The sequence below is a fragment of the Chamaea fasciata genome, unplaced genomic scaffold (assembly GCF_029207755.1).
Source record: "Chamaea fasciata isolate MVZ Bird 193981 ecotype frontalis unplaced genomic scaffold, bChaFas1.0.hap1 SCAF_6, whole genome shotgun sequence".
Lineage (NCBI taxonomy): Eukaryota > Metazoa > Chordata > Aves > Passeriformes > Sylviidae > Chamaea > Chamaea fasciata.
Genome location: NW_027094091.1, coordinates 3,946,741 through 4,462,291, shown reverse-complemented (window position 1 = coordinate 4,462,291; position 515,551 = coordinate 3,946,741). Strand labels below are relative to the sequence as shown.

Genomic DNA, 515,551 nt, shown 5'->3' with positions numbered 1-515,551 from the left:
GCTAGAAAATGAATTTGAACTGTGAGGCACAGCAGAGGCAAAAGTCAAGTCATTGTCACTTAAGAGCCATTAGTCTCATAAATGCTTTCCCTCTTCTAGCTGATCTTTTTCTGAAATGTTGCCCAGTTTTAAGTGTTAAAGCAAATGAAGCAGATGAGCCATACTCCCATGTTACATTTTCAAGGTATTTGTCTCTCAGTGGCAGCTTTTGAGCTGGAGCAGATACGGAACATCTCTGCTACAGCCAGGGTTGAGGCCAATCTCTGCTCTTGACCGTTTGGTTTCCAAACCCTTGTGGTGATGGCTTGTATAGCTAATGCACAAACGGTATCCCACTAACAATTTCCACACCTCATTTGTCTTCCCTGCTATGCAGAAGACCTGCATAAAAATAGCGGCATCCCTCAACCACGGTCTGGTTGTGGTGGCCTAACCCTGCAGTCGCTCAAACCACCTTGGTAATTCCAGCACACCGTTCATGCATCGCTTGCTTATCTCAACAGGGGCATTCCCATGCATGGCTCCAATGCTGACAGTCAGTGTCTGTCTTTGTTCCTGTCTAGAATGATTTTCATCCTGGTATGTGGCCCCAGCTCCATGAAGCTGCTGCTGAAGTTCCCACTAGCTTCAGTAGGGTTTGGCATTCCCTGGTCGTTGTTTCCTTTGTGCCTATGTTTGCTCAGCATGTGTTCAGCTCTGGTTTCATGCTCAGCTCTCCTCTTTAGCTGTTCCTCCTCCATTCTTGTCTCCTTAAAAGATGATAAGAGCACAGAAATAGCACTTCATGCAGACTTCAGAGGGGTTATTTTGTGGTTTCCTGGAGAGTCCAAGCTTGCGTCTTGCTTGCTCGTCAGTTTTTTGGGTTTTTTTTGGTTTTCTTTTTCTTCTCCTCTCTTTTGAAACTTGTATGCTGAAGGCTCAGCCTCACAGGAAACCATCTTTCACCAAACCACAGCAGCAGAATTATCACACACCCCCCTCCCCAAAACCATCTCAAAGATCACATAGGTGGCACAGTTTCACAGCCCTAAGACTTTCAGTGCTTTGCAGTGGGAATGCACACTCTGGGTAGGAAATCCCAAGATGTTCCACTGTCTCTGCCTCAAAAAGGGCCAGTGCTCTTTAGGCTCATATCAATTCCTCTTAGAGTGTTGAGGTAGGTGTTTTTTCTGGGGAGAAGAGGTATTGCTTCTACCTTCATCAGAGTGAACTCCAAAGGGCAGGAGTTCTTGTTCAGGTTGTGTGTGTGCTGAAGAGGTCACGAGTTGATCATGCTGGGATTTGATTAGAGCGGACAAAAATTCAGCTGCCATCTGGAACCTTTTTGAAGTTGCCATTTGTTGTCTACTGCCATCATCTTTTTCTTTCCCATGCCTGGTGGCTTTCTATTTTTATTAGGACGTCAGTTCATCTAACATCAGTGCAGAACTGCGGATTCCTTCCATTTACACTAGTGGTGCCCTGCTTTGGAAGTGTGCCAGGTATCCATAGTTATGTTCTCTATTCATCTTTGTCCTTCACAAGCCTTTATGGTTGAGATGGAGTTTTTTCTGCTGAGAGGGAACGCTACCTGTCAGGCATCCTTTCAACATGCTTCTTCTGATTTTAGATAATGCTGCTATATTGGCTAGTAATGTACTGAGCACAAACAAAAGATCACTGAAAATATCCGTCTCAGTAATGGTGAGTTTCGTATTTGATCAAACTATTTCATTTTCAATTTTTTTTTTAACAAAAGACAAGCATCACTGATGTTAATGGTAACTCTCCATGGGACCAGGAGTAAAAAAAATTATCTTTTCCCTGTCCCATAGAAAAGACAAATTGTGTTGTATCCATTCTTCAGGCTACTAAAGGATGATAACCACTCATTAGCTTCCTTTCATGATATAAGGAACCATTTGAACAAAACCCAAAAGAGGTACCGTAGTAAGTTAACACCAAGTCAGAACTGGAACTAGGAGTTATGTAAAACATGTCTACCCTGACTTGTCCAGAAGTTAACAAGCAACTTTCCCCTCTCCCTCCCCTCCCTTTTTTCTTGCATTCAGAAATATTTGCACAGAAATTACAACATCCTCGTGGAACAGTAAGATAATTTTTTCTGATAAAACAATGAGGTTTTAAGAAACTGGCTTTGCCTGACATTCCAGCTTATCTGTTCAAATTCTCTCTTCCTGTGCTGTCACATTTGATTAATTTGGTTTTCACGGAATTTTCAACTTCATCTGAATTTTCCAACTTTCCTCTGATTTATCCAGTATTCACAGTTCATGTTTTGAACTGATGACACCCTCTCCTTTATTCTCAAGATATGTAGAGAATTAGTGGAAGGCCAAATTCTGCTTCTTGTGTTGACCACATAAGAAATAATTTTTTCTACCCTTTTCAAATTAGTATTTATTTCCTGTAATAAATAACACTTTTTCTGTCATCAGATCACTATGATACTGCATTTTTTGCCGGTATGCTGAATGAATTACATTTCCATGTAGGGGTTTATTTCCTCTCCTCTAGTGTCTGTTCTTTTGTTTCTCTGTGCCTTCTTGGAAGCATAACTTTTCTCCTCTCATTCCAGGAGATGGGAAAGAAGCTGTGTGGGTGTTGCAGGGCTGCCTTTCCTGCTGGTGCTTGTCACAGGCAGAATCTCAGGTGGAGAGGTGGTTTGGTTTGCCTTCCCAGGGCAGTAATAAGCAGTGATAAGCTGTGAGCCCATGGGCAAACCTTGCTGACCTGGAGGACACCTTTCAGCCCTCACTGTTTCAGGGCTGGAGCACGTTTGGAGATTGATCTCTACACACAGTGGCTGCAACCTCCCCTCTCTCATCTTGTCACCATGGCAGCATGGAGCTCATGTCTCGTGCTTGCTCTGGGGTCTCCGCCACAGTTATTAGTATCTTCCCCAAGCTCCAAAGTCTCATTCTCTCATCTGCTGGTAAGGAAAAGGACCAAAACAGTTGGATTTAACACTCATGGAGCAAAGAAGCTTAAGTTCTGTGATGCATGCAAGGAGAGAAAACACATTCTTTCCTATTTTTTTCTCCCTAATCCTTCCCCTTGACTTTTTGCGGAGTGGTAGTTTGTTACCATGTACATTTTGTCTTGGACTAGTGGCTCATGCCAGCCAGAGTGAAAAAGGAAACTGTGAAAGTATGAGAATCTCAAAGAAGGAGAAAGAAGAGATTTGTGTGGGAGAAGTTTGTTTTGGTGTAGCAGCCATTTGTTCATGCTTCAGCACTGCCCTACATCTCTAAAGCCTTCACAGCTCTGTCTCGGGGGCTCAGGAGGATGGGCTGAATATGATCTCAGAGGGATGATCTGAAGCCCGTTCATGGTTTGTATTTCTGCTGTCTGTGGTCCTGCATTTTTCAGCAAGCAGTCCGTGGTCGCAGAGAGTGGACAGGCAGCGCCAGGAATCTGTTCAGGAGAGGTGACACAACCCACGTGGCTGTGTGATGGGGCAGACTGGCCGCATGACTACAGGACAATGTCTGGCACATGGCAGCTCTGACCGCAGGTACATAATTCAGTTTCTGGATGGGGAGACTGGGGGGAAAACCCAGAAGAATTTAAAAATCTTCTTAAAAGGAGAAAGAAAAGCCTCTTGGCCCTCTGGCTGCACACTGAACCAGAAAAAAAAAAAACTGTATATGTAAGAGTTGAAGTAACAAGCTGTAAAAGAGGCCCCTCTGAGATAAAAGATTCTTTTCTTTTTCTGGCGTGAGGTACCAGTGATGAAAACTGCCAGAGGATGTCGCAGTCACTGACTTAAGGATGGAATTTCCACATTGTTTGTAAGTCCCCTTGGTTATACAGAGTGACGCCAGCCCTTTGGGGTTACACGAATGTCGATGGCTTTGCAACAGCCTTTAACATTCAGGGATTCTATTTTGGACACCAGTAGTCCTACTTTGGGAACAGATTTGAGTGACGTTCCACGTTCCTTTGCAGGAAATGTGGGAAATCCTTTCCTGTTCCTGTATAATCAGAGGAGGCTGGTGAGAGGGGGAGGCTGGTTAGCTCTCTGGATCAATGAAACTGCCCCTGCAACGTTATGTTGCCTTGGTGTGTTTAGAGATGCTATTTTGAACCCTTCCAGAGGTGCACTTTATCTTCCAGGAATGAAGAGCTGTGTATGGCCCTCTGTGATCCCAGTAATGCTGCTGAGATGTTGTTCCTGGTTTCTCTGAGCAGACATGAGCAGACCTGCCGAGCAGTAGGTAGCAGGGTAATAACACAAGCAGTTGGTATTTGTGCATGAGGTTCCTGTGGCTGGTAGTTTGCTTTTTAAAGGTGAACACCTCAAGACCCCCTCCTGCTCTTCTGACTCGCTGCGCAGATGTTTTTAAAGCTTTTTAAATGGGACCCCCCACCCCAGACAACAAAATAACAAAAAAAACCCCACCCCAACCCTTAGGTTTCCTCAGCCCCAATTTCAGTATTTCAGTTCCTGATGTTGCTGGTGGTTTCTCTCCAGGTCGGTACTAAAATACATCATTTGAGGTGGTTCTTCCTAACTCTAGAAGGATTTTTTAGCCTATTTATTATGGGTATAATATGTGTCAATTTAAGTAACGTAGAGGCATTATGGTACTGAAGTGACTACTGGGATTCTAGTGCTGCACTTTCATTCCTGGGATGCTTTGAAAACCCATGGTCAAAAGTTAAGCTGGATGGGGTGACAGCTCCCCATTTTCAGCAAGGTTTTGTGATGTGGAAAGTTTAAAAACACAATGCTCTAGGAAAAGTTTGTAGCTGTGGCAGCAAACACTTCTTCTGTCTGTCTCCTCAGGTTTCATGATAAATGTGTTCTGTACGCACGCACGTGCATGGCTGCTTGCAAATCTTGTTTGAATAAATTAAAGTGTTTGTTTGTTGTGATTTCCCAGGCAGCTGGTTGTCCTCGGGCTGTCGTTAACAAGGGAGCTTCTTGGCTTCCTGTGCGGTGTCCTGGCTGTCAGAGCCGGTTGTGTGTGATGAAATCAGGGAATTTCACCCAGCCGGAGAAGGAAGTGAACGTTCTGCGCGCCTGCGTGTCATGGTCAAAAGTACCCGGGTAAAACTGGTGGGGTGAAGCGAGGGCATGTTTAGGGAACTGCAGGGAAGCAGCTCCTTTTCTCAAGCAGATAGATGCGAAATGCTTGGATTTTCAACAGTAAAAATCTCCAGTGGTGGAGTTGTGTGAACCCAACACAGCTGTGGTGTCTGTGTGCCTTTCGGTTAAGGTTCACTGTGAAACAAATGCCATGTTATACAGCTAGCAGGTGGTTAACCAAAGGGAATTTCACTTTGCTGCAGAGATGGGAAACCACAATACATGTGTCTTCCTCCAGGTTATTCAGTGGGCATTCACAGAAAAAATCCTGGGGGTGGAGGATTTGAGGAACATACTAAAAATTTCAGGTTTAGGTTCCTCTAGTTCATTCAGAGACTGTACAGCTCTGTTAAATGGGTGGAGAGGGATGTGTTGTGCCACAGGTATCTTTGAACTCTTCTGTGGTTTTTTAGAATAATCAAGATACATAATTGGCCAGAGAAGTGATGAGTGCCCCCTCCCTGAGAGTGTTCAAGGCTGGGTGGGGCTTTGAGCGGCCTGGTCTAGTGGAAGGTGTCCTTGATTGTGGCAGGGGATCTCTGTGGTCTCTGAGATCTCTTGTAACCCAAACCACTCCATGATAATCAGACTGTAGTCAAAGCATACTTGTTGTAAAGGGCACTGCTTCCAAGCGCCTTCACCAAAGGATGTGTTTATAGTAAAGCTATTACAATTAATTCCTCAAAAAAGTCCCTTTTAAAAGCAGTGGTAAAAAACTGGAGGTTTTTGGACTCTGCGCTTTGTGCTGATAGTGCCAGGAAACACTCTGCTGAATGGCAGACACTAACCAAAATGTTTCTTCTGCTGGACAAACTGTCTGAAGGTGGCTTGCAATAAGGAAAATCTAGCTGGTAATTTTTCAGGTCTTGGGTTGTCTCTAATAAATAGTAGAATTCTTTGAGGGATTTTAAAGGAAGGAAGAAAGGTAGATGAATGGCCTGAAACTGATTATTTCTGCTTGCTTTGTACCATAGGGATGTCTGTCCTTTCAGTTGGATTGGGCCTTTTGCTATGTTTTATGGAAATAGGGTGGGTAAAGGGACCTCTGGATCCAGAAGAGCATTACACAATGTTGGACACCTTGTAGCTGGGCTGTAGTGGTGCTACATGAGTACCAGCAGATGACTTACAGTCATCAAAATGAATTGCTTTATCTACGAATCTGGTTTCTTATCTCTTGTGTGTCAGTTTCCCAGATACAGCTAGAGTGAACAGAACTAAAATCAATTTTACAAACTCCCAGGCCAAGACAGAATGTCTGTAGGAATCTCCCAGAACAAGAAGAGGTACAAAGGTTTGTTCACTTTCTGTGTGTGCCAGAATATGAAAATTGATAAAGAATCTAGGAGCAGCCTCTGACAGAGGGCAGTAACAAATAATATACTGATGAGTGTGTATTTGTTCTTTTTCTAATTTAATTTCCCTGAGGATTCCCTGTTGGCTTTCGTCAGTTAGTGATTTAAGGACTTCCTGAGCCAGATCCTGTCATCCACACTTGTGATTAAAAGCAAATAAACCTTTCTTCCTTCAATTCATCAGATCATTTTTTAATCCATTTATGCTTTTGCCATGCAAAACATCCCATGGCAGTGAGTTCCCAAGTATGATTATACCTTTTGTTATGAAATGACCTTTTGGGTTGGGTTTCTTTGGGGATTTCTTTTCACTTGATACTGAATCCCTTCATTATGAAAAGCAGCTCATACTAATCTTCTGTTCACCACATTGCTCACTCCTGATTTGATAAACTTCACCCATCAGTCATTTTTCTTCCTACTTAAAAAGTTTGAGCTTTTTTAATCTTTCCTTAGGTTCAAGCCTTTCTGTATCTATTTGGTTCCATTCTGATGTATTTTGTATGTTGTCTTTATGTAATTTATTAGAAGGCAACCCAAGCTGTACAGTGGTGATGAGATACGGATTTATAAGTTAGTACAATGTCTTTGGTTTCTCTCTCCAGTTGCCAGCTGCTTTGTCTGCTTTGTCTTTGTCGTGGCACCTGATCCCTGCCCTGGTTTGTTCAGACAGCTTAAAACTAACCTGGATAGAGCCAAGGACTTAATGTTTCCTGAATGACTCACAAGAGAGCCTACAAGCACCAGCTCAGACTGTTTGGAGTGGTGTGCCATTCCATATCAGTTAAGACAAGGTTCTGTGATTTTTACAGAAGCTGACTTGCCAGAGAGGAAGAGGATGGGTTTATATTGTTGTTATTATACTGGTCCTTTCCAAGTTCCATGCCTGTTTTCCTTCCTTCCCTCTCTCCCCTCCCAAATGACACGACTCTTAAGAAATGGAAAGGAAAATCTTCCCTAAAATTGTTTTTGTTTCTTTTCTGATTCCAAAGGAACACGCCCGAGCTCTGCTTGAGAATATCAATAATTCCCAGCATTACAAAAGCAAATCACTTTCTTCTTCTGATTATAAGAAGAGGAGCTGAAACAAAACAGGAAGCTGATCCTGACAGTCCAATCTATTTTGCATGCATGGAATTCAATTTCAAAAACCTTCTCAAAAATACACTTTAAGGGATGGAAAGTGCTGTGATTTTTGCAACAACTGAGGAGTTTCATAATTGGCTTTACTAAATTGAACTACGTTTGGGGGAATGTAGAAACAAAAAGAAACTTTAAAGGTCAATGATATGTGCTGGTATCATAGATACTATGAAAACTTTGGGCACCAGGTCACTTTCCAAGTGTACTGGAAAGTCCACATATATGCTAAGAAATGTAGCTGTTAGGAAAGCTCTGGAAGGTGATATTCGAAAATTACTGGAGCACTATTGTTGAAGCTTTTAATGATTTTTTAAAATAAGCTTAAGATATTCTGAAGCACTGATCTTACTCTGAAACAGTTGTTCTTTTTTTTTTCTTTCTTTTTTTTTTTTTTTTTTGGAAAAATTGGAAGGGAAATTTAAGTAATTTTTCAGCCTTACCACAAGTAAAACCGATTCTGCTGTCCCAGAGAGATGGCTCAGGCTGCATTTATTATGTGGAAAATACTTCAGACCAAACTGAAGTGGAGGGATGGCTGTTTTCACAGAATCACAGAGTCAAGTAGGTAGGAAAAAACCTCTGAGATCGAGTCCAACCTGTGACCTAACACCACCTTGTCAACCAAATCATGGCACTGAGTGCCACACCCATTCTTTCCCTAAACACCTTCAGGGATGTGACTCCATCACCTGCCCAGGGGGGCAGCCCATTCCAATGTCTAATGACCCTTTCCATGAAGAAATTCCTCCTAATGTCCAACCAAAAGCTCCCCTGGCACAGCTTAAGGCTGTGTTCCTGTTGTTTACCTGGGAGGAGACCACACCCTGTCACCCCCACCTGGCTACAACCTCCTTTCAGGCAGTTGAAAGAGAGTGGTAAGGCCCCCCCTGAGCCTCCTTTTCTCCCGGCTGAAAGCCCCCAGCCCCCTCAGCTGCTCCTCATCAGACTTGTGCTCCAGACCCTTCACCAGCTCCACTGCCCTTCTCTGGACTCAAGTCTGGAGTTCGATCCAAGGTCCAGTGAAAGATATCATCTTTCTATAACCCTTGTCCTGAAATAATATCAAAGATGACATCAGAATTTAGTTGGGTGTTTCACTTCCATTTCTGCTGGATTTTCTTACCTTCAAGCCCCTCTGCTGTGTCTCTGTGTGAAGTCATATTGTATTTGGGCTGCAATACAAAGTCAACATTAAGTGTTTGTTGTGTTTTCTTCTGTTTCGCTTGATTTTTTGTTCTTTTCCTAGAAGATTTTGCCTGGCATTCAACTCACTGCTGTCAGACAAAATCCCCTTGGCCTTCTCTCTTTTGTTTTGACCCTCAGCCCTATTCATTTGCTTTTCTTAGCCCTTGCAAGTGTTCCCTTTTCTGTCAGAAGAGACAGCCCTGTGGCTGTCCTGGTTTCGGGTATGCAATACCTCTGTTTTTGAAGCTCGAGCACCTGGTTGCAGCCAGAGGCGCCTCCCTTTAGCTGGGAGGTGGCAGTAGCAGTGTGTCTGCAGCACCTTGGCTGTTCCCAGCTCCTACAGCCACCTCCATCTGGCAGGGATACGTTGCAGGGAAGCAGGAGGTAAAGCCAGACATGCCGTTCTCACCGGCCCTGCCAAAACCAGGGTTGCTTTCTCAGCTGTTCTTCCACATCCGCCCTTCCACTCATCTTTTTGTCCATAAATTCAGTGCCTTTCTCTGCTGTCTTTTGTTTGCAGCAATGCTGGGCACTCTTTTAGCAACACCAAACTGGACAGGCTGGGGGGTACTGGGAAGCTCCAAAGCTGGCCCATATTCTGCTGCTGCAGATCCGCCAGCATCCTGCTGCGGGCTGACCCGTTTCACCCGCACCGTGGACGGTGAAACCCCATCGCTGCTCCGCTGGAGCTGCTGAGCCATCCCTGGCAGTGGAAGCTTCTTGCATGTTAAATCACTCCAGTCTCAGCTGTGTTTTAAGGCAGCAGTAGGAGCCTTAAGCACCATTAGATTCTTATTAAAACCCGCTGCTGTGAGGCTGGCATCTAGAAAGCGGAGCCTGAGAAATTGGATCCAGGCATTAAAAATCCAGGAACTTTGTTCACTTCTATCAGGGATTTTTTTTTTTTTTTATTACAGATAGAGGGTTGGCACAGGGAGTGTACCTTTTTTTCTTTTCTCTTTCTAGTTTCCAATTGTTTTACATTAGTCACTGGTGCTGATTAAAGCCCAGCCCAGATTAAATGTATTGAGGTGACTTCATTACCACTGTGTCAAGGAGCAGGAAGGTATAAATTGATCAAATGACACAATTGCTGAGTCCAACAATAGGAGCCCGTATTTCAGTCATCCCTAAGGTGGTGGTGCTTAATGGAAAGGCTTGTGCAGGAGCCAAGAAAAAAGGAACAAAAGGTTAAGCCTGGAAGGGTGGAGAAGGGAGGAGGTGGGCACAAAGAGGGGCTGTAGAGCTGCAAAGTGATTTCAGCTTCTTCTAAATGTGCAGTTTCATGAAAGCACAACTAGAGTCTGTGTAGCTGGAGGCTTTAGGAAGCTGGAAGAATCATGGCTTTTATAATTTCTCTGCTCCTGACTAGTGTAATGGGAATGCAAAATTTTTTGTCTGTCTTTTGTGTCCTTGGATTAGAGGATGCATGCAAGTAATGCAGCTCCCAGATATGCACTTTACAGAACCTGGAATCAAGTGATTTCCAAATAAAAATATTTGAGGAATCAATGAAATCTGAATGAGATTCAAACGAAAGAAGTGAAAGTACCTGGCCTGGAGATAGCTGGGAGTTTTGAAAAGCTGGTGGTTTTGGAGCAAGCTAACTTAGCAGAAGCAAAAAGCTTTTATTGAAACTCAACCTCAGTTGAACTGTTGATTCTACCAGGGGAGATAAGAAAGAGAAAGAGAAAGAAAGAGGCTGTGTGAACCAAAAGGTCAAGGTTAAGAGTGGGCCCATCTGCAGGTCAGGTGAGTCAGTTTCAGGCCTCCTTCCAGACTGTCTGTCTGAGCCCCTGTCAGGATTTCTGTATGTAGTGGAAAATCTTCAGCAGGACAGAATGGAAGAGGCGTTCCCGAACAGCCTGTCTCTTAGAGCACTGCCCTGCAGCAGGAAGTGTTCCTGCCCTACCACCAGATGTAGATGCACACATGTTCGTGATTTAGTCAAATATACTCTCTCCTGCCACACGTATATACATGGATTTTGGAGATCCTTTGCAGACAATGTAGTGAGCAGCTGTGGCGGGGTGCGCACAGCGCCGTTTCCCTTTGGTTTGTTGCAAAAGTTGCGATGCACATTGTGTCTGAGGATGGCAGGAGGCAGCTGCTTGTGCATATGTTCCTCAGTATGTGGTCCTCCCAATGGAGGGATGAGTTGCTCCATCCCTGGGAATGCCTGTTCTTGGCCCAGAGATGCTCCCACAGAGCAGGGCAGGGCTGCCAGGTGACACAGAGCTGCAGCAGGCTGCAAAGGCTCCTTGTAGCAGGGAATTACACAGCACAGTGGAAGGAAAACAGGGTAGAGTATATTTAGGGACCAACTGGATGCTGCACGGAGTTTTCTAATCAGGGAAACAAATAACATTTGCTGTACTGAAAAGACTAGAAGTGGGCTGCATGGTTTCCTTGTCTCCTGCAATGATGGAGCCAGACCTCCCTCAACCTTCTGCTCTGCTGTCATATTTTATTGTTTTGTTGAAGTTCTGTGGCTCTTAGTCCAATTTTTTTTTCCCCCAGATTTTTCTTCATGTACAATTATCAAATCACACTGGGGTACTTCAGCTGTGCTTTGTTAACCCCAAGCGGACCAGAGGGATTTCTTCACATCCAGCTGACAGCTCTTCTCTTTATTCTCTGCAATTTCATGTCTGGTTTATTCACAGCAGCCTGTGGCTCAATCCAGCCTCCGATCCTTTTTGAGGAATTAGCCCATTAGTGATTCCTTGTCACATATTTGTGTAGTTGTTGTCCTCAAACAATGCAAATTTTTGTCTGTACTTGCTAAATTGCCAGCTTTTCCAAAACCACCTATTTGCCAAAGCCATTCTGATTCTTTTCACCTATGCACTGACACCTTATTTGCATTTGGGATCTGCACATGTATTTAATACGTCTTCTCTGTCGCATCCCCAAGCAATAATGAAAATATCTTATTGTTAGGTTCAGGACCAATGTTTAAGGAGCCTTGCTGGTATATTCTCCCACATCAGTTTTTGCACCCCTAAAAACAATGTTTTTCAGAGTTTACTTACGGAAATGTCACATGAAAAAGACATTGAAATTCTCATTATATTTCAGGATATCTACTGTTTTTCCTCAGCTCACCAGGATGTTGTTACACTGAAAAAGGAGGAAACAAACAGTCAGCAGTTCAACCATGAGTAGCAGCCAACATGAATTTGTCAGGAATAAATCACCTCCTTAATGTCAGGTAGGCACCTAAAAATCATCTGCTTGTTCCTTTGAGGGGAGATTGAAGTCAGTTTGTTGTCATTTTTAAGATGCTTGTCCTTTCTGGGCTTGTGGAGTTTCATCCGTTACTTCCCAAACAAGATTGATTCTTTTGGGGACTTTTTAAAAAATCAACTTTTTTTTTTTTTTTTTAATGGTTAACTTTTTGATGATTAGAAGCAGCCTGGTTACTTTGAAAAACCTAATGTATCCCACAAATCCCTTGTTTAAATTCACGGTCCCTTGTTATCACTCGTGCTCGTTGTGTTTTCTGGTCTGTTACAACTGACTTTGGTAAGAACAGCAGGAACTCTGCACTTCTATCAGGTTTCAGTCCTTTTCTCTTACTCAGAGTCCAAGCCCTTCCTTTTGTTTTCATCTTTCGGTTCAATATCAGGGTCCTTAATGCAGTGTGGACACATGTGAGTTTCAGAAGAACATACAGTCTAACGTATGTGTAGTGAAACTGTTCTGTAAGGATTTTAACTTGCTGTGATTTAGGGGACCTTAGCTATAAAATGGGTTCCTGCATTAGACCTCCCAGGTTTTCAAGGCTCTCTCATTTTCTGTCAGTACGTTGGCTGAGTTTTCAAAATAAGCCTGTGCTTTAGAACTGAGGAATTTTTATAGTCTGCCAAAATTAAGTGGAAGATTTTTTTCCTTCCTCTTCACCATACATCCTGCCAACAATGGACTGTGTCATCTTTCCTATGAACACTTCCAGAAGTGCTTGTTTTAAAAGCCATGCTAAGTGTGCCATTTTTCTGATTATTCAGCATTGATTCCTGAGAAAAGGGTCCTTGTCTAGTGTTTTAGCTGAAGTTTTAGTGTCTCCTCTGTACCTCCATGGGTTATTTATTTACGTGTCGGTCTTGAATACTTTGAATGTGATAGTTAATAAATAAATACATCAAATCTGTCTCAGGATTTGGGTCAGAGACGAGGGGCAGGATAAAAACCAGACTCATTTCTCTGTTTTTTGACTGCTGCCGAGTAGCTCGAGCTCAGGTTAACCCAGGAGTTGCCAGCAGGCAAGTTGAACATGAGCTAGTGGTGCATCCCTTGTGCTAAAGGTGGCAGCTGTTGGGCAGAACACTACCATCGTGTCGAGGGGGAGGATCCTTCCCCTCTGCTCAGCCCCAGTGAGACACATCTGGAGCAGTCTGGTTCTGGACTCCCCAGTATAAGACAGACATGGAGAGAGTCCAGCCAAGGACCACCAGGATAGTTCAGGCCTTGGAGCACCCATCAAACAAGGAGAGGTGAGAGCTGGGTCTGCCCAGCCTGTAGAAGAGAAGATTTGGGGGGGATCTTCCAAATGTGTATAAATGCCTGATGTGGGGGCAGTACAGAAGATGGACCCAGACCTTTCTCAGCGGTGTCCAGTGACAAAACAAGAGAGAAAGGGGGCACAAGTTGAAATGCGAAATTCCATTTAAGCATAAGGAAAACCTTTTCTACTGTGAGGGTGATTGAACCAGGGGTAGATTGTGCAGAGATGTTGTGGGCTTTTCATCCTTGAGACGGTCAAAACCTGAAATAGCCACAGCCCCAGGGAACCTGCTCTGGCTGACCCTGCTTTGAGCAGGGGATGTTGAACTACATGATCATCAGGCCTTCCGCTTCCCAAGCTCAGCTGTTCTGAGGATTTTGAAAACTTTCCATTGACTGTGATAGTCATAAGTTTGGCTTAGGCAAATAATTCATGCCTAAACCTGTTGCCTTTGTTCAGAAGTTCCAGTAAGTTTCTTTCTTTCTGTGTTTCCTTTAGGTACTGGCTCCATGCCCTTGTCTTTTTCTCTGAAGTACTCTGCATGTATGCAGAATTTTCCATTATTGATTTAATGGATGCTTAAAAGATATTCTGCTGTTTATTTCCTAAAAGTCCCTTCCTTTATGGTCAGTCTTGGCTTCCAAACCCATAAGCTTTTAGAGCCTTTTCTTGTGTTTATATTATCCTTTTCCCTCTTTGACCTCTTGCTTACAGAGCTGGAGTGGAAATCCCAAACCCAAGGACACACAGTGTGGTATTTTCCAGACCTGTAGTCCCCAGATGTTACTTCCAAGAGATTCTGGCTTTCAAATGTGAAGGATCTGCATACCTTGGAGTCTGAATTTGTTGCTTGCTTTGACTGTCAGCCTCTTGTGTAGATAATACTCATCTTGACTCATGAGCCATTGCGTCAGGAGCTGGAGTAATTGCACCAGGATAAACAACTGCATAGCTACAGGTTGTACTGGTTTGGTTCATTAAAGCCCTCAACAGCTTGTTGGTGACTTACAGGTTGTGTTGCTACTACAGGTGCTCCCTAAACTCCTTTGTAGCTGAACTTTCACTATTCAAACCATGCCTGCTTGGAAATACGTGTTAATGATGTGTTGGTATATATTGAGTAAGGCATATTTTGAACCACATTAGTGGACGACAGGCGATAGGATGAGCCTGGGTGAACTGGAGACTTGCTCTGTGTTCTATAGCTGGGATGTTTAGTCAATATAGCTTTCAAAGGTGGTGGGGGTTTTTGTTTTGTTATTTATATAGTGCACTTAAAAAGTTGCATGATCACTGTAATTATTTAATTATGCAATCTCTGAATGTGGGCACAGCCTTAAACTGCAGCAGTGCATCAAGACCCAGAGTAGCCTCTTCAGCCTGGGCACATGAAATCTGTGGCTGCCAAAAAACGCACGTGGAGGGAACTTGCTGGGCCTGGCAAAAACTGGCTAAAAGAACTCAGGTGTAGAACCAGGGGAGGATAAACTGTTCAATAATGTGGAAAACTATGGAAAGGAGAGCCTCAATGGAGGCTCTGTAGCCTGTGACAATCCAAAGTGTTTGTACGGGTGACCTGAGGCTGAGATTTTTAGTGTATCCAGCTCAGGGCTTTTTCCGTTAAATTACTGAGTTGTCTCACTGGAATGGCGTCAAAACAGTTACACTCTTTTCACAAAGCTTGTTATGGTTTGTGTTAGCACCGTCTCTAGAAATACTTCAGGGTTGTCCCTGTGCTGTCACTTAGCAAGTGACAAGGAGTCAACTTAAGTCGCAGCCCTCCGCCTTTCTTAAGTAGAAAGTTGCATAGAGGAGACTGGAACTTTGGAAGTCAGTCAAACACGAGCCATTTTAATGTTCACCCTTTTAAGAACATGAACCCCACCTTGTAGAAGGCTGCTCACAGATTCAGAAGATCTGCTGAAGAGTTACACAAGCCCAGCTTCTTCTTATAAGCATTGGGGTCCTTTTCTGTGGATACTGGGAGCATTATGTGCCCCTCTGGGTACAGAAACAACCTAAGATACCGGTTTTCTAAACACCTGTTGCAAGTTATTGTCTGTTCTTGCTATTTGTTTTTGCATTACTGCAGCAAAACAGAAATATTTGCAAGTACCTATAGTGCAGGCAATCCTTTTGGGGCTTGGCTCAAAATCAGTCAGTTGCCCAGGCTATGAAAGAGGTCCAGGTATAGATTATGGTGACTGCCTGGTTGAGGTTGTCTGCAGCTGCTGGGCATGCAAAGGCACAAGCTGACTGCAGGGAGGAGTAAAAGGTAGCACTTGCCTGCCTTTCCAGGCTGTCAGAGTGGCTTTTACTGCTCAAGTGTTTCCCAACCTTGTTGCTGCCCAGTGTGTGTAACAAGTGACATTGGTGCACGCAGGAGAATACGACAAAGCAGGAGGGAGAGTGTCCTCACACCCTTTTGCAACAACCGCACGTTTCAAGTTCCTCAGCTGTGCTAAGAGGAAGTGGTTATTCAGTCTTGCTGCCATTTCAGGAAGATTAAAGCTCCACTAAACTTTCCCTGAGAGAGTCACCTGGAAACTACAGAGGTAAAAATTAATATTTGCCCACTGTCTATCAAAGGAGATACTACCAGGAGGAAATTCAGGGCAAGGTGGGTGCAACCTGAGTCGAGGAGAAAGGCCAGACCAGTACAGTCCCCACTGCACAGGAGTTACCCTGGCCAGCACACACTATTTTTCCCCCTCAGTGGTTATTGTTAGGAGTTGAAGACTCTGACATTTTGAAGGAGGGGGCGTGGTGCCACGCAACCAGTGTGTGTAGGTGCAACAAAACAAAGCCTAAAAACAGTTCACAAAATAAGCTGTCACTCATTCTTTGGGTGATGAGGTAGTTGTGCTCATCAATTTTTTCCACTGTCCCCAGGAGCTGTCACCATGCCGAGAGTTTAGGGGATTCCGTACCTGGTTATCAAAGGATGGATCTTGTGTGGGAGGGGAAAGCCTGCCTGCGCCCCACATTGGTTTCTGGTCTCAGCCACAGACTTTATTCTCTGGAACGCTCTGGTCTAGTCCATATCTTTGCCTTGGTGTTTCTTTAAAACAAATTCTACCTTATTCCCCTTCCCAGACCCTCTCTGCTCAGTGGCAAGTGCTCCACGGCCATCCTCCCCATTCCTGCACGTGGCAGAAACATCCTGGGCTGTCAGAGAACCCTCCCCTTTGGGCCAAGCAGACCACCAGGCCCCACCTGTGCCCTGCTTATTTTGGAGTGTCTTTCTTGCAAGAAGACTGGCCCTGAAAAATTGCCACAGGGGAAAGTAATGTTACTGCTGGTGCTGAAACGCCTTCCAGTGACCGCTCATTGCTTTTAGAAGAGGTACTCAAAGAAGCAAAAAGGGCAATTGGATGGTGCTTTTGGGGCCAAGCTCTGTGATTAGAAGCACTCAGCTGGGCTGGCCAGTGTCACAGGCTCTGGGTGACATTGAACTGATGGTGAATACCCCAAGAACCATTTTTGTGTTTGACTGGGATTGGAATAGGGCAAAAGTGGGCTCTGATAATCAGTAAGTGGACTGCTCAGGAGAGAGAGACTGGAGGGTAGAGACACCCCTTATGACAGCAGCCAGGATCAAAGGAAGATCCCTTTTCCTCCATAGATGTCTGCTTCCCATCTGCCTGCTGTGATTGGGAGTGACACAAGCTCTGTCTTTCCACCTGAGGAAGTAAGAACAGGCCTTGCAGAAGGTAGAGCAGGTGCTCAGTGCTGAGGTCAGAAGAGGAGCTGAGAATCACTAAATTAGATCTGCATCACTGAGGGCAAGCTCAGGTGGTGGGAAAGAGGAGTAGGATGCTCTATTAGGCTGTGCTCAACTGTGTGTGCATGAGTCACTTTGCATCCCACCGGCTCCCACTTTCTCTTGGTAGGTGATGTTTTTTCCTCGAATGTCTGTGGACCTTTGCATGCCTCTCTGGAGGTCTGAATTTTCCTGAGATGTGGTGGTGGTAGAACGAAGGCTGATTCTTCTGTGTGTGTCTGAGCTCCTTTCTTTGCTCATTTTCCCTGTTATATGAGCTGGGCTCAATTAGTCCAAGATTTGAGCATCTCTCACCTCCCCACCTGTGAGTCCTAAAAGAGATGGAGACCCTGCCCTGTTGTAGCATGCTCTGAGACCTCCTGCCTGCTTTGCACTGGGCAGGAAACAAACAGGCTTTTGTGAGTGGGACCAGCCACAATGGGGCTGCTCCCAGAGCTGGTCTGTGTGCCTGAGGCTCTCCTCCCAGCCCAGGGCCCAGGTGGTGGTGCAGGTGGCTGGCTGGTTGACATTGCAGCTGGCACAGCCCAGGGAGGGCTGCGGGGGCACAGCTGGAGGGAGATGACAGCTCATGACCTTGCCCTCGGTGCCATCAAGGCACTGTTCCCATAGTGTAGGATCTTGTCTCAGCAGAGAAAGTAACTGGGTATTGCCCAAGTCCAGACTGCTGTGGAGCTGAGAAACCCACTGTTCCATTCAGATGTGCCATTTTGGGCTGTGCAGGGGAATTTTGGGACGTGGCTGAAGGAAGCCTGTCTGCAGAAGGAACCAAGAAGCTGAGCAAGGCATGGGGTGTTCCAGTGCTGGCCAAAGAGCTGGTGGGGAACATACCAGGTTGCCTGGTGCCCCTCCTGTATAATTGGCCTGTGATATTTGTGTGTAAACAAGGTATCTGCCCATGAGTTAAAAAAAAAGAATTAAAATGGTTCTTATATGAAGACAGATTTGACAAAGAGATTTGATGGGTGCAGGATGGGGGGAGCAGGGTCCCACTGCTCTTTCCTCCCTCCCACTCCTTCAGAAAGGAGAGGGTGAAAGCCTCAGGCAAGGTGAGTTCCTGTGACCCTCAGGAGGTGGGGGTCAGCACAAGCAGCCAGCTGCCCTTCTCATCTCAGCCCAGCCATCAGCCAGGTCTCCAGAAGATGTGCTGGAGGGTTGCTCTGGGGAAGGGTGGTGAGGCAATGAGTGTGGTTGAGTGCACACTTCTGGAAGGCACCAAAATCACCTCTCTTAAACCCCCCCTCTGATTCAGTGTTCTCCATACCTGAGCCCCATGTGCCATGGGAATATCTCAAGCTCCTGAGGGAGGCTGTTTGCCACTGTCGACACCATGCACCCTTCGCATATTGTGGAGTGCTCCTGCACCAGCAGCTTCTTACCGACAAGCATAAAAGGAGGGGTAAAAAGTGGACTAGTGAGAAAGGGGAATAACGCGCTGAGCAGCAGTGGGAGTGGAGACACAAGTGCTGTGCCACTTGGGATGGCTGCTGCTTCCAGGAGTAAGCAGTTCCTGCGGCACCCTGTAAATCCCCAGCTGACTTTGCTGGAGCCCTGACCCCTCAGGTCAGGACAGGCTGCCTCAGTGAACACTCCAGTGCGGGTGCTGAGCTGTGCTCTGCCCTCAGAGAAGATTTTGAGGCACCAGGTAAGAAGGCAGGAGTGCTTAGCCTTATATCCCATTGCTCTGCTGAGGTCCTGCTGGGCTAACCTAGTGCTTCATAAGCATTTCTTACACTTTAGGTTTTTAGCTGAAACACCTTCTGTGTCCCAGCTGATAGCTACTGGAGCATGGTACTATGAAATATTACTACAGCATACTTTGAATTCACATAGATTTTGTAGAAAAAGCATTTGAGACTTCCCTTTTTTAGAATGAGAAGCACTGCTGTTCTGAGTATAATGGTGTGGCATCTTGTTTGGAATTTCCCTTGCTTTCTATATATACACATGCAGCAAAGCCACAGGAAATGGAAGTTTAAAAAAAAGCATAGAGCCTAGGTATCTGCTTCTTGAACAAATTTTATTCTTGTAGCTGGTTTTATTATTAGTGAGCATGTTATCTTGAGGCATCATTTAAGGTTTATTTTAAAAGACGTGACATCCTAAATCATTGAAGCCCGAAGCAGACATTGACTTAGAAGTTGCATGTTATTTGAGAAACCTTTTAAGCTTTGTACTGCCCATGCTACAGGAACAAGCATTATTGTTGATCTTTTATCCCTTGGGCCTTTTGGGGTAGGTACCAACTTCTGAGGCTTCTTGCATTTGTATTTTCTAAGATGCAGTGAGTCAGTGTTGCCTACAGCTGCTGTCGTGATTGTGTGCTAAGGGCCCACTTCTGCTTGGCAACCAGCATGGTTATTAGTAAACAGCCTTTACTTTAAAATCCCAAGCAAAGTGCATTATAATTAGGTCCAGGAGAAATGAGAACAAGCTTGCCAGCAGTTGGAGATTATACAGTCTGAAAATCTCATTGCTGGTGAGGTGACACAGATCCTCAGGAGCTGAGTTGCCCTGGGTCTGGACTCATACTGGTTTGGAGAGCAAAACTGAGTAGTGGTCATTTGGTGAAGGAGAAATTTTAGGAGAAGGGATTAATCATGAGGGTAATTGGGCAAATCCATCTTGGCAGCTTTTAATATGTTAAAATACATTCCTACAAGTCCCAAAAGAAGCAGTTATCCTGCCTGCTCTCAGCCTCTGTGGAACTGCAGAGTCTCTGTCTGCCTTCTGTCTGGTATTGACATGCCACTGCAGTACGGGCAGTGCTCACCTGAATGAATAAACAGGCATTTACTTTGCCTGAAAACAGGGCTCACTTCTCTTGGATGCCTTTTGTTACCAATACAGCAAATCAGGAACTGAGCCCCATCCATACAGTCAGACAGTTTTTCTGTATGATTTCAAGACTCTCTTGTGTGAGGATGTCTTTCTGCAGTTTTACAGATGATGTGTGTTTCAGTGAACGAGTGTAGTACAAATGGATAATGAAAGTTCATAAAGTTTATGCTACTGAAGTTCCTTTCACTACATGCAGTTACTTTCTTACTCATTATGCCTTTATTGCTTTCTTTTAGGAAAGGAGCTGGGTTGCCGTTAATATTCAACCAAGCGAGACACTCTGTTTGGACAACCATCCAAAAAGAGAGCACCAGTGTGAGACCAGAAGGAGCTTTTTGTAACTTCAAGGGTTCAAAAATGCTGGAAAATCACAGCCACTTTCACTTCAGTGTTGGCATAGTGGAGCTGACAGGTTTTATGCATTCTGGTCTACAAGTTGAGAAATGTCACTTGTGAAGGTAGGAGTGGTGGCAGTTGCTGGGGATGCCTTGGAGTGTATGCTTTGCCTGGCAAGGAGGGGGCAGGTAAAGCTTTTGTAGTGTTTTATCAAGAGACCTACCAGTGAATTTGGTGTAAAAGTCAAAGCACGGCATAACAGACAACTTTTCTTAGGAGCAATAGTTTATGGCCCATCACCTGAAACAAACATTTGCATGTAAGACAGTGGTAGTTCTTCATAGTGTAACATTTCTTGGTTAAGCCAGACCAAGAAACAGTCATGCTTTTTACCAGCTGGGGAAAAAAAAACCCATAAAAAAACCTCAGTAGAGGTAAAGTCAAACCTTTGACTTCACCAATGTGAAGAGAGGCATTTTTGTACAGAAAACCAGCAGATGTGTCCTAGATTTATGCCACAGGTAGCCAAATACCAGTCCTCATTTATTGCACTAATTGCTTTGTGTGGTAGCTGTAATCTGTGCTTGATCTGTAACTTCACCTGTTTTTGTTTGTTGGTTCAGTGTTACCCTTGCTGGAGTTACATCCAGTTTTCCAGCACTGAAGCCTCTCCTTTCCCAGGATTAGTGTGAAACTAACCTCTGCTTTGACTAGGGACTAATTCACAGAATTTAAATTCACAAGAATAGGCACTATTAATTTTTGTGTACTGCATATTCTCCTATCTAATTCCTCCATCTATTTCTTATCAGAAGTTATTATTACTTATTCTAGGTCAGTCTATCCAACTATATCCACAGGGATTAACAGAAATGGAAACCTATAGCAGACATTAAACTTTAAAGCAGTCATCATCTCAATGCAATTAAGAAAAGGTACTGTCAAGACCTAAGTTACTTTACTGTTGTGTTTGTTTTCTTAAGTGTCTTCTAGTGTGAATCAGTACAAAAATCAAGTCCCTGTTTTGCTGTATCAATAACTGGCATTATCACATTGCTGTACACCGAAACTGTAAACCAGGCTTGTCTAATGAGAACAGTCAAAAAAAAATAAGATTAGCTTATGCCACAGGAAGTTTAATCGTGTTTCTCAGCATATATTCTCTGAGCTGAATCTGATCTCTAAGACTTTAAAAGGCAATGTAAAAAATGGTCACAAAACAAAAAGAAAAAATAACACTTTCTCTATGTTTTTGCATGTTGTGTTGGGAATAACAAGCTGGTAGTGAATCACAGGATTGCAGTCATTGTAGATTAGATTAATAGCAACCATTGATGTGTGCAAGGTCCAGGCATTGCTTTTGGTAATATCCCACCTGAGACAACAGTGACATAAACCATCATCTTCTTTTGGGGCTAAAACAGGATCCTGTAAAGGAAATATCCAGAAAACTATCCACATTCCTCTTGAAATGTGGAAGAGGGAATGAAGCAAAGCAGAAGACAGGAGTGCTGTTACACGAAGTAAGTTTTCTTTAATTATGAAGTGTCATGGTTGACTAGGCCTTTACTTTCTATCCCATCCTTAACTCTTGCTCTGACACAGTGAGAAACACCTGGAGCCAAGGCTGCAAAAACCTGTGGCACTCTTCCATTTGTACACTCTAATTGCTGATACTCCTTCTCAAATCAGTCCCCTGCTATTTGTTGAAGCTCTCTTCAGTGCAGACAGGATAAGAAGAAATTTAAGTTAGCATTGACATAGTCACATGTCTGGAAGGGTAGGGCGTTAAATATGTTCCTATGCCTCTGAAATGTCAATCTTCTGCTCAGACATGAGGAGTGATTTTTTTCTTCAACATGTTTGAAAATAGTCTGAGAAGCTGGTTATCACTAAAGTAATGAAATAACTCATATCTGAAACCATGACATTTAATTAGCCCTTAGTAGTTACTATTTCTCATTTAAATACTTACACCAAAAGAGATTTTTTTAACCCCTTTACTAATGTAGTAAAGCAAAGTCACGATCGCTTTTATTATAAAAATAATCCTTAGGTCAAATAGGAATACGATCAATAATTACACAAATACATGTTTACAAATCTGTAAGATAGATACTTATGGCACAGACAATATAAATATCCCTGTACCTTGTTTCTGTGCAAAAAAGGCAGGCTAGTTTTAGTCAATAACCAGCCCTTTTATGTTTTCTTCACTTCTTCTGATTTCAGTTAAACGGAAGGATTTTCAGATGAGATGTTTGAAAGTTCAGCCTCAAGAGTCAAGAAAATACTTTCGCTTTTAATCCAGATAAAGCGCAATAAGATTTTTCCTATCTTCTGCCCAAAACTTCCTTCCTGCTCTTCAGCCTACGTTTTTTGGAAGAGGAGGAAAATTTCAAGTTCAGTAATTTTTTTCACAAGCCATCAGACTGTGGTAGAGAATTAGACCCAAATGAAGTCAAGCTGCACTCTGAAACTAAACTACCACCGTAGGTTTCAGTTTAGTTTGTAGTAGAATCTCCATTACACTTGCCTTCCTTGTAGCTGTCAAAAATAATTCTTCAGAAAAACACTTTGCTTTCTCTTGAAGCCTTTCACACAGTCCAAGAGAAGGCAAAATCAAGCAAGAGGTAGATATTGTTCATCCTCCTAATTCCCCAGAGCTCTCCATTTGAATTACTCTGTTTTAGGACTGTAGGAGATATGTATAAAGCAAGTTCTATGTCTATAGAAGTAGTGATTGACTTACACCCCTCACATCCTGTGGTCACTGACAACATTCAGCAACATGCTTGAGGAATTCATCACTGAGTTCATCACTGAAAAACCTCATGCAGTGAGGGCATCTGAGTTCACCCTGTGCCCTGCCTTCAGATCCCAGGTTTCCATTGTCCCCAGGAGGAGAAGCTTGTTCAGACTGTGAGTTTGTTCTTCTCGTGCCTGTCTGGCCTGGGCTGTTGCCTCGTAGATGTTCAACATTTGTCTGAACGTACAAATGATTTTGGTTACCAGCGTGAACTCTGAAATGACTGCTTGTGTCTCTTGAGTCCTAGAAAGAGAAAGAAGAGCTCTTGAAAAAGATGCAATAAAAATAAATTCTTTAACGGGTGATATTTTTATCACCTTTATCTGAAACACCACTCAAATATTTATCTGAGGACTTGTAAATAAATTACTAATCAGTTTTTGCAGTGTTAATATTGTTGTAAAGAGGATTTGTAGAAAACACAGAATACAGCCAGTGTGCTACTTTAAAGATGCCAAGAGTCATGGCTGTCCTCTGCCTTCTATGAATCCACCCTTCCTGTGTTGATCCAAAAGTAGAAGAAAAAGGGACTGGAAAGGGGTATTATATCTGGACTGGGAAGCATCTCCACCAGAACTGACTATGAAACAATCAAAGTTTTTGATAGCTGCACGGAGCTGAAACTGTTTTAGAAATACTAAGATATTTTAAAAATATATTTTAAAGTATATTTTAGTTCCAAATCCTGTTGACATGCTTAAATTATAAAAGGAGCATGCTGCTTTCTTACCTGTCTTCTTGCTAGCTGGTGTTGCAAACATGCAACTTCTGCCTGAAGTTCTTGTATTTTACTCTGTGCTCGTTCTCTGTCCGATCTCTCAGATGTGAAATCGTCTTTATAAACCAGGACCTGAAATAGAATTAATATGTTAATATTTTATAAATTAGAGCATTGGCAAGTTAGATTGAAAATCTGAGACTATGATTCCTTTCTGGCTTATTCCCAGAATATCAGCATTATCTTCTCCATCATATCTGTATTTCAAAGGTGTTTGTGTTTCTTTTACAGATCTTTAATATTCTGTATTAAGGCCAGCAGAACTGCATGGGGTTCTTTAAGTAGGGAGTTCCCTTTAAATCTGTGTTGTTAAGTAACTGTATAGCCAAATGTGCACAGACAGGCAAATGTCCAAAAAAGAAATCCCATTTTCCCCCCCTTGGACTTCAGTGGTCTGGGAAGAAACAAAGAATTCCCATCTCTAGGAAAAATAAACTTAATCACCTGTTGCTCCAGCATTTGTATGCGCTCATTGTCTCCTTCACTGGCCTTCTTCATGTCTTCTAGTTCTCTCTTGGTTTTTACACACTCATTCATTTTTTCTTCCAGGAGCTTGTTTAACCGGAATATCTCCTTGTGCATCAGGTCAGAATTCCTTTGTGCTGGAGTTCCCCCGTGGTGCTGCTCCAGCTGTGACTTCATCTCCTTCAGCTGCAAGTGGAGTCGCTTCACGTACTCATCCCTGCTGGCGTCGTACTTCTGCCATTTTGCATTCAAATCTTCCACCTGAAAGTTTATCCGGGAGAGGCATGAAGAACAGGAAGACACAAACTTCCAAGCTTTCATGGGCTGTCTATATGTGCAGGACCAAAATTCTCTAGGGGATAATGTAACACGCTGACTCACCCCCTGAAGGTGGGTAAGTCACTGTACAGGAGAGCAGGAGATGATTGTGCAGACTCTTCATGAGCAGCTTTCCCATCTCCCAATCCAAAGGGACAGTATTGAATAATGTGGTAAGGGAAGTATTAAATAATGTGGAATAATAAATAATGCGGAAAGGGAGGGGTTGGTGTTCACCCTGGGCACAGTGCTGTTCTTCTGGGGTGGAATACTGATCCATGGAAGGAACATGAAAAGTTTCTTCCACGCTGTATTTTTAACAACAAAAACCCAGTATGTTAAAAATTATACAATAAATTGCTCTCTGCTAAGGGAACAAAAACTATGTGCCATGTTGAAAGGACTAAGAAAAACTGTCTTGCTTTAAACTGCCATGTAATTAGATTAACCAGACCTTATCTATTCCAAATTTACTCTAATACAAAATACTCAACAAATCTGTAACAAAATGAAAGTACTCACGTGAGCTACTTTTTGTTTTAACATCCTGTTTTCATCTCGTAGGTTGCAGATAAGAGCCTGAAGTGAAGTTTCATTGTCTAAAAGCTGTAATTTTCAGATAAAGTTAGGTGTTACTTTAACACAAAAATCTCAGATGCTGTTTGGTTGTGCTGTTTACTGGAAGTAATCTTTTTTTTTTTTTTTTAAGTACTGTGTAATGACATATATCTACGTTTTTATGACCTTGGTACTGCTATCAAACAGACCTCATGAAAACAGAGTTCGAGTTTGCACAAACTCCTTGCAAAACTACTTGTCTGGAGTGAGAGAATGCATGACAAAGGCACAGATATGCCTTCATCTTGCTTTGTTATTACTGTCAATTTTGGCCAGTACTAGGAAGAAATTACTGAGGGGAAAAAACCCTGCTTGCTAAATAATTGACTAAAATGATACCTTTTTTTTACAGTTGTGACATCTGCTTAAAAAAACCCCGGTGTACATGAGTAATATAGAACACTTTTGTGCAAAATTCCCTAGAATCAGCTAGTAATGGCATCTGAAATTTCTCCTCTTCAAGAGGGAAGTCCCCACTGTACAAGGTTAGCTGCTTATTGCATATATCAAAGTCAATCAAGTTTCCTGTCTATCAATTACTTGTAAAATATGATAATGCCAAACACTTCAAGTCCCTTAAAAAGTCCTTTTTTCTTCTATCTACTCAACCTCTATTTCTTACAAGTAACTTTAATGTAAGTTTTCTTTGGAAATACTTCTGGGATATTTGGGAAAGCAGGGGTGAGTATGAATAGAGTTCATCACAACAGCACAGATGAGTGGTCATGTGAAAAACAGTATTATCACGGTGTAGCAGTAAGAGTCAGAATTCTTCTTTTTCGTGAGAACTGTCTGTAGCACCCTACTCAATGCTCTGATCTGTTACTAGAGGCAGCACTGCTAATGTTATTTCCTTATGGTGTTTTAATGAATTACCTAATGACTCTCAGCCATCAGGACTTCTGGAACAACAGAATGATGACCTACCTTTACCCCATGCTGAGGACTTTAACTGAAGCCTCAACAGCCATTAGCAAAGTACACCAAAGTCCAGGTGTTTCTTTGTGCCCTGCAGCAGCATTTCTGACACTGTCCTATTATGAAGCTTTTTTTTTAAACATCCCTCCTGAAGAGAAGCACTGCCCTGCACTCAGAGGCCAGGGGGAATCCCAGAGAAAAAGAAAGAAGGCAAGACACCTTGACTCATATTCCCCTAACCAACTTTCTGTAGGTCTGTACTACGTATGCAAAGCCAAATCCTGACCCAAGAAGACCACGTGTAACAGAATTCTTAATATAAATACTACTTTGAAATATCTCTGCTTTGTTTTGTGATTTTGATACTTAAACAAGTAATCAGGAGAGATCAGCTTCAAAATCACAGCACCATCTAGTGCTGCACAGCAGCCTGGGTGGTATAAGGTAGGTGCTGTCTCCTGTGTATTGAGGGAAGAACTGTAATCATGGAATTGCTGAGGCTGGATGAAACCTCTCAAGTTCTTCTCCTCTCCAAAAAAAAGCCTGTGATGATGAGATGGCCAAAGTTGAAGTGGTAGACAGCTTCTTCCATCCTAAATTTCAGATATGCTGAATTATTTACCATTGCCATGGCAGTCTTAACACCCTACATGAAATTATTTAAAGGGCTGTTTCTCACCATTCCCCAGTTACAGCTATCATATTGTAATTAACATCTCAGGAGCTAATAAGACTTCAAAGACACACATAGTTGCTGTAAGAGTACCTGATTAGATCTTTCTGTAGGTATCTGGTCATCTGAATTCCCCTTCTCTTTTCTTTGCTTCTCTTCTAGACATTTTGCCAGATGTTGACACATTTCTGCTGTGGATGCTAATTTGCGTTGAAGTTGGTGAGTTTCATCAGTGAGTGAACGGCACAGAACATCACTGGTGGCCTGAGCCTTCTCCTTCTCTGCCAAGGTCTTCTGCAGTCGTAAGATTTCTTTCTCCTTTTCATATGGAGGCTGATTTATCATCTGCTGTATCTCTCCATTTTTCTCCTCTAGCTGCTGAGTCAACTTCTGCACTTCCTAAACAGAGGGGGGAGGGGAGGTTATTTAAAAGCAAAATAAACTCAAAAGCCAAAATGTACCTAAGACTGCCTTCAATATTGCAGTAATTCCTTACTGCTCCTGTACTCCTTGCAAAGTACTTAAAAAGTAGCCTAAATCCATTTTTATTTCTGTACGATCACAAGACCTTGGAACTGTTGGATCAACCAAACAAGAACTGCTCAGGCAGCCATGCAAGCACTTTCTAATCAGTAGAATGGAGGAACAAGCAGCAAAAATTCAGGAAGATTTTATGACTGTACAGCAGCAACAGTAACAAGAAACAAAGTCATTTAAGATGAATAATTGTGGAGACTGAAAAATACTTACAGGTCCTGCACACTAAACTACCGGATAATAGAGATTTTCCTCAAAAGAAAAAATGGAACTGTAAAGTCATCAAATCCAGTGGAGTGTATTCACTGCCTGGCACTGTCACAAGGACAAAGCAGAGGTAGCACACAGAGCAACTTTCCCACCTAGGAAAGGATGGGGATGGTAAGGTAAGGACAAACAAGCAGAAAATAAAATCCCTGTGGCAGCAGTGGCTCTAGTTTGACCACAGCTGACTCCCAGGTACGTGAGGGGGTCTGACACAGGCCTGGGAAACAACTGTGAACCTTGTTTCTGCATCTCCTTGTCCTACTGGAAGCTCTGTGGCATCATCCACACCACATTAACACCTCTGCAGGGGTTTGAAAAGGAAGAGGTTTGCTTGATGACTGGTGCAAACCACCTGTAATTCCATGCACCTGAGAGGCACCGGTCCTGACTTTGTAAACAAACAAGTTGGTTTTTTACACACCCTCAAGAAGTAGCAGATGAGATGCTGGTACCAGAAACCTCTGCAGCACTGCTCCTCCAGAATCGAGGATCTCTGGATGCCAGTGCAGACCATGAGACAGCTTCAACCTCAGCTCTATCGTTCCAGTTCTCAGGAGTGCCAATACAGCTGCAAATCACTGGGATCACTCTTTGCCAGCACACTGGCCTCTGGCTTCACAAAAATGTCCTTTTTTTTAATTTGGTTATTATTTAGTGCCAAATTCAGCGTTCTGATTGGGCATAGCATTTAATTCTTTCCAGAAATAAATATTAACATCTGACATACATAAACAGCACTTGTTCTTATTACTGAAATTTAAACTCTTTAGTGTCATGCTGAATGCTAAACTTCCCCTTTAAAGATATTCAGCATCAGCTCTTCAAATATGTTCAGATACCACAGGCTGCCATCTGTCTGCAAAGTGTCAGTGAGATTATCTAACAAATTTCCAAACATGAACTTTTTAAAATGTATTTTAGGTGAGTGTCATATTTGGAAAATGTTTTGTGTAAGCATTAGGTCAAGAGATTACTTATGACAAAAACACTTGTTTCAGTTTTAAGTACTGCTGCTCAATTTGGAAATTACTTCATGCAGCTTCATCTAGAAATAAATGCTTAAAAAATCTTTGAGCATTTCAGACTGAACCTGGGAAAGTCTTAATGACAGTAAGCAAAACAGCACTTGTGCTCGATGGGGAAGGATGCAGTTTTCAGGTTTTTTTCTGTAAAGAGAGATACTGATTTCCCTAAATCTATCTCTACATAATCCAGACTTGTCAGTTACTTCTTATATGTGAAGGTGCTACCTCACTGTCAATAGAAAAATCCATTTTTAAGAGCACTTTAACCAAAACTCTTTAATAGAAAAATCTGTGGCATTAGCTGATTATCTTTGAGAACAAAATTGTTGCATCTGATACATTCAAGGAGTTCTTTTACTGTTTTTCTTTCTCCTTGTGAAAATAGTTGCATGAAGATCTATAGTGCCGTGCTAAGTTTTTTCTTTAGGACTTTACGGTTTGCCTTTTTGAACTGAACGCAAGGGGCGCTACCTTTAGACCCAAAGGCGAGACCTGCTTTGGGCGCCCGGGGATGGAGCGGGCATCGCTCGAAGGGGCTCAAACCCTCGCAGCTCCGGGGCCGCCCCGCTGTCAGCGCCGGTTCCTGCGCCCCCCAAGCTGTTCCCAGCTCCGGGGACAGAACTCCCGCACCGCCGCCGCCGCGCTCAAAGTGCCTCGCTCTTGAGGGAGCAGCGCGGAAAGGGGCGGCGATGCTGCGCCCTCCCTGCGCACCCGCGGCTTTACCTGGCTCAGCGCCTCCACTCTCTGCGCCGAGAGCCGCTCGCTGTCCCTCAGCTGGTCGCGGGCCTGCCCCAGCTGCTCCAGCAGGCTCTCCACCAGCGAGCGCGCCGGCTCCGCGCCCGCCGCCGCATCCCCGCCCGGCGCCGGGAGCTGCCGCTGCCGGGCCAGGCTGCCCCGCAGCTCCCGGATCGTCGCCTCCTTGGCCGCCAGCTGCAGCTGCAGGTGCTTCAGCTGCTGCGCGGACTCGTGGTACAAGGTGCAGAGCGCGTTGTATCGAGGCACTTTATTCTTCAAGCTCTTGTTTTCCCGGTGCAGCTTCTCCAGCGTCTCCTCCACCTGCCTGAAGCGTGTCACCAAGGGGTCTGTGCTGCCAGCCTCGCTCACCGAGCACATGGCGGGGGCAGCTCCCTTCTCTTCCTTCTCCAGGGCGAGCAGGAGTCCGGACAGGTGCATAAAACCCCGGAGAGGAGCAGAACCAAGACAGCGGCTTCGCTCTTCCGCCTTCCCCGCCGGGGGAGGAGGCAGCCGCTGCCTTTAAGAGCTCGCAGGACCCGCCTGTGCTGGTGCTTTTTTTTTTTCTACGGCTGGGGCCGGGCCGGGCGGCGCTCCGCCCTCGGGGGGCGGACCCCGGGTTTGCAGAGAGCTCTTTCCGCCGCGGGCAGAGCGGGATGCGGCCCCGCGGGCAGCGCTGCCCGGGGAACCCCGGCAGGGGCGAGCGGGAGAAGCGGCACCGGGGGCGGGGGGAGAAACCCGGGGGCGAGGGAGCGGGGCGAGCGGGAGGCTCCGTGGGCACGGGGGAAGTCCCGGCCGAGCGAGGGGAATGCGGGCAGGAGGGGCGGCGAGGGACGGGGAGGAGGGTCCCGGCCGAGCGAGGGTCCCTCCGGGGGCCGGCGGGCGGCGCCGGCCCCGCGTTGCGAAAGCCCCGGAGCGCCGCGTCCTCCCGGCGCCGCTGCGGGAATTCCCGGCTCGGGGCGGGAATTTCCCCGCCGGTGGCGACCCCCGGGCTCTCCGCTCTCCCCGCTCCACCTGCCCGAGCGGCCCCAGCCCCGGCGGCGGCAGCGGGAGAAGAAACGCCCAGGAATCCTCTGCTGGCGTTGTGGCTGCATCGGTGGCGAGCGGATGGCTCCGGAGCCAGGCAGAGCGGCGCGTCCCTCCTCACAAGCCGCGTACCTGTGCAGGTGTAGAAGAGGAACTTCCTTAGCAGAGACCTCGAAGAGACCAAAATCTTCGGTCGTCAAAATCCGTATCACCAGCCAGTGTTTATACTCTCAAGATGAGTTGATGAGGGCAAAACCAGCTGCTTGACACTGAATAAACTGCTGCCCCTGTGGCGGAGAACTTTTTATTGGCAGCATAGAGACAGAACTTGTTAATCAAGAACACTGTCAGGGAGTAACACTGGTGTAGTATTTCTCATAGGTTATGGTAAGCTGGACTGAGAGAAAGAGCATTTTGGATTGGTTTAGTTTTGTCCATGTTACCATTCTGATGGAAACAAGTGGGAGGGAAGAGCCTTAAACCAGTACAAAAATAAGTCCCAGGTTACGTTTGGTTATTATTTGAACAGCAATGAATAATTCGCGTGGAAGAATTAACAGGGATGGGAACATGATGAAAGGAAAAGATGGTGAACATCAAAGTTGAGACTGTCAGTCACCCTGGTGATGGATCAGGAGCCTCATGGTAAAGGCTCCTGGTACGTGATAGAATATTTCAGCCTTTCATAAAGACAGTGGGTGCAAATTCAAACAACTTAAGTTGCGATCAATTGCAGGGAAAGCTATTTTTCTGTAAGGGTAATCAAACGTTGGAAGTACAGAGTGAGTGCTGAAGACTACCTGGGATTCCTCCTAACATGAATTATCCTGTGATTCAATGAAGTTTTTTGAGGTGGAAAGTCGTTACTTTGTCACCTTTATTATTCTAGTAATTAATTCTAAGAATTGTCCAAACTATGAAGTGTAATAAACTCAAAAGAGTCTGTTAGCTGTTTCTGAAAATACACTGAATTTTATAGAATTTTATTGCACAAAGACCCGGTGTGACAGAATAGGGTAAAGCATTTGTTTATGGTACAGGTCCCTGGCATATTTGCTATTTCATCTAATACTATAAATATTATTTAGGACAATGAAAAAAAAATCTGTGTGAAAGTTGAGGGAATATTTTTTTATTATTTTTTACTTGTCCAAAGTTATATTCTACACTCTTAAGATTCTGCTTTTGCTGTGAAGAAAGTAAAGTTCCTGCTTTAAAATACCTGTACTTTATCATTTTCATATAAATTAGAAATAAAAGTTAAAAAAAAAACCACATAGACTTCATATTACATTTTCATTATTGTATTACAGTCAGAGCTAACTGAATAATTTGGAGAAAGATTGCTTTTGCCGACTGTCAAAATATTTTGTAGAAACATGTGATGAAGCCCTGGTACTGGAGAAATGTTTGGTTTCCTGCCAATTAATTAGCAAACTACGAGGAAAGTCAGCCATCCCATGTTTGCAGATGGGGCAGTGATATCCTCAGACCAAGCATCAGGGAATATATTTAGCTGCCAAGGAGAATCCTTTATAATACAGTTACATTTGTAGTATTGTATTAGTATATTAAAATTAAGCATTAGTGAAAAATTAATAGTGCCTTGGATGAAGCCAGCATTCCCCCAGGAAAACACCACTGACTTAAGGGAAATTTGACCTGCGTAAGTGCTGAGTAAGAAACTGATCCCACATGTTCTTGGGAATGCCCTTAGATGACTGTTTCCTTTTGTCAGTCCTGAAGCGAGGAGGAATTCCTGGGAATTCAGTCAAAGAAACTGGTGCCAAAGAATGAGTCACATCTTCAGCTGCATTTCGCAGTACCTGGCTTTTCCTGGATTGCCTCTTGTGCGCTGTTACGCGGTTTGCTGATAAAGCAGCTGTGACACCCTTGTCCCTTTTTTGCCTGGACAATCATGAGGGCTTGTTAAGTACTGTGTGAACAACGGGTATGCTCTGCACGACTTAATATAAAGAAAAAAACTTGATTTTCCATACTGTACTCGTTTCAACACGAAATATAAGGCGAAGTTCACTTTAACTCTTTCTCAGTACAGGGTGTAGCAGGATACTAAACCCATGTGGGAAAAAATTAACCTCAGATTTTGTTAAAGAACTCTTAACAAAGTGGTTTTGACTAAGTAGTTCTGTGCACATCACAGCTTACTGTAATGTGTGAGGTGCATCATGGAGTGCATGAACAAAAGTGATTAGATACTGCCTCGAGACAGAAAGGAAGTGAAGCTGCTCCTAGGAAAACAGGAAGGAAGAAAGAAAGGTGAATGGTATGGTTAGATTAATGAAGGGTTCATAAATGTACTTAAAATTTCATTTTTAAGCATGAGTTATTTGTTGAGGGGCTAAAAATAATTCATCGAAATGTAGTAGCTCTATTCCTGTAACATTAGTCAAAATCTTATGAGTCTTTGTATTTAAAAGAGTAGTTCTGTGTGGACAAGACTATACAACATATTGGGGGGTTCTGGCATTTTCTAAAGAGTGATCTCTGGTCAATTTGCAAGAAATTGTATTTTTTACTTGTGAACTCCAGATGTCATTGAGCGAATCAAGCTGTGGTTTGCCTCATGGTCTTAAGTCACCACTAATTGTCCTGGAGGGTAAATTGTGGCATAATGACACTTACAAAGTCTTAGAATTGCTTTGTAGTGATTTAGCTAAACAGAACTAATTAGAAATTAGTAGGTGATCCTCTGGCTGCTGTAGGCTGGAAAAAGAGCAGTAAGTTTACATTTCCTTTGCTGTAGGTCATGCAGTGCAAAAGGGGGGGAAAATAACCTGTAAAATAATCTGACATACTCCCTGCTATATAAGATGCTGCCTGAGAGCTCTATGTGGGTCCAAAAATCTGATTTTCATGCTGAACAACTGAAGTGTTGATGCTTTTGTGACTCATGGATTAACAATAATTATGAGCTCCAGGCATGTTTACACTTCTTCCACGGGCAGGACTAAACATCCTTTGTATACATCACTGTACTGGATGTTCTGATGATATCACGTTCAACATGTTTTACTGCTGGAATGGCAGACTCACTGAGAGGTTGGCCCCAGGGCTGCCAGGATTCCCAAAACTGGATGACCTCATTGCTATGACGAACATATTGAGGCCATCTCTCTGCATTGAGGTCTGGCTTGGAACACAACATTCCTTTTTCAGTCTTGTCTTCTGTTTACACACATGAAAATGTTTAGTTTAGCTAGGGGAAATAGAATGAGGTCCATTTATTTCTAATGTAAGATTCTCCCTGGGGTTTTTTCTTGTTTGTTTGTTTTTTGAGGTTTTTGGCATGGTTTGCACTTCCGAGGATGTAAAAACCAAAAGTGTTTCGATGCAGAAAGCAAAGTCCCAGGGCCCATGTTCTTTAACACACTAAGGCTGAAATAACCAGGATGAGCCATTCAAAGCCATGACATTGATCAGATCCATAGCAGTCCCAACACTTTTCCCTAAGCGATGTTTCTTCCACATTTGTATGGACTAAGGTGGTTCAGTCTCATCCTTACGGGTGTTAGTAGATAAACTGGGTACACACTTGTATGGATCTCTCATAAGCCCCTTGATCTACTTGTGTCCATATCAAGGCAACAGCTTTCTGTTATGCTTCGTTATTCCTCGATGCTTTGGGTCTTTGCTGCAGTTCACCCTCCTGTGCTTACTGTTTGTATCCCCCCCACAATGTTGAGCCATTTCAGGCCCTGCTTTAGTTTCCCCTGGACAGTCTCACTTTTGCAGTTTCTCTTTTGCCTGCCCATGGCACGATAGTACCAGTTGACCTTGCAGACTGGAATTTATTGCAGTGCTGCTGCTGCCTCTGGATCCGGGAAGGTCAAGCAGTTTTCTTGGTTCTTTAAAAAACCCTATCATGATGTCACTGATTCGTGAGGTGTGATTCTGTTTACAAGAATGTAAAAAGCTCTTTGGTGCATGTAAGTGATTAACAAGTGGAGACTGTTTCCTTCCTCACAGGCTTAGATCACTTCACTCCTACTTACAAGCAAGTTACTTCTTTGGGTTTGTTCTGGATAAAAACTTGGGGTTTGTCCACATCTATTTATTCCTGCTGAGCAGTGCAGGATGTGTTGGCTTGTGGTTGTGATAGGACACCTTTTCCTAAATCTGATGATCTGAAATACTGCAGGCAATTTTTTTGTGTGTGTGTGTGTTGCAAGAAACACTGTCCTAACTCTTAATATATGATCCATATTACAGACTTTGTGCAGATTTTATATATATTAAATTACATATATATTATAATTATATATGTATTAAATGGATTTTCTGCTTTGCTTAATATAGAGTGATGTGAGTTTTCTGGTTTCTGTTATTCACATTACCTCAAAGGCTAGCCAATTTTCAAGCTAAACTGAGGGGAAAAAATAAAATTATTTAGTCTGAATAAGTACTTGTCATTCACTTGCAAGACTAGAAACAAAAAGTTTGCAGGTAAAAACCTAGTTGTTTGCAGTTTTATTTGATATGTTAATGTTGTGTAATGAAACTTCCTAAAGTGATGTCCATGATGTTTCTGATCAAGACCACTCATTCTCACTAGGACAAAACCAGTTTCAACATTTTTGAATTTGGCTTTTTCTTTTTAGCAAACAGACATCTAGAGGTTTGGTTTGATAAATTTCTGATTTAAATGTCTTGTTTTAAACATTTTTTTTAAAAGGATGATGGGGAAAGGCTATTTCCTAAGACTATCGGGAACCTCAAAATAAATCATAGTTGAGTAGGAATTCAATCCTACTAGAATTCTAAATCAGGAAAAAGAAACATTGGATGTTTCTTAGAATTTCCTTGGAACTAGGTGGTGAAATAGTTTCAGAACTATAATACAGAAGAAGTGTTGGGAAGAATTAAGTAACTATAACAAGAAAGTGGAAGTGTCCTTACCATATCGTTCGCTCTTCTTCTACAGAAGTAACATTTCCTAAAATTCTGATTAGTGTCCAGTTCAGAGGCAGGAAACAGCACAATTATGTTCCTCTGGAGCTCCATTCATAAAGCAGAAAATCCATCAATCATCCTGCCAGGAAAGGGAAAAGCAGTTTTCAGCAGAGTTTTAAATTCAAATCATTAATGTAGCGTTTTGCAAACTGAGGTGAAGAACTAATGCCATGCAGATACCAGCTACTGAAAACTTTAGCTCTAGTTCAAGTGTGTTTTTGTTATAAGCCAGAGTATGCATATTCTCAGTCATAGGTCATGCTTGAAGCAGACAAGCGTTTTGACACTTTCTGCCCTCAAACAGAATTAATTGAACATGGAAAAATAGTATTTCTGAGGATACTGAATGCCAGTACCTTCTCAGCTTTCACACAATAAATTAGTCCAATGTGGACATGCAAGTAGGTATGGATTGTAGAAGACAAAAGCATGGAACTATAAGAAAAAAATAATGTCTTTCTTGAAAGTGATAATTCCTGAAAAAAAAAATTACTGATAATACCCTGTAGTTGTTTTCATGGCTGAATGTGTCTGAGTTACCCAGTGGCAAAGGAACTTACACTCATGGTACAGTGAAATATGCCTGTGTCTACAGGAATAAACCTTTCCAGCTCTAAATTAAATGTTTTTTCCAATTAATTATATTAAATTAATGCAATATGTTATGATTATTGATGGGTTAATGTACATTTTAGGGTAGGTGGCTGTTTGGCAAAGTCTTTACTATCTTCCTGCCTGAAGCTGTAGAGGAAAAAGTATAGGGGATTCTAGATGTAGGGTTTTCATTAAAGTTTCTGATGAGAGCTACTAATACATTTAACTGAACAAGTAGAGAGGCCACCATCGAATGGAGTGAGTTTCGGAATTGATTGACACTGATTTCTGCTCTCTCTTCCCTTGAGTTTGCTGCTTGACTCAAGTAAATTTTGTAACAGCTTAATTGGCTTTGCCATTTGAATCTTCCGGTACTGACAGTAGGGACATTGTTGTAGATGGCTTAAAGGCCAAAAGGCTGCAGAATATTAAGTATTTGGTCTATGAAATGAAGATCATATCAATCTGTGCTTAGCCTCACTTAATTTTTAGAGAAAACCTCAAAGATTTGACTTCAAGCTGGTTTAACAGAATGACGCATCATGACCATTTAACTGACACACTTACCTGTTTCTGACTGAAATGCTTGGAAGTCAGCTGTGAGAAATTTTATTGTGTTAGGCCTTGCATAAACAAAATAAGAAATGTTCTCTATGCTGTAATGTTCTACATAGTGGCTCATTTAGGGGCTAGTAAGACTGATTTAGTATAATGGTGACATTCCAATTTCAGGGTGTGCAGACACATAGACACCTTTAAAAGGACTGGTTCCAGAAACCGTGGGTTTGAACTTCAAGGATTTCCACCAAAGTCACAATTCTCATGTAATCAGCTTTGGAAATACTCCCTTTTCCCTGAAAGCAGATAATAACATTGTCATAATCTTGTATTTACTGAAATTACACTTATAAAATATTTAGAGGTGTTGTTACAAGAGAAGATTTGGAGGACAAGTGTTTTTGTTGGATCCTCTGCTGTGTGTGGAAAAAGAACAAAGACCTTTTGAGGTCATCTCTGCTTCCTCAGATTAGTTGATCTGTCTCGCCCTACAAACTTTGCTTCTATTATATCTGTATATTGCATTTGCACCATCATTACTGGGACTTAGAGATAAAACAACTCCTTGTAGTATTTTTTTTTTTTAATCAGATTTCTGATGTGATGGTGTGGCCATTAGCTGACCCAATAGTTTTTAAAAAAATGAAGCATAATCGCCCTCATCTCTTATTTCCTGTGAGCTATGCAGGAAGTGTCTCAGAATGAAAGAAAAGCTATGAATTTGCCAGATAATGAGTCCAAATCTTGGTTCATGGTTCTTTCCTGTAGGCAAAATTATGGGTTTCTTGTAAACTTAAAGGAAGTGGAGTGAAGGAGTTCACTTGTGTGATAGTGAGAGTAGCCAAATGATTGATTAGCTGTTGAGAAGAAAGCTGTGCTTTGGGCATTCTTTCTTTCCAGAGGTACCAGAGGAGTGTGATGGGTGGATCCCAGCTGGAAGGTAAGATCCCCCCCAGCAGGGTGGGGGAGAGAATCAGAGGGGAAAATGCAAGAAAAACTTGTGTGCTGAGGTAAGGGGAGTTTAGTAAAAGAGAAAAGAAAAAGAAACCAAACAACTGATGCAAAGGCGTCACCCACCACCTCCCACCATCAGCCGATGGCCGGACAGCCTCTGGGTAATGGCTTGTTTTGACACACCACCACCACCCCCAGGTTTTTATGATGTTCACTAACAGGGAGAATCTCTTGGGTCATTGTGGGGCAGCTGGCCTGGCCTGGCCTCTCCCTCCTGCCCACCCCACCCGGGGGGCAGAGAGAGAAGCAGGGAAGGCCTTGAGGCTGTGCAAGCACTGTTCAGCAATAGCTAAAGCACTGATCTGTTATCAGCACTGCTTTGGTCTCAGATCTAAAACACATTGTTGGGGCTGCTGGTACTAAAATTAGCTCCATGCCAACCACACCGGGTACAGCGAGTGTTACCCCGAGCAGAGGTGGGGGAAGACACTGGTATCTTGTAGCATTTACACGGCTCTTGAATTTTTCATTTAATACCATGAAATCAGGCAAGGATTTTTTTCCCCTGTTTCAGAATGAGGAGATCTGAAGCAATGAGATACCAAGAGGTTTGCTCAAAGTTTCATATAATATCGAAAGATTATGAGCTGAAGAAGCACAGAATCCTTGAGCTAAAACCACTGAAAACACTTTGGAAAAGAATAGGCAGATTTCAAAATGTTATGTCTGATAATAATAGTATCAGAATTCGTTCATGACTCCTGCTAATAGAGAAAATTATGTTTAGAATAGTCAGAAAACAAAATTTGTCTCTTTTCCAGGTTTACCCGTGGATTAATGTCAATCCATACTAGAAGATTACACATGAAAGACATTTTCCAGCCTCTCCTTTCCCCATCTTTATTAAAAATGTCTCCAACCTCAGTAATATTCTCAGATGAACATTTCCTGCAGAGCAATACAAACCAAATGGAACAAGTCTCTGCCAGAGCAGCAGCTTGAAAATTTCCCAGCCGATCTCCCTAACAGCTACAGGATGGCTTTGCCACAAGGGAACTGTGATACCTGTCATGTCAGGTTTTCTGCAGCTCTGACAGAGCACATGACATTCCAAGTTCTGTTATCCCCGGGGTGATCGCTGTGTATTTATTCCTGCAGCAGCCTACACAGGGGATTGCTGCCCAAGACGGCTCTAATTCCCTCGGGCAGAGGCAAATGGAATTGAGAACCTGACCTTCCTGTGCATTGTGAGAGAACCATGGTGATAAAAGGACTTTCCTGGCTATTCTCTGCGGGAAACAGTTTGAGAGTCTTTTGCCCTGTGGCAAGAGGAGATGCCTTTGCATGGAGCAGAGGAGTGCTGTCCCTGCTTGTTGTGCTGCTTGAAACAGCTTGAAACAGTCTGGAGCTGGTCGGTGCTCCAAGGAATCTCATGAGCTGCTCCTCACTAATGCACGGATGCTGGAAGCCTTGTCAGAGGAGTCAGCCTGGTGCTGATTTGGTCCAAATCTGCCATGCTGTGGCTTTAGTCTTACAAAGAAACTTGGAGTCTCTGGCATCCATGAGGGCAGATAATGGAGAAGGGCTCTCCTCTCTGCTGCTATCTTTGTGTACACAGACTTTTCCATGTGTAGAAATGGATGATGTCCTTAATTCTGCTCAGCCCTCTGACAGTGTCAGCCTTGCAGTGACTGTGCCGCTATGGCTTGCCCACAGACTGGATACGTTTAGCTAAATACAACATGAGATGTGATAGAATGGGGAACTGATACCTTTGTTCAAAGTGTAGCGTGCTCAATATGATGGTGAGGGGCAAAAATGTATTATTACTGTTACTTCCGAAGGGTGATGCTGAGTAATTTGAATAAATGTCTGCCATTTATGGTTCTCGATACCAAATTTGTGTGAGACATGTTCTTCATTTTCCCGGCATGTGCCTCATTGCTTTTAAAGCCATACGACGTCATTTGATTTTGGCAGAAGATGGGAAGATACGTGTGTGTAGCAACTAGTAGGGAGGCAAACAGGGATTTACCTGCAGCATGTGTATTTGTTGCAAGTTGTACCAGGGAAAGCTTAAGCTGGATACTAGGAAAAAAATCTTTACCAGAAGGTTTATCGAGTGCTGGAATGGGCTGCCCAGGGCAGTGGTGAAATCAGCATCTCTGGAGGTGTTTAAAAGATGTGTAGCTCTGATTTAGTGATGGACTTGGCAATACGGGGTTAACAGTAGGACTCAGTGATCTTAAAGGTCTTTTCCAACCTAAACAATTCCATGGTTCTATGAAATGTGTACTCTTGGCTGGTGGTGATCCAAAGTGGGATGTAGTTGGTTAACATGCAGAAATCATCCTGCTGCTTACATGAAGCTAACTGTTCAAAAATATTATTTTTCTGTATTTTTGCTCCTTCACTGGAGAGGAGAAACATCCCAGCAACACTGTGGAGGCTTGCAGTGATGGGGGTCACAACAAACATGGTTGAGAACAGGCCCCCTTCACACATCTTTTGCCTGTGGAATCAGGCTGGCAGATTATCCTGCTTCCCAGACTGTGTGATGCAGCATCCAGCCTAAAAACTGTACGTATGCACACCAGCCTATGGCTCACATCCTAGTTTCTATGCAAGGAGTTTTAACTTTAAATTTCAAGCAGCATTGCTTATGTAACCTGTGAAGGGTGGACCAAGCAGCTCTGCAGCTGCTTTTAGCTCAGGCCAGCAGCCTTGGTCCCTGCCTGAGCAGCACTGGGATCCTGGGACGGTGGCCAGGGACCTTGCTGACCCTGCCGCTGCCTCACCTCTCTCCCTAGGGGCTCATCTAGGAAATACCCAGCTGTTAGCAGTCCCTGGTTCCTGCCCAGGGAGCTGCACTGTGCTTCTGGAATGACTTGGGGGACTGTGGCTTTCATGGGTAAGGATGCTGCCCCTGCCTGCCTTGCTGTCCCCTTTGTTTGGTTAAGGTATCCAAAATAACGGAAGTACTGCTTTGTGTCCTCCAGACTTCTGTGTTAATAGCCTGAAGCACATAAATCTCCTCTTTTCATCACTCTCCTCCTTCATAGGAGGCTGCTAGTGAGGCTAGCTAGAAGAGCAAAAACCTTAGCTGAGTCCTGTGTGTAGTCTGACCATTCACCATAGTCCCCTTTCTGTGCTCTTGAAAATGTGTCTGTTTTACCCTGAAAAGACACCCAGGAGTTCATTAACACACTGGACAGCAGAGATCAGAGTGCAGGAGGATACAAACTTCATAATGAAATAAGTCCTCAAATCTCCATAAGCAGCCTGCTTATCTCAGTGTCTGAACTGCTGCTAAAAGCACAGAATAACAGAAAGGACCTTAGGGCATTAGCTCTATTTTCTTTTCCCCAAGAAAAGCTAGTGTTATTTCACTTGCCATGTGCCTGCTGTTGTTTTTTTTTTTTGTTTAAAGTCTGAGTGCTGCACTCTACTTGGAGCCATTGAAAGCCGATATTTTGCCATGAGTTTGAAATTGGTTAGCCTGTACTTACTGAAAGGTTCAGCAACATTTGTCACTGCCACTCCTCGGGTGTTTCCATTTAAAATTCTAGAAGGTGGTGTCAAACAGCAACGAGCTTATGTTGGGAGGTCAGAATATTTACAGAGACATCCTGCCATGTGCAGATCCTGGCATAAATAGTGCCAGGCCCCCTTAGCAGACCTCTGTGAAGAACATCTCCATTTGGATACACATTAAACTTAAATATTCATCTCTGGGCCATGTTAATGTTTAGTTGAGTATCTCTTCTTGTTTGATGTTGATTTACACACAACAGTCAGGCCATTTAATGGCACAACACTTCCTAGACACCTCCTGGGAAAATGAGGCAGGTTAGAGCTGTAGAATGTGGCACTGATTTCTTTCAGTTTGCATAATTCTGAGCTTTGTTTCTGGTTGTATGTGTTTAACAAGGCACAGCGAGTACTCAAGTCTATGTGCCAAACAAGCAAAAGCAGAAGTTGGAGCACTGCAGTCTGCACTATCAGGGTTCAGTGCTCAGGACTCTCACGTTTCTTGTTCTGGAGGTCCCCAGTGCGTTCCTTGATGTGTCAGCCAGGAAAGTGGCTGTCATGGCTGTACTTGGGACTTTCTCTAATTTTCTTGCCACGAAAAGAAATCTGACTGAATCTGGACTTAACCGTGTTAGTCCAACCGTAGGAAAATTTCTGAGAACTTTTAGTTATGGGTAAGGGCAGACTCTGAAACTGAGACTTCGTCACAAGCTCGTGAAAATCTATAGGATGCAGTTTGTGTGCCTTTCCCATGTGTGTGACACTGCAAACCAAGAGGAGTAGTTCCCCTGGGTGCTGTGCATGACTCTGCACTTATGCGATTGCTTTACTGTGTGAGATGGCTGGGCGTGTAAAAATAGCTCTGCTTACTCAGATGCACCTGATGCCTGCAGAAAAATACCAGGGGCTGATAAAGCTGGAACACCTTATGCTTCTTTCCCATAACCAGCAGCAAACAGAAAACAAGATTTAAAAGAATGGGGAGATAATTCACAGCTCATTTTCAGCATTCTGGGGGGGGTTTCAGCTTTTTGTTCAGCATTTTTTTCAGCATTTTCTTTTTTCTCATTCCTTTTCACAGGTTGTTATTTTTTAGGACATGCAGAAACCATTCATTTCTTATTCCTTTGCCAGGCTGATGCCAGTCCTATGTTTCCGTAACTTGGGATCTTTGTGAAAACATCTTTCTTAATTTGTATTCCCCTTTATCCGCCAAACTGAGACATCTTTCATAGGCACTAACATGCCCACTGGGGTTGATGCAAGGAACAGAAGATTCTACTGCCTCAGTGTGTTATTTCCATTTAAATACAGATTTTCCTCGAAGGCTAATTGCAAGGTTTTTAAAAGACAAAAAGCTTTTCATATAAGAATTCTGGAGTAATAATTTTTCTTACCTGGTATTATAAAATGTTATATAGAAATAGACAAGACATTGCATATCATAGGTGCTGTTTATATATTGTTAGCTCACACTTGTGTGCATGCGTAGACACACACACAACGCTGTACAGTCTTGGTTCTGTACAAATAGAGTACATAACTGATGCAACATACTGGAGAAACCCAGATTATAAAGTGACAAGTTATATTCATTTGAGTCCCTCGCTCTGTTTAGAGCAGTAATGAGGTTTTTTGGTTACTCTGGATCCTTGATTATTGAGCTGGGGCTTGTGGGGTTTATTTTGGGTGTCTCACAATTCAACCTAAGGCAGTGTATTTCAGTGTGCTGATAATTATCTAATCTTGTTTGAAACAGTCTTCTTACCAAAAGATCACGGATTGCACCCATTTACTTCAGAAATCCTGTGAGTCACAGCACCAGAGAGAAACTGAAAGTGAAATCACTCCTCTAGTTAATACGGTTTTTATCAATTTTTACTCTAGGAGTACCCAGATAGTTGGCTAAGAGGTTAGGGCTCCGGATGCTCTTGGCATGTCATTCAGGCACCATAGCTCAAAGTTCTAACACCACATGGCCAAGATAAAAAGGTGACACCATGATCAGTTCCATTTTCTGGTTACGTTTCTCCATTTAAAAACCCAAACAAAAACCCCACCCAAGAAGAACAAACCAAGTAGTACAGGAAGGTTACTACAGGGGTCAGCAGGAAAATGACTAGTGAAAAACCTTCAAAGTAAATTCATCACAAGTAGGCAACCCTGTGAGGTCTATTTCGTTTTAGTCAACAGGATTTGAATATTTACAGGAGCATTTCTGTAGTGGTTCTCAGTGGAGAAAAGTTCTCAGTGGGCTTCAAGAAAGGAAACCATCAGATTCTGGTAATGTATAGGCTTGTGTTGAACCGACATCCTTCTCAAAACATAAGTTATTTCCATCTTTATTGCATCATAATACAGCTGTATGAAAGCTGTAATACAAAGAGGTCCAAATCATACTTTACAGTAAGGTTTGTAAACATTTTCCCATTACCAATTGTTCCTTTTCTCTGTTCTTTTGTGATCTAAATGGGGGACTGTGACATGTTTGGTTTTCAGTAAAGTGAAAGGAAGTGCACACAGTGAGTTTACCAAGTTCGTCACCCCAGACTAATAAATTAATTTGCTTCATCTTCATAGAAGCCACAATCTCACAAGAATTTTCTAATTCAGTACAAGAGAAGAAAAATCCCTGTTGCCTAATTAACAAATGAATGCAGTAGAGCCCTTTCTAAAACCTTGAATAAAGGGAAGCAGTCATCAGAACGGGTCCAATTACCAGGAAACTGTTGCAGATTTCATTTAACATTTATTAAACATTAGTATTTTCTCAAATTATTGATTTACATCTAATAAAAATATAGGATGTTTATCTGGCTCGGATAAAGTACATTGTAAATTGCTATTCCTTTGCAGCAACATTACCTAGAGTCTTCATCTGCTTTTTTAACAGTTTACAGAGATAAGTCAGTATTCTTATTCCCCTTTTAGTGGTAGGAAGCTTTAGGTGAAGAGGAACTAAGGGACAATTTAAAAATATGAGCAGAGAAAAAACAGGTGTGTTTGTTACTCTAAAAAGGGGTACAAATAGAGAAATTTAATGGGGAAGGGGAGGTATCAGAAGGAACCTGAGACAAAATGAAGTCTGTTCTAATACCTGTTCACTGTAAAGACACACAGCTCTGCTTCACAAGCCAGCTCTGACATCATTAGTCATTTTTCCACACTACTGCCACGTGTTTTTCTCTAGAAAGAAGATACATTTGAATCAAAAATGCAAAGCCAAAAAGGTCTTTCAGACTGACAGGAGAATGTGCTCTTTCACAAGTTTCGTCTTTGTCATCGTTTTCCCATAATGTACGGTGCAGTTTGCACGCTGCCTCTCAGTTTCCTTCTGTGCTACCAGTAAAGCTGCTGTGGTTTTAGCAATGCTGTTTACTGTGGCCAGTGGAGGGAAAAAACTCCAGCTTTTGCTCTAGAGAAGGAGGCAAATTCAATACCAGAGATTCAGTTCTTCCTCTCGCTAATTTTTTCTCATGTCACTTCAAATAAGCCTGAGCCCCGCTTCAGAGCCAGCTGACTTAAACTTACCACGGCAAGGCCATTGAAACCAAGTTTATCGTTCATCTGAGTTTACACTGACAGCATGAGTGTGGTGTCCTTTCCCACAAATGTTCATGTTTTTGTTTCTGTCCTGAACTCTTCCATTTTCAGCTCGCAGCCACTTCCCTTCTATTATTATGATAGTACCAAATGTGTCGATGCGTGTTCAGACTTGGAATTGTTTTATTTTTTAGAAGGATGGGGAAAAAAATGTCCATCTGACTGCTGTGAAGTCAGATTATGAAAGAAGCTCAGAATTGATGCTGTTAAAAAAGAACTCAGCTGCTGTTCCTCACTTCCAGTACAATACTGGACACTTTGGTGGAGTAGTGCCTTGACATTGGCAGTCACGAGGAATCTTCATGTCTAAGCAGCATCTATGATATCTTTGATAAAACGTCCTGTACAGTAATAGATTGACACTGAAGAGATATATCAGATCTTTTCCATATTTTTAGTAGGTTTGTTGCTTTTCTTGTTTGGTGTCATGGAAATGGATGGTAGCGGAGGGAAACGGTGGAAATTTTGACTGTTCTACTCCCTTTTCACAGCATTTTCTCGTTCTTCAGTGTTGGAAACCTGGTCATAAGATTGGAAATCACTCATTTTCCTCCTGATCTTAGAGACATTGTAGTCTTTGTCCAGGTTGTCACGTATCTATATTCAGTGGACTCGGTTTTTTGACTCCTGTTTTTGGAGAGAACTGCCATCCCCAACAAGAGCACAGCTATTTTGGATCTTCCGCTCAACAATGACTTGATCTCATCACCTTTACACATGCAGTGGTTCCTCTATGGTTCAGAGTGCCAGAGGGCACTCCCAGAGGGCAGCATCCTCATGTACAAATACCACCTCATCAATAAAACTCAGTAAGTGAAAGGCAGAAAATTCTTCAAAAATAAGTTGACAAAATACGGAGAATGAAAACATAAAACACTGACCAGATCACTCCTTCTTTTAGACCTATTGCATGCACAAGTCTTTTGCTTGTGCATGGCTGAACGCTGATTAGGCTTTCTATGCATTACATTCTCACAGTTTAATCCTACCAGGAGCCCCGCATCACCAAGCCAACATTCTCAGCTGGTATTGATGATCCACCCCCCACTTAATCCAGAGCTATAAAGGACTGTGGGGGTTTTATTTTCTCAGCTGAAGGACGTGTGGATCCCTCAGCCCTTCAGACTGATCCCTGCTCCTGTATAACCGTGCCTCTCCCCGCGTGCTGGGAGTGCTGGTGGTTCCTGTTGGCACCTCTGCAGTCTGCCTGCCGTGCTCAGCCATTCCCCGCTGCTCCGCGCCTCAGCGGGACAGCCAGGGCAGCCTGCCGGGCTGTGTGCCTGGCACAGGCAGGGCTCCCACACACATCCAAATCAGTCTCTGCTCTATTCTCAACACAAAACTAATATTTCCTGTAGCTAAAGTTACAAGATTATGGTATTTGTGCCGGTACTGTTTAGACAGATGGAATTATATTTCTTTTACCCTGAATAAAGAAAAGGGGAAGTAAAAGCAGTGGAGGATTAAATGTACATTTGCGGGTTTGTCCTTCTACACTTTCTACTTAAATTGCCCATATGTTAAATTAATCTCTGCAGATTGATCTGGAATAATCCTATTTTGGACAACAAGTTCTCCATTCCTTTTTCACACTTCTGCAGATGATTACTGGGGAAAAATGCCAAGTTTGTGGAGCATAAGTGCATGTGAACACATAGTTCATCATGTATACATACATATGTATGTATAGACAATGTATATGTGTATATATTTATATACATGTATTTTGTGTATATACATGTGTGTACAGAACATATGTATGTGTGTTTATATATATATATTTAACGAGAGATGTATTTATACAACAAAGTAGGGATTGGACCACGTATTTTCCCATTTTAACTTTCCATATGAGACTTTGGGAAATGTAACAAATATACCATTTGGAAAAACAGAAAGCATGTGAAAATCGACGCAGAAAAACTGACTAGACCAGTATTTTCCCATGCTTCTAATCTAATCTGCTCTAATTGTTATCGAAAGCCTTAATTCATAGCCAGCCAATGATCTTTTCTTTCCTTCTTGCCAGTCCCACACTCTCCTGCAGCCTGACTGCAGTATAAAAAATTATAATACCTCAGCAATAAATAAATGCCACTTGTTTATCTGTTTTGGAAAGAGCAGTGGCCGCAGCTGGAGGGAACGGGAGGTCGCACAGCAGGGTCTGTGCTGAGAGGTGCGGTTGACAGGCTCCACCAAACCTCCCAGTTATTATGAGCTTGCCTAAGTCCATAACTGACCTTTCACTCTTCTGGTCTGGGATCCTTTGCTGGGGCTTAAAATCGCTAGAATTTTGCTTTTTCCATGGTTTTTTTCACTGGCAAAATGCAAGGGTGAGACCTACAGGCCAAGAAATGGGGGAAAGGAGGGAAGGAGGAAGGATAGGAGGGAGGGAGGGAGGGAGGGAGGGAGGGAGGGAGGGAGGGAGGAAGGAAGGAAGGAAGGAAGGAAGGAAGGAAGGAAGGAAGGAAGGAAGGAAGGAAGGAAGGAAGGAAGGAAGGAAGGAAGGAAGGAAGGAAGGAAGGAAGGAAGGAAGGAAGGAAGGAAGGAAGGAAGGAAGGAAGGAAGGAAGGAATTCTTCCCGCAGCACGGTGGCAGGGAAGGAGGACGGGAAGCAAGAGGTGCACCTGCAGCCTTGTGTTTCATTGCATGCTGAGGTGCTGTGCTGGGCTGCACCTGGGGGTGGTGGAGCCGGCAGAATGTTTTGATTCAGGATGAGAACCCACCCCCACATCCCCCTGGCACTCCGGGTCCCAGCCAAGCCTCGACAGCAGTCACAGGTCAGCGGCTGCACTGTGTGCACGGGCATTGTAGAGCAAGGGACATCTAGTTTGTGCCATTTCCCCCGGTCTTGCAGAGCGCAGCTGCTCCTTCCCAGCTGTGTATATCATATCCCAGCAGCAGAGGCCTTTGCCAGCGGGATATCACTTCCCTATCCCCTTCCAGCAAAATGCAGACGTGTCCTCGTCAGCATTGTCACACTGCTTTGCACAAGCATCTCAAGAGCTGCAGGGGATGGGTAAGGACATGCACCCGAGGGCTAAAAGCCGAAATGGACAGGGCTTGTTCTTGTCTCCATGCGGAGGGTGTAGCTGGAGGTGCAGGGGATGCTGTCCTCCGTGGGCTCTGCCTGCCCCATTTCGCAGCGTCAGGATTTAAGGGCGAAACCATTCTCTGACCGTCCTGGCAGGCTCGCACTGAAAGCGAAAAGCGGGCGCTCCGGGGAGCCGAGGCTTTGCAGGGAACCCGCGCTCTGGGGACCTTCGTTGCCCTCTAGTGACAAGCCGGGAGCAGGTGACAGAGCCCAGCGATGCTCCTGCGGAGGCAGGCCAGCGAGGAATATAAAAGTAAAAATCGTTGAGCAAACACGTACCCTTAACCCTCTGGGCTTCTTTAGTGTTCATCCCCAATGATATTTCGTAGTAAGATTTTTTAGTAGTGTCATTAATTTATTAAGTTTTTAGGAGGGATACCGTTTTTTGCTTGGATGATGGCCTGATTTGTTATGTCTAAGTATTTACAATATTCTGGCTGAAATAATAAATAATGGAAGAGTAATGACTTCACTGTCAAGAATTGCACTGTGCTGGCTGATACAGGTGAGTTGCTGAGCTCGGTCGTGATTGAAATTCCCATTATCCTCTTACCTCCTTTAGGAATGCTTCACAAACACAGTTTTCCCAGCACGCTGATGAAAGCCTGGGTGGAAGCAAGTGAAAATCACAGAAAGGGTCGAAAAATGCTGTTGCTGATACAACGTTATCCGAATTTCTGAAATATTGCCACCTTTACCCTTGGTTTAGGTGATAGTTTTACACCACTGTACCTACGCCAGCCCTGGGGATGACTTCTGTCTCTTACAAATCACAGGCCCCAGTTTAGGACAAACTTTTTTTGTTGCTTGTTTGCAGGTTTTATTCTGTATGACGAAGGAATAGGCTTATGTTCACTGGATTTTCCTGTGTCATCCATAGCTTCTGCTTTTAAGTGACACGAAACCATGGACAGCCATGCTCCCCTGGTAGAGAGCTGTGCCCCACGTTCTGTCAGAGACAGGGGATCAGTCCCTGGTTTTGCTTCTCGGCTGTGAATCTCTCAGGATAAGGTATTAATAACTCTGTGTTTTTGCTGAGCAGTCGTGACCTGCGATACTCTGCTGGTGAATGATACTGATGGCAAGAGTAAGGCATCCAGCCCCAGGTGCCTCTGTCCCACCAGTATGTGTGCCACCCCAAAGCTACTCACACCTTTCGTCCTAGAAGAGGGGAATGCGACTGCATTTCAAGGCTCTTTCGATAGAAAATTATCCATAAATATTGGAAGGCCCTTGGTCCTTATATTTTAATTGTAAATTTTGTACAGGGCAGGGGAAAAAATTTACAAGACGTTTCATGCTTTATTCTGATAAGAATAATTTCTTGTCTGTAACACCTTGAATTCTTTCTTAAAATGCTGACCACACTCAGAGGTTTGCACCTTACATCAAAAATCTTTTTGTTGCCTTTCTCAGTCTTCAGAATGTTTACTTATACATTATCATTAAGCCAACTCACATGAAAAATTTTCAGTTCCTGATGAGTCATAATCATCAGTACAGTGCTTCCCACCCTGACTGCGGCCACAGGAGTCATTACCACAAACCCTGCAGTTATTTACGGTGTCCACTTCTTAGAACACAGTGTCCCTTCACCCTTGTCTTGGTGTTTGACTGGTGAGAAGTAATCACTCGAGTACAGAGTTCCTTACAGGTCATTCTGAGTGTCTTTTGTCTGTAGACACACTGAAATGCCACAGTGCCCCAGTTCAAAGGGTCCTGGGGACACAGCCCTGTGTTAGCCAATATTTACTTCTACAGCAATCGTTTGCCAATGCTGTAATATCCTGGGACTCATCTCAGCACCTGCTAATGTGATTCTGCGTGTCGGACTTGCACAAGCCCACACGCTGTGCTTGTCCCAGTCACACGTCACAGCAAGTTTCACCTCACCTCTGATGATGCAGAGCTCTTCCTAGGCCGATCTGAGGAATGCTTTTCCTTTCACCAGTCCTCCCCAGGCTGACAGTGATACAAGTGCACAGAGTTTCTGTAGAAGTTCTCAGGTCACAGGATGCACGAACGTACTTGAGCTCTAGACCATGAAAATTATGGACTGTATATTTTTGTCTGCATCAAAAGATAACGTACAGGTGCTGATAGACTGCATCAACCTGATTAATTGTACGGTGGATTTAAAAAACGGGCTGGTAGAGAACTCCTGTCTGCCTGTGAGGAAGCTGTTGTTCTCTGGATCATGCATTCAGAATTAGAACCGTCTGACAGCAATTTATCTCACCGCTGCCCTAAATATGTTGGCTCAAAAATTCATTTTGTTCTTCTAATAAAGATGAAAAAAAAACAAATTACAAAAGGGCAGACATTTTTCATGGTCTTAGAGGAGACAGCAATACTAAACTCTCTACAGAACAAAACAGAACAGAAGTCCAAGATTATCATGTGAGTGTAATGGGGTTCAGAGCAGCACAAATCTTTTCCCCTGCATGTAGTAACCAAAACTCTTGCTGTTCATAGTACAGAATGCTCAGCAATGTTGCTTCAAGTCCTGTAGGGCAATAAGTGTAGGGAGTAGAATGTGCTTTGTTTCCAGGCAAAATCAGATATTTACCATATCTCCCTAGAGTGAGAAACTCTGTAAAGTCCCTTGTCTGTTTCCTTCTGCTTTGTTACTCCTGAGTAAACTTCCCAATTCTTGATATTCACACTTCTGTATAAATACAAAAGTATATATAATGGCAATGATATTTGCTGTCAAATATTTTCATTGTAGGCATCAGGAAGCTTCCTAGTCATTAGCAGATTAAAGGCTGCAAATGTGAAACAGGTGTGGCTTGGTTTACATATGCCTTTTGCATTTTGTTAAATAGGTAAGTGACAAAACCAGAAGGGAAATTTAGAAGTCAAGACTCATTCTAAACCTTCTTTTAAAGTAATCCCATTTACATCGTATATAAACATAGAGTAATTCAGCAACTTGAACCCAAAGGTAGGAGCTCTGATCTCTTAATTATAACATGGAGCATTTTGCATATGTCAGTTAAAGTTTCCAGATCTCATTTTCCTGGCTTGTCAAGTAGAGAAAATAGTAATTACCCTCATCGCAGGGTTCTTAATCCCTTTTAAGGATTTTTAAGCACTATGAAAAAGAAAAAAAACCCTGTGATGGCATTCCTAGTAGCTGTGTGGTTGGACTGTCTGCAGCCTGGAGGGCTTGACTGGTTACCAGGGGCTGTAGTAACAACAGTTTCAGCCACATCTTGATGAGCTGTTATTACTCAGGACATATCTTTAGCCTGTTGCTGAGTTATGAGAACTTCTGCCTTCACCACTGAGAGCTGTGCAACTTCCTTCTGGCTTCTAAAGTTGTTGTTTCCAAGGAATTCCTTTCTTCTGGTAACTGGTAATGGTTTCTCAGGCAGCGAGTACAGATGCTGCTGACTGTTTCACCTCCTCCTGTTTTAATTTAATGCTAATGACACAATAGAAACAGTCAGACCACATCTTTTTTTCTTCCAGAACTTTTCTATATAAAGATCTTCTCTCCATTTAAAGTGTGGATGCTTGTTGGAATCAACTGAAAAGCAAGAAGTGTCATTCATTGTTCAGTTCTTCCTGAAGGAAAGATGGAAGAAATATCTCTGGGCTGGAGGAAGAAGAGGGGAGCTGAGGCCAGCAGCTCTGCTCCAGCCAGGACGAGACAGCAAATAGGGCAGCAACTGGGGTGTGTAGGAAAGGTATCACAGCAAATTTTTGGTAACAGTTTTACTCCTTACGGCAAAAAACCTCAAAGACTGATGTTCTCAGAAAAAGGGAGAACAATTTCACTCGTTCATGTGTTCCTCTTAGCTCACCGCCCTCAGATACTCAAATGCAATGTATAATCCTGCTGGCGGTAAACCTTGTGGCAGGCACCTTTTCAAAAGGAAAGAAAGAGTAGCATTTGCATTCCTTAAAAGAAGTAATGGTAAATAAATACTGTAGGCAAAGGTAGCTTGAGACAATGGGATCCAGTTGGGCAAAGCAAGACTTTATCTCCTCTTGCAGCGTCCTAGAGCGGAAAATAAATTTTTCACGTTGTACACACAAAGGCTTTATCCTGAGTGTGGGCATGCCCAGCTCATGGGTTGAGAGTATTCAATGTAATTATTTAATATAGCAATCTAATTATCAGTCACTAGTTTACAGCGGTCTATCAATCATCAATTTGCTATTTATTGGTTCAGCAAACAACACAAAATTTTAAATTAGCTAAACTGGTAAGCGATGCGTTCCCTGAATGGGGCGTTCTAAACCTTTTGAGGCCTTGAGAAGTACAAAGTGCAGGAAAGCACAGGGTGCTCATACCCTGTGGTTTCCCCCCCTCCAGCTGCCTGGTGGGACGGTGCAGGGGGCAACCGGGGCAGGAGGAAGGAAATGGGATCCCAAAGTGGATGAGCAGGATGGAGAGGAGCGGGGACCAGGCGGGAAGGCTTGGGAAACAACTGAGTGAGAAGAGCAAAAGCACGGGAGAGTATTATCCAGGAAGGAATAGAAAAGGGGGGAGTTGTGTCCGGTGTGGCTGAAGGGACACGGGGGGAAAGGAATAACCCTAAGGGAGCTGGCCCCTGCGAGCAGCAGCGGCGCCGTCCGTGCTCCCGGCGCGGTCTGCAGGTGGTGCCATTGCCTCGAGAAACGCCTGCCAGGTCTGCTGAGACATTTCTCGGCGTGGTTTAATCACAGCCACCGAAACTTTCCCCCCGGAGCGCTGGTTTGATGGCAGAACAGGCGAGAGGGTTACCCTAACCTTGGTTTCATCCTAAATGCTTCCTAACCCTTTGATAAGCGTAGTAAATCCCCAGGTCGTAGCACTGAGAACTAAGACGTCGTTCCTGGAGACGGTGATGTAATTGCTGGTGTTTTCTTTTATCTCATCTATATTTTAATTAACAATTTCAGACCCTGCAGTCAGACTTGATAATCTGTACAGACGTCTCCTCTTGTAGATAATGATCAAATCAATTCAGCCTGAGGGATGCAAGCAGAATCTGCACATCGATTCATGCAGTATGTTACACAAGCAGCAGAAAGAGACAAAAATAGCCAAAGAAATAAAAAATTCATGTTACACAGTGACACAGTGTTCTTTCCCAATGTTTTAGTTTCCCACCCCAACCCCCCGTCTTTTTTTTTTTTTTTTAATGAAATAAAGTGAATACTATGAAATAAAGTGAGTAGATACAGTTATTTCATTGCTTTGGCATTTTGTTGTGCCTTCTGTGGAATTCCAGGGCCTTTTGGACCTGCTGTTTTGTTCCAACACGTATAGCTCCGTGGACAAAATGTCAACAGCTATAGGCTTGCAGTAAAATTACATTCTAAGCAGTCTACGTTATTAACGACTATGGCAGAGAAGTCTTTCAGTGGGTGAGCTGTTGTCTGGATATCTCATGAGGCATTGCTAAACATCCTAGAGTAAAAGGCTCCTCCCTGGCACTTTGAAGTTCGTGGGACTTTTGATGTTGACTTCATTAACAGTAGGATGAAGCCTTTAGTTGCCTATGTATGGTATAAAGCTGACATTTTACTGAATCACTGTGGCTATGTGAGCCAATCTATTTGATGCATCATTTCCTCGCTCTCTTTATGACAATTCAAGTAAATGTCACCTGAGGTGCAAGCTGAGGAAATTCCTGAGACAGAAATGCAACAAGTTCATGGAGCACAGTTCACTCTCTTTTTGATTCTTCTTTCCCCTTTGTACCAATCTTTTCCTAAAAGCATTGAAAAAGCTCATTGTGAAAATGCATTCTCCAAAGCTTGTAAAAAGATTAGAATCTGTGCCAGCAAAGAAGTGCAACTGTTTACTGAAATCAAAGTGCATGTTTTATAAATCTTGTCAAATTTTGTAGGAAAATACCATGTGAAGCTCAACAATGTGAAACAATTCTTCCAACCCCAAGAGTTGCTTGATCTTGTAAAGCAAGGTATTGAGTCATCTCATAGGGATCATGGGAATAGCAATAACATCTTTTATGTAATGAGATCATAGAATCCTACAATGGTTTGGGTTCAAAGAGATTTTAAGGGTCATTTAGTTCCAAACCCCTGCCATGGGCAGAGACAATTTCCCCTGGACCAAGTTGCTCAAAGTCCCATCCAACCTGACCCTGAACACTTCCAGGGAAGGATCAGTCACAACTTCTCTGAGCAATATGTTCCAGTGCCTCACCACCCTCACAGTAAATAAATTCTTCCCTAAACTGATATCTAATCTAAATCTACCCTATTTCAATGGACGGCCATTCTCCCTTGTCTTATTACTATGCCCTTTTGATGTCCTTGTCAAAAGTGCTTCTCCAGCTCTCTCACAGGTCCCTTTTTGGTACTGGAAGGTGATGCAAGGTTTCCCCAGAGCCTTCTCCTGGCTGAACAATCGCAGCTCTCTCAGCCTGTCTCCACAGGAGAGGCGCTCCAGCCCTCGGAGCATCTTCATCGCCCTCCTCCACCACCCAGAGCTCCATGGCCAAAATGTCAGCAGCTGTGGCTCCATGTCCTTCTTATTTTGGGGGCCCCAGAGCTGAACACATTCCCCCAGGTGGGGTGTCATGAGATCAGGGTATAGGGTGCCCAGTTGTTGGACTTTGTAAGCAGAAGAGATTGTGGAATAGTTCTGAGTCATATAGTCACTAATAAAATAGATTTGGCTTACAATTTAGCTATAATTGCTTTAGTAATGTTGTAAATGTGTATGGTTAGTTCTTTATTACTCATATGAGACACATAACTAATGTGCAGCAATCTCCTTTAGTGCTTAATTTAAAATCAGGATGGAGAAATAGCATGGAAGGAAGTGTCTTTGATAGTCACGTGGCACTGACTCCCCAGAATAGAGCGATCTATAAAACGTGAATCTTCTCTCACCTGTACTGGTATCCTGATGTGACTGGAAAATTACAGGTCTATTCGCTGATTCCCTGGGAAATAATGTTTCACTTTATGGAATAAACAGATTCAAAATCTCAGATATAGCTGGAAAGTTTAATACATGTAATATTTTGGCTCACTTTCATTTGTTCGTAATATTCTAGCTGGTATTGGCCTTATTTGCCTCTATATCTGTGTGTGTTGTGTAGTCTTACCATTTATAACTCCCCTTTCCCAGTGCAACTGTTCAGAGGTGTATACCAGCCTTTTGCAGTTAGTGGTTAATACATCTTTATAATTGTTTGCTTTTTGGTATCCTTTCATCCATCACACATGGATTCAGTAGCTAGTGAGATAATCAACTCCGGTAAGCTTTTTTGTTTCCTTTGAAGGGATAAGAATATGGAGGTGTTATATAAACCAAGAATATCAGACCTGGCTTGAGATTTGGGGGTGAACAGCTGAGTCTGTTGGTGTCCACCATAGGCCACAGAGCTGATTTTCCAAAGCAGGTGAGATCCGTGCTCTTTGAAAATCAGGTCTTTCTAAAGGATCTCAGACTAAGCATGTAAAGAATGAGTTGCTGAAGCTGCTTCTGGGAATCCTGACCAGTGTGCTTGGTCTGAAGTCACACAAGCTCAAGGCAGGGAAAAATTAGTAACTGACTCTTCCTTTCAAGTGACCTGTGATGCTTCCTTTGCCTACTCATTAGATTTCTGAGTGGCCTTTGTCTTGTCTACCCTTTTTCCATCTTGTAATTACTTACCAAGATTCATCATCATCTTGCTGCTGGTTTGTCATTAACATTCCTTTCCTGTGCTCCCCCCAGAAGCAGACCAGTCCCTATGCTGGCCTGCTGATGCTGTCACACCTGTTACCTATTTATTTTTTCATATTTCCTTTCTTTATTCTTCCATTTTGCATGTAATATGAAACTCTTCGGCACAGGAACCAATATTTTTTTCATTGTACAGCATCCAGAATAATTATGTCTGAGTTTAAAAGTGAGGTTCTTTGGGGTTCACTACACTACTACTATTAATAACTACTAAAGAATTACAGGATTTGCTGGTCATCCATGTTGGAGTTTCAGTTAAAAGTCCACCAAGTGCATTGAGTTCAAGAACCTGATGCTTGAACATATAAGGGTGAGACTGCTGCTGAAAGTTATTTCCAGTTTTCGGAGTCAGAGCTACCAAATCTGTGTAGTAGAGTGACAAGCCACTCTAAAGGGGAAGGAAGCACCCTAGATCCTGAGCCTTTCCCAGATCATAGACCACCCTGGGGGCAGGAGAGAGACACGACCACCATCCATCCTGTGGCTAAAATCAGCTTCTCTGGACCTCTGTGCTTAGGTAGTAGGACTTAAGAAACTCCAGTTACTCTAGAGGACATTTACCAGTTTTTCCCCTATGCTAAACTTCTATTGCTTTTTGCCTGAGAACACTCTCATATCTCAGAATTGCCAGAGCATTTTGTGTATGAGGCTCTGGAGCTACCTCTGTGAAGTTCATGGTAAAGAATTTTCCACGGACTTTGGACAACCCTCATCCTTACAGTCAGTTGGAGGATGAAGAAACTGCCTAGGTCTAGAACATTTTTTATCACAGTAACAAAACATAATTTTTTTTTTCTCATTGATGCATTAAATGTGTACGGATGCATCAGTTTGTTTTCCTTTGTAATAGAAAGTAAAAATTCCTGATATACTCTCAACTGCTCCAGTTTCTGGGTCCAGCTGGAGAGCTGTGCCTCTGTACATTTTTCACAAACACTTTCCATGCTCAATGCTGTACTTTGTATACCCTATCCCTCCTTAAAACCTGGTTTAATATCCAACATATTCTGTACTTTTTGTGATTATTTAATGGAAGCCCTGAGTAAATCACAGTCATAAGCCGCCCAGGAATTCAGTTTTATTAAGCAAAATTTTTCAGCCTTAGCAGAATTATATGGTACACATGAATTAGTTCTGACAGCAACCACTTTCCAGAGTAGGGACCATGAATGTCTCATTGTCCTCACAATGAGGCAGTGAAGTTAAACCTTATTTAGACCAGACATAGTTGCTTCTCATAGGTATTACTGATGCAGCATGGCCATATGAATGGCTGAACTGCCTGTTTGATCTTTTTGCAAAGAAAATGACCTTGGAAAGGACTGTGACCAAGAGTTCTCATGCTTTCATGAGTGTGTTGGCCTGGACCCACAGGTTAAGTGAAGCACATCAAGCTACAAGTGCTGGGCACTGAAGCGTCTCATCCACAGAGGTGCTGATGTCACTGTGGTGTAAAAATGTGCCACAGATGCTGTTATTTCCACCAAGTCCTTATTCAGCTCCAAATTCAGCACAGAAAATGAGCCCGTCTTTTTTTAAGCACGCAGAGAGTCTCAATGCTTTATTTTTAGTTTTGATTTTTTTTTTCCTGGTTGAGCTTGAGTGACTGGTTACTAACTTTGACATCTACATTTCTTTTAATATTCTTTTCATGTTTCCTGGAACGGTCTTATGTCTTCTTTTTTTAAAAAATAAGATATCAGAATACTTGCACAAAGGCACGTAGGTGGGAGTTTTAAATTCTTTTCTTTTGTGCTGTTTTCCCCCATCAGATGAGAGAGCATACTTTGTCAGTATTTCTTTAATAGTCCTCTTGCAAACATATTTTTTATATATCTAGATCAGTATTGATGTATTTCTTTGTAGGCATTCTTGTGCTTGTGTCTTTATGATATCTGAATTAATATGAATTCACCAGCTGAAATGAAATATCTCTTGTGATTTCATGTAGTGCTGTTATCTCTGACTTACAGTTAGTGTCTCTGATCGGGACATATTAAGTGTCAGATGACCATCATCTTAATGATTTGATGACTTCAGTGTTTTGCATGTTCAGGTTCTCTGTTTTCTTTAATTGTAATGGGTTTTTTTCTCCTTTCTATAATTTTCCCCATTTACTAGATATTTTACAATTTTTTTAGCTTGGAAGGTAAGAAGCCTAGTACTTATACCAATATTAGCTGCCCATCCCGGATACATTTCTCCTTATGCTGAGGAGGAATATTCACCAAATCCATTCAATAACACAAGCAAAAAAAACCCCATTATGCTGTCATGCAACTAAAGGCTGAATTATAATGCTCTCAGGTGCGTGCACTTAATGAATTTAATTAATTACATTTATTTATGTTCCCCAATTTTTGAGGCCTGGACTTCATCACCTTTGCATTTTCTAAGTAATTTTAAGAATAATATTGTAATTATTAAAAAGAACAGATGTATTTTGTCACTTGGATTTTATTCCTAGGCTGTCTCCTGGTGAAGTTTACTTATAGAGTTGTGCATACCAAACACCACAAAAGAGGCCTTTAGTGATCGTGGCCAGAAACATTAGACTCATGATTTCTGGGCTGGTTGCCTGATTTTGGTCGAGGAGACACTCCAGCAGTTGCAGACTCTCCAACTCACTGGAATCTCTTGACCTTTCCTAGCCCCAGATCTGAAATTAGTGATGTGGCCTGGATTGAAGCCAGACAGATTTCTGCTGGAGACAGCCATAGACTGAATTCCCTCGTCCTTGCTGCCTAAAACTGTGATCTTAACACCAACCCTAAACCACCTTATCAACTGCTTTCAGACACCATGTAAAATCTGTCATATCAACCCCACTTAACTCTGGTATCTGGGGTGGGCAGGAACCAGTAAGATTAAATTTAGTATTAACTTAAATTGAATTTTTGGGTCACAAGAGTGACTGTGATTCAGGATGGGATAAAAACATGTCCTGGAGTTAAATTTGCCACCCAGACTGAGTTAGGTTTGGATTTGAGAATAACTGAAGGTGTCTGGGTCTGCTGGGAGACAGCTGGCCCTAAGGTTTAGGTGATGGAAGAGGGTGCAGGCAAGCAAAATCAGAGTGTTTTAGTTATTTTTGGATCTGGCAAGGGTTGCAAGGTTTGATCAGATGTGAGCCCTCTTTGATTTTTATAAGGCTGGAATGCCTCACTGTGTTAAACTAAGCAAGGATTTGCACTGGTCTTGGATTCATGCCTCTCTTGGCACCAGCCCTTAATTTAGCAAGGGCTTCTTCTCAATCCAGTCCTGATCTTTCTTCATCAGCCCCCGTTGGCCTAAGGTTTTTCCCAACAAAAATCCTCATTAATCTTGATATTGAAACTTCTGTAAGGTGAAGCCATAAAACTAGACAGAGATTTCATACTGGCACAAGCCTCACCTTAGTAAAGCCTTTCACATCCACCCTTTACCCTACATCACAGCCCCTGTCAACCTGAGCCTTAAACCCCCGTAATTTCCGAACTGTGACTCTTGCCAACCCAACTCTTGAAACTCCAGCTGAGAGCCTTTACATCTCAAAAATTCAAAACAAACAACTTCAGAAACAAAGTGGTTCTTATTTCCACTGCCAGGAAAAGTGCTGTTTAATGTGCAAGTGTGGTGTTTGTGTATGACAAACGTGGGTGTTTCGATATAGGGCTCACATGCTCTTTTTCAAATTAGCACTTATTTTGAGCTGACAATGGGAGCTTTCATTAGAAAATTAGTAAAGTTGCTTTATTTTTCTCAGAGTAAAATGCGTCAGTTGTGATCATTCCGATAATCCATATCCTCCATCAACAAGAGACATGGCCAAAAATTTAAGACAAAAATTAGAAAAACGAGCTGTTTCTGAAATATCTCCCTGCCTCCTCTCTGCCAGATCAGAAGGACTGTCCTGGAATTCCCTTTTGTGGGGAAACTTTCTGAGGTGCTTAGCTAATATCTCTTGTCAGTTAGCAGATGCTTCCCCTGTGGATACAACAGGACACTCCTACATTTCAGGCGTGCTGGGAGATCATCAAGGACAGTGGGCGAGGTTCTCTTGGTGCCTCCTGGTGCAACATCGTACTAAGCAAAGCTCACATTGATGGGGATCTCTAACCTTCTTTTTCCTCACAGCTTAAGAAAAGAAGCATTAAATAAATCGGCAAAAATACACAGTTCACATTTAACAGGATTTTGAGTGTTGGGAAGAACTGTGGAGGAATCCAGCTCTTTGGGGTGAATGAGCTATGCAACAGGCAAAGAAATACTCAGGTTATAAAACAGAAAGAAATAATTTAAACTATTAATTTATCCCATTAGTTCCTGTACTTCTTGTCATCACTTACTGCTTAACTCTGAATATTTCCCTATGCTGACTATGGAAAATGCTGTCCCAGTGTGGAGCACCACAGAAAAACGACCTCAATCCTTGGCTGGATAGAGGATTGGAAGATGCAGTGCCACAGACAAAGGAATGGCATGTTCTTTGCAGCTACACTCATGTCTAAAGGATCCAAGCTATAAAGAGAGCTCTAAAGCAGGCAGTGGAAGTGATTAGTCATGGGGATGGTGTGCACAGTGACGCTGGTGTGGAGCAGGTGTGCTCTCAGATTCCCGGGCTCACCATGTGCCTTGGGACTTCGCTGAGGCCAAAAGTGCAGCAGGAGTCAGTGCTCAGAGTCCATAATGCTGAAAACAAATCCCAGGATATTAGATGGGATAAGGGTTCTTTTTCAGAGATACACAAATATTTCAGGGTGTGAAAGAAGTATCTAGCAAAGGAAGTCTCACTTATGGGGAAGTTATTTTCTGATTTCCCATCTGATGTTTTTGTTGTGCCTTCCTCACAATTCTTTTAACGTTGAACACTGCTAGGGGACTCAGTGGGAAATTCGTATGCTCTAGTCAGGATGTTCCCATATAACTATGACTCCTTTGATTTAGATAATATTATTGAAATGAATCAACTGTTCCCTTGCACACCTATTTCTAGGACAGGGCCCGACTGCTGTGAAGCACCATCCTGTTTGCAGTGTGAAACGAGGAGTCATGAGCTAACATGCCTGACTGAACTTCCTCATGTTAATGTTGCTAACCAAGAGCTGGGCTTCTGCTTTGTATGCCTCACTGATCTTCACAGAAAACTGACTTGGAGGATGAGAGGTGTAGGCAGTGATAGGAGGAAGGGTCATAGACGGTTTTGTGTACTAAACATTCCCCCTACGCAAATGGTACTCCGGGGGTGGCTGACATTCTTGGTTTCAAATTTAAAAACCACAATCCAAAAATAAAAAGACTGTCACTACAAATAGTAGAAGTGAGGCCAACAAGTCAAACCCGGGTCGGTGCTTTTCTATTTTTTTGAAAGGTGGATGTGTGTGGGCTGGGAAGATTATTTGAGCAAGTCACTTTTGAGAAGGAAGAGCAATATGGGAAACAAATGAAAAGTGTTTTAGCTGTTGATAATTTCCTTTTTCATAATAACAATTGAATGGAACATATTAGTAAAACTCACTTACTGTACACCCACATTATATAATTTTTAGAGAGTCTGTTGGGTGCTTAATACAAGATGCCAGAGAAGAATCTAGTCCTTTTGACTTAATCACACGATAAAAATGTGATTTAGTATGGCACGTATTTTTAGACAGCACGAAGGACTATTTATGATGGTCAGTTAGTACATGGTAAATTAAAGGGTGAAATCACAGTCTGCTCTTTACCTGCATTCATTCCCCATGAGGACACTTCTACCCTTACACAGAGAGTGGAGTAGCCAGTGCTGCCTCCCAGGTGAAGCTGCTGTGTCACGGCATCTTCCTCCCTTCTGTCCCCGTCTTTCTCCCCCGGTACGGCTTGCCCAGTTTGGAGCAATTCCTGTCCCTGCACCATGGTGCCACACTGCCCCACAGTCCATTGGCAGGGAGCTCTCTGGAATGGGGTTTTTTTGCACTTGCATGAAGTGAGCTCCAGCTGTTTCTGGCAGCAGGAGGCTGAGGCTCCTCTCGCGGGGGTGAGTGGCTGACAGCTACTGCCAGCACTGTCCCTAAAGCCTGTCATAGCCCTCAGTCTCAGATTCCCACTGTCCATCCCATTGCATATCCATGTGCATGGCTGTGGGATCATTTTTGTGGTCTTTCATCTGCATCTCCGTGTGTGTGTTCTCTTCTGCTGGTATTCGTCCGCCTGCAGACACACAGAAATGGTGGGGCCTCACCTTGAACACTGTGTGCCGTTTTGGGCACCACAATATAAGAAAGACATTAAAATATTAGAGAGTGTCCAAAGGAGGACAACAAAAATGGTGTCAGCCCTCGAGGGGAAGCCTTGTACGGAAGGGCTGAGGGCATTTGGTCTGCTCAGCCTGGAGGAGACTGAAGGGAGACCTCAGTGGAGTTACAGCTTCCACTTGAGGGGAAGAGGAGGGGCAGACACTGACCTCTTATCTCTGGTGACAGTGACAGGACCTGAGGGAATGGCCTGAAGATGTGTCAGGGGAGGTTTAGGTTGGATATTAAAGAAAGGTTTTACAGCCAGGACCTTCCATTTTTAAGGCTTGTGTGTTTTATCTGGGAAGAAGTTCAAGACCACCAAATAATTGGCGATTATTACTAGCCTTAACTGGAACTGAAACAGAAGTAAGAATAAAAGATGCTGGCCTGAGTCTTTGTTATAAGCTTTTTGTCTAGGAAAAAAGTCAGGAGGGAAGACAGTTAAAATAAACATGAATTAATAAGGGAATGATAAAATGTAGTTTCTGCTGACTCTCAGGATCTTTTCCAATGTTTGTTTTGCTTGGCCTTTTATCTACATCAAAATACAACACCCTACAGCTTGAGTTTCAGTGATTCCCCTTTGAATCAAGATGGTGTTTCAATCCCCAAAAACTGAAGGCTGAACTCCTATCACAGCTGTGATGGTAGAAGTATAACTCCCCTGGCCTCAGTCTCATTTGCTGTAAATGATTTTATGGCATGTGGTTTTAGCTAGGCTTTCCTGTTGTTCTTGTGTGTGAGGGGATTTTATGAAGGTGGTTTTTTTCCCCTTAGCATATTTTTTGTAACGATAGCAGTGCCTTCTGAAAGGCCCTGGATTGACTCTGTGCACATCAAAGTCTCTGCCCATGGAGCATGTACTGAAATAGTGCCCAGATGATGTTGCTGAAGCATAACTTGAAGGGATCATTTGTTAAGAGTTGAAGATAATTCAGACTCTAAAGCTACTCAGACTCTGGCCCAAAGCAGCTACAACAAAGATCTGTTTGTCCCCAGACTCCTTCACCTTTTTTTTACCTCCTCTCTAAGTCTTTTTAAAGCATTTCCCAATGTCTTATTCTTTTAGATAATTTGACAGTAGACTGAGTAGTTTTCCCCTATTTCGTGGTCATAATGCCGGTCATTTTAGGTACAGTTGCTTTTCATGCAGTCTGCTTAATTTGGACACCCAAATTTTGTGGTCAATATTAACATCCCGTAAATATGTCTCAGACCTGGTCACCAGGTGGATTAGTCATGCCTGGTCACCAACATTTAGTTCTGAATTCTCTCCTACAGTTTTTCTTCACGCTTTTACTCAGCTAGTCTGTCTTTCGACTTCCAAGAGGTCTTGGTTACAGCTGGGTTCCAGCTCTGCAGGATGTGGGCTGGCTGTGTCACACCTCAGCACACCACTGGTGTCACTGGGCAGCATCCACGGCTCAGGGTGGCAGCACTGACAGTCGCAGTGGGCAGTAAAGGCAGCGCAGAGAGAAAGATGTAATGCTTTCTGTCAAGGCAGAATCTACCACGAAGGGGACACACACTTTTCTTGTTACAGCAGTTGTGTTGTCTCCCATCCTATAAGAAAACACAGATTTACGATTTCTTATCACAGATGTGAGGGTAAGTCCTGCATCTTGTTTTGTGGCATTTTCAACAGACAGAAAACTATCAAAATCATCCAGGGCTGATTTCTTCCTGATAGAAATACATCTTTGTGCTTTATTTGCGATGTTTTCTTCTGGATGAAATCAAAGGTGCCTGCATGTAGTGAGTTCTTCCAAAGCCCCTGAAAGGCAAATCTGGGAAATTGGTTTCCTCTGCTCATTATTGTTGCAGAACATCAGACTATCATTTGGACTGGTCTCAGGAAGAAAAAAGCCAATAATTAGCAAGTACTTCAATTCCATTTGTATGTTTGTATTGTTTCTTTAGTTACACATAGATACAAAATCTAAGTTTCAGTGGATGAAAATAATCCATAAACCTGAGGCAAGTTTTATGTTTTGTCAGCATTTTAAAATTTTGTTTTCTGGCTTGAATTTTCTACGTATATAATTTTACTTGATCTCTCTGGAGACAGGGGTGGTTGCAAAGTAGCTTCATAATCTTAATTTTAATTCTAAAGAAGTGCTTATCCTTAACACCAGAACACCTCGAGCAAGTTTTCAGCTGGTCCAAAATACCCAGAGGGTAAGATAGTGTTGTCCACAGGAACTGCCCAGGCCAGTTTGAAAGCTGGTGCCGTGGAAGTCGGCAGAAGCAGCAGCATGTCCCAGTGGCTAATGGCAATGAGGAAGCAGCCTCATGGCATGTGGCAAGATGAGGACAAACCTCACCTGAGCCTCAGCTGTCCCTATGAAGCAGTCCTCAGCTTTCAGGGGCAGTCCAGGTGATATGGCAAGATTGGAAATGTCAGCCTGAGGCAAAGCATTGCCCAATGCCACATTGTAGGGAAATACTTCCACTGGCAAACTCAGCGCTACTCTGATTCCAAGGAATAAGTTCACAGCTCGGGAGTACACAAATTGCTCATGGAAGTCAATGTCCTGAAACACACCTGTCCTTGGGCAGCAGTCAGTATTAGTGGGACAGAGCTTCTTCTATGTTGGATATGAATGTGACGGCTTTTTTTCCCAATATTTTCTGTTCCATTAGTGGTGGTGGTAGTGTTTGCAGTGACGCTGTGGGAAATCCAGGTTCAAGTCCTCCTTTGTGTGTCTGGGGTGGTACAAACCCCTGTTGTCCAGGTGCTCCTGAGAGGAGATGCTGGGAGGAAGAACTTGGATTGCAGTTTCTGTCCATGGGATTCTCCACACACTTCACTGTATGACACTGCATATAAAATATACCATCCTCCTGCAGCCTCCAGGCTGCCATTCCCTTCAATAAAAGGGTTTATAGCCACTCTATAAACCTCACAGAGACTTGCTGTGCAGCAGCAAATGTAGGCTTTTGTGGCACAACGGCTTTTCCAATAGCACAATCAGAGCTGGCTCCCAGAGAGCAAGCTGAGGAACAAACCCATGTGAAGGGTTGTAGAGCTCTGTGCCAGCTGATTTGGCCTGTGTATTATCTGGATTAATTAGCCCAAGTGGAAAGCAATACTGATGCAGTCACTCTGCATCTGCTCTCTGAGCCAGTTTATTCAGAGCCAGCTCTGATATTTCTACACAGTAGCACATGGTCTGTGTGAATATATTCTCCATGCTGCCCATAAAACCACTCTGTACCGCTCTCACTGCTTGCACGTGCCATTGCTAACCCATATCATTATGTGTCCTGGAGACCCCTAGCATAGGATATACAAGTGAAAAGGGCCAAATTTTCCCTGTATTATTTACTGGTAGAGTACACACTGCCTGTCCTAGATAATCTAGGGTATTTAATGTATTCTAGTATTAAAATTAGTTAATGCTGCTCAGAGGTGGCTTTCATTTTGCAATACCAGCATTAAAAAGTATTTTGTGTATTGCTTCTAATGTAGCTGCCAGCGTTGGCAAACATGTACTCCAGTGGAAAGATTAAGCAGTGTAGGGACAGGAGTGTAAAAAGCAGACTAAAAAGCAGGCTTAAGAAAGACATCTCTAAGTGGGTTATCTTCACATGGATATAAAACACAGAGGAAAGAAAATGCAATGCTGCTCATCAAAGCTATGATCACTTACATAAGGGTTGAACAAGGATGAGTACTTATGAATAATTCTCCTTCTTTTGACTTCTAGTTATCCTTTAAAGACATTAAATATGATTTAGAAACAGACTGTGAAGCATTGGAATGAAAATGCATAGGAAGATTTGGGGAAAAGAATTAAGTATATCAAACTGAGCTGAAATCTTTATGAAAAAGCATAATGAATGTTGGTAAACCTGAAACCTAAAGGAGCAGTGGTGGAGAAACTCTGTACAACAGTCTTCAAAGAAGAGGATGTCCCTGTGGGAGAAGGGAAGCCTTTGCGGGAATGGACAGGGATGTGTCTTTTTGGGTGTTAATTTGCCAGTGAAGCTGTACCCTCACCAGAGTCAGGATGCTGCATGGCTGTGCTGACAGCAGGCTGTTCAGCAGATGGAAGCATTAGACTCAGATCCAGTGGGGAAAAGGATGGTGCCAAACCTTGTTACCATGACACTTAATCTGGTTTAGAGAAATCTCTAGCAATTTGTAGCAAACTGCCTGAGAAGTGATAACAGGTTTAAATTTATGCAAGGAAATTCTCAGAGAAATTCTCAAGTCCTCAAGTGGCACAAAGAGGATAACAAATATTGGAGGGCAGAAAACATGTTCTAGAAAAGTTGCTCAGGTTTTTCAATCATAGCTGTAATGCTGTACAAATGTCAGCATTCAGTCAGAAAGGTGTGTAAGCAAAACTTGTGTTTGTTTAAATGATAATTGGTGCTAGTGAAGCTCAGCATATTTCGTGCTTACCTCAGGTATCATTACCAGAATGGCAACTGGTCTTGATCTCCTAACGTCAACAGAAGGAGAATTTGTTTCCTTAGCTAGTTTCTTCCACTCTGTATTTATAAGTGGTCCATAGCACTAATAAAAATATCTTGGGCTCATCTTTATTTAGGACTCCATCTTTGTGTCATCTGCAAATTTTTCCATGGTTTTTTTCTTTTTACTTCCATGCAATTCCATGATTAGCCTCACTGAGGACTTGTTGAAATCTTTCAGCTAGTTCTGAATCCGTGTACTGTTTGGGTTATTTGTATTTTGTGTCACCCCATCTCTATCAGGATGTCAAAACTGAAATGCTGAACACATGCCCGTTCTTTCATCAGATTCTTTATCTATTTTGCCACTATTTTACCTGAGGTGGACAAACTTTTTGTTGGTTTGTTTGTTTGTTTGTTTGCACAGATCTCCCCCCAACATATTTGCATATTTTTAATGTGGGCACAACAGTTGCACTCCTCCAGTCTTTTGGAATTTCACACTTCCTGCATTTAATGTTGTTAATGCCAAAATCTGTCAAGAAGTAACAGTAGGCCAGAGGTACTCCACAGTCTGGAGTAAAATTCAGAGAATTTTTCACAATTCCTGGGTGCAAATAATGCGGATTGGCATGTAACAGTATCACAAGAGACGTCTTTTATCATCATCTGACTTACAGTTCATCATCTTCATGTGATGTGGGAATATCCTATTCCTTCCTCCCAAGATAAACTAAAGCTCTTTAGTACTTCTGCATTTTCTGCACTGTTATCAGCAGATTTATAATTTCATTTGACTAATGGGCCTTCTGTGATAGCTAGGGTTTATTTTATTCTTAAGGCATGTCTAAAATTTCTACTGGCTATCTTCACTTCACTTCCAGCTTCTTCTTTTAACAGATTTCTGCCATACGCTGGCAGTCGCCCACCCCATGGCAGCCTGTTACAGAAACCTGTCTCTGACAGCTCCAAAACAATCCTCTCAGGAAGAGGAAGAGGCTTCCTGGAAAAAAGGCCACTCACATACGGCAGGACATGAGCTACCCGCAACCCAGAAGGCACCAGAGCCCAGTAACTGTTTGCTGAGACCATCTGTACCTGTAGGAAGGGTTTTAGCTGTGGTGGAAAACATTCCTGTGATAAGCAGTGCACATTTGGTTTGAGGGAATTTACGATGTTCAGGATATTCGTGTGAGTGAGCCGCCTGTGGGTGCTGCTGGTGCACTGGCTGATCCCCTGACAAGCTGAGCATGCCTTCAGCAAGGAGGTAACCGAGCACTGAGATGTCCACAAAGCCTTGAGGTCAGGCTGTGGGTTTGCATGAGCCTGCCAGACCCTGAGAACGTGATATTCACCGTAGTCTCTGTGACCACCGTGACAGTGGAGAACGCAGAGGAAGGGCTTTTTGCGCAGGCCACAGAGATACAGAGAAGGGAGGAAATGGCTAATGAACCCTGCCGTCAGCACAGTAGCAGAACCTAGGCTCGGCGTGATTCTTATTAATCAAGTATACTGATTTGCAGTAGAGGGGGAAAGAGGGATCACATGGACACATGGAACATCTGACTGCCCAAGCACCAAGTGCCACTGGAGGTGCTCTGATCAGTGGGGCCATGTCTGCAGCTGCAGCTCCAAGGACAGGGGTGCATGCATGCATGCATCCTCATGCAGCTCCTATTTCATAGCTGTCAGCTCCTTGGGAAAGCTCAGGATACCTTAAGGCATCTCAAAAGCAAAAAAATGCAAATTGTTAGGCATTTGTATTAAGCCCAAGGAGCAAGAGTCAAATGATTACACCATAATTGAGGAAGCTAAGTGGAGACACTTTATTTGCAAATGAAGCTTCCTTCATAACCAATGGAAATCTAGGGAATGCACCCTAACAATTTGATAAAGAACAGGGAGGTGCATTTGGGTAAGGTGAATAGCTCTTTGGAAATACTGACCAGGCATAGGACACTTCTGCCCCAACAGAGGCACATTGTGGCTGGTCAGGTGCCTCACCTGGCCCCTGGCTGCTGCTCCTGGGGTGCAGGGCCTGTGATATAGCTGCCCTCCCTGTGCAGATGTCACTGGTGCAGCATCTTAAATAATGTTAGCCATTCATGTGTGCAACAGGAAAGCCAAAATCAAGCCCTAGAACTCCACTACAAAGGAACATTACCTAGCTAGCTTACACAGAGACATTTCAGTTTTGGTATATCAATCTGGAGCTGAATCTCACTTGCTGTGTTTGACTTCTGCTGTGCCTGCAGGACTCAGATATGTTGAAATAATTGTTATTTCCAAGCCTAGCACTGTGCTTAGTTTGTTTAGAAAGTAACATTTCTAGATCGCATGTCAAAATGTAGCCGCTGTGGCCACACCTTTACACCTGGTTTATTTTTAACCTATGCAGGATATGTCCTAGGCTCAGATGCTCTACTGGTAAAAGCAGAATGTACCAGCAGTTTTCTCTCCTTTGCACCACTGAGACCTACAGTGTCTTCACATAATTTATGCACATGAGTGACCACAGGGAGAGGAGAGCATTAGCATACCTAGCAATGTACATCATGGCCTGAAGTGAAGGAGGCATACTGATATCATGTGAGCAAGGAGCTGCAGCACTGTATGATTGTCCCTTATAAATTACAGCTTCTGTGGCCTCGGTTTTGCCATGCTTTATTCCTAATGTGAAGAGATGTTTTGCATGAGGAGAAAGAGGAAATTGCAAAGACTTTCTCAGGCACCAGTCTGTTCACATCAGAAACAGAGAGTCGTTCTACTTCTGCAAACACATCAGTTCTGATCAAGGCAAAATTCTCTCCACTTTCCTGGAGGAGAAATTGACTGGAAATGTTTTGTGGCATCAGTGAGTTTTGTGTGAGCAGAAACAGAGGAGAAATCCCTTCTTTTCCTATATCATATCACCAGATAATCCTGGCCTGATGCTCCATAGAAGATTCGGCCATGAATGGGGCTGAAAAATTATTTGGACGTATTATAACTGTGAGGAGAAGATTTCAAATTGCTTTCCAAACAGCAAGAAAGTAACTTTCATAACACTTGGTGATGTAAAGCAAGGTGAAGGAAAATTCATATCATGCTGAAAATATGTGGTTGGCTCAATTCTGAAAAATATAGGGCTTGGAAAAGTAAATGGGCTGCCTTATCATTGTACTAAGAGCAGAAATAACCATAATATTAAAAAACAGAGAGACAAGCAAAATAAACACTGTTAACAAAATAGAGATTAGAACAGCTCAATCTCTTCAGATTTTTGGCAGCAGGAATGAGAGCTTGCAGGCAGAGACAATTTTATGCTGCACTGAAGATTTTAGTACCTTGTTTCACTGGTGATTGGGTAGCTCACATGTTTTCTAAAAGTCTTCATATAGACTTCCAGTTTTTCAATTAAATGTATGCTTTGTAACTACCATTTCTTCTTACCACTATTATCTGTTCTTGATATGCAGATAAATCTTATAATAGAGCTGACTCATAGGCTTCAAAGATCAGATTTCTGTAATTCTTTCTATATTCTTACTTCATACTGCAATATTTCACAACGCATTGTCCTGGCATCAGCTCTGTTCTGTAACTCCATGGCATCTCTTGTGCTTGCTTGTACTGATCCTTTATCTATTTCTGCCTTATGTGGTGCATGGATATAATTTATTGTTTAACAACTTTGTTTCTTGTAAACCATCATGCTAATTTATGGATAGTAAAATTATCAAGAGGTGAGTCACAGACAATGCCACCCATGTCTCTCCTGTTTCCTTATTCTCAGTTCAAGGTTACACTTTTTCATTAGGACCGATACAGTTTGATGTTTAAACTTCTCTTGAAAATGCTGCATTTTGGATACATTCTTCAATCTGAAGTGGGGTGTTGGGGTCTGGAGTCCTCTATATTATGCCTGTCACAGAGTATTTGCTCTTCAGAGCCAGACTGCAGGGTACCAGACAGCTTCCCCAAGGAGACAGCGCTCCTTTGTTCAGCTCTGGCTGTGTTCTTGGCTTAATAGTTGAATTCTTGGCACAGTTGTTGGACAGATGTCCACAGCAGTCACAATCACAAGACTGTTTTGGGTCTTCTGGTTGTTAGGTTTGGTTTCTAAGGAGCTTTCCGCTCCCTTTTCATTGTCTGTGCCCTTTGGAAAAATAGCTGTCCTCTCCACCACCTTTCTGAAGGGTGAGACGATTTCCTACATAGCTCTGCTATGTCACAATAATTCAGTTATACCAAATCCACGGATATTTCTTGTTTAACCATTGGAGAAAAGGAAAAAAACCCCAACGTTCAGAGGTGCTATCTCTGCTGAGATTTTATTGTTTGTACTAGCTTCACCTGAGTCTTGCAGGAAGTCCCAGCAAAATTCATGGTGAATAGAGGTAGCAATGGGTTGAGCCTGATGAAATGTGACACAATGACTCAGGTGCTAAGAGCCAACCTACAGTGACAACAACAGGTGACTCTGAAGAAATCAGCTGAGGCATTCCCATAATGACAAGGAAACAATTTGTATAACATATTTTAAGAGCAGTGATGATAAGGTAAGAATGTTTTTATTGGTCCTATGGAAGGTCCATCTAGTCCAGTACTTGTTTTCTCCAAAACCTTCCAAGTGGTGAATGTTCTGGAGGGAGAAGTGTTGGATTTTTTTACTTGATGATGGGTTTTTCTGCTTCAGGTTTTCCCAGGCTCACTTGAAACCTGACTCAACTCCTAACATCCACTGCATCCTGAAGCAAGGAGATACACAGCCTAACCACACACTCACCACATTTCATGGGATTTTCCTATGCCTTTTTTGCAGTGTGTTATCTTGCACTAAAAGTTTTCCAGGCTGTGAAGCTTGATGGATTTGTACTATGGCATGAGGCTGTTCTCAGATTTGTTCTTGGTTCCCTTGCTGATAGTCCCTAAATGTTCTGTTTGCAGTTTTACTATGGCTGAGTATTGAACCATCATTGTTCTGGAACTCTTACAACCCAAGCTCTCATTCCTCAGTGGTAACAACCAGCTCAGGGCCCATTTTATTTGCTGTTAGGAAGATTTTTGCAATTATGTGCTCTGCATTTCAGCTTGCTCTGTTGCTCAGTATTATGAAGTCTCTCCCCACACCCGGCATTTATCTTTACTACCCCAAGTAACTGGATATCAGCACATTTTTTCATCTCCCTTCTCCCAGTAAGTTTTGCATTATAGTACTTTTATTAAGTTGTTTATGACTATGTTGAACAACTTTAATGCCATGCCAGTCCTCAAGGAAGGAAAATGTCTTTCCTCACTGTGAAAACTCTGTTTAAATCCTGCCTTCTTTTTTCCCATCTTTTTTCCATTCTTTTGGACATTGGTGGTCAGTTCCTTGAAAAGTCTTGAAAAGTAACAGCTCTGAAGGTGTTTTAGAAAGCTGAACAGGCCATCTGTGCTGGATCTCCCTTTTCACATGTCCAGTGACTCCTTCAGGGTACTCCAGCAGATTTACTTGTGAGGGATAAGTCTTCTTTCTAAGAGCTATGCTGAATCCTTCATAACACATTATTTCCTCTCCTAACTGTTTCACTACACTCTATTAATTCATTCTGGTCCAGAAGCCATGCCTGTAGAACCCTGACTTTTGGAACAATTGGAGAACAATCGCAATCACATTTATTGCCTTTCTCTTCTCAGAAAAAACGTTGCTTTTAAGCCAAAGGTTATGCACCACAATTTGACTATATTACCTTAGAACTCCAGGGAGAATACAGTCTTGTTCAGGTGAAAGAGTCTTGCATGGGAACTTCCCTAACTCTCTTAGAGAAGTAAGATATTTATTCAGCTTTTCTGTACCGCTTTCCTATGATCTTATCTTCTCTGAGGCTAACTTTAAACTTTAATCACATATTGACTCCACTGATTCCCTGGTTTGCTTCCTGCACTTGATGCATTTGGAAAAGGATTTACTATCAATTTTTATACTTCTTGCAAGTTGCTTTCAAACAACAGTTCTGGCCTATTTTACTTTGCTTTTAAGCTTTTAGAATTCATTATTATGCATGTATTTGCATATGCATTGGGTTTTAAAGGACACTGTGTTAGATTCCACATTCTTGCAGGATGAAAAATATCTGCTCAGGTTTGCTCAGTTCAAAAGGAGGATTGCAGTAAGGATGCCTGCTAGGACGATGCTGGAAACAGTGTTAAAGAGAGTTAAAGTCATCATGCTAACAAGCGTTTAAAGGTAACTGTGGGAGCAGCAGGGCAAACATAGCCCACATATGAAGAAGGATACGAGGAAGGGCATGAGGATATCATTAAGGTCAAAGGGGAGGACGAGGGTTATTCAGTATCCTGTTGTTAGGGAGCAAAGCTGGAAACTGCCTGGTTTCCCTAGCAGTACTTGCCACCCACACCAGCAACTCCAGCTCCTTCCACCAGGCAGAGTTCTGCAAGAGCTCCACGCTTCCTCCCACTAGAAGTGTTTTGGTGCTGCTGAGACCTTCAACCCTGGGATGCTGCTCCTTTTGCTGTGCCCAAAATAAAGCCTGCTCCTGAGACATGTCTGCTTTCACATTCTTCTAATGATGATTTCATACCTAAATCCTCCTACGTGGTACTGAAACCTGTAGCCACCGAGCTTGCTGGTGTTCCTGCCTTCACAAGCATGTCTGCAGCTGAAGAGCTGTACTGCTATGTTGGATTTTATGTCTTTTTGCCCTTCTCTCTTTTTGGTGTGAGCCATCTTAAAAAGGCTGTAGTTATGTGACTAGTAATTTCCTTCTGGAAACTTCACAGCCCTGCAAGTTATATCACTTTGACAAGATGAAAATGTTGTTAGTCACTAGCAGCAGACTGGAATTGTTCTGATGATTTCCGTTACCATGCAGTTTGCTGCAACAGACTGGAAGGAGTAGGAGGAGATCACAGCACAGAGCACTCAGATCATGAATTGTATGCTGGAGGTTTAGCAGCGGGTTATTTGGGATTCTCTGCCCCTGCCGCTGAGGTTATCCTGTGTTTGCTCAGTTTCAAAAGTGAAAAAAACCCAGCACTTTACCTTGAGACGTGTTTCACTGCCACTAAAAATTTGGTGTTTACTGTCATTCTAATTATATGCTTAGTGTGAAACTGGTTACACTTTGGATTTTAAGGAAATATTCCCTTGTAATTTATGATGGAAACTGATGTTTCTCACCAGGCTTGCCAGAACACAGGTTAGCAGATGAGGTCATGTGGGAAAAGTTGATACTTTGTGCTAACAAGGGCAGGCAAGTTAAAAAAAAAATACATTCTTCTAGTCTCAATAATGACCTTCTCCTCACTTAATAAATATAATCATGAGGATTGAAAATCCCAGCTATCCATAGTGTGGTTATTTCCTCTGAGAACAAGGTGGGTGACAGATTACTTTCTTGGAATTTTTCTGAAACCCTCTTTTTCATATTCACATTCTTTCTAGATATTTCATGCGACTGCAAAACACGTTACCCAAATGGACATCCCTGAGTTTCCCATTACAGATCTCAGCAGCGTAGATGCCAAACCCAAATTATAGCTGCTTCCACACAAGCACGCTGAGAGCCAGGCAGGAGAGAGTGTTGTTTGCTGTAGAGAGGAGTGATACAATCTGCTTGCAAATGCAGCCCAGCAAAAAAGAAATGGGATAATCTGTGATGCCAGCGACAGTAACGACCGCAGACAGATCACTTTACCCTCATCCTGCACTTCAGCAACTCTGTAATATTGAAGACAAGGAGAGATGGACAAGCTGTCAGCCAAATATGTTGGAGAAATATTGGTGAGTTTATTTCCTTAAAGCTTCAGGCGGAAAGCGTGACAGAAATAGGCAAAATGCCTTCACGAAGCCTTGCTTTTTCTGGCATGCTTCCTCCATCCATAATGGATTGTTCTGTCTTTGCAGGGATAGAGTTGGGCCCTGGAATTGGTTATGTAACAAATTAATTGCAGCATTTGTCAGCATTAAAAAACAGCAACAAAAAGGCCAAGAAGGGGGTTGTTTTTTTACCAAAGCTTTGGTAAAAGTCCTATAAACACAACAGAATATTGCTAATGAAAACATTTGCTCTTTTCCACATCTCTTTATCTTTGAAATTTAAAAGTTTTTCAAGTTTCTCTGGCAATTCTAGTGAACAAAGAAAGAAAAGTGCCCTCTTTGTACCGACACGTATTGTCATTTTAATGCATGCCTGTTGAGGAGAACATCAGAATCCTTTTACCTCTTGGAGCAAGGAGGAAGCATGCCATTTATTGATGTGTTACTGAGAGGCCCCATTAGGGCCCCTTGATCATGTCTCTGGAGCCAGACCCTCTGCATTCCCATGGGAGAGCAGATAAAAGAAAGAACAGCAAGCAAAATCCAAAGTGAGCACGGTTCTGGGGTAAACAACAGAATGAGAAATGCCTGAGCATATTTAAAGGCTTAGGTGTGTTGTATATTTAAACAGGTAACCCAGTCCTGAATCCCTCAGTCAGGACTCCTGTCCACAGCACCGGCTTTTCATCTGTCACCTCTGCATTTCTGTAGTTATACCATTCTCGGATGCTGTTCAGGCACAGTACAAGTATCTGAAATGTCACACAAACGCTTTCATTCCTTGAGACTGAGCAAGTTTTTGTGCTTTTTTTGTAGGGCAATTGGCAGAGTACAAATAACCAAAACAAAAATCCCCGAGCACCCTATTCTTATTCCCGGGTTTGCACTTTGGATGGTGCCTGACTTGGTGCAGACAGCTTACACCGGGCTCCTTTTGACTCCTTGTGCCACATGACTGAATAATAAGCAAGGAAAGAAACTTTCCTGGTGCAGCTGGAGCTCAAATTGAGTAGTGAGCCATCACAAAGGGGAAATCAGGTATAAGCAGAGATTGTGCAAGAAACAGAAAGACTGCTAGACGGAGGTAAACGATGTCTCAAGGCCAGGAAATGATTCTTGCCAAGTGTCAGCTAAATTAGACATGGGAAGGCAATTATAACAAGTAAACCAAGGTTTTGCAAGCGTGTTAACAAAAAAAAGAGAACAAGGAAGGAGGAAGCAGAGCCACAAGGCATTGAGGGACAGTGTCTTTCTCAGAATTCTAGGTGAGCTGCTCAATGAACTCACAAATAAGTATTTTCATAAGTCTGTTGCATTTGGAGTCTAGTTCAGCTAAAAATTACATCCTATTTTTCATAATGAGGGTCATGCAAATTCCGTATTCTAGAAGAACGGAGGTGAAAGCAGCATCAGAACTACAGTCCCTTCAGTCTGATTTGCCATATGCAAATTTGAAGAAAAAAAGATTATGAAGATGTAGAGATGAGATAAAACAGATTTTTTTCCCAGACGTAGACCATGTCAGACTAACCTGATCATTCTCTTTGATAAGAGCATTATAGGTTATATTTACTGAAAAAATTTAGTTGGCATGTTTCCTTACAACAGCAGATTATTGTAATTCAAAATAATTGGATGGCTTCAATGACCACAAGGCCTGCCAGAGTTCAAGAGGCATTCAAACAATGCTCTCAAGCACATGGTGTGATTTTTCGGGTATTCCTGTGCAGAACCAGAAGCTGGACTCCATGATTCTTGTCTGGGTCCCTTCCAACTCAGAATATTCTATGATTCCATAATTTCAAGAGTATGTACTATGTGAACTGATAAAAGCTTCATTTTCAAGTAATGAATTTATGGAGACAACTGAGAAAGAGCAAGCTCATAGATTAACTATGATTTCCTGATGCTACACAAGTGTGATCCTAAAAAGTACTGGGCACAGCTTTTCCAGGAGGAATGAGCAAGCCTCCAAGTCCTCCCAGCTGGATCACTGCATGCAAATTAGGTCACACAGAAAGCTTAGCTTGTACAGAAGCAAAATTCAACTCAGAAGAGAGATGGAAAAGGGCCTGTTACCCTGTAATACCGTTTGTATCAGAGCTTAGACTCTGGTTTGGGGGTGGGGAATACTTTCCTTGTGGAGGACCAAGTGTGCCTTTCCAACACGTTTGGCAGCTAACACGCTCTGCTATCCAGTAATAACACACACAGTAATTTTAATCACGGGCTGTACCCTATAAAATGAAATCACAGGGCATATTCAGCCAACAAAGGGAAGGTTCCCCACACCTGCTTCAGCTTAATGCACTAATCTGCCTTCTCTGGAGACTGAAAGTTCTGGGTTTAGTCAGGCAGGAAAATAAATGCTGTAATTTCCACCAACAGTCAGGATGTTCTGACACAGAACTCACAGCAAAATTGGTGGAAGAGCTACATTCAAACAGCTTTCCTGGCTGTGGTCTTGTGTTAGCCAGCCTGCCCACGGCTGTACACCACTCTCTGTCTCTGTGCAACAGAAACCTGAGGCTGCTGTTGGCTGCAACTGTGAGAAAACTTAAGAAACTTCATTTTCCCTAGGCCCTGCCAGCACAATGCCTTCTCCATACTCAGAAATGATCTTTCTGTTTCCGTAGAGACTCCTTCACATCCAATGGTAGGTGTTAACAGCACTGTGTTTATGTTACAAATCAGCCAAAGGGCATCACCAAACCCCACTGCCAGCTTTAGTCTCTGTTGTACTTTAAACACAGGGATTTTCATTTCACAGACCAAGACCCCTGTCTACTGTGTTCAGAAGAGGGATTCTCTTCGCTACTTCATACTACAGAGTTCTGTGAATGATGAAGAGAAATATTAATAAATAGCCTTGACAGGAAATGTTGTATCACCACCTTATTTTCTGACCACAGAAACTACTCTGGTACCACCATAAAGGTCAAAGGCATTAAAACTAGGTTGAAGTATAAGCTGTGTAATCACTAAAAAAAATCTGCTGCTTTTTATTCAAACAAGCCTCAGAACGATACACAGATCAATGTTTTAGTGACACTGCCTAATTGAGTGCTTTCTTTTCAGTTACATTCTTGTTACAAAAGTAAATGGAGTTAAAACTTTGTATGTCTCAGAACAGTAATTATTTAATAGTAACAATTTTTACAAAACAAATAATTTTTACAAGACAAAACCCACATTTTAAGTTGCTGAACATTTTAAAATAGGTTTTCCATATTTTTTCCTATTTTGCTTCTGCATACTTCTAAATGTAATTTTGATTTTTTTTCACACCTCTGCTCATATCACGAAATAAGCTGAGTTGGAAGGGACCCACAAGAATCATTGAGTCCAGCTCCTGGCCCTGCAGAGGACCATCCCCAAGGGTCACACCATGTGCCCAAGAGCAGCGTCCAAATGCCTCTCGAACTCTGTCAGGCTTGGGGCAGTGACCACTCCTCTGGGGAGCCTCTTCCACTGCCCAACCACCCTCTGGGTGAAGAGCCTTTTTCTAATATCTAATGTAAACCTCCCCTGACACTAAGTGGTTTTAATTTTTATGACTAAAACCCACGCAAAATTAAAAACAAACAAAGAAACAAACAAAGCAACCCAAACCCTTCTTTTTTTTTTTCTACAACACCTTCCCTCCCCCCCCCTCCAAATATCTGGGAAGTAATAAAAGGCAAATAGAAAAACAAACAAAAGCCCAATAAAATTCAAAATATTGAACGAAATAGAAGCACATCTTAAATTAACATTTAACATGTGAGAATGAAGCAAACTTCATCTCAATACATCTTAAACGTCACCTTTTAGAGAACTTGAAAATACCTTTCCAACCGTGTGACATCTTTTGGCAGCGCAGGTAGGCTGCAGAGTAATGGGGTCTACCTACCATGGATGTGGGGAAAACGTGGATGAAATGAGAGCTGAGAGCAGAGGCAACGCGAGGCTCTGTGTGTGGCAAGCCTGGAGCCAGCACGGCGGTTTCGGACCCGGGATAGCTCTGCAGTGTCCCAGGAGCAAGAAGCCGGGGACTGAGACACGGAGATCCCGCCAGAGTCCACGGAGCCCGGGCGAGCTGGGTGTCCCTGCACTGAGCCGGGCCTGGGGCAGCGCCTCCGTGGGCTTCCCCATGGACACGGCACACGTGGGGAAATGCCTTCATGGGCATCCCCATGGACACGGGACACCTGGGGAAATGCCGGCGAGGGCTTCCCCATGGACACGGGACACCTGGGGAAATGCCGGCGAGGGCTTCCCCATGGACACGGGACACCTGGGGAAATGCCTTCATGGGCATCCCCATGGACACGGAACACCTGGGGCAGCGCCTCCGTGGGCTTCCCCACGGACACAGGACATTCGTAAAGGAAGGTCACCGTTTATAGCTATGCTACAGCCTCCTTTCTCCTTGGCCCTGGTGCCTTCCAGGCAGGCACCTGTGTCAGACCCTGCTGCCAGTCAGATAAAACCCGCTCCCCAGGTCACGTCCTGTGGGGCTGCAGTTTCTGGAGTCGGTGGAGTCAGTCCCTGGGGTGTTTAGGAGAAGGCTGCGCGGCACTCAGCGCCGTGGCCCGGCTGACACGGCGGTGTTCGGTGACAGGTTTGACCGGACGATCTGGGTTCAGCGGTGCCGTGCCCGGTACAGACGGCCCCGAGGCAGCGGCCGCCGGCGGCTTTGGGCACACGCCGCCCTGGCAGAGCCGAGCGCCGGCCGGGCCGGGGCGGACCCCGCGGGGCCCGGCAGCCCGGGAGGGGCGGCGCTCCGCTCCCGGCGGCGGCTCCCACGGGCGGCGCCGGCGGGGCGGGAGCGGGAGGCGGGCGCGGCGGCCGGGCCGGCCCCGGCAGGTGAAGGAAGGGGCGGGCGCGGGGCGCGCTGACCGCAGCGGGGATGAGCGGCCGGCGCGGCGGCGGCGGCGGCTGCCCGCGGAGCTGAGCCGCGCTGCGGCGGAGGTGAGCGCCCAGTGCCGGCGGTGGCCAGCCCCCCTCCCGGCGGCGGCGCGGCGCGGGAAGGGCTCCCCCGCGTCTCCCGGCCCTCTTCCCGCCGCGGCGCTGCCGGAGGGCGCCGGGAAACTCCTCGGGTGAGTCGCGGGAGCCTCGGGAAGCGCCGGGCCGGCCCCCGCGGAGCCCCGGCGCCGGGCGGGGAAAGCCGCGGGGCTGGCGGCCCCCGGAGCGGCCGCCCGGGTTCCCTGGGGAAGGTGAGATTCCCGCGGCTCTGGGGGAAACGGCGGGAAGACGCCTCGTGTCTTCTGTTCCACGGGCTGACGCCTTCAGTTCGGTGCCGCTTTGCTTACCTGCAGGTGGGATGGAGCAAAAGCACCGGTGTGAGTCCGCCCGTGGGGAAAGGCTCTCCTGGGGGCAGAAAAAAGGTGTAGTTGCTTTCCTTTGGAAAGGGAAGAATGAAAGAGCTGTATTGCCCGCTTGTGTTGAGCTGTGGCTTTGGTGTTGAGTTGGGAGCATCAGGAGTCATTTCCCAGCATGTTTCCAGTGATGATATAAATATGTTAAAGGATGAGGCAAGACTTTTTCTAGAGTTGAGACATAGAGTACAAATTCATTGTGCAGCATTTTCTGTGGTGTTACTACCTACTTTAACCTTGGATGCCCCCTCTTTACTTGGGTCACATCTGTCACTTCAGTCTAGGTATGAAGTTCGCGTCCATCTGCCAAGTGTAGGCTCTGTGCGAGCTCTGTGCTGTGCCTCTGGGAGCAGCAGAGAGTGAGAACACCTGGCATGTGCTTATTTAATTTGTTAGCTTTTATCCCCAAGTGACCAGTGTAAATTGGATACTGCTATCCCAAATGAATTGAGGCGCTGGAGAAGTGTTTCCCCTCCTACAGGGAAGGCCTGTCTGCTAAGACCATTTTCTGGAGTCTTGATGCTGACAAGATACAGGTCAGTAGTGGGACTGAACCAGCCTCGTGCCGTGTCTAAATTCATCATGACAGGTGCAGTAGCTCCTGAGTGCATCACGGTCGCCTGCCGATGCATGTGCTCGGTCTGGCTGTGCACTTGGAAGTTACTTGCATTGAACTGGTATGTTTCTTACTGCGAGAAGCAATTTTCCACTTTTCCTCTGCTCTAAGGGTTAGTGTGTCACAGCTTATGAAATAAATTAAGATCTGAATAATTATACATCTCTTCTGCTTATTTTTGGTTGTATCTCTACAGGAAATGTAGAGCTGAAGCCTCTGCCGTATTTCTTTCATGCTTTAGACAAAAGCAGAATTAACTTGCTATTTATCTTTTAGGCATAACACATTTCTGTCCCTTCCTGCTGCAGTATTCTAGAACCATCTTGCTGTTGCAGGAATGCTGATTAATAGATACCCCTTGCCAATATTCCATTACTGAGGAGTCAGTACTGGGTCAGCTTAGTGGTAGGTTAAATACTGCTTCCTGTTTGTAATTTTTTTTTTTTGTTTTAAAATCTCTCAGCTTTCTATAAACTTTTCCACAAAGCATGACAACTTCATGCTAAAAGGTCCAGAAAATAAGGAGTTTTTTAGAAAAAGTTATAAAGGAGGGAGATGCAGAAATGACAGTTCTGGAAAGGGTTTGAAGTTATCAGAGCAGTAAGAATGAACATACCAAGATAAATTCCTACAGAAACCTTGGGAAGGCTGTCTGAGTGAGAATTCCTGTGTTTGAGGCAAATCTGACCAGCTGACTGTGAACCTGTAAACTCCTACAGGTGGATGAACCCCTTGTACTTCTAAGACCAGATTTCCAATCTAATATTGTTGCTAAAAAATTCAGCTTGCCTACAAAAAAATGTAAAATAGGGGGCATGAAATGTCTCCTCCTGCAATTTCTTGAGTGGATATGAAGCAGTCTCCTTTGGCAGAAAACCAAACATGGCAACCACTTTGGTAACGAGTGCCAAGTAGAAATGGCAATGCCTTAAGAAGTGTTAATTTGTTCTTTACAGCACCAAAACACAAACATGGATGACCAAAAGGCTCATCCATATTTGTCATTTTTCCTGTAGGAAAAGCGTCTCTGACACTCAAACCTGGTGGTTGCAGTGTTGTTCTTTGCCCCACAGCCCTTGGGTCACTGGTGCATTTATTGCTCTGCATTGCAGGATTGCAGGAATAGAGAGGTGTGTGTTTTAAACTGACAACATTGACTTTGTGTTGGTGCATCTCCCAGTCTGTTTGGCATGGGATGTTTGACAATGGGTAGCTTATGCTTTTGTCAGGCTATCCAACAGTTTCATAAGTTGCTTGGAATGTGCAGCCCTGCAAGCATTCTGTCCATTAATTGTTTCTGGCTTAAGCCCTGGTCTTAAAAGTACTTGCAGATGTAAGTAACTTTACTATTTGTAAACTTCTAGTTTGTATTGGTGAAGGATCAGGATCTTGGCTTGTTTGCTACTTCTACTGGACCTTGCAGGAAAGTTCATAGAAGCTCAGACTCTCAGTAGCATTGATTAATAGGTCTGTAAGGAATGGTGAGGACTTCTAACAGCTACCAGGGAATGGCCAGAATAAATTGGGGTTTTTTAGATTTAAAAATATTAGTTGATACAATGATTCTTCCATTATATGCTTTGTCTTCCAGTAGGGACTTTTTAAGGAACATAAACTTATGTTTATTCCCCTCTTGTGTAGCGAAGCATTTTTCTGGCCTTTTTTTAAGGTAAACTTACTCTGTGCAGGCATTTCCTCATAACATTTTTTCACAATTGCCTAGGAACCTGTACTGCACTGTGGAACAGTGTTGGGAAGGGGAGTTTGAGAGCGTAGAAGTCAAGGGGATGGATTTAAGGCAGCCTCAGAGGTAATCTGAAGCTCACTCATTTCTATAAATATAGTACTAAAGGAAATGTGTATTTCTTATACTGTTATCACATGTACATATGTCACTGTCTGTTCCTCCAAAATTTATGAACCATTGCTAAGTCTTGTTAATCAACACCCCTCTCCTCCTATCAACACTGCTGGCTTTATGTTGGAATGACTAAATGAGTTATGCCTTTTGTGATTTGTTGGGGAGAGAATTGAAGGCACTGAAGTTTTCATCAGTGTAGCTACACTGGGTTTGGTTGTAAACTTTAGCAATTATTTATCATGTTATATATTACAAACATATGTATCCCTGATTTGCTTGCTTTAGATGTCTTGACTAGAGCACATAGCAGAATTTCTCTACACTGTGCTTTTTAAGAGCAATATAGTGTCTTTAGTATTTCTCCAAGATTTGTTTGAAGATTTTTTCAATCTTGTCTCTTCTCCATATGCTTCTGTGTTGAGTTTCTTAATTTTTCCTTACAAAGAAAGGGAATTGAAGAGTCTACATTTCACTTCACACATGCAGGCATTTGAAAACAATTTTTTTAAAGATAAGGGATTAATTTTAAGCAAGACAATAGTTAGGGGAGAATGCAGGGACATGAATTCCTATGGAAACAAACCTAAATGTTGTTCTCCCCCTGTTGCAGCATACCAGGATAACTGAAATAATCTATTTATTTTGTTTGTGTGCCAGCTCATTTCCTATAATGACTGAGTTCTTATCTCTTCCAAGGTGGGGTTATGCATATCTAAATATCTGGCAGAAAGATATTTCAGGATGATGTACAGCGCAGAGAAAGAATTGCAATCACTCAGAAATCAGGCCTTGGCATCACTTATGGCTTCAGCTCCTGCAGACTGTGATTTTTAGGAGCAGAGAAGGGAACAGCTTGCATGCCTACTGAGAGGATTCCTCTTGTGTCTTTTTGCTGTAGTCACAGACTGGTTTAACCAGGCCAACTCAGGGACACCTAATGTGAAGCTAGGGCTCTTTCTAAAGTACTTCTGACAAATCTAAACTTCATGGAAAGTGGACATTCTGGATCTGCCTCCTAAAACAGCTGTAAAGAACTGAGCTAGATAGATGGTGTGAAATCAGTAAGTGTGGCTAATTTTAGGAACAGCTGCTTGCTGAATTTTGTTGCTGGATTAACTTTCACGTTTGTAGCTGCCCTGAGGTAGGGAAAGTACACCTTTGCTTCCTTGCAATGTTTTCTTTCTGGAAAAGCCACAGGTAAAACTTCAAGTAGTCCAGGGAAATCTTGTTTTCATCCTGTTAATGTTTGAAAATTCTCATTGTTCAGCTGGTTGTGGTTAAAGCTTTCTGGATTTTTATTTTCTTGATGCTAGGTTGTAACATCAACTGACGAACTGCATCATTAATTGTGTATGATCAGAATCGCTTCCATCCTAATGGAACAGTAGGTACATTTGAATCATTAGATCTCTTCTGTCTTCTAGAAAATGCATATGGCTTTAATTCCAACCCAACTCTTCTAGTGTTAGTTTGGCAAAGAATGAACTTCCCAATTCAAGTTAGTTTTATATCCTTACATTTTTAGAAGGTAAACTCTTTGCTCTTAGTTAAATGCAACCACTCTGCTGTAACTTAGAAAAACACAAAATTTGTTCTGGTCATGATAAACCGCTTCCTTGGTTATCTTAGGGCAGGAATACAGGAGTTTGGAGTTCTATTCTTTATATTTTGACTGACTAATTTATGTAGGTGGTGCTACTATATATGGTAGTGTGCGAGCACTTAGGGATGACTTTGTTAATTCCTGATTATTCCTCATTACTCAAAGTGGATTTAGGTGCCTACAGAGACTTTCACTCTCTTATTAAGCATTTAGAAAAATTAGTACCTGCACATACACTCAAGATCACATCATGAAAACTTTAGAGTGGTCCACGTAAACAGGTAATGGCTTTTGTTGCTTGACGTAGTAGACAGTGCAACTAAACTTTATTAATTCATACAGTATCTTGAGGTGTGCATGCACAAAGGACTGGTGTAAAACTCTTCTTTGGTACTCTTGATTGTTTCAGTGCAGGAACTATATTGCAATCCCCAAACAGGAAATTTATTGAGCATGTTTAACCAAGACTCTTATTTTGTTATCCATTCAGCTTTGCTGAATAAATGAGTGCTAGGAGAAAGTCGGATTTATGCCTTTAATCATGAACTCACTTGCAGGGACTCTTCAAACAGGAAATCTTTCGTGCCAGATGTTTTCCTCTAAATATGAAAATGGAATTTCTGTTGGAGCTCGTATAGGAGCAACAACTGAGTGAAGTATCAGTCTTAATTTTTTAAAAAATCTGGTAGCTATGCTGAGTACTATTTACTTTTGAGGACTACAAAACCCCTGAAATTTTAGAATTGTATTGTTTCTGGTAGAAGCACTGCGCAAGTATGCAAAGGTAATGAATGAGGTCTCTAGGAAGAAGACTGTCTGTATTTTAAGCAAGTGTTTAGTATTCTTTTTTCCTCCTGTGTGCCTGTACTGTATATTTAAGCTTTTCCTCTAATGGGAAGGATAAAATGCAGCTTTAAAAAAACCAGAAACTGAAATCTCTCATCATAGTAGCTAGGGCCTTAGAAGAAGCAGTAATATGTACACCCAAAATTTACTAAAATATGCAGTTCTTAGAGTTGGCTGTTGGTATTTTATGTTCCAGTTCGTCTCCTGTCTTAACTAATTTGTCATTTTTCGGCACCTGGCTTAAGACTGCTTACCAAGTTCCAGTTAAGTGATTAGTCCCAACTTGCTGTAGGAAAACAACCTGCATTTTGGAGTTTGAATGATATTCCTCATTCTTGCTCCTGGCAGTACTTGGAAACAAAGGACTGGGAGGCAGTGGCACCAGTGTGCATGTCTGGAACTGTTGCTACCTCAGAGATCTTTCTTTGTCCAAGTGTTGACAAAAGAGAGAGGATGGGAAGTGTGCTGCAAGACTCATCATGAAGGGTGATTTGTGCATAACAGACATGACTAAAGGCAAAAGATTTCTCATTTTGAAGTGTGGCCAAGTAAACAAGAGGAGAGCAAATTGTAGAAGGAAGTAGGAGAATTTAGTATCTCTAGGCTTAGTGCTTGTATGGTCAAGAAAATGAAACAAAACCATACTGGGTGGTAGAAATAGAGTCTGCATGAATGGGTTCTCTCTCTTAAAGGACAAGAATGTGAATTTAGATTGGAGCTCAGTGCACTGAACATTGCATTGTTACTCAGTGTAAACATATCTTCTCATCGTTCAGGTTAGCCAACCTGGAACTGCCAGCAGAACTCCATCTTTTGGTGTAATTCTGCTGTAACAGATAGAAACAAGGTCAGGTCTAGTTTAGCCGGCAGTATTCCTGTTTAGATGAACCAGGAACCTGTGCTGTGCAATTTAATAATTAATTGTTATACAAAAGGAAAGCTTAATTCTAAATGCTCTTCAACTGAAATGACAGCTTCATCTGTTATTATCATTGAGTTTTTCATTTAAAGATAGGGCAAAATAAAAAAACAGGAACCCTCGGAGGAGGGATATCTTTCTTAACGTGTCAGTTCCCACTTCCATGTTCAGTTCTTCTCCAGACAAATAAGCTTCCTACTCTCCAGCAGAGCTTTGCTCTGCTGAAAGCAGTCACTGAGATGACTTTGTCTTTACTAGTGCAGCACTTCAGGGCAACAGCTCCGACCCTGAAACTGATCTTAATAAGTGTAAAAGCGTGTTTTACTGATTTTCATTTTTTATGTAATGACATCTTAGTAATGAAAAAGGAAGAAGAGAGGTGGAAGTAGAGTGTCATGAATACCTCAGTCTTGTCTGGTGAAACATGTCATGTAAGACAAAAGAAAAGTGGTTTTGTAGGAAGCTTTGTTTCCTTGTTTTAATTTTAACTTCAGCTACTGTAGTGGTAGACATTAATCATCATTCCAGAAACAGTAATTTTTACAAATATAGATATATTTTCTTAAAATACTCATAGAATTAGCAGTTGGATTTTTATTTGTGGTTTCTTTCAATATCTTCATGTAAATCTTATTGCAAGTCAAAATCTCTTTGAAATGGTCCTTCATCTCATGTTTTATTAGCTCTTACATGATTCTGCAAGACTTACCATGCTTCTAAACATCAGCTTGGGTGACTGACAGTCTCTCTATTGGTGTATTTGTAAAACTTGTTAAAACTCTAAAGTAAAAAAGTTTTGGTTTGAATTCCATGTCCTTACAAATTCTACCTCAAAGTCTACCTAGTTCCCCTTAACTTCATCAGAAGTTGCACGCATCCAAGTGCTGAGGTTGGTGTTCAAACCAGAGCATAGTTACCCTTCAGAGCTCGTTCCTGCAACCAAGAAGCAGAGGCTTAAATTATTAGTCTCTAAGCTTGTGACAACCCTACTAAAAAGAGTAAATCATTACCTTGATATTGCTTAACAGTAGTTCTATTACAACATATCACTTAATTGTTTGTTTCTCCCAGACCAAGCTGGAGCTCTGAAGAGACTGCAGTTCAGTGTGTGATGACTGCAGGACAGTTATTTCCTCAAGTGGAGCATCTCTTATCTCAGAGTGCTGTGGTATGACTGAACATTGGGTTTGCATTGCATGAAGTGTAATGTCTCCTAAACCTTTTACAGAGACCTGTAGTCATGCTGTTTTCATTCAGCTTCTGGTATTTCATTACACTGATAAAACTGTGCACTTTAGACACATAAACTCATGTAAGAGCTACCCATCTTTTGTTCTGTTCTGTTCTGAACCTGTTCCTGGAAGGATTAGCTTTTTTTTTCTACTGGTTTGTTTTGGGGTTTTTTTCTCATGACTGTGTTATAAAGAGGAATTTAGCACAAAGAAACCTGGGTTATGAGCCTACAGGTCCTACTGGCAGATGAAAGGCTTATAATTAGCTAATTCAAAACTGATCTGTAAGCTTGACTAATCAAAATAAGGTACTTTGAGCTATGTTTGGGCGAAAAAGTGACCTGACTTGCACAGCTGCTGAGCATCTGCAGCTGTTAATTGCCTTTAATCAGTCAGGCTTAAACATTCATGCTTTCCACTGTAATTTTTCAGTCAGTTAATCAGACTCCACTATGATGCCAGGTAGGCATGTTTCCAAAGCACTGTGCTTTTTAAGTGAGCGAAGTGGGATTTGCTTGTGCAGGCTTTTGTACACGTTGCATGGGGAAATACAACTTTTTTCTGTCAAAGTGGGTGTACCGCATACAGCAGCACAGGACAATCAGTCCTCTGCAATCTCCGTTTGGTGTCTAGGAAAGAATCCTTACCTTCAGTATGTAATTGCAGACTTGCATTAGGACTAGGTGCATGTAGGTGAATATACTCATCAGAATGCAACCAGAAAGGCTTTTCTGAGAAGACAAAACACCCATTGCAGGAGGGGCACACAAGTCTTGCTGCAAGATAAATAGTTTTCTTCCTCCCAAGGAGCTGGAAGTAGAAAACCACCTTGAAAAAAACAATGAGGTTATGTACAAAAGAGTTGTCATCCTGGGTTTAGAAGAATCCAAACAAATAATAAGATGATGCATAGTCTGGCACAAATGTCTTCCACTCCCACCATCCATAAGCTTGTGTGGGTACTCTTACTCAAGAGTAAATTAAGCATGGTAGACTGCTGGGATTATGCTGGATAAATACTTGCTGTGTGACTCTGCAGTGGGGGAGGGTGGGAAATTTGGAAGGGAAAGAGGAATATTTTAAATGTACTCTTCATGTTTAAACTAGGAGAACAGAGTTAGATAGCCAAACTATTCTCTAGCCACATAGAGGAAATTACTGAATTTGCGGGAAGCTGTTATGGGAAGAACTCAGTGAAATTCTTTTTTCCTTCAGTACTCAAAGCCTCAGTGAGTCATCTGTCTCCTGCCTTCTCCCTCCCTCCAAAAAGAAAAAAAAAAAAGTAAAAGCCCTTCTTTCTGTCCCTTGGCAAATGCCACAGCTGTTGTGGAGAAGGTTGTAGTTCAGATCCAAGTGTCTGAAGAGGCCAGTTGAAGTATTGTCAGAGGCATGTGTGGATGTGTTGAATCTCACATTTTTTGCTTTGAGGTGCAGATAAACTTTCTCATAATGATGGAAACAGCGCTGATAAGATGGAATACCATGTTTCCAAGTGTACACAGTACTAGGTGATACCAAAGTCATTCGTCTGGAAGCTGTCTGTCATATTGGCACAGTGCCTGCTGTGCCGCTGCTGCCAGGCTGTTTCTCCATGGCTGCATGGCATCCCCATCCCTTCAGCGGAGAGCAGTTGTGTTTGTCCTCCTCTCTGCTGGCTGGTGGCTCCTCTGCTTCGTTCACTGGTCCTAGAGGAATGAGAGGACTGCCAGGAGCAGAGGGATGTGGTGGTGGGAGTGAAGGGTGTCACAGTGCTGCTGATGCCACCTGTGCACTTGCACTTGGGGATTTGGTTCCCCAGCAGAATTGGGTTGGCAGGTGGCAAGGGCTTAGTGACAAATCTCTTAATTACTGAAGTTGTACTAAGTGCTCTTCTAATGGGCTACAACAGCATCGTGGTATTTAATAATTACTTGGTAGTAGGAAGCTCTCTGCTGGGCAATTGAACTGGGACTTGGGTCACTTCTTCTAAGTTGGAGGTCTTGTTCCAGGGAATGTGTCAATCACTTGATTGACAAGCTTTGTTTAATCAGAGAAAGACAAGCAGAAGGGATTTGCAGCAGTGTCTTTGCTGTGAAATCTAGCAAACAGAAGTTTTTTTGATTGAAACTCACAGTTTGGCAACTTTACACAATTCCCTTCCTTCCTGGAGTGTTCTCTTCCATTTTAGATAGCAGGAAACATATTAATTAGATGCTTCTAATTAATCCTTGTTTCTGTGCCTGGGCCATTTCTATCTTTCTAGTCAACATACTGAGTAATTTGCCTGCCACTTGTTATTCATGCCCTGTAATTTTTATAGCCCTTAGGAGATGAAGTGCATGGCCTTTCCAGAATTTTGCTCTAAATGTGCTTGCTGGTCTGTGCTAATTGAGAAGGTATGTGGAAGACACACACCTGGCACATGAATCAGGAGTTTGAAGTGTCATTCCTACAGAAACAAAAGTTGTGAGAAAGCTACAACTGCTAAGGACTGTGGGGAGACAGCTATGGCATTGGGCAGACTTCCTTTCCTTTAGTTTCTTATTTTTGGAATTTTAGGGTTTTGAGCAACTCGGAGGTAAAGACCAAAAATGAACTTGGCCTGATATTCAGGCATTAGTCCACATAAAAAGGGTATTACAAACCTGATGTGTTCCCAATAATCCTGTGTTAAGAAGATAAACTGTATCACTATTCTCTATTTAACCCTAGTGACCTACTGTCTGATGGATTTTATTTCAGCAAAACGGTCTAGAAAAGGAGGGAGCTTGTATTAGAATGAAAAAGGTTGACGATAGTGCTCTGTAGAACAGCCAAAGTGCCAAATGGATGGCGAGTCTTGGGGAATAGATTCCTTGTGATTTCTATCTGAACAGTTTAATCTCCAGCAAAGTGGAATGGAAAACAATAAAGAAAAGCAATACAGCGTTCCAAAGGAACAAAAAAAGTGAGCTTTAAAATTCCAAGGTATACAGTACATAGGAAGAACTCTTCAGCAATTCTCCTGTCCTTGCTGACTAAAGGTTTATTTTTCCACATCCAGTTAAACTATAACCAGTGCAGTCTTTGCACTTGATTGGACTGTGCCAGCTGCTGGTTCCTGGGTAGACTGCACAGGAGAGGAAGTGTCACTGGAGCAATGGATGTGACCCGCAATGATTTCATGATATTATCAATCTTTGCTGATCTGTGATGATGCCCAATTTAGGCATTTTTCATAAAATTCTGGAGACAACATTTTTTAAAGTATGTAATGGAATAATTGTAGTTTGAAACGTTGGAGTAATTGTAGTTTGAAGTGTTGGGCTTGTTAGGTTTTGATCTGTTGGAGACGTAGCTGACAGAAATTGGAAATTAGATCTGTTGTGTCTTGGAAATGTACTTTGTGGATATAGTGGCTTACTACTGAAAAATAAGTGACCAGAATACATGAAAGATTGTCACATAACATCTGGAAGAAGAGAAGGCTTTTTGGATAGAGAGTAATGCGCTTTTAATGCTTTTTAGTATTAAAACCTTCAAAACTGAGAGTTCTTTTTATGGCTGTAGAGATAAACAATTAACAAAGTGCAGCTGCACTTTGATATAATTATTATATGCAGTTTTTTAGAGGATATTAAGTGGATCAGTCTGTATGATTTCATATACTAAATAAAATACCACAAACAGCATTAAATATTTTTAAGTGTGCAGAAAGAGTATTTTCCTCCTGTAAAGTTCAGCTTTTGTAGATCTTTTGTTTTGGGGTGGCAGTAACATCTGCAGCTGAATCAATGCATCTGTGATGTTGTTTGGCTTGGGTCTGGATGTTGTTCTATTTACTATACAAAGATGTCAGGTTTGATTACTTAGGTTGAAACAGGACCAATCCCACTGACCTAAATTTCTGAATTTCCTTTGTGCAAGTGAAATCCAGCTTCAGCTCTTCATTGTGTACAAGAAGCGATTCGTATTTAGAATGCCTGAAGAATATCTAGGATGTGTACAGCAGGAAGAGATTCTGTAAATCTTGTAAAAGCTTTTGCTGGAAATGTTATGTGCTCCATGTAAATTCTGTGTAGAACCAAAACCTGGGAATGAAAGAATGCTATACAGACTCCTTGGAGTTAATGACTGTTAGCTCCAGGCAGTGCATAAATGTAAGATTTTAGAGGTTTTGAAGAAGGAGCTCTTCTGTCATAACCAGGTCATCTCTGTAAAGAGTCTGGCTGCAGTGTTTTGAAAGAGCTTTTCAAGGAAATTATAAAAAAGATTAGGGCACAAAGCCTGTGTATTCTTCATAGCTCATCCTGCCGAGAATGGAAGAAGGACTGCTGACATTTATAACAGACACAATTTCTTTAAGAACTGTATATATACGTATTTCTATATGTGTGTGTGTGCATGTTTCTTTTAGTCTGTGATAAAGAAAAGTTAGTTTCAGTGGTGAAAAGCCAGTGTGGCCAGGGATCAGTCAGATGACCTTTGGACCATCTTTGTGACCATGAGAATGGAAAGAACAGGCAGTGCTATAAGGTGTTTGAGAAAGGATTTTGAAATAAGCAAGTCCTCTACAATAGGATGGGTTAATGTGACGCCAAGAAGCATCTTCAAATTTAAAAAGGAGAGGAGATATTCTAACTAGACTGTAGAGTGAATGTAAAAGATTCCAGGCTGCTGCTAGATTCAAACTTTGTCTGTAATAATTTTAAAAATTCTTGATGGGAAGGAAGTGGGAGTATCTTTTAAAATGAGTGTTCCCATTTACAAACTCTTTTTTAGCTCATTAATGGTACAATAGGAATAGCTTTATGGAGTCAGATCCAAGGAGAGCTTGCAGAAGAGTGTAAGAATTTGGCACAGATATAGCATACCAGCCTAAGAATTTGCACCTCAGGGGCTTATTGGAGTAATTTTGAATTGCCAGAGATTGAGGTCTTGGAATCTGAGATGGATTTCTGTATTTCCAGTTTTTCAATCACTGTGCATTAAGCGAGATGCTTTGCAGTTTTTTTGTTGTTTTTTTTTTTTTTTTTTTTTTTTTTCCTTTTGTTTTCCTCCTCTGAAATATGTATGATCACTGATCCAGGAAAGGTTTTGATTCCCATGTGCAGTACCATTGCATCCATTCCCACTATCTGTGGTGTTCTGAAGTCCTTTCTCCAGAATGAACAAGTTATACTCTTATAAACACCTTTACAAGGGTTGTGTCTTGACATACAGGACAGGTCAGAAAAGGAGCTGATTTGAGAAGAGCTACATGGCATCAAGGGCAGATGGAAGTAAGAATCTAGAATTTGTGTTTTAGCTCCTTGCCTTTGGTCTATCTTACTGTCAGGTGTTCGATATTTTCATAATATTATGCCGGGGGGGTTTCCCTATTTAGAACCTTGCTGCAAACTTCTGGCACCATGGCAGTAATGTATTTGATTAGGCAAACTGGTTTGTGATGTAAAATATGACTGTTGTTGTTCATGTCTTCTAAAGTATTGCATATGAACGTCTTCTGTGCTTGAAAATAGCCCTGCGTGAACTCACTTCTGAATGCAGTTCTACAGCTCTGGAACTTGGGTCAATGTTGGGCTAATCCTTGCTGTTGGAGTTCATTTAAATAAGCTTTAGGGGGAATTAATTTCTTTCTTTTTAGTCATACTTCTGTAGGAAGGAGTGATTTCCATAAAGAAATGATAATAGAAAAGGCCATTGTCCAAATTATCTTGTAAAAGAAGCCCACTGCGTGAGAATATTCATTTTTATGGTTATTTTGTGTGATTTGAGTTGACTGTTCCCTCTCGTCCTCCAGACTAAAACTGTTTACTGCTGTCTTTCTGAAGCAGCTTTGCAGTGTACATTCATTTCAATTTTAAAATCTTCACCTAAAATCCCAACTACACATGATGTGGTGTTTATAATATAATTCATCTTTTGTAGATAGTAAGCATGAGCTTACAGAGCTTCTTCTTTCTGGTGCTTGTTAAAAAAACGAAACAAAGGAAAAACCCACCAAAACCCAAAGGTAATATTTACCTAAGTGATGAAATACACTTTGTTGGCCTTATATTCTGGTTACTGTAAACCATGCCATTACCTGTTTCAGTCCTTTGATTTGGTGTTTTGTGTGGTGGGAGTGGTAAAATAAAATACTTATGCTTTACCACATCCTTCGGGGAAGTTCATACTGTGATTTGAAAGGGAACAGTAACTGGAACTGGAATAAAGAATCCATGTTTCTGATGCACCTACTTACTTGAATGAGGCTTTGAGCACAAGGAGCTTCAAAGTTGCTGGAGGTGGGGACAGTCCATTAGCAATACAACCCAGTTGGGCCTTCTAATTCTATAAATCACACTTGCATGGTTATTAGCTTATTTGGATATTCTGGGTCATAGTCAGAGTTTCCAAGTCTGAGAACAGCAAACTCTGAGATGCTTCACTGCTAACGATTATTTAAAACCCAGCACCACCTACTGTGTTGTACAGCAGTGTAGTACAGAGTGAGTCTTTGCAGTTACAGTGTGTCTTTAAATTGTATCCAAAGTCTCTCTGCAAGCAAAATAAAGATAGAAAATCTTTGTTGTGTTTTGTTTTTTTCAGGGTTTAGCAGAAATTGAGCTTCCTCTTTGGTGCTGGGTGCGGCCATTTGTTTGAAGAGGTATATTTGCTTAACTATAAGGTTCCTGCAGTCACCAGGAGAGGGAAACACAGGCTTGAAGGATGCACAGAACACATGACCAAATGCTTCCTCAGAATCAGGGCTTGCTGTATTTGTTTAGGATTCAATTAGTAGCTTGTTGCTGGGGTCAGTGGGCTCATGAATTTACTCACTGCATTTTTTGTTGATAGACACTCTGAAGGACATTATAAGCTTCATGTGGTTTTGTTGGTTTTAATATCCAAATGTATGAATGTTTTAAAATTGCTTATATTCAGCAATTTTAGTGTTGATTTGCATATTCCTTTAGAAAAAATACTCTCTTTAGCTATCGTAGTCTTGGATCTCAGTTACGTTAGTTTTGTACAAGCACAGTATACAATGAGCTCGTGGATGTTGTTTATTTTGCCAAAATGCCTTAGTAAGTAATATAAGTAAAATTCTAAGAAACCAGAAAAAATATTTCCTAACAACAGACTTAAATTCGTATGGCAAGATGTCTGCTGGTTAAATGTTCCTGTCAGATATGTTTTAAAATCACTAATGGGTATTTCAACCCTTCCTGTGCGTTTCTGAAAGCCTTCAGTTAGATGTTGTGTTTACTGAAGTTAAATGATCCGTCAGCTGAAATGTTTACAGCTGTTCTGACATCTAAGCAGAAATTATTTTAGTGTCCAACAGTGTTTCCTAATTTATCAGTTTTGAGTATCTTAGTGATAGAGTTGTGTGCAGTTAATCACAACCCAGCCTACTAGTAAAATTGTTGGAATTGCAAATTTCTGCCAAGGAAATAAATCATTTGTGGAAACTCCCACTTTCAGTATCTATGTGTATTTGGGAAACTCCCTTTGCAGCTGTCTGCAGGGATAGGACCTTGGCAATCATGTTTGTACTTCTGCTGGTTACATTTTTTTTTTTTTTAACCTATGTTCTATTTTAAATTGTTCTACAAGCGCTGGTGAAAGAGCAGTTCATCATAGCCATAGTGGCATTTACAGAGCAGTTCATCATAGCCATAGTGGCTTTTACAGTCTTTTGTATGGGGACCCTGTATATAAATAACAAAAGGAACAAAGAATGCGTTCATCTCTTTTCAATAGTAAATGGAAACGGAGTGTTGGTAATGTATCTGAATTTATATAAAAAAGAAACAAAAGGCAGCAAATTATGTTCAGGATTTGCCTTCTACTTTAAGTGTTGTTTATACCAAATGTTACTGGTGTGGTCTGACTGGCATAGACTTTGACCCAGTTAACTCCCTGAGTTAATGCTCCCATACAGGTTTGAGGGGCCTTTTGATTCAATGGAAATCCATTAAACTTGCAAAGCTACACATAACAAAATTGCCAACGTCGAAAATTGTGCTGGAACAGCTGTACTGATCTGAATTCAATCCTTATTTCATAGACCCATTTAGGCTGGAGATGGCCTCTAAGATCACCGAGTCTTAACCTTCAGTCTAGCACCAAAACCTGTTTGCCACTAAACCACGTCCCCAAGTGCCACATCCACATTCTTTAAATACCTCCAGGGATGGTGACTCCACCACTTCTCTGGGCAGCCCATTCCAATGCTTGACAACCCTTTCTGTGAAGATTTTTTTCCAAATATCCAACCGAAATCTCCCCTGGCACAACTTGGGGCTGTTTCCTCCCGTCCTGGTGCTTGGTACCTGGGAGAAGAGACTGAACCTCACCTGCCTACAACCTTCTGAAAGGGAATTGGAGACAGTGAGAAGGTCTTCCACGAACCTCCTTTTTTCCAGGCTGAATACCCCCAGCTCCCTCAGCTGCTCCTCACAGGACTTGTGCTCCAGGCTCATCCCCAGCTTCATTGCCCTTCACCAGACACACTCCAGCCCCCCAATATCTTTCTGGATTTGAGGGGCCTTAGAATACATTAATATAAAGTCTTGCATTATTTTTCAAGGCTGGCTGGTATAAGTGAATCTGTTAAATAATAATGTTCTCATATTGAGAGTTTGCAGATGGTTCTTGTCTTCCAGCTGCTCAATCTAATTTGCTTTTTGAGAAGCTATGCATATACTGCAAGTAATTTGTGACTGTACTTTGATTAAGAGACGTTTGTGCAATATATGACATTAACTGTATGCCAAACTCAAAATCATGATATCATCTTCTAGGATGTGTGCCAAAGTGTTTGATGAAGCAATCGTCATGAAAAGTTACAACTTTGTTTTAAGATCAATATGCTTATTCTCTGAGAAATGGCTTATTTATTGCAGACCAATGCTGGCTGGCATTTTTTGATGTTCCAAGCCAACAGTATGTCTGTAGATGTTTGGAACCTAAGAGCCATGGGGTATAAGGGGAAACTTTGAAGCTTTCTGGTTTTAAGTGTTTCTTGGATTTCGACTGAATATATATTATCAAGACTTCAGTGACCTATTTTAAGTATATGTAATAAATAAGTCAAGTATTATTAGGACTTCTTCACGTTTTCTGATGTAAGGTGAAGGAAGGGATGGTGGTTGAAATTTAAAGTATAGGAGTTCTTTTGACATTGAAAGAGGATTTTTGGAAGTTGTGGCCTCATTTCTTCTCCTTGTTGCTGATTTTTTTTTTATATTTTTTTTTTTTTTTTTTTTTTTTTTGGTAAAGATAATAATGCAGCTCACCCAGCAGAAGTAATTCTGATTCGTGGTTATTTGTATTTTCACAAGATTGCCTTACTTAATAGATGAAGGATTCAGGCAAGTAATTTGCACCTGCTCTTTTACAATCTGCAGTTGTGAAGCATGCAGCTGACAAATATATTGTCTCTCAATATAATGGCTGTGTTTCCACTGTCATCTAGAAACTTGAGACTAAACTATTTTGGTAGAATTAATAAAATAATAAAGCTTCTAATAATCTACTCCTGACTCAAACTTAGGTCAGGTTCTGTTAATCCCTCACTTTCTTAATGCTTTATTATACTGTAGACTTCTGTGGAAATACATAATGTATGAATCCTTACTTTATTCTGAGTGGAACTTAACTACTGAGCTGACTTGCTGCAGCTGAAAGAAAGCGTTTTTCATGCTATTTTAATTTTTTTTAGTGCTTTGTTAGTTTTTCTGCCTCGTCTGTTGCTGTGCTCTTCTTATGCTGCTTTTATTTGCAGTCCATTCTTGCAGTTTCCTGTAAATTTGTCAGCAAGAGGAAGTGCTCCTGCTGCAGACACAGCTCAGCCCTGTGGTGAGACAAGTGAATTTATACCAGCAAGGACAGCGTTCTGCCAGATGTGCTTGTGCCCTCACATCCCATTACCAATGATAAGTAGGATTGCTTTTGGCTGCCAGCAAGAGCTGTTCCTGGCAATGGCAGAGAAGACTGGCTGGCTTCCTCAGGCAGCAGCCCTGCTGGAATGAAATCCAAGTGCTGGTTCCAGGTGCTTTGGTTCTTCCTTTTAAGGCTGAGTGATACCTTATAGCATTAAAGAAATGAAGCATCTCTTTTGGAGTGAAATTCTCCCTGGGCTAGCTTGGTTCAAGGCTGCTTCTCACTACTGATTTCGTGGGGACAAATGAAGATTAATCTGAAAGTCTTATACCAAAGGCCCATGCATAACAGAATTTTGCTTTTTGAAGGAGGATATATTTAATACTCTTTCACATTCCCTGGCAGACATGTCAATCAAATCCATAAAGTTTTCATGTCTTTTCGGATGCCTTATTTGCCATTTTGAAATACAGTCCTTCTGGTGAATGTTTGGTGTAGAAAACTAAACTGAATTTTCAGTCTTCCAAAACCGTGAAACATCTAAACTTTGGTTGTTCCTTGGTGGAACATCCGCTTGTGTGTGTGTGAAGTGTCTTCTGTTCTGACTCTGGGATCATCTTGATAGTGTTGGAAATCACCAGAGAAGTCAAAATGGGATCTTGGAACTTGAAATGAAAAATCCTGCCGCATTTCTGAGTACTAAAATGCAGAAAGAGACGGGACAGCATGAGGAAGGTTAGAGAGGATAAACAGTACTCAGGAACGTGTGTTGGATAAAGGAGGCATGGTTTAACGAGACTGTTGAAGTCAAAGAGTGTGGTACTGTAAGTTCTGGAGTTTGGAGGGGAAAACCAGGAGTTAGGTGTGTCACATCAGAAAGGGGAAAGAGGAACTGAAGGGTTTTTTCCAGTATTACATATACTCAAGTGCTGTCATTCTAGATCAAGTTTTTTTCCTAAGTTGGAGAAATAGCTTGCAAAGATGCTAATGCAGGCTCGGGAAAGTATGCTTAGATAACAGAGAACTCGGGAGAAAGATTGATTTGGAGCAGTGTGCCTTAAATGGGTGACTGGTATTGTAGCAAATAAAGCAAGTGAATTTAATTCACAGTCCACTGAGCTGAATCCTCTGTAATTGCTTTCTGTGTGAAAAAAAATCTGTCAAGCCACTGAAACAACTGGGAATTGATCCCTATTGAAGAGCACTGGGATCTTGTGTTCTGATATGCTGATCCTTTCGGCTAACAACAAAAGTGTGTGGTGTTTATGGTTCAATTTCCCTTGGTGTAGAGCCTGGCAGTGGAAGGAGTGCAAATGGGTGCCCTATGGGGAGAGAGCTGTTTTTCTGGCCCATACAGCCACGAGCAGGATCTGAAATGTTATTTTCTTTTGTGCTTTGACTGTTGGGTAGTTTACAAAAAGATGTGCTGTATGGAAACTTCTTCCTTCTATTTTGGGGTACAGATTCATGTCCATTTCCCCAAAAAAATGTGAAGTAAACTTTGCTTGACATACTTATATATGTTTTGTCCATCATTCTGAAACTTGCTAGTCGGTTTGTCTCATTCAAACCTTTGAGCCTGGAATGTTTTTTAAATCTAGATCAGCCAGTGAAACACTTGAATCCTTTTAAGAACTGCAGATGAAAATAAGTGTAAAACAACGGCATTTATTCATCATCAGCTGGTGATACTTGTGAACAATTGTGCACTGCCAGCCTCTTGAATTCGAATTTTATTGTCTTCTGTGGTTTGTGTAGCATCAAACGTACCAGCAAGACTTGCTCTAAAGCATGTCCACTCTGCAGAATTTTTTCAGAATGGCTATTTAGATTGTCTTGGGTTGAAGAGGGAAGGACAAGCTCCAGCTGTGGGGGAGAAAACAGATTAAATACTTACAGTTCTGTGGTGCAGTGCAAGTCCCTGAGGCACAGGCTCTTCAGGAGCACGGGCAGCATTTCAGGGCTGTGCCTCTGCCAGTGTGGGAGCTGGAGTACACCGAGAGAAAAAAGGACAACTTTCTTTTTCTCCCATGGGAAAGTGGCTGATCGAAAGGTGAGCAGGAAGAAAGTGAGCACTGGAAAGTCCCCTCTGCTTTCTAGCTCGACGTCTGCCAGCTGTTTGAGCTGTGCGGGAATTGATTTATAACCTCTCTGGGAAGCTGGGAACTGTGACAAAGATAGCGCTGCCCGCTAACGGTGGGGGGAACAGGAAGCAGCAAAGGAAACAAGTCATTGCCTCGGCGTCACTTTTGGCCACAGTGCAGATGCACGAGCAGTTGGGGCAGGCTTTCTTTTCCTTTCGTGTGTCGAGCAGACAGCAGCTACAGCTGCGGCTCTCAGCCTGGGAGTTCCCAACCGTGCGAGAAGTGCGGAGATGTTCCTGCCATGCCTGAACCGGGTCGTATGTCCTTAATGGCTTTGTCATCACAAAGGAAACAATCATTCGGGAAAAGTGGCAGCAGGAAAACTATGTGTCGATCGGACAAGGTCACCAGGTTAGTGCTTCTTGTGGCTTGTGTTTCTGTCATCTTTTCTCCTTGAGGGAGAGAGCAGACTGCAATTAAGAGTAGAATATGGTATCTGGGCTAAAACACTTTTGACTCATGCAGAAATTTAAATGATAAAGGATTGGAGGGGAAGAGATGAGTTGGGTGTTAGTTGTAAACTTGTCAGAAAAGAAAAGCAAGTTGAAGCAAGTTAAAGGGAGTAAATTTAGTTATACAGAGTATTTCAGTCGGGTTTATTTCTCTTTGTTCCCTTTGTCTTGCAAGATTTTTTTTTTTTTACTTCAGTGTTTGTACTGTGCTATTAATCCTTCTGAGAGAGTATTGTGAAAGGGGCTGTTAGAGGTATGAAGAAATGGAATGTGTAACCAAAAAAAGTAGGAGAGATGTGGAAAAGTATTTCAGAAGTACTGGAGAATGGTTAATAAATGGACGAGAGATCTGATAATTCTGCAGAAAGTAGTTTTAAGAACAGATGGTAAATGCTTAGATGGTTGAATCAGAGAAATCATTTTAACTCAGAATTGCTGAGAGCATATAGGGGAAACTTCTCCTGTTCTGCAGTGTGTAATGCTGCCTCATTTTTGGTAAAGCCTGATACTTCAGTCTCCCTCTGCATGACTTGAGGAATGCATTCATTTCTCTAAGTTATGTGTTATATATGTCATGTTATTTGAAGTTATATATTCAGAAGTAAACTAGCATCTGGCTTAGCTAGGTTTTACTTCCAAGTAAAACTTAAAGACTAGAGCTTATGAGATTACAGTTTTGAAAGTTCTCAGATGTCCTTGGCATAGAGAGCATTGTTACAAATTCAGATCAGGTTTACTTTTTGTACTGCAGATTTGGAGGCTGTGTTTTTGGGTTTTTGTTTTTTTTTTTTTTTTTCCCAGCATGGCCAAACAAGGCCAGATCGTAAATATTATTAAAACAAGTGAGAACTTCTGAAACGGCTATTAGCAGCTGTAGTCTCAGAGACAAGGGTAATATATTTTTTTTACCTATATAGTGCAAGATGTGGAGATGATCACATCTGCCATATATTCTGCTGAAGTTAAGCAAGAACTGAGGACTCTTCCAGGATGCAATCCTTAATTGAGTCAACTTGTATTTGCTCTAATTGGGCTGAACGCCAATAGCTCTTAGGGCCAAGAGGGGTAAGTGTTCTTCTGTAATGTAATCCAGATTTTTAATGTGGCAGAATTTTACTTTTACTCATGGAGGGACTTTTAGCTTGTAAAATAATGCCTTAGCCTTCAATCTAGCTATTCTCTATGCACTGAGTGAGGGGATAGATTAAAATTGCCTCACAAATGTATACATTTACCTGCTATACAATAACAGAAGTCTGCTATCCATTCAGAATTTGAGCTTGGTAGCAGTACTGTGATTCAGAAAAATACTTCTGTATATGATTGGCCCCATCCTGGTTACAGGCTGAAGTGCGTAAATTCCCTTTTTTTCATGCTGTTTAACTTTCAGGGTACTTTGAAATAAAAACTGGCTCATTGCGATAGTGTTTGAGAAAAGTCTGCTTAGGTGATAGACTTGGGCTGATTTCATTGATACATCAGCAATGCACTGCAAATTGGTTTGGTTCTCAGTCTGGTAGACCAGTTTGTACGTAAGAAGTAATTACAATAGTGATTGTATAAGCTCTGTATCATGCTCCAGAGTGCTGATTGCACTCTTCTGTCTTCCCAAAAGCACTCTTGAATGGTGAAGCACATCCTAGAAACTGCTGTTCTGCTATTTCTCCAACTACACTCACAGGCACAGAATTGTCGCAGGGATCACCTGAGAAACAAAGTGATGCAAGGCTGTTCCCTGACTGCTGCCATCCTCTTCTTGTTCAGAAGGTCCCATTCAGTGGGGGAGAAGATTAATTCAATAGCCACATGCAAATGGGTTTGGCACCTGGTGAAAAAACTGATTAAAAAATATGCAACTTGGTGAGTGGGAAGAGGGATAAAGTGTGTAGCTACTACTAGAAGCTTTCACCAAACAATGCATGGGGGCTGTTGCCTTCTGTTTGTGGCAAAGGACCAGTGTCAGAAGGAGCTTTGACTGCACTGGGTGAGCTCTTTCTGTTAACTTGGTCGTCAGCCCTGTGGAAGAGCCTCTCCTATGCACCACGGGTGAAAATGTGTAAGGGGGGCTTCGGCTCGTAGTGTAAGAATGTAACTGTGTAAGAAACAACTGGGAAATATCCCTCTGTTCTCAGTAATGCCAAAGTTATCAGGCTCTGCAGTGACTTCAGTGACTGCTATGGCAAACACTGCTATGCCGTTACCTGGTAATGCAGCATCCATATGTTTAACACCATCGTGTTAAAGAAGTTACAACAGGAATATCAAGAGTTGAAGGAACCATTCAGTGAGCGAAAGGCAACCATACTGTAGATGCTAAGACCACAATAATCTTTGAGCTTCCGTTTTTTTCCTTCTTCTCTCCCACCCCTATAATAAAGATTCTGAAGTTAGATTTGTTTTGACAGCTTTCTCCCAGCAGTGTGATGCAAAATAGCAACATCTGTCCTTACAGAGCTGTTTTCTACAGTCAAGAAAAGAAGAAAAATCTGCCTGGGACGAGAATCAGAGTACTTTAATGCATTTTAGGAGCCTAACTGAAAGATTTCAACTCAGAATATCAAAGTCTTCCCTAAGTGTCTGCTACGTGCCTGCAAATGAAAGTGCTTGAGGAGTGTACAGATGTGATGGGGAGTGTTTTAAGCCACACTGAAATCCAGATAATAGGCTTAGCTGCCTGTAAATCTGTTGAAAAGCCTGGTGCATTAAGTGGGCTCATTAGTTCATGTCACATGTACTTGGTGGCATGGATTTCAGCTGTCTCTCCTTTTGCTCACTTCTTTTATTCACTCAGCTGGGCTGGGGAAGTTCTAAGTTTTGGTCTCTGTTTTCAGGACTGTTTTATAGTAAGTAGCCAAAAGTAAGAAATGGGGAAGCAGAACCTGATACTCTGCTGTCCTTTCCTGTCAGCTAAATCCCATAGTCACACTGTAGAACCGGATTATTTTATTTTCTCCTGCTTGCTCCTCTGCTTCCATATATTTTTTTTCTTTCCTGTCTACTTTAAAATCTGGTTTTTCAGGTAGAGAAAATAATGCCCATCCAGACGTGCTTTAGTGAGTAGTCTGACTGGTGCACTCCCCTATAGAAGGCAAATGTGACCAGGACAAATATTTCTGTATTTACCTAGGGCAGCATGTACTTATTGCCACTGTTTGACTTTGGCTTCTTAGAAATTTTAGCTTACTGGTTGTTTTGAGTAACCTCTCTGAGAGGTTAACTCTGCCTCTTCTCATGGTTTTCAGCCTGGGTACAGAACAATGAAACAGTTTCACACCATGCACTGGGTGCTTCAATCCTTTCTTCTGTTCTTCCTGGTAAAGGTACAAGGGATTGGAAGACCTAAGATGAACTTGAAACTGTTGGATGGCATCGAGACTAACGATGGAAAAGTAATGTCAGAGTATCTTTATATGAATGAAAAGGTTTCATTTTTACTTAGTCTATTTTCTGCACACAACTAGAAACAGAATGAAAACTTAAATTAAGTTTTAATGTTTAAACATTGATGTGCTTATTCTTAAAAGAAGAAGCCCAGGACTTGCCTTTGCAATCCAAATTTCAAGGAAATCACTCTTAGCAGTATTGATGTGGTTTGGCGTCAGCGGCCAGCTGGGTAACACTCTCCATTTCCCTCATTTCAACTTTTCTGCAAGATGCGGAGAAATAATTTGAAGGATTTAGGGGGGAAGGGGGGATGTTGGCTTCTGCTACTAATTTTTAATTTTTATTCTGAAAAGCTTAAAATACATGAGTAGCCCCTTTTTGGACACATTGCCGTTGCTGGAAATTTCATTGAGGAGGAGGAAATAACTCAGCTTGGAAAGATCTCAAGTGATTTAATAAGAACAGGGAGGAAATAGCAGGAGGAAGGATATAGCTGAGTAGAACAAAAGCAACTTACCTTTGGTGAGCAGGGAGGTCCTGGGAGAAAATTAAGATACCACGTTGTCTTGATGTGTCTGCTATGAGCGCCTTTTTAGGACCTTGGGTTCTATCTTCTCTGGCTGAGCCTGGTTCATAACGCTGGGGACCTAAACCTAATTTTTGTGATTAAGTCTTCTAGGCTGCCTAGAGAATTTAATTTAGTTTAAATTTTGCTGGTTGAAATTGCTGGGAACTTCCACCCTTTCCCACACATGCATCATCAGCAAATGGCAAGCAGTTAGATCTGAATCCTAAACTGATCCACTGCAAGATCCACTGACTTGCATTTCTGTTTTTTCCTAACCCATACAATGGATATGTACTTTGCTGTTACACCTCAACAAATCTGAAACACTTCATTATTCTTTTCAGAATGTGAAAAGCCATTTTAGATTGGAGAGGCAGGTGCTTGGGTAGGGTGTTGTGCTGAGGCTCTTGGATTCTGTGCTGAGCCTCACGATTTACCTCCCTTACTGTCCCTTTTGGGTAAAGGAGAAATGAACAAGATCTCTTCAATTTCAGTCCTGCACTGAAAGCTTATCAGTTCTAAACCATCATTCCTTTATTAGAAATTAATTAACTGCAACTTTATTTGTTTGCTTTTTACCAGCAAAGGTCTCTAGCCCTATACCTGATGATAATAGAGCTTTTTTGTCTAGGTCAAAATTCCCATTCTCTCCATGCACGATTTCTTTTCTCCATGACACAGTAGGATCTTTAGCCTAGTTCTTTTAGCAGTTGAAGAAAGAAAGGGCTCATAATGATATATCAGAATAAGTTACTACTTCAAAAACTAATCTTTTTGGTTTAAGATGACAGCAGAAAGAGTGGTAACTGTGGAGATTTTTGGTGTGGAGCATTGCATAAATAATTGATATATAAATTAAATGGAAGCCTGCAGAAATCTGAGAGGCACTTCGTTTGCACAGGTTGCTGTCACATGTAACATCCAGTATGAGATTATATACTAATCCTCTACCTGAAGGACTAAGAGTTAAAGAGTAAAACATGTCAATACCAGATGTAAGTAGTATTGGATGCTGCAGTTACTAAACCTTGACTTGATTCCCTGGTTGTACAGAAAATAACATTTTCTGTATATACATGCCATGAAGCATTTGGGAGAAGAAACCAATTTTCTTTGCAGTCACCTGCCTGATTAAGTCTTGCAGTGTTATCTGGAGTATTTTTAAAACATAGATACTTAAGTAACATTTACTAAGCACTTTTCCCTGTTTCAACAACTGTCAATCACTTTTGAGAGCTGTATAAAAATAAATCGGGGCTTTTTGCACCACGTTTTTTTATACATTACAAAGTTCCTGGAATCTCTGAACACCCTGTCTGTGTTACATTCTTGAGTGCTGAACCACATTAGTTGTTTGGAAAGCTTGTTTAAGGAAACAAGCCTTGCTTCTCAGTACTCATTCCTTAAAGTAAAATCTGGGTTTTAAACTGTTTTTAATTATTCTAAATTGCAGAATGATGGCCTCGCAGGAGCAGGTCTGGCCAGTCCCAATGAAGGCAATTGGAGCACAAAACCTTCTGACAATGCCTGGAGGAGTCACCAAGTCAGGGTATCTTCATAAAAAAGGAGGCACCCAGCTGCAGATCCTAAAGTGTAAGTTGAATGAGGTATTAACTAAATTAAATGTTTTAAATGCTTGCCTCTGGGGTCAGAACAGATTTCATACTAGCAGACTGTTGAAGCTGTTTTTCCACTTTGTGTTGTAATAGAATTTTACAGAAGTATATGTATGAAAGACTCCTATTGAAAGATCTTCCTTTAATTGTTTTGCAACTGTAAATCTTAGATAATAAATGTTGTGGTTGATTTTATTTTGCTTGCTTAGTTCTCTTGTCCAGTCCTTCACAAGTAAGATTTTCAAGACAAACAGATTCCCAGGATATGTATCAATTTCAAATACTCTTTTCTGAAAGAAATTAGTACTCAGCTTTTTTTTCCAGTTGGTTATTCTGTGCTGGAAAAAATATCCCCATCTCCTACTGCTGTTGTGAAATGGAAATTTTCTCACTGCCAACATTGGGCTGTACTTAATAACAGTAATTTCTTCTGAAATCAGAGTCTATTTACATGGGGAAAAGGTCAGATTTTGGGTTTACTTATATGCTATTCATTTGGTGTCCCTGTTTATACTTAAACTATACTTATATAGTTAAGGACAAAGATTACTGCCTTTGATAAAGGAAGGAGTCTTGGCCTCTTTCAGAAAAAAGAAAACAGGATATAATTTTATTGGCAGGATTGTGTTCTTGAGGTGAAAGAAGAGAGGGAGATAATATTTTCGGGATGGATGTAAATATGTATTTGTGTCCTGTGGCTGCCTTCCTGCTATTGCTTATTCCACTAATAAAGGAGCACAGGTGGAGGTCAGGCCTGCAGTATCTGAGGCTTCTTTTGAAATTTTCAGATCAGCTGCCTCTCAAGTGACGGAATCAAATGTTACCCTTATTCCTGAAACTCTGCAAATGGACGGCTTCACTGTGTGACTGATCATCAACAAGCTGTCACTTAACTAGTTTGTGCTCATTTACAGTGATTCATATGATTGCTAAAATCTTGAACAATGATTCTACACATGCTAAGAGGTTCTAGTTGTTCTGCTACCCTTGGATTTATATTTTGCTCACTTTTTATCTTTTCAGGGCCACTGAGATTTGTGATTATCCATGAGGGATGTATCTACTATTTTAAGAGCAGCACATCTGCATCTCCCCAGGGCGCATTTTCTTTGAAAGGTTACAACAGGTAAGGGCCAAGGAAGCTGGTTAACACCCAAGCTTCTTCAACTTCATGCTAGGGGCTATGGGTTTCATTTCTAATGAAGTTAAACACAGCTACATCTGTTGTTTGGGTCAAGTATTGATCTCAGATTCCAAGAAATGTATTCCTTTCAAACTGTATATATGGCATTTCCTGTGCTTGGTGAGTGGATAGCCTTCCTCTTCTGTAATTTAACCTGTAAAGCTGTGTGAATTGCAATGACCTTACTCCTGTTACTGACTAATGCAGACTGCATGTGCAGATAGATGTGGATTTGTTCAGATGAGCCGTCTTTGCTCTGTAGTGTCCAGAAAAGAATCAGAAGAGAAAATTTATGGAGTTACTGGTTCAGCAACTGTAGTTAGTGTTGAAACTGTCTCAGCTACAGAGTGCTAAATGAGAGAATGCATGTGCCACAATGTGACTCATTCCACTACACATTTTTAATCTTAATATTTACTTTGCAAGTTGAAGACAGAAATGTGTGGCTTTCAAGTTAGCCTGTACTGTCAGGATGTGAATGCAGCAGTACAAGGCCTACTAATACAAGTCCAACCTGACTTTAGGGAATTGCTGTTGAAATTGATGCTAAGAAAGGTTTAATGAGAATGAGGGAATATGGAGAAATATCATCGTATTGACCCTAACCACTGCAATTTTATTGTATTTGTATACGTATATCTTGTACTGTATAATGTTCTCTGACTTGTGGAATAAGGAATTGCCTTTTCTTAAATTATGAGAGCTTTTCTAACAGAGCACAACAATGGCATACTTTTAAAGGAATGCGCTTGTAAACATTGCAGCTGGTTAAAAATTCAAGATCAATTTGTAGAAGAAACCCACACTGTCATTTTGTCATGACACCAGCTTCTGCTGTTGACATGAATGTGAACAATACCATGGAATCTGTAGATGCTAGAGATCGTTCATTCCTTTTTCTGTATCTTCATTCTAGCAGCCTCATAGAGACCTTGGTTGGAATAGGGACCAGGTCTTGATTAGTATAAGGCACAGACAAACATTATTGTAAAAGAATTTGAAAGAACTGAATTGTTAGACTGAGTAGTTGCATAAGGGGTTTTAAAATTTTTCTACCCCTAGGAGTCCCAAATGAAGAAATTCCTTACGCACATAAAAATGAAAGCAGTTGAGTTATGCTTGTTTTAAAATAATTAAAAAATGTGTAAGAATCTGTTTATAAGGGAAATGTGTAAAAATGAAGTTTGCCTTTATTATTAGCTTTTCCTTATTTTCATGGGTAATGTGTTTTGCTTTCTCCTCTGAAATAGTGACTTCTTGAAATAAGGGCCACAAGCGCCCCGAGTACCTCTTGCAGTGTGTGATGCTTATGAATTAATGTGGTTCATTAACTCTTGAACAGTCAAAGCAGCTGTTTATAAGAGTCTGGCTGGTGGATCAACGAGTGCTCTTTCTTTTGTATTGTCCCTTCTACCACAATAATGGAGAAGCACTGCAAATGCACATATGGGGATTTCTGTGGTGATTTTCTGGGCTTGGGGGTTATTTTTCAGAAGACAAAACTGACCAGTAAAACTGCTTTCTGTCAGTTTTTATGACTTGCATAGCAGCATTAACTATGGATTAAGGCATTTCTGTATTGGTTGTTCTGTTTCTCAGGGTTATGCGGGCAGCTGAGGAGACAACATCAAGCAATGTGTTTCCTTTCAAGTTAGTTCACATAAGCAAGAAGCACAGGACGTGGTTTTTTTCAGCTTCTTCTGAAGATGAAAGAAAGGTAACTTTCTTCTTTTGCAATAGAATTTTCCTTGAAGCAAAAAGCGAATCTTGGACTTCCCTAAAATCTAAATGAACTGGAAATGCAGCTGTCACTGAAATTTGTATGCCTAGTTCTTTGGGCTCCTCTAAAAATCATGTCTGAAGTTTTAACTTTTAAGTTGGTGTTCATTCAACTTGTAATTTAAGGAATGGCTTTAACATACTGGATGGCAGGGGTTTCTCCGCATTTCATAAATATTCCGTATTTATTTTTCACCAAGGAAAGAGTAATGATACTTTAAGCCTTTGTTAAATTCTGAAAACTGTTCAGTGAAATCTCTCACCCATAAACGTACTCTGAATATATGTCTGGCTTTAGGAACAACAACCTGAAATTTGCAAACTGAAAATATAATACTTCAGTATGTTCCTACAGCATTTTAGATAGTCAAAACATTTGACTGCTAAGTTTTTTCAATAAAAGGTCATGGATAAATACTATCTCAATGTATGTTCCCTGCACAGTTACTCTGTTCTTACAGAAGACAAGGTACATCTCCATTTAATGATTTAAAGATTGATGTGTTGAATGTTGTATTTTTGTTTAGAATTGGATGCTATCCTTGAGAAGGGAAATTGATCACTACCATGAGAAGAAAGAAACAATCACAGAATTCAGGTATAAACCCTTATTCTTTATTGGTTTTTTTATCCCTTTTGCACTAGCTTTTTACAGTTGTGTTTTAGGCTTTTTGTACCTACAAGTAACTTCCTGTTAAATAAGAACAGGCACAGTAAGACTCGAGAAGAAAAGCCCTTCCCAATTTATAATTTAAAGAATATGAACAAAACCCCCGAATCTTTAAACAAAGAGCACTTTGAATGTCAGCTTTGTGTAAAAGAAATGAAATCTTCTAAAATACAGCAGCAACATATCTGACTGTTAATTGAGAAATAGGAACAGATTGCTTTTCCAGCATTCCTTTCCAGTGCTGCAGTCCTGCTAAACAGAAATAACTCTGTCTTTTCTTTTGCAGTGACTCTGGTTCTGATGCAGACAGTTTCTATGGCTCAGTAGAACGTCCCATTGACATCAAGTATTCCCATCATTCAGCAGATAATGAAGGTGAGAAATTCAGACACTGATAAATAAGGCTTCTTTGTCGCTTATTAATTTCTTCTGAATTCTGCAGGAATTATTCTTGTAGATTAAGCAATCCGATTTGTAACTGTTTTTTTTTTCTAGGTGTATCTCTGTTGCAGTTTTAAATCAGCAACAGGTATTCTGTGCCTTTAACTGTTGGTACAAATAAACTAAAGAATTTCAGGTCTTTTGAGGAGGTTAATTAAAAGTGACAGCCTGTCGGGTAGGCATTCACAGCATATTTCAGCAACTGAGTTCCTAGTCAAGAAATATGTTTATGGAAACCAACATGAAAAACCCTGCCTTGAGGTTCAGCAGAGATCCTATTCTAGGCCTTTCCCATCTGCCCTTTCAGATTTCTAAGGGCAATGTTGATAAGAGCAAGTACTCTCATTTCCTGAAAGGAAATTCCTGACTATTCTTCCTGACTAGGACAAAAAGGGAGGAATGGGTCTTGTTAGGAAATCCGGTTCCATTGCTGCAAGCCGAGGAGAACAGACTCATCAGCATTTCACGTGGGGTTGTAGTTTAGCCCTTCTGATTTTATGGGAGGGGAGGGTTGTATGCAAGATGAATGACAATAAGAGGCCTAGAAGGAGTTTAAATTAGGAAAATTAGAATAACTGATTTTTATCAGATATTCTTACCTTTTTTATGGCATTCCTCTGCATATTGTCCTTCAGGCTCCTCTTATAATCAATGAGGAGAAATTACTGCCTAGAAGTAACATGTTTTCTGTGGCTTGGTTATTCTGATTTACAGTTAAAGGCAACATTGAAACCGTCTAAGCTATTTGTTGTGGTGCTTTTTTGCTGTTGCTGTTGCCAGAGCAAGGCAAAAGAATTGAAACTGTTTTGTAGATCCCTAAGCTTGTTTAATCTTCCATGTTGCAAAACGATAAATTTTTCTGTGGTAGGGTTAAGTTTTGGGGTTTTTTTTCCCAAGTGGTTTTGTGAATGCATCCTTATAGTTGTGTCTCTGCAACTGATTTGAACTTCTCTCAGGAAGGCTGGAACACTAGAAAGTGTCACCAAAAAATAATTCTTCCAACTTTTAAGTAGGAAAAAAAAATATTGTGTAGCGTACTTCATCTGCCTCTGTTATAAGTGATGACTTTTAAAATTGACATAAAAATTTAAGGAAACATCTGGAGAGCGGAGAGGTGAATCGAATTTTTTTTCACCACTTTAGAAAAAATATCTGAAAAATACTTGTTTTAAAGAGCCCTAAGTGCTTGATACTCAGGTTTCTTGGGTTCCAAGAGTATTTATTAGAGTCTGACACACTGATTTTTATCTGCAGATTACGACCAGGAGGAGGAGGATGAGTCTTATTTGCAGCCAGATACTTCTGACATAGTGAAAGATGGTATGTGATTTCTTTGATTCCCCTCATGAAAGGCCCCCAGTGAAGGCAATATTCATGTGGAATGCCAGGTTATTATTTTGTGTTGGTCATTCCTGTTCTAACTGGCAAAATAACTAAAGTAATGCAGAGGTATCTAATCTTGAGAGGTATTTAGGGTCAGAAGTTTGTAATAACAGCAGTAACCATTTACAGAAAGAATTACATGCCTTTAGGGGTATGTTTTCTTGCAGACCTCCTGCCTGGAATGACCTGTATCTGGTCATCAGTCTGGAGCAGCAGTAATGTTTTTAAGGAAAAAATAGATTATGAAGTGAAAAATCTTTGCTAAGTCATCATAAGCCTTGCCTGAAGAAAAATACCAGGAGTTTGTCTATAACTTTCAGAACTGTGCTGAAAGTAAAATGCTTATCCAGCATGCTGAGTACTGTCAGACCCAATGCCAGTGAAATATCTTAGATCACACAGAAAATTGATTTGAGAAGTCTCTTTTGACGACATACTGCATTCCCCCTCAGTCTGTCAAGCTTTTTGGTTTTCTGTCTGTAGATATGGTCCTGCCCCCTGCGTACCCACCTCCGCCCATTCCTCACGTCAGGAAATCTCCCTTCTCGGAAGCGAGGGCAAATTCCTATGCTGGCAAACCAACTGCACCAGTGCCACCACCACCTCCTAAGAGAAGCTTACCTGAAATCAAACTGGAGCCACCCCCTGTGCCCCCTTTGCCTGTGTTCAAAAAGCCTGCAAGTGGCAAAGAGTCTCACCCACTGCCTCCAGAGCCTCTGCCTCCCGCCCAAGTCCTTGCTCCTCTGGAAACATGCGAGAAGCTAAAAAGCTTGAACCTTTCCCCACGGACTCCTCCTCCTCTGCCAGCCAATAAACCCAAGTTGTCACAGCTTGTTGAAAAGCTAGCAGAGCCCAAAGTGCCAAGGGAACATGGTAAACCTGGACTGTTTGTGCCACCAGTGCTCCCAAAGCCACCTGTGCCAAGCCACCAGCCCCCTGCAGTCAAGCCTAGAACAGAGAAATCTTTATGTCCCCAGTTACAGTAAGTATGAAGACACGATGTACTGTTGTTTTTCCATCACTTATTAATTAACAAATTTAGACATACTCAGATTCATACCAACATCTGTGTCTCTTCCCTGCGCCGTCCCTCTCTGTGTTGTGCTTTTTTTGCCTGTTATTTGAAAATCTGCAGTGAATCTAGCTGATCTGGTTGGACCTGTTTTGTGCATGAGCTTGGACTAAGTGATCTCTAGAGGTCTCTCCTTACCCAAATTAATCTGTGATTAACTAAATTAATCTGCAAGTACTGCCTCCAGCTCTGGGGCCCCCGAACAAGAAAGACATTGCCCTGTTAAAACTGTTCCAGAGGAGGCCACTGAGTTGATCCAAGGGCTGGAGCACCTCTCCTATGAGGACAGGCTGACAGAGTTGGGATTGTTCAACCTGGAGAAGAGAAGGCTCCAGGGAGACCCTTAAAACACCTTCCAGTACTCAAAAGAGCTACAAAAGAGCTGGAGAGGGACTTTTGACATGGGCATGGAGTGATAGGACAAGAGGGAATGGCTTTAAACTGAAAGAGGGGAGGTGTAGGTTCTGATTAGATATTGGGAATAAGTTATTTACTGGGAGAGTGGTGAGGGACCAGCACAGATTGCCACATAAACTGTGGGTGCCCCATCCCTGGAAGGGCCACACTGGGTGGAGCTCCAAGCAACCTGGTCTAGTGAAAAGTGTCCCTGCCTATGGCAGGAGGATTGGAATGAGATGGTCCTAAAGGTCCCTTCCACCCATAACCAATCTGAGATTCCATGATTTGGGGGCTAAACTGAAACTTCAGTTCTAGTTTTACCATTCCTTCAGTGTTTTGTGTATATTTGTTCTGCTTTCCTGATGAGATATCCTTCAGTTTTCATTCTGTTTCTGCCAGGAGATCACCACCAGATGGACAGAGTTTTAGAAGCTTTTCATTTGAAAAACCAGCACTACCCTCCAAGCCAAGCCAACCTGATGATGACTCAGATGATGACTATGAAAAAGTAAGATCAAGCAGATGATCCATTCTAAAGGAATATTTTTTCCTTACTAATGTATACCTTTGGGAACGTTCTAAGTGCGTTATTTTAGGAGAAGAGTAGCTTTCTGAAAACACAGTGCTGTTTAATTTTTTTTGCATTTCTTTTTGAGCTTTAGTGAATGCCTTGATAAGTTACAGAGTTTAGGATTGGATATAAATCCTAAAGAAAGAAGCATAAAGATTAAATCACCATTAATATTTTTAGATGATGACTGTAGCTTATTTGCATAACAAGTTGCTTAGGGTTTTGAGTTGTCATTGACTTAACAGTGATTTATTTTCTTTATATTGTTTACAGGTTGGGCTGCCTGCTTCAATATTTCTTAATACCTCTGAATCCTTTGAAGTTGAAAGGTAACATTTGATTTTAAAATAGTTCCTTGGAAATCCTACAAAAACCTGTACTGAACCGTAGTCCAAAGATCATTTTGATAACTTGTGTTTAAAGCACACACTGAAATGTTTAATATACAAATCACTTTCTAGAGAAGTTAGTTCAGTGCTCATATATCAATTGACAGATGAGAATGAAATGTGATTTGGCTCCATCTGGAGGAGGGTGTTTTGCCAGGACGCTGGATGGGACCAGAGAGCCAGATGATCTGTGCTGCACTGCTGGTTCAGGTGCTAGAACAGTGACTTCCTTTCAGCTGTGATCTACTATGAATTATTACACCCAAACCAGATATTTCTATTGGGAATTTTAAGACTGTAGGTATTTGATTTATCTAAGTGCTAATAACATGTCATGCACATGAATAACTGTAACATATGTTATGGTTTATTCTTTTTAGGATATTTAAAGCCAGTAGCCCACAAGGACAGCCACAAAATGGATTGTACTGTATTAGGAACTCATCTACTAAGCCTGGAAAGGTAAATTGTAGTTGCTGAGTCTAACCCCCAAAAAACTTCTTGATGGAGACATACTGCATTTTATATACATCAAAGTACTTAACAATTTAGATGTGGTCTTTTCTTAAAGCAAGAAAAAATGAGAGAATCTCTATTGTAATGTCCGTGATTGTAAAAAAGAATTACACTGAATTTTAATTAATTCTTTAATAATACCTTGACTTAGAAGAGCTTGGTATCATAGACTGAATATGTTGCACTTTTCTTCTTCAAGGTATTGGTTGTGTGGGATGAACCTGCAGGAAAAGTGAGAAACTACAGAATCTTTGAAAAGGTCAGTAGCTGCACTGCGTATGCATCTTTAGATTATGTATGTCTGTGTGTATAAAATGGGTGTGCCTATAGGTAAATATCAGAACTAACAAGTTAAAGTCTATAATTTTTCCCACCTCTGGCAGTAAAAATCAGCTGATTTATAGATATCTGGTCTAGGATAAGAGTTCGAATACTCAGATCTGGGCTAACTGCTGTATCATGTATCATCATAAATTTCAGCTCCAGTCAAATCCTAGTAAATCCCTGAGTTTAATTTGGACCTATTTGTGTGACTGACTGGTTTGCAAAGGAATAGTGTATTTTAAAGAACTTAGTCCTGATGATGATATTCTGGCCCTTTTTTCTTTAGACATTGAGCTGGAAACATTACTGGTCAATGGTTACATATGTTTTTGTTCTACGACAGGATGGCAAGTTTTACCTGGATTCAGACATCATGTTTTTGAACATGGGAAGTTTGGTGGAATACTACAGCACTCATGTCTTGCCCAGTCACGACAGCCTGATTCTCAGGTGTCCTTATGGTTACTCCAAGCCAAGGTGACAAGACAGCCATGGTTCACTGACACCCCGCTGCCCCTGAGGATGGGATTCCTGCCGCTGTTGGACATCCTGCTGTTTGCACACACAAACTGAGTCTGTTTCCACCATTTATTCTCACATGAATTGTTGTATAAATTCCAGTTAGTGAACTTTTGGTAAAACCTTAAAGTCCAGATCAGCGGATTTTATGGTCTTTTCTTTTACAAAGATCCGAACTGATTATGCTGTGAAAGCTGTCCAGGATACCCACACCTTTTATAAAACTGCTGCTATTACTAATCTCCTTGGAATGTCGAAGATGAACATGAACAAAGAAGTGATCTGAATACAGCTGATCTAGGAAATGGACACTTCTGAAAGTATGTCAGAATTTATTTGTGACAGGGAATACTAATACTCTGACTTGGAGGTACTACTCCTAAAGTCAGAATTGGTGCTCAACTGAGATATTTTGTATTACTTGTATAGTTGATATGTACATAATGAAGATTTCTGTGCTAATTATTTGATTTACTATAGGTAAAGATGATCAGGAAACGAGGCTTTTTTTTTAAGCCACCTCTTACATCCGTTCACCTTCTGAGTACAGTAATCACTATCAGGTACTATCTGGCTGATATGGGTGTGGCATCCCACATACTGCTTAATGACATGCACTTCACGTAAGTGTGGAACAATATTGATTTGGCTTTCATGGCAGCCCCATTACCTAGTTCTGAACTGGAAGGGTTTGTGCCACTGGTATTTTTTAAGGGTATGAGAAAAGAGAAAAAAGGCTACTTGAGTTTTTAGGGGAAGGGAAGGGAGCCATTTGAATGTTCCAAATTCCAGCTAGCAGTTTTATCTCACATTGCCACAGTCAAAGGTTCTTTAAACAAAGCATGAAAAACCACCTGAAACCATGATTATGATGCTACTATTGCTCCATAAACCCTTGTGGTCAGAAACAGGTTGTCAGCCCGTTAAATTCTTTTCTGTTCTAGGGCAAAACACACTACCCTAGTCTGCCATAAATTTTTCCACTGTTAGACTTTCTACTCAGTTTGTAGTTGCATGCAAAACAAAATTTGTTTTTAATATACTATCAATGATAGACATTACCAGGATGCTTTTACCATTTGTTCCCTAATATTTTGGGGACAGGTATCCTAAATCCAAGGGCTTGATGTTTATGCCAAAATTAGTCTTGGAAAAGATATTTATTTTAATAAGCTTTTAAGTAATTCTGTTGATCCAAAAATACTGTCATAATGGCCTGATACTCTAATAATGTTTACAGGGCTTGTAATAATAGTACAAAAAAATACTGCCACTCCTGAAAAAGAATGTAACTGGATTTTATAAGTCTGAATCTGTGTCAATCTACTTTTTTTTTTATTACCTTTTCAAAGTTTATACATGCCCATTTTAATCTTGTTATTAGATGGTCACAACTTTAAAATCATAACAAAGCCATTACAGAATCAGAATTTGCTTTTTATGAGAACAGTAAACCAGGATTTAGTCCCTAGGGAATTTTCCTTACTCATCAGAAGGAATATGAGGATCATACACAGGAATTGAGGCAGGAAACTCTGCCTCCATCTTTTCCAAGAGACACAGACATACACAGTATCAGTCTTTTGATCTCTGTTCCCACTGTAATAGGGCTTATGTGTATAAAGAATGTGAAGTACTTAAAATTCAGATTCTGTTGAATGTTGGATATTTTAGGTCTAATTCCTTTTATTTTAAATTAGTATCCCTGACATGATCCTCTCTAAAGAAGGCTCAGCCAAGACAGCATTTTAAAAACTTTTTCGGCAAATATGTATATCAGAGCAAGTTCAAATTTCTTGCTATATTCACACCTGTCTACAGAGTAAGATTTTCTCTGTCTGGGAATAATTGACTTCATTGTGTTGTGACAATCCTATTTATGGTATGCTCACTTTGGGGCCCTATTCAGATACCTGATTCTTTTCTCAACCTTACACTCAGAAGATTTTAAAATTCTAAACATCCATTTAAACCATAACACGCTCTTTACCTGTGTAATACAAGAGTTGCAAATATGTAAATTTTTGTGTTAATTCTCTTTTGTATCTAAATGTATAGATTTCTGAAATGGATAAAATTTCAATGCCAGTCCACCTTATTTTGTGCAGCTGTCTTTAATTTCATGGGGGTGTGTTCTAATGCTTTTGTTTGTAGCTGTGTTCTTCTAATAGTGGAGTTAGAGGAAGTAATTCTCAGTGCCCCTAAGAAGCAAATCTTCATGTTCTAAACAAATTTGCAGTCATTTACACTCTTTCTTCCTCTTGTGCCTACATCTAGTCTGTTTTATAACAAATCAGGTGAGTTTCTGGTGTTTGTAGGGAGGAAAGACACAGCTAGAATGCATGGCTCAGTATGTCTCCTGTATTTCTCACTAATCTGCCTTTCCTCATTCCTTTACCACAAAGCAGCCTTTGCATCTACAACCTGCTACAAGCTCCTTAGCTTTAAAATAGTTTGTTGGGATTGTAAAAGCAGCATTTGAATCATATAAAGAACGTAGTTCATGAGTTTTGTAATATCCAAGTCAAAATCATTGATACTAATTTGGAAGAAGTCTTGCTTCTTGTGACTGAACCTCCAGATAAAAGTATTACAGGCCATATTTGGATGGGGATTGCTGTTCTAGGGAAAAAAAATAAATTACAGTGCTTCTGAAAATAAAACAAGGGACAATCAATGGCAGCATGTCATAAAAAGTGAACCAATATCCAAACAATTTTTCCATGACGATAAAGGTGCTTTGTGTCAGCAGTCAAGCATTCCCCACCTCAGAACTTCAGTTTTCACAAGAATAAGTAGCAAGAGTATTTGTGGTCTCAAGTGGCTTCATCCTTTGGAACGTGCAAAAGAGTGCTGAAGATTTTGGAAGCTGCAAGTGTGATTATGTAGAATTTGGGGACATCTGCTGGTCAGCCTGTTCCACGCAGGGATCCACACAACAGCAATCCAGCAGCTGAGCATGTGTGTGGAAGTCATTTGGGACAAATCAATTTTAAGTGACTTCAGATAGAAGCTGGAGATCAAAGCTAACTTCAAGTGGAAACTTAATAGGCTGGGTCTTTGAAACTTAAGACTCTTCAGGCTCATCTGTCTCAAATAAGTAGCAATATTGTTTAGCAAATTTGCTCATCTGAATGTCTTCTAACCTAAAGAACAAAGAGATAAATTATTCTTTCTGTTTAAATTATTCCTAAAATATACTTTGAGGTAGAATTTACATACTGGACATCTGAGCACCACCTAAATTTATCCACATTGTGAAACATGAGGCAGCTGTTCTGAATATTAAATACTTCACCTAGCAGCAAGCAAATTGCGTGATGTTGCAATAGTTTCCATCTTATGAAATACTCACCTCCTTAAAGTCGAGGGGTTTTTTCCCCTAATAGTGGGAGTGCTTGAGATGCCCATAATTACAGACCCCTAAGTGGGAGAGCTTATAGTCCTTTTACTACACTTAAAGTACCAAAATATCAAATACCAAACACTACCAGAACTTTCAGACAGAAAGTATTTGAGCTCACTTGCAAACTGGATGGGCTGAAGTGAATATGTTCAGTAGGCTTCAGGTATGGAGCAAGCCTTGTAGCACAGCCACCTCCAAATCTATTCCTTCAGGGCTCCCATTCCTGCATCTTAATTACAGGATGGTCATTACTATCCCTCACTTGTACCTTCCTCCTTACAGTATCTAGTTCCCAGGAAGTGGGTAATTCAACCTCTCAGGCGGATGATGTGGTCCTGAGAGGCATGTAATCTTGGAGATATCAAAGAATCATTTTTAATGTAATTTTACTTGCACATATCTCTCCTGGAGTTGGTTTGCACAGAAATGACAGTGATAAAAACCATTTGTAGGATAAGATCACTGGATATATTAAAAAAAAGGAAAAGCATTTAACCCTTCTCTGAGTTACCACTTTCTCTGCCTTTTAACAACCACTTCATATAAGCTCCTGAGCTGGGTACTATCCCAGCACAGCTGGTTCTTGGACTGGCTGATGTGCACTGAAATTCTGACCTGGACAGCCTTTTGCTGGAGTTTTGCACCTGTGCTGAAGAGCAGTGGTGTGAAAGGGCCACAAGAGCAGCACAGAAAACAGGAGAGTCTGTCCCATGGAAAGTTATTAAAGGGTTTTATTACAGAGCCAATATGGAAAGGTGCTCCAGCTGTGGCTTCACAAGCTGTCTGTTTTAGGCCTCACTGATTATGTTGTGCTTTAATTTACATTAATTTGCACCGTGCTACCATTCATGCTGATTTATTTTTCCAAGAAAATGACAGCCGCACCCCAACCATGGGAGTACTGCTGAAAATGTGCCATTTAAAAATTAAATGTGACTTTAGGGAATTAAAAATTTGATATTCTAATATTACAAGGCTTCTCTCAAGATTAATTAACTTTCTCCTGTATATAATAATTAAAATAGTAACTACCTTAAAATATTTTTCATATGCTTCTCAGCCTTCCTCATTAGTTTGAACTTGCCCTGATATATTTTTCCTCTCTCTGCTTTACCCTCTTGAGTCTGGTTGTAGTTCTAAAGTTGGTTTAAAAGTTCTAACTTTTTTTAGTGACATTTTTCCTTCTCCTACTATTAAGGATGAAGATGTCATTACAGAGCAGCCAAAACCAATTTCAGCTGCTCTAATCCCACTGAAATCATATAGAAGCAACTAGCAGAGAACATAGAACTGGAAGGTGGATGATACTCAGGACGTTATAGATGTTGCAATTAAATTAATTGGCTTTACTTGGAAAAGCATTTTGGACAAACAAGCCCTAACCTTCACAAAGAATATTGTAACATTAAAAGAGAATGTTGGTTTCTGGGGTTCCTTTGTGTAAAGCCATCATTGCACCTTTGGTTCTGTTTAACTGGAACTGCTGTTAACCAGCTTGAACCATGTAGCTCCATTTACATTTTATATCAATCATGTATAAAAATTTCCCTATGTGCCCTGAGCATAAAGTCAATATTTTTCAAACTTAAAGCTGAAGTGGCCTCTCAGATTAAGACTGTATAAAATTTGGCAACATTTAGTATTGGCCTGTTCCAGCTGCTCTGCCCCTTCGCCCACCTGCTGTTTCAGTTCTCTTAATTTTTATTTTTTTCCAGCTCAAACAAACCTCAGATGTGGTTTTGTTTGGTTGTGGAGAGAGATGAAAGTAGACCAGAATACACTTTTTTACTCCATGTAATCTTTCTATTGAACCTATATTAAATTTGTTTCTACGTGCTATTTTCAGTCCATTGGGAATAAATGAGTAAAATTCCAAAAAGAGCTCCCTCTGAGGAATAAGAATTCATGTACTTCAGACATAACCTTACATACAATGACCAACTTTAGTAATACTACAAATAAACCATGAGGTATTATTACTGTTGTTATGCACAGCTGAAATTAAGATAACCCATTATGTAACTTTGAAAAAAGGAATTAAATTCAATCATTTCAAAGGCAAATCCCTCATGAGCTTTTCAATAGTAATGCTGCATGTGTGTAAGCTCCCTTGTCCCACTTCCAGCACTGTCCTGGGTGCCAGTGAGACAGAGAGCACTCAGAGGGCTGTTCTTGGGGGATTTCGTACAGGTAACTTGTGTTTGTCCCCACACACCCTCCCAACACTCCAATTCTGGTAGGACTGGCCAGGGACTGGCTTTTACTTTGCTGGCACAAGCAAGTTTTGCTGCTAAGACTCGCCTTTTGAAGGCCTATGGGCCCAACAATTCACACACTGGCATTGTTTTATTTGGAGGATCCAGAAGTTTTTGAGGGAAATGGAGTAGGTCTGTGTGAGATGAAGACAAATGATGACAAAACAGTTCTGGCAGGTCAAGAGAGAAAGATCTACCTTACTGCTGCCTTACTATCAGTCCCCGTTTATAGGTGAGAAAACTGACCTGGAACTGCTTATGTGGAATAAGTGAATTCAATATAAAGGAAAAAATAAACGTCCTAATGCCAGATGTGGAACATCAACCTAGTGCTGTGCTTCTCTCAGGTAGCTGGAAGCTATCTGAGCATCAAGAAGTGTTAATGCCAAGTAAAGGCATCAGGTGAATAAAATTAATTGTACAATACTATTTTTCTGATATCTAGGAAAGCCAAAATATGAAAATAATTTGTAAATGAATACATTCACATTGACTCTTTTGTTTGAGACTCTGTGATGTAAGTTGAGTCCAGTGGTGCTGCTGCTGGAGCCTGCTGAGGAGAACAACACTTATTTGAAAACCATTCTCCAGTACATGTGCAGGTGAGTATATGGCAAGTGGAAGCCTACTGGCAACAAGCTTGCCTTGGTCGTTCTCCCAGAACCCTCACCAGCAGCCCACAATCTTGAAGGAATCAAATACTGCAGGCTGAAAAACACTCTGTAATTCATGCTGTACCTTTTGTTGTAGCTGTAATGCTACAAACCCAGCTGCTAAGAGTTAACAAAGACAAGTTCTTCATGTCTTAAATAATGCAGAAGTGCTTTTTGAGATTTTCTTGTCTTTTTTTTTCTGCAGCAGAGCGCACAGCTTTAGTGCGTGTCAGTATGTATGAGCCCTCCCTTGAGTTTCTGCCCAAGTAACCCCACCTTTGCCATTTGCACCAGCACCGCCCTTCCTGCAGCTGGGTAGAGGCAGGTCAGCAACCTGGGCAGCCCAAAAACTGAGCAGGGAAGATAAACACAGTCACACATCAGCTGTCAGTCTCAGCCTTTGGAGGGAGCTGGCTGATTCAGCAGTAAGCTGGCCTCCCCCTGCAATTTTTCCTTCAGATTAGCCAGGTGAAACAAAGGCCTCATGATTCCGGGAGATAATGCAAGGGGCAGGGGGAAAGCTGGGACAGCAGGAACCTGTGCCCTTGGGCAGGACACAAAGTATGACAGCAGAAGAGAAAGGTAAAGGAACAGCACTCACCAGCAGCACGAGAGCCAACGGGAGCTGATAAAAGGCATCCTTTGATCAGCTCAAGCTGCTCCTGTCACTGCACCCTCCAGTTACACAAACACTTTGAGGCAGCACTGCCAGAGAAAGAAACGACCCTGCCCTCCCCCAGCCCTGGGCACTGCTGCTGCCCCCAACATCCACATCCTTCCTGCCACTGCTGGTCTTAGAGCCACATACTGAGCTGGAGAGGAAACCCTTTAAGTTTGAAACAAAGCAGTATTTTTTTGCTGCGTTAATTCTACCATGGATTCATTCTCCCATGTACTTTTCCAGACAAGAGAGAGAGCCCTGTGAGCTAAATGCCTTGGTGAGAACTGGAAAAAAAGGAAGAGAGATGCCAAGATGGAGTGTTTTGACAAGTAATCAAAGAGAAGACACTGCATGGGGCAGGTGGCTGGAGCCTGCAGGTGCAGAGCAGAGACAAGAGTATGCTGCCAAGTATGTACACACATCCACTGGGTTTACAGGGTTCACCACCAGGCAGGTGAAATGACGTGAATTTGTCAGGCTTACAGCAACAGTTCTTAAAAAAAAAAAAAGGTTCAGACATGATTTGCTAATCATTAGTAATTACACTAACACATGTCCAGTTGTGGGATGGTTTTGATTAGGCAGATCTATGTCCAGCAGGGCCTTCTTGTCAGATGTGCTGTAACCATTCTGTGCCATCACTTGACACCTGAACCACCACTTCTGGTGGCTGAATTCACAGACAAGTTTATGCTTATCTCTATGCCCTTTCTTAGGTGAGTGGAGTGTGTTTCCTCGGTGGAGGTGGTTGGAGCAGGCTAGATTCCTCCCATATTCCACAGGAGGCGTTTATGGATCCTAAAATCCATCAGGTTTTACTCGGTGGAGTCTTCCCGACTTAATATGGATAACTTGGGGGTGAGGGTTGTAGACAGCGGAGGAGAAAGATTTACTGTTTCTGAGAGCTTGTTCCCAGACCCCCAAGTCTTCATTTTTCCCGTGGCAGGCAGCATTCTATACAACACGCAGACATGTAGAGCAGCAGAACTAAAATGACACAGAAACGACAGTAAAAATGGACAGAAAACAGATAACAGAAGAAGTCGACTTTACGGTTGGAGCTTGCAGTGAGTGTAACAAACCGAGGGTTATACCAGCCCACAGAGCTCTCCGAAGGATTCAGAAGATGTAAGGAGGTGATTTATGAAGCTCTCATCAGGCTGCCGTGTACAAGCCGTACGATGTACCCGCACACTTCCTGAATCAAGCGCGCGGCTTCTGGCTAGCCTGGCATTTAACATCCGGAGGATATTCCACCGATTAAACGCCTTGGGTTGCGACAGGTGCCTCTAGCCCTGGCCAAGGCAGTTCTCAAGCCTGAGTCCTGCCCTCCTGGATCGCCCTGGCCTTGCTGTGAGCCGACAGCGATCGGACACCGCCACCGCAGCGCGATAACGAGCCCTTATCGCAGCGCGTCCTCGGCGATTAGCGATGTCTGCCTGCGCCTATCTCCCGGCCCGCTCTAAGATAAGCTTCCCAGGCGCCGCGCCGCGCCGCTCCTTTCCGCTAGGACCCAGCGCCACAAGAACCCCTTTCCCTGTGTCCGAAGGCTTTTCCCAGCCCGCTCCCGGCCGCCCGAGGACCCCCCGGCGCTCCCGGAGCCGCGGGACCCGCCAGGGGCGGCCCGGCCGCACCGCCCCTCGCCCCCCTCCCTCTCCCCATGGCCAATGGGAGAGCCGCTTACTCGCCGGGCGCGCGCCCTCCCGCCAATGGGCGGCGCCGTTGTTGGGTTTGCGGGCTGTGCAAGCCGCACCCTGTCGGGCGGGGGCCGCTCGGTGCCTGAGGGGGCGGCGGGAGCGGCGGGAGGCGGGGACCGAGACAGCGACAGCCTCGTCAGGGGACCGGCCGCGGCGGCCCCTTCGCTCTCGCCCCTTCTCGTCTCTCCTCGGGTGAGCGCCGCGGCGGTGACGGTGCGGAGGAGGCTGAGGGGCGCAGCCAGCGGCGGGCGGGCTGTGAGGGGGAGACGGGCGCTGCGGGGAGGGAAGGAGGGGGCGGCGAGGAGAGGCTGGGGCGCAGACACTGGAACCGGCTCGTCAAGCCCTGAGGGGAGCGGAGGGGGCCGCGTCTGCCTGGAAAACGTGGCGGGGTGTGCGGAAAAAACCATCTGCGCGCAGGGTGCCTGCGGTGAGGGGCTGCGGCGGGCTCGGGGTCACCGGGGAGGCGGGGGCAGGACGAGGGGCTGCGGCTGCTGGCTGGGATGGGCGGCGGGGCTGAGCTGCGGGGTGCTGCCAGCCCTGCCCCTGGAGACGCGGTGCCCATCCCGTGCCCGCCGGGATGCTCCAGCTGCCGCCGCCGCAGGAAGCGGCCGCTCGGCGTTGGAATCTCCATTGCGCCCGAGCGCTGCGTCTGCCGGCGCTGCCCCCGCCGCCCTTCGGCTCCACCTGCCCCTTCTCCCAGCCCGAGAGGCCACCTGCGGACCGCGCGGGGCGAAATGCGGGCTTTGGAGAGTCCAAGTCATCGTCCGCAAAGGACGTAGGAGTGAAGGAGGACTGGGGATGTGTGTGTGCGGTGTTGGGGATTGGCGGGGCACCAGCAGCAGACGGACAGTTGTTTTGTTTTCCTCTGCTGGAAGGGGTATCTACGTTTTAGCGTTTCTAGGGTCTGCTTTTGATACAAAATGTCACATGCCTTTCTGCACGTAATTGCTGCACACTCGCTGTGCTGCTTTTAGGGTTGATTCTTTAATCTGTGTAGGCTTTAGTTAAAACTAGCAATTAGGGAGGGGGAAAATCCAGTCAAGCTGGAAAAATATCCGTGGCTGTGTTGAGATGGGGGCTAGGAATAGCACTGCATTTACATCTTTCATGAGATATCGCTGTAGCTCTGGTGTAAGCTCATTGCTTTTTGTTTCATTCTTTGCTTTTTGGAAAGTTGCTGTAGATCACAACGTTATCGTATACCAAAGGTGTTCAGTTTTCTTGCACTGTGACTTAGGTTTTTATACAGAGCTTTACAAAACATGTCTACCCTGAGCTGATGAATTCTCAAACTGCAATTGCTGCTGGATAATTCCTCTGTGCTCTGCTGAAAGCTACAGGTATCTCCCTGCAGACAGGCTGTTTATGGCTCTGGTTCCTGTAACGTGACCGTTTGTGCCAGTGGAATTCTTGACAGTCCTTCACTGTCACAGATTCGGTTTTGGGGTGGTGGTTTTTTTTTTTTTTTGTTTTTGGTGTTTTTTTTTTTTTTTTTTTTTTTTTTTTTTTTTTAATAGAGCAGAAGAATTTATTTTGAAGGCGTACAAACTATTTCTAAGATAGGCTTCCATTTTTGGTAATTAAATATAATGATGTAACAGTTCTGTTCCTCAGTAAGAAAATATTTTTTATGAGCATTTGTGTAATAAGCGAGGAAAAAAATGCAACTTGTGGACTAGACTTCTGAAACAGGTGGTTTTGGTATTTCTTTATATTCAATAAACAGATTTGATACCAGCAATTTTGACATAATCTTGAGTGAATGTAATGTTCTATATGATTTGCCTCACAGAATTTAAACTTGGTGGTTTTCTGAGGAGGGTTTTGAGGAAGAGGCATTCACAAGTTTTTACATCTTTGCTGCTGCAAGATTACGTGTTCATTACTGTGTTTGTATGTTTAAGTGTCTTGTAGTTTTACTGGAGTTCTGTTTTCTGTATGAAGTTCCATGCTGAGAATAGTGCTTTTTAGCCAAAAAGTGTTGTGTTGATTGAGTATTTTCTTTCTGTGGATGATGATTGTAAGTGTGAAAAATGTGAATGTGCTTCATCTGAAGCAAGTATTTTTGCTGGCCTGTTGTGCCAGTAGATTCATTAGAGTATGGTTCACTAATGCTGTGGAGTGAAAAAGGTCATTTACTGAATCAGTATTTTTCTGTGATAGTTGTTTTAGCTGTATCCAACAGAAAATGACTCAACTCTTCTCATTCTTTGAGATTCAATATTAAATGTTATTTTGCATGTATGGATGGGCTTCAGAGCAACCTGGTCTAGTGGAACATGCCCGTGGCAGAGGGGGTTGGAACTAGATGATCTTTGAAGCCCCTTCCAACCCAAACCAGTGTGTGATTCTGTGTATGGAATTGGATCATCTGGGGAGATTGGGCAGAGGAAACTCCTTTGAGCACTGAGAGACTTCAGCAGAAGTAGGGCTAAAACTACTTCAGCCCAAAGTCTTGGTTTTTCAAGTGTGGTTTCAAAGCATGAAGTGCCTTTCGCAAATCTCATCCAAATTTCCGCAAAGGAGGAAAAAAAAAGAATTTTGAAATAGCCAATTTTGTTAATAAATAGAACAATAGAACTGAAAGTTTCAAACTAGGAGAAGGCTGCTTAGCATGTTGATTGCTGCTATGCGTATAACTTCTATGTGAGAAATGCTTCCTGAGGAGCCTAGGCAGTAAATCTTGCACCCACCGCTTTTCTGAGTGGTAGAAACAGCTTTCCTTAATTATTAAAGGGTTGTAGCAGTGGTGAATAGTGAGTAATTTGTAAACCCCAAACTGTTTCTGTGCAAATGAGCCAGTCCTGCTTTGAGGGAAAAATGCATATTAATAAAACCTGCCCGCTACTTCAGTGAAGTAGAGCATATCAGTGCTGCTTTTGCTGTGCAGTGGAGATACCTGAGGCATGAGGGCATGAGGAAAACACCTTGCTGATTTTCTGACTTTGGTGGCTCCTAAATTAGAACTTACTCTTGGACCATGCTGCACCACAGAAAGTGATCTGTGAAATAGCACTGTGTCAGTAATTCAGACTGCAACTAAATATTTCTTAGGATGTTTTGGGGTGGTAGTGCTTTATATTTGAAAAATGATTGTGAGCAGATGTGAAGGTGAGTTTATTCTGCTGATTCCATTGTGCAGGTCATTTGATATCTGCTAAGGAACGTGTCTGAAGCTCTTCTGTAAAGTTATGCATCTTCTAGAGAATCAAAAGCAGGTATATTTTAAAAATAGTAGAAGTCCCTGGATTACCTAAGTTAGGCAGTTTTCATTCATATAATTTAATCAGCCTCCTCAGGGGAATGGGAAAATATTACCTAGGCTTGCTACTTATTCAGCATTTCTCTTCAAAAATAGTCTGGTTTTGCTAAGGCTGAGAGCAGTAGCTGAACAAACCTGTCAGTAGACAAAGCTGTAAAATGTAAAGCATATGAACCAGTTTCTTTCCTGAAGAAAGCTTAGAGGTAGTTAGAGGTAGTAATGCTTAAAAAGTACTGGTTATACAGACTCTGATCTGTTGTAATCTTTACTTTAAAATTACCCTTTTCTGTGGTTAATTTTTCTCTCACCTTAAAGTATCCTGTATACAATGGCAGGGTTCTGTAGGAATGTAGGATGACATCTGTTACCATCTCAGTAAGCATCTGTTGTTTATAGAGAATAATCTTGATAATCTTTAGTCAAATTGAAGCAAGTAATTGGTTTCTTCCCTTGGTGCTATAGGACACGAAAAGAACGACACTCACAGAGTCAGGTCGTCAGAGTAAAAAGAGAGAAGTTTATTTTTCTGCTTGGGTTTATATAGATTTTGGATAATGACCATGGATTGAAGGATGAAGGTTGACACTTCTCTTACTACACTGGTCTAACTAGAAGTCCATCAATTGTCCCTCCTCCATAGAGGGATGTAAATATCACTTTGTTTACTTGAAAATCTGTGAGAAACTACACTACAAAAATGCAAACATCAGAAGGCTGAAAAAGATCAGAGCGACATTCCCTCACCATGCAGTGGATGTTGTTTGCTGTGGTCTTGCCTGTTCAGAAAGTTTGGTGGTCGAGAGTTGCAAATGTTGCAGGGGAAGAAACTCCAAGAAAGGCCCTTTGCAGCAGTGCTGCTTTTCAGATCAGCTGTGAGCTGAGATGTGTCATTTGCCGTGGACACTCAGGTCTTACATCCCAACCAACGTCCTGGACTTGAATAAGTTTAAGTATTGCTGCTGCTCTGGGGAATTTCAAAGTCTGACTGTTCTTCACTTGAGGGCAGGTGAAGGTTTAGTGCGGAGGTGGATTTGAATGACTGCCTGACCAATGTGTGTGTGCTGCTGTCGCTGGATTGACCTTTCAGAGACACTGAAAACGTTCTCCTTGGAGGTGCAGCCAAACAGGAGTAACAACTTCTTCAGTCCTTTCCTTCCTCCCTTTGACCTTGCTATTAGATTGCATCCTGAGGACTGATCTCTGCCTGCTCTGCTCGATTCACTCAGATCAGTTGCACTAACAAGTGGAACATCAAAGGAGATTTTCACTATCACTTATTTGAATGGTTTTACCTGCAGATTAATTAAAAATTAAGCTACTCTTAAACTGGAATTCAACATATATGTGCTCTTCAGACTAATCAAACATTCCTTTGCATTTTTAATTGACTAATGTATTGGGGTTTGTCTTTTTTAAATTACTGATTTTTTGTACCTTATATTATGAATGATTTTCAGATCTAGACTCAGGAAGTCTGAAAAAATAAGGAGTGAAATTTTTCCGAGTTTTGAGATTTTGTTTTCCTTTCCGAAAACAAAACCTAACTGAAATGCTGTAAAGGAGTCATGGAAACAGCAGTAAATGCAGTTAATTAGTAACAGTTTATGGTATTTTTGATGCTTTCAAATCAAATGAGTAGATGAATGTTATGATACAATTATGCTCCAAAGACTAGGGGGCAAAAAAAAAAGATCTAGGTTTTTGGTTGGAATCAGTAAACATGTAAAAGCAACTTTAGATTAAAAACTGTAATTTTATTTGGAGCCATAAAAACTTAAGGGGTTTGGGTGTTGTTTTTGATTTGTTTGTACAAATTTCAAATGTGTTGTATTGCTTTTTATTTCTATCTTGTTTTAGATCTTGAATCTTAAGACGTCTGATACACTGTTGCAGTTCAATTAGAGTTTATGCCAGATTAAAGCAGAAAGTGTTGAGGAAAACTTTGACCCATCAAAACTCTCTTCTCTGTTTTTTTTCTGTTGGCTCTTTTGTGTTGTTATTGTTCGGGTTTCTTTTCTTTTATTGCTGTTTTGTGTGTGTGTTACAAATGACTGAGCATAAAATCACTGTTGGTGCATTGTGACTGTGGTGATGAAGGATAAAGCATACCCTGAGTTTAGTGTTTTAACAGAGAAAGCAGTGTCTTTAGGTGTTATCACAGCAAAATATTGATGAAAATCTATCAAGTATATACACTTGTGAAGTGTAACTGTACACCTAAAATTCATTGAAAGAGCACTTTGCTGCTGTTGTGCATTAACTGAGAGGTGCTATACACTTGGCTTTTTTTCCTCCGAAAGATCTTGTCTAGCAAAGCTTTGCATGGGACCTTAAATCAGCACAGCTTAAAGTATTCCAGAGTTAAAGGGACTGACTTTATTTTTGTCTTTAAGTTCTGCAATTGTTAGCTACATCCAGCTGAACTTAACAGGAAAATGGTGACTTCAAACACAGAAGGTTTCTGCCAGAAGTGAGAGATGATGGCCAAATGGCTCCTGATGAGTTGGGGGGAGCAGGAGTGTGTGGTGTGTAGGTGTCACACCTGCAGCCCCTCAGGCTTTGAGTGGCTCTGATCCATCCAAGGGGTTTTTGCCACCTGCGTGGCCAACCTTGGGAAGCCAGTGCTCAGACAAGGGGAGGAGGGAGCACGGGACTCACACAAGATGTAGGGGGAAAATGAGAATTTAAAAAAGATGAATATGAAAGCATATGAGATTTCAGTTGGTAACAAATAATGTTTCATTAGTTTTGTCAGTTTTTTCTAGTTGTTTTCAGTACTGGAAAGTAACTGAAATTCCATGATTTCTATGATTTTCAGGTAAAATTCTGCACAGCTAATGTGTCACTTTATTTTTAAATGTCACTTCAAATTTCCATATCATTTGAATAACAGATTCAGTGTAAAGCACAAGATTCTATTTTGATTCCAAAGTAAATTTTCTTTCCTTACTGTGGATATTATTTTTAAGTATACTAGTACACAGCAAAGTGTGGGTTTTTTTTGGGTTTTTTCCCCACTCTTTTGGGCTTAGAGTAAAATTTATTAGATGATGAGTTATCAAAGATATTCTGGTGTTTTCAGTTATAACTGATAACTTAGAAATATTTCGAAATAGATTTATGTCCTTTATAGGTGAATTAAAGATAAAATGGTGTTTGTTTTTGTAAATTATTTTTCATGAAGTGTTGGTGGCCAGAAGTATACAGTTAAAACTTATTTGGATATGTAGAATGTTTATGATACCATATACAATGGCTTTGAATCTATTAATAGGCAGAAAAAATCAATTAATGGTGATCTTAGATGTTTACTTAGGTCTTAGCTGTACATATAAATATATGACTTTTCCCCTGTTTAGTTATATAGTGGTTTTGGTAAATGTTAGTAAATTCTTTAGAGCTTTCCCAAAGCAAGTGAATCATGCATGCTGGAGAGGGACATATCAATCCTTAATCCAGAGGAAAGCTGTTCCATCTCTTGTGTATCAAGGAAGGTTGGTGGGTGAGTTTCTATGCCTTGGACTCAGAGAAGACCATCCTGTTGTTCTTTGATTCTATTGCTGCTTGTAACTCAATGTCTGTTTTTGTGGTTTCCCACATTGCTTTCAATCTGCTTTAGAACTTGCACTGGTCTTGACTCTGCTGGGTTATGTGGACCATCTTATACTGAGTTTCTTGCCCCTCTCCTGGAAGGAGAATTAATGATTGCAGCACAGGGTAACCATTTTGACAGGTGAGTTGTCCACTTCTAGATCTGCCATAGTCTTTGTTGTTGACCAGGGGCACTTTCTGTGACTCAGTTCCAGTCTGTTAATGGAGATGTTGGTTTGAGAACAAGGAAAGGCCAGTGGAGGTGCCTATGCCCTTTCTTCACACTAGTGGAATGACAATCCTTCCAGTATCCTCCTATTTTCCCTCACTGCAGAATCCTGGGGAGGAGCCAAGAGCAGGAACACAGTGAACAGTTTGCTGCACAACTTGGAAGAAGGTCTCTCCAGTCTCTCCCATGTCCTCTGGCCTGCCCAGCCACCAGAAAATACAGAGAGTTTTGGCAGCAGGTCAGCGGAAGGCAGAAGTGGTGAACAGAAGGCTGGGAAACTTAAATGCTTAAAGTCTGAATGGCAGCCAGGAGAGCTGGACCTTGGCACTCCTGCAAATTATGAGGGCAGCCTGATTAGTTGAATGTTCTGACTGGGGGAAGAGTTGCCTGGGGCTTTAGAGTCTTTACGGGTCAATATTTACCACTAAAGTGGGGACACGACTCTCCTCACCTCAAGCAAAGCTCACAATGTCAAAATCAAACCTTTGTAGCTGCATTTGCCACTTCAGCTGCAGGTTCTGTGGGTTTGGGATCCTATCTAATGGGAGTGGGTTAAAGCATTGAGATGGATGCTCTCCCCAAAAGACAGACACTTCTGTTGTTCTTGCTTTTTAAATCAGTCATCACCATAAGTGTATGTGTCCATTTTGTATTTAAGCATTTATTAAAACAACTCCAAAATAGTAAGAATGTTAAAAATGGCACAACTTAAAAACATGTAAGTAATTAGTCACTTAGGTTATCCTGGGTTTGTTTTTCAGAATATCACCTTTTTGAGGAGCTTAAGCTTATTTCTACATTCCCTGATTTTTGGGGTCACTTCTGTCCCCACATATGTTGTTGAAATATGTTAGTTCTGTGCCAGCTATATTTTCAGAAATTCATTACACTCCCAAGTCAAAAGGGGGCATGTTGTTGCCCATTTTCCTTAGTGTAGCTACTCAGGTCACTTAACAAGAATGAGGCAGATTTCAAATGGCTTTTGCTTTGCAGACCTTTAATCACAACTAGTAGCCTTCCTAAATAATTCTGTTATTGGTTACTGATATGAAGACCTGTTGCGATACCAAATATATATTTTGTGATAGAAGGAAAAGGTGAGGTAATTGAGTCTGAAATGTATTTGCTTCTTTGTTTCTTGTACTATAGTTTTTGCTTGTTTAATTTAGTCCTTAATTAGATGTGTTTGTCATTAATGAATAGGATGAATTGAGTTAATTTGACTGAAACTCAAATCTAAATTTGTTCTTTCAAGAATTTGATGATCTGAGAAAGTAATCTAGTAATTTTCCCCTCCCGCCTTTCTGTTGCTATGGTAATCCTAAATTGGAGCCTTGTTTCTGTGGACCTTTTTTTCCCCCCCCTCTTTCCCCCAAGTAAGTTTTGTAATAGCTGTGCAGTCTGTTCTCAAGCCAAAGTATTGATAATACAGGTTTTCTTGTTGCCTTTTTTTTTGCTGTCTCATTTGAGGTGAAGCTGAAATTAAATAGCTTTAACTTGTCTTTCCTTTTTCTAGCTCTCGAGAGACATGGCATTAATTTTTTTATTCATATTTTAAACAAACATTGTTTAGGAGAAAAACAAGAAAAAGAAAGCTCAACTAAAGCAAAAACACCCAAATGTGTCTGAGTGTCATGAAAAGCTGTTTATAATTGTAACTGCAGAAGTGAACATTCAAATTGCAAAGCCCATAAGTGGTTTAGCATCTAAATATTATTGCAATTCCAGTTTGCAGCAGTGATCAGGGCTTCTTTGATGCTACTTCTGGCATGGCTGAACTTCTGATGCAGCAATAAATGCAGGTAATTCTGGCAACTGTATAAAATATTTGTGCTCTTAGTAAATTTTGGGGTTTTTTCCCTGTAGAAAAAAGTGGAGATCCAAGGTCTAGCAGGGTTGGTAGCAAATTGAAAAGGAGCATCAGGAGTAAGCAGAAAACTTGATTAAGACTCTTTATGTCCTGTCAGGAAGCATGGGGGTAATGAAATAAGACTAAAAATAATTGAGATACTTGAGGAAGACTACATGGAAAGTTTGCCTTTAATTTTCAGTGAAGACATTTTGAACACAAGTACATAGGTCTTACTGAAGTGAAGTTATAAGGATGATTTCCATGAAGATGAAGCCCAACTCGCAGGGTGCAGGTTAGTGGAATTATGTAACATTTACAGTTTTGAACTAGGTGATGTGTGTAATTAGAGGCTCAGTTGCAAGAATTGTTATTAAATGACAAGGCAGAAGGCTGGAGATGGCTGGAGACAGTGAAAGTACTCACAACATAAAGAGGAAAAGGTGATTTGAGATAGTAATTGCATCATTACTGGCACTTTAATATACAGAGATTTGTTTAAATTTAGAATGAAAAGCTGTTCTGCGTGGAGGTAAGATAAAAAGGTTATGAAGTGATATAGCTCCTAACAGAGGAAGATTTGTCAGAGAAATCTAACACCTTTTTTTTGTAAGATCCCTGACTTCTTGAAGAGGAGACATGATTGGAGCTGACCTCTTGTAACTTAGAAGTCATATAATGTGCAGTATGATTCCATGTAAGAACTGAAGGGATGTGTTTGTGACAACTGATGTTGAATGGTGACAGGATGTGTCAAGTATGGATAGAACTTGATGACCAATGGATGGATATATTGGAAGTATGTAAGTAGTGGAATTTGCCAGGACCAGTTTTGAGATTGAGTATTTTCATTAAAATCATTTATCCATTCCTACTTCTCATGCCAGTCTCATGATCTTCATCAGATCTTAAGCCAGTCTAAAGAAAGTTTTGACTGTATGCATCACCAGTACAAAAGAAGGTTTTGCACAGAACAAAGTTGAGACCTGAAGACATGACCAGTAGGAAAAGGAGTCGTATTAAAGAGCATTAAAAGAATTGTAGCACTTCAGGATGACAAACCTATCAGAGTTAGCAATGGAGATCAGTGTTAGGATAACAAGTATGCTGTTGTTGCCCTGCTAATATTTTTCTTTAAAGAATTAAAGGGGTATTGGCTTTTTCTGGTACTGGTGAAAGCTTACCTGAAAAACTGCATATAATTCCTATAATTCACCATCGAGTAAAAAGGACATTTGGGCTAAAAGAGGTCCAGGGACTGATTCCGGGAACTCACAGAGGGTCTTGTTTGATCTGGGGAAACAAAGCATGGAAGAGGTTGCTCTTCATATAAATGAATGAAACAACACAGGTGGGTAAAAAGAGCTTTTTATGTTTGAGGTATAAGAACAAATGGGTATAAACTATCCAAGAATAAACCTAATCTGGAAATTAGAAAAGATGGTTCCTAAGCAACGGAGGCATAGGAGTCTGCAACAACCTTCCCTTAGGAGTAGGGGAATAAGGCTGTCTTTAAGATGGAGCTGATTAGCTTATCTGAGGGGGAGGGGATGTGATGTGGTTTTCCACCCTACCTTGGGATTTGAGCTGCCTGACCCGGAATATCCCTTTGTTCCCATGATTCCTGTCTTTAACTAAAGATGGTGCAATAACTTGACCAGATAGTGCCCAGACACCAGTGGGTACATGGGGGGTCTCTTGCTTGGACAAGTGCGCCAGCTGCATTCTGAGGTGTAGAAATGCTTAGATCAGGGGATAATAAATGTTAGACAAGTGGCATGTTTTAAATATTGTTTAATAGAATATGCTACTTTGTATTTTTTCTAGTGGCTATATATTGAGTTTTGCCTTAAGAAACCCCAAGTCGACACAGCACAATTGAACAGATTTCATAATGAATCCTGTATTGTTTTCTTCTCCTTCTGTCCTGTGTGTTTGAAGGGAGCTGCCCACAGCACGTGCACAGCTGTGTCATTGTCTTCATATTTCTCTGAGAATTCTCCTTTGAGCTGCTTAAAAATAGCTCCCGTTGGTGCAAGCTGAGGGGTTGATGTGGTGAAAACACTCTCTGCCACGTTGCTGTGTGTTCCCCTATTGTTCCTGTGTATTGTCCTAAGACACTGTCCATAAATAATAAATTCGGAATATTACTTTGAGGAAGCATTGTGCTTTTGATTGCACTGACAGGTCTGTATCTCTGCCTTTTAGAAACTGTTGGTTTTAAAGGAGACTTGACAAAGAAAAGTTCTACTGTGTTCTCCCTGACAGACACTAATTGGCAAATTGAGAAATTAATGTTGCCTGAGGTTGCAATATTTTTCTAATTTATTTAATTGTTAAGACATGTTAAATCATGATTTAATTCCTGCTGAGGTATTTCAGACCCAGGAGGGAACCTGTAAACACTCATTTGTGCAATTTTTTCATCTATATCAGTAGCTTGTATTACTGGATGTGGTTTTTATATGTGCAGAAATACAGTAACTACTTTGTATTTTTCTCCATCTCTGTTACTTATTTGTTCTAAATGTTCATCTAGAAAGCTTCATTTTAGGAAGGAAGTTCAAGCATGGAAAGTAGTTTGTACAGGACAGGTTAGAAATGTAATGATGTTTGAAAGGTTCCTTCCTGTCAGTGCTTAATGTGTTTTATTGACTTCCCTTCAGCTGTTAGTTGAATTTCCTGTTGATTTTTTGGTCTAAATAATTGCTAAAGCAGTGTCCAGCCCTGTGTGCTAAAATGATTTTTCTTTAGTCATAAATTTGACAGTATTCTAATGTTTTCAAAACTAATGTAGAAGACTAAGAACCAGATCTTATTCCTTTAAATTGCTGTATTCACACATAATGATTAGTATGAGTGGGTAATTACATGAGTATAACATCAGTGACTTAAAGGGTACTTTGCACATGTTTAAGCATTAGTATTAGCCAAGTTTCATCCCTAGATACAGTTTTGGGAGAACAGTGATTGACAGTTAAATAATAGTTAAATAATAGTTGATACTTTAAAGCTTGAGTAAGTGTTCGTTGTTATGTGAATATTGACTAAATTGCGTTTAACCTGTTTTATTATTTAGACATTCTGTCTTGTCATTTATTGTGGAACAGGTGTGGACTAGAGAGAGTCCCATGTATTAAAAGAAAAAAACATGAAGTCTGAAACTGTTACTCAGGAGTCTCCAGAGCATGGATGACTTGGCAGATGTCATCTCAAGGCTCTTCTAATGAGGAGAATTTGTTTTTGAATACTGGCATTTTAAAATAATGTATTAATGTGTGTGCAATAAGAAAACTGTACAAGGTGATTATCTTTTTATTCTTGAGGTACGTTTTTCAATTAGACTGTATCGGGTTTGTCATGGTAACTGAAAAGGTGTCAGATTAAAATAAATAATATTATTGCCTTGGAGTAATAGAAATAATTACTGGAAAGTCACACAATTCTTTTCTCCTAATTTACCTAATGCACGTGACATTGGAAACTTAACAGTTTCCTGCTTCTGCTGAGCCAGGTAGTATGTTTGTTAACTGATAATATACTATTAAACACCAGAGAGAAGAAACGGCTTTCTATCTGTATATTAATTTTTTGATTCTTTTTCTTTTTCTTTTATCTGTCAAAATTGGAGTATTGCTCAGTTGTCTTAAATTGAAATAATCTTTTATTTATGGTGTGGTCTAGAATAGCATTCCCTGCAGATGTGGCCTGTGCTATAGCTAGTTCTGAGAGGGATGCAGTCAATGTTGAAATAATATGTATTTTCAGCGGCATGTTTAGATCTGCCATTTTGGTCTCTTTATTTTATGAGAGTGATGTCAACTTTTTTTTTTAAATATTGTGTCTCGTTAGCTGGTGCCTTTTTTTTTGGTAGCTGTTCTTAGAGGTAATTTTTCATGTTGACACTGTGCCTCACAAACCCATAAAATCTTAACTGTTTTATAAAGTGAAGCTGCATGTTGCTATGCAGTTTGATCTTTGGAGGATAAATCAGACAAATCTTATTTCTCTCTCTTCCCCCAAAGAGAAGAGTGTGTGCAATCCTTTCCAGGACTTGTTGGTCTGGATCAGTGTCCCTGTGAAAGGATGTTGGACTGTGGCTGCTGGGGAGGGGGGATCTGCAGCACCTGCACAGAACAGATTTGCAACTTGACAGTGGGTGGTTTGGCTTTTGTTAGCATCAATTTCTTCCTGGGTTATGAAAGTTCTAGAAAATGGAAACAGGTTAATTTGAGATGAGTCTTGTAGAGCTTGCTTGAGGCTTGGAGGAGAGCAGGGAACTTGAGGATGATGACATCAGGAAAGTTCAGGGGTGAGGCTGAGAGGAGACTCATAAGTAAGAATAATTTAAGCTGGGGAGATAGATTGCTATTGTGTGTCATTGGATATCTTCATAAAACCATCTGCATTTTATCAACATTGATAGGGGCTCAGGAGATTAAAAGGGGGAAAATGAAGTATTATCCCTCTATTGTTAGCTCACAGATTTATGAAATTCGGTAGTGTCTGGTAATAATAGGAAATAAAATAGTGGGCAAGTCTGACAAAGGAGGGAATGAAAGTTGGTTAAGTTTAGAGAAGACAGATGAGGAAAACTGAAATAAATAGAAAAACATGTTGATCCAGTAAGGTCAGAAGCAGGTTTAAAAATCTGGATTGCCTTACAGAGGGGATTTCTTTAAGGTTTTTTAACACATATTATGTTTTTACACTTTAAAAAAAGTCACATGCTGTGTTAGCCCATGGGACTTTCTGCTATGAAGTATTGTTACAGTTAAGAGCTTAGCACAGTGCAAAATAAGATTATGCATTTTATATCAGTTATGCTTGGAATATTAGAACATCTGTGACTTTTGTCGTGGTGTGAAGCATAAATCAATGCATAACATGCTGCAAGTGTGTGTGTTATTCTGTACTTAAAACTGCTCACAGGCCATAGTTTATCAGGATATTTGGAGAGTTAAACTATTAGTATGACAGTTTTTACCCCTTTAGACCAAAATTTGACATTTGCTTATAAGACCCCAAACGGTTTTGACTCTGACAGTGGCAGAATGTCTTTGTGTACAAAAAAGAACACTACAGAATCTCTTCCTAATGAAATCATGGCTAAATAGGCATCAGGCTTAATATTTGAATGTTGGAATTGCTTGTTTTGATTTAAAAAAAAAAAAAGAAGAGAAAACCTTTACGATCTGAATCTTCTAATTTCTTGCTTCAAAGTAAGTGAAGTTGAATGGCCAATGTAAATTACAGATATCCTGTAGGGGACAGACTTCATAGAACATGCTGGTTTCTGGATATGGTAGAAAGGTAACTGTTAAAAATGGGATAGTAAATGTCATTAATCTTGGGGACCTACAGAATACATTTTTGTCAGATTTCTGTTGTATTTCATGAGCTTTGTTAGATACTTTGTTAGTGAACAACTCTGACAAAGTGGGAGTTGCTTGGGGCCTAAAATGCATTTAAGTGTGTGAATGTATTAGATCCTGTTGAAATCCCGTGGGGGCAGGGACTTCTGTTGAACAGATGTGATTGAAGGTTTGGATTGGCAGGGCTTGTTTGCAGGTTCTCCCAGCATGGCCACACAGACAGATGTGTAGGCTCAGCCTTGTGGCCAGCCCAGTGTGGTGTTGGATTCCCTAAGGAAGAGTGAAAATAATACTGTGCTGTGGAGAAAGCACCATAGACTGTATGGAAAGGAAGACTTAAGGAGTAGATTTTTCTACATATAAAATGCTACTGTTGTAAAAACAAATACCACAATTCAGCTTTAATGCAAGAGATTATTGTTCCCATTTGACACAGTTGTTTGGCTCTTCTCCTTGGAGAGCTCCTTACCAGTTTCTGAGGTTTTGTTGGGATCAGTTGGACTCGACATGGGCAGAGCTGCTGGGCTGTATCCACTGCACGCTGTTCAGGAAATCACTTTAAAGGCTGGATTTGGGGTTCTGGCTTTGAATGCTGCATACATGTCATGGTGCTTTGCAATTTTTGATGCCAGTAGCCTCTCAGTGAACTTGAAAGAACTGCACCTACGTATTTTGGCAATAAAACAGTGGCAGTTGGGTTTCTAGAAAGAGTTCATTTTACAGCTTGAGTCAGGAATGAAAGTACTTAGTGCCGTGTGAATTATTCAGGATCCTTGTCTGACTCCCAACTGATTTGACACATCTTTGTATCCTTGATGTTCATTATTTTAACTTAAATTTCTGTTTCTGGAATTATAAGCCACATGCTGGCTGAGTGTGATTTTTAGAACACAGTGGAGAAAAGTCTCTGGTCACTACTAGTCAAACATAACCAGGAGTACTGGTACTGTATTCTTGGAAGCTTTCTAGGTATTGATGGTGGTACAGTTGAAGGATGGGAGTACATCCTGTCTGTGGGTAGAAGAACTGTTGCTTGGATAGGGATCTGAATAAAAACTAATAAAAGTGATATTATAACCAGTGGAATTTTTTTTTTTAAACAACCAGTAAGAAGACTGATATGTAGAAACACTGGGGTTTTTTCCTGTTAATCTTCAAATGTTTGTCAACTAAAATAATCCTTGCCTAAAGATAGTCTTTAAAATGAACATTATCCATCCATAATCTGGAAGCAGGATTATGTGTTGAACAGGAGCCTTTCGTGTTTTACATTGGGACTTGAATTCAGTAATTCCAAAATGCCCAGAAGCACAATTTCAATTTTGTTCTTTTGGGTTCAGTAACGATTTTAATTTAGTTTTGTAGAACATTAAAGCTGTGCAAACCTGTTGTGGCCTTTGGATACTTTGGGGGGTGTGTCTGTCTTTAGGTGATGTTTGGGGGTGAACCTTAGCAGAGGTCTGGTGTGCTTGGGACTGGTGCTCTCAAAGCTGTGTGTGTGCAAGAGGGGAGGGAGAGCTAATGTGCATCTCCTGGGGTTTCATGGCTGAAAACACACCCAAAATGTAAATCATCCATGCTGTCTCTTTAGGCAAGGCAGCCTTTGTGATGGGCCAGCTCTGTACCTGCACAGTGTGAGCTGTGTCGCTTTACCTGGGCTGGGTGCGTGGGGCTCCACAGCCCTTCTGGTCCTTGTCCTCCTGCAATGCAAACAGAATCTCTGTGCCATGGTTGCTGCCTGTCATTCTGTGTTTTGTGCATGCTGCTTTGTTCTCTTCTGAAACCCTGCAGAGCAAAGTCAAGGACATCTTTTTGCCCCTGTCAGGTGGAAACAATGAGAATCTGAGCTGGAAGAGAAATTCTGGGTTTGCATGAAGTTAATTTATGCAGCCATGTTCGGTTGGGTAATACTTGCCTGACAAGGGAGATGGTTTTCTCATGGTGTTTCATCTGTTCCCATGTGGGTGTACGTGACCCTTGAGGTTTACCCAGAAGTAGGAAACTGCATAATTTTGGGGTGGGGAGCACATTCACACTTGCCTGTGAAAAAGAGAAACATAGATGAGCTGCTCCTAAAATAGAGTTCGTAGGGGTTTCTTGACATACTATTTCCTAATACGGAAAGAAGAACTAATGCAGGAAAGTCTAATGCAGGAAAATGAGTTCTAGTAACACTTTAATTCATGGCTGATATGTTTTAATCGGTAGGTTAAAGTCATCAGGAACATTCTGAGAGATGGGAAAGAATGCTCTTGGCTTTGGGAGCTGTACAATAACATGAACTTTGTCTTACTGTCCCTTCTGAGACTTGGATGAAGATAGTGTTAATATCCTTTGTATAGGGCATGTATTTTAAACACTCTCCAGAAATGTTTAGTGTAAGGTGAATAAAAGATGGAGTAACCACTGTCTTCCTAAAATTTTTCAGCTACTTGAATGATTTACAAATATCCAGTTAAACACTATGCAAAATAATTTTTTGAACTTGAGTAAGCCTGGATGTTAGCTGTCTATTTGGAAATAGAATGACAATAATTATGTGAGGTTCACATTTCAAAACTGGTTTTACGTGCAAGTGCAGTATAAACTCTCACATGGGAGGTTTATGTCAAATTTAGTACTTAGGTTTGCATTCTCCAAAGATGTTTGTTTTCTCCTGCATATAGGCTTTTTAAAAACTCTGTCCAATTCTGCTGTGTTAAGAGAATAAATTGTGTCATAATTTGTGTCATTTTCTATCTCTGTCCCTCCCCCATCAAAACTGGGAAGTGCTATAAAAGAAAAACCCAAGTTGAACATGAAGGAGAAAGTAATGAAAAATTCAACACCTCTGCTGCCTTCATCTGCCTTATTCAAGCCTGCTTGAAATCTCTAGACTTCATATTTAGCTTCTACCTTATTTATGTACTTTGATTCACTGTCTTCTTGCTTGAACTGGTAACACACCCATCCACAACATTTGTGCTGCTTATATATCAAACTTGCTGGTTCCGGCTTAATGCCTGCATACTCTCTACTTATGTAGCAATTTCTGTGTTGCTTGGATATTCTGTCAGGAAAAAAAAAAAAAGAAGGCAGAATTCATGCATCTAGTAATGAATATTCAGGTTAGTTTCATCTCAAAAATCTCAACTAACCAGTTTCATAATAATGCAGGGTTTTTACTTGTGAGGCATGTGCTGTGGGATCTCTAAAGCTGTAGGTATATCAGTCATGAATTCATCAAGGAGCTTGAATTTCTCCTTTTGGCAGTTTCCAAGTGGTGGCACATTCTGTTACTTAGCCTCTTCATCCTTCTTTGTGTGTTTTCCTTATCTTTTGGAACAGCTACACTAATTCTTTATAACTTTATTCTTAAATTTGAAGATGAGTTATTACATAATTTTGGGTAGCCAGAGGTGCTGCCAGAGTACACATCAGATTTATGATGTCCTTGCCTCACAGATCTATCAACAAAATGGGATATTGTATAAAAAAAGGGCAGGTTTAGTTTACCTCTGATGCAAGTAAAAATGGCATCATGAAGTATCTTAAAAAGAAAAAAAAAAAAAAGAAAAGGCAGGGTGTAAGTCAAAGTCTCTGAAAACTCATTATCACTGTTGATGGATAGGCAAGTTACTTTTATTTTGTTCCAAAACTGTGTATCTCAGAGCAGGAGCAGAGAAAAGCACAAGCAGAGTTAATGTTTGTGATGCCTTTACCATCACAAAATCAGCTCATTTCAAACAACCTTACTTTAGTGACACCGTTCCTTATCGTAATGTGTAAGGAACATACTAATGCTTTTTCAGCCTGGAAAGCAAAACTGATTTGCTTACTCACATTTAGTTTGCCCTTGCTTGAATAGGAATGTCCTGTTTCTAGATCAGGATGTGTAAGAGCTGTTATTAAGGTTTAATAATTTCTGATGAATGAAGAAACTGAACTAGAATATTTAAATTTTGCAGTCCTTTTTTCAGAACTCTTCCATAAAACGCACAGTCAGAGTAAACTGAAAAAGCAGAATCTGACAATTCATGTGCTTGAATGTTAACATTTCAGTTTGTTAGTAGACTTTCTTAATTAAAAAAAAAAAAAAACAAACAAACCAAGAAACCCCTTCACTCTTTATTTAACTCCAGTAGGTCTAGACTTACATTCAGATGTCTTGAGGATAAAACTCCCATACAGAATCTTTTCCTACTCACCTTTTTTAAACATTTCAGCTTCTTACCAGTAATAATAAATGGAAAATTTTTCATTTAGGTGGGGTCTTTTCCATATTAGAGGTGAGATAAACAAGCCGAGTCTTAGTTTCTGTTCCTGTGTGTCCATAGGCAGTTCAGAGGGATTCTGGGCAAGCCACCTTCACAGTTATTGTCTGTGGGGTTTGTTTACTCAGAATGTAGTGGCGGGTTCCCCTGAACAGTCTGTCAGAAATGTTATGACTGACTTGAACCCTTGGAATACAGTACTTCTGAATTGGCTCCAACATTGTTGATGCAATTGTATTTAAAACCGAAATGACCTGGTTTGAGGGTTTTGTATCTGATCAGTTTAAGAGTTTGTCCCAGGACATCTTCTGTTCCAGAGGGTAGTATGCAAGTGAAGAAGTCAACAGATTCTTCATTCCAGATTCAGAAATTTTTTCAGTGTTTAACCTAAATTAACATTAAAAAAAACCAAAAACAAACCAAGTAAACCTATAAAACAGCTCTCACAAAGTAAAATCGTAGCTTTAACAAATCTAAGACAATGTTGGTACTATTTGTATGTAACTGAGGGAAAAAGAGTCTTAACTACTTTTCTCTCTCCTGTAAATAAATAAGGATACCAAATGTCATCCAGCTGTTCTGGATGAAGTTACTGTTGCAGAGTAGTTCAAGGGGTTAAATGACATTGTTCTGTTCATTGCCAACACGCTTCAGAAATCTCATCCCTTGCTATTCAGTCTCCATGAAAATAACTGGATTCTGGCCAGAATGGGGCCTCTCTGGCTGTGCACTGCTGCATTCAGTTGATCCTTTATACATCATGATACTGGTATTTTAGATGTGAATACTTTAAGTTACTGAAATTTCTTGGTTTTTTAAACTATCAGGGAGGTATCTGTTCCTGTTGAAAAATGAGTTTTAAGTTCTTCTATCATCTGTAGGAGCTTTTGTTAGTCACAGTGCTTTTTGAAAGGTTTGACATGGTGAGCGTTATAATTGTTTTACATTTTAAATGTAAGTTTTTCAGGTTTTTTGTATTTGTGATAGCGTTGGGTATGTGTGTGGGATCTGGTTTTTTTTTTTCCTCCTAGACACTGATCTAGTATGACCTTCTTGAAAAATCCAACAAACATTTAAATAAAATTATATTTTCACATCTTTTTTTAGAATGTCCAGTCCTCTTTATTTAAAAGTAGGGGAGTGCTGTATAGGTAATACCATCAGAAAAATTAGAAAACCTTATGGGTAAAGTGAAACAATGCTGCTGTGGTTTTATTGCATAGTAGAGGGGCTTGTTCATTTTGCTTATTTTGCTGAGCCTTGAGGTCAAAAGAAAATCTTGAGGGAAGGAGAAAACTTCTCTTTACCTCATCCCTGCACCTACAGCAGCATGTTTTAGACAGCTGGAAGCTGGTACTGTGTGCCGCATTCAGAGGCGCTCTGGAGTCTTCTCCCTTCTGCTGAAGCTGTTCTGAACCGCACATTTGTCATGCAGGGCTGCACCTCCCCAGTGCTGTGGGGAGAACCCGTGCTGTGTCCTCTCCCTCTGGTGCTGCTGTCAGAAGCACCCCCAAGGTAAAGCCTTGTCCTCACTCCCAGGTCCTGACCTCGTTCTCTTTGCTGTCTAAAGCCACTGGTGCAACCACTGCACTTCTCTGTGATTGTGGAGTGTTCTCTGGTAAGTGCAGGTGGCTTTCCTTTTGGGGGCTGTGTGGAGTACTATTATAGAATTTGGGGACTTTCATGGCTTTAAGGGTGTTGTTTCTTGTCAAAATCTGATTTCAAATGCTTGTACATGGAAATTATGGACATTTTCTTACCTGATTAATTACATTGGCAAATTAAATATCTAATTTTGCCTCAGTACATTGGTGACTTTCTTTAAGGAACTTTTGTGTATGTGTGTGTCTCTTTTCAAATCCAGGCTTGGAATTAGAAGTCTATCAGCTTTTATAACTTCAGTTTAAAGCCAGTGTTCATTTTTTTGGGTCAGACACGCTGGTCAAGCTTTACTTCTTGGCTAAAGCTGGGGCCCTGCCCTTGGAAAGCTGGTGATCTGATTTGACCTGTGTTCAAAAATCTCAGGGCAGTGGCTTATTGGTGTGTTTGGTGTGAGGCTTGGGAAGTGCACGTGGGTTCACTGAAACCTAAAAATAAGCAGTATTTGGGTTAAACCTCTTTATTTGTATGGACTAGTGACCCTCATGGCAAAAATAAATACCCATTTATTTTCTGGTACTGTTGCCACCACCCATGAGTTTTAATAGTGTGATAATATTTTAATTTTGCATTGTCTTGGTACTTTCTGCACAAGTAGAGGATGCAAGTGTGAATTAGTGACTTGACTCACTCTCATGCAGTACTGCTTAGTGTGTGTAGCTGAGTCTCAGTGACATCAATGGTGAATTTTATTGTCCACATAAAGCAGGCTGGAAAAATACTTGGCACCAATGTTTTCTGTTCAACAAATTGTCAATAAGGCATCGAGTGATGGTGTCTCCAGTGCAACCCTTTTTATTATACAGGCTTTTAAACTTAACATTTAAAAAACATTAACCTGAGCAACTCAGTTTCCATGGAGTGAGCTGCTGAATGCATCAAAGAAGCCAGTGAGACCCGCTGAGGTATTTAGAAACTTTAGTAGGTTTTGTAGCTGAAATTCTTTGGGTAAGGTATGCCTGAACGATTCAGGAATTTGCATTCTCTGCTGCTGAAGATCATTAAAAAATAGAAAGAGATATTCTACCTGTTCTGACAGAGAATTTGTCCTGATAGCAAGTCTGATCAATTTGACCTGAGTGTAGGAGGAGGATTAAGGAGGATTTTTGATTCTGTCTCTGAGTCTGACATTCAGTTTCCAGCTGTCACCAACCTACCAGCAGAGGAAGGTGTTATAAAAAAAAAAAAAGGTGTTGGAAAACTGGAAATGCATTGGAAGCTGCAAATAACATGAACATATTGTGCCTGTGGAACTTATTTTTCCCAAAGCCTAAGAAGGAAGGGCAGGTTCATAGATTTCAGAGCAGATTCTGATCTCAGTGCAGACAGGTAGTAGAAGGTATTCTGGAGGTTGTATTAAAACATGTGTTATACAAAGGTTTTTAAAGCAAAGTTTCTGACTCAGTATTGTATATATGTGGTTAAGAAATTTCCATCTCTTTTCAAGGGCAAATGTGTCTGTTATTCAGTCCCAAGTGTTAAATGTGTCCATACTTTTGTTAGCAGGACTGAAAGGTCCTGGCATCTCTGTGACCAGTTAATCTTTCTGCTTCACTGAATATGTCAAGCTACAAGTTACTCTTCTACCCTCCAGATTGTTTTTGTAGCCCTTCTGTGAACTCTGAATTTTCAAGTCTATTATTGAAGCGGGTGAAATAATTTTCTAGTAATGGGTATTTTTTTAAAGTTAGGGAAGGTCATTTTTCTACTTCTGTTTTTCTTTGATTTTACTAATACAGTAGAGCACCCGGCCACAGGATAATCTTAGCCATTTCTGTGTAGTGATCTATGACAAATCCTGAATTCACTTCTAATTTTGCCATTTCAGCATTGAGTATTTCTGGCGTAATTTTTGTCTCTATTTGTGTTCCTTTGCATTAGCTGTGTTAAAATGAATTTTCTGATATTACACTATCATTAAGCAAAAACCACAGAATCAAGAAACTGACTTGAATTGAAAATCAGATTTTTGAAATAAAATTGCAGGCAAATCAGCTTCAGTCGTATTTGGCAGTGTAATTAAGAGAACTCATTAGGGGGGCTCTTTAAGTGCAGGTTTTAATCTCAGTGTTGGAGTAGCTTCTTCAAATTTATCTGAAAACTGAGACTGCTCTGAACATTGAAGCCCATGTTTTTCACTGTACTGTAAAGAATCATTCCTGGGGCTAATAGACATGGAGGCAGTGGGAAGGAGAAGTGTCTCCACTGCCATAACCACCATTGGTGCTCCTCTGATAAGAAACGATGGGAAAATATACGAGGAACTTCCAGAATCCATACTTGCACTCTGTGTCTGAAGAAACGGAAACGACACTGGTGAAATTCCTGTTTTGTCATTTGCATGCAAATTTTGTGATACATTTGTGAAGCTCTTAAGAGTTTCAGCAGAAAAGCTTAAGGTGTCTGTGGTTTAAGATACTTAGAGACTTTCTTTGTGTTTTATGAACAGCGTGACATTTCATGTTTTCTGTTATCACTTTCCCTAATCTTTCACGAGTTTATGCACCGAACACTTCCAGAAATGCTGTATGAGAAATGTATGGAACTAGTGGATAAGTCTGAGTCAAGGGAGTGAGAGCAAGGTAATTTTGATGTTGAGTTAATAAGTAGGTTTGAAACTGTTAGCTTTTCACAAAATCTTTTGATGCTAGAAATGGCAGTTCTGTTGTTTTTTTAATAAACTGCTTAGCAGGAAAATTGGAGAAAGAAAGGATTGGAAGAGGTGAAGTTAAAAGGCTGGGAAAAAACCAGGGACGTTGTCAATAGGAGAAATAAGTTAACTGTTTGAAGAGGATTTTTTGATCTTTTTATTAATTATGATTTTAATTTTTAGATTTGGATTCCTTACCATTTTTAATTAACTTGGAATGAGCTGTTAGTTGGATATTTGATCTTTCCATCATAAATTAATAAATCATGTTAGGGTTTAACATGAAAATTGTATCAATGGTGAGCACAGGCTGCAACTGCACCTTCCAGTGAGGGGAAGAATAGCACAGTGTGCTGCCCTGTTCCTCCCTGTGCGTCATTCTCAGCTTCCTGCAGTGTCCAGTATCAGGGATACAATGCTTTTCCAGGTCAGGGAGGAGAGTTCAATAATTAGTGTTTCTAAAAGTTTGATAATTTTGGCCTTTTAAATCCTTTAGTAAAAGCAGGCAAATAACCTCTCTGTATTTTAGCTTTTTAATTGGTTATTAGGATAGCTTTTCTCCTCTTTTGCTTTTAAGGACTGAATTATGAATTCTGACCCACATACAATGAAACTTCTGCAGAATTTAGCAGCTGTCTTTAACAAATATCCCAGTTGAATCTGCCCACCTAAATTCTGGTGTAAATCTTAAGTGGGCTTTTGCCAAGTAGAATCATAGAACATAAACCAGCCCAGGTTAAAAGGGATCTCAAAAGGTCGCCTGAGCCAACCTGTTGTGTGAAAGGGAGCCTGGATGGGATTATCCAACACCCTGCCCAGCTGGGTCTTGAATACCTCCAGCTGATGGGGTTTCCACCATTTTCCTGATGAGAATGTTCTAGTGATTGTTCTCAGTGCAAAAAAATTTCTTTCCTATATCAAGGTGAAACCTTTTCTGGTGCAAATTGCACCTGTTACCCTATATCCTCTCTGTGTGGCTCCCAGTGAAGAGAGAGCCTCCATCTGTTTTGCAGCCAGCCTTTAAATTCTGGAAAATTCCAGAAATTCCCCCAAGCATTCTCTTCTTCAGGGAGAAAGGACGGGACCTAACTTCTCCTTTAGGCTTTCCTCACAGAGTAGGTTCTACAGGCTTTGATCATCTTTGCGGCTTTCATTTTGACACTCTCCAGCCTGTCTGTTCCTTTTCTTGAACTGTGGAGACCACAGCTGGGCACAGGAGTACTCCAGGTGTGGCCTGACCAGCTCTTGGTAGTTTGGGATGGTCACGTCTCTCATCTCTGCTAGTGGTGCCCCTGTGGGTGCATCCCAGTAACTGATTTGCTTTCACTGCTGCAGCAGCTTCACTGCTGACCCCTGTTCAGCTCCTGTTGTGCACCAGGACCCCCAGGTCCCCCTCAGCAAAGGATCCAGCCTGTGCCAGGATCTCTGGTGTCATCACTGCTGCAGGACCTCGCACCTGTCTCTGTTCAACTCTGCACTCTTGTTACCAGCTCACTGCTCCAGCCTGTCCTGCTCTGTGAGATGGCTTTCCCTGCTGACACATCCACCTCACCACCCAGTGTGGTGTCACCAGCAAACCTGGTGATGGTGCTCTCAGGCCCCTCATCCAGATTATTTGTGGTGATGTTGAAAGTTGTGGGGTCCCACCATCATTTTCTGGGGATGCCTCACTTGCGACAGGCTGAGTTAAAACTATTGACCAGCCCCTCCTGAGTGCCCCCTGTGGGCCCCTTCCCTGCCTGTTTTCCAGGCCACCAGCCGGCTTCTTGGGGAAGGCTGTGGGAAACGGTGTCAAACGCTGAGCTGAAGTTTGTTAAACAATATCTGCTGCTCTCCCCGTGTTGACAGAAAATCTTATTTTGTTGCAGGTGATCGGGTTGGTCTGGGTGATTTGCCTGTCCTGAAACTGCTCTGGCTTTTCCCAGCTACCCGCTTCATTTGGCTTTGGTAAAGCTGGACAGCAATTACTGTGTTTTACAACCTGGTGCGCTAGTCCTGGGGGCTCCTTAAATGTTCTCTTAACACAGCAGCCGAGTCTGGTTTTTTTAACCTTGAGATCACTCACTTCCCATTGTGCTACACCTCTAATTTCGGTGTTTTAGAGAAGGTGAAAATAGGAAATAATTGTTTACAGTCTGTGGATTTCAAATCGAATTGGTCTATTTTTATTTCCTTATTCTCTAACAGTTTGCTTCTTGAACTATCATTATAGTTACTAAAGCATAATATTATACAAAATGCAGTACTTTTGGCTATAAACTTATTGTTGGATTTCTCTAAATTTTAGAGTCCCATTTTTAGCTTGTATTATCTCAGTTAAAAAGCAAAATGATGGTGCCTGCATTCAATAAAAGAGAAATAACTGTACTTGTTCGTGAAATAGTCTCTTCCTGTTTGAGAACAAAAAACAGAGGAAATTCTGAAGATGCATAGGCTTGGAAACTTTTGCTAAAAAATAATATAATTGTTCATGATATTGAGTACACTGTCAAGTGAGTAGTACAGTCATGATTTACTTTCTTTGTTCTTTGTTTTCCTAAGATAATGCCAACTTTTCCTTTTAAAAGTTCAGTTGGAAACATTTGAAATGGCAGGAACAAATCCAGTGTCATTGGTGCCAAAATGCTGAATATTATGGAAATCGTAGTGCAAATCATAAATAAGTTCCCTGTTATAAAGTTGTAATAATTTTTAAGGAGAAAGTTTGGCAAATGTTATTCTAAAGTAAAGGAAATCGGAAAAAATACAGAATGTATCAGAATATTGAGTGAAGTGCTAGCAGTGCAATGTTACAAGTTTTTTTTGCAGATGCCAAGTGATAATGAAACTTTTTTTTCTGTAGATAGATGTTTGGCTTCTGTGCTTCCTTGGTCATCATCCCACCAACTTAAGTTTCACTGTAACTCTATTTGCAGTGGCTCATTTATCTCTCAGCTTTCTTCTGCCCCACCCCAGTGCTGCCTGACCCATTCCCTTCCTCTTCCTCCCTCCTGTCACCTCACGACTTCCCCATGAAGTAATTTCAGCTCTGTAGCTCTCTGCACTCCCCCGACTCTTTCCTGGGCTAGAAAAATGACTCTTCAGTGGTTTTTTTCCTGGTCCTGTTGCGTTTGCATCCAAGACAGAGGTGGGTTCCCTCCTTCCACCTGCACACTGCCTGACCTGTCACTTGCATGAGTTTTTAAAGTAACTTTTACTCCTCAAAGTCTGCTGATTGCACAACAGGAAAGAAAATTACTTGTTTTGTTTTGCTACCCCCTTGTCCCTTCTCCAGTAACTTCTTGTCAAATCTGTTTTCACCTCTGTTAGACCTAGTGGCATAGTTCTGGTGTGAGCTGAGATTGGTTTTTGAAAGAACTGTCAGAAAAAAACGAATACAAAGCAAATTACAATATCATTGTCAGGTCTCAAAAGCAACATATGCTGGAACTGAGTGCCCCGGATTTTTGTTGCTGGTGCCTGGGAATGAAAGGGCAGTTGAGAGGTTGCTGCTCATTTAATTTGCAGATTTGGCACAAGGTCCCATACAGGTGTTCTGCTTGCGTGTTGTTTTGTACAAACAAAGTGTAAGCTACCAGGAAGAGAGCAGGCTTGGGGTTTTTGGTTTGTTTTGGGTTTGGTTTTTTTTTTGTTTTTTGGTTTTTGTTTTTTGGTTTTTTTTTTTGGTTTTTTTTTTTTGTTTTTTTTGTTTTTTGTTTTTTGTTTTTTTTTTTTGGGGGGGGGTGTTGGTGGTTTTTTTTGGTTTTTTTTTGTCTGAAATAACTTGCTTTTGTAAAGTTTTGGTCAGATAGTTCTCCTAAACTTAATACAAACCCCATTGCATGTGCTGTCTTGTGAAGTGGCAGTGTATTTTCAATATTTTAGAAGTCTTTTTTGTTCCCATGTCACCTTGTCACGACCTTCTTCCAGCTTCTGAGAGTGTATTTTTATTCTGACTTGGCCTCAGCAGACTTAAAGCTGTGTTACTGTGGAGAGCTGAGCTCAGGCCTTTGGTGGCAGGGAGCCTTTAGTTCAAATTCCATTGATTGCAGCCCTAGTAAAAACAATTTCCTCAGGGTGTGGAGCAGCAAAAAAAAAAATCCACTACAACTTATTACAAAACAAAACCAACATTTACATGATTTCAAGACTCTTTTTTTTTTTTTTTCCCCAAGAAGTGTAGTTAGCTGGTCCCTGCTAGTGTACACACTGTGCGACATTTCAAATCCTCCCAGTGTTCAGATAATATTTATTATGATGGTTTGGTTAGAAACACTGGACCTATGAGCTATCAGGGATGTAAATACCTACATCTGTCCCAAATTTTACGTCTCAGAATGAGTTTAGTATTAAAGTTTTAAATCAGTTTGTTATCTGCAATAAGATCCCAACAAATCAATTTTAAGGTTTTTAATTATATAATTTTTCAGATTTAAGGGTGAGGGTTTTATATATCCTTAGTTTATTGTAGATTCTTGTTGAATGTTATTTGGTCGTAGGTGTTCAAATTCCTTTGACTATATGTGCATCATCTGAACACTGAGGAATGCAAGTTGCTTTAAAAAATAAGATTTTTCTTCTTTGTGGATGCAAATGTGAAAAATTTTATAGTCTCTCTGTTCTAAAACTTTATTCTTTTGTTTAAACTAAATTCTGTAGAATAACCCTGTAACATTTCTCTTTGGTGAATTCTTTAATGAAACCATTGGGTTAGAGAAGAATGGGGAGGAAGGGGATTTTGAATAATAAAAGTAACCTGAAATACTGATTTCAATTTCAGAATGGCTTTTGTGAACAGTGCTCAGTACCTGTAAATGAGCTATAAATTTTATAAACCTGATTTTCTAAAAGTAATTCACAACCAACCTGTTTCTAGCAGTTGCTCACATGTCCGCACCCCCGCAATAAAAACCTTGTGCTGTGAGTTGGCTGCTGGCCCTCGTTTGATGTGCTGGGCCATCGACCACCACAGTGTTTGTGTGTACATAGGTATTAAAAAAATGGCTGTAGCTGCTTGTTACTGTAAGGTGCTGTTTGGATTTTATCACAGCTATTTATTTTCCTTTGCTTCCCATAGTAATAGATGCTATTCCCTCTGTCTGTCTGTATTTGACAGCAGCTGCTTCTGGCAGAAGGTTTTCTGTGCACTTACAGTTTCCAGCCCTGGCTTTTTCAGTTAAGGGTGTGGCTTTTTCTGACACAGTTGTGTTAGAGCAGGCTCTTGCCTAGAAACAGTTATCATGGCAGAAAGTCCCTTGGCATTATAGCTTATCTTACTGGGGGGCTGTACTGCGCTACATCAGAAAGAAACTGTCTGCACTGAAGTCTTGTGGGTGTGACGACAGTCTTAATTTTTTTTTTTTTTTTCTAATGTGTGTTTTTAACTGCCTGGGCAGACTGTTGTGATTTTCAGTGTGACCTTGCAGTTTATAGAATCACTGGCCGTTCCCCATGGTGTGTTCAGATTCCTTTTATTTATTTATTGGTGTTCATATTACTGAAGCTTTTACTGGAGAGTTCATCATGCCTTCCTCCCAAAGGGTTTTCAAGGAAACTCATAAAAAAATTTCAGTGGCTTTGCAAAGTGTTGTCAAGCATGTCTGCTTCTAGTTTGAAAGTTGATCCCTTTCACATCAGTAGCTGACAGCCATTAAAACAGTTACTAATGCAGTTGTGTTTAAACAAATAATTATTATACCTTGCAGGGGGATGCCATTAATTTTGGGTGTCTGCAAAACTGAGCTGTGAAACAGATATTTAAGCTTAGATATAAAATCATCACTGAACGTGAAATTATTGCCCCTACATAGTGATGAAGTAATAGCTTCCCAAGACCTTGAATGCCATTGTGTACTTGTTTGGAGGAATAATGCAACTTTGGCAAGACACTGTGATCCCATTTGAATATTGCTCTTGTGGGCTGTCAGGGACCAGCTTCTCTCCAGTGTGAGTAGGAAACAGTGAAGTAATTATGTGTGTCATTCATTTGGAAATAGGTTTTGGTGCTCTGCAAGTAAGATGGAATTAGTGTAAATAATTAAATGCAAAATTACATTTGCAGATGTGTGTACAGTTTAATTTAAATAAGATTGTGCATACACAAACAACATGACACTTAAACATAGCCTGAACATCAAATGCCTGAGCAGGCAGGGGCAGGCTGTTCTCTGCTGGTGGTAAGCTCAAACTTCCTAGTTTTCTTCTGCTTTGCTTTTCAGAAAAGACACATTTGTGGCTGTGCTCAGCAGAGTGCAGTATAAACTGAACTACTAGAGTGGTTCCAGTTGTCTGCACTTGCAGTTGTGCTGTTCCTGAACTCCCTGATTTGTTTTTATAAGCAGCGGCCGGTGAAGTTCAGACTTCGACTGGGCCAAGTGAGCTGTTACTGTGAGAGAGTAAGGCACATCTGGGTCTGGAAATTGCTGTTTTTTCAACAAAGCCCTGGGTGCAGAGCTCAGGAGGCTGGCTGATAGAGCTCAGGAGCTTGGAAAAAGTGTTAGAAGGCCATCCAAAAGCATTTTCAAGGAAGGAAGTAGCAGATGATGCAGGCTGGAGGTTGTGGGGAGGAAGAGAACTTAGGAGTGTATTAGGCATCTGAAGCTGCCAGAGGAGGGTTGTCTATTTGCTGTAATTTCACTTGGTTAAATTTCCTAGGTCTAATGCCTTAAAAGGTTTCCCTTGTGGATAAAAGCATTATTTCTCCTTGCTGTACCCTGTATTTCTCTGTGGGTGAAGGAAAGTGAGCAATTTAGATAATAAAGATGTACATATGAGCTTTAGAGAAGAAAACAATCAACCATGATGTTTAAAGTCTAAACTTTAAAATGAAGTATTTTAAACACTGCAGAGGTGTCTTTGTGTGTTTATTTAGAAACTCAGTGGGTGGAAATCATTGAGTGTTTAAGTGCTAACATAGATTTTCATAATAATATCCTGTTCTGCAGAGTCAAGGAAAATACTTTATTTTGCTTATTGTGTTCAGCTGTCTCAGTTCAGTGGTTTTTTCATTCTGATATAAGAAACAAGTAGAATTTTGGAACTTCTTTCCTAATGTAAGAATTAGAGAGGATGAAATCTGCTAATTCTGGAGCCTTGAAGTAGATCATTTTCTTCATCTCAATGATTTTGTTTAACATAATCTGCATTTCAAAATTTATGTAAACTTGCCTTTGCTGTATGCATCCACATCTGAAGTGGTTTTAGCTAATAAGCATGCAAATAAATTACTAAGCAAATTAGACACAGTTTAAGATAAGTCCCTAACAAAAATCTAAAAATGGCAAAAGAAAAGAGGCATATATAAAACCTTTCTAATTTTATGTGTAGATGATTAATGATTACTTACATGAAGTCTTTTCTGAATAGTCTTTTCCACGTAGTGGTAACTTGATACATCAGGTGACCAGGAATTGGAGACATAAATCTCGAAGTGTTGCGAGGGTGGCTTTATTGAACTGTCTTTTTGTCAGTGGAAGGCTTCAAAATTCTTCTGAGAAGGATTTTGGAATGAGGGTTGTAATACTGTGCCCAGAAAACCGAGATGATGTTACACAAAGGAATTGTTGTGAGTGGAAGGAGGTGTGTATGAGCAATACTGGCTGAGCTTTCAGCCTTTCTGGTAGATACAGGCAGTTGCTGACTACAACATGTAAAACTGAAAGGAACCCTGGCCAGGGAGTGGGGGCTGTGTGTGTCTGTGCTTTCCAGATTCCAAAAACCACATGCTAATGTAGTGATGTGCATGTTATTGAATGGACCTAAAATAGACGTGAAAAGAACACTTTGGGTTGCAAAGTCAAGATTTCTGAGTTTGTATCCAGGAATGTGTTGGCAGCCCAAGCATGTTTTGGTGGAGCTGATTCTTCGTAATAATGAACATTTGTAATATACTAATTGCAGTGATGATTTAATTTCTGATTTATGCAATATTCTTTTTTTTATGTCTGCTTTAACATTTTAAGAAAAGATTAAAAGGCAAAAGCCCCAAACCGATCAGTTTAGACCTCGTGTCTGGAACTTCTGTCATTGTCTCTGAGACAGTTTGAAGAACTTCCATGCTTCTAAAAACCAATCTGGCCAGACAGCTTAAGGATTTTTTTTTTCCCCATTTTACGTGGGAGCTCTCATATTAGTTTTGTGCTGCATGAATTTGTATAGCATATTGGACTTCTCATATATGTTAGCCTGCTTTTCTGATCTTGTACATTAAAATCCCTTTTCCTACTCTAGAATACTGGTATCTAGTTGCACAAACATGGTTTCTCATTTGGGAAGACATGCTAATTTTAAATGGATTTGAGCTATTACTTTGAAGGTAGAAACACGTATGAATTTCATAATTATTTCCTTGCTTGACTTATTTATTCTTTTTCTCTGTGCTTCTTCATAGGTTCCTTAAAACTGTGCTATGAATGGTGATTCTGGTGTGGGGGTGGTGACTTCACCACCTCCAACAACAGCCCCTCATAAAGAGAGGTATTTTGATCGAGTTGATGAAAATAACCCAGAATATTTGAGAGAGAGAAATATGGCACCTGACCTTCGCCAGGATTTTAACATGATGGAACAGAAGAAGAGGGTCTCCATGATTCTTCAAAGCCCAGTAAGAAAAGAAATGCTTCAACTTTAAAGTGACAAATTTATTATCTTTGTTTTCATTATGTGTACGGAATTGGAGAATTTTGTGGTATCTTAGATACATTTGATCTTTTTTCTTATTGGCCTTTCCTGATTTTTTTTTCCTCATTCTATCTGTTTGAATTTTTATAGTCTACTCACAAAGCAGCTCTACAGTCTGGCTTTCAGAATTTACATGATGATCATATTTTACATGCTGATCATAATCATATACAGATGATTATCTCTATATAATCATCAACCTTTTTTTCATATTTTCCATCTAGTCCTTTTAAAGCATTTTTCCACTGGTTTCATGTATTTATTTAAATGTAAATCTCTTAAGAGTAGCTCATACAAGGCACGTCTGTCCTGTACTCAGTTTTTCTTTTGGGATTTGGCCTTATGAAATATTTTTATAATCTTTCTGAAAAGGTGCACAGTAATGAAGTATGAATGATTGACATTTAATATTGAAGATGTTCCTTTGGGGAGATAGTACACGAACAAACTTTGCCTCATGACATTTGTTCCTTTTGTAATAACTAGTGGGTGACTTTAGATACAAAACATCACGTGACATAACTTCACTTGGAATAGGGATGTGGTGGTGCATTCACAGTTTTCCTATTAAGTCAACCCATTGGTTCATGAAAATATTAATAAATTGCTTAATAAAAATGTAATGACTTAATGACTGCAGTACTTCTCTTGCAGTACAAATTCCAGTGTTCTTGTAAAAGGCAGGAGCATTAAAACTCTTGTTTTCTTCTTTCCAGGTTAAAATATATTTTAAAAAATAAAGAAACAAACAAAACAAAAACCCTGGAAAATGTAAACAACCCCTAGTCTAAACAGGTTTTAAAAATTTAATGTTCATTGTTTTCTGTGTTCCTGGATGCCTTCTTGGCTCTCAGTTCCCTGTGAGCCAGAGTGACAAATTTTCTTTTCTGGTTCTGATACTTTTCCTTTCACATTTTGTGTTAAAGTCGATTGTACATTCTCCTCCTTCCAGAAATTCATACTAGTGAGGCTCAAAGACTTTTGGTGTTACTTGAAAAGAGAATGCTGGAATTTCCATAAAAAACCTCCCAGGTGACTCAGATCATTGGAGCTCCAGAGAGCTATGTTTTGAAGTTACAGTATGCACCCAGTAGTTATCCCTTGAGGTGTTTTTCAGAAGGGATGTAGCATGACTCCATTGAAGTGCAAGAAAGAAGCTGTGTATGCAAGGCTGAAGTTCATTTAAACATACATTACAACATGCAATGTCTTGTTACTAGGCCTTCTGTGAAGAACTGGAATCCATGATCCAGGAGCAGTTTAAGAAGGGGAAGAACCCAACAGGTTTATTGGCTTTACAGCAGATTGCAGATTTCATGACAACACACGTACCAAATGTCTACCCTGCAGCACCTCAGGGCGGAATGGCTGCGTTAAACATGAGTGAGTGCACCTTCAGCGATCAGAGCTGAATTCCTTCTTTTTCTTTTCTTGAAAGGCTTAAAATGAAGGCAGTGTGAATGAAATAGAGTACTGTGAAGTTCAAATGCTATCCTGTTCTGCTCACACAAACACTGAATACATGAAATGAATTGATTAGTTTCTAAATGCCACAGTGGTATGCGATGTGATTCATGCATATAGTTTATATCAAAAGTTATTTCAAGGATGGTATCTAAAATAAAAAATAAGCCTGATAAGTCTGTGCCATTAAAATTTTTAAAATATTTAAATACTGCTAATTACGACATGGTTTGTCTTCAGGAAAATCAAACACTCATTAGTAGTCTGGTAACAGTGAAGGTCTTTAGAAACTAATTATTTTTGCCATTGAAATACTGTTTGTAGCTTTCTCCTGTGAAGTGAAGCTTTAGACAAGAAACATCAGCAAGCAAAACAAAGCAGGAAAAAACCCAAAATGTGTGAATGCATGTACACACAGGTTTTGTGTTAAGATAAAATAAATCCTTGCCTGAGCTCCAAAAGAAATCTCTAGTTGTGACTATAGCATGGCCTGGTTCTGCTTTTTCAGTTATTTTTAACCACATTTCTAATTGCACTATAACTAGAGTTACAGTATTTGTATTATTTACCATAATCTTCCTCGCTCTAGCTTGTACTTAATTTTTCTTAAATGAACCTGTGTGCATCTTTTTAGGTGTGTAATTCACCTTGTCAGGAATGCGTATCACAAAATGTGGAATATTTGGGATTGTTTTTCTTTTCACAATGATGATGTATTTTGCAAACAGGCATTAGTTTGAAAGAGGAAAAAAATATTTTCCCTAGGAATACACTGTCATGTTAGCCCTAATTTATAGTAGGGAAGGAAATGAATGCTGAGTCTACCAAAGCTGAATAACCTCTCTCAAGATTGTCATTATATTTGTGTAAGATAAGTTATTTCATTATAGGAATGAAAATTTGCTGTCCATTTCTTAGGTTAATGTGTTCATGTAAACCAGTAAGAACAACCCATGTATTAGTGGTGAATGTTGCTAGGTTTGAACTGATACTGAACTCAACCCACCTTGTGCTTTTTTTCCCCCTTCTCCTCCTCAGGTCTTGGCATGGTAACACCAGTGAATGATCTGAGAGGGTCGGACTCCATTGCTTATGAAAAAGGGGAGAAGTTGTTACGATGCAAATTGGCAGCTTTCTACAGATTAGCAGATCTCTTTGGCTGGTCTCAGCTTATTTACAATCATATAACAGTGAGTATTGAATCAACAGATAACTGAACCAATTGTCTTAACATACAAGAGAACTCTTTCCCTCCCCTATCTGTCATTTTCTCTTTGTGTTTGAGAGAGCAAAGTGGTATTGAAAGCAGTGTAATAGTGAAGAGATTTGTCATTGCATCTCAGCTTGGATGTCAGCTACCACAATCTGAATGGAGTCTTGAGAGAGTGTACATGAGAATTCTTGGGATGAAATACAGATTGCTGAAAGACTCAGTCTTTTAGTGTCTCAAATGCTTTGAATAATTATATTTAGTATTCTACAAGGTCATTTCTTAGTTTTCTTGCTTTTTTTGCGAAGTACTACAATATCTTCTTAGTCATTCAGTTGAATTTTACAATTCAGGTACCAGCCTTTCTGAGAAAGAAGCCATAGTATTTCTGAACAGGAGTGAGCTTCTCCGCTTAATGAAGCGTGCCAACAATTTTCCTTGGGACTGAGTAATCATTGGCATCCATAAAAATAATGACAAGGGGGTCAAATCAAGGAGGTTTTATACATCAGAAGAATGATCAACATGAGTCTCATGAGTAAAGTCACAGCTGTGATGTGCAGCCCTGTCAATTGTTGTCCTAACAGAGCTGAATTGTTTTTTATTCTACATAATAGAGATTGTCCTTTATGTATTTTCAGCTTTTCTAGTTACAGTTGGAATGAAATATGGTAATATTATTTTTGCTGCTTTTCGAGAATTCAAGGCATATTATGTGTGAACAGATGAAGATGATAAATGATGTGTGTAGGCATAGGATCAAGACAATATTGGTTAGATCGTTCGGTTCCTTTTGTAAGGGAGCATATCCAACATAATGGTTCTTGTAAACAGCTCTGTGCCACCCCCAGATTTTTCATACGTGACAGGAGAATTGATTTTGTAGAAGGGACATTAATGCAATGAAAAGATTACTTGGCAAGCAGATTTGGAGATGGCTTTTAAGTGTAAAGTTCAGCCCTGGGAATGGTTGTACATTTAGGTATAAGATAAATGTAAGGAAGAGCAGCATGTCAAGGGAAGGCGTTGAGGCAAGAGCGTGTGACTGGGGTGGAATGCCTCAAGGTTGCTTTCTTTGGGGAGGAGTACAAGGAACATACCAGTTGAGGTGGAAGACAGTCAAAGCACTTGGAAAATGAGATTCTGAAAGTTTTTTAGTCACTTTTGAATGGTAGAGGAACTGGAAAGCTCTTGGTTTGTCAGCAGCAGTCCCAAGTCATAGTTCTACTATCTTTTACAAGCTCCTCCAGTGAACAGCGTTCTGAAAGATGACTGAAAGATATAATTTATCTTCAGAAGCTGATATAGAACAAGGTTGTTATGTTTATTAAGCAGTACCACAACCCTTTGGAATGTGGTGAATGCTACCACTTCATGCAGTGCTGGTGTTTGACTCCAGGTTTCACTTTTTTTGTGAGTGGATGCTATAATTACTGGGTGATTGCATTCAAGTTAAAAGCTTGTGCGAGTGCACTTGAGAAGTAAGGGAAAAAGTACAACAGCCTTCTGTGACGGTCATAAGCCTGTGTGTTAGAGGAGAATGGCACATACTCTCATACCCTCACAATTTCCATCTGGACATATCAGGGAGTTGGGTGGAGTATCATTGTTTTTTTTGGATCCTTCTCAATCACTGACAGTTTCTGTATGTGGAATTGCTCAGACTGGTGCAGTCCTGATGCAGAAGCAGAATTACAGAACATCAAGAGCTTTCATGCCAAGTAAGATAATGTTGAATACACTTGGGTACCTCCAGGGTTTTCATGTCAAGTGCAATAATATAGAGTAAACTTGGCTGCCTCCAGGGTCAGGCAGAATTTGTGATTATAGGTTTACAGAAGGTAGACATCATTCACCAGGTCTTCGTTTGCTTTGAGGGCATGAGCTGTTAATTGGATCTAATCCTAAAGCAAAGTGGTTTGTGAGTCTTGCTGCTTGTTTGTCTCTGATTTGAGCTTTCTTATTAGCTTTTGGGATATTTTGAATAATATTTGTTCTTCATCTTGCATAAATAAGTGATTTTTCTTGATCATTTGCACTTCTGTAGTGGGGAACTACTTTGGTGATTCATAAAAGTACAGATTACTTCAACAGACTCCTTCAGTTTAAGGCTCTTATGCTGTGGCATGTTCCCAACTGGTGGTAAAGGAAACTAGATCTGTGCTAGAAGCGTTTGCCTGACTGTACAACTACTTATTAGAATTTTTTTTTCCCTGCAGAACTATGGCAAAGTATATGTGTATTTAATGTTGCAAGTAGTAGAAGACATGAGGCAGGAGCAGTGTAAAGTAGCTGCATCTCAGGGAAATTCAAAACTCATAAATAACTTAGAATTAAAAAAATTCGAACAACAAAAAACTCAAACCCACAACACAAACTACCAAAATGCTGGGTAGACCCATAGCAAAGTGGAGAGTTGTCTCGTGTGTCCAGTAAAACTTAGGAAGCCTAATAATTCACCATCAAAAGACGCCTTAATTACTTAGATGTCCTGTACTTTTCATTGTACAGGCTTCTAAGAGATACATCCCAAGATGTGGAAGCTTTGAAGCCAAAATTATTTTTATATTATAAACCCCTGATTGTCTGAATGAGATGAGAGAGAAAAAACATAAGTGAAAGTCAGGATTCTTGGTAGAAAATTTGCAAGTGTGCTGTACTGCTCACAGATGTCTCGCAGGAAGCAGCATCAGTGGTGAAACCCTTCTCAGCATCAAGATGGTTTAGATCTGTGGGCCAATTTTTGTATTTTCTCACAGCCTTTTACTTTATACCTTATGTCTAACTAGGCTAGAAATATAGTTGGAGTGTAAACTCATTCCACTGAAAGAATTAACTTTTCTTCCCCATTTCTGTCAGTATTGTTCATTTTATCCATAGTGGGTGAGTTGTCATTATAATAGAATATAAGAGTTTACTAAATTCCACCATTCTGGAGGACTCTGACATGTTACTGCCATCTGGTTTTGTTTAACATGAGTTAATTAACAGTGCTGTGCATTGATTATCTGTTGTAGCATACATGAAAGTCGTATTGTCTGTTATAGGCATACTTGCCCATTCCATAATCAGGATGTAAAAGTAACTTTAATGGTTTGGGGTCTTCTTGTAATGCTTTAATAAAACCTTCTTAGTAACTCTTACTCTTGTTTTATCCTTAGGCCAGAGTAAATTCTGAGCAAGAGCACTTCCTTATTGTACCTTTTGGACTCCTCTATAGTGAAGTCACTGCATCTAGTCTGGTAAGCAATTGTTAATTTCCATAGCTGTAAAATATTCATATATATGTATGTATATAGATATGAATATATATGTCGCTTTAAATTCTATCCTAGAGAATATTTTACTCTTGTGTAATATGTTTAGAGCAATGTTATTGAACATGGCTGGTTTTGGTGCTGCTGAGGTATCTGAGAGATTTCTTTGCCCATGTTCACCACCACGTGTCCCCCAGTTGATCTCCCTGTAAAGAGGTGCCAGGTCCTTTGGACAGTGAATCACCTCATGCCCTTGAAAGCTGCTGGCTCTTGAGTCCAGCTTGTTGAGGGAAACCTTAGGCATTTCAGATACGAATGATGACAGCTGGTTATAGAGTCTCAGTGGTAGATGCTGAATTAAATCAGATTTTTTTGAGCCTTGATTATGAAAATAATTCTTTTCATTCCCAGGTTAAAATCAATATTCAGGGAGATGTGGTTGATCGTGGAAGCACTAACTTGGGAGTAAACCAAGCTGGTTTTACGTTGCACTCAGCAATTTATGCAGCTCGGCCTGATGTCAAATGCATTGTCCATATCCACACACCAGCAGGGGCAGCGGTAAGCTCGCTTCTGGCCTTGTCCTGTTCCCCCACCCTTCCCAAAGGGAAAACAGATGGGTCCCCTTAATTGTAGATTTGCTTCCTATTTGGAGGGCAGAGAGCCTGTTAGTCTGCCTTCAAGTATGGTTCTGTTTGAATCAGAGCCCATCCTTACTGGGTTGTTACCTGAATGGTTGGACAGTAAATTGAGTTCTGTCACTGGAAAATGTGTTTGTCATACATGTGTGTCCTTTACCACAAAAGACCAGATCTTTTGACAGTGAATCATAAAAGCTTTAGCATATTTTGTTGGTTTTGTAAAGCAGAGTTTGTCAAGGTTTTCTGAAATATTCAAAACTTTCCCAATATTTCTCTTTGGAAAAACTGATTACAAGTCAGTTCTGCCTCTTTGGAATGTTTTGAGAGTGTGATATTCAGTGTTCACATTCTGATGATTTTTTTAAAATAAGTTGATTAATCAGATTAATACAACCATTCTAAGGATAAATGATCAAATTCCTAAGATTGTGAATTACAGAGTAGCCTTCTAAAAAGTGTTCTTTAAGCTTACCTATCGTGCTGCAGAAGTATCTGTATACCAAAGTTGTTCTTTTGGCATGGGTGCAGGAGCGGGAAATAACTGAGTGGAGTGGAAGGAATGAAGGATGCAGTTGATTTTGGGGTTTGGTGGTTTCTCAGGGTTTTTTTCCTGAGTCCTTTTATATTGATGTTGCTGTTGTGTAAAAACAGCCATATTGAGACAGACCGAAAATCAATGTGACTTTAGTATCCAGTCCAAAAGTTATCAAAAATAGAGGCTGTACAGATGGAGTGTAAGACTGGTGTGTATGTACCTGCAGAGATAGATTAATTTAATACATAAAAATATGTTCTTATTTTAATTCTTATCACTATGTTTTTTCACTTTTTCTGCTGCAAGAAACTAAATCAGTTGTTTTAATATTTCTCAGGTTTCTGCAATGAAGTGTGGTCTCTTGCCAATTTCACCTGAAGCACTTTCCCTAGGGGAAGTAGCTTATCATGACTACCATGGTATTTTAGTGGATGATGAAGAAAAGGTGGTTATTCAGAAAAATTTGGGGCCTAAAAGCAAGGTCAGTATTTACATTTAAAATTAAAGAAAAAAGGAGAGGGGGGCAGTGTGTTTGTGTGGCAAGTATGTTCTTTAATCAGTAGCAAATATTCTTTAATCACGAGCATGAAAATACTTGACGTACAGCTGTTAACTTTTTCAATGTTTCTCTAGGTCCTTATTCTCAGAAACCATGGCTTAGTATCAGTTGGAGAGACTGTTGAGGAGGCTTTCTACTATATTCATAACCTAGTGCTTGCCTGTGAGATACAAGTAAGAGCTTTAATATGTTATGTAATAATACAGCCTGCTATATTAACCTCCAAACAGATTAATAGTTGCATACTTTACTGGTTCAACTCTTAGATCTAAACACAACGATGTGTGATATCACTGTATTGTGGGGACACATCCAAAACTTTGGTTTCACTGACAGTATTCCAGTACTGTATTGAAACCATCAATTTGCTGTCCATTAAAACAGATACTTCCAAAGATTTAAGACATCTTTTATACAAACATATTCATTTATTTAGTTTTAAAATGAAGTCGATTTCTTCTGGGTTTATGCCAAATTTTTAGCAGGTTTTTTTGGTTGATTTCACCCCATTCCCCACAAAAAACTTCAAGATGACTCTGTTGTTTTTAAGGTACGTACGCTGGCCAGTGCAGGTGGACCTGACAACTTAGTGCTCCTTGATCCTGGGAAGTATAAAGCCAAGTCTCGTTCCCCTGAGTCTCCAGCAGGTGAGGGTACTGTATCCCATCCCAAATGGCAGATTGGTGAACAGGAGTTCGAAGCTCTTATGCGAATGCTTGATAATCTGGTAAGGCAGGCCTTTTTGTCTAATTTTTTTATCTGATAATGTATAAAATACATTTTTTTAAAGCTGCATGTAGTTAGGATAGTTTCTACAGCCTGCAGCCTGTTCTTTCCCAAGGACTTGGAGACAGCATGAAAAGCATCAGGTGTCCTTTGTACAGATTGTACAGATAGCAGATTTACTTCTTATTCATAATCTGATTGTTATTGGTGAGATCAGAGGAGATCTTGTGGGATTTGGCACTTCCAGATCTGTGTGCTGGCACTCAATCTGTATTTTCCCCTCTGTTCCCATCCCCTCCCAAAATGTGTAAAACTATTAATGTCTTATTAGGTGTGAGGTCCAGCATACTTTGACTAAGACTCTACTACTACCCTATAAGAGTTTAAAAGACAGGCTTTAAATAAATAAAAGCCTTCAGATAAAATGGTTTCGCTAAGAACCCGTCTGTAATGAATGACCAGATACCAACATTTACTATCTAGCTTCATTGGGAAAGATGTGGATGGGGACAGCAGACTTCTTGTATCTGACTGGTACCTTTGGTGGATTCAGTTGGTATTTCCTAGAAAAACTGAAATCCAGTTTTACATTTCTTACTGCACACAGAAAGCAGGATCAGAAAAAAAATGGCATTGTACTCAGTAGGAATGTAGGAACAGAAAGGAGTTTTCAGTTACACAATACAGACCCTTAATATTATGATTAGCCACATATTGTATTGGGTAGTTAATTATATTAGGTGGTAGATAATTACTCAAGATGCATTTTGATGATTAAAAGTTGGAGCAGAACCCAAGTAAGGTCGCAGCAATGCTTAATGCATGAAAACTCTATAGAAAGCTAAGTCTGCATAGTTGGGGCTGATGTTTCTTTACATAGAATAGATAGATAATTTGAATACTTTGGGAACTAAGCTATTCACACTTTTCCTTTGAGCCATTTTGAAAATATTTTGCTAGTGGAAGCTTCTTTAAGAAACTGTTAAATGTCCTTTTTCTGTGTTAAATTCTGAGCATAATATGAAAGAAAGCATGGGCAGACAAGGCTAGTGTGAATAGGGAAGGTTAAAGGTAGAACAAAATACAGTTCAGAGGAAGTGGGAGAGTGAAACAACGTGAGATTAGGGATAGGAGTGAATAAGGACATGAAAGTAACATTCTTTAAGTATTTCCTTGTATACCGTATGTTGATTTCTAGATGTAAAAACACAGAAAAGATCTTTTTATCCAACCTATCATAGGGATGCTTCTTTATGCCCTTCATTTAGAATTGTGAGAAACTGTTGAAATGTTTGATTACGGTTATAAAAAACATGTAAATGAGTAGCTGGAATGTAGTACAAAGAAAAGTCATGGTTCTGCATCCAACTCCTGAGACTTGAACAATTACTTGAAAATTCTATGAAAAACACCAGGAAGCACTAATATACATTATTTCCCTTCCTAAAAAACCTAGTCCAGTCAAAAGGATTTTTTAAAATGTGTTTAACACATTGAAATACAGGTGGTAATTTTTTTGCTTAACTGTGAGAAGAGGCAGACCCGTAGCACTGCTCTTGATGAACTTTTCAGTCACCTCAGTGGCTTTTTGCAGGACTACTGCAAATTCTTCATAAAAGCTTAGTACAATGTTTTTGATGTTTGAGCTACCAAAAATGGTGACTCATTTAAATTGGTGGTTCAGAAGTTACTTGGATTGAAAAGGATGCTAATGTAGCCTCACTTCTGTGTGTCATCCCCTTTGACATGGCTGTGCCCACCATAGCAGGTGAGCAGCCATGTAAAGAAGAGGTGGTGTTGTAGAATGGTTTTCACAGTTAAGGGTATCAGTGAAGTTTCAGTTGTCTGTTGAAAAACTTGGAGATACAGAAGACTAATTCTGCTGCTTTCCTTCTCCAGGGTTACAGAACTGGCTACCCATATCGATGCCCTGCTCTGAGAGAGAAATCTAAAAAGTACAGCGATGTTGAGATCCCAGCTAGTGTCACAGGTTACTCCTTTACTAGTGATGGCGAATCAGGCATTTCCTCCCCCCTCAGACACAGTTTTCAGAAACAGCAGCGAGAGAAGACAAGGTGGCTGAACTCTGGCCGAGGGGATGATGCTTCTGAAGAAGGGCAGAATGGCAGCAGTCCCAAGTCGAAGACTAAGGTGTGGACGAACATTACACACGATCACGTGAAACCCTTGCTGCAGTCTCTCTCGTCCGGTGTCTGCGTGCCAAGCTGTATTACCAACTGCTTGGTCTGTGCCTACCTTACTGTTCATAGTTAGATGATGTAGAGCAACTTGGGGTGGCTGGCACTTAGAGGCTTTGGGAAGAAAAAGATAACTCTCCTAATTATTTCCTTCTTTCTTATATTAAAAAAATTAAATGTGTTTTACTAACCACTTAATTTGTATTTGGTTAGATGTGACCTGTAAAAATTATCTTGCTTATTAATACTTGAAACTGCTTAAGACTTCGGAGTTTTTAGTTTTTTTCTGTCTTTCCAAGCTAATGACCAAACAGATTGAATAACAGTTTTTACTAAATGGGTTCTGCATTTCAATGGTTTAATTAAGGACAGCTATGTTAGGGAGCTACTAATTCTCTCTGCATGTAAGTGTTTCAGTTAAAAATGAAACTAACAATTCAATGTACTTTTGTACAAGTATAGAGATAAAAAATTTTCTACTTTCTGTAACGTATACCAACTTAATCTGCAAGGTATTTGCAGTCTTCTCTAGGTATGAGAGGGTAGAATTGATTTCAAAGTATTTAGATCTTTTTTTCCCCCCTTAAGCAGTTTTTTCTTGTCTAGTTTCTCAGCTCCTTTTCCTGTCCTTGTTACTACACTTTTGTCTACCCCAAAGCCTCTGAGTGTTCACAACCAGCTGCCTTCTGCATGTAGTGTTGCATGTAAGTAGATGGCCATAAATGGAAAGTCTTTCCTAAAGTATCAGCTGGGTGCGGCATGACTAAAGTGCAGCTCAGGCCATCAGCAGGCACTAATCGATAGATTCTGCAACCGGTGCTTTTCTTTTGTTTCTCAATGCTGCTTACAGTTAAATTTTGCACTCAAAAGATATGTTAATTGAAAAGCAAAAGTATCAACTGCTTTCAAATGGACATCGTTAGCTGTTGGTGTGTAACTGTGGGTTTGATATTTTCTTGGGCATACACAGAGTGACTAAACTGAAGGCAGGGATTTGCATGGATACAACCTCTTGTAACGGTTGACCTCAAGCTCAGCTACAGGAGTTCAGTAATACTTTGGTAGTGGTACTATGGGTAGTGGTAATATGGTTACAGGTGAGTCTTAAAAATATAAAACTAGCACTCTTGAAAAAAAACCCACCACATTTTTTTTTCCAGAACACCTTAATTTTTATTTATCCCTACAAAACTCTGCTACACCTCTGAATACACTCAGGGTTCTCTATATTTTGAATACTTTTATTAAAAGTATCCTTGGGCAATGTGTATGCTAAAATACATAGTGTTAACATGTAGAAAGTCCCGAAAAAACAGGCACTCTCTCTGTGGTATTTTTGTGGTGTTCTTTTTGGTTTAAGAAATTTATAAATACATTTGTTGTTTGTACTATCAACATGTCACTAAGCTAAAGTATCATTTTACCTTGATGAAATATAGTTTTGTTATATTGATCTATAGTGGTGCAGATTTACCTTGATGAAATAGAGTTCTACCATAGCTTAAAGCTATGTATATGTTTGGACCAGTTTGTGCTTTTCAGCCTCAGCTCACAAAGTAGGTAGTATTTCATATTTGAAATTATCAGTGAAAGACTGAAGCAAAATTCTTCATCACAAACTAGTCTTGTTTAATGATATACTGAAGCGATAGATAATTTCAAACAGTGTAATGGGTTCGTGTATTTAAATTTTTTTATGCTTTCTATTAACCTAAAGAAAAAGTGGCTTGTTATGTTGAGGTTGTTTATATATATATATATATGTTTTGACTAAAAACTATCTTTAATAAAAAGCTGGAGTAGTTTTTATCTGAGAAGATAATCATCAGTGAGTATTTCACAGCTCCATGTTCATTCCATTTTTTACTTTACAGTTGCAAAACATTTTAAAATTCTGTTGCTTTCTGAAGTCTGACAGTTTCTGGCTATCTTATTGTTTCTTGAAGTTACTCAGGAAAAAATGCATAGCATTTGCTCTATAAACAGGTTTGCTTTACTGTTCAGTGCATTTTCTATGTAATAGTGATTGGAAATTAGGACACTGTACAAAGCAAATATATCAAGATAAAGAGTTAGTTGTGCATCAGATCGAACAGGACTCCATACTAAATGCACAGATCAAATAAAGCAACCTTCTATGAAGAACCCATGAAGCGCTTAAAGCTTGTGTTTGGGATATTTTTGTAACCTTCTGAGCTATGAGTTATAAAATATTTGACATCACCAAACTGTTCCTTTAGGTTGCTGTGCTGGTACAGCTCTTTGTTTGTGCAGAAACTAATTCTGGTAACATCATTTTGCTGAAGTAGCTTGTTTTAATGCAAAACTTTGGTGATGCCCACTCTTGCTTCACAGTACAGAATCATTCACTAAACCTGGTTAGTGACATCACATTGCTTTTCATACTTCTGTCATCTTATGCTTTTAAGTTTGCTTTGATGTTTGTTGGGTACCAGAGGATTGAATCAATGATCTCTGTCTCTCTCATGTTATTTTGTAAAAACACCCAGTGCAGAAAATGAAAATGGCAATAACAGGGTCTTAAAGCTCATGCCTTAGATCTTGCTGTACTTCTGTTTGGGTAAGGAATAGTGTCCTTTTTAAACAAGTATGAGCTCATTGAAAAATTTCTGATTAAAATGGCCGTAAGAATAAGCAATTATATTGGCATTTTCCTTCTCCTGTCTTAATATATCTACTTATAAGTAGGTGGTTTTTAGAAACACAAAACACTGCATCTGTCGGTGTGGTCAAGTGCACAGAAAACCAGCTTAAAAACCCCTCAGTCTGCATAATCTCTGAACTGCACATAGGAATGGCATTGTTTTGGGTGGAAGTTATTTGCAAGTTAACTGGCGCTCTAGTTGTTTTTGTTGTTGTTGCTAACTTGACTTGATAGAATGGTTCTGATCTCTAGAAATGTATCTGAAGGTATAGTTCATATTACTGAAGAAGAAAGCAACTAAGTCTTAGGAATGAATAGAAGAATGCAATCATTGGTTCAGTTCTCTGCTCTGTATGATGCATGATCAACTGTGATGTGACTTTGCTGCTCTGAGTGTCTGTAGCCATTACAGCAATTCTGACTCTGCAACTGTTCTTGATGTTACAGTGGACTAAAGAGGATGGACATAGAACTGCCACCTCTGCTGTCCCTAATCTGTTTGTTCCATTGAACACCAATCCAAAGGAGGTCCAAGAAATGAGGAACAAGGTTTGTAATAGCAGTAAAATAACTTCTTTTTTTGGTCATCACCACAATTAAGTTGTGTACTTGTAATGAACTAACTTACTTTGCTGTAATGACATTTTGGGGGCTCAGTAACGTGGTTCTGGTGTTGTCCTGTCCCTTTATAACTAAATAATGAAACAATTCCTAAGTGTACTCAACTCCTCTTGGAAAAAGTTGGTATTTCTGTTCACTACGTGAAGACTTTAATTTTTCTTAGACATGTTTCTGGTGCCTCTGAAACAGCCAGTCCTGGCTGGATGGTAGTAATTCTGTACCCTGAGATCATAGTTTTACATCAGTGACCTGTTTTCCTGTTCTGGTAATACCAGTTGAAGCTTTGTGGCCTAGACAAAGTAGTCTGTAGATCTCTCTCCATATTTCAATGTACTGTTTTATAATATGCTGTGATTGTTGCAGACTTCTTTTTTTGTCTTTGGAACTGCAAGTTAATCTTTTTGAAATGAACTTGCAGTTAATTTTCCTGGTTTTGAATTTCAGATCTTCTTGTCCAGTCTACCAACAGGAAAGCACTGGATAGATTAGAGTTTTTTCACTTTATTTCTTTTGCAATGTGAAATATACCCTGGTATCTTAACTTGTTCTGGATTGTTTTGATACCTCTAACTGATGGCCACATGGAACATGGGAGTTAGCATTCTGTCAAAGAAAGGCTGAGTGCAGGGTTATGACAGGAATCTAAAATCATTTGTATATGGCTGATAGAACTTAATGCTTGGCGCTGTAAAATAATAACCATCTGAAAAGAGAAATACAGTGAAGTTTCCAAGCAGTTTCTTTGTGTTTCAAACACAAATATTGCTTTATTAAAAACTTGAATGACATGCCTGAGAGAGTAAGTCTTAAAATTTTATACTTTCTCAATGATGAGAAGAGTAGTAAATTAGAAAGAAGTGAAAAAGATGGGGGATCCTTGTGCTTTCTGTGATACCAAGTATTAATAATACTTCTTGTTTGTGTATTTGTATGCATATATTTATTATAAGTTGAATTTATGAATGTCCTTTTTAGTTGTAGTGTAGAGATTTTTTAAGATGCATGCTTTTCTTCATTTATCTTGGAACAGAACCAAAATATTTTAGAAATAAATTTTGAGTCAGTTGTTCTGAATTCTTTACCACTGAAGGATATCTAATTTAAATAGATAATACCTAGGTTTAAAGATCTGATTTCTGTTCCCATCTTCTGTATTGAAGAATGGTGGTATTTAGGATGCAACAAAAGGGATTTTTTGAGAACTTCAGTGTCAGTTTATCAGCAGTTAAATTATTTATATGTCCTTTTGAAGATATGATCCTGTCTAGATGCAAAAATGGAAACTTGTGCAGTGTTTTACAGTAAGTTCTATAAGAAGATATTGTGGTGCCATATCAGTAACTAATGGCTAATGACAGAGACCTGCAACTGACTGGTCAGGTACAATAGACAGAAACCACGGAGGTAATATTTCTATTTCTCCTCACTTTTCACAAACTGGAGTTGTCTGTTATCTGTTTTACCATGACCTAGTACTAAAAAGCAAAGGATAACACCTTCTGTGGTACTTAAAGACTAAATTCAGAGAAATGTGAGGAACAGCCAGGAACCTACACATTTACATTCAAGTAGTGTTTGTAAGCTCAGCTTCATTTGACAGCCCTGTGGCCACAGCAATCACCACTTGTTGTTGCCTGTTGGCAGGTTCACTCACCCCTTTTTTTCAAACACAAAAACGTGATCAACTTTTCTCTGTTGTTCATGTGATTGTTGTTCATTCTGCTGCTTTCCTTTACAGATCCGAGAGCAAAATTTGCAAGATATTAAAACGGCAGGCCCTCAGTCACAGGTTCTTTCTGGGGTGGTTGTGGACAGGAGCCTTGTACAGGTGAGAGTATTAAATTCCTAAAACTATTAGCTTGATCTACAATATCCTCTGCTTTTACCTAATATATCACTATGAAATTATTCTTTGATTGGCAGAGAGTAACTGTTTATAAGGTAAGTCTTAGAGGTAATGCCATTGTCTTTGCAAGAGTGCTCAGGGTCAGAAATTTAGAGGCTTCAGCCATGTAGCCCAAGCATGTCTGTGGAGGATGCTTCTTGATTTTTTTGCTGAATGTAATGCATGAAATTCAGAAACCTTATTTATATGGGTTAGATTCTTGTTCAAAACTAGTTGGGCTTTGTGACAGCTTTTTGTTTGATTTCTGAGTTTATGTATCTTGAAGGATTAATACTGGGCACGCCGGGCTCACTGTGGGGCGGTAGCGTTTCGTGTTAAATATGAGATTTCATGCTTCATAGTATTTTATTTGAAGAGCAGTTTGGGGAAAAAAGCTATTACATCAATGAAACTTAAAAGCAGTATATCTGGATATACAAAAGACTATAAATCATAGCTTCAAGTAAAATAAGAATTAGAGCTGTGCAGTTATACTGTATAGCTGAATAAAGCTTTTTATATCCAAGTGCTTTCAACTGCCCCAGATAAGTATTTTCTGATATACTTTTTTAACGATTGGCAAGTCTTATCATGACCACAGCATTATTCATGTTGGGTGTCATATTGTGTGCATGTCAATTCATTGTCATATGCAATTTCATCTACCAGTTACTGTTTCTTTGCATGTTTTTAGCAAGCATCACAACGCTTTCGGTTGATGTTGTAAAGCCCGGGCTCGGTTTGCTCTGTTTACTCAATTTACTGTTGCAGGATGCTCCCCTCTCAGACTGTACGGAATCTATTGAAGGGCTCGATCTCACAGAGCAGGCCTTTAGTCCCGCTAAATCTCTGTCTGTTAGAAAGGTACTGCCCTGTCATACTGCTCTAAATACTGTTGTTCACCCTTCATTTAACCTCTCCTTACCTTTACCTTTTTCCTCTGTTAGAAATTATTTGGCTAGAAAGTTTTAAAAAGTGAAAATAGATGGATCTTCAAATTATGTATATGCACTGATGCGAACAGTTACTTTACTCTGTTAAGAGTGTCTTAAGGATCTTGATCTTTGTCTGTAGAGGCTGATGAGGAAACACTTTTGATGTTAAGGTGCTGATCAAGTCCTGCATATAGAGGGTTTCTTTATGCATGCTGTTAGTGTTGAATTATTCTAATTGGAGATCAGTTTAGAGTTAGCTTAATCTCGGCCTGATTACATCAGTGTAATTCTGAGGATACTTTGTGTGGTATGTGACAAACACCGTGAGCTCTTGATCCCAGAGTGCTGGATGCCTGGCTTCCTTAAAACTTCCTGCAGTTAGCGTCAAGAGTTGCTAAGTAATGCCACACACGTACAAAATCGATTGGCTTTCACATTTGTAGTCCTGTCTGTGCTTACATAATATTTGTTAAATACAGAATAAGTTCAAGAGGTGGGAGCATGTTGGAGTGGGCAGGCCTTGGGGCTGACTAAATGGAGCAGCTGCACACTGCAAATAATGTTTCTTAGAGCACACCTACTGTGGAAGCACAGTGTGTAAATAAGCATCAGTGCCTTCTCTGCTCCAGTGTTTTACCTAAAAGATTCTTAAATCTTGGTTTTAGGTCATACCTAAACACCTCATTATCAGAATAGCTTTCACATGAAAAATAAACCAGAATACTTTGAATTGTGCCATTGTTGGAAAGCTTGTGGTTTTAGAACTCTTTCTAAAGTGTAGTGATCCAGTTTGTGTTATAGATAATTGGATCATACTGAGAATATGATAGTCATAATTTTCACATTGCAGTTTGTTTTGTCCATGTTTTGAAAGGAAAAATAATAAAGCAACATTCCTGTATTTAAGACAAAGAATTAAATAAAGCCAAATTCTTCCAGGCAGTGCGTGGCTTTTATTTTCCACTTAATAATACCTTCAAAGTGAAAAATTACTTTTATGATAATTAACTCAACACAGGTGTTTTTTTAACAGTGATATATTTCAAGTTTTATAGTCAAACAATGACATAGCTTTTCTATAAAAGTAGTCAGACAGTTTACATGCATTTTCCTAGATGGCAGAGAACCCACAAATGGTCTACTGATTGTGATTTTGTCTAGTGGTATCCTGTTAGGGTTTAGATGTCCAAATTATTTGTTTCATTTTTTGTGGTGTCATGAAAGTGCTTTCTGCCTGAAATAGTGTGTAAAATTAGATCACAATGTAAATTGCAGGGCTAATTATGAAATAGAAGTGACCTATTTCATAATCTTTATTATTTTAATATGGATTGTGATGTGAATGCTTAATTTCCTGTTTGGGGAAAAAAAAACAACACAAGAAACAAAACCAAAACAAACAAACAAACCCCAAACCAAACAACCTCCTTCTAAAAAAATGTCACCCAAACCAAAAAATCCAATGAACCCTACAATAACAGCAACAAAAGAAAACCACCAAAGAAATTTCCTTGAAAGATTCTACCATAAAACAAACAAAGGGAGTGTAAGCAATCTTATGAGGCCCACACAAAACTCACCTGAAAATTTCAATGAAACTGAAGAATCCTGTACATCAAGGACCTAGGGACTTTTGGGTACCAGACAATGACAAGTTCTCAGTTGACAAATTCTTCGACACTCAATGATGGTTCATGTAAAAAGTTTCATGTAATTGCAGTACTACTTGCAGTGTATTACGATTTCAGTTAACACTGAGATTTATATCAAATACTAATGCACACTATTTTAGTTGAAAAAACACCTCCTTGTGTACAGTATGCATGTACTGCTTTGAGCTCCTGTGCCTCTGGCTGCAGCAGTGAATTCTCCATCTTGCCTTGTTGCTTGCTTTATCCATGTTCTGAGAAGTCCTGGCCATGTTGCAACACAACCTCCTTGTGTATCATGTAATTTTATTCTGTTCAGACTTGGTTAACCAAGCTTCTGCTGCAGTCTTGGCTGATTGACAGGGAATGTTGGTTATTCTTACCAACAACCATTCTGCAGTCTCATAAGAAAATAAATTCACATGAATTTTCAGTAATTTTAAATAGAAGGGATTCACCCATTTTGTGTCTCTTTAGAATGGAAATTCTGTGGCTTTGTTCTTAGTGCAGACCCTCTCAGTGCTGCCCCAGAGGTGGCACTGGGTTTGAGTGGCAACTTCTACATCAACAGTACCTCAGGAATCTTGGTGTTTTGGAGAAAGGCGCTGCATTAATGTCAGATTGTGTTAGGAGCAATTGTTAGACCATTATTATGAACCTCCTGTCTGATTGAAAGAATTGGCGTACATAAAGTGCCAGTTTTGGTCATACTTATCCCCGAGAACAAGGTGAAGTGCTTGCCTGTTCAATAATGGTCAGTTTTGAATTTTTCTCTAAAAGCCAGTCTTGGTGTAGAAGTTACAAAATTACTTGATTATCTAAAATTTTCATGTAGGAAGTATGAGGTCCATGTTTAATATGAAGGTTTATTGCATAGCATTAGCTATAAATTACTTTCCCTTTGTGTCTGTGGGAGTGTATGCCCCTACAGGGTGAAAACGCATTCTCTTCATTAATATAATCTACCCAGTGTTTCTTACAGTGAAGAAAATGCTGATGATAGTTGAGTGCATACACATGGGATCAAATTTCAAATAATCATCTAAATACTTTTGAAATCAGCATCAAAGTAATACTAGGAGCCACATAATCCTGATGAGATCACTAGAACATTAATTTTTTTCATGTCATCTTATGTTGAAACAGTGTAAGTCTATGGGAATTTATTCCCTCTCTACAGGCTCTTTAATACTGGAGGTAACTGCAGACCAATTCTCTTGTTCAGTTTTTCTGAACACTCTTAGTAATCTCTGAATGGAATGGTCAGGTTGATAGCTCTGCAAAGTCTTGTCTATTTTAGTGTCACATTTAACAATTGGAAATATGTTCTGTACTGTCGTTTTAGTCCTTTTTACTTATTTTCTTTCTGTCTCATTTTGTGTTGTATATTTTTATTTGAATCCTTAGGAGACTGTTTTGTGGCCTATTCTGTGAAATAAAATATACCTGCTTCTTGATTTAGAAGTAATGATGGTTTTGAGTAATCATACTGGTTTAGAGGACCCATACTCTAAACTACTCATAACATACTACTGTAATTTATTTCCCACGTAGACTCAGTCCCTCTACCCAGTATCGTTTTCATTGGTGGCCTTTGAACTGCTTCCATATTATTGATACTGAATAAAACTGGATGTGTTAATCTGTAATCAGCTTTCAGCTGATCAAAAGTTTTCCTTTCTGATCTCTTGTATAATTTTTCTGCTTTTATGATCCAACGTTGTTGCCTCTGATCTTTTCAATGCTGCTTCTCTTGGGTCAAAGCTACTCAGCAAGTACAAATATTGTTTGCATTGATTGTGGGTGTTTTTTGTGAGGGTTTCATTTTCTTTGGTTTTTCTTTTTTCAATCCAGTAATGTGGTATGCTTGATTTGTTGCTTTCATTCCCAGTATTTAACAAAGGTCCTCCCAAGCAGGAGAACATGTCATTCTGGTGCACCAGGCATCTGCAAACTGCCTGTCTTGCTGTTTGTCACCATTAAATCAACAGGCATTGAGTAACATTGGTTCATTAGAAGTTCTACCCAGTGGGTCTGGATTTAACTTGCAAACATTCAAAGATTCTTAGAAATTCCAGGGATACTGATGGGTACTGTGGGTCTTGTTCCTCTCTTGTTCCCAGAAAACTCTAGAAACTCTGCCTGAGGTCAGTGCTTTACGAGGTCCCGCTACTTATGCTGAGTTTCAGTTAAAACTATGGACTTAGTTTGAAGTGTAGGCAAAGACAGAATAGAAAATATAAAATTTCCATGGCCATCTGTTTTCTGCCATCATTAAAAGCCGAGACCTGTAGTTTTAGGGGTGTTTTGAATTTGCTACGAAACAATTAGGATTTGTACAAAGGTTGATGTTTCTCTGACGCTTTTATGCGTTATCTTCTGAGAGAAGCTGTTAATACTGTTACTATGAAATCAATGCTTCATGGATATAGTTGAGAAAAGCCTTTGACATTCTACTGTCATTCTCCGTATAAAATGAAATTTCCTCTTATTTTATGGAGAAATGGAAGTGATCTGTAATATTTTAGAGATGTTTCTCTCCTGCAGTTCCTCTCAGGGTCTTGCAGTGGAGATTTATTGTTACGCTGTTTGTTCTTTGGTACTTCTGGCTGGTGTTTGCTTCCTGAAGAGCAGCACAGATTCTAACAACCATCTTACCTCACTGGGTTGTTCTAGACCAGATTTCTGGAGATCTCTCATCAGGCTTTCAGAACTGCTCTTGTCCTCCTTCCATCCAGACATTCTTGTCTGTCACCTCTTTGGTGCTGATAGCTTATCTAAAGCAGCTCTTGCCATCCAAAAGAGCATTCTGTCTCCTTGCATCATCAGTTTTACAGTGGCCATCGTGTGCTTGTCCATGAAGTCTGGACATGGGATGGAATGTTTGTCTCTTCAGGCACTGCATGTTTTTGAACTGTGCTTTCTAATGCTTTCTTTTAAATATTGGTACAGACAACATTTGAATATGGAGTTGACCTGGGTCAATCAGTAGCCCGTACCTATTGGGTAATGGAGTTCAAATACCTCTTTTTGATGATGAAGACAGTTTGGGTGTCGCCATGGCACGGGGCACAGGTCACACATCATTTGTTAACAAACTAATGTCAGAGTTCTGTATATCCAATGGGAAAAACGAAAGGCATAGACAAGTCATTTGAGAGATAGAACAGCTATCTCCAGGCAAGCATTTTCTGTACCTGAGACAATGAAAATCCAGTGGCTGTAGCCTTTACTGTAGAATTAGAAAAGAAAAACTAAAAACTTTAGCATTAGAGAATCTCCGATGCAGCTGCTTTTGTCCACTGGAACTTATTGTACTTAGAATTGCTTGTTATATTTTAATTTGTATAACTTTTTATCTGGCTTATATGACACATGTTATAGATGTAAATATGCTAACTTGTATGAGATTACAATTAACCTTAATTACTTTAAAATGGCTTATAATAAGCTGTTTATCTGGTGTATACAGAACATGTACAAGATGGCTTTTTACTATAACATCTGTTAAGTGTAATGTAGTAGCTGGTAGAAGTGGCTTTTCTGTTATTGAAAAAATGCAAAGCAAAACAAAAACCCAAAGCAAAATAATAATAATAAAAACCCCAAACAAAACAGAAACAAAAATACCCATGAGCTGAGTTCTTGACCCTGTAAGAGTATTCTGTGCCCAGACTGCCATGCAGGTGGGCCTGGTATCATGTTTCTTTTGTGGCAAGAAAAAGAAACTTGATATACTTTTGTGACTTCAAATATAATTCAGCTAGACTGTTTGGCTGCTGTTTGATTTACTGCTTAATGGTGGATATTCCCTGGTGGGGACCTGTTTTCTCATTTATATTAACCTGTGAATCAATTAAAAAAAAATCTGTAATAGATTTTTTTTTTTACACTTAAAGAGGAAAAAGTAGCATTTTCCAGGTTGTATTTTTGTTTTGTTTTTGGTTGCTTTGTAGCCTCTATGTCTTTAAAGGTTCTGCAAGTTACTGCCTGATTGCAAATGTATCTTAATTTTCTTTTGCCAGGGAGAACTGGTGACTGCATCAAAGGCAATAATTGAGAAAGAATATCAACCAAAAGTCATAGTGAGCACAACAGGACCAAATCCCTTCAATAAACTCACTGATCGAGAACTGGAAGAATATCGCAAAGAAGTAGAAAGAAAGCAGAAGGGACCAGAAGGTTGGTTTCTCTGTGTGGGTTTTTTCTGCAATAGAATGTAGTACCAGCAAGTTTCTTAGTAATTGGAAGGTGGGTTACCTGCAAAGGCCACGGATAAATTACCCAGCTTTTGTATGTTTCAGTTTTTCCAGTGTGAATTAGAAATTTGAAAAGCATAATAGGGATAAAAAATGTGATCTAAGTGTTTTAAGTGTTCTGCAAAATGCATAGATCTCACTCTAAAATTGTTCCTATAGACAAACTGGACAGTAGGGCCAGTTACTCCTGCTAGTAGGAAGTTGAAAGCTTGAAACTTCAGTAAAAAAGGTGTTTCAGTACTGGTTTTGTTCTGTTTTGTTTCCCTTGGCCCTAGAACCTAAGCTAAGGTGAGGTGATGGTGATGCTTTACAGCAGCAACAGTGCAGGTTTCGAAGTCTTTGAAATTTGTAGATTTGAGGAATATGTTGAATGGAGAAGATACAGAAGAACACTGATTGTTGCTTGGAAATAGGACATCTCGGGGACTTCTACCAAAATGGACTTTTTCAATTATCCTAGAATTATGACAGATTTGTGCTATAAAACGAGGCTGTTGGTGCATCTGAAGTGGTTCTGCTTTATTTTTTGTACTTTAAGGGATGATACTTACAGTGCTTATCTGTTGTGAGGTTCTGAATTGGAGTCATGCAGAAACCCAAAGTGCTGTTTCTTTTGCAGTGTGTGTTCCTTACAGCTGCTTTTTGGGACCACAATGTAGGACCAGTTGTGTTTGGTTTATGAAGTACTGGGTGGTGGGTGGGATGCCGTGCTGTCATGCCTGTTTAACTGCATACCTTTATTCTCTCAGTAACAATGCCACATCCTTCTTAGATAAGGTATCAAAATATGGAGAGACTGTGTTACTGAGACAGACACCAGCTGGGGAACAGAGTGCAGTGCTTAGAAATCAGATCATCAGTGAGCAAAGCACATCAGATAAAAAATCTCTGGATTTGAAAGGCAGATCAAACACCTTTCAAGGAACAGATACGAAGACTTTACAGGATCGTGACGCATCATCACTGTCTAAGTCTTTAGATAACATTCAGTTTGCTGCTGCATGGGTTTCTTGTCAGACCATGCAGCAAATCATCCCACATCTAAATGGAGAAGAGCCAGATGGGCAGAAGTCCTCCCATAAGGAATTTCATACTGCAGTGATCAAAGCATTAAGGTCCGATCCTGACCTTTTGGCTGAGGCCTCAGGTATTACTAACATGGTACAGCTGTGCTTGCAATCCAAGGAACAACCTCTTTATCTACACCATGTGGAGATTCTGTCAGTTGACTCTCATCTGTGGGGCTGATTTCACATTAATTGTGTAGGTGAACTGGATGGAGCAATGCTTTAGTGTTGTTCCTGATATATGGTGTACTCTATTAATGTTTTCCTTTGGATATAGGGCTATTTAAAGCTGGAAGCAAGGGGGATCCTCCTTACTAATAACAAATACTCAAACCACTGTGAAATCTGTTTGGAATCATATAATTACTGCATGTTTTTCTGATTATCTGTGCAGTCTTCTTTTCTTTTGGGATGCAATTTTGTTTACTTCAAATTTCAGCAATACAAAGCAAGCAAAAGAGTGTTATCTTGTGTAGGCCTGGCAGTATATCCCCTCCTCCATATTTGTTTATATCTTCCTTGTGGGTTTTCCTCACAAGTTTTCTTTATAACAGCAGCATTAAAAAATTCATAAATTATTTAATTTCTCATGCCCTCTTAAAGGAAAAAAAAAACCCCAAACCTCCAAGAAGAGCTATGGAGCACAACAGCAACTTGAACAGTTTTGTTAGTATCAAACTATCACTTTATTTTCTTTTGCTTGTTTTGGTATTATTTAATATCCTGGCAGAATTTTGATTCAGAAAAATGTATCGGTATCTTTTGTGCATGGAGCGAAAGGAAACTTGTTTACTTACATGCTTAGAGGTTTTATTTGCCTTTATAATTTCCCTTTGCCTACACCTGCAGAGCCTTCAGAAGATGGCAGGCCACAGAAAGAGAAAAGCCCCCCTGACCCCAGCTCAGCTCGCACTCCTCCCAGCACGCCGATTAAAATAGAGGAAGGTACGTGGTGCTGCCGCGGGGCCGGGGACCAGTAACCGCATCCTAGTGACTGACGCATGGGAGTACATGAACTAGAGCTAATTACAGTCAGTGACTTCTTGTCTTTCATTGTTGTACTACCTACCAGATACTCCACTGAACTGTGAGTCTAACAGGAGTTTTGTTTACAATAATAAAGAAGTGTGCATTAATATAAAGACAAATTTCCATCTCTTCAGAATTGCCTTGTCATCTCTTGGTGTTTCTCAACTGATTTACCTTTTTGTACGTTTTCTGCAAGATAATTGCTCTTACTAAATGAAATAGTGTCTGATGGTGAACCAGACACGTATCTAGATGCTATGGTAAATCTTCTTCACTGATTGCACATTTCTTAAACATTATTGTACTTGGATTACACTTCAGTAAATCTTTTCCTTCTCAATTTGAATCTAAATTTGGTTATTTGCTCACCTTATTGTCATAGTTTTAACTAAAATGACAGCAGAGCTGCTGAAGTTGATAATTCCCTAAAAAAAGGATAAAATTATACTCTTGATCAGGTGTAATCCAATTATTGAATTATTGTCTTGTTTCCTTTACCTTGTACATTGGATATATCACTTGTCTGTTAGTCTGCCATTCATTACTTCATCTCATTCTGTTTTCTACAAGAATGGTTGCAACCATTCTTCTAACGTAACACGATGGCTGTGATGAATGCATAGATTCTCTACTTGTGCTTTTTTCTTCTTGTGGCTGCGTTACAAACAGGAGATGGATATGCTAAAGAATACCTGTTACCATAGTAAGTATCATTCCATACTCTGACCTGCTTTTGTGCTTTGCTTCACTCTTGCATCTTTGTTTAACTAAGGTATTTTTTTTGGTTTTGCTTTTTTTTAAAAAAAGCAGGCTTTTTCAGTTGAGATGTTGGTTTCTTTAGTTCTCAGATCCATGTAATTCCAGGCAATTGCAGATCTCATGTTAAAGCACACTCCCCCTTTGAGAGAGACTGTGAAAGTCACCTTCCGTGTCTCCATATCTGTGTGTCCGATTCCTCAGTTTACAAAGGAATAGTCTGAAGTTGCCTGCCAGATATAGCTGAAACAGCCCTGGGAGTTTCTACCCCAACAGTTTGCTGCTGCCCACACAGCTTGGGCCTGGTAACAAAACAGAAGAGTTCCTAATCTATTCCAGAGCGAAATCCACTGATGTGTGGATTTAAATTTACCCTGCAGACTTCTGCATGGAAATGGATATGGGACTACTCCGATGTTTTTTTTTTGTGTGTGTTAACTGTAAGGAATTCAAATTCCAGCCAAGGAATAGCAGCAAGTACTTGGTGGCAGCAACTTCTACAGCTGTTTTGGCTAGCTCTGCAGGGCTCCTTCGGATTATACTTTAAAGGAATAAGGATGTTTGTATGTCCTGTTATATCCAAAAGTCAGTGTGTTTGTCATAGGTGTGAAAGTCAAACTATATTGTAGACACCTGTGATGTTACTGATAAAGTTCTAAAACCTGAAAGTTCTTTTAAACAGGGAATTGTGTTCAACAAACTCTTCTATTTGTATAGGTTTTCCAGGACAAACATACAAAGCTTATTTTACAGAGTAACTGGAAGTTCACACCATGATGACTTTGGCTGGGGGAGGTTCTGTTGAATGACAGTGTTCTCAGTATACAACCTCTTCTCAACATTGATTCATCATATTCTTTAAGTGTAGCTGAAATCAGTCAAGTTTTTTTTAACTCAATTATAGCCTAGTTTGTATGTTTGTCCACATCTTTCTGTTAAAAAAACCCAAACCAAGCCCCCATAAACCTTTATTTTCATAAATAATGTGAATTGTAAACACACACCAGTATTGATGTTATGCTTTAAACTCTTAAGCCACAGTATATATATGTATCTAAGGGGAGAGCGTGGATGTAAACATAGTTATTTCAAAAAACTTTTAAAATGTTGAGGTGCTGCTGATATTTTAAACTGTAAATAAGTTTTTCAGGAAGAAATATGTTTTTAAAGTTTTCTAGTTGTGTTACTGAAATCCATCCAGTAGAGTAGCAGGGCGTTTACATATTGTGTGCTGGCTTAATTGAATGTGGAATTTGTAAATCTTCTGAATTCCGGTAAAATATTGCCCTTAGCAAACTAGATAAACAGATGTTTGCTTGATTCCAGCATCACATTAATCTGTTTATTAAGGATGATGGGAACTTGACAAACTGGGAAGGATGGCTGTCCTGGGTTAATGAGTTATAAACCCATTTATATTTATTCAATGCTCCGGCCAGCTGGCAAATACTGACTGAATGCCTGTAGCTTCCTATTCTTTAATTTGAAGAATCTCTAATCCCTTTTTTAAAACTTCAAAACTATCTTTTAAACTTAATTTAAAAAAACAGACGGTCCAGTATGGTGCCTGTTCTAAAACTTGGACCAACTAATGAATAGAATATAGTATTTTTTTACTTGGAAGGGACCTACAATGACCATCTAGTCCAACTGCCTGACCCAATTCAGGGCTGACCAAAAGTTAAAGCTAATTGTCCTAAAGTCTCTTGAACACTGACAGGCCTGGGGCCTTGACCAGCTCTCACTAAGTGGGAAGCCTATTCCAATGTCTGACTACCCTTTCAGTAAAGAAATACTTCCCAAAGTCCTGTCTGAACCTCCCCTGGTGCAGCTTTGAGCCATTCCCATACATCCTGTCACTGGATCCCAGGGAGAAGAGCTCAGCAATGTTTTCATTTAATTCCTGAAAAGTCAAATCCAAAAGCAGGTAGTGAAGTGGTAGTGAAGAACTGTAACTGGTGTTTCTTATGAATTTGTGTGTGCCATACATAGACAGGCCAAACTACAGCTTCAGGAGGCAGCTTGTACTGTACATAACTGCTTTCTCTTTTTTGCTCTGATTTAAATCCTGCCTGCATTATAACTTTCAAACTGCTAACCTGTGCATTCCGAGTGTTTGGCACTGGATACTAGTGTGTGGTGTTTATTTAACCTATTAGAAGTTCATGGTGCTCTAGGCAAAACATGTTTGTTTCCTAGCAGGTATTCACAAAACAGAGCCATCTAAAATATATCAGAGAATTATTAATCCCATCTGACAGAAGTAAAAAGAACACTGTCATTGTTATAGGAAAAAATGTGAAAGTATCAAGTAGTTTCTGTAAATTCTTGTGAAAGCTGTCAGTCTTTTCAAATTAAAACAAGATCTTGAAAGGAGGAAAAAAATAGTTGCCTTTCATTTGTGCCTCACAATGAGCATGGCCTGGATTTTGCTCTACATTCCTCCTTACGTAACCTCAGTGGGGATAGATGTGGCTCAGCTGACGGGACGCTGCTCGGCTGCGGCGCACGGAGAGCATTGCAGGGAACTCACCAAGTGCTCCTTGTTGAACCCCTGCACAAAGAGGAGCCTTAAACACAACTGCCCTAAAGCACAGCGGTGAGTGGGGACACTGTTGCACTTGAGGGAGGAGTGGTTCAGTTCCCCTTTGGGCATACAGCTACCGCTGGACTCTTGATGTTCCCTTTTACAGGGTGAGTTTGGCTGTTGACATCACATACAATAAACAAAACAAGCTGTATTGCATAACCTGCTGAGCTCATTTAATTTGATAAACTACATGGATTTTACTTATAGGAATCCATAATATGTACTCATATCTTGCCAAAATAAAGTGAAGCCTTTGTGATAGGAAGTTATATTTTGAAGCAACATCAGTTAGATCTCGTGAAAGAATATTATGAACATCCCTTCATTGGGATTATAAATTAGCAAGCGAACAATTTAGAAATTAATGGATTTGCACTGCAAATCAGCAATTAGTTTTATGTCTCCAAAAGAAATAAGAATAAAGGTATGGAATTGCAAAACACTCTACTCAATGCCAATGAAAAGTGTAGGTTTAATTCCTGCTTTGTTTGCACTAAAATACTGTGTTGCCTGCAAATGTCACGAGTAACACAGGAGTGAGGTCTGAGCAGTTACTTTCTTGCTGATGGAATTCAGCTTCATTTGTTCTGTGTGAGGAAGCTTAAAAACAAACAGAAGTTTGGAATATCTTATTTCTTCTGAGCCCAAAGCTGGAGAACATCCCTATTACAAAGGCTTTCATGCAAAGTAAATAATTAGTTTCTTATAGAGCGCGCTCACCATCCACTTGCTTCGCTTGCCCCGCTCCAGGGACACTTTTGTAAACTGACTCTCACTGTCTGTCCGTCCACCAGAGACACGGCAGGACCAGACCTACAGAGATGACAGTGATGCTGCAACCTTCAAGCAAACCCTCCCAGATCTCACCCCTGATGAGCCTTCGGAAGCACTCAGCTTCCCTCCCTTAGGAAAGGAGGAAGGGAGATGTGATCACAATGTGCCCAAAAGCCAAACAGAACCACCTGCAGTGGAAAATAAGGAACCCCAGTCCCAACCCACTGAAGAGCCAGCAACACCAACAGCTGAGGAGGGGACAGCAGCTGATGCAGGTAGTGATGAATCTCCAGGGAAGTCCCCATCAAAAAAGAAAAAGAAGTTTCGCACTCCTTCCTTCCTGAAGAAGAGCAAAAAGAAGAGTGACTCCTAAAGGCCAACCCACTGCAGAAACACTGTCATATTTTAAAATCCATTAACCACTAGAATGTACCAGATCGTACTGAGTGTTTTGTCTTACTATGTAAATGAATGCCACAATTAATCCAACCAGCCCCTCAAGTTATGGCTTGATTGTTTAGGGTTATAACCAGAAACTCATGTCCAAAAAGGTGCTAATCCTGTGTGTTCAGCAGCTGCCACAGATCTGATCCCTAGTTAGTGATCAAATGCAAATGACTTCCCATGTGGAAGGCATTGATTCCCTATTTTTAATTTAAAGCCTGCACTGCTTTGCAAAAGAGTATAAAAAAATCACAGTTAAAAATAAAACACCCATTGCTTACCACAAGAATTGTTCTTTCCAATATTCTGTTCCAAGTCACAAGTAAATTTCTTAAATTTTGACTTTTAGAGAGGATGCTTTTGCAGTGGTGTTCTCAAGGGGGGTGAATTCTTGAACTGACAGGTTAACTTCTGCAAGCTTGTGAGTTCAGGTTGTGGTTTGGCCAAGCTTTGAGGCTCTCCATTGCTTCCTCTCTTTCTCCCCTCTCACTGTTGTTACAAAATGAAGGTGTTTTTCACTTTGTTTTATTTTATAACTGGCTGGTGAAATCAGTCTTTGATGTCTAGGACTGAAATGTCCGTGGTGTGTTCGCTCATGGTGTGTGTTCAAAGAGCCCAATCTTGGCCTGTTTTTGGTCTTTTTATTTTCTTTCTAGTGAATTGCAGTTTAAGGGAAATCTGTCTTTGCTCTTGCCTGGCTGAGTCATGTGGTGATTTGGCTGTTAGAAAAGGTTAAAAAGTAACTGAAGTAAAAGTATTTCAGAAGTTTTTCAGCTGGTGTTGTGGAGCATGGGCAGGTGTATTTTGAGCCTTAGCACAGGTTTTTTCATCCTCTTAAAAATCCCTTTGTTGCACATGCAGCCTTTTGTGTTTGTTCCTTCCCACTGATAAAAATGTAAATGCATTACACTGAGTATTTCACCTTGTTTTATAGTAATTATATTTTCACTTACAAAAGCTGGCATTTCTTTAAATCTTTTTGTTGTCGTTGCCAGCGGTCAAGTACAGAAATCCCGTGTAACCTTAAAGGTGTATTTTCACCGTTTGCTATAAATGTTTGTTTAATGTGCAGCATGGCAAATCACTCTCGCCACTGAGTTCACTATTTCCCAGTTATTGCCATGCTTCTGTCTATCACTAATTACAAAAGTAGTTTAAGATCAGGTAGGTCAAGCTTGCGGAATTCTCCAGAAAGCGGCTGCCGTTCCCTGGCCCAGGGCCGGCGGGGCAGTGACCAGTTCTGGTTTCTAGAATTTGCATTTCGGGTTTGACAGCAGCAAACCCCGACACCCCGTGGGGGTGAGGGCAACACACTGACTCACAGTAAGTGTCTGTAACACAACAGAACATGGATGTAACCTTTTAGGACAATATTAAATGTTGCAATCGGTAAAATAGCAGAGAACTAATGCCTTACATTCATGCAGCAGAAAGCACGGAGGGCCGGGCGGGTGGAGCGGCTGGAGGCAGCTCTGGGTGGGCCGAGCAAGCCCCGTGTCGGGCTGGGAGGTGCCGATGCCTCGGGCTGGTTTCGGGCAGCCAAGGGAACAGCTGGAAGTGGAATTGAGCTGTCAGTGTTCAAGTGAGAACAGAGGTTTCCAGGAGGCCACTGGGGCCGTGGGAAAGGCGACGGGGCCGGTGTGGGACAGAGCAGGCGGGCACCGCGCCGGAGCCCCCGGACAGCAGCGCTCAGGCAGGACTGCATGGCACGAATGGCTTTCAGCTTCTGCTCTAACATTGTATGTCCTTGCACACTAGGAAGCAAACAACACTTATTTTGCTAAATTGTGTTTTATTGCAGGGTCGTAACTAAATGACTAATTGCTGTATGTTTCAGTTCTTTACTGAAGTCCCTCCATTTATCTTGACCACATATGCAATGACTCTTAATTTCTAATTTTGTAGTTTGTTCTTTTAGTTCTTTGTATTACGATATGAAATGTAGTCATGTATGGTAGTGTTACACACTTTGGGGCAGAATAAAGTCCTGTATTTTTCTTTCTTTCTTGTATCATTAAGTTCTACTCACAAATAAAACTCTTGAAAAAAAAAATCATGCTCTGCTTTCAACACTTGTAGACTTTTATTCTGTAGCCTCATTTGCTAAGTTTTCTTTTAATGATTAATATGTTGATTATTGATGGCTTTCATTCTCAGAAAATACTCAAATTTGTTACTGCAGGGCTCCTTTCCCAGAGATTCCCAGCTCAGCAGTGGGCAGAGCCTGGTGGTGGTTCCTTCCCCCACCCATTAGCTGGGGTCAGCATGGTGCTGTCAGCCGTGGCTGGCTCCCTCAAGGAGGCCTTTGGCACCTTGGGTGAAACTCTGGCCCCTTTTTGCCTCAGCCAGACGGGGATGTTCAGTTCAGAGGGGTGTAACAACTGCAACGAACTGAGCACAGGACTGTTCAATGGATCCATTTATTGTAATGCAAAAAGAACAAGGCTTGGTCATCAAAAACATCACGCAGTATTAGAAATATAAAACATCTCTCCAAATTTAATTGTGTATTAAAAACAGTCCACCTGTGCCACAGTACCAGTAGGGCACCAGGCAGCCTGTCGTGTGCTTCTGCTTTTGTTTGACCAGGTGTGGATGCAGCATTTGCAGAGCTCTTGTACCACTTGTACAAAAACCCCAGCAGAATGGTCCTGAGGGTTTGTTCTGTGCCAGCCCAGCCCCTGCAGAGCTCAGGGTGAGGAGCAGAGCTCTGTGTGCAACAGCACCTGGTGGGTGGGAGGGCTCCAGGCCTGCTGCTGTTGTGCTGTCTCTGCTGCTCTTCGTGCCTTACTCAACTCTGTGTGTCTGTTTTCGTGTGTTTGGTGTTGTTCTGTTAGCAAAGCTAACCCAGCTGCCTGGGAGGCCACCTTAAACAGAACTGCTGTGTGTTCTTGCTGCAAATGGTCATCGTGTATCTCCTTCCAGAAGATCAAAATCTTCCGATTTGCTCAGCAGAGTCAGGTCTTGCAGAGGTCCTTGGAAGCTGGTGATGGTTTTGTGGTTCCCTCCTACTCCTCCTTTGTCTGCTGTTTTATAGACCTGAGCAGAGCCAAGGGGACAAGGAAAAAAGCTCCACAGATGGTGAAGCAAATCTCTGCCCCGGCCAGCCAGTAAACTGCAAAAGAAAAGGGATTCATCTTGTTACTGTGCAGCTCTGAAGCTGCTTCCCCTTCCTCTGTCCCTTCACCCTAAAATGCTCAGGGGTTCTGACCCCGTGCAGGGGGTACCCATGCCCCTTCTGCCCCGGCTGGGCTGTCTGGGGCCAAAGAGAAGAAGGAGCACGAGCCACGCTCACCTGCAGCTGCCAGGATGGGTCCCAGGGCTCTGGCCAGGGCGCCCAGGCTCCTCAGGATGCCCATGACTCGTCCCTTCTGGCCGGCAGTGCCTGTGCAAGCAGAGCGTGACACGGTGTGGGCACAGCTGTGGCTCTGGGGCCTTGCGCTTTGGGGCTGTTTCCCACCTGCATCTTCCCCTCCCATCATTTCTCACCCAGCCCCCAGCCTGCGCTTGCCCTCACCGAGGCCCTCACAGCCGCTTCACGGCATGAACACCAGGGCCTGGCACAAGTGCTTGACTGGGACAATGTGTAGTGCATGTTCCACACCTCCCAAAAATCCCCAAACCTCTCCAAAACAGCAGCTTCACATCGTACACAAGACTTTCCGAGAAGGCCCAGGTGTACAATAAACACCGAACTGTGCATGCAAGTTCATAAGAGCAACGTAAAAATGACATTAACGAGCAAACCCTTGCTTTTCCACCTCAGCAAGCACTGCAGTCCTGGCCCCCAGCTGACCCAAAGCCTTGCTGTCCACAGATGGCACCACAGCAACATCTGCTTTACAAGGTTACGTAACAACCAGTGCCAGAAGGTTTCAGAAGGTTCCTCAGAAGGTCTTTTCCAAGGAAACAGCAAGAAATCATTGCACGGCTGGCAGGGATGGCTGGTGTCTCTTTCAGAGAGCCCAGACTGTTCCCTCCTTGGTGCTGTTTGTGGCCTTTGCCCACTTCTCATCTTCTTCACCACCAGCAGCAATGAGGTTGCTGCAGTTTGCCCAAATTCAAGGTGACACTGATGGTCACTCTGAGCAGGTCATTGCTGTCAGTGCTGAAATTATCAGTTACGGGACAGGTATGAGCCGGGGGGTTCCCTGTGCTCCCCTGCAGAGGGGCCCGAGGTGGATCCACCATCTCCTGTTGATGCTCCACTCAGCTCAAGGTCGGTTCTGTGTAAGTTGAGCCAAGTCGATACAAAGGTCAGTGGTGTGGCCAAGGGCAGCCGGGCAGAGCAGGAGGACACTCACCATAGCCTGACACCACTGCTGACAAACACGGGATAACAATGGCTGCAGCTGGAAAAATCCACAGGAGAGACTGTCAGTGAACAGCAGAGCTCGGAACAGACCAGAACAACAGGGACAAACATGTGGCCCAAACTGGTTACTGCTGCAGGGAAATGTGCTGAGCTCCGGGCCCTGAGCTCTGACCACACTGAGTCACCAGGTTTAATCCAGCTCAGTGATGGGAACACCCCCAACAAGCCGAGCTGCAGGGAGAGCCCAGAGCTGTGAGTGCTCCCAGCAGATGTTTCACATCAGCATCCCTCATTCTGTGAGCCCAAGGGACAGGGATGGACAGGGCGGATCAGCCAGCTGGCAGCTTCCCACATCACTCTGCTCTTATCAGGTGGAGCAGGGAATGCTCCTGTTCCAAACAGACAGTGAGGTGGCCGTGCCCAGAGTGACACTGTCCCTGTGCAGGCAGTGCACTGGGCTCAGGGAGGAGAGGCAGCTACAGCCTCTCTTGGGAAAGAAGACAGTCACGTCCAAGAGGAAAAGGTTACAAAATTTTTTGGACTCAAAAGCCAAGAGTTGTTCAGCAATCACTGCCCTCTTACTGAAATAGGGGCCTTTTCTGCCAAGAAAGAAGTGTGCTTCAAACATATAAAGGAAGCGAAGGGAAGGGAAGGGAAGGGAAGGGAAGGGAAGGGAAGGGAAGGGAAGGGAAGGGAAGGGAAGGGAAGGGAAGGGAAGGGAAGGGATGGGAAGGGAAGGACAACGGGAGAGCAGGAATGATCAAGGTTGCTTTAACTGCAGGTGCCCCAGCTGCTGGGCAGAGGGAGGAAGAGAAGAGGAAGAGAACCCCCCCAGGGGCATTTCTAGCTGGCCTGAGTGGGAAGAGATGGAGTCATCTGCACATTGAGGGGCCAGGGAAGACTCAAATCTGGTTAAACATAATGAACACCCCCTCTCACTCCTCGCCTGTCAAACACACAGCTGGCCCCAGTAAACAATAGACTCAGTATTTTGTGGTGCACTTTGTGGTTTACAGTTTATTCCTAAATCAAGCTGTACCACGCAAAAGAGAAGTCCACTTTTGTGATAAGTCATATGTGGAGCTGCTTAACAGTAGTTAGCAGCATTGGTAATACCTGAAATCTCTTTTTAGACATCCAGTGGATGGATACAACTTCACTTGTGACTGTTCCCCTGAACAACAGCTTAGGCTGGCGGAACAGAATGTATGCAAACACTGAAAACATCCGGCCCTCACTGTTGCTCAGTCCAAACACCCTCAGAGTGTGCAATCTCCAGCCTAAGAAATAATGTAACACCACTCAGGTATAAAGATTCTGTGTCTCGCTTTTTTTCCCTGAGCTGAACTATTTAGTGAATACTTTGCTTCTAGGTCTGCTAAGAGGGGGTAAAAAAACCCCCATCCTCAAGAGCCCCACTGTGAGACAGGACAACAGGAGCTTCCAAATACCACCACGACAACTTCCTGTGATACAAACACATCAGAAAAAATCCCACACACCGTTTCGTTCATATTTGGTAAACCCAAGTGTCAACTTCCTGTTACTTGTAGTTTGAAACTGGAAGTGCATATTTTTTAACAGTGTGAATAAACACATGAAGGAAGAACATTTGTGCTTAGCTCGCAGTGCCTTTTGAACAGCTCACCGAAGGAGTACAGCAACAGTCCAGCACTCAGCATGGTCACGTTTGCAGCCCATCCAATTAACAAGAACGCTGGAATCAGCAACATAATAGCCTGCAAAAGGAATGAGTCACACGGTTACATCGGAGCCGCGCTTGTTAAAGCCTAACTCTAGGTGTCCTGCCAGTTCCCTTCCGGGGATGGGACAGCACACAAGTTACAAGCAGAAAGTCCCTTCTCCCCAGGTAGACATTTCCAAGTCACCTGGATGGCCACACACCGGCACAATGAACTTTTCTGTCCCCTCTCACTATCACATGATTGCACACCACATGCAAGTTCTCTCTCTACACATCTGTCGTTTTGGGGGGGTTTTTTCTCTTGTTCTGTACTGGCCTAGACAGAAATCTGGCTTTAACTCTTCATCTCCTGAGCTGGCACGAGAGAAGAAAAAGCTTGTGTGCAGCAGGACTACAGCTCCTCCGCTTTTTCTCAGTGTTATTGGCTCAGCCTAACTTTAGCTTTCAGATTTCTGAGGCCAAGAGGAAAAATGGGGGGAGAGGGTGCATCAAAAATTCAAACCCCCAAAATAAAAAAGCATTCTTCATCTCCTCCAAGAGCTGGGCTTCCATTCCCCTGTGATGTCTCTCTGGCTTACAGAGCTCCCGCAGAAAAGACAGATCAGATCTGCTTTGTGTGTGATAAAGGAGGGTATTCACTGGCACTGAGTGCCTCCTTCTGAAGATTCAGTGATAAATGAGCTACTGTAACCACTGTGCTAAGAGAGGCCACGTTCGCCATACGGTGCAGATTCACGAAGTGCCAGAATAACTTCAGCAAAAGGGGGAACTCCCACAAAAGCCACTGGCATCCACGGATCAGAGTGCCCCGGGGCTGGGGGTCTCTGCAGAGCGGGCACGGGTGTTCATGAGGAGCCATCAGCTCAGCAAACGAGTGTTGGAGGTAACTGCACGTCCTAGTGCAGGGCTGAGGAAGGAGTGTAAAAATGAGAGGCGCAAAGGGCTGTGCAGTGCCAGCACACACAGCAGGCTGGCAGAGCACACGGGGGAAGCTGCTGTGGAGGATGAAGCAGCACAGCTGATGTTCATCCACAGGGAAACGTGACACCAGCAACCTGACATCAAGGTTCGACTGCCAAGGACCAGGGTGGAGATTGTTTCACCAGCAGAAATCACTTTAAGAGAAGCTGAGTCAATTCACTGGAATGCAGTGGTTTGGAAATCTACCCTGCCACCACTGAAACGACACTGGCCTCAAAATAATGTAAAACACATTAATCAAGGCTCTAACAGTCCAAGCAAACCTATTGCCAAGGAGCCAAGGTAATGCTTTGTTTAGTTCCACACACAGATGTAAAGGACACAACACATCTGCTGTCCCCACAGCTGCATAAACTGCAGGGAGCTGTTCCCTGTCATCCCAGCACAGCAGTTGCAGTATCTCTATGAGGAAAGAACCAAGCAAAACGAAGGAATGTACACTTCTGCCAGTGAAACCTCAGCCTGAACACTGATACATGCTTTTGTTACGTGTAATACAGATGATCACAAACCAAAGACTGAAAAAAAAAATCTATTTCTCCCTGCCCAGCAGTGAAATATGCTCTAGGGAAAGCCTGTCAAACACAAAGATAGCCAGATTGAAAATAATTTCCCAGAAACAGAGTCAGAGATCAGCCCTGAAGCAATTGTAATAGTTTCAATGTCTGCACTGCAAGAGAAATCACTGAAATAAAGCATACTCTTCACAATATTTTACCTAACTTGCACAGATGGACAATCTGTTCTCATTTCTTACTGCAATTAAATATGAAGAACACAAAGTTTCAGTAATATTGTTGCTCATATCATAAGAAAGGGCTTTAATGTTCCAAAGTTTAGTTAGACAGGTAAGTGCCCAGCAACCAGTTCTGAGAAGCCATTTAGCTGGATAGATGAGAGGGAAATTTCTTTTGATTGGACAAATACAGTTATAACCTCCAGCTACCCTTCACTGCACTTCAGACTGAAAATTAACATATCAGATTTGTGGGGGGGGAAAGAAAAAGAAATATTGATTTATTTTATTTTTTTTTTACCCTTTTTACAGCTCTGATTTCATTTCCTGGCTTGATTCGGCGAGCATAGCCTCCCTGGATCACAGCCATTGTTATTCCAATAAAGAAAAACATCTTGCCCTGCTGCATGCTGGAAGGGAGGCAAAAACACAGATTATGGAGTCACGCACGGAGCCGACCTCCCCTGAGCAGGGGAGACAGAAAAGCCTTTGGGGTGAGCCGGCACTGCAGAGCCCTCACAGCACTGACAGCACCTGCCAGGGCAAGCACGGAGTAACAAGGGAAACCTCCCAGGTCTTCCTGTACAGACGGGACAATGCTGGCAAGTGCTGCAGCCACCGCAGGGCTGCTGTGGGGAAGGTCAGCCTTTCTGGGGTGGCCCACAAAGACTGCACATAAATGACCCTGTGCTGTCAACATCTGTGCCGTGAGCATGGGAGATGTTGGTTTCCAAGGGGCAACTCATGGAGGGTTTGATGGAGGTCAGCAAGGCAGGCACAGCCTGGTGGTGACCCGGTGTCACACTGGGAAGTCTGAGATCACTCCCTCCACCCTTCAGTTTTCTTCGGTTTTCCCTTTCCTTCTCTTACTGACTGAATTATGTGGATATTCTCAGCTGAAGGGCCTCACCTCCACAAGAAGCTTGGTGCCTCTGCTGGCACACAGCTCTGCAGCTCACTGAGGGCTGCCCCGAATGCACAGGACACAGCAAAGCTCAGTGCACTACAAAACCTCTCCTTGACACACATGGATTAGTTAAACCACAAACTGTAATGAAAGACAGACAGGGAAAGATGAGACAACCCCCTGAGAATTACTGAAGGACATGCACAGGAATCAAGTTGCAAGTTCACGTTCCTGGCTGGAATTCTTCCTATGAGCTGGCAGGAAAACTATTTCAAGCTGAGCTGTTGGTGGATTCTGTTCTCTTTCTTCTCTGGTGGTTGACTACAGGAAATCAGGCTCTGTGACATGACTGCACACCATATGCCATGCAGAATTCGCTGATGAGCAAATGTCTTCACAGAGATATTCACCCATCCTTCGCCTCCTTGAGCTTCAAGATTTGTCCCAATACCCAAAAACTCTTCTGAGCAAGAAAAGGTTTTACTATAATCAATACACCTAGCACAGCTATACCTGCTTCAGGAGCTTTAATTTAATCTTGGGTATTTATATTCCCTAGTTTTTAGAAGTTGTAGATTGAGTATTCCTCTCATGATAAACATTGTGTTTATATTTCATAAACTCTTCTCACAAAGCCCAAATACCACCAAATGCAGGGGTGGCTTTACTGAGTGGTTTTACTAATGTCAGGAAGCCTCTTTTGAAAATACACGAGGAGACCTTAAAACAAGATTCTGGAAAATATCCTAGGCAAAATATACAGCACCTATTGCAATACCTGCTGAAGTGGAATCTCTGGTGAGTGAGAAAACTCAGTGTGTACTCCAAGCCGGAAAACAGGAAGAGGTACAGGAAGTAGGCCAGGCCCAAAATTTTGAGATTCTGAAGATCTGAAAAAACAAAAAACCCAAACAAACACCAAGGGGGTGGGAGGTGGAGAGAGAAACATGGTGTTTTCAAAAACACCAAAGCTTGACAAGCAAAGCTTGATAATGAAACCACAATAGAAGAGCAGCATTTACCAACTGTACAGGGAAACGTTCTCACCTCAGACGCTCATTTTAAATATCCATGCAAGACATGCCAGAAAATGAGTCCTACAGAGATGCAGAGAATCCTACATCTCCGAGTTGTGAATTGAGAAATAAAATTCCAGTCTGAAGTTCCTGGTTTGCAGCTTGAATAAGCAAACTCACATCTCCCTTGCTCAGTCTTTAAATTACTTACTGCAGCCAGTGGCTGAGGAAAACACAAGCATGAAGTCAGAAATCTTCAAAACACTCATCTTCAAAACCTTCTTTTGGGAATAAAAGGACCAAGGTCCAATGGAACTTGTGATTGCCTGTTCATAAGTTATTAAGGTGGGTTTTAAATGAGTCAACAGAGTCCTGCTTCTGGAATGGTTTGAGTACAGTTTTCACTTAGAGACCAAAGCCACACACAAAAGGACACAGAGTATTACTGTAAAAAGCCATCTGACACTTACTCTGCTCTGAAGGGGATTCCTTTCCTCGGGTGACTGCAGAGAACTGAAATAAAGCCAAAGGACTGAGCAAGTCAACTGCTGCCTGAAATCCAGATGTCACAGAAGGGACCTGATCAAAGACAGAAAGAGATTTATTTAAAACCCTAATGTAATAACCACTCTAGGAGCTGACAGTAACCACCAAATGTGCCTCTACACCTACACAAATCATCTGAGATGAAACAAGGCACCTGGCATTGGGATTTGAGTGGGCCCCAGTAACAACCCAGACTTTCTGAACTCAGAACTGTAACTGAAAGGTAGAGCACTGATAGCACCTTTCACTGAAGACAAAAATTCTTCTTTGGGTTCTTACAAAGCAGAAGTGGCTCAGCCTTGATGGTGGCTTTATTTGGGTCACTTTTTGGATCATCACTCATGTCCAAAGAACCTTTACTGGGAAAATAATGGCACATCTGCCTGCAAGCTCATAGGAAGCTGAGGATTTGCTCTTGTGCTACAAATCTGAGACCAGTATGTGCAGCACATCAAACACTGGTCTGTTTTGGTACTGGTTGCTATTTTGGACAGCCAGTGACACCTCCTGGGGAAGAGAAGGAAAATATAATTTTTACAGAGATTCTTAGGAGATATTTTAGAGAAATTTCCAAGGAGATTCTGCCCAGCCGCAGTGGGTGGCTTTTTGAAGAGAAAGATTTGTTTTGTAACACTTCTGGGCCTTGTACTGTGTACATTTCAACCTAATTGTGCACCTGGTGGCACTCTCCCTGCTCCTTACCCACAGGCATTTATTCTTCCATTTTATGCTTATTCTTTCATCTAATTCTAAAATAATTCTTTCATTTTTAATTCTAAAATATAGAAAATTAAAGAAAACACTAAGCGAAATAATGTCTAAATTATTAGGAATCAAATTCCCTATATTATTAGGGAAACAATTTTTTTAGAGCAGAATTTAGTCTGTCACTTTACACAAGAGCCACAGGGAGAGATAACACACTCAGGAATCCTGAATAATCACAGGTAGTATTTCACGCCTTCAAAGCACTGCACAGGCTTTGATGAGCTTTCTTCACTTCCCAGATGGGGAGAGAGGGAGCCATGGTCCCTTTGAGGGCAGAGATTAAAGGTCAGATTATCAGTGGAATTTAATCTCAGTGCCTGACCTGGGGACTAATTACGGGCTGGATTTAATGAAGCTGTAAACAAATCACCCTTCAATACGGTATTAACGTGACCCCTGTCTTGTTTTGATAGAGCTTCTGGGTACCCAACAGCAGTCTGGAGCCCATCAGTCTCACAACAGCAACAGTTCAAGAGACTGGGCTGGCCTGAAGCCATGAAGCTGCTGATTCACACAGAACATACTGGGATATTTATTCTTCCTCCCACTGCATTTGTTGCAGATAATAAACAGACACACCCAAGAAGTTTGCTCACCCTGTTGAGAAGTCTGAGAGGATTTCCTGAAGCTGGCCTGTGGCAATCCCCAGTTGCTGCATGTGTTGGTACCATGGGGTTTGCATTACAGCACAGAGAACCTGGGCACAAGCAACTCCCTGCAAGCATCTTTGCCAGTAATGAAAATGCTCTGTAACTTGTACCTGTTGTGAATTATTACCCATATCAGACAGCATGCCAAGCAGCTTTGCACAAGGCTGATTTTACTTTGGTCCAATTGCAATGCATTGCAATTGCACATGTTTAAAATCTTAAGTGTTTTACGAAATATATACTTATTAGATTTTTTAATGTAGGTGTGTTTGTGTGTGAGCACATGAATTTTTTCCAGTTTCTCCTATCTTTGCCACAGAAACAGTGCTCTAGAAATGATTTAATCTCCTGATCCATAATGAAAACATTGTCCCTAAAACTGGCTAAAGAGTTTCACCAAACCCCAAAAGGTATACACTGCCAATTTCAGTCAATGTCAGCAGCTGCATGAAGTTTAGTTTCTTCACAGGTTCAAACTCTGCAACATCTAACTTGTATTTAATTTCTATGCTTATGCTTCATTATTCCATCATTGTTCAATTTCACTTCGTGATCACCCAAAAGTCACCTTGAATGGCAGGCATTTTTCAGAGGGTCTTTGCTCATTCTGTTTTCCTCTGCTGCAGAGAGACTCAGTAACAGGTCAGGAAGGCAGAGCCAGTCCACATCAGGAATGCAGCCTTACCTTCCAAACCAGGCATGTTTAGTATGCACAGAGCACAGCTTTGTCTTTCCACAAGCCTGCCACTGATACTGCATAGCCCTACACACAGTCCAGAAAAAACGAGTTGTAAGACTCTCCCTCCAACGAGGCAGCCCTGCTCACAGCTAGTTTAGCTAAAAACTAACTCAAAAGCTCTTAAAGGGGACAGATGCCACTAGAGACCTTCCTATTCTTCCTTCTCCCAGTCAGGTCACAGCAGGAGCTGTTTTGGCTACCATAAGGCCAGTGTCTGACTCTTCACCTGATCAACTCATGGAACAGTTGACAAAAAGAGGAAGGAAGAGAGAAAAAATGTTGTTCTCTTTGGATGAAAACACATCCTTGTTTCCCATCCCCCCTCTATTTTCCCTTCCTACAAGTTAATTCCAACATGAATCAATACGAAACACTCTCTCCTGTGGAAAGCAGACTGAGAGAGAAACAAGGTTATAATAAGCAAACTTCAAGGAAACAGATGTCTGATCCCTCTGGCACATCCTCCTGCCAATTATCATGATGATTTCCCCTCTTTTTACAGCTTTGTCCTTCCACCATATTCCACTCTTGTACTTGTGGGAGCACCTGCTCCAGCTCAGACCAGACAAGTTCCAGAAAGGCAGCCAGCATACCTACCTTTCCTCTGCCATCCACAGGCCAAGAAATCTGCTCACTCCCACTCAGAAAGTGTGAGGAAATACCAAAGAAGAGAGCAGAGCAGCCTAATAACTGAAATTACAAATATGCTGGAACACATGGATCGCATGCCCAGATGGAGGCTGACAGCACAGGAGCACTGACACCAACCAAAGAAGCCCCAAACAACCCTCCCCTGAGGCAGCCAAACACTCTGAGTACTGTGTGTGACTGGGACCTGGCCCTGAGCAGCACCTCACTGCAGCACCCGCTCCCCAAAAAGGCAGTGACAGAGAGCTCCTTTCCTTACAAAGATTCAGTGGTGTTGGCTAATACAGACCAGCGGCTCAGACCTTTCAAGAGGATAATAAAAGGGGGAGGGATCTCTTCAGTCATCACATGATCCTAAAAGGCACTGAAGCCATTTAATCACTCTACGGCAAAGGAGGAATTGTTTATAGAATACAGATTCACTCTGCAGCACTTCCCTACGTCACCATGTCGCCACCTTCCCAGACTGTGCAGCTCTAACTAAGAACAGGATTTTATCTGGAAGGTTTAGAAACAGCCAAACAGGAAAGAGGAACAGATGACACATGGGAAGAGTTGTTAAAAGAAAATAACATAGCTGTAGTGCTTGGGAACATGGTGGGAGCAACAGATTTCATGTGGGACACAGCCTGCTGGGAAACACCAGGGCAAAGTTTTGTCCTGGCAGGATCACTGCAGATTAAAGTTTCCTGAACAATTCTCTGTGTCAAATGGGTTTGGCCATCCAGAGACCAAGCAGGCTCCAAAAACTGAGTGCTGCCTAAAAACCAGGGATCACAGCAATGACCCAGTCCAGTGAAAGTCTCAGATCAAGTGCAGATACCCAGGGCTGAATTCCACTTCTCTCACTTTACAAAGGAGACTGTTCTAAGAGACTTTTAATCAGACATACCTTGGACAGTGTCCAATCACACAATATTAAATCCTAATGTTAGTAAATGTTCAGCCCCATAAATCCAACCAGTCATTGAATTTTAGCACATGCAGGTATTTTCTAACTGTAGAAGACAGAGCAGCCCAGAAAAAAAGTAATTTGCTATTTCAGTGTTCAAAATATTCAAGCAAATACAAGACATTAGGTAAGAAAACTTCTAACTTATACCGGCTAAATGAAAGAAAATCCAGTCTCTGATGCATTTACTTTTATGATTTGCTGAAATTCTTCCCCAAGGAATCCTTGTTGTCATAGTTAAAATTTCACAGTCTCCCTCCCATGTTCACATTAGGTTTAGAGAAATTTAAACCTATCACACCAAAACCAGTAACTAGAAAGAACTTATATTACACTGGGCTAGGAGATAGGCCCATCCCTGGAAGTGTTCAAGGTCAAGTTGGATGAGGTTTTGATCAATCTGGTCTAGTGGAAGGCGTCCCTGTCTGTGGCAGGGGATTTGAAACAGGTGATCCTATTCCAACCCAAGGTCCTTTCCAACCCAAAATATTCTGTGGTTCTATGACCATACAACTGCTTTGACATCAGCCTTAATAATAATCCTAATCCCAGGAATGAGCTAAATTTCTGAGACACTGGCTAAGCCTTATCTTCACTGTTTCCAATATTTCAACAATTCTCAAATCCTATTTTTACATAAAACACAGATCTTGAGACTGATTGTCCATTTACCCGTTTTTCCTTGGGAAGTGTCTCTGGAAGAAGGAAGAAGATGAAAATGAAATCAGCCACAGAAAACACGAGTGCTGACAATGCTGAACGAAGGTAGAAGACTTCTCCTTTCTCTGTCTGCATGGCGAGGTAAGCACCCATCATGGGACCCAGGGTGAAGCCCAGGGAGAAAGCAACACCAATCATGGCCTGCAGGGATAAAGTGAACACAGACAGAGGACTTTAGACACCAGTTTCTTCAGGTTTTGAAACAATTTGGATTAATGAGGTACAGAACCCAATCACTCTGAGGATGCAGGGAGTGCACAGCAAAGAGCATGAAGCGTGAAAAGCCTGCTGTTTCCAAATAACCGATTTTGTTTACTGTCCAGTCAGGGAAGTGGCAGGAAAAGGCAATGGCCCACCACTGTTTGGGAATAGCTTCAGTCAGATGGTGTTTGCCTCCCAGAAAGCAGAATGAATTTTGCTTTGGAATATAAAAGAATACAAGCCATGTGGATGTGAGCCATGCTGCACTAAGTGACTTACTCTCAGGCCCTAAAAATAGGCCCTGACCCATTTTATTTACTAGTGCTGTAAGGCTACCTCTCTCCACAAACAAAAATGCATTTTGGCTCACAAGCATTATAATAATTTGCTTTGAAGATTCATCAGCTATCACAGTGAAATCTAAAGCCCTTCCCCCCCAAGAAGCAGCTGTCCTCTGTTAGTGGCTTATAACAATCTGTTAAGAGAAGTCTGGGCCTCTAAGGATTTTATAGGATAAAAGATATAACTGGTAATACACAGGCCAAGTTCAGCCTGCAGGTGTTTCCATCTGGGCCACTGCCTTCTGGAAGTGGATAAAGCAGCTGCTCATACTTCTCAGTCAGCCAAATGTCACATCCTTTACCCACTGAGCTCAGATCCTGAAGCCAGCACAGTGTGCAAGGAAGTCAGGAGCACACTGTGCTGTGCTGCTGCGCTTCCACAGCTTGGGAAGGTGAGGAAAAGGAGTTGCCCTGTAACTGGCTTCCAGCTGCCAAAAATGGGACATAAGACCTTTTGATTTCTAAGCTATTATAATCAGAATTAAAGTTACCAGCAGGAGTAACAGTTCTAACATTGAAACAAGAATAGTTTTCCCATCTCTAGAGCATCTGTATTTCACTAGTAGGTGAAGGTTGTTGGCAAAAATCCAAGAGCTCCCAGGAATATGAACTGGCACCTTTCCAGAAGCAAGGTAGAATGTAAAGTCATGTTTTCACTTGATCAGTGAGCACACACCTGAGGAAGATGTACTGAGCAGCAAAAATCAATTAAAAGTTGCCTGTTAAAACGAAATGTGTGTCCCACATGTGTAACTCACCATGCCCTTGCTCCGTGCTTTTGGAGAGTGCAAGTCAGCAATGATAGCAGTGGAGAGGCTGACATTCCCTTTGCTGATTCCACCTATGATCCTGGAGAGAAGAAAAACGCCAAAAGTCCGAGAGGCAGCCCAGAGTGAGTATGATGCTATCAAACCCATCTGCAGAAGCAAGAAAGGGTTCTTTATAAGGCAATGCAAAATTAATGTAAATTCTGTTCATTTCCCAGCTAAATATTTACATTTTTTTGTTTGTTTTCAATGGCTGCTTCAAACCCCATGTAACAGAAATGGCTGAATAAACTGACACTGAATTACGTCTTGAACAGCAATATAAAAGAAGTAGAAACAAGTTCATACAAACTAGATATAATTGTGATTTTTCTAACAAAATCAGAAGACCAAAATTCTGTGGAAGTTAAACCAGTCCTGGGTACAAAATATTTTTGTACATCCCACTCCATTTGTTTCCAAATTCAAGAGAAATCTGAGTTCAAAATATGGAGAATGTTCATGTTCATAAGAAATGCCTCTTGCAGTGCTACATAGAACATCCTAACCAACAATTCTCAGGCTCTGTGGAACAGGTCATGAAGTGATCAGCCCTCATTAATCACTTGATGAACTAAACACAGGAATTAAGGCTAACATTTGTCAACAGAGCATCTGAAGTCATCCTCCCATGCACAGGGGAAAGGGATTTTGGAAAATGACAGAAGCAGATAAGTATTTTGGTGTCTTCCATGTACAGTTCTGAGTCTGGGAAGTTCATTTTAAGAACTCACACTTGGAAGTGTGGCCAAGTGATTTGGCAAGAAAGAGTCAACAACCAGCAGATCTAGAAAACTCAATTCCAGAGCTGAACTGTGACTGTCACAATTCACACACAGTTCAGTTTCTGTGCTAAGCACAAGATCATGGTGCCTTCCACTGTATATGGAGATGTCATGACTAAGATCAGCATGTGACACATACCACTGTCATCAGGATGACAGGCCTTCTGCCCCAGTGGTCTGACACAGCCCCAGTGAGGGGAGAGGAGAAAAACTGCAGGAGGGAAAAGATTGAACCAATCAGACCTGAAAAATAAAAGATAAAAAGATATGGATTATTAGGCTTGCTGCGTTCATCTTAAATACAAAGACAGCCAAGCTGTTCGAGATTTATCACACTGTGTGTGATAAAAACTTGAAATTAAATGTAAACCAGCAGCTGTGAAGAATAGATTTGTCTCTGAAACCATGCCACTCGCAGAACACCAACCTTGCATTGTTACTTAACTGAGGCAGCAAATACAGACAGACCAGATGCACAGCCAGAGCAGAGTAACAGTCATAGACTGGATGACTTCCTGGTTACTTCACTGGTGAGAAAGGGTTTGAAACTCGCTGGTTCTTATCGAATGATTATTCTCCAATGTTTCCCTGCTGACTACATACATTTTCTGTTCTTAAGGCAGAGATAACACAGTCTTTAACAGCCACAGTTCTTTTAAGACTTTTTTGATTGTTTGAACCTGATTCTGTCACACTTAATTAGCTTTTCTTTCCTTTTTATCATGGAAAGAAGGACTTAAGCACTGCTGTTAGTGAGGCACCCTAAGAGGTAGGAGTGATTCCAACAGACTCCAAGAGTCTTTTGAAATCTGCCTCCAGCTTCTGTGATCTTTAATTCCTCTTTTCTCTTGCCATTTCTAGCTTCACAGACTTATTAATTTGCACTACACTCTCAACAAGCAGGCAAAAGATGCTTTGCTGTCACAGCTTTTCTCTAAAGGAAAAACTGGGTTATATGTTTCAGATCATTCGGCTATCAAAGCTTTAAAAGGCAGAGGAGAGACAGACCAGAAGTTCTGCTCCCATCAACTTTGAGGGAGGCAGAATATTGATACTGAACACCTTGTCAAGAAGAGCTGCTTGTGATAACTCAAAGCTCCAAAAAAAAAAAACCTGCGTAAAAAACCTTACAGGATTTTACACTGGCAGTTTATGACACACAGTTCCCTTCACTGTGTTTCTAGCACTGTAAAAACACCCTTTCACGCCAAATATTTCCAAGCCAGCATGCAGCAAAACCAGGGCTGTTCCATATGGGGGAGCTGAGCGTGACCACAGCACTGGCAGCGCCCTCAGCAGCCCCCTGAGCTGATGGGTTGGGCAGAGCAGGTGCTGCCAGCAGGGCCCACTGACAGTCCCACACCAGGCCAGCGTTACTCAACACATCCTTCCAGCCCAGTCTGGACCAGCAGGAGTCAGGGGCAGAGAAAGGAGTGGAAACAACACTGTGATGTAGGTTGGGAGACGAGACACCTCCAAGGTAGGTCTGAGGCCCATCCAAGGGATGGGGACAGAGACAACCCGGGAGACCAAGACTGAAATCCAGCTCCTGAACCACTGGGCAGAAAATGTGTGGGTGATGACCGGTCACAGCAACTAAGTATTGGTGCCCTCAGGGCACTGACATGGGCAGGGAAGTTTCTGCCCTGAAGAGCTTGCAGTCTAATCAAAAATGAAAAATATGGCTGGCTCTGGGAGAAACAACAAGATGATCTTTCAAGCACCTTCCCAATCCTATGCTCCTTGTGGCAGGTGAGGGCAGTGAAGGAATACAGGCTGCAGGAAGGCTGCAGCAGCCTCTATTTAACATCACAGCTAAAATGAAACTTTCCACAAAGCACTCCCAAGAGTACAGGACATGGCAGGTAAAAGGAAAAGCAACAAGTTAGACTTGACTGGGAGTTCCCACCCCTTGTCTAAACAATCTGAGATGGTGAGAAGTTAAAAGTAGGAAGCCTTAGAGGAGACAGAAAGCAGCTTCTGAGGGATTAAAGAAAACTGTTTCCTACCATTCAAAGTCAGTAATTTGACTAAAAAATGAGCAGAGAAAGAAAAACATGCCTGCGAGGATATGGTGAGAAAGAGGAAAACGGCTTATAAACTTCCTAATGCCTGTTATACCCAATTAAACAACTTTAAATAGTAACAATACATTCACACATATTCTAATTAAGTTTTGTGTTTCATTTAGTTTATTTTAAAAGCCTTTTGCTTATCTTGGGGGAGGCCTCAGCTCACTAAAAAGAGAGGGTGGATAGGGTCTAATTAAATTTAACCCAGACACCTTCATATGTTCATTCATACTCTGAAATCACAGTTTTGTCACAACTGAGTAGATGGCAAGAAGCCAGAAGAGTCTCTGATGTGTAACATGACATATTTCCCTCACTGTTCCTGCTGGAGCTCATCCACACCAGTGTCCAGTGACAGAAAATGCTTATGGGCCCTGCAAGCCAGCAGCTCTGCTTCCTTTAATGAGACTAATGAGATTTAGAAGCAGTGCTGCAGTATACCTGCCCAAGGGGCAAGCAAGGCTGGAACTCACAAGTTTTTATTTCCAGGGCTTCCTACTGATTGATCTCTGATCGTGTGCAGATCAATTGTGAAGGCAGAGTAATTTCTGTGACTGCCAGGGCCCAGCACAGCAGGCTCCTGACCCTCAGCTGGCAATCTGACAACAGGGAACAGCAGGCCTGTATTTCTGTAACAATCTGTACAACAAATTGAGTAAGATCATAGGATAATTCAGGTCAAAAAGGAGCTCTGGAGATGACCCACTCCAGCCACCTGCTCACAGGGTCAGCTGTGAGGTCAGAGCAGATTGTTCAGGGCCTTACCCAATCAGGGTTTGACAGTCTCTGAGGATGGACACTGCTCCGGGCAGCCTGTTCCACTGACCACCCTCACTGGAAAAATGTTCCTGTTTCCAGTCTGAACCTCCCCTGCTTCTACTTACACCTGTTACCTCTCCTTCTCCCACACACCTCAGTGAAGTTCCTAGCTCTCCATAATCTCCCAAAGGTGTTGGAAAGCTGCCACTCACTGCAGAGCAGCCAAGGGCCCCAGACTCCCCATCTTCAGAGCCCTCTACTGAACTCACCACAGTGCATGGACACCCTTCCTCGTACAGGGGACCAAACCTGAATGTAGCAATTCAGATAGGGTCTATCAAGTGCAGACTAGAGGAAGATGATCACTTCCCTTAGTCCACTGATTCTGATTCTGTTCACACATCCCAGGAGCTGTTGGCACCTTTGCTGCCAGGGCTGGCTCATGCTCAGCTTGCTGCTCACCAGGACCCCCAAGGCCACCAGTGAGTGTCCAGTCTGTACCACTGCAAGGACTACTCTTTCCCACAGGCAGGACTACTTCAAATTTGTCCTTACTGATTTTCACAAGGTTCCTGTTATCCCATTCCTCCTGCCGGTCTGGGTGTCTCCAAATGACAGAGATGGGGTTGCTCAACTCTTCATTGCTATTAGTGTGGTGAAAACAAAATCATTTATAGTCTACTCTAAGAGACATTTTCTGTGTTACTTAAATCTAGAACTAATAACAGGCAAGCATGCTTTTTGTATTTCTCGTCATTCTTCACATCAACATTGCTAATAACTTGGAAAAAACATTGTTTTTTGGCTGTTAGCTTGTTTGTTCAGTTTCCCTACCTCCAAACAAGACACTGTTGTATTTCCTCTCTGGAGGTATCCCAGCCATCACTGCAAACCAATCTACCCCACGCTGCAATGACAAATAGAGTCCATCCTGAAAAAAAAAAGATAACAGGGAAAAAGCAGGAAGACAGTTTTATTTTCAAAGACAGCATCAGAGCTTAGTGAACTAGAGACAATGTTTGATGATTCCTTCCCTCCTCCTCCCCACAAGGGAAAATTTCCTCACTGATCACAGGCCAAAAATAGCTTAAATTGTGAATGTTATCAGACTGCAGATAGTATATGTTTGGGTGGGGGAATGTCTGAATTTGAACTTTTTCAAGCCTTCAGGCCCATTACTTGTTAAATCCTGAATTAAACAGGCACGCCCTGAATCTTTCAATTAAAAAGGCATCATGAGACACACTCTGTCCTGCTGCACATAGACTGTTTAGCTTGGGAAAACCAGAAGCTTGCAGATGAAGAAAGAAAAGGTGGTGCAAAAAAGAATGATTGCCAAAAAGAGGAGGAGGACTTGAAAAGAAGAGGGTCTGGAAAAGAAAGTGCAGATCTTGGCTCTTGGAAATACACTGGAAGTGAGGGAAGACCCTGGAGATCAGAGTCCATGGTTTGGGTTAGAGATATGGTAGTAAGAAGGACACAGCCTACAGCTGCAGCTGGAGTGGGGTTAGAAAGGGACTGAGAGACAGACGTGTGGGCTGCAAAAACGATTCTCCCACAACAACATGTTCACCTTGACCAGTAATGCCATTAACACCTGAGAAGGGTAACAATGATCCTGCACAGCCAGGATCCAACAGGACCTTCTGCTCTGTTCCTGGAGCAGCAGCCAGCTCCCTGCTAGGGATGGAAGTTGAGATGGAACTCCACACTAGGGGAGGAAGCAAGTGACCTTGTGAAATAGGTGGGGTAAAAGCTCTCATCTCCTTGGTTCTTCAATGAACCCCAGCACACAGATCCACTATGAACTGCCTCACCAGTGACATCAGTGTAAAACACCAGAGCATTGGTAACTACAAGGACTAGTCCCTAAGAAATACTTGAATTTTTACCAAAATAAATCTCACATTTTAATGAAAAAATACATGTGAAGAGTTTTATGCAAATAAATTCAGTCCATGAACCATTTATATGTGCCGGGTAATTATTAATCTTCTGACAGCTGTTTAGTTTGCCCCAAGGCAGGTGATTTTTCTTCCATTCCTCCCTCAAGATCCTACCACTTTCTGTGGGCTGACTTTCTTGTTACTTACCTCAGTCTGGCTGTAATAATCAAGGATGGAAGGAAAGAGTGGCAAGATGAGAGCAAATCCCAACAAGTCGATGAAGAGTGCCAGGAAGACAATTGTAATAACACGATTATAGTTCTGTTCCTGCTTGTCATTCGTGGAGCTGCTGCCGGTTCCTCTCTCTTGCAGGGCCATGTTCCCAGTGCTCTGCTTCTAAAAAAAATTTCATTTATATCCAGTCAACAGGAAGCTTTTTGCAGGCCTTTCATAAGAGTTTCTTGCTGATTCATTCCTACTTTCTACAGACTTTACAAAAATAAGTTCTGGCTATATTAAGCCACCTGGGAACAAGGGAACAAGAGCCTCAACTCCCTAGTCTTGGTTATTAGCTCAGCATCAAATTATCTGCCATCAAGAAAAAGCTACAAAGGCAATAAAATAACAAACTGTATTATAGGAGCACCTCAAAAAGAACAGAACTAAGGAGCATTTGAAGTTTGTCAACCCGTGAGCGACTCTAATATGACTTTCCTACATGTTTTCAACTCAGCATTACAGTAGGATAGGCATGAAAGGGCACTCTATTCTAAATATTCACATCCAAGTAAGAGTTTATTTATGCCTTCAGTGTATATTAGAAATGACGAAAACAACAATTAAGGGAAAAAAAAGAAAAAGAAAGTGGCAGACTTCCTAACTATTGCAGGAATGCTGTCTTCAAGATCAACCCCAGAGTGCAACACAAGAAACAACAGAAGAAAAATTTTAAACTTCATCATTTATTTCTTTTTCCAGGTGATATGTACTGACCTGGGGCATCAAATTATTAAGGCACCATTTTTATTCTGTCAGAAACGTCAGAACTATCAACTCTCTTTGATAATACTCCAAAACTATCTTAAAGCCCTAAATAAGGATGCAGACCATATATAGTTCAGTCTTTAACAAATAAAGGAATTGGTCTCAATCCCCAAAATAAACTTTTTTCTCAACATAAATCAAAATCAAGGAGTAATATATAAACCATGGAACTGCAAACTTCAGAATTATAAGACATACACGATATCTCAGTCATGAAAGAATCAAATTTACAGTCTTTTCTACTGCAAAAGTCCCTAAAAGTTTGTTGCACTAAAAAAAAAAGAGACAGATTTCATCCAAAGCCAATTAATACAAAAACATTCATTGACTATGATGTGTCAGCACTGAAAACAGTGAGCAATTCTTAATGTAAATTTTATTCCAGACTAGATGTACCATATTATATACAAGGCACTTGTGCACAGCAAACGATACTACACTAATTGAAGGCTATAACACTTTGTCATGCTCAGCAATAAATATTATTGTGACATTTCTTTACCTGTGAAGTCAGGTTATTAGAACTGAAGCATTATTAAAGCTCAATTGCCAGGAGGTAAATAAACATGGAACGGGGGGCACCTGCAATCCATTTCCTGAACTCTTGGCAAAATGCTCTTAACCAAACTGGTCTGATTTACCAGATCTATGTTCCTAAGATCCTTTTATTTAAAATGGCAAATTATCACAGCTATAAATATTCAGCATTATTTGCTCACCCAAAGGATAAAGGAACACATGGAGCCAAAATAACCATTCCTTTAAGCAAATACTCTCTGGCCCTAGGTCTAACCAGCCAACAGCTGAGGGATGGGCTCACTGAGGCAGGCTCTATCTTGTTTTTCCTCACAATTTGTTTAGTCATCCACTGAATTATATGACCAAGCTGAACTTTATTCCAAGGTTATTTACAGAGATCAGATCCTTCACACCTTTCCCTCAGGAACATTTCAGCCAGCGTGCAGCATGAACCCATCAATGCTTGCGCTGACCTTCCACTCTGCTCCACTTTCGGCTGCGTGGTTGCGATTTCCCTTACGCAATACCCCAAGGCACTGCATGTTTCTGCCTTTGTGCTCCATCGGTTTTGTTGTTCAAACCTCTCCATAATTTTCTGCTAGGCAGGAAACCACACAACATTTTACAGGCCCTTGGCATCCTGACAGTAATAACAGAGCACTTCACCTCCCCGGCGACATCTGCCTTGCGTGAGGCGCGCCGGGACAGGGAGGGCTCTCAGTCTGGCCAAGTTGTTCCCGCACACAGGTGAGTCCCTCACACTCGCTGGCTCTGCCCGGCTCTTCCCAGCCCTTCCCTCGGGATTCCCCGCCTTGTGTCTCGTCGCTTCTGCCCCCGTCCTCCGTCCGCAGGGCCGGGGCTGGATGCCGCGGTTCCCAGGAAGGGATCAGCACCAAAGCTGGCCGTGTCCTAAGGCACGAACTGAGGTTTGTTATCTGCCAGCAGCCAGATTTTCACCCTTCTGGGGTTTTCTTACCTCACCTTCTCCCCCCGGTAAAATCTCCCGGGCGCGGCTTTACCTGCTCAGCGCCGGGAGGGCTCCTCAGCCTCCCTCCCACAGCCCTGGCTCAGGTCAGGGCGGGCGCTCGGCCGCGGGTCCCCAGGGCAGGGAAGGGGCGGCCCGGCAGCGATGAGGCGGAGGACGCGGGTCCCCCCCGCCAGGCTCCCGGGGACCCGCAGCCGCCGGGGGAGCCGCGCCCGGCCCTGCCCCGCCGCTCCCGCCGCCCATCCGCCCCCGCCCCGGTAACCTACCGCTGCTCCGGGGTGTGCGGGCGGCCCCCGCCTGCCAAGAGCCTCCCCGGGGATGCTGCGGGCGGCGGCTCCTCCCCGGCCCTCCGCGGCGCCCCGGCCGCCTTCCTGTTCCGGCGGGGAGGGAGCCGCTCCCGGCCCGCGCCCGGCGGGAGGACGGACCCGGCCCGCCCGAGCGGCTCCGCCGAGCGCGGCGGGGCTGGAGCCCGCACCCAGCGCAGCGCCGCGGCCTCGGGAACGAACCGCGTACCTCGCACCGCAGCCCCTCCTTCGCCCTGAAACACGAGTCTTGAAACACTCGTTCCAAGAGGAGAGCGATGTTTCGTTTGTTGCTACAGCAGCAGTTAGCTGCGGCTTTGATAAGGGCTGTCGGACAAAGAGAAAAAGGTAGTTGCAAAAGATGTAAGTCCCGTTCCCGAACCAAACTTCTCGCTCAACACGAAGTTTTTTAGCTCGGAGAACATGAACAGCTGTGGTATTGTAAGCGCCACCGAGCACTGTTCCCTTATCCAGGCGTGTCTGGTGTCCAACTGCCTAATTAAAAAGGGAGGATGTGGTTACAAGTGGACTTAGGCAGATCCATCACGACAGTCTTAAACAGCTAAGAATCTGCCAGCAAAGTGTATAAAGCAAATAAATACAGGTGTTAAAAAGGTTCTGATTCCCTCGAAGGCAATGCAGTTTGGGGTGGATGTAGTTATCAGCACTTGGACACAAGACCTTCTACTCAGTGACATCTCGCTCATGGATTGCCAGCCGATTAGACCTGGAGGAGCTTATGTAAACATAACATCAGGATTAACATGCCAGTTAGATCAAATAGTTATCTAACTGGCTAACTCAAATAGTGAGCTGCTACTCTCATGTATACCTGAGAATTTTATGTACTTAGTTCGGTGTGAGAAATATGGTAGATCCAGAACACAGCCTGAAACCTGAATGACTGCACAACAATTGCAGCCCATTCCAAGGCAAACTTCTTTTTTTAGGTGCTCTGAACTAAGTATTAACAATCCTTTAATATACGGGGAAAAAATATATATATAGTATATAACTGATCAGGCACCATCTGAATTCAGATGCATTAAAAAAAAACAAAACCCATTGAGACGCCAAAAAAACCCAGCTCTTCCTGTTATTAAATCTACTGGCCTAAAGCCTTTGCAGATCACTGAGCCCAGTTGTGTCACTGCAGTCAACCATGTCATACAGTCCTGCATGTAAACACATTACACTGTTTCTAGAATTAGATAGGTCATTACCCACTCCTTTCCAGTCTAAAATCTTGCACATCTGATGAATAATAACTTAAATTTGGTTCCTAGACTACATTTATTAACACTGCCCTTTTTCTTATATCAGTCTTGGTTTTTTTACAGAAGTAATGCCTCATCTACTCTGGCATCTACTTCCCTGCTCTATAGCTAAAAAGAAATGTTAGCCCTGAAGTCAGTATTTTAAAGGATTTAATGTCATACAGCATCTTCCTAATTTTTTAGACTCAGACAATGTTCAGACTGCATGAAAGATTTTAGACCTAATTTTAATAGATTTTTTATCTTTTTAATAAAGATTTCCAGACCTAATTTACTGAAGAAGAAAAAAAATAAACCAACCCCAATCTTCCCCCAAACCAAATCCTTACAAAAACTAGTCTTTTAAACTAAGCAAGACTGCATAGCCAATATATTTAGGTCTGAAATACACCTGTTTAGCTTAGGAAACACACCTGGAAGACCACAAGGAGCACCTTCCTAGAATGCTTTTGACTCCCTGAATATGTAACACCTCACAGTCTCAGAGTGATGATAAAGCTGCCAAGCGTTCTCAGAGCTACTGTTTGACTTTTGCAAATGCCTAGAAGGGCCATGAAGAGGAAAGAAGTCCCACCTGTTCCTGTGGCTGACAGCAGCCTCAGCCTAGCAGCCCAAGGGCCGCTGTTGAGCTCCACCCCGCAGAAAGCTGGTGGTCACAGGGGAAGCCTCACACAGAGCAGGGACACACCATGGCAGATGGTAACTTCTGCAAGGCGCAACTGAGAATACCAAACTGCTTACCAGCTTCCAACTGACAACCAAGAGACCAAACTCCCGAGGACACTTTGCATGCTGTCATAAGGAAAGGTAATTTATGCAGTTTGTAGCTGAACAGTTTTGTTCTCACCCTATTCTTTACAATATTCACATTCAAGGTAGCTATTCTCTGGGACAGCTGATGATGACAGATAAGCTACCTAAAACTAAAGGCAAAATGGTAATTTTCCTTTTTTTGTGTGTGATGACTTGATTCTAGTTACAGAATCGAAATCGCAGGGGAAGCCCGAAATAATGAAGTCGGCAGAGCAAACGCAGGTCCGATCAATATGATTACTGCTACCTTTCTCCTTTATTCTGTGTAAGATGGCAGGTTTTATACACTCTAGATAGTTTACACTTACAGATACATTCTCATTGGTACATGGCACAGGGAAGAATGCAAACACTCATTGTTTAATAAACTGTTTAAGGCAGCTACTATGTCCACACCAATTACTATCCTTGTTAACTACTATGAAACCCTTTGACCCCTGCTAACACCTTAAGTGAAAATTTCTAATGCGACACACACTTGGCACTAATTTCTATCTGCGCCACAACCCCACAGGCCTCAGTGCCACAGCCTAGAGGCCTGGCATATTGCTCAGTCTGTACAGCACATCTCCTACACGGAATAGTTTCTTTTTTTAGCTAATTAAATACAGATTTACAATTGATAATTTATGTGTCAAAAGGCCTGTTATGACAAGTCCTGGGTTAAAAGAAACAGAGAAACAAGACAGTGCCTGGTAAGTGTGATGGTGTTCAAGAAGCTCTATGAGAAAGGGTCTGCCAGCAGTCAAGCAAGTTCAAGCCCTTTGTAGTCCAAATGACCAGACCTTCCTATCGCATCAGAGCAGCAACACTGCCCAGCTACTACAACATAGTCTTGCTTTCCTACTCATGTAAAATACTGTGTGTTAAGCATCACAGTTCGTCCCAGGTTTGCAACATTAAATCTGACTTTAAACATTGACAATATAATTTGTAAAAGCGCATACAGTGATTCTCATTCAACAAGATTGCAAACAGAACTACTTTCAGTCTGACATTCAAAAATAGTTGAGTAAATCTATCAGCTGAGGTTTCCTCATCCTTCATTTTTGTTCATCAGCATCACAAGGTATTCCTGTTCATTCTCTTGTCCCAGAAAATGTCCTGTCCCAGACACATTATCATTGTGTCTCTACCCTCTTTCTTTACCTCCCTTACTGAAGAACAAAAAGCAGCTGCAAGGAGTATCAAAAATCAGGATCAAAGTGCCTCTGCCAGCCTCTCTGTGTTTCTCATACTCTGCTGGACGAAACCTCTGAAGCTACTGCTAAAGTCAGATAAATAAATAATAATACTTTTTAACAGTTTACTTGTGCTGTATAAACTGTAGCTAAAAACTCCAAACTGAAAGTACAGATTTATACCATAAAATACGAAGTTGGCTCCTTCCTCATTACTTCACTCACAAGTTCTTGACTTTAAAAGATTTTGTTTTAAAGAAAAAAAATCATACTGTGCCAAATGAAAATAAAACAGGAGGTACACTAATCTTCTGAGATTCCTTTGAGGTTTCAGAAGGTAACTTTTCCAAAATCAGCAAAGCTAACTGAAAATTTATCTTTTAGAAGTGTGAATGGATTTCAAACATAGGAATCTTACTCATTTTTGCATGACACAAGTATCTTCCCCATATATACTTCGCATCTAGCCTATTTTAACACTTAATACAAGTGCTTTTGCAAACCAAAAAAAGCTGATAATCACATATTACTTGCATTACTAATCACTAGTAATGCAAGTAATTAACTAGTCATTAACTGACAGTTAATAAAAGCCTTTTCCTTCAATAAAGTGCTTTTCTTTTTCAAAAAACAAGACATGCCTAACAAAGACAGTTTTATCATTAGAGCCCAACTGTAAAGGCTGTTTCTCAACTCACCCCTTCCTAGTTTTAGTCCTGCTTCCATTACAAGTTTAATTTGAGAAAAAAACCTCAAACCAACCACCAACAAAAGAAAACCCAACCAAAAATACCCACATCCCAAAAAAAAAAAAAAAAACAAACCCAAAAAGCAAACACCAAACCAAAAACCCCAGAAAACAGAACAAAGGAAACATTCTAAGCCAGTCCAAAGCAACCAAGCCTAACTGTTAAATCAGATGAACTGACAGTGTGTAAGTTTTTCTTCATGAACAGTAGGAAGAGCATAATGCTGTCTCAGTTACCTATTGGCCAAAAGACAGATCAGATCTAGGAACAGTATTTGAAAACAGAGGGACCGTTGGAGGTTTTTGTAAAGAACCATGGCCATTAGTTCATTCTTAATACACCTCATATTTTAGAGTTTGTCTTTCAGATTGAAATTGAAATGTTTATGTAAGAGGGAATCTTATTTTCCTAACAGTTTTCCATGTAAACATTAGTTTTGTTAAATGAACAACTCTCACTGAATTTACCAAATATTAAGTGAATACCTCAGCAGTGAACCCAGCTCACATTAGCACCCATCAGTAACTGTGATGGTCTTTGTCCCATTGCAACGTTTCTTTGCAAATACAGTATAAAAAGAAAGTTAAAAGTATTTATTGGCTCTGTTTGAAGAGCAGATGTTTTTCAAAGTCATGCTGGGCAGTTATCAGTGATTAGACATACGTGATAAATTATGTGGAAGAAAGTTGAGGATATCACTGTTCCCTTAAGTCAGACAGTTTCGAACACACTGAGGAATTCTCATTAATCACCCTAGATTATTAAGAATCAGAGCTGTGCTCAATTCCAAACGTACTGAAAAGATGAACGGATGTACAGCTTTAACAAAGGACTTCTACTTGATTCCATTACTCAATACACAATTTAGCATGTCCTGATGCTACAGAGTAGTTAAAATGTCACTGTTTAAATTATACTAGCATTATGAGAGCTGCCTGCAACTGTTCAATGTTAAAAAAAGATCAGAATGTCCTACCAGGACCATCCCCAAGAATGACACCAGGTGCCTGAGAGTTTCTTGAACTCTTGACAGGCTTGGTGCTGTGACCACTTCTTAGGGGAGATGTTTCAGATGAACCTTTTCCTAATATCCAAACCAAACTACCCCTGACACAACTTCAGGCCATTCCCTGAGTCCTGCCACGGTCACCAGAGAGGAGAGATGTGTCTGCCCCTCCCCTTCCCCTCACAAGGAAGTTCTAACTGCAATGGGGCGTCTCTCCTTTTTCTCTTCTCCAGGCTGAACAGACTAGGTGCCCTCAGCCACTACTCGCGCAACTTCCTCTCAAGGCCCTTCACCACCTTTGGGCACTCTCTTGTAGCTTTTATATCCTGCAGTTGAGGGGAGGCTGCCCCAGCTCAGAGCAGAGCAGTCAATGCTGTGTCCAATGTCCCCAGGACAGCGATGTCCCCCCATGGCTGCCAGGGCACTGCTGGCTCATATTCAACTTTCCATCCACTAGGACCCCCAGGTCCCTTTCCCTGGCACTGCTCCCCAGCCCCTCATGCCCCAGTCTGTGCCTACATCCAGGGCTGCCCCACCCCAGGTGCAGAATCCAGCACTTGCCCTTGTTGAAATTCACGTGGTTGGTGAACGTCAGTCTCTGTGCATGGCCTCTCTGCCTCTGAGGGTGTCAGCAGCTCCTTTCAACTCAGTGTCTTCAGCAAAACTACTCAGCGTAGCTTCGAGTCCCATGTGCAAGTTGTTGATGGAGCTGTTGAAGAGAACTGGCCCTGAAATGGAACCTCACGAGTGACCTGTCACTATCCTGAAGTAACAGGTTTCTGACATAGAATTTGTCTGTGTGTGTGTGTAGTTGAAGTCAGGTGTGTGTGATCAGGTTTTAGACTCAGAATTCTGATTATTCATCCATATGTTCTCAAAACAAAACAGAAGCATGCCATGTACAAAAGTGTTGTTTTTATTTTCCTTATGAAAAGTTGTGGATTTTTCTAATAAGCAGGTTCAGTTTTTCAAACAAATCCAATGATGTTGTCTCCTCAAAAGGAATGCATCCAAAAAATACAATTAACATCTGTTCAAAATCTATGACTGCTGTGTTTTATATGGCAGTAAGCTTCCTGATGTAGATAGGTCCCAATTAATTCTTCCATTTTTTCCTTTTCATTGCTTTCCATTCACCTTCCTGTGTAGCAAGGCTACCAAGAAGCTCTTTCACTTTTCTTTTTCTGGCTGAATCCCTGTAAAACAATGAATCAACATATATTATATTTCAAAAAGATTATATTAGGGAAAGTAAGTATACTTAGAGAATAATTATTAATTCATAAAAAGCCCCACACAATTCTTAAATTTCACCAACACACCATTTAGATAAAAAACAATTTACAACCTCTTAAACCAGAGAAATAAAACCACAAAGTTGAAAACACTTTAAATGATCTCTATTGAAAATGTTTGGTTTTCCTCAAATTGTCCCATTTTATTTAAGTTTAGTATGGTTGATGATTACTATCAGTCTTGGCACACAGTGAAGAAATGAGCACACAGCAGAACAACCCCCAGAGTGGGCTGAAGCACAGGCTACGTTACCTCTCCATGATTTCTGACAGCTGCATTCTGGCCAGGTATTGGTTATCTTTCCGAATCTCACGAATGGCTCCTTTAAGTTCACGTTTATGCCTCTGGATCAACTGCTTTCTTTCTTGCTCCTTCTTGCTGCCTGCCTGCTTTCTTCCAAACTCTAAGCTGAAATAAGAATGTATGTGTGAGCACAGAACACCTTAAACCCACAACATCTTCCCAAGACTAACTCAATATTTTAATTCCTGCATATTATATGAATAAGTTGCAAAATAAGAAGCTGCCCAAAGAACATACTGGAAAAACACTCACCAGACCTTCTAACTACACTTCATTATCATACCAATGACCACACCTCAACTCCCCATATGCAGCCTGCACTTTGAACAGACTAAAAAAGCTTGAAGAATGGAAAACATCTGGAAAAAGAAGGAACCTCCCCCATATATCCTAAATTTTTGCAGACCTTCTCAGAAGATTCATTTTACAGAAGTCTGATCAATTACTTGGGGATAAGTGTGCATGGCAGAGCAAAGGCACCCTCTTCAATTATCATAATAAATAGACACTTTGTGCCCCTGTAAATAACCAATATGGCTAAAAAAATCACCAGCCAATATAAAGCACATTTCCACACTGTTCTATTATCTAAAAAACTAAATCAATGTTTTTCACCATCCATCTTTTACCATCATATATTTCATATTCATATGAACTACTCATTCTTCTGACCTGAGTGCCTGACAGAGCATTCAGTAAAGGAACTGACCAGTTAATAACCATCTAATCATCTTGAAACTTGTTAATTTACAATTCGTTATATGGGCAAGAGTTGACTTTCAGTGCTATTTTTCCTACAAGATAATATTTGCTCTTAAAATTCCTTTGCTTTTTTTTCTTTCCCTCCCTACCACACAAGTAGATGGCCCCCTGTGAATTACACACAAAATCTAAGAGAAAAGCAGTTCTGTTGTGTCCTGCTTTCTAAATCCATGCCAGCTTGCTAAAAATCTTAAAGGTTTAAATGCATCTTTCCTTTGCATCCAGAGTTCTTTACTTACACTTTCACAATTTTAGGGGTATACTGTTTCAATGGCACTGGCTTCTTCTTCTCACATATCAGTGGGGTATAGTGTTTTACTTTGTCCTCCAGCTCTTTCAGAGCACTGTGATACCATTCCTGAAAATGCAGAACAAATTGTAATTGTAAAAGCATATCAAAACCACCATAAATCAAAAACTATTGTAAACTGAATCAACAGTAATGTTCTCCCCTGTATTTTTTTCCTGGGTTAAGTCACAGTTACTCATTAGGACACTACTAACACTGACATGCTGGAATCGAAGTTGGGTAATTCTTAAAAGCTTTTGCAAGTCTATTAAAATGGTACCATGAAGAACAAAAAAGGTCCACCTGCTGGTAGTTTCACTTAACAGAGGAAGAAGCAAGACTAAAGGCAGTTTAACTCAGACTCTTCATTTCATGGTAATTTTAAGAATGGCTTTTTTTTTAATGCAAAAAAACATAGGCCATTTGACTTCATCTATAAAACCTGGCTCTCCAGGGACATATTACAGTGAGGAGAAGATGATTTTGCTACATTCAGAAGAGACAGATGAAAAATTTGACTATCATTGCTAGAAAAAGAGCAACTATCCTATATAACATACTGACGTTCATTTTACCTATACAGTTGAAAGTTTTACCTTCCCAGTTGGGTACATGTATTTATTTTAACAAGGTCTTACAGATTCAATATAGAAGAAGTACAAGAGCAACCATGTTGCTCTTATAAATTATGTCACTCATGGAGTGCTATATTATTACAAGCCAAGTGCTGTTCTATTCATTTAGATAGGCAAGACATCATATACAATGGAAAAATACCTTTTCTAAATATTCTGTTCTTTGTTTTTTCCACAGGAGCAACAAAATGCCTGACCCTTGAAAAAAAATTAATGCTTACACTTGTTGAATTTATTAATAAAACAAACACATTGATTATTTAAATCCTGAGGAATACATACCTGCATTTTTTCAGGATATTCATTAACTGGCACATGTTGTGTAAGGAGTATTCTGACAGGATACATTATTTCATGGAATGATGGTAAAGATTCATAGAGAGCTGCACATTTTTTGATAAGGTCAAAACACAGGGCTAGACATGACAACCTGTTGAAGTACAAAAATTAACAATTTCACGTGCAAAAACTGGAGTGGATTTTCAAATAAAATCATCTGAGTTAATTAAATTTGGACTGTTAGCAGAATCCATTAAGACTGCTTGGCAGAACCAGTTACAACTAGAAATAGCTGTTAATTCAGACTAAAAATTTCACTCTCCTAAACAAATACCAGAAGAATTCCATCAGCAACAAATCTTTATGTCAGTGCACTGAACACAGCAGAACTATCCACTACTCTTCTTTTTACTTTTAAAGAGCACTGTCACTGACATGACACAACAGATGATCTAGTACTTTTTCTGTTCTTCTGTACTTCTTACATACCTGGTGTGATTTATCTCTGTTCTGCTGGTTTCCTTTAATCTAGACACAATACTCAATGGCACATTTCGCTTCTCCCAGCTTTTCAGATCCTCCTTATCACACACCAATAGCAATTCTAAATTTTTCCCCACTGGTGTAAATGGATGCACTACAGTATAACCTAAAAAAAGCAAGAACAACAGTCAAACAGGATAAATTCTACTCATTTTTTCTGAAGAAAAACAGCCAACTCATTTTACATTTTCATTTGTAAAATACTTTAAAATACTTCTATCTGTATAAAATTTTTCTAAAACAATGGAAAACACTCTGGAGCATGGGGCCATAGGTCAGCGTTCTAGTCACACTGCCCAAGTCACAGAATCCAAAGGCAGGGACTGGGAGAACCAAGTACTGTCCACTGTAGGTCAGGCTTGAGACTAAGGAACCTGAATGTGCTCAAGTCCCTGTGACCTGAGGCATATGAGGGTCCTGGGGGAGCTGGCAAGATAAAGCTCCTAAACCACTTTCACATTCAAAAAGTTGTAGCTCCCAGTGACTGGAAAAAGGGAAAAACAATCCTCATTTTTAAAAAGGGAAAGAGAAGAGATACAGGAAACTACAAGTTGATCAGCCTCACCTCCGTGCCCAGCAAGACTGTGGAGCAGATCTTCCTGGAAAGCACAACAAAACATGCAAAACACAGAGGCGCTTGGTGACAATATGGGCTGTCAAGGCAACCTGGCTTAAGGGCAAACTGTGCCTGACAGGTTTGGTGGCCTTCTGTGACAGGATTACATCATTGATAGGTAAGGAAAGAACAACTGATATCATCCACCTGGATTTGTACAAGGCATTTGAGACTCTCCTGTGCAACATCCTGGTCTCTCAACTGGAGAGGCATGAATTTGACAGGTGTATGACTCAGCAGATAAGCAATTATTTGGATGGGCACAGCCACAACTGTGGCCAATGGCTCCATGTCTGGATGGAGATCAGTTACGAGCAGGGTCAGGCAGGGAGTCTGTCCTAGGACCAGTGTTATTGAACATCTTGGCTGGGGACAGACTGTGGGACTGAGTGCACCCTCAGCAAGCCTGCAGGTGATGCCAGGGTGAGTGGTGTGCTTGATACCCGACAGGAAGGGGATGCCATCCAGAGGAACCCTGACAGGCTTCAGAGGTGGGATCACATGAACCTCATGAAGTTCAGCAAGACAAACTGTGAGGTCCTGCTTCTGAGTTGAGGCAATCCTACTCGTGGATACAATGGGATTAAGAGCAGCTCTGCAGAGGACTCAGGGTATTGGTGGATGAAAACCTGAACTGACAGTGTGCCCTTGCAGCCCAGAAAGTCAATGCATCCTGGGCTGCAACAAAAGCAGTGGGGGCAGCAGGTTGAGGGAAGGGATTCTTCTCTACTTCACTGTTGTGAGATCCAGCTTGAAGGAATGTGTTCAGCTCTGAAGTCTCTGCAGAAGGACACAGAAGTGGCTCAAGAGCATCCAGAGGAAGGCCATGAAGGTGACCAGAGGGCTGGAGCACTTCCCATATGAGGGGGCTGGGGTTGTCCAGCCTAGAGAAGGCTCTGAGGAGAGCTTACAGCAACCTTCCAGTATTTAAATGAGGCCTACAGGAAAGATGGGGAGGAACTCTTTATCAGGAGGTGTTGTCATGAGATGAGGGGTAACAGTTTTAAACTGACAGAGGCTAGATTTACACTAGATAAAAAGAAGAAACTCTTCACTTATGAGAGTGGTGAGACGATGGACTACAGGTTACCCAGAGATGCTGTGGGCGGCCCAGCCCTGAAAGTGTTCAAGACCAGGTTGGATGGGTCTTTGAGCAACTTGGTCTAGTGGAAGGTGTCCCTGCCCATGGCAGGGGGGTTTAGAATTGGATGGTCTTTGAGGTCCCTTTCAACTCAAACCATTCTGCAATTCTTTGATTCATTCTGTGGATGGGGAAAGTCAAGACACGTAGGTACATGTTTGCCCTGTGGGAAGCAGGATGTGCGGCTAAACTGCAGGTTTGGTCCAGGATGGAGCACTGGATATGCTTAAGAGGATAGGGCAGGTACAGGACTTTCCTGTGGGATCACAAGCACAAGGCTTTGACCACAAGGTGGTCATGAGGCACAGTGAGCTGGAGCAGGGAGAAGCCACAGCTGCAGCCAACGGAGCCTCTCCTGTGAGCCCACAGCAGGGCCCCTCAGACACACTCCCACTCCAGCTGAGGGGTTTTAAAACAGGAGGAGCACAGAACACAAAATATATACTGGAGCAGGGCACATGGAAAACACTAAAGAATCTCTATGAACAGATCACAAGCTGATCTGTCAAACTACTTATACAGCAACATGAAAGAAGCATCTGAGGAATTTCATGGCTAAGGGACAAAATTTGCATTCTCTGTGCTGGACCTTGGGGGCTTTTTCCCCCTCTTTGTTTTCCTTATGTCTTTCAAGCTTGCCTTGGAATTGATTTTGACACTTTTTTTTTTTTTTTATTTTGACACTGAACTTTAAGTTCAGATTATTTACATGCTCCACAACCTGTACGTGGCTCTTCACAGACAGGCCAGAAGACAGTGTATTTAAATAAAGGTTTTTAAGGTTTGAGGCCCAAAGTTCTAAGAGATTATGACACACAGAGGCTTATGCAAGATCAGGAACTAAGATATGTGAGTTTTATTATCTGCTTTACTTGTGAGAGGATAGCAGATCTCATTAACAATTCAATTAGCTAAAGCTATCAACCATGACAACTCCTTCCCACTCCCTCCACCTACAGCTCTTCTTTTTTAAGGTAATAGCTTTTACTCTAAAATCAGACTGTATTTCAGTTTTTTATGAAGCTGCATTCCATATGTTTTTCTCATGTGAGAAATTTATGGATCAAGATAATAAAATTAAAACATTAAGAGTTTATTTGCTGACTCTACTTAATGTTAAAATTGAACCCTGAGAATTTCTTTGGTGTGACAGTGCATGAATACTCCAGATAGATGCATGTCTGCTTATTTTAAAATATTCTGTGTTGATAGCTTAACCATCACAACTACCAGCAAAACTTCCACCGTGAATATTTAAAAACACAACTGGATACCCTGGGAACTTCAAAACATCAATATTGACTGGAAAGTTCTCAAAGAGAACACTGGGCCTCTAATGTATCTTTTATTGAGCTTTTCCTCACTGCTAACAGCAACCAACACCATGCAAATTTAACTAGTGCAAAATCATTAAGAGAAATACAGAGAAGCATTTTGAACGAGGTAACAATTGATCAATAATTACCACTAAATATTTTTCAAGTTTCTTATCTAATTTTGCAGAATCCTGTGTTTTAACTTTACCAAAACCCCCTGAAGATCAAGTATTCCTAAGAGAGTACACAAAGGAGAGAAAATACTTCTAGTACTACGTAACCCACCCACTTCATAACCTCTTCCCACCTCCTTCTAAGGGTTCAGCTGTTGGCTTTCTGAGAATCCAGGGCTTAGCTCTGATGCAGCCCAGCTGTGTAACCTTGGCTCACACTCCAGAGGAAACTGCTAAGCTGTGAGAGGCAGCTGGGGGAGGGTCTGTAGCATACAGACATGGCAGATAATAAAGGTGAAACGGCAGGAATAGGTTAGCTGAAAAAAGGGATCAGTAGTAGCTCAAAAATTCAAAATGGGAAAAAAAGAAAAAAAAAAAAAAAAAAAAAAAGAAAAAAAAAAAAAAGAAAAGAAAAGAAAAGAAGAAGCCAGCATGGAAAGGCAAAAAAGTCCTGAAGGGAAAGGAAGGGAGCGCCCTACTGAAATACTGGAATACTGACAGAAGCTAAACCTTCCTCACCAGACTGATGACTATTTAGAGAACAGACTCTAAAGGATCTTATCAAGAGTGATGAACATCCTAATGCATAGTGTGTAGTTCATTAAATCCCAGATATCTTGTGAGCTTATCAAATAATTCAATTTTTCATTTGGTAATATCCTGCCTGCTGTGCCCAGACAGAGATATTGACACATGAATTAGTTACTACACTCTGACAGAACTCTTCAAAAGTAAATTGTCACTGAACTGGTCAACAAAAAGAGCCCCAGAACCAGAATATTCTAAAGATAGAAATTAGTAAAAGAAAAAAAATATAAAGAGAGACTGGAAAATAATTAAAAAAAATATTAACATAGGGATCACACTGAAAAGATAATTTTGTTATCCCTGTTGTCTGTGCAAACTGTTAAGTTTACACACTTACATCACTAATCCTGCTTGTGAGGACAGCTGCTCCTCTATTACACTACTACAGATCCATGTCAAATAAGGAAAAATACCAGCTCTGTGATATATACCTCTCATTTAGGTGACACAGCTATTAGCAGAAGAGGAAGGCTATCTGCAGCATGAGTTGCTGCCTCACTGTGAAGTTACAGGGTACTCATCAGGAATCCATTAGGAACTCTGAATTGCAGAAAACAGTCCAGTCACACAGTCTGTTTAGAAGGACAACATTGCAAAAATACTGCACTGTGGCCAACATGAGTTCATTTCCTTTAATAACTTCAGTCCTTTCCTTCCTGCCAACAACACTAGAGGATCTAGCTCATAACAAGATGCCCAAGAATCAAGGTTGTTTTTGGCTGAACTAGAAGATGATTTTGGCCATTTGTTCAAAAACAATGAAATCAGTGTGAAATATTTCTGTTTAAAAAACTTAAAAGATAAACCCCAATACTAAAACAGACTCTAAACTAAATACTCGTTTACTCTAAACAAACTCACCCTGGGCCTGTTTTTTGGGTAGAGAGATGTGAAGTACTCCAAGAAGGAAATTGATGAGTTCTGGTACAAATCTTCTGGAGAGAGATACATATTCCAGGAACAAACAGCATATAAATAACCCTTTAATAACATCTTGCAATGTTGTAATGCGACACTAAAAGAAATAAGAAGAACAAAATATTCCTAATTAAAAGTCTATACATCACAAGTACAGGGTGCCCCCCAAAAGACAAATTATTAACTGCACTGTAAGCATTTGAAGTCTGTAAAATTAGAGCCTTTGATCTTTGATGAGAACTACACTGGCTTTCCCTGGTCCTCAACTGAAGAGTATCTGCAGAACTGAGTAACAGGTTTATGAGAACTCAATTTAGCCACTAGAAGGTGCTAAACCACAAACAATAAATTCTTCAGAAATGAACCAGTGAAATAGAAGGCTCAGAGCAACTTGGCAGCAACAGAACAATTACCTCAAGTCTTTCGAAACATATAAACAGGATATTAGGATAGAAAAATAAGGACATAATTTAACTCAATGCACTGCATTAGGTACATTTTCAAGGAAAGCAAATACTGCCAATTTTTAAGTAAGTAACATCTCTTAAGTATGAAGAAATGCAATACATGGCAAAGGAACCACTAATGAATGACTTTTCAGTCTGTTCTATTAGTCCCATGTAATTTGCCATAGAAGGAATTCTTTTGTGACAGCTTGAAAAATTGAAGAGATTTGGTTTTGTGAGTAGGACTATAGACTGCAAGGGTGTTTTCCTCTTCACGCTTTCCTCCAATTATTATCTGTGGCTATACCAAACACAAAGCTCCCTTTTCAAGTAAATTTCCACCATATTTTAATGCTAACATACATATTTGGAGTCTGAGGAAGAAATCATATATGTGAAGTTATATACTGAGGTACAACATCACAGACATACCTTAGTAAGTAGCTGACTCATGTACATAAAAGCAGGTGTTACAACTGGGTGCCAGAAATCAGAAGTTGGAAACAGCAGAGATACAATTTTCAAATAAATAAGCTGATTGCACATAAAACAGAATAAAGCAAAATATAATTAAGACATTATTCCCAGGATCTTGACTTTATACATATGTAACTTTTGAACAAATAACTGTTGCACAGTAGTCAAAAATACTGCAATATACATAATTTTGAGAAATCTGGTATGATACACAACCTATCTATTGAGACAACTGTTTAAGCTAGACGAGGAACTAAGCAGTGATTAGGTACACTTATACTGAAGGGGACTTCAGAGAGCTACAAGTGACCTGACAAGACCATATGGAAATTAAACATCAGCTGCAAGGTAATTGTGAAAATTATTTAATTGGATATTTACACAGTAAAGCAGATGGAAGTAAAATTTTACCGCTTCCTCTCTGTTCCTCTACTCTCCCTGAAATGTTTTGGTTACTAAATACTCTGAATTGCAGGCAAAGATAACAGTAGGCATATGAAAAGCCTTATACTAAGACAGCTATCTATGGAATATTAATTCAAACAGGTGCTTTGAGAATACAAAGTGATGTAATTCCACCCTAAAAGATAATGATGGCCTGCAACCTGGAAAAGTCCAGCAAAGGGAATGAAAGCTAGAAGTGTGACTGGTGTTATAAGGGTGACGGTGACAAATTAAAAATTGAAGTTGAAAGCTCTCTACAAAACATTTCCCACAAAACCCAAAATGTCCCGAATAAAGACTCTTCAAAAGAACTCAATATATCTTCCAAGCTGTAAGAACCAAGCCTTCAGTCTATTTTCTTTCAATAGTCTAATTATTCTATTAGGCAGCAGCAATTCATCAAGCTGACAGAAAAAATGTAGCTCCCTCTGAGATAGATTTATGGCTTGTCTTTGAAACTTTACTACAGTTTTAAAATACTCTTTTTCCATATGCTCCCTTCTTGAATTCTCCAACAGCCATTTACCTAGATGCTGTAAAAGGAATCTGTTTACATTTAACATGGTAAGTGAAAATGGGATATTACCAATACAAGGAAAGAAATTCTTTCCAAGTCACTAATTCTGCCATTATCACATATAAAGTACTAAGAAATGCTGTATTTTTATAGCCATAATAATGTTTTCTTGGTGAGTTTCTGTTTGGTTGGTTGGGTATATATTTTTTTTTTTTTTAACCTAAGAGATTATTGCAGAGATATTGCACTTCTGTGGAGCACTTTTATCAAACATTTGTACTTAACAGAATTAAAGAAGTCACAACATAACTCATAATATCTTCTTCCTAAAACTACCTATTTAAGTTTTCATCCGGAAAACAAACAGTGTGCTGCTACGAAGACTAGAGGGACAATTTTAAGATCTTTTCCCCTTATTAATTCCACAGTCACACTTCTGCTTTGAAGAATGTCTGGGTGTATTGTTTGTTTCTTAGGGGTGGGGGTTTTTCGTTGTTGTGGGGGTTTTTGTTACAACTTATCTCCAGAAAGGCAATTTAAAACATTGAAAAGCCTATAGTCATAGATGCTAATAATTCACTACATAATGTCATCTTGCACTTATTACCATTCTGTACTAATGCAAAGAGATAATCCCAGCAATGTGCATTTGTTACCGTGTCTAAACGTGGATATGTTGCACGGCCTTTGACTTCAATTACTTCTTCCAGATCATGTGCAGCGTCTCGAAGGATAAACTTGATACTGTCACTGGCTGCCTCAGGAAACATCTGGCAAAGATTGTACAATGGCCTATTAACAAGAGATTCAAGTCATAATCAAGTTACACCACTGATGTTAATAAAGAATTGATTTTTAAGCACCCACAGGAAGATTTGCTCCATCTACATCGTAACAATAACAAATCGCCTGCAATAAATGCTTCTTTTTTAGAATATAGATTGATACTGTCATTTAGTTTAGTTTACTTAATGTATTTTTCATTAGGCCTTGTGAGAATCTTTGAGTTGTAGGTTTCTAAATCTTAGGTAAAAAATTATTTTAAACTTTAAAACACACTCCTAAATCATTGGTTAAGGTCATGACGTATCCTTCTGAGTCTCCTAACTTGAGATATTGCTGCAGTGAAGTATGCTGGCTTACACTACACAGCCCACTATTCTAAACACTCTTAGGCAATATTAAACAACATGTAAGGCAGCAATGTGGTTAGCAAAATTATTACTGCAAACAAGAAAAAAAAAACCCAAACACAAAGTTAGATCAGCTCCTGGCCTAGGATTAGTGCCTACAGGCATATGCAGTCTGGAGGCTGCATCTCTTTGGTGTCCCAGTGTTTTCACTGAAGTTTGTCTGCATTGATATTAATATATCCCAGCTCTAAAAGACAACCAAAATATATCTACCCTTTGGTACAAACCATGTGTGACAGTATCAGTCGGTCAGAGCTCTTCCTGATGAATGCAACAGAGCAATAAATGCTAATGCTGCACGTAACCAATTTTTAAAAACTTACTGACTTCAGCATGAAATAAAAAACATATGCTGAAAACTACATAAAAATAACGTTTTGAAAGAAATGTGTCTATCCTGCAAAGTCAAGATAGGAACCACAGACCAATTTTGTTTGGAAGGGACCTTTGGAGAACATCTGATGCAGCCCCCTGCTCAAAACATGGCTAGCTTCAAAACCTATCAGGTTGCTCACAGCTTTGTTGAGTTCTGTCCATCTTCACAGGTTCTTCTTCTCTGTGTTTTAATGTTCAGTACCTTTACTGAGAAAGTATTTTCTTTAAATCTAATTGCAATTTCCCTTGTTGCAGCCCTTGCCCATTGACTGTTGTCCTCTGCTTTATACCTCTGAGACAAACTTGGCTGTCTCCTCACAGCCTAACTGGCTGTCAGGTATTTGAAGACAACAATGCCAAACTGAAAACTTCCTGCAACATTTTTAGTTGGAATTTCCATATCAGCTTACTACAACGCTTTAAATTCCATTTTCATCTAGCTCCCTGAGTGAATTCACAGAACTAAAACGCCGAGAAAAAACAGAGACTGCAACAGAAACTGCACAGTGTCACTGCAAAGCTTAAAATCCTTTATCTCCTGTCTAAGTAACCTCCTACACAGAAGTTTCATGCATATATGGTATTACTTATCCATTACCCACAAAAAGCATCAAAAAATACAAATTACCCACAAAAGCATATCAAAAAATACATTCTGAAGTTTTGAAAATCTCTTGGTATAATTAATAGATCAAGTAACACATGAAACAAAGTTAAAACATAAAGGCTGAGAGTTACCAGCTACCAAGTTCTACAAGATATCTGAAACAAGCAACAAGCTAAATTATTTACTCTAAGGTAGCTTTTCTCTTTAAACCCCGAAGGAGAAAAATCCATAGGATTTAATACTTACAGGACCAGTTTGTCAATTGTTCTGAGCTCTGGTAAATCCAGAGTTGCTAACTCTCCAATATATTCCAAAAGGAAGCCAAACAATTTCTGCAAGAAGCATAATAGGTTAAAATTACTAAGTTTTTCTTCATTGTACATATTCTTAAACAGCGACACATTCTTAGAAAATGAAGATCATCATGTTAATTCTACTGTTACTCACAACAAAGAAGCATGTATATTTTATACTGAATACTTACTAAAACTTACTCTGGAATTAAAAGTTATTTTAACTATAAAACAAAACATACTTCCAACTTCGCTTTGTTTCCCACTGCAAGGCTTGGATGATTGCATTTCTGAATCCTCTCCAGTATAATAAGCTGTTCTTCTACTGTTCTTCCAGCCAATAAAGACTTAAATGTTTCATAGGACTCAGGAACTAGAAAATACAATCAAAAATTGACCACACAAAAATCTCAAACTTTACCTCTTTAATTCAAGTGAATGTGCAACAAATTTCCAACCTGAAAATGCTATTGTTCATAAAAAAGAAACCATAGATGTTTTAAATAATTACTTTTAAAACACTAATAATCTATTAGCATATATATAGCAGCATTTCTATGAACGTAGGTCAGAAAGTAACATGTTTTTCAACACTTAAAACTCAAGTCATCCTCTATTTACCATGTATGCTGAGCAGCCCAACTATGTTGACACAAAGCAGAAATAAACCTAACACACATTCAACCATAAATTTTACCATAATACAGTTAACTTTACGTTTAATTCACACCTAATTAGCTTTGGTGTGAAGAACATTAAGAAAAGTAACAATATGGTCACAAATAGAAAATTATTTAAAAGAAAAACCCAAAACCCAACAACCCTGGCATATTTTTAGTTTTTCACAGAAGTCAACATGCTAGAAGACATCCTAACTAGCTGTGGTTTTTTTTAGTTATTTTAATATGATTGCTTTCTGGTTAAGGCAAATCCTGAAAGCAATTCAAAAAGCTTTGTACAGTAAGTCATCTTCTTTTGATGGAAAAACACAAGCACTTAAGGAAGTTGTTTGAGAGGTTGTTTAATGTTGCAAAAGATACTTTTGTTAGAGAAATCTATGCTAGGACAATAGTTAGATGAATTATGTACTTAACATGAATGAATGTTTTGTGTACTACTTGAAATATGTCTCCTCCTTCCTGCTAGGCATGGACCCAAGACCAGCCAAACTTTGAGTGTCTCTACAATAATGCAATGTTACATCACAGGGATTAAAATTCAGAATCCTGTCTCTCCATGCATCTTCTGACAAAAATGTCAGTCCAAACACCAGAGAAACTGCAAGTATACATCATAAAATACTGTTCTGGCTTCTCTTAGGTAAAACAGTAGCACTTTGGACTGGATAAGCTGGTTGCCTTCAGAAAGCAGCACAGGTATTTTTATTTTACTCTCCTGTTTTTATCTTCCAATTCTGATGCTGCTCAAATGCACAGAAACTGTTCTGGGATGAAACAGATCTGGTTCCTACTTCTCCAAGCACGATTAGGTTTGCTTACTAAGAACAGCAGTTACTGGCTGCTCTTCAATAGTAGAAGACAATTATGAGGCAAAACTTCATGAATGAATGCAACACCTACAGGGCAGAGAACCTGACTGGCTGTTACAAACCCCCAGACAACAAGGGATCTCTGGAACAGTCCTTTGCTTACCTGCAAATGTATAGGGAAGCTCTGATTTGGCAGCTTCTCTCTTTGGATCTGATTTCTCCACATTCTGTGATTCACTTTCACTTGCCTTGTGTTTCTTCTCTTCTTTATTCCCTGCAGCTTCTTCTTCACTCTCAAGATCAGATTCGAGATCAGAGTGGCTATCTGCAGCATCACCCTCCTCATTTTCACTTGCAGATTCTTCCTGACTTTCTTCTTCATCCTCATTATCTCCTTCCTCTCCTTCATCCTCTTCTTCTTCCTCTCCTTCATCCTCTTCTTTCTCCTCCTCATTTTCAATATTAATTTTTCCATCCTGTCCATAGAGAAAACAAGCCAGTTAAAACACTGATAAAGTGGCAGCACCTCACCACAATCACCAAGCAAAGCGATCTTAAATAAGCATGAAGAGAATTTGAGCCTTGCTACCCTGACTAGGCAGGGAATGCCAGCAGTACCAGCCAAGAAGAGATATTAGGGAGAGAACATACATATAGATATAAAAAGTAGGGTATTTTCAAGGGGCTCTAAGAAACTGGAAGAAGAGGTAGTTTATGAGGAATAAAAAAAATCACACAGAAGGAAAACCAGTAGATGATACGAAAAACATCATTCTTCAGAAAAATTCTTCTTATAAAAATACATTTCTTCTATGTGTTAAAATAGCTTATCAGATACATATTTGGTCCTATCCTGAATTTATTCATCAGCAGTTTAAATTCACATTTACAATTGGTATTCTCCCCTTCAAGGAGAATAGCGGTTCCCTTGTTACTTGTGTATGAGAGGACAGAATCAGCACACACATGTGTACCACAGTCACGGCGACTGGTAATTTCAGCTTTAAGGTTATGTTGCTCTGCCACCTTAACCACAGATATGTCAGAGATCTACTTATCTTTAAACTGAAATTTGGTGGAAGCTGTATCAATACAGTGAAAATTAAAAAAACAAAACAAAACAAAAAACAACAACAACCAAAAATGAGAAATGCTAAAGAGCATCCTCTTCAACCCAGTAGGCCAGTGGCAGAGAAGGCTACTCTAACACCAAAATAGAGTCAGGAGACCTGACACTTGTAAGACCACATAGAACACAGCATCCAGTTTGGGGCTTTAAATACAATAAAAGTATTGATAAACTGCAGCAAGTTCAGCAGAAAGCCACCAAGACTACTGGGTGCTGGGGCACCTGCACTGTGGGGAGAGGCAGGCCTGGACTTACTCAGCTTGGATATTAAAAAAACCTCTTCAGAATAAGGGCAGGCAGTGTACATCTCTCTAAGTAGCCTCCATTCTTGGATATTTTCCAACAGACTGGATCTGAGTAAACTGGTGATTTCATAGTTGACCCTGCTCTGAGCAGGAGGTTGGATTAAATGTCTGCACAGAGTCCACTTGCCAACTGTTTTTCCTAATCTTCTTTCCAGACCTCTGAAAATTCAGAAATTTTAAACCTTACCTTGTAAGATAATAAATGTCTGTCATCTTTATCCAGGATAAAGCCATCAGCTAGATCATCAGCTGACATGTGGCTGGGTCTCTTCTTATTTGCCTCTTCATCTATTCCACGCATTCGACGTAATCGATCTGCCTGTGTTTCACGAGAAATACCACACACAGATGTGAGACATTGACATCAACCAGGGAGCTACACCAAAAGAGAAGATCTCTCAAATACTACAGCTAAGAAAACACAAGGAAAAAAAACAGTTAATTTGGATTACTCAAAAAGTTGGTGAAAAGAAAAAACTCAGCAACCTGAGAAATTATGGGCAAAAGCTGACAATGCCTTTTTTTTTGTAGGGAGTACATAAGAGCACACAGTCAACTGGATTAGCTTATTTAAAAGGCTTTGAAACTGGGTTAACCAGAAGCATTGTGTTCTCTTATTTTAAAAGTTATCTCTTTTGCTTATGGGACATCATTACTAGAAAATAAAAGCTTCTGAAGTGTTTCATGATTCTGCAGTGTCTATCTGTCTGGAGTGTGTGTAACACGCTTGTAGTGAACACAACCATAGCCAAAGATTTTTGGGATACAGACTGAGCATCAAACTCTAAGATGGTAAGCGCAGAAAAGAAAAAAGTCTCAGTTCTGCTATTAGATACTGAGCTGCTCTGATGTAGTCTCAAGGTACTGAATTCCCCACAGTCTTAAATATGTTCTTAGTATACCAAAACAAAAAGAAAGAAGAGAGTGAAACATTTACCACATTATTCCATCTTCCCATAAGACTCAGTGTGCCATGTAACAGAAATAGCAAGCAACATTTCCCAAGACATTCTTATCCCTCTGCAAAGCAAAGCTATGCAGATGAAAGGCTCTTCCAATAGCAGAAGGAAACAATAAATTACTTGCCCAGTGTATTAATTCAACTGCTGTGCAACATGATACTCCACTAACTTAGAAGCACCCCTGAACTCTGAATAATTTTAAACATTTAAAGGCAAATCAAAGTAACATTACATTTATACTGAAGGAAGATTGACTTATTTCATAAACCTCCACAGTCACATACTAGGCCTATGGGGTTTTTTTTTGTTTTTATATCAGATTACAAACACAAACAGAAGATTTCCTGAATTCACCCTCTGACAAATTGCAGTTTAGTACAGCCACTTACAATCTGAGGTCAAGCAATGAATTTAAACAGTCACTCCCAAAAGACAGGCCCCAAACAACTCAGCCATAAATGGTATACCTCCAGCTTCTGGAGTCGGGCCTGCTCCTCTTTGGCCAATTCCTCTTCTGTCTTCAGCCTTTCTGAAGGTTTTGCTTTCATCTCAAATCCAAGTTCTCGAACAATCATATCGTATTCATCAGGCTAAAGAAATATTTATACAATTGTTTATTATCTTAAATTTCATTATTCTGCTTTGCAGCCATCCCTCTGCCAGACTAACAGCTAAGAAATCAGACTGTTAAGATAAAAGGAAAAGACTGTATTTCAATACACCAAAATATGAACTTTCAGTCCAGTATTTTCTGTTGTACTTTGAGATCAGTTTTAATGCAAGACCGAACTAATTAACTGATATTATAAAATCTGGATTATACTGCAAAACAATAAATGGAAATGCACAACGTTCTGTAAGATAATACACATTTCTAGAAGAAAAATAAAAAAGCTCAATACAATCCCTATTTTTAGATTTAAATGTTTATTTCCCTTAGTATAGAATATAAATGATAGAAAAAGCATGAAACCATAAAATATCTACTCAAAAGCAAACTATTTTCATTCCCTTTTTGAAAGGGACAGAGCCAGTTTCTACAAGGAAATGTCTGTTGTCAAGTACAAGTTGTTTTATCAAAGGAACACTCCAAAGGCACTCAATGTAAGTCAGTGTTCCCAACAATTTTCATTCTTCAAGAAAATTTACTTGTCCTACAAATAAGCTGTGGTCAAGAGTGTTGCTCAGTCTGCAACCTCCCTCTCACTGGATAACTAAAGAAAAGCAATAACTATTCAAAATCAGAGAAATCATACAAAACTCTATATTCCTCCAACTAATAAGACTGTCCTAAAACTGTAGCACTCCTTCAATGTGAATGGCAGCAAACATTTTTGTTTTGAAGTGATGAACTTGACTGAACTTACACTTCAGCCACTACAAGTCAAAACTACAAGTTACTAGAACCAAGAAAATTAGTCTAGCCAAAACTTCACCTTGGGTTTCTCTACTTCTTTGTCCTTTCTCTCTGACTTTGGGGTTTTGTGGGCAATAAGGGTTTGGATTTCCTTCCAGTCTTTGTCAAGTTTTTCTGTCAGTTCTAAGGCACTTTCTCTCCGAGTTTGCCTCTCTTGCTAGAAAAATAAAACAAAAACAAATGCAGCAGTTATGTTCAGATGGACGTGACATAGCATTTACAACTTAAAACCAAAATGCTGTCTTTAACAAATTGATCATTTCAAATATAAAACATTTTGGAGCTGCAAACATTCTTTGTGGAAGAAGCAGTATAGAGCTGTGCTGAATGGTACAATGGTTAGATTCAGAAAACAGGTGTGACCACAAGGGGAGATCTGGAGATACAAAAGAATGGCAGATATACAAGTTATATCTAAAATGCCTACAAAGTCAGACTTTATTCAAGGACTCTCAGACAGCTTTCTCCTGTTTTCTATGCCATTATTATTCAATTCTACAAATACAGAAATGGTGACAGCTTCCTAATCATGCTCACTTATACTTCAGGGCCAAACACTCACCTTCTCTTGTTTAGACTTGGCTATCATCTCTTCAATGAGTTCTTTCCTAGACTTAGGTTTTTCCTCTTCTTCATCTTGCTGCTCACTTGACACTTTTTTACGAAGGAGGCCCCCACCGCCTCCAAAGTGAGCAGCAGTTAATTCAGCTAGGGAAAAAAAAAGGTAGAATGTAAATCTTACAAATCCCCACATGACTGCAAGAGTGCTGCTGCTGGGACAGTATCTCCCTATTCTTTAAAAATGTGAGAAATTTTCACTATTGCAACATGCATTAGTCCCATCATGCATTAGTCTCATCCCTATGGGAATTACCATACCAAATGAGATTATACAAGACACATAATTTACACTGACAAATACTTGGTATGAAGTAGGATCCTGTTTTTTCCCAGTATTTATTCAACATGTAGGTCCAAAGATGCAAGAAAGCAACCAGAAAACTCACATTTCAGATTCTGGCCTAAAGGCTCAAAATCCAGGTACCTGTTAATGCTAAAAAGCTCACAGAGTAAAGAAGCTTGCCAGTAGTATGTCCCACTTAACCCCTGCTAAAATCCAGAGAGCTGGTCTGTGTGTGGCTAAGAAGTAATCAAATCTGCTTTAAACATTCTAACCAAGAACATGATACTCTCTCTCACTGAGAGACAGCACTGAACAAATGATGTACACGTTCACCAGTAATAAAATTACCAATGAAACACCAGCTGGCACTTCTTACCTGACAGTGTTCCTCTTTCTTCTGTGTCACTGTCACTATCAACAATATCATTTAGTTTTTCAATTTCTGCCAAAGATTGGCCATAGTGAGTCAATTCCTCATCTTCATTAAGATTATAGATATTCTTCTTTCCGTAATTTTGCTAAGAACAGTGAAACAAACCAATGAAATACCAAAAACTCTTTAGTTCCCAGGCAACAAAATAACACAGCCTTTAGTTTTAGTGCTAGTTGAGGAGATTCTTATTCCAGTGTTTTGCTGGAACTTAACACTGTAATAAGAGCACTGCCAGATCAATATTTTCATTCAAATACATTTCAAGTGAGAGAATGTCATGTCTCTTATACAAATGTACAAATGGACTAACCCAGGAAACCTAGGGAAGCTGAAGTTTTATTTATGTATCAGTAACATCAATTTTTAATTACTGCATTTCAGGCCTAATGAAACAGACTTCAACCTATAAAAATTAGACTGCTTAATTCTGGGGACTGAGTATGATGAGGCAGAAAGGATAGTACTGCACATTCAACCCCCGGTACAGAATGGCAGCAAGTTACAGAGTTCTGCTCAGCTACTGAATATACTTGATATATACAGCCTTTTCCTAATTTAACTCCTAAAACAAAGCAGTCAAATAAAACCAACTGATCAACGAATCTGCTTATAACTAGCTTTCTTGCATGTCAGTGCTCAAAGAAATCTCTGCTTCAAACAGTTGTCTTGCAAAACCAAGGAGATTTAATTTAAAAAATTCTATTTCCACAAAAAATTCCTTTTTTGTAAGTTCCATGCCAATAAAATTAAAAACAAAGCATTACCCTGCAAAACCCTCTATTAAGGGGGCACTCCCAACCGAAAACTTCAGGTGTGCCTTGTGGTTTTGTGTTTGGCTTTGTTGGTTTTGTTTGGTTTTTTTTTTTTTTTTAATGTTTACCTGTCTTTCTAGAGCGAATCGTCTGATCATCTTCTCCTCAGGAGTTATTTTGGTGTTATATTCACCAAAACGTTTATCTTTGAACACATTTGTCTTTTCTCTTTCTTTATATTCCTTCAGTAATGTTTGATTGCGCTGGAAAGAAAAAGATAAAAGGAGATAAAACTAAAAGAACAGAGAGTAACTACTTCCAAAGTCAACGCAAAAAGACTCCACGGTAGCCTGTCAACATAACCATATTGTCAGCATATCATAAATAATAATCTACCAGAACGCAATGAAAGAGAAGGAAAAACTAACATGATATAAAGATGGGAAGCTCATACAATACATTCAGATGTATAATAAGCACCCATATGTAGATAAAATGTTACACTGTACCTCACCTTGATTTCATCATATACAAAACCTGTGCATTTACACTGAACAATTCTGATATATCTCAAGCTTAGTAAAATAAGAATAACATATTAAAGAAATAAAAAAAATGCCAGCAAAAGCCAGCTGAACTTTTTTTGATCATTTCATCTGAGACAAAAGCCTCGAGTGGATCTGCACATCTAGCCCTGTCACTGCTGAGCATGGGGAGGTCAAGCATCAGTCAGTAAAAGGAAACTTATCACACCTATACAAGGTACTTGCTATGTGCTCTACTTTTGGGACAGGGAAGGAGGAAGGTTTACTTTCCAATGCCAGTGATCTAATTCATGACAAATATCTGATTTTTCTTATTACAAAATAAAACCCCAAATCCAAAAATGTGATGTACAACATTAACGAAGTTTTCTAAAATCTTGATAAATAGTAACAAAATCTGAAAGCTAATTTATAATTTCATGCTGAAGATATTACATAGTTTCTAAAGAAAGAAAATGTTGGCTGTGTTTAGGCTGAAGAAATATCCATTTTTATTTAAAGCACATTACCTGATTCTTACAAAAACACACTGTGCCATTCACATTACCAAAACCCCACAAGGTGCTGCACTAAAGGAAAAGGCTGGGCTCCAGACCTCTGCAGCCTCACTGAGCATTCACAAATTTCAGATGCTGCTGTAAATGACGCTAAAATTCAGGTTTCATCTAATATTGTGACAGTTCTACCTTCTATTTACTTCTTACAGTGACATAGCTGAGACACTGTATTTGAACATTAGTACCTCTTAATATGCTGGGTACCAAAAAGCATTTCTGCGGTTTATTTTGTACTCAATTATTTGATTACTTCTCCTATTGATAAAAAAGAAAATACCTAATGCATCACCTTTCACAATACATGTAAAATGATAAACTATCTCTTTGCTTTTGCTGCACTTGCCCTTCCAGTAAGTGCTTTAAATTCTGTTCGACAACAGCATGTACGTAACATGTCACAGAATCTCAGGAACATAGTTTCCAATTACACTTTTTTTCAGCTTTAACTTAATCCACAGAGGTTTTAACTTCTTTGCTGGTTTGTCTGAAGTGGTAAACCACTAAAAAGTCCAGTGTTTCACCCAAGAATAAGGCAGGCTGCTGGAATCTCAGATGCATAGTATGACACACTCTCCTTTATGCATCACGGATTTTGGTCAGGTAGCTACTGCCGGCAATAGAGAAAGAAAAAGAGGCATTTCGAAAATGGTACAAGGGTTGAAGATAAAAAATTTACCTTTCTTAAGTTGTATGGTCATTCTTAGGACAGCAGGGGGAAATTGCATCCCAACACAACTTCTACAAAACGACTACATAACCAGTGCATAGAAACACCACCTGCATTTGTTTTCCGGATCAACTGTAGTTTCTTTGTAGCCACACATTTCTCACCGTATCCCGACCTTAGTGCCCTTTCAATCTTTCGCTATTACACCAACGTTACAACATTATCAAGAAGCTTAACATCCTGTGATCACCAGAACCAACTAATGTTCTGAACACTGACTCTGGCCCAGTAATTACACGCCGACAACACGTGCCATTGTATTCTGGACCTGGGTAACTTGACAAGAGAGCCATTCCCACACAAACAATAAGGAAAACGTGTACTACTGAAGCCTGTGGGTTGCACTGGCCGGAGCCATTCCCCGAGCTCCCCAGCACCCTCTGAGCACTCAGAGGTGACCGGCCACTCCTCCTGTGGTCGCTTATTTCACCTGAGAGGGCTCCAGCCTTATCACATCCCCCACATCCACAGATACCGTCCTTCCTTCCTGCTTTGAATATCGTCTTACCTTCTTGATGGCCTTGGACCGTGAGACACCAGGCAGCCCCACATCATTTTTGGTCTTCCTCCCCAGGATGTCAAACTTCTGCCTGTTGACTTTCACCTCAAAGGGGTTGCTCTTGACCACGGCCATCGCCGACTTCACGGGGCCCCTCGCTGCGGAGGGCGCTGACACCTTTCTCTTCCGCTTCGCCGCCTTCCCCATCTCTGCTCCGGCTGCCCGTGGGGAAGCAGCGGCTCAGCCCTCAGCGTGAGGGGCCAAGACTGGAGGTGCGAACGGGGCGAGTAAAATGGCGCCCAAGAGGGGCTTAAAACACCCCGAATTCGCCCTTGGCCTGACCCCTGCCCTCGGCCACAGCTCCGTGAGAGCCGGAGGGGCGTGGAGCGGAGGAGAGAGCGCAGGGGAGGAGGGAGAAGAAAGAGAAGAGAACAGCGCAGCCCCAACGCGCCCCTCAACCCGCCGTGCCCAGCACCACCACATGCGCACCGGCAGCTAGCCACTTCTCGCGAGAGCTCTGCCAAACACCGCGATATTTACCGCGCTGCTCCCCGCCCGCTTTGGGACGAGACCGGGGAAGGCCCGACGCACTACATATCCCAGCAGGCCTGCGAGACACCCCGCGCGTGTCCTCAGGGCATCCCGCGCTGTGCCTGATGGGACTTGCAGTCCCGGTAGCGGTGAGGGGGCGGCAGCGCAGGGGCGGTGCTGCCTGAGGCGGGCGGAGGAGCCATGGCCGGGGCGGGCGGGCGCTGCCCGCTCTCCGTCTCCGCCCTCGGGGAGGGGGAGCGCGGTGCCGGGGCGAGCAGCGGGTGATGGGGAAGAGGCGAGCGCAGTGCTGAGGTCCTCCGGGGCCGGATGAGCCGAGGCTTGGCGCCGCGGCGGTGGCGGGGCTGGAGGAGGGGGCGAAGGAGGCTGTAGGGGCGGCCCCCGCTCCGGCTGCCCTGAGGGGAAGGAGCCCCCGACCATGGAAATCGAGAACATCGTGGCCAACACGGTGCTGCTGAAAGCCCGGGAGGGTGAGAGCCGCGGGGCGAGGCGGATAGGGAGGAGAAGCGGGAGTTTGAGGCGGGGCGGGCTGAGGACGTATGTCGGGGGAGGAAAAGGGTCTGAAGTGAGGGGGAAAGGGGCCCGCGAGGAGGGGGAGAGGAAGTGATGGAGGAGGAGAGGCTGGGAGGGAGGAGAGGCTGCCGGGCAGGGGTCCGGGCGGGGCGGGGACCCCTCGAGGTGGCGGCAGGAGCCCTCCCGGGGCGGGCAGAGAGCCCGGGCAGTGCCCTCAGGCACCTGCCCTGCTCCTCCCGCGGGATCTGTTTGGAGTTACTGGCTTGTGGCTTTGCTTCTGAAAAAAACACCCCTTCCTCCTTCCCCCTTGATTCTAATAGTCTTTTTACCGGATGTTTTAAAAAGGTCGTTAGTCTGTAGTTCTCAGTTTGTTTATAAATATAAATGCATATGGATATAAACGATAAAGTGCTATAAATCTTCTCTGGAAAAACCTTGCACACCATGTTGCTGAAATTCCTACCCGTGAAAAACGTAGCTGTTGAACGCGACCTGTACTTTGCAGTCGAGTATTTTGTATTATCCTAGTACAAAACTCTGCTATTTTCCATTAGATTATCACTTACAGTTTGACTCCCCGGAACACCTTGAGTTGAAGATTCCTCCCCCCAGCTAACAAACGTTTTGGGTAGATAATTAGTTTTAGTATAGCACGTGGTTGCTGTTTGAAAAAACCATCCTGAACTAAGATGGTCCTACTGCTTTTTCGTGTATATAACTGTCCATTAAATGGCCACTTGAAAGTCTCCCTGGATTACCAGTGTACTTTGTGCAGAGTGTATTTTTCAACTATGAAATGTGCATATTCTTTTTGGATTGGATCCTGCTTGTCTTAATTGTGCTGAGAAGTCCCATTAGTTAAGCTGGAGCTGTTTAAAGTGAGTAAGAACAGCAGAATCTGCCTCTGTGTGTTTTGCAAGTTCCTCCAACTCTAAATGGGTTTGGCACTTACGCCATATGTGTATCCAGTTCAATTTGCCTTAAGCAGCAAGAGAGGAAAATCAGCTTTTTGACTTTGAAGTGGAGTTTAAAAAACAGAACAGTGATCACAATTTTGGGCCATCTTCCAACCTTAGCTGAAGAGACCACCTCAAACTAGAGGACATGTTTTGGCTGGTTTCACTGACAGGAACATGTCTGTGGTGGTGCTGCCTGAATTTGGAATTTGCATTGAAGTGATCTGAGAAATTAAGGGAAAGTGGAGTCTGGCTCAAAACTTCACTGTGCCCAAACCCTCACCACAAAGAGCGGAGTGGTAATCTGCAGAGGCTTTTAAGTGGCTGCTTAATGTCAGGCTGCCTCTTTAGTTAAGGTTTCACTATGTTTAAAATAAATTATAGTGGTAGAACTGACCAAACAAGATATTTTAATGAACTAAATGAAAGTCTGAGAGCAGCTGATGTGAAGATCAGTTCTACCTGACGTGAAACTTTAAAAAGTCGTTGTAATAATCTGTTACTCTCTTTGTGCCTTCAATTGGCCTGGACTCTGTTGTGTAAGCATTCACATAATATGGGAATTCTGGCTTTGAAACTCTAGACCTCCATTGATCAGGTGGTGGAAGGTCTTTTACCTGTTCAGGTCTCACTCCCTGTGCATGGGCTACTTCTTATGTTTTTCAAAACACCCCTTGAAATGAAAGTACTTTCTGTCTATTGCATGTTCTGGCTGGTCTGGGAATGTCTGGTTTGCTCCATCTGTCAGGACCATTCCATAAAATCCCTGTCCCAGCTCTGTTCTTCTGTGCCTGATAGACTGCAAGGCAATGGAATTTGCAAAGTTAGTGTGTGAGATGGATGTTTTAATATGTTCTTTGCTAAAAGGGCCTCACAGCTGGGACAGAAGAGCAGACTTGCAAATGACTTTCCTTTCCACATTTCTATTGTCACACTCTGTAGTGTATAGAGAGGTGGAATAGCATGGGAAAGTGCAGAATTATTTCTTGTGGAAGGAAGTAAAATCCAAAGCTAATATGCAATACAGCTTCATTTATTTTCATGTAAAGGCTTTGGCCATGTCAGTAGTCTCTCAGTGTGGGTGAGAGAAGGTGTTCACCTGGAAAAACATATCAGTTGTACATGCAAATAAAGTAACATGTAAACTATTGTGCTCTGATTCTTTCTTTGTGGTGCATGTCAAAAGAAATCAGTGAGGGTTAATTATGGCTTGCATGGTCAGTCTAACTTGAGACTCTTTCCTGATGAAGATGAGAGTAGTAAAAGGTTGTACCCTTGAATACATCTTACAAAGTCTTTTAACCCCAGAGATATGTCATTTTCATTCTGTAAATATAGAAACAACAAAAGATGTGTACCTGTCCACTTCTGGTGAAAGAGTATGGCAGGTGCCTAATGGGAATTCAGAAATTCCCAATAAATAACACCAAATCTTACCTGAGCACATAAACCAGATTTAACAATCAAAGTCATGATCCCAGATTTTTATGTGTCATTTTCCTCTAATTTTAGGTGCTCTAATCCTTCTGGATGTGGATGTTGTTAGGATGTGAATGTCATTTGGGTTTTACATTTGTAGGTGTGCAGAGTCAGCACACCTTGAACAGCAAGGTTCATGCCTACCATTGAAATCTGATTTGATACATAGAAAGTAAATTTGATCTATGTTATTAGAGAGCAAGGAACTCAGATAAAATGAATCTTTTCTTGCTACTTTCTTCTTCGATACAATAGCAATAAAGTGCTATTGCTGTCTGTTTCAAGACCATCTCCCTTTCACTCAGTCTTACTGTTGATTTATTTCATTAGAGGCATGAATCTTCTAATTCAATTTGCACAAGGATCATATCTGTTTATAGGAGTTTACTAATTCCATTTTTCAGGTCATAGGAAACCCCAGCTTCCCCCCAGCCTCAAAACTTTAAATTTTGTCTCTAAGAGGATGTTCATAGCTTTTAATAAAACACCATTTTAATAGAAGTCTGTCTGTTTTCATTAAAGACTTGTAATGTCTCTGTAGCAACTGCAACACTTCTTTATGGTAAGAAGGGAAGTCATCAGGATTCCTTATCTTCTTTTAAAATCACTTGGTAAATAATCAAATGCCAGTTTTTGGGCATGTGGGTGTTAGTGATAACATTACATATGATTCCTGAATGTACCCACTACTAGAAGATGGTATGATGGCACAAAGTACCCTTTGGTACTTCATGGATGAAATATTTAGGAGTCAGGAGCTGTGCTGGGAGTTTTTCTTTACTTGTGCAGTTTTTCAGTTGACCTGTTTGTGCTGAAAGCTGGCCTGTCCATGGAGGGCTTTGCCTTCAGACCGAAACCGCAGTGCAACTGCAGTGCAGAGTGTGCTGGGATTCCCTGTTCCACTCAACCCCAGGTCAATCCTGCTCTTTCTTCTTGTGCATACATGACTTTCTGAGAGAAACCTGTATGTGGAGAAAGAAAAAGGGAAAACTTCCTCTTAAGGTGAACCCAATGGTGGAAGAAGCACAGGTGACTCAGAAGAAAAACAAGAGATTATAAAGCAAACTCAGAGTTGGATCTTATGAGTGCTGAAGTGTAGGAAGTGAGATACAAAAGCAGGTAAGTGTTGTGATAGTGATGTATGAGCTGAGATTGCAAGCTTTCACAGCAGCCAGTCCATGTTCTCCTTACTCAGATTTGTGTGGAAGAGTGGTGTACAACAATATGTTTTCTAGTTGTGTACAAGAGCAGAGAAATTAGCACATTCATTATTTTCCCAGCAGAAAAGTATTTGAAATTAGTTTCACTTGAAGGACATTGAAGAATTTGTCCCATAAATGGAGAGAAATAATAAATACAAACAAGGTTGTTCTGAAAACCAAAAAAAAGCCCCTCACCCCAATTTTTATTTTATATTCACTTTTCTCTTGATATTTGTATCTTCTGTTTTTATTTCAGTCACTCTCAGAGTATATGTAAGCCCCAAATTCATTTCAACAACCCACACATAGTCTGTGATGTTGGGAAGGAAAGAAATTAATCCCTGTACGTTTTAAACTGCTTAGGAGTCTTTCTTTTTTCATTGCCTAAAGTAATAGTCTCAAAAAATATACCCAAAGGGGAGATACATCGTTCCTTTGAAGTCAGTGGCCCTTTACTACAGGTGAGGATCTATGCCAAGAGTGCATTTCAAACATACCTGCTCCATTTGCATCCACTTTAAAATTCATTTATACTGCTGTGGCAGTTTGGAAATGAGAACTGGGACTGCTGTTAGGCATAAAGTGCCCTCTGTGTCATGATTGGTTTTGGCTAAATTAAGGTCATGCCTCAAACAAATGTTCTCCCAGCTCTTGGTTGTATGGTTGTAGCCTGTGGTTGCAGAATGGCTGAGGTAGTTTCCAGCTGGATCCATGACCCAATCTGGGGTTTGTGGGGTTTTGAGGTGGTTTTTTTTTTGTGTTGCTGGGTGTTTTGGGTTTGGGGTTTTCTTCCCAAAATTAATTTTCAGATGGCTCAGTAAGGTCCTGCAGATTTGGTAATTGCTAGGTGCAGTCCAAGGATGGGTTTAGAAGGGAGGAACCTTTCAGTAGCAGAATGTGATCACAGTTTGGCTTAAGTGAATCCTGCAAGATACTTGTTTCAGAATAATTGTCTCAATGATGTATTCTTCACAGAAAATGAGCAGTCCACTCAGGTAGTGAGTTTTATGTCTGGACTTGAAAGCAACTGGAATAATTCTGCATCAAAATAAAGCCTACTTTTGCTTGCAGTATAAGGTAATATTCCAGTGCAGTGTTGATGATACAAGGAAGGTATCCTATTTTGTGTGTGTTTGTAACTAGGAAGATGATTCTATGGAGATTGCTCAGATCACTGTAGTTTGGCTGTTGAACTGAACTAATTTTTTAAATTATTTCAGGGATAGGACAAGTGGGAAAGCAAAGCACACTCCTACCCAGAAAGTCCACCAGCAGCAAATATGAATTTTAACGTGAGAGTGCTGGGAGTTTTTGTAGTTGCTTTCAGTTGTTGTCAGTTCTTCCCTCGTTTGCCTCCTATGTTCTATTGCACTCTTATTGCATTGTGCTTTAAATTGCTGTAAACTCATTGTGGCAGGAAACATGTCTTCCTGTGTTTGTACAGAATTATGCACAATGCCTGCCTTTTTGTCCTTTATTTAATGAACTGTAAGGAGAATGCATGTGGGCAAGTTGGAATCTTAAATAATTACATTTACTAAATAAACACAACACGAGAAGTCTAGTAATTGGTACACGCTGCTGCTTTGCTTATTTCAAACGTGGCAATTACAATAGAGGTTGCACAATCAGCTTAAAGGAATTTTATTTCTTTAATATCTGTTGCACTCGTAGTGTACTATCATGCTAAAAAAATCCTTGTTTGTTGACTGTAAAATTGCAGGGTTCTTGGTGGTTTTTTCCCCTCATAAACCCTGTTCATTGGCTGGTTATAGACATTTCGAAATGTATACAGAGACATTAGGATGTTTGACTGCAAGAACAGATTAATAATTTCAGTTCAGATCAGTTACATTTACTTGAGTTGATACAAGCTTTCCACTCCACACCTAATTGGTGCAGCGCAGAGTGTGTGCACTGGCATTCCTACATGTGCACATGATCACTGGAGCTGCATAGGGAGCCCATGTGAAGAACCAGTTGTTCGAGTGCTCATGGCTGTGGGAACAATAAATGATTGTGCACATAAACAAACGGCGCAAATGTTCACGTAGAGAGCTGAGCTTTTAACTGCTTGACAGTCAGATGAGCAAGAGCACTGGAGTATTACCTTGCTGAAGTCCAACTCCGTGTAGTTGCATCCAGGAGTGTGAGGACTGTTAGCCTATAAATGCCATAACCATCTGTAATCTATAGATATCTTTTGTTTATTTATTGTACTACTTGTGTTTTTGCTTCTGTTTGCCCTCAGAAGTACCTTGGCCCTTGTAATGCTGATGAGTTAGGTGCTAACCTTGTGCTGAAACCTGAATGTTTAGCCAGGTGACTCTTATAAGTTTATTGAGAACTGGCCAGATTGTGTTTACCATATGTCTGGGGAAAAAAAAACCAAAACCTTTCTCCATAGAAAGCCTTGCCATTCTGTTTAATGTCATTGTTAAGCTGTGGCCGAGCTTGAGTTGATACAAGATGGTATTTTGTCCAAAAATACATCTGATCTGCAGAATGGAGAAGGTTACTGTGAGCCCCCACAGCAGTGCCTTATGAGCTGTCTCTAGAACTGAAAGCATGACAGCCTTCCTCAAGTGATGGTATGTGTGAACTTGTCTTCTAGTGTGAACATTCCAGTGTTATGGTCTGATCTGAGGAGCTGATGTATTAATTCCACACTGTTTTGTGTCTTAAAGGTGGATCTTCCCCAATAAGGGCCTAAAATCAAAATTTCTTACTCAATGGGCAGTGGTTTTAAATGCCTCTATAGCATAAGGCCAAAATTAAACAGGAATGTTTCGATTTGTTTTTAGTGAAAGGTTTTAATCCTTATTGTGAGTGATTTGAAGGAAAATGTGTCTGGAACTAGGAGAAGATTTGAATTCATGTGAGTTTTAAATCTATTAGGGAACTTGCCTGCAACTGGCTCTGCTGAGGGAAAGATATTTGAAGGCAGTGTAGGTACCCAGCTTATTTTCATGTGTCTCACTGTAGAGGATGTAGAGCTCCTGCATCAATTGTTTGGCATTTTTTCCTTGAACCAAGTGATTTGATTTATACACTAAAGGCGTGCTGTAGGTTGTCATCTTGTTGCAGTCTTAGGCTTTCAGAGCTTATCTGGGTGTGGTCTAGTCTGAATTTCTCAGCTGGTATCTGACAATCTGGTTTGTGGAATCAGTTTTGCAAGAATGAAGTTGTAGCAATCGTGCACCCCAGTGCTACAGAGCTGTGTGCTGCTCAGCCTCAGACGCACGGGGCTTGCCCTGCACAGGCAGCAGAGCTGGGGCACAGAGGCTCCCAAAAAACTCCCTCCTAGAATCTCAGGGTCAGTGTAGGAGCCAGTAAAGTAGGATTCTGCATGACAGAATCCAAATTTTTTGTCTCAAGGAAAACTGGCTTAGTAATGTTCTGTGAACATTGTGCTCACTGAAATGTGAGTCAGTCTGCAGATCAGGTCTGTAAGGAAGATCTCTGTGGCTCTGAGAAGTGCATCTGAGGACTTTAAACATATTCTCATTTCTTGACACTGGTTGTAACCACAGCAGTTTCATTTTTTCAAGTAGTTGTGGTTTTACTGATGAATAAGCCAACTGCATTAGCTTATGTACATTTTTCAAATATTTCTCTGAAGGTTAAAAACAAAATTGAAATAAAACATCTAAATATTTTGCCTGTACCATATTCTAGTGCAGAGATCTAACTGAATTTAGTTTGGGGTTTTTTTTTAAGAAGAAAAAAAGGGAAAACAGTTAAATGTTGAAATTGTAACTCTAAGAAGTAATTTGGGGAGAAAGGAGAAGGTGAGGTTCTTGTGTACCTGAAAATGTAATTGAGATTTTTCCTCACTGCAATGGTGTATTGCTGCATCCACCCTTCTCTTTGTACAAGTTGAGTCGTTTCAAGCTGGACATTGCTCTTAGCCATGATTCCATCTGAGAGAGGCAAAAGCAGTAATTCACCTGAGCCGCAGAGATCAACCAGAAAGCACCTTCACCTAATGGCTTCTGGCTCTTCTGTTGGGAAGTCAGCTGTTGGTCTTTCTGGAAGAATTTTATCTCAAGTGTTTTAGATTGAGATTTAGAATAGAAGCTCTGAAATCAATATTAAGACACTTTCAAACCACAGCTGTTATAATTTGATTTGATACTTCTTTTAAACTGCTTCAGAAATGGAAAAGGATTTTGCAATTAGGGAATAATGTGACAAACGAATTGGCCTCCTGCCATAACTTTTACCAGAAATGGCTCCTTACGTTACTGGGACCTACAGACTTTGACAGTGCATTTGCTGTAAATACAAGAACATTCAGTTCAGAAAAAAAATGAGAGAACATTGATCTAGCTGATACTGCTAAGCACTTGATTCTTGTGTATCATTAATAAATTATGTGTGGCCTTTTTTGACTTCTGTAGGATGGTGAATTCAGTTGCGTTCTAGCAGGTGTTCTCTTTTTGTAAAATGAAGCTCATAATGGTCACATTATAAGTAAGTGACCAAATATTTGGGCAAAATACAGCACTTTTTGTGTTGGACTTGAAGTAAAATGCGCCAGTGATCTCTCCTGGTTTTGGGTTGGGATGGGTTGAGTTTTTTCTTTGACAGCGCTTCAGAACATGATACTCTTGATATATATCACAGTTCACTTTACATTTTCCAAACAGCACTGTGATACGAATTTGGGGTCAGTTTATCATTCTTGATCAGTACTGATTGTATGGTGTAATGGAAAATTGAATCTTTCTGGGCAGTTTCTAACAGAGGAAATTTAACTTCAGTGGACCTTGCAGCTTAGTGTATTTTTCAGTTACATAACTAAACCCGTCAGTTCTATCCATTGTTTTTCATGATCACATAATCTATACCCAGGCCTTGTTATTCAATGTATGTCTATAGGCTATCTATGTTAATATTCCTTGATTTTCTTTGTATTCACTTCTCTCAGAAGGGCTCTACAATTTGTGTGATTTGATTTTCTTCAAGCATATGATCATCTTCTTTTTAAGATCAGAAATATTTTGTTAAAAGTAGTGACAGTTTGTTTTAATGATAATGGCAATTACACCCTCATTATTAGTTCTGGTACTGCTTGAAATATGGGATGGGAAGTAGATTCCATATTTCGTGTTCTAAAACTTTCTGGAAGGCAAATGACCTGCAAAGTGATTATTAGAAAATGAAGTGCAGAAGAAGTTTGGGTTATTTTAGAGAGTAGGCCTCAGTTCAAAGAATGTCCACAAGCTAATGTTTATAGATGTTGTATTCTTTTTTTTTTTTTACCTTTCTAGGGATACTAGAGTTGAGAATGTTTTGTTGCAGCAGCACAGTCAATATTCCTGTTAGCAAGGATCATGTACATTTGGTATGAACCAAGGTACACTAAGCTGGGACTGGTCTAACTGCATTGGTGGAATGGTTCAAGAAGTTGTATGTCTGAGTAAAGAGAGGCTTTAAAAAAATAATACATATTTTGTTATTCTGAAGATGTTAGTTCCTTTCACCCTAACGATTTAATTCTGAGAGTTTGGTACCCTTTGCTGCTTAGTTTCTATTCAGGTTACACTGGGTAACTCCCTTCCTTTTTCTCCCATTGTGGTTAGCAGTACATACTGCTTTGTATGGTGTAAAAGCTTCTGTGCAGATTTGCTGCTGCTCTGTCATGTGGAAATGCATTTGATCATACCACTTAGTAAAAGCTTTTAAAATCTTTTGCAGCACAAAATTACTCTTCCACAGAAATGTTTTGGATCTGAAAGTGTGTATGTGTTCCTGTCTGTCTCTGCTTTTTTGATAAGTATGCATATCTTCTGTAAATGAAATTGGCCAAGGTAATGTGCTGAAAGTGCAATGTAACATAGGAAATGTAGCACAGATATGTTTTTATAGAAACTGAGAAAAATACTGTGGTTGTTTTTTAAAATCAATACTAATTCAACACCAGTGCTGTGAAATCTGAAGCGTTGAAAACATGTACATTTTACAACAGCTAAGTTCTTCCTGGTGTCCCTGTATGTTCTAGAGTAAATACTGCATATTTGAGCTATGCCCTCTCATTTATTAATGGGGTTTACTCTTACTACTATTACTGCCCCCAAAGAGGGAATATTTATGTACAACTTTATCATCCAACAATGTGTTTAAGAACTTTGTTCTTGGTATTTTGTTACTCAACTTTATTTTCTTCCATTCTTTACCATGGTAGAGAGATAATTCTCAAAATTTTTTTTGTTCCATCTTTGATGTTCTGGTTTTGTTTGTGATTTTCAAAATACCTAGATATTTGTCTTTTCTCTGGAGAGATATTCTACATGTACAGCCAAAATGTGAAATATTTGTCTTGGAAAAGACTTTACATGAAACATGAAAAAAATGCATAAAAGTTTTTCTGTATCACATTTGTTACTGGTTTGGATATCCTTGTTGATGGATTTCTTTCTAGGCATGAAAAGTAGTCTGACATATCTGAGTAGAACTGACCTAAGTTGATGCTATTAATGTTATGTTCAATTTTACTCTGACACAGTGTTAATGAATAACTTGCATTATTCATATTTTCTTCCAGGTAAACGGAGTGGGCGTAGTAAAAAATGGAAAGAGATGCTGAAGTTGCCCCCTGTGAGTCACTGTGAGGGTATTCGGTGCTCCATCGGTGAGTGTCCTGTCGAATAAAGCCTCTCCTTTGAGAGGGAAGGGTGAGACTTTGGTGCTGTTACTGGAAAGGACTCTGTCTTGCTTCTAAATGCTAAATAGCAAAAAAAAAAAAAAAAAAAAAAAAAAAAAAAAAAAAAATTAAACTTCCTATATAATGGAGAACTTATGAGAAAATAAAATTTATGAGAAGATTAAAAACTGTTTCACCGCTCCTTGTTTGTTCGAGGAAACTGTTCATAAAGAATAGATTTACAAAACCTTGAATTAGAAAAAAGAATCACATTGTAAATTGATGGAAATATATTTTACCCATTTCCTTAATGTCTTGTAATTGTTTGGAAAGAGGGAATGCAAGATAATAACAGAAAAGGTGAAAAAAACCTATCTTGTTTTCTTTGGTATTGCTGTTTCACAGTATGGTTGCTTTCTACACCCTGAATTAACCTCAAACATATAATTCAGTGTGTTTTTAGTAAATGGGATGGGCAATAGAACACAGATGTGACTGAAGAGTTCTTTAGGATCTTTAAAGAACTGACTGTTCTTTAGGATCATTGCATATTTATTGTATCTTTGATAAGTATGTTAATGTAAAATCTTCATGTTTTAGTGATGTTATTCTCACCTCAAATGGGAGTAATTATTATCCTACTACAAAAATAAAAATAAATAAAGATATTTATATTTTTTTCCCAGAAAGAGACTATAACCAACTTTGTGACAAACAGCCAATAGGAAGACTTCTCTTCAGACAGTTCTGTGATTCCAGACCAGATTTGAAAAGATGCATTGAATTTCTGGATGCAGTGGTAAGCAGTGAGAAATGGACAATGGCTATCAGTAGGCAGTTGCTTATATATTCTTGTATGTAAATATTTGATTTTTGTGCTGGTTTTGCTGGGATAATTTTCTTCATTGTAGGTCATTTTGTGCTTTATTTTGGATTTTAGACCAAGCTAATGTTGATAAAAAGGATGTTTTAGTTCTTGCTGAACAGTGATTACAGAGTGTCAAAGCCTTTGTGTTCCTCATGCTGCCCTAAAAGTGAGGAGGTGCACAGGAAGCTGAGAGTGGACACAGCCAGGAGAGCTGAGCCCAAGGGATATCCCATAGCATATGCTGCTGTGCTTAGCAGTAAAAGCTGGGGGAAAGAAAAAGGGGGGAAGTTACAATTTGCCAGCTACCTGATATACTTGAGAATGAAGCCCTGCTTTCCTGGAATTGGCCAAATATCTCCTTACCAATGGGAGGAAATGAATGAATTTCATACTTTGCTTTTCTTCTACCTGTGGCTTTGCTTTATCAAACTGTCTTTATTTCAAGCTGCAAGATCTCTCACTTCTGACCTTCTGGTTGTTAGTGGGGGGAATGAGTGCATGCCTGTGTGGGCTTTAGCTGCCTGCTTGGTTTAAGACATAAGCCTTTTATTAATTTTCTCTACATGCCCCTGTTTCCTAATGCTGTGTACTTGAAAACATAGTGTGATCTACATTCTTCTGACTGTAAAGCTGTAACTTCTGACAGATGTCAAAAAAACTGTTACTTGAAGGAAAATGTTTAGTGTTTACTGTATAGTCTCTGCCATCTTGGTATGGTCAGAGCTGCAGAAATGGATATGATAGGAAAGAGAGAAGCAATTTTAGGAAGACGTGCTGCTTGGCTTCTAGAGCCTGAAAGGATGTCTGTGTTCTGAATATTTGCTATACTCAGGCTTCAAAATGTTATAAACATAGACTTAAAAATGTTGTAACTTGCATAGGAGCCCTAGGCTACACAGCATGTGCTAATTGAAAACCATACAGTGGAGATGGAAATTTAGAGAACCATCTATGGAAGGAGAAAAAGCTCTTTTTTTTTCTTTTTTTTTTGAGACTAAAGGAAAAGGTTTTGATATATTTACATCTTGATATCAAATGCTGAAGAACAAGGGGAGGAAGGAAGTGTGCCCACAGCTATATTTTGCAAAAAAATCCTCACCCTCTTGGGGAGGGGGAAAGTAATGAGAAGATTAGGCAGGCACAAAACAGCCCTTAAGAGGCAAGAATAACAGCTCAGAGCTTTTCATTCTTCGTCCCTCACAGTTAATCCAAGAGCAGTAAGATACAGCCTCAAACTGAGATTGCTGCTGAAAGAACAGGTTTTCTCATTCCAGCCATTTTTGTTCTTACATGCAGAGAACAAATGACCAAAGAAGGCAGAAGTAGGGTAGTGCTGCTGCTTGCATCCATCCCAAACTACTATATTGGAGTGCAAGATGGCTCTGGAAGAGGCAGGTGTAAGGAATGTACATAGGGTAATTGCTGTGCCTCCCATGTCACTGTATCTTCCTTCCCCCGTGGGAATAAAAACTGAGGCACAGGATCAGCTAAAAAGGAACTTGAGTGCCAGATAAGTGGAATTGTTTGTATTTGTCAATGAGTCTAAGTGCAGTTGGGCTTATTCCCCAGGTGTGTTTCACTTTTGTGACTCCCAGGAGCTGTTTGAGCACCAAATTCCAGAGAGTAGATTGAGCATTGGAGGCTGAACGGATTGAATGGAAATCCAGAAGAGTGGAACTTTCATTCCTGAAGTGAATATAAACCAGAGCCCGTTATGAGTGCCATGCACTGACAACTGTGGATGTACCCTTAATGGTTACAGCTTCTGTACACATTTTAATCCTTTTATCCTAGATAAGGAGTAGCAGAATCTTTGGCAGCACAAAAGAGAATTAATCTTAGGCATGACTGTAAGGCAGGTATGTCTTTGCTCTAGAGATGTCATTTGCAGGTAAAACTGTCTCTAAGAAGTAACTGCTTTTCACTAACTGAAAAATTGGAATTGTTTTGAAAATGCAACCTATAATGTTATGTGGATTGCAACACTTCTGTGAATTAACAAAGACTGGCATAGCTGAGATAATCTGATGTAAGGGATGGTTTCACAATTTACTTTTTTTCATCTGTTGTTTAACTTCCATTTGAAAAATCAGGGTGAAGAAATATTCTTGGGAATCATTGAAACAAGATAACCTTTATTTGGTGACTCTCATGATCTGAAACTAGCATCCTGTCTTGATCAAGGATGTGAGATAAAATACCTACTACCTCTTATAGATGGTTCCTGAGTTAGCCTGATTCCCTTTTCTGGGCTTCAGCAAGCTTGTTCTTTTAGGGGTTGAGGGGTTTTTTTTGTTGGTATTCTTTGTAAGGCAGTATAGGAAGCAAAAGCTGAGACTGTGTGTGCTTCTTACCTTGGCTTTTGCCAAGTTTAACTTTTTAGATATGTTAAAAAACTTTTAGACTTACTCTTTTGGGAAAAAAAATCCCAGAATGAAATGTCATAGCCTTAAAAAGCTTGCATCTTCGTTAATGAAGTTTTCTGACTCTTTTACATGAGTAGAAAAGGTGTGACCTAAAAGTCTGGAGTCATCATGGCTTTACAGAAAGAAGAGTTGTGAAATAATTGAATGTAAGTGACAGAAGTTAGAGTGAGGAATTGGAGTTATCCAATCTAGTGACTCATTTCACTAGCTAGGAACAGCATTACTCATATATGAAAAGGAATGGGTCAAACTTCCCTGTAAGTAACAGAATTATTTGGAAAGGCCATCTCTCAAACTTCCTTTTAAATTACACTATCCCCTTAAAACAGTATGCCGAACTGTTTGTATTAAATGAGTGTTAAAGGTGCTAAGTACCCTGCTGAACTTTAGGTTGATAAACTTTTCTGACTTGCTGAGGTTGATTAGCAGTTGCGGAAGAATTCCTTACCATTAGACTTTTTGTTCTGGAATTGAACAGCAGAAATAATGGCTTGCATTTAGATTGATGGACTTGATTAGTGTGCTGAAGTGGGTGACACCATAATGTCTCAGCAGAAAAAGATGTTGATGACTTAGTAGTGATTACTTGTCATTAATGGCAGAACTGGAAATCGGGGATTCTGTTACTTCCAGTATTATGTGTGTGTTTAATTCTTGAACTGTCATTTTTTAGTGTTTTAGCTTTCTTTATAAAGGTAAGTAACTTCTGATTAGATCAATTACTTGTAATTTCCAATGAGGTTTCTAATGATTGTTGTTCCAATATGCCCAACTGTTGTTTTGTTTGATATAGTCCTCCATTCTGGAAGTTTGCCGTGTATTCTTTGTTTCTAGGTGCATGCATTTACATCCTGAAATAGGAAATAAGCTTTGATTGAGTTGGCTCAGATAACAAACCTAATAATACACGTTGCTGTTTGAGATTGCTTTTTCCTAATTCATCTTTCTCCCGATTTTGTGTTGTCTTTAAATGTTGTAACTTCTGATGTCTGCTTCTAGATGATTCCATAAAATGATCAATAGTACATAGTTCTTGGAGTTTGTTAGTAGTAGTGTCTGTGTGGTGATTTGTTGGTTGTGGGTTTTTTCCTTATGTAGCTGCTTCTGGAGCTCTGTTCAGCTGCCGGTCATTTACCTGCAAAATGCACTGTGTTGCACAATTCTCTTTTTCTACATCTCAGTACCAGATGTTACTAAGTCAAAAACTTTCAAAATTTGTATTTACTCAGTTTTATTTTTTCAAAGAATGACTTAGGGTTTGGTTTAGATCTCATTTACAAGTTCGTGTAAAGTTGTTTTATCCTGGTTTTACCTAAAACTGTAGCAAAGAATAATACATGAAGGAAAACAGTACAGTGAAGAAAAAGCTGATTATTGTACTCTTAATTATTTCCCATCTGGGTTATTCTGTCCCACAGTACTACATAAATACTATTTCATTGTAATTGATCTAGTTTAACCTCTAGGATGCAGTTTCTGTAATTGCATTTAGACTAATTGTTAGATTTTGTATGTTTTCCAACGAATAAATTCCATATGCTTTGTTTTTTTTCCTTAGGACTGTTCCTCATACATGTTTCACTATATAGCCTTCTGGTCCTTTTATATTAGGAGTATTGTGTTATTCATGATAAAATTTACCTATCATCATGTAAAAGTTGCCAAGTGGCTCTGAACATAATATAATTTTCAATTCTGTTCCCTAGGCAGAATATGAGGTATCTTCAGACGAAAAGCGTATAGATTGTGGCCTCAAAGTTTTAGAGACCTACTTCACTAATGGGGTAAATATATTGCAAAAGGTTTTGTCAAATGCTTTGTAGGTGTCAGATAAATAGATCTGAGTGGTTGCATTGGTTTTAGTAAATTGACTTTCAAACTTAATTGATCCTGTTTTTGTCTTTCTGAGAGGTGTGCTGCCTTCTACAATTCTGCTCAATCAACTTGAGCAGAAAATTTGACTGATCTCTGCTTTTACAATTACAATTTATCCTCCATTTAACACCTAAAGAAAACTTAAAAACAAATTAACTCAGGGTATTTTAGTTTGAAGTCTTTTAGACTTCTCTGTGGCTTTGGTTAGTTTGCTGTAAATTTTCAGAATCCTGCAGGTTTTCACAAAGTGAAATGCTGTTTTCTTCTGACACATTCTGTTACTTTCAGTTTTCCATGGTAATCATTAATAGATGATTTTTTGCATTTATAAAGAGTCTCTTTTTTTGGTATCCAGTGGAAGCTTTTCTGTGAGTATATAATTAGATACTTACTTTTTATTAATAGATGTTCCTTCTGCTTTTCTTGCTTTGGTCATCTTATACAAAAGGTCTTGAAGATGCCTTGAAAGCAGATAGACTCTAAATTTGCCATATCTTTTTGAGAATTTCTTTGGGACTACCATAAGTCCCGTACTTTTTTTTAAAAAAACCCCAAATCTCTTTGGTCTGCTTTGAAATAGTTTCCCAGCCTCTGTTTGTGTTTCTTTCTCCTTCTTTCCGTTCTGCCAAGCCAAAGAGGTGACTTGCTTTTTGGTGGTAGACTTACGGAAAGAAAAGGAAATTTGACTTATTGCAAAGTTTGTTTCCCCATATAGTGAAATAGTAAATAACTGAAATAACTTCCACTGCATTGTTCTGGAACAGGAAATAAATAAAAAATTTTGCTCAAATACTATTTTCTTGATTTTTCTCTTGAGTCAAACTGTTAATTTCCTTTTCCTGTATTAAAATTTTTAATTTATCTTTGAAAACAAAACTTTTACAAAATACAAAAGTTTTTCTATTGATTTACATGCTTTCATTGTTGCTTTCCTTTTTTCTTTTTTTTTTCCTTTCTGTGTTAAGTCTGCAGCACACTTGCCAGAAATACCTCAGGAAACAGTAAATGAATGTAAAGCAAGACTGGAAAAGAACCCTTCTAAGGATCTTTTCATGGACTGTACTAGGTAAGTTAAAAATGCCTAGTGCTAAATTCGAGAACTACAAGAGAAATTTTTGTGTTTCTAAGGAAAATGAAAGATGAAGTTGTTACACCCAGAAGTACTGAGTCCCAGAAATGAGTAAAGAAAGAAACTTGGAACAGATTTATTAAAGGACTAGGTTTCCTTCAGATGTGATTTAGATGTTTGACTTTTGCAGAGCTTTTTCTTTAATGCTGCTTTTGCATAAAGTCACACTATTTTCTGCCACCAAGAATTCTGTAAGATAAATGGTAATTCTCTTTATTGTATTCTTAATTTTCAAGTAACTCTCTTCCATGATGAAGGTACTCAGAAAAATAGGAAGTTATAAGTTAAAGCTTGAAAGGTTTCTGAACAATGTTAGACATTTAAGGTTCATGAAAACAGGTTTAACTGAGGCCAACACTTCTGTGCCATTAAGATGACTGATTAGAGGACCACTTGTGATAGTTAACACAAAACAATGCAACTTGGTTTTGTTCTGCAGTCATGAAGTGATATTTCACACAGTAGTATCAGGGGAGGCTTTTCTTGGAGGGATGGTACGTGTTTATGAGTGTTACATGTCTTTCTAAAGCCTTTATGTTTCTAATATTTCTGGTTCTTCAAGGCATGCTTGATCATGTCTGAAGGATGACTGCAGGTTTTGTCACTGCTTGGGTCATCTCCCTGGCAACAGAAATAAGCATGATTTGTAACAAGCTGTGATTATAAGATTGAAAGGGCTGTGTGAGAACACCTCGTAAAACATGTCTCAAATGGAGCGTCTCATGTGGGTCATTCCCTTTCCCCTGTCCAGTAAATACCTGACTACAGTTGGAATGACTTGCTTCCCTCCCCATCTCCATCTTGGTGTGTTTCTTTGAGGGGAATGATAAGGTACTTGGTGTTCAAGGTTTGCATATGGCATTTAGTTCTTCAGTTCAAATCCTAGAATAAAGGTTTATTTGCCAGTCTCCAAAGAATGCGCAAAACCTTGTAGATACTTTCAGAGGTCATGTTTGCAGGGTCATACATGCATAAAATAGCTGCTGAGAAGCTGATGTTGAAGTGGGTTTGAAGACAAAGGCAGAGGTCAAAGTGTCTAGTTCCTATGCACAAGCGTTTTGACAGGAACAGTTTTCTGTAACAGGCACTCACTTTGGGAGACATTTAGGCTCAAACCATTGTAGAGCACACTGGCTAAGTTCTTCTGCCTACAGCTTCATCAATATGTTTAAATATCTGTCTGTAGACTGATAGCACCTCCTGCTTCAACAGCCTTTTTCAGAGTAAGATGGACTTTATTTTTCTGTTTATTTTCCTGGTAGAATTGTCCATGAATACCTAAGCAAAAGACCTTTTGAAGCTTACCAGGAGAGTGTGTATTTCTCCCGTTTCTTACAGTGGAAATGGCTGGAAAGGTAAGTTTATTTATATTGTTTGCATTATTATATAGCTTTGCTTTGCGGCAAATTTTGGGTTTTATGCTGGATATGCTGTAGAGCTGAATGCTAAATGAGACTGCCTGTCTAAGAAATTAAGATCTGGAGGACAAGATGTAAAGGATGATGTTGATGGACAGCATGAGAACCAATACTCCAATAGAACTGTCTGACTGTAGCCTTTAAGTGGTAAAAATTAAGTCTTTGGGTGGTATTGGGTAAATGCAAATTTAGGAATGTTTGGTTGTCAAGTGTGCAGTGGAATACTAATCTTTCTTGGGGATACTATCATCCTGTAGTTTCAACTTGACCTAATTAGTGGATAATAAACAGATAATTCTAGTATTGTAATCCATGGGGTGATTGGATTACTAGTTTTTTTTAAAGTGGTATAGGTACAGGTCTAGTAATTCTAGTAATAACAAAATAGCAAGATATCTATCTGAATCTAGTTTGGACTTTCAAATCAACAGTAGACAAGTGTCCAGACTCTTTCAGAAGGCTGAAATTGTTACAAAATGATTCTGTTTCAGCCCCTTGGGTATCGTGATCACATATTCAAACATTAAGGTGCTTGAGCACTGATTCTGTTGTAAATTCCAATTATCCGATGCCTTTACTTCAATGAATTGGTAGCAAAAGCCAGTAAGAAAACTAGGGAAGTTACTCAAATTAAACAAAACTAAATGAACCTCCACTGCTGTCCTGAGAACAAAGCTGCAGTAACAGTGAATGCTCATTTAAAGCAAAACACAGGAAAACCCACTACCTTGTAATAGCCCTGCTCTGACACATTTAGGAGAGTTTTAGCATAGAGTGGTCAACACCTCTACTGCCTCCAGTTATCTGTTCTTCCTCTGCATCAGTACCTTAAAAATTTGGCTCTTGAACTGCTCTTGCATACCACAACTTTCTTTTGTGAAAAAAACAAAGTGAAATCAGAAATGGTTTACCTTTTAAATGCCAAATTGTAAGCATGATCCCATTGAAATGTAGTCTGCATGTCAATTAAGGGAGGCAACAGGAGGTGATAAAAGGCCTGTGATGAGAACACACAAGGCTCAAAGGACCGAGCTGAGCAGCTTTTCTTCCTGCTCTTGGCAGTGCCTGGTGACCACACGAGGGAGCCCACGTTTCTTAGAGCACCCCTTCCATTTGAAATTCAGCTTTTTATAGTACTTCTCCATCAGGTTAAGGCAACATTTGTTCAGAAATATGTCAGAACAGAAAGCAGAAGATGAAGACAGACCTCGGGGTGGGATTACTAACATTTGTAATTCCTGTTGCAGTAATTGTTCCTTTCTGTTAATCAGGCAGCCAGTAACCAAACACACGTTCAGGCATTACCGAGTACTAGGCAAAGGTGGATTTGGAGAGGTGAGTACAGAAGTAACTTTCTGCAAGGCCGTTCATAAGGAATAAAAAAAAAAAAAAGTCTGTCAATTTTACTAAACTGTTCAAACTGTGTTTGCCTCTGTATAATCACTTTTTCTACTTCTGTTTCAGTTTTTGTGAACCTTTAAAGTTGTTTCATGAACAAAGGCTCTGTATTGATGCTTACAGACCACAATTTTCTGAGAGCACTAAAGTGTTTGAAAACAAAATGAAATCTAATCTTCTTTAAAATAAAAATTATAAAACACCTGAAGCATCTCTGACACGCCATCCTTCTTTTTGTAGGTGTGTGCCTGTCAAGTACGGGCAACAGGAAAAATGTATGCTTGCAAAAAGCTAGAAAAAAAGAGAATAAAGAAGAGGAAAGGAGAATCAATGGCTCTAAATGAAAAAAGGATTCTAGAAAAAGTGAATAGTAGGTTTGTAGTAAGTATCTATTTCCAGTCTATTTTCAGAAATTTATCTCATTTTGTTTACTTGATTTCAGTGTCTTCCAGGAGCTTGTGGGCACAAAACTCTTTTTAAAATTGATTTAGAGAGTGAATGGCTGTAGAGAGAAATGATTGATGCAATAATAAATACATTTTGTGTGTGATTGGGAATAGTTCCGTGCAAAAGGATTTTTTTTGGTCCACCTGCTTTATTTCTCACAGCCAGAACATTAGGCTGTGTTTCAGGATGCTGATGCCACTGAATCTTTGTCCTCTATTTAATAGCTGAGTTTTTATACCCTGAGGTATTTTCATAGCATTTGTTACTCTGTTGCTGATACATTTTAAGATAAACATGACATTTTAGAAGTGTATTGGTTCAGGTTATATTGCTCTGTTGTGTACTAAGGCTTAAAGAGGTATCTTGTATGTGAAACAAATAACTTTCTAATGGAATTTCCATATAATGGAAAACTTAGTTTTAATACCTAAACCTGCTGCTATTGTGTAAATTATGGTCTGTTAGTAGCTCTAATTACTAAGCAGTGAAAGAAGTCAAAATGTTCAAAGATACACCAAGTAAAACTTTCCCCAGGTAATGTTTACTTTTTAATTAAAATGTCATTTAAATATTAATTTCCAATATATTTTGTTTTGGTTTGAAATCCATTTACCTATAAATTTTTTATTGCTGTCCAGAGGATTTTAACAGTACCTGTTTTAGAGGATAGTGAAAATTATTTATAAATATATGTGTATAAAATCTGTATGCATGTATTTTCTGATAAGTTTTACGTATTTAAAAAGTCCCATTGTAGAATACTGTCAGCTACAAGAAAAATTAAGAACCTGCAGGCCAGATACATTAATATCTTAAACTATTTTAAATTATAGTTTTGTATAAATATGCTAATGTTATTTTTGCACAAGGCTTCTGGGCTCAGATTGATTGAAACTGAATCCAGAGAGTACCTGAATTTATCCATAAATTACTGAAACAGTGGAACTTCTATTTTTGAGTAACATTTTTTTCAGCATATGTAAACACTGTAAATCAATAATTGATCCAAGTTGAATTTGAAATCACTTTACAAAATTGAGCATGAGTTATTTTTCTCTTGCTATCCAGTGGTGTTTTTTTATGCAACAGAGAAGATCTAGGTCTAGCATTTGCAGTGATCCTGGTTTTGAAGTGGGTAGATAACTTGTCATGCCTCTGTCACAAGTACAGTCATAAATAGCCGGACACATCAGTTAAAACCACCAAATGGGAATCTATACCTCAAGTAGCTGATTTCTTTATTTATTTGATTTTATTATTTAGTATCGTATTTATGCTTCTGAAGGAAGAGTTTGGATCTGTTAATGAATTAAAGCAATTTTTTTTCCTTGTACTGCATTTAAAATACTTTTATTGAGTAAAAAAAAGCCCTAGTGATTTTTTTACCTAGCTTATTTACCTAATGTAAGCTAAGTATATGTTTGAATTCCATTGCTCTTAGTACATCTCTTAGTACATGCTCTTAGATGATCATCTGATCATCTGTGTAGAATAGCTTTTTCTGTTGAAAATGAATTTGTAACTTAAAGAGTTAAATTTTGTAGTATATTACATTGTGTTAATTGGGGAGGTTTTTTTTTTAATTCACAAGTCTACTTCAAAACTTGAAATGCAGTCAAAAACTTTAGGTAAAACCTGAAAAAACAAAAAAAAAGTGGTGCTTTGTCCTTGCCTATCAGCACCACATTTCAAGTACAGCGAGAAGAAAGACTGTAAGGAGTTGTACTGAGTCTTCACTGTTGGCAAGTTCTAAATCAGGGAAATGTGCAGTTACTTGAGGGGGAGGCAGGGGTAGGAATAGGAACTACATTGATTTAAAATAATTTGAGTTGCTCTAGAGCAGTTTTGAGACTCATTGTTCAGGAAGATGGTTTGGCAGTGCATGATTCCTGAGAGATTAATAAAACAAGGAATATGCTCATGCTATCTGGACAAAGAGTATTACAGGTAACATGCAGCCAAGAGACATCATCAGTAATTTTATTTTCTGGGTGGAGCTCTCTGGTATCTAAACAGATCTGCCACTAAGCTTTTGTCTTGTGTATGTGGTTCGTGTATACAGGCAAATCAGTCTGAATTCCTTTGGGTCTTCCAGTACTCTGCAAGAGTGATTTTCCACTTGCATGTTTTGGTTTTTTTTGCTTTGAAAAAGGATTCATAAGTTGATTGTATTGGAAAAAAGATCTGTGAATTGTTTTGGGGTTCATAATGAATAACGGTTGTGTTCTCACCCTGCCCGTTTTTAGGTTAGTTTATCCTATACATATGAGACGAAAGATGCCCTGTGTTTAGTATTAACCATAATGAATGGAGGGGATCTGAAGTTTCACATATATAACATGGGAAATCCTGGCTTTGATGAAGAAAGGGCTATTTTCTATGCTGCAGAACTGTGCTGTGGTCTGGAGGATTTGCAAAGAGAGAGAATTGTTTACAGGTGAGTGTCAGCTTGTACTTTTCCACGTCTCTTCAGCATTGAACATATTGTTTCCTACTAAAACGAGTTTGTATTTTAATTCTGTAGGAAAAGAGTTTAAAAAATTATTAAGTTGTCCTTTTCGTGGCATATCCCTAAGAATATACCTCTTATGTCTTCTTGCTGTTCATTTAGGTCTTGATGATTGATATATTTTAAAACAGTATAAAGTTGATTCAAGGTTTGTAAAATAAAATGGAACTATGATTTACAAAGCAAATTAATTTATAATTTTAATAAATAAGTTTTAGGAGAATGGGATTGTATTCCTGCCCACTCTAAAGTAGTTCACAGGGCTCCAGAAGCTCCTGGCTGCCTTGTATGTTATGCCCACAAGGCTAACAGGATAGACATAGCCCATGTGAAAAGCTCCTCCTTCTGCTTTAATTTCAGATTCCTCCAGTAAACTTATTATTGCCTTTGAATTAATAAAACTATCAGAAGCTTTATGCATTGCAATTGAGATTGTATGATTTTAATGCTCTGTTCTGTCTCTGTACATACATTGTTTAACCCCTGGAATGCATTAATATTACAGAACAAGCAAAACCAATTTAGTGGTGGACTAAGAACACTGTCTTTACTTTTGCTGTGTAATGCCAAATACCATTTGTTTCAAAGAATATTTCAAGTATAACTTCAATATAATGTGTCTTAGTCTTTTCCCTCCCCAGGGTAAAAGACCAACACACACAGAGTGGGAAGTGGCAGAACCAGAGTGAATGAGGCTTATGCTGGTGGTTGGATGTGGTTCCCTAGAGAATTTGGCCAATCTTGCAATATTACGCAGTGTGTTTTGGCATACATGTAGGAGGGCAGCAGGGGTGAGAGATTTCATCAGCTACCAGTAGGTCATTTTACATTGCCCAAATGAAAACAAAACTGATTGTTCAAAACACAAAATAACAACAACAACAAAAAAACCCAAACAAAACAAAAGACCCCAAACCACAGCCCTTTGTTTAGGTGCAACCTGTTAGCTGTTTGCCTGTAAGACCTCCAAACACATGTCATATCCTAGTGTTCTTCAGTTTTTAAACTCTGATCTCTCCTGGTTTCTCTGCTATTGTAATCCTGCATTTAATGTCCATTTATTACCATTAAGGGGGTTGTCAAGACTTAAAAGCATGAGAGGCAGAGCATCTTTATGACTTTTATATACAGTTCATCTCATAAGATAATGAAACTTTTCCATGAATGAACATGCTACAGAACATCAATTTACCAATATTCGGGGGAAAAAACCCTACTTAGATTTCTTGGTGAACTGTTGTATCTCATTTAGAATGTCAACTCTAGAGTCATTTTTCCTAACATTTTTTCTTTTGTATAATTCAGTCTCTTCTTCTTGTCACAACTGTATGTATACATGTATATATTCATATTGTTTTTAATAATCTATTCCAATAACTGACTCTGTAGCCAACTACTGGGTTTTACATGTCTATTTCTGGCTTATATTTATGGTAGAATAAATCTAAGAGACCATTTCAGTCCACATGCTTACTGCATACCACAAATACACATATATATAAAATAACAAATAAATTTTAAAAAATTAACAATGGACATTATAACTATAGTGCACTTTGATATATAATAATGTACATTATACATTTATTACAGATATGTATATGTACATGTATGTATATTCTCAGGAGAATCTGCTAGGGGATAAATCCTAGAACAGCTTCTGATTCAGCTTCAACTCCTCAAATTTTCCTTGAGCAGGGGAAAATTCAGACATTCCATTCAATATTTCCTTTTGTTCTCAAAGTAAAAATGCACAAGGTGCAAAATTGCAATGCTGAATTTATTGCCCTTTTAGTATTTCCCGAGTCTTGCTATCATTTAGTAGTTAAAAAATGTTGTTTGTGAAACTGTAATGTTTACAGAAAAGTGATAGGAAACCTCTATAAAGTTATTGCAAAGAATCTTAGCAAGATGAAGTGTCTAGGAAGCTTTAAAAGTTACATCTCCAAGTTAAAGAAATGGAGTTTGAATGGATGACATTAAGCTTGTGCTTAGTCTTGGGATTATTACTCTTAGTTGACATTCTGATACCCTGGGGTGAAATACAGCAAAGAGTCAGCATCAAATTGCAGCCGGCACAGTGTTTTACCACTGGGGAATTGTAAAGCTGATTCTTCTCAGGAGAAATGTTTTTCACTTATGAGCACAGATTTGGGTGTAACTGCTGGTTCTTTATATCAGGATTTTAGTGCTGTGTTGCCTTTGTTAATATAAATGGATTAAAGAGTTTAGGGAAAGTGGATCTTGAATTCTCTGGTTAAATTATTTGTATTATAGGCCATCAACTTCACAGCTTTTTTTTTGCCTATAGGTGGAACTGGAAAAATTGCTTCAATCAGAACCAAGGAATCTTCTGTTGAATCTGTTGCACTTGAGGGCTAATAGTTTTGTCTTTGTTTAATTTGTAGAGACTTGAAGCCTGAGAATATACTTCTTGATGACTGTGGTAAGTAAAGATTAACATTCATTTTGAAATCAGGAATTACACCTTTAATTAATACCATGCCAGAAATGTAAGGGATTTGTTCATGATAAAGGAGACCTAATTGATGAATCTTAATTTAGCAAAGAAAATAGTGCCTTGCTTTTTAGAAAGCAAGGGAAAACTTTGGGGGTCAACCATGATTATGTTTGAAGGGTCAATTTTCTACCTTCAAATGCTACTTTTTCCCTTTTGCTTCTCCTTTTCTTCCTCCTCTTGATTTAAGGTCCCTGAAACTTGTATATGGATTTGTTTGTCTTGTCTTCAACTATGGAAACATGATTTGTTAGATGGGGGGCCAGAATTTTTCTTAGTAAACTAGAATATTTAGACAGTAAGAAGAAATGGGAAGTATTTCTGTTTTAACATTCTGACTAAAAGAGGTCTGATGGTCCCTGATGCATATGTGGCTGGGCAGAATCAAGGAAATACAAACAATAGGAAGAAATGTTTGTAATCCTTGTTTGTCAAAAGCCAAATTAATTCTCTTTAGTGACTTTGTATGCAAGTCATTACCAGAATCTTTTGAATTGACTGTGGGACATGTGCAGGAATTCTCTTCTAAGCTGCGGATGAATATTACAAGTTTGTTCTTGTAGCTGCTGAGCATTTTAGTTGAGGAAAAACTGTTTTTGAAGTCATTAGCACAGTATTTTTTTTAAAGTCAGCATGTTCGGACTGATAAATTTCAAAAAAGATGATACTTGAGAGAAGTCACTTTACAAGAGCTAAAGCTTTGCTAGACATCAAATGCATTCTTTAATTTTTCTCTCCAGCAATGTCTTGGAAAAGCTGAAGGCTTCTTTGAGGAAAAATGTAGCCTTGCAGGACTGCACTAGAATGCTTCCTCTCTGCCAGGGATATTTTGATTAGGTTCCAGAGAGCACGGGGGACTAATTAGAAAATCGCTTCAGGAGCTCAGATCTTGCACTCGAAAAGGGGTTCATCAGATGTCAGGGAATACAAGAGCATCTGAATGTTTTTAAAATAGCATTTGCTGCTCCAGAGCATTTACTTATTTCTAACCAGTATATAGCGTGGTACTTGACTTTTTCCATACTCTCTCTCTTCATCCCCTGATTATCTAACACATGTGCATGAGAAATTAATATCCTGTTAACTAATATTGATGCTGTGGAGCTTTTTGAGTGCCACAGCACATATCTACAAAGGTTACTTGGGCATTGGAATGGGCTACCCAGAGAGGTGATGCAGTGTTCACTCCTGGAGGGTTTCTAAATAAGGATTTTAAAAGCCTTGGACACCTTGGGCTGCCTGCTTGCTCAGAAGGGTTTACTAGAGACCTTCTGAAGTCCCTTCCAGCCTGAATCATTCTGTGAGTCTAGGGTGTTTCTGTAAACAACAGTATCCCTGTCCTTATGACCACTATTGGAAATAAGTGTGGGTTTTGCTCCTTTTCTCTTTTTTGGAAATGAATCTTTCTACAAAATTGTTTTAAAATGGAATTGAAAATGTAATTGTCCTTTCTTCTGTCTAGACTTTTACATTTTTATTCAGGAAGTACCTTATGTGTTTTTAAATTAAAATGTCAATACAATTCTTGCCTTGAAATGTCTTCAATGTGCTTGAAACAGTTCCTGAGTCTATCCAGCAAAGAACTGTATCTGTCCTTGGGATTGTGAGGGAGAGTGGGGTGGGTTTTTTCCCATTGCCCTGCTTGGACTGGTTCCCCACTGAGCAGTGCATGACAAACCAGTCTATTGCCAGATGATTTCTGTGTTAGAGGTACAGCTGTAAAGACCATACGTGGTAGGGGAAGGTTGTCAGCTCAATAAATTTGGCTGATAAAGTGCAATAGAAGCTGTTATCCACTTAGGAGTGGTTCATGAGAAGAAGAAATCACAGGATTGAACTGACATGTTACAATATAAATAATTCTGAGTAGGTTATTGCTTGGGCTGCTCTTGGTTTGGGGTGGAAATGGGGATAGCAATTCCAAGTACTCATGTTTGGCATTATTGGGGTACTTCATTACAGGAAAACAAGCTCCCTCAGTACAGGCTACAGTTTTCTCACATTTGTAATAAGTTAATTTTGAAGTTTTATTAAGAAGTCGGAAAGCTAAGTGCTTGTGGTGGGTATACAGAATGGAAAACCACAAGTGTCTGATGCATAGATACAGAATCTGAAATGAGCATTTCTATTTGTTCAAGAACAGCAGCTTATGCCAAAGCTAGGAATTAGAGTGCTTAAGAGCAAATTATTTTTGTATGACCTTCAGAAAATCAGTTATATCTATGCCTCTCTTTCTTCACATTTTTAAGGAGGAGCTGAATAAAACAATCCTTTCTAATTATGTTAAATAAACGTAGGGCTATATGATGAATGTTTTGAAACTTTCCAGTGGGGTTTTTTATGAGGTCTACAATAGACATTTTTTGTTTTAAAAGTGATATATCTTCATTATTTTTGCTGACTATGTATAATTTATTTTAACATCTATAGGACATATCAGGATTTCAGATCTTGGATTAGCTGTGCAGATTCCAGAAGGTGAAACTGTCCGAGGACGAGTTGGGACTGTTGGTTACATGGGTATGTAAAGCATCCTTTGTCAGTTACATTTTACCAGAAATTTGCTTCTGTGAATATAAGAACTGTATTGGACCTGGATGAGTCACTAGACGTGTGATGGGAAGAAGAAAGGTTATAATATGCATTTGTAGATGTCAGTATTAATTATAAGCCTACTGATAAACTTGAATGAAAATTCTAGGTCTAGGCAGAACTTTAAGAAAGCACCTAATTTTTCCTGAGATTCAAAGAGATTTATGATCACAAGTAAGCAGAGAAATTACTGTGACAATACATTTCTTTCCATGCTTTGGAAAACATTCTCAGTTTTTTTTTTTTTTTCATTCTCTAAAGGATACTGGTTTTAAGCATTGAAGAAATTAAGATTTTTCTCTTGGATACAAACAGAATTCTCACTGTAGAAATTAAAGTTTCTTCAAAGTACAGAGGATTCACACAAACATGTCTGCACAGAGCCCAAAGAGAGTACCTGAGAGTTTTTCCCACATACACAATTAGTCAATTTAAAGTGAAATGTTGTGGGTATGTGTTTGGTTTTGTTTTGTAGCTCCAGAAGTGCTCAAAAACGAAAAGTACACATTCAGTCCGGATTGGTGGGGTCTTGGCTGTTTGATTTATGAAATGATTGAAGGACAGTCTCCATTCAGGAAGCACAAGGAAAGAGTGAAACGGGATGAAATTGACCGGAGAGTAAAGGAAGACCAGGAAACGTACTCAGACAAGTTTTCAGAGGAGGCAAAATCCATCTGCAGGATGGTGGGTGAAGAGACATAGAGGTTTGAAAATTAAATTTCTAATCCTTTTAAAGAGACCAACTACTTTATTTTAAAACCTTGAATTTTTTTCAGAACTGGATTTCTTAAACCTTTCTTTAGTTCATATGAAAGTTTGTGATTGTTCGTGAACTGTTCAGTTATCAAACTCTAAGAATTCAGAACTTTCCTCAAGATGAAGGAAAGCTGCATAAATTGATTATTTGTCACACAAATGAAATCATCTAGTACTGCTTGGACCACTTGTAATTATAGATGGAGTACAATAGCATGCTCATCTTGGATACTGCATGGGAACAAGTGGCTGAGTAGTACACCACTTTCTTTACCTAAAATGTTATCCACAAGACAATGGCTTTTTTTTTTCTGTCTTGCCTGTTCTTAAATTTATACAGAAAGCTTCACAATTTTTCTGTACTAGTTCATGCAAGATATGTGCATTACTTTAAGCCCATAGGAAAAAAAAATATAAGTTTTTATTTCCTGAAAGAAAAGCCTACTGCAAAGTCTGTACTATGAAGTCTTTTCAACATGGCATCAATTAAAATATTTTCATATAACTTGGGGCATGGTTTTCAAATCGTGTGATTTCAGGGATTCTTTTGTCTATTGAAAATTTATTTGTTCCCAGAATGTTGTTGTTTGGGTTTCCAATTAATTTTGATACATGATAAATTTACCTAATAAGAGGCCAAGTAGCAAAATAAACTGATTGAAAGACATTGTATGTAGATATATGTTCTAGTTGTGGGATTGTATCACAGATCAATTTTTTTCCATGTACCTGCAGTTACTTGCTAAAAATCCAGGGGAACGTCTGGGTTGCACCGAAGGAGGAGCTGCTGTTGTAAAGCAACATCCCATTTTCAAGAACATCAACTTCAAGAGGCTGGAAGCTAACATGTTAGAACCTCCATTCTTGCCAGATGTAAGTAGGTGAGACAGATTTGATTAGTATCTAAAAAGGCAAGAGCTGTCATAATTTTGTGTTAGCAATCATATGAACTCCATAGAAACCTTTAAAGTTAGTTGCATTGGGAGAAGAATGCCATTGTAGCTGTTGATGATAACTAATTGTTTTGTGGTATTTCATCTGAGATCACAGAACAATTCAGAATAGTGGTATTTCTCTAGGGAGCTTTGTAGCTGATTTCTTGGCCCTTAAAAGTCCACTTCCATTGCTCAGATGCAAAAAGAAATGCATAATAGCTTTGAAGAAAATATTCCAGAGTTGAAAGGAAGATGACAGAAGATGAGTGAATTATGATAACCAGACAAGAGAATTAAGAGATCCAGACAAGCTATTTCTGGCTTCAGTATTTCTTTTGTGTTACTTGCAGAATGGATAGAATTGCTCCGGTGCCTTATGAAGAGAGTCTTTGTATTTCTGTTCCACAGAACAGTGTAATTTGGTGATCAGCAATGTGAAATGTAAAATTGCAGACATTTTGCTCCCTTCTGCTCATCTAGGGAAAATAAAACCAAACTAAAAGTCCCTAAATCCAAAACTTTAATGAGGTCATCTTGTATTGTACTGCAGCCACGTGCCGTTTATTGTAAAGATGTCCTGGACATTGAGCAGTTCTCAACAGTAAAAGGAGTGAACCTGGATACCACAGATGATGACTTCTATTCCAAATTTGTGACTGGTTGTGTCTCAATACCTTGGCAAAATGAGGTAATGTACATTTCTTACAAGATTATTTTCTTTAGTACAGGAGTATAGAATATTTAATAAAAGATATAATGATTTTCTCTAGGAGATGTAAAGAGGTTTCTGCCTTAGACTTCTTTGCTGAGAGGCTTCAGAAAAAGATATTTTTCCAAAAACAATAACAACTGCTAAATAACTGAGATCTATGGTAAATTTGCATTAATTAAGTCTGGCATCTTGTCATCATAAGCACAGCTTACAGGACAGTATTAGTATCAGTAGGACCACCTCTTCCTTGTTGTTCAGTCACATGTTATTCAGTATTGCTGTTCACAGGAGAGGGATGGAATGTTATTCCAAGTGTTCAAAAGCAAATAGGTGCAGTGCAAGCTGTTTGTATATAGGCTGTGTATCAATAGAGTATTCAGGTGACAGTAATACAGAATTGCAGAGTCATCTTTTTCAAGGTTTCAAAACAGTTCAATATCAAAAGTTTTTTCATATGCCTAGTGAATGAATATTCTAGTAGTCTGCAAAGAGTACTAGAGTTTTGCTGCCTCTGCATGCAATTCAAATCCTCTTCACTGTTTCAGCAAGAGCACTCAGTAACAATTATTTAAAATTGTAGTTCTTGTTATGAATGCCTTCCCCTCATTATAATTTATTTGTGACTTTCTGAAATTACTATTGTCTTGAATTCTACTAGTGTTGTTTCTCTCTCTGTATGTGATTGCATTTTATTTAAAGCTTGAACACAAAAGATGAGCAATTTCTAAACAATTTGGAGGAAAAAAGTACATTTCCTTCGGTTTTCCTTTTGCTTTTTTGCATTAAATTAAGAATAATATTTGAAAAGGTATCATTTGATGTACAAAGTTTTCACTGAGAAACAGTGAACCTTGGAGAAAGAAGTATTTCCTATACTATGTTGTAATTCTGAACTTCAGAATGTGTGATCTAGTCATTAAAAAATGCACTGCAGCTTAATAACTAACCCTGCAGAGAGGGATAGAGTTGGTAGTAGTCGTGGAATTCTTGCTATGGCAATTCCTTTTCTTCGAGGAAGAAGTGCAGATTTCATTGTACATTGGTGCTCCTTTTTTTTCTTTTAATTCATGTTACTGAACTTGCCCTCAAATTTTTGCCTGTCAAAGACTTTCTCTCACCATTCCATAATTTACCCAATGTCATGGTTTACAACAAAAGCAGGCTGCATTTCTTCTTACTCCTCTTTATGCCCTCTCTCCCTCGACAAGGTACATTCATTTGGCTGCCTGCTGTAGTGACCGCTGTGTACCCGTGGCACTTACTGGTAAACGCCAACTGGATTTGGGCATTAGCCACTCCCCCCTTCTGACCCTGCCTGTTGGTTACTTTTGGCATTCACTCTTCCTGCTGTCCTTTCTGTACCCAGTAAATGTGGTTTTATTTCTTTGGTTTCTGTGTACAGAGACAAAGATTATTTCAAAATCCCTTGTTTCTCTCCAGAGACCCATCTTCATTATATCGTTTTTTTCCTCCCATGTCATGTTTGTTAATTAAGTTCAGTCCAGGGCATAGAGATACTCCGTTTTTTTGGCTGGACTGCTCTGAAATGAATAGAATATCTGAAAGAAAAATCTATTTATGGTTCTAAAAGCTTCTCTTTATTGCATCACAAGCAGGAGAAAGGCTAGAATGAGAAACAAGCAAGGGGAGCACCTGACAGTTCTGTGTGAGAGTGCTCTCATTGCTATTCTTTAGTTGGTTGAGTGCACAAGGAGAGTCAATGTCAGCTTTGTGCCTCCTTTTGGAGACAGTGGTGTAGTTTGGCTGATGAATTTTTAAGTGTTAGGAGTAGCCAGCCAGAGTAAATAGATACAACCTGGAACTTGTTGGAGAGGCTTTTATGGTTATTTCATTTATATTTCATGTGTTTCAAAGATGATTGAAACGGGATGCTTTGAAGATATCAATGCATATGAAACTGATGGTACTGTGTCACCAGACAGAGAGAAGTCTCCTAAGCCAAAGAGAGGCTTCTTTCACAGACTTTTTAGTGGAGAGGTAAGGGCATTTCTTTTCTTTCAGAAGAAAATAATCTTCCATTCTTTTTTTTAATATTATTAATTAGTGATAGGAAAACCAGGTTGTTCACTGCATACTGAAACTAATGAAATCTGTTTTGTTATGGCTTTGCCCGTCCACCACATTTCAGAAATTATGGCAATCCCTATAACTCCAGGAAGCTTTCCTCCCTCAGCATTCTTTCCTCCTCTAGTTACCTGGGAAAAAGGTAGTGGGTTCTGTTAAAAGCTGTGCTATAGACCTTCCTTTGCTAAAGAGGTTAATTTGGGTCTTGCTTCTTATATATTTTTACCATTTTTAAATTAAAACCGTGGTATGTCTTCAGAGATAACTGAGGCCCTGTATGCAAACTAGTAATAAATAAGTTCATAAGCAAAAATAAATATCTATCTAATAAATAAGTAGAAATATCCCCAAAATAAATTAGAAGCATCACAAAACAAATGTTAAAGTATTTTAGGCAGTTTAATGCCTTCACCAAAACAATGACATAATAGATCTTTACATAACAGATAATGCTCAGCCTTTTCTTACACACAGACTTCTACTCTTTAGTAGAAGAATTTCTTGTTCAGAGAATTGAGTATTTACCACCTAGAAGACACATAATGTATTGTAATTGTCTACAGGATATAAGAAATAGACTATTTGTAAAGGTTTGCAGTTCAAGATGTTATATACAATTCTGCTTGCTCAGTGTGCCTGCACTTAGAGAGGAATTATCTTGAGAAGCTTGAGTATATTCCAGTAGTGAATATTTGGGTAGAAATTACTTTTGCTTTCAAGCAGAAATGGAATTTTAAAATTGCTAGGTGCATATCATTAAGTAGCCAGAGCAAGGCCATGTATTAAAATTGCATGAAGAAATTTTTTGTCTACAGCTGGCAATTCACCTTTCTAAAATGGTACAATGCTAATGGAATGTATAATAGTACTGTCATTTTTAGTTCACCTTTTCAAAAAGAGTTTTCCCCCACTTTGACTAATGGAATAGAGGGGATGGTTGAGTGTACTAATATTCTCACATAGCTAAAGTTAAAGCTTGTGTCTTACTGTAGTCTTTTCCAGCCAAAAATCAGCAGGATTCATACTGTCCCAGGACATGGTTCTGTGTATTGAGAAGAAGCCCAAAAAAATGAATAGTGTTGGACAGTTTTCAGTAGATATTGAACTAATAGGACTGCAGTTAATTGTCTTAGTGAAGTTAAAAGAAGGAAAGAACTTTAATTAAATTTTAATGACTTGAGATTTGGGGTTGAGATTGTGGATTCCTTTGAATTTTCGAAAGCATTTAGTTAGAATGGAGTAAAATGTGCTAGAAAAAGACCCACCCCCTCAGCATTTCTGTGCCCCAGAAAACACACAAATAAAGAACAGTATTAGTTCTGCAGCTGAGTTGTCTGTCTTCTCTTGCAGGTCTGCTTCAAATCTGATTGCAGTGATGATGAGCAGGAGTCCTCCAGACTTTAAATCATTTTATGTTCATCAGAAAGGATGAGCAAACGTTAAATGTTTTATATCTCTGTAGCAAATTGTATTATATATATTTTTTATCTGAGTTCAAGGATTTTTGTACATTTGTACTTCATTTGTTTTAAGATGTATATTTTCACTAAAGCTTAATTGTACAAAAAAGCAATGAGTGCCATTTGAGTGAGTGTGTTTCTGTATGAATTTGATTTATCTTGATTATTTTTTTCCCAGGGGAATGAACCTAGAAATACTAAAAGGATTTCAAAGCATAGAGATGATATCTATGGCATCACTGTAACTTGACCGTGCTCCTGGTAAAACTCTTCTTGATCATTAGGATCTTTATTAGCAGTTTTCTTAACTGTAAAATTGCTGTACTGATAAATTTAATAATTCTGGTATTATCCAGCAGCATGGCAGTGCTATTACCTAATGTATCTCTCAAGCCACTGCTAAGAAACAAAAAGGAATTCAGTGCACTGTGGCCAGCTATTAGGAATTGCTCTTTATTATCAGGCTCTGTAGAATCTCTTTCTGTATTTCTGTATAAAGAGAACTTTGAACATTTAGCTTAATCCTGTAACAAGCTGAAGTATCCCATCTTCAGCCTATCTTACACATCCTCTCCATAGAGCTTCTTGTCATGAACCATGCAAGTCAACCTATGCCAAAATTTTATAACTATATTTTGAAAACTTCATTGTCTTTACTGAAAAGATTTCTCTTTACCTGTGGGGACAGAGTTTTATTTTATTTTCTATAAATGAAATAGTTAATTTTAACTCCATGTAGGATGTTACAGTTTTATAATGGGTTACAAGCCTGGGCTCCTCTTACTAATGTCCTCTCTGCTTATGTTGTAACATACATTGTTGTAGGGTTGACAGTGATCACTGCCACTGGGAGAAGGGCAAGGTAGCATTATGTGTTGAATTTAATTATGTAAATATTTTTTTCTTATAGCCTTTTAAAACAGAAACATTAAAACATGCCTTTAATGATTGCCTAATACAGATGTGGAGCTGGTATTGAAGTTTGTTGTGATTACCTGATGTTCATTAGTGAAACTGACAAAAGCTGCTTGACAGCTAGGCAAACTTCCATTCTTCTGGACTCACAGTAGGTCAGACCTTTTATTTTGTAAATTTTCCAGTAAAACTATTAATCTGGATATGAGAGTCAATTTAAAGTGCACATTTCATTGAGAGCCTCTTCTGTTTTCAAAAATGAGTTGGGTACTTGAAATACAATGGAAAGCCTTTGGAGTTGGAGACGTGATTTTAGTTTCATATTTTGCTGTGTATTCTGAAGATTTGTCTCAACTGTGCATGCATTTTCTTTCCCTTTCACATCTCTGGGGCACCAGCCAGACCACACATGTCTTGTACACACAGAGCAACAGAATAGGCATCCCACCTCAAAAAGGTCTGTCTTGTGATCTGCAGACCCACTGGAAGAAACTTCAGCTGCTTCTGAAAAACTCACAGGATATATTTGATATTCGAGCCTATCATCAGGCTTTAATTCATGGCATTTGGTGTCCAAAGACAAAGTTTTAATTGATGACAATTTGAAAACATTGGAAAACCAGTGTGTTGCAGAAGCCTACTGGGGCTCATCTGGTGTTTCTCTGAAATTGTTCCTCTTGGCTACTGTGCCACAGAAATGAGGAATGAGACTGTTTTCCTGTGTTTTCAGTGCATTTTTCCTCCAGTCTAAAACAGCACACAGGGCTGCAAAGTGACTCTTTTAGAGAGTACAAAGGGAGAAATTGGCAGAGGGTGAGAGAGTCTGAATGAATTACTGGAAGATGGTCTGATGTAATAGTGAAGGGATGGGAGGCTTGACAGAAACACCTGAAGTAAGGGTGTTGGCTGGAACCATTATGTGCGAGACAGTGAGCTGGCAGTCTGACCTGACCCTCTTTATTTTGTACCACGGCAATAGAAGAACTCTAAAAAAATTGGTATGGAAAAATAGGGAAGTAACTGAAGTGTTTTATAAATACCTACATGGTTGGAGAAGTCATCGTTTCTCTGATGAAGGGGTTTGAATTTTTAAGATCTTAGGCTTGCTGTTCTGAGGCAAAGGTGATTGTATAAACACCAGACATGCAGGGTGATACTCTGGATTTAATGTCCGTGTAGTGTAACTTGAAATTTGGGCAAGAATACCACAGACACAAGCTGAATAATGTTTATGAAGAAAATACAGGAATTGGTTTTAACAAATTAAATCTGAAAATCTGTTTATCATGTACTTCAAGTTTCCTTTCTGTCTTGGATGGAGAGGAATCTTAATAAAAAATAAAATCAACTTCTCTATTTTGGAGTGTTGAGGCTTAACACATATTTTCCATGAATCTCTCAAGAAAGAGTGTTAAAAGAAAAGGAAAATTGTTCCTAAGAAATGGTTATTTACATATCCACTTCTTTGGACAAAGAAACTCCTTGTAAAAAAGTGAGAGAATTTGTTTGGTTTTATGAAGTTTTACTTAGTTTAATTTCACAAGTTTTTTCTTAAATTCAGAATAGCAGTATTGAATTGTTTTTTAGTGAATATATGTTTGCAGGATTACAACCTAAATTCCATTGGGTTTGGGGTTTGCCTTTTTTTTTTTTTTTTGGTTAGTTGATTGGTTCTTCCCCAGTAGGCTGAAGATGGCATTATTGTACTATGAATTTATCCCTTTTGGCTAGAAATACAACATAATGATTGGATCTTACCTGATGTGAATCCCCTGAAAAATTAGAAAAAAACCCAAGGAACTGGAATGATCAGCAATCAGCATAACTCTCCTTACACAGTACACAGAGGGGAAGATGTCAGGCAGTTTAAGGTGACTAACATTGGTTAAGGGTTTTCACTGGAGTATCAGGAGTTTGGAGATGCATCCTGAGAGCAAGGAAAGGCTAAGGAGAGGGGAGAACACCTGAAAGCAAAATATCACAGCGTGAGAAATTTAATATGAACTTAGCTCTTGATATTTTTAGGACAAAACTGGGACAAAGAAGGGAGAAAATAGCAGGTTGTGTTTACTGATTATGTAGTCTTCCACTTCCATGAAAGTGTTGGAGTGGGATGGGGCAAGCCAACATAACTTGTAATTCAGCAGTACTTCATTCTCTAGACCCATGTGCTTTACTAGCAGTGAGACAATCCAGTGTTCTACTGGTGCAAGATTTGGAAAGACCTATGGAACTCCATGGAGTTATTTGCATGAGATCAACCCCCTTCCTGTGGCGTGTGTTTCCAAGCATTTGTGTATGTAACTCTTCATGTCTGCTTGTGCTTACCTCAAACCTCTCTATTTAGCTCAAAATTCAGAGACTGTGAAACAATGTACCACTGTCTTACTGGCTCGCTTAACGCTTTTCAATGTTGTGACCAGCAGAATAGAATCTTGATGCCTCAGGGTTGGTTTTTTCTATTAAAAAAGCCATCAGCTTCCCCCTGCCCCCTGAGGTGTGTTCATAATAGAGATGGTGTTGTTTCTGGATTATAACAACAACAGAATGGTCTCAGCTGAAGAAATGAGACCTTAAAACTAAGTAAGTAGGAAAAAAACTGTAATATGTCTGTAACAACAAGAGTGTTATTGACAAAGCTTTGGCTTTAATAGCTTTTGTCTCTTATCTTTTTCCCTCAAATCTTAAAACAGTAGCCCTGAATGTTTTTGAGTATGAAAGAGAATATATCTCCATATCAGAATAAAATTGTCTCGTTTATAAATCAATGATAGAAGCTATTAAAGATAGAAGCTATTAAAACCAACAATCCATTCTTAGAATGCACTTCCAATTATTTTTCAAACTACACTGATGTAAGAATTTTTTTCATTGCCATTTGTACAAACAGAGAATACTTGTTTACAAGTTACTAAAATATGGCAACAAAAGTATTATTTTTTTATGGTTTACAAATTAGCATTGTAGGAATTCAACATTAAAATCATCTCCATTTTAGTATATATTTTCAGAAAACACTTTTCTTTAGGAAGTGAAATTTGAATTATTGGAAAACATCTTTAAACTGAAGTCGTATTTACTTCGAATTAGTCACCTGGCTTATTTTGGTGATGATGATGTCTCTTCTGCTGAATGAACAATTCTTTTTTATTTCATAATTGTTCTTGTGGTGTAACTTAAGTTTTGCACATGAGCTGTAGGTAACTTCTTCCATGATCCACTTGTGTCCAAAACACCAGAATTCGTTCCAAGCATAGGATGCTGACTGTTAAATGTGATGTGTTAGTTCCAGCATCTCCAAACCGCTGACTGTTCTTGTGTGAGCTGTCTTCCTGGATGTTCAAGCATTGTAATTCCTGAAATAAAAGCAAAACACTGCCACATATCTCAACCACATGTATTACTGTCTAATGTGATTTATTTACATGTCTATTGTGGTAGCTGGGATAGAAAAAAAAAAAAGGAAAATTGTAATTAAAAAAAATCCAATTTCTCGAAGCGGAAAATGTCTATTGCGTAGTGTAAGTTTATTACCAATGTAAGATAGTCGAATCCAGGAAAAAGTGCCCTAGTTCTGCTGTACTGGCTCAACTGATACCTTATCTTATGGTCTGGATCTCGATTTCTGCATAAATTTCCATGTGAAAAAACAGAATTATCGGGATGGGCTGTTTTTCACTAGCACATTTATTTTAATTTTATAACATGAGTTGAAGGACAGAGCTCCCAAATGCTCTACAAAAGAGCTTCAAATTAAATGACCTTAAAACGCTACAACCGTGCTGTGACATATTGCAGATTATCCGTGCATATGCCAAACCACATGGGCCAGCAGTGTCATGGAGTAGTACCAATTACCTGCTGAATTGTTCATGGAAATTCAGAAATGCTGCCCAAAGTGGGATTTCAGGATAGGGTGAAAAATACTCTTTGATATGCTCGTCTTAAAAACATTAAATCAAGGGGTAACTTTAGAGACAAGGTAAGAACATGTTTCTTTTCTTTTTCTCCCGGAGGCTGAGAGTAATTAGTTGTCAACCCCTAAATTTCAGATAATCTTTTAGGTATGAATTGTTAATTGGAACTTTTCTTTGAGGTAACGTCGACTTTACAAAAACGCTTGTTCTCTAATCCTGCCTTGCTTTTTCTTGCCCCTTGCCAGGTTTACGCCGCTTTATTTTTGCCAGTGCGGGTGCTTGTGGGGCAGGCCAGTGACATGATACACGCAAAAACGACGGATCAGTCCGTTTGGACCGGGAGAACGTAGAATAAAGGCATTCACTAAAGAAAAACCTGATACCCTGAGTTACCTTCCACTTCTCTCAGCTCACAGTTAATGAGTCTCTCGGTGGCGATAGAGCTCGGAAGGACAGGGAAAACAAAGAGCAATGAGCTGGTGGGCAGGCACTGCCTCGGCGCTCCTGCCGGTGAGTCAGCAGCTCACAGGGGACTGGCACACTTTGATCGAAAGCTTCAGAGCAGCTTTGCGAGGGCTGCCTTGGTTGGTGGCTTGTTTAATCTTTGATAAGAGCTTATGCTCTTTTTACTGCGCTTAAATTTATTTCAAAGTGTGAAGTGGCACATGCACAGAGTGTGTGCAGGATTCCAACTCTGCTGTCATCTTTTATCATGTATCGTTTGCTAAATAAAAAATTCATGATCGTCCACATGTTCCAGAGAAACGTTTCTGCAAGCTTTATCGTGAAATAATCGGGGAAAATACTGGTTTTACCTTAAAAGCTCACATTTTGTAGCACTTCTATAATGAAATAAGGTTTTGCTTTAAGCTGAATTGCTTTCAGGACTAAGGATAGGTTTCCTTTCAGAGGACTTTTTCAAATAATTTGTCTTTTATTAACATGCTAATAAAGTTAACTGGCAGAGCATTCTTCTAGAGAATATCTGGCAAGAATGTGATCTTTGACTTCTGTAGGCCTGAGTATTCAGAGACATGAGCTTTGCTTCATTTCTTCGTGTCTGCTAACAATAACCAAGTTAAATTACTGGAAATTTATTTTCTCAGAAGTTCTGAGAGCTGTTCTCCATTTTTATTGCTGGAACCAGTTTCATGTGTGTGAGATAAGTTGAATTGCCAGTTCTTATCAGCTGTCATTTAAAGTCTGTATTAACAAGCAGATATATTAAAATCAGTGGTTGCAATTGGAAACTTCACAATTCTGTTGATTTTTAAAAAGTGTTTAGTAATCGAATGATTTAAATATTCTATACTGTTTCTGTTATATCCTGTATGTTTAATACGTGTGCGCAAGAAGTATCCTCTGAGAAAGCAAGTCCCCACTCAGGTGCGGAGCGCTGGAAGGCCGGCACGTACGCTGCCAAGTTTTAAGTGTTTTGTTCCCGTAAGTGTCTCTCTGCAGCCCAAAATAAAACTGAAGTGCCGACAGCGCCTATGGCCGCCACTTGTGCTGAGGGGGCCGGCGCGTTACCTGCTGTGCACCCGCGACACGCGGGCACAGAGCGGGTGCCCTCGCCTTGCCGGGGCGGTCCGTGCGGTGCCGCTGAGGACGCGGCTCCCCGCGGGGCAGTGCCAGCGGCTGCCCGAGGCTCCCAGGGCCGGCTCCCCGCCCGCGGGGCAGTGCCAGCGGCCGCCCGAGGCTCCCAGGGCCGGCTCCCCGCCCGCGGCAGCGCTGACCCCCCCGGCCCTGCCCAGAGCCGAGCGCGGCCCCGGGGCACCGCTGGCGCTACCAGCAGGGGGCGCCGCAAACCAGTGCCCTGCCGCTCCGGCCCGCGGCGAGGGGCGGGGCCTCCTTCTGATTGGCCAGGGCGCCCGTCGTTCTCGCTTCTGCCCCGCCCCTTTCGCGGCCCGCGTGCCCCTGTGTGTTCCTACGTAAAGGCGCGCGTGACGCCGAGCCGCGGTGCGGTGTGCGCATGCGCTGCCGAGCCCCGGGCCAGGGCCCCGCTCCGGGGGGCGGGGCAGCCCCGGGGGCGGGGCGCACGCGGGGGCCGACGGGACGGATCCAAGATGGCGGAGGGGCGGACGGGAGGCGCCCGCGGCCCCGAGCGGCGTCCGCCCCATTCATCGCGGCTGTGACGGGCCCGGGCTCGTCAGAGCGCCGGCGGAGCGCCGGGAGCCAGCCCGGAGGCAGCGCCAGCGGCAGCGGGACAGCACTCGGACCCACCAGGCGCCCGTGACAGGGCGGGTCGGAGCGCGGGCCGGTGCCGCCGGCGCGGGCGGAGCGGACATGGCCACCATGGAGAAGCTGACGAAGGCCTTCGAGTCGCTGCGCTCCTTCCAGCAGCAGCAGGGCCCGGCTGCCCTCCCCGAGGAGCCGCTGCAGAGACCGTGAGTGACCCGTGCCCGGGGCTGGGGGGCTCCCGACACGCGTGTCCGGCGTCCCGCCCGGCCCGGTTGTGGTCCCGCGGGCGGCCCCGGGCCGGGCCGGGCGCTGCCCCGTCCCCTGGCAGGCGGCGGCTCCCGCAGGCGTGTCGGGGGCTGCTGGCGGCTCTCTGACCGAGTTCAGACGTGCTGTAACTTTTGGGGCGACTGCGTTTGAAAATCCACCAGTGCGGGAAATGAGCGGGAGGTACAGCAGTGCTGTGTGGGTTTCACAGGCTGGCTCTAGGAAGGAAAACTTTTATTCTCGTAATACACTGCTGCAAAAAAGACAAAACCCCTTAAGCATAACTTGAATGAAGCACTGCTTTCAGCTTTTTCTCTTCTGGTAACTGTTGAAGCGCTTTTTCTGCGCCCTTGTTTTTCTGTGCTTGACGCTTTCTGCCTGAGTGTCTTTTCTCTGAACTCTCTCCAGCTCATTGTACAGTTTCCTTAAAATGAGGATTCGAGCCTGAGCGAGAGCAATTTCTTCCACTCTGTAATTCACTTTTCGGATCTTTAAGTGTTGATTGTTGTTCAGTTGGATTTCTTCTTTCTTATCAGCGCGGTGCCCTGAAAGTTCCTGTTGAAGTTAAAACTAGGTTTTGATGTTTGTGAATTGAAAATTTAAATAGAGCTGAAGTCTGAGCTCTGACGCTTTCAGCAGGAGTCGTTGTGGGTGTCCGTTTATCACAAAGTTCCTTTAAAGCCTTGTACTGTGATGTGCTGCACAGAGACCTCAGAGGGGTTAGTTTAAATACTCCTAATACCTTTTTCCTTTCTTAAATGTCGGGGATAAACGCTTTAGATCCATGAGACACTCAGGTTTCCCATTGGGGGCATCCCTGGGTGGACCAGGGCACGGAACTGTTCGGTCCCGCGGTGCTGCCCTTGGCGTTTGCATCCCCTAAACCCAGCCCTGACCGAGCGGCTGTGAGGGCAGAGAGGCTTTTCCGGGATAAACACGAGTCGCACTAATGCTTTGGCTCCTGCTCTTGGGGAGAAGGGAGAGGCAGAAGGGTTGAGGAGCAGGTAACTCGTACCTCGGCAGTTTCCCGTGGTGCGTGCAGGGGAAGTGAAGCTTCCTTGGCTCTGGGCTCTTGGCCACCTGCTCCCACTGCACATTCGGAGACCGCTGCCAGCTAAATTAGCACGGTTGCTGCTCATTCTCTTTGGAGAGAAACAAGTCCTTTGAGTTGTCTCAAACAATCACAATGTATTTTCACACTTTTGATGCTTAATAGGTGAAAAAAAACCCCCTCATCTTCTTCATGGGCTAGTTGTTTTTAGGTGCCTTACTGGTCTGCAGGGACTAATTGCTGTGTTTTGTGCAGGTTTTTTTGCTAGTACTTTGTGTGACATGGATGAGCATCTATTTCCAGTCTTTCCTATGTACCATTCAGATTTCTGTCTTGAAAGCTACTGGTGAGAAAGGTCAAAGTATTTCAAGAGAAAAACCCTTAAAATTATTTGTGATGCCTGCTGAGGGACATTATGCTTGGTTTGATGGTCTAAATTTAGGCATATTCTACTGTAAACATTAAAAAAATCAGTGTTGGAGTTGTCCTTGTCCTCGCTGACTTTGCTTAGTGTTTAAAAATAGGCCGTTTTCAGAAAGCTGATGGGGTTGTGTGCCCCCAGGATGTGTACAAATTCAGTGGCAGCACTGAGGCTCATAAAAGCCAGTGAAAAGCTTTTGTGGCAGCCTTTGCTGAGGCTTCCCAGGCTTTCAGTGAAATGGCAGGTGGCATATTAAATGTAATTCACAATACTATCTGCATTTATTTGTTCTTGTTTGTAGTAGACTGGAAAGGAAAATTGTGTTTGGGGAGAAGTGTTTGTTGTGGCTCTGTGTAAATAACACTTAAATCTCTTGTAGTTCTGTGTAGTAAGTTCCTATCATCCTGCTGAGGACTGTCTCCTGCTATGAAATGTTTTAAGATGAGAGAGATTTGAGTAGAAAAGAATTGATTGTTTACCCAGCAGGTATCTATGTCTTTCTTCACTTTACTGTAAGACAGTGACTTCAGAACTTTTGATAATACTGATGTCCTGTCTTTTTAAATTAAGATATTAATCCAATCCAAGGTTTTACAGAGGAGGATAAGAGCTTTTTCTGTTTCAAGAGATTTTAATCAGCAATAATCATGTGTTATGCTTACATTATGCCTTACAGTCAGATGCCAGTCTCTGATCCCCTCTTTCTTATCTCCTGTTGGGTTTTTTTTTTCCCTTTCTGTGTAAGCTTAACTTGAGCTCTCTGTCATATTGCTTCTATACACTTCTGCTTAGGCAACTAATTTTCTTCCTTATATTTGTTAAGCTTTTTCAGACTCTTAAATTTTGTTAGAAAGTGGATGTTGTGCTTTGGATCACAAAGCTCCCACTAACATAAAAGTTGACTAGTATGGTGTCAAAATTTAGAGTTTCATTTGCGAATCCAAAAGTGGATTCTTTACATTTTCTCAATTTATTCTAATAGTCACTTACTGCAGTTGTTTTCAATTTTATTTACATTTGGTTCTAACCATTACCTTTACAGCAAAAGGTACTGCAAAAGCCCAAAATAGACTTTCTTCTATTTTTCTGTGTCTTGTATGTTTGACTGAAGCTGTGGTTGTAGATTGGTTTGATCAGTGCTGTATGGAGACCCAGCATTAACTTTTTGCTTTACTGAAGATCACACAAACTGCATGGATATTGCCTATTGCCCTACTTGTCAGAAGTGGTTCCTTAATGGTCTTTTGGCATTCCCATGTCTAGGGTGTGTAGTTAATTTGACAGTCCATCACTGCCTGCATTGCTGCACCTTGTTTTGGGTGTCCCCATATTTGCACTGAGTTCATTTCTTGACCCACTCGTATTTCTGTTTGTTATTAAAATAATGGTTTTTAGTTTCTGTTATCTTTGTCAAGATTCATGTCAAGCCATTTGGTTTGGCCCTTTTTTCTTATCACTGGCTCAGCTTTAGAACTTCTGCACTCTTCACATATTCCTAATTTCAAGGTCTAATAAAAATTAGCGTGGGTGAGCTGCATCTGGACTCAGAGGGCAAAACTGTCTGGGCTTGCTGGTTTTCTTATGTTGTTTGTTGATCTTCCTGGTCTGTAGAAGTCCACTGAAGATTAAACTCCTCTGAATGTGAGATGGAGCTTTCCTGCTGATAACTGCTTCCAGAATCTCCTGCCTTCTGTTACTCATCGGATGTGTGTGATTGATTCATCAAATGTGTGATGCTGTTGTTGCCCCCCTGGGTATGCTCATCAGCAGTTTGCCTGTGGACTTCATGATGCTTCTGAATAGAGCTTTGTTTGGGGTTTTTTAAAACTAAAAAAGTCATGTGTTTTCTCTCCAGATACTGTTCTGTTACCGTTCTCCCTCTGTAGGCACAGAAAACATGTGCATGTACATAATGTACATGAAGCCTATTCCTTCTACCTTTCATTTCTTTAATTTTTTTTTTTTTGAAAGTTATCTTTTCTCTAGCCAGGCCTCTTTAAATTCTGAAGTTACTTATTTCAGCAAGGTGTAGATTATGTGTTAGTGGAGCTCTCTGTGTAGAGAAATTTGCCCAAGAGATTGATCTCTGCTGGTGTGAGCAGTATTGAACATCAGTGCCCGCCTTGCTCAGGGCTCTGTTGTTTGTAGATAATAGGAACTTTATTCTGGTAGAAGCCTTTGTCAGCAGTATTTTCAATATGTCTTGTGTCTGAAATAGCGAGCTTATGGGCAAGTTCAGATGTGCCTGTTCTATTTTTGGGTTGAATATGTACTGAAAATGGTGTTCATAAGAGACTGGGACTGCTGGGTAAAATTAGCATGAAAGCTGAAATGATTTAATCCTTTTCTGAGGTGCCTGCTCACATCAGTGGTGCTGACATTGCAAAATCAGTTGGACATCTTGGACAGTATTTGGAGTTTTGTTAGGGATGATCTGAAATGCTGCTGAAGACTCTGGCACTTTTTCAAGATGGAGAGAAAGAAAGACATTGTGTATCTTGAACAAATTCAGATTGCCTGCTCATAATTTGCCAGTGTCTTAAGTCCAAGAAGAGATCCTCTGCTGTTTAGCTTGCCTAAATAAAATGCTGCCAAACTATAACAGAAAAATGGCTTTGTTCAGACCTGTTCCTTAAACTTCTAAAAGTAGAAAGTATTTCTGGGATGAGATGAGATTTTCTTTGTGAGAAAAGCTGGAATCTTGGGAACACAGACTTTTGAACCCCTCACTTCCAGCCTGGTGGATGAAAAGGGACAGGGATACTGACAAAGAATGACTTTTTTTTTCCCAAACCTCTACTATTATTTGAGCTGAAGGTCCTAAATAATGCAGCGCAGTTCTTTAAAAAATACTTGTCTAACACTGTATTTTGAGTTAGCTGAATTTAATGCGCTTATTGGCTACTTGGTGTTGGCCCTTGATGTTGTGTTACTGCTATTAGTGTAACTCAAGGCTGTTCACATTGTTTTCCAGCTTCTAGTTCAGAAACACTGTTTCGCTATATTCATGATTTTTGCTATTTTCTACTGAGAGAATCAAATACTAAAAATGATCCATTTTCACTTGGAAAACGAAAGGGAATGTTCTATGTGAATGGGAGTGAGGAAGCTGGTAATTCTTTATTGTGAAACAGACTCAGGAGAGATACCTTTGGGTGGGTGGTTTTGCTCCAGTATTGCTACTGGTTAATTATTTAAAAGTAACATCTGCTGTCCTAGAAGTGATTCTGTGTCAGTAAAGTTAGGAGGAGGAGAGACTGCACACTTAAATAAAATTTCACAGTCAGAGTTGGGAGTCTGTCTCGCTCTCTTTTTTCACTTCCTTTATTGGGGGTGGAACAGGGAAGAGCTGCTATTCCAAGAGCTTGTGTCATGTTGAAGTGAATGTTAAACACATTTTGCAAAGGAGAAGCTTTTCATATTGTGCTCTATTGTTTGTAGATACGCATTCTTTGTTTCTGAGCTTTTTTTTCTCTTCATTGTACCCTCGGTTGGCCTTTCCTGGGCTGTAACAAGTGTTGCTGTAGGGATGTTGTTCTCCTGGGGCAGACTGTGCCTTGGGCTTTGCTGTTCCTGTAATTACCTTTGGAGGAATGTGGCGTATGATGGCATTGCTTTGTCATCCCTTGCAGTTCAGATGCAAAATGGTCCATTCACTAGAACTTGAACTTGCAAGACACTGGCAGACAAAAAAAGTCTAAGGTGATATTGTGTGGGAGGAGGGTCTTTTAAAAAGAGCTATTTTTTGTTCTCATGGCTTATTTTCACTAACCTTTTTCTTTCTATCAGTTTCTCTACTTTTTGCTTTGTTTGAGGACTGCCTCATTTTTTTCATCCTTTCCCTTTACTCTTGATCCTTCAGTTTTCATGCCCAAGCATTTTCTCAGTGAAAGTTAGGGAATTAATGTGTTATTCCCTGTTAAATGATTCATTCTTCATTCTTTCTCTAAGTTTCTATTTCTTTGCTTGTGTGCCCTATGTGCTCTCAGCAGTAGCTGCAGATGAAGTCCTGGGTCTGCAGGTAGTTGGTGTTCAGCTGTTTATGGAGTGACCAGAAAGTGCAAATGCATCTTTTTGTTAGAATTATTAAACACTACTAATGATTTTAGTTTGTTTTCTTTGTCTTATAATGGTTAGACACTACTTTAGCAAGAGTATTTGGTCACTTTTGAACTCCTGTCTCACACACATTCTCTTGGTGTTCTTCCTTTAGAAAGAAAGAACTTGCAGCTACCAAGAAGGATCGAGTGAATCATTGTCTAACAATATGTGAAAACATAGTTGCTCAGTCACTAAGGTAAGGCAATATCTTTAATTTATTGATTATTTATTATTATTTATTTAATACATTGGGATGAATAACAACTTTGGAATCTTAGGATTCCTTATAATTGCTCATGCTGAGCTTCTGTTTAAAACTGAAATGGCATGGATTTTTTCTCTTTTCTTTCATCAACTCAAAATCTAAGAAGAGCTTTTGTTTACTTGTTGGTGGAGTGGGCACTTCCCTTCTGCTGCAGACAGAGAAACTTAGGCACAGAGGTCAAATAACTTAGCAAGTTATGTAGGAAAGAGTTGGGAAGTGATCTCCCAACTCCTAATGAAGTGCTTTAGTACACTGAATGTCTCCTCTTGTACATGTGTGTATAGTATATAGGAGTTGGATTATAAAACCCTTCCAAAAACATCATTGGTGTTCATTTTCGCAGTGCACCTTGTAATTTTGTAATGTTGGTTTATTTAGAAATTCCCCGGAATTTCAGAAACTGCTGGGCATTGCTATGGAACTCTTTCTCCTCTGCAGTGAGGATGCAGAATCTGATGTCCGGATGGTTGCAGATGAATGCCTTAATAAAGTTATTAAAGTAAGAGCTTTTACTATCAGATTTTGTCTCTTCTTGATGCAGTGTACTGTCTGAATTCACATTGGTGTTCTTCTAGTTATCTTTCTTACTGTTGATAATATTGCATAATGTAAGAGTATAAGTAAGCTTCTTTACTAAATTCTGTATGTGCTCTCTCTCTTAGGAGAGGTTTTTACGCCCAGATCAACATCTTTAACTTGTCTTATGTAATTCATTGTTCTCATCTATTTTTGTCTTCAATTGTTCATTAACTTTGTTCTCTTCAAGTTAACCAAAACAGGAATGTGGGCTTTTCTGAAATCATCTTGTTGTGTGGGAGGAATGCTCCTATTATTGTTCTGTAAACATAAAGACACTTAGCATGAGGAAAGGTAAAAATATTATTTAAAAACTGATTGAAAGGTAGTGTGGTTTGCTGAGACTTGGAGGAGGAGATTCCAGGCAGTAATTAGAATAAATATGGTGTTCTGGAGATTGTTTATTCCCCTGCTGTGATCCAGAATGAAGAGCTTGTTGAACAGCAGATGGGCATTCATAAGGGGTCATGCAAGGTCTAAATCTTGATTCAAAGTATCTTAAAATGAACCTTTTGAATAATTTGTGGAAGCTGCTGCTTCCAGAACAGGCTTGTCTTCACTTCCCTTTTTTAGTGTTTGTTTTTTTTTCTGAAATACTTGAACTTTTAGACCCTGTTATATACCTGCATAAATAATCTAGTTTAGGCAAAGTTTAAGTGCTTTAGAAATATACAAATAGTATTTTTCTTTCACATGAAGGGGTGTGTAGAAGCAACAAAACTGAACATTGATATCTAAAGGAATTAAGTTTTGGGAATTGAGGTTGTGGCTGAAAGTTATATGGAGAAAGATTATAGATTGTACAGTGTGTTCATAATGATAAGGAGTGATGAAGTGTGAGTTCTTTTCTTTTTTGTTTTGCCCAATAGCACTTGGCCCTTTTCACTTTGATTTTTATGTTTTTCTGTTTGAGGGAGAGCACTCTATGAGATGCATACATTATTATTTAACTCATTTTGCTTTAAAAACTGCTCTGAAATAGTTCTAAAGAATGTAAGCTTATTTCCTAGTTTCCACGAAACGCTTCTGTAGGTTTGTTATAAAATTAACCTCATAAATTCTCTAATCTGTGTAATTTTGTTGCTCTCTGGCACTTTTCACAAGTTTCAGGGTAACGTGTAAAACCTAATTTTTTTCCAAATGTTTGTATGGTAGTTTGTTTTGTTTTCAAGATTAAATGATGGCATCTTCTATCAGCCATTAAGCTTGCCAGTTGATCTCAGCTCTGAAGTGGTAACAGTTGTGATACTCCACACGCATGGATGTATCAGACTCGTAGGAAAGCTGCGTGTACTTTGTAGGCTGTTTCTGTGCTTTATGTCGTGTGGAAGCAATTTAGCAGCTTAGGCAGACACTTGTGTATAAATGCAGAAACAAAAGGATGTCCAGTTTTATTTTTGGTTGTGCAGGTACCAGTGATGCTTGTGGTAAGTAGAACAGAGGTGTTGGGCCCCTAAGCTTGCATTTCAGTCACAGTTCAGCCTTTTTTATTATCTCAGGTATTTTTAGAGGGTAATTCTTTTGCTATCATGATGCTTTGTTGCTTCTCCTGAAATGAACGACTGTAGATGGAAGCATTACTTGTGTAACTGTGTGTCTGTCTGGAGTTCATGCTCATTACTGCACCTAGAAAACTAACTCTTCTTTATAGACAAGGCTGAGCTCGTAACTTTAGATAAACGCTCTGTAAGTCATCTTCAAGTATCACTGCACTCATCTGTCAGAACCTCAAAGACAGTCTAAATGTCTCAAAATTTAAATAACGTTGATAATGCCTTTAAAAGACAAAATACCAGGTTAGGACTTGGCAAGTTTCTGTGGGAAAGGTCAAGCTGTCTGAAGCTGATGCAGGATGTTGTAGTATTCTCTGTGCTGATGATACTGGTGGGACTGTTCACACAGATTGCAGTACAGTTGGTCTCAGTAATTGGAATTTATTATTGTAGTAATTTAGAGCAGACTATGCTTTTTGCCAGTCGGGTTGACATTGTAGATGCTAGCTTACTAAAAATATGGCTATACACTAAAAAAAGGAGTTCCTCCAGTTGGATGTGTTGTAAGGACAACTTAGATTTGAAGCCAACTAGTAGCTGCTGCCTTTTTGTGTTGCTTTATACCCCCATATATATACAGGGGCAGTGAACTTCTCAGAAAAACTTAAATTTTGTGAAGTAAATCCTACCTGCTGTCATCTAGGCACCTGCGGTCCATAGTTGTGGTGCTTATGTTAATATAAAGATACAACCAGGTAAGATTTTTCTGGGGAAGGCAATGCTGTTGTACTGTAACAGCTGCTGTAATTTGGGTGAATGGAGTTTTGGAGCATACAGTTTCAGGCTGGGGAAATCATGCTCTGGAGGAGCCACAGGCTCTCCAGTAACTGTACTTAAGCAGTTGTGGCTTCTAGCTCAGTGGATGCCATTGGATTTTGTAGTCATCCTGAGTAATCCTGTGAAGATGTGAGTTTAATGGTGGTCAGGAAGGCAGTTAGAAAATTAGAAATTAATAAATTATTGGGCAAGAAATAAAAAATTAAATACTAAACACTGTAGCACTGTATAAATCCACAATGCAGGCACTTTGACATTGTATGAAGGTCTCATCAGAGGAAGAGCTGGTGGAAATGTTCATAAATTGTAGTACACACTAGAGAAGAAAAGAGGTGGAGGAAGGGTAACCATATATATATAAACTGTTCTGTATGAAGAGATTATATTTCTGTATCTTCTTATCCTCTGATACCTTGAAGGTAGAGAATGATGAAGTTGGGATAAACAGAAAATTACTGCTTCTCTGTGTTTATTTTCATTTCATGTACACTGAGTCTTAGCCAGGCTGCAGGTTTGAACTACAGTGCATGCTGTGTTGCTGTATGCTTGATTGGATCCTGGGATGTGACACTTGTGGTGTGCACACCTCCTTGTGGTGTGTGTACTTACTGGATGCAGAAATTAGGCTGATTCATAAAATAGGGTTTTCAGGGGCTGTTGAAGGTAATGGTACAGATACAGCTTCAGTTTGAGAAATAGGAGCCTACTTGGCAGTGGGGAAGTAGAGCAGGGAATGCCTTTTGCTATTTCTGAATGCTCTTCTTGTGTTTTAATATTCTGTTCATGAGTATCTGTTTCTGGTGATTGCCAGAAGGCACAGTAGGTTGGCTCTGCTTGTAGGCTGATCCCAAATGGCCTTTTGTAGGTAGAGTTGGTAAAGTAATCGATATTAACTGCAAATAACTGTTAGAGTTTGTGGAGTTTGTCAACATTTGTGTGAAGGATAAAGGTGTCTCTTCTCAGTATTTTTCACTTTCTTAGTTATACACCAAATATAGGGACCATTAGATAGTTCTGTGCCTTGTTTGAAGCTGTTTTACTGCAAGTGTAACATTTTTTCCTGTAAAACACCTCCACTCTGATACAGTATGTTCTCAATGCATTTTATTGCAGGCTTTGATGGATTCCAATCTTCCCAGGTTACAGTTGGAATTGTATAAAGAGATTAAAAAGGTGAGTGATTTTTCTTTCATGTTCTTCTGAAATGTGGTATTTTGTATGTGTTCTAGCATATTGGGAACGTAGCATTAGTGTAAATTAGTAGTTTGTCTTTTAAGATCAAGGTCAAAGCTTCATTTTAGGAGGATTTGTGACTGTTCTAATGTATTATTTTACTGAATTCCTCACCGTTGTCCCCATTCTTTTGATTTAACCACTCCTGGAAACTTATCTGGTAGAAAATGTGTGAGCGTTTGGTTTGAACACCAGTTTGAGTTAACCTTAGTGACACCCCACCCAAAGGAATAAGGCATATTCATGATGTTTACTCCACTGAATAAGCTGGAAAGAATAACAAACCAAAAGGGTGATGAAAAGTAGGTGGAGGACAGTGACATTCTTAATTGACACAACCTCGTGGAGAATTAAGGTTTGAAGTAACCCCATACGAGTGCTTTATGGATGTATGATGTGTGCTTACAGCTTCTTACAGAGGCGTAGGGAAAAATACTGAAGCATCTCTCTGTGTATCAAAAGCTACAATTCAGTTATGTGCACAAGAAGAAATTCAGTAATAGCCTTTCTGAAGTTTGTGACTGCAGAAGAGAAATGCTATGTGGAATGCTATGTTTAGGACAGTATCATTGAAATTGTGTCTCTTGCATCTATAAACATATAGTCAAACTTGTCTAGACAGAAAATATAGATGTTACTTGTCAGACAGTAATGATACTGGTTTTTTTTTTTTTGTTTTGACTGGGAATAATGGAACTCTAGAAGAAAAGTCACAAAACCAATGTGCATAGCGTCTCTTCTGTTAGATGTGGGGCCATGTATGGATCTCTTACTGTATTGCTGTACCTTAATGTCACGCAATATTTTTGAGAGTGTGGAAGTGGACATTACCTAATTAACAGAAAACAGCCAACACATAAATTGCTCTGAAGTTTCTGCACATTTATTATCAGGTGCTGGAGGAAATCTTTTGTTTTTCACTTGGTGTATGCTTCTTGAAAGGTGCTCTTGAATTCATGACAGGTGAGAGAGAGGTAGCATGTGCAACAGGAGCACCCAGCAGACTGTATTTTGTTTGTGCATCAGGATCACTTCAGAAGCCGTTCCAGAATCTGTTGTTTGGCTGTTAACCTGAGAAATGCAAGTTCTGTAATTCAGATGCAAGTTTGTTTTGGTTTTTTTTTGTCATGCTAACAAGGCTGCAAGCCTTCGATACACCAGCTGAAGAAAGTAATGAAGAAGTGATGGTTTTTAAACATCTCAGCTTTGTCTTCAGAGGACTCATTTTGAGAAGCATTTTGGTTGGGTATGAACTACATTAGGTAGACACCCTCCTAGGCATCTATTGACTTCCATAGTTTTCTGTATTTCCAACAACACTGAGGAGTTGTACTACATCCCTAGGCACTAAAGTAAGGGCATTCTGGTTCAAGTCAGGTGTTCAGCTGAAGGTGTCAGTCCAGGCAAATGGATACTAAACTTCTGCAGACAATCCATTATGAAGTGCTACAGATCGATATGTTGATTTTTTCTTTGGTGCACTCAGAAGCTGAATGTTGTTTATTTGCATATCTTCACTGCTGTCAATTTTGTGCTGTATTTATATCTCTGCAAGTGTTCAGTGATTTTTAGACTCTCATATCATCAGTGTTTCTTTGTTGGCCGATGCCTTTCTCTGTGGTATTTTAAGAAGATTTCAGCAGAGCAGAGAGCTCAGACACTTCTTTTTCTTTTGTGATGTTCCTTACTCATTTTGGATTACTCAGAAAACTCCTAATACTAGCTAGAGGAATGAAAGTAGTCGTGGAACTGACTTGACTTCCTTTTGGCTAAAGGAAATTTATGATTTCCAGACACCTTGTATTTTTATCTGTTTAAGTCAAATATACACTGTTGTATATTGCATATTATAGTCAGCTTTTTATAGGAAATGGTTTTGCATGATGAAATGTGATAGTTATATGCTCTGTCTAGAATGGTGCTTCAAGAAGTCTGCGTGCTGCACTCTGGAGATTTGCTGAGCTTGCCCATCTAGTTCGGCCTCAAAAGTGCAGGTAAACGCATTCTAATAAAGATCTTGCCAAAGAACCTTTAAAGAAATACAGATGTTAACAAAACCGTATTGTTCGGAAGTTTTAAATACGTAGTTAGGAGGTTGGAGGAATTGCTATCACCTTATAAATCTGAATTTATTTCATCAGTGTGTTTTTTTAATGGAGTTTTAGTTCTGTGCTCTACATTACTGTAAGGGGGAAAAACTTGTGAAGATAATGACGTGTATTTTTTAAGTGTATTCTTCTGTTGCATTCAGAAGACCCTCCTTTTTTCCCCACATTCTGTGTAGCTATCTGGTTCATTTTTGTATGATCTAGTAATGCCGCAGAACTCGAGTATGAATTAAAAATCCTTGCAAGGTTACAGTTGTTCTGATCTCACATCAGTTTTCCTCCTGTGCCATACTTAGGCCATACTTGGTGAACCTTTTGCCCTGCCTGACACGGATAAGTAAGAGACCCGAAGAATCGGTCCAGGAGACGCTGGCTGCGGCAATACCCAAAATCATGGCGGCCTTCGGCAATTTTGCAAATGACAATGAGATTAAGGTACCTTTCTTCACCCTATTAGTGCTCTCTGTTGTATCCCAGAGCACGGTGAGTTATCAGCATTACCAGTCAGATGGTACAGAAGGCACGTCTGAATTCAGGCAGTAGTTGCCTTTGCTTGCTGTGCATGAAGTAATGCTTTGAATAAATGAAAAATACATTTGCTGGCTTCTTAGTTCACTTCTGATAAAAAGTTAAATGAGGTGTGTTTGTTTTTAGGTTTTGTTGAAGGCTTTCATAGCTAATCTTAAATCCAGTTCCCCCACTATCCGTCGGACAGCAGCAGGATCAGCAGTGAGCATCTGTCAACATTCACGAAGAACACAGTATTTTTACGCCTGGTTATTGAATGTGCTTTTAGGTAAGAATCAGGGGAAAAAAATTAATTTGCCGTCTGTGTAAGTAACATGTGTTTTTCCTTGTAAGAGTATGTATCACTTTGCATGTGTGAAAGGTTTCCAGGTAAAGGAAGGATACTTAGATTACCAGTTACTCTGCTGATACTTTCTCTATCTGGTGTTAAGTCAGAGGAAGGTAGTTCTAAAGCTATTTGTCTCTCTCTGTGCTCCAATTAGTAAGTAATATTGAAAAGAAGTAGCTGAGGCTTGGGAATCAAGTAGCTTGTTGGAAAATGAGGAGGTCTGAGGATTCTGGGTGAACTTGCACAATATCGGGAGTCTGAAGACTTGCATGGTCCATCAGCTTGGTTGCTTGTGCAGCAGGTCTGAGGTGGAGGGTACCCAGCTGTGCTCTGAGCCATGATTACATGCCCTGTGACCTTTCTAACGGGGACCACCACATAGATTCTGTTGTAACTTAGAGCAGAAATTGAGGTTAGTTTTTTTATTTGAAGCACACAACTTTGTATCAGGTATTGCTTCCTTATCTCTTCAGCTGGGAAATTTATATGGTTTTTGGGTTGTTTTGCAAGTCATGAGGAGAGGCATCTCTGGATTTCAGTGGAAACTTGCCTCAGCTTTGTCATTGACAAGGGGTTCTTTACCGTGTAGACTGTATTGCAAAAGGAGAGATAAGGAAGACTAACAGATACTTAAGGTGTTATCATGTTAGCCTTGCTGCTTTCAAGAAGTGTGAAAAATTCAAATGCTACATTGTGACTTTCCTCCCTCTGAAGTGATGTGTGATAATGTCCTTACCAATGATGCAAAATTCAAACAGAAACAGGAATGGGAACTCCAAGAATTGATTCTGATTTTTTTCCTCCTCCCTGGATAGAAAGTTGTGTTTTCTTCCGTAACCTATATTAGTTTGTAATATGCTTTGGGGTTGATTGTGATTAACAAGTAGGTATATGGAAGAAAGTTCCCCAAACAGGGCAAAGTGCAAACATCTTCTGTTAGGATAGTAGTGCATCTGTGAGCAAGGGAATTACACTTGGGTGTAAGCTGTCAAGTGGAGAGAGGAGGCAGGTGAGAGGAGCAAGAGAGTCTAGATTATTTGGTGAAAGCATCAGCTATTACAAAATATAATTTTTTGTGTTTTTATGGAGTAAAAAGAGGTAGGAAACAGGGAAGGTGAGACAGGGTCCTCTGATCATTCTCCCATGTTGCCTGATTGATTGTCAGTAGTATAAAATACGTATTTTCAAATGTTTCTACATTTGGAAAGCACTCTGAAGTTGCTGCTAAATTTTGGTTGTTCTGTTTTGTTGGGTTTCTTTATTTAAATAAGCTGTTATGTGGACTACATTAAATAACATTTAAGTTGAAACTAACCACTGTCAGTAAATCAGTAAGTTATTTGGCCACTTCATTTCTCCTCTCAGGCTTGTTGGTTCCTGTAGAAGATGATCGTCCTACTCTTTTAATTCTGGGTGTTTTACTTACACTAAGATATCTCATACCTTTATTGCAACAACAAGTCAAAGATACCAGCCTGAAAGGCAGTTTTGGTGTGACAAGGAAAGAAACAGAGATTTCACCTTCACCAGAACAACTTATACAGGTAAAATATGAATAATAACCCTTACATGAAGAGTGCTAATTGGGGGGGGAAATCTTGGTCCAGCATTAGTCTGATACTGAGCACTCTGAATTCTCAAATTCCTGTTTATCTTGATAAATGATAGTTGGTCCAGTGACAGGAATTATTGATAAGTAATGACCAGAAATTCCAGAAAAATGAATCAGCAGTACTTGTTAGGTGTGCCCAAAAGAGCCAAAAACTTATGATGCCTTTGATGTGATTCTTCCTTCTATAACAATAAAAAGAACCAACAGATTTCTACCAAACAGGCAGTTAAGTGGCTACAATTGATTGACATTTCCCCCCTTGGAAGATTGTGGTGAAGATCAGATATACCAAGCATCAGTTATTCTTAATTCATTGCTGGAAATTGACATTGCATAGGATAAGACCTAATATGTTCTGCCTTCGTAGAGACTTATTCCAGTACTCTGTTGGCTTTCAGGTTTATGAACTGACTCTGCACTATACCCAGCACCAGGACCATAATGTTGTGACTGGAGCTTTAGAATTGCTCCAGCAGCTCTTTAGAACACCCCCCCCTGAACTGCTCCATGCCCTGACCGCCTGTGGGGGCATTGCTCAGGTCAGTGTATCCAAAGATGAGCCTGCCAGCCGGAGCCGCAGTGGGAGCATCGTGGAGCTTATAGGTAAGCTCTCCTCCTGGCAGTTGGAGTAAAAGGAAATGAACACACATCATCAGCTCTAGTTCTCAGCGTTAGCAAAAGCATGAAGGTTAAATGAAATGTGTGATGCTATGCATGGCATTCTTTTTTCCCAGGTACAGTAGTAGTTCTTTCCCTCCTTGTTTTAAGTGGATATACATTCATTGGTTAATGACAAGCTTCAGAGGTTTTGGGTTTTTTTTTACAGTTTGTTTTGATGATTTTTTTTGTTACACGAAGCAAGTTGAATATGGTGACTTTTTTTTTTTTTTTTTACCCCACAAAATGAATGTTGTTCTTACCAATCATCTGACAACTGTGATTCCTGAAAGCAGATCTAATCAGAATTCATATTAAATGAGAGCTCCTCGCTGAATACCAAAACCAGCATGAAATTAGAGCATGACTTAAGCTTATCCTTAACTGTTAAAATCAGCTTTCTTGTCTGTGGAGTGCATGTTCTTGAAATTCTCTTAACTGCTACATACCTGCTTCAAAAGAATCAGTCTCTGATTGGATTTTTGTAAGCAGTCTGAATTGAACTAGTGGGTCAGCCAATATTTCTGCTTCTGGAAGGTAAATTATTAGCTGGAAGCAATCATAGCAGGGAAATTCAGAACACATTTTTGAAAGCAAACTACGCAGAAGTGGCACAGAATATTAAAAGTAATTTGGTGGTGAATGGCCAAAAAACCTTGAACTTCAAAAGCAACAAGTTTGCTATTTCTTCCTGGCTTTGGTTTTTGTTTGGATTTTTTTTTTTGTTTGTTTTTGGTTTTTTGTTTCCCATTTGTGGCTATTAGAATTCCTTCATGATTTCATTAGCTCTGTCTTTGCCCTGATGTGTTACTTTCTGTGATTTGCAGCTGGAGGGGGGTCTTCATGCAGCCCTGTTCTTGCAAGAAAGCATAAAGGTGATTATTTTTGAAAACAAATCTTTAATTGCATTCCTTCCTGATTTTTTTGGGGTTGGTTTTTGTTCCCCTCCCCACTTCATTGTCTTGCTGAACTTGGGTCTTCATTCACAATTGCCTGTGTTACCAGCTGAGCTTAATCATTATAAATAATGAAAGAATTCTGATGCAATTTCTGATATTGCAGTCAAGATATTCTAAAATCATTTAAAGCAGTATAATTTTATTTTTGTTATAGTTCACTGGCAAAGTTATATTGATGATTATTGATGCAGTTTTAACTTCTTAAGAGCACATGGAAAAATAATCTCTCTGAACAGGGCGTTCTTCTTTTTCATGGTAATACTTTGCCGTTAATGTAACTTGCAAAATAGTTAACTTTCCTGGTTTTGTTAGGCCTGGGTTTTTTTCTCTGTAATTCACTAATGCATGTGTATGTTTGCATGCTTCAGTATGATGCTTTTTTATTTCTTCTTCTGTTCTTGATGATAGATTCTATACATTTTTGCCTTGCTGTGTATATTTTAATTTCTTTCTTCAGTGGGTAATTCATTTAGCAGGATTTTAAAGACTACTGTTTGCTCTGAAGTATTCTTTGCCCAGTTTTTGCATGAAAGTACTTAATATTTGGTTGTATGTTTACACTTTGATTAAAACCAGTCATATCGCTATGACAGAATCAGTCTAGGTGCAGCTGTGTAGCACTTTCATCACCTGCATTAGGTGAGCAAAGTGTTGCTACTGCAGTGAAATTTGTGTGAGTGTAGTGCAGTCACTGCAAGCTTTAGTAGGCAAGAGATGTGCACTGCTGAAGAGAAAAGCTTCAAGGAAAAGTTTTTTCAAACCAAAGGAAATTATATGAACTTGAAGGACCATGACAGCTTAAACTTTTTCCGAATATGTCCTTTAATCTTTATGTGCAAGGAATCTCATAATGCTTAAATAACCTTATCTGTATGCTTTAAGAGTACACCAGAATTGGAAGCAGTGGTTAAAGCTGAATGAAATAGTGCTTATAGATGCAGTTATTATTTCTAGTTTAGAAAGCACAGATTGAAAGAATGGGCGTCTGAAAGTAGATATTGCTGCAGCATCCAAAGGTGAGACTGAATGCAACAAATCGGAGTAAGAACTCATATCACATGTAAATAAAAAAATGGTAAATTATCATTTAGGTTCTTTGTCTTGTTGGTAGTCTTCAGTGTAACTTTGAAGTATTAATAATAGTGTAAATTCAGTTAAAGTACTTGTTAAAATACTAATCTTTCTTTCACTTGGTGACAAATCATGTATGAGTCATCAACTTTCACCTTTTCCAAGGTTATGGTATGAAGATTTTGTGGTCTAAGCAATGGCATAAACAATTTGAAGACATCCCTTCACAGTTCTGTGCTCTGTACAGGTTTATTTTCAAATTGCAAATTGTTCATTTCCTGCTGCTCTCCATTGTAGAAAGGAGGAAAAATCCAGGCCTATTCCCACTTCCTCCTTGGAGGCATTTTGCAGTCATATGGATGGGACTTCTCAAGCTGTGATGCTCCTTTGTGTGTAGGGGTGTAAAGTGAGGCTGATCTACGGAAATCTCTGTTTCACATCTTTGCAATCTTGCTGCATCAGACCAACTTCAGTTCTGAGCAGCTGGCCTGCATTGGATTGTTTATGTTTCAACCTCAGAAGATTATTTGGAAGAAAGGCTGAAAATTCCTTTTGAAATCAATGCCTATGTTTTGAAAGCAACTTAACTGGGTTTTTTCTTATCAAATAGAGGAAAAGTATCCTGCTGCGTGTGGTATATACTCATTTAATACACTTAAGCATACAAAATCTAAAGTGCCTAATGACTGTTTTTCAGTGTTCTTATTCTTTCACTTACTTTTAGAGGTGGTCAGCCGTGGAAAGCAGAAGAACATCCTGGTTTGTTTCAGTGAAATGGATGTAAATGTGAAAAATAATAGAGAAGAATATATTACATTTTGTGCTTTTTGTTGGGAACTCATAGGAGGATTTTACTCACTCGTTCATAGGAGTGTGTAGTTCTCAATTACTGTCATTTCACATAGACAATATAGGAAATGCTGTGTTTACTTTCCTGCCTTCCTTACAGGTTTGAGTATTATAAATCATGCTTTTTAGGGGAAGATAATTCTACCATGGTGCTGCTATGTATGAAAGCAGTGGAGAAAAAGAAATTAATACAAAAGTGTAGTAATGCTTTTTTTACCGCCAGTTAACTTGGACAAGGTGCAAAGATATTCACCCAGAGTTACCCAAACATTAGTTTCTTGCATTGTCAATCTTAGACTACCAGTGCAGCTTGGTAGTCTAAGCAAAGTGGTTCTTCTCATAGCAGTTACTGTGAATCCCTCTGTCTCAGCAAGGGACTTGCAACATCTAGTAGGGTGGGCTTAGCAGCTCCCTCTGCACTCCATGTGCTGTCCCATGGACAGACGTTCCAGTGTAGTTGTGTCCTTGATTGCCTTCCAGGCAGTGTGCATCTGCAGGTATCTTTCTCTTTCCACTGCTTGTAATTTAAGTAAGTAATGCTCTGTGAGTAAGAGAACTCTGGTGGTTGGGTTATGTTGGAAGTGGTTCTCAAGTTTCTTGTGTCAAAAGCATCTCTGTAGATTTTTTGCCTTAGTAATCCTTAGCTCTCAATTGTTGTCCATGGTTCATCACCATGTCCCACCTGTGTCTTGTGCTTCTGGTCTGCACTGCTCTTCCCCCTGGGCTTTTTCCATTTTGTTATCTTTGGAATTGCAAGCAGCCTTTGATAAATTTTGTAGCCCTAAGGAGGAAGAGGTTAATTATTCTGTTACTTGTGGTGCATTAATGCCCTTCAGAGTTGAGGGCAGACATCCAGATACTAGGTATCCAGTCCTTGGGAATAGCACATACTTGATGAAATTAGTGGGATCCTAAATGTGGTCCACAAAAATAAACTAGAAACAATAAGGTTGTAGGTAGTTTCCTGAATGGTTGCACTGGTAAATAAAATTACTTAGCTCTGTTTCCTTGTCACTGCTGCCTGTTTCTTTCCTGATGAATTAGTGAGGGACTGGATGTGCACTTTATTCATTCCCTTCTTCCTTTCATCTGTTACCTGTCATAGCTATGAGAAATTATTTGGATAAACTTTAAAAAAAACCAGATTTCACATCTGATTTCAGCTGTTCAACATTTCAAGCTGACTATAATTTTTGAAAACTGAAGGGTTTTATCGTATCACTTCTCAGGTAAAGTACTTCTTGGTGAAGAAGAAGGCTTGGATGATGATTCTGAAACCCGATCTGATGTCAGCGCTGCATCATTTGCAGGTACCTGCCTTTCTCTTTAGCAGTGCAGTCAGCAAATTTTGTGGCTCTATGCAAAATGTGTAAGTGATGTGCTGTGGTGGTGAGGAAGTGTATGGGCATTCAAAAGACATGGTAAACAAAACTGAAACCATAAATACTGCTGAGTGTAAAACTTAATGAAGTTGAATGCATTCTTTTCTTAATGGGAGTTACCGGTAGAGATGAGGTGGCATCTTTATAAGATGCCTGTTTTCCTACCTATGGTTTAACTGTTTCGTTACACACTTTCCTTAGCCTAGTCTGATAGTTGTTTAGCCTGTGTGTTCATGTTGAGAGTGAAACACAAATTCAAACACTGGATTGACTCATAACTTGCCTGTGTTTTGCAGCTTCTGTGAAGGGTGAGATAACCGGTGAACTGGCTTCTTCATCAGGTGTGTCGACAGCTGGCTCAGTGGGGAGCTCAGCTGCTGATCCCACGGGACACGACATCATCACGGAGCAGCCGCGTTCCCAGCACACGCTGCAGTCGGACTCTGTGGACCTGGCAGGCTGTGACCTGACAAGTACGGCCACTGAAGGGGAAGATGATGAAGTGCTCAGTCGGAGCTCCAGCCAGATCAGTGCTGTCCAGTCAGATGCCACTATGGATTTGAATGATGGCACACAGGCTTCCTCACCAATTAGTGATAGCTCTCAGACTACTACAGAAGGTCCAGACTCTGCTGTGACCCCTTCGGACAGTTCTGAAATTGTAAGTGTGCAGCAGGCAGAGGGGGGATCTCCTTCCACTGAGGGGCCCGACATGTCTCAGAGCTCTTCCGTGGAGGGCCCAGACTTGGATTCATCTCCTTACTCGTCTTCTACTTTTCAATCCTCAGCTAGTAACAGTGGAAAGGTCAGCACCTCACACCCCTATTGGAGAGCTTGACCTCCTTTTAACACTTTCACTTGAGCAATAATGAAAAACTACAAAGCTGTAATCAGTCTGTTCTCTGGGTAGGTCGTGCGAGGGCATTACGGATTTTGCTCACTGAAAGAATGGCAATAACAAAGTCTTGACAAATATGTCCTCTTAGTATATCCTTAATTTTGTATAGATATATTAACAGTTGTTTTGGTGCAGGAGGCTTAATGGAAGTGTTAAAGGGTGAAAAGTTTATTTGGAATGATAAAGGCATATTTTTGGGACACAGTGCTTCACACTGCCTTCTGCCTATGCTTTTACACTTGGCAGCACAACTCATCTTTTTTTTTTTTTCCTTTCTATTCCATCTTAAGGATTTCTCCTATAATGGGCAAATACTGCATGATTTATGAATGTAGCAGTTACATATCTAATAAACACCTCAAATGTGCATACTGTATATTTAAGACATTTGTCTCTCTTGGGCAAGTGTATTGTGAGGTATTAATAAAAACAGCAAAAATACAATTACTGGGAGCCAGAGCAGAAAATTCAAAAGGGGGAAGAGCTTAGAACTTAAGACTTTTTCAAACATTATCAAACTTTTGGCTCTAGTTTTCTGATAGTAGTTTGGAAAAGTAATAGTCTCTTAGGACTAGAAAAAATAGTAAATTTATAGTCATGCTAAGCAAATACTTCTGCAACTGTGACGATTCAAGAACCAAAAGAGTGATGATAATTACTCTCTGAATTAAATGAAGGCAGTGCAGAGGCCAAAGTGAGCAGGCATTTATTGACAAGGTGTGTTTATTGGCACAGTGTGTTTATGCAGATTCTTGTCAGACTGTTCCATATGTCAGTTGGCATACTGTTTACAAACAGTAATTACATGTAAAATTTTCCTTTTGTAATTGACAGACTAAGTGGTTGTCCAAGTTACTGACACACAAGCTTTTAAATGAACAATTTCCAGGTGCTTACAAAGACAGGAATAACTGAAGAAGTCTCCTGTTCTCTGATAAAATTAGTGAAATTGTTTTTTTTTTTTTACTTGACTGTCATTGATCATTAATATTAATTTTTATGGTTATTTTTCCATATACCTGCTGCCTATATATTGCCTTGGCTCCAAGGGTCAAACCCTCTTCCAGATGGGTCCATTTTAGTAGTCTCTGGTTTTGAATGAAAAAATTAAAATACTTTAAACTTATTTGTTCTTTCATATCTGGAGAACACAGCGTGTTTACAGTTTGACTTCACATATCCAGGACAAGCAAGGTTATGGAGGAGTTTAACTGCAAGGGCCAAGTTCAGTTTGTGGCAGTAAAGGTGTTGGTTGTGATTTGTAACTGCTGGGAAAGAGACATTTGTGATGAGGGAGCAAGGAGAGGTGCAGGGGAGCAATGGACTGAGTGTTTTACTCTGTTCCTGTTGGTAGCCAAGTTCACGGCTCAGCTGGGAGACTCTCAGATGGATCTATGGCCTCCAATAGCCCCAGAGCTGCAGGAGGAGGGGAAGTGCTTTGGGGCTTACATGCAGCTGGACACTAATATTTATCAGGCTCATATTTGCTTTGAGACTATTTCTAGATTACTAACACTGCATGTTTCAAATTTAATACTCTCTGTAAAGATAAGTTACTTTAAGTCCCATCCTTGTACTGTGCAGGTTTTGGAGGGTGCTGAAGGACAGTATTCTGGAATGCAAATTGGGCAGCTACAGGATGAAGAAGATGAAGCTGCAAATATTCTCCAAGATGATTCATCAGAGTCCTTCAGAAATTCTTCTCTTGGTATGTCCATAAATACAGGGGTGAGCCAGACTGGTGACACCATTGAGACAGGTGTTCAGGTGCATCTGCACTTCCAAGGGAGTGAAGACTCATGTAACAGATCTGAAAAACAAATAACTAGATGGATATGTAAAATAAGGAATGTATTCCAACACTTGTGATCAATCACTTGTTTTGATCACTGCTAATTTATTTTTCATGTTTGTATAATTAAGTTTAATTAAAGTGCTTTTAGTTTGCATCTGAAATGGTATTTCATGAATTGCCTTTTCCTAAAGCTCTTCAGCAGTCCCAACTGCTGAAAACCATGAGCCACAGCAGGCAGCCCTCTGATAGCAGCGTGGATCGATTCACATCAAAAGAAGATGCAGCAGATGCTGGTGATCACGAGAACAAGGTGAGAAGTAGTTGCAGTGGTCAGTTTTAAAGTTCAGAACAATGAAGTTTAAAAGAAAGAATTAAAAATTACAGTTATGGTGAAGTAAACTGGTGGTAAATGTGGGAAGCCTGTATATGTGATGTACCTCATTGTAGGTAAAAGTAACTCAAATTGCAAAGGGAATCTGAGGTCCAGCCTGAATTTTGTTTAACATAGGGTGAATATATAAGTGTTGCTATCTTAAATGCAATCACCAGCAAAACCATACCAGAACACCCTGCTGAGAACACAAAATGCTTTTTGTCTGTGAATTAGTAGGCTACAGTGATACTTTCTTTCTTGAAATATCTTTGTGCTGGTTGCTACCTGTGTAGGTAACTTCATGATCTCCTCAGAGGTTAGTCTTTGAGCCTCATGCCGTTCTAACTACAAGTTACTGATTTCCTCTTAGCATTTTTTTTAATTTATCCTTGTACCTTGTTCTGACCTGGGGCAAAAGTTTCATTTGTGGCAGGCAGAATTAGATCAGCTCAGTCTATTGGGGAATTCTAAATGTGAAACTACAGAAAACTGTCAGCCTTCTTTGGAAGCAACTTAAAAATGATAAGCTTTTCATACAAGGTTTCCAAAGTTTGATGGCAAGAAGTGATTTAGTGTGCTCTTCAGATGCAAATAGCAAGTCTGGGTAGTTGAGAAAAATCTATAATATAATGTTTCTCTAATAAAATTGAACCAGTTCTGATACTAGATATAAACTTTGTCACAGCATTACATTTTGAGGCCTTTTTTTGGAATATGTATTAAACTACATATGAATATTATTTATTCATTTTGTATTAAACCTTTAAACATTTGATGATGTGCAGTATTTCTAAATCTTGTGCTAATATTTTATTACACTTGAAGATTATTTTTTCTCTGTATAAATATTGAGATTTGCTTTCAACAGCCCTCCAGGGTGAAGGGGGACATCGGGCACTATACTGACAGGGACTGTGCTCCGTTGGTGCACTGTGTTAGGCTGCTGTCAGCTTCCTTCCTGCTCACTGGGGACAAAGGAGGTACGTTTGTCTCTGAGCTTCATTGCTTCTCTGTGGCTTTCAGTGTACAAAGTTGGTTTTGATCTCACTTTATTTGAAATACTGTGGCAGTCCCTAAGCACTGTCCTGGTTTAGGGCAAATTTGGGAGAAAACCCCTGAAATAGGGTTATGTTGCTATAGGGCATGAAATGAACGGCACGCACACCACCAGGTCGTCAGGGCAAAAAGAGGTTTATTTCCTTACTTTGGTTTATATAGATTTTGGACAATGACCGTGGATTGGACAAACGAGGTTTACCCCTTTCCAACCGCACTGGTCAAACTAGAAGTTCATTAATTGTCATTCCTCAAGAGAAGAACGATAAACAAGAACAGTTTACAATGACATTACTTTTGTTTACATGAAAATCAGTGAGAAACTCCACTACAAAAATGCAAACATCAGAAGCTGAAAAAGATCAGGGTGACAGGGTTCTTCTGGAGAGCAAACCCAAATGGCCCCTCCCCATACCCAGTCCAAGAGAAGAGCTTTTCAGAGAAAAGTGGAAAAAACCTATTTATTTAACAAACAAAATGCCCACAAGCACAAAGAATGAATAATATGAAACAATAAAACCTTCCGTTCTGGTGTGAGATGGCAAATGGAGAAAGTCCTTGCTTTGGGTGTAGCTCTACTCGGTCAGTCTCTTATTCTCGTTGCTGCAGAGGTCCAGGTCCTGGTGGGCCACAGGTGTGAGCTCCCCAGTGCTCCTCTGGGTTTTTCAGTCCAGAGCAGGTTTAAACAGTCCCAAGAAAAGGAAAAAAAAGAATAGTCTGGGAAGCTTCTCTGCCTCAGCTAGCTAAACTAACTAAAAGCAAAAAAAAGATTTCTGTCCTGCTGCTGTCCGTGCCTCAGACGAGCAACACCGTCCTGAGAAAAAAATGCAGAGGAGTGAACGCTGTTTTTTGAAACAAACTGCACACTTCTGCTTTCCCTGCTTCGCCCTCAGAACCAGTCCTAAAGACACAACTCAATATACAGCACGAACAGAACAGATGACTGGGTGTACAAGCATCATAAAGTCACCCTAGGACAGCACCACAGCTACATTTTTTTAAAATACATCCAGGGGTGGGGACTTTACCACATTCCTGTCATGGTATATGACTGATCTAAGATGTTTGTTCTTTTTTCCCTTTTCTAAATTCTTTCTTGCTCACATGCCCATATAATGTATTGGTTTTGGGAGGAGGTGAGCTGGAAGTATGTTATGGCTGTATTTGAGTACTTCAAGTGTATTTCAGATAAATTCATTTGAGGAAAGCGAAAAAGCAGCCATACATCACTGCTGCCTCTGATAAAATGGAACTGCTTGCTCTGCCTTCATATTTTTGTCCAAGCTAAGCTGTTTTATTTTCTGTAGTTTTGTTAATTAAATTTAAAACAATTCAGGAAGCTTTAAAATACCCTCCTTTTAATATTTTTTGTTTCTTCCCCACAGCTTTAGTTCCTGATAGAGATGTGAGAGTCAGTGTAAAAGCCTTGGCAGTAAGCTGTGTTGGAGCAGCTGTTGCACTTCACCCTGAGTCTTTCTTCAGCAAACTGTATAAAACACCTCTGGAGGCAATGGGAGAAGAGTATGGTATGTTGCAGTTCACATACTCCGTTTTAATAGTGTGTTTGGGTTTTCACATAAGTGAGGCAGCATCTGCACTGAAAACTCCAAACCCAGTTTAGTATTTGTGAACAAATACTGCACAAATTGGAATGAACATGCTGTGCATGTGGTGAGGTATATTTTTTTGCTGTAAGATCTACATTTCTGTGGATGAGCTTGTAGAGCTTCTGACAAGTTGAAGCTGTTTTAAAACAATGAGTGTGTAGAAGGGGTTTGTTTATTTTACAAATGTTTTCTCGTTATATAATTTAGTCCATCTTATAGATGGTTTCTAGGTCATTAGGTTCATTCTTACAAATGAATCACATGGACTTGGAGTGTGCAGCTGGTTTGATACATTGACCAAAATGCTGCTTCTGTTTCCCTGGTACATTTTGTGTACAGTTGAAATAAATCACTAGTGGTTTTTTTTATATATAATCATTGGTCTGAATGGTGTGATTTAGCTGTAGTTTGCATGCACAGAAAGGGATCTCAGAAGAGAACTATGGTGGGCATATTTTGGATGTGCTGGTGTTGATTGTCCAGTAGTTGAGACCTCCATTGTAATATTTTTATGACTCAATAAAGTCTAATACTAGTATTTTTAAAATAAAGTAGTTGTAACTTACTTTCTTAGAGGAGCAATATGTATCGGACATTCTGAACTATATCGACCATGGAGATCCCCAGATTAGAGGAGCCACTGCCATTCTCTGTGGAACAATTGTCAACTCCATTCTAATTAAATCCCGCTTTGATGTGGAAAAATGGCTAATAAATGTCAGAAGCTCAACAGGTAACAATTTATTTTACGGGTGTCTTTTTGTCTCTTAGTGTAACATTGCAATGTTTTGTTGCTCATAATTTTTTTTTTTTTTTTTTTTTTTTTTTTTTAGGAAATCTCTTTTCCTTGATAGACTGCATACCTCTGTTACAGAAAACGTTGAAAGATGAGTCCTCTGTTACCTGCAAACTGGCTTGTACAGCTGTGAGGGTAAGCAGTAGGAATTTATTTGCCCCACCACAGATCACAGGGTTGTGATTCATCACTGGGATGCTGCTATGCACAGATGTCTAAACATGGAGCATAAAATGATTTCTTCCTGAAGAACTTTATTGGTGCACAAAATAATAAAAAATAATAAATATTATACTCTAGTGATGTTTCTCATGAGAAATGTTCTGGTATGAACTGATGTTACATTAACCAGCAGGATGGATGAGTGCATTAGATAGAACATCTCAGCTAAACAGGGGAGTGTGAACTTACAGCACCTGGTTGTAGCCTGTATTTGGAGAATAAAAATTAAATGTGAGAAATTACAAGAAAAATAGTGATTATTTTCTGAAATAAAACTTTTTAAAAGTGGGAAAATGTCAGGAAAGCAAGCGATTCGAAGTGGGTGAAAGATCCCTCAGGCAATTGGTAAAATAGAGATCACTGCTGAATTGGTGAGTGGAACTTAGAGTATGTGAATTTTATTTCTGTAATAAAATCTGTGGAAGGTGTTTGGTGAAAAAGCCGAGGGCTGAAGGAGTGAGCTTTCTTTGAGGGTTTTTTCTAATAAAGTAGAACACGGACAAATTAGAGGCAGAGAGAAATTCTTTTATCAAGGAGAGGCACAGGGTGGGTGGCTGTTGCAGCTTGAAGACCAGTGAAGCAAAGATAAATTTTAGTAAATTATGGATAGTTTGTGTACAGAAATTACAGTTTTATATGCAAAGAGGTGGGGCTGGTGATACAGCTGAGAGAAGGAAATCCTGGAAGGTAAATGAGGCTGTCTTTTTAACCTTCTGTTCAGCAATTTTCATGTTTGTGTATAGTGATTTCATGTGTGATTACACGTATGATAATGGCTTTTTAGAAGACTTCACCAGAATTGTTCAGGCGACTTAATACTAGTCAAGTTTGGTTCTTGCTTTTTTCTCAGTATATAATATGGCCTGACTATACATTTTGGCAGAAATATTCTAAACTTTTCGGGTTGTTAATCCTCAAACAAGAAAGTACATTTTGTGTAGTTAAATAAGACATGGAAGTGTGGAGTTCCATAACTTTTTCCAAAGGTCACACATTGTGCCTGTAGTTGAACATTCAGATATGTAGGTATGACTTTTTCAAAAACTTTGGAAATCAGAACCAGGTGTTTAAAAGTACCCTGTGGAAATTAGGAGACTGTTTTTGAACAGATGAGAATATAGTGCTTGTGGTGTTTAAGCCTTGTTTGCCCTCCTTTGGAGGATTGCCCTCTGATCTCTGAGGCCTGCATTCCTCTCCAGAGGTTAATTTCAGCAGCAGGTTTTAGCACTTCACGTGGAGATGGTGTTCTGGCCTTGCAGGGTACCCAGCTCTGCTGCTTATCTTAGCTCTTATGCAATAACTTTTTTAGTATTCTAAAGAAAACAGGCGGTTTTTTATGACTTTCATTCTGCTTTTTATAGGATCTCTTCTGTAATATAACTGAAAGTTGTTTTTTCTTCTCAGCATTGCATCATGAGCTTATGCAGTAGCAGTTACAGTGAACTAGGTTTGCAGTTGATTGTTGACCTCCTTGCTCTGAAGAACAGCTCATATTGGCTCGTAAGGACAGAACTTCTGGAAACACTTGCAGAGGTAGATTTTCGGTGAGTGTTTGTATTTTTCCACGGGTGTAGTAGGTGAAGTGCAGGGAGGTATAGGAGGCTGTAACTGTAATGGCAATTGTAACTGCAATTTCTTCTGAAACATTAATGAGTTTCATAAAACTAATTCAGATCAGTCAATCCTGGATGAATTCCTTTGTCAAGTTACCACTGACTGCACTACCAAGCCCAGTCCAATAATACTGTACTGAAGTTTTTTAGGTCATTGGTCTGTTGCATCAAGTCTTCTGTAAATGTGCAATCAGAGAGGGCCCTCATAATTTGCAATCTAGTTTTTCCATCCAGTTTTGTGTGTTTCTAAAGAGAAAGTCCCTGACTTGTCCTCTGCTGTCAGCTCTCTCTAGTCGCTCAGTTTCTCTCAATACTGAAATAAATGTGACTTGTTCTTTTTCTTGCATTCTCTCATTCTCTGTTGGTTCTTCCAAGCTGAAAGACAAAAGATGTTTATATGAAAATTCCTCAAGTTATCCTTAGTCATACAAAAGTGGACCCTTTGTGAATAGTGATGTTTGGAATGTATTACTGTCTTTTCAAAATAGTCTGATGATTCTGTGCATGGGAAAAAATACAGTTATAATTATGGTCTTTAAATAATGGGTTTTTTTTAATGGAAAGACTGTTTTTCTTCAGTTACACTAACCAGATAGTAGGTTAGCAAATAACTTACCATTTCTAAAGGTTACAAAAAGTGTTTACTACCTAAATTTTCCCTATAGTGGTGTTTTTAAAAATAAACAAAAAGAACCCTCAGAGTAGTGAAGGGAGAAATAACACAATGTTAACTAATGTCCTCTAAATTCTTTTGTCATAGGCTAGTCAACTTTTTGGAAGGAAAAACTGAGAGTTTACACAGAGGTATTCATCATTATACTGGTGTAAGTAAATTGTTTAATCAGTATATTGTGTTTCTAAAGTACCAGTGCCATGACACACTTTGTTTTTAAATTCTTTCAGTGCTGATGGCTGTTGTATTTGTTGTGTAAATAGACTCACGTTCTAAAACTTACTACAACTGGGATTATACTTACTGTGGAGATTCAGATATCTGCGTTTTCTCTGCTGTGTTTGTGTGTTTTGTGGCCTGTTCTTTTTTAACTTAAAAAAAATTTGACATTTGTATAGTTAGAGAATGTGGTTGGCAGTGTTATGGTAAAGATGGTCTTGCAGCCTTGTATGACAGATGAAATCTCACTTGTTAACTCTTAACAATATGCTCAAATGATGAAGATTGTGAGTGAACTTTATTTGCTGCGCTACTTTATTTTCTAGCTATTAAAGCTTCAGGAGAGAGTACTTGAAAATGTTGTAATAAGTCTGCTTGGAGATGAAGATCCAAGAGTGAGACACGTGGCTGCGGCTTCATTATTGAGGTATATGTGACATTTTTATTTGCAGGAAAAGAAAAAGTGGTTTGGAAAGATATTTGCACATTGATGTGTACCTGTAACTAAAATAATCATTTGGGGTTTTTTAATATGCATATAAGTATCTATATCCACATATATATATTTGTTCAAAAGAGATGGGAAACAAACGCATCTTTATGGTACCTGGAACATGTATCCCTCTGATTCATCAGGCAATTGTACCTTGCTTTCTATTGGCAATCCAATTACATTCAATTATATTCTGAGGGGTAATTACATTGTATTACATTCTGACGGTCACTTTCAGTTTCAACTTCTTCAGAGTATTTTTCTTCATGCTGAAGTGGTCTATTCAGTATCCTGGCAGTGGCTGATCAACTTAAAATGTTGCAGTTCTAAAAATTTGTTCCAACTCCCAAATTTTCACATGGTCATACACAGTGTATCTTAAAACTTTAGTGCTCACTGATCATTGTGCAGCAGCTAATTTTGTTTGCAAAGCAGATGTTTGCTGTAACCTACTACAATTACAGTTGCTGTACAGATAAATGCACCGAAGGATAAGAATTAGTTGATAGTTTATATATGGGAATTCAAAGACTTAAAATTTATGTTTAGAGAAGTTGAGAGCATGTAGTACAGAATTCTTGGTATATTTTATTATCAGAGAAGTTTTTCATAGTTTATTTATACTACAAATTGCTGTTAATTCCTAATAACAAATAAAGGACAACAAGACTTTTAAAGTTCTGACATTTAAAAGTGTTTGTATTGCTGAAGGAGCTCAGCAAAGGAATCATGAACTGTTGCATCATAGAGCTTGTTGATTTTATTAAGGGTCTGGATTCTGAAATGGAGTTATTTTTTTTAACTGAGTGGTAACAAGTTGAAGTTCTTTTTCTACCTTCATGCTGACTTAGTGACAGGAGGTGTGTTGAGATTGGAAAAGACTTAACCTGCCCAAGAAAGCTACTACAAGCTTGCAGAAACCCCTTGAAACATCCAGTGTGGATACTGTTTGGAAGTACTCTCACTGACATTACAAAATGTGTACAATAGCTTTTTACTTTTACATAAGTTGAAAATATTGTTGTTCAAGAATCCTGGATTTGGTTTTATGTTTAGGTTTTGCTGCAGAGAAATCAGATGGTAAAAATTAGTTCTCAGTTGATACAGATACTCATGGGGAAAATATCTGGGGAGATCAGGGAACAGCAAGAGAGAAGTAGTCTGTAAGTGTTCAAGTGTTTGTTGTAGTATGTGTGGGGACGTGTCTCCAAAAAAGACTTTTTTTTTTTAAAAAAAAAATTGTATGTCTGGAGCAGTTGCTTTGTCTTGACTCGAGCGCCTTGATTGTAATGAAGAGCAGTTATCTAAAGATGAATTCAGCTTAATGAATTTTGGTAACAGCTTTTATTTACAATTTGGTATGTGTAATTAGCATATGTAGCTAAGCTTTCTGAACTGTATATTAAATGTACTTTATACCAGGGATTTAAATAATATCTGAATAATAATATTTCTTTTTGACACTTAATTTTCTTTCAGGCTTGTTCCAAAGCTGTTTTATAACTGTGATCAAGGACAGGCTGACCCAGTTGTGGCAGTAGCAAGAGACCAAAGCAGTGTCTACCTGAAACTCCTCATGCATGAAACACAGCCCCCATCTCACTTTGCAGTGAGCACTATCACCAGGTGTGTTACTTCAAAAGGAATGGAGACCCAAATTTCACTTTGTGATGTCTAGGATTGTAGTTAAATCCTCCAAATCCATGTGCTTACGAATTCCTTTTCTAGTCTGTAGGAGCACCTGTAGTAGGTTTAAGCTCCACAGAAACTGACTCATGTTGAAAGAAAACGCTGTGAGTTACTGATGATGTGCTCACACACTGAGAGTCCTTGTTTTGAGGTAGTTTCTTCTCTCCATCCTGAAGTCACCCTACTTGTCCATCATGTTATAAAACCAGGTACAGCTTTTCAAGCTAGTTGTATGTATGTTACTGTTCTTCAATTCTGTTGATCCAGATTTTTAACTCTCCACATCCTATTTAATGACTGTAGATGCAGAAAGCTGTATTCCCTTTATAATTTAAAAATTCTGGTTATAATAGTGTGTTCTTGTTGTATTTTTGCTGCCAACTGTTTTTTCTGTCATACGGACAATATAAGTTGTATATATTTATAGGGGTTGTTGGCTTCTATCAGTTTGTCATACAAGCTTTTAATTATATACCTTTTGGTATGTAATCTTGATCATGATGCTTAAGATATATACTGTAGTATGTAAGCAGTAGAACTGTGTGGATCTGGTGTTATTCTGAATAGAAAACAGGCTTTTTCTATAGCGATAATCCAAAGTTTGTGAGCATTCAAGAATGCTGAATGGATTTGAGCAACAGCAAAGACTAGTGTTAAATTGGTGGTAATTTCTCAAGTATCTAGTTGGATATTGACAGTTGATCTACTATTTCTGTTTGCTAACAAAGAGATTTTATTTATAAGTTAAATAGCATTTACTAATACAACCCCAAAAATATTATAATGTAAGATGGTATTTAGACTGTCCTCTAGTTTTGTATGTTACAAGCAGTCTGTGAAATATATAATAGTAATTTAAGTTTATAAGTATTTAAGTAATAAAATCAATAATTTTTGATTGGGATGGGATTTTTAAGTGCATGTTTTAGCGGGTATAAATGTTTTTATTTCAGAACATACAGGGGTTACAATATGCTGCAAAGTCCAACAGATGTCACTATGGAAAACAACCTTTCAAGGGTTATTGCTGCAATTTCCCATGCATTGACAATATCCACTACAAGAGCACTTACCGTGAGTTTTCTTATATGTCAGGTTTTGTACCTGTGAGTTTCTTTGAGGTTTCTTGCTGTGTGGTGCCTGACTTTTTTCCTGTTTTCCATGCTTACTTTATTTTTTATGATTTCCTGACTATATTTGAATCTGCAGCTTTTGTACTGTGACAATGGCAGTAGTAATGTAAATAGAGTAGTAAATAGAGATTTAATTCTCACTCTTAAGATAGCAACACTCTTAAGTTAGTGGTGCTAACTCCTCCCGTGGTGAAACCGGTTCGATTCTTGGTGTTTACTTTTCAGTTTGGCTGCTGTGAAGCTTTGTGTCTTCTCTCCACAACATTTCCAGTCTGCACCTGGAGTGTGGGATGGCACTGTGGGTATGTTCCCTCTTTTGTTAATCGAGCTTCTGAAAGTCCTGTTTGCGAAACAGAAGCAGACTTGCTTGTGCATTGGAAGTCCTGGTTTAGGTATATGCTAAACTTACCTTAGCAGTTCTTTAAGAACTTCATACAGAATACAGAGGATTATAACTTCAGGTTGTCAGGGTATTAAGTGCCAGTGTTTGTCATCCCTGGAATCACAGTGTCTGTCACAGGGATTGGCTGCAACTGCTCTTATAGAAAGTAAATATAGTCAGCATCTATGAAATATGAGATAGGAGAAAATGCTCCATGCTTTTGAAAGGATGTTTATCTTTGGGATAAACTGTATTTTGTGGTCTCTCTTTAAAATTTGAACATTAGAATTTTCATCTTGGTTTCATGTCTGTGTTGCAAAATGGTGGGTCAAGGAAGCTGGTTCATCTTGGCATCTGGAATAGTGTCAGATGCATTTAAATCGTTCTCATTTGGCACACTGAGTGGAAACGAAAATTGGGTGTCTATAATACTTAAACGTTAATATAGGTAATACATGATAGTCCCAAATTACATTCTGAAGAGTTTCTTCAGGATGAAAATGTACAGGTGGCAGCCTAAAAGCTTTGATTTTGCCTCTGATTATTAGTGCTGTGCCATGTGAGCAGTAAAAGTAGCTGCTGGAGATGTGCACCTGTGGAGCTGTTTGCTTTTTAAATAGATTTAACATAATTTGCGTTGATTTTTTTTCTTGCTGTCGTTGTGTCTCTTACTCTATTTGATTGGGAAATTCTATCTTATTTTAAAACCAAAACCCAAAAAACAAGCATCCCTCAGATGCTTTTCTTGCCAGCAGGCCCTTGCTTCCCTTGCTGGCCCTAAGTGTGGCGTGCTCTGTATATGTAGTATAAAAGATCTGCTCCAGTGGTAACAAATGAAGGAATTCAGGATATGAGCAATACTTAGCTGGAAAATAAAATCAATGTATCTTCTCTTCTACTTAACTTAAAAGTGCTGTTTTAAAGATGTATCTAATATTTATAAGTGATCCAATGACGCAGCCTTTGCCCTTTCCTCTGATTGCTTCTTCACAAATTCTTGGCCAGTGTTTATACTAATTTGGATTGTAATTTTATTTTTTTGGAATGATGCAGACATTTATTGTCCTGGATAATAAGGATATAATAACATGGATAGTAATATGAGAATTTTGCCAAAATTCCTTCCTATCTTAAGTGTTTTTGTTCCTATGATTAAGAAGTTACTGGAACTGCTGCATTTGAACTCTGTACAGCTCAACATGGATTAAGTAATGTATTTCTGACTCTATGTGAAGTAAATAACACTTGCTTGTGAAAATACTTCACAGAAACCAAAGGAAGGCTCTGTAATTACCTCTGGAGTTTTATCAAAATAATAGCTGTACTTAGTGTCCATTTAATTTTCTGAAACTCCTGTAGTTGTGTTAGACCAGAGTAACTATATAAGAAGATTTTAATTATTTCAAATTAAAAAAATATTTGGAAAGATCTCCAGATTCCCTTTATTTAGAGATTATGTAAGTCTTCTCCTGAAAGAAACGGAAGTATTTAGGTCTTACAGCTTTGAAATGATGTGTGTAATTCACAGAGTATTCTGCCAAACATCTTCTGGTGATCTCTGCCTGTTCTTTTTTTAAACTTGATGTCCGTGGGAAAATCTGGTCTTACAATTATTGTCAAGGAAAATAAAGAATGCCACAGAAAATTACCGTGTTGGATAGTGTTCACTCAAAAAATGTAGAGGATTTGATGGAATACAATTGTTTAATTAATTTTTTGTTGCTTTAAAGCACTATCTTGTTACATTGCAGTACTACAGCTAATGTCTCCCATCCCTTGCAAATGCACAAGACTTAACAGAGGATAGTTCAGGACTGTAGTGGTTAGCAAATAAATCCATAATTCTTCAGTATATCAGTAGATGTCACTATAGCCTTGATATTTGCTGTAAAAAGAAGGCTTTTAAAGAAACCAGAGTATTGTCAGGTCTCTACTGCAATTTGCTTTTTGAAGTTGTATTTGCGTGTTAAATGTGTATTTATTTCTGTAGCACAGATTTCATTTCATTAGATTAGCCATCTTTTTGACTGTTGGTTTTCTCAAGACTTAATTTGCCAGAAGGGGGAAAAAAAATTGTGACATTCCAAAATTAAATTTCCAGTGTTTCCCAGCCAAGTTCTTCAGATGAAGCTCAGAGGGGCTGCACCATTGGTATGGCTGGCTTGGTTCTGTCACTCCTTTCATCAGCATGGTTCCCACTGGACCTCTCAGCACATCAGGATGCTTTGATTTTGACTGGAAACTTGCTTGCAGGTAAGGCAGGACAAGAAAAGTAGGATTTTTTCCTAATATTTTTACCATTAGTATTAGAAGGGCCATATCTCACTTTATTCTGATTATATGCCATGAAAAACTTGAAAGATTAAGCAGAAGAAATAAAGAAGGAATTTGCACCCAGGAGGTTTGGAAAGAAACTGCCTCTTTGTAGCTAAGTTGCAGATTTCGTGCAGTTGCCAAAGGCCATGCTTAGTACAAGTTGGGTACAAAGAACTCAAATTTTACTGGTTTTGTTTTAAACTGTTCAGCTACTCCTGGCTTTGAAATTCTGGTTGGATTTCTGTTCATATAGAGAGGCTAACCATATCTGCCTTCAAAATTTTCTGGTGCTTAATTCTAAGTTTTGTCTTTTATTCCCTAAAATTGCAGCAAGTGCTCCCAAGTGCTTAAAGAATCCCTGGAGTGCTGAAGAAGATGCAAACCAAGGTGCTGCAAAGCAGGAGGAACCCTGGCCAGCTCTGGCAGATCGAGCTCTTGTCACTTTGGTAGAACAGCTCTTTTCTCACCTGCTGAAAGTCATTAATATTTGTGCACATGTGATGGATGATGTTGCTCCTGGTCCAGCAGTAAAGGTATATATTAAAAATAAAAAAATAAAATTATGTTACTTAAATACTATTGTGCTATACGTGTGCTCTTCATGTTTTAGACTTGATACAGGTAAGTATCTATGACTCCGCTCTGTGTAATAACGCAGGTATTGTGAAAAAAATAAGCATATTTTTTCTTCACATAACAGGTTTTTCTTTAGTTCTGCAGTGTTTAAAATATTACCCCAAATTCTGAGTCTTATTCCTGCTGACTTGACTTGAAACATTAATTCAGTAAGGTGTGTATAGAGTACGTGATGTATTGGATTGCTTACTCTGGGAAATGTGTTGACTTTTGGGTTGGTTGGCTGGCTGTAATGCACTGAGCTCCTTTTGGGGCTAAAAATAACTTTCATCTTCTGAATATCCTGTAAAATATTTGGACTTCTGAAACAGCTTATATGATATACTTCCAGGTTTGTGGGGGGTTTTGAGATTTTTTTGAGGCATATACATTTAGAAACTGATTAGGAAACTGTAAAACAGTAATGTTAAGATCAGTAATTTCTTCATATTTTAAAAATGTTTGAATATAATTTTGACACTCCTTTATCTAGAATGAAAAGGAAATGTAGTCATTGAGCTCTAATTTCGTCTCATTGGCTTATGCTAAAGCTGAAAATTTCATTTCATTGGCCTATGCTGAAGTTGTAAATAGAGAATATATTAAACTATTTCCTTTTCACACAGGAAATTTATGTCCTGACCCTGAAACATTTCTATTTAACTGACAGTTGAATGAAGGGGACTTTAAACAAGAGAAGAATATACTTATATTTGTGTAGAAGAAGAAAAACTACTTGTGCTTATAAAACTAATAAAGGTTCTTTTAATTCTAGGCAGCATTACCTTCGCTCACAAATCCACCTTCTCTCAGTCCAATTCGGAGGAAGGGGAAAGAGAGGGAGTCTGTGGAACAGGCATCTGTGCCAATGAGTCCTAAGAAGAGTGGTGAAGCAAGTCCAGGTAGGCACATCACTCCTGTTAACCCTTCCATCCACCTGCCCCACACCGTGTGGTTACAACAGAGAGAGAAGTAAAACTGAGTAACCTTTCTGGAGTTTCAGTTCAAGAGGCTGGCAGGGATATTGGTGGAAAGGCAGCTGTGGGTGGGAGCTTCTTTACTGTTTCGATTTTTATTAACTGTAAGCTGAAAATTGACTGTACTTTTCAAAACCAAAGCACTGCTGAATCCTTTCTCGCTTCTTCTGAATCTACTCAGCTATTGCCTAAAGTAATTTTTGCATGTATCTTACTTAAAAGAGATTTGGAAGCTGCTTTCCAGCTTTTGGCAGGAGTGACTTGCATTGCTTTTGGAAATGAGATTCTGAATCTTGAAACCTTTTCTTTCCTTAGGATGAAGGAAACACTTGTTAATTCTGTTTTGTAAATTGTGCACGCACTTGAGTACTAAGCCCTCTGGGTTAATTTCTCTCAGCACAGCAGACTGGATCGTTGGAATGCTGTTCATATTCCAGTTGTGCACAGTGTGTTTCTGCAGTTTGGAATATATATGTGGATTGAAAAAACTATGCTGTTTAATAATGCAGATGTGGTAAATTACATTGTGTATGTCATGAGCAACCTAGAAAAGTCATATTGTGCTAATCTCTGATATTTTTTTAAGCTTCTAGGCAAGCTGATGCTACAGGACCTGTTCCAACAAGTAAATCATCTTCAGTAGGAAGCTTTTATCATCTTCCATCATACCTGAAGTTATATGATGTCTTGAAAGCAACGCATGCTAATTATAAGGTACTGCATGATACTGTTTGATCGGACTGCAATGGGGTTGGATAATCACTTTGTTTCTTTGAAGCAAGCTCTGTCTCTGTCAGCTCATGTGTTTACCTGTGTAAACAGTTTATACACAAAAAAAAAAAGAATTTGAAGAAAGCTCACAACTACCACCAATGAAAACAAAAACAAACAAGAACCTGTGATAGGCATTGTCAGCCTCTTGTTTCTCTCCTGTCATTATTGCTGGTACCAAATGACTCTCTGCTGGCTTGGCAGTGCTGAATAAATCCCCGTGTCTCTTCTCTCTGCACTTTATTCCTTGATGGGAAAGCTTTTTCCTCATTAGTTCAGGTGACAGAAGATGCATTCACTAGAGAGTTGGTCATCTGCTATGTACACTTCAAGCACTGTATTCTTATTACACCTGCTGTGTTTATCAGAAATGCATCATCTGACTCCATCGCTTGTCAATGTCTTAGGCCTTCTTCAAGCAGGAAGATCCCTTTTTTTTTCCTTAGTCAACATGGAGTCCTGCCTTTCCAGCAATGCATAAGGCAGTGTAAATTGTTAGTGATGTTAATTGAAATACACTGAAATTTTATACAAAAGATCACTTTGTGTTAATATCCACATCTTCCAGTAATTTGTATCTCCTTGTCAACTAATTGTTAAGAAAAACTGTGGTTTTATTTTCTGGGAACAGGTTACTTTAGATCTCCAGAACAGTAACGAGAAGTTTGGATGTTTCTTACGGTCTGCATTAGATGTTCTGTCTCAAATCTTGGAACTTGCTACTCTTCAGGACATTGGAAAGGTATAAGACTTGTTTGTTTTTTCTTTTATTCTTAACTTGCCCAGTATCCGTGGTCCTTACTGGAAGAAAGCACATATCACTGATTTCAAACCTGCTACTCTTCCAAGAGGCATTAGTCCTAGAAATGTTGTGTTTTCATAAAGTTAAATAAAGTGCTAAAGCAGATTCTCCAGGTTAAATTGCTGCTGTTGAAAATTGGAATAATTTTTTACATTTTAAATTTCACGTGGGGATTTTTCTTCCTGGCCAAATGGTTTGCCTTTAGTCATTCCCTATATTCACATGTTTAAATATACAAAATGTCAGCAGACCTGTTGCCTTCTTCTCTCTCTTGAGTCTTGATATTTTTTCTCCTTAACTGTGGTGTTAGACATTGTAGTATTTTAAGATTAGGAGGAAAATATTGAATTTTTATTTCTTTATGTAATTCCATGATTTTCCTTAAATTAGTGTAGTTTTGCTTAGTTCAAAAACCTGTGCTGCTGTCCAGTTTTCACTGTCATATTTTATACAATGAAGAAAAATGCAATTTAATGCTTTTGTTTTTCTGATTTTCTAGTGTGTAGAAGAAATTTTGGGATATCTAAAATCATGTTTCAACAGAGAGCCAACAATGGCAACCGTGTGTGTGCAGCAGGTAAGGAGTTATTTTTTTATGTGTTAGGTGAATGTTAATCCTGGTGTCCTTTGGCCATGCTTTTAAAGGAAGTGGTATGTAGAAACATTGGTCCAGGTGGAGCAAACAGGGCATATTTTCTTTCATTTTCACTACTTGGTCTGTAACTGGATGCTATCTGGGTAGTGTAGTTTCCTCTTGAATTGCTTCCTATTCATAGAACTATTTTAGCCAGTGTTCAGAAAACAAGCCTGTTTCCTACCTTACCAAAAGTGTTCTTTAGCCAGTTAATTTTAGCCAGTTAAAAACCCTAGAAAGCTAAGAACTGACTGCCTTAGTGATGGATGTCTTGCAGGCTTCCAGTTAAATATTTTAAGTCCTCAGAGGTTAATTATGGAGAGAGACAAGTCAAGGGTTTTTTTCCTGAAATGTTAACTTTTGTTTCCCTTCCAATTTTCTTCTCTAGTTATTGAAAACACTGTTTGGGACAAATCTGGCTTCTCAGTACGATGGCTTGTCCTCAAACCCCAACAAAGCTCAAGGCAAAGCTCAACGCTTGGGTTCCTCCAATCTGAGGCCTGGTCTCTACCACTATTGCTTCATGGCACCCTACACACACTTCACACAGGCCCTTGCTGATGCCAGCCTAAGGAACATGGTTCAGGCTGAGCAGGAGCATGATGCTTCAGGGTAATTTCCTTCCCTTACAGTATAATGTTAACTTGAACTAGAGTCTGTTCTTAGTGGTTTTCATAAATGCGAGTGTCATTGGGGTGCTGTGTAACTTGAAAATACAGACTTAAGCGGAGTAACTTGTCTTGGTGAGGACGTCCTGAATGCAGTTATCACTAACGTGTTTTCCAAAGCAGAGTCAAGTCATTAAAATGGGAATCATTGAAGTTTTTTACAGGCATAGTTCAAAAATACATTATTATGTATTCAAAAGTATATTATTAATTTATGAATACAACAGATAGTCAATATGTTAAAGGAAAGGCATAAGGATAACTAAGCGAAGACTAGAAAATCTTTCTCTGATCAAAGTGTATTGTAGGTTGTCCACGCTGTTTGGTTTTACTAAGATTCTTGAAGCAGTCAAGTAGATTAAGAGAAGTTGACATTGGCACGATGAAATGCATCTAAGGACAGTGTATTTGTTGTATTTTTTTTAATGTGTGTGGGTTTTTTGTATTTTTTTTGTAACAGATGGTTTGATGTGCTGCAGAAAGTTTCTACACAGCTGAAAACTAGCATTTCCAGTGCAGCAAAACATCGTGCTGATAAGGTACTTGTGTCTGTGTTCTCCTGAAAGAGCTGTACCTTAGATTTAAAACATTTTTCCTCCTTTTCAAACTAATTTGGCTTTGAATCAGACATGTTCAGATGTTAGATTACTTTAAAATCTCTCTATTACAGAATGCTATTCACAATCACATTCGTTTATTTGAACCCCTTGTCATAAAAGCATTGAAACAATATACAACAACAACATCGGTACAGCTGCAGAGACAAGTTCTAGACTTGCTTGCTCAACTGGTTCAGCTGCGAGTTAACTACTGTCTTCTGGATTCAGATCAGGTTGGTACCTCACCACATTTACACATTGTCATACAGCAATCTCACCAGCAGGTTCAATTTACATCTGCAGCAAAAATATTTCCAGCAGTCCATTCACTGTACTAAGGTGAAAACAGAGACTTAAAGGAGGGTGAGACTCAATTTCCCACCGCCCAGCTTCAGACTTCTGGGGTTTTTTTGCATGTGAATGACTTTCTGAGTTCTGCAACAACTATTTGAGAACTGCTCATGAGATTGACTTTAGGAATAAAACTGTGTGGACGATACAGTCACTTTTGTTGAATAAAACTTCATTTACAAATGGAAATACCTTCTTCCGTACTGAGAGTGTGGACTTCCTTATGAATGATAATGAGCATTATGGTTGACAACTGTTGTTTGATGTTAATGGCAGTGAAGGGAGCTAGTGGCAAATAGAGTAGTCTGTAGTTGTTTTTCATAGAAGCAGTGAATTGGTAACATAAAATTTAAGTGGTTTACGTAGAAGTATTTTATTTACTACAGTTATTTTCAAGTTTATAAATTAATGTGACTTGCAATACTTAAGTTTTCTCTAAGTTCATAAAAAGAATTCTTTGAAATGTATAAGTACTTAGGATTTTATCTCAGTTTGGATTTTTGGCTGATTCTTAACTTCTTGACTGTAATACCTCAAATATTATATTCCATGAGTTGAAGATAAAGTTATACTTAAAATATACAGACCACAGGTTTAACAATGGCATAAGTTCACACAAGCTGTAATAAGCTTCAACAGATTTCTCCATCTTCTGTAACTGCAGAGGGAGCATTTCATAACATAGTGCAAATGATTTTCAGTGCCTGTCTATAACTGTCAAAATGGTTTCAAATGGGAATTAATGTCTCTGTTCTGATGCACACTTTATTCTCTCTTTAGGTGTTTATTGGATTTGTGCTAAAGCAGTTTGAATACATTGAAGTAGGACAGTTCAGGTATGAAATTGGCAAAGATCCTTTGAACAATGAGGGTTTGCAACTGTCTTGTTCTGAAAGACAGATTAGTGATGTGTCACAAATAGTGATTAGGTTTCCTGGTCATTTCTGCCTTATGAGAAAGGGAGAGTTCTCTTCTGGGCAATGTGCTCGTTTGTTCTCTGGCTCCAGTGGTAACTCTGATTTCAGATAATTTAGGTTCCATGTGACTGAAGAAGTCAGGAATTAACATGGAAAATAATAATAATCTGCAACTGTGTTGTTTTGTTTCTCTGTTTTGGTATTGTAAACCCATTCCTTTGGGCCCCCCTGCCAAAGCTGTGCTTCCAGAGATCAGCATTTCATTGCTAGATGCACTTGCCTAAGGGAGAGCTACTTTTTCCTCTTGTGGATTCAGAGTGAATCCTTATGTACTCTGGTCACCTGGTACACATTGTATAGGACCTAATAGATCATAAGCAAGGCAGTGACATTTTTACTGTCAAGTAATTCTGTTTTTTCTCACACTTGAGTTTTAATGAAGAGAGAAGTTGTTCTTTTGCTCTGTGGATCTTCTACAGAAGTAATTTAGCATACATTAGACAGTATGTTATAATATTAGTAACTGTTATGGTCAAAGCTTGAAAGAAATCCCTGGGAAAAAAAAAAACCATTGTACAGAACAGGGCACAAAAATTATAGAAGTATTGTATGAAACCAGAACAACATATTCGTCAAAAAAACATTGACTGTAAAAAGATGAGTTTTACTGAACAGAGCTGTGCAATTCAAACTTACCACTTTAATTTGTTTTGTTTTCAGGGAGTCTGAAGCAATTATTCCTAATATCTTCTTTTTCCTGGTGTTGCTGTCTTACGAGCGGTATCATTCCAAACAAATAATTGGAATTCCCAAGATTATTCAGCTGTGTGATGGTATCATGGCCAGTGGGAGGAAAGCTGTTACACATGGTAATTCATTTAAAAAAAAAAAATTGAAAAAAGGAAAAAAAAGGCATTGACGCTTACTAGTTCAGCAATAAATCCACTGTTGACTACTAAGCTAGAGAAAACTGTTATCATACAGAGTGTTCCAGAAGACAGTAATTCCCTTAATTCCTTCAGGGAATTTATTATATCATATTAACACTGCTGCCCCACATTTTGCATTGTTCATAATTGCAACAAAACTTTTATTTGAAACTTGATTCAGTAATAAGTTCACAACTTAGCAGTTTGTGCAAGGCTTTGATTTTAATTTTTGGTCCACTTCCCTTTCCTTCTACTTTCAGCCTTTAAGCAGAAGCATGTCTCTCATACTTTCCAGTGATTCTGCTGAGAAATACTTTATAAAAATACCTTTTTTTTAGCTCTGTGAGAATGGGCAAATGTGTCCATAATTTAAATTTTCTACAAGTAGTAAAAACAGAACCATCATTATGCATGATAAATATGGGTTTGTGCTTTTTTAGGTATGGGTAAAACCTTTAATGAACTTAGAATCCAGTTTACTTTTAGTAACTGAACTGTTAGTTCAAGAAATCACTGTTCAGGAGTGATTTGTCTCATACTAAAACAAATACATCTCATTTCAGCAATACCAGCGCTGCAACCCATTGTTCATGACCTCTTTGTGTTAAGAGGAACAAATAAAGCTGATGCTGGCAAAGAGCTGGAAACTCAGAAGGAGGTTGTAGTGTCAATGCTGCTGAGACTTATCCAGTACCATCAGGTAGGAGAGGAGGAGGGAAGGTCCCTCTTTGTGGTCTGTGAAAAGGTGACATTGCTGTGGCTGCTAAAAATGCTTCAGGCAATATTAATGATTTTCTGTACAGAACTGGAATAGCTGGACTCTGTGGTATCTTTCCTTACAGACAGAATATGCAAAGATTTTTAAAGTTAAGGGAAAGGTTCTGCACTACGAATCAGTATTTCAGGTCAAGTAACGTATCTGTAGAATTTCGTAGTCAAGCCTAGAAAACAAAGCACTAAAAAGCTCCAGCTAGGATCATGATCTTGGCTGTGTTGCAGACAGGAAAAACAGGAGGTTGGTGGAAGAGTAGAAACTTGAAAGAATGGGAGTAAAATGGAAAAGGAGACAAGTTTAAAATTAGGAAAAATGCTGCATGGGGATGATTTAGGTATTGCTGTACAATAACAATATCTTGAATAACACTAACTTGAACAAGGTAATGACACTGGTAATTAGGTATTTGTTATGACTTACTACTTTGACCCAGACTTTACAGGTTTGGAAAACATGTTTCTGCTTTGTAGGAGTGTGACAATGACTTTTGTCAATACACTTTGTTTTAAAGAAAAACATAAAAGTAATTTTAAGAGAAGTGTTATGATCAACATGGGATCTTACTGCTTATTCAGGTGCTTAACAAACCTAATGTGCCTTTCTTTCATAATGTGAAAATGCAGTTCTAGTGTATGCTAATGAAAGCACTGTATTTTCTGAAAAAAGTCAGTACATCTTGTCAAAATAATTTGTTAGAACTGCGTGTTCAGATTGGGGTAATTTTGTGTATCCACATTTTCTTTTGAATTTGTAGTTTTATAATCATAAAATGACTAATATAACTATATGAAATGACACTCTGTAGACACATGATGTGAAATAGTGAATAACTTTGTGTTACATAAGGTACTGCAATTGCTGGCAGATCCCCTTCTGACACACTTGACCTATTAAAGACCACCCATGCACTGCTCTTCCCACACCATCCCATTTGTAGTTCTTATTCTGCCCTGTTCTGCTGGTGCAGTATGTATAAACCGACCCATGTTCTGTTGTTCCCTGGCTGTGGCTGGGGTGGTCTGCAGTGTTTTCCCTGGACATTTGAGAGGTTCCTAAGACTTTTGGAACTTTAACTTTTTCTGTTACAACTGGAGCTGGCACCCATGGAGCTCCAGAGTTAAGTCTTTCAGCCTGGAATTGCTCCTCTCTCCTCTCTCATGAAAATTTTTTTAGGAAGAAGGTCACCTGGGAATCTCCCTCTCCCTAATTTGAACTACCTGAATTTCCTTTACAGGTTCTCTAACTTGTTTCCTGAAACACATTCTTCTGTCCCCCTTCCCAGTTTATATATTAACATTCTTGGTTGCTGTGTCTCTTGTCTACCTGTCCTTCAAAGTGTGGTCTCTATAACCTTCAAACCTGTAACACATCCAGCTACCAAAAGTGCTCCTTGCTTGGTGTGCACCATTATGTTGTCTCTTAAAACTTTTATATGAAAGTGACATATCTCAGATGAATGAGCCCTGTTAAAATATCTATTTTGTTTCCTTGACCAAATTTAAACTTTATTGGAGCTAGAGTCAAGACGGTAAGCATATGGAAAATTTCTCCTTCTTCCTCTGCCTTTTCTTGAGTAAGTGGTGTGGTATTTAGATTTATGATTCTTTTTCCAGTTGTTTGAGTAGTCTTTTGACAAATACCATATAAAAAGTGCAAAGCAAACATTTTTTTTTCTAGTTTATAGAAGTAACTGGAAAATTCTTTGAAAACCACCACCAAAAACCTCACAACTAAGAACAGGCTTTTAACCTGAAAAGGGGGTTTTAAAAGTGTGTCATTTCACACGTGGGGTTTTTTTCCCTTTTTGTCTTTCTGGTAGATGGTTGAAATGAATTTTCTTTCCTACTATGATATTACTCAAATGTTTTCTGTTAGTATGGGTGTTTATTTACTTTTTTCCTTAACTTTTCCTCAGGTGCTAGAAATGTTCATCTTGGTATTGCAGCAGTGTCATAAAGAAAATGAAGACAAGTGGAAGAGATTGTCCCGGCAAATAGCTGACATCATTCTCCCAATGCTTGCAAAACAACAGGTGATTGTTTTAATTCTGCAAACATCTTTACTAATTGCTGCAATGTATGTATCAGTGGTGTCTTTCAGTATTTGATTTTTCCTTTTTTTATATGAAGACAAATTTTCTTCAGATTGTAGTTGCCATATCTGGAAAAAAACAATTCCTGCAAGGTAAACTTAAGTCTTTGAAGTGAAGAAGTTCATATTTGAATGCATGAAGTTTATGCAGTATGATCAAGACTGTCTCCAGAGGAAGGTCATTCTGTTTCTCTTAGATACATGTTATATCAGAACATTTACTAAATGGTGTGAAGATTGTCCCATGTTCATAGACTGTCAGAATTACTTTTTTCGTGGCAACAGTGGGTCTAATTGCAGACCAGATTACTCAAAGCCCCACCCAGCCTGGCCTTGAACACTTCCAGGGATGGGACAGCCACACCTTCTCTGGGCAGCCTGTTCCTGTGCCCTGCCACCCTCACAATAAAGAATTTCTTCCTAATAGAAACCCACCCTCTTTCAGTGTAAAGCCATTCCCCCTTGTCCTATCACTACCTGCATGTGCAAAAAGTCCCTTTCCAGTTCTCTTGTAGCCCCTTCAGGTACTGGACGGTGCTGTTAAGAGCCTTCTCCAGGCTGAACAACCCCAGCTTTCCCAGCTTGTCTCCATAGCAGAGGTGCTGTAGCCCCAGATACTCCATGCTCCTTGATGGCAGTTCCCCAATCCTAGGAGGAGATCTCACAGCTGGGGAGAGTGGACAGGATTAGACAAGAGTTTTAGAGCAGAGCTAAAATGCTGACAAAGTGAAATTGCTGTTCTTATGTGTGACTGCACATGATCATCTTCCACATTATTTAAGCAGGATAGGGTCATCTAGATTTGTAGTCCAGTCCTTTGCTTTTTGCAGTTGATTGCATTATAATTTATCTAAAAAGCTGTTCAAGTGCGCTGTCCTACCTCGGTTGCATTAATACACTGTAGCTGTTCACTTTTCTGATGATTAGGTTTCTTTTCTCCTGGTTACCTGCTTAAGTTTAATCGTGACCAGCATTGCAGTCTATAAATAAACCTGGTAGGATGTGCAGGGAGGAGAAAAGTCTCTAAATCTTATGACAAGTCAGTCTTCTGGTCTGATTCTCTGAATAAGGCCTGTTTCTCCAAATGAAATATATGTGGTATGCACATTGTATTTCATATTGTTGAAATATTTCATATTGAAATATTCATATTTCAATATTCATATTGAAATATTGTCATATTTCATTGTTTTTTGTCCATATTCTCAAAACTCATGTTTAGGAAGGCCTGCAATGAAACTTAAATTTATCTTTCATAGCTTTTGGTTGCTCTGAGTTTTGTACTGTAAAGAACAGCTTTATTACACACAGGTTGTTTTAGAAATGTTTAACACATGGAGTGTTAATTTTGTGTTGAAGTTACCTTTATTGGACAGTTAGAAATCAATTTTATGTTTTTCTTTCACAGATGCATATAGACTCTCACGATGCTTTGGGAGTATTGAACACTTTGTTTGAAATTTTGGCCCCTTCATCCCTTCGTCCTGTGGACATGCTTTTAAGGAGTATGTTTGTTACTCCTAAAACAATGGTAAGGTGCTGGTTTCAAAGAAGAGAGAATCTGGTATTTTTCTTGCAGAACAAAAGAGAATGTGTTTCTCTTTGTTAATTTGCTAAGCGATGTTAAAGTACCAGCAGCAGAATTTGGGAGCAAATCGGCTAGAACTAATGTGATTTACCAACTGGGATCACTTGGTACAGGAGTGTTCTGCTTATGAATTACTTTCCTTCATTTTGTATGTTGAGGATCAGGAATGTAAAGGAAGGTACTGTTACAATAAAATAGAATGCAATTTAATAGGTAAATTACATCTTTCTTATAAAAGTATTAGTACTGCTTTTACAGCTGAGAGATTGTTTACAGGGGAATATGAGCTTGACAGTTACCACAGGAACAGCGTTTTGTAAGATCTGAACTTAAAATTTATTTCTGGTTTGTTCCATTCTCAAAAGGGTCTGATTTTTTTGCAAGTTAATAAAATGCTAATTTTTTAATGCTTTTCTATGTTGTGTCATTTAACTTCAAAATTATTCAATCTTCTGTATTTCTGTTTGTGGTAGGCATCAGTGAGCACTGTCCAGCTGTGGATTTCTGGAATTTTAGCTATCCTTAGAGTTCTGATTTCACAGTCAACAGAAGACATCGTTCTATCCCGTATACAAGAGCTTTCCTTCTCACCATATTTGATTTCATGTCAAGCAATCAACAGACTGAGATGTGGAGAAAATAACGTGGCCACACCAGAGGATCGCGCTGAGGTCAAACAGGTGAAATACCCACCTGAAGAGACATTTTCCAGGTACACTGTCTTTTGAATAACTTGGAGAAAGGTGAAGACTTCTGAGAAATCACAGATAAACTGGGCAGTATTTAACATGTATAAAACTTTTGTCTGAATGGAATCAAGTCTATTAATAAGTTAATATGGGAGAAATGTGTATGGAGGAAGGAATATTGAGATGGACAGGGACGCAGAAGTTGACCAGATTTTAGTAGGACTGTGAATTGTTCTGGTACCTCTTCTCAAGCCAAGTGAAGGGCCTAATAGAGCTGTTAAAATGGGTGAATCCTAGACTTAGTAAAATCAGGTCCAGAAACTTCACTGCTTTCCTTCCTTTCTGTGTGGGGATGAAACATCACTTTTAAGTGGAAGCCCAGGTTCTGTATTAGAAACTTAACAGCAGTGGGATTCAAATCTATTGAGTTAGTCCTGCTCTTTTTTCTTTTTTTTTTTTAAGACCCGGCTTTGTCTGGTTGGCCTCCCATGTTGATGTCCTTGGACAGTGACAAAATTCAGGCAAAAGAATTGTGGAGAGATGGCAGCAGTATTATGCTGACATAATGTTTGTCATTAAGGCATTATGTTTTAATGTGGTGGCAAGCATTTGAAATAGCTGTTTGTTTTAGAAAATAATAACCTTTTACTCGAGTAGGGGAACTTCAGATAGGAATAGAATGCTGTTTCATGTCATTCAACTCACTCTGAGGGTGGTGGGTAGAGGGTCTTCTGGATACCCATACTGTGACCTTACATCCAACAGCAGTGATGTAAGTAATGGAGTAATGGTTATGGCCAGGAGCAAGGATGGCTTTCCTCAGATGGCCTCTTTTGGTGCTTCTTTTAACACCACACATTGTCCCAGCTGGAGGTTTGATAAATAACCTGTGTAGTAGAGGGTGGATAGATAGGGTGACCTAAACAGGTGAGTTACTGTGTCTTGCTGAATTACCCCTGCTGAGCTGAGCTGTGGTAACTGTCACAGATCGGTTTTAATTTGATTTAGCTCAGTTGCTTTTAGGAAATCACTATAAAGACACCACAGCATTCTGAATATTTCCTTTGCAAGTGAGTTGGGCCAGCGTATGAATGCTACTGTGATTGTAGCTGATGAGAGATAATCCAGATTTAAGATGTAATTATTGAAGTGTTTGTGATCATATAGCATCCTATTTGTTTTAGGTTAATGAATGGACAAGAACTTAATATTTTATTTTTCAAACCAAGGTTTCATAGGCTAACGTCATCTTTTTCTGGAGGATTGACAGTTTTCCTATTGATTGATGTGTTTCTTTCAAGATTCTTACTACAGCTGGTTGGCATCCTACTGGAAGATATTGTTACCAAGCAATTAAAAGTGGACATGAATGAGCAGCAACATACTTTCTACTGCCAGGAGCTGGGCACGCTGCTTATGTGCTTAATACATATCTTCAAATCAGGTAATACTTGAAATGTTGCCCATGTCATAGCATGCAGTGGTAGGGTGGTTTTTAAGTTCCAGGACAGCTCATAAATGCATTGAACTACTGAGAAGGAATATGTAAGTGCTGAAGATGTTATGTCTTACTCTGTGTAGAGAACTAACCAAACATGGTGCTCATGCATGCAGGGCACATTTTGCACATTGCTTCTGTCTTTGTGGAACAGAATGTAAGTAGTGACTTTTTATCTCTCCTTTTAACTGTCTAAAATTTTTCAGTTCCAAATTTGTGTCTGGATTTCTCATGTTTTGTCTCATTTTGGAGGTTGGTTGGTATGTCTAGCTTAAAATACTGAGTCACAGACCACTAGCTCAGACTCATGACAAGGAAGGTTCCTGGGTTTTGCCATTATTAGTAAAGATACATAAACAAGTGAATAAAACCCTAACAAACCAAACAAAAAAAACTAACCAACCAAAAAACAACCCTAGAAAACCAGGAAAAGTAGCACTTTTCCGGCTAGCTGTCTTGTGTTCCTTTCTTCAGGTTTGGAAATTTTTCCGTAGATTTCTTCTGCTGGATACCCAATATGTACCCCTTTGAAATCTGGTAATTCCTTAGTCCATAATTTGATTCCTTAGCCTTATTTTCTGAATAGTGATGCTGTCTTGCCTTCCTTTTATTCTTTCTTTGCTATGACTGCCCTTTTTTCTTTCTGATTTTCAGCTTGCAGCTGAAATGCAGCCTTGATTTACTCTTAGTTGTCAGCAATTTAAAAGGTGTTGGCACAAGTCCCTGGTTCTTCATAGGCTTCCTTGCAGACATGGGACAAGGATCTCTGCATTCTGTTGCCTTAGTCTGTCAAATGGGAGTTCTCCAAACCAAGGTTCTTGGTGCAAAGACTCCAGGAGTGTGTGTGAAGAAACACAAAATTAATCTTTGTTTTAGGTGTGCTTTAGGGCCCAGAACTCTGGACGTGCAGAGTGACAATTCTTTTCCCATGTGTTTGTTACAGTAATAATTTTAGTATGTTTTTATACTATTTTATTATATAAAATTACATAATTATAATAATGTGTATCTTAAAGTATATATTGACTTATTTTAGGAGAAATCTTTGAATCCAATATTATAACAAATAATTTAAACCAGGGTGTTTTGGCATAAAGTGATTAAGTGATCAAGCCAGGAGTAGTGAAATCAGAAAATCAAGCTGGTGATTGAAACTGGGGCAGTGGGTTCTTCCACAGTGGGAGCTGTGGGATAATTGAAGGCTCAGCTAGTTCTGCTGCTTTGACTGGCTTCCAGGCTGCACTGGGACTCTTGCCACGAATTATGTAGAAATTTTCATGCAAAATTAAAATTAAATATTAAAATACTCTTGCAGAGCATTCGGATATGTGGATTGGATGATCTCTAGTGTAAAACTACAAATAACTTCAGGTATATAATTAACACTAGTACCTGTATGGTGTAACAGAGTAGAAGAAAAGTTGTTCAGACACCTGGGCTGTACTTTCATGTCATAACATATTTATTTAAGTTGAAGATTAACTAACTGCCTGAATTCATAGTACTTTTCTTTTGTTCAGTTGGAACCTCCATAATTATTTTCTCTTTAAGTTATATTCTCCTAACTATGGGTGTAGCTTACAGCAATTTATGTCTGGAAACATAGGCTGTATTCTGTCATTTCTAACCACTGTTCTACTTGCATGTTTTGTCTTCTCACCCATTGCAGTTTTTTCAAAGTGTGAGCATTGCTGACTCCTGTGTTTCCAGCTGTAGGAAGCTGCTAGATTACAAGTGAACATTCTCAATGTGTTCCTTTGAATTTAGAAAGAAAAGGCATGGGCAAAATAAAAGATCAGCAAATAAAATCAAAACATGAGCATGCAATGACTTTTGTGACTGTAGGAAGTCACTAGATGGTGTAGTTTCTACAAATGCAGGGAGCTGGAGTGGGGCTGGCACTGCTAATAAGTGGAACCAGAGATTGAAGACTCAGCTATTTTTCCCATTCTTTGCTATTTACATTGTGTATTTGTCAGTCCTGGGGGCAGCTTAAATTGGTCCGCATGGCTGTGGAATTTACAGCTTTATTCTTCTGTATGTCTGCCAAGGAAAGCAAGTAACACTGCAGATTTCCTTCATTATTCTGATTAGCTCTTGGTTTCTAACTGACTCTGAAGAAACTTGTTTTTTCCCACTTCTCATAGAAACTCAAAAAGTCTTACACCTTTAGACAACTTGTTTTCCCACCATTTTCTAATTTCTTTTTTCCCCCAACCTTTGTTTGGCATACAAACACAGAATCAGCAAATCAGAAAGCAAAATTCTGCTATTTTGCTGAGTGTTCCATTTTCAGGGTAATGGCAGAAATACCTAATTTTTGCACTTTAGAAATTGGATGAAAGAGAATAAATTTAGTTTCTACTAAATGTGTTTGGAAAACCATCCTCTGAAGTAAGATACTTGTAGGTGTTCTTCCTTAACATGCAGGGTTACCTCATGGTTCTGAAGTAGAAAATCTGTGTTTTAATTTATAAACAAACAAACTAACCCTGGTCCACAGGTGACATTTTTAAATTTAATGAAGGTTTTCATTTATCAGATTAATGAGAATTGTCATGAAACCTATCTAAACATTATTTATTGGGTCTGAGAGACGGTCGTTTCTGGTTTACACACTGCCCTTGGGCAAACTTCATCCCTTGCCTTAAATTTGTAAAGCTGCTTAGAATTTACCTTTCTTGCAGGAATTCTACCCTGAATAATTTTAAACTTTCAGAATTCAGACTAGAGCTTTGTTACTCTAACATGGTTTTATTGTTTTCAGGGATGTTTAGAAGAATCACAGCTGCAGCCACCAGACTTTTTACAGGAGATGGATCTGATGGTAGTTTCTATACACTTGAAAGTCTGAGTGAGCTTGTTCAGTCCATGATTCCCACTCATCCTTCTTTAGTTCTCCTCTGGTGTCACATCTTGCTTCTTGTCAATTATACCAACTACAACTGGTGGTCAGAAGTGCATCAAACCCCAAAGTAAGTTTTGGTTTTGTTTCCTAGTAGTGTGTTTTCATATAATGATATTTTCTAAAATCATATTTAAACAATCCAGCTGCTTTCTCCCAAGCCTGTCAGTCCATTGAATGGTGCTGCTTGGATTATCAAATGTAGTTAGGCATTTACTTTGTGTGTACATATTGTCTCTTCTGATACTGGTGTGACTTCCAAACTAAGGAAGTGTGTCCTGCACTCAGTTACTCCTCAGAAGAACTGCCAGGTAATCTCTCCACTTCTAAGGCAAGAAAGTTTCATCCGTGTACTACTTTTTATTAAAACTGTGGAAAAAACTATAGCAAAATACTCAGTGTTCCATGTTTATTTGGTGACCTCATATTGCACTTCCTAGGAAACAACCAGCCAGTGGAAATGATGGACACGGCTGTGTTTGTGACAGTACAATCTGATCATATAACTGTACCTACAGGATTATCTGTTCTCAGTGGGTCTGTTGCTAAATGCTGTCAAAACATGGTATTGGCACCCTGCTGGTTCATTAGCATCGAGCACTGTAATAACCTCACTCAGCACTAGTTGTCTGAAATTTGGAGATTGGTTCTAAAATGAGTATTCTCTTGGTTTGAGGTTTGTTTATCCCACCTGTCAGGCATTGGAATGATTTGTCCTCAGTGGATAATAAAGGGTCCTCCTGTGAGGATGGATATTCCTCTGTTTTAACTGTAGAGGGAGGTGAACAAATGACTTGAGAGACATTTCTGGTGCTTGTGCAGTGAGTGTTGGGCAGTCTGGTCTTGCTCTACAACTGAAGTGCATCAGTACTTTCACAAACGTGAGATTCTTGCCTCAGTTCAACCTTATGTATTGAAAATGTATTATTCTAATTTGTGGAAATACGGAATTACCAGGATTATGAGCAAAGCAGGGCAACTACTCAGGCACTGGAAAAGGCTGTCTTGGGAAGGGAAAAATCACCATCCCCGGAAGTGTTGAAGAGGTGTGTGGATGTGGCACTTCAGCATACGGCTTAGTGATGAGCCATGATGTGGTGCTAGGTTAAAGGTTGGATTTGGTGATCTTACAGGCAACTTTGATGATTCTCTGAACTAAAACAGCAATTATTTTAATTTTTTTTTTTTTTTTTTATTTACCACTATCATCTCTTTTCTGGGTTGGGCGTCATTTTTAATGACACTAAACTAAGTGCTCAAGAGCACTGGTTTGGTTTGAGAAGAAAATACAGTAGTAGGTTCTACTACCCTACCAGAGATGCAACAGCCCATGTTTTTTCTTTTAAATAACTCATTTAGTTCTTTAGATTGTCTGAAGAAGTAATAAGCAATACTGCAATTGTAAAAAAAATAAGCATCTGATGGAAAGCTAAGTGTCTACTTCAAGGAAGTGTGATGTTTGGATGAAGCTTACAGGGAAGGACAGGTCATGTGTGGATACTCCAAGCACTTCGGTTGTTCATGTTACAGTAGCCATACCAAGAAAATGGTAACAACATATAATGTACTTTTTGCAGGCGACACAGCCTTTCTACTACTAAATTGCTTAGCCCTCATGTATCTGGAGACAGTGATGAATCTGACTTGGAATCTAAGCGTGGCATGTGCAATCGTGAGATAGTGAGAAGAGGAGCACTCATTCTCTTTTGTGATTATGTTGTAAGTTTTGAATTATGACTTTTATAACTACAGTTTTGAGGTATTTTATGATGCTGACAGTCATTTACTACTGATCCGTGTTAACTAAAAAGTGAAGTGTGTGTTAAATGAAAAAGGAGGATCTGTGAAACTAGTAATTTTATTTTCAGATGGCACTTCTGTAAGCTTAGATATGACCTCGTTTGGCATTGTTTTCTGTTCTGAACTGAGAGTTCTCTTGGCTTGTCAAGTTTACCTGGTGGGTAATAGAATTACCTTCGGGATATCACATCCCTTACTTAGGAGGTGCTTGGAGCACACTAAGTAGTTCCAGACTTCCCAGCGTCAGTAGCAGTGCACAGTGTCCAGGAGACAACAAATTCCCATCTCTACACCATAAGCAAAGAGGTTTAACATTAACATTTAAACTTCCTTTTTGGTTCTCCAGTGAGAACAATTTCTGTGGCTTCAGCCTTTTGCTGAAATGTTAGTTTTAGTTCATTGGTAACTTTAGAAGTGAATCTTCAACAGTAGGAGGTATTGCACTGGGCTTTGTACCTCAGATCAGTTTTGAGGTAAGGAAACTGCATTCCTTTCAGGTTCATTTGAACAGAAAGCTATGTTTAGGAAACATTTCAAGTACTAATGCACAGTCACTAGAGTCAGAGTAGAGCTTATCCAAGGTAAAATGCTCCAGAACCTCTTTACTGAGGTGCTGTACAAGCTCTCAGCATTCCCTGGTTAAGTCTACAGATATTTTCGTGTTGCATTCCACTGCTTGTTGATGTACACAAGCCTTTAGAGGTTTGACATTAATTATTGACAGATCTCTTTGGATTTGCTTTCTAGAAATTCTTCATTTTGTTTTGAAGGCCAGTAGTAATACGAGATCTTTAGGAAGCCTAAATGAAAATCACATTTTACAAGACAACTCTGTGTGCATGTTTATTTCAAACACCATTTCATTAAAAGCAGCATCTTTGAATCAACCTTCTCAATTTACTTGTTTCTAACCTGTTTTTTAGTGTTTTTAGAAAAATAATATGCACGTTCATGGTAAATACCTTAATTTGCAACAAGAGCAAAACATTAAGAAAACTTACTATGTAAAAATAATGATGGTGGTATGAAGATACAGACACTCTATGCCATTATTTAACTACCAGAACTATTTATGAGAAGCTTTATGTTGTGTCATGTTTAGTAATTAAAATCTTAACATTGGTTTTACTGCAATCAGATTTTCATTTTTTTCCCTTTAGTGTCAAAATCTGCATGATTCAGAACACCTGACCTGGCTTATTGTGAATCATGTTCAAGACTTGATTAATCTGTCCCATGAGCCTCCGGTACAAGATTTTATCAGTGCTGTTCACAGGAATTCAGCAGCCAGTGGTCTCTTCATCCAGGCCATTCAGTCACGGTGTGAGAATCTTGCAGCTGTAAGTTTAACTTTTTGACTTCTTGTAAAGAATAAAGTCACTTTATGTCAGCATAAGTTTAACTGATAAGTATGCAAAGTTTGACATTTCTGGGTCATTTATCGACTCCTAATTTTATTTTTAAAATCACTTACTTAAAAATGCAAGCAGCAAACCTTATATTAGCAACTTCAGTATTAAATGTGTTCCAGTTCATCAAATATATGAATTCAAGTGGAGATGGTTAAGCTGCTTTTCTTCCTTCATGGATATTATCCCACATAATCAATATCTGATGGGTAAATGAAAGCTGTAACTTTCAACTTCGATTTCAGTGCCTTAGTAGTATAGATAGCAAACTTAACTACAGAGGCAGGAGTAGGAACCAGTCCATCTTCATAGGCCCTGACAAGATGAAAATGACTTGTGAGCTCTTGCCTTTCCCATTGATATGTTCTGAAAGTTGTAGCCTCTTGGTGAGGGAAAATCACTGAGAAATTCAGGGTATTATTTCTGTTGATTATTTTAGTTTTCAAATTGAAAGGAGTGGATGATATTTTGTAAGGTTGTAAGGTTGTATGCATCTCTTAATCATGGGAAATGTCATTTGCTGGACTTTTTCTAGAGATAATTGTGATTAATGTGATAATAATCTAGAGATAATTGTGCCACCTGCACCCTGAGTAGCTTCAGTGCTGTTTCCTGTCTCTTTCCATTGTCTCTGTCAGATCCAGGGCAGCTTTAAAGTTACGTGATATTAGTCTGGGCTTCAGTAGCTGAGAATGAGCAGCATGAACTAAATTATGTTTCAATGGAAGATGAAGTCACTGTGTGGAATGTTTGGTAATTATCAGGAAAGACAGTAAAATTAAAATAGCTGGTGTTAACAAGACTGCTCTATACCAAGATTGGTTTCATGAGTCAAACTAGTTTGTCTTTGTGTTTCTCCCTTTGGAATATTAGTGTTGAATTGGTGCTCATTTTCAAAAAAAAAAACAAAAGAAATTAAAAAAAAATTATTTGCACACCCTTTTGATCCTGAGTTGCTACTGCTGTTTCTTAACATATGCTCAGTAAATCCCCACGGATTGTCTGGATTTCTGTACTGTCACGTGTCTTGACTATGCACATATTCGTTATTCCTACCTTCTTCCAGAAAGAGTTGAAGTTTCTCATTGTGTTCAAAGTTTTTTTGCAATTTCATTTAAATCTATAACTTTTTTCCCCTAAAAGTTTTGCTCCCAGTGTTTTGCTTACTCCTGTAAGAGTAAGCTTTTACAGTTACACATCAAACAACTTAGTGTTCATATTCATTAAATAACCCAGTAACCCATTCACACAGAGATGATTGTATTGATCAGATAGTTGTCTGCTATCTTTTTTTTCTGAATGTCTTTCCCTTTAGCTTTAAGATCTTTATATTCCAAATCGATTGTAATTTTTTTGTCTATTTTTCTGTTTCGTGCTGTTTCAACATCTAGCCCACAACCCTGAAGAAGACCTTGCAGTGCTTGGAGGGAATCCACCTGAGCCAGTCTGGGGCTGTGCTGACCCTGTACGTGGACAAGCTGCTGTGCACTCCCTTCCGAGTGCTGGCTCGCATGGTGGACACCCTGGCCTGCCGCCGTGTGGAAATGCTGCTGGCAGCAACTCTGCAGGTACAGAGAAATCCATGCCTGGGAAGCACTTTGGGTAGTGCCAGTGTTATCAAGAGCAATGATTTAAAGTACATCAAAATATGATTAAGTGATTCCATTTGACGGATTTTTTTGGTTAGTATATAGATGCCTGAATGTTTACTTTATTTCGCTTTACCTGCCTGTAACTTTGTTAATCTGGTAGAAGTATTTTTGGGGATTTTACATATATCTGTCCTGTAAAATTCTTGTGATTCTTTTGTATAGAACAGCATTGCTCAGTTACCAGTTGAAGAACTGGATAGAATTCAGGAGTACCTTCAAAACAGTGGATTAGCAGCAAGGTAAATAATACCAATAATACCGTTAAAATGTCAAACTAAGTAATGTTCTAATGCAAATCACGTTAAGTCTGTTTTCCCACATTTTGGCCTTTTTCCTACAGGTCAGATAGTGGTTGTTTTGGGGGTAAACCAGGAGTAAAGCCTCTCATAAGATGCTGGCATGTTCTGGCCCAAGGGGCAGTTGTGTTGGCTGTGTTGAATTTCCAGTAAGAGCTACTTAACAACTAAAGCGAGCTCTACAGGGTTGCCTCAGATTCTCTTTCCTGCATCCCACTCAGTATTTAACTTTTGAGAGACAGCAGCTGCAAATTAATTTCTTGACAAAATCTCTTTTACTAATGCCAACTTTATTTTCCTCAAACTTGCAAAATATTGTCAGTTCAACCTAAGTGGGCTTGGGGCTTTTTTTAGTTTGGGTTTGTTTTTTTTTCTCCCAGACAACTGTGTTAAAAGTTTTAACTGTTTGGTCTCCTGGCTGTTTAAACTGCTGTATAAAAAGGAGCAAATTACTCATTTTTTGAAAACCTTCTATTTTATGTTGGAAAGATCTTTATTTACTCTTCTTGTTACTGCTGTTTGAGATTAATATCTGTGGACTGAAATAAGTAGGGGAAAGAAACTAAAATGTGAGACTGCAGTAGATCAGTAGTAATGTGCCTACATAGGTAATGTTCTATTTATTTTTTTAAAAAAACTCTAAAAAATTACTTTGTACAGGTTTTTGATAGCAGTGGTGGAATTAAACAAACAAACAAACGAACATAAGAAACCTGTACCGAAAAGGAAAAAAGAAAAAATCTCTGGCACTGACATAAATCCAGAAACTGGAGTTTTTAGTATAGTGAGGGATAATTTTTTAAAAATAGAAATATAGTTTTAGTGGATTTTTGATTAGCATCTGTTAAAATATATTTTTTTTGCAGTCAAATAATCTGTACACTAACTTTGATTCTTTGCTCTCATTAAAAGATTAGGTGGATAAAGAAGGCTGTATTTTAAGCTTAAGTATGTCACACATTTTAACACTAAATTATATTTAAATCTTTATTTGTTGGTGGTGCTAAGTTAATTAATTTTGGCCTCTGATACCCAAAGAAAGTTTGCATCATATGACTGCAAGTATCTAACAAAAAACTGAAGACCCTACTGTCCTGGGATTAGAATTGAGTCACTGGATATCTTTCTATTTTTAAATTATTTCCAAAACTGAGATAGCTCTCTGCTGATGTGTTCTTCTTATTTCAGACACCAAAGACTCTACTCACTCCTGGATAGGTTTCGTCTTATGGTAGCACCAGACACAACCAGTCCTTCACCTCTGCTTACCTCACACCCACTCGATGGAGAAGACCAACCAGCTTTAGAGAATGTTGTTCTAGACAAAGTAAGATTATGTTTAGAAAGAGTCACTAAAAGTGCCTTGGCTATAAACAAGCTTTATTCATTACAAAATATTTAAATGCAGCTTATTTTTACTATGCAGTTGATGCTCTCAGGATTGTCATATTGTATCTCAAATATAGATCAGTGATTAATTTCATGTGTGTTGGCTGACTGTTGAACTTAGGATGGATAATTGGCACAAACAGAGATGTTTGTTATCTTGACAGTGCTGTGAAAAATTTACCAAGTTTGGTTTCTTTGCTCAACTTTAGTGGAAAGATTTATATACAGTCCAATAGAGACAGATAAATAATCTCGTTTTCTTGATGTGTTTTGCTACAGTTATTAGCTTTATTCATTTGCTGTAAGTTGCTGGCTGTCTCTTGGAAATTAAACATTGCTTGTTCAGTTTCTCCTTCTCAGCCTTAAATTACTTTCAGAGAACAATCAAGAATACTGAACTGTTTCTGTCTTTCATGAACTTAGACATGTTCATTTCCAAATGAAGTGGAGTCTAAGAGCAAGTCTTGGGGCTTTCTGTGTCTTATTTTTTTCTAGTTTCTCCCATGGTACAAATAATTTCTCCTTTTCATCCCTTCATGTTCTACAGTGATACACAGTAATAGGAAACTTATGTAACTGAGATGGCAAAAATTACTTGATTAGCTGATAGTCTGAATGAGTCTGAGCAGTCATTGTCTTGGGGAGGCATTGAGACCTACTTGGTCAGCAGGAGAAAATGCTGTGCCCAGAAACCATTTACCCATAGCTTTCTCTTCAAATTACCCCAAAAATCTCCTTTGTCTGTTACTGTAAATTCTAAACAAAAGTAGTTTTTGTATGTTTCCCCCACAACTTCCAGATAGTTCACAGAATCATAGAATGTCTTACGTTGGAAGGGACTCATAGGGATCAGTGAGTCCAACTCCCTGCTTCTTACAGGGTTACCTAAAAAGGAGTCCTGTGACTAATAGCATTGTCCAGATGCTCCTTGAACTCTGACAGGTTCAGTTGTGTTGTAATTAATTAATGTCAGCAAATATATTTGAATCTTTGAATGTTTATAAACATAATACACACAATATATTTATTATAGTTATAATTTGTGTTTACTGTATTTATGTTCTATTTTAATATTTATATTTACTATTTATATAATATATAAAAATAAATATTTATTTGAATATTTGAAGAGTTTCCTTCCTTAGTTATAGTATTTGTTTTTCTGTTATTTGTGTGACTGCTTAGTATTCCATGCTTTTTTTCTAGATAGTCTGCTCAACTTTAATACAAGTACCTGCACTATATATTAAGATTCATTTTTCCTCATTTCCTGTCCAGTCTTTATGGAAATGGACAACTTGTCACTGAACATCCATTGGTCCAGTTTAAGATATTCCATTTCCTTTCACCACTTGTTAGTTTTGCTTTGCTTTTTAATTTGAGGGATTTTTTTTTTTTAATATTAATGTAGCCTACGGGTGTCTTAGACATTCAGTGCTAATGAGCAGTTCTCCCTCTGCCCCCCATACACTTTGTTGTTTTCTGAAAACAAGTGTGTAATAAATTTCCTTTTTTGATCATTAAAGGACTGGTATGTGTCACTAGTGCGGTCCCAGTGCTACATCAAGTCCGACGCAGCGCTGCTGGAAGGAGCAGAGCTGGTAAATAGGATTCCTCAGCCTGACCTCAACTCCTTCATGACCAGCAAGGTAACTTCTTTGTCAGAGGCAGAGGATGAAATTAGTTCAAGTGTTCTATTGGTAGTATTAATAGATTACATTCTGAAGTGTTCACATTCTTAAATGTAGACACTTCAAATTTGAATAATACCGATACTGATAAGATATACTGATAAAACTAATTCACTTAATTTTAGAAACTGAAATAGTAGATATTTGTGTAAAACAGTGGATATCTGTGTCTAGCAATGTTGCTAATAGTAACTTACTAGTAGTACAGGTTGAGTAGATAGAGTGGAAGCAGCAAAGGTTTATTTATGTGCTGCAATCAGAATAATCTAGTGTTACTGTTTTACATCATCTTGTTTTGCCATACAGTCTCTTCCTAGGCCAGCTCTTTCTGTAGCCTCTTCAATATCTGTGCTGGATGACTTCCAGTAAGCCAGTAACAGGCCACAGCCAGTAAATCTGGCATAAAGGACGTAACTTGTATCTAAGTATCTAATAACTTGTATCTAAAAATGTCTTCTGTTCAAATTCTCACCATGATATTCGCTGCTGCTATGCAGAAATAATAGTCAGGAAGCTATTTCTAAAAAGATACCTGACTTGTTTGTTTGAAAACTTATTACTTGAGTATTCCTTGTATATATATCATCCTTAAGCTTTATTCACACTTTGTCCTGAAAATTTGGAAGAAGCATATTGATTTTTCTTTCCAATAAGGTACTGGTTGGAATTTAAATTTGGAGCCAGTGTGGGCTAAACCATATTGGTACACCACAGTGGAGCAGAGGAGCTTATAATAAGTTACGTTAATCAATAAACTGTAATTTTACCCCCGCATTAGTATATTAAAATAATACCACCAGAAACTTAGTTTCACTTTAAAAGCGATTTCTTTTTATTTCCTGTTTGGTTTCAGGAATTTAACCTAAGCTTGTTAGCACCTTGTTTAAGCCTTGGCATGAATGAGATCTCAAGGGACCAGAAGAGCAGCCTCTTTGAAACAGCTCGGAGGGTAACTCTGGATCATGTGTCCTCTGCTGTACAAAACCTTCCAGCCAACCACCAGGTTTTTCAACCACTATTGCCAACTGAGCCATCAGCCTACTGGAAAAAACTAAGCGATATCTTTGGTAATAGAAATAATGGTCTTTTAAAGTTTATTCTCTCCTCTGCAAAGATACTTTACAGATGTCTTGTGAATACATGAACTTACTATTTAAAAAAAAAAAAAAAAATCAAGATACCCGGCATAAAAGTGCTTATGAAATAGTTCTGAAAAACATTTATTGAATAGAAAAAGATTCAAACTGCTAGATTTCATCCAGTCTTATTTTATAGGAGATGAGGTGATGTATCAGTCTGTGATGACACTTTGTCGTGCACTGGCTCAGTATTTGTTGTTACTCTCAAAACTACCAGCTGGTCTCCGTGTTCCTCCTGACAAAGAGGATGATATCCTGAAATTTGTAGTGATGTCAGTAGAGGTAAGAAACTACACCATAATTAAAGATGTGATGAATTGTTGGGAGAGGGAACAACTCTATCTTAAACTGATCACCACTGAGTAATTCTTGACTGGGGCAATTCTTTTGTCTTAACTAGAAATTTCTTCATGTTCTTTTGTGTTTGACCTGTGCTAGTAAATCAGATTTGGCTTGTGGGACAAGCACAGCTTTATGCAAGGAGAGGTTGATTGATGGAATGATGCTGGCATTTGGGAGAACGGGTCCTGCACTGATTTTGGGGACTCTTAATAAACAGTATAAAAATGTCATCATTTTCTTGCACTTAAAATAGTGTTCTCTCAGGAAAAAAAACGATATATTTGCTACTAAAATTTTACATTTTGCTGAGTTAAAAAAAAAGTCAGCCTTGGTTAGAAGTTGTTCTGTTGTGTTAATTTGCTATTAATGGGGAACTTCTCTTTTTGTACAGGCACTATCATGGCATTTAGTGAATGACCAGATTCCATTAAGTGTGGATCTTCAAGCTGGTCTGGATTGTTGCTGTCTGACACTACAGCAGCCTAGTCTCTGGAATTTGCTGTCATCTGCAGCTCATGTGACATATGCTTGCTCCTTAATTAACTGCATTAGATTTATCATAGAAGCAGGTGAGTGCCGTTTGATCAGCTTGGAGAAAAAATTTATTAATAGATTGCCAGTCATCACTGATCAAATGCTGCATGTCTGGAATATTTCCTTTGAGTCCTTACTAATTATTTGTTTGACAGACTTAGTTTTTACTACTTTAGTTTTCCATTTAAAATTTAGTGTTTACTTTTGAACTTGGCAAGGGCCTTGGATATGTAAAACATTTGACTGCTATGTTTGTGGTGTTAATTAAAAAATAGAACATGAAATAGGTAATAGTGTGTCATTCAAATATTTTTCTCCAATTCAGTTGCTGTGGAACCTGGTAATCAACTTCTGAGTCCTGAAAGAAAGAAAAATACTTCAAAACCTTTAAGTGAGGGAGAAATTGATTCAAATGTACAGAGTAAGTAAACAGTGAATTTTGCTTCTGCCCTAAACTTCAACTTGAAGAAATATTTTTACTTTCCATTCCTGTTTTCTTTTCCATTACTATTGTTTTTAACAATGAAAGTTCACCTGAGACCTTATTTGTATTTGCTAAATGTCTGTTAAATATAGGTTCCCCTATTTTTGACAGGTATAGTTGTTTCTTCTTGAAAGTTATACATTAACGCAGATTTTTCTTTTGAGGGATTATGTTAGCTGTGCAGCATGCTACAGACTGAGCTTTTTAATGTGTGAGATTTTAAATTTTTATAATTTCTTTGTATGTGTCATTATGGTTTTGTCCTTTTTAATTAACATACTCTTTTGTTAAGAATTTTTTGTGTTTCTGTTTTTTAAAATTATTTGTCTTTTGGGTGGATTCATAAAACTGAATTTCTTTCTCTCCCAACAAAGAAACAAAACACATTATTGCAGCATGTGAAATGATAGCTGAGATGGTGGAATGCTTACAGACTGTCTTGTCACTGGGGCACAAAAGAAACAGCAGCATCCCTGCATTTCTCACTCCTGTCCTCAAGAACATCATCATCAGTTTAGCAAGGCTGCCTCTAGTGAACAGCTACACCAGAGTACCTCCCTTGGTATGTTTATTACGCTTTGCTTTCAGGACTTTAAAAGTTACTGAAGACCTTTGAAAACCAAACATGGTGCTGCATCTTAAGTTCTACAACAGTAGGACTTCAACCTTAAGCTGATTTGGTCAGTTTTTCTTTTTGAACACTGAGTAACAATATGTGCAAGGCCGTTTCTCTGTTTCTCAGCACTCTGTTTCTGAGGGGATGTCAAAACATGTTTTTTTTTTGTTGAAACTTTTTTGCCCCCTCTCTGATGTATCAGTGTGCTTTTTCAGGCATCAGTAGCATGTGAACTTGCTTCCTTGAATTATGTTTCAGCATCATTTCTGCAAAATCTCTAAACTGAAATATGTGGCAGGAACTTATTTGCTTCTATATTTAAACTTAGACCATAAAACTGGGTAATTAATTTACAGTGGGAAGTATAATGGAAAAAGCCCTAAAATAAGAAATACGGTGTACATTGTATGTAAGTTTTGTTAGATGTTCCATCTTCCTTGGAGTATTTTTCTATTTGGAGAACTACTTTTATTTACTGATGTCTTGTTGCCTTTGAATGATGCCCGTATATTTAGAGCTCTAATATAAATACTGTATCTGCTTTGGATAATTAAACTTCCACTATACTTCTTTAGGTCTGGAAATTAGGCTGGTCACCAAAGCCTTCAGGTGACTTTGGCACAGTTTTTCCTGAAATCCCAGTAGAGTTTCTTCAAGAAAAGGAAATCTTTAAGGAGTTCATCTATCGCATTAATACACTTGGTATGTACAAAATTCAGTGAACGCACTTGGCTCTTATTGTGCATTTTCCTGTGTTTTGAAATTACTGAATAACTGTATCTGAAACTCTTTGCTTACTTTTGTTGCTTATGTGGAAGACAGATAGTGTTTCAGAGCAGGTTAGCAATTGTGCTGCAGTAATTCTTACATTTTGTTCAATTAAGGGAATAATTTTTGGGTTAATTTCTATAATTTATTCCAGCTCAGGGAAATTTCAGTGTGCTCTTGCAGAATGACCACTTGTTTTCTGGAGCATACGCTTGACAGCATGCTTGGCAGCATGTTTCCCCCTAACTTTTTTGTATTAATGCATAGTATGAAGTTCTGTGATAAGATACCTCTGTATCAGCTCAGACATCAGATGTTTGGGTTGGAGTAGAAGATCTTGAAGGAATCCTTCCAACCCAGAGCGTTCTATGAGTGTCTTATCACAGTGTTTCCAGTTCTCTCCACCTTTGTGGGATGAAGAAGAGAAGCTGTGGTGTTCTCTGCCATTCCCATCCACACCTAGTGGATCACAGAATAAGCTGAATTGTAAGGAACCCACAAGGATCATTGAGTCCCAGCTCCTGGCCCTCCACAGCACCATCCCCAAGAGTCACACCATGGGCTTGAGGGTATTCTCCAAACACTTAGTAAAATCTGTCAGGCTTGGTGCTGTGACCACTTCCCTGGGGTGCTTGTTCCATTACAAAAAATGAATAGGAAGTGGTATGAAACTAAATCTGTAGAAACAGTGTACCTTTTTTTCGTGCTGTTCCTTGTTTAACTTTGTATTGAGACATAAATGGCTATCTCTGAGTGTTTCCATAGGATGGATCAGTCGTACTCAGTTTGAAGAGACTTGGGCTACTTTGCTTGGTGTGCTCGTAACTCAGCCCATTGTAATGGACCAAGAAGAGAGCCAGCAAGAGGTAATGTCATTCATTGTATTTTTAAATTGAAAGTTTACTTAAACCAAGAAAAGTGTTTCTATTAATAAAACTGTGAAGCAGAAAAGAAGTGACTAACACTAAGGAATTTTTTTCTGTTTTGCATTTCCTTTTTCTCCTACCCTGCTGAGTTCAGACACATCCATCTTCTGGCTTAGAGCCTCTGCAAGCATGCAAGCAGTGAGGGAAAAATTAATGAAGCTGTTTCAATTCTTTATTAGTACATCACTCAACGCAGACTTTTTTTTTTTTTTTGTAAGATTCTTGACTAGAAATTAATTGACCTGAAGATGCACGTTCATGTGTCTTTCTCCCACTTGTAGATTGTATATTGCGTATCTGGGCTTCTAGCTTAGGTAAATACTCAAAATTCAGTGGGGAGCATTTGGGGATCAGATTCGAAGAAATTTACAGCCGAATTTGTGTCCAATTGATATACCAAAATATATGTATTTATATACCAATTCCTATACCAAATATTTCTGTCCAAAGAACATCAACAAAACCGGGGCTGGGGCTGAGGGAGCTGAGGGTGTTTAGTCTCAGGAAGAGGAGGCTCAGGGGAATCCTCTCACTCGACACAACTACCTGAAAGGAGGGTGTAGCCAGGTGGGGCTTGGTCTCATCTGCCATCTCTCAAGTGAACTCCATAAGTTGCACCAGGGAAGGTTCAGATTGGATATTAGAAAAAGAATTTTCCTTGAAAGAGTAGTTAGACATTAGAATAAGTTCCCCAGGGAGGTGGTGGAGAAAGTGTTCATTAGGGGTCTGGATGTGGCACTTAGGGACCTGGCCTAGGGCTGATTATGGTGGTGCTGGATTAATGGTTGTACTGGATGGTCTCTGAAGGTTTCTTCCAACCTTGATGATTCTGTGAAAAGTCAAGATGAGAATGAACTTGGCTGTCACAAAAGAGATTTTCCCTCTTCAGCTGTCTTAATCTGCTAGCAAACAGATTTTACTAGGTTATAGTTCTTTAACCTGAAAGGTTATTTCCCTGGGCTTGTTCATGGTCCTGATGGTAGGTGCAAAGCCTAAAGCAGTTTGAACAATTCAGAGGATAAACTGTGGATCCTGAGCGGCAGACAAAGGGGTTTGCTTTCCTTGCTTCCTAGGTGTCAGACTGCACAAAGGAATAGGGAATAATCATCTCTCTTCCCTGGGTTAGCATCTTCCCTGTTAGTTATACAGGCTTAGACACCTTGACTTCACTGTTTTCTGCATCATGGCCATGTTAGGTCAGACCTTGGGCAATCTAGCTATAGGTTGTTTGTGGAATTTGTTTGTTGTTGTGTGTGTTGTTCGTTTCTATAGGTATTTGTGGAACAAGAATAATAGTGCTTCCTTGCTTTCCGAGGCAGACCAGTATGTTCCAAGTTGCACCTTTTTTAAGTGCAGTTGTAAATTTCAGTACATTAGTATTTTCTGAAATAAACATAAAATTTTTTGAAAGTTGAGCATTGGTTGCCATCTTACATCTTCTAAAAGGATCAGAAGTTTTTGTGGTCTGATGCTTTATTTCAACAAGTAACTAATGGGTAGCTGGAAAGAAAGAAGCTGAACGCTTTTTTAGAAGTTCCAAAATGGACATCTCGAGGTTTTAATGTTGTTGGGACAAGAGAGGATGCATGCAGAGTGATGAGAAGGAAGGATGTGTTGCTGCTGCAGCCAGTGCTTTGTGTGCATTGTTTATGTCACACAGGTTTCTGGATGGGAAGAAGAGTGGGTGTCAGACTTATTAGTGATAATTTAGTGAAACCTGACAAACTGATATTCAGATCTTTTGGGATTTTTTTTTTTCTTTTAACAATTCAAATTACAGTGAGTTCATTTTACAGGAAGATACAGAGAGGACCCAAATCAATGTTCTTGCAGTTCAAGCCATAACTTCCCTGGTGCTGAGTGCAATGACCATACCTGTTGCAGGCAATCCAGCAGTTAGCTGTTTGGAGCAGCAGCCCCGCAACAAAGCTTTAAAAGCTCTGGACACAAGGTATTTGTTTTCACTTGTTTTCAAATGCATAAAACTTGTGGTTAATACATAATGACAGTTGCTTAGTCTGGTAGCAAAATATATGTGTAGATTGTATTTTTTAATTAGGAGTATATATGGATGGATCTGTTTATGTAGAAGTTGCATGGACTTAGCATTGTGAACCTGCTGACTTAAAAGATTATCTGAAAAAGATAGCATCTTACTAAAATCTGGTAAACAGTGTGCAGAATGTGTTTTTCAACATTTTAATTTCTCTGATACTGAAAATAAGCATAGACACATAACATTACAGAGTAAGACAGACTTGCACAAAACTGTTAAAGGAAAAAATCTGCTAAAATTGATTTCTCTTGCGCTTTTAGGTTTGGAAGGAAGCTAAGTGTTATCAGGGGAATTGTTGAACAGGAAATCCAGGCAATGGTGTCTAAGAGAGATAATATTGCCACTCATCACTTATACCAAGCTTGGGACCCTGTTCCATCACTTTCTCCTGCTACTACAGGTAAGTGCTTGTTTGTGAGGGAGAAGGGGAGAGTGAATTTCTTCCACATTTGAAAAATGGGTAAAGGTACTCTCAGAAAAATTTGAAATCCAGTTTGTGGGAAATGAAGCCATTTTTGTGTGTGCTTTGTTGTGCACTTTTTAAAAATTTGTCTTGTGTTTTGTTACAGGTGCTCTTATCAGCCATGAAAAACTCTTACTGCAGATCAATACTGAACGAGAAATAGGAGATATGGATTATAAATTGGGACAGGTTTGTTAAAAGCTCAACTTTAAATTTGGTTTTTATTATATTTCTTCCAGTTCTGAAAAATTTGTTAAGCATTGCTTGACATCAAATAGAAACTAAAAGCTCAGAATGATGCAGGGTACATCATAACTGGGTGTCTCCTCAGCCAGAAGACTGTGTGCTGCCTGTCATTTAAATTCAGATATGCTGGGCTTCTAAGATTTTTCTAGGCTGACTGTTGGAGTGTTAAATGCGCTTCTTTGCTATTTGTTTTTCTCTTCTGTGTGTGTTGCAAGGTCTCTATACACTCCATATGGTTAGGAAATAATATCACTCCACTGAGAGAAGAAGAGTGGGGTGAGGATGAAGAAGATGAGAACGATGTACCCGCTCCTTCCTCACCACCAACCTCTCCTATCAACACCAGGTATCTTATTTTTTTGTCTCTGCTCTCTTTTGAGTCATAGATAAGATTTTATTTCTTCATGTTGAGTTCAAGAAGCTGGGTTTATAAATACATTTATAAATACAGTAAATACCTGTATTATTTCAAATCAAGCATTTTAGCAGGGCTTAAGAAGCTATTTTAACGCTTGTTTATTGTTTCTTGTAGGAAACACCGGGCTGGTGTAGATATCCATTCTTGTTCTCAGTTCTTGCTTGAACTGTACAGTCAGTGGATATTGCCATCCAACCCCAGCAAGAGAACACCAGTCATTTTGATCAGTGAAGTGGTGCGATCAGTAAGTCTTGAATCATTATTCAGAGTTGTAATTGAGAATATGTTACCAAGTGTTCAGAGCTACGCAGCATTTATAAAGCATCTTTTAATATATGGAACACACAGAATTTTCTTGGCAGTGCTACTCTGTGGGCAGTACAGAAACATAACTTGAGCAACTACAGCATTGTACTGATTTAAGCTATATAAGCATCTGCATTGTGTATTCTGCTGCTATAGAGGCTTTGATTTTGTAAACCTTTTGGTAAAAAGGGCCTCTTGGAGGTCATTATTATACGAGATGAATGGTGGGATTAATTCTGGACAACAATAGTTGATAGTTATTTCAGACCCTTCAGTAAATGTTTACACATATAATAGATCAGTTGAGGAATCCTTTGCTCACAATTATAACAGAAAGGAGTCAGTTTTTGGCTGTCTGCTTATGGGATTTTTTTTTAATATTCAATTTTAATTTCTGTGCAGCTTCTGGCAGTGTCAGACTTATTTACAGAAAGGAATCAGTTTGAGATGATGTACACAACACTGACAGAGCTGCGAAAGGTGCATCCATCAGAAGATGAGATTCTTGTGCAGTATTTGATACCAGCTACTTGTAAAGCTGCTGCTGTTCTTGGAATGGTAAGAAATTCTCAGAAAGTTTATTGCAAATTCATGAGTGTCTAGGTTAACTCAGCTTCTGCTGCCAAACCTGGTGTACTTGGTAAGGGTGGTTTGTCTCTAAGAGTATCCTTCAGCTGATCTGCATGGCTCTAAGAAGTAACAGGGTATGTATTCTGGGCTTTCACTGTTTGTAAACATTATCTCCAATTGCCCTGTATTTAAACAGAAAGATTGTTTGCATTGATTTTTTTTTTTTTTTTGAGGTTTGAGCATAATTTATTGTGCTTTTTTGGTTTTTCTTACTCAGTTCAGTGTTGCCTTTGCCTTGGACTCCTCATTTGTTACATTTCAGGCCAAAAATGAGGACTTGTGGAACAGCTTTTGCTAGATTTATATTACTGGTGAATGACTGTAATCTCATGGGAGGCTGGGGCAGTGGATGTGATGAATATATAGCCCCAGATAGTCAGGTATCCCTTTTCTTTCCCTCACTCTTCCCTCCACTGCATCATTCTGTTTTGAAATGTGTAGACCAGAAGTACTTTCCAGTGAGCATTTCTAAGTGGAGTTACTTAGGGAAAAAAAAAATTACAAATAATTTTGGAAGGAGTTAGAAATTCTAAAAACTCTGAGACTAATATAAAGCTATATGGGTAATAGCAGTAAAAGAAATTCTGAAAGGCTTTTAAGGTGGGGCTTCCAGTAGCTATTGCAGCAGCAACTGTGCAAGGGAAGGCTGGGAAGGTGATGGCAAATGTACAGAAACAGTTTTAGAAATCGGCTTATTCTGACTGTGCTGTCATTTTCCACTCAGTGAGCTAATAACACCTTCTCACAAACAAACAGCTGAATATAACAGCTTGGTGGGACTTACAAAACAAGAAGTTGATTCCATCAAGAGTTGCTTGTTCTGTGCTCAGTTATGTAGAAAAATCTGCTTAAAAAGAGCAACTAGAGTGCAGACACTGTCTCAAACTGGCCTGTATCTTAGATACTTCATGAGCAAAGGGACAATGTAAAGCAAGTAATTTCTACTAATTACTTAGATAGTAAAGAAAAGACTTTCCATAACAAAAATTCAGAATGGATTTTGCATATTCCATAAGTTGTGGTATTTGATAACAGGGAGTGAAGTATCTGATACCAACTTGTCCTGTGAATATGGAACATAGAATTGTGGAATCATTTAGGTTGGAAAAGACCCTGAAGATCGTTGAGTCAAACCATTGACCTAACTAAATCATCTCCCCAAGGATGGAGCCTGAGGGGGCTCAGGGGGCACCTTATGTGACTCTCTACAACTTCTTAAAAGATTATAGCAAAGTAGGGGTCAGTCTCTTCTCTCAGGTGACAGGAGAAGAGGAAATGGCTTCAGGTTTTGCCAGAGGAGGTTTGGGTTGGCTATTAGGAAGAATGTCTTCACTGAAAGGGGGTGGTTAAGCATTGGAACAGGTTGCACAGGGAAGTGCTGGAGTCACCACCCCTGGAGGAGTTCAAGAAATGACTGAACACGGCACTCAGTGCTGTGGTTGAGTTGATGGTGGTGCTCGGTCAAAGGCTGGACTCCGTGACCTTGGAGGTCTTTTCCAGCCTTAATGATTCTGTGAAGCACAGGGTGACAGCCACTGCCCTGCTCCTGCTGGCCACACTGTTACTGACACAGGCCAGGTGCCATTGGCCTTCTTGGGCACACCTGGCTCGTGTTCAGCCACTCTCAGCCAGCACCCCCAGGTCCTTTTCCACTGGGCTCTTTCCAGCCGCTCTGCCCCAGCCTGCAGCACTGCAGGGGCTGTGACCCAGGGGCAGGACTGTGGCCTTGTTGAACCTTGGACATCAACATTCCTGCCCAGCTGAGAGTACACATGATTCCCTCATCCAGATCACAGGATTGGTGGAGGGAAGGATGTGTAGGTCTGAGTACCAGTGGTCTCAGAGAACAAATAAATGGAATGATGTGCTATGGGTTGAGTAGACAGATAGTAGATAGCAGAGTATAGTTGTCTGGTGCCAGCCTGTTTCAGATGGAAGCATCCTTTGTGCTTAGCTGGAAGGCCAGAATATTTCAGTCATTCAAATCCTGTATTCTTAATAGCACATACTATTTACTGAACTAATCCTTATCTTGTTCGGGCTTTTTTTTATTTTAAATTGTGGTAACTTCGTACAAACAAAACAAAGTAGCATCAATTTCCCAGTTAATCCGCAACTCATCTCTTGTCTGATTGTATTAATCTTGTGACATTTATTCAAAATAGTTTAAGCCAGGGTCTGGTTTGTTCCCTATTTCCTGTGCTTTAATTTGTTCCAAGTATTTCCAAATGACAGGACTTGCCAGTATTTAAACCAGTGTTGACTTCTAATGAATGCTCTTGTTGGATGTATTAGGATAAAGCTGTGGCTGAACCAGTAAGTCGGCTGCTGGAATCAACCCTAAGAAGCACTCATATGCCAAGTCGGATCGGAGCTCTGCATGGAATTCTTTATATCCTTGAGTGTGACTTGCTCGACGAGACAGCAAAGCAACTCATTCCAATTATCAGCGAGTATCTGCTCTCCAATTTGAGAGGAGTAGCACAGTAAGACTCTCCTCCCTTTCTCCCTGGCTCCAAACTGTTGCATGTTTATGTGTGAACAAAAGGTCTCTCTGTTGTTGGTGGTTGCCAGTACATTTTAGAGCAGGCTGTTGTATCAAGCAGGTTTTGGCATTTTCATTGGAAATATCATCCAATTTTAGGTTTAATTTACAGAGTGCAGTGATATTTGAGGGTGTGAAAACTGTTTGATAGTACAGGCTTTTGTGTCTTTGGTAAACTGTGTTACTTAAACCTCATTTTTTCTGTCATTTTCATGATAATCAATGTTCTCTTACGGCGTCTCAGCGATACTTCATGTGATTTTAAAAAGGGCTTACGTTTCATGTGCAAGAACACTTTGTATTTCTAGAAATCATTTATAGCGTCTCTGTTTGTGACCTAAACAACTTTGGTGTGACCACTAGTGTTTTTGCTCTTTTGCAGTTGTGTGAATATCCATAACCAAGAGCACATTTTGGTAATGTGTGCAGCTGCTTTCTATTTGATCGAGAATTACCCGCTTGATGTAGGGCCTGAATTCTCTGCAGGAATCATACAGGTATGTTGTGATGCCACCAGTCAGGGGTGGTTGTGTAACCTGAGATCACCACATGGCTGCCTTTAACACTTAACTTGGATACTGAGGTGTAGGTATGCTTTTGGGTTTAGTTTCATCAGTTTTTGTTAATGCCTGATGCCGTTCCATACTATTGTGGTACGGTGCTAGAAGATGACCGAAATACACCTCAAAACCAAGCAGTTGGCTTTTTTGCTTTATTTCAGATGTGTGGAGTCATGGTGTCTGGAAGTGATGAATCAACACCATCCATTATTTATCACTGTGTCCTGAGAGGGTTGGAACGACTCCTCCTTTCAGAGCAGCTTTCCAGGCTGGACAGTGAGTCGCTGGTTAAACTGAGTGTTGACAGGGTGAATGTGCAGAGCCCCCACAGAGCAATGGCAGCCCTTGGATTAATGCTGACTTGCATGTACACAGGTATTCACTTTTTTATACTTCTGATGTGCTAGGAGACTAGTTTACTAACAGTGCTAATTTTCTTAATTTATTCTTGTGACCAGAAGTAAAAGAAGTGTATTTTAACGTCCACAGTGGACTTGTAACAAATTGTTTTGGTTTAGGAAAGGAAAAAATCAGTCCCAGCCGTATCCCAGATGCAAATCCTGGTGCTCCTGACAGTGAATCTGTGATTGTCGCTATGGAACGAGTATCTGTCCTTTTTGACAGGTAAGAGGACAAAATGTCTAAATGGGGCTCTGGGAGGGAAATGATTGTGTTTGTCACTGTGTGGTCACTTCTCTATTTGTCAGTTCTTACAGATAATTAATGGGGTTTCTCTACTTACTATCGCTTAAAAGTTACACTCCTGGTATATACAGTAACACTGATGGAATTGCTGAAGGCAGCAGAAATGTGCAGGAATGTAAATGAAAACCAGACATGTCCAAACCAGATACTGTGTGTTGCACAAACGATAATATTTCATAAATGTATTTCCAGCTCCCTTCAGGTCAAACTCTAAAGTGCTTTTCAGGATGTCTTCTACATAATCATGGATATAAATCCAGTTTACAGGAAATAATCTTTCAAACCATCCTAGGAGTTTGAAACTTTTTTCCTCCTTCCCCCACCCCCCCCCAAGAGTTGCTCTTTCTGAGGCTGTTAAGTAATTGCAGTGGTAGGATACAGTAAAACTTCTGTATTCACATGGAACTCATTAATGGGAACATGGCAAAACCCCTGTTTTGATCTGACAATCTCAAGCTGTCTTGAGTGAGTATAGCGTGTTAGATTTTGTGTAGTAGTTTGTGGTTAATGGTTTACATTTTTTAAAGTGTTCAGTGGTTTTTCCATAAACTGGAGGAGGGTTTCACTTCTGCGCTTGGTGAGAACAGAACTAGAGCAGTGCTTGAGTATTTTTGAATATATCATTCTGATGAGCTAGCAAAACAAATGGGACTACTACAAACAAAAAAAAGCTTTTGCAGGGAAGAATCACATGATGGTAACTTGATCTTGACATATCACCAGATGCAGCCTTTATTAGAAAGACTTTCCAATTGTGTTATTTAAACAAAATTGTTGTAGGTGGGAGTTTCTTCTCCCCACTTTACACAGCAACACAGCTTGCTTTTTTTGTTTGATATGTTGGCCATTCTGTTCTTGAATAAAAAAAGCCAAGATGTTATGAATGAAAACTAGTGTTCTGCTTAGAAATGGTCTTTTCTCTGATAAGTAGGAGAAGTGATCTCCCTGTCCTTTTTTTGTTCTTGTTTAGTTTTTTCAGCATTCCTGTCGGCAAGTCTCATCTCTGATGTAATTCCAGACCTTCAAAAAAGTGACTATTTAAAAAAGAAAAGGGGAGAGTGTGGGGTGGGTTCACACCTGTAACAGCTTCTGACAGCTTTGATAGATCTCTTTGGGTAGTCTATTACTAAGATTAGGTGAAGATTTGGATTCATCAGTGCTGAGAACTTGCCTACTCAGATGAAAGTAAAATGATATGTGTTGGAATTCAATCATAAAATACTTAATTTTTTTATTATTTTCAGGATCAGGAAGGGATTTCCTTTTGAAGCTCGAGTAGTGGCTCGCATTCTTCCACAGTTCCTTGATGATTTCTTCCCCCCACAAGATGTAATGAACAAAGTGATTGGGGAATTTCTGTCCAATCAACAGCCATACCCACAATTCATGGCAACAGTAGTTTATAAGGTAGTATTTATACATTTATTTTTTCTTAAATGTTTCAGAAGATTTATAAATAATTGACAGCTCAGCTGAAGGGCCATATACCACTTCTGTTAGATCTAACAAACCAGTCACAGTGGTTGAGCTACCCTGCTGTGAGCTTTGGCTTCCAGGCAGCATCGAGGGCTAGAATTGCCATGTCACCTAGAGGCCAAAGCTCACAGCAGGACAGTTCAGTCATTGATAATGAGAAAACAAAGAGAAAATTAGTGGTTGTAGTCCTTGTACTCAGATTCTAGATCTGAGTGAGCCATCACTTTGTGAACCCAACAGACAACCCTGTGGCCTCAGCTGGGCTTCTGGGCTTGGCTCTTCAGCACCTACAGGACTTGTGCATCAGTGGAGAGTCCATGTGCACACCACGTGTGATCTCTAAAAACCAGAGACACCACACAAGTTGTATATTTCTGTATAATTACTTCAGTTTGGCACATTTGTCCTAAATCCAGTTCACTAATTCATTAGACTCAGAGTTGTCTCCAGGAATCCAGTTTGTGACCCTCAGAGCTTTACAGCCAGAGACAGTCTTTACAAGAGAAACTGAGCTTTTCCCCATATCCATCCACCTTGTCTTTGTTCTTGTGTACAATATTTTGCAGGTGTTCCAGACACTGCACAGCACTGGACAATCCTCGATGGTCCGTGACTGGGTGATGCTCTCTCTGTCTAATTTCACACAAAGGACACCCGTGGCAATGGCAATGTGGAGTCTTTCCTGTTTTTTTGTCAGTGCTTCCACCAGTCAGTGGATTTCAGCGATGTATCCTAAAAAGATTGAATGTGTGCCATTTCTGGGTAATTACAGTGTAAAGCCTTGAAGGATAAGAGTACAAGTGTAAGACACGAAAAAGGCAGTTTTACTGCAGATAGTAATGGTGTATATTGCTTTGTGCTGTTGGTAGCTTGTGTTTGTGGGGAAAAAAGAGAACATCTAAACAGATTATGAGACTAGTTATCTAATACTACTGCTTCAAGATCAGTTCCTTTTGACTGTGCAAGATGATTGGGAAAGTCCTTACTTTGAAGGACTTTCTAAAGCTTCACCAAGATAGTATTGCTGTGACCTTTAAAAGCTTTGCTCTGTATTCTTTCTGCAAGATAAAATATATTGAAAAAAATGAAAGAAGCCAACAAACTCAAAATCAAGAGAATTATCCTCTACATACAAATTGTGTTTTGCAGTTATCCCCCTGGCTGTGCACTGCGGTAATAGTGAGCTTTGGCAATCGAGTGGCATCAGCCAAATAAATTGGAACAGACAAAAATAAATAAATAGGTGGTATTAGTGCTGGGTTTACTTAAAAAAACAAATAAACAACCCCCTGAAACAAACAGAAAAATAACTGGTGCATTTTGAGACCAGACAAAAAAGTGGCCATTTGTCATGTTTGAAATGTCCTAATGACTGTTGATCACAGCAGTGCTCTTTGGCTCTCAGCAGTTGCTGATTGCATTGTTTGCTCCAATAGATAAAGAAAACTACTGCTAGCTTGAAATTAATTTCTGAGGATAAGAAATTGTGTGATGTTAATGAAGAAATAGGGTTTTATGTAGTAGCAGTTAATTGCCCGATGACAGTCTTTTGCACTTGAACGTCGTTGGTGAGCTCAAGAATGAGCTGTGTTAATGGAGAACAGTGTTTGAACTGCTAAACCAAAAGAGGAACGACGTCTGTCATTTTATGACCTTAACTTCTGTTTCAGTCTTCCACATATTATCAGCAGAATGGGAAAATCAGAGCAAGTGGATGTTAACATCTTCTGTTTGGTGGCCATAGACTTCTACCGACACCAGATCGATGAAGAGTTGGACCGGAGAGCCTTCCAGTCAGTGTTCGAGGTGGTAGCATCTCCAGGAACCCCATACCATCGCCTGCTGACTTGTTTGCAAAATGTCCACAAGGTCACAGCATGTTGAACATCCTGATGTGTAGTGGAACTGCATGACTAGTGTTGGAATAGGAATTAAGAGGAATGCAAGATCAAGAAAATACCTGGGGTTGCATTTGCGATAAATACGGACCTGTCAGTTTTCCTTCCAGCATGCATGGACAAGTGCTCTGCAGCACTGGAAATCACCTGAGAAGTCAAGTGTAATTGTTGTTGACACCAAGCACCTCTAAGTGGAATGAAGTATGTCAGTGTTTTTTCAAGTGATGTTGGGGACTAATGTGAGCCACGCATCCTAGCTGTAAAATACGAGCTAGTACCACATGCAAGGTAGCTGGTATTCCTCTTCTTCCCAATATGCAGCTGAAGCCACTGGTGCAGCCAGTAAGACACTGACAGACTGTTATTGCAACCTGCAGTCATTAGCCAACTTCATAGTTTTATGTACCTGTATATACTGTTGTGTAGTACAGAATAGAATTTGTTTCCTAATGTCTCTCCCAAACAAGGAAAAGAGAAAATGGCTTTTATGATTTACACTTCCAGCATGTAATTTCTCTCTCTGGACTTTCTGATATCCAGTGGTGTATGTGTTGGTGATACCAGAGATATAGTGCACATACGTAACCACACGTTTTTCTTTTTTCTTCTCAGGATTTCAAATTTGAGTACAGTCTATCAGTGAAAGAAATTTTAACTTAAATATTTCTATATTATGTACAGTATGTAAAATTGTAAGATGTGTGGTGCATGAGCTGTGCTGTAATTGGAGATGAACAAAAGCCATGCTACTGAATGTCTTGACATCTGTATTGTCCTCATTTTTTTTTCCTCGTGCTTGAATTCATGTTCCTTTTGGAAATCCATCTTAATGTACAGATTACATCTTGTTTTGCATCTCACTTTTTCTTGAAGTGCTTTAAAACTGGAATATGTTGATTAATTTGTCTTGAGAAACTGTACTAAGGAGGCATTCTTGTGATCCACTTTACTGTAGCTTCTTTTGAATTCCTTTATTTTGAGACATAATGGTAAAAAAGAGGACTAGTCACTCTGGATCAAACTTTAGATACTAAAGCAACTGCTCTTATTTGCTGCACAGCATTTTAAGAGACAAAATGGTGCAAGCTCCCCAGTAGTCAACAACCATTTGACCTTTCCTAACTGAGACCAAGGAGTCATCTGGAGCACTCTCATGTAAACAAATATATGGTAGCAGTAAAGAATCAGAAGGCTGCTGTGGTCTACTTTGGGACTGGCTAAAGTGTTAGATTACACAACCTCTTTTATTACCTGTTGTATCCATAATGCTTTAGACACACAAATATCCATGAATTTCAGGACACTACACAGGGCCAGATTCAGCTTTTACTCACCACCCAGGGAATGCCATTGATTCCTAAGCTTTACGTGAGGAAATCTAGCACAGCATTTGTCTTTAGTTGTATTTAAGTCTTTCATTATAGAGAAATGATACCTTGGTTCTCAGTCAGATCCTACATTTAACCTCTCTTCATTTTCTTATCACACCTTTTGGTGACACTTGGAAAAATGAGATAGTGTTGTCAGGAGGAGCATGTACTGTATGTATTTCTGTATATAATGTATATGTTGAAATTATACACATGTGACAACATTTAATGTATACAGATGTGTATATTTGTATTTATTAAACCCATGTATTTAAACTAATTCCAATCTAGACCAAAAATTGTTGCTTCTGCCCGTAAATCGATTACAAAGGAATTGTCTGCTGGTGTCGCTTCCTTTTAGAAACTGGTAGAGGAAATTGATAGTATGGGCAGTAGAAACAACTGTAGATGTTGCTGTATTTAGCTCTCTACAGGTCTTATTATCTAGAGCAATTATTTCTGTCCTTAGTTGGGTTACTCTTCTTTGGGCCACAGCACTGTGGTGATTTTTAAAAGAAACTGAACAGGCTTTCAGAAAAAGGTTTAATAAAATAGATACTGTTTGAAAGTTTTTGAGTTATATTGGAAATTATCTTAATTCTGATAAAAGTCTTATTCCAGGCAATGAGATCTAATGCCCTGTGTTTGCATTAAGGGGTAGTATAGATCACTCTTCCCTTTTGTAATCACCAATGATCGTTTTGTACTGTAAACCCACACACCAGTCAGTTTTTGTATGATATATAGTTTAAGTGAAGATATTTTTGTAAGCTATTTTCCAGAATTAAAATAGATTTTAATATATTTTTTAAGCATCAGGTTAGTCAAATTTTCACCATATAACAGTATGTGTTGTGTTATGAAACCATTAAATTCTTCATAATTTTAAGCTCCTCATGATTAACACAGACCAGCTGGTTACTTTACCTTGGGATCACGGGAGCTAGACCCTTTATGAAACTGTCCAAACCAGCTTGGGACTTGCTATTAGAGTCTTTCAAGCCAGTGAAGAAATACATTAAATTAAGCAGTCAGCACAGCTGAGTGAAAAACATTAGATGTGACAGACTCCCATTCCTCAAAAGCCTCTGGCCAGCCTTAGAGCAAATATTTGCATTACCTGTTTCAAGGCAAGCTCTAGAGCTGATGCACTCAGTTGTAACCTTGCACAGATTCACTGGTAGTAATAACTTCATCTGTTTTAACCTGTCTTGGAGATTTGTCGTCGTATATATATACCTCCTGAAATGTTTCCTTAGTGTCTGAAGAAGGGCACCTCCTCTTGGGAAATTCTCTGTGACCTGAAGGAGTTGTAGCTTAAGGGTCTTCCTAGTGTGGGAGCACACTGCAGTAGTGCTTCAGTTCAGACATTTCACTGCAGCACGCTTTCCTGTCTTCTTCCGAGACATTTTTTCCACACCCTCATTTCCTTTGCAATGAAATCATACTCAACTCACTCCTGTCTGCTTTTAGTGACACGAGCCACGAGGTGTGCCATAGGGGCAGTAACAGCAGAACAAGTGGCCACTAAGGGATTCTGATGTTGGATTTAAAGGAAATAAAAATATTGCTTGTCCTTTGAGATTGTTTCTATGCAAGATTTTATTTCATGGAATGTTTTTAACTTGCTGTAAACAGAAAGCTAATTCTGAAAATCATGCTGTTCATTTTTTCATTTGAGATCAGGGTAGAAATGTGCTTGGTCTTAAGACATAAATTTGGTGTCCTGGCTAATCAAAGCAGGCAGCATCTTTAATGTGCTTTGCAGTGAAAGTGGCTTACAAGATGAGAGGTATGGCATGACTGGGAGCATACTTGAGACAGATTAATGTTTAAAACTTCAGTTACAATTCAATTGTCAGAGAAACTACCTTACTAAACCTGTAACGTGGCCCACCCCTAAGAACACTGTATGCCAGCCAATTCGTTACAAACAGCTTTTGGACCAGCTACCCACTGGCCCAGTAAATAAAGTTTGCTTTGTGTTTCATGTCAGCATGCCCTCTCCATTGCACTGAGTGCAAGAGTGAGGAGCTGCAAACGACAACTTACTGTAAACCAGTTCTTATTTGCGGGATTCAAAGTACTTTCTTTACTATTTATGTTGTTCTCCAGTTGCAATTGAATGTGAGTTTATTTAAATCTTCTCTAAAGTGTACACTCAGATGTCATTTCTTGCCTAAAGCATCTAGTAAATGACTGTGTGTTACTTTTGCTTTGGTAGGAATGCCTTCTTAGCACCAAGACATTGCTTGTTTTTTAACCACCAGCAACATTCCGAAAGCACTGAGTAATGAGTGAACAGATTTAGGTCAAATAAAGGGGGAAACAAGTGGAACTTTTTGGGTTAAAAGTAATTTGTCGCTATTTAGTAGATTTGCCTTAAGAGCATTCTGTCTTGCCATTCTCCTTTTTCAGTGGCTGTTAACTATAGAGCAGATAGGAGGTTGTGTCAAAACACTGCAGACAGTTCTCCAAAAGCAGCAGACCTGGTTTGTCTTAAGATTTTGTGGAGCTGTCAGGGCTGAGCATTTATGCTTCCAGAATAAAAGAAATTTTAGGGTATAATGAGCAATAAATAATAGCAATAAGCAGTTTAATTAAATTCAGTCATTCAGGATCTTACCCGGTGGTTGAAAGGGATGGGAGAAGACGGGGAACTAATTGAGTACATTCATTGTGTAAATCAGACTTTTTCCATGTACAATCCCAACTAAACTTTTTACTAAAGTAAACTGAGTGACAATGGTAGGTGCTTTGCTCTTTTAAAACAGTTTTGGTTATAAGGACACAATTGATGCAAGTTACAAGAGGGCAAAATACTTTGCTAATTTTTAAGTAGTTTAAATATTTTAAAGTGAAAACAAGCTGCTGTAAAAACTAGAGTAAGCAATGTAGCAAAATTTTGGAGAAATTACGTTAATTTAACTGAATACAGAGATTTTGGGTGAACTCTTTGTGCATGCTACCTAAGTATCCATTTAAAAATCTTGAGAATCCCACAGTCATACCCAGGAGAGCTTCTACTGTGTATCAAGTTTTTAGCTGCATTCAGATAACTGGGTATAAATGCTGCAGAGCATTTGTGAAGCATGTGCTGCTTTTGTCATGTCCATTTTGTGTGAGCTTATCATTCCCATCAGTCCATGTGTACACACCATCAAGCTGGATTAACTTGATAAGGATAAGGTAACGCACCCTGTGGTGGGGTATAGTTTGAGGGCAATGATGAGCAAAAGCTTGGAGCCCCAACCTGTAAAGCAATTGTACTCAAGGGAAAAGGATAGCATATAATTTTAGATGTATGTTTAAGTTTAAAAAACAAAATGCTGAAAATACTGCACATTGAAACTAAAAGAGAAAATAAAATGCAACTATTACTGTAAGCGATTTTTCTCTGGTTATTTAAAAAAAGGGGCTTGATGCGTTCTTACTAGGGTTTTTCCCCAGTATCTCTTCTTTTCAGCAACCATCAAATGCTGAGTATTAAGATATGCAAGAATACTTGAACTCTCTGAAAATGTAGCTATGCTGCACAATTACTGTGCTGTTTGCAATTAACCAAGAACTATCACGGTTGAGCTTTTAATTGTATCTAATAGTCATGCTTGCCAAAACTTCTCTGGGATTCTAGATGAGATCAGAAAAGGCAAAATTTAAGTCCACAGCTGTATTTGTGAATGAGAGTGTATTTATCCACAGCAGTCCTGGGGAGGGATAATGTTACACAGGAGAAGAAATGGTTTAACTTGCCGAAGCTTGGTTTCCCAGCTGTTGGGTTTGCATCTTGAAAGAAATTTCTGGGTGGTCCTGCTGCTGAACACTGGAGGATCTCTTGCAGTACTCAACGGCTCAGAGACATCTTGTTTTGATTAACTTTGCAGCACTTGGCTGTTGTCTGGAAACTCTGGCACAAAGTTTGAAGTAGTAGCTTAATGTAGAAAGCACATGCTGGTTTTGTCCTTAGTCAGAGTAACTTCTTTTACATCTTCTTTTTCCTTGTCGGCGTTGGTGGCGACTGACCCGCCGCTGTGTCACCTTTTAGTGTAGCTGTGGAGCTGAGGGACAGAACTGTGCTGTGGTAAGTGCCTTTGTCTGCAGAGCTGGAGACTTGTTTGAGTAATCAAGTCTTCATCTTTTTGTCACTCGGAGAAGAAAAACCATTTAATTTCTGGAAGTATTGCCCCTAAAGATGAATTGCCAGGCACAGGGAGATGAAGCATTGCACTTAGTAGACTGGAACTTTTTAATTTACTAGAAGATTTTGCTTTCCCCACTGCCCTTCCTCTCCTGTATAGGTATTGCGCTTTTTTTCCTACTTTTTAGGCAGTGCAGCTGTAAAGAGTATTGCAGCCACCATTTGGGAATTGGCAGGGCTCCACCCCAGTTACAAGACAAAAAGCTTTGATTGCCTGTAGAATTAAACATAATTGCACCATAAGTTTTGCATAACTGTTTGAAGAGATGAAAAGATTCGTAACTTGTAGGTTTGTTAAAAGGTTGGAAGTAGGAACATGAAAAAATTCATACAGTTTATATAGAATGTTATCTTTGGAGTGAGCCAAACCTTCTGCTCTACTGCTGCAGCCATAATTCTGCCTTAATTTTGTTTCTGATCTTTCCCATGGTGTACACATCCAAGTATGGCAGAGCAGTCCCTTTCCCCAGGTGCTGTTTTTGTATCCTTCAAGCTGCAAATGTCATGGGTAGATTTTGATCAAGTGCAACCTGAATGTTTTACCTCATTATTTACATTTTGGAGTTCTTTCAGCCTGGCTGCAGTGTTTGGGCTCCAAGCAAAATGCATCCCTGAGGGCTGGGTTTGACCATGCACCAGATGCCCACAGAGCTGTGAGCCAGATTAAGTCAGACCATTTAAATACAAGTTTCTTTGCTAATCTAGCTCATCTTGAATTACATGCACTGTAAAACTTCAAGTCAGTGTAGCAATAACATCTCCAAATTAGAATCTTAGTCTTTTGAATCTTTAATCTTGAAGCTGCAATATCCAATTCCTCTTTCTTCCCCTGAGGAAGAGGCCCTAAATGTGTTTTCATTCCTGTCTTGCTGTTAAATGGCGCTAGGATTGAAGCATCTGTCTTGTCCAATGGAAAGGCAAGTGTAAAGCTTGCTAACTTAACTTTACTTGGTGTGTCTTGTTGATATTTCAAATACCATCTTTGGCATTTGATTTAACATCTATGAAAATAACACGATTAATTGTTTAACTTTTATTTCAGGCAAGTTTGGGCAGATACTCTTAATTACACTTTGTTCATAGTAATTTTTCTTTGCCTTCTTAACTGCTTCAAACTACCACTGTTTTAAATGAACTCTGGATGCTGCAGATCTGGGAGGTATTTTTAAGTGCTTTCGAGGCTTCTGATCCTTCCATCTCTTGGTAATGGGGCTTAAGCTCATTCCTTCTCCTCCTGTCTTCTTTCCTCTGCCTTGGCTGCCAGAGTAAATATTTCACCTGTTGAGTGCTTTAAAATTAAAGCATGTCATCAGTAGATTGGTACATGAATAAGTAACAGAGGATAAGGCTGACTGATCCAAAGTACCTGGAGTTTATGAATTAATTGGGAGTCCTGACGAAGTGACTCTTTAGGAGGAGACCAAATAAACCTGCAACTTTTTTGATACCTAACGTAGCAATCTAAGAATATTGTTCAGATGTTTATCTTCGTCAGTACCAAAATCAAATGCTTTCACAAATGATGTTCCAATCTGTACTTTTGCTGCTTTACTGCTTTTGTGGGCGTCTTGGGGATGGTTGTGTCTGTGCTCACTGAAGCAGCATATTTATATACTGCAGTTACTTAAATGTGAGCTTGTGGATAATACCTGTTCCCAGTGCAGCGTGATCTGATAATATTAAAAAAAAAAAAAAAGAAAAAGTGAGAAATGTGATCTGGCAGCTGGGAAACTTGCAGGCAGCACTAACAGTAATAGTGAAAGGACCTGCTGCTTCAGAAAACATTATCTGGGACCAAGTCGCATTATCGATGGTAAACAGAGGCTTGTATTCTGCTGACAGGTTAATTTTCCAACTCCTCCACTGGCCTGCTGTGGGGTTTGAGAATATCTCTGCGTGGGAAAACACAGCAAACTTGGTCTGATTTGAGTTGAGTTCTCTCAGATGACAGGATTAAGTAAATCTATGTTTCTTAGATCCATAAAGATCCTAACTTCATATTATACCTTTGGAAATAATGATGAATCCAGGGGTGATGATGGAGTGTTGTAAAAAGTCATGTTGAGTTATTGTGTTACACTTGAAAAGATTGCTGCACCATCTGTACTGGTGAAAGGATGAGGTGCTCAGTTTGTTGCAGTGAGACTTGGAGCGCCCAAAATTCTTTTGTGTTTTTGTTGATGAGTTAAATATCGTCAAAGTGCTTATTAATTATTAACTTAGTGAGGTCTGGCTCTCCTTTGCCTGTGCTGCTTTTGTTCTCAGTTTGACTGCATTAACTCTAGATGAAATATAAATGCCAGTCCCAAACTAACAATGATTAAACTGTATTATTCTGTGTGGCCTAATTACCTGAAAAAAAAAAAAAATCAGGACATGAGATCAAATTTATTATTTCATGTGTACTCAGTCATGTTTTATTGGCTATAAAATCTCTTGTAGACAGGAGAACTTTAGAAGCTGAGTAGTATAAACAAGATTTTAGCCCTAAATTACATATTTTGAAGAGATTTTCAAAGCCTGTCATGAGATGGGCATTCATCCAAAAGAAAATAATTAAAAGATGACATTTTAGCAGGGCCCAGAAAGAGGTAGTGATGTCTGACAGGTTGTCTGACATGTTTTTTCCATTGTGCTTTTCTGCTCTAAAGCTCCAGGATGTGATGCAGGAAGGGAGGATAGGATTTGTGCAGCAGCCTGGTGTGTGCTGTGTGTGAGTAAAGGACCTTTTGTCTGCTGAGGGCCAGTTACGGACAGGGAAAAGTATCCATGTTTGTAAAAAAAAAAAATATTCCCAACCACAGGCAGTTGGATGGTTCATTGCTGCCTGTTGCAGGTCATTACTTTTTCTCTGTGCAAATATATATCATCACCTGGATATATCATATATAATATATCATGATCCAGGCAGTTTGTGGACCTTGAAGAGGTCCCCTTGGAAACCAAACAGCTGTGGTGCACTCAAGGACAGAGAAGCATTTATGACACTTTTAAGGACATTGCAGGACAGAGCCAGGATAATTCCTCCTGGGAAAGGGAGGCTTCATGTAATGTGGTTGCAAGATACACCCCAGGGACCAAGGAATGGTAGGAAACAGCATCTTCTCATTCTTCCCATTCTTCACCTTCAATGGCTTTGTTCACTTCACCACATTATGCCTGAAAATGTTGAAGGTTCCTGTTATTAAAGGCACGAGAGCATTTTTTAGGTTGCTCCCAGCTTTTGGGTTTAGTTTTCTCTTGCACTATGGATGCTTATAGAGCAGCAAGGAAAAGAAACCCATTTTCAGTAAGCTGTGATAGTAAGTTCAAGGAAGGTTGCAGAACTTGAAACTGCTTCTTAGTAGTGTTCTTTACCCTTAGACTTAGACCTTGAGAGTTCCTTTATATTTGATTATGAAAAGAATAAATACTTTATTTTTTTTTCTTTGAACTACAATTTTCCCTGTAAATTCCTATTCCAGAGTCAGCCAGAACTGTCTTTCTTCTTTTTATACAGGTGCCTTTCATCCACTTGAGGAAAGCAAATGTGATTTTTTTTTCCCCTCTCCTGAAAATCAAAAATACTAAAAATTTTTCTCCTTTTTCTAGTTACAGTTGCATCTCCTCATATTGCTGCATTTTTCTCTAGTGAGAGTCTGATGTTTTGAATTTTCACAGGTAATATTCTTGCCTTGTTTGGTTTCTTGATCACATTCCAGAAAGTCTCTTCTTTGAAAAGATGTTACTTTTAAGTTACACAGTTTTGATGTACCAAGGTTCCTTGCAACATTAAGGCTTATCAGACACTGGTTTTGCAGATCCTCCTCCTGGAGGACAGAAGTGATGCTTGTTTCTAGTCCTCAGGAACCTCCCCTGAGGGCCACAGCCTCTCTGACATCAGCCAGATTCCTCAGCTCCATGGATGCATCCCACATCGTCCTGTGCACTTGTGTATGCCCACCTTGTCTAACTGTTCCCCAATTTCATTCTCTTCCATTGAGCCTTGGTGGCTCCAGACCTCCCCGTGGGTGGAACTGGGATTCCTGGAATCTCCACCATATTTGATGCCACTTTGGACATGAGCTTTGGTTTGCATTTTCCCTTAAAAAACATGCTTTCATTATGCTTTTAGCACTTAACAAGAATGCCGAATGCAGGCTTTTCTCGGAGCAGCCCAGCAGCGTGCAGGCGCAGCCCCCAGTGCAGCCCAGGGTTCCCTGTCCTGCTGCTTCCCACGGGCTCCCATCCCACCACAGGTCTGCTCCACGCTGGGGCTGGTGCCAGCTGCCTTTGAGGCGTGGGGAGGGAGAGCCTGTTGGGGACTATTGGTGACAGATTAAAACCTGAATTCACAGCCAGGTGCTGAAGTGGCCTCTTCCTGAGGTAAAGGCTTTTGCAGCTTTACCAGTTAACTTTGAGCTCTCCTGCCTTTCCCGCTCGCAGGGTTTAGCTTTGACTTTCTTCTCCTTATCTGTCACTAGAGAGTAATTGCCCCTTTCATAAGGACCTTGCTTTAACCTTGAACAGCAGTTCCCGTGGCACCTGATGTGCATTATGAACTATATATACTGATGAAAGAGTGAGGTACAGTCCTAATGTCTTCCTTGATGTTTCCTTTTTAAATCTGTTTCAAGGAGCCCTTTCAGATGGGACATAAAAGCTCTCCCATTATTATAAAATTCCTTATGAAATATTTTTGTTTTGAAAAAAGACATATTTAGAATAGCAGGGTAAAAGCATAGTCTTACCAGGCTGAAGCTGCAATATCCAAGCTGTTTCCAGTTGCTCTTATCTGTCTTTTCATCTGGTTCTAAACATGAAATGGGCATTTCATTATTAAATGCATAGAGAGCCTTTCATTCTGGGGGATACTCCTGTACACACTTCAATGGGGATTTTTGCAGTATGTGGTAACTTACAAGCAAAAGGTAGATGTTTTTATGACAATACTCTGTCGGGGAGTGCTGCAATAGGATTCTATACTGGAGGGGGAGAATTCTCCTTTCAGGCCGTGGTTGAGGAGACTCACTGAATCACAGCACGAGTGAGGTTGGAAGGGACCACAGTGGGGCATCTGGTCCAACCCTGCTGAAGCAGGGTCAAGCCAGAGCACATGGCACAGGATTGTGTCCAGATGGTTCTTGAATATCTCCAGTGAGGGAAACTCCACACTCTCTCTGTGCAGTCTGTTTCAGTGCTCAGATTTTCTTCCTCGTATTTAGGTGGAACTTCCTGTGCATCAATTTCTGACCACTGCCTCTCGTCCTGTTGCTTGGCACCGCTGGGCAGAGTCTGATCTATCTTCTTGACACCCTCCCTGCAGATACTGACAGACATTTATGCAGGCCCCTCTCAGTTCCAGGCTGAACAGGCTCAGCTCCCTCAGCCTTTCCTATAAGAAAGACTCTCCAGACCTTTCATCATCTTTGTCACATTCTGCTGGACCCACTGCAGGATCTCCATGTCTCTCTTGTCCTGAGGAGCCCAGAACTGGACACAGCACTCCTGATGTGTCTCAGCAGGGCTGAGCAGAGGGGCAGGGTCACCTCCCTTGACCTGCTGGCACTGCTCCTCCTAACGCACCCCAGGACTCCATTGGCCACCTTAGCCCCAAGGACACACTGCTGGCCCACGGAGAGCGTGTGTCCACCAGGACCCCCAGGTCCTTCTCTGCAGAGCTGCCTTCCAGCAGGTCAGCCCCCAGCCTGTGCTGGTCCATGGGGTTGTTCCTCCCCAGGGGCAGGACCCTGCATTTGCCCTTGCTGAATTTCAGAAGGTTCCTCTCTGCCCATCTCTCCAGCCCATCGAGGTCCCTCTGAAGGGCTGCACAGCTCCCCGGGGCACTGGCCACTCCTCCCAGCTTTGTGTTTGCAGGGATCTTGCAAAGCAGGCATCTGTTCCTCCATCCAAGTCACTGATAAACAAGATAAACAACTCGGGGCCCAGTGCAGTACCCTGGGGACACCACTGGTGACAGGTCTCCAACTGGACCCTGTGCCACTGATCACGACCCTCTGGCAGTTCTCAATCCACCTCACTGCCCGCTCACCCAGAGCACAATTCCTGAGTTTGCCTATGAGGATGTTGTGGGACACGGTGTCAGAAGCTCTGCTGAAGTCACGGTAGACAAAATCCACTGCTCTCCCCTCAGCCATCCAAGTAGTTGTCCCTTTGTAGAAGGCAGTCAGGTGGTCAAGCTTGATTTACCTTTAGTGGATCCATGCTGGCTGCTGATCACCACCTTGTCTTCCATGTGGATACGTGGCCTACACTGACAGGAATAAAACTGCGTTGCTGTTCTGGAGCAGGTACCTTTCTGTGCTTGCACCCAGGGGCAGATGTGAGTTGGCTGTGGCAGCTGCTGGAGCTATCTGTGGATACAACCAGAAATTCAGAATTACTTTGTGAGTGGAGGGCAAGGAGAAGGCTCCTAGGCTTTCTGCCTCAGCTAGACTTGTAGGAAAAGAAATGGGTGCAGAAACTAAGCTTTATTCAGCTTACAAGAGGAAAGCTGCAGAACTGCCAGAAGTGCAGAAAAAGGAAAAGCGAGAAAAAGAGTAGATGTGTTGTTAAGGGTAATGAGCAATGCACATTCTCTAGCAGGATTAGGATGGGAACAGGAATAGACTTGCCAAGCTAAGGGAAAATCCTATTTTTGATGAATGAAGGGAAAAAAATCCTTTAATGAGTTTTGATAGGAAAATTGACAAGTATTAACAAGAATCAGGAAAAAGTAGCAGTTAAATGGCCAAGCTATGCAAGATGTTCACAAATCTTCAAGATGAATTCAGCAGTGATTAAGGGGAATAAAAACTTGAGCAAAAATGCTGGAGAGTACTTGAACTTGTTGTTAGTTCACTAATGTCTGTGACCCCTGCTGATAGTGTTTGTACAAGTATAAACTGGGCAGATGTGAGCCCAGCGATCACTGCAAATGCTGCCCTTGCTACAGAATCAAGGCCAGGATGAGAAGCCCCAGTGAGGAGTAGGATGTGTTGCCAGAATATAACACAAGGATTCTCCTGTCCATCTCCCACAGCCTGCAGGACCGATGCAGAACTTCTGGGAAGGAAGGGAGAATGCAAGCAAAGAAAATTTATGAGGTAGCTCAGAGACATAATGGAAAGGGCTCTGAGTAGTGCTCCTGTGTTTGTGCAAAGGCAAGACAGAGGTCAAGAGGAGGAAGTAAAATGCAACGAATTCAGTTGGAGAAATGTGTTGAGACACAATTGGTGGCTTGGAGAATCGGATTGTACAGGTAGAAGCAGTGCAAAGCAGCAGAAATGATTGGTGAAGTGCAGAGCAGTGCCGTGTGCTTGGGGAAAGCAGCACTGCTGCCATCACCACAGTGGGCAGGAGGCAGAGATGGACACGTGGGGTCCAGGGGCTTCCTCTGCCTTATGGGAGAGAAACTTGCAGGAAGGCGAGCGAAAATCGAATGACAACGTGATTGTTGTGTGGTAAGGACAGAATAAGTGGCATACAGGATGTTTTGGAATTCCAGCATGCTGGGATTACAGGTCATGCCAAAAATACAGCACTGCTTAACACACGTGAAAGTAGAAACCTACCTACATTAAACTGTGGCATAATTGCTTTAGTAATACACAGCCAGACAAAACATACTAATAATTAATAGAACAGTGAAAGCAGCATCATGAATTCACTAGTTTCCTTGGGCTGGAAGTTCCTTTAGTCACCTCCCATGTGATGCAATAGCTGTACCTGATTAGCAAAAATTAAGTGTGGAGAGAAGGAAGCAGCACAGGAAAACAGATACAGCCCCTGCCTTTGGAGGGCACAGAGGTGAAGGCAGCAGCAGAGAATGGGGTTTTATGCAAGTTCTCCAGGGAACGGCAGGGCTTTCCCATGAAAAGCCTTCTTGACCTGAGGCCAAAGACTTCAACAAAGAAGAGACTTCTGCTCCTGATACTACCTTTTTTTTCCTCTCTTTTCTTCCCTGAAGAAAAAGAGGACTGGTGAGTGATCTAAGATTAAAGGTGCAGTGTTGCAATTTTGGGGCATTATGTCAGTTGTGAGAGATCAGACTGCGAATTAGGAAAAAAAAAAAAGTCAATTCAGAGGCATTACTAGAAACCCCATTATTAGAAAACCCAGACATAATCTTTGATAAACCCACGAATATTTGCAAAGCAAAAGAAATTCCCCAGTGCATATGAAAGCTTAAGAGACAGCAGGCAGTGCTCTGAGCATGATAAAAAATTAAAACCATTACAAGAGAGAGACCTGGGGTAGTATGTCCTGCAGAGCTAAAAGGCTGATCCCCAGGGAGCTGCAATGCAAGCCAAGCAGCAGCCCAGCTCTGGGGGAGAAAAAGAGGTAAAATCTGCCACAGATTGTGTTGTTTTGCTGCAGGTGTACAGCGTGGTCCAGGAGAGGAGGGCTGGCAGGGAGGGCTCCTTGGCAGGGGAAGCTGATGCTGCTGCAGCAGGAGATCATCAGCCTGAAAGGAAAATTGGGCTCTTGTGGAGCTGGATGCTGTGTGCAAACCAGTGTGAAGTTAGCAATACTGAAAGGCATTCACAGTCAGGAGACAGTAAAAAGATGAAATTCAGGGTTAGAGCTGCACGTTTATCCCTGCAGAGGAAAGATGGCAACAAGCAGTTGGTAACAAAATGGGGAAAGTTACAGTTTGCTTGCTAGGATGTTAAAAGACTGTGTGTCATCCTCCTGAATCCGTGGTGGAAAATTATTGCTGTGTCTGGGGAGTCTGAAGAGCAAGGAGATTGCTTAGCAAGGTAACAGAAAGTATCCAGAGAACTATTTTTCCTGAGAAAAGGGTCAGTCTTAGCTAAACTGACCTTTTAATGGTCAGTTTACAGGTACATACTTTTTACTGTCAGCACTGGAATTACTGCCCAGGATTCCTTGGAGATACATACCCTGTGGATGATTCTGTGCCTGATACCAGTGTCCCAGCCTTCCACTGCAGGCACTGGGATAGACACAAAGGGAAGACCGATGCAAAGAAGTCTGCGGTCAAATCCAAGCTCTGGCCACCTGTTCCTATGGCTCTACCTGCTTGCTGTCAGCAATATAAACCCTAGAAACACCCAGAGCCTTGCCCTGGTTTGCTTCCAAGCTGGGCTGCAGCTCTGGGAAGGCTGCTTTCACAGTCTTTCATACAGGGGAAATCGACAGAAGCCCTAAGTGATGAGGGGTGGAGAGGACAGCAGCTGCCTTTCATTGTGGTGCTGTGCTGGCTGGATTGTGTCCAGGCAGTTTGTTAGCACTGCCTACAGGTACCACTGTCCCTACCCTTAGTTACCCACTAGTAAATCTTCTCTGAAGCATTAATACGAGTTACTTGAACCTCTTCTGCTGCTTTGATTTAGCCTGGTTTGAGTTGCCAAGCAGCTTATTACACTTTGCACTAAACCCAGAGCAGCTGTGTAAGGCGACCCCCTGCCCATGCATCCAGCTCTGGGATGGCGGGCACCAGCCACTGCTGAGTTTGGATTTTGAAATGGTTTGTGAACCCCCCCCCAATCATGTCCTGGTCACCAGTGGATTGCTCCTGCTGAGCCCAGCAATGTGGCTGTAGCTGGGATGGTCTCCAGCCAGCTGCAGCATGGTCAAAGAGCTACATCACTCTGGTGTGGGGGGAATTTTGCCTCTAGCTTCAGTCAGCATTTCCAAGTCCTGTTAAACCTGAATAACCACAATCCAGGACCTTTGCTTCAAATGCATTGAGTGAAAATGAGGGTTCCCAAAGCTCTAGCGAAGTAAATTTGTCTATTCAGGATACTGCTTATGCACCAGGATATTTTTTTCCTTTAAGAGAGAAACGGATGCATATGGATTATAGTTGATAGTGTTAGTGTCTCAATTTTTATACTTTCACACACTTACCACTACAGATACTAAAAGGCTTGTGTGAAGGGTGCATTTACAGCTCTTCATTCCCAGGACTCTCGCAGGGACGTTTCAGTATGCAAAGTTCCCAACCCTCCCATATACCAACAGCCAGTGACTGCCAGGTCACATCCGCATTAAAAGTCACATTTGTTTTACATTAAACTTTGAAATCTTTAGTTAAACTAAAGTTAAACTTTGAAATCCATTTAATTACACTGGTGTAAAAGTGCTTGTGGATGCTCCTCTGTGCTTTAATTGAAATCTGATTTGCAGTGTTTTTTCTTTAGGAAAGCTGAATCTGTTTAAGAGTATCCACATGGGTTTGCAATTGGTTTCAATAAATAGAATTAAAACCAGGTTTTGCTTCAATTGCTGCAAGTTTTAATGCAAACAGGGCCTCTGCAAAACTGAAAATCCCCCAATTATTCTGGAGCGTTTCTCTCCCCTGTGAGACTGAACGTTTACATGTGTTTTCATGAGCGCAGTGTGGACGTTCTCCAGTACCCAACCTTTTCCTGAAACAAGCAACCTACTTTGAGTTTAGCAGCCTCTCCCCTGCCCCTGACTGGCTGTCGCCCTTCCAATCAGGCACAGAGGAAACATTTAAACACGCAGCCCCTATGCTCAGCCTCCCTGGCTCTGCTCAGAGCAGGAATCAGCCATGCAACTCAGCCCAGGTAAGGCCACACTTCACCATCCCAATTGCAGCCGTGTTACATTTAACAGGTCTTTCCCCTCTAAGTGCCCTGATTTACTCTTTGCCCCCTCAGTGCACCAAGAGAGGAGGAGAGTAAACCCCTCCTGTGCCCCAGGAAGGCAAAGGCACGGTGAGAGCGACTTGCACACAGCTGCAGCTTCTCCTGGTACAGCTCCCAGCAGCAGCTTTCCTGGATGAGAGCTGAGGGCTGGGGTGGGAGAGGCTGGGGATGGGGCAGGAAAGCTGCCAGGCGCTGTTGAGCCAGCCCAGGTCCTTATCCCACCTCTGCACAAGGCTGGTGAGGATCCTTTGGGCATGTGGCAGCTCCCCTGCTCACCCTCTGGTGCAGCTGGCTGCTGTTTTCACCAGCACTGCGTAATGCAGCGTCAGGGCTGCCACCCACGGATGAACAGATCCTTTGAAAATCCACGGGAGCCTGCACCTTCTAGAAACCTCCTCTCTTCCATTTCCACATGCTGTTAAATTACGCTGATGCCTAAGTGTAATCTTGCGGCTGTTCCCCGTGCCCATGAATTACTCAACGTGGCATGCTGGATCCTTAGCTGCAGGACAGTTTTTCCACTTGTTTGTTTTGAAAGCTCTTAAGAGCAATATACTATCAGCTGAGGTTTCTAATTAACTCTGAATAGCTAGTCTGCTGCCACTCAAGTGTAATTCTCATTAGCATCTCAGCTAACAAGCTTCAGTGTTTGCCCTCCTAATTAGCTTCTAGTTAGAAGTCTTTCCCTGTTCTAAGATGCGCTGTTGTTAATTGCACTTCCAATTGCTTTTACAGCAAACTCCTGAGAGACTGCTAAAGCTCTGGTTTGTGTAGCCTGGTAGAGATCAGTGCCTGGGACACTCAGCTGCAGGTTCTGTGTTCTCCTGTCGGAGTGTGTTTTCACCACATGTTACGCAAAGAGAAGGGGGGACAGAGCCACAGCTTTTCAATGAGGAAGTATTTTTTGCCTTTTAAACAGGTGGTAGAACTCGAAATGAGTCAGCTTAAAGCAAAGTACAGCTTTCACAGCTAATGCTGCCTAAATGGCTCTCCAGGGTTTCCCCCCACGCAGCTGTCCGTACAATGGCTAGTTTTCCGTGCCCGTGGGTTTCCAAGGGTTCCTGAGTGCCCCACAACATACCAAGATGCCCTCTTGCTGCTGATCCCCAAAGCCAGTTTGTCTGTAACCCGGACACAGAGTTTGTCAGGTTGGCTGTTCCTTCTGGGCTGCTGGCTCAGGCTGGTGTTTCTGTGGAATGCTCTTAGCACGGTTTGGTGGATGCCTGCGAGCTGGATTAACCCCTTAGTCCCCACGGCTTGGGAGCTCTCTCAGCACGGCGGGGTCAGTGGGCTCTGAGAGCTGTGCCCCTGCAGACCAGGGGCTGAGGGGAGCACGGTCGGGGGATGCCACTGGAGAAAAGTGTGGAGCATACAGAGAAAGGTGAGTCTTGAGCTTCACAGAGCACCTGAAGCTCTCAAGTGCTTGTTCCGTGGAAGTAAATCCGTTCTGCGCCTTTTCAAATCGCACATTTACTTCTCAAAGAGGGGGAAAATGTTGCTCAGCTTGTGAAGATTTACTAGTAGGCTCCTCACTCCAGACATGCCCAGACCCCACCCGTTACCAGCTCCTAAACTAAACCCCAATTTTTGTTGAGCCTTCTGAAATGGGTTTAACACATCCCGTGCATCCTGCTGCTCTGTGTAGGGTAAGAAGAGGCCTGCACTGAAACCAAATACTGAATTTTATCGTGGGGTGCCTGGATCCTTCTGCCTCGGTAACCTTTTCCTTCTCTTTTTCGAGATTGAGGAGTAAAGTTTAGATGTTACCAAGACAAAGTTAGAAGGTTGAGTCTTTATTTGTCTTGGCAGAATGACTGTAATCCTGTGATACTTTATCATGCTGTGACGGGAGGTTCTAGAGGACCCTTGCATGCAAGCAGAGCCCCCCTGAAGCAACATGCAGGTGTAAGGATGTGCTCCATCCATCCAATTATTGCATCCAATTAAATCCTAGAAAGAGAGAAATTCTGGTGATGAATATGCTTATAGTTCGTAACTCATTAAAAATTTAATTTAAGTATGGCATACTCACACTAATAGCAATAGATTTAATTAGTTATTGGTCCCTCAAATTTGCTTTAAAAAAAACATGTAAGAGCTTCAGATGGACCTGAGGTAACTGGGCAAGTTGAAAGGGGGAGAATGTGTTCACACAATGTTGCATGTCTGGTGCTGTTCATATCAGGTCTAATATTATGGGGCCAAATGATTCGTTATCATTTTTTTTCAGCTGTAAAAAGAAAATCAGAATTCAAGACACAGTCTTTGATGAGAAGCTGACTTTTTTTGATTTGACTTCCTATACCAATTAATGTGTTGGAAAGTGAGAGTAATGATGGTGAGCAAATCTCAGTGTTTGAATCTATTTCAGTTATGTATCAAAGAGGCATATTTAAATGAGCTGCTTAACCTCTGTTATCTGCAAAACTGGATTCCAAATCACAAATATGTCATTTACTGTGCTGTACTTTAGTTACAGATGGCACCATAAAGTGAAGCACGTGATATGATATAACTTTTTTTTAGAAGCTTTAAAGTAAAACTTGAGTTTGTGTTTAGGGAAAGAAAAGAAATATTTCCAAAGAAGGATCTGTAGAGTAAGTAATAAATACAGATTAAGACAAAGAATTGATCAAGGGTAGCAGACAGAAGAATTCAGAACAAGGGGTTTTTTGGTAAAGCAAGGAAAGGCACAAAACACTTAAGTGAAAGTTTTTATATATACAGTCTATGTCCAGCTACTGAGGGGCTTTACTTTCAGGGGAAAAAAACCTCCAAACCAATCAAAAGAACCCTTTTACATCAAAATTGTGCAGATGCTACCACCATATTAATGTGAGCCATCAGACATGAATTTGTACATCCTGCACATTTTATCCATTTGTGGTAATAAAGTTATTCCTTCTTCTAATAACGTCCACTTTGTGAGGGTTTTGTTGCTCCTTATTTCTGGGGGAAAAACCACCAAAGACTACCAGAGCCTGGGCAGCAGGCAACTACTACAACTGCTACAACTACTCCCCTTGCAAATTGCTGAACAGATAAAGCCAAGTGTGGAGAGCGTCTCATGATCTCTATCCTCTTTTACACGGTCTGCCCCAAGTATTTTTGTCATTAAATCAGTTTATGCAGTGCTGGCTTATTGCCAGATTTGTCATATAAAGTGTTTTTCTTGATGTGATTATAAGCTAAATTGGTGTCATGATCTTTTTTCTTAAGGCAAGCAATAAATTAAATTGTGGGACAGAAAAATGGTGACAAAGTACCATTTATGCTGACAGCATAGAAAGAGTAATGTTGAAACAACCCATAAACACACTGATTGAGTAGGTCCCTCTACCTTGACTCCATTTGGTTCAGAAAATGCTCATGAGGTTTTTTGAGTCTGGAAATGGAAAGGATCTTGTAATCCTAATAGTTCTTTCTTCTAACAAGACTGTGATCCAGACCATTTCTTACAGCAGAACAGCCTTTCTGCATAGATTGTTAGAGAGGGCATCTCCTTAATTATTTATACTACACATACCAGGTGTGCTGATTATGAAATTTCCCTTGAGGCTCCAGAAGGAAATGAAACCCTAGCAAATGCATGAGATAGTGGAACAATGCTAGAATCTCCTGGATGAAAATCAGTCATCCGTGCCAGTGATCCTCCTTACAGTGGTTTTTAGAAAGCATTACAAAAGCTAATCTTCTTAGGCTTGTCATCCAAACTATCCTGGAGGTGTGAAGAAACTGCCCTTCCAGGGAACTTCAGCTGTGGGAAACAAAGGAAAGAAAGGCTAGAGGAACACATTTCTTGTCTCATGTGTGGAGGTGGCAGTGTTGATATTGATGTTGGCTGTGTTTGTAATTGGTATCATTGCACGGTGGTGTCTGAAACATGGTCATGAAGCTGTCTGGAAAACTCTACGCCAAAATGCTGGCTGAGAAAACATGAGGAGTCTGTTTTGGAAATATGGGCTGCCCTTGCCATGGGAAGTGGAGCAATTTAATTTGGAGAAGAGGCTGGTGTTTGTTTGAGATGCTTGTTATCCAGGGGGATCAGTGAAGTCCGAGGGAAGAAAGGGCTTTTCTCTGCAGAGGTAAATGGAGAAATACCAAAGACACTGAACTGAGGATCAGAAAAGGAGAAAGACCTTGATGTGAGAGACAACAGGGAAAGCAATGCAGGAACGGGAAACAATATAAAATTGTTCTGTGATTCTGTGATTTAATGTAATGGGGAGAAGACAGTGCTGATTTTAACCCAGAACAATGTGCAATGACCGTGACAAACTCAGTTCTCTTGTCCCTGTGCCAACGACACAGTTTTTAAAAGGTGGAATAGGTAAATATATGAATGATTATATGAATTTTGCTGTTCAAAGGAGCAGCTAAAAAGAGAACAGGCAGCTGGTGAGAAGACTATAATATGAGCCCAAAGAAGCGTGCATCCTCTTCTATCGAAAGGATTGGGGAGGACTCTCTGAAAAGCTGGTGTTGTTCAGTAGAAGAGCAGACTGATGTTAGGAGTGCAAAGACATCTTTCAGAAAGTGGAGGTTGTGTTTGAACGGAGAAAATAGAAAAGAGCATACAGGCAAGTTAAATAAGGCAAGTTAAATAAGGCAGGTGAAATCAATTTTGAGGTGCATCTTGCAAAACTCAGAGAAACAATGAGAAAACCCCTTCAAACACATGAAGGGTAGGGAGTCTGTCCATCAGCAGGCTTGATAGGCAATTGCAGTGTAATAAGAGCACTCAAAGTACACAGGGCTGTTACAGCAAGGCTAAATAAATCTTTGATTTGCTGTTCATTATAAAACATCTCAGGGAGCTCTCTTTTCTGGAGAATTTTGGTATCTGAAAGCATCTAAAAGTGTGTTTTAAACTGAAGTGTCAGCAGAACAGGTTTAGAACAATTGGATAAATGCGTAATACTATTGATAAAAATAGGTGGTAGCCATGGTAGCCACCCAAGAGTCCCAAATGTGGAGTTTTTAAATTAATGGTTTCCTTTGATATGAACTAAATAATTGATGAGGCAAGTGAAGGTGGCAAATGATGTTTAAAGGGCTGCATGCACTGGTAAATCAAGCCTGCCTTGGTCAAATTTATGGAAAATGAAATGAAGGCTTGTAAATACGACATTTTGGGTCAATGTAAAAATGAATTTTGTAGAAGGAAGCTGTCACATATCTGTGTACTTTGAAGCCCAGCAGCCCTTGTGCAGAGGTGATTCAGTTCATAAGGCATAGCTGGACTTCCAAGGTCCCTTATCAATAGTCATCAAATCCCCTAAACAGTCAAGATATAAAAGGGACTGTGTTCCTGTAGTTTTGAACTGGTAATTGTTCTAATTAGGTAAAGGTAAAATAGAAGGTGGGGACTGAGTCATCCTTTTTCAAATTGCAGGACATCACCAGCTGGCAAGAATCTCTGTTGGTTTCTCTTTTGTTAAATTAGTGGAAAAAGGAGAATTGACAAACTCACCAGTAAGAAATACTCAGGTTAAAATTAAAACTGGCTGTGAATATTCTCCATTTTGTCACCTAATCTAGACATCTGCAAAGTAATCCAGAAAGGGGAAAAAAAACCCCTACACAGGCATCCACAGAGATGTCACCATTCAGGAAAATGTCTTGTCACTGTGAGTAGTTCTTGGGAGGTATCAGCTCAATCCTTAGGAGTGATCAGGATGATAAATAGGATGTAAAAGACTTGAAAGAAGACATAAAATGAAACCAAAAAAAGGTTTGTGTGTAAATCCACAATGTGCCCAAGTGTTGCACAGTGTAATAACTGTGTCTTGAATACAGGAGAAGTAGAAATAGGACATACGAAAGCTGCAAGAATGTTCATAGGCACAGAGGGGTTTCTCTGCCAAGAAATTTAAACACAGGTTGGAAAGGACCCCTGGGATCACCGTGTCCAGACTGCTGCTGGCACCACAGCACAGCTTTTTCATTTGTTTCACGTGTTTCTCAAATGCTGCCAGAGAACTGTCTGGTCCCTGAATGCATAAAGCTTGTTCAGCTCTGCCTACATGTCAGTAGACAGCTGTCCTACTCTTGTTACACCACCTATTGTGCATTCCCCCCTTGTTCAGCAGTGTCACTCATCCTGAAAGCTGAGCTAGATTCTAAAACAATTTTCTTTTTGGGTCGCGTCTGAATTATCTATCATATCCACTGAAAAGCTGCCCAACTTTCCCTTCCCCATCTCTTTTATGTTTGTGAAAATCCTTTTTCGTATTTATTTTGACATCAGGGAAGGGAAACATTTGAGTTTTGGCATCTGTGGGACATATGGGGAGAGGTAAGCGTGTAAAGTGTCTGATGTCTCTGCTGTTTCCCATAGTCCTCATTAAAGGAAGGAAGGTACAGAGGAATTTTTTTTCTCGTACTGTTCAGAGAGGTGGTTGAGATAATCACTGGGAGAGAAGAGTCCATGGTTGTTTCTGTTGCAGAATAGTTAGGCTTACAAAATCCCCCATATAGCCATAGTTAAAGGAATTCCTCCCTTTTATTAAATCAGTTTTCCTTACTTTATCTGAGAAATAATTCCATACCAGTGAACCACCTTTTTTCCCCATACTGAAAATGAAGTCTGTGCAATAATGAATCAGTCATAACAAAACCACTACCTCATTGTGGCCAGATACAATTTTAATTGAGGATGTCTGTTTTAAGTGGGCCAAAGTTTTTTTATAGAATTCACGTAGGAAAAAAACCCACAAAACAACTTCTTTCATTTTCATTTCTTGATGCGTGTTATTTTCTTGCTTGTAAAGTTCTCGAAACACATCACAAATCAGTGGAATATGCCTTCAGTGATCCACAAAACCATTTTACATATATACTATTACAATACATCCTAGAGACTGTTCTCTGGGAGTCTGGGAAGGCTCTGGGCACTCTCTGACTGTGAGACTAGGACTATGTCTGAAGAGAAAAGCTGAGGTACTGCCCTGGTCCATGGAAAAGACATTTGCAGTTCTGGTGCTGCTTCTTGTTTGAAGCACGCAGGTTTATCTTGGTTAGTGCCAGGCCCAGAAAAGGCGTCCATTTGGATCAAATCAAATAATACTTAGAATTCGATGCATTTGTTCCAGAGGCCATAGCAGTCTCCTGATGAACCACCCTTTCTTTCTAGGGACATAGGTTAAATCTGAGTAGAAGCTGTCTTTTTTAGCATTCATTCGGAGCTTCTGCTGCTTCTTGGCTACTGAGTGTTGTACCAACAACCAATCTCTAGCTGATGTGGACCATTTTGGTGACTGACTAGAGGGGATATTTTCCCAGATTTTGGCTGTATTTTGCAACCAGAGAGGGGAATGTGTCAGTGACGAAGCTCTGCAGTGAATGTCCATCTCACTGGAATATCTGCCCGGGAGCTGGGCTGAAGGGTTTGAAGGTGTCAAGGGCTGGCATGAAGGACAGGCTGCTGAGTGCCGTAGGAGAGCCCCGCGGTGCTGTGTGGGAGTGTTGGATTTTCCTCACATGACCTTTGCTCCCTTCCACGTTTCGGGGGAATGATGGTGGTTGGTCTGAGAAAACAAACTGAGTCCAATCAGTGCTGAGCTCCAGGGCCAAGCAGGAAAATACTCGACTGAGATGTTGTCCTGGTTTAGTGCAGATTTGGGAGGAAACCTTCGAATGGGGTTCCTGTGGAAAACAAACCCAAACGGCTCCTCCCCCAACCAGTCTGGGAAAGAGCTACCTTGGAGAAAAGTGGAAAAAACTATTTATTTAACAAACCAAGTGCCCACAAGCATAAAAAAAAAAAAAGAATAATATGAAACAGTAAAACCTCTTGTTGCTCTGAGGTGAGATGGTAAGTCCAGAAAGTCCTTGCTGTGGGTAGCTCAGCTCGCTCCGTCTCTTACCAGTCCCTCTGAAGGCCCAGGCCCCGCTGGGCCGCAGGTGCCGGCTCCCGGTGCTCCTCTGGGTTTTCAGGCCACAGCAGGTTTAAACAGTCCCGGGAAAAAGGAATAAAACAGTCCAGGGAGCTTCTCTGCCTCAGCTAGCCAAGGCTAATTAAAAGCAAAGGAGATCTATGTTCCGCTGCTGGTCTGTGCTTCCTACGAGCCACAGTCCAGGAGAGGAACGTTTAGGAGTCGGGCATTTCTCCTTTTCCCTGCTTCGCCCTCAGAACCAGTCCTCTAGGCACAGAACTCAGTATACAGCACAAGCAGAACAGATGACTGGGGGTACAAGCGTCACAAAGTCACCCTGGCACAGACGTGAAAGAGGAGGAAGGATACAGGGCGACGAGAGCTTGGTTGCGTCTGAGTGAGGGCTGGTGCCGGTACCGGCCTTGGGTGACACCAGCCCTTGCTGGGAGAGTGACACGTGGGCACGAAGGCTTGCTTTCCTCAGACAGGGATTCGGAGGGAGGGGATGGTGTGGGCAGCAGGGCTTGCTGCAGTCTGCATTCTCTTTCTTTGTGGTGCAGAACGCACGCGGACAGAGAATACAGCAACTGCGGTGGATGTCGGGCGAGGGCTGATCTGCACCTTGGTGTCCTGTGGGGGGGAAAACAAAAAGCCTGAGCTCAGATATCCCCTGTGGGGTGTGGATCTGTCCTGTGAAATGCACGTGGGAAATCCTTCTCAACAGCCAGAGCGTACTGCTCAATCAAGGTGAGCATATTTAGAGAAAGTATTAGTTAACAAAAGCATAACCTGACCCTGATTTAGGGCCAGTAAGACCGCGCTCCGTATTGGCATGTGATATAATTAATTCTTTGATATTTGATTAAATAATGTGATAGGAGGAGGATTGGCTGGCATTGCTCTCCAAAAGATGAAAGCAATATTAAACTTTGTAATGCTCCCACACCGCTGCAAACGCTGAAAAAAATAGCTCTAGCAAGGCACTGGAGACACAACAGTGTGGTATTTCTTCTGTAGCCATCAGGTGCTTGGCCGGTCGGATCATAAACTGTGTCTATGTCCTCATGTTCAGATTTAGCAAAATGCAGGATTTGCTCTTCTTTTTCCTTAAAATGGAGGAAGAAAAAAAAAAAAAAAAGGACCTCCAAGGAATTTAGTTTCTGTGCAACTGTGTACTTTTCCCTAACACAAGTCTCCCCAACACTTTGTGATGCTCTAGATACAGGATATCAAATTCCAGCAGCAGGTGTGTTCAGAGCTGCGGGGGTCCAGTGAGGAGGTTGTGTTCCTTGGCAAAGATTTTTTAATTATCACCTTGCTGAGGTGAGTGGGAAATCCTGTCTAAAAATCATCAGCGTGGAATGACAGAGAATTTTACCTCTCACTTTCTTATTCTGTGGGAGGAAGTGTAGGGCACTTGCTGTTCACTTTTAATGCTTCTGGGTAAACTAATGACTGTGTCATCGAGATGAGTCTGAAATCTAAATCAAAGTCTTGTGTCAGGTTTTATTTCTGAATGGGCCTCAACAAATTCTGGAGATCTTGTACACATCTACCTACAAAACTATCTTGCTAAATATCTAAAACGACTTGCAAATATTTCCATTTACTCAGCCTATTCATCTATCCCTATTTAGAGGGATACCTCCTGTTTTGTCAAAAAGCGCCACTTTTCTACCTCATACCTCCTATTTTTAGGGTTAGTCTGTTTATGCGAGATTAAAATCTGATTTTTTTCCTCAGACTACTTATTTGCAACTTCCAAATAGTGCTGCCTGCCCTTCTCTTCTTTCAAATGCATATCTAAAGGACTGGAAGAAACAATGAATTTGAAGAAAATCAGGCTCACAGTATTTAAAAACACACATGTAGACTTGCTCTTTAATTAAAGCCTTTTTCAAAACAAGAAAATGTAGAGCTAGCTGATACTTTATTGTGTTGGGTTGTGATGGAAACACATTGGCTAACAGCTGCTCTAAAAATTCCTTTAAGAAGTGCCTTTAGTTAAACTTTTGCAGCTAAGCTCTTAGTTTGAGAATGAGGAAGGTGCAAGAAGCTAACTAGGCACAAAATCATTGGGAAAACTTAGAAACTTTCTGTAGCCTATTGTACACCAGAGAGTTTTATGATCTGCTTAGCAGTCAAGGAGCCCAGGCTCTTTTTAACCTCAGCTTAAACAACCGCTTAAAAATTCAAGGTAAAAGCACTTCAGTGGTGATAAGAGAGATTTTAGTTCAACATTTTAACCCCGAAGTAAGGTTAGGACTTCAAATGGTTGGAACAGATGTTGTTTGCAGGATCTGGTTCCCTCCACAGCGCTTTTCTTGCTGTCTGCTCAGACTCCTGGAGACCCTTTTCCTTCTCACGCTGCGTCCCGTGAGCAGCTCCCACACTCTGCAAGCTCCAAACCCGGCCAGGTGAGTCAAACCTGCCCCTGCTGCTCAGGTCTCAGCTCACAGCCTTGCACTTGCTGCTTAAGATACAAATGATTGGTGTGGTGGTTTTCATATAATAACTTAATAGTTTTAATACTCATCTCAGAAGTGGTCGAACTCGGGTTTGGGTCCTCCTTCTCCCAAGGGATATTCAAATCCACCTGTCCCTTCCCAGGCTGTAGGCAACCTCTCAGCCCTTCCTATTGAAGTTGTGCCATGGTGCAGAGAAGGAGTCGCAGACCTGGAGAGGAGAAGCAAGTGGGGGCCTGACTGTTGCCTACCTAAAGGCAGGTGGGGAGCAGGTATCTGGCAGCATTCCCAAGGCTGCTTACTGTATAATTTGCATTAAAACATCTCTGGATAAAAATCAAAACCAGCCCTGGAGGCAGAGTCCAAACCCAGTGCCTCTATCCACAGGGAGAGATTGCAACCACCTTGCCCTGGCAGCAGATGCTGTTTTGGGGCCACCCCAGCCACACCCTTTTCCCCCAGCCACATCTTTAAATGGAACTCGGAGTGTCTGCTCCTCACACGGACACCAGAGCCAGCTGAGGAGAGCTGGCCCTGCCCACCGCTCCCCAGACCCGAGGGGGCTTCACAGGCATCAGTGCTGGGAGGTTCAGCTTGGCCACAATGTTTGGACCTCAGCACGGAGGAAAGAAAACTTGAGGTACCCAAATACCTTCTTTTGGTGAAAAAGTTGGTTTCCTGTGGACTGTTAGACTGGAGGAGGGGAGAAATCATGGCTCCTTTAGCTCTGCATTTGAGACTTGGAATTTCCTGTTGTGGTACTCTTCAGGTCCCTGTGTGGCTTTGAGGACCTTGCCTGAAGTGAATTGAGGGCATTTCATTGTGAGATGTGACTGAAGGACATGCAAGGTTAACTTCAGCTGCGCAGCGTCCAGTTCTCTTTTGAAAATTACTTCAGTTTCACAGTCATTTAGAAGCATTAGAAATTTTCCCCTTTGCTTGTCTCTGCCTTCTCTTTGTGTAAAATAGAGATTACAGTACCTTCAGGACCCACCATATGTTAAAGAAAGATTTGTGATCCTCTGAAGGACAGCAGGCTGAGCATTGAGTGTTACCTTGCTAATGGAAAAGTTGTGCAGGTGAGAAAAGTTGGGAAAAATTAAACCTGCTGGTGCCCTGGGTGAGAGTGGAATGACTTTTTTAAAGAGACATCTTTGGTTGGCGGTGGTGAGATGTGCAGATGAGAGCGTCTGTCATATTCTTTAGGCTTCAAGTGAGCAGCTTTCAGCACACAGGAATGAGTTTGCTGAAGTCTTACAGGTTACTTATGACAGGACTGGGGAATGGGGAAAGCCTTTGTTGGTGCGGTTTGAAAACTAAACCAAACCCACCTCGCTAGACCTTTTCAAGATAGCCCTGGCAGAGTGTGGGTGACCCTTCTGGGTTGGTAGGAGATGTCTCCTCACTGCCCTCCCCACACGGTGCCTTGTCCTGCCAGACTCTCTCTCCCCAGATGCGAAGTTGTGCTCTGGGTCGGTGATCTGCTGTGAGGAGCCCTGCGTTGACTTTAAGGCTCATGGAGGATCTTCTGTTCCAAGGACAGCAGGTACTGAAGCTTTTTTCCCACACCATAAAATTCGTGCAGTTGTAAAAGTGCAGGTTTGTGTGTTCAGCCTGTACTTTCCTTCTGCTCCTCTGAAAAGCCGGGGAAGGGAATGGAGCCAAGTGGTTCAGGGCTGCAACTTCTGAGTGCCTGGAAGGTGCTGTGTTGTCTTCTCTTCAGCCAGAGGAGGTCAAGTTGGTCACAGTTTCAGTCCCTTGTAGGAGTCACTTCACAGGCTGGTACCTCCTGGGCAGAGGAGCCCCTGATGTGACACCTGCTCCCTGTGATCACTGACCTGAGTTTTCACAGGGTTTAACTGGGCAGTGCTTTGTCCCTGAACCATTTGATTCCTTCTGTTGCACTGGCTCTGGGGGTGCTCTGTGGATGGACCATTTCCGAGATTTTAGCCTGAGGGCTGGAGGGGTGCATTTTAAAATGTATTGACTTTTTTCTTCATGGTTTTAAGTGTCCAGCAACTTTTTGTGCCTCAGGGGGGACAGGCCTTCTTGCAGCTCCTTATTGGACTTAATATTTCCCCAATATTTTACCTGCAGAATTCCCTGATGAGGACATTGCTTTAAAGACAGGCAAAGTAATTTCTTTTTTATGGTGATGCTTATGTGACACTACAGGACACAGAAAAACAACTTGTGGCATCCAAGCATGGTTTTGATTTTTAGTAGTCTTGCTTTTGTCCTGATATGGTGCAGTCTGTAAGGACTTGCAATGCATTTCTGAGTTTTTTGAGGGAAAATACAATGCTCTTCCACTTTGTGAGGTTTAATGTGCCTATAGAGACCTTTCCCTGCGCTCTACAATGAGGCCTGGTCCTGCTTCAGCTGTTCTTTCTTCTCCTCTTCCAAGACTTACCTGGGAATAGTTACTGTTAGAAAGCAACCAGGTAAAATAATGCTCGTGTGTGTGTGTGTATATATATAAGTATAAAAACTGTGTGTATTTATATGTGTGTGTATAAATAAATAGCAACACAGATGTTGGGTCTCTGTCAAGTTCAAATGAAAACCTTTTTCACAAGATTTGCTTACAGTTTTACTGTGGTTTCATACTGAATTGAGCAATTGGGAATGAAAGAGAGTTGATTTTTTTTACCATTTCTGAGCGCACTGCAATCATATTACGTTAATAATCTAAAACAAAGCTGATCTTGCTTTCTCATATTGAAAGTATTGAGAGGCATCTAAATTATCTCAAAAGTGAGAGTGATGATTCCAGAAACTTTGATTCCAGAAACTCACACCGCCTGTAGTATTTTAAATGCTTACATGGAAACTTTATGTGATGCCTGCCTTAAGGAGTTCTCACTTCTAAGATAAAAACAACATAGGGAGGCAGAGTAGAATATAGCACAAAAATGTTTCTAAAACATTTACAGTAATGAGATATACAAAATACTCTCAAAATAATCCTGATAGTTCTGGTGACTGATATTCAGGGTACTCTTTTACGGTAGAAGAAGCTTGAAAACGTGTATTTTTTTCAAACCAAACACCAGTAACTGTAAGTCTGATCCTGCTTTTGGGACCATGAATTTTATTACTGAGTGAAGTGTCTGGTTTTCCCATTCCAGGAGGTGTTTTCTGGTACTTCAAAACAAAAAAGGATTTTTGGACCTTTCTTTCAGCTTTCATATCTGGATGAATGACTCTTTTAACCCTGCAAGGCTCTGCAGAAAAAGTACATTAATTTTTTTCATCTGGGGGTCTGCCATGCCCCAGTGGTTATGGCTTTTACCCCGAGGCTGGAGGAAGCCTGGATGTCAATTGTTGTTATCTGATAGCTGTGTACAATACCCAGAGAGGCACTGGGTGGATCAGAGGTCAGGGATGAAGCTACAGATTGGTCAGCGAAAGAATTTGGCTATTGTGGAAGCAGGTTAAAGCAGGGATCAACACAAGCTACAGTGGCTGGTAATTGGTGGCTGCTTGTGGTATTCTCCAGATTTCAGGCAGAGAAGATCAGAGAATTCCACAGGAATATTTTGTGTAACATGGAGCAGCTCTTGTCAGACTTGCTCCTTTGTTTTCAGGAAGGCAGGATGTTATTTTGGAAAACGCTTATCGCCATTTTGCTAGGCTGGTTTTTACAGCCAGAAGAAATGGATAAAGGTTGGTCTTGTCTCATTTGTAGAGAATGTCTGAAGCTCTCATTTCTCACATGTGTGTTGGGTTGTCCAGTCACTCCAGCTTGTGTTCAGTGGTCCTGCCAGATCAGCACTTCACTGAAGTTCTCCTTAATGGATTTGCAAAAAGTGATAAAACGCTCCAGAAGAGGCCTCAAGGAATGATTAGTTTAATCTTCAATTAGTTCCTGCTGAGACTTGATGAGCAATCATTTGACAGAGTAGGCATGGGCTTTAATATAATCTGCCTGTCCAGTTATCATGAAGCGCAGTGTGCAGAGAGGAAAGAAGCTGCAAATGGAAAAAAACGTGACACAAGCAGTGAATGTTTTAGACTGCTGCCTGTGATGCATTTTTGGTCTGCTTGAGTGGCTTCGGCCACTGGGACGTTGCTACCGGGCATTAAAGTCAGTGTGGGGAATATTTTCATCTGTGTGGCTGATGAGATGCTGACAAGAGGCAGTTGTCCTTTTTCTGCCCTTGCTTGGCAAGGTTTGTGGATCAGGCTGTTGAGCTCTTTTAAAACCACAGCAAGAGAGGAGCTAAAGCCAGTCCAAGTAGTTTTTACAATAAGGGGAGTGAGGTGGGGGGAGAACAGGGTTGACTTTTTAAGTCCTTTGGAGTTGGCCAATTGCTTCTAATAGCAGTTGCATGAGAGTGCCTCCCCGGGAAACACACCGTGTCCTCCTGTTTGCACAGAGAATGGAAAACACTGGCCACTAAGAGAGAATGAGACACTGTGCTGTGGACTGGTTTGATTTTCTGTAAATTGTGTAGTCTTGCTTCTCTGTGATCAGATGGTGGTTCCTTGTTTCTTTGTTTAGGTCCTTTGTCCCACTGTCATTAAAGCTGTATTTTATAACAAAAGAATCCCGACTTTCTGAGCAATTGAAGACTTGCTAAGAACATGGGGATCCTTCTGGCTATGCAGCAATCCGTCAACTGAATGTTCAGGGATGAAACCAAATTTGAATTCCCTGGTGCCATTCACATCTGCCACGGATTCCCTTCAGACAGCTTGTCTGTACTTGCATCTTCACACTGCCTGTCTCCTGCATCTGTGTGGTTTTAGGTTCCTTGCACTTCAGGTCTGCAATTCCCCCTCAAACATCCCAGTTAGGTTTCTTATTTAAGCTGTATATGCTTGGTCCCCTATGAAGCCCAGCTGGAGAGAGGTTCAGCTCTCCAGTACTGAAAATCTGGTCCGTAGCTCTTCAGTTTTGTTACTCTTCAGAAAAAATTTTGCTGACTTACTGGAGGCAGCTTTTCTGCCAAAAAGAAGTCATTTGAGTGCTTGCTGATCTGCCACAGGCAAACTGAGGCCAGTTAATCCATAATTTAAATTAATCTTTTTGATTGCACTTGCATGATTGACTCAACTGAGAAATGGATGATGACAGGTACACTGTCACTCTTTTTGGTGCAGTCTTAGCTTTGCTTGCATCCAAATCTGCAGCAGGGGAAGTTCAGGTTGGACATCAGAAGAGGATTCTTCACGGAGAGGGTGGTGAGTCACTGAACAGGCTCCCGGGAAAGTGGTCATGGCACTAAGCCTGGCTGAGTTCAAGGAGTGTCTGGATGATGCTCTTGGTTACATGGTTCAGTTTTTGGTTGTCCTGTGAATACCAGGGAGCTGAAGATCCTGATGGGTCCTTTCTCAGTTGAGACAGTCTACGATTCTGTGAATAACCACGTTGCAGTGGGTATTTATGGCCAAGCAAATGATGCTGTTTTCCCTGCACAGACCTACACCTGGGGCACATCCTCTGGGCTACAACACTGAATGCCACCTTGAATGAGAAGCACCAGGCAGGATTTTAAAACCATTGGTGATACTGGACAGCTGGTCGTGAACCTGGAGATGTTTGCATCCAAATGTGATTTGTGGGTGTGCATTAGTTCAGGAGAACTTATGAAAGGAAGCAGACGGGCTTCCTCAGGCTGGCCAGAATGCTCCTGTGCCAGCTGGGAAATGTGTCCTTGGGCTGTGGGCTGATGGGTTTGCTGGCAGCATTGCACTGCAGCCAAGAGAGGAAGTAAGGACACACTCCTTGGTTTAGTTTTAGCCAGAACAGTGGAAGATAATGCCTGGATCAGAGTGGCATGCTAAGGCTGGAGTGTAAACTGAACCCTGGTGGGTGGAGAGTGACTGGAGCAGAGTAGTGTGTGATAAACAGCAGAGAACCAATGCAAGGGGAAAACAGGTTCAAGAAGCCAGGAGTCAATGATGAACATAACAGCAATTGCAGTCCAGGCTTATGGTGAAGGCAGCAAGGGGAGATGCTGGTTCCTGAGGCAGAAAGCTGGCTGGAGGGGCACACTTGGATGTGACAGGGGTAGATGACCCCTCCTGGCTGTCTCTGCGATGACCAGGGAACAAGACTGTATCCGTTAAACAAGAGGGGTTGATGCCTTAAGTTTTAGCTTTCATGTTTTCCAGATTCTGTACTGCATTAGTATATAACTCTGAACTTCATATAAAGTGTTAGCAAGTTCTCTCCATAGTTTAGTTAGATAAAACAATCCTTTTCCAGCCAAGAACCATTTCAGGACACCATTGCAGCTTCAGGACCAAAAAGTATAAACAACAGAAAATTGAGGAGAGCAATCTAGGAGGATGGGACTTCATAACCTAAAGCTGTAATTGGACAATTAACCCCAATATGTAAATGGACCAAAACTTATAAAAGTGTGAAAATGTGTGACCCATCACCCATCTTGGGTGTAGCCTCAGCCAGGCTCTTGTACGGCCCAAGGTGTATCCTTTGAAGCCCTTTGAAATAAATACCTACTTTATTCCTTTAACACTGTCTAGCCTCTGTTCTAGGTAGCCTCTCAAGGCATCAGGATCACAGGACTGCAGATACTGCAAACCTCTGTTTTGGAAGGGGTAGTGTTACACATGCTTATTGCAATATATCTTTCTATGTTGAGATGGGTCATCCTCCTGCCTATCACGACACCTGAGAGTTGATGCTTAAGTTCCCAATCCTGTCTTTGTCTGGAGATGCTACCCAGTGTTACGGAAGCTGAAGAATTTCTGTGGGTCACCTGCACAAAGGCAGAAGTCATCCTTTTGGGGGAAGGATTTGCAAACACAGACCACACAGGACTTCACAGGCTCTATTAGTAGCTCTTAGGGGAACTTAACTCCCCTGAAACAGTTTGAGCGTGGCATTGGGAATAAAGTGTAGTTCACTTGGAAGATGTATATGCTTCCAATGTAAGGACATGGGTGCTGTGGGATGGGTGATGTTGCTGTCAGCCCATCCCAGAAATGCCATCTGCCTCTTACAGGGTCTCAACTTCCATTAGCAACCACTGAAGTAGATCTGCTCCTTTTCTGTCACAGCATGAGGGTACTGGTGAATTTGGTTTTACTTACCTTTTTAGCAGCTCTCAGATGAGGCAGGCTTTTAAGAATACTTTTAAGAGTACTGTCTGAACTTTATAGGTTGCATCACTTTTTTTGAATTTCCATTCCTGAGGCTGCCTTGCAGTAATACCCAAAACACCATTTACATTTTAGTATTTAAATATTTTATGAACTGATACGAAAATCTCCAGTGCCCTAAATATTTTTTCTGAAATATTTTTTTTTTTTTAAAATCTTTAAATTTTCCTCTGAGGGGCTCGAGAGCTGAGTGAACCCTTGTTAGGGGAAAGGGCTGCAGCTGGGGGTAGGCTTGGGTCCCCAAGCAGAAATGCAAGATAGAAAAGCTCCTGCCTTTCTCGATTTGGCAAACATATTTGGATTTTAATGCTTTTTATTTTGAAATCCTGTGGGTGATTAAACTGCAGAACAGCAGGAGCTAACCCCACTGCTATCCCCCACGGAGAGGAGCCGGTGCGAGGTGTTCCCCGGGAGCCGCTGGGCTCCCCTGGAGAGTGGCCGTGGGGTCAGGGCAGGGATGGCAAGGGGCTGCTCCGGCCTTCCCACGTCCATTGCCAGCCTTGGCAGGGAGTCAGGCAGAGACAGTGTGGGGATGCAAACAGCTGCGAGGTGGATGCAGCCGGCTGCCAAGCCAGTAGCAGGCTCTGAGCAGCGAGGCCGGGCTTCTGGCAGCGAATTGCCAGCAACTTGCACTGCAGTTCCTCTGAGGTTGCTGGAAAAGGGCCCGCACCGCTCTTCTTTCTGGAAGAACAGCGAGCTAAAAGCCGCTTATCCATCGCAGCTCCAGTGCTCGGTGCCACAGCGCTGCAGAGCCCCGCCGAGCCGAGCCCTGCGCCGGTGCCGCTCCCCGCCTTGGCTCCGGCTCTGCTCCAGCCGGGCACGGCCCGCGATAAGGGATCGATGCTTCCATCACCTCCCGCTAGCATTTATTGGAATACCGCTGCCTCTCACGCTGCTTTTAGCGAGGGTGACACCAGCAGCGTTCATTCTTGCCGGTGCACAAACGACGCTGTGTGCAGCAGCAGCAGCAGCCGATCCATCCAGCTGCCGTCATCTGTGTTTTCGTGACACGGCTTTTTCCTCCTGCCCTGCTGAGTCACGGCAACGGCACTCGGCACAAGGCGCGGGGCGGACTTGGTGCACAGCAGGGATTATTTTTCTTCTTTTTGTGATACATCTCAAATCCAAACTGGATTAACTCACGGTTTATGTCTAAAGCGAAGTGTTTAGGACAGGTTCTCAGAGGAATTTGCTTCTGGAAGAGCAATAGTTGCGAAGCATTGTAGGAGCAGTTTTTAATGAATCAGACACTTTTCAGCATGTAACTTGCTCAAATGTGCTAAAAAAACCAAACAAGGCAGGAGGACTTATTGACTAACCCCAGTAAGTAAGCAGGGCCAAAAGAATTTCTTTCAAGTGGGATTTGGGAAACCATTCATTGTGAACTGAGCGATTTTCATTGTAATATGATTTGTTGCTTGCTTGCCAGAAAAGGAGTATGTCTGATACTAGTACTGCAGAGTTGTTCCATATGCTAAGGAATTGCAAATTATTTCTTAAGAGTAAGGAAATCTAGGATATTCTCTGTTTGTTATAAATTGGGAGTATGACACATGTAGAATTGATGTGCTTTGCTTTCAATATTATATAACTAATTTTTTAATAATATGGCCTGTCTTTTCCTGTATGCTTGAAAATTTAGGAACATGTGTGACTCAAAGTCCATCTAGTTTGGCATCCTGCCTGCATAATATGGTAAGTGCCAGACGTTTGGGCAGTGATTACTTGTACCTTCTGGACATAAGGGATTTTTTTTTTCCCTTTCCAATATGCTAAACTAGGGTCTGTAGCATGAGTGTCTGTGTTTCTGCTAAACTTAAAAAAATAAAGTAATTTTAAAAAATCTCAGCATTATAGTTTTTAGTCTAATTACTATGAACATACCAGTCTGTACCTGGTTTCTCCAAAAAGTCAATTCTCTGGGTTCCCTGCAGTCCATGAGCTCCTTCTTCTAAAGCCCCATGTAATTCCAGTTCTCCCTCTTGCCTGCTAATGCTTCCTGATCTGACCACAAAAACTGCTGAAGCCTCATTTCCCAGCTTGTCTGCATTCACCTCGCTGTCTCTCGCCATCCTCTCTCCAACTGAATGTCGGTGCAAAGCTGGCTTCCATGGTTACTACTAAAATAGGCAAAGGAGATATTTTTGGTCAGAATCTGCCAGTTCAGCAAGATCAAAATGCTTTTGGGAAATGTTCTGAATACAGTGGAATTCGAGCAGGATGTTTCTTGCAAAATGAAATAAAAAAACCTCTCCAGCTTCCTCCAGGTCACCTGCACCTTCCCAGAACACAGTCCTCCTGGGCTGCCCAGTGCCCTGCGACACCATCAGGAAGACCTGTCACTCATCCCTGTGGCAGGGTTTTTGTGTGGAAACATTTTTTTTTCCCCTTGGTTTTGTTCTAAGTGTTGTCATACCAAAATCTTCTCTGCCCCAGTGAGGATGCCTTCCCTTCAGCCAGCCTCCTCCACAGCACCCATTTCTGTTGTCAGAATTCTGTGCAGGTGTTATTTATTTTAGATGTACATAAAAGCTATCTAGCCATGCAGTGGCCTTTGCTCAGTGATGTGCTGCTGTCCCTTCTGGTCTCTCCTGTTTGTTTCCCTTGTGGCATGTCCCAATTAAGTTTCAGGCTCTCTGAGGAAAGGGACTGCCCTTTTTATGTATCTTGAGACACCTACTGTTTTTCCTCAGCCTGAATAATTTTTTGTACTGTATTTGTAATAGACCCTCCTGCAGTTTGGATAGCTCTGGGCTTCCTTTGCAAATGCTGCTGTACTGTTAAAATTCCCTCACAGGCAGTAGGGTGGCACGAGCTGTGCCTGTGTGCAGCTCCACAACGCTGCCCTGATGGCTCTGTGTTCACGGCCCTATGGTTTTCTATCGCTTCTGAGCCTTTACAAACCCCCATGACCCCATCACCCAAGGAGAATGGCAGAGTGAACAGTGCATGGAACTTGTTGGAGTTCCTCAGCCATGCACTACTGCCTGCAAGGTGCTTCCCTACCTCCAGGTGAGCTCCTTGCTTCCAGGACTCTCCTGAGCACAGCAGCTTCATTGGTGGTTTAATGGAGGAGAAAAAAAGACAGCTTCTCCTCCTGATCATCTGTCCCAGCCTATCTTCTCTGGCCACGCTTTTCAGAAGTATTGGAAGAATATTTCCTCTCCCACAGAGTATTTCACAAAGTATTTCTTCTCTCATAGAGGATCATAGTATCACAGAGGACCCTGAGGTGGAAGGGATCCACAAGGATGCACCCCAGGACATGGATGTCCCCCCTGTCTGCCAGAGCACTGCTGACTCATATTCAACTTGCCATTGACCAGGACTCCCAGGTCCTTTTTCATAGTTGCTGCTCTCCAGTGTCTCGTTCCCCGGCCTGTCTGTACTGACATTACATTTAATCGTCTTTGCAAATTGCAGTAGGCAGCAATCAGAGATACTAAACCCATAATTCTCTGTAAGACTTTAGAAAGCAAGCCTTCTAGCTCAGTGGATAGCAAAATGTGGGGCAGGAGAGAGCCTCCCAACATGCAGCCTTTCTCAACTTACAATATCCCCCTGCAATGCAAACTCCAAATGCTTTTAGACAAACACACACACAGAGTACTGCACCCGTTTAAGCAGAGTTATCAAGGTGTGTCTGCACTGAAATTCCCAGAGAATGAACACATGCTCTGCAGTCACTGTCCAGTTCCTTGATTTGTTTTTACCCACATGTGTTAAGGTCCTGGTGGGCCAGACCAGAGGATTGCAAGGAGCAGTGACCACCCTGTGCTTTGGACAATCTTGCTTTTAACAGCTTGCCCCAAACACATGGGGTGAAAGCAGCTTTATTTGGTTGGTGGGATTTTTGTTTTGTTTTATGTAACCAAGACAATTTCAAAATAGTCTACTGAGGTACCCATGTGTTGTAGAGTTGGACCTGTGTCTTTGAGGGGTGATGCTCCTTCAGCAGGAAACTCCTTGTGGTGTCACTGCTCCAAGTTGGTGCCTAAAAGAGTATTTGCTGCCAATTGGTATCAAGACTCTGCTGAACCAAAGCTAATGTTCTTCCATTTCTAAAAATCCCTATAGGCAGTGACCTGTGTGTCAGCAATCCTGTAGACAGCTCCCATGGGGATTTCAGACACAGAAGTAAATTTTGGAGAAATTGGAGAAATCTCCTGTGTCCCAGTGGAATAAATTCTGTCTGATTTGCCCAGAAGTTTCTGCCTGACTTCTACCACACTCCCCATCAGCAGGATCGGACATGCTCTTCTGTAATCATGATGTAATGGCTCAGTTTGTGGGCTGGGTTCTGGTGCTTGGGTGACTGGAGCCGTTATTCCCCTGCAGGCACATGGGAAAACACCATTCCCTAAAACTTGGGTACAGGAAGTTTTATTTGGCATGCATTAGCCCACCCTTGCAAAGCTCAAGGCTGTATACACAGTCAGTTAGCACAGATCACCTGAGGTTTAGTCAACAGATATATAAGGATTAATGGAGTTGTCTAAACCCAGTGAGAGCAGCATTTAGAGGGGAACTTCATTAGATCCACAGCTGCAAATTATAAACCCTTCTACCCTGTTTGAGGTTTGTTATCTTTAGAGATCACCATGAAAGGTGGAACAGCTGTGAGAGCTATTATTCAAGCTGATAAATAATGATTGCAGGAAAGGTAGGGTGTTTAGACAGATGATATGAAGAACAGATTTGCAAGAGGATCATTAAATTCATGTTCTTCTGAGCTGGTGTGCATTGAAAGGAAAAGCACAAGTGAGATATTCAAGCACAGTGAGGTGTTCACAAGAATATCTTCTGAACTTGTCACAGCAGTGCCCATCAGAGGAGGGACCGAGGTGAGCAGGAGAGTGGAGAACAACTTTCCTATACAGAGGGAAGTCATGTACAAAGGTGTACTCAGTAGCTCTTTTATTTGTATCAGTGGTTTCCAAGACTTTAATACCTTTATTTTATTGATGAGAACAGTTGCAGCTTCAGTTGCTTGCGTGATTCTAGGTCTGGGGGAAGCTGGTGCTGGAGGGCTCTGCCATCAGGTGTCAGAGGGGAGTGCAGCAGGGCTATCAGTGCCTTCAGTCTGGCAGAGCTGCAGCTTGTCATGTCAGCAGTTGTTCTGGCTTCGGTGACCAGCCAGTCTTTGAGGTAGATGACAGATCTTGACTGGCCTTTAACTTGAGACGGGCAAGAAGCAGCCAAATGCTAATAGAGCTTCTCCTCCCAGTGTCCTTGTCCTGGGCAGGGACTGCTCTTGCTGACACAGAGCTGCTCTCCCCCTAAAAGGTTTGCTGGTCCTGTCGTAGCGGTTTGTCCCAACTCAGGGACCAGGGCAAGGGCTTAGTGATGCCTAGGGACTGCACAATCTGCAGGGCATCAGCAGAGAGGCACAGCCTGGAGAGGTGTATTTTCTCTCCCCTGGCTCTGGCAAAGACTGCAAGAATTATTTGGGGATAAAAAAAACTTCTCTTGCTTTCAGACCCGTGTAGGAAAACAGCCACTTTATCAACCACTTGGCACATGTGTTTTGGCGAGGCAGAGGAGGCATGTGGGGTCTCCATAATTATTATCAACGACTTTTTCAGAGGAGGGGGTAGAACCTGAGTCCTTGAAACTTAGATTCCCTTCAGGTGCTGAGAGGAGTGGAATAAGGGAGGTATTATTAGAAAGCATTTCTTTTATTTAACAGATGTTAAATAGCACTATGCCACTATATCAATCTGTCAAGTACACTAATAGGAAACAGCATATAGAAAAGTAGAGATGTGAATTTCACAGGGAAACAACTGCCCCCCTTCCCCTGCAGGATCCCGGGGTCTGGGGGCCGGCATGGAGCACAAGGAGCAGCCTCACATATGCCAGGCACATGTGGATGGACAGGGGAAGGAATAGTTGTGGACTATGACAGAAAAAACCTGGTGCAGCTGGAAAGGTTTTCACCCACTCTGTCCTGGTTGTTATACCTGAAACTCGATTAAAAATATCCTTAAAGCAGAGACCACACATAACTTTGGGTTTTGACAAGTTGTGTGTATCATGCTATGGGTTTCAGTGGTGTTAATCAGCATTTTCACAATAGAGGTGGTTTAAAGTCTGAGGGAGAAAAAAAACCCCTCTAATGGATATCTAAAGGTCGAAAAGCAAGCCTGGCTTAACAGCAGTGGATGTTAGTTCCAAGTCAGACCCAAACCCGTGGTATTTTCCTCTTGGACTCTGCGTTGCTTCCTTAAATTTGTCCTGGTGATCCCCAGTCACTGCCTGCAACCACAGGCAGCTGAGGTTGGTACGTTTTATTAAAAGAGCTGCCTCAAGCCCAAGGGTAAGTGACAGGAATTTCAAAGCAAAACAATAAATTAATAAAATGAATGTGTCATCAGCTGATCCTCTTCTGACCACCATCTGTCCCCTGATCATGTGACGTCTCCCAGCTGGCCACCCAAGAGACAAACCATGCAAGATCATCACCACAACATATGCTGCTATTTACACATTTTAAAAGGTAATAGTTGCTAGGCTGTCATATTAGTAGTTAAAAGCAGTTATTTGGAAGCTAGGGGATTTTTTTTCTTTATTTCTCTCCTTTTTATTTTTTCCCTTAGGAAGGCAGTGACTCAGCAGGTATATTTCTGACAGAGACATGTTCAGGGTTGGATCAGTGGAAGTTCCTATGTAAAGTATATGTAATTCAACCCCCCCATACCCCCACCTTGTTCTGTGGTATGCTGTTGTGCCTTTTGTAATATGCAGTAGAATAAATAAAACAGAAAGAAGGCAATGGTCCCACAAATGTCACTGGTGTACCTTTTAGGAACATTATGTGCTCTCTTTGCCATCTCCAGGATGCAAACCAAGCAGTGCGTTTTTAAACTATTGTTAAGATCAAGGATGTGGTTATGAGAAGACTTACAATTTATAGGATACTTAAGCATTAAGGATTGAGGCACAGAACATTTCCTGGGGATTAACGACTGACTGGGTGAGCCTCAGGCCATTAACCCCTGCCTGCCATTAATCTTCAGGAAATGCCCTGCACTGAGGTCGTTATTGCTGTTATATGGTGAAACAGAAAAATAATAATAAGAAAGGTCTGTGGATTATTTATTTATATTTTACATAACACAATTCTATTGGGACTGTAGGAAATGAACATCTTTCTGTTTAGCTGGTCGGAGTGCTGGAATTAATGCAGTTCCTGCATCTCACTCTTTTGTGGAAGATTATTGTCAGATTGCAGGAGTGTAAGTGGGGCAGGATTTGGCCCACTGCTTGTATTGCAGTGTTTAATACAATGAATAAGCCCTGCTTCTCTGATATAACTGCTGGCACAATTTAGCCCTATATAAAAACCAGCTCAAAATGCTTGTTTTACAGCAAAGCAATTTATTCTCAGTTCTAAGCATCTCACAGCCTTTTTTTAACTCGTTGAATAATCCTTTTAGGTTGCCCATAAAGCAGGTGAAATGCTTCTGCTGCAGTCCTAAGGCAGAACACAGGCTGCATAAATAGCATCTAAATTACTAGGAATACAAAATACACATACAGTAATACATACCTACAAAGGCAAATTCATACTGACAGGACTGCAGTGTGTGCTTATCAGCAGCAAAACATCTCGGGGAAAAAAAAAAGTGGCTTTATATTGAAATTTTGTATATATTTCTCTCTATATAAACACTTATATACTATTTTTTGCATGTTCTGAAGCCCAGATGCAGGCTCCTTTTTAATGAGCCTGCCTGCTTAAACATTTATTAGCTTAGAGATGTATAGTTTTCATAAAGCTGGCTGATTCTTTTTGCAGAATATCTTTGCAAAAAAAAAAAAGCTTTTTTTTTTTTTTTTTTTTTTTTTTTTTTTTTTTTTTTTTTTTGTGTACATGGCCTCAGTCCTTGCAACCTCCTAGAGAGTCTGTCAAGGCACAACTTAAAAGCTCGTTCAGGCGACCATGACCCCCTGCTAGCAGATTGTCTGCCTAAAAGGTAAGGGAAAGCTAAAAAAGAAGTAGAAACTTAAAAGTAGCTTCTCAAAGGCTGCATAGATCTTTTTTTTTTTGTTAAACCTAAAGTGTTTAAAAGCTTTAATATTGATGGCCTGTCAACTTTGTCCTGATTCTTTGGCTTTCAGTTAAAAGGTTTTTGTTGTTGTAGCTTATGCAGTTGCTCTGTTGCTATGGAAACGTGACATCAAAATGACGTTTCTCTGTTTAAAAGCTTTTAACTAAATTCCTGCCTGTCAGATGTAGGCCCCATTTTGTGCACTCAAGCTTCAAGCTGTTGCAAAAAGGTTTCATATGTTCTGTTGTCATTCAAATTCTTTATCCACATATGCATGTCTTGCACTACAAAAAACCTAAACTGAAAACTCAATCTATATTAAGTGTCCTCTTTTAAAACCCTTTTAGGTCAGTCAGCAATGGCTGCAGCAGAAATTCCCAGTTACATTGTCTCTTCTCAGACTGAGAAACACAGGAGGGCCAGAAACTGGACTGATGCAGAAATGAGAGGTTTAATGCTGGTTTGGGAAGAATTTTTTGATGAGCTGAAACAAACTAAAAGGAATGCCAAAGTTTATGAGAAAATGGCTAACAAACTCTTTGAAATGACTGGAGAAATTCGCCACGGAGAGGAAATAAAGATAAAAATTACAAATATGACATTCCAGTACAGGTAAGCTTCAGTTAATTCTTTTTATTTTAAGAGATTTTAGCAGGGACGGCGCAGTGATTTTTGCCTTTCAGAAAGAAGTCTCCTAGAGGAAATCTGTCGATAAAAGATTAAAGATTGTTCATATCGCTTTTAAAATTCTCTCTTGCCAGTGCTGTTACGTCATTGTTAATTTGTCCCCCCCATTTCGTGTCAAACTCTGGGACAACTTTGTTTCTTTAAAATTATCTGGCATTGTTATGATGCAGAGGGATTGAAATGTATTTAATGGGGAAAAGAGATTTTTTTTATTTTTTTCTCTTTGCTGAGGGGACTGATTGTGTTAGCTTGGCAGCCAATTCCTTGCAGTGAAACTCCTGCAGTTTCAAGTGGCCACTGAGGATCGGAATTGCAAGGCAAAGTAAAAAAAAAAAAAAGAAAAAAAAAAAGAAAAAAAGAAAACTAGAACAGAATAATGTTTTGGGGGAGGGGGGGGGGCTGATGCTCCTCGATTTTGGTCTTGTGAGTTGAAGGGTTACACTTCGCGGGGCCAAGAATAATTGAATGTCTTATTACAGAGTGACACACATTGCTATAATTATAAGCAGCAGCAGTGAAAGAACTATTATATCTGCAGAGAGAATCAATGTGCACCGTCAATACTGCTCCAAAGGAGTCGGGGGGAGGGCGGAGGTGTCTATGAGGGGATGATAAAGAACAGGCAAGCAGTCAGCAGGGGAAGTTGGCTACAGAAAATGTGAGGCATTTGTGGATTTGTTGTTTGCAGGGAGAAAAATAATTAGAACTTAACAGAAAGATTTCCATTTTCTTTTTTCTTTATTTTTCTTTTTTTTTTTCTTTTCTTTTTTTTTTTTTTTTTTTTTTTTTCCAATTCCTATCTCTGTGAAGCACAAACTGCCTCATACTGGAAATCCTGAGTGGTGATTTGAGCTAGGTGCTTGTAATGCAAGAAAATCAAATATGTGTCTCTTTTATTTAATCTCTCCTCAAAGCTCATATTAATAATAAAAAAGGTTATTACAGCAGGCAACCATGTTAAAACTGCTCGCTTTTCTGTAAGGCACCCTTACTGTATTTAATGCAGAGACTGCTCATCAAATAGAAAACTAGGGAAAATCCTGTAAACCCCTTAACTTTGAATGTCCTTCTACATTTCTGTGATCCACAGGCATAATGTTTAACATCATTTGCCATAATATTAAACCTGATGTTTTGTGGCAAATGCTAACGTCTCCAAAATGTTTCACCAACCCTGCAGTAATCCCTATGGTTTTCTTCACCCGGACTGTAGATGAAAAAGCTGGAAGTCAGATAAATTTTTTGTCCAGCATCACCCAGCAATTCCCACTCTGATGCAGATTTAGGAGTCGGGAGTTGCTGGCTACCAGGCTTTTGCTTAGTCTGCTAAATCTGCAGTCCTCCCTGCTGGGAATTGCATCTCGCGGCACTGAGATTTTACAGGTGTCTGTAGCAGCAACACTGCACGATAGTTAAGTGCCGTAATTGCCAAGTGGAATAGGTTATTTCTGTCAGCCTTTGTTCTAAATTTACAGTGTTGTCATCAATCAGAGAGTCTCATTTTTTTTTTCTAATTAATGTTTTTACTTTAAAGTTGCACTGGGGGAAGGGAAGAAATAAGATCACTCGCATACATGCGCTGTGTGTGTGTGTGTGAGAAACTGCACTTCTAAGAAATATCCTTCTATTTCTGTGAACTTCTAAGATTGCTTCTATTGCATGTTGTCAATCTGCTTTTCTATTTTGCAGTGCCTGGCAGCTCCCTGCTTATTGATTGAGATGCTAATTTAGGAGAGTTAAAAACTGCCTTGTGCTGTCACAGAGCTGTTTCATTTTGTGCTCTGGAATATAAAATGCATCTTCTAATTGTTTGTTCACATGCCTGTGTGCTTTGCTGTCAAGGTGAGGTGGTATGGAGAACAGGACAAGCAGAAGCTGTTACAATTTCTAGTTTTCTGGGTACTTTTTGGTGGTGTGTGAGGATAGGGAAGGTTGTGGTGAAACTGTAAATGATGTGAGTGGCCACCGACTGCTGGCTTTGCTGGGAGGCAGATGAGTTTTAATCTGCTTGGGTGCCTGCGGGACACTCGAAGAAGATGCTTTACATCACTATATTTCTGAGCATCATTGCTGCACTGTGGCACAAACTGGAAAAGAAGATCCCAAGAGTTGGAAAATGCTCTATTTTGAGATAATATTTTGTAATGATTACATTGGGTTAGTGGGTGTGACATGGGAGAATGTAGCACCAGTAGCAGGAGTGAGGTGGGGTGTTCTGCACCTAGGAGCTTCTTTCTTCCCCCACTTGAGGACCCTGTACTTCTTTAGGCAACTCTGAACAGTGCTGCAGAGGTGGAGTGGCCTCTACTCTTCCTTTAACAGGCAGAAATAAACCGCATTAAAATATTTAATCAGGTCATATTATTCCTTTATTCCATAAAGGAACATAAACCCCCTGTCCTACAAATTACTAAACATACACACATATGTATGTCTGTGTGTGTGTGTATTTGTTCCATAAAAGGAAAATGCAGTACTTGAATATTTCTACTTGTCTTTTTAACCAAGTTCAGTTTCAAAAGTGCTGTCACTGGCATGTCTTTTTCTGGGACATCTGTTGAAACAGATACTGATGGTCTGAAACATACAAGGTTCTAAAATAGAAAGCAGTGAACACGTTTATAATGGTGCTCTCCAGTTTGAGGATCCCATGGCATTCTAAGAGGCAGTTCAGTAAATAGTGTTTTCTTTATTCTGCTTAGTACAAGCCATTCATTATGAGCAGAAGGTGTCCAAGTCAGGCAAACATATGTAAGTGGGGAAGGAGTGTTAAGGCCAATAATTACTGCAGTTGCTGCAGCAAGTGCAGCCTGCATGGGTGTGTGCAGTGGCAGGGGGCTCAGAAGGGGCTCCCACCCCAGGTATTCACCCTGGTTCTGGGTGTGTTTGGGATCCTTGTGGGATCTTGTGCTTCCAGGTAAAGTTACTTCAGGTGTAGCTCAGCGGGCATGGAAATGTCTCACGTAAGAAATTTCGGGGTGATCATGTCCCATTCCTCCACATCTGAGGTGAAAACATTATTCAGGTGTTAAAATGCCAAACAGAAATCTATTTTATCTCATTATTTCCTCCTTGAATTCTTGTGTTTATTTCTGCCTGCCCTATATTTCAGCAAGGTGACAAGAGAATGAAAAGATGTTTAGAGAACAGTTAGGCTGAGATGTGGAAAGCTTTCTTTATTAAGAGACGTGGAAAAGTTTGTGAATGCTAAAGGAGTTTTAGAGGTGCATAAAAACATGCACTATTTTTCAGAATGTAAAGCAGATTTTTTTTTTTTTGGCCATAATACAAGAAGTTATTTATAAGAATTGCAAGGCAAGAAATGTAAAACTAGTTAAAGTCATATAAATCTGTATTGCACTGCATAATAAGCACGTGGAACTCATTGCCACTGAAAATCATTGACACCAAGAGAGCAGCAGGTTGGTTTAGTATTATTACTATTTTTACTAAAGATTAGATTTATTAAATTAAAAAAACCCAGATGTTGTTTGTCTCCCAATTAGGTAGAATTATGAAAGACAGTGGGTTTCAGGATATTACTGGCTGTTGATGGAAAAATAATCATGTGTTTTTATGGGCGAATGTGCCCTCAAAAGCTGTCTGTCAAACTCATTCTTGAAGTATTCAGCACTGACCTTTGTCAGAAGAGAGTGAGACGGTGGACTGCTCTGGCAGTGGTTCCTGTATTCCTCTGCGTTACTGTAGTCCAAGTGCATTTGGAGGAAACTAATCAGGGAAAAATATACCGTGACCTAAAGTAATTCTTACTGGAGTCTCAGTATATTGAGGGACAATTTCATCCACCGTGGAAATTGGCTGGGTGGAAAATTCTGCACATCACCAAAGGTGGAAGGAAAATTCTTTCTGCAGGTGTATTTGAGTAAAGTTCTGCTTTTAGGGATTGCTGTGAAATCTGAAATATCTGCTGTGGATGGATCAGCCACCAGGTTTTTAATGTTCCACTTCAAAGATACCTGTGTGGTGAGCTGCATGAACCTGCCCATTTATCCATCCTGGAAGAAGGAAGGGCTGAGTCAAGCTTCCTGGAATTCAAAGTTAAGCTTTCAGACGTGCCGGTCATCAAAAGTTTTCCTGAGATTAGCATGCCAGCTCTTGAGGTTTAGCATCCCTTGGAGTGTGTGCCCAGTTCTTTGTGCTGTGCAGCCTACTCGGGGCTATCAGCTCATGTGAACCTGTAATTATTCCTTCTAAAAGGAAGCACTGTCCTGTCACTGCTAATGTGCTGATCTCACTGCCACGGTGCTCTGTGACTGCTGTTAGAATATTGCCACTGACACAATACGCACTGGCTTGTTAAAAAGGAAGCAGGGTTTGCACAGCTTGCACAGTGGTCCACAGTTTTGACTGATTCCTTCTGATGTTTAAAAATAAGAACTGTGTGAATGCAAATTCATTATTTTCAAAAACATCACCCTCCCCAAAGCCTAGAAAACAGGATGCAGCTGTTGCTCTTTGATTTGAATCGCAGTCAATTAATGTTAATGATTGGTAAATTTGAATCAGTCTCATGATTTGAATGAAAGAGTAGTCTAATTTTTTATTTTCATGTGTACATGATAGCAATTAAACATTTTTGCTTGAGTAATCCATTGCTATACTCTATGACATTATGCAACTGGAAAATTTGACCTCTGTTACAGCAAATGATAAAATGTGAGTGCAGCCAAATTACTGCGAAAAGTTGAAGTGGAATATTTTACTATCTTTCTCTTTAATTTCAATAATTTACGGCAGATACACAACTTAGTATTGTACTTTCATCATCCTCCTTTTCCTCACCATTGATTGGTTCATAAACAGTTGCTATTTATTATTTATTTTGAAAGCTTTTCCTAGAAACCCCAGGAGAGGGATCTGTATCCTTTCCTTAAGGCAAGCAGTAATATCAAATGCTGCAATAATAATAAAAAAGCAATACTGCTTTGAGCAAAGTCTAAAAAAAACGAAGCAAGTTTTAGATTGCTTGCTTTTTGCTGACTAAAATGATGATTTTAAAAAAAAAGCCCACCTCTTTAGAACTTAATATTGTGATAGTTTTCTTTTAGAAGGTAGATTAATAGGCACAGAGAATAAAGTCTGAAAAAAGGTCAGTGGCAACACAAATGACTCAACAGTTGTCTCAGTCTATTCAGTGGAGCATTCTGGCAGTGGGATCTCAAAGCCCATTAATTTATTCTCTGGAATAAGACAAGCAATCACCTTTGAAATTAACTGGGTTGGCATGCTTTGGGTATTTGTCCACTGGAAATCTGACTTTGATCCCTGAGTTTTTGCCGAGAGTTCTCAGTTTCTTCTGCTCTCAGCTGGATTATAATGGACCCTCCTGAAACAGCAACAGGTCTAGATAAACTCAGTGTGAATTTATTTTGCGAGCTCTGCTGACTTTGTCGCTTACCTCTGTTTCTTACCTCACTTTTCCTGCCTGGCTTGCTCACTCAGGCAGTGATGTGCCCAATTTCAAAGTGTTAATGTTTGGCTCATCTTGCTCTCTCATTTCTGGACTATTGCATTCCAGCCTTTGTATTGCCCTGTTTCTTTTAACGTCCTCGTGTTTCACTAAAACAAACAAACCCCCAACTCCATGAAGTAACTAAGATTGCTGTGATGAATTATGCTAATGACTGAGGGCAGTAAATTAATCTCTGCTTTAGACTCCAGTTTTTCCTGGGTTACATTTACCTCAAAGCAGGCAAAAGCTGCTAGGTTTCCTGGACTTCTGGCAGTTGTAGAAAAAGAATTTAAATGTTAGTAAATCCTGGAACTTGATACTGGTATTATGAAGGTTTGGTTTGTTTTTACCGGAAAGCTAAACCATCAACACTATTGCAGTGAATGTTCTCCATATTTACCTCCACCTGCAGCATCTCTTCCAAAGGGCTGACACTCCCTTTCCCCTTATCATCTCATCTCTTCCCCTGTTTCTTTTTTTTTTTTTTCCCTGTGTGTTTGAGCCAGACTCCATATAGGTAGATGATTGCTGCTGGTGCTGCTTTTAAGCTAACACAGTTCTCTTGTCTACCTCCTGGTAGTGATCCTTTTATTTAGCCCAGAGCTATGGTAAGCAGTCAGAAGCAGAATTAGTATGCATTCAATACATTCAGAGCCAGAGAAATACCTGCATTTATGTAAGTGCAACTCTACAGCTCTGTGAGCAGACAATAAACAACAGCTCTTCCTTCAAAATTGTCCTAGTTCTGTTAAAAAAAGTGGGTCTGGGTACACAGCTGAGCTCCAACAACAACAAAAAGGTACCGACCTACTCAGGCAGAATATCTACTCCTGGAAACTTTCCATTGAATCAGAATGGTCCAGGTTGGAAGGGACCTTTAAAGACCATCTCTTTCCAAACCCCTCCCATGGGCAGGGCCACCTTCACTAAACCAGGTTGCTCAAAGCCCCATCCAGACTGGCCTTGAACACTGCCAGGCTGCAGCATCCACAGCTTCCTGGGGCAGCCTGTTTCAGTGGCTCACCACTCTTATTAGAAATGTCTTCCTTCTATCTAGTCTGAATCTACAGTAAGGCCTTCCCAGAGCCTTTACTTCTCCATGCTGAACAATCCTGGCGCTCTCAGCCTGTCCCTGTGGCAGAGCTGCTCCAGCCCTCTGAGTAATTTTGTAGCCCTCCAGGTGGGATCTCAGGAGGGCGGAGGGGCAGAATCCCCTCCCTCAGCCTGCTGGCCATGCTGCTTTTGCTGCAGCCCACGATAATGGTTGGCTTAGTGGGCTACAAGCACATTGCCAGCTCATGTCCAGCCTCTCACTGCCCAGCACCCCCAACTCCTTCTCTGTAGGACTGCCCTCAACCTCTTCATCCCCCAGACTGTAGTTATACCTGAGTTGCCCCAAAAGTCACCACGGGGTGGGTGATTTAATGAAAGCAGATGCAAGTACTGAGGCTCCTCAGCCTCATTACTTGGTATCTTTATTTCAGCCTTCCCTGCCCAGATGTCTCAGTTGGGTGTGCCTGCAGGAGAGTTATCAGAAATATCAGCAGTAGAAAAGGAAGGAATCGTCTCTGAAAGTTTGTGAAGATTGAGGGAGGGCTCTAGGGACCAGAAAAAGGCTGTTGAATCTTCAGAAAGGCAGGGATAGGGATTAGGAGTTCTTCACTTCAGCTCCTTGGAGGATCACTGAGCAAGAAGTTTTGGAAGCAATTTCCAGTCACACGAAGGAGAAGGTGGTGACTGGGAATAGCCAGAATGGATTTACCAGCACTGATTCACCTCTGACTGACCCGCTTGCTTTCATTTGTAAAAGACTAGATCTGTGGATGAGGGTCGACCAAAGTAGTGTCTAGCTTGATAGTGCAAACCCTTTTGACACAGTCTCCAAGAACATCCTTGTATCCAAGCTGGGATGTTATACTGCAGATGGAAGGACTACCAGCTGGCTAGAAAACTATCTGGATCTCTGGGCACAGAGTAGTTGTTAATGGTTTGTGTTCTGCCTAGAGGCTCAGTCGCAGTGGAGGGCTGCAGGTGTTTTATACTGGGGCATGCCCTGTTCAGTATCAGCAATCCAAAGGTGAAGGTGGAGTGCGTGTGCACTATTTTGCGGGTGATGCCAAGCTGGGGGCTGCAGTCTGCACCTGCGAGGGCAGGACTGACACTCAGGGGGACCTAGACAGGCTTGAGAAATGGGCTGACAGGGACCCCGTCAAATTCAACAAGGACAAATGCAAAGTCCTCCTCCTGGGATGGCCAAATGCTGGAACAGGCAGGGGGTGGCCTGGCTGGGCAGCAGCTCTGCTGCTGGGGACTTGGGGCTCCTGGCTGACATGAATACGAGCCCGTTCCCAGAGCAGTCAGCAGAGTATCAGCTTTAAGCTTGTCACAAAAATACTGTGACGTGTTTTGACACAATGCTCTGCAGTCCTGAAGGCTCAAACCATGTCCCATGAGGTCTTAATGCAGCTGCTGGACATGGCAGTGGGCTGGCTGAGATGTGGTCACCCCTGGCTTTTGCCGTCTCACCCATGGGGATAACTGACCATGGTAAATGCACTGCATAATTGCAATTCAGTTTTAAACCCCATAGCTTGAACACATTGAGGGTTTCAACACAGGCAAACAAATGTGGCATGTAGGCTTGGCTACTATCTTATAGTGGCATAATTGATATGGTTTTCATGCAAATAGCCTCCACAATTGAACTAAAAATAATCAGTATTAATTGAAGGTTGTTGTCAGGCCTGTGTTTAGCTATTTTCTGTCTGTGCTGGATGGATATACATGTATTTGTAGGCTGTGCTCGATATTCTCTGACTATGAAATCGCAGCAGTAGGTTGTGAAATATGTATGAAATTAAAATTTTGAATGCATAGAGGGCATAAAAGTATGGATGGCTGTGAGGCTTTGCTTTGCAGGACTATGATGTGCATTTCTAAACAGCTGGAAAAGCTCATCAGACTTTGCAAGGACAAGGAAAAAAGAATCCTTAAATGGCTTTAAAATCTAAGCAAATCTTACTGCCTTCTTTTCTCACCGGTGGATTTCCCCTTACTCTAGGCTGACAGCGGTTTAAAAGGAAGAACTTCAAGTTCTCGCTTTTAAGTTTGGCACCATTTTTCTCACGTTTACATGTTATTTAAGTCTACCCCTTGCAGGACTGGTGTGGGCAGGATGGATTCTGAGAAGGAAAAACCTGAAAGGCTTCAAGAAAAAAAGGGTGGGCCAGGTGTCCAGGAATAGTTTTTATTCCTTTTTTTTTTTTTTTCTTCTGCAAATGCAAACCTCTGGCTGTGAGAATCAGATTTGGTTCGGCTTTTTGTTAATTTGAATGAAATCTGGTTCATGAAAATGGGGCGTTTGTCATTGGTCTTGCCTTTCCTGTTGTGTTCCCTTCCTGCATTTTGATTTAGAGTAACAAGATCTGAACTGGGAGAGGCAAACGAAAAGAAAGTTTGAGACTCTAGTTGGGCTCTGGAATTTCTTTGAGATGTATACTACAAATAAATACCTCAGTTTTATATTTCTCAGTAAAAAAACCCCCTAAAATAACACTGGGTAACTACTGTGATAGCAGTGGACTTGTCTGAGGACTGAATAATAATTCTTATTATAAGATACACATGAAAGACAAGGTCATGGCCGAGAGTCCACTGTAATGTAATGTTTCTGTGCATGCTGTTTCTAATGCATTATTAACTGTTTTTGTTGTGGTTTTTTGTTTGGGTTTTTTTTTTTTTATTTAATTAATGAAACTCTGTACTTTTGCCTACCCTGATCTTTATTCTGTAACAAATGAACAGATGTCTGTATCTCACGGTTGTTGCAAGGATATTTACCAAGGCATTTCAGGGCTTTTTGGTAATATTAGAAAAAGGATATGCATTATATTCATAGCCACTTGTATTCATTTTAGAAAATAAACATTCTTCAAAGCATGGAAGCGCAGGGCTGCCCTCAGTTTAGTAAGGGCTGTGGTGTGTTGCCTGGTCCAGTTGTCAGGGACTGCTGTCAGATTGGTTAGTTGGGAATTCTTTAAGGGGAAGAAAATTATTCAACCACCAACACAGTCCCGTTTCCATTAGGAGTTGTAATGTTCTTTATTTGTATTGAATTTAATTGGGGGTTTACATGAAACTTTTTATAACAGGTCAAACGTAGGAAAAGAACCTGAAAGGCTTCACTGGAGGTTAAAGAAGAAAAATGTCTAATTTTATTCTCACTGAAAGCATTAAGTTTGACTCCTAAATGTGACCAGAATAAATGTTTTGAGATATATCTGTGTGAAAAGTACTTTTTGTAGGAAAACAAACTTTGATGTTGCGTGCCTTTTCTTACAGGAAATTAAAATGCATGACTGACAGTGAAACTGTGGCACCTGACTGGCCTTACTACAAAACCATTGATAGGATCTTATCCAAAGTGACAGACCACAGCGATGTGAAAATGCATGAAAATCAGCAGCCAGGCCCTTCTACATCACAGACAGAGGCCTCGCAGTCTCCATCAGCTAAGTCTACACCTCTGTATTTGCCATATAACCAGTTTACATATGAAGGAAGGGAAGAATGCTTTGAAGATGAACATTCAGAGAGCTCATCAAGCTTGCTTTCTTACAAGCTGAGGTAGCATCTATTTTCCCCTCTTTTCAGTATTTTGCAGAATGAACCAAATTTGCTGTTTAAAGAGAACACCCTCACAAGGCATTTTTCTCTAGCAGCTCTTGTATTTTTTTCTGTAAATCACAAATGAGATCTGTTCCTCAATCTCAGCCACTTTGCTGAATTAGGGCATTTTCTTTATTCCTTTATGAAAGACTGGAAGGGAGTAGGAGAACTGGGCAAAAAGTTGTATATTATTGCCAAAACTCAGCATGCATGTCACGGCTCACATCAGGGAGAGTGTTCATAAAAGGAGTACAGGCATGTTCAAGGGAGTCCCGCGGTGCAATCAGAGATATAACATACTGCTTAGATGATTTTTGGCTTGCTCTAGTTTTGCTTTTGATATGAGTATGAAATTTCTCTGGCTTCAGTTATTGTTAAAATGGTGAATAGATGCAAAATAATTATTTCTGTGGACACTGAAAAGCTGCTCATGCAGTTTGAAAGTACATTGCAACATTTTAAATACAAATGAGAATGTAATTTTTTTCAAAGTAAATGCTAGTTTGAGATACAAATGTGAATTTTTTTTTTTTTTTTTTTTGGGATATGATTGGAGTTCCCTGGAAGGCAGCATTTTAACAAAAGGCAGGGTTGTACTCTTGATACAAATTTTAGACCTTACTGGTCTCAATTTTCATCCAGAGTGGTGTGAAATAAGAGTTGATTACAGTTTTCTGGCAGGAAAAGAGTTGATTCTAGAGATCCTTATCATGAGTCTGTAAGGGTTTAACTGTAACAGTAAAATTACCTGTCAGTCATGCAACTGTAAAGATGTTGAGCTGCAAGGAGAACCAACCAAGCAAGTTTGAATTATTGTTTCCAGACCCACTCTTGGATGAATAGAACTAAGGTAAATTCATTCAATCATTCAAGCAAATAGTCCTTGAATAGCCAATTATTTTAAAAATCTTTTTCTTTTTTTTGGCAACGAATATTTATTAGGGCACATAACTTTTGAACTATAACAACCTTTTTGTTCACAAGCAACATTTTTTTTTATCCTAGTTTATTGTAAGTAGTTGATATTCCTGATACACAAACTCACTTGACTTTAGGATTTGCAAACTCCACACTCACGTTTCAGATGCAATAACTTTATTCCCAATTGGATTTACAATAACATTATTTAATATTTAATTAGAAGGTCACATTTCCACAAACGCTGTGGAGTTTATTCACTTGACTGCTTGATAACATCAGGCTTTTTAAAAATGCTGGATGTTAAGTTTTTTCAGCTTAGGGACAACTCCAAGACAACACAGATTTTGTACCATAAGAGAGGACAGAGGTCACCATGCCAGGTTTTACTACAGAAAGATAGACGGTCCTCACAGAGATCAAGTTAATCAACCCCAAACCCTCCTCTGTTGTTCCCACAGTTTGCAGGTGGACCCCCACTCTCATGTAGATGCTTTCATTTACACCTAAAGTGCACTTAAATCAGCTTATAACTAAATTATAAGCTCTGGAAAATTTAGGCTATGCTGGATGGCTCAGGAGGGTCTGGGAGCTGCAGGGAAGGGCAGAGCAGCCCCCAGGGCCTCCAGAGCTTAGGAATTCAGCCATGCTCTCGCAGTCTCCACTATGAAAGAATATTGTGCACATCATTTAACAGCGAGAGAGTCACACAGTCACGTTAAAATACAGTTCCCAGTTAAAAAAAAAAAAAAAAAAAAAAAAAAAAAAGAAGTTAGGCAGTAGATACCACATGAGAGATCAGTGTAAAATTACAGGTGAGCATCGTGATCAGACTAAAAATTAGAAACCACTTGTGATAATGGGGCATGCGTCTGGAAGGAGAAAAAGTGTTATTCCAATAGTCATAGGGGGTTTGGAAAGCTAGTCCAGCTTTGACCTGTCTAATTAGGGTGATGAGTGAGAGCAGAGGAGGGAACCCTTTCTTGGCCAGAAGAAAATACACTGCTTGCTAATGATACCACATGGGTTAAAATCCCTTAGAGCTGTCATGCTCAGACAAGGACGTTAATTCTTTTAGAGTTACTAATGGAAAATTATGAACTGAGGAAGCAATTTTCAGCTTAAGCAATTAGTGTGTCATCCTGTATTTGAAAAACACTTTGAAATAGCCAACAAGAGAGAAAAGAATTAGCATAAAAAAATTTGGGTCCATCTTGGCTATTTTATCAATGCCCTTGCCTCTGAACAGTAGACAATTGATCTCGCAGATTCAGAAAAGGAACTAAAGACAATTCTGGGAATTGAAATCAAAAGAATATTTCGGGTCTTCAATTTAGCTATTTTTCTATTTTATAGCTATGCAAAACAATTACTTTGAAACGCATTTTGTAAAATACATACTCATGTCTATATGTAAAATACAGATGTGTTTTGCAGCTGTGTATTTTACAACTTACATTATGGGATTTTTTTATTTCTTGAGTAATAAAAATCCTAATGTTATGGCAACAATTGATAGGGAAAAACCTTTCAAACAGTAGTTCTTTCTAAATAACTTTTAAACATTTGAAAACTTTCCTGTTATTCCTTTAAACTCTCCACCACCGCTTTCAGAGTATCAACTTTGTGTTTTCCACGTTATCTTTGAACATAGCAGGAGGCTACTTGGCTATATAAAATTTAGCTTAAAAAGAATTCAATTGAATGTTTAGCTTTCATGACAGCAAAAAATGTCAAGTTTTATACTTCAATCAGTACATACACATTGTCAAGCTAAAAATAGTTAAAACTGGTTTTCTTTGCATTCTGTGTGAAAAACTTTGAGTTTGGGACTTTTTACAAAACCCAAATTTTTCTGGTTAGTGATAATGCAATTAACGTGAGATAAAATAATTTTAATTTTTGTTTCAAGTGTGTAGATGAGGAAAACATTTGGAATCCCTTTAAAGGGGTGCCTGATATTTGCTTAGTATTGTTCTAACACTGCTCTAACACTGTTATACAGTACAAAACATCTGAAGAAAACAGAATTATTCTATTATGGTCATAAAATACAATGTAATGCGGTGAAGTCTTGTACTGCAGCTTAAACTTTTAAAATCCAAATTCCTGACACTACTATAAATGACTTTTTATCTAATTGAAAACAGTGTTTTTTCACCCTGTGGATTAATTTATGGTCTTCGTTTTCATAGTAAAATAACGAGAGAACATAATTATACAGGTTATGAGTGTAGTTCAGACTTCATGTGTTCTGCCATTTCTGTTGTACTGAAAATGGGGGTGAAGGAGTTACTTCCATAGATTAAAAGACCATAATAAACCCACTCTGTTACCTAGTCTGACTTCTTGTTAGATACAATTTGAATTTGGCCATTCTGATCTGGAGCCCAGAAGTGTTATGGAGAGGGTTCTGTGACATCCTCCCTTCAGCAGGGCACTTCTGCACTCAGGAGCCCCTGTCTCTGCTTGTCCTCCACTTCTTTGTTTCTATGATTTGTTTCACTCTGGCAAACACTAAATGTCTGGTCTAGACCTGATAAATTTAGAAGATGGGGAGTTCATTATTCCCTTCTTTCTAGTGAAAAGCAAACCCTTGTTTAAACCAGTCCCTTGTTTCTAATGTGAATGTAGTGAGTGAAACTTTCAGATGTTACTTCTACTTACCTTTCTTTTCAGTATATTGGAGAACCTTTCAGTGTTTTTTGCTTTCTGGCAAGGTGGTTGTGTGCCATGATTGTGGTGTCTTTGTTATTTTAAAATTTTTAAATGTAGATTGATTAATTTGGTGCGGAAAGTTTACACAGGATGAAAAAATAAAAATTGGTAACATGAATTAGCCAAGATATGGATTAAAAGAAGTGCATTCAAACTTGATGATGATGCTAATTTGGGAAACAACATCTTTGGCAAAGACATTACTATTTCTAAAATTATGCTACGGCTATTTAAATCTGAATGGGCATCATCTACAAAGGAGTTTGAGCTTTAGGCTATGTGCATTATGTAGTGCAGCTTCACTCATTATTCAGACTTGTTATCCTAGCAAGGTGCTTTGCCCAGGCTTCAAGCCATTTTTGTGGTTCTTTTCTGTGCTTTACTTGAAGGATGAGTCTCATTAATTCCTGAATGCATTTGAATGATTGAACGAACCTAGTTTACCAGAAGATCCAGGTTGCCTCATCCTCAGTCCTTATGCTCTGAAGATCTTATATCATCTCTAATATTGTTTATATCCAGACCATTGTTGATTTTTTAATAAAGACATGGATTATGGAGGTATGCTTGGGTTTGTATGTAGCTAAAAACCCCAAACCAGTGAGAAACGGCTTTTAGGTGTTAAAAGCCATAAATTCCAAGAACTGATGGTACTGGAGAGCTGTTTGCCATGAAGTAGTTGGAAATGAGGAATTGTTGTTAGGGTTTAGTGAGGATAATACATTTTGATAAACAGAGAACTCTTTGTATTCAACTCCTGCTTCATTAATTATTCACACATGTCCGTGAAACAAGCTGTATTGGGCAAGTGTAAGCAATCAATCAAGTAACTTTTAACTGAACAATGAATTAAATTGGTATTAGGTAGGCAGACAGCAAATGCATTTGAGACTTGCCTAATATGTTGCCTGATTGTATCTGGAGGTTTTCCTTTGTTCCCCCTCATGTCCATTACACACAGTCATTTCTGCTCAGTCTCCTAGGTGAGAAAGAACAATTTCTTTCCCTTGGTTTGCTTCCTTGGAACCCTGCCTGTCTGTTTCAGAGCATAGCGGCAACCTTTGTGAGGTTCTGTTTGGAATACGGTCCCGGTGCCAGAGCTCTTCCACACTTTGTTCATGTGGTCAGAGGAATACCAATGCCAATCTCTTGTAGGCTTTCTGCTGTAGGCACTGGAAGCCCACCAGAAGAGTACCAGCAGATTGTATTTGAGGTCCTTACTTCCCTAGACCTCCCTTTCCTGAGATTTCCCTCAAAACCTACCTTCAGAGACTAGGCTTGGCAAAGAGGGAGGTGCTTCTTCAGCAGCTTGTGGATGCTGTCAGGATCTGCTGCACCCCTGTTGTCACAGAGGTGTTGTCTGCACAGAGATGCAACATGGAGAACGGGCAACAGGAACTGATCCATGCTACAGCAATCGTCTGTCGCTGCTTATTCTTGTGCCTATACATTGGCCAAGTAGACATGCTCCTAGCTGGAACTGTTTGAGGATACTGACACTGCTTGTGTTACTTGATGCTGAGCCCATATTCCTATCCCTGCTTCCCTCTTGAATTTGTTATAAAAAATTATTGACAGAGAGGGGTCTCTGACATGCTGCCTAGGATACCTAGAACTCCTCCAGGAAGATGGCTCAGTATCTGAGGAAACACTTCAGTATTCAAATAACTCATCACTGGATGGGCATCACTGGACATTTTACATTGTTTCATGTTGCAAGCGCTGTTTGCTTGTAAATTAGATTCTTCAGGGCCTTCTTTTGTAGGGCCCTTCTCAAGAGCTCCCTTTCAGCAGCTATTCCGCAAGATGAGAGGATTCTAAGTGCCAGTTCCCTACTGTTAACTTGTGAGTGACCACAGAACCCTTTCACTATCAGTCAGTGGAGAGAAAAAGAGATCGGGACCATCACCAAAGCTAGGGCTTTCTGAAAATTTCTGAAATAAGTATTTCTTTTCAATGAAGGCTAATTACCCAGTTGTGTTTGTTATTGTAAACAAACGGAGAGAGTACTTGGGAGACCTTGAAGAATCCTTGTGTCATTGCTTTTGGGGGCACTTCTCTGTGCTGAAACACTGTTCTGAGCTAGCACTCTTCAGTGAGTACTTTTTTAGTTATTAGACTGCAGATACTGCTGATACAGTACACATTCGCTGCTCTTTTCTCTCTGGAGCTGTGCAAGGTGCTTACTGCCTTGGATGTATGGTTTCATGTCTTACAGTTCTTTGATGGATTTAACTGAAAACCAGGTTAAATCCTTTACAGACTCTAGGAAAACACTTAAAAGATTCTTTTCTCTTAAAAATAAGGCTTATTGTAGATCTTCCCATCTAAATCAGTCCTTCTCGGTTTTTAATGTAATTTTTGTTGTTGTTATCTCAGTTGAAATTAAAACCCAAATGGTGGCTACTGTTACCAAGAAAGACACACAATACTCACTGCATCTCAGTACCATTGACAAGCCTCAGATTTTCTTTCTCATTCCTTGTTAAGGACCATTCTCACCAGTGCTTACATTTACAACACACAAGCCCTCTTGTGGAGTGAGTTCGTACTGGTTTCAAGACAAGAAGTCTCACCACAGCTACTTTCTAACACTGTATGGGGAAGAGAATAGAGATTCATCAAGTTTCCAACATTTAAATCCTCTGTGAAGACAAGTTTAAATTCAAAAAGTGATTTTGGTAAAATAATGTCACCGTTTCAGAAAGTTTCTTGCTTTGCCTACCAGAAAGCACCTATTCTTTGTGAATGTGACTACAGTGATGGGAACCTTGGAATAACAGATTCAGTGTTGTCCTTAGACTGCTGTAGATCTTTTCTACTTGTTTGACCTCTCTGAGAACCATATTTGAAGTAATTCTGGCCCTTAGAGTTAAGGGAGAAAAATTTAGTGTTTTAGTTTAGTGTTTAGTAAGCTGAGTTTGTTGTATACCTTCCAAAGTAGATAGTATCTCACCCTTTTTGGGTCACTGCACTCTTAAATGTCAAGGGGCTTGTGTCTTTTTCTTACATTTGCATTAAGCCTTTCAGGTGCTAAGGATTGTTTATCTCTCCTGCTGACAGATCTGAATGTCACAGTCACTGCTGCACAAAGCCTGTCAAGTAGGATAAGAACATGAATCAAATTATGATACAAATCTGCCACAGCTGAGTGACCTCACCCCCACTACCCTTCTCCACATTAATAAAAACACATTCCTCAAGAGTTCAAGTTATCCTTATTCAAGGATGTCTTAAAATCAGCAGCGTGTTGACATGGCATACTAGTCACAACTGTATGATCTCATTATTGCATTTCACCTAGAAAGGATACTGCATTTGGCAGAACACGACCGAGATTGCTGTTTGTGTCAAGGGACTTCAAGACACATCATCAGATATCTTTGATGTTGGGGACTCCAGTCTGGAGTTACAAAAAAGTGTAAATGAAGACATGGTCTTTCACTTTAAGTTAGGAAAGGAGTTACCCAGCTCTAACTGGAGGTTTCTCAGACGTGTAGTATGCTTACACATATGTGTTCTACTTGCCCTTCTTCCTGTTTCACATTTTAGCATGATTCCTTCTTAGGCTGTAGGTTAAGAGACACAGATCTGTGTGTGTTCTCACTTGTATGCCATGTGGGTTGGTTTTGACTCTGTTGCTCTGTCACGCCAAGTTAGAACAGCCATGTGACCTTTACACCTTGAGAGCACTGTCTTTACTGCCATGTTTATCTCTCTTCCAAAACACAAACCCAGCATGATAAAGCATAGAGGAAGTTCTTAAAATATCCCCAAATTCCACATGGCAGCTCTGCATATTTCAGATGAGAATGTCCATTGCCCTTCTCATGACATGCTCCAGCCCCTCACTGTTTTTCTGGTCATGAGGGGCCCAAAAGTGGACACAGGCTTGCAGGTGTGGCCTCACCAGTGCTGAGCACAGGGTGACAGTCACTGCCCTGCTCCTGCTGGCCACACTGTTTCTGATTCAGGCCAGGTGCCATTGGCCTTCTTGGCCACCTGGGCGCACCTGGCTCATGTTCAGCTACTGTCGACCAGCACCCTCAGATATTTTTCTGTCTTTTCAGGCTTTTACATTGTTTAAAATGTTTTGTGGTGGGATATAAAAAAAGAATGGTCGGTGCCGCTGCTGTGCCTTAGCACAAGGGCAAATTCTGAGACTCATATTCTGGAGTGGGACCAGCTTTACTGATGCAATGCCTTAGAAAACAAGCTGTAAGATACCACCACATTAACCATGCCACATTTTCTCTGGATTGGGATGGTTATTGAAGCTTTAAAATTGGAGTTTCAACAGTCAGATGAGCCAAATGTCTTTTTCAGTACAGTGTATAAATTCAGTGTGTAAGACATGTCAAGATTTAAAAAAAAAAAAAGAAAAAAAGAAAAAAGAGAAAAAAAAGAGAAAAAAAAGCTTGGCGTTCTGCAGGGAAAATTCTTATTAAAAACAATGAGATGTAAAACCTCTCTTTTTTTCTTTCCTTTTTTTTCCCCCCCCAATCTGTAACACTATGCAATAATACATTCAATACTTATGTTTTGGCACAAACCTGAGAGCGAATTTATTGGAGAACACAGGGGTTTAAAAATATGACTAGGTTGTAGCTTGGCCAAGAATATGCTATTGAATTTTGGGTTCTTTCTTTTTATAAATATGAGTTTAATTTTTAACAAATATTCACATTTCAGAGCTGAAGAAAGACCAGTTAAGAAAAGAAAAATGCAAAACTGCAGTTTCCAAAAGAAGAAGCTAAAATTAATGGAAGCCATGTTGGAAGAACAAAAAAAGTTGAGCAGAGCCATGGAAGAAACCTGTAGAGAAGTGCGCAGGATCCTGGATCAGCAGAACATCATTCAAGTTCAAAGCTTACAGTTACAGGAGAGAATGATGAATCTACTGGAGAAAATGATCTCCAAGTCTAATGTGTAGTTTCCTTTGTGAATGCCTCTGAGATTACTATTGCTATTATAGATAACCATTTATTGCACACCATATGTGTGTCTGTTGCCCTATTCCCAGGTTTTCCATGGAAATTAAAACCCTAGTGTAATCCTAGTTCAGCAAAGAAAACATAATGCAGGGCGAGAGCTATCCAGTATGATAAAATTAGTGCAATATATGCCTAAGTTGAATTATTTTTATACAGAAAGGTTAAGGGATAAATAGCTCGGGGAACTGAAGTACTATTTATGCCTAAGTCAGGTATTGTTTTGCAAACAGTGGTGTTGTATATTGCTTCACATCAAGGACTGCAGCTTAATGTGCTTTAGGAGAATGAAATAGTGCATTTCTAAACATGGTTATTGCACCTTGACTTTGCTGATGATTAAACCCTGTTTTGAAACATATGCCTGATTGTATAAGTGACCTATGGTTCTTGTGAAGAGCTAGTTGGGACCATGAGATACATAATTTTAAACTCCATCCCTGATATGAATAGTACTCTAAAGTATGAGGGTAAAAATAGTCTATTCAAATACATTTTTTGATATAAAAAGAAACCCCCAACCACCTTACTATATACTGAATACTAAAATGTATAGAAGATACTTGAAGTTGCTTTTGATATTAAACATTTAATTTTTTTTTCATTATTAACTGGAATCTGTTGACTTAACAAACAACCAGCAATGAAAACTTTTCATTTATTCTCTATCACAAAAGAAAAGTATTGTACTGTGTGTATATACATATATATAATGTCTATCAAATGAAATAAAAAAGAAGAAGAAACTTATTCCTTGTTGCTGGACGGATGGTATGCTTTGGGACAGTGAAGGTTCCTGGGAATGATGACCACAGTGAGAGGGTCACAGTTACTGATCGCAGGGTAAAGATCCGCTGTGCTGATGCCCAGATGGACAGGGATGCACCACACGAGGGAGCCGCAGGCACGGAGGATTGTACCCAGGGAGCAGAGATGGAGCACCAGCTCGCGTTAGGCTCCCCCACGAAACGTGACATTTAAATAATCTTTCACTTATATTCGAAAAATGGCCGGCAGAATTTCCTGTATGCCTTTTCCTTTTTTCTTCTCCTTAAAAAAAACATATTTCTGCCTGTTTTACTGTATAGGCAAGAGCAAAGGTTGGGTTCCAGTATAGAAACTAAAGAATTCGTACCAGGAACTCAGGCCATTTTCCATTCTCACTATTGAATAATGTCCCCTCTTGAAATTTGGTCTTTGAAAGTGTTTGCATTCTCCTATATAATTTAATGTGTTGTTGCCTATGTAAAGGTGAGCTAAAATATTTTAAATCCCTGACACAACAAATTAATCTCTAATTATGCTTGCCAAAGAGGATAATGGTTATACTCACCAAGCAAATTAATAACACGTGGAAATATTTCTTAGAAGATCCTCCAAGGTATGAAGATTAAGAATTATTTAATATCTAAATGTGGCCTATTCCTACAGAGTTTAATTAATGATAATAGGATAAGGCAAATGTCGTAGAAGACTGAACTTGGAGAACATGGTGGCTGCTGAAATATAAACAAAGTAACTGTCCCTCACCCCACCTTTACTACAGTGATTGTGTGATTGGAAAAATGCCAGGTCTCTTTTCTGATTCTGCAAAGATAGTTTTGCACATTCCAGATGTAGATCTGTCACAGATTCAGGTAGGCTACATGTTCAGTGCTCCCTGACACTTAAACTTGTTTACAGCAAGATATAAAGAATTTCTCCCCTGACTCCACAGGAATTAATTGTATTTACTATTACTATCTACTTGAATCATATCGCAATTAAATCCAATTATGAGCAATAACAATGGCAGCACAGCTGAACCTTGTACTGTAAAGTAGGTAGCCCCCCTCCTTCCATGTTATTACAGTTCCAGATCTGTAGGAACACAAGAATGGAGAAAACCTTATTCCTTTCCTGCTACCACAAGGAACCATGTCATATAATCCCTTTTGTAAATGTGTAGACCTATATTTTAAAATTAATTAGGTGTTTTGTCCCCAGAATTATATGAAGAACTGCATTACAGACAGGTAAATGCAGTTTATGAGGTTGCTTCTAGGATACTTCCTGATTAATTTATACCAATTTCTTCTTGTATCAACACTGATTTGGTGCTTTATGTAGTATTTACTCTTGAAAGCCAGAGGTCATGCCCCATGCAACCCTTCTTCTCATGGATAATAGTCTTTTATAAGGTAGGATTTTGATGACTTTGAGGTTTTGAGGACTTTGATGACTAGGAGGATTTGCTAATTTTGCTCTTTTGAGTTCATCCATTTTAAGGGTGAGTGACCAGAATGATACACAGCATTCCAGATGAGACTCCAAACATTGTCTTACATAACTGCTTTAAGGAAATGGTGTTTTTGGTGGTTGTGAGATTTTTTTTCTATATAAAACATCGCTTTTAGTAGCTACATTTAGAAGTTCAATTTTAAATCATCTTCTCTTTAACAACAGGCTTTATTCCCATCCATGCAGATTATCTGTGTTCTAGCCCTGTTTTTTGCCTAGAGAGTGAAAACAGCAAAGCTGTAGACAAATATAAGTTTCATGTATGACAGAACTTTTTAAATGCTTTTTGACAAGCTGAAAATTCCCCACCTACTCATCGTTTCTTTGTGCTGCTGTTTCTTTTGTTCCTGTAAAGACTGAACGTTTACTTGAAAAAATAGGTTGAGTGGTTTTTTTTGTGGGGATTTCTTTTGTTGTTTAAGGTACTCACAGCCTTTTCATCTGTATGGGACAGTTAGCTGCAGGTACAGATATTTGAATGTTTGTGATATTCAGACAAATTAGAACTTGAAAGACCTGCCTAGAATTAAAATTCTTGGTAGAATTCCTGGTTTTGCAGAACAGAGACAGACACTGCTTCTGTGTCTGTATGAGTAGGGAGTTGAGCATAATAACCATTCAAGGGGAGCACATGAGGGGTTACCCAGGCTTATCATTTAAACCATGACATTAAAGGAACTCCCTCATGGCTACTAGAAGTGTGATCAACAAAGAAACTGAAGCATAGGAAAACAAATTTCTTATTTTCAGGGCAGTAACGGGGTCAACTCGGTTTGATATCACTTTCACCAAATGAAGTGCTTATATTACATATACACACGCAGATGGTGCAAATGGAAAAATTAAATAGGGGAGGAAATACACTGCCTAGAGGCAGGTGACTTTGTAAGTGATGTGACAATAAAGGGAAAGGAACCTCAGGAGGCAGATGAGAAAACGAGACATCGAGAAACATGCAAACAATTGAGAAGCAGATTTTGATGAAAGATGGGAAAAAATGTGTTGGACAAAGGGGTAGTGTAAATAAATGCCTCAAAAAAAAAAAAAACAACCCAATAATGATAGGGATGAGGGAACATAACTTTAGAAAGTGAAAATGAAAGAAAAAATTACAAAGTTGAAGGAGAAAACTTTGAGTATGAAAAGCTAACGCTAGTGAAATTCTGTGGATTTTGAACAAAGAGCCCTTACAATGCCTTTTTCTTTTTACTCCTTAACTTCAAATTGGAGAATTTTGAATTTCAGTTTATTTCAGGCCTTGCCAAGTTTAAGAGTTATCCACCAGACCAGTAGATATATTTATGGGTAGGGAGTATCTTTTATTATATTCTCCATAAACTCTTCTTGCAAATAACAAAACCAGAACAAAAACATGTATACGGGGTTTTATATTTTTTTTCCCCAGGTTTAGCCTGACCAATTCAGTGTGGGCAAATAGTTTACAACTCTGTAGACTTACCCTAAGCTGCCAGCCTGGTTCTGTGAACAGTCTCCTGTTCTAAAGTCAATGGGACTACCCAAATGAATAAATACATTGAAATCTTTATGTATATGTTTGCAAGATCAGTTCCTATGCTGATAATGTGAAAGACAAATTTAAAAAAGAAATTTAGGAACATTTGGTGGTGTTATGTCAGCAAGTAAATACTAACCATCTGGTCTCTAGATTGCTAATCTATTTCCTCTGATTTTATGGTAGCATGCTTCCTGTGTCTGCAAGCTTGAGACTACATCATTAAACTTTTGTGTTGATCTTTTTTAGTGTTTTAACAGAAATATTTGAAATTCTTTGCCATTTTGGGTGTGAATTTTTTCTTCCTATGCGTATTTTTTTTCTGGCTGGAAATTTTTCATTCTGTTACAGCTTATTTTAAGGTGTTTATTGAACCACATTTTTAATACGGATGAACAATTTATGTTCTATAAAAAGCAGACCAGTCATCCACAGTGAATGACATCCAGTTATGTAGGGCTGACTAATTACTGCCTGCAATTAGGCTGTAAGATCTCAGTTTGATCTTAGTATCACATACTACCAGGTTGAAGGGACCCTGGTCCAGCCTTTCTTGGCTTTCTTTGCTGCAGCAGCAGCACCCTGGTCACTCATACTGAGCTCGCTGTCTACCAAGACCCTCAGGTCCTTTGCCACAGAGCTGGTCCCCAGCCAGACAGATCCTCACCTGTGCTGCACTCCTGGATTGTATTTTCCCAGGTGCCAATTCTTGTCCTTGTGGAACTTCATAAAGTTCTTGGTAGCCCACTCTTCCAGCATATCCAGGTCTTTCTGCAGGGTGGCTCTCCCTCTCAAAGTGTCCACTTTCCCCCTCAGCTTGGTATTTTCAGCAAACTTCATCAGGATATACTTGACCCCATCCTCCAGATCACTTATGAAGATATTAAACAGACATGGCCCCAGTATTGATCCCTGGGGGACTCCACTTGTCACAGGCTGCCAGTTTGAAAAGGAGTTGTTTACCACCGTCCCCTGGCTGAGTCTGCACTGCATGGACCACTTCTCTACATCCCAATGCCTCCATTACTTTAGCAGGAGTCTCTGGGAAAACATATCGAAAGCCTTGGAGACAATGTCCATTGCTCACCCCACACCAGCTGAGCAGGTCATTGTTGTCAGAAGGTGATCAGGTTTGTCAAGCATGACTTGCCTTTGGTGAATCCCTGCTGGCTTTTCCCAACCATGTGCTTCATTTGACTTGTGATAGCCCCCAGGAGAGTTTGTTCCCCAACTTTCCCAGGGAATGGAGTAAAACTGACAGGCCTGCAATTTCCTGGATCCTCCTTTAAGCCCTTCTTGTAGATGGGGGGACATTAGCCTTCTTCCAGTCTTCTGGGATGTCCCCTGATACCCACAACTTCTCCAAGATTACGGAGAGAGCATCCTTGGAATGGTCATCCTTGGAACATCAGCCAGCTCTAATAAAAACTCTTGGATGTGTAATACCAGGACCCATCAATTTGTAGGCTCCTGTGATAGTTCACAGACAAGCTCTTCTTTCACTGACACTGTTGGTGTTTGTATAAACCTAGATTTTTGATGCCAGGACCTGTGTCCTAAGGTGAAGAAAGAGGTGAATGTGTTGGGAATCTGTCTTTTCAGCCTTATAGGTGACCAATTCATCTCTGCTGCTTAACAGTGAATCAGTATTTCCTTCTGTTTGTTGTTTATGTACCCAAAGAACCCTTTCTTGTGTTTTTTGACCTTTCTGGCCAATTTCAATTTGAGCTGAGCTTTTGCTTTTTTTAACTGCATCTGCTCGCCCTGGAAATGCACTTATAGTTCACTATGGGTTTTCCATCTCTGGTATGCTTCTCTTTTGGTTTTGAGCAATCTCAAAAGCTCACATTTAAGCCAAGGGAGTCTCTTACTCTACCTACTTTCCTTACCCTTAAAGAGCATGAGCTGGTTTTGTGCTTCCAGGAGAGTGCTCTTGAAAAACTGACAGCGCTCACAAGTTCCTTCATCTTCCATGGAAGTCTCCCAGGGAATCTATCCCAACTGAGCTCGAAGCAAGCTAAAGTTCTTGACTGTATGTTGTTACCTTAGGGGCAAGTTCTGAATTGCTATGCATCACAGGAAAAAAAATGAATTGGTGCATACCATTAAAGGTATAAAATTTCCAACAGACTGAAATGTTGAGAAGCACTTATCACAGCTTGAGGAAGGCTTGTTTCACTGAGGGAAGCTATAGGAATATCAATTTTCTATGAACTGCAAAGTAAACATATTTAGAAAATTAATTAAAACTACTTAAAAAACTCTCCATGATCCTCATTCTCCTCCCTAGAGGTTTAACGATAATTTATCTTTAATTCAATATAATCAGATCAAATGCAATCTCTTTTATGAATGCATTAAACCTTGCCCATGTGAACTTATGTTAACTATAATGCCTATGCTTTCTTTAAACTTACATGAATAAGGCTTTATATTTTTTCTTTTCATTTAACTTGGAATTTTATTAAATGAAGATTAAATACACCAGCGTTAATTCTTTAACAAAACTAACTGTCCACATAGGGTTTAAAACTATAGCTCATCTATTCAGGGAGTTAAGCCTATTTAGTGCTAGTTCATGTTTGTTAACAATCAGTTAAAATGAGACTGAATTTCGCCATAGTTAAAATGGCGTAATACAGATTAGAGCAGAAATGATGCCCTTGTTTTGTGTCTCCTTGCTGCCAAGAAGTTCTTGTGATTTGATTCGTCCATTTTCATGACAGTAATCCATGGCCTTGTTTTAGGAAGCTAGTTGAAGAAGGCATACTTGTACATTGAAGAACTTTATTCTTCAGCAGACTGTCCTTCTGTAAGATTATCTGTATGTGTTCACTCATGCAATGAACCCCATGCAACATCCCACAGGCATCGTGGTTTGCTTGCAGAAGGGTACCAGCATCTTCAGCTGACAGCCCTGTGCTGAGACACCAGGAATCAGCCACAGCCGTGCCTCTGAATCTCCCAGCTGGACACATCTTGTGATTTTACCCTGCCCACTCCAAATGAAAAGGACTTACTTTTGATGTGTAATGTATGTGGTTTAAGTCCACTATTAAGAAAAATACATCTTATGAAAAAAAGCATAGGCTGGTTTTCTATTTCAGATGAAATTAGAATGTTATGCTAGGCAATAACTTGGAGGATGCCAGTTAAGGAAAGAATGTGAGAATGCTTATGGAAGACCAGCCATAATCACCAGGACTCCAGCAGGAACTGTCTGCATCACCCAGCTCATGCAAGTGACCCCAGCTGTTGTATCCTTAAAAAGGTGATAGAGGAAATAGGCTGCCACAGGTTGAAATAAATAATCCATTAACATTCAACTTTTACCATGGGACTGAAATTTTAGTAGGAGGCAAGACCTTAACCTAGTTCTGAGAGGAACTTAAGAAGCCATGTATAAGGTACTGAGAAGATTTCCACATGTGTTGTCAAGGCCAAAATGACTCTTAACAAATGAACTTTCATTTCAGGAGGTCATTTAGAATAACTGCAAGCCTAGTCTTAGATGAAACCAAGGTTTTGGTGGAGCACAAATAAATGATCCTCTTTTATATATCTCAGTGAATTTTATATGAGTTTTAATTGCTGAAGTTATACTAATAATCATGATGGTTTTTACCTGAAACGCGCAAGTATCTTCTAATTTAATTTAAAAGCCATTCAGAATCTAGTTATGAGGTGGTGGAAGATAATGTCAGTCTGAGCTAAAGCAGATTTGAGAGCCAGGGCAGAATCCTGTCATTCTGTGTTATTAGGAATGGGTGGTGCAAAACCACCTTTGTCAAGGTGGACCTAAATGTCACTGCAGTCACGCCATGCCTCGTCAGCTGAACTTCAGGAGAAGAGATAACCACAAGCAGAGCTGTGTCTCTGGCAGGTATTGTAAAGACAGACTCAATTTGGTCCAAAAGGACTTTCTGTCCTCTCCAAAGTTTGCAGGTAAAAAGCTTGGATGAGACTTGGAAATGGAAAAATGCTTGGACCTGACTTTGCCACACTGACTGGAGCAAGGTGAAATGTGTTCTCTGATTCTCGGGTTAACTGCTCAGTGTAGAGGATCCCTCCTCCCCACTTTAATGTTTGTCCTGGAGCCAGGGTCTTTTATCAGGGGAATTATGTTAAATAGGAATATGCAAAGTCGATTTCTCTGTCTATTACTTGCGTCACCTCTTCAGTGCCTCAGGCTCTTATTTTCACTCAGTTTCTTTTCATGTAATCTATATGAATATGGAGAACTGTCAGCATGTTTTTTTCCTGAGGTTTAGGGACATCAGGGGCATTTTTAGCCTGGCATTTGTACCTCATCACTTACGAGATGTGCTTAGCGATAACTCAACCAGCAGAGTCCTGATGTGTCACCTTTGTATGGTGCATGAACCTGCGAGTCACACTGGAAATGGATTCAGAGAGGAAAAATGAGGGAGCAGGAGCAGGACAGTGGAGGACATCATGCATGATCCTAATTTACCCTGCTGTTTAGATGTAAGGATAGAGCTTGCTTGCTCTGAGTACTGCAGAATAAAAAGACAATAATGACTTTTTTGGCATGGTGCTTGGAGCCACAAGGAATAACTAACTCCCTGAGACATCCCTTTTCCTTACAACCCCAAATATATACAGTATGTCTTCAGAACATGTAAATTCAGCTGCTGGATTATACATATTTTTAAACCCAATGGAACTGAAGGCTCTCTGCTTAAATGAACCCAATGGGACAAGAGATACAGCTTCAATGGCGCTACAAAGCCACAGCAGGTTAATTAGGCAATTTTGAATTAGATAATTAAATCTTCAAGGCTTAAAAATCAAATACACAAACAAACCCAACAATCTCTTTAGAGAAAAAAAAGGAAGGAAAAACACTAGAATTTTTTTTAATTTTGGTGTATGTGTTTTAACAATATTAGAAGATGTCCATGACACAATATGAAATAAAAAAATTTACACTCATTTAGGCTCTCAGCAAGGTATTTATCAGGAACTGAGGAATTTTGGGTCTAAACTCTGCCCAAAAGAAACAGTGGGGTAGAAGTTTCTGTGCTTTCACTGATAACAAGTAAGGCCAAACTCAATTCTTGGGTTTCCAGTTCTTGACAGAAGTATATTAAATATGCTTCTGTGTCCTTGAAGTAGATGTTTTAGCAGAAGTTTTAGTTCTATATAATAGGGTTGTTCATCAGCACAGGTTTAACATGACATCACCTTTAACAACATGTGGCCATACTTAAGGAAAGAAAAATTGACATCAGTGAGCACTACTTTGTTTTCAGTTTTTGACTACTGCAAAATGTTTCATTTGAACTCTGTTAGTGATTTTGGGAAAATAAATACAGCACATTCTATTGTAGGGGAATTAATTTTCTTAGGATATGAAATAATTATATTTATCTTGTGGTGCTTTCCAGAGGCACAGTCAGGACCATGGCCTGGCTGTGCCTGTTTTCGTACACAAAACGTTGTTCCAGACAGTTTACCATTGGAACATTCAATTTTGCAGGCGCCATCATCTACACATTTAAGTGCACAAAAGAACCTTTCCACACAAAATCTATTTAACTATCTTTTAATGTTTAATTAAATATCATAGTAGGTAAAGACACAATTACAAAGCCAAGTAGATGCACAAGGATCAATCCTTTTAACCCTAAATAGGATTTGGGAGGATATGGCTTCTATTGGCCAATCAAGGTTTAACAGGATCAGTATCCATCCCCCTTTATTTCTACGACTGCACAGCTCCTTTTAAGGGTTTTTGTACATCAGCATGCATGGATGGGAAACACCACCATCCAAACCAAAATGCATTTATACAAAAATATTTTCTTCCATTTCCCACTGCCAAGAGCGTCTCGCACCAGGTAAAAAACTATGTTCAAAATAAAGGGAAAGGTATTTCTAAATATTAGATGAACAAGCAAACCAGGGTAGATCGTGATGGCTGTGTGTTCATACAGCCCCCAGTGTACAAAACAAAATGATCTTTGCTGACCCTTTGAACTGGCTGGTTAACAGAAGGCAGATGAGCTTTTGGAATTAAAAAACTAAATTCTCTAACAACGATTTTGCTCCCAACTATATATTAACAGGCCAAAACAAGCTAACTACACTGTATATGGTACATAGTCTTTCCTGCTGTTCAGAACAAAATCAAGCTACAAAAGTTGGAATCATGTTTGTAAACTGAACAAGCATTGGATGCTGACAATCATGTACAATTTTACTAAACAGGTTGAAAACATTAAATGATGAGTGATACTTATGTGAGGATTTTTCTGTATGTCTAAAAATTTTTTTGGAACAACCAACACTTCAATTCCTTTAACTAAGGTAATTAAATAATGGGAATTAAAACCATGGACTTTGTGTCAGATGCTGGACTGTGTTTATTTTCTGATTTCTCATCTGGTGTTTGTGACAGCAATAATCACACTCCATTACAGGATGCTGTGTAAATCTCTCCAGATGAAGCCTAACAAGCTGTTTTGTGACAGCCACCCTCAGTGTGATTGAGATGTCTGTATGCCCAGCATTAAGCTACTTAGCCTTTTAAGCCAAAGCTTTTCCAGCCCCAAAGCCACAAATCCTTATCACTTTGTTTCACACCCTTTCTTCCTTTATTGTCTTCAACAGTGGTGAAAACAGTAAGTTACAGCTGAGACCTCCTGTGGATTTTTGAGGGGCCATTAATCACCTTGTTCCAGATTGTAACATGAAGTCTTAATCACCATTTCCGTAAGCACTGAAGCAAAGCACTGAATTCATTCTGGATGAGTTGGATTTTTCAGACTGTAGGGTGACTGCAAGTAGAGTGTGTGAGCACACCTGTTGGCATGTCAGTCTTCAGTTCTCACTTCTTCCTTCCCGAGTATTACTTAAATAGGAAATTCTGCTGTAGTCCAAAATAGCCTTCTGTGAAGCCAGACTAATTAATATGCTCCTGTGCTATTACAAAAGTGCAAGCAGTTCTGTTGGCTATCACAAATACAACAGGTTCAGTATATTTGGAAGGGGTAATCTGACACTGCCATGGAGCAATTAGTTTTTTGTTAGCACCTGGTAATTAGTTTATAGTAATTAGTTCATAGTTAGATGGCACTGTTTAGCATTAAAAAAAATAAAGCATAATTCGTGTATTAACTCCATAAAGACACAGTGGGAGACCTGCAGTTGCCTCTGTGGGATACTTACAATTCCACTTTACTTGTCACTTTCCAAGAGATTTTCTTCAGTTACAGCTGTTTACAAGGTCAGGCTGAAATACATTGATCAATTTTCCATGCCGTTGGCAAGGAGGTTGTGCAAGTCAGTCCTAGATCTTTTGGGGTAACAGCAGCAGGAGCAGTGGCACTTTAAAGTATATCTTTATGTAAAGTCTTGACAACTTCACGTGGAAGCTGGAAAAATTGGGCTATTAAGGGATGGCAACCTAAACCAACACCTCTTATTTGTGGAATGCAATTTTTTTGCCTGTGACATCTTCCCAGTCAAAAAGATAAAGAATTACAGCTTCTTTGGGCAAACTTGAATCACTGGAGTATTTTTTAAAATTACTGTACCTCACTTGAAAGAATCAACTGTGAGGTTTAAAATCAACCACTCAATTTTCTTCCTTATGTTTTGAATTTTTAGCCTCCCTAAGGACTCAATAATTACTTTTATGAGACAGAGTACATCTGAAGAAGTTTGGAAGTCTGTTACACTGATCTGCCAAGATGTCTTCTGTGAGGATGAGAAAAGACATAATGCTCATTTTATTTCGCTATCTTTTCTTTTCAGAAGCTTTTCCCGTAAAATGGGATAAGAGAGATAACAAAACTGGGATCCGGGTCAATCTGAAATGTCTCAGATTGGTAGAAATCTCCTGGAGATAGACAAAGAAAAAAGCCAGCAGAATGAGAAGGTGAAGGTCAGTGTAGAGGCGCAGGATCCTCTGTTTTTCCAAAGAGCTTTTTCCTTTGCTCTGTGTTTTTGCTTTTCCTGAAGACTCTGGTATCCTGTAAGCATTTCAGCTCAGGAAGGAATTATTAAGAAACCATTTCCTAGACTGGATAAGAATTAGACAAATTACTGAAGTTAAACCATTAAGCCACAGTATTACAATTTAGATGTTATCTTACAGACATAACAGCAACATGACTTGTGGGATAGATATCCCATTCTGAAGACTGTGAAAAAAACCCAACAAAACTCCCGAAAAAGGTACGAATTCTCCTTCAACTTGTGCCTGGTAGGTTCAGTGTCAGGTTTCTTGTGCACAGAGAAAGAAAATGAAATATCTCGCATACGAAGGATTTCTGTGAGTACATGTTAACAATTAAAGATGACATTCTTCTGCTGAGATCACAAAATCCTTTCAGGTTCTGTAGGAAAGTCAAAGAGCTTTGGTTAATTCTTCCCTTTTTCCGACTCTTACATTCCTTACGAATTTCTTAACTGGTGTTAACATCTTTTTCCCATCTTCCTTTTCTCCGGTGTGGAATAAGGGCTGCCAGTGTTGCCCTTTTGGAGTGAAGAGCTGTCCCGGGTGTATTTTGAGCACTTGCTGCCTGTGCCCTGCTCCACCAGGGCGGCAAAACTCCCCCTTCGCACACCCGCTTTGCCCTTTAGGTGCCTAATTATTACCAAGCGCCTCACGAACCTCCTCAGCCTCCCCGGATAAAAGGCAGCGCCACGCTGCTCCCTCCCTCTCGTACCTTCACCTCGCGCGGTCTGTCTCGCTTTATTCCCGGGCTTCAAAGGCGCGGCACACCTGTCTGAGGCAGCTCCGAGCGCCTCCCTGCCCCACCTGGCTCCGAGCCGCGGGCTGTCAGTGCCTCCCCTCGCACCGTCCGGCGGTCCGGCCTGCGCTGTGTTTCCCGAAGGCGCCGTGCCCGCGGGGCGAGGCCGAGGCCGAGCGCGGGTCCCGCTCCCGGCCCCGTTCGAACGGCCGCCGCCAGCCCGCGCCTGCGCACTGCCCGCCCCGCCGGAGCCCAGGGCGAGGCGAGGCGGCTCGGGGAGGCCAAAGAACTACGCGCCCCGTCATGCTCCGCGCGGCCAGCTCCCCACGGCCGGAGCGAGCGGGCCGCTCGCAGGGCACGCCGGGAGTTGTAGTCCTCCGGCGCGGGGTATTGTCTCTCCCCTTTCTCTGTCCGGGAACCCGACCGCCACCCCGCCGGGCGAGCGCGGTGACTGACAGCGCCGGGCAGCCAGTGGCCGCAGCGTCGTGCGGCCAAGCCCGGCGCCGTCTCCCCGGTGACCGGGACAGCCGCTGCCTCGGCGGAGTCGCCGGAGTCCCGGGGGACAGAGGTGAGTAGGTCCGAGCGGGGCAGCGCCCACCGCAGCCCGCCCGGCTCTCCCATCCCCCTCGCCGCCGAGCGCCCGGGCCGGGACCCCGCTGGGATGCGGCGGGAGGAGCGGGGACGGCAGATGGACGGCGGGAGGGAGGACGAAGGGGGAGGGGAGCGCGGCGGCGGGGGCCGAGGGGAGGGAAGGGGCAGACGGGAGCCCCCGGCCGCCCCTTTGCGCGCCCCTCGGGCTGCGGCGCTGCCCGCGACCCCCGGCGCGCAGCGCGGAGGGGGCGGCGGGTCCCCCCGCGGGGGGGGTCGGGGGCGCTCCGTGCCCTCCCGTCTTTTACCGCTTGATTTTTCAAATCGTCCCTGCGGGCTCAGGTGCTGCTTCTCCCCTCCCCGCAGCTCCACCCCCCGGGAAGCGGCTGCCCCGGCAGCCGGGCAGTTAATGGGTAACCCCACGGGGCACCGCTCCAGCCACCGACCCGCCGCCCGCCCCGCGGGTCTCCCCCGGTGCCCGCGGGAACGTCCTCGTGGGATGTCCCCGCAGCCGCCGAGGGCAGCGCCGGGAGCGGGGCTGTGAGGGCGGGTGTCGGTGTGCAGGGCTGCACCGAGCCCGCCGTGCCCCGTCCGTTGTCCCGGCAGAGCGCCCCGAGCTCTCCCGGCTGTCCCTGAGCCCGTCCCGCCGGGCTGCGGCTGCTGCCGCCCCGAGTGCCGCCCCTCTGCGCGGCGCCCCAACAGTTCTGGAACGAATTTGCAAGAAAAGAAGAGGAGGGGGGGAGAATGCTTAACTGCCACCAAAACCTTCCCACCTTCTTAAATACTGCAAATAAATTAGTCTGAATTGTAGGCGCATGACTCTCTGTACAATAGCTTTAGAAAACTTTGTCCTTGCTCGCATGAGTCTTGTCAGACAAAACAGCAAATGTCCTATTTGTGTTCCTTACACTTCGTACGCTCTTCAGTAGCAGAAGAGTTTTTATTAACGACTACTTTTTAGTCTGCTGTTACTAATTACAGTCTGGATTTTTTGAGTGATCACGCTAGGTACACCCAAAGGAAACATAATGATCTGTCTTGCCAATTGTGAAATGCTGATGAGATTTTTTTTAATTGAAACATTGTCCTGTCCAAGTTCTCAAACAACTGGTAGCTGTCTTCCACAGGTCGTGCTGTTACATTTCTTGTGTAACTTGTCTATAAACATGTACCACATTTGAATAGTTAGTGGAATTCAAATATTATAGCTTCATTTGAGCTTTGTAGGGACTTGGCATCAGTTCTGCCTCAACAACTGGCATCCATGCCGAAAGAGTCTTTTGCATTACTTCAAGACCTGTGTGAGGGATGAGGGAACAGTCTCTCTCCTCTGTGCACTTCCACTTTGCATACTTTATTCTCTTAAAGTCCCACTATTGAAAAACAAAGTGAAGCCAGACAGTGTCTCTGCACATTAACATGGATCCTGTAGTGCTGAGGACCAGCTCATTTCCAGAGGCTTTTTGGGAGGTAGTGGTGGTCAATCATGTCCCCCTGATCTTCAGGGGTTCCCTGGCTGCCCTCTCTAGCTGCTAAGTTACAGTTTAACATCGACTGTAGCAGGAGTGCGCCTCCTGTTTCTGTTCTTTTTGTTGCTATGAGATAACGAGAGCAGAAGCAGGAAACAAACCTTGTCTCTCCCCTGAAAGTAAGCAAATACATGTTATTTTCTCTGGAGCAGAGGGTTTGAAAATGACATGAAAAGCTAGCATGGGTATGTAAAAACATTGCATGCAGAAATGCAGTGTTTGTGGGATACAGTACAATTCAACTGTGACTGGTGTTTTTGGTGGTTTATGCCCCACAAGTAATTGATTCAAATGGTGGAGCAGAATGTATGCTGGCAGAAAACTTGAATGTTTTGTTTTGTTTTGCAGTTCTGTGTCAAAGCGGATGTGTATGGACAAATTACGTTATTTCACATATTTGAACAACTCTTAATGTGTGCATATTAGTGTTTTTGCCTGAAATGTTCTGTGAAGTATTTTGTAGTTATCAAGCTACAAAGCTTTATTTGAGTGCAAGTGAATTGGTATTTTAGTTTCACTGGATATGCTACAAGTTTTGTAATTTATTACAGGAAAAGAATATTCTGACATGATTACTTTGGAACTGTGGAAGTTTGTGCCACTTCTGTGCTATCCCTCTTCAGGTTTCAAGTCTGGAAAGAAATTAGGCGAAAAGTGAGCAGTTAGAATAACTTGATAATTTAGTTTTGAATTAGTCCGTTAACAGTTTGACACTCAACTAATATCCGCTTATGAGAAACACTGTTTTCATATTTTTTCTATTTGCCTGTCATGCCATTATTGCAGTAAAACGTACTTGGATGCTGAGGGTTCTTGCAGAAGAGATACATTTGCTCTTTGTCTTGAACTTTCTTAGACAAATTTAATGAGCTGTTGTTTGTCCTGGGTGTAATTAGCATAAAAATTGCACATAATATTCAGGTACTGAGGGAGGGAAGCGGTGTTCTAGTGAAGTAATACAGTTTTTCTTTGGTTGACATTTTTTTGTTTTGGGTTTTTTAGTGTATAGACACATTAATAGCAAAAACCCTTTAATGTTGAATTAGTTCCTGACTTTACACCTACAAAACTTCACAAATATATTTATAGCTGAAAGTCTTCACACCTCAAGAACATCAGTATTAGAGGAAAGTAACGTGTTAGCACCCTGCTGCTTTGTTTTTATAATTGTCGGGTTTTTGAATGACATTTCATTATCAGTGGTTATCAGCTTTCATAAATTCTTGATGTGTAAGGGTCACAGGTTAGGAAGGCAAGTAGGTAAATTGACTTATGAACAAGTTTAAAGGAAAACCTCTCTTAGCAAAAGCAGTATTGTGAGGTAAGACAGCATTGGGGTTTGCCTTTTCCCAAGAGCACCCTAACTACATCTTCATTGTGTGTCTTTTATAGTGGCATTTAGGATATATTTTTATAGATTTGAGAGATAGCTGTAAAAAAATCTCTTTTTCTTATTAGCCACTTCAGTTTTACAATATTGAATCTTAAGTTTTTTAGTAACAACTGCTTTTATAATATTTTTTAAAAGAAGGTTGTTTATAATCTCATACTCTCTTAATTGTTTCCTTTCCTCTTGCAAGCTAGTAGCACAGTATTAGGTGCCAGATACTATTGGGCTTTATGGTGACGAGGTTAACAGCAGTTTTGGAGGGTACCCAGAGGTCACATTAGGCTGTTCTCCAGACAGCTGAGAACAGAAATATTCACTATAAAGCAAATTACACCATGCTATGTATTAGAACTTTATATATAAATATATTCATGTGCCTAGGTAAAAGCTGTTTATTTACTGTTGGGCATTTTTTAGTTCTATTTTCTTTTTTTTTTTTTTTTTGGAAAGCGATATATTGAAATATTTAATGATTTTTCTCAAAAAGTACTAGACCTAATTAGAGGTAGCTGAATGCACAGTGATGTCTTGGTTCCCAAGTTTAGCCCCATCAGGAAAGGGTCAAACTACATTTAAGGTATGATACTGGATGCAAGTTGATGGGGATTTCTTATAGCAGTGTAAGAGTTAAGTTTGGTTAAATGTTTGCAAAGCACTTCCTATGTTATGATTTCCATTTAAAGGTTAAGTGTGATGTTTTATTACTTCTTAAAGCCAAGGTGGTGTTGTTTTTTTTTTTTTTTTTTTTTTGTCTCAGATTATAGGAAAAGGATCATTAATGAAGCTGGATAATTGCTATATTAAAACAATTTGCAAAAACCAAACTACAATGAATAGTCACAGCTGCACCATGGAGACATAAAAACCTGGTATCTCTTCGTTCAAAAAAATAAAAATTAAACCCCAAAAAGTAAAGCCAACTGGATGTCTTCTGGCATCTTGAAATCTGTCCTGTTTTGGATTTGGAAGGGTCCTGTGGGAATTACATCCTTCACTTGAGTATTTAGCAGAATATTCGAGATTCAGCAGTGGTTTCTTAAATCTGGTTATCAAGGAACTCGTATGTAGATAAGTAGTTAAGACTATCATCCTAAATCGTATTTTACTTTTGGTTTGGTTTTTAATGGGTAGGACTTTTGAAGTAATCGCCTCGTTTGTTCTAATGCAGAAACGTTTGTTCTAAGGCAGAAATACTGTGAAAGTAGCATGCTGTGGATTTAATCACATTCTGAGTGCGGGTTTTTCTGTTATTTCTGTAGTTCTGTAATTTCTGTAGCTGAGAGCAATGTCAGTAGGATTTCTTGATCATTTTTTATCCATGCAAGTAGTGGATGGACACCACTAATTTAGCACTTCAGATATGATAAAGAAATGGCTTGTCTCTGTTGTGTATATATATTTATATCTTTATGTGAATGCATTTATCTAAAATTTTGTTCGCATTTTGTCCACATGTGCAAGATACTTGCTTTCAAGTACTTAGACACCTAAAGTGTGTTACAAGGTGACTGAGTTAAGAATAGGCCTGTGGACCAACTCTGAGTAATTACTGTCAGATTAGTTCTCACTTGCTCAGATGGAGTTTATTGCAATTTTATGTAGCTCAAGTCCCATGGTTATTTCTGTCAGTCATCCTCCAGACCCAGGGAAGTGAGGGTTCGTATCATGCAACGAGGGGATAGTTTCAGAAGTTGAACAAGTTGTCATTTCTTTCATTTGTGTTAGTTATTTTCATGCATTTTAACCTGCTTAGTGAGAGAAACCTCTCTAAAGCAATGGAATTTCCCAAGTATCTTTAGAACAAGACATCCAGACTTCAGTGCTGACCCCAAAATGTGGTGAAATATTCTACTTCTTGCTGTTCATACAGAGCTGTTTCATGTTAATTGTAAAGTCATGACTAGATTAATACTGGCAGCATGTGTCTTTTTCACTCCTTTTTTTCCTTTTTTTTTTTTTTTTTTGGAATATTTAAGCTAAACTAAAACACATGGATGTTGGAATGATGGTCTGAAATGCATTTTTACAGTGTTTGCTATCTGACAAATTGCTTTGAGTAGATTAATTGATGGGTGTAACGGTAAATCTGATCTTGGATCCCTTTGGTCTGATACATGACTGAATGCCCACTTGGCATTGCATATGTAAGTGAAATGTATGTAAGGAATTGGAAGTCTGAGATACTTTTTTTAAGCTGCCTTTACAGTCAGTGGAGAGATACAGGCGACTCTAGGGGCATTTAATCTCTTTTACGTGATGCAGTGGTACCTGTTTCTGTACACTGAGTGTAAATGAGGTGAGTAGATGAGCCTTAGCTTTTGTTTTTATTTTGCTGGGAAAGGATATATGAGCTTAAATCAAGATTTTCTCTGTGCTGTAAAATGCGGTGGTAGTACAATGGTGCAGTAAGCCAGAAGGTAACTGAGTAGTAGGCAATGTTAGGGAGTTGGGGAAGACGTAACATACTTAGTGTAAAAGACACTGACTGTGCATAGAAGACTTGGATCCTGTTCTTTGCCATTCTGTCATATTGTCATTTTGGACAGCCACTTTATTTGCATTTGCAACTCCTTTCTCATCACTAACATTAACACTGTAGTACCTGTTCTTTTCAAACTGTTTTGAGTTAATTCTCTGGCAATAGTTTTTGGTAGAGTTGACGAGCAATTTTTTCTCAACAGTAAAGGGAATACTGGGTGCTAAAAAACCTGAAATACGATGAGAATTAAAATGTCCTCTCTTTCTTTCTTTAGATCTTCATCAGATGGAGTGATACTCTTGAAACATGACAAAAAACTGGACTAAATAGAAGTTTTCCTAATTTAGGGAAAAAAAAAATCCAAAATGTACAGACCAGGAGAAACGGTCAAACGTCGACTCAACATGCATGCTCCTCCACGGATAAGAAGCGTGGAAGTTGCTCGAGGAAGAGCAGGTTATGGGTTTACCCTTTCTGGACAAGCTCCTTGTGTTCTTAGTTGTGTGATGAAAGGAAGCCCTGCAGATTATGTTGGGCTTAAAGCAGGGGATCAGATATTTGCAGTTAATGAAATCAATGTGAAAAAAGCCTCTCATGAAGATGTAGTGAAACTTATAGGGAAATGTTCTGGAGTCCTGCACATGGTCATTGCTGAAGGGATTAGTCACATGGATTCATGTTCAAGTGATGAAGAAGTTGGTTTTTATGATGGGAAGGGGTGGCTGAAACCCAAACCTGACTCTAAAGCTCTGGGTATAAACAGGGCAGAGAAAGTTGTTGAAGAAATGCAGTCTGGTGGCATTTTTAACATGATCTTTGAGAATCCTGCTCTTTGTGCTGGTAACTCAGATAATTCTGCACCAAAGCAAAGATCATTTTCAGTTTCTGCTGCTATGAAATTTGAAACTGGCAATGAAAGTGTAAGCAATCCAAACCTACTGTCAAAGGAAGAAATAGCCAAAGTTCTGAATGATGATTCAGTTTTTAGGGTTGGACTGGAGAGTGCAGAAGACTTTGGATTAGATGCAAGCATTTTGAATGTTGCCATGATTGTAGGTTACTTAGGCTCCATCGAGCTGCCTTCGACAACCGCAAATTTGGAAACTGAGAGTTTGCAGGCCATTCGTGGGTGCATGAGACGTCTGCGGGCAGAGCAAAAAATCCATTCCCTGGTGATGATGAAGATAATGCATGACTGTATTCAGCTCTGCAGTGACAAATCGGGTGTCGTGGCAGAATATCCTGCAGAGAAACTGGCGTTCAGCGCTGTTTGCCCGGATGATAGAAGGTTCTTCGGACTAGTTACAATGCAGACAAATGATGATGCAAGCTTGGCTCAGGAAGATGAAGGGGTCCTGAGGACATCTTGCCATGTTTTTATGGTGGATCCGGAATTATTTCATCATAAAATTCACCAGGGTATAGCAAGACGTTTTGGACTGGAGTGTACAGCAGATCCAGACACAAATGGCTGTCTGGAGTTTCCAACATCATCTCTTCCTGTCCTGCAGTTTATTTCTGTCCTGTATAGGGATATGGGGGAATTGATTGAGGGAATGCGTGCGAGGGCCTTCCTTGACGGTGATGCAGATGCTCATCAGAATAACAGCACGAGCAGTAACAGCGATAGCGGAATCGGAAATTTCAACCAAGAAGAAAAGAATAATAGAGTTCTGGTGGTTGATTTAGGGACCAATCCAAGTAAACATATTCCTAGCAGCATATGGGAAAATCCAGTAGGAAGGGGACAAAATCAGCCTGCTTCCCACTGGAATGGCTTCTGTCATGAGCAAGAGGGAAACATCCCTTTAGAGGTAATTCAGAATGATAAGTCCCAAAATGTAAGCAAACACTTGAGCCCTTCTGCTCGTATTGAAGTTCCACTGGTTTCCTCCCGAAATTCAGTACCCCCATCAAAGAAAAACGCTGCGGGCACGGGCAATCAGAGGTGGCTGCCTGTGCACGTTTTACAGGAGTGGCAGCACGGAAATGCCAGCGACCAGGAGTCATACACGGACTCCACGGATGGCTGGTCCAGTGTGAACTGTGGGACGCTCCCCCCACCAATGAGTAAGATCCCAGCTGACAGATACAGAGTCGATGGCAGCTTTGGTCAGCCGCAGCTAAAATCTCACAAAAGTGAGTGGTCCAAGAAGATGTTCTTCATTCAGAACAAATTTGGCCCTCCGCACAGTATCAGGAAATCCAAAGAAGATAAAAAGGTAAGAATAAGCTGGTGTTGGTTCTTAACAGCATCAAAAAACCCCCACACCCAAACCCATCTGCCTATGGTGCTTTGACACAGTAATATTTGCATATTAAAATTTGAATGTGTATTATATAATTTACAAAATTTCAGATGAAGAAAATAATACGTTTCTCTCTCGTCTGCAGAGGCACTGCATATTCCTCTTTAATTAAGTGCAGCTCTGGATTTGCAGTTTTGCTAGAAGTGTTGTCTTGTTAGGGCTTTCTCACTTTTCTTCTTGTCTCTTCATTGTTTCCAAATGTTGCAGTGGCACTAAAATATAAAGGAGGCATGATATTTTAACGGCTTCAGTTTCTTCTGACCTTCAGCTGCAAAATAATGGAAACAGTTTGCATCTTTAGTCTGGTTCCTTTTTGTAGAAGGCTGGCTTGCAAATATTGTTTTTTTAGTGGCATCTATTTTTTATAGAGATGTAGACTAATCATTAGTCAAAAACCTGGATTATACACTTTTAACTGAGTAAGACTGTTTTATGATGAAACTTTACTTTGGCAAACCTCTCAATACAAGTAGCATTAAAAACTGACATAAAAAACTGGTGGAGGTAGGTCACAAATCTAACATGCTGCCAGCAGGCCTGTAAATCAAATTTTTTTCCAAATTGCTGTTTCTTCTTGTTTTGTCTACTATTAGACAAAATGAGGAGACTTAAACAACAAAAACTGGTGTGGGAAGAGTATTCAGCATGATTACATACCCTTTGAGACACACACATTTTGCTGTTGAGGGGGCTAATCTCAGGGGAGTCTATTGTTGATAACTGGAATTCTAGAAAGTGGAGGCTATTGTTCTGATACTGAAAGGATCACTAGCAGTTTTTTATCTGAAATGTTTGCTGGCTCCAGGGAAAGACAGAATCTTATACTCCAAATTAGCCTTCAGGAAGCTTTGTCATTTCATGCTTATATTAGTGTTCACTTAACAATACTTGAGTGTGTAACTATTACGTACACTATTTTTTTTGTTTTGTTGTTTGTTTTTTTTTTTTTTCCCCCCAGCACAAAAAGCATACAAAAGACTGTATGTGAAAGTTTTGTGTATTACTTATATGATCGTTTCAGATGTCCATCATGCTATCCAAATCTGTTTTGAAAAAATGTGTATTTTCTCACCTGATTAAAAATATACAACTGCTGATCAGGTGGATGACCATAGAGGTTCATTAGTTGTTTCATACTGTTAGAAACAAAACCTTTTTGGGGATTAGGTTCCAGAACTTCAGAACATTTTGAGTTTGGTATGGGAAGGGAAATTACTTTTTATTGCTTTTCCTGCACTGAAAAGCAAGCAACTTTTGTGTATGTTCTATTGTATGCTTTTTTGCTGAAAATAAGAAGTAAACTAGTATGTATAATAGTTGTACACTAGTGTATTGTTAAGGTGAACAGTGCTACAGGCAGCAGTGTTCTCCAGACCCACAATAAAATTAAATTTCAAGTGTTCTTAAATGCAAGGTGATTCACACTTTCAAAAGCCAAACAGAAATGCTACATTTGTAAGCATTGCCCACCCAATTCTACCTGCTGCCCTGCAGTCTGTGTGCTTCTTGATCTCTTTGCTGATGGACCAAGGAAAAAGCCTCTTTATGTGCAGCATCTGGTGCAGGTGCATGGTGGAAGTTGGACCCACATGCTGCGCTGGATGCTGCTGAAATTCCCTTGGGGTCTCTGTAATAAGTTTGTGTCTGCAGTGTTGTCCATGATAATAATATGGATTAGATGTTTTTCAGAAACACGTATTTCATGGAAGTCAAGATTTTACTAATTAAAATCTCATAGAAAATTTTACACTTCGAGATGAAAGATGCTCTATATGTGGGTAAAGTGTAATAATATTTCACCTACTTAGATCACTCAGATCAGCATAAACCAACACTAAGTATCTCAAACTTCCCTTTTAAGTCTATCTGATAATAAAATAGGCATTCTGTTCTTTGATTAATAAATTTGTTTGCAAGACACATTCAAAATGTTCCTACATGTCTTTAGCATTTAATCTCTTCGTTAAGGCTACAGACCCTCTTTTGCATTTTAATTTTATTTTTCGGTATTATTGTAGGCTGTTGAAACTGATGAGAAAAGCTCATAAAGGCTATTTGGAGTAATTCACAGAGATGAAGTTGTACAATGTTCTCATCTTAAATCTTTCATGAAAATAATCAGGGGATGTCATTACTGATGATCATACCTCTGTACTTCAGGCTCTGCAGAAATAGGGAAGATTTGTATTTGCATTTTAGAGGCCTAGTTCATTTTCATAAGAGAGTAATTTAGACTTTCTTATTACTCTGTGTAAAGGGACGAGGTAAAACTGCCCATTCCAAACCATTATTCAGTTGGGTTAGCTCCTGTGTTCTAGAAAATTACACGTTCTCAGCTTCCTGTGACCTTTTTAAGTGGTAAGAACTTATTGTACACAGCTTGCTCAGACTCATTCCAGTCACAGAATAAAGTGTACAAAGTGGCCACACAGGATTACATTCATATTTTTACAACCTGGTGGCTGACTTTAAGTCTTCATTTGGCGGAACAGTACTTAAATCGCTTTTAATTGTCTTTTACATCAATACTGGAGGTAAAACATCCTGTGAGTGGGAATGTAGAAGCCACTAGAGGGAGAAAAGGTTACCAGAGCTAGAGATTCTTGTGGTAGACTCTGTCCTTCCGTATTAAATACTATCTTCCTTGGAATTTTCATTACACATGAGTTCCTGGATGCAATTCTGCTCTAGCAGAGCTGCTGTGCAGATAAACACTGATGATCACAGCATGTAATTCTGAAAAATATGCTGTACTGTACAATGCTAGTGGGGGGTAAGATGGGCATAAACTACTTCCAGATTTTATAGCTGCGCTTACAAAACATTTTTGAATTGTACAGCACGAGAGAGCAGATGTGAGGAAGTGTTAGTGAACATATCTATTTAAAATTACACTTTCAGAATGGAGCCTGGGAAGTGTTTCTTCCAGGAAACACTTGAAGAGTAGGAATAGATATGGCATTTCAGACCTCAGGTTACAAGCAAGTAAACACCTTTTTTGAGCTTTGTTTTCCCTTTAGTGGTGATGTTTTCAGCTCACAGACTAGAATTAATTTTAATTAATTAATTTTGTGATAACTGGCATACCCACTTTTAAAGTAGTAATTTTCTTCATGCTGCTATAAGGCATTTTAAAATTCAGTATAAGTGTGAATAGTAGAAAATAGTTAAAACGGCCTAATTTTGTTGTTAGTGGATAGCATGAGGTTTCTTGTTTTCTTTAATTATTGTAATTATGAATTATCCCCAAATTACTGAACACGCACTTTCATGATTGCTGGATATTTTATTTTTTTTCTAAAACTTTTAAAAAAGGTTTCTCTGCATGGCAAGAGGAGAACTAAATCAGGGAGATTTTGGTTCTAGTTCACCTCTTTTGACTGAGACTTACTAGAAGATAACTCTGGCCCTGTGCAGCTCTCATATTATTTTCCCTGTACTGAGCTTCACATTTCTGGTGTTTCGTAAGTGTCACGTGAACAGATTTCTATTGAAGCACCTAATGAGAATTTTTTACTGGTATCCATTTCTTCTGTAGGTCTCAGATGAAAACAAGCAGGGAGAGGCCTGATGATGCAGAAATTTACTGAAAAGGCAAGGTGCCTTTCTATCTGAGAACAACTAAGGAAGATTTCTGGTGACAAGAAGCTTTTAAATTGCACTAAGATTGGTGCTGGGTAGGGGCGTGAGCTCTGTGAGACCAGCGTGAGGAGCCTGGTTATGGTTTCAGTGGGAATGGAATAATTTCTGATTTTTGTTTGTAATTCCAGTTGCGCTGTCCTGCCTTTGCTGTTGCGTTGCTCTTTCCACCTTCTTTAGCATCCCACTAAGTTCCAGTCACTTACCTACTCCTGTGCACGATTTTTGGGTGACGCGAATGAAAAGCACCATAAGCAAATGTGAAAACATCAGGGGATGTCAGAATTGGCAAGGGACCTAAGAAATTGCTGAACAGGGAAGCATTCCTTTCCCTCTAGACTAAATTAATATAAATACATTTGATTTTGTTCAACCCTCACTCTCTGTTTTCAGGCTAGTGCCTGGCCAAAAATATGTCTACATATTACTGTTTTAAATTAAGTTTTACTGGGCAAATACTCCTTTTTTCCACTGGAAAGCTTCATAACAGTCAGTTTTGTCTTTGGGTTCTCTCTCCATAAAGACAGAATCTTAGACGTTGACCTCTCACCATTCTCTTTTTAGAAAAAGAAAGTCTGTTTTAATAGTGTGGCAGCGAGTATAACATTGAAGATCAAAAGAGGTTTTACAACCTGGGCCTGATAACTGGCATTTGGGTCCTAGGTTTATTGCAAGTGAATATGACAAATCTATAGAAATGTAATTAAAAAGCTTTTTAAAATTTTGGGTATTGGCTTTTAGAAATCCTTTACTTTTTCACATTTGTTATACTTCTGACCTGATCACATTATTGTTTGTGCTGATAAAAAGTTTGAATTTGTAGTTGGACTCTATTTTTAGATCGTAGAGGAAGACAAAATAGAAAATCTTACTTTATGAGACTCACTGGACAATAGTGAGTGTGTATTTTTTTTTTTTTAACAATAAAATATATCAACTGCTTGGTAACCTTCCTAATTTAAGCTCCTGTAAATATAGTAAAAATGTAGAAGAGAGAAGGTAAGCAGTACTATGGGGTTCACTAAGGCGTCTTTCCTTGCTAATCTAATTCACGGGCAACTATTATTGTTCCTCTGTTTTGATCAAAAGTTTAACTGTAACTAATTCAGAGTTGTCTTTGTTTCCAAAGCAAGTGTTACTGAAAAAGATATGCTGTCCAAGTTAAAAATGATTTTTTTTTTTTTTTGGTGGTAAAAATCTGTAATTTGTTTCAGATCCAAGAATTGCAGTTTTTTACTGTTGGTAACTGGATGGTGAACTAACTGCAAAGCAGATATTTGAGATGCAGAGACAATGTTGGCAAAGCTTTGTGGTTCCCATATTTGTTTTTTTGTTGTATAATTACATGGTTTTTTCCCCCTTTCCTTTAGAATTCTGTTTGCTCACTAGCTTAAACTGTTCCACCACAGCTGTTTTTAAAGCAGAATTAATGGCAGCTGGATTGCTATTCTTATGCAGTAAAATTTAATGTTAACTTTTCGATTTATAGGCTTTGATCTGATCTGAGATCTACCTATCTACCTTAAAGAGAACTCAAGAAAAATCCCAAACACCAAGCTAGATCAGGGAATATGCTGAAATGGATTAATCTGCAAAGAAGCATCTAGGAAATAGGTCCTCTAATTTTTGCCTAGAGAAAATGAAAAGCAATTAAATATTTAGTAATTCCATGCAGCCTTTTCATATGAATTGTAATCTTCTAAAATTATTTTTAAAATAGTTCTGGGATCTTGAAAGTGTATAAAAAGATCAAATAATGCTGACTGTGTTTCTTTGAAAAAGAAATTAGATAAAATCTGGACAGTAAATGTCTGTAGAGTGATGCTGGCTTTTGTGAAATGTCCTCATTTGAAATTTGTGTACTAGAAAGAAAATAGCATGGAAAAAATAGTTAGCACAGAAGGAACTGAAATAATGAAAAGTAGCTTAATATTTATGTTTTAAACATAAGAGCTTTGAGATGGGAGATGATAAAGTTATTGTCTGTACAATTCAGAAAGATCTGAATTCCTTGCAGTTGATAAGATTTAGAGGAGAAAGGGAGTTGTAAAATACCAGTTTTTCACTGGACAAAGAAATAGGACCACATGGAATAAAGATCTTTAATTGACAAAAATAAATATGGAATTGCTAAAACTTATGTGAACTTGTACTTTTGGCATTCCTGATATCTCTTGACTTATATATTCTGCAGTTTAGTAGTGTAGAAAGAAAATGCCATGTAATTGTACTTTCTGTATAGTTTCATGTCATACCTGCTAATATTTGTCCTGAGAAATACTAACAATCTTTCTCTCTCCTTTCTCTTAGTGATATTATTTTTATTTTAAACCTCAATCACCAATCACTTATTTTCCAATCAGAAGTCAGTTTAGTCTTACCCTGTGCAAAAGTTTTTTTTCATAATTGTAATATAATTGGTTGCTGTAATATTATTTTTGAGATGAAGTGTAGATGTGTCAGTGTTTTATATGGAATATCCTTAGTACAGGAGACAAACATTAAATTTCATTTACTTGGATGTTCGTGTCAGGACAGTCTCTTTTCTGTGTCTTCCTGGAGCCCATGTAGCTCTTATATGAAATTTTGCAACATTCTTCATTGTATCGTGGGTCAAACTGGCATTTAAAATGCCTTTGTAATGGTTAGAAGGGAGTGAAATGTGTCATTATCGTCTGATCAGTAGAGGAGTATTCTTAAAAGTCATCACATCTGTTGATCAGCACTGGTGAGTATAGCATTTGAATTCTTTGTCATCCTGGTGTACCCGAACCACAAAAAATTAAAGGAATTGAAGTGTAATTAAAGCCTGCGGAAAAGCTGACAGTAAAGTCTGAATGATGACAGACCTTTTCTAATTAACCCTCTGTCATCTAATTGGATTTTATGAGGTGCTGTCCCTCTGTGATGATGACACAAGTGCAGGGCAGCCTGGAGGGTGTCACTTCATTCTGGATGTGTCCGTAGCACCTGGAACCCTCTCTGCCAGCACAGATTCCTGGACCCCAGGACTGAGTGCTTCCTCTGACGGGCCAGGGGACAGGACCACAGCCAGCTCTGTTCCCAGTTCCTCCCAGATGGCTTTATCTCTTTCAGAATACCAGAAGTCCTTACCCAACATATGCCATATTTCAATCTATCCTGTTCTCAGGCCCCACAGACCCTCCTTTTCCAAGAAGTGTGAGTTTCACTGTCAGTTTTGAGTGGGGGCACGTGATGCTGGCAGGTGGGATGGGGGTAAAGGGCGACCAGGACCTGCTCTGCTCCAGAGGGGCCATCAGTCAGGACAGTGGATGCTTAGGGTGGGAGTGGACAAGAGAGGAAGACAAAGCCACGCAGTCCAGATCAGGATTTGAGACTAATATTGATGGAGGAATAATATTTGCATCAGATGCTTTTTTTTCTGTGATCCTTTCACTAGTTTTTGAGATTTTGTGTGCCTTGTTGGCATTACTGTGGCATCCCTGTTTCCCATCCCTTTTCAGAAAGGTCTAAATCAGGAACTTTCTTTCTGAAGTCTTAAACTTGCACTCTCTTTAAAGATGAACTGCCAATCCAGACTGACCCTTCTCCTGAGGGGCTCAACAGCCAGGATTAAATTTGGCAAATTTTGAATATCCACACAAGTTTCAGATTATATGGTCGGTGTATCTGGGTTTCAAACTGTTACGCACTTCACCATACAAAGTCATAGAATCAAACCTTCAACAAGCGGGAGTTTTAAAAAGCTTCAATAGCTGGAAATAGGACAAATAAAAATTTGGTGATTTTGTAGTTAGTATGATTACGTTCTGTGACACATAGAACGTACCAAATTCTGTTGAGCTCCTTAATTAGTTGAGCTCCTTAAATTGAGGCTAGCAGTTCTGTGTGACCGTTCTAGCATGTGCACGGTCCTCTTGTATGCTCTTAAATGGCCAGGACATAGGACAGTGTACTTGTTCCACCTGAACAGGAGGAAAGACATTCTCTATGAAAATTACTGTACGCTGGTAATGATATTTTTGTCTTAGAGCCCCTAGAACTTTGTTCATCACATTTAATTACCTTCTTACGCTTTTTAAATCAAACATTTAAACTTCTAAAACTATTTCATTCAAATCTTGTGAGATTAACTTTTGTTGTGAAACAGTTTTGAAAGCATGGTTCTATAAATGTGGATGATCGGGCTTGTCAGTGCTTTTTAAACATTTTTGATTAGCTTCCCTTCTTATATTTTACCTTTCCTTCTTGCTGCTCTTCCATAGAGCCGGCAAAATATCTGTCCCATCAGGTTTAGTCCCTTTAGTTTCCTCTCAAGATCACAAACTATAATGTGTTTTCCATGAAAAGTTGTAAATTTGCTGGAAGTTGGCCTAAAGCCTCAGTTTTTCTTTCTCTTTTTCTCCCCTTTCTGGATTCCTGCTGCCAGCTCACTGTTGTTTTATCGTTGTCAGGGATGCCTGAACTCCTAACAAAAATTTCCTCCTTCCTTAGTCTCTTGTACTCCAATAGCTGCCTGTCTCCTTCCTTGCTAACCCCTTCCTGCACCTTCAGCTTTAGAACTGGTACCAGAGGAGCAGAAATTTATTAGTAATATCCAGACAATAACTATAGGGAGGCACAAAGACTATTTAGCACAAAATGGAAATTTCAGGTTGTTGCAAATGCTAATTTGGTACAAAGTTACAATACATGACAAGTGCATTTGCTGGAATATGAAGGAGCATGGTACAGCTCATGCTATAGCTGGGAATTCCTTTAAGCTAATTGAAGATGTTTTCTGAAGGTGTTTGGTTTCCTTGTGTTCTGAATAATTGATCAGGTTTCACCGACTTTCTTCTGTGCACTCAGGCCCCAGGTCACAGTCACATATTGGCTGTCACAGTTTCACGTTGCGTTTCTTTGGTAGTTCCAGCTTAAAAATGTTCCTGTCGTGCTCAGGCCAGAGTTGGCAGTGGATATCATGAGCTGTGCTGGCATGACTGTCTGTGGGTCTGCCTTAGAAACAGCATTACTTCATTTTGTAAACTCAAGTTTACTGTTAGCGGAGATGAGGGCACAGCCTGCTGCAATTCGTGCGCTTGCAGGAGTTGTCAGAGGTACATGCAAAACCCGTAAACTGCTGCAGCTGCTGAAAAACTTATATGAAACTGCTGCCTAACTTGTTTATCGGTTAAAAATACTTTTAAGAGCTCATCCTTTTTCGTTCTATCTTTAAATAATTAGAGTTGTGCGAATCATCTTATATTGGAACCTTTTTGTTCTTTCTGTCCATCTGTTTGCAGTCTAACATGAGTCACACCCTTCTTCACTCCCTCTGCCTTGCTAATACATGAAGTACAACATTTCCCACTTTCTCATGTGTACTTTTCTTGTACACCATTCTTGTTCTCAGACAGAAATCGTTCTCACTTGGACATGATCACAAAATGCTGCTATATCAGTCCTCCCCTGGTGACCTGTTTTCAGTGCTCTCCTTGTCATATTTGCACTTGCCGTTTTCTGTTTGCTTAAAAAAAAAAAAAGAGTGATCTAGTAATTTATTAAAAAAAGATAAAGGACACAGATGCCATTAATTGTCCTTTTTCTCTTACAATTATACATTTAACTGGTATTTCAATCTATTCTAATTTTTACTTTTTTTTTTATAAGAGTAGAAAAAGGAATGGATTTTTTATAGCATCAGTACTTTAATTCCTTTAATCCTTTGTTGTTTTTCCTCTCCATCTGCCAAATCATAACAGGATAAAAGCTTTTAGAGATATGTTCTTTTATACTTTCACCATGGTAGATGGTAGTAGAAGGGTGGCAAGTATCTGCATTGCAAATAGGAGAGGATGTATTGCTGTAGCTCCTGCTGTTCACTGATCAACTTGCTTTCACAAATTTCTGTGCTTTTCTGTTGGCTTCTGGATTCCTAAAATTTCTAAGATGAAGGCACTTAGTAAAATGGCAGGTGGACTTCAGTTCCTAATTCTGTTCTCTGATAGAATTTCTTAGATTTTTCTTGACTATTTAGATATTTTTATAGTTTCATAGATTTAGCAATACTGATTTTGGAAGAGAATCTTTAAGGTAGGGATAATAAACAGTTCTAGGGCTTGTAGGCAATCTGTATTTAAAAAGAAAAAACCCAAACAACCCTACATTCTGATGTTCATGCAGCAAATTTCAGTGTTTTAGCTTGGCAGCTAACAGAGAATGAAACAGCTTGTTTTTCATAGAGTGGTTTGGGTTGGAAGGGACCTTAAGATCGTCTCATTCCAAGCCCTCTGCCATGGGCAGGGACACTTTCCCCTGGACCAGGTTGCTCCAAACTGGCCATTTTCTTCGTCATACGTGTATTGTTCTGAAATATTTGTGGATAATTTAGTGGTTTTTAATATCTGTTGAATAGTGTAATAAAGGCTTTTACAAGTGCAATGATTTCTTTATTTCTACCAGACTGCACAAATTACATTAATATCAATCACTGCACTAACAATCTCTCTGTGCTCAAATACTGTGGATTTCTTTAGCTGTGCTGATTAGTTCAGTGGCTGTTTTCTGTTCAAGTCATGGATGCTTTTGTTTCCAGCTCTTCTGAGTCCCATGAAAAACAGTTGCCAAAAGGGTGCTGTTTGCTTAAGATACATGATTCTTTCCTTATTTGTGTGCATGTGTGTGTGCACAGCCATTTCTATAATTGATCTGGAGAAGGAGGTCTGCCTTCCTAGTCTGAAAGCCTGGAATAGAGTCAAGAAAAGATGAAAAGGGAGACTTCCCAGGAAATTAAATACTCAAGAATTGCAGTCTTTTTGGGTTTTTTAGTAGTGCCCTCCTTAATTTCCTGGATGATTAATTTGATTTTTCAGAGCAAGGAAGAGATTTTTGTCAGTTGAAAATATTTTCTTAATTGCAGTTGTTATCCAGTCGGGTTGGGGAAAGGGTTAGCTCAGTGCATTTTTATATTTTGTAATCATTGCTTAAGCATTGTTTTACTCCCAGGATCTCTTTTTTCTTAATTTGTTCTTATCTTTACTGTTCCACCCAGGGCTCAGTAGTCATTTTTGCATAACAATGTCAAAACCCATAAATAAAAACTTTGATTGGATGGTAATTTACTTCCTAAGAGAAAATACTACATCATTTACAAGTGCTTTTTGTCTGCTCTCCTTCTTTCTCTTTGTTATACTTCTGACCACAAATAGGTAAGCTGCGTTGACTTCCAAAATGGGGCGTCTGGTTCTAATTAATCTTATCTAGAATCTACTTCTCAGCGGAATCTATTTAGATTTGTCTTTGGGCAGTTGATTCCTCTTCCTTCAATTTGTAATGTTACTGTTTCAAAATTTTTTTGAGTGCGTGTTTTCTAGGTGCTTGTCTTAATCTCCTAGAATCATATATAGCAGTCTCTACTATTTAAATAAATGCTGGACAATTTATATTCTTTTTTGGGGATGAAATAGAATTAAAAGTGAACATGTATTTGTTTTCCTGAATAGATATGTCTGCTACTGATAGTTTTTTTTTTTCCTTTTTTTTTTTTTCCTTTCTCCCTTTTATTTTGAATGAAAGATGAAGTTCTCTCAGGCATGCATCTACTTTTAAAAAACACATCAAAGACCATTAAGCATCCATACCCTGTTTCATTAGTTTCAAAGTACCAGTTGTACTTGCACTAATGATGCCATTAATTTGCTGAGTCGTTGGTAGTCTGAGAGTTTTATCACTAATTCTCGGATTAAAAATGAAAAGAATTTAAAAATCACAGAACTAGTGTGGTCATGCTGGACTAGAGGCGAAATTGAGTAGAAGTGCATGTATATTCATTTTGTTCTTAGAGAAACATTTAACCAGGAGCAGCCTTGTTGATGTTTTGATCAGCTGTGCAGCAACAGTAGTGGATAACGCTGAATTTAGTCAGGGGTTGAGGTGAAGTTCACTGCGGGGCACAGATTACTGCATTAGCTGTAAGCTTTCTATTCCCCTAGGAAAGGCTGGTGTGGCTGTAAGGGATGAGGCAGGTGTGAACCACCTCAGCAGTACCTGCCTGGATGAACAGAGATGATTTTAAAAGTTGCTCAAAAAGACAGGAACTGTCCTCATTCCACTGAGTGTTGCTTGTCAACATTTACAGAGAGCAGTTTTCCTCTCTTCCCGTTTGTTTGATCATTTGCCAAAAGCCACCTTAGCTTGTTTGTTCTGCACTTTTAAATGCTCTCTTAAAACCTTGGAAGCTTATAGCCAGTTACTAGATTTCCAGGTTGCTTTGGCAGAACCTGCCCAATTTACTTCTCAGCCAAGAAAAAACAAACCAAAGCCTTAGTAAATTGAAAATTGGGAGGGAAAGAGATTTCATAGAAAAATGGATCACTCTGAATACTGAATGAAGTTGAACTCTCAAGCCTCTTGAGGGGATGAACACTGCTGCATACTTTGGATCCAGGTTCCTGTTTTGTCTTGACCATTCTTTGAGCTTGTAAACAGTATCTGTTGAGAACACTGGTGATGGCCAGAGCCCAGTTGCTGTAGAGCAGTGTTGTCTCCATGGGAATTAGCAAACAGGGAGACATCTCCGAGGCCGTGCAATGTTCTGGCTGCTCTCCTCTGCTTTATATGAGTGGTTGTTGGCATGAGGCTGTGAGGATGTGAAATTTGTGGTTGTTCTTTTGATTAACGTGATGTGCATAGATGCTGCAATGAGTGATCAAAGGGAGACCAAAATATTTCAGAACTTGGAGCGCAGAAACTTGCCCAAAGGAAGAAATGAACACAAATAGAAAATGTAATAAATATTACGAATCTGCCAAGTGAGCAATTATAAAAGTACTAATAAATATATTTTTAAAGCGTACTATAATGAAGAAAGATGCTGACATGAAACAGAGGGAAATTTTCTCTGATTTAAAGTCTCTTATTTTCTAAAGCAAAAAAGCATCAGTAGACAGGGAGGAATTTTCCCCACATTGAATGTTACAGGGAAAGGAATCCAAAATTTCAGGCACATAATCACAAGCTTTTGTAATGTAGTGAGTTTATGTACATCTGCTTAGCACCAGTCACCGACTGTGTGCCTAATTTTAGGTTCAGGATTATACTTTGCCATTTGGAATAAACTTGATATGTACATGCTGAGAAACTTAACCAACATCTAGTGACTTTTTAGGGAGAAAGAGTATGATTATGGGGACAAGAGAAAACCAGTAGATTTGATTACTGCAGCACCAATTCCAGTAATGGACCATCCAAGTGAGGCAGTTGCTTTCCTCAGAACAAAAATTCCTGCAATTTTATACTGTGTGATTTAAAAAGTTGGGCTTTGCAGTGGCAAGGCTTTTAAAAAAAGAGTAGCTAAAGTAAGATTTTTAAAAACGTGGAGAAATGTTCCAAGAGAAGCTGGGCGAGATGTTTTCTAGGATGGTAATTTCCTATAGGAAACACAAATATTTGGCAGTTAAATGGTTTCCAATTAAGACAGGAAAGAGTCAGGATCATCTTGCTTTTATTACTGACATGTATCATGTGTACATTTTAGCAACCTAACTGATGATTCATGTTAATACAGTAAATTAGTGCTGAATGTTTAAGATATTTGACTTGAGACTGGAAAAGTCAACTTCAATGAACTTTAGTATGTGATTTTACAGTGGCATGGCAAATGACCAGCTTGTTTTGAAATTGTGGTCCCGTTACATTTCCTTAAAATTCTTACCTCACTATGATCAGCAGTGTACTAATATTAAAGAAGTGAATTAATATATATTTTCTGTTTTGTTTAGGGTGCAAAATTTGGGCGCTCAATGGGATTAAATCAGGCTCCTCCCCCACGTTCTTCTGCTCGAAGATCATTTGGAAGATCGAAGCGATTTAGTATTACTCGCTCTCTGGATGACCTTGAGGTAATTAACTTTCACTTAGAATTTAGAAGTGAGTCTTACAGAACTTACAGTAGGTCATGCTGATAATTGCTGAAAGAAAGCTGGTCATATAATAGTATAATGAAGTTACTTACTATCGTATGACATTTTTGTGAGGGGAATACAGATTTCAGGTATCAGCCTGTCTTTTTCAATATTTCTTTAATAGGTTACATTAGTGCTAGAAGTGGCCATTCTTTCTGTGTGGAATTCTGACTTTATTTTTCCCATCACAGTTGGTCCTGTGTAAATCCAAACAAGACACTTTTGCTGATCAAAATGTTCATAATGTCTCAGAAATTAATATATCATGATATATAGAAAAATCAAGTGTTCATCATATTCTGGTTTTTGTTCAGCTGATGAATTTTGACAGCAGTTGAGAAAAGGGAATTCGTAATCGACTTGGTGATTTTGGGTCCTTTTGAGTGTAATATTATCCTGTTTTACATCTGGTGTGACATCAGCTGATGTCTGGGTCTCAGTGGCCAAACCATATTGGTTTTGGTGAAAACAAGGAACGAAAAGCCATCCTCCTGTTCTGCTGTAGGAACCTCCCGTAGGAATATGGTTTCTCTGTATCTTCACTCCTAGTGTGCCTCCTCAGGAAAACCTGACCTGCAGTGATGTGAGGGCGAATGGAGAGATTCTTCCCTTACCCCTTTGCCATGCTTATTTGGAGGAAGTCTGGTAACTGGGGAGAAATAAAAATCTGTGCAGAGCTTTTGGCACAGGAGCCATGGAATACACACTACACCAGCCTTCAGCACAGGAGGGAATGTGGCACACTGAGCCCTCTAAATGGGAAGGAGGTGTTTAAAAAGCATTTGAGGTGGGAGAAGGAAAGGAGACACTCTGAGTTTTCTGCTGTGGGGAAATGTAGGAAGAATGGCATTTCACCGACTCTGAACTAAAGGAGGAGGGAGCTCAGTGCAGGGGATTTTTAGGGAGCAGAATATATGGAGGAGCTTCTGGCATGCTTAGGGAATGCAGGTAGGAACTGTAATTACTTATTTATCAGATGTTTTTCTGGTTTTCATATTTTCTATTTCTATGTTCTCCTTTAAGCTTTTAAGTGCCTTGCTTTTTTTTCTAGTTATGGAAAATTCTTAATTTCTTTGCACTCATAACTTTATTAAAGTAACTGCCTAACTTATACATAGCAAGAACTTCTGGATAACGGGGTTTGGAAAGCATCTAGCTACATCTTTCTTAATCAGAAGGTGGTGATTCTTCTAAATTGAAAAAGTTTGCTGTTTTATATATCCAGTTTTGACAGAATTTCTGGTTGCAGTAAGAGAATTCTCTCAAAATACCAAAGAGCCTAGTGCTAGTAATTCACATGCAACAGGAAAAACATGGTTCTTTCCACAGTCTTACAGATTGAAATTTCATGCAGGTTTTTTTGCACATCTCATGTTTTGAGTGTTTTAAATATCAAAAATAAAATTTAATTTCGGTTGTTGGAGCTGTTTCTTGTTGCATAAATATTCAGTTAAAATAGGCACTTGGGACTTTCCATTAATTTCAGAAAGATATGACAGTTACTGGCCTAAAAAGTCCTTTTTTTCCCCTCATTGTGTTTTAGTTGGTGTTTGTTAGTGTATGTAAACAAGAGAACCAACAGGAGGGATTAAGAGTCGATCTGTGTCCCAACGTTCTCGTTGTCACTGAGTTGCTTTGGAAGGGGAAACTTTCATTCTAGGTCACAACATGAATTGGACAAAGAAATGGTCTGTATTCAAATCTGTATTGGGATGAATGCCCTTCCTACATGTAGCTGTGTGGGTGCAGACTGTTCTCTGTCCAGCTACTTCTTTTCACTTTGAAATCTTTTTTTCGCTTTGCACGCTGTAAGATTATGATATCCTAAATATCCCAACCACCAGGAGAAACAGCAGTCGAGAGAAGATTTCAAAAGCTTTGCATGTCAAAAGAAAATAGTGTTGAGGTGTTTTAGTTTTGGTTCAGACTTCAACATTGCTGCTTCAGCACTTGTCTCAAGCACTCTTACACTATGTGTAGTAGAACACAGTGCTGTTAGTACATGTTTAGTTTATTTCAGGCCGTCTATTTAGGGTTGGTGGAAGAGGAAATAACAATAGCAGGAAATTCTTAGAGACTCCACCTTTGGAATAATGACCCTGAATGTATTGTATAGGCTACTTGCTTGCTTTTGTGTTCTTTTCAGTTATCTTAGCAGAATGGTTAAGGTAATAATGCAAACATGAGATTTGGGAGTTAATATGCTTCTCTGAGCTTGTGGGTTTGATTCCTGCTGGCATCCAAATTAATCTTCTAAATTGAGCAGAGTAAGGTTCCATGAGTTTTCTTTTATGGGCTTCTGCTGAACACTGTTCATTGCTTACAGGTCGAAAAAGGCTGAATTTTGGATTTTTTGTTGCAGTATGAACAGCGTGTCAAACACCAGCTGTCCGTGTTGCTGACTGCTGCCATAAGGTGGCGTGATTTCTTTGAAATTTGTTATTTATTTATTTATTTTTAAAAACGTGTGTCCAAGAACACAGCATATTCGTACATATTTTAATAAATAAAAACATGATTTCACTAGAAAATGTCACTTTTTCTTTTAACCTGTTAGATTACGTCTGGCTATATGTGCACAGACAGAATTCTTGTAATATTAGAATTAATGGTATAGTTGCCCCTCCTTAAGTATTTTCCTCTTACCTGCAGGAGCTGTATTATACATAGAAAAAACAGACAAGTTTGTAGACTTAATGTCTTGGTGCTGTTTTTGCTAACAGAAACAAGAATCTTATATACGAGATTATTTTAAAAATGCAGGGATCAATATGGGATGAGAGTGCAAAATTAATGGTGCAGTTGTGCTATAATTGTGGTAGGGAGAATGGCTCACCAAACAGGAGATGCACAGTTTTATTTCAGAACTGTGGAAATTGTGCTTGTTCACAGCAGGGCTGATTATGATTAATTATTTTTTAAATTGGAACTGAATTCAGAAAATGAGCATGTCTAGTATGTGCCCTAGTTATGTTGTTTTCACAAGAAATGTACTGAGAAAATTTTCTTTACTAAATTACAGAAAATCTGGTTAAGAACAGAATTATCTTTTATCTAGCAGTAAATTTTCCTATGTGAATGATTTGTTGTTATGAAATAGTGTCCATTAACAACCATGTTAACATTCTGTGATTTGCACCAATTTTACTTTTTGGCATATTTTCTGGTTCATATTTTCAAGGTGTAATTTAAGCTAAAAGGACCTTATGATTATTTAATATTTGGCTTAATGACAGGGCATGATCCTGTCTTTCTTCCCACTTTTCTTCCGTGTAGGTAAATGCCACTACTCTCATCCTCTTGCACAATTCTGTTCTGGAAACGATGTTTATAAACACATTATGTGTTTTATTTATAAACACATTAAAGGTGTCTCTTTGAGACTGCAGACAGTAGAACTCTACCTATGTAAAAATTTACCTTAAACACAGTATTTGTAATTCTTCTATTCATCACCAGTTTTGGTAACATCTTCAACTGTAGCCCATTCCACTCGTCTTTTAATTTTTCTTGAAGTCTGTGAAAATGGAGGAACCTTGCAGTATTTCCCTGAAATCTAAAAATCTAGGTTCCTCCTCACCAAGAAGAACATTCAAAGCTGTTTTTTCCTGAAAATCATTTTTGGTACTTGTACTTTTTGCACTTCTCAGTGGTTAAAAATAGGGCAGAGTAGTATAATGAGAGACATAATCTCTTAGGGAAACAAGTGTCAAATTCTTTAATTATTGTTAAATAATCATTTAATGCAGAGATATTTTTAAAATTAAAGATGATTTAATTCTTTTAACTAAATGTCAGGACAAAAAAGGTGGCTGTTGCAGCTTTTCTTCTTGTTCTCATCCTGTTTTGGAAACCTAAAAGCTATATCTATATTATAAACAACGTTTGTTGTATCAAATTTCTAGAGTTCAGTAATGTTTTCAAAGTTGGAATGTATCATGTATTCTTTTTAAAAATCAGTGTGAGGACTTTTGTTAGAATGTTCCATCTTAATTACAACCATTAATAATGTAGTATTATTAGGTGTTATTATAGATAATAATGCTTGATTTTTTTTTCTGTTTTGTTAATTCTACTGAATCAACTTTTTGTGTTTCATCTGCTATTTGAAAGCATACAGCACATCTCTTTGGGATGAGGTTTTTATACTAACGGATGACATGTCTCTGCTGGATATTAGCTTTGGCATCTGGGGTGGCAAACCCCCCCCAAATGCTCATTTCAGTTAATAAGGTGTTTTTAAGTGGGTACCTGTTTTTGTTTGACTGATTTAAATAATCAGACAAAGATTACACAGGGAGATAATGGCTTATATTAGACCAACTAGTATACTGGGAAAATCAGCCAAGACTATTTAAAGATGCCCCAAACTTTTCCCACCCTTTCATGTGATCTAATAAAAAGTATTAACTCTCCCTGCAAAGGTTGCTTTATTGATGTTCTTAGATCATCACCGTGGCCACAATTCCACCACTATGGCAAGTGTAAGTACATGATTTAAATCAAGAGTCCTCTTCATTCTCAGCTGATAACAGCGAATTCCAAATTTGAAAAGACTGTGTAGTTTTGTCTTAGATTTCATCAATTAGTTAAAAATATGTTCTACTGTGTACCCTCTTTAAGAACTGCATCTTTGCAATATTTTGTCCAAATTTTTATCTAAGATAGAACCAACCAATTGGCAGTGTTGCTGTCAGCTTTCATGAAAAGGGAAGGAAAGGCCAATTGTGAAGTAACGGTGTATGCATGAGAAAATCTCCATTTTTGTATGTAAAAGGCAGTACTGTACTTTTAGCATGCTCATGATGAGTTCCTAAAGGCTTAATCCAGTCTCATACACGGATATTCTGAAGTCTGAGTGCAAACAGTGAGCAGCCCCTGATGCTTCTCTGTTGGAAAGTTCATGGATCTGTGCCCCCGGATGAGGTTCTTGTTTCTCTTCTCCCTTTGCACCAGGGGCCAGCTCCTGGAGCAGTGATGGGTGTGCTCAGTGATTTCAGGCTCCCTGACTGTACTGGCTCAAACCCTCTTGCTGAACCATGATGTCTGGCTGTAAATAGTGTAAGTCAGTCATGACATTACACATTGATGTTTTTACCTTGGATTACTGATGTGGTCATGGAGCAGATCGCTAAGATTTTGAAGACATCCAGTGGTTTGTGCCAGGCATTCTTCTGCTTTGTTCAGGCCCTGGGCTGCTACAGTCCTGGCTGGAGTTGTTCAGCTGCTGGCCTCACACACCTCTGCTGGTGAGTGAAACACTGCCAGGATATGGGGCAGGCAGGGGGTTGCACTGTCTGGACTGTCCATGCTGTCCAGCATCATCTGGTTTCACATTTGCTTCTCTAGGCTGCTTTATTAAGAATTTCAGACTCTCCAGCCTTCTCTAGAGGATCATCCTCAGGGTTTTACTTTGGCATGTGGCATCTTATCAGGTAGTTTAATTATATCTCTTTGAAGAAGGAAACATCATGCTAGTAGTATACATTTTTCTCCACAGATTGTGCTCTAGCATTACTGTTAGGTTTTTGCTGATATTTTATACTATACCATAATTAAAAAAAAAATTTTCGCTCTGCGCTCTTAAGTTTACATTTATAGACTTTTTCATGGAAAGTTTTTGTGCTCCTCACACTGTTTTGTAAAGTATCTGACAAAGGTGGGTTGGTGAACAGATCAATACAGTTGTGTGCAACCTCTTTATTGTGAATTTGAGGTACTTATTTCTACATACAGTCCAGAATGGTAAGCTGTGCTTTTTTCCCCCCCAGACACTGAGAATAATGGGATTTATTTTCTGTTACTGCAATTGATGAAATGACCATCCTTCAGTAATGTTACTGTTTAGTGTTTTCTCCTGCTTTGGGGTTTTTTTCTTTACTTCAGATTCTGAAGAAATTTGCCATGTAAATTCGCATGTAAAAAGCAGAGTAGTCAGAGAATGTGCTGGGAGCTGGATCTCATCTCTGCTTTTTTTGTGAAGTGCATATGGGCAGTGCTCACCCCATGCTGTGGTGCATGAGAAGAAACCAACAGTGTTGCCTAGGATGGATTTCTTAGGGAATTAGGTCCCCCTATGTGCAAAGGCAGTTGGCACTGTAGAGAGAAATTTCTTCTTGAGGAGGCAGTCAAGATTGTCTGACCCTGCCACTCAAGTGCTGTGCCAGCCTTTACTGCCTCCAGGCTTGACTCTCCAACACAAGCCCATCTCTGCCACAAAACCCGAGACACAATATGTGCTTTCAGGGACTAGAGATAAACTGGTATTCTGCATAAATTAATTTTCTTGTAGTACTGCCATCCTTAAGATGTGTGATTAAGGGGACACGGGTGAATTCACAGGCTGTAAATACCCCTGCCGTTTGTGGAACTACAAGGCTCAGAGAGGGTGAGCAGGTTCAGGTAACCACCTGAAGCTACAGAGGGGCTGTATTCCTTAGTTCAGCAATGTAAGATACTGGGCTTTGGCATTGGCTCTGTTATTTTGGTTCTGGTTTCCTTGAGTGGTGACAGAACTGTCAGTGCTCACACAAATGGAGCTCCTGTTAGCTTGGCAACCTCTCAGGGGTGTCTTTCTCCCTAACCTAGCATTCCTCAAAAGTTGGGCTTACTCTTTTCGAACTGAAGCTGTTCCCTCTTCTGAGTCTGAGGGATGTGACATTAAGGCAGAATGATGCTGCTATTTACTGCACTGATTCTGAAAGGCAGAACCATTGCTGCTTAAGGCTGATCCTTGCTGCAGTTTCTTATATTACATTTGTTGATTCAAGGGCATCTTTTAAGGCTCCTCCCAAGGTGGTGAGCAGTGAGGTAAGTTACTCCAGGTAATAAGGACAAGAGCAGTCTCTGAAGATGAGATCAGGCTGCTGTTATAAGACTGAATGACTGGGCAGCAAAATGGCAGATGAAAATGTATGCAGATAAATGTAAAGTAATACAAATGAGGCAAAATAGCTCTAGCTTCATATAACAAATGATATATATGTTTCTCAGCCGACTGTTTCTTCTCAGAAGTGAGGCCTTTGAGTTATAAGGGAGAGTTGCATGTAAACAACAGCTCGGGACAGTAGCAATGAAGCAAAATCCCGTATTACGGATTAATATAGCAGGAATAGATGATTCCATTGCATACAACTGTGGTTTGTTTTTCCATACCTGGTCTCTTTATTTTAAAATGTTCTGATATATTAGAAGAAGAAAAGAGTTAGAAAGGTGTAAGAAAGAGTGGAAAATCATGGGTGGTATAGGAAAAGTACTTGGGATTGATTGCTCACTCTGTCCTTTGGGACAAGAAGTCGACACCATTAATTAAAGATAGCTGGAGCCAGGAGCAAAACAAACAGGAGAACAAGGTTGTTCATGTGGGAGGTGAGTTGGTCTGTGGGATGCCTCACCACTGAGTGCTGTGGATGCAAGAAATTTGCATGTCCTGAAGGGAAAGTGGACATGTATTTGGAAAAGAGAGCCACTGGGGATTATTAAGGAGACAAGCCACACCAGGTTCAGGAAATCTCTTGAACTAAAAATACCTGTAGTCTGGGAGAATGTAATCAGGGAAATGTCTGATGTGCTGCCCTGTGCTGCTCGTTGGTAGACTTCCATGTGTGGCCACTACTGGAAACATAATAGTGGGTTTAATAAACCCACGTTCTGAACTGATCGTGTGCAGAGACCCGAGGGTGGACAGTGCTTTTCCCTGGCTGTGGGGCTGTGGGTGTCCTCTTGGCACAGGAAGCTGTGCTGCTTTTCCCTTGGTGTGAGGTTGTTGTGAAGGGCTGTAGCATCTGCCGGTGCTGGGTGCCTGCCCTGGGAGCATTCCCTGTTTCTGCTGCAGTGCTGTGGGAGGCGGCTCTGGCCACTGCTCTGCTGAGAGCTGCTGCTGAGATTGTCCAGGCACCTCCTGGAATGAATGGGAATGAGGAACTGCCTGACTGGTTTGATGCCTCTCTGTCCCTGTCCTCCCTCGCTGCTCCTCCTGTCACCTGGGATGTCTTTTTGTCATGTCACAATACAAAATAATAACTAAGGAGGGGTTTTTGCTCTATGATGAGACCTGGTTGGTGTTAGGGAACGAATGAGGCTTTATTGAATGAGCTGGATTGGTACTTCTGGAGCATAATCACAGAATACGTACAGCACAGGTTGATAGCATCTGCAAATTGTTCCTGATTCTCTCTCATGCTTGAACTGCTGGGATTTTGGGTAGGAGTTTGTACCACCTAATTTTCACTGTCCTCATGCATTTATCTGTCCAGTGAAACTTTAGAAAGAAAAAGGAGTCAGCTAGAACTTTTACTATATGCTTTCTATTTATTTACTACCTTTTTTTTTTAATATTAAATCATTAAAACATTTCACTAGTACTTCTAAAACTAAAACAATACAGTAAAAAGCCCATCCACAACTTCTCTCTGGACAAAGGAACTGCTGAAGGACGATATTTAAGGATTATTTTTGGGCAGAAAGCGCATGTGTTCTTTTCTGAAAATGCACAGATATTGTGGGTCTGTCTGGAGAGTAGGTGTGGTATTGAGAATTATGAGAGTAATGTTTCACTTGGAACATGATCCTCGTAAATGCCAGCGCTTTGCTTACTCACAAGAACACACAGAGTTTTGGTAGGGTGAGATACGTTGCACAATATGCATACATGTGATTGTAATCACACCGAGACACGTACACACATGCCAGAAACTGCAAGAAATTTGCTGTCTTCCGCGTTTTAACAGTATTTTTTTAAAGTATTTTTAGATTATATTTTATTTATTTTTAGTAGAGATTGGTGACTTGGTTCATTTAGGTAATAAGCTCATCAAAGGGGAATGTATTAAAAAAGGGGTTACTTTGGATGAGAAAGCGATGGTGACTCAATGCAGAAACAAGTTTGGACAAACCTTTACGACAGAATCCTGTAGGGCCTTGGTGAATGTATTTTACATTAGCAGATTCCTCAGCGGGGCTGTTGTCTTTAGAGAAGCTTTATTGTTACGCAGGACCTGCCTCAACACCATTTTGAAAGCTGCCTCTTCCTTTTGATGAGAAGATACAGAACCAGTACTGAGGGCGGGGAATGTGCTGGGGAGGGAGGAGAATGGGAGAGGTGTTGATAGGGCAGCAGACAGAGAAGCCTCATTTTTTTACTGGACTCTGGAAGAAGTAAATATGTGTTCAGAAAGAGCGTAATAATAAACTTGAAAGACTGTTTCTTAACAATGAGATATTAAACCATTTATACATGGAGAAAACTTTTACTGATAGTCAAGTGTCTGTAAGTATAAAGTTTTGTTTGTCTAAAGCGAGCAGAAAACAGGAATATGATTTAATGAGTAGTCTTCTGAGCTAAGAAATCTTGCAGTGAAATATGATAAATTATGCTTCTAAGGATTCAATGAGGTTTTAAAGAGACAAAGTTCGTAAGTATGAGTATTTAAGTTGACTTTCTATATAAGCTCTGTTACAAAATTAAGAATATACCATTTTTATAGCTATGTTTAAAATTGTGCTCCAGCATTGTATTGTTTTTAAAATGAGTGTGGTAGATGCACATATATTTCTCTAATTTTTTTTATAAACTTTGCCCTTAATTTTTATTATGCTTGCGCATGTTTCCGTAAAACAAAAATGTCGTTACAGATGTGCTACCTTTTAATTGTCACAGTGCTTTTTTAAAAGTTGTGCAGCTAAAGGGACTTTTCTTCTTCCAGCTGGATTTTTATCCAATAAAACAGAATCCAGATGGTGTGAGCTATTAAAATATCTGAAAATAAATGAAAAGTATTTAGAGAAGACAAAATTTCTGAGGTGTAGAGACTTAGATCAGTTTTGACTTCTTGTGGCTCACAAGAAACTTATTTTGCAAGTAAGCATCCTAGCTGTATTATCGAATTTTGACATTATGGTCTTATTCTTTCTGTCTGTATATCTCAGAATAAAATTGTCTTAAATGCTAGAAGTATGGCAGAAAAATTTTCCTATTTTAAAATCAGGAGGGAAATAAATAATTGCAAAGCATGGGAAGCTATTATATGCATTATTTACTTAAAATATAGTAGTTTTCATGCTCACTTTTACACTGATTTCTTCAAAATCTATTAACTGTTAGGGGCTACATCAGTAGTAGGAAATTCAGAAGTGACTAAGTGTGTTTTGGTGATCTGTCACTTAATCATATCCTCTCTAATATGCAGTTTAGTTTTAGTTTACTGTTGGACTGCAAGTTACCTTCCGTCTGGATGTGCAAGTTGTGCTGTTTCTGCATGTTTTTATTAGTGGAGAGAATTCAGTTGTCTTAAAATGTCGATCAACAGAAGGGGAAAATAAATCCGGGTATTGTTCACAAATAGTTTTGGCAAAGTACATTTTTTAAATTTTCATTTTGCAGTCCTGTAGAATTATTTTTCAAACTTTACAGTATGGCTCGTAGAACCAGATTTTTTTTTTTTTTTTATTCTTTTTCGGAGTGGATTTCTGGATGGCAAACCTTGAATTGAATAACGTGCACAGGAGTCTGGGCAGTGCTGCAGACAGCAGAGGGCACTCGGAACAGTCGTTTGCATTCCCTTTGCTTCGCGGGATTTACTGTAGGGGAAGTCTCAGTGTCTGACAAGGCAGCTTGTACTTCAGTTATTTATACACCAGCAAGTTCCAGCTAGTTTGGCTTCAAAATATTTTGGTTAATATTGCATTGGAATAGGGAGGACTCTCACTTCAAAATTTGTAGAGGGAATCCACAATGTTATACATGAGAGAATCTTTTCTCATCAGTAGCACATATGGGGTCTGTTTATTGTTGAGGAGCTGACAAATCATTGACAAAGATGTATTTAGACAGATTACAGAAAATTTGGAGAATTAGGGGAAAAAAACCATTTTATTTTATGGCAGAGTTTTCTGAATTTATGTGTAGGCTTTTTGATGCTCCTGTTTTTTTATTTCAGTAACCGGGGTCAGTGAGCTAAATCATATTCTTAATATGTGGCTGTCATGCAAGTAGTTGTTACTTTAATATGACAGGGAAAAATCAATACTTGATGAGATTTAAGATTTTTGGTGGTGCATTCTGCAAACGTCTCATTTAGTTTAGGACTTTGTGTGATGAGGAGCTGGTCCGGGGGATTGCCTCTTCCTGATTGCCTGATGGTTTGTGTGTGTGTTTTCTTCACTAGGAGTCAGGGATATAATAAATCCTATTAATCTTTTGACAAGTTAAAACTTACCCAGGCTCCCTGTCATTCTGTCTTTCTCTTCAGCTTTTTCTGCTCTGAAAACAAACGTACGAAAGCAAATATGAGCAGGAAATGAAGGGAGGGTAGGAGAGAAAAACAGATCAACCTTATCTGGGGTCACTACCCCTTCCCACAGTTTAGCTCCTAAGCAGATGGATGTGGGTTTACAAATGTCGTCTTTGGTGTATCTGAATAAGGCTTTTAAAGCTGTTGCACCACATTTTAACACTTTCCATTAATAGCTTTGCGAATTAGCATTCCTTCTGCTTTTGACCTTTGACCTCTGAGTTGCCTGCCTGATTTCCAAATATGCTACACAGAATCACAAGATTTTATATCTGCAGCTGCCGAAATAAGCTGTGAAAATGTAGAGGGATATGAATTTTTTAAAGGGCTTTCAGTGCCACATGACACTCCATAGCCATGATCATTAACTGCTGCTGCCTAATTGCTGGGGCTTATTTTTCAGCGTTCGCTGTATGGAAAAAAAAACGTGGACGTGTAAGGCTTAGTTCAGTGAAACAAAATCAACAGTTCTGAATGTCTGTTTAAATGAGGGGATTATTAGGTTTACAATGCGGAGTGCGAGTGCCTAGAATGTGTAAAACGTTGCCCACCCACAGTGTTCCCAACAACATTCACTGCAGTTGCTCCAGTGAGCTGCTGGTCTTGCAGCTACATCCCACTGTTGCATGTGGGGTTATTTTTCTCTTATTTTCTTCCTTTGGGTAACATTCTGATCTGTTGAAATTGTACTTTTGGTCTTTTTAGGGTGATGCCTAGAGGATTTAGGTTGGGTGTTACGTGTAAGTGCTACTGATAAAAGTCCTGGTTTGTGTTACCCCAAAGGGGTGTTCACAGGGAAGTTCTTCAAGCATTTCTGATCCATTTGTGATCTTTACTCATCCATTGTAAGGGTTATTATGTATCTGATTATTTGTAATAGTGTTGCTATTTGGTTAAAGTATTGACAATGAAAATACATCCTGCATCCCACTTGGTTTAGTGTCAAACAAAACGCAGTGTTTAAATAGCTGTGGCATTTTTTTCTTCATAGAGTTGCACATTTTGAATACTTATCCACACACAGTAAAACTTTTCTTCTGTGCAAGTACCATAGGGTACTTGCTTCTGAAATCCTGGAATAATGGGGGGGTGTCATTTGTAATTTTTAAAACACATTTCTTCTTGTTTGCCTACCCAGTTGTTTCCATTGAATTTTGTCATGGTATTAAATGCTTGTAGGAAGATTCAAAACCGCAGTGGTGTGCCTATTCAAACAAGTAATCAATCAAAAAATTAACTGTCCATCACAGCATTTGGCTTATCCCTCTAAAATTCTAGTTCGAATAGGCATCATCTGCAAGTGAATTAATTTTTTCCTGATCACTCTAAATTAAATTGAGAAGATTGAGTTTTTCTGTTAACCAAGTCTCTTCATCCTAAATGCAAAACGGGAAGATGGGCAGGCTTTTATATACTTGCTGTAGCAAGTCAGTCTCACCATGAAATGTTGAGTAAAGGCTCTTCTCTTTCCTCATTTTTTTCTCTTTTTAAGTTCCAAGTAACATTTGCTTTCTTCACAGGGTTTTTTGTATATTATGGGCTCAACCTCAGGAACTGTATGGATGTGAGGGGTTCTACATGCTGCACTGAACAAGGGAGAAAGTTCCTCTTTCCTGAATGACTACTAGCACGTCCACCTAGGGCTTAAGGACATCCCACTAGCATGAAAATGCCCAATAATCACTCCCGGATTGCAATTCTGATGTTTATTTTTAGCAGAAAATTGTGTTCTGATTGCTTTAAAAATAACAGCAGTGAATGATTTAGGTACTGTCACTCTCGTGGACAGCAGTTAACTTCCTGAAATGCTGTACTTTCCATATAGAGTTACTTGAAGACACCGCTGTCACAGGCAAGTGAATTGCACTTCCCTCTTTCATTGCAAGGAGCTGATTTTGCTCTCTGTTCCTGAGGCTCTGTGCACAGAACTCTCCTGACATCAGCTGAGCACAGGTTCAGGTTGTGAGGGAGGAAGGGCAGAACAGCAGTTGGTTTCTGAAAGAAGACTTTTGTCTTTAGTGACAAGAGGCCACTCCTAGGTTTAATGAAATGTGCCAAGTCTCCTTGTATTGCGGATTTTTATGTGCAGTTTGTAGTGCTAACCACTGAAAAGTTATGCAGAATGGACTGTTTGAGGTCCTATTTTGTTCTGGCTTGCATTATGTAAACCTCTGAAAATAGTGATTTACTATGTAAATGTTTCTCTAACTAATGTTAGGGTGATTAACTAGTGTTTTTTTGGAAACTGTCTTGGAAATCTGTTTTATTGAATACAGGACTACCATACGGTTCAGCATCATTTTATTTTCCTGATTTGTTATAGGAAATGTTCTGAAATACAATCAGCATGATTTATATAAAATGATCGAGCTTTTCTGGTGAGAGATAATTGAGATCTAATCTGAATCCCTGACGAACCACAGCTTCCTGCATTGGCCTGTTGCTATTGGTAACATAAAGGGAGTAAAATAGAACTTCATACGAAATGCCTTTAAACTTTACTGGCATGTACAGGCATGGAACAGCGTTGAATTTTTTAGTTTAATCTTTGAGAAGCCGACGTGTTAAGGAAATGCTTTTTCCATATTAAGTGAAGATGAATTTAGGAAGAGTACTGCTAGGAAAAATAACTGCTGTTTCTTACGAGGAGCGGGTAAGTGATATGAATTATATTTAGCTAAAGCAAGGCATTGTTGCAGTGAGAAATTAGAATAGGCTATTGTTATTGGCAAGAAATTAGAGAAGAATGGTATCAGCTTCGGAATGCTTTTTGCTTAGCCTTTAAGCTTTTTTACTTCAAAGTATTTGAGTTAAAATTCCTTTGTAAATGCAAACATTGGGTTTTATTCTCAGAGAAAAGTAATAGTGTTATACCAACTAACACTGAGATTTTGATATCCGTTTATGAACTATGCCCAATATGTATAAAGCTAAAAAACCCAGTATGTTTATAACGTGTGCCTATTATTTAATTATGTGCAATTTATTTTGTATATGCTTTCTGTACCCTTATATCAATATGATATCTTTAGGTAAGACTGTATATATTTTGTATATATCTTTATAAAAATCATTTTAGGGATGGATTTGGCACTTAAGGCACTGTGTTTGTATGTGATAGGATTGATTTTGTTTGGGGTAAAAAGTTGAACATTTATTTCTGAAAGGAATTCCAAACGTCACATCATTTATTTGTCATGGGCTGTTTTTATAGATTCAAATATTTGACAAAATTATACCGAATGTATTCAGTAAAGTTTTTGTACAGTCGTTTTACAGTATGTTTTTCTTCAGAACTCTTACATATAGAATGCTTTTGTGTTAACTGTTATGAATGCAGTTTGGTGATAGAGAATTGAAAAGTGAAATTGTGTAATAGTCCTCCTTTAAGTGGCATTCTGAAGGGGCACTCTTCTCAAAGAATTCTAAATCATGAAATTAATTGCAATAATATTTTGAAATGGTGATAAAAAGCCTGTGGTGTTATACTATTTTTTAGGTGATAAGTACATTTGAGATTATTTGTTACAAGGAATAACTAGCAGTAATTGATGAGTAATATGGCTTTTTTTTTAATTTAAAATGTGAGAACTGTATATACCATATTTTGAGGCATCTCCTCTCCCAGAGACCACTGGAGTTCATGACATGAACTATGCTGATGCTGTAATATATTTAAAAATACATAATGTATCATGTATATCCTGGAGTAATGTGACTGAAGACTGTGGGATCTGATCATAATTCATACCCTGGCAAAAGGAGAAGTTGCTTCAGGTGATTTAAGAAGTAGTTTGAACAAAGCTAGATGGAAGCAGATGGTCATCTGAGTGACAGGCTTTCCCTGGGATAAGCGACAGAATGTTTGGAAGTTGGCTCTTTGTATTCAGCCTGTAAATCTTCAGAACCCAACAGATTTCCTAACGTTATCCTCTATACTGAAATCATGTGAGAAAATTAGTTTAAAAGGTTGGTGGAGGTGGGTGTGCTATTCTAACCTGGAAGGCTTATTTACGGGGACTTTATAAAATAATGATGTAAAGGGATGTACTGGGTGAGTAACAGATTCTGGCAGCGCTCAGAGAATTCTTTGGATGCAGCAAGAAGTCAGTGCCTGTATTGCAAGAATGTGTGCTTTGGAAAGGCGGCAGAGAGGTCATTTTTAATCCCTTTGAATCTTTCTGGATGCCCAGGAAAAGGATGGATGTTTCTGTTTAGTCTGTGATTCTGTCATTGTTAGAATAGGGAGAGAGAAATACATCTTCACTCTCCTTACAGATTTTCCCCTCTGTGTCTCCGAAGGAGTGGGAAACAGAGATGTCTTTTTTGACTCAGGAAGGCACTCACCCCCATTGTAATGGCACAGATGATTTCATGTTGCTCCATTTTATTTCTGAGGCCTGGCATTTCCCAGTATGTGTCACCCCTGCCGGTATCCCCCTCTTTCCCTTTGTTCTCCTCCAGTATTTGAGCGTGACTTTGACTTGAGTGACAAATCTTGAGGTAGAGAAAAAGGACACTTTTGTATTGTGTTACCTGGGTAGTTGTACACATGGATTTATTTGCTCAGTGTAATGTCTGGGCTATAGGTAGGGTATCTTTTAGTTTTCTGCATGATGTTGTTATGGCAGAATTGGGCAATACCTAGTCACTTCTCTGGGACCTGATCCATGTAAAATGGAACATAAAGATGGAACAAAGTGGTTAAGAGTTTCTGTCACCTGAAAGATGTCATCAGACAGGCTTCATGCAGAGGTACACACATCTAGCAGGTTATAGGCCATGAAAGCTAAAAGATACAGCCTGTTCCAACCTTATGAACTTTCATCCTTATGAATTATTCTCCTCTATGCCCTCTCTCCCTTTGTATCTTGTTGTTGGTGCAAGGTACTATGTTGTCTACTTCTGTTCTGGAAAAAAAAATTAGGTACTCACAAAGTAGTTTTCTCCCTGATAATTTTTGTAAGCTTAAACTATTTTAGATTTGTTGCTAGCAGATCCTGAGCACAACATCAAAAGCTCATGGGCCCTTCTGGTTTTTCCACCTAGCAGAGAGATGATGCAAAGGGAACTTTAACATATTTTCTCTTATTCAGAACTTTATGTTATCAAATATTTGCTGAAGCATTTGCCAGTTTATAGAGACCTAGAGCATCTTTTATGCTGTATGGTAACTGGGAAGCCACGCTTCAGCTTGCTGGCCCAGGCACTCAGCTTGTCTCTCAAATCACAGAGATCAAGATCCTGCCCTGATGTCCCTGGAGCAGAGTTGCATCCCCCAATTTTGCAGGGTGTGTGTGAGTGTCTGTGTAACTCAGCTGCTCATCCAGCTGGATGAGCAAGCAGAGTTCCCCTGAAGAGATACACTGGAAGGCATTTTAGCTTTCCTAAATCAGATTTATTTTTTAAATTTTGGTAATTTGTTACCATCAGACTCCTGGCATATACCATGGCCTTTTTCCTAAACCAGTTTGGTAACTGGGGTAATTTGAAGAACCAATTTCAGTTCTTATCTGGTTGTGAAAGATTTGATGGTTTCACACAATTAGATTTTATCTCTTGATGATAGCTGATATGTACATTCACAACATCTATGTTCTGTCTTTTGGAATTAAACACTTTAAAAAAATCTTCACATTAGCCCTGACTGGCACAGATTCATGCCCTATCCTTCCTCCTCTTTCAGAAATGGTTACCTACATGAGCTGTTCAATTTTATAGTTTTCTGATACATATGTTTTTCAATTTCTTAATATGTGTGTAGTGTTTAATTTCATAAAATAATCAAACTTTTTATGTGCAGTAGGTCAAATTTTGTCCTGAAGAGCCTCCAGTGGTGGGAAACATGAGTGCTGAAGAATGAAAAACAGCCCCCAACATAAAGTGTATTTTTAAAATGAGATCATCATAGTATTAAAAAAAATCTGGTCTTGCAACTTACACCTTTCAAAGACAAATCTAGACAAGTTTCAGCTGAACAGTTTAGAAGAGAAACTTCTTTGTCTGAATTTGGACTGCATGCAATTTCTGACAGGTTTAAACTGAGATTTCTAAGTACTCACAAACGTAGTTTGAACATATTACTGTGAATTCTTATACAGAATTACGAGCTTTAGTTTCTAGGTTTTATTGAATTAGGTGGATTTAGATACACATATGAATTGAAAGAAATGTTCTTAAAATTAGATTTTGTTCTGTGATCTATAGAAATAAACGGACAGTGCTTGGAACGTGATAGGTATATTTAGTGATTCTATAATGTAAAATATATTTCTCCTATAGATGCTTTTCTAAAATGTTCTATCATTAAAATTACAAAGGCCTTGCTTGGAGAGATTTTAAGATGCTGATACACGTAATGTAGCATGCAGTAGATAAAGTATCTAAATACACAACACCAACCCACGGTGGGTAGAAAGTTCACTGCATTAACTTATGCTAAATGGATTGAGATAAAACTCTCAGTGTCCATTGATGATTGAGTTTTGCTATGAAATTGCACCATTTTCCCTTAAAAATTATATTTTGTAATTGTTAACTTCCCAGTTTTTGACAGAAGTGGTATGAATATTCTTTCTGGTATCATGAAAATCCTATTATTTTTGCTTCATACCTTTCAAAACCATGATGAGTTGTACTTGTTTGAATCTAGGTTAATGAAAGCTGACAAAGTAAATGACCATTCCTACAGTACAGATATTTTGAAAGTACTTTGGTTTTTTTCTGTCTAATGTGTAAACTGATACTATTACTTTACTTTGAGTCATCCTTTTCTTTGTTCTTTGGGAAATAACATTGAAGTTGTTTATTCATTAACTGTACTGTACAGTGATGTGACTAAGAAATTAGAAGCAATCACATTTATAAACCAGATTTCAGTAATACAAATTAAATTTTCTAAATTATAAACATGAATTAAGCTATGGCTTCTGAATGCATAACATGATCACTAGATTCATGTGCAGAATAGAAGTAGAAAAGATGTCCTAAGCACCACTGAAGGATTGGAACCAGAAGTATGTTTTTGATACCTGAAACACAGCTATTAAAGGGAGATGCTTGGATGTACTTTTTGTTATATTATTATGCTTCACAGATCCAGAAGCATTTATGTAGCTAAGCAAGAAGTGTCGCCATTTTTTCATTTTTTAAAATATTATTCATGAGAGGTGTATCTGTGTTTATCTGAACCAGCACCAGGGGAATGATGTCAATAGAGGTTAGTTTGGACTTTGAAAGTCCCAGAAGACTTGTGTCAAAGACTAGATCAGATCCTCTCCTGGTGATGGGAATGGCGAGGCCACAACAGTTTGTAACAAGTTCTTCAGAGAATGTTAACAGCAGTTTGAGAACCTGCAGTGAAAGAGAGAAAGAAAGGAGATTACTAAAGGTTTTTGTGGATTTTGAAGAAGAGAGGGGAGTGTTTTGCCAAGGCTGAAAAATACAAACCATGAAGAGGTAGCTGTTAGCTTGAATTGTGTATATATATTTGTGCTTTTCTTTTGTGTGCTTCTGACCTTGAAGTTGTGGATACTGTAGGGAATTCTTTCCTAGCTTTTTTACAAATGAAGAGAGTATTTTTCAACTATTTAGAAGGTTTCCTAAAGGTTCAAGAACACTTCCAGTGACCAGTAAAAGATTGGCCAAACTAAAATAAAAATACTTTCTATTAGTCATTAAAAAAATCAATGTAAACCTAAATCTAAAATTCACTTGTCCTCCAGACTTCACTCAGCTGAGTGATATGATCAAAGTTGAGGGTAGATCAAGGTTATGATCTACTTATTTAGCATTTATGATCAAGTTTAGGGTAGATAAGCACATAAACTTCAAAATTTCACTAGAATACTAATTGTCCTTGAAAATCTGATGTACAATATAGGTAGAGGTGGTGAGGAGTTCTTACTTATTAGAAGTTCTAGTTAAGTTTATTGCAAGCACTCTGAACATGCTTTTGTTTCTGTGATAGTCAGAAGTGACTGACAGGGAAAGTTTTTAGAGTCACCTGACTGACGAAACACGGAATTTTCATTTTAATGCCACATTATCTCCAAATACTACAGCAAATTAAAGTGCATGAGGTATTGTTTTAATTCATATTGTTCTCCAGTCTTGGCAGGTCAGTTTTAGGTATGTACCTTGTCCCAAGGACCAACTGATTGTCTCTGCCCATCTAAGAAGGATTTTTGGGAGCAGTGTAGTTACCACAGTGGGAAATGCTTCTTCCAGTAAATGTTAGTGGGATCAAATCCCTGGAGAGTAGTGATTGAAAGGCCTGGGGTGAATTTCATGCTGGGGAGAAAACAACTGTGAGAAATGACAGCTGACTTCTTTAGATTTTCCTCTCTAATATTATCTGTTATTAATAAGATGATAAAAGTAGCTAACACTGCAAATTCTAAGTGAAGCTCAAAGATTTCTGATACTTGCCATGAAATTTCAGTAACCCTTCTTCTTTTCTTTTTTTCTTTTTTATTGCAGTCAGCAACTGTTTCTGATGGAGGTAAGCTGAAGCTTGTTTTTACTTTTATAATGAAAAATAATCAATTTTCCACATTAAGCAACATAATATGTGGTAAATTATGTGATATATTACAAGATGTAAGTCCAAGGTGGTGCAGAACTCTGTGGCTGCTTTGGGAACTGTGCCAGTGAAAATATTGCAGGGTTGTGTTCACATACTTTCACTGGTTTATTTGCATAATTTTTTACTGGTACATTTATATATGCACGTTTTTCAGTATAACTAGGCTTCTTCATTCATAATAATAGAGGCAGAACTGGTAGACTTCTCTGTAATTGGATGGTAGATAAAATCTCATTCTCTGTTTTATTGTCCTTTACATACCTCACTTGCTTTTAAAGAGATGCTCTAGCTTCCAAGTTGTAAGCTGTGTTGGTACACATTTGTTGAGGTTGAACATTTTAAGTGTGATCCTTTTTGAGAAGGGGGTAAGTAATTTGATATTTCTAAAATCCCAGCATGGAGCTTTTGCACTTCTGGAGTACTTCTAAGTAAACTCCTCTTTATTGCACATAAGCTGGTTTGTTTTGATTTTAACATGCCTTTAATGTTTTAAAGGATGACCACTCTTTGTTAAACATTAGAAGATGATTTCTCTGAAGCTTTGAAGTTAATTGAAACAGTTTAAAAAGGCTTCCTTAATGGAATAAAGGAATTTGTATAGTGTAGGGTGTACAGGAGATGGCTTTTCTCCTTGTCATCTCTGGCAGGAGTTGGTTCACTTGATCCTGCGGAGATGTTCACATATTTTTGCATTTGCTGTTTTTTGACAACATTACAAGAAAAAATTTATTAAATAGAAAAGGCAAAAGGGAACAAGTTGTGTTGCCATAATCAGTGCAGTGAAATTTGAAAAAAATATTTGGAATGGTAAAGATAATTCTTTTATATTAGAAGCAAATGTAAATGAAAATTAGCAGTACTGTTTACAAAACTTCTTCATATCCTGACTTCTAATTCCTTGCAAGACTAAAACTGCACTTGAGAAAAAAATTACTGTTTTGGTCCTTTTGCTGGAGCCATTTTCCAGTGGCTGACTTTGTCAGGTATTTTCCTTCTCTACTGCTGACACAGTCTAATGCTTTACTGTACTTGTGTCTGGATGAGAAGGTAGACTCTGTGTTGTATCTGTCTTGTCTGCAAAGCGACAAAACAGAAAATAATAGTGTTTATTCTGCTTTCTATTTCTAAAACATAGCCTGTGTTTTTCTGGGGAAAATATGTTGTTTTTCCTCTACATGTTACCTGCTTGATATAAAAATCAAAGCAGACCACAGACTTTCTGATTGTGTATGTGGTTGTTGAGAACCAAAAATTTGATTGATCTTTTTTTAGGTAAAACACAATGTACTTGTGTCTTGTCCCCAAAAGGGTTCTCGTTCTATGTTAATGAAAGTTATTTTGTTGCCTGTCCAGACTTGGAAATCCCTGTGATAGTACTCATACAATAATCATTTGAAGATTTTTATCCTTCCAGCTGCAAATTTTTTAAAAAATTCCACTTATTTTCAGTGGAATATGGCTTGTGTCTTATTCCAAATCTGTGGGTAGCTGTTTTCACATTTAATTCTGTACAGTTTTTTGAACTCATGAAATCGAAGGGCCATGTGAAATCACAGAGGTGAAAGAACAGCCAAGAAGTTCTGTGCAATTTCCTGCTGAGTTGTATTCCCTATTTTTTAGCTAGTTCAGAATTTAACGTGAACTCTCTCTTCATTGTTAAGTGCTACTTAAGAAGGGGTATAATTTGTGTAAAAGTGGTATTTGAACTCTATTGAATAATATTGAATCAATGCTTAAATACCCAGATAGTGGGTTGGAAAAATAGGAGCCAGAGAGACTGTAACCAGAAAAAGTGAAATTAAATAAATTCCTAATTAATTTCAAGCTGCATTGAGTGAAAAGATCTGATTCTTGTGTGAATTACGTTTTCTAGCACTTACTTTCATTGAGTATGGCACAGCACTGGAATTTTTTCAGTTTTCCTTAATCTCACTAGTACGCAAATAGATCCACAGGCTTAGACATTTTAGGGTATGTCTAGTTTAGAGAAATTTTCATCAGTGTAACCAGTAGTACAGCACTACATACTTCCCTTCCTAGACTAAATCTTTATCATCACAGAACCACAAATAATTTGGGTTGGAAGGGACTGTAAAGGTGAACTTGTTCCAACGCCCTGCCACCCAACCTGGCCTTGACACTTCCAGGGATGGGACATCTACAGTTTCTCTGGGCAACCTGTTCCAGTGTTATCATTGCTGTCAAAGTGAAAATTTTCTTGTATCTAATCTAAATCTACCCTCCTTCAGTTTAAAACCATTACCCTTTGTCTGCTCTTGTCACAAGTCCCTCTCCAGCTCTCTTGTAGCCCCCTTTAGGTACTGAAAGGTGCTCTAAGGTCTCTCCAGGACCTTCTCTTCTGCTTGGTACTATTAATTAATATTAGTGTTTGTATATATAACTAGATACTATAAATACAGTTGTTAAGCTTTAGTTTGGAAAGAAAATTCATGTGTAAAAAGCAATTATGTGTTTATATACATCTCTTCAGTATGGTGGGAGGCACAACAGTTCTTTGTACATTTTCTTTCCAAAGTCAATGAAGATTTATGTTATATGGCTTTTATTATGTTATAGCCTGGCCCTGGAAACCATCTACCCCTTTGTTGTGTTTATTTTATATACATCCCAGCTTGTGCAAGGCTAGGATGTTCTTACCAGCCAAAACTCTGCACTTGGGCGTTGCAAGAGAGCTAACGTGTAAATTAGTGTTGTTTCCAGACGTGCTGACCAGTGGCAGCTCTTAACTGTAATTGATTTGTGTAATGAATTGCAGACAATCAGAATGCAAACTGTAAAAATGCTTAGATGCAAGATTACTGCTGTAGATCAACTAATCTGCAGCACCTCTGCTCTAGGAGTAGCAGAAACCATTTTATGTTACTACAGCGACCTGTAATTAGCAGGTTTCTCTTACTTCCCACCTCAGAAAGTGTCCTTTGCTGCTGACTGTGGGAGTGTGTACACAGCAGGCAGGCTGTGCCTGATGTTTTGAGCACTGTGCCATCTGAATTGTCACAGGGATGATCAATAGTCCCCAGCTAATGTCTGACTTGGCTATTTATACCTGGAAGGCACTTTAGAAAAGGGAAAACCTTAAGGTCAGAGGATCTATAACAGAAGTACCATCATCATTCATCTCCCAGCCAGAGCTGGTGAGGCATCTGAGCTAGTGAGAATGTCTGAGTCAGTTCTCACTTGCTCTTTACCCTGCAGAGATCAGTTCCCCAAAGCTGAAGTCCGTTATTTCCAAATACTTCAGCCTAACAGATACTGTATGCACACATTTTTCTTAAAATACTATTTTGTTGTAGTTTCTGCTGATTTTTGCTTTTAGTGTTCATCACTTGGAAAGAATTTTCATAACGAAAAGTGTTCCTAAAGACCTTTCCGAAAGGAAGCTGATGTTTGCAGTAATAAATAATGCAAAACTGTATTTTAAAAAGTAACTGAAGAAGGTAAGGCAAAAAATCAGCAGTGAAGTGCAAAACAAAGCAAAACACTGTTTATGCTTTTTACACTATAACTACAGGTGGAATATTTCCTCTAACAGGTATGCGACCTTTTTGCCAGTTCTGCTGGTGGTGCATGCTCACTGTAGCTGTGTTCCAGTGTAGCATAAATAATTCAAGTTCCTTTAGCTGCAGTGGCAAAAGGTCTTTTCTTTAAATTATTTATGTAGCATTTTATAATGCTTTGTGTTAAGTATAGTATTGCCTCCCTCTGCTTGAAGCCACGAGGGTAAGGAATCAATTTGTTTAGAATGGTGTTAGAGGCTCCCAGGAATTGCTGTGGGGAAATGTGTTAGCTTCCCTCATCCCAAAATTGCAGAGGAACAATGTGCTGTACAGTCAGACTAATCTACGCCCAATGGGTTCCGGGACGTTTCAGCTGAACTTGGTATGGATTCAGAAGGATGGCTTTCAGTGAAGGGCTTGAAGTATTTGATTAAGTGGCACCACAGTGGTTCTTATCAGCTTTACCCAGGTAATGTATTTAGTGATTAACTAGAATATCTTAATTATGTGATTGTATGCGTTCCGATGGTTACGAGGAATATGCTTGGCTTCTCATGAGAATAAGAAGTATTTGTAGTCTGAAAAATGTAAACAAAATACATACAAATGCATACAAAAGAGCCTTCATTTGTTGTATCCAGGCTTATGGCTTTATATTATCTAAACAAAAACTTTGGAAGCTATCTTATCCTGAATACTTTCAAGATTTAATTGATTAAATGCCTGTATTTTCTTACATAGTACTGTTTTTGTAAAATGAATAAAACCAAGACCCTCCATGGAATATGTAAACTCGAAAAGTGCAAAATACTGGGTTTTGGGATTTTTTAGATCCCATCCTGTATCAGTTCTGTATTTCCAAAAGATAATAAGTAAACTGAATGAGCTTGCACTCAAAGTAGTTTTTCCTCACTAGTTATGGTTGCTATCAAGCAGAACAAAAGTAAAGTTAGGTCCCTGGGGTTTGAGATGTTTGAGCAAGGAGCCTCCTTTCACAGGAAATACAAGATAAGTTGGTGCTTCCACCGGTGATGACAAAGGAAGGCAGGCATTTGGGAACTTCTCTGCACTGCTGGAGTCCATGTCGTCCATGCAGAGCTGGGATTTTTCACATTAAACTCCTCTGGCATCCTGGGATTCCCAATTGCTCCTTTTCTTTTTTAAAACACAAGGAGGAGGAGTCCACTTTGCACAACTGCCCTGTGATGAGAACATTTGAGGGTGAGAGTCAGGGCTCTGTGTTTCCTCTGATGATCATGACAGAGGGCTCATTAGATGAAATATGTGACCTGGTTGGAAAGTTTCTCCATTCCTGCTTTCCAAGGTGGGCTGCGTGTACCTAGGAATGCATGAGCTGTGAGAGTCAGGAAACCTGATGCTGGAGTCTTACATTGGAAACATTCCTCTGCAAGAGGAGTGGAGCAGGAGTTATGCCTTATAGAGTCTTCATTTAAATGTGATTTGGATGAATTGAGTGCTAATGTTAGAGTTGGGGAGGTGTTTTTCCTTCCATTTGACTTTCTTTTTCTCCAGTTCTAAACGGTATATCTGCACTAGCCTGTAACTGTTTTAATTGCAACTGATGATCTGGGTGGTAAAAGAAACTAGAATAACCAAGCCTTTTCTGGCAAAAAAATCTTTTCTGTATTGTTTTCAGCTGGACAGGTACCACAGCAGAAAGCTCTACAGATTTTAAAAGCAAACTGACTGCATCTTTTCATTAAGGGAAACCAAAGCTGTGCCAGGGTTAAGTGTAAATTAATATAGTTCTTTTTGAAAAAAAAAAAAAAGTCTGAATTACCTAAATTAAATCTACCAGAACAGAGACAGTTTCCTGGGAATGAGTAATTCCTTAATGCTGTGTTAACACACTGGAGGACCCGTGCCAGTAGCTCTTTGGTTGTTGGAAATAGAGTCTTATTTTGGTTCAATTGTGTTCATGGGATCTCCAGAGTGGGGAGAACCCAGAGGAGGGAGAACCCCGTGCAGTTCAGGGGCGTGTAACTCTGGGGAGCTGGATAGAGCAGGCAGCTGGTGGCAATTAAAGGTAGTTAGCTGTTACCCACTGGTGTAAACACTGGAGGCTGTAATTGCAGTTGGGTTTCCCTGCTGCCATGGGGAAATTGAACGCCTGCCACTGGGAGGGAGGTGATGCTGACTGCCTGGTGATTGCTGTGCCTGCCGCTTCCCAATCCCTTCTGAGTCCTAAGGCACTGTGACTCCAGGATCCAGAGTTGAGCGCTCGGTGTGGCTGCTCCCTAATTTCTCTCTGCCAGCCAAGGAGGTTTCAGGGCTTTGGTATGGGGGATGAGTTTGCCTTTCTGACTTTGCCTGAAAGGAACAAGGAAATTTTCATCGTTCATCACTGGAGAATGCTGGGATTGAACCCTCCAGGGGTGAGGCAGTACCTGAAACTGTTCCAGATCTATCAAGAAGTGGGTGTCTATTTATATCCTGGACTGTAAAATAGAACATATCCACCTGCAGAGTTAAAGCAAAATACTTTGGATAATAAATTTAGATATCATTCCCTTCAGATTCACATTAACTTCTTTCACAATAGTTTCACTGTGGTGACAGGTATTCTCTAATGAAGTTAGCAGTTGACTTGGTTATGCTCTTTCATATGTTTTAAAGGAAAATGTGAATAAATATTTGTGGAAGAAAATTTGGCAGTATTTGCTGAGTGTTTGTAATTAGCTTTGATTAATATGGTGATTAGGCGAAGAAAATTATTTATGTAGCTGATTTGTTGCTAGTGTCCTTAAATATTGTCATTGTTGAAAATGCAAAGTTACATTTTCTTCTTCCCTCATCTAATTCTGTGTCTTTGCCTTACTTGGGTTTTTTTTGTCTTAAAAAATAGCTTTGCTTACAGAAACTCAAATTAGTTAGCTATTACATCTTAGTGAATATTTCTGAGCTAAGAATATGTTTAAAAATGAAGTTTCAGGCCCCTTAATTTTTTTTTCCCTTACCTTTACAACTATCTTTATAATTTTTTCCAACGCTTGTAACTGTTTTTGAATGGTGCATTTTTTCTAACTTCTTACTTCCAGGGGGGAGCAGTAATGTTTTGGAACATGAAGTTTGGAAATGCAAAGTGCTTTCAAATACTTCTAACATGAAGGGACACCTTAGGAGATTGTATAAAGTAGGGGTTTTTTTGGTGAAATTGCTCACTGCTTTAGTTAGTCTAAGTAAATAACTGAGGAAAATCCTAAAAATGTCCCTGTGGAGCACAGTCCATTTCTGGCTGGTTGCGAATTTAGTTTTCTCAAACAGATTGCATCTCTAGTGAGCTGCATACTTGCTTTTCCATTTGGCATAAAATTGCTGAATATGCCATCTATTTAATTTGAGGGTATTATTTTCTCACATGTCTTACTTCAAATTTTTCAAATAATTGAACGTCTGTGATTTTTTCATCCCTTCATCAAAGAATCTCATTCAGTTTGGCATCTCTCTATGTGCAACCAGGCTTTAGTTGTGTCTCCACAATGAATTAAACCTTACATCACCTCTGTGAAGTGTGTAGGTGGGGATTCAGCATTACCACGTTTACGTTTGTGTACACTGGGAGGTGGAGGGACCGTCCTGTAAAAGGGTGTGCAAGAAGTAAATGACAAATCTGTGAATAGAGCCCTGTTGTAAGCAGTTTCCTCTCTTATTTAGAGCAGCCATTTCTTTCCCCTTTCTATTTCTGTGGACAAATGGTCACTTTCATATTTTTTGTCTGCCTTTTTTGTTTACTGACATGACAAAGATGAGCTGGAATTAACACTTGAAATTGTTAGGCTGCCACACAAGGGCAGCCTGACAATTAAGGTTTCCCTAAATTCTCCATGGGTTCTTGTTAATTTGTTTCTCAGAATAAAAATTCACTTCTGTTTTTTTCAAGATCTAAATAATCAGATAATTTCTTATCTTGGAATCTCTAGGTTATTCCAGTATGTTGGTTGGAGTCTGGAAGGGATCCCATAATAAACCGTAATAAATTGAGGATCTATGGTTTGATGTGTCTTGCTTCCAGTGGATGAGGAAGGCATCCCATACTAGCTCATTTCCTAATGTTCTTTTCCACAACTGACTCCTCTACTAAATTTTCAGTATTAAAGGGAATCTTGTATTTCCATGTAAATTTTCACATATTGCCTGTCTACCAACTGAAGTGTATATGGAATTTTGCTGTCTCCTATCACCTAAAAGGTTTTTGCCCACATTCTGGTCAACAGTGGGTTCTTGAAGGTCAACTTTCCTTGGATAGTCTTACGAAGGAGTGCAGCCCATAGTGCGAGAAATATAAAGAGGAAAATGTATTTTATTTTGTGGAATAAGAAGAATTATTTTGTTTTGTCCCTGCCCCTTTTGCTTCTGTCAGGGGACTGCTGTTAAGACACTCTTTTAATTTTCTTTGCAGTGGAACAGAAGAAACTTGAGAGGTGCTTGGGGTGTTTTTTTCTATGCAGGTGCTCTTAATAAAAATGGAGCAGGATATTTAGAAATCTGCACCACTGTGAGCTTGAGCAATAGGTGTGATAAATAAATACTGAAGAGAAAAAGTGAATAAATAGTACTCTATTGACAGATTAATTTCCTTTATTAACAGAGCTGAATAGCACTGAATTGAAGGACTGCATCAGTGAAAACAGCCTGAGTAGCAATGCCAGCCTTCCCAGCGTGCAGAGCTGCCGGCGACTGCGAGAGAGGAGAGTTGCAAGCTGGGCTGTTTCCTTTGAGCGTCTTCTTCAGGACTCTGTTGGTGTTAAATATTTTTCGGTGAGTTTTGAGGGAAATAAGAGGCTTTCCAAAATACCTGGTACTGCTGCGGTAATTTTCCTGTGTTCTTTGGGTTTTTTTCTTGACACTCTCCTTGCACAGGATAAGAGACAGGAGTTCATTCATGCTCTGTTGTTATCTGAGCATCTTTCTGAGTTTACACAGGCTCACAGCTGAGTGAAAGCTCACAGTAATATTCAGATTGCCATGCATTTCTGCATAGCAGAAGTTTCAGGTGAAAATGGAAGCTATATTTGGCTTTGTCTGGGAACTTTTAGAATGCTTCCCCGTATTGTAATTTTTTTTTCTATCCGTAGCCTTCGTACAAGAAGGAAGAAGTACTTTTGGTAGTTTCCTAAGAGTGGGTCATTATTCACATCTCCTGAAACATTGGAAGCCACGTAGAAGATTTTTTCCATGATAGAGTGACTTATTTTCCTTCAAAAGGTTTTTAGAAATACTTTTTAGAAGTAGTTATAGTTGTTAAGAGCACTGGTTAAAACTACAACTTGAAGGAGTAATGCTGAGTATTTGCAAAGCATAAATCCTTTGCAATACATAAATTCTTTTCTGCACAGCACATTTATGAAGTTATAAATAGCATCATCTCTATTTTGCATGCAAGGAAATTGAGGGTATATACTTTTGCTTTGTTGCACTGAGAGTATGTTGCTGATTCTGAATGTGTTGCACAGGGACAGTTTGTGCTGCCCAAGTAATTTTCACAATGAGAACATAAGGAAACCCGTGGTATAGGAGAGGTAGATTATTGGAATCTGCTGTAAATCAGAAATACTCTTTTGCTTGATACAAAAGTATTAAGAGATCACAATGGTTAATAAACAGACTTCCATGTTAACTGGTGGGGGAACCTGAAACCCACATTAACAGTGAACATATGTTTGTGGAAACAGAGAAGAGGAAAGCAAAATAATACATCCTGGATATTATGTTCCTTAGTTTAGCAGAGCAGTCTGAGAGTTAATAGCATTTCTGCTTTCATACTTCTTGTCAGGCTGGAAGAAAAATTACAAATCTGATCTGATTGTTAGAGTCCATCTGAAAAATGATGTAGTTCATGGGGCTGCTACTGAAAGTTCAGTTGGCTTAGTTGTAATTACTTATAAAGCTCCAGTGAACTTGTGTACACTTAGGAAATTGCTGCAGTAAATTTTTAGCTGCTGTGATACTTCAAAACTTACATTATGAATGTAAAAAGTAGCTCATATAATTTTAATAAATTTTCAGATTAAAAGGTTAAAGGTACTCTTGATTTCAGTAAAAGCCAACCTCAGATATTCTGGAAGTTTTACTTCCCCCCCCCCCCCATTTTATTCTAATCAGAACTTCTTTTTATAAACACTGTAAAAATGCATGTCTTAAAGAAATACCCACTTTAAAAACAGTTAGGGAATGTTAAAGTTTATTGTGTGCACCACCACTTTCTTGGGACCCAGGGGATGTCCAGAGCCATTGCTTAGATTTATTAACCTGGTTGCCGTAACACTGTGCAGTTTGCTGCCAGTATCCAGGAACATTGAGGCATCAGCATTTTATTCATGGTTCCATAGCAAGTGTCTTGGTGCATTTGGGATCCAGTGTCTGCCTTTCCTGAGGACAGCTTTGTCACAGAGCAGGAATTACTCTCCAAGAAGGAGAGATTTTGCATGTTTTGCAAATACCCACAACTTTGCATAATAGCTGCTGCTTGGAGCAGTCAGCCAGGAGGTGAGAGAGCTGTTTGCAGGTTCCCCTCTCAAGGGGTTCAGACCAACCTCTGCAGCTTCCCGTTGCACGGGTGACAACTGCTTGGCTGCCTGATGTTGGGCAGCCAGCTGTGCCTGAATCCTGTGGCCACAAGGAAGGAAGTGGGAGATGGAGTCTAGGTTCACAGGGAATGTGCCAAGGGGGAAGTAGGCTGTTGGGTTCCAGTTCTTGCTCACTCATTTGATTCTCTTTCAGTATGTAATTACATGTAAAGTGCAGAAATGTTCCCTTGAATACTCTCTGGGTTGTTTTTTATGCATTTGGTGTCTCAGTTTGTGTATCTGGAGAACTTCAAATTCAGAACTTACTTGGGCATTTAGATTTCCTGTATTGTAGTTTATCTCATTTACTTTCTTATAGCTGGACTCCCTAAACTCTCTGTAAATCCGAAAAGCATAAATAAACTTAAGTTTATTTCTGTGGAGATTCTTCTTACACAGCTTTCTGAGGCTGCTTTGTATGATAAGGAAGCTTCACTGATACCCATGTGATGATTGAGTGAAGGTTGTGGTGGATCAAGTTTGGGTTTTTTTTAATATCTTTATTTTTCCCCTGATGGTTAAAATGTTCTTAAGATGCTGTGAGAATGTTGAATTATACAAATTTAAACACAGTTTGTGCTTGTAGAGTTTTCTAGCTGAATCAGTGCCAGTCTTCATTTGGACTTTAGGATGTTGTAATGTAAATGTCCTGATTATTGTATGTTGTACTGGGAGATATTTTTTTTTCCTCTCAGTGAGTATTTCCCAAAGAGAAGCCATGTAACCACGTTGAACACAGTGAACAGTGATAAAAGAGCACTTTTCTTTTATAGTTGTCATATCATACAAAAAGACACTGTAATGAATTCAGAATTGATTATGGGCACTTCTTGATAAACATCTACTCTGTTATATCAGTAGAACTGCAATTAAAGACACTTTACAGTGTCACCTTTAAATCTAGTTTATAAACTATTTAAAATTTTATTAAAATTTATTCACCAGTTTATGTACTACTTATCATGACATTTCAAACTTTGTATTTGCAAATGATTTGATTGTAACTCGATGTATTCTTCTCAGTTATATACATTTAAAAAGACACAAGAAAGAGGGGGAGCATCAGGTATGTATTGGACATACCTTGATTTTTACTTTAGAAGAAAATTGGGCTGTTGAAACTTACCTTTATGCAAACTTTTCAAGCATTATATATATGTTGTTTAAGCTGGCAAGTAAACTTTCTTTGAGACATTTATTTATTTGCTTATTTTTTCCCCTAGGAATTTCTACGGAAAGAATTTAGTGAAGAAAATATTTTATTTTGGCAGGCCTGTGAATATTTTAACCATGTACCTGCACATGATAAAAAAGAGGTAAGTCAATGTTGTATTTCAGTACCTTGTGTTGCTTCTTCAAAAATGATTAGTCCTTCAAGATGATTGTAATTGATGAAGCTGTGCTTGGTCTGTGTACTGTGACATCATTAAATAGGGTGGGATGACCTAAATTTAAGATGTTGGATATGTTTAAAGTGCAGAAGTAGATCTGTAAGAATGAGGTAAGGTATCTTGGATGTTGGAAATGACCATCAGTGCATGGAAGTGCAGAGCAAGTTAATTGAACATGTCAGGGAAAGGCCTCTTACACTCTTTTAGCTAGATTGCCTCCACCAACCAAGATTGTGTTTCTAAATGACTTAGATTATCTGCTGCTCAAAGGGTAGGGCTCTCAGGATTGTTCACAAATTATGAGAATCTCCATCCTGTCCTTTTGAGGGAATCTTACATTGGTCAGGCAGGTTGGGTGAATTTTGAACTTTGTACAGGTTGGCAACACTTCTGTCTACACCACCACCAAATCTGGTTAGGTTTATGTGGTGGAAGCAATTTCATCTTCCAAGTCTCTCTTAACTCTTTTGTCTGCTAATGAGGTTTCTTTCTTCTACTTTATTCTGTCTTCAAACAGTGTATTTTCTGAACACCACCCTTAAGGGCCGTGGGCTCAGCTTGGTGGGTTTTTTGTTATTTTTGTGATGTGGGTGTTTCAAAGTAAATAAGTTAAAAATGAATGGTTTTGACTGTAAATATTCATATATATCCTTACCTTTTTCTCACTTCTAGAAATTGAATCTTAGAGGATGTATTTAAATAGTAACTGTTATGTAAAAGGTCTAAAATCAAAAAAAAAAAAAAAATTACTCTCCTTTTTAAAACATACCTGCTGTGCTGCACTGCTTGATCCATTTTAATTTTTATTTGGAGGACAACTTTTACTGTTTAAGAAATATTTGATGAATATTTGTAATCTTAAAGGAAAAACCCTATTTATGTGCCTAAAACTGGCGAAAGCTGACATATGAAAAATACCTATATAAAAGATTCAGGAGCGGCCATCTATTTTTGGGTGGAATAGATCAGTGTAAGAAATGCCTAGCTAAAAGTATGGTTTTAAAAGCAACATACATTTAGCAATTCTTTTCTGTAGCTTTCTTACAGGGCCCGGGAGATCTTCAGTAAGTTCTTGTGTAGCAAAGCTACAACCCCAGTTAATATTGACAGCCAGGCACAGCTGGCAGATGATATTCTCAATTCCCCCCATCCGGATATGTTCAAGGAACAGCAACTTCAGGTAACCATAGTGACCATAAATGCTCTTCGTTTATGTCTGCTATCTTTTATTTTATGGTCTGTAAAAATAGTTTTACATGCTGTGTATTTTAGACTGTTAGAAGAATAGAAAGAAGGCTGCTTAACTGTTTTATTGTTATGTGTAGAGAAAATTGTAATTTAACTAAAAAATAATCTGAAAAGTACTATTATTGAAATGAGGGTTTAGTGCAAGTAAATAATTCCATGTGTTGCAGCACCATTGCACGGAGTGTTTGCATATGGCTGCTTTTTTTTTCTTTAGTGGAGAGTTGAGTACACAAATAACGTCTAATTTTGGTTTTTAAAATGTCGGTTGTATTAAAGGAGTTCTTCTCTTATGCTTTAATACTACTGTCAGGCAAAGAGATTTTAAAACTGTTGGAGTCTGAAGACCTCTGATGTATTTCTAATAATTTTTGATAATCAGAAGAGTTATGCAACAACAGGATACACTTTACATTTCCTGTAGAATTTAAGTTTCTAGGTTTTTTCCCCCTAAGTCATGTCTTTGGTAACTCTTTCACCCTACCAGTTTATTAGTAGAAGTAATTTTGATATCATCATTTTGGAATCAGGGCCATAGCTTTAATGAACCAGGTCACAATCTTAGGACACAATCTCAGAGCACATGCTTTTGGGCAATCTGAGCAGCTGGGTATCGTGTCATCCTCCTGCAAAGTGGAAATAGAAAGGTAGGTCTGACTGCTGGTCTAACTGTAATGCTGGTAGCTTCCTGACCTTATAGCTACTCCTTGTGCACCTCCCAAGCCTGAGCCTTCTGTGGGAATTACCAGTCACCACTTTCCCAGACATTTTTTCATGCATTTGTCATCCTGGTGTTGTGGAGACTATGCCTGAATTCCTCCTTATCCTCTCCCATTCGTTTGGTGGAGTACAGGGTGTCCTGATGAGTCAGGGGACAGGGCTGATGGAGGTTTTGTCCCTTTGAAAATGCTGTGTCCTTAGTTGGAGGGCTCATAATGCAGGAGAAAATGCTCATGAGAAGTCCTGCTGTGGCTCCAGTCCCAGCCACAAGGCCTCTCTGTACCTGGCCTGCTTATCTCAAATTGTCAATGCCTCAGTCAGATCCCTCACCCAGACCCATACCTTTCAGTGATAAATGAAGTGAAGCAGGATGAGAGTTCCTTCTGCTGAAGGACGTGGCCTTGGAGCTTGCCTGAGGTGCTGGTGGTGTGCTGCCTGGCTGGGGTCAGTGCTGGGGAATCAGCAGCTTGGTCACCCTTAACTTCTTGGCTTCAGCCAGTGGTTCTGCAGGTCATTTTGTGGTCTTGGTGGGTGGCACCACCTTGAGAACACACAGCTGTGGGTTGTGTAGTTACTGCAACACACCCACAGACTCTCTAAGTTCAGCTCATGGTGGTGATAAACCCTTATTAAAGCGAAAGCTCTGCATTTGTGGTCTTTCACAAGATCTTTTAGATTTGAACACTGACCACAGAGTGCGAGGGTGCTGCTCTATGGTGGTTGTTGGATGAGTGTGCTGCTGGGGAATAGGGAGGGTTGCTGTAAGGCTGCAGAGGAGTTGCTGAAATGTGTGGGAAAGTGCCTTGGAAACGCTTGCAGGCCATTCTCTCTCAAGCACTGCCTGTTGGGAATACCCCTGGAAGTTGCTTTCTGTCCATGTCCTGACAAATTTGTCCGTGATCTTGCTGTTAGAGGTTGTAATGGCAGTGTGGATTCAGCCAAAGTACCTAGTTAGGATGTTGTTCCTTTTTGTAAATTGAGTAAGAACAAGCATTTCCAGTGTTTCTGGATGAACGTATTAAAATAACAATAGCATGTACTTCATGTAGAGTTGGTAATGGATATAAGTTTTTCTACTCTTATCTGAACATTTCAAATTATGCTTTTAAAATGTTTCTCATTTGTTAGAACAAAAACTAGCATCTGCTAGCTTTTCCAAATAAGCAGAAATTGTTAAGATAGGCAAATATGATATTTCCTAAATATAGGAAATCATGGATGTCGTGTGGGCTAGAAACATAGGGCAGATGATAACCAGCTCAAGGTAAGTTACGCTCTCATGACTGTCCAGCAAAATTAGAAGGGTATGATTTTTTTGCTGTATTAGGTATGTTTAATTTGCAGACTGTCAAAGCTAGCATATACAGAAGTATTTTTCCATGGCTTGCCATGTGGAAAACAGTGCATTAGAAGGCCCAACATAGATGACAGGCAGCAGGAATGCGAATATACAGAAGGGAAAGTCAAAAACATGGTAGTTGACCTTCAGTTTGAGTTAGGTTTCCGTGACTCTGCAGGATCAAATTCTCTCTGCTCTATTTTGCTGTTTATAAGATAATTTTTGGGCTAAAGTCTGTTGAGAGGGCTGTGTCTGCACAATCTGGAGTATGGTTTCCATCTGCAAATGGGCCACTCTGTCTCGGTGATGGACTTCCCTTTATACTCTTGGGAATGCCATAACCTGCTGGGTGGTGCATGCCTTCCTTTGCTTGTGGGGAATTTGTCATGCCCAAAGAAGTAGCCATTCATACTGTTTTTTTTCAGATCAGCTGAATCACAGGAGAAGATACAGAGTTAAAAGTATGGGTTTAACTTAAAACAGCAGGTTTTCAAAAAAATGGAACAAAAAATTTAAACATTATTTAGCATTTGAGAAAAAGCTCTTTTTCACTTTCATAAATTTAGCTTTGGTTAAATGAGCCTCTGTTATTTGCTCCAGGCCTGGTATAGAGCTGCTTTCTTCCTCTGTGGTTTAAAATAAATATTGGTCATTTAATGTAAACTGTTCTCTTTCAAGATCTACAGCACCTTGATTATTAAACTATCCAGAGATACTGATGGGTTTTTTCCTTATCATTGGGCGCGTGTCCGTGGTTTACTGTTAACATTTGTCAGTTCTGGATTAATGGCTGGACATGATGATCTTAGAGGTCTTTTCCAGCCTAAATGATTCCATGCTTCTGTGAACATTATATGTGCTCTAAAGGACTCTCAGCTTGTCCTCACATCAGCAGTTAACTTTGTGTATCTTGTATCATTGTGAATTATTGCATATTGTGATTATATCATATTTATGTGTTTTAGAAGATAAACTTTTCTTGTTCACAGCTACCTTAAAACACACTTGTATAACTTAATCCTGTCACACACAGTGCTAGTGTGACAACCTTTAAAATGTTTTAAATGGCCAGCTTGCTCCATGCCCCACATAGAATGGCATCAACGCAGTAAAAGAGGATGGTGTTGTCAAGACTCTACAGCGTCTCAGTTTGCACTTTGCACAAATCATGACTTTTTTTCTGAACCTGTAATAAGAGAATAGATCAAATCATGTTTCACTTTAAAATGGGTGCAGTGTAATTAGCCAGGTCTAAACAATGTCATACCTGTGCTGTCTACAGCCTGATGTCCTAAATTCTGTGGGAGTTCCCTGCTGCAAAGCAGCTTCATTTTCTTGCTGTGTTACTGGAATGTATGTAACCATTATCCATGGCGGTTTAATTTCAGATTTTTAACTTGATGAAGTTTGATAGCTATACTCGCTTCCTCAAATCCCCGCTTTACCAAGAATGCATCTTAGCTGAAGTGGAAGGACGTCCTCTTCCTGATCCTCAGCGTGTTCCCAGCAGCCCCACTTCTAAACACAGCGTCAGTTCAGAGAAGTCCAACATGTCAACACCAAAAAAGGTGACCTTTGCATTGTTGCTGTCTCAAAACCAAGTTCTTAAATAATGTTTTTCAAGTTCTTTAGAAAATCCAAGATAATATATAAGATAAAATTAAAATGTGTGGTTAGAGATGCTGGCAAACACAATTGCAAAATTTTTATGTACTCAGGAATATACTTGTTTGTTTTATCCTTGCCTTTGAATCAGTTTTCTAGATACTGAATTTCTGAATATAATTTTAAGTCTTCATTTTGATTTAACTACATGTGTACAAATAAAAAGTAAGGGTTATTTTGTTAATGCACCAGTTCAGAAACTTATTTTGGTTCAATGTGGGAATTAAGATGTGATAATTTAACCTTTGCTGAGAGGAGACATTTTATCAGAAGTTTTGGAGAAGGCTTAACCTAAACTAACTCATTTTTGCAAAGGGTAGTTTTCAACTTCTTATCTCCTACTAAACGAAGATAATTCTGTGTTAAAGAAGTACAGTTGCTTAAAAATTAGACCAGTAGTCTTACTGACTGATCCCTTGACATTATTTAGGGTTTATTTTTTCTTCTTGTAGATAATACCACCATTGCATTACATAACTCTATGGGTAAATTATAACTTTTCATTTTTCATGTCAATCACTACAGATTACCCCATCTGCCATTATGTTTTCTTATGACTAGGAACCTTTAAAAAGTAGCATTTCAAGGAATATTCTAATAATCTAACAAGAATACTAGCTTGTTAAAAGCAAGTTTAGTTTAATATCAAACATTCCTGACATTTGTATTCTTCAGCTCTATTAAATACTTGATTTTACTTGTAAATGTTAAACAGTACTTTGTCATTGTCTTTGAAAGCTGTTCATGTTCAAGCCTAGCCTAGGAAAAATACCAAAGTGAAATTCAGTGTTTCAAAAGCAAGGCAAATGCCCTTTCTACATTAACTTAGGCATTACTGGTGAGCTGGGGACAGTTCTTTCATATTTGCTGGAGCTCTCCGTGGCTCATTTCCAGCTACAGTTTTGTACTCCCTACCAAGGAGCACATTTCCATCTCTCTATTTCTTTTTGTTGCCATTGGTGAGGTTTTTTTGATTGCTGCTGAGAGGGATGCTGGCACAGACGCTTGTGCGTGGGGTAAAGAAGGCAGCTAACCTGGCCATCACACTCTTGTTTTAGGAAGAAGTGTGGGAAGGTTTATTTTAGACAATATACTCACAACTGTGATCCAACCAGTGATTTAATTGTGTTTTGGTGATAGCTAAGTGGTAAGTCGAAGTCAGGAAGATCTTTAAATGAAGAGTCAGGGGAGGAGGACACCGAGAAGAAAAAAAGAGGAACATTCTTCTCGTGGTCAAGAAGTAAGAGTTTGGGAAAATCACAGAAGAGAAGAGAAAATGGTGATTATCCAAACGGTGAGTGTCACATTCCACTTTGTTTCAAGGTTGTTTCAGCGCTAGATGTGACTAATCTCACCGTGATTAGTTGCTATCTAAGTGCATTCTTGGGAGTGACAGAGGAAAAGAACTGCCAAGCCAGAGGGCCACAGCATGGCTGGTATTGCTGCAGTTTTCTGGAAGATGTACAAGTAAATAGATGAAAATATGACAATATTTAAATTTATTTTACTGACTTCCACAAGACTTTTTTTTTTCTACTTTTTGGCACATTCTGCCTTTCTGTGTGCTGGTAATAGCTTTTTCAAGCAGAGAGCTACTATTTTTATAAAAAGATAATTTCAAATCTTTACAGAAAAGTCCAGGAACAGTACAGCAAATAGTGCTATAGTTACAGCTATTTAAAAATTCCTCCATCTGCGTTATCCTACTTTTCTTTCTTTCATCAGTAACACACAGGTGTGTTCACTTTTGAAGAATCACCATCTGTTTTCACCTTCCCTGACTAAAATGAAAAAAAGGAGAGTCAGAGGTGTGAAAGCCCTTGTAACCTGCTGTTTTGTTCCTTATTTGTGTTTGAGAGTTTAAGGAAGAGTTCCCTTCTGAAAGCACCTGTATGTGGCCTCTGGAGGAGACAGAAGTTTTGCAGTAAAATACTCTATTGAGTTAAAAATAATGAAGAAATTCAAGCAAAGCACCAAATTTGGTCCATATTTGATACTGTAGTTTTATGCCTATGGTAAATGCCCAGACCCACAGGATACCTCTGATCATATGGATAATTTGAGTGTTCACAGTATATGCATATGTGAAAAGACATCAGAGGCATTTCCTGAGATCATAGTCTTCTGAAAAGTGACTAGTGATTGTCTTAAATTTTAGTGTTCTAACACCACACTTGCACTTTTAAAAATATTTGTCTCCCCTGAGAATATCTGAAGAAGTAGAATAATTTTTAAGATAAAATATTGAAATCTTGTTAAATCTAATTAACTAAGCTAATTTTTTAAAAAAAAAGTTTATTTTTTTCTTTAATATAAAAAACAAGTGGGTTTATTTAGGGGTTACATAACCGAGAAACACTTGACCAAAAGTTGATTTGGTTTCCGTGCTTCTGTGCACTGTATGAAGATTTGATGCTTTCTTTCTTTTTAATGAAAAAAAGAAAAACTTGTGACCCAACAAGCTAACATTTGAAATCGTTTTCTGTATTATAATAAATAATAAAATTATTTTACTGATTGCTGGTTCTTTGCACAAACAGATTCTTTTCAGTCCAATGGATTGTCATACAGACGGGAATCACAAGGCTCCATGTCATCCACTGCTAGTCTCGACTTGGTAATGGCTGCCTCTTACTAATGAACCAGTGGGGAGCAGAAAAAACAGGGAATTACTGATTTTCTAAGTTGTGGGATTCAGCTTCTTTGATGTAATGCCTTGGGAAAGGGTTTTTAAGTGATACAGCTGGGGCACAGGGTGTAATATTAGGCAACTTTAGAGCGTTAGAAATGCATTAGAAGTAGTGTTCATATCTTACCTCTTATTCTGTCCTTGGATATGCGTTGCATTTTCTCTGTCTTAACATCAGGCACCAGTGAACTACCAGAGTAAAGTTTCCCTTTTAAAGACTGTAGCTCTTTAAAAACAGTTTGTTTCAGAATCTCTTTTGAACAACCACAAGTTAAAGCTTTCCCTCTTCTTGGCCTATGCAATAAGGGATGCAAGTTGCATTAGGTTGATCTTTGTTGTGCCAGTGTCTGTTGTGCTGCTTCTCTGTCTGTTTCTCCTAAAGGTGTGAGTTGTTGTCATAATGACTTAACTTGGCCCTAAAAAACCTGAGGAGTTTGTTGCAAACACTTTGTCATGCTAAGAAATTAACAAGTGAAGACGCTGTGATTTCTAACCATCAAGTTCTGCCTTCGCAGTGTACAACTAGTGAGGTGCAAAATTAAAACAGTATTAATAAAACAGAGATGTAATGCTTTATTTTATCTATGTTGACATGGAGGAAGAATCTAAAAGATGGAAATTTTAAAGATTTTTGGGCTTTTGATATCCCTCTAATAGACTAGATTCTGTGTAATTAACCATTAACTAAAAACTGTAATTTTATCTGTGCTAAAAATATTGATCAGGGAAACAAGCATGGTGAAGTCATGTTTATTTCTGTTGCAGAAAAATCTTGTCTTAAAAAATAGAAAATGCAAAGCCTCCCTAAAGCAACAACCCCTCATTTCTCTCCCACTCCCACCTGATTTAAGTCAGAAAGTTACTGTGATTTGAATGAGAAGCACCAAGTTAAAGAAAAGAGAAAAAGCATGATGAGTACCCAAAAAGGCTGTCAAAACCAGTATTTTTTAGTGTCCTTGTAAGTTATAAGTGAACTTTTTGTTAAATTTTCAAAGATACTTTTGATATTTAGTTGTAGTGTTACTATTCTACTGTTACTCTAAAATAAAGGTGAGTGCCATCCCATAACATTGTAGTTCTAATTCCCTTTAATAAAAACAATTAATGGCCATGAAGCAAATAATTTTAAATTTTTATTTTCTCTGTGGTGTATTTATGCATAGAATTCATATTATGTTGAAAGAAGAGGAAATTTTGAGAGGAAAGATTGAGGAACCTGATGTTTAAAGGCATTCCTCTTCATTTAAATGTTGATTCGTAGGGTGCCAATGGTAATTTTTACATCAGCAGGACATTATTGAGCACAGACATTATAACTATTTGGATGCTTAATAAGATTTTATTTACTTTTATACTTTTTCTGTAGTAAATCTTGTAACTGGTTTACACACTTGCTGTGTAAAACTTCATCTGTTCTTGAAATAAATTTCGATTTGTGCACTATTGTGATCTTTATCCACAGGATATTGTGATCTTTTCCCCTAGGAGTTAAATTTATCTGATATTTGTGTTATTTGGAAGGATTTCTAAAGCATGGTAGAAAGTATGGTTCTTGGCTTGGTTTGATCTGTGCAGACTCTGAAAGTTTATACCCAGTCCTAATTTTCACATTGGGCACTGACCTTTCTTTTTCCTTTTAAGTCTGAAACCTCAAGATTGCCTGCATTTGTACCAGATAAAGACAAATCCCCCAAATACTGCTGTGTAAACCTTCCGGATGGTTCATCGAGCAAGATGGCTGTGAAATCTGGGTTCTCCATCAAAGAGGTGCTCTCTGGGGTCTGTGAGAAACATGGCATCAACATAGCTGCAGTGGACCTGTTTCTAGTTGGAGGTGATAAGGTACTGCATATTCCTGGGCTTTTTTGGAAGCATTTTGGTCCCCATTTTACAAATAAATTTTCTGTTCTCTCCATACTGACACATATCTCCTGGTTCTGCCCGTAGCTTAACGTTGGCAGTGCTGGTTAATTGAAGGAGAATTGAATTATCCACACAGAAAACAAATGTCTGGTAGTAGATGCTACTTCCTTATAGTCCAAAAACATAGTGACATCTCGTTCAAAGATGAACGGGGTGCATTAGTGCTAGAAATGAGGTACAGGTTTTAATATTGAGGAAAATTTCCAAGACAACAATCTCTGTGAATGGTGCAGCGTGTGTGTGATGGTTTTTAGTCCAACAGAAATATCTCCAATTCGAAGAGAAGCTGTGAACATGATTTATTCTCTTAAACCTGCTTTTGATCCGTCTAGATGATTACGATGACAAAAATCAATGACTGTTCATAGTTATGGGCTTTTAAAGCTTAGACTGTTAGCTGGCCATATTTTCTGCTGCATCATTCTATGTAATTTATGTAAGCTGAAGAGTCTAGGTTTGTTTTATAAAACCGAGTTCCTGAACACCTGCTGACTCCAGTGGAAATTGGATTTTGGTGATTGTTTCACACCTAGCCAAAAGAAAACACCCTTTAATCATGTTCCATGTTGTAAAGGAACAGTCGCTAGAATGCGTGCCGCCTATATTAATAATATTCTGACTTACCTTAAAAAATTTAACAACAAAGCTGGTCTTTTTTACGTAGTTTGAAGTTAATTTGCTCTCTCTTTTTTTGTCCCTGCCGTGCTCTGTAGCCCCTGGTGTTGCACCAAGACAGCAGTATCCTGGAGTCTCGGGACCTGCGCTTAGAAAAACGCACTTTATTTCGGTAAGAGTCAAAAATAATCTCTTCCTCTGGCCTTTTCCACTCTGTTTTCCATTTTACTTTTTGTAAGTGCAGTAAAGGATCTGTTGAGAGTTACCTGTGCAGTGAAACAGGAGGCTCTGCAGCTGCAGGAGGGGAGTTTCTGGATTGCTCTTGGGATACAAGTGGGATTTTGATGCCAGTGTTCCAGTTTAGGGACATTTAAATATTACTATGATGTCAAAATGCTCAAGCTGAGGCAGCTGTGAAAGCATTGGGCACATCTGTGGGTCCAGAGGGACATTCCACACCAGAAAGACCCATGTTTAGTAGGTTGGAATAGCACAAGAAGGATATGGAAATTGAACTGTGAGTCTCCTAGTCTTAAAATTGAATGGATATATTTATTGATGACATGTTCCCATTCAGTTATATCTGTAATTATATGCCCACCTGGAAAATTACAGTAAGACTAATTGTATAAATAAAATTCATCTGATGAGCCCTGAATCTCAAACCAAGTCAATGTTAGATTATTAGTATGGATATAATAAAATGCAGTACGTGATATATTTAGTTTTATGTAATGTAGTTGATAGTGTGTGGTTTTTTTCCAAATAACATTTGTATTTTCTTTTTCAAAATGAATCCAAACTAATGCTATGAAAACTCCTGAAATAATTATTTCAGGAAAAAGTATTGAAGTAAAATGTATTACATTACTGACCTGGACTTTTGAAGTGAATAAACTTTATTTTGTCAGGCATTCCTTATTTTGCCTCTATATTACTTTTCCTTAGGAAGCTGGGCTTCTATTTAAAGGTACTTTAGGTTAATAAATACTGCATAGCATATTCAATTTTGAAATTGAGATTGAGCAGTCTTTTATTAGGTGTGAGCTTGTTGAGTCTCCAAGTTAAAAAGGAACTTTAAGTAGGCAGTACCATATGTTATTTGTGTGATAATTAAAATGTAGAAATGTTCTACATTATTCCCTTCTCTGGGTAGATGGTATGTAAGCAAATACAGTCAAATATTTGGAATATTTTCAGACAAAGGAGAAATACTGTGTGGCTATACTTAGTTACTTCAGTGTCTGCCACTTCTGTATCAATTACCAGCTATTGATTAAAATGGGTCATTTCAATTTAGTAATTGTTGAATTCAGAGAAAATATGAAAGACAAAGTTTCAGTTATTCTGGCTTCTTGTGGAAAAGTCAACATGACTAAACATGTATTTAAGTGATTTTTGTGAGGTAAAACATGAGTTTTATCTTAATTTGTGACTGAAAAAATTACTGATAGTACTAATATCTCTATTAGTAATATCATTAATTTCTTCTGATTGTTTTGTTAGTAGTAAGCTTGTCCTTGATTTCATGCTATAGTACCATTACAGTCAAATGAGGCTTATGGAGGATTCAGGGCACAGATGAAGAGCAGTTAAAAGGCAAAACCAAACAAAGCTAGGCACAGCTCTGTGCAGGGAAATAGATACTAATGAATTTGTTTGTTTGTTTGTTTGTTTGTTTTAAATTTTTGTATTTAATTATTCTTTTGCTGTTTTAATAATGCAAAATTGTAAAATAGGCCCTGAAGAGAGCTATCTTTAGCCCATAAATTCTAAGTTAATTACTTTTTCAACTTTGGGATATAAGTTTCTCTTATACCAATATTTCATCATACGGTGGCACCAACCCTAAAGAAGCAGCATCATCTGGAACTCCACTGTGTTTGTTAGTATGCTTAAAAATTAAAATACTTGTCCAAATCCATCTCATGTAATTGCATAAGAAGTTGTGAGTCTCTCTTGTGGAACTGAGAAGAAATATTTTTCTTGCATCCAAGTCTGTAGTCCAGGCATGGAGTCACTTTGGAAGAAGTCCTGGACCAAACTGGTCAGAGTAATCTCCCTGTAAATATGGAAGTGCCGTGGAATGCTTTTCCTTGGTCCGAAATAAACTGACTCAGGCTGGCTCTGGCGAGTGAAACAGTACAATTTTTATTTGTGTTAAATATAAGTAATAATAAATATAATAATAATAATAATAAATTCTTTGTCATTTCAGTTTAGCACAGATTCATGCTACTAGCTGTAAATTGGTATAACTTTGCTGTGGGTTGGATATTTCTGTTCACGTCATTTACTGGAATATTTCACACTTAATGTTACAATTGCTGTGTTTCAGGCTGGATCTTGTTCCTATCAATCGGTCAGTTGGTCTGAAGGCGAAACCCACCAAACCAGTAACAGAGGTCTTGAGGCCTGTTGTTGCAAAATATGGGTTAAATCTTAATGAACTTGTGGCAAGACTAGTAAGTATTCTTTGATGTAATTCAAGCAGCAATGTTTTCTGTCTGGAGAAGATCATATGATAGTGCCTGGAATGATTCCTCTCCTGAGAATTAGGCATTTAAATATCTATTGCTACGTTTTGAGATAAAATACATCATACTTATGACCATTATGCTTAATAGTAGTTACCTCAAATATTTAGTCTATGTCTGTTTTACATTCTCTTCAGAATAAATCCAACATCCTAAATAAGCAAGCGTCCTAAACTTTGCTTCTTCCAGAGCTCAACTCGCATTATTAGCCAGGGAAAGTTGGTTGGATTAAAGCTTTTGTTCCGTTATCCTGGGCATCATGAAAATTACCACAAATCCCCTTGCAGAAATTGTTTTGTGAAAGCAGACTGATTCAATATCTCTACTACTGAACTCTTGGCTAGCATGTTCTCTTTTCTATTACGCTGGAATACCTAGGCATGTAAAGTGAATTTTGTGGTATTACTGTATGCTATCTTTGCTGAACCAGTCCAAGTTTTTGAGATAACTGAAAAGCATGATGGTATAAAGGTAACTTCATTTAATGAAATTACAAAATTAATGAAATACAGTCAATTTAGAATAAAAAATAATCTTAAATGTCCTCTGGAAAACATGATTTGCTGAACATGCGCACTGATGGTGCTGTTTTGAGCACCATCACACTTACAAAGTGGATGATTTTTTTTTCTCCATGTATATTTTTTCCCCAAATTTTCTCACAGAATAGGGTTACACTCATGGAAATTAAGGTAGTTTTACACCACGGGAATAAACACTTATAGAATGGTAGAAGGATGTATTGAAGCTACTCTGAAACATAAAAATGCTTTTCTTGTTTTCTTTCAAAAATGTCAGACTGCATAAATTTGTTCTGAAAACAGCTTTTTCTCTATTACATACAAACTGTGATCCGACTTTAGAGTGGTGAGCAGGAACCACTTGACCTTGGTGTCCCTATATCTAATCTGGATGGTCAACGAGTTGTTCTAGATGAAAAAGAACCATCAAAGGGTAGAGGTAAGTTTGTATAAAAGCTTTTGTTTATGGTTCCAAGTCAGTTTTATAAACCCTGACTATGGTTAGTTTTTCCTGTTGATGTGAAGGTGAGGTAAATGTAATTAAATTTAGATATATCACATGTGGCATATATTCTTTTAAACCAAAAAGCCGTGCAGTTTCTGAAGATTGAAGATTAATTTAATCTGTGATAGCAAGTACTTTTACGGTTGCTGCAAGAAATTTCGCAGTAGTAATATTTGAATTTTTTGTTTGCATTCAACCACAGATCCACACGCAGACTTAGGAACACAGTGCCCAGTAATAATAATGAGAGTAAAGTGCCAAATATCTTCTGTGCATTTGGCAATTATTCAGTAAGGGACATTCTGGATAAGGAAAACAGATGCAGTTTTTACAGCAGCTATATGTGCTGCTATCATATTATCCTTAAGCATGAGAAGGTAGCAGAGCCTACTTCTCTAGTTTCAAGTGATGATTTCTGAAAATAACACCAAAAAGGATAAAACTCATGATTACCCTAGGCAACATAATTGGAAAAAAAAAAAATTATCAGCTAAATAGTTGACAATCTCTTGGCACAATTTACACTCTAGATTAATGTTAGCAGCCTTGAGAGTAAAGGTTTGGTTTCATTAGGAGACCTTTTTACAGATATCAAACACTTATTTTCAAAAACTAAATTAGATATGGTTAAATTAAGTAGACTTAGGGCAGAGATCCTCTTTGAGGAAGAACTGGGATTATAAAGATGGAGGGATTTATTGAAGAGAATCAGATTTGTCATTTTTCTAACCAACAGAACCAATTGTTATTTTGAAAAAAGTTTCCAATCTAAATACTCTCACTGATAATTAGTTTAAGGATTACAAGTAAAGCCTAAATCTAATGTGCTGCCAGCAGCTGTAAAAGCCTAAATCATAGAGGATCATTCTGGCAGTGGGTTGGTTCTGTGACAATGTACCAGTGAAAGACGGCTATGATTCTGTGTTACTATATTTGCTGGGGGCAGATTTAATTTGATGGAGCCTTTTGGTTACTTAGAAAATGGCAAGGAGGATACAGCAGTGTCTACAAAATAATTGATGCGTAAAACAGGATGGAAAAGATTCAACATGGCCTTTCAGTGGTCTTTTCTGCTGATTTTAATTTTCTTTTTTAAATTGTAATTTTGAGAACTGCAGACTGAATTACCAGATTTTACGATTATTCGATCTAAAGCAACTGAAAATTTAGTACGTAAGTGACATTTCAGCATCTTCTAACTTTAAAGGTACTGTCAATGTGAGGAAAATCTGAAGATGGGAGGGAGATTCTGGTAGGTTTTTACTGAAAACTATCAGTGTTATCAACTGTGCTCACTCTATTTTCTGAGTACATATTAGAGCAATTTGAAGCAAAAATCTGTTGTGTCCATGATTGTCCCTTCAGTCTTGCTTCTTTGGGGAATTATAAATCAATAGTTACAGGAGATATATTTATTTTCAATGTTTACAGAGAAACAAAGAGGCGTATTAGTAAAACAGACTGCAACTGTATCTTCAAGAAGTCAAGGATCTACTGTAAGTCTTCTGCAACGATTTTTCTCCATTAGATCATCTTCTGTTTCCTTCTAGAATTCTATATCAAAGGTTGCATTCACACATGATTTTGAATCGGCCAAATCATGTAACTAGATTGAAAATAGCTGTAATCTGTCTGATATTTTTCCACTGTCAACAGCATTTATATGTGAAGAACTTCGTCTTCTTGATGAATCAGTTAACTCTTTCACTGTGTTGTGTTTGTTGTTTCGTGTCTCATTGGCTTATTTATGTTTGAAAATGATTGAGCTACTCTGTAGTTCAAAGGCCCTTTCAGTTACTTGAATTCTTCAGACTAAACAATATTACATATATTTCTACATTTTTGGGAACTGCTGTGGCAAATGTTCTTTGCCATAATCAAGACTAAACTAAAGCATTTGTTGTGGTGTTAGAGAAATGTGTTTCCAAAATAACTTTCCTCATTCCTTTAGGCCATATTATGTATACAATGATAGAGCCTGAATGTAAGTAGTACCTTAACTTTCCTTCTAATGCAGGGAGAGGGAAGAACTCTAGGAAAGTCTAATTCTATCAAAATGAAAGGCGAAAATGGAAAAAATGCTAGGGAAGTCCGGCTGTCAAAGAGAGAAGACTCTATTGCAAAGATTGGGAAAAAAAAATGTCAGAAAATAAATTTGGATGAAGCAGAGGGTATGTGAACTTTATAGCTTACATATTAACATAAGTAGTCTTAGAAACATTTTGTGTCTGTGTAGGTACTGTGTGTTTAATACTGTGTTGTGCAAATCATAGTCATGACCATTATATTTTTGTTTGGTGTGTTTGAATTGTCAAGTTTGTTTAAGTTGAAGGTAAAATTTTACGGATACCTAAACACCAATGTAGGTGCCCGGTGGGATTTTCAAAAGTGAGGGGTACCTAATTCCTGTAAAATGAAAAGGAATTAGTTACTCAACTGCAGTTGAACATCCCATTTGATATTCTCTGTATCTCACTGTGTAGAAGCTTGGCTTTCTGTTCACCTCTATATAAGTGTTCAACAGGCACTGCACAGTAGTGTAGACCCAAATGTACTCAGGTAAGAATTTTTGTAAGTTTTCTGCTGAGCTCTGTAACAGCCAGGGCAGTGCAGTCTGACTGAGGAGGAGATGTGATGGGCAACAGGAAAACTTGCATTCAGCTAATGCACTGAAAAGATGTTCAGAAGTAGAAACAAGCGAAGAGGTTATTGGTAATCTTGCACTTCCTGAGTCGTATTTTTACCTTCGTTACATCTTAATAGTTCTGGTGATATCATCGGAAAAAATCTCCTAAGAGAATTTGCTTTCTTATAGAAAGATGTCCATGGGCAAAAGAGAGTTAAAAATGGTGTGGCACTAGAAATTTTGGCATAACACCCCATGCCCTAGGACATGAACTGAAGTGATTGCCTGTCTGTCAGCCCTACACGCTCCTCCCTATTTTCCCATGTAGAAAAAACACCTCAAAGGACATATCTGACCCACAGATTAAAATTTACTGCTGAAGTTACTCCTTATGCATATCCAAAACCTGGTTATGCACATTTATACAGCAAACGAATGTTTACCTCTGAATGTTCACCTGTGAATAAATGTCCACTGACTAGGACTGAAAAAAATGCTGTGGCTAAAACTTCTACTGCAAAATAGATGGTTTTTTTAATATAAGTGTTACTGCAAAATATTAGTGCGTTTTAAATTATTTTCTGTTGCTTACTCTTTTGTTAACTTGTTTTCCACATTTTAATACTTTCATTTTTTTTCCTAGGACTGAGTAAAACATTAACATAATTTGAAAACTTCAGAATTCGAGGCTTTCACATTTTATTTTGAGTTTTGTGAAATTTGTCAAAGTTTGGAAAATGAGTACCAAATGTTGTAGACTGTTTTTTAATGCAAAAACAAACAACTGTTCTATGAACTTTGAAATTTCAGAAACATTTTTGTATGACACATCTTAGAAATGTTGCATGTTTTACTATGCCTACCGCCATTTTGCAAAACTTTGGCAATAAGAAGCATTTTGAAGCTTCCATCTTGGCTACGTTCAGATTTTATGGCATTTGAAAAAGCATGTTAAAAAGTCATTTTTACAAATACATTGCAAAGCCTGCCAAGTATGAGTAGAGGATTTAGGAATCAGGTCATACAAGAGCAAGTGTATGACTTCATATTATGCTAAGTTAAAACTGATAATAGTGTTCTGTTGCTTTATTTCTTAATGGCTTTTGCTTCAAACAGTATTTATAAGCTGGGTTGGAACTGTTGATTTTAATTAGTCTGTTGGAGATGGCCTTTTTAAGCATCTTTTAATATTCTGTAGTTAAAGTGCTTTCTTCTTGAAAAATTAGGACATGCAGAGACCCTATATTAAGAATTACATATTTTTATATGTCTATGTTTTGTACCAAAGAGTTTGTTTATTGTTGCAATGCTTCTTTTTTGAGGAGTGGTATAATTCTTGGCTTACAATTGATAAGTTTCTTGTTGCCAAGTTTTGAAACTTTTTAGAACAGTGTTGATCTACTATGAGTATTATTTATATATAGAAACATATTAAACCATTGGATATCATTAAGGACATGATCAGAAAATCACTTCTAATTGTGTTAAAGCCTCTTTAAAAAAGCTGCCCCTATCGCTTTTGGTAATGGCTCCTTGGATGTTTACTGACGACCTGTAAGCTACTGATTCATTGCAGAGCTCCAAGTAAAATGGGGTTATTTAAATCATCGTCTGATCATACCCTGTGATGATAACATCCTGGTTTAAAACTACACCATGAATTGAATTTAAACTGTGATAAAATATAATTACTCTGAGAGAAACTCAATATAACAAGGAAGTTTGCAACATTCTGAATCTTCGAATGTTCAAATGGCATGCTATTTTTGAGTTAAGATGGGTGAAACCCATCCAGAATATAAAAACGTGCACCCATTGTCTGTAAGACTAGAGCCTTGTTTTGTATAAAGAATTAAAAAATCCTGCGTGTGTGTACAGATTTATTAACTGCGTAAAATAGAAGACGTGTTCAAGGCTCAGTGAATTGCAGCTGTTCTAAACTGCAAAACTCTTACAATAGCAATGCTGATGGTCTTAATTATAGTGATGCTAGTGAACATTGCTGCAATTGAAAAAGTTCCTAATTAACATGGGATCTTATTTCAAGGCAGCATTGAAAGAATTGAAGATCTTCATGGAAAATAAATGTGCTGAAAATGTACGTTTTAATGGCATTGCACTTTCTGACAAAAACTTGTCAATTTTGGGTTTTTCCCCAATAGAGTTTTTTGAACTCATATCCAAAGCACAAAGTAACAGAGCAGATGACCAACGTGGACTGCTAAGGAAAGAAGACCTTATTCTTCCTGACTTTCTTCGTTTACCGCCCACTGGACCAGAACCATCCTCATCTACTCCCGCAGGTCCTAAAGGCCTCAGCAAGCGAGCTTCAAAAAGTGATGGCAGTGACGGATGTACATCCCCCAGTGGAAAGCAGGAGTCCGTGCAAAACTTTAATGAAAATTCAGTAAAGAAAATGGGTTACTCAGAAAACAAACATAAATCTGCTTTGGCAGCCCTCCACAGCCAGAAGACTTTCAGTGTTCCTTTTAGTCCTCCGTTGTCTCCAATCCCTCACGCACAGGAGAGCAATGCCACGGTGTGGAAAAGGCAGTCGAGAGAGTTGCAGGCCGAAGGCATTCAGATGGTAGATGATGAAAACGTGGCAGACTTGACTCTCGTGGCTGAAGGAGATATTAGTAGCCCTAACAGCACTTTGCTACCACCGTCACCACCAACGCCACTGTCAAACATCAGTAAACTCACGGAAGCCAACTATCCACCCCCAACTCCTTTTGCAGGTAATCAGGAAAAATCTGGATATCAAAGATCCAATTCAGGTATTTCTAGATTTTAATAGTCTTTCCTTTTGTGTAAAACTACTTTTCTTTGGCACTGTTAATCAGGATTTGGCACCCATTAAAACAAAGGAAATTCTCTCCGCACCTTATTTTTTTTTTTTTTTTTTAACCAAAAAAAGAAGGAAAAAAGATTTTAATTGCCTTAGTCTGTTCTAACTGTAATACTTCTGGTTGCCTTTAACAATGTACTTTTGTTTGGATTTGGCATGTAACCAGGAATGGCCACATGCAGACAAACCTTTGAAATACATCCACGTGCTATAATTATCTCATTCACCCTCAGAGTACAAAACAGAGTATCAGCATTTTGAGCTCCATAGCACTGTTGTGTTCCAGATTTTCTGATCCATTTCTCATAATGAGATACATGATTAGGGTTTGGAAGTTTAAGTACTTTAACAAAACCCCTAATTATGTGTTGAAAATTGCAGTATTGTTTATGATTAAAATTTTAAATGGATAAGCCTCAATTTAAAATATATTTCGCTAATAAATTTGATATTTGTGACTAAAAATAAAAATGTTATTTTTTTTAACCCATGCTTTGCTACACAGAGAAATAGATTGCATCTATCACACTTTCTCCCAGAATATTCACATATCAAGTAGCTTTCTATTAGATGATTTTAAAGAGAATATGTAACTTTTTTAGGATGTAAGTTTCATGGTTGAGCAATATCAAAGAGCAATATTAGCCCAAGGCTGAAGTATGGAATTTCTTTATAAACATGGACTCTAATAATAATTGCTATTACCAGAAACAGGAATTTGAAGACAATGGGTGTCATGACATTGACATTTTACAGTCATTGTACTGTGCATTTTAATGTAAAATATAAGAAGAGGTATCTATGTGCTACATTTATTTTTGATGTTTCACAAACATATGGTGCCATATTTGTATGATCACATTTCTTTGTGATGTGGGAATATACATTTTAATTATTTATCTTTTTACACAGAGTATTTGATACTGTTCTTTATCTGTATGGTTGATGATTTGTAAATACTTCTTTGGTTGTTGAATGCTTATAAATGGCAATGCAAATTATTTCATCCTCTTGGTATTTTAAAACCCACTTCCTTTATTAGTAGTATCTGAGAAATGTTCTATAAGCGCTATCATTTGATTTCAGAAGCTGAGTATTGGACGGACTTGTAACCAGTGCCTATGAATAACAGAACCACAAAATGTACTTCAGACATATTGATGTATATATGCATAGATTTGTGTTGGTGTCTTTCTGATAATATGTCAAGTGTACAACATAGGTATCAATTTGCATATTTTTCAGTGAGAAATGTTAAAAAAACCATTTGCACTTAAAAAAATCTTCATGAATTTACAATATTTTAATGCATGCCATAAGTTTCTGTGTAACCACTGAGCTGTAGCTTTCCCTTTTCCCACTTTCTACTTTTTACTTTGTAGAAATCTTTGTGTAGTTTTCACATGTATTTTGTATCCTTGTTCTCTCAGGAGTAATAAATTCTAGCTCTAGTTACGCAAACTGGTTTTAAGCTTTCATTTTCTTCATTATTTTAAAAATTCTTTCGGTCCTGGATTAAGAATTCTGATTGAAATTACCTTCTTATAACAAACAGATAAATAGATATGAACTAGCAATTGACAAACATTACATTTGTTAATAATTTAGACATCAACGGGCAAATGCTGTCTTGAGATGCTGGTGGGTCACATGTGAAATCCATAGCATTGGCATGTGCTCCAGAAGGCAGATAAGACAGGAGATTTCTTTTCAATTAGTCATAACGGGAACTCCTGAAAGGAGAATTTCTTCTGTCTTTGGGTTCTTGGGCTTTATATTCATTACTTTCCTACTTATTTTAAACTAAAGCAACTCCTCCCTGGTCTTTTAAGAGGTGAGCTGGTGATCTCAGCTCATTCGCTGTGGAGTAACCAAAGTAACCACCTCTATATTTGGTAGTCTTGGGTAAGAAATGAGGGCTTGGTTGAGTGCTGGAGACCACACTACTCTTTTCACTCTTTGAGATGGGTCCTACATAACAGCGCTGTGAAGCCTAATTAAAAAAAAAAAAAAAAAAAAAAAAAATCTGCAGAGAGGCTTGTCGTGCTGTTAACTGGGTCTCATTGTGTTCTGGGGGTTTAAAATCCGGTTTTTCCAAAAAGTCACTGTGTTCCCACATATTTGTGGGCCTCCATGAAAGAAAACAAAACAGTTGAAAGTCCTGTAGCAGTTCCCATTCTAAAATTATTCAGACTTTTTCACAAAAACCAGCTAATACCCTCTGTATTGAATTTAATTTTATAAAAATGTATTTTAATTAGCATGTATTCCAACTAATGTTCTCTGTGGTGATTGTGTCTTATTATTCTGTCATAGTCACCCGTGACAGTAAGTAATCAAACTAATTTTGCCAAACTAGAAATCTGAATTCCTTTTAGCTTTCTGACAAACCAGATTTTTTTTTTTTTTTTTTTTTTAGGAATAACAAAGATTTTTAAAAAAGATATAAAACATCTTCCCTTTTTTTTGCTACCATCTTATTGCATATATTGGCTGTATTCTGCGCTCTTCTCACAACACACTACTATTTAATGGGAACTGTATTCTATAGAAGAACGGTGATTTTATGGAAAAAAAATGTGGGCTGAAACAAAAATTTTCTATTTTCATGATTGGAGTTTGCATGGAAAGGCTACTTGATGATGTACATAATTATAATAAAGACTTCTGGAAACTCTCTCCAGTCAAGAATCGAAATCTCAAAGGACTAAATCATTAATAATGGTTGCTTTTTTAAGTGCTTTAATGGTTCTTCATTCATAACCCCCATCAATGGAAATTGCACTTCTGATTGGTTTATTGAATTAAAACGTTGGGACATAAAGAAAAATAATGACTACATAATTTGAAGAGGTCTCTAGTCTTAGTTCCAAACTGGCCTAGAGACAGATGACGTGTGTACTTACCCCGCACATGTTGGGCTAATAAATGGTGGGAAGAGGACTGGGAGGAGTGAAGGGGTCCCTCACGTTCTGCAGGGGGCAGTTTGCAATTTGCTGATGCATTAAAGCCAGGGCAGTGTCCATCCCTCTAATGGGTAACACTTGAGGTGTTTTACACTTGATGATCTAGAAAGCAAAATATGAACAAATGGAAGGCGACAAAATAGGGTTTGCATCACTCTGAGCTTTTGAAAACAGATTTTCAAACTCCTTTCTTAATTTTCTGAAATAAGTGAAATGTTTTTGTGCTGTATTAATGTTTAGCTATGAAGTAAATAGCAAATCAGTTAGCAACACAGGAATCATTAGTGATTCTAGTTGTGTTACTCATCAAGAGAAAGTGTCTTTATTTTGAATAAGCCTGCTAGTTCTGGCAAATTTCCCACTTCAAAAATCAGAGGTTTCTGGAATCTGAAGACATTCTTTCATGTCTCTGCACATAATGGTGGTCCCATCTGTGGAAGAAGTAATTACTGTGTGGTGTGATTGGCTTGAAGTGATGCATTCATTTTTGAAAGTGTTAAAATGCCGATTTAATCTCCTTGGCTTTTTTATTTGTTTGTTTTATTTTTCTTTTTTTAATTGCCTGGTATAGTCCGGGTACTTTGAACGTTGTCCAGTTTCTCCCAAGGAGTTGGGCACGTGCATTACCCAAGTGCAAAATAGCTGCCATGGGGAAAGGGAGCCTCCCAAACCTTTAGTCTCCTCAAGAGGTGTGAGTATTAAGCCACAGACCTTGCACTGGATTGTTTATTCAGCAATATTCCACTGGTCTGAGTTGTTCATGATGGTTTTTGCCTCTACTACAAAGTAGGTGGAGATGTAGTCATGATAGCAACTGGGCTTTTTCACAGAATACCATTTCATCCTGAAGTAGGACAATTTGCAGCAATCCAGACTGAAGTGCACAGACTGTAGATTTGAGTCCATCAGATTGCTCTTCCTTCTCTTAAAAAAAATCTCTGTTATTTTTGGGGCTTTTTTTTTTTTTTTCCAGCCAGGATGAGAATTATTCTCAAAATGACACTACAGTTACAGTCAATGAATTGTCTACCAAGTACAAAGGGTTTTTTTTTTTAAGGAGATGTATAGACTGGATCCAGCAGTGCAATTGAAAAGTTTATTGAAAACTACATTTGAACAAGCATATAACGTTATTGGTTAAGATAGAGAGCCAGATAGGGAAAATAAAAGCATGGTGAACTCTCTGTAATTTTGCTTTAGTAAAATGTCTATGGAAGTTAAAGAATTAATTTAGACAGTCTATAAAGTTGCATAGCTTTTTTTTTTTAAGAAATTGCTTTGTTTCTGAAATAGATACAAAATTGTACCCTCAAAATAAACTTGCTTCCTTTCTTATTGTAAAGAATTCTTTCAGAAATGGAATAGTTAATACCAGCGCGAGGATGTTTTTGTTGTGAAAGATAAATTATGCAGAAATAAAATGCAGGATAGTCTCACAGAGTCTGGGACTGCCTATTGTTCCCAAAGCCAAAAAACCCCCCAAAAAATCCCTAACTGTTCTTTTTATTTATTATTCACAGAGAGGATGCAGTGCCCCACAGCTGAAGAATAGAGATCAGATTATTAGAATAGTTATCAGTGGTATTTCTGTGACTTTCACTTTTTTGGCTACTAAATTTTTAGATTCTAATGGTAATGAATTCTAAGTGCAAAAAAGTTTGTGATAGTTAAGGAGATTGAGGAGATTAAGAGCAATCACATATCTGTCTTCAAAATTTGAAAATAAACCTTTGTTTTGGTACTAAATTACATAATATTTTACATAACTAATATTTTATATAATCTCTTAATTCATGTGGCGTATTTTAGAGACAGCCCAGTGGTGTTCCCTGTGTAAATCAAGATAACCACATTGAATGAAAACATAAATAAAAATTTAAGAAATGGAGGTGATTATGACTAAAGAGATGTACGAAGAATGTAAATCATTATTTTTTAACAAAACGCGTTTTCTTGCGGTAACTTATATCCATTACTAGTTCTGTGTAAATTTATAGAAGATAATTGGATTCTGGATCAATATAAACGAGTACTCATGAGAATCCTGAAACACTAAGGCTGGGATTTGTTAATCCTCTTTTAATCAGAGCATGATTAAATGGGGAAAATTACATGTAGTACCTGACTGTGACCAACAACAAACAGAGGAGAAGGAGAATTTAGAGTAGACAAATGGGAAGCACGGAAGACCTTGGGGGATGATTATTTGAAATGTAAACTTATTTTGATCAAACAACAAGATAAACATTCTAGAAGGCATTACAAATCTTACCACTGACTTCATGAAATGTTAGAAAAATGACAGCTGCCCTTTTAACCAAATGAACATGGGATAAACCCAGATCTGTGCAAACCCATGGCATCATTTGGATGATGAAATGAACTTCGCTGAATTATTGGTTGAAATGTAACCGGTAGCCTAGCGAAACCACATTTTAGATTTTCATAATTGAAAAATACCCTAATGAATGGCAGATTAAATTAAAATGGATTTAAGTAATTCAATCCACTATTTCCCAGCATAGGACTCTCTGCAGTAATGAAACGTGCAGTTACCGACCACTGATGCAAAACCAAAATGAAGGTTAACAATAAATGCTGGAAGATCACACTGAGGGCTGAATATGTGTAGGCTGCTGCAGAGTTGTTTTATCACGTCTACTGCTTGGAAAATAGTCAGAAATTGTTTCATTTTTAGCAGTGGAGAAACAAAGTTTGAGCGAGTTGGGCAGTGTTATTGAGGGCACACATATCTGCCTGGATCAAAATTCAGAACTGTTCATTTAATTTTTTCTTGGACTGCTCCTGGCTTTTAAATGACGTTGTGTGCAGTTCCCTTCAGCCGTGGACATGAAGGGTCCCTGCCCTCAGCAAACCCAGGTTGCAGTAATCCCTCTTTTGGTTCTGGATGCCACTGGTGAGCTCTCTCTTCCATGTGATATTCCAAATTTGTCTTTCTGAATAATGCTTGGTGCTTTGTTCTTCTTGTGAATGCTTTGGAGATGAGTGCAATGAAAGGATTTCCATCTGCCCGTTTCTAAACTTAAGGCTGCAAATGTATTCCCAAAATTCCCAGGAAAAAGGTAAATCAACTGGTAATGTAGAATATTGCTGCTTTGTAGGATAACCCATTTCCTGGCTCGATGCCTTCATTTTACTGAGTCAGATTTCAAGGCACTGAGCTTATGCTGCACTTGCTGTTTCATCATGCAAGTGAAATTCAGCATATAAAGTCAAATTTCCTTTGAAAAGATTTAGCATAAACTGTAGGTAGGAATCTTTTATTAAATCCACTTTCTCCTCGGTGCTGTATCAATTAAGACATTAGAAGGAAACTGCCAAAGAAAATTTAACCTGTGGTGTTCTAAAACTTACGTGTGAAGTATCCTTTTCCCTTCAGAAGCATAATTCACTTTACAAACTTAAAAAAAAAAAAAAAAGGATTCTTGCAGTAGTAACAGTATGTCGGCCAGCGTGGAAGTCATTCTTCCACCACTTAAAAGAATCCATGTGTGGGAGGGCTCAAATGTCGAAGGAGCATTTCCTAGCAGTTTAGGACTGGAAGGAGCAAGTGTCTTTCCCAGAGTGAAACTGCCAGATTCCATCCACGTTAAGGAGAAGTTACTTATATTGACGTATTTCCAGGGCCCTGAAATGAACACCCACTATAGAAGCGACCGTCACAGGGCTCCTTTTTTCAGTCGCATGTAAGAAAAGGCTCTCTCTCTAAGGCAGTGTGGTACCCCCTTGGGACAGGCTCCGTGGAGTCAGAGACTGGAACAATGTCAGCCCAGGCTCCCTTGGTACAGCACACAGAGCCTTGCTGCCTTGGAGACTGAGAGTGACTGATTACTTTTGGGGGTGATATATGTCAGTAAATCAGCAGTTACGGGACCTGCTCCTGAAAACTTCTGGCTTCTCTTCACAAGAGTTGTATTCTAAGTTTTATGACATACTTCAAACAGATTTTTATCTGCTGTAAGTCAGTACAAAATCATTAATCTGGAGCTCATTCCCTTTAACTGAGATCAGGTCCTCTCTGTCAAAGGCCTGGGATCAATGGTATGAAAATCAGCAGGATATTCTTGTTATCTTTCAGTAGAACTGAAAGCCATATAAATAGTTAATTATTTTGGCAAGAACAGTAGGATTTTAGCAAAGGTAGAATGATGAGTGAAACACTCAATTTGCATGAAAGAGATTTTATTAAAAATCGTAACTAAAGTTTAGCACATTGAAAATAAATGAATTTATTGATTATGGTATAGAAACAATAAATTGCAAGGTGTTGTGAGCGGACCTTTAAATCCTCAAGCATCTGCATTGGTTTTTAAGTAGACTCAAGATTTAGGGTTATATGATCCTATCTACATTCAGCAGTTAATGCTGCTCCTGAAATTTGCAGGTTTTTTGTGACCTCCTTTCTGTGTGGAATTTGGCAAATCCTCCGTTATTCCTAAACTACCTGGAAGACAATATCTTGTGATCTTTTACTTAGATCTTGAGGAGTATTTTATACAGAAGATTTCCCTTTGTCTTTCTCTATAAAGATAGTTCTCCATAATGATAATACTAAATTTAGAGTGCTTGAGAATAATACACAAAATCCAAATATCACAAAAAGAGAAATATTGGTAACAGAAATCAGGAGATCAGCCGAAACAGTGCCTGGTTGTAGTCACCTTTGGAAGAACGCAGATGGATGCAGTTAAGCCTTCTAAGCAGTCATTTGGCTGTGAGTCTGTAGCAGATCTCTGGTTTAAGGACAAAAGATGACCTGCATCTTCCCATCTTTAAACCAGCTGGAACGTATTAATGGGATCAGATGCACAAGAGAATTCCTGAGAGCTGTGTGGAATGCTTAGCAAGGGAGATTACCAGTAGGTGTGAATGTGGTATTCCGTTCCTGTGGGACTGCTGCCATAAGCAGTGTCTTACTTTCTCCACAGAAGTTAGGTAGGACATCTGAGAGATTAGATTTGGGAAAATATAATAACATTTCTGACATGCTTCATACATGGCAAAGCATCTGCAGAGCTCTCCATGGAGGTATTCATCACTTCAGCCAAGAATATATGAAGAGAAATTTTACCTGTGAAGGTCCTCTGCACCTTGGATGGTGCCCTGCACATCTAAGTGTCTTCAGGTATTTGTTACTCAGAAAGAAAACACCAGAAGGAGACCAGTGCAAAAGTGTTACAAACTTCATTGAAACCTCATTATAAAGCTTCACTGAGTACAGGCAAATCTTTAGTCTACTTAAAAACTTGTGGGATACATTTATACACAGGCTGGTTGGGCAAATCTTGCCTATTATTTGTGTTAAATAACCTTGTTCCTTAAAAGCTTTTTCTTAAAAAAAATGAGGAAAATAATTAAACTTAAATTTATTTTCTGTGTAATGCTACTCTAGAAATCATCTTCCTGTTTGGTGAAGATGAGCTAAGATCTTTTCTCCCCTGACAGGAAAAGTGAAATCATCTGCACAGTATCATCCCTTAGTAATTCCGTGTTCTTCTGAACTGGTATTTTAGACAAGATGTTCTCTATTACTGCCCTGCCTCTAGTAGTAATTTATTTGATGCTACAGAGAGATTGGTCCTGAAAAGGACATTAATAGAAAAATGTCTATAATGCGGATGTGTTCTTTTTCAGATGAGCTTACGTCTTGTGAAGCCTGAGAGCAAACATGGACATTATTTTTGCTCTGTTCCTATTAGACAACTTCCACACCCAGTTGCTTTGTGTGGTGACTCAGTGATACGATAATTCCAAGACTTAATGGCATTTCTTACATTTAGCTGTAGGAGGGCTTAGCACCTAGATAAATGCAGCAATAGTTGCACCTTCCATAGTGTTCCTTGGCAGGAGTTTCCATCTCTTTCATCTCCTGTACCCTGTTAATTACTCTGTGTCTTTTGACTGAGGAAAGTGTTTCAACCTAGTCCAAGTCAACAGATAGGAGACCTTCCACCCCAATCAAAGATGTTCCTTTACGTGACATACAGGAGGATGTATTCTCAGTGCTAGGACAGCTGGATGACTCATGCTCTGTCAATGCCATGTATTTGTGGTAATTTGTCATTAGTAGGCATTTCAGCAATTTGTAGCTCTTTTAAAGCAATTTGAAAGGAGAGTCACAGGTCTTCCTCAAAGGGCGTAGAATAGTAGATTAAAGCGATCAAGAGAACAATTCAGTACACTCATGTTAAGATAAACGTTCCGGAACAGAAGAATAGCATTCTGCAGCACAGCCATGCAAACAGCAGTTAAAATTTAGCCGATGTTCATTTTCAGTAGGGAGATTTAAACACGAAGTGTAATGTAGTCCCATTAAATGTTAGCTGCAATTTAGTAGCCTGGAGTCATGCTGGGCTAACAGGGCTGGGAGCTTTCTGTCTCTCTCTGCTCAGCTGATTTGTTTGGAGTTTGGTCTAATTCCTCTGTAAAAACAGCAAGCCTTACTGATGCGAAATACCCACATTATTCCATGTGGGGCTTCACTGTAGCTAAAACACTAAGCCTTGCAGTACTTAGGATTTTGACTTATTTTTCTTAAATAGAAAGCTTTAACCCTCAAGAAGACCCTGGAGTGATTTGATTGAAACTGCGTGAAAGTGCTTTTTTTGTCATTTTAATTTGCATTTCTTCCATTCTCCATATCAAAAAGTTCTTGATTACAGTGATTATACATGGAAATTTCTTTTCCTTGCATAAAGCTGTACCAATCACTTTGTGGAATAAACACAAATAAATTATTTGAAAGACAGCTATGGCATTTAACCACACCAGTTTCATAGGATTTGTGTGGCTAAACATGCTAGTCAGGCACTTGCATGTACTGTGGGACAAAATTTCAGAATGCTTTGGGTAAAGCATGTCAGATGTCAGATTAGATGGTATGTTTTAAAAGATGGGTAAGAAGATATATGGAAAAAGGAATTAAATATGAAATGGAAGCCCCTCCTCAGTCTGCTTTTGTGCCTTGTAGGTTTCTCTTTTTTTCTTGGCTCTCAGTTTGATCTAATGAAAGCAGTTCTCTGTCTCTGAAAACATTGCCCCTCTTTATATCATTATGGGAGGGAATCTCAGCTACAGAAACCATGTTGTTAACTGTGGTGCAAATCCTGAAATCAACTCCTTCATCCCTCCTTTCTTGCTGCTGTTGGTGCAGGCAAATCAGCTTCTGTGCATTTGCTTAAAGAAGCAACTTGTACTTTGCAGGGTCACACCTACCACAAAACTGGCGTTTGGGAGCTCAAGGGTTTAAACTAAAGCTCTCTTGGGATAGTGACGACTTTGTGTGTTTAGTCTAGAGAACAGGCCTGAATCCTGGCAAATGTGATTTTAGATGCAATCCAGGTGTTGAGTGCTTAAAGCCCTCAGACCTCAGAGGGTTGTGCAGCCCTTCAGAGGGACCTCGATGGGCTGGAGAGATGGGCAGAGAGGAACCGTCTGAAATTCAGCAAGGGCAAATGCAGGGTCCTGCCCCTGGGGAGGAACAACCCCATGGACCAGCACAGGCTGGGGGCTGACCTGCTGGAAGGCAGCTCTGCAGGGAAGGACCTGGGGGTCCTGGTGGACACAAGCTCTCCGTGGGCCAGCAGTGTGTCCTTGGGGCTAAGGCGGCCAATGGAGTCCTGGGGTGCGTTAGGAGGAGCAGTGCCAGCAGGTCAAGGGAGGTGACCCTGCCCCTCTGCTCAGCCCTGCTGAGACACATCAGGAGTGCTGTGTCCAGTTCTGGGCTCCTCAGGACAAGGAGCTCCTTGAGGAGGTCCAGCAAAGAACTGCTAAGTTGGTCTGGAGAGTCTCTCTTAGGAGGAAAGAATCAGGGAACTGGGCCTGTGCAGCCTTGAGAAGAAACAATTGAGAGGAGACCTCAGCAATGTTTATAAATATCTAAAGAGAGGGTGACAGAAGATGGAGTCAGCCTCTGCTCAGTGATGCTGAGCTACAGAACATGGGGAAATGGGCAGAAATCAATGCACAGGAAGTTCCACTTGAATATGAGGAAGAACTTTACTGTTCCGAGCTCTGGGACGGACTGCACAGAGAGGGTGTGGGGTCTCCCTCACTGGAAATATTCAAGAACCAACTGGACACAATCCTGTGCCGTGTGCCCTGGGATGACCTTGCCTGAGCAGGGAGGAGGGACAGGATGATCCATCCGTGCTCCCTTCCAGCCTGACCCATCCTGTGACTCGGTGATTCTGCAAAGTTGTTTCTTTTATTCTCGTCCTGTAAACTGTGACCCATAATTGCTCTGTTGCAGATCAGGGCAGTGAACTGCAACTTCAAATAATCCCTTACTAGTCTGCTAGAGAACTAAAGCCCTAGCTAAGTAAAATACTGTCGCAGCAGTGTCTTGAAGACCAGTTCGACTGAAGGAACATCTCCCATTCTGCCCCAGGGGAAGGTCTATATTCTCCTCCTTCGCCACTGGGTTTGCTGATGTGAGAATTTTTTTTCTAGAGGTGTAAAAAATAATACTAAGTAGTTATTTTTAATGGAGTCTTAAAAAACCCTGAAAAATAAGACAGATATTAGTATTTCACATTTATCCTTGAGGTCTAGTGTTTAGTTACCTACATCAATAAGTCTCTTTGGTGGGTGAATATCCCAGCTGACTACCATTATGGCCTCAGAGAAGGTTGCAATATTGAAAACTGCTAAAACCAGAAGATACATAACTCTCCTGTTTTGTTTTTCTGTTTTTCAATTCCTCTGTTAGGTGCAAACAGAAAGAAAAATGAGTCACAAGGGACTTCAGGAAACTCCTGTGAGCAGACCTCTCACAAAGCAAAGCCCAGCAGAAGCTTTAATCCTCCTGGTGTGAGAGGGAACCCCGGAAAGGAGCTCCCTGTGAACAGGATAATCGATGTGGATGGGGTCAAACTGGACGACTCTGGCACATGCTGTGAGGATTCTGAAGGGAACCTCAGCTTTGAAGGTTACATCTCTGAACTGAGATCTTGCCAAGGGAGGATGAGGACTGGAGTTTACAGGACATCAGACCTTCCATCCCTGATAGCTGTGAAGAGCGAGAAGAATAAGGCCACTGAGAATCAGTATAAAGCTACTTTTGTTTAAATCTCTGCTTTTAATTATATTTTCCGATATTTTGCTTGGCATCAGCAGCAATAGAGATGTCTTAGAGACATGTTTCTGTGAGATATAAGTGGTTTTCAATATCCACTTGCCTTGGATAATATCAAAGAGCCTGCTAAAGACCATCACTTCTGATATGAGTTGGAAGCCCTAGAATGAAAAAAATAGCATTCCAATGAAAGTATTGAGCTATTTGGTTTTGCTTTTTTTCCCATTTCTGTATTATTTTCCCTGGGATGATTCCATTGATCCGCGGAATTAAAATTATGATTTCAACCTCTACCCTTCTTGTCTTTATTCAAGAAAAACTTATTTTAAAATCCCCTGTCCAAACTTTTTATTTTAGATAATTTCAGTTTAATCTTCTAATGGTTTTCCCTTGTCTTTAGGATTCCCTGTGTTTTAGATTTTTGAAGCGTAAGTAAAATCAGTTACTGGTGTAAAAAAGATTAGGAATATTTTCTTAATACATTCCTGTCTGTCTCATAACATTTGGGAAGAGGTCCAAGTCGAATTCAGTCTTGTCCAATGCATTGCCTGGATATATGCTATAAGACCATTGTTATACAAGCAGCAAGAAGCAAAAATAAGAGCAACAACAAACCAACAAAAAACCAAAATCCCCCCACCCAACAACAACAAAACCCCAAACAAACCAAAATTGTGACTTTCCTGGGCTGGGAATAGTATCTGCTTTCATAGCCAACTCTGATGATGTTTCCATACCAGAGATATATATCTGATTACACAGTGATGTCATGGTCATTGGGTCCCTCCTCCTCACTGCTCTCAGTGCCTTTTAACTTTGGGGAAGGGCAATTTGGTTACTGCTCTTTCAATGAGAATTCAGTGCCTCTCATTCTCGTTGTTCATTTTAGTTTCAGTTAATTTTCTAGCCTTAGGTGGAGTTTTGAGAAGGAAAAGATATTTAAGACTGCTGAACATGTTGGTTTTGCCACCTGCTCCTTTTCCTCCATTTCCATTTCTTCAGGAGAGGTTATGAGCCTGGACATTCACAAGGGTACATGAAGAATTGAGGGTGTTGTACATCTGCTCATCATATTGAGTGGATATAGAGAGACTTCTGGGGGTTCGCTGCTTTGAAATTATTGTGAGACTTAAAAAGTCATGCTGCATATCTCCTAGACTCCAGATCCACACAGGCAGTAGGTATAAAGCATCAAGGTAAATACTGATTAATTTCTATTTCTCTGCTCCTAAAACATGCCGAGAATCAAGAATTTTCTGAATAGCTGAGAGTACTGGATGCTCTCACTCAGTTTCTTAAACTCAAAGGTCATACAGATCATACAAAAGTATGATTTTGTAATTATAAATTAAGATTCCTAAAGCTAAATGCTTAAGTGTTACATCAAATACTCCAGTGAGATTAAGGGATACAACACTCATTGGCTTTAATACTTTATTTTTTTCTACGGGTAAGTGATTTTGCTTTTGATATTGTGGAAAATCCTTGTTGACATTACACTCAACTCAGTGTGGGCTTGAATGAAGGTATATGCTGTGAAAATAGCTGTACTGTTTTAAACCTTTCAAGCTTTAAACTAATTTTAGGGTCATGATAAAATCATGGTGGTGTAATGATACTAGAGATTAGGGAAACAGCAGGCAGAACACAGCCCAGTGATGTGAAAATATTAAATATTTATGTATTTTTAAAGTGGGTTTTGTTTGTTTGTTTGTTTTGTTTTTCTGTAGTATTTTGCTAACAGTTGCCCTTGAGCAGATTTTTTTTGGACAGATAAATGGATAAATTGCCATATTTTTTCCTATCTTTTGGAAAATTGAAAGCTTTGTTCTAATCAAAACTAAAATTAAAACAGTCAAACTCAAGAGAGGACTTTTTGACCTTGGATATGCTTTTCACTGGTTCTGTGTCTTTGAAAATAAAATCCTAACATCTGACAGATAAAAACTTGAAATTCAAATGGGATCATTACAGTCTTTTATTAATCTCTGATTAATATTTTAGATAAAACAAGGATGCTTATCTTAAATTGTGCAAGGGCACTCAAGTGACTGGGAGTGAGCAATACAGAATTCTTCATCTGGAAAAAGAGACAGCTGAAGGGAGATGCAAGAACAGCTGAAAAACCTTGAGTGCCATGAAGAGGGAGATTGACTTTCACACTCCTCTCTAATGCAAGGATTAGGGGTCATCAGATGAAGCTAAGAGAAGCCAGGTGTAAATCAAAGAGCTGTTTCTCCACCCTCTCCTGTTTTCTATCCCCAAGCTGCTGTGCTCAGAAAAACAAGCAAATGGAAGTGCTGTTCATAAATCCTGAGTGCAACAAAATGGATTTGACTGTATCAAGGATTCAAAGGGAATTTGACAGCATGGGAGTCAAGCTGTGTGCAGGAAAATGAAGGATGTGAAAGAATGCAGTTTTCTTTAACATAGAGAGAACTCTTGGCATAATGCCTGGAAATCCTGTAAACACAGGGCCATGGGAAAAGCTGTTTCTCCCCATGCCACACTGTCATGCCAGTTAATGGCAGATTGTTTAAAAGAATAACTTCTTAGCTGGAACTAATAGAAATTAATTCCTTAGACTTAGAGATCATTAATAATATTAGCTTTCCTTTCAATATCTGGCAGAATATAAAAGATAAACTGGCTGGAATCAGGAGTTAATAAAAAGGAATGTGGGCAGCCTGTCTCTGGCTGATGGTTTCCAATATTCTACTAGGGATGTGGTCTAGTTTTAATTACTGTGTGACTTTATAATATGATTTTCAGTTGCTTCCTCATACTGTGATTTACACTACAAATCAAATCTACTTACAGTTTAAAATCAGCCTCATTGAAGCCCTGCTCAATAACTTGATCCTTTATCTTGTCAGCTAGTTCCTAAAGATAATTGAATTCTAGCTGGCTTTATTTCTCATTTATTTTTCTCAGTTTTTCCGTGTGGAAACTCCACTTGTGCAGAGTTACTCTTTTGTCATCCTAATCCCATGATGGTAAATAAAAGGGCTTTCCCATCCTTTTAGGTGGAAGAGGGAGATCTAATGACCTGTGTCAGTACTCAAACCTGAAACTGTAACAACCAGTGATATAAAAAAACCTCCAATCCCAACACTCAGAAAATGCTGCAGCATTCCAAATCTTATTTAATGTAGCAGTTGTCTTATATTTCGCTTGTTGTCATGGTATCTGATTTTCAATTGTAGTGGTTTCAGCCTCATTGGTTCCACAAGTCAGTTTTGTTGTGGTTCAATTTTAAAGGCTTTGTGAAGAATAGAAAGTATGCATATAGCCAAACTTGCAACGAGACTTCACCCATAGGATTACTGTAGTGTTGTGCCTCATCAACAAGTTTGTGATATAACACATATGCAAAATAAATCACTGATTAGCTCTGGGGGACTGTGTGACGAAGAACTGAGGGGTTATAAAGATACATAAACAGGCTTTGCAAAGAGACTTTGCAAGAGCTTTACTGCTCCGTGGGAAGGAGCCAACACCTGGCTGTATTGTCCTTTCTCATGCCCCTGGAAGTCTTCTGGGGGCTGTTGAATGTCCTTCAAAGACGCTGTGTCCTTCTGGCACTATTTCTCTGCCTGCAAGTTTTGGTTTCTTTGTGTCTTTCCTGTAGCCTGAATTGCATTATTCCTGCTTCTCTTCTGATGCTGGAATTTAATGTTCTTAACAGAAAACTTCCAGCAGACATGGCTCAGCTGGCAGCCTCCTTGTCTCACTGTAGCAGAGATAACCAGGACTTAGGAGTATATTTTTATTTTTTGGAAGTAGCTTGATTTTTGCCACAAAACTGAAACCCTTGCCAGTAGTTGTCTCTCAGCAGCGGCGCTGCTGCTCACCCCAGCCCTCTCCAACACAGATTTGACAGCAAATACTGCCATTTAAAATGGTCTCTGCTAAGGCACTTGGTAGCTGGGAGGAAGGGAGAGTGTGTGTGGTAGTGTGATGCAAACACCTGGAGGCATCTTTTCACAATTTCTCGAAGATTTTGAAAAGTTTCCAGAGGCTCAGTCAGACAGCAGCAGGTCCTTATCGAGGGGTGTGAGAAGCCAACACAGATCTGAGGCACCTCCCAACTCCCAACCACAGCTCGGTGACTTGAGTTTAGAAATGACCCTATTTTCTGCAGGAACAGGCAGATTTCCAAGCTTTGTGGGATTGTAGCAAACCTGTGTGACAACAGAGTTGCTCTGTGGATAGTGTGGGTGTTTACCCTGCAGCAAAACAAGTGCCATATCCAAGTGCTTCTCTCTGTGCTCTTGGAATAGCATTCCAAGTTTAGCA

At 40.0% G+C, this 515,551-nt stretch overlaps 9 protein-coding genes and 1 long non-coding RNA gene across 33 annotated transcripts; 7 read left to right on the top strand and 3 right to left on the bottom strand.

Moving 5' to 3' along the window:
* Nucleotides 1–21,095: 21,095 nt before the first annotated feature.
* On the bottom strand, nucleotides 21,096–29,868 carry TNIP2 (TNFAIP3 interacting protein 2). The gene is made up of 6 exons (XM_066185274.1): nucleotides 29,375–29,868; nucleotides 26,916–27,221; nucleotides 25,136–25,219; nucleotides 24,275–24,556; nucleotides 23,783–23,902; nucleotides 21,096–23,295 (listed from the first exon to the last, which is right to left on the bottom strand). The coding sequence occupies exons 1-6, from the start codon at nucleotides 29,822–29,824 to the stop codon at nucleotides 23,014–23,016; spliced, it is 1,524 nt and encodes a 507-aa protein (XP_066041371.1). The 5' UTR covers nucleotides 29,825–29,868; the 3' UTR covers nucleotides 21,096–23,013.
* A 48,917-nt stretch (nucleotides 29,869–78,785) lies between these two features.
* SH3BP2 (SH3 domain binding protein 2) lies at nucleotides 78,786–115,694 on the top strand. Of its 5 annotated transcripts, XM_066185270.1 has the most exons (14): nucleotides 78,840–78,852; nucleotides 81,599–81,685; nucleotides 104,172–104,311; nucleotides 105,358–105,460; nucleotides 107,117–107,234; nucleotides 107,824–107,894; nucleotides 108,253–108,341; nucleotides 109,662–109,727; nucleotides 110,274–110,772; nucleotides 111,661–111,769; nucleotides 112,106–112,161; nucleotides 112,602–112,683; nucleotides 112,937–112,996; nucleotides 113,405–115,694. In XM_066185270.1, exons 2-14 carry the CDS (start codon nucleotides 81,663–81,665, stop codon nucleotides 113,540–113,542), a joined length of 1,554 nt encoding a protein of 517 aa, XP_066041367.1. In that variant the 5' UTR covers nucleotides 78,840–78,852; nucleotides 81,599–81,662; the 3' UTR covers nucleotides 113,543–115,694. The 5 variants fall into 5 exon arrangements, with proteins under 5 accessions (XP_066041369.1, XP_066041367.1, XP_066041365.1 ...); XM_066185272.1 differs by lacking the exon at nucleotides 81,599–81,685 and having other exon boundaries at nucleotides 78,786–78,852; XM_066185268.1 differs by lacking the exons at nucleotides 78,840–78,852; nucleotides 81,599–81,685 and adding an exon at nucleotides 98,511–98,665.
* Nucleotides 115,695–122,324: 6,630 nt separating this feature from the next.
* ADD1 (adducin 1) lies at nucleotides 122,325–183,331 on the top strand. 11 transcript variants are annotated; one of them, XM_066185259.1, is made up of 17 exons: nucleotides 122,325–122,444; nucleotides 153,489–153,701; nucleotides 154,999–155,161; nucleotides 156,281–156,432; nucleotides 159,614–159,694; nucleotides 160,121–160,270; nucleotides 161,223–161,366; nucleotides 161,519–161,617; nucleotides 161,995–162,171; nucleotides 164,070–164,414; nucleotides 167,481–167,582; nucleotides 169,393–169,482; nucleotides 176,149–176,305; nucleotides 177,155–177,529; nucleotides 178,299–178,394; nucleotides 179,148–179,181; nucleotides 182,619–182,708. In XM_066185259.1, coding segments are annotated over exons 2-17 (2,361 nt in total). In that variant the 5' UTR covers nucleotides 122,325–122,444; nucleotides 153,489–153,506; the 3' UTR covers nucleotides 182,620–182,708. The 11 variants fall into 11 exon arrangements, with proteins under 11 accessions (XP_066041356.1, XP_066041361.1, XP_066041359.1 ...); XM_066185264.1 differs by lacking the exon at nucleotides 179,148–179,181 and adding an exon at nucleotides 170,311–170,403 and having other exon boundaries at nucleotides 122,330–122,444; nucleotides 182,619–183,331; XM_066185253.1 differs by lacking the exon at nucleotides 179,148–179,181 and having other exon boundaries at nucleotides 122,334–122,444; nucleotides 182,619–183,331.
* Nucleotides 183,332–184,932: 1,601 nt separating this feature from the next.
* MFSD10 (major facilitator superfamily domain containing 10) lies at nucleotides 184,933–207,510 on the bottom strand. Of its 2 annotated transcripts, none has more exons than XM_066185267.1 (13): nucleotides 207,390–207,510; nucleotides 204,783–204,971; nucleotides 203,524–203,620; nucleotides 199,998–200,101; nucleotides 199,026–199,184; nucleotides 197,678–197,866; nucleotides 193,173–193,281; nucleotides 192,465–192,576; nucleotides 191,081–191,189; nucleotides 189,006–189,096; nucleotides 187,347–187,394; nucleotides 186,338–186,427; nucleotides 184,933–186,157 (listed from the first exon to the last, which is right to left on the bottom strand). In XM_066185267.1, exons 2-13 carry the CDS (start codon nucleotides 204,951–204,953, stop codon nucleotides 186,051–186,053), a joined length of 1,386 nt encoding a protein of 461 aa, XP_066041364.1. In that variant the 5' UTR covers nucleotides 204,954–204,971; nucleotides 207,390–207,510; the 3' UTR covers nucleotides 184,933–186,050. The 2 variants fall into 2 exon arrangements, with proteins under 2 accessions (XP_066041364.1, XP_066041363.1); XM_066185266.1 differs by lacking the exon at nucleotides 207,390–207,510 and adding an exon at nucleotides 207,158–207,243.
* Nucleotides 207,511–213,349: 5,839 nt separating this feature from the next.
* NOP14 (NOP14 nucleolar protein) lies at nucleotides 213,350–235,869 on the bottom strand. Its single transcript, XM_066185265.1, has 18 exons — nucleotides 235,391–235,869; nucleotides 233,182–233,316; nucleotides 232,245–232,386; nucleotides 231,527–231,672; nucleotides 230,984–231,121; nucleotides 230,015–230,137; nucleotides 228,773–228,904; nucleotides 227,315–227,627; nucleotides 225,905–226,035; nucleotides 225,616–225,701; nucleotides 223,851–223,986; nucleotides 222,189–222,290; nucleotides 221,254–221,407; nucleotides 216,505–216,664; nucleotides 216,019–216,166; nucleotides 215,052–215,170; nucleotides 214,000–214,155; nucleotides 213,350–213,647 (listed from the first exon to the last, which is right to left on the bottom strand). Exons 1-18 carry the CDS (start codon nucleotides 235,586–235,588, stop codon nucleotides 213,548–213,550), a joined length of 2,619 nt encoding a protein of 872 aa, XP_066041362.1. The 5' UTR covers nucleotides 235,589–235,869; the 3' UTR covers nucleotides 213,350–213,547.
* A 291-nt stretch (nucleotides 235,870–236,160) lies between these two features.
* On the top strand, nucleotides 236,161–275,812 carry GRK4 (G protein-coupled receptor kinase 4). 2 transcript variants are annotated; one of them, XM_066185251.1, is made up of 16 exons: nucleotides 236,161–236,400; nucleotides 246,631–246,717; nucleotides 247,416–247,528; nucleotides 251,730–251,807; nucleotides 252,864–252,964; nucleotides 254,290–254,382; nucleotides 255,717–255,780; nucleotides 256,084–256,224; nucleotides 258,537–258,727; nucleotides 261,208–261,245; nucleotides 263,748–263,837; nucleotides 264,385–264,593; nucleotides 265,401–265,538; nucleotides 266,151–266,288; nucleotides 268,188–268,310; nucleotides 269,748–275,812. In XM_066185251.1, exons 1-16 carry the CDS (start codon nucleotides 236,349–236,351, stop codon nucleotides 269,799–269,801), a joined length of 1,710 nt encoding a protein of 569 aa, XP_066041348.1. In that variant the 5' UTR covers nucleotides 236,161–236,348; the 3' UTR covers nucleotides 269,802–275,812. The 2 variants fall into 2 exon arrangements, with proteins under 2 accessions (XP_066041348.1, XP_066041349.1); XM_066185252.1 differs by lacking the exons at nucleotides 268,188–268,310; nucleotides 269,748–275,812 and having other exon boundaries at nucleotides 236,162–236,400; nucleotides 265,401–265,546; nucleotides 266,151–266,287.
* A 998-nt stretch (nucleotides 275,813–276,810) lies between these two features.
* On the top strand, nucleotides 276,811–357,784 carry HTT (huntingtin). Of its 2 annotated transcripts, XM_066185250.1 has the most exons (67): nucleotides 276,811–277,076; nucleotides 282,820–282,903; nucleotides 283,351–283,471; nucleotides 286,992–287,051; nucleotides 289,026–289,105; nucleotides 289,516–289,654; nucleotides 289,874–290,015; nucleotides 291,441–291,619; nucleotides 292,086–292,290; nucleotides 293,172–293,219; nucleotides 296,453–296,533; nucleotides 296,902–297,266; nucleotides 299,088–299,211; nucleotides 299,490–299,608; nucleotides 300,540–300,651; nucleotides 302,113–302,253; nucleotides 302,909–303,067; nucleotides 303,168–303,265; nucleotides 304,757–304,896; nucleotides 305,726–305,789; nucleotides 306,184–306,284; nucleotides 307,830–307,976; nucleotides 308,993–309,113; nucleotides 309,398–309,474; nucleotides 311,656–311,807; nucleotides 312,201–312,403; nucleotides 313,261–313,387; nucleotides 314,049–314,176; nucleotides 314,865–314,975; nucleotides 315,535–315,612; nucleotides 316,058–316,281; nucleotides 316,798–316,876; nucleotides 317,008–317,169; nucleotides 318,068–318,123; nucleotides 318,925–319,073; nucleotides 319,697–319,833; nucleotides 321,824–321,940; nucleotides 323,408–323,530; nucleotides 324,061–324,299; nucleotides 325,578–325,720; nucleotides 328,542–328,749; nucleotides 330,257–330,398; nucleotides 331,640–331,819; nucleotides 333,280–333,456; nucleotides 333,703–333,779; nucleotides 335,025–335,163; nucleotides 336,752–336,874; nucleotides 337,770–337,983; nucleotides 338,192–338,337; nucleotides 338,789–338,966; nucleotides 339,257–339,352; nucleotides 339,790–339,977; nucleotides 340,607–340,733; nucleotides 341,565–341,665; nucleotides 343,522–343,676; nucleotides 344,042–344,181; nucleotides 344,351–344,433; nucleotides 344,706–344,836; nucleotides 345,023–345,152; nucleotides 345,617–345,772; nucleotides 348,140–348,330; nucleotides 348,772–348,886; nucleotides 349,111–349,324; nucleotides 349,468–349,573; nucleotides 350,899–351,061; nucleotides 351,697–351,857; nucleotides 352,801–357,784. In XM_066185250.1, exons 1-67 carry the CDS (start codon nucleotides 276,976–276,978, stop codon nucleotides 353,012–353,014), a joined length of 9,291 nt encoding a protein of 3,096 aa, XP_066041347.1. In that variant the 5' UTR covers nucleotides 276,811–276,975; the 3' UTR covers nucleotides 353,015–357,784. The 2 variants fall into 2 exon arrangements, with proteins under 2 accessions (XP_066041347.1, XP_066041346.1); XM_066185249.1 differs by lacking the exon at nucleotides 293,172–293,219.
* An 11,274-nt stretch (nucleotides 357,785–369,058) lies between these two features.
* Nucleotides 369,059–372,096, top strand: LOC136290503 (uncharacterized). The gene is made up of 4 exons (XR_010721156.1): nucleotides 369,059–369,134; nucleotides 369,228–369,284; nucleotides 370,861–370,930; nucleotides 371,446–372,096. It is a non-coding gene; the product is annotated as an uncharacterized lncRNA (long non-coding RNA).
* Nucleotides 372,097–393,118: 21,022 nt separating this feature from the next.
* MSANTD1 (Myb/SANT DNA binding domain containing 1) lies at nucleotides 393,119–414,911 on the top strand. 5 transcript variants are annotated; one of them, XM_066184916.1, is made up of 5 exons: nucleotides 393,158–393,193; nucleotides 394,581–394,673; nucleotides 395,096–395,360; nucleotides 405,250–405,534; nucleotides 413,905–414,911. In XM_066184916.1, the coding sequence occupies exons 3-5, from the start codon at nucleotides 395,107–395,109 to the stop codon at nucleotides 414,143–414,145; spliced, it is 780 nt and encodes a 259-aa protein (XP_066041013.1). In that variant the 5' UTR covers nucleotides 393,158–393,193; nucleotides 394,581–394,673; nucleotides 395,096–395,106; the 3' UTR covers nucleotides 414,146–414,911. The 5 variants fall into 5 exon arrangements, with proteins under 5 accessions (XP_066041012.1, XP_066041013.1, XP_066041014.1 ...); XM_066184917.1 differs by lacking the exon at nucleotides 393,158–393,193 and adding an exon at nucleotides 393,751–393,779; XM_066184915.1 differs by lacking the exon at nucleotides 394,581–394,673 and having other exon boundaries at nucleotides 393,119–393,193.
* Nucleotides 414,912–427,155: 12,244 nt separating this feature from the next.
* Nucleotides 427,156–511,513, top strand: RGS12 (regulator of G protein signaling 12). 3 transcript variants are annotated; one of them, XM_066185246.1, is made up of 18 exons: nucleotides 427,156–427,287; nucleotides 432,980–434,927; nucleotides 448,397–448,516; nucleotides 468,352–468,373; nucleotides 476,585–476,754; nucleotides 479,786–479,878; nucleotides 480,990–481,133; nucleotides 484,646–484,825; nucleotides 486,063–486,216; nucleotides 487,463–487,539; nucleotides 489,253–489,453; nucleotides 490,248–490,321; nucleotides 492,488–492,614; nucleotides 493,550–493,646; nucleotides 495,144–495,208; nucleotides 495,730–495,883; nucleotides 498,501–499,079; nucleotides 510,887–511,513. In XM_066185246.1, exons 2-18 carry the CDS (start codon nucleotides 433,071–433,073, stop codon nucleotides 511,243–511,245), a joined length of 4,473 nt encoding a protein of 1,490 aa, XP_066041343.1. In that variant the 5' UTR covers nucleotides 427,156–427,287; nucleotides 432,980–433,070; the 3' UTR covers nucleotides 511,246–511,513. The 3 variants fall into 3 exon arrangements, with proteins under 3 accessions (XP_066041343.1, XP_066041345.1, XP_066041344.1); XM_066185248.1 differs by lacking the exons at nucleotides 427,156–427,287; nucleotides 432,980–434,927; nucleotides 448,397–448,516 and adding an exon at nucleotides 457,271–457,847 and having other exon boundaries at nucleotides 510,887–511,510; XM_066185247.1 differs by lacking the exons at nucleotides 427,156–427,287; nucleotides 432,980–434,927; nucleotides 448,397–448,516 and adding an exon at nucleotides 461,895–462,523 and having other exon boundaries at nucleotides 510,887–511,510.
* Nucleotides 511,514–515,551: the final 4,038 nt, after the last annotated feature.

What these genes read in the sequence shown, in the direction of transcription:
- TNIP2 (XM_066185274.1), bottom strand. Translation starts at nt 29,824, where the DNA reads ATGCACCTGTCCGGACTCCTGCTCGCCCTGGAGAAGGAAGAGAAGGGA. An exon ending in CTACAGAAAGATCTAATCAG is followed by an intron (nt 25,220 to 26,915) that starts GTACTCTTACAG and finishes TGAAAATTACAG; the next exon opens with CTTTTAGACAATGAAACTTC. An exon ending in ACCAGCTAGCAAGAAGACAG is followed by an intron (nt 23,296 to 23,782) that starts GTAAGAAAGCAG and finishes TTCTCTTTCTAG; the next exon opens with GACTCAAGAGACACAAGCAG.
- SH3BP2 (XM_066185268.1), top strand. Translation starts at nt 98,556, where the DNA reads ATGCCTGAACCGGGTCGTATGTCCTTAATGGCTTTGTCATCACAAAGG. An exon ending in GAAACAATCACAGAATTCAG is followed by an intron (nt 107,895 to 108,252) that starts GTATAAACCCTT and finishes TTTCTTTTGCAG; the next exon opens with TGACTCTGGTTCTGATGCAG. An exon ending in TCATTCAGCAGATAATGAAG is followed by an intron (nt 108,342 to 109,661) that starts GTGAGAAATTCA and finishes TTTTATCTGCAG; the next exon opens with ATTACGACCAGGAGGAGGAG.
- ADD1 (XM_066185264.1), top strand. Translation starts at nt 153,507, where the DNA reads ATGAATGGTGATTCTGGTGTGGGGGTGGTGACTTCACCACCTCCAACA. An exon ending in AAGTCACTGCATCTAGTCTG is followed by an intron (nt 159,695 to 160,120) that starts GTAAGCAATTGT and finishes TTTCATTCCCAG; the next exon opens with GTTAAAATCAATATTCAGGG. An exon ending in AATCTCTGTCTGTTAGAAAG is followed by an intron (nt 170,404 to 176,148) that starts GTACTGCCCTGT and finishes TTCTTTTGCCAG; the next exon opens with GGAGAACTGGTGACTGCATC.
- MFSD10 (XM_066185267.1), bottom strand. Translation starts at nt 204,953, where the DNA reads ATGGCCCTGCAAGAGAGAGGAACCGGCAGCAGCTCCACGAATGACAAG. An exon ending in AAGCACGGAGCAAGGGCATG is followed by an intron (nt 197,867 to 199,025) that starts GTGAGTTACACA and finishes TTATCCCTGCAG; the next exon opens with GCCATGATTGGTGTTGCTTT. An exon ending in ACTGTTGCTGTACTCCTTCG is followed by an intron (nt 187,395 to 189,005) that starts GTGAGCTGTTCA and finishes GGATTTTTCCAG; the next exon opens with CTGCAGCCATTGTTATCCCG.
- NOP14 (XM_066185265.1), bottom strand. Translation starts at nt 235,588, where the DNA reads ATGGGGAAGGCGGCGAAGCGGAAGAGAAAGGTGTCAGCGCCCTCCGCA. An exon ending in ACAGAGATAAATCACACCAG is followed by an intron (nt 216,167 to 216,504) that starts GTATGTAAGAAG and finishes GTACTTCAACAG; the next exon opens with GTTGTCATGTCTAGCCCTGT. An exon ending in ACCCCTAAAATTGTGAAAGT is followed by an intron (nt 214,156 to 215,051) that starts GTAAGTAAAGAA and finishes TTCTTATTTCAG; the next exon opens with CTTAGAGTTTGGAAGAAAGC.
- GRK4 (XM_066185251.1), top strand. Translation starts at nt 236,349, where the DNA reads ATGGAAATCGAGAACATCGTGGCCAACACGGTGCTGCTGAAAGCCCGG. An exon ending in GGGTATTCGGTGCTCCATCG is followed by an intron (nt 246,718 to 247,415) that starts GTGAGTGTCCTG and finishes TTTTTTTCCCAG; the next exon opens with AAAGAGACTATAACCAACTT. An exon ending in CAAAATCCATCTGCAGGATG is followed by an intron (nt 264,594 to 265,400) that starts GTGGGTGAAGAG and finishes ATGTACCTGCAG; the next exon opens with TTACTTGCTAAAAATCCAGG.
- HTT (XM_066185250.1), top strand. Translation starts at nt 276,976, where the DNA reads ATGGCCACCATGGAGAAGCTGACGAAGGCCTTCGAGTCGCTGCGCTCC. An exon ending in TGGCTTGTACAGCTGTGAGG is followed by an intron (nt 303,266 to 304,756) that starts GTAAGCAGTAGG and finishes TTTTCTTCTCAG; the next exon opens with CATTGCATCATGAGCTTATG. An exon ending in GCTGCGGCTTCATTATTGAG is followed by an intron (nt 306,285 to 307,829) that starts GTATATGTGACA and finishes ATTTTCTTTCAG; the next exon opens with GCTTGTTCCAAAGCTGTTTT.
- MSANTD1 (XM_066184915.1), top strand. Translation starts at nt 393,145, where the DNA reads ATGCAAGATCATCACCACAACATATGCTGCTATTTACACATTTTAAAA. An exon ending in CTATTTACACATTTTAAAAG is followed by an intron (nt 393,194 to 395,095) that starts GTAATAGTTGCT and finishes AAACCCTTTTAG; the next exon opens with GTCAGTCAGCAATGGCTGCA. An exon ending in TTGCTTTCTTACAAGCTGAG is followed by an intron (nt 405,535 to 413,904) that starts GTAGCATCTATT and finishes TTCACATTTCAG; the next exon opens with AGCTGAAGAAAGACCAGTTA.
- RGS12 (XM_066185246.1), top strand. Translation starts at nt 433,071, where the DNA reads ATGTACAGACCAGGAGAAACGGTCAAACGTCGACTCAACATGCATGCT. An exon ending in AATCCAAAGAAGATAAAAAG is followed by an intron (nt 434,928 to 448,396) that starts GTAAGAATAAGC and finishes TGTTTTGTTTAG; the next exon opens with GGTGCAAAATTTGGGCGCTC. An exon ending in ATGAACTTGTGGCAAGACTA is followed by an intron (nt 492,615 to 493,549) that starts GTAAGTATTCTT and finishes ATCCGACTTTAG; the next exon opens with AGTGGTGAGCAGGAACCACT.